Genomic DNA, 576716 nt, shown 5'->3' on the forward strand with positions numbered 1-576716 from the left:
TATATTTTTTATATATTCTTTTGCAGGGCGCATTGAGCCTGCTCTGTGTGTGTGGGTGTGGGAATTTCTCGGCGTAACTATATACAGTGATACCTCGGTTCTCGAATTGACTTTCGACCAAATGGTATTTCGAGAAAATTTTTGTCTTGGAATCCGAACAAATATTTGGAACTCGAACATCCGAACGTCCGAGATGAGCCGAGTGAGCTGGCGTTATATCAGTGCACGTTTTTGAGAGAGTCACGCTTTGTGTGTACTGTACTGTATTGCAAATTACTGTACTGTACACTGAATTTAACCCTTAGACATGGTCCAAAGGCCAGAAGTCAGACAAAGGTAAGCGGAAAGCTGTGAGAACAACTATTGAGCTGAAGAAAGAAATGCCAAATTATGAACAGGGCATGTTTCGGATCTGTCGTGAGTATGGCATGCCAAAAGCAACCATGAATAAAGCTGTTATAAAGGCTGCCAATGTTGCCAAAGGTGTAACACTGATAACTAAGCAAGACCTCAGATAATGGAGGAAATGGAGAAACTGCGAAAAGAGTACAGTACATTTTATTTTTTATTTTTTTGTTTGTTGAGACTCATGTTTTTCTACATATTATATACAAATTAGGCCAGTAAATAGGCATTTTCTGGGGCTTGGAACGAATTAATCCAGTTTCCATTTTCCTATGGGTTTCATTGCTTCGTTCTCGAACAATTCGGTTCTCGACCGTCCTCCGGAACGATTATGAATTATGAGACGAGGTATCACTGTATTATTATTGTTTATTTATTGGGCTAGCGTGAGCCCTGTGTTCACATGCACCCTTCGGTGCGGTGTTTGTTTGGGCTACAGGTTTTTGTTGTGGCAGCCGCTGGGAAACCCTGTCAACCTATGACATATTGACATGTATGTTAATATGTAAACCTCTCCTCTGTCTCCCATCATCAATTATATATCGTCTCTCTCTCATACACACAGAGGGCTGCAGTAGCTTGGCGATCGCTTGCTACATTTCAGTAATCTCATTTACAGGATAAAGTATATACAGTATATACATATTGTTTTAAAAATTTAGTTTAAGAATCTAGTTCTATGGCAGTGACATGTTGATAACTGTGCGGGAGGAGAGGTTTCCCCTAAAACCCATAAAAATTATCCAAAATCAAAAATCCAAAATTTCAGTAATGGTTCCCCAACGGCTTGTTTATAAAGGTTAAACATTGTTATAATCAGGTTTACTTCGTTCACTTCGGTTTGCTTTCTTCGATTAGTCCGTCTATCTGAGTAACGTTGATAATCTTTGGATTTGTTGTACTCAATTCGTTTTATGTGTCTTTTCAGTATTTATGAAAATTATTGTTGTAAATAAGAAAGAAAAATCTGCCTACACGATGTTCGTTTCCGGCTTAAATGCATTTAAGTGTAATCATCCCAGGGCAAGGCACGGTGCCAAAAGGAAACACCAGAGTACTAGCCGCTTTGCCACATGTTACGTTTTTCACGACTGCCAAACAGGAAACACTATTCTCCAGCAGTTGTGGAGTTACAGGAAAGAAAGAATGAAAGAGAGAGAAACTACCACCTTCATCCAAGTCGCCCATGATAAAGTGGAGCCCTCAGAAAGTGTCAAGTCAGCAGCTTGGCCATGAATCAACGCTGCTTAGGTATTGTGGAGAGAGGAGTGGCAAACTGGCAAGTAGTCCGAAATGTTTACCAACCTTTACAGTAGGGTTACAAACACGTCTGTCCGTCTATCTTCTTCCAGCTTGCTTTTATTTCTTCCAAGGCGAGTAGAGGACAAAGACGCTCAACCAGCTGAAGTACACGAACGAATCCGCTTCATCATCATTAAGGGGAAACTCATTGAAGAATTATAAACATGTTATCCACGGGCGAAGTCTATGTACGTCCGCGGTGTTGTTTATATCTGATGAAGGTCAATGACCAGTCATCAGTCCTCCTTCAGGTGAGTGTTAGTGTGTAAAGAAGCCGACATTCCATTCACTAAAGGGTTGGACTTGTGTGTGTTGTGTGGAGGGAAGGTGCGTGCGTACATCGTTGAAAGGAAAAAAATCTAGGATGAACCGAGCCCAAACGATAAAGTTACCCTCAGTGCAAGACCCTCGAGATAGCAAACAAAGTAAGTGCTTAAAAAGATCGACAGAACAAGTAAATAAAGAAAAGTCGTGATCAAAAGGGGAAGCAAACATTTATTTCTCTGCACTACAGCGACTTCACAGAATAAAAAGCCAAAAGTCATACCCCTTAACTGTGTCGGGTGCATTTTGACAGTTATTTTCTGTCCTGTATTAATCTTGTTTGGGATAGGGGGATGGGACGAAAATTCTGCAACTGGGGATGAGCAGCGTTCTCCGTGGTTCTGTATTTTGGTCATCTCAGTCTGTGTTTCTCTTGCTACTGTATATGCACGTTGAGCTGGTGCAGGCTTTGAGCAGACTGTGGATGGGGAGGCTCTGTAAATGTGGTAACAAGCGTCCACTAAAAAGTGGAAAAGAAGGTCAATGGTTCGAATCCTGCTCAGGCTCGTGGGTAGAATTTTACACCTCCTCCAACATACAGCAGTCGACACATTTCCAGAAGAAATTCATGAAGAATTTGTCAAGAAAGATAAAGACTCAACACACTGCATATAAAATGGCACTGACTCCGGGGACGAGCGACCACAACAAACTACAGGAAAAAAAATCAAACAACTCACAACACCACAACACCAAAAAACATCTTCAAGTACTCCGTGGCATCTACCAGGCCCAAACATTTACAGCCCATCTCCCGGCCCCGTAGACTGCGCCTATTGACAGTGATAACAAAAATAAATTACTTATACATATCTACATCTTCAAAAGCATGCATGAAAAATTCAACATACCAAAAAAATTCCGAAATACCCCCACCACAAACAAAACAATGAACATCGTACCTTTCAAGGAAGATGTAGCTACTCCCCTACACGTAGTGTCCTCTACTTGCCGTGTCTCCTCGGGAAGTGAAGCGCTGGCTGGCGACAGTTAATTAAAGTCTTCCACCTTTCTAAAAAAAGACAAAACAAAAACCTCTGTTAGTCATGCAACAGTTACGGCTCGGCCACCCTCCCTGTGCTGGCTGTTTAGTCTTATGTCACCCCTCTGTGACACATGCTACTACATGTACAGCTGGTTGGCTGGTTTGGAAGGAAAGTGCTTCTACTTAGAGGAGAGTTCACTTGTGTGAAGGAAAGTGAGTAAACCGGAGTGCCCTCAAACGACCAGTCCTACAAACAGGTGTCAGAGAATGTCCCAAGATGAGTTTTGAACCAAAGACCTCTCATTGCAGTGGTGACAAGCGAGTGTTTTGTTTATATTTAATACCACTGCACAGATTGTGAGTCTTTGCATAGACATGACTAATTGCAGGGCGGATAGTGCAGGGGAGGCTACTCTGTAACAATCTGCGCAGTGCTATATGATTTACGCTCTAACACCTTCCTGCCTCGTCTTTTTGCTAAGTTTTTGCCTATGTCTTTTTATGTTTCATTTCCCCGGAAATTACTTTTCTATGATTTTTCATACCACAGTTTACTGAATGTAGTGCATGGCCTCAACTGTACTGGAAAATTTCCACACCCATTAATTTTTATTATTTTTTATATGACTGCTTTACAGCCGACGAGTTGAGTCACGGTGATGACAAATATTAAAGAGATGACAGCGCGGCTCGCAGCACCAGAGGCAGCCTCAATGTTGCATATTATTTTATTGTTATAGCGGAATACGAAGTCATGAATTGAGTGAAATATTGTTTGTCTTTATGTACGATGAGAGCTTTTCGCAGATTTCACACCCAAGCTGTCATCACGGAATCTTTTCGCCTACACGAACACATAAAATGGAAAAAAAAAAAAAGAGAAAAAATCACAAAGGCATGCGTGTGCATGCAAACCTACACGTGCATACGGGCACTCCATCTCTCTTCCCCCCACCCCGAGCACACACATACAAACAGAGTTACAGTTGTTTTAATTTTAATCTTTGGCTTCCGTTAGCTTCCCTCTGGTAAGTTTAAATGCAAGTCTGGTGTTTGGTTTTTCGTAATCTTTTTACTCAAATTTGGGAGAGGGGTAAAAACAAAAATAGAGGAAACAAATACACGACTAGTCTGACAGCCACATCCAGTCTTTGATGGCCGCCGCTCATCTGCTAGGCGGGAAGTTTCTGCTGCAGTGCGCACGCAGTGTTTGTGTTTTTCCAAGCTAACACTTGAGGGGTTGGTGGGGTGGAGGATGGGATGGGGGCTACTTCTGGGATGGAGCTGCTGAACAGTCTTCGTGGAAGCAGCTCGGGTGTTCCTATGTCCTTAGTGGCACAGGGGGGGGGGGGATCTGGGAGGATATCCCCGTCGTGTCTAAGTAATTTCCTCTCTCTGCCTCAAAAAAGATCGCTGTACAGTCATCTTTGCATTGCATGTACTTCCTATACACCTTCTTACGTTGTATACCACACGTACAGCTTTGCATTACAAGCTAACACTTGTAATGGGAATTGTATTTAAAACAGTCTCTCTTCATTCACCCAGTACTTCATGCATTGTTACGCTTGTCTACTGATCGAGCTGTGTGTGTCGAAGACTGTACTCAAGCCATTGGACAATTAAAACCTATGAGATCAAGAATGAATCTGTTAGTTCAACTGTCATCACCGTCTTCTTCAAGGCTACAATATTTTTAAAAAATGGAGACAGCCCTACAAAATCCATCATCATCGTCGTCATCGTCTTCGGCAATAACAACAATTTTATACTCATCATCAGCGTCATTTTCATTCTTGTAGTAAGCAGCAGCAAATATTTTTAGTATCCTCGTGCAACGACAGCAGCGTCATTTTTATTGTCATAGCAGCAGCGTTTTCATTACTATCATCAGCAGGAGGATTTCATGACCATCGCCACCCTTCTCGGCTACTCACTCATTACATTTCAAAAGTAACCCCTTGTCTTGTCCACACATTTGTTTGCCAGCCCGCGTGCGTGGACATGAGTGCGTGAGAGTGTGCTTACAAGTGTTCCACGCAAATGCGTGCACGTGCATCGTACTATACACGTCTCACTATAACTAGTCCTCCATTCGCCAGGAAACAAAAAAAAATAATGATCAGCCGGGTTTCTCACCCCTGTTCACAAAAGCAGGGCCGCAACAGCAGTCGGAGCCAGACCACTTTTTATCACAGCCTGCTGGTGATGTGGAGATCGCGTCTACGATGAGTAGTGAGTATGAATCACTGAGCAGGCAGCAGCTTGGGTAACAGTCGGCGGAGCCAGGACAAAGTTTTTGCGATACATGTGCCCTTATTCATTTCCGTCTGTGGGCTCTGCAATACCTATGTCCTTGTTCATCCCCCTTTCCTCTCCCACCCCATCCCATGTGTGTGTGTGAGAGAGACTCTCACTAGCAAGCTCACTCGCACATATGATGCAAATTATTGACGAAGAATTTGGCAAAAGGGCAAAGGGAGGCGATTTATGAATTGGGGACACTTGAACACCAGGCCAGCCTGACCGTGACACACTGACTGGTGACCGAGTTACAACATCGACTGATCCGGAAGGAGGTTTGGGTGGAATAGTGTCAGCACGACCTACAGCCACTTGCTGGTTATTATTATTTTGTGTGTGTGTGTGAATAACTCAATGAAGAACACCACCGATATGGTCCTAATGGGAGCAACTTCAATTACAATGCGAGCAGCAGCTGTTTCTTCGAAGCTTTGTAATGCTAATACTGGATTAAAAACCTACCCGATTGATGAACTTATCACGCTCAAAAGACTCGTTTCATATTACGTATTAATGCCTCGAATAAGAATATTGAGAAATTAAATAACAACGATTTCCACGCCTGTTCAAGTCTCAATATTGAGATACCACAAAGCGTCTTCTTCAAGGATCCGTGCCTACTATACAGAAGCACGCCTTTTCTTGTCCAACAAGTAGCTGCACGAACGCCTGAAGTTATCTGGATAAATACACTTCAATTTCAGCTTCTTAAACCATGAACGGTTTGCGGTGTGTGTGTGTGGGGGGGGGTGTTTCATTAACGGATGGGTTTTGATGACTGAAATGTATCGCCTATATCTACTGATATCTTCACACAAAAGAACCAACAACAAAAACCACAAACCATTCAGGTTGGTCTTTAAGTCACAGTATTATAGCTTGGCTCAGCGTTGGTCTCGGCAGACAGACAGCAATCCACCTATACACGTCCTTGGTGTAATGAACCGGAGGAATTGCTGCACCTTCTGTCCATCATGCTTACCGAAACACAGCGCGGACGCCACCGGCTGTGACGTCGCACGTTGCTCATGCGCGGAAACAAGATTTTACAAGACTTGGTGACCGTAGATGCATATCGCCGACTTTGAAATTAGATAATAAATAAATCGCTGTGTTTCGGGCGCTGAAATTACAGAAAATATTTATCTCTACCGAATACATTATGTTAATAACGCGGACCAATCAGGTAGGTCTTTAAAAACAAAACAAAACACACAAAACTCAAGATCGAAGCATTTAAGCTGAAAGCGGCAATCTCGTAAAATTCTTGGTTATGTTTTACTCTGACAGCCCTTAAAAAACTACCATGGTCATCCATGGGTACATGACTTAGCAGGGAAAGGTAAAAGAAAGGCTTTCCATATGCCATGCTCTTGACACGGTAAGCCACTTTAATTTTCCCCCAATGGCTTCAAGGTAACAGCAACTCGTCGCCTTTACCTACGAGGTAACTATACGCAGATTATATGGAATACGATACAGTACAACTTTATTAACCCACGAAGGCAATTACAGGTAGATTTGAGTTTCTTCGTCACCCAGGGTTTATTATTTGGAAATGATGATATTTTTCTGGGAGGGTAATACTGTGTCAACACAGAAAGTGATGTAAGAAGACACATCGGCCAAGTCATTTCTATTGTCACTGGAGTTACAAAAAGCCTGCCAGTCTGTGCAATCGAAGCATGGTTGCTCTCTCTTCTGTCCAGCACATAACTGTCTTGTCCACTGGAGTAAATCGCTGACACTCTGTCTCACACACCGGCGCCAGGAGAATGATGTTGTGACACGACCCTCCAAGGGATGATAAGCGTAGGCGTAGAGCTTTGTAGTAAGCCCTTACAAGGGTTGATCATAGAATTCCTGTGTGGTGGAGCACGACACATATTGCTCATAGCAATATGAATCTAAATGGTCACTGTGTTAAAGAGGGCTGCAAGAAGGTGTATGTATGTGTGCGTGCGAGAGAGAGAGAGACTCACGTGGACTGAGTGATTCACCGTGCCTAGGTGACACCGTTCCTCATGCTGCAAATATATTCGAACTTTAAAAAATAAAAAACTTTCAAAAGGCTAATCTTAAAATGTAAATACATGTAATTTTATTTCCATCGAGGACACACTTGCTCACCCTTCGCATTGGCGAGACGGATCAACTCGGTCAGTAGTTTGCACGCATGAATTACCCCACAACTGTCGCTGATTTTTAGAAACGTATAAAAGAGTACCCTCCATGTGATCGCCTCTCATTCACCACTCACCTCTACAGTTTTCAAATATTCCATCGTGATCATCAAGCACAATGTCTTTCATCTTCACGGTATGGGATTTCTATGTATATTACTTATCTATATGTATATATTCTTAATGCCCTAAAGCGCTGTGGATATAGTTAAACCCTTTACAGGATGAAGACTAAAAGATTATCTTAATTCGGATTTTCTATTAATGTCAGAATGGCACATATTTGGCTGACGATAGGCAACTGGGTTTGCAATCATTCTGATTGTTTTAAACTCAAGAACTACCGATTCAAGAGAAAGTATTGCTGAAATAAGAAATGCAATCAAGTCTCTTTGAAATTTATTTCTGTATGATGTCATGACTGAGTTATGTTGGGATGTAGCCGGTGTACACCCCAACAGGCCCGCTTGTGCAGCTTTTTGACAACGACGACAGCTTTAAGGTCGACACGCGCGCCTCCAGAACAAGGCACAAGAGACTTCTTTCTCTTCTCAAAGGAGTGGACAAACTATTTCAAAACGACTGGCGTCGACGGAGAAATGAGTTTGCCCCTAGACGACCTCCACTTTTGATCTCACATTTCCTCGCGGCAAACGCATCTTCGGCAGTGAGATCCCGGCGTTGCTGCAGCAATATACACATCTTCAGGATCTGCACGTGCCCCCAGCCTGGCTGCCGAGATAAGGGGGCAGGGGGTGGAGCTAGGTGCATAAACGAACTTCGGGTCGCTTGATGACACGTACCCCGGGGACATCACGGACGCTAGGTTTACAGGGACGGGATAACCGCAGGGGAAGGGAACACGCCTCTGTCCTTTTGATGTTAATTTGTGGACAGGATGTTGAGCACCTGCAAGTTTTCGTTAAATACTGAGCGGAAGAGACACGATGCCCTCTTGTCGCCTCCTCAAGCCTGCAGGGGAGAACATTTGTCCTCCTGTGTAGAAGCCGAACATCTATCGGCGAGAAGAAGTCATCAGATGTAACCTCGCCTTTCCTCACGTTTCGTAGCCATGCACAAGGGAAGGTTTGTGCCGCAAGAAGAAACATGAACGCACATGAAAATACTGGCAGGGCTGTGAAACAGAATCAGACACGAAAAGTCCACGAAGAAGTTTCTTTTGACAATTATACAATCAGTTATTCTCTCACACACAAAAGGGATAGTGGTCGCCATCTTACACAACACAGCCTAATGTCATATGTAAGACTGTGTGTACTCGACGGCCAGTGTGAAAGTTCCCCTCTAGACATCAGCATCTTTTTCATAGCAAATCAACTCACCGGCGACTGGAAAGAAGGGATTTACAACTCCAGTGAGAGAAAAATTTTAATGGATAAGAGCAGTAGGAGACCTGAGTGTTGTAGGATGAGAGGAAGAGGTCAGGGTGAGCATGACACGATCAGAGGCCATGAACAAAGGTCAAGTATCAATAAAACATAAACAAGTAACGTCAAAACATTTCATTTATTCAGTGACGTGTCACCAACCCAGGTGACCCCGACAAATGTCATACTTAACACTGAGGTGGAATAGGAGCAGTTTTTTTAAAATTAAAAAAGTCATGTACCTACATGTACCCAGCTTACAGTTTTTCTGATGATTGCGACGAGTTAAGCTGACTATGGCAATAACGAGGTACCATGCTGAGTATGATCACCATGAAGCAAGATATTGCAGTCTAGTAGTAGTCACCATACAAAAAAAGTGGAAAATAGGCAGTGTCATTTAACTGTCAGACCTTAGCGGCTCACAGAAAAGGAAGGGAAGAATCAAAGAGAAATAAAAAGAAAAGAAAACAACCCGGTTGATAGCGTCATTAGGTTTTAAATAGCTCTCACCTGAGCAAGTGCTGGAGCGTAACGACTTGACATCTCGGTTCACCTTTGTGTGTTCTATCTCCAGCTGTAACAAAGATGTCAAAGACACGCATGACAAGCGACCTTGGTTTGGAACGTCTGCCCTTAGTCGTGTGCACAAACCGAACGAACATAACCGATTAATCAATTAGCGGAGTAATAAATGATTGGCACTTTGTCCGCCAGAGGCTGTTGAGAGCACAATCTTGCCCTCGATCCTCTCCTAACACAAAAGTGATTCATAAAAATGAGCATAACACTCTAAATTCTAAAAGGACAACGAAGCAAGCAAAGGATCGTAGGTAGAGTTCGTAAGCTGGCAAACGTTGACGTGTCCAGTTGGTTAGAAAACAGCACAAAATGAAATCCCGTATCATTAATTTGCAATGTCCCTCGGTGACAAACGAGTACAAGTACAGGTCAGTCTCAGTGCACGTGCAAGCTGATGGCAGAAAGTTCGCTTTAGTATCTCAGAGATTCAAACTACACTCTCACGGAACTCTGACCTATGGACCTTTTTGTAATGAGTTGCGCAAAAGATTGGCGCATAAAGTTATCGTGTTTGAAACATCCGGTTGATGCAAAGATCGTCAGAATAGCTGAAACACACTAGCCGCACACCTCCTTTGCAGTTTGATGAAGTTTACACTCTGGCGTGAAAATATTTTTTTCAGAGAACAAGCAATTTATTTTTAAATTGTGCCCAAATTGAGGCGAGCGTGAGCCCGGGTACACTTATTAAATAATACATATGTAAGCTTCAGAGCGTCACACCACGAACTTGTATTACTGGACTGCTGGCAGGCGATTTGTTTTTCCAATTAACTACTAAAACGAGGCAGGTTCGTATAAAGCTTCCGGTTTAGTCGCATTTCAGATTAACTACTAAAACGAGGCAGGTTTATACAACTCTTCAGGATTAGTCACATTCCGAGACTAACAGCGGAGAACTTTACAAGAGGCTCAGCGTTGGTCTCAGCTGACAGCAATCTACCCATACATGTCAGGAGTCACACAAACATGTGAGTGGGTCCACAGTAGTTACAATAGAGCCGATCAAATTATATGCAGACATAAAATGAAAATAAGAGCATTAAACAGATATCTATAGAGTGCAATACAATAAACATATGGCAGTTAACGCATCAGCTGGCGAAAGCCTTCGGGGAGTTAGCTCTCCGATCCATCTTCTCACGGTCAAAACAAAAATCAGGATAGGGACCTGGAACATCAGAATCTTGTAAGAGAGAGGGAAATCAGCTCAGGTAGCCCAGGAAATGAAGGACTATGACATCAAGCTCGGCATGTGCGATACCAAGTGGAATGGCAGCGGTCAGACCAGATTTTCGTCAGGGGAGACTATTATCTACTCCGGACATGAAGACCCTGACCATGTCTTGAATACTGTCAAGGCGGCAGGCCAGATGGCATTGCTGCAGAGGCACTCAGAGATCGACGTCTCTGCAGGAACACGAGGAAAAGCCTCGACTACAGCTCTGTCCTAGCCTAGACCACGTGACCCTTTGAACCACATCCAACTTTGCTCTGACGCTATCGACCTTTGACTAAAGTGACCACATCCCATCGCGCTATACTCGGGACACCTGTCTACCCTCCTTTCTCACGGTCGGCCACACCAACCTCCGACTGTCGCCACACCCGTCTAGCTCCCTCATTCAGCACCGGCGTCCAGACGATGGCAACGAAAACAAATGCCGTTCTCCGGGGCTCAGTGTACCCGTCTTCCAATTAACTGACATACCCTGAAGCGATGACCGCCGACCCCCTTACATAAGCGGCCATAAACATTCTTATCCCTTTGTCCACTCAGCCTGGTATCGCCCCGGGGCAACCACTGCCCCTCTTTAATGTCTTAGTTCGGGCTTTGGCCCTGTTGGTCTGCCTTGAACCAGGCTGGTTCATGACAGTGTGTGAGTTTTACCAGCTTTCGTAGTTTCTTTTAACATCTCGTGATTTTGTATACTTGGCACTGCTGTAGGAAGATCGTTTCAAGACTTGCGTGAAGTGACTAGATAACAACAATCGCTTTTGAAATGTTTTGAGCAAATTATTGAGTGTGAGGACGAAGTTCTCATGGCACGATAGAACATAATATATAATTATCTATCTCTGGACACAGTTAACCCGCTGGCGGTTGTAGCCATCATATTTAGGAACTAACGTCATCTGAGTGTTGAAGAGAACATTCAGCAACCTCACATTGTGTCCTGACAATACAATATTAATGATACCCAGGAGCAATTCAAGATAGTGCTCATGCTAGCAATAATACATGCATATTCATGATATAAAAAGATAATATAAATGTACATGTTAAAATAGTGTCTCTCACACACATTCTCTCTCCCAAGCACACATGCATTCCAACAACAGCAGATACAGTGGCCACCTCAGGCTAGTACAAGATGGCGGCCAGTAGAGTTTATCAAGTGAATGGCTGGAATGAGTTGCGGTGACGATTGGTTCTGTATACAGGCATCGGGTACCTACAGCCAGACCGCAAGAGTGAGAACTCACATGTCAACACATGATCAGAAATACAGAGGATGCTTGATGCCTTCCTGAGGAGTTGCTGATGACAAAAGGCTGCCAAGTCCCTCATGTCCGTGTTGATGCCCCACTTAAGGTTGTTTTCTAAGATAGTACCTAGATATTTGTAAGAGTCGAGTACCCCGATGTTATCATCATGGATAATACTAATAACTGCCTTAGTCCTGTTCATCCAAAAGTCGAAAATCATTTCCTTAGTCTTTGAGGCATTCAAGACAAGAAAGTGTTCGTCACACCATCCAACAAAGTCAGGAAGAGTTCCACTATGATCATGTTCACTATCATACAAAAGAGACAGCAAGGCAGTCATCAGCAAATTTTACAAACTCCTATCCGTAGTGCTTCTGCAACTGTTAGTGTACAGTATGAACAGTAGTGGAGACAAGCTACAGCCTTGAGGGGAACCTGTACAGGTGACAACAGGATCTGAAAGAAGACCGTTAACAGAAACTCTCTGCTGCCTGTTTGTTAAAAAGTCCAGGACCCAGAGAGGTGGTGAGATAGTCTGAAACTAGACTTTCCGCCAACAAGTGAGGTTGCGCAGTGTAAAAGCTGTTAGTCAACAGATACGAATATGGGCCCAGCGTTGCCCCTGACAACGTAAACGTGTCCACATATAATGCTGACGTCTTCGCTGTCCACCTTGACCGGAGCACTGTTTGCACGTTGTATCTCGAGAAGGGAAGAGGTATTCACCCAAATTTGGGGAAATGATATCTAACACCGAGCTTTACAAAGTCTTTAGAAAAATATCTTCACTGGATTGGACCTTAAACCAGACACATCTTGTCCATTATGGGACTGTTTTGAGCAGATGTTTAAATGATGGTCAAGCAACAACAACAAAAGTAACATTCCTCAGTGTGTCCAGCAACAACACAAAAGTAACATATTCATCAGTGTCTCCAGTTATAACAAGGTGTGCGTGCGTTGAAGGAGGGAGCGTTTCAAGAAGAGTTACTTTCAATCTGTGTCTGCCTATGGCCTCCAAACCCCTCCACGGTATAACAAAGGACGTGTTATTATGTAAGAATGAAGACGGTGACCGTTTATATCCCCCCCGAGGCACGCAGGTGGCTAGGAAGGCTGAATAGCTAAACGTTCGTATAGCGAGGCGCCCCACACCAACAACGCCCTGGAGCTGAATCAGGTGCTGCCTGGTGCTGGGGTCGGCAGAGAACAGAGACATCACTAAGACTGTTGATATCAAGACAGTGGGTTCGTTATCTGGAGACATCACTTTATGTTGACGAAAATCTCAACTTGTGTCTTGTGCTGCGGTCAACGATAGTCGAGGATCTTGCAGGACGCACGTCTGAAGTTTGCGTAGTTGTAAGAAGAGGATCTGTTTTCGTTTATTTTCAACGGTAAGAAAGATTGTGTACGTGTCATACATTTTTATTTTCCTTTTATTTCTGCGAAAGAAAGAGAGCTATCCGAATTCCAAACCAAAAATCCGAATATTTCGACATAACCATGTGGTTTAAAATATTCTCTGCAGTCCCATACACGAGGATCTCGCCTCTATATGTAGCTTGTGTAGGAAGGTTGTTTTTTTTTTTTTGTCTGTTTGTTTGTTGTTGTTGTTTTTTTTTTTCGAATCTGCTATATATGTGGAGGAGGTCGTTCTGTCACCAGCCAGATGTGTCGAACCACTCATCGTTTGCTGTGGACGAGTCTCTGGAGACTTCCGCGCTGTTTGTTCCCAGTGGAATTACGATTGGGATGCATCAAGAAGGTTTCTGGACAAAGCCCAATGGACTATTGCTGGTAGTGAAAACCTTCACGAACCTGCTGAGATGAAGTTGGGTGCCCTATCGGTTGCGTGGCAGACTGCGTTCCAGGCATCACACGAATGTTCGTGTCACTTAGAAATGCAAGTTTGTGAGGCAGCAGTAGATGTAGACAGACCGCCAACTGTCGACAGTCTGACGCCGTATGAAGGACCACAACAACACACAACTATTAACTTCGTTTCAGCGTTAACTTCTATTCCTTCTTTCTCCGTTAAATCTCTTCCCTCCCTGCTAACACAATTTAAAAAAAAAAATTAAATGCGTCTCTTGAAAAAAACCGGGGTTTTGCGAGTTAATTCAACAGGGCCATGCGTTTTTGGGCTGTAAAAGCTGGAAATGAAGTTCCCGTTTGTTTCAGAAAAAGCATAGTGGATTTTTATTTTTGTTTGTCAATTGGATTTTTTTTTAAAGTAGGCAGTAATCCATTTCACCGTTTCAGCATGTTTTCATAAGTGTGCGACAATTGCTTTTGCTTAGTTACAGTAAGTTGCTTAGTTGCAATTGCTTAGTTACAGTAAGGAAAAAAAAAAAGAGGAGAGAATAGAAGAAAAAAAAAATCAACCACGGAAAGAAAAGTAAAAGGACAGAAAGAAAAGACGCATATTTTCAAACGCGCCTGCACACATAAGTAAAACCAAGGGAAAAAAAAACAAAAAACAAAAAAAAAAACCAGTACATTTACTGTTTGTAATTATTCATAAACCTATTAAATTTGAGCTTTTCTTCCTATCTGACATTTTTGATACAGGAACAGCGATAGCCGAGAATCATAGCATATATATATATGTATTGTGATAGTCAATATGTACAATCAGACTAATTAGTAGGTCTGTTAATTATGTTCGAGTAATGGACTCGTTCAAGCTACACATCTATTCTCATCCATATTTGATCACCAATGTTCTTTTATCTACGTATGCAATTATGATTTTTATTTTTTTTTACAATGATGATCGATGTGAATATCATACAGTGACCTCTTTAAAATCACGGCTACACGCAAATGTTCCTCCAACGTCCCTCGATCCTCTGTTATCGCCCAGTACACACCCCCGCAAGCATGCACGAACACGTACACGCACACGTACACGCGCACACCAGCGATGGAGGCTCACGCGAGCACGCGGTGGCCAGCGAGTGTCCTTGGCACACTTACAGCGCGAGCGCACGGCGGATCATGCGCCGCAGTTTTTCCGATCCATGACCTATTTTTACCTTGCGCTCGTGTCGCTGTGGCCTCGCCTTCTGCACGCCGGAGAAGCCGTCTGCTTCGTGTGCCACACACGCCAGAGGGGGGCAGCATCGTGCATTTTTATCGTCTCGTCGTCTGTCTGCACGTTGTTCAACATTTTGCGGCGAACTTTTTTTTCTCGAGTCTTTTGCTGGACCTGCTTACGGCTGACGAGCTGGAGAAGGGGGAGAGAGAGAAGGAGAGCGATAGTCGGTGCACGACAGATGTCCACGGAATCGTGCCAGTGGATCGGGGCTGCGGCCTTGGCCTGGGGAGGATCGCAGATTCGGTATCCAGCGAAGTGTACGTCCCAACGATTATCATGGCTTCTGGTTGGAAATGTGATGTCGACGTGTTGTGGTTAGTCTTGGGAGTGTGATCTCCTGTCAGCTGATTGCATGTGTAGTTTTTTTTTTTTTTTTTTTTGAATATTAGGATTGTGAGTTTTCAAGTCCGAGACATGTCTGAGACTTGCGTCTACTGCCTTACGTCTGCTAGTCGTGGCTTCGTGCCTTTGAGCTCGACCCTGTGAGCACGATGCGTGTGTAGATACAAGAAGCATTGTCTACAACATTCGTGTCTGCCTCGCGGCTTTGGTGTTTGAAGGCCGAGCTGAGAGGTGTTGCCTCCAGCACTCGTGTGTGAGGTGTCATACGAAACAAGGAAAGTGGTTGTGGGTGTGTGATCAGTGCCCTAGACTCAGGGTACAGACCTAATTAGTTAACAACAGTCTCCATGCGCAGATGGAGTTAAATCTAAGCAGCATTTTATCAACATGCAGGTAAGTCGTTTGAATATGTTTGTTCTGTTCCTTTCAGCCTTTGCTGCTATTTGTCACCTGATAACAATCCTCCTACATTGTCTTTTTCCTCCATTGTAAAATGTTACAGTGTAATGACATTATCTTGGCACTAAAATCTTGCTTGAAAACCTGTTTATATGCATTTTAAGTAAAAAAGAGCACAGTTGGACCAATATTGTTTATCCTAATGTGTACAGTCCAGACATGTGGCAAATAGAAACATCCATTTCTAACAATGGAAGTGCATGCACTTGCTTTTTGAGTATCAGATTTGTGTCAATAGCACTGTTTGGCAAATTATCTGGTACTGTGATTACAAGATTGGTCAGCTCCTGAATTAAACTTTGTCACTCTTGGTGACAATAACTTGCATCACAATGCATAACCTATAACCACTGTCTTATTAATCTCTTTATTAAACTATGTGGCACACTCAAATATCATGCTAAAAAATCCTTGCATGCAGACGAGAGTAATAAACATTCTTATACTATAACAAGCTTTTCCCCTTTTAGGATTTGTTCTTTATTTAGGCATGTTGATAATGCATCACTCCAATCAGTTGAAGTTGACTGTATTATGACTTAAAAGCTTGGTGAGGCATTCTTGAAAGGATATGTGGTTTTGCCTTGTGTGTGTTTGCTGAGAGTGAGAATGTTGTGTCTGAAGTACTACTACCATTGAAAATTAGTTTGCTTCAGTTTTTGCTGCACTGATAGTGAAGTACAATATGTATAAAGCTAGTAAAATGTATTCAATCGTGGTTGTAGATGGATCAGAAGTAGTAGTAGCAGTAACTAGAGCATAAGCAGTTATTTGGATGATCTTATTTCTTGTCTCCCTTTATTCTGAACTCTGATTCACATGTGGAATAACCCAGAGCCAGACTGAGACAGAAATCTGCTTTGAGTAATGAAGCAAACTAGGCAGGGTTAAGATTTAAATGAAGAAGACAGCTACATGTTTTTATTCTGGAAGGCTGAGATTCAAAATGGCCACAATAATAAAGTAAATCGTATTATTTCTATAATATTATATGGGCATAGACTTCTCCATTTATCCAGGCCTACATTGAACCAGATCACCTTTTATCGACAGATTTTCTTCTTTTTAGGAATGGCAATTGTAGCCGCCCAGATGCTAATATCTTGAAATCTCTTTATAACTTGAACAAAACACTTCCGTAACAAAACACGTTACATTTTAAGAAAATGTCCTTTAATTCGTTAACAACCAGTTGAACAGACACTAAAGCCTAAAGCCTTGATTATTGACTTTTAAGATACTTGTGAAATCATTAAAAGGCCTTGTGTGTTTTAGTTTCAGCAGTATTTTCATGTTGCTTTTTTGGCTACAAAGGGTCACACTGAACATTTGATTGTGGGCTATACAGGCTGCAAATAAATTAAATCAAATGATCAAGAAATAGATGTATATTTTAAGTGAATGAAAGTGTATAGTACACTTCTAAGAAGTCAAACAACCAGTGTCACTGCTGGATCAAGTTGTCTGTTATAATACTTTATGTGTTTCTTTCATGCTGTCACCTTAATCATTCACTCATTCACTTTCAAATGCAATCTGTTTTACAAGTATTTGTGATTGATTTCCTAAAGGAATACACTAGTAAACATTTAGTACTATGAGTAAACTGTAGAGAGTTCTACAAAAATCCTAGTGTAAAATGAGCAGTGAGCATGTCCATTCCCACAACTTAGTATTCAAGCCAGAAAGGATAAACTAGAAAGTGCAAAAGTAGAGTACTTTGAAAAGTGATCTGTCTATGCAAATCTGTGAAAGAGGTTCTTTTCCCAAGGAGAGTTTCACATGTCCTAGAATAGCCCACACTTAGGAATCAGGCAGACCCTTTGACTACAAGCTGAGCATCCTGTAGTCTTCCCTAAAGACTCCCAGTCTGCACTTTGTGTGTGTGTGTGTCTCTTTGTGAGAGAGAGGGTTAAGGGAAGGCAGAGATAAAAAGATAGAAAACTATTTAGAAATGAACAAATAGATAATTTCTTTCACAGATGACTTTTCTGTCAACACCATTAGGATGATTTCTTAGATTTTGGGCTCTTTCCTGGAAAACGAGTCACCGTTTGCTTCCGTTGTGTGAAAGGCTACTCTAGTTTCAGGGTTGGGGTCAAGGCAATAATGTTGCTGTTGAATGTAAATCTGTTGAAATATCTAAAAGTATGGACGTATGAAACTCAGTATATCTGCCTCCTTTCAACAAAACAGACGTAATCTGCCTTCAGGCTTTCACTCAGATCCTCACCTGGGAATTGTTTTGCAACTTCTTTTCATAAAAATGTGTTGGTGTGTAGCATGTCACCTAATGGCATTTAAGGTTACTCATGTTCTTAGCATGCATATTTATTATTAGCATGGCTCATATAATTTCCACTTATGGCAAGCTTAATTATGTCATCTTTGTGCAGTTATGTTGGCTCATATAAAACTGGACTTGTGCAGAACTTCTTGCATAATTCACTTTTACAATATATAAAGCCAAAACAACAGCGACAAAAGAGTTAATTCTCTTTACAAGTTAGATTGATATGGTTTGTTTATAATATAATTATTTTTTCCTGATTGAATTCATTTCATATACAAACTAAGCTCTTTAGTATTAGCATGTGAAACATTGGTCCAAGTGGCATACTTGTGACTGGCCATCCACTGGGGGACCTTCTCTTGTGGGTCCGCTGACGGCAGCTCACCCAGATTGAGTCCCATCATGTTTCCCCTATGACTGTTACTTCCAGTATCAGTTAAGGGATGAGAAGGAGTAGCATATACTAATGATCAGTTGTACTTTCTGACACTGATACTTAAAAAAGATGTGTGTGTACTCTTGCTGCAAAGCATAGTGAACACAAACTGACTTTTGTGGTGTTCTTATGCTGTTCTGCAAAGCAGAAAAAAGGATCTGAGTATGCACATCTTTCCTTGTTAATGTCCAAGGAGCCATGAAAGAATAAGCATCCCTTTGATTTCTGTGCGCTATTGGGTAATAAAGAATAAGCGTGCACTCTTATAGTGCAGATTACCTGTGGTTGCACTCCTGCAACATTGCAGCATAACACATAGCAGGTTTTAACAGACTACACCTGAGTAGAAGTCAGTAGGAATCAACAAACTAAGCTCTGTTTTGCTAGTAGGTAAAGACTGTGGTATATGCCATAAGTTTGTCATTTAAAAAATAAGGAACACCTGTATTGACATAAATTCACCCCCTCATGGCATAATATCTCTGATGTAACGTATCAAAGCTGCAGGTGGTGTGAGAGATTTGATACACAAATTTTGTTACCATGACATGCAGTCTACACTATGATACAGTATTAGAGTTTTGATCTCTTGATCCCTCAGAACACTATATGAAAAGTTCAATGTTCAAAGGTTTCAGCATATGAGTGGGTCTGAATCATTTCCTAAGATTTTTGGAAGTTGTATCTTTTTAAGAGCAAAGTTGGATTTTAGTGAAAATATTTACTGTTGCTTTTTTTTTTGTGCATATTGTTATGTTTTTAAATATATTTTGCATGTGGGTCAGAATGAATTAATAGCAAAACTGCATAACAAAAACATAATTTTTGTTCTTGATTTTTAGTTGAGACAGAGTACCCAATATAAACAGTGCTGACAAACATGTCCAGAAAAAATTTGAAGCATTTGACATGAGAAGAATTTACACATCATACTGTAGATTATATTACGGATGCTGCTGCTTGATATTGTGCACTTAGTGAAAGTAACAGTAACAATAAATATTTATGTTTCTTTACTCCTGAAACCGGGTTAAAAGTGCTTTAGGTACACAAAAACACATCCCCTCCCAACCCCCACACACATACATTGGGTAGAGAACACGGTAATACCTAGAAAAAAAAACCAATGGTCATCATTGTAAACAAGTGTCACATCCAGAGAGGATGCCAGAGCCAAGACACAAACCCACTTTTGTGGTTATGGTCGCTTTAGTCCGTGTGCCACCAACTGCTTGGTTGTTTTTCTACTATCTCTATTTTATTTTCATAGAGTAAATATCTACTTTGATGATTGGAAGATGTCTCATTTTTCTTTTTCAGAAAATGACATCATTTTGGAATAACCACCAAGGTCAATGGAGACCAGGATTCCTGGATTCTTCCTCTTTGCTTGGAGGCTTTCAAGAGGTGTGACCTTATGTGTTGACTGGTTCTTTATATTTTCTTAGATACTGTGATGGCCAAAAGTAAAATATCAGATGTAAACAGTGGGAATACTCATATTGTCTAGGCCAGTGGTTCTTAACCTTTTTTGAGATACCGAACCCTTCTTTAGTTTCATATGCACGTTCACCGAACCCTTCTTTAGTGTCATCACTAATTGCGGGTGTGTCTTGACCTCCGTGACGGAGGCTCCGCCGAACCCCTGAGACTGACTCACCGAACCCTAGGGTTCGATTGAACCCAGGTTAATAACCACTGGTCTACGCATAATGGAAAAATACATATCAAGTTCATCAATAATAATAATAGCTTTAATTTAATTTGTGAAGAGTATTAATCCAGATATGTTTTAATTTTTTCACGTGAGAGATCTTAATGCTGCATAGTTTTCTTTGTGACATTACTATACAGGCAATGCGGACCTTTATGCTGTTGTTGACACAGCAGGGACAGGTTATTTTTGCATCAGAAACAGTCTCTGAGCTGCTTGGTCATAGCCAGGTAACTTTTTCATTTTTTTGAAAATGTATTAGGGAGCCAGCTAAAGGTGGGAAACTAAATTTGATGTCTATGAAGCATAAGCAGTCTCTAAAGACTAAAGTATTATGAGCAAGTATGTGGTACTGTTAACATGAATAAAAACATAGCAGTGAGATATGACAGTGAGAAGGAAACATTTACCTAGAATAAGCCAAAATTCTTCACTGAGGTCATGCAAAATGTTGTAAGACAATCCAAGTAGCTGTGGTTACCACTTAGTAGCTGACAGTTTGCTGTGCATGCTCACCAGGCCTCATTGACTGGGCAGACTTTGCATCACCTGCTGCACCCAGGAGACGTGCAAGCCTTCACATCTACATTGCTTGTTTCCGCTTTGTCTCAGACATCAGGTAGTGTGCAATGAAAATAAACTCCAGGTGTTGCACCTGGGGTTTTCCAACTATACTGCTGTTCAGCCACGGGGAATCAATTTTGTTATTATTGTATACCATTGGATATTTTCATGATTTATTTCCTGAGGATTTATAAAGTCATAGGTCATGTTGAGACACATAACAAAAGTCACATCTGGTTAAGTCATATGTACACAGACCTGTGGAACAGATGTCTCTAAAGTGATTAATTAAATAACATTTTTTCATTGTATGCTTTTTTTATTTATACTAAAAACACACTTCTTGTCTCTTTTTATTTCCAAGGATCAAAACAGCGACAGTCAGTATATGTTCGCTTTCAAGATGCCAAAGGAAAGAAGGAAGATGGTGTACAGAAGTACACACTTGTACATGTACTTAGCGTACCACATACTGCTATTAATGACCCCAGAGCGCAGCTTATGCAGGCAGCATCAGGTGGGTCATTGTGTCTTATGAGCCACACGCCAGAATCTTAGAACCTAATGCAAATGCATGACACTGTTTGGCTATAATAATACCTCTTTTTCAGTCTAAATTCTATGAATCAAAAAAAAAATGACCTTTTTAAACAGCTGCTCCCTTTTACCATGACACAGCTTATAAACAATGTTTTGGACATTATGTATCTTCTTTTGTATTTCACATGTGTTTATTATTTGATGATCATGGCTATGAAAACCACAAACCCTTGTCTAGAAGGTAGAAAGTGTATCATTTATAGAGTTCCTTTACTTTTCCTAAATCATTTCTCTTGGTAAAAGAGACATAAACTGAAGTAGAAACTATGTGAGATTCAGAGGAGATCCATAAGAAATAGGGTATGTTTAACATTTTCTTTATAGTTGATGTTGACTGAAGCAAAGCAAGATTTTTAAATTCTTAATAAAGTTTCTGGTTTTGGTTGTATTTTTATAACTACATAGCGTTGGAGGGTGACATTAGTAGGGGGGATCTTATTTTATGCTTACTCAATATTTTCATATATAGGTGATATAGCGGAAGAAATCATTGTAATGAAATGTGTATGCTTATTTCTTTCTGTCCAGCCACAAAAGAGGTCTTTATTTTTTGCGCATGCCACGTGTTGCGATCAGAGTGGGTCTGGGAAGATTTGGAAACCAGAGGACGTGCTCCAGAAAGTGTCACACACCACAGCCTGGATGGTACCATCCTGTATGCCGATTCAAGGTGAGTAGGAGTCATCATTGTTATTCAGGTTGATGGTACTGTTACTAACTACAAATGTTAAAAAGTCTTGCTGTTTTACAGATGGTGATACCATTCCAACCCTTGTCTTTGAAGAATGGCTGGAGTAACTTTCCTTATATTTTCATGAACCAATCTTTTAATACAGCATCTTTCATGAACTGACACAATTTGCCTGAATATTGTCCTCAGTTTGTTGATCCTCACATCCCAGAAGGAAAGATTACCTTCAGAATTTTGCTCTTTCCCCAGAGTTTGCTTTGTTGTTTATGCATTGTGAAGGTTGTTTATTTGTATTCTTTCAAAGGAGAGGATGTTCATTGAGTACCAGTGACAACCGCTTGCTAACATTTAATTTTTTGTTTTTTTAAAGCGGAGTTGGGGATGCATGGTCTTGCAGCATAAAATTTGGGGAAATTTTAAGAAATGCAATTGAAAGAGATAAACAACTTTCATTTTATGCTGTTCTTTATTTTACTAGCAGTAATCTTGTTTTTAAGAATGAAATAATATGCCCTCACCTGCCTATCCAACTCACTTTTTGTCTACACAACGCCTCATTTTCTCTGCTCTTCAGCTTTACATTCCTCAGACCAGACTTTGTACATTTGGTCCAGATTCCTTTTCTATCTTTTCTCCACTCTTCTGAATGAACTGCCACTACATACTCTCTCTTGAATCAAAATGTCTCTGGAACCTTACCTTTTTCTCCTACCATAGTGGGAGCATATGATGATGATAAGTATTGCAGGAACTGAAAGTTAAAGTTGAGCATTTTTTTTTAAATCCATGTATTTTCTTATCACGAAGGTGGTGTCAAGTTGTGGGTTACCTACCACAGGAAATGTGTGGGCGCTCCCACTATGATTTTGTTCACCCACAGGATATACAGATATCAACACTGGCACATCACAAGGGTAAGCAGTTTTTCCCCCTATCGTTCTGCATTCCTTTTTTCATGACACAGCTATTTTTTTTTTTTGTTTTGTGAAGACTGTCTTTCAGGAAAGAATCATGACAGTCGATTAGGAAGGATGCATAAATTTGATTAGAACTGACAGTAAGAAGTTGAAGTCTGCCAGTTACAAGGCTTTATATAAGCTAGTACAAAAGCTTGCTGGCAATATTGCATGGTTTGACAAAGAATCGTCGTCAGTCATGGAGATCAGTAAGGATGAGAATAAACAGTTGTAGCATCAGTTAAAAGCAGATTAAAGAAAAGAAGCTTAACATACTCTGGCATCATGCCTGGGGTAAGTTGTCCCTAATGTCACATTTTCAAACAGAAATGATTGAGATAGCAAAAATTGAATAAGATCATTTGAGTTCACCAAAGATGACCATCATAATGATGATGGAATTTTTAACCTTACCAGACTGGAGGCCCTGAACCTAGCTGTCCCCTATACCTGAGGTCCTGAGCATTAAAGAGGAAAAAAACCAACATGATATAGAAAAATGTTTTTGCAAACAAATGGTTAAAATGAGATGGAACGTGGAAACAGTAGGTTATTAGATATAAACCTTATCAGAACCTTGCTGTTTACACTTGCTTTAATGTTGTTGAATTTTGCAGTGCTTGCCCAGTACTCTGATGTGAGCGCAGTTTATCGCATTGTGACCAGTTGGCAGAAGGTGGAGGTTGTGCATACAAGTTTTTGTCTGGCCTGCCATCCAGACAGTGGACAGGCCAGTTTTATTGTCTGTCTGCACACAGTTCTAGGGTAAGTATATAAACAAAAATGTGGCAGTACAATACTTCTCATTACATTAAACTTCCAACAAAGCACTGCTTTCTAGAATTGTCAATGTAACTGCTTTAAAAAACCAAAGTATACATCAGTATTAAGATTTTTTCATGTTGCAGTCTGTGCATTTGCTGTTGGGTTCTTAACATGCATCTGTCTTTTTGCAGAGATACGGAAGGAAAGGAACAGCTGCAACTCAGTCACCAGGAGGTGGCAGCAGTGCGAGGAGACCCAACCCGCGCTGGGCTGCTCTCAGACTTCCACAAAGTGCTTGCGAACCTGCCATCATCATATCAGTATAGCACTCTTCAGCAGCAGATGAAGCATTCTGTGAAGTTTGCCAGCACAGTGGAGGGTGACCTTATCAACTGCCAGATAGCACTGACATTATCTGTGCCTTCACAGTCTCAGTCCCATCGGCCAGCACAGCCAGCGGACACAAACGTCCAAATGGTGTTTTCTTCAGCAACCTCTCAACACAGGCAAGGACAAGTAATGGAGTCAATGGTAGCAGGCCCTCTGGTTTCTCAGAATTCTGTTCCCTGCACCACCCCAGTAGTACCCAAGTGTCCAAGCAAACTGAAACTTTCTTTCCTGATGAACATCACTTACCCGTTGTAGGCACGGGGATTTATCGCATGCCAACCCAGTAGTGGGCAGGGGCAGGGGCCGAGGTAGGGGACGGGGGAGGGGCAGGGGTACAGTAACAGTCACAAATCCCCTTCCTGCCCCACGACCACGGGGACGACCTAGAGGCTCACGGGGCAGAGCAGCCTTGGCCCGTGCCTCATTGGCTGAAAGCGGTCACAACAATAGGGGAGACAACATGACAGGAACATTGTCTCCAGGTTCGCTGAGTACTGGACCTTCAGAACACTCATTTCAGACTAGTGCATTTGGCAGTGCTGATCCTGCATTTCTTTCTCATCAGACCAGCAAAGGGATCTCTAGTGGAAATGGACTTTTGGCTGAACTGTTTGGCAAGCAAGATCAAAACCCAGGTGTGCCAAAATCTCTTTCAGACCCGCAGCATGACTGCACAGCGACGCCAAACAGCCGACCCTGGGGCAGCAGTGATTCCAGTCTGCTTGAGCAGTCCATATTAGAAAACATTCTCAAGGGCAGGGCACAAGACCCATCTAATGTTCTGGGGAGGAAAAGCTATTTCAGTGACGAAGGTGACAGCTTGCAGTTCAGCACAGACAGGGATTTGGACTGCTGGCAGCAAAATATCATCATGCAAGGTAGGCACTTTTCAGTGTCAAAAACATTTAGGGAAGAAAAGAATAAGAAGATGCTATAATCGAGTAAGCCCCGAGTCAGAACAACATGCCTACGAACCAACCTATTCGCACTTCTTGCCCTATGCTGTACTCCCATCCCCAGCTCCATCCAAAAAGTGATGAAAAATGTGGAACATGGAATGGCATTTTGTTAGATATCCAGTAAATCGAGTAATCCAGTAATGCTCAAGCAGTAGTAATTTTTTGAAATATGAGATATCTATGGATGAAGGCATTTTATTGCAAAACCAGTAATCGAGAAATTAATTTGATTGCTCATCCTTGTAAAAGTTTTTCTAGTCGCTCACCTTTGACTCTTGTGGAATGTGAATTTGCATGCTTTTTTTTGCTTTCAGATGCTAGAGAGTCAGCAAAGAAAGCAAGAGTACAGGTTAGCAATTTTCTTATTTACGTATAATCTAAATTTTTATTTGTTAACTGTATGATAATGCAAATATTTCACACAGACATTTGATGTTTGTATGACAGTTATCAGCATAATGTGAGACTGAAACTATAATTTTTTTAAGAACAGGATCATAGAGAGTGGAATTTATAACAAAAGTTTCATGGGTGTCTGGGCAAAAGCAGCTGTGAATAATTACCATGGGATTTATGTGTGGGCGTGCATACTGTGGTTCTTATCTCAGACTTGAAAACTTTGGATATTGCATATTTTCTTTTTCTGGTCTCACTATTATGAAAATCATGCTACAGTCAGTTTTCAAAAGGATTTATGTGACAGGTAGAAGCCATGTTCATGAAGCATTGGTTGTTGCCCAAGAGTAAAATAGGGAAATTAAGGACAATTTTCATGTCTCTCGTGTAGTTACAAGTCCAGACCTCAAAGATATTATGGTTATAAAGCAGTATTCAGACTCTGTGGATGTTGCTTTACCCCTGAGACCATAGTTATAAAGCTGTGGCACAGATTTTCTAGGGTAAGGTAACACAAATCACCTGTTAAATTGCTGTTGTTACGATGACAGAATATGATGATTGTGTGTGTGTGTGCACACGCACACACATGCAGCGTAGGTATGCATGATTTACGAAAATGCATTTGTTGCCCACGATAAGGTCTGTGCTCTTGCTCCTGTATGTATGCAAAGCACTTTAAACCCAGCTGGCGCTGGGGAAAGCGCTATATAAATGCGCTGTATTATTTTTATACTTAAACATAAAAGGAAAATGGATGTTATGGAGGTCAGAATGTAAGACATCAACAGCTCACTCCAGTTTATGTGATGTTGGGTTGAAGGCAGTAACCCTCTCACTGTAGTGCACAAGTCACATGTTTTACTTGTGTGCCTTGTATGTGATGCATCCATGTGCATGCATGCATGCATCAGGTACCTGATAAAGTGGCATATGGCGACTGGTCAGTGGGCCGGCGGCCACCTGGAGAACTTGAAGAGCTGAAGATGTTTTCTGCACAGCTACGTGGGAAGCATCAATATATGGAACAATGCCTTGCTCTGCAGGATGGCTTGCTGCAGAGGCTGGAGGTGGCACTGAAGGGACACAACCCGGCTCCTCACACAGCAGCATTTCTTCATCGTCTTCATCAGCGTTTGACTGAAATCAAGGTGAGCCCCTCAGTCAACTCCTTATTTACATGGTACATTTCCCTTTCTTGTCTTGATAAAAACCCAATCATAGTTGCTTGAAGAAACAGTTACGGTATGGTGTACAATTTTTGGATTAGCAGTGATTAGTTTTCAGTAAGGTGACCAGACGTTTCGGAGGCGAAAGCGGGACGCGTGCCGATGATAGTGTCGTCACCGTCAAAAAACGCCGAATCAGCGTACGGTATTCAGATTTTTAAAGACAACCGGGACATTTGATGGACTTGCGAGAAAGCCAGAAAGCGGGACATTGGGCGTCTCACGCAATGAGCAGGCGGGACACGAGGTCAAAAGCGGGACTGTCCAGCCTAATGCGGGACGTCTGGTCACCTAGTTTTCAGCCAAGATTCCTTTGCTTCATTAATATATTATAGTTCAATTGTATTATAAAACAATTTAAAGAGGGCAGTAATTTTCATTTAAAAGATTGATATGCTTGAAATACATGCTGTAAATGGTGAGATGAAGAGTTATAATGAGTTATATAGTGAGCACAATTATTCATTTGAAAATCTTTCTCTCCCCCAACTGTGTGACATTTTTTGCTTTGGATGTATAATGTCAGAGAAGGATATAAGGTGAAAACAGAACTTTTGTGTTTATTATATGAGCAAAAGCTTTTAATTTAAAATTTACTATGATAGTGTTTTTTTGGTAGTCATAAAATAGACCTAGTTTTGAGGACAGACAAGTCTTAAGTAAAATGCCCATTCTATGTAAAAATATTCTGCTTTTGGTCCTCCAGAAAAGTATAAACATTTTCATTTTTTATTATTATAATTATAATTGAAATAATGTGCATCACTTGCCACCAAATAGTAAAAGCAGTGTTAAGAGTGTAAATAAAAGGGAACACCAAGAATCTATGCAGTAGGTGGTGATACCAAGTTTATGCAAATATTCGTTGTGTGACAATGGCTTTACTTATGATGTGCTTTGCAGGCAAACAGAGTTCAGCAAGAGGAGGAACTGCAGGCAATCAAGGCCAGGTTTCAACAGCAGCTGCAGCATGAACTTCAGGCAGCATCTACCCGTCGCCTGGCGATCGTCTCCCCTCTCCCACGCCCCACAGCTGCTACTCAATCGCATACAGCCTCCAGTTCCACACCAACACAAACCATGGATATGGAGTGCTCTGCAGGAGCTTTTGGCAGTTCCAGAGAGGACTTTGTCAGAAAAACCGATGGAGCTGATGCTAAAACAGACTTTCATGACATGTCTCTTATTAATTCTTTAAAAACTGATTGATAAAGATGCTTTATGTCCATTACTGAACAGCATTGCCATTGAGGTGAATGTTGGGTAGCCACATTCTTTGATGGGACCAATTTTTCTTGGCTTGGAGTGCTTCAAGACAAGGTTGGTTGGATATTGTACAGGGTTATGCAAACATCACCAATAAAAGGTGTGTTGTGTGCTGCATAAAACTGGGAAAGCTGTGATCTTGATCAGTTGTTATGACCAGCACCTAGCGTCTGGCGAGCTTCAGCAACGAGAGTGCCTGCCCACTATTTGGAGCAGCTGTGCAGTGCCATTAGCATAATTTACTTTCCAGATTTTACTTGGATAAAAGACTTTGAATCGGTTATGACATCTTCACAAAAAATGCAGAACATATTCAGACTGATGCCAAAGGTTTATACATTTCATTTGTGATGTTTGAGCAGCTTGCAGGCAGTTTAATTGCCCAAAAATGAAGCTTTCTTTGGATTTTGCTTGTTGATTCTCTTCTCACTAGACAAGGATGCACAGGCAAGCAAACAGGTAGCTGTTGATGAGATTACAAAACTGTGCAAGACAAGATTATTCGTATGGTAGTATCTTCACACGTTGCTGTTGAAGTATGTAGTGTGTGCATGTGTGGTTAGAGGACGATGTGAAAGCATGAATGTGCAGGCTATACAAAGTCAGTAGAATGACAAATATAATGCTGGTGGATAAATGGTAATGAACAGAGATGGCTTATCTTAGAGTTAACATTCTTTTAGTGAAATGACCTGCAGGTATGAACGGTGATGCTTGCTAGCATAAATAACTTTCTAAAGAAATGGCCTGTATGTATGCTCTTTAATTGTATTGGTATTCATCTTTGTTCTCTGTGTTACTTTGTATACTATTCATTTCCATACTCTGATTTAAAGCTTATACTATCAAGGGCCCTATTTAAAATGGGCCAGTCATTTTTCATCTCCCTTTACGGTAGTCACACATAACATCCTTCCCCATCTCTCTCACACACACATACAACAGACAGGAATGTAAATGCTGTTCCTCTAACCTTTCTCAGTCTTTAATGAATGAGGTGTTAGAGCCCTCACTTTTCTCTGCGCCATGTTTTTGTGAGGTTGGTGCCATCTCCTGTCTCTGACTGCCTTACCTTCCCTCTGTACGGAGCCAGGTAGCCAACTGGGTCGATTGGGGGAAGTTTGCTATAAGACACAGGTGTCATACTGGTCTGTGTTCAGACACCAGTTTTCTAACCACTTGGCTCTCTGCCTTCCCCCACATAGTACACATACCGTAGCACTTACCAACATAACAGTAGCAACCTCACATTCTGCCAGCTCAATTTTCATGTCCACTTTCCCGCAGGTAAACTAAAGTTTTATCTCCCCTACACTGGAAACAACAGCCCCTAAAATTAGCCTCAGATGGCATTCTGGCTAATTTAAAATCTATCAGACTAGTTTAGTTGGCCTGGCTGGCAGATTTGCATGCATAAAAGTACAACACGAATAAAAGGTGTTTTCTGACATCAAGAATCAATATTTGCATACATTGGGCTTGAGTGTACATTTTTCCTGAAACTGGTTAATAAAACCCACAATACGTTTACTGGGATTAGGATGGATGGTATAAAACCCTCAACTTTAATTGGGTGTATAAAGAGTTCTATTATAGATGATAAGCAACTGTTAGTCTTAGCACTTTGTCAATGATAAACACTGGTTAAGATACACCCCTGCTATTTAGAATGTGTAAATGTGGATGAGAGAAGATAGGTATGTGTTTAGAGTGGTGCATTGCAAATAAAATGCTTGCACTTTTCTCACCTGCTGATTGGCCAGTAGCTGAGAAGGACTGCCTTTAAAAAAATAAAAAAGCCAGCTTGACCCACGTGTAAATCTGCATTTTAATGACTGGATTAAATTCTGATTACCAGAACCTCAGCAAAGTCTCTTCCATGCATGAAGTACAAGCATTTAAATTGGATTTTCACGTATGCGCAGATAGCTGACACTGGGACAAGGATATGCATATTTAATATGCTTCAATTATCTTTTGAAGCCTTTGCAGTGTAAAGGCTTTTATGTTCCAACATAAAGTCCTGCATTTGACATTCTTCTTTGCATGTTATTTAGAAGTGTATTTTTGTGAATAGAAGGGAGTTGGCTGCTCAGATTTTTTTAATGTGTCTTTTAAAAGGCTAAGCTCTACAAATTTGCACTCATATTGGTCTATAACGGATCATTGTGTCACCATGTAGGAGTTCAAATATTGATATTTGTAAATAACAGATGAATTGAATCTCTATTTTTTAAAAAATGAAATTAAGGACAACAAAACACAAGCTTCCAAATGGCATTTTAATGCAAAGTTACGAAGGTGAGCCTGAAAATTAACTCAACAGCACCTGTTCTTTAAACATTTTAATCTTCTTTTAATCAGGACTTTTTAAAAAATGTCTGTATACATTGAACTGCAAATTAGATGAAAATAAGGGCAAGTACAACATATCACAGAATACAAACATATCGTTTTAATCATCATAATGTCCAAAAATTCATGCTTACTAAGAAAGGTCACATGTCTAGCTTCTTAGCAGGAAAAAACTACAGTGAGAACTTTCACTATCTCTAGATTACTCATGAACATTACAATAAGAGTAGGCTGAACAGTAAGGGCGGAGGGGCGTGCAAACAAAAACAAGATATTGACAGACAGCAACTTATCAAGGACAGCAACATCTAAAGTGAATGAAAAAGGACCAACAAATGAATGGGATGTAGAATATACAGGCTTTCCTTTTAAATAAAATGTAAGTCTGGTTTTTTTTTTTTTTAGCTCTTCTGTTTGACGAGTTTCTATGATGGCATTCACATGCAATTGCAGATTGTGAGCAAAGCGATCTCATGATAGAGGATTTTTTTTACAAGCATTTTTATTCTCTTTAATTATAGCATTTTCTCTAATGAACACTTTTGTGGTATGTAGAGTCACCAGGTTTTCTGCATGGGACTAATACCATCTGTTTTCTTTGTATTTTTAAAAAATATTTATATTTGTAAATACTTTGTTGTAATTGTGAAATAACATCTAGATCTGTTTATCAGAACATTATCTCTTAGTGAATGCTTTTCTTTGCCGTCCATGCGTTAGTCCCAGAGTTTATGTGGTCTGCCACAAGATGCTTCATTCCATGCCTCTTTCCTCCCTTTACCTGTAAATGAGTGACTTAGGTTCAACTTGAGGCTTTACTAGGAAGGGATGCTTTTATATTTGCTAATATCTGTGTTTCTAAAGTTCCATTTTGGAACACAACATACAGCTTATTCATGGGGTTTCTTCATCTCCTTTTTTCAGGTCTGTGATGTATAGGCTTTATGTCTCTGGGAGGGCTGTTTGGGGAGGGGGTACTTTGCTTCTGCCATGACAGCTAATGTCTTCAAATAAAAACTTCTTAGTTAAAGGAGTTTTTCTTTTTTTCTGTCCATCTGTCGTTGTCTCCAAGATTGTTTTATACTGAAATCTCATTTCCAGTGAATAAGGCATATCCCGACCTGATCAAAAGTTTGATGGATTGTGACAATCAGCGCAAAAATTTGGCGATAAGCTACAAGATTTTTAGTGCAGTGCTGATATTAACAGGTCACAGAAATATACACCTGATCTATGTTGTCACAAAGAGGATATATTTTCAAACCAGCCAAATGTTCCGGTTTTTTTTTTTTTTTAGCACAACCATTGTGTCCCCGTATGACTATCAAAGTGCTGGACGTAAGCTGTCGTTTTGTTTTGCTGTCAAAATTTACATGCTTACACTGGTATACACACATACACATTTATACTGGTGTTACAAGATTATCCGAACTCATTTCATATTTCTGACGTCACTGAAGGGCCGCAGCCCAATCAGCAACCGACATGTGACGTCACGCAGTTGTCTTGAAAACATCGCATGCGCGCGCATTCCTACGTACAGTACCAACCATTTACTTCATACTTCTAGTCGCGCAAACTACCCTTAACTTCATACTTTTAGTCGCATCTTCCACACGACCGGAAATCTCAAAATCTTTTAAACTTTCCTTCACAAACTTCACCGGTAAAACTGGTTACGTGTCAGAACATTGTTACGTGTGCAGACATAAACATGTGTGTAGAAAGCAAGATGGCTGTTTATTTTGCACAGTTTGATGCCCAGGAAGGCTACGTATATTCGTCGTCAGGGCGACGGCGGTATGGTGTGTCGCTGAACGGCAGCAGACGACGGTAGGACAGGAGACAGAGACCGACTGTCAGCAGCAACACCGCGCACGCAGACGCGAACGTCACTCGTGGTCCGTAGGCGTCGTATATCTGCGACACGAAGATGGGCCCCAGGGTGCGGGCCAGGCTGCCAGTGGCGGTCAGATACCCCATCCACAGTCCCTGCCACAAAACATCGGCACAGTTGTAGGCTGAACGCACAGTTAGACACACCTAACCACTCACATCTTTTTGTTAAGATGAATGACAGCTGTTTATCGACACGGGGAATTAAAATCGACTCTTATGAACAGAAGTTAGGAAAAGGACATCAAGAGTTCAATGAGGACATGCTTGAACAAACTCGACACAAATGAAATTATAGGTAGAACGTTGACAACTGGAAAGCTGGTGGAAGTGATCATCCTGGGTGAAGCTAGCTGTGGGCTTACCTGTGGCTGTGGACCAAGAACCTTCGAGAAGAGAGTATACGTCATCACATTGCAGACAGGATAGCCAATGGCTATGGCCACGGTCCCACCCAGGAACTGCTGGAGCCGAACCTGCGGCACCTGCCCGCACCAGGCAAAGGACCATGGACACCCCTCCGGTGCTGCTGTGACGTTGGTGGTTGTCGAGGTGGTGACATCTAGGAGGGAGGTAGGGTCACTTCGGAAGTCCTGAGTGTATCGTAGATCGGACGTAAGTGGCGCTGCGATTTCGTTACCGTTGGCAACACGACTGGGCAGGAAGTGGGTGAGGTCACGAGGTGACAACGCCATGGTTGTGTGGGTGATGTTTGGTCGAAACGGAGTCACAATGTCTGCACAACACCACAGACATTTAGGTGAGCGCGCACACACACAGTTTGATGACATGTAATTGTTTCTGTGGAATAGCCATGTTGATCGTTAATCAGAGAATAAAGTGCAAACAGTGTGATTATGTGCGTGCTACCAGTGTAGTTACTCACCTGCATAGCCCATAACTGGAAGTTTGTGTCCCCACGGTAAAAAGATGAAAAATCCAACGAAGCAGAACACGTAGCCGGCGATTAACAGGAGTCGACTGTCAAACCTAGACAGAAAAAAACAGTTGTGTAAGTTAGCGAATGGTCAGCGCAAATCGACTGTTAAATGTGTCGTCGTGGTCGTCGTCTGGCGTCTGCCACGAATCTACAGAAGAAATGTCGTCTGCTCTTCTAAGTCGCATATATGTACACAGGTCAGGGTCACTGAGTCTCTGAGAGAAAGTAAATAAGTGAGGGAAACTTAATGGCTTCTATGTATATGTAAAATATGTTTCAACAGATTTTTTCTTACTAATGTATCTACATTTTCCATTTAAAACTCACAACAACAGAGTAATAAAAGCTATGATGATGAAGGTGATAATGATGATAACAATAATGTTCTGGTATAGAGCGTTTAATAATAAACTTGTTGTTATACATAACCAAATTCTCAAAAAAGAAAATCAGATTAAACCGAAATAAACTAGTCTCATGTTATACTTACCGCTTAGCCAGTAGTTTTACTACGAGAAAAACCACTATGGCAAGGATTCCAGCCCCTGCAAGCACGATACCCATGTACAAGGATGCCTGAGGCTTACTCCACCCGTACATATCCATCCCCAGTGGGGTGGCAATCCTGCACAGAGAAACTGGAAGATTGAATGACGAATGTAGTCCTTAGTGGCGGACACATTTTTTATTTATATACTTCCTTCAAACATCCACACAGACTGTTGTCTGCTCTCGAAAATAGAAATGAAATAACAGTCTCTGCTGTGTGGATATGTAGCATGGGATGCAGTTTTTATCCTGTTTATATTTGCTGACCACTTCAAGCCTCTCATGACAGCTTATTCTCTAACGGTCAACCAGTCACGACAGCCTATTCTTTAAAGGTCAACCTACCATGAAAGCATATATATATCTAAAGGTCTGTTTATCATGACATTTTCCCGAAGGTAAACCTAGGATAGTAAATATATTTTATCTAAACCAACAAGCTTTAGCGCTGCTTTATTTATATTTTAAATCGTGAATCTTTTCACGGTGCAGTCTTGTTTTACATGTTATAGAGACAGGACGATACGGTGAAGACATGTCTGTCAAGGTGTGTTCACTCTCTCTTACGTCTCGAAGATGGTGAAGACGAAGAAGACAACGAAGAAAAGGACTATGGTACACGTAAACGGCCACGTAGTCTGGAGGGCCCGTGTCGCTAGCGACCTCTGCATTGACTACAAGGAGCCAAATAAAATAAAAATTGTGGCTGAGACAAGAGCCAAGCAGACAACAGAGAACATTTTTGATTGTAACGTATTGTTTGCAAGTGGAAACGTCTTTTATAATCAGTTTAGTAAAGACATGGCGTACATCGGCGAACAGATGTGAGAACATCCGAAAACGAAGGGAGACAACCTAGCATGCAGGGGCACAGAAACGTAATGCAGCATTCAGGAACAAAGGGAGGAAACCTAGCATGCAAGCGCAAAAAGACTTGATTTAAAAGGGAGACGATCGAACTAGCATGCAGGAGTGGAGGGACACGAAATATCATTTAGGAGTGAAGGGAGAAGACCACAGGCATGAAGGGAGACAAAGCCGTCCATTACCTGACTGAATGTCGTTGACGATGACGTGCTCCTGCACGACGTGCTCACGGAACACCAGGACGAGCAGCACCAGATTAATGAGAAGCCAAAAGGCCGCTCAAGAATGCAGGTGTTGTGTACATGTCCAGGTGAAGCCAAGTGGTTTCTACGGGTCCCGGGTATCCAATCGACACCAAGGCCGTCTGCAATACTATGGCACATGGATTGTGACATGGCAACACCAATCACTGGCATGTACATCATTCAGCATTAACAATACAAATGATGGTAGCTTGTTTAGTTCCTTTTTACCTCATTGTTTGTTTTCTAAGCCCTCAGTAAAACTCTCCTATAGCACCACTCTCTGTGGTTTAATCTGCTTCAGCTTCGTCTACTTTCTTTCCTTCTTTATGGCCATTACTTCAGAGCTGATATTAGAGATCTTGCTACGCCAGTTCAACCGATTATGTTGATAGTACGGCTGGCATTCTCTGATAATTCATATCAATTCCCTGACACTCAAGTACTGAGTGAGCGGGAAAAAGTTTTCTTGATTCAGGCCAAGGCGAGCCTCGAACTTTTTGTCAAGTGCAATAAACTCCAGGCTACAACAAATATTTTAACGGTTGGATACTCCTGTCCAAAAACTAGAATAAAAGGAGAAAGCGAAGTAATTTAAAATAATGTCGAGGGCAGAAACGTTGTGTGGCAGGCTCTCACCTGGTCCGAGAATGAAGCCCATGGACTGAAAGATGCTCACGTTAGCCATAGCGGCGGTGCGTTCACTCAGAGTTGTAGCCCCTGACACATAGGCCCGGACGACTGCAGCGTTACCTGCACGGAGCAATACGTCACACCGTCAAACGTCACCAATATGGATGTAGTACATCACTCCACAAAGGTCATCTGAATGGTGCAGTAGTAGTCACTACGTAAGCGTTACCTGGGTGACAAGCACGTCACGTGAATGGAGCAGTACGTCACAGTAAGCGTCGCCTGTATGGTGTAACTCGTCAGGTAGTAAGTGTCACTTCAAGCATAGCAACAACATGCGCTATGAACTCTGTTGTAAAGACTGTATGTTGAAATTCTTTTCGAATCTGGCGACTTCAAGTTTTCACAAACTGACTACTTCTCCCTCACCTGAAGCAAATCCCATGAGGCAGCGCGCCGCCGCCAGGTAAAGGCCGCGGTCACCATCCACACTCGGCACGTAGGCGTAGAAGACGTTTGCGCCCACCTGCAGCAGCAGCGACACACCCAACGGTTCCCGCGAGGATCTGCGTTTGGTGGACCACAGGCCGAAAGATGGGGGAGGCCACCAGCTGCCCCAGGCTGAAGGCTGCCACCACCCAACCTAGCAGACTGGGGGTGGCAGAGGCGTCCATCTGTGCGCATGTCAGAAAGAAATGCATGCGATGAAGAAAATATTCAAAGAAAATGATAAAACAGTAAGCGAGAGAAAATGTTTGACGAACAGTTTAGATAATGTAAGCGTTGCTCACCACTTGGAGGTAGGGCCAGATGGTCGACATGGTGATGGTGAAGGTGACGGCACTGATGAACATCGTCAGGTACATGACACGGATCGAGTTCCAGCGACTGCGATAGCCATCAAGGTGTATTTTCACGTCTAGTGTCACGTGGACCGACCTGCGGATATCCGCCAATTCAACTGACCATCCGTTACTAGACTCCACTTGCTTTCACATACAGTAAAATCTCGACAGTATCTCTGTTTTATGTAAGCGAGTAGCGTTAAAAAATAATAACAACAACAAAGTTAACACTTATATAACTCCATCGCATGGCGCTTTACCAAAGAAAAAAAAAAAAGGGGGAAAAAAACAAGGTGGGGTGGGGTAGTCCTATAGGTGGTGTTATCGCTAAGAAAAGAAGGTTAAGAACATTTACTGTACACAAAGAATGAAGATATCTTGGATGCATGTAGAATTTTTTTCCGGGCTTGATTTATAGGCATCTTTTCTTTCGTCTATGTAAAACTTTACACTTTGAACTCCAGAATATACAGACAGATGTTTAAGATTTTATTTTTTAATTGAACTTTGCTAATCTGAAACCACAATCTTTTGACGATTTCATTACGAGTCCCCTTTCCTAATCCATTTAAATATAAGGCGCAACATCCAAGTGCAAAATTTGGTAAAAAAAAACGCGCAGCTTACACTTAACAAGATGATATGGAAACAAGATAACCATGATAACATGTCGTCACTTCCGTTAAAAAATAGTTTGGGTTCAGCGTCCTTAGAACATCTCAGTTCACTTCTCAGTGTGTGTGTGTGTTTGTCTTACCCCTTGGTGTCTTCAGGGTGACTGACTTGGTCAGGTCCGGCCAGCAACGGCGACCTCTCGTTGTCATCGTTGCCGTCGTCCATCCTACGTCTGGGTGGCTGTAGTGTCAAGAGATGATGGTGGTAGCACGCAAAACGTGTTCTCCTAGTCCAGGATTATTGTCCCTTGCCTCATGTGACGGCTGCTGATGGGAAGATCAAAGGTTTGCTACCTGAGCGTGCCGTCACGTGCTCTCGCCTTATCGCAGCATTGTCGCCACCCGTGTCACCCGCTGGTCGCCCGGTCAGTCATTCGCTATAAATAGCACCAACTGCCTTCCTTCACCCACCCCTATCTTGAAGAGACACTTCGTCCGTTGCTTTGTCTCGAAGGTGAGCATGAACAATAATTATTATCTCCGTGTGGGAGTTGTGGAAGTGGGGCCAGTGAGTGGGACGTGTTCAGGGTTTACCTGTGATTAGCTGGGACCAACAGAAGAGCATGTTTAACGTGAGAGGAAATGCAGGTTGTCATTCCCGGATGGTGACATTTCTTTTTATTTATTTATAAGAAGACTCCCACAAAACAAGCATTTAGTGCACCAAGCACATTCTCTTACTTACGCACAAAAGTAAATCGAAAAAGAGAAATGAAAATGCAAGATAACGACAAAGAGAAGAAGAAAAAGTAGAGAAAAAGAACGAAGAAAAGAAAAATTAAAGAAGGAAAAAAAAAGAGCAACAAAGAAAAAAGAAATAGAAGGACAAGAAAAATCAAAGATAGAAATATAGAAATGGGCAAAATGCTCCCTGTAAAAGCAGTATTCCAGACATGGAAAATGACCTTTGTTCAGACTCCGGACATGACAAAGTAACATACAACACCGACAATTTTTTTATTTATTGACAGTTTATTCTTTCTTCTTTTACAAGAGCGATTGACACACGAACACACATTGACATTAAATTGACATTTCCACAGAGTGGATCGTAGTTCTGCACCTCGCAGGGCTTCCACCTTATCGGCGTCTGGATGCCTGTGACATAAAAGCACGAGCAATATAAGTAGACACACACAAACAGACACACAACACACACACACACACACAGAATTGAAGGAGCGTGTGCAGACACTCTCTCACGTACACATGTGGTTAGGAAAAGGACACGTGTTATACATTTGTAATAATCTCATTCTTATTTATATCTTCTCTCATCTCTTGACTAGTGAACACGTACCGGGCAGCTGCATTCCTGGCAGACGTCGCACACAGAGGAGCTCTTCAGACGGATAGATTCGTAGAAAGCCGTTGCTTGGTTACCTGTTCATCATCATCATCATCATCATCATCATCATCATCATCATCATCATCATCCAATCAATCAATCAATCAATCAATCAATCAATCAATCAATCAATCAATCAATCATCTAATCATCAATCATCATCATCATCATCATCCCGCCATGCAACTATAAAATACCAACCACCCACCACCCACCGACCCACCCAACCAACGAATTCATGGTCGAAAATAAACCAAAACATCCATCCTCCTATTTCTATAACCTCCACGACTAAGACGAACGTTACCCCTCCCCTCTCAACCACCACCCATCAACATGACCGCCATTTGGATTTTAACCAAGTAAACCATTCCCTATCACCATGTCCAACATCATCATAACAACACGGTATCTCCCAGCTTTCCCTCCCTTAGCACAAACGGCACGAGACACAACCGCTGGACGAGAAGACGCACTGACCAGGTTCGTAGTAGTCATACACCCTCACGGCCACGGGCTTGGACTTGGCCACCATGCCAGTCCTCACAGCGTTCATGGTCACGCACACAGGTGTAGTGCCGATCTGCACGAGCAAGACATGATGACATGATGATCAGATGACAGTGGACTCCAGTCATAACACAAGTGAACACCACAGAGTTCTCCAGTCATTAATAAAGGGGGGGGGGCATGATTGATTACAGAGGGTTTTATATGGGTAAAACTCCAAATCTCAAACAACGTTACCACAGAAAGTTTTAAAGCAGCTGAAAATTAATTGCAGCCTTTCTGCAAGTAAGGTCTTTCCCCGCCTTCCTACACAAGGTCCAGCAAAAGTGAAGGCAACTCTACAGCCTCGCAAGCGCTCACCTCGTCGAAGTAGAGGACCAGCTTGCTGTCCTGAGTCTCCGTGCGCTTGATGGCTGTGGCCGACTTCAACGTGTCCTTGTCGATCTCAAAACCCGAGGGCACACCCACCTCCTGTACAGCCATGCCACTCTTCCCGCTCGCCAGCCACCTGAGACAATCATCATCATCGTCAGCAGCAGCAGCACTTGGTTTACTTAGCGGGAAAGTGTTTTAACATATGAAGGAGAGGAAGAAAGGAAACTGGAGTACCCGGAGAAAACCCCGAACGGTCAGCCATGTGAACAGGCGACACATACAGAGATTGTCTCGAGACGAGATCCGAACACAGTGCCTTTCACTTTAATGGTGAAAAGTGAGTGTCTTCACCACTGCACTACTGGGAACCCTGATTCCGTTCCCTCAAATCTTTTGCGCTAAGAGAGAATTTTTCTAATAATAGGTTCCACCCGAGTCTCGCGGCCTATCTCTTTTTCTCCCAACCACCAATGACGTCACTCGCCTACCTGGCGCATGTCTCCAGCCGCAGAAGGTTGATGGTGTCTTCCACCAGCTTCACTGTCATCTCGAACTTCGGCTCCTCAACCTCGGCCTCCACGTTGATGAACACTGCGATCTGTAAACAAACCATTGAAGTTTGAAAGTTGGAAGCATGTGTCCGGTGAAATAAAGGGCAAATAGCAAGATGTGTTGATGGCCATTGTGCCCAGTCTCCGCCGCCTCCATAGTCACATTGCGTCTGGCGTCTCTGGAGTCAGAGACACAGGATGGCGGAGACCAGGACAACACAGAAGCTCACTCTGACTTTACCTGTAGTTCTATGGGAACATTTTTACACGATGCATGCTAACCCTACTTATGCATCTGTGTAAGAAATCACACACCAGCTATTAATTTTCTCCATGACGAGACACTTGATCGTTGTTAGAAAGGTTAAAGGCTATTTTCTGTGATCAGATACCCACCTCCACAAGGGCCAAGCCAGATCCTGTAGCTTCCACGGTTACTTCACTGGGGATCGAGGGAAGCTGCAAAAGGCATGCAATTATTCAACAGCCATCTTTTGGGGTTGGGTGGGGAAACAGGAAGACAGTCAGATAGTTGATACACATTGTTACAATCATAACAAACACATAACCAGTAACTCATCACAGCAACTGAATAAATATTGTCAGTCTACTGATTCATATCACAATAGAAAAAGTGTAGAGATGCATTTTGAAGTGGTGATGACATCAGGAGGCATCTTGAATGTTTTTGTACGAAGTCAATAGAAATCAAAATAATGAGTATCTGGCGCGTTCACTGCAGCATAATAATAATTACAACAACAACAACAACAAACAACAACAACAACAACAACAACAACAACAACAACAACAACAGAGAAAGTGTAGACAGTAGACTGACATCGGCGCTCTGCAGGACGAGGGCATTGGTCTGGCTGATGGAGAAGTTGCGAGAGAAACCGTTGGCCAGCACTGCTACCTCCACGTTGAAGGAGTTGGAGTAGGCCAGACGAGCAAACTCGGACAGGGCCTGTAGGGCCAGGATGGTGTCCTGCAATTTGCCCGCAGACTTTTACAAACATCCCCCTCTTGAAAGTCAAGATGAAGTCTTGCAGTTTAAATGTCATTAAACATTATTTACTGTAGGGTCGAACCGTTTCCTGCTTTCTATTTGAGATTTTAATGTAACTTATCCAAAATAAAAAAAATTTAGTTAACAGTTTTGAGATTGAGCTCAGTATAATGCCGGAATGGTTGTCATTAAGCATGTAACAAGAGGCTTCTTCGTTAATGTACAAGCTACTTCAAAAGACGTACTAACAGATCAGTAACGAAAATCAGAACTCAAGATAACAACACAAAATAACATGAACCTAATTAGAAGAAAACTGAAAGTCAGTCAGGCCGACATCAAGGGTGTCCTGGGGCTGGGTGCACAGACTCGGTAGTTCATCCCTAACCTTCATTGTCAGCTAAAATCTTGATAAAAGATTCGCTCTTTCTGAATATAATATAACCCTGTTAGCAGGTCAGTGCACTCGGCGCCACCCAAACAGACCTGAGTGGAAGAGTAGCCACCATTGGGGTTGCGCTGGGAGGCGACCCACTTCATGACATCGAAGACCCTCGACGAACTTGTTGGAAGCCGCGAAGCTCAGCAGGGCGTAGGCTGTCATCTCCACGTCCCGGGAGCTGCCTGAGGGTTCTGCCAGTACCGGGTGGTGCTTGTACTCGTGCCTGTCTCCTTGTGCCAGTACTTCATGCCCTCTAATTCACAAGCAATCAAATAAAAGATAAATAAAGAAAAAAAAGAAGAAAAAATCACAAGTAAATGAGCGAAAAATGTCACGTGATTTCGCACAAATAATGTTTAAGCAAGCAAAAATTATGACAACATAATAAATAATCATAAGACTTCAAACTGTCAGTTACAAGGACTTCAATTCCTAAGATGAGGCAGTATAGTAGACATCCCGGTTATTCTTCCACCAGGAGATCCACTAATCGTCCTTTTCATTCTACCCACTACGGAATTCATATTTATTTATCCATGAGCATATACGTGATGCCAGTGAATGGTGTGTGTGTGTTGTGTTGTTGGTCTACAAGACAGTGACAATCCACACTCGGCCATCACCCACCCTTGACAATGGCGTGCTCCTGGAAGACGGGTGAAGGCCGTTTCAGCACTGGGATCGCGAGCAAGGGTCAGGGCGTAGGTGGTCATGGCCAGCAGGTAGTCGTCTGTGATGGTGTGGAGGTTTTGCTTCAAATAAGAAATGGCCTTCAACTTTGCCCCTTCAATCAGGCTGTTCACGGCCTGCACACACGAAATGCTCCAGTGAATGGTGAACTCAAGACGTTTCCTGAGCTTGGAAGTTAGCATCTCATGGGGTGTCATCCTTTTCGTTCACTCGGTTTGAATTAATAAGAATTCAGTCGTGTCATTGAAACTTCGAGAACTCTAGAGAAAACATAATAGCTGTGAAATAGGAACAAACACAAGCAGTTTTTCACAAGCTTTCAATAAAAGAAATCACTCACAGGAGGTAGGTCGTTGTTCTCCAGCAGGGAGATGAGTACAAAGGCGGTCAGGCCAGGGCCACTGCCAGAGCCTCCCTGAAACATTCACCGATCAGGGATGATACAAAAACACCCAAGAATGATTGAAAGAAAAATATTTTTCAGCATTAGATGACTGCGTTTTCTGTTGAAATGTTCAACTCTCTCACCTGCATGTCGGTGTGGATAACACGGCCGGGTTCTGGGAAAGAACCATCCGCAGCTTGTCGCTCCACCATCCACTTGATGGCGCGGTCCAGCACCTTGTCGTCGATGAAGATGTAAGCGCGTGCCTGGTGGAAGGATTTGGCCACAAATGCCGTGAGCCTACCAACAGAAAAATACCCTGAGCTTACCAACAGAAAAATCCTGGCAACAAATGCCTTGAGTCTGGTTTCAGACATGTCGAGATATGTAGAACTTAAATAAGTCTGCATCTCCGTGTCGCCATGTCGAAGACGGGTATTAATCAACGGCTATGAAAATCATACGAATTCCCTCACTGTCACCTTCATCCTCCTGACTATAAAACTAAACAACAAAACAAAACAAAAACAACAACAACAAAAACACCGGAAGGTCTCAAATCTTACCACATGCTGCCGGAACTGTCCTGGTCTCCAAAAGCGCTGAATGAACCATCTTTGTGTTGGTATGTCAGCTCCCGCTGGTAACCTAGGAAACGGGACAATGAGTTATTTACCCAGTGAACAAGCAAGCTTTGCAAGAATACAGACAAGATGTTAACAATCTGATTTCACTCTTTCTGGAAAAAAGCTACAGGAGAAGAGAAGGCACAGTGCTATAACCTCGGCCACTGAACGAGAAAACGAACGTTTGTCGTGTGTAAACAAGACCAGCGGGATGCTACGATCCCCAGACTCACCTTGTTCCATGTATTTGATGGCTTTCTCCTGGATGTCGGAGCTGAGCTGGTGTGTAGCCGACAGGTAGGAGTAGACGAAGACATCGGGGGCCATGCCGATCATGTTCTGCTCGCCGCATCCCGTGGGCATGGTCAGCAGCTTGTCCAGGCCGTTGACACTCGGGCCCATCAGGTCACCTGCACCAAGGAAAAGTTTCGAACAGGTATTTCTCTTTCTAAACTAACTTACCTTGAAAAAAAAGTGTAAAGGCGAGAGACCACACTGTGTACAAAAAGTTGAAACTGGAGTAAAACATTTTATAAAGTAACGTGTGTATCGTTTTGATTTGTAAAAAAAAAAAAAAAGAAAAAGAAAATCAGATAAAAAAATGTAAGAGAGACTGAGGAAAACTTATGAAGAATTTATTTGTAATGTGTGCGCGAGACACGTGTGAAGACTGGCGTATGCGCTAGATGTCGCTGCAGCACTGACCGATGGCGGTGACACGTGCACGCTTGGAGTCGGCCACAATGTTGGGAGGGAGGGAGATGGGGACGGTTTTGGAGAAAGAGTGGTTGGTCTTCAGGTCCACCAGAACTGCCATGTTGATCTGTTTGGGCACGCCCTCGGCCTGGAAAACCAATTAATTGAAGAGTTTAAAATAAAAGGCTGTGAACAGGAAACCAGCTGAAATTAAAGATGAAATCAAATAGCTGTGTTTAGTCGAGCGTTACAATGCTGATTAACTAACAAAGACAGATGATCAAAAGATTCTCGGTGGACTGTCGCTTGTTGCGTTTACATAATTCTTACCCAGGCCATGGCATGGCAAACTGATTTGACAAAACAATGCAGGTCGACTGCTGACAGAAAGTAGTCCCTTCCACCTGATTTCTGCTTAGTGAAGAAGATGCTACCTTTTTTTTCTTCGCTGGTTTCGTTCAGTCATTGTGCCAAGCTGGTGGTTGAGGTGAGGTAGGGGAAGGAACTCACCTTCACCAGAAGTTGTCTGCGGACGGCGTCTGCAGCACGGGTGGACTGGGCGGACACGACGAGGTCGAGGTAGCCGATGATTGCAGGCACAATGGGGAAGTAGACAGACTTGCCTTGTCCGGCCGCAACCTGATCAGTCATCATTCTGTGTTATTTTCCGTATCATCATCGGTCGTAGTCATTGTACGTGTGTCGTCTATGTGTGTGTGTGTGGTCTGGGGGAGAAAGATGCGCAGCCTTAAGTTGCTATATTTACAGACAATAACAGCGAATCCTTGAAGATAATTAAGCATGTGGTTAATTTGCTTTGTAGGCAGTGATGTGAAAGCTGTCAGTCTCTCACACACTAACAAGCATCACACAAACAATATCATCATGTTTTCCCGAAACTCACGCGAACTGTGAAGGCCTGGTCCTCGTGACGCATATCTTCATTGCCGCTGTCGTCGATGATCAGATTGAAGAAGTCCTGTGATTGTCCCAATGTCACTCGTACCTGTTACAAAACCGCAGCTCGATCTCAGTAAAATCCTTCTAACTCTCTCTTACTGCAGTCCACTAACTGTCACAGCTGAAGTCCTGAGTTGTCTTGTTGGTGTACACACAGTAACAAGAAGCACATTTTTTTTAAATGTTCCACCATACAGAACTCACGAAATCTTAGGACCTTACAATATAAAAAAACCTCATAAACTCAATTAAAATTTGCAGTAGGGAGGTTAAACGATATAAAATCGTCACTCACATCCATGTCCTGATCCATGTAGTTGAAGACGATCGCTTGCACGACGACCTGCTCGCCACGGGTGACTGAGTACGGTAAGTTCAAGGACACGAAGAACGGGCGGAAAACACGCAGCTGGGGGAGAAAATATCAGGTGACTGATCACAGTGATTGTAACTAACAGTTTACATTGGCAATGTTTGCGTGATGACCCTCTGTGTGTCTCGCTTTTTAATACAAGAAACGTAGCGAACGAAGCAAAGTCTGTAATAGTAACTTGCTTCTAGAAACTCTGACTAACGAGATACTTTTGTGACATTGTGAATAATGAGGTCTCATTTGTTCAAAGTCTCGTACCTCACAAACAGAAACAGGGCGTTATCGTATCTTGAAAGAATTATCTCCCTTACTTGAAAATAATTTTGCGCTCGGGTTAACCTTTAACTTTTCAAATTTTCAGTAACGGATATCAGAGAGCAATCATTGTGTTGACGACATGGTGTCAGTCAGAGCATGCAGCAATATCAGGTGTGGGAGTCAATGATAAACGAACCTTAGCAGTGGTGCTGGCCACACCCAGCCCGGCTGTGGGGCTGACGGCGAAGGAGGAGATGATCCAGGAGGTGATGGTGTCCGGCACCGTGGTGTTGAGTGTGGCCGTGCCGTCAGCACTGGGAGGGCGGGACAGTGAAGTTCACGCACGCACACATACACACACACATACACACGCATATATGGCTGGTATCAGTGATTGAGTAAGGCTATTATTGTGGCATATAATTTCACAATCACAGGTAATTTTACTTATGTAATAAAAGACTAATTTTTCTTCATAATGTACTGAAGACATGCGTGTACACGCTACGTTTTCGAAGAAGAAATTGGCTGAATGTTAAAATAGTATAACATCAACATTTATCTTGTGTTGCTTTACTTTTATCAGTTGACTTTCGAGATTCTTGTTTCTTAAAAAATAATGTATCATTAACACATTTGGTTCTAAGTAGAGTTCATTAAGAACTGTAGGCATTTTATGGAGTATTTCTATATCTAAAAGTGCTTATGCATTCAGATGATGTATAATTATAGTCCATTAGTAACAGAATATTTTCTGTATAAAGATACCAAACAGTAAACAAACTTTATAAATAAGACATACAAAAAAGGAAGCTGACGCAAGCACAAAAGCTTTAAGCAAAGTGTGAAACACAAGCAGGACCAAGCGTGAAGCCAGACTTTTGTGAGAAGGCATCAGCCCAGGAGGATGGAGGGTTAAATGTCAAGCGGATTAAGCATTTTGATGTCAAGCAACATTGAAAACAGTCTAGCGCAGGATTTCCCACCTACCCCCTCTCTCTTCTTACCCCCACCCTTTTGTCCAGGAGTGGGTGAGGATATTAAAATATGCCCCCACACCGGTACCCGCTCAAAAAGTCATGTTCTTTTTGTATGAAGCAACAGATACAAAAAAATCTCTGTCTCTCTCACACACAGGTGTTCGACGCACTTTTTCTATTACACAGCGAAGCACGCACGCACGCATGCACACAGGGCACCATGTCCCCGAAAACGCGGTTGTCCGCCCCCCTCGCCACTCGGGTACGCGCTCCATCACATGGTTGTCAGTACCCAGCTGCCATACTGGTCCACAGCCACGTCTCCGGAAACAGCGCCCTCACGTGGTCCACTTCCTGCAGTTGGTCCTGCTCAGTGCCCGCTTCCGCAGGAGCCGACGTCACGTGCAGCAGGTTCTGGAAGGCAGCCAAGTCCTCGAGGTTGATGGAGGGCATGAAAAAGCCGTGGTGCACAGGGCGGGGATCTGGGACAGGCATAGGAGCGCCAAGATACTCGCAATGCTTGCCCACGACACGGAGAATCATTCAAGCTGCTGATTTCTTTAGGGGATCGGGTTGTGGCTATCCTGCCTAGACTTCGGTCCTATCTCTAACACTGAAACCACGAAGCCCCGACTGTGATCACCTCAGCCTTGCTAGATCTGCTGTAAGCGTTCTACATGTGACGTCACGCGCCCTCTGCACCGAGACAAAGCATTAGGCTAAGGACGAGACTTCGCTCACGTCACCTGGTCTCAGCACGTGACCACAGCCACGTTTCCGGAAAGGCTGCCCGCACGTGTTCCACTTCCTGTAGAGCTGGCTCTTCTAGAGCAGGTGCTTGTGTGGCTAGACCAGGTACAAACACAGCTTTTAGAGGCGCCATGGCAACCATCCCATCCTCCACGCCGCCAGCGCCAGGGAGCGCGAACTGACAAAACGGGCAACGGTTGTCTGTTGAAGACGTTAGAGGACTCCATCAGCAGCACGACGACTTAATCGTCACAATGTTTACATATCAAAGTTTTTTTTAATATCTACCAGTCTCGAAGACATTTTATGTTTTGTTTCCTTTCAAGTTTGAAATAGATTTCACGAGAAATCGAGGTCCGCGGTGTTTACATTCCTACTCGTGGAAAGTTTGAATTAAAACTTCAATTTGTCAGGTTCAGTGATATAAATGACATACTATTATGTATTAGCATTGTATACCTCGGAACTATTATGTTTTTATTTTTTGCCTTTTGTTAGCTCAATAAATAATGTGCCATGAAATAATGTTGATTATAATATTGTAACTCACATAATTACACAATTATATATTGGTTCGTTGCTTCCGAAGGAAAGTTCATGAGAGGCTTTCGCACTATGAGGGTAGAGAGAGAGAGAAAAACCGGAGTACCCGAAAAAAAAAACCCGACGACCAGCCCACCCGAACAGGTGTGTCCCCAAGAAGAGATTTGAACCTGGGCCTTTCTCTGCAGTGATGACATAACCACTATACTACTGGGCAACCTCTATAGTTATATCAAAATTGTACTCGTTGTTTAAAAAAAGAACAGGAGCTGTTCGGTAAATCAGAAGATTCTTCTCAGATAAAATCAGATTCTCTAAAAGTGCTATCTTTTCTCTCTTCCTAGGTTAGCAGGAAGGTAACTCATCCTGTTGCTTCCTGTTACATTATTGCTCCTTTCTCTCTCTCTCTCTCTCACATACACACTTTTCCTCTGTACAACATCCATTGATGTTTTCTTAGTCGTTATTCTCTCATTAGCTACATACCCATTCTAAAAAAATCTTTATAAAATTACGATTTCACCTTTTCTCTTATTCCTAATTTACTGCGAATCACTTTTAGAACCTGTTAGAATTTCCCAGGTTTTGCAGAAGTTACATAGGATGCTAAAATAAGGCTGGCATATCAACACTATGAGATAATAATAGAAGTACATTTATAATCCTGCCTCCTAGTGAGTTGAATGCGTTCTGACAGAATAAATGAGTGAGTGGGTTTAGTAACACATCGTGCAATAAAAAATAAATGTACACAAAAACTTGGAAGGTGGGAGGTAAGGGCTGGGGGGAGGTAACGGAGCACAAGGGGCCACAAGCTGCTGGGGATACTTGAAAAAGGTGGACCTTAAGGCTCGCTGTAAACTACTTGAGGAATGAAGGTATACCAGCCATTGAAGGATCGCAAGGCGGTGAGGTAACAACATGGAGCACCGAATCTCACAAAGTATTTCTCAGAAAGGTTGAGGAAGAAGACAATTACTACCACCTGAGTAGAGACACCGTTTAACCGTAACCAGACTGACCTGTTCCTAATGTGAGGATATTTTTTCTACATTATTGACTGCACAGAATCGCCCAAAACAGTAAGCATAAGGATAAACAGATGTTTTCTCATGTCACCTGGTCTGCGCATGCGTCCACAGCCACGTTTCCGGGAAAAGCGCGCGCACGTGCTCCACTTCTTGAAGAGCCCCGTTGTCAGGGACAACAGCCCCACCAGTTGCCATTCCGCCGTGGAATATTCCTCCCGCTTCTGCCATTGGGATTCGGCACATGGGGCATCCGTCTGTTAAAGACCGTGTGACTGTATCATAGGCCTAGTGACCCTAGTCTCTATCACTCGCATCATGGCTTTTCCATGTTCGACTAACGAGAAATATTATAGGATTTTATGTCCTTCAGTCTCAGATTTTGAATTTGATTGACAAAACACGTGTTATTACCAAAACGTGTAGAGTAAGTGTAGAGTAAATGCCACGTTTTCTTTCGGGAACAGCGAGCGAAGATCGATGGCAATGCAACGACAATTTGCCGGTAAAGAAGACATTAATGGAGGAAAAAGACAACAGTTTTTGATGAAATTTTGAATACTGCGAGTCGGGCTACCTGTCAAGAAAGTATTAAATTTTTCTAATCTCAAAAACCTCAAAGCTGCCAAGAAAACGGTGGACTTATATTCGCAAGTGGCAAAAGTAACCCTTTGGCCACATAACAGTGCACCTCGTTAGGCTGCCGTTTCAAATAAAAAAAGCTCTGTTTGTCATCAAAAGAACAAGTAAATGTTGAAATATATTTGATAAGGTCTTTGCCTTCCTTTTCATTCTTTCTCTCAAGGATGACTGCTGGTTTGATGCACGGGTAAGGGAAAGAATTGCAAACGTAGCCTGGCATAGCTGGGTAGTGAAATGCTACTCTGATAGGTTCACATCACCATTGATGATCTGGTGATAGGAAAAGCGATGTGGGAGCGAGCATGAAAGTATGCAGATTTCCGTAGAAGCGAGTGGAAACACGCAAGGTAGGATTATAAGCGGTTTGGTTTGCTAAGTGAAAAAACCACTTCATGTCTATGTGATAAGTGAGAGACAATACTTCATTCTTTAAGCGCGGAACTAAAAATTGAAAGAAGCTCCAAGGAAGAAAGTTATTATAACCTCACTCTTATTTATCTCCAATGAAATGTCCAAAGTGGTTTGAAAACTCCTTAATTTTTCTAATGAACCGTACCAATTAAAGAAATTTCCAAGATTTGGTTTTTTTTTCTTTAAAATTTATACTAAGAGCAGGGCAGAGGCGTTAGCGACAGTTGACGAAGCTCACACAGGACTTCAGACTACCTATTCACCTGCCAGGGACCCCGGGGCAAAAGAATCCAGGCGACACAAACTGCAAACGCTTGTGGGTTGAATAAAAACATAATTTAGATGTGGGTCGTCACCTGGTCCTTGTGGTGGCCCACAGCCATGTTTCCGGAAACACGTCACGTACATGCTCTACTTCCTGAAGAGCACCTGTGTCAGGGGAGACAACACCTCCAGTCCCGTGACCATCCGGCATCGCGAATCCCGGAGGCATTGGACCGTTGAAATCGCACATTGGGCAGTGTCTGTAGAACATTGGTTTACTTCTGATTAAAACACACAGCTTGTGTTCATCCAGCTCTGGTACACAGTCGTTTGCATGTTCACACTTACAAAAAAATCTTCCCAGTTTTCGCCTTCCAGATGTTTCCAGAGATTTGGCGGAAATATCGTTGGAGGCTGAAGTTAAGTTTAGAGAAGTACCAATAATAATGATTCTAATCACAACGAGAACATTGCTTAGTATTAGCTTTTAACGTGGAGAGTCAACCGATTATGGACGACTTCAGTAAATACTTAACAAGTAAAGCACTTCATACAAATTTGTCCAGAAAACAGGTGTCAGACATGGTTCCTGTCCTAGGGTTAGACAGGACTGAGGACCCTGCAGTTTGAGGCGAGAGGATTACTAATGCCAGACATTGTTCCTGTCATAGGACAAGCATGATTAATGATTGTATGTCTTCAAGATTAGAACATTTTCATCTTTTCTACTGATACCAGGAAAAGAATTGGAAGAAGCACAAAGAGGACAGCAGACTATCCATCACATGCCAGGGACACAGGAGCAGGGGATCCAGCTGGACACAATGCAGGGGCAGAAGCAGGATAAAGCAACATAGAATGATGTGGGCCGTCACCTGGTCCTTGTGTTTGCCCACAGCCAAGTCTCCGGAAACACGTCACGAATGTGTTCCACTTCCTGGAGAGAACCCGGTCAGGGGAGACAACACTGCCGGCACCGGCACCACTGAAGAGTTGCAAAATCTCTCCTTGACCCTTGAACAGGCAGCCTGGGCAGCCGTCTGTGGAAGATTTGTTGACTTGTTAGAATGTGGCAGCTTCTAATCATCCCGCCTCGGTACACTTTCGATCGGTTTGCATGTTTACACGTGTCACAAAAATCAACAGTTTCCGATTCTGACCGAACAGTGAAAATTATTATCTTGGGATAAAAATGCCAGGACTCTTTTTCAATGAAGGGATAGTTTATCCCACCGATCAGAAGTTTGTTTTCCTAAGATTTCAGGAAAGGTGATCAGAAGATGGTTGAAGACGAGCAGAGTCCTTGGGGGTCAGCTTATCCACCACGTAGTACGAGGGATTCAGAGACATTAAAATGAGATATAGAAACATTACTAGGTCTATGACAGCTTTACGCGGAGACCACGTGATCTTTTTAATTTCCGAAGTTTCTAGTCCTGTTCTTGAGATCTGACACTAGCTTTGCTGGCGGCTAAAGTCATAAACTGTGTGACCTTTAAATAGTTATTTACTAATTTACATAATTTTAAATAAAGAAACAACTACTGTACTTTATATAAATATGTCATGGAAATTATACCTTAACTCGAGTATATTTTAACATAGGAATAATGTTTTGTATTCAACCTCGGTGAACAAAACTCACGAAAAATTATGGTCAGTAAAAGCAGGATTTATAATAAAGATGTCAATGTCCTTCTCTACCTATACTCGTCTTGGAGTACATTTGAACATTAAAATCGACCCAATGAGCTGTGAGGAAGCCCGATGACCATCTGATGACAACAATATCGCAGAAATTTTCCTCTTCTGAAACTGATTCCAGAGAACGAACGCTGCTTAGCCCTGCAATGAACACTTCGATTAGTTGACAAAGGTCAAGCAGGGATGCAGACGACTACCCAGGACCTGCAAGGATCACATGAGCGGCGAACAGCAACAAACAGACAGGGGCCGTCACCTGGTCCTTGCGTTGGCCCACAGCCACGTCTCCGGAAACACGTCACGAATGTGCTCCACTTCCTGAAGAGCACCCGTGTCAGGAGTGACAGCCCCACCGGTACCAGCCCCGACTCCAATACCAGCACCAGGACCACCAGCACCACCCATGGCTCCAAACGCCATATCCAGGGGGAAGTCGCACATGGGACATCCGTCTGTAGAAGATTGGGTTACTTCTCGTTAGAACATGTCAGCTTGTACTTATCTTGCGTGCGTATGTTTTATATTGTTTTATCCACTCAATAATTTTAATAGTTTCCAGTTTATTCCAGACATTGAAAGCCTAATATTATTCAGGGTACAGGCGGTCTGTCCACAAGATATTGGATGTCCTTACAGCGATCCAGCAAAACTAAGTGGAGTGCTGATTATTCATAATGATGGGGCCTTCTGATCATATACATTCTACAATGAAGACAAAACTATTGGTCAAATTAGAATAACTGTTATCTATTATTAATATCTACTATTAAGGCTGTGACCACGTGACTTCACGCCGAGGTCCTGTAGGTTTGGCTGTTTCTAGAAGCTCCCATTACTTTTCTTGAGACTTGGCTATACTGCAATCTAGCTAAAAAGTTTGTCATAGAACTTGTACATTGTAGGCATTGATTTAAATTTTTGAATGCAAGACATCTGTACGGAATGTTTTTCAGATGTGAAGTGCAAGCAGGAAAACGTTTTAAAATTATATGACTAATGAAAGTGACAGTTTTGTAAAAGTGACAAGCTTTCATTGTGTACTTATTACAAGTCTTGTTTTACAACTTATTAATAAGCATATCTTATTCCAAAAATATACTAGAGCTCTTTTCGTTAATTCTTTGGGAAGAAAAATAAAGTTACCACGATTTATAAAACAAAATGGAAGGAACGAGGAAAAACAAAAAAAGAAAAAGGAATGAATGGAAAAGATGATCGCGTCGTCAATATAAATATCTATTATTCTATCAGAGCAAGATGTAGTCTTGACTAATAGATTGCTGTCATTTGTCACAGAAAGCTGGAGAAATAAAAAGCTGAAGCAGAATCTCCCGGATGCTCAAAGCTACCAGACGTCGAGCGCAGAGCTAGCCTCATATACAGAACGATTCGCCGTGAAAGTTCTGGCAACCTAGCCTGTGAGGGTCTGAGATAAGCAAGGAAGCTGATTAATGTTGAAAAGCCTCACGTGCTGCTGAAAACGTCACAAAATACCCGTATGTCTAGAATCATGCACGTGCACGTTAGCGAGCACGAAAACCTCAGCCACGTGCAACACATGATAAACAACACACGGAGGTAGGCTGTTGATAAGAATTAGTAGTGTTAGAACAAAAATATAGATGAACGCAGTGTGAAAACTTCAAAAAAAGCAGCACACCCATGACAGCCTAGGTTACAGTTGTTACAGCGTTGAAACATTCACCTCTGTGACGACATCATCGTCAACAAAGTTAGTATACACACGTGTTAGTCGGAAATATTTAAAAGCGAAAAAAAAAGTACCACGACCAACGACATGAACTGCTTGTTATGGCTATTATGTGTGAGTAGTTGAGTGTTACTGCTAGAAGCTCAGTCCGAGGAGCGAGTGCGCATGCGCCATTTCCAGTGCATGAAATCGCCGATAATAACGAGGTGTATCGAAAAATTTCAACTGCGCAAGTGCGGAAGTTGTTGTACCCAGGCGAGACGCTGGTCCACAGCCATGTTTCCGGGAACGAGACTCGCACTCGCTCCACTCTGCAGGTCCTGCTGCTCAGAACTCGGTGCCGCTGGCGCGCGTGCCTCTGACATTAACGGTCGCGACATCATCGAAGCCTTTAGTCTCGGAAGGCGAATGGGATCTGAGGAACACATTAATAAAAACAACATGCGTGACATCTGGGAAGGAGAAAATAATGGTTTCTGCGAAAGATGGTTCGGCAAGCCTCGGCCGATTTGCCTCCCTTTGCAGCAGAGACAAGGAAAGGTAGAGGAACTTCCGTAACTCTACCCTCCCACCCATTCACCTCTTCCCTCTTTGCAGTTTCGCTCATAAGCTGCACAGAAAAACGTGGAGAAGGGAGGTTGGACACTGAATGAAGCGTTGTCTTTCACCTGGTCCACAAATTAAAAACAACGGGAACAACGGTTGACGAACACAAGCGGGGAAACGACACTTCCCAGAGGCACAGGGGAGACACAAGACAGACGCATGGGTGGTGTGTAGAAACATGACAGTTGGCCTTCACCTGGTCCTTGCGTTGGCCCACAGCCACGTCTCCGGAAATACGTCACGAACACGCTCCACTTCCTGAAGAGCATCCTTGTCAGAGGAGATAACACTGCCAGAACCAGTCCAGAACCAGCAGCCATTCCAGGAGGCAAAGCCATGCCCGGTATCAAGAATTCGCACATTGGACATCCGTCTGTAGAAGAGTGGTTTGCTTCTAGTTAGGACGTGAAATCTTGACAACACCTGTGTAATTTTGTATCATAGTTTAACACTGCATTCAGCGCATGATTTGCTGCTGATTCATCACAACATTTCCTCTAAGGATTTCAGAGCATAACAAACAAAAAGAAAACAGTCCTCCTATAGTCAGACCAAAGCTAATCTCTGGACAGATCACGATTTCACAAAAAAGCGAGGATAAGTAATATGCATTCTACAGTATAATCTACCGGTATAAATCGTACAAACGATTCATCAAATACAATAAATGAATGTGTGTCCTAACATAAACAAAAATATTATTTAACGATTCCCAGAACGTTGCTCCATACAAAAAGTAGTCTCTGTCTATCCACTGCGAATATCTGCAGAGAAGACAAAATGGTGGTTTGTCATAGCACTAACCCCTAGAGACGCCCATGGGTTAAATGCCCATTTATTTTCGCACTGAAATGAGCTCACATGTGGGACCAAAATCTGATCGTGCCCTCAGTATATAAAAATTCCTGTAGCAAACAAAAAAAAAAAAAGACAAAAAACAAACAAGCAAACAAAACTGAAAAAAAACGTAAGTTCCAAATAATGAAGGCCGTCTTCACTTGTGATGGCCCCGGTGTATACACAATTAGTTTGGTCAAGCTTATACAGATTTACGGAAATTACAGGTTTCTGACAGGTGTAGCAAGTCTCAAGTTAGTCGTTATTACAGGGTATGATAACATATAAAAGCATCGCCGTGGATGAATGAGGTTGGAGCAGGATGGAGAATGCTTGCGAGCAAGAAGCGACTATTAGCAAACTCGTCCCGTCCTCCCCCACCACACGAGGCCTGTGTTAATCGCAGATGGACTAGGATGTTGCCAGCAGAGACAGGACCAGCCAAGCGGGGAGGAGTTATTTGTACCCAGTAGAGGAACTGGTCCACAGCCATGTTTCTGGGAACAAAAGCCTCACTCGCTCCACCTCCTGCAGGTCCTGCTGTCCCACACTTGACTCCACTACTGAAGGCTTGGCTTGCAAGACTGGTTGCACATTACTGACAGACATTAGTCTCAGGGGGTTGATACCTGGGCGGAAGCCACCAAAGAAGCGAATAGGATCTGGGGAAAACAGAAATAAACAAAATAGTATCTGTAATTTCTACGCTGCTAATGAAAAATAATTTCTGCAGTCTGAGTTTTTGATAAGCATCTGCCAAAAAAAAAAAAATGCAGCAAGCAAAGCCTCGAACCGCCCCGGTTCTCCTTCCCACAACCTCGCTCCACAGAAGTGAGTGGACAAGAGAGGTTTGTAGTCTTGGCTTTCACCTGGTCCTTGCGTTGGCCCACAACCACGTCTCCGGAAAGACTTCGCGTACACGCTCCACTTCCTGAAGAGCTCCAGTGCCAGGGGAGACGCCTCCAGCTCCAGAACCAGCAGCCATCATCGGCAAGGCTAGGATTTCGTCTGTAGAAAATTGGTTTGCTTGTAGTTACAACATGTCACACTGTGCTCACCCTGTTCCTTTGACTTCACACCATGTCCTGCCAACATTCATGGTCACTAAGAGGATGCTGGATGGATAAGTCAAAGTTGTGGAAACTGTCTGTGGATGCCATTGGCTGCAAGATACCTTGTGTAGTCATAGCACAGCCATTTCAGTATAAGACTTTGTTCTCCTCTAGTTCTTAACTCCCACAGTGATCACGTGATGCCAGCACAAGCAGTCGAACTTACAGACTGGAGCATCTGCTTGCGAGAACATCAGAAGCCTGTGGCCGTTGTTCACAGTACAGTAAGATATCGAGCTATATATACTATAATAATATAATAATTGTAATATATAAGACAATACATCTTGATGAAAATATCCCTTAGTTGCTGGCAAAACTCAAACAACCAGCCAACCAACCTTTTATATTTGTGTGTGAGCAAATTGTGCATGTTTTCGATTAAAAAATTAAAAATCTATCGAAGAAAAAACACTATAAAATAATGCTGTTATTCAGAGGGAAAAAGGGAATGAGTGATTCCGGATAGAAAGGAAGAAAGAAAGATATTAAGAATATACAATACACAAACATCCTGACGGCATTGTCTATATAAAGCCTCGTTTGAATAAAAAGCGGCATCGAAGGTGCTAGAGGAGCCAGCACTTTCCAGGTGAAACGCAAAGAACAAAAATAATAAATAAATAATATTTTCAAGGGTTGAGGTGCAAAAAAGTATTTTCAAGCCCTTACAGGTCTGTGGCGAACACCTGCAAATTTGTACATGGAAGGATCTACATAGGTATGACTTGCATTCGAGCTCAAGCACTGCTGTGGTTGAAAGCCTGAGGGTTGAGGAGAATAATAAACACTCATGACAAACAAAAAAGCGATTGCTGGGAAGGTTTTCAATTCCACCTCCACACTTCCCATTCAAGCCTGTGCTTGGACTGGACATTGCCAACAAGTATTGTACAGGAGGGAGAGGGCAGGGGAACTGTACCCAGCGGAGGCGCTGGTCCACAGCCATGTTTCAGGGAACAGTGTTCGCACTCGCTCCACTTCCTGCAGGTCCTGCTGTCCACCTGCCTCTACCTGCGACGACACACCTTGGGTCAGGCTTAAGGGTCGCTCAGCATCGACAGCGCAAAAAGCGGACCCAGAGGACCGTGGAAACGAATGGGATCTGGGAAGAACATGAACAGAATCACATCTTTATGTCTGTCATTCTCAAATAATGTTGTCAAATGTAGTGTTCATCACTCAGACTGTTGCACAACGCTGATGTAATGCCTGCAAGCAAAGCAGGGGGGATAGAAAGGGCTCCCATCACTGAAACTATCGTACCTTCACCAGATTCCATCTTGCCTAGACTTTGAAAGAAACTTCAATAACATACTTATAATAATTATACATTAACGATTTAAGCTTCTGAAGCGGTCTCAGAAACCTTTGGGTTCAGAAAAAAAGTGAAATAACTCAACTGGGTGCCCTTTCTAGCTCCCCCTTATCCAAGCCCCACCGACTCCCGACGGGTGCACATGGACGATCATAGGAACAGGGTGGACAGGTGGAGGGGATCGGGGTGAACACTGATAGTTCTGCCGCCTGTCACCTGGTCCTTGAACTTGCCCACAGCCACGTCTCCGGAAACACTGTCCGCACGTGCTCGACTCTTGAAGGGCACCCGCACCTGAGGGAAAAGCGCCCCCATTCCCGGCAGCTACCCCGGGTATCATTCCTCCGCCAGCGAGATCAAACACAGGCCCGCAGAATGGACAGTCGTCTGGTCACGTGAAGTTAATATTTTCAGTTTTCAGCTGCTTCCACATCACAACAAACAATTTAAATTCCAGCCAATCACCACCACCACCACCTGTACTGCATTAAAGGACTTCATACCTGGATATGTGTTGTCCAGCTTAAATATATTTTATACATATGGTCGTATAGTCGACAGTTGTAAATAACATGACAGTAACATTGCTGTATTCGACAACAAGTGTCTGGGTAAAGGTAATATTTAACTTATTAAATATGTTAATATGTTAATATACTGAAGACATATCGACGAATGTGTTGACAGGCTGAGGTATTTGTTTGCAGGAAAATTATAACTCTGTGGTACCCGTGCTACCCATTCATTTTCGTTGTGAAGTCGTTTAAGACTGTAGAAGTGTAGATGCTTTAAAGCGTCTACTCTCTCTCTCTCTGGTTTGCATATATTATAGTCCATTTCAAAAGTAAATATGCATGAAAGATCAATAAAAGCACTAATCAATAATGCCATCAAGAAAAGAGTATGGAAGAAAGAGCTAACGAGTGAATGAAATAAAGAACGAAAAAAGAAACAAGCATGCAATAATAATAAAGAAAAATTCTGACCGCACCCTGTATATAATGTGGCCTAGAAAAAGCGGTAGAAGTGATAAATACAAAAAGCTGAATTAATCGCCATTTTGAAGGCCAAGATAGAAAACAGTTTTCAAGTGCTACACAGTTGTGGCCATCACACGGTCCTCATGTGACCTGTGAAGTTTCCTCGTGTGACCTGTGAACTTGCAGCAAAAGCATGCATGTCGGTATAGATGCCGGATGACAGCAAAGAAAAAGCTAGGCACAAAAATACACATGATGAGCAAAAAAGCAGTTATTGGCAGTATTTTCCATCCCCCAAGAAATGGTGCAGATAATGTTTGCGCATGATACAGGCGCGCAGTGGCGTCTGGGACATGAGGCAACTGTACCCGAGGAGAAGCTGGTCCACAGCCACGTTTCTGGGAAGACCATCCGGACTCGCTCCACTTCCTGTAGGTCCTGCTGTCCTGTACCCGCCTCTACCTGCGGGGACAGGCTCTGGGACACACTTACCCGGCGTATCGAATCCACACCATCAAAGGCGAGAGCAGGGCGGAGAAGGGGACGGAAGAAACGAATGGGATCTGATGAAGGACACGAACAGAACATCTGAGCTTTATTCAGAGCTAACACTGCCCTGTATGGTGTACACCACAACAGGCCAATGGAAAAAGATTCTCTTTTGCAACATTTGCAAACAAAACAGAAGGAGGTCTACAGAAGGCTTACGGTTGTTAATATTTTCACCTGCTTCCAGATCACAACAAACAATTTTAAATTCCAGCCAATCACCACCACCACCACCACCATGAAGATGAAATTGTCAAATTAGGCTACATATATCTGTGTGAAGAGATTTATAACTGATTGAAGATGTAAGTAAACTGTCGAATACAGTGGAGAAAAATTGTCGAATTTTTGGCAAAGTTTTACTTTAAGTAACGGTAAAATTGCCGAACATAGTCACTCGTTCGACAGTATGTATCTGGTTAAATGACTGTTGAAGTTTTAATTATTTTTCTTAGAACTGTAAATTTTCCTGTAAACCATGCAGAGAAAGACGCCGAACCTGTGACGTCACGTTTGTGCTCAGATACGCTAATAGGTCCCAGCTCTCCCATTGGATGAAGCCTTTACAGCATTGACTTATACATGTACAACCCTGACATCTCAGTTGTTGACATCTTGTAGAAGTACTTGGTGCTGCACCCAGGATTACCAGCAGCTGCTACCCTTACTAACTTGTCTGGATGATGTAGAAATGTGGAGAAGGACTGCAATTAAAACCCACCGTCTAGACAAAAATTATCTCTGGACGCTGGGCCGTGTCCACACTTGTAGGCATGGCAACCAGTCATTGTATTAATTTTTATTATGAGAGTGGACCTGTCATACCATTTAACAAAACAGCCCGTCAGGGTGCAGCTTGCCCCGGCATTGCAAAAAGGTAGCAAAGCATGAACATTGCCCCTCACCTGTCCTATAAGCGGAGTAGGTTTGCAGCGCTATCCAACAAGGCACAAGGGGATCACAAGAACAACACCCGTTTCTAAACGAGGGCAATAATGGAAACCATATAAACATATCACCAATAACATTTTCTAAGTCAGGATTCAAGAGAGGGACTATACAATCGTATTGTTGAGGTTTCAGAGGAGGTGCTAAATTATCGGTACTGGGATCTTGATTGAGATGCTAGAGGGGAACCGCACAGTAATATTATGGATACCCGGTTCGACTGCTGGCCCACAACCATGTCTCTGGAAACTGAGACCGCACGTGCTCCACCTCCATCACGGCCGTGTCAACAGCGCTTATCAGGCACATGCAGTGGGCCGCCACCACCACCGCCTGCTGCCGCGTGCATGAAGAAGATAGGATCTAGATGACAGAGGACGAGAAACGAACTTTGTAATGTTAAAAAAAAAAAGCTGAGACTAGTGTGGTGTAAATAACGGTTCATGAGGCAATGGAGTCAGAAGAGGGCAACCACCACAGCTGTAAGCAGGAAGATGCAGGCCGCTCCACAGCTCAGCTGGCGACATGGCTAGGGACTAGAAGTGCTCAGCTGCATCCGAGGATGGTGGGATCTTTATCTCTACTCCACAACTTCAATTTCGACTTTGCGGACATACCTTTAGACTCGACCACTGAATTATCTCCCGACATTCAAGGTCTTCGTCTCTTTTGGACAGGTCGTTATTGTTTATCTTGAGGTCATTAATTTTTTTGAAGGGTTGTCTATTTTTCTTTCATCTTTGCTTCCAGTCCAACGGTTACCCCGCTACCCGCATGTAGCTTTACTTCTAGTTCATAGCTACGTCTCCTGACGAACGTGCAGGTGCTTTAGACCCCTTCACCAGCTTTTTATTATAAATTTTGGATTCTTGTAAACCAGATGAGGCAGACAACATAAGCAGACGTCTACCCCGTGATGGCGCCGTCCCACAGCCAAGTTTCAGGGAACCACGTGCGCACTTGTTCCACTTCCTCCAAGGGCGGGCTACTCGTTGTGCCAGCAGACGTCACAAGTCCTGGCACAGTGGTGAACAAGAACATGGCTGTGGTGGTCAGCGGCATCGTGAAGTAAAAGTCATCTGGGAACGAACTCATGTGACGTCACGATTGCGCCAAATCAACAGCGAATGTGCGCACCAATAACCTCCTAAAGTCACGTGACACATCCATGTTTAACCCTAAATTGTAAACAAGGAAAGGGGTGGAAACAAACTTAAAAGGGAGACTACGCGATATAAAACAAGAGTGACGAGCATTTGATGAATACGTAACGCCAGCGAGGACGATGACGACGGAAAAGTCGTTGCCGCTTTCAGAATGGCGTCCAGTGCGGAGAAAAGGAAGAGGTTACTTTTGCAGAGGTTTGTCTTCAAGAACCGAGAAAGTGCAAAGTGCAAGAGTGCGAGAGAATGCTGCTGCTGCAAAGAAATTCAATCAAATACAGATGTAGCAAGAGCATTCAGAGTTTTGAAACTTAATATTTTGTTAAACGCTCTTTTAAAAAATGTTAGCAAGCAAAACAGAAGCCGGCATTAAGCAGAGGAAACCAAGCAGCCCTCTACTTGTTGAAGAATAAAATTTCCACCCAAAGCTACACGCAGGGAGAAAGCTCTTCCTGCTGTGACCTCTCAACCTCTGACATAAGTTCAAGAGGTTGTGGGAAGTATAGGGAGGCACCTGACAGTCTTGCTGGTCCACATCCACGTTTCTGGGAAGACGGACCGGACTCGCTCCACCTCCTGCAGGCCCCCCTCCTGTAGGCTGTTGTCGGGGAGTGGCTGAACTTCATCAACCCTTGCGCTCTCTCGGAATGCTACATCAGCCTTTTCTTCCAGCAATATGTCGAAACAGCGGCGACATCCATCTTTGTGTGCCACATTTTGAGAACATAATAGACGGAGTTGTTCACTTGTAAACCCGGAGGTTGATTTCAGCTTAACCAAATCTTGATCTCAGTTTCATTAGTGAAGGAACATGGAGGTGAAATGTATACAAAAACAAACTTACAATGCAGTGACCACAGTTCAGATTTTTTTGTGGCACCTGGTGTTTCCTTCAAAACGTTTTGTTAGTGAAAGATTACAAATACAAGTATTTTAAGAAACAATAATGAAAAAATCTAAAGCAAAACAAAAAATGAACATTGAAACAATAAAGGAGTACCCCAACTCCACTGCCCCTTACAAAAAAAAAGCCTGAAATAAAGTTCCATATAGCCCTCGCTAAATGTATTGATGTTGACATCAATCTCGACTTTTCAGATTATACTTCTCAGCTTTGCGGTGCCGCTTATAGTAAACAATCAACACCATCTTGACATAAAGACACGTGACACTCGTTACCTGTACACAACAGTAATTATCGTCAGACCCTGCCCTGTGAGAATGTTGTCCATCAAAAGGCATCATGTTTTGTCAGTTTGATAACGGGACTAAGTTGCTTATTAGTTCAGAAGATTTTTCACAAACGATTTTATAGCAATGGTAGAAAGCAAGGACCTATGATGCCATAGTCAGGGAAGCGGACTACTTGAGTTCAATGGGAGGTAACTAGGTATCCGAAGTTTTGTCCCCTGTGGGTCGAGTTATTCTCATCGGCCAGAAAATCACGGGAAAGGGGGACCAAGAAATATCCGAAGTCTAAAAAAGACTAAGTCGTTTAGAAGCATGGTGCATTGATGGGTGTTCGTGGTATGTGGTGTGTGTGAGAGAGATTATGAGTGATTGTGTGTGTGTGTGTGTGTGTGTGTGAGAGAGAGAGATTATGTGTGATTGTGTGTGTGTACCTGCGTGTGTGTGTGCGCCTGTAGGCATAGAACCTTACATCTGGGAACAGAAACCGGTGAGTACCGACTTTATACACACCAGTGCTGTCCGTCATACTCAACAGACTAACCCCATGTTTGACAAACCAGTGTCAAAGAAGCAGTACGAGTTGATAATAAAATCAAAATATCTAGTCCATGAACAAGTAAAACCTACCAACATCATCCGTGTTCACTGAGTTTGTCTCACACATTGACAAACACAATGTAATTCACTCGACAAACATCTGTATGACATGTGATCAGAAGACAATGTGATTTCTCTTCCTTCTGTTCACCTTCCCATGTCCACACTTCTCTATCAAACTCCTCCTATTTACGAAGCCAGTTTCTGTGTAAGGACTCACTGAACTGTGAATATTTCAGATTCACGAGTATGACACGTTTCCACTTGTGGTTGTCTTAAATGTTTTGCAAGAGAGCGACAAGAAATCTTACAACAAAGTTTTGTTAATGAAATAAACAACCATGACAGAGTAACACACATTTCTCTGTGAAAACACACTGTAAATTCTGTAACTCTAGTTGATTTGTTCTAAAAATCGCAGACAACGATCCTGTCCAAGTCACGGCATGGGGAAATATTTTTCTTGCTGCTCATCGTGTTTTTGACCGTTAGGGGGCGGCACTGGGCCTAACAAAGTATATAAGACAGTACTTACAGTATGGCTTGACATATTGATAGATGAGAGCATCCGTCATGACCACGACTCCGGCATTCTGTTATAAAGAAACTACATGAGTGCACTGACGAGCTTTTCATTCGAAAATTTGAATCTGTTATTACTTAAGATTTATTTGCAATATTATTAATTATTATTAAGTAAATATTAATTTATCTATTATAATTAATTTACTTTTATTAAATATTTTCATCCTCTGTAGCTAAAACTACTTAACCATATGTCAGACTTAACCAACATGTTAAATTTTTACCGGTGTGAAACAGATACCCAGAGGAGAAATAGTAACACCGTGAGGCAGGTGCAAGCTTACCTTGAAGATTTGGTTGGCGTCACTTCCGCCGTAGTATCTCGGGAAGGGGAACCAAATCATACGTTTCCGCCGAGCAATGGCGCCGAACGGGAGGACATCAATGTAAGGGGAACTTGCTGTTTCAATGGTGTCGTATGTCTTCAGCTCTCCGATCACCTGCGAGGACAGGTAAGGATCTACAGTAAGATGGTGAACACAACATTATTCATCTCCAGCACATGGCTAGTCCTGGCAGCTGTGACTGAGGCCGACAAGCTAAGATATTATAATGCTGTTTCGGTAATTGGAGTACCCTGCCATTTTCACTCATTACAAAGGATGTCTGCAAGCAACTTTTAAGAGTAGCAATAATGTTTTAAATGTCTTGTGGCTACTCGCCTGCTCCTGTGTGATGTCATTTCCAGACTTGAGGAGCAGCACTGACTGGTCAACGGCGAGCAGGTAGGCAGTGGAGCGAGGCGTGGCCGTCACCTTCACCTGAACGTTTTCTGCTGGCTGAGCCTCGACCCTGTCCACACTCACCGACACCTTGCATGAGAAAACACACAGATTAACACAGATGAACGCACGTGTGATGTAACAGGTCAGTTCTATGCCTTATATTCTCTCTCTCTCACACACACACACAGTGGGAGAGAGGTGAAGTTGGACAGAATCAGAAGACTGGCAGAGGCAACCGTACCTGGTTCTTGAAGGCTCCGTCCACATCGAAGCTGATGGAGTCGGTGACGATTCGCCGTCGGACCTCACGTAGTACAGCACGATGCGGGCGTTGGGAGCCATGGCAGAGGTCACGGGGGTCGAGAACAGGAACGAGGTCACGCCACCCGCGGACACCTTGCCGGTGGACACGATGGACCCACGGGAGAGTATCTGTCACGAACCCAAATCATGCGATGAGCTGCAGTATGATACTAGAGCCTGTGAGTACAAGCTACACAGACTTTAGTCGGTTTCGAGCTTACATGATATTGTTTTTAAAAAAAAATTGTAGAGCTTTCTGAGTGGGCCTTATGTAATTTTCAATATTTTCAATATCACTATGCAACGGTTTGCTAAAGCAATAAAACAAAAATTGTTGGAAGTATTTTTCACTTATTCTCAACATTTATTTTTCAATTTATTCTTTATTCAACATTCTTCTTTACTGAACGAAGGAGCACTTTTGTTTTTGTTTTTGTTTTTGTTCGTTTTCTGCTTTTGGTTCTTCTCCATGATTTTGAATTTTCAATGTATTACTGACAGTTCCATTCGCGTGTCATATAGAATATTCTAGAGTAGCGACCAAACACAACCGTTCTCTCGTAAATGGCAGAATCAGACACAGATCATCATCTCAGTATAATTTTCACATTTTTTTCATACAGAAGAAGAGCGAAATAAATGTTTTCCTGACAGACGTTTTATGACAAATTACCTAAAAAATGTTTATAGATGACATGACATGTCTGTCAGCTTACCTGATAAACCATATCGTTGATTGGCTCTGTTGACCTGACTTCAAAGTCGACCTGGCCACCAGCCTGCATTAGTAAAAGTAGACCAAAATGAAGCCAATAATAATAATATTATTAATAATAATATTATAGTGGTGTGTATTAATTAATGTATTATCAGATAAGACATTTGAATGAACGGTTGATTCTCGACGTATATGAATGAGTGAGGAGGAAAAAAAAGCAGGACTGGAGAGCACGACACACCTACCCAGGCTTCCCCCCTCTCACCCCTCACCCGGAAGTGTCTCCATACTCACCCATGGAAGTGTTGCGGCCCTAACCTTAGACTTCCATCAGTTCATGACAGACCAGTTCTCTTTAGACTGAACTATTTCAGAGGTCAAAGTTCCTTTTGACTACTTACCTGGAGTCTGGTAGTCGTGCGAAGGAAAAGCTGGATGTAGTTGTTGCTGGGAGAGTAGCTCCTCTCGACATTGGAGTACACGCTGACCCCGCCATACTCCGCCTGTAATGACAAACACAACTCACTCTCGTCATCTTGAGTTCCTTCAACCCTCAGAAAAAAGTGAGACTAATCAGTGTGGTCGCTAACATATCTGATGATAAACTGACACAAATGTTGCTCAAGATCTGATGAACTCACAACCAATGATGGAGAGAGCTGCTAATCTAATCGATGTTTGTTATTAGTATTTAAAGGCTTGTTGAGAAGTAGGTTATAAAGTAAGGAAGTAGTTTATTGGACATTAGTTCCAAAATGTGCTTCTTGTGATGGATAAATTGACAAAAAATATACTCGGGTTGGTCTTTAATGACATGGCTTTACACTTATCTATGTTACAAAGCGATTATAAGTTCAAAAAACAAAAATTCTCAAAACCAAAACAAAATTTTCAAAAATCCGAAATCAAATACTAAAAACAAATCAAAAACACAAAACAAAAAACAACAAAAAAACAAACCCCAAAAAAACAAAACAGGAAAAAATATTCACAGAAAACATTAAAAATTACGAAAAAACTCAATAAAAATGAAAACAAAATCCACAAAACTAAGACCAACAAGTCCTGTCAAAACAAAGTAAAGAACACGTGGCACTGACGTGGATGTTGAGGCTGGTGGCGTTGGCGGGCACGGACAGGCGAAGGCGATGAGACCGTTGTCGGGGACTGTGAGGGTTTTGGGGCCCAGGTCAAAGTTGGTGGTCTGGGGGTAGTAGTAGGGGTAGGGTGTCGGTCTTCTGCTCCACCTGGGCCGTCACCGTGGTTCTCAGGGTGGCCGTCTTGCCGCCGCGTTACTGACCGGCTGGCCGTCCGGCTGGGAATTTTAGCTGCACGTGCAAACACACGAACGCAGACATATGTACACAGACATTTTGAAATCAAAGTATAAACTGTATCAAAAGATCACGTGCGACACATATCCGCACCTTGTCTCAAGACCTAGATATGGCCATGTCTCAAGACCTAAGCATGTCTCATGACCTAGGTATAACCATGTCTCAAACAGGACGTTGACTCAGGACTTACGTATGCTGTGTATTCAAGAGCAGGCTTGAAGGTCTTGGGGTTGGAAGAGAGGAACTCCAGCTTGTAGGGCTGGGTGTAGGCCGTGACCTCGGAGGATCCACTGAGTGTGATTCCAGTCAACGTCTCCGTCACGTTGGCCGTGAAGTTGATGGCGCCGGCGTACACCGCGTTGTTGCTCAGGCGACGAATTTCCGCATGGGAAGACGATCTTGGCCTTTCCTTCACTGTCCAGCTGTGGAACACAAACACCTTTTTATGAGCTCAAAAAACACTTTCCCGTATAATTAATGGATTGTGCTATGTTTACGTGTACAAAGTCTTCTATGTGTAGATGGGCAACAGATATTTTCAACACAACATGGACCAACTTTCACCAAAACAAACCAAAAAAATAGGACTAGTCTTCTTCATCTGTTATCGCCATTTTAAAGCCCTTATTCATAATCTTCCTTCCTGTAAATAATTCAAGTATTCCTTCTTAGTCTTCCGATTCGCGTACGAATTAAACCCCACTTCTGTAATTTGCAAAAGACTGCCAGCAGACCTCCTTATTGACAAGTTACTGCTCAGATGATGACAGACAACATAATTTAACTCCGATGTCTGTGTGAAGATTCATGAGCAGACAGAAGAGTTACCTGGATTGTCTGCTGAACAGCGCCCCATATCGCTGATAGTAAGCATTGGTCAGCTTGGCCTCAACAACGACCGGTCCCGCCACTGGCTGTCCATAAGTGTACCTAACGCACAGAATCCACAGAAAACTTTAGCAGCAACAACTCTTGATGTGGAGATAACATGAACTGGGACTAGTCCACGAAAACTGAAACAATCCGTGCACAAGTCAACGCTTATGAGAAAGACATGGATGAAAATAAATATGATTTGACTGCTGTTTGAGACTATAAACCCCTTCTCTTCTTACATTCCGGAGCCTACAGGAGACTGGTTGCCAACATTTTAGACATTAAAGACACCATCGTAGAGGTTAATACAAGATGGTAGTCTGTGCAACAATGTATCCCTTCCAGCCATAGCTTGCAAGCTCCATACAATAAATAGGTACAGACTAGGACACTTTGATGCTTGTTTATTCTATGATTTCCAAGTACATTCAAGAACATGTTTATTTATTTATTTGTGTTATTTTTCAATATAATCTAGTGTAAACATGAGTGTACAGTACTAGAGGGACGGAACTCACTTGGCCGTCACGGAGACAGGGATGGACTCTGCAGTAGTCAGTACATAGGACGGCAACTCCACACTCACCTCGAACTTGGGCAACACTAAAATACAAAGAACAGCAGTACTAGAACACAAGTACAGTAGTACTGAAACTGAAAGTACAGAGTACTAAAACAAACAACAGCACTTGAAACAGAACCTACACTAAAACAACAACAATCAGCGCTAAAACGAGTCCAGAACAACAGTGAAGAACAAACAATAGTCGTTGAGTGTTTATGTGTCTGATAATAAAATACCCAACATTAATTTCTCATATACACGTCTTTTTCTAAGAAAAGGAGAATAAATAAAAAAACGAAACCCACCATATTCTGCGACAGTGAATACTTTCTCTTCTGAGGAACTCTGAAACAGTGAGAAGAGAAACATTTCAAAATAAATACATATCAATAAAACACTAACATGATCAGACAGTTGAACCTGTTCTAAATTTAAAGAAACCAACTAAACATTGTTCGTAATGTATTCATTACCTTCCCGTCGCAAACTATTTAAAATTATTCCGAACAAATCGCAAGCATAACCATCAATGATCCTTTGTACGACTGCGAGTTAGCAATTTTTCTTTTTTAACAAGAACAGCTTGAGAACCATTCCATCTTAATGCAAAACAACAAATTATGATCTTCTAGAAATCAACTCTGATTAGTTGCTCTTACATCGGCTGTGGCCTTGATTTCCATCACCCATGACCGGCAGGGTTGACAGTTCCAGTTCTTTGGTGATGACCCCATCGGTGGCTGATTCTGCGAGCCACTGCTTGATTTTGTTGGTGTTGGGGTCCTGAGCATGCCAAGAAGTGGATGAAACAAATTGCCAGATAAAACACATCTCGCACAAAGTGAGAAAATAATGTCCAAGGTTTAATTGTCTCCACTATCTATAATATCAGCTTGCCTGCTAAGAATCTTGCCTTAAGGACAGAAGTACGATATTTTCATGAAACAAAGAAGGACAAACTCACAAAAATCTCGATGTCTATCGGACCCGTGTACAGCGTCAGGTCCGGGTAGGCAGCGAACACCCTGAAGTTAACTGCAACATGATCAGAAAATTGACCAAAGTTCAAATCGAAGCTTCTGGCTTGTGAGAAACAGCTTTTGCTCCCACATGTCTTCTTAATACACATGGCGGAATACGGGATATTGTTGTTATTTCTTTCTTTTAAATAGGACTGCCATTATGAAGCTGGCAAACATAGTGACATTATTTGGCAATAGACCAGTTAAGAAATTTCTTTAGACTCAACGTGTTTGTGTGTGTGCGTGTTTTGGAGACCGCACGTGCAAGTCAGTAATTAAGAGAGACTTGGGGGTGGATGGAGAGAGGGATGAGTGGATGAGTCTATGTCTGTGAGTGTTGTGGAGGGAGATGTGCGAGTGAGTTTGTAGAGCATAAGAAGGCGAGGATAACAACGATGCGACTACCTGTCCCAACGCTTACCTGTCTGTCCAGGTTTATACATGGCCTTGTCAGTCTGTACAAAGATAGATTTCGACTTTGCAGAGAAAGCCAGGGTCGTCTTGTTAGCGAAGGTCAGGCCACCGGAACCGGAAACCTGCAGCTCATAGCCGCTGCCCGTCAGATGATCGGGTATCTGTTGATTGGTAAAAGATTTTATAGTTGAAATAAAATGTACATGTAAACGAAACGATGTAGTTTACATCTAATTTACATTAATATTTCAACACAATAGAGATTGTGATGAAAACGAAGCAAAGCACGAAGCCTGGGAATTTTGTGGAGAAAATATAAAAATTTGAACAAAACTACTGCTACCAGAGTTCATCATTAAATACTTTATTATGATTTCCTCAAAGTGCACGTAAACACATAAATAGGTTTTCTTTGTGCTCTGTCTGAAGTTTTCTCCATTCTAACAAAGTAATGTATGTTTAAATTCTCTGTCAAAGGAGAAGCTGTCTCTTACCTGAAGATCAATTGCTCCAGGGTGACCTGAAAAGAGATGAAACTCAAATCAAAATCAGGAAAAGTTTCTTCTTTGATGTTTGCAGGAAAAGAAAAGAAATTTATCAAGACAGTATAATATTTGAAATGTTTGCCTTTCGTTACAATGACTGGACACGAAGTTGCTCTCAGGTGGGCCTTTAAGCCCGCAACTCGTAAAGTAATGAGTTGCCTGAACCTGAGGAGCATGAGCGTGTCAGGACCTAACAAACATCACGTGATCACGTGAGTCTCAAGTCCTGACAAACAAAAAGCGAGCGTGCTGTCCTACCCTCGCGGAAGGTTTTGGTGGCAGAAACGATCTCGGAGTTGTTGCTGGTGCGGACGACGGAGGCTGTGACAGAGACGTCGGCGGTGGCGTGGAGGATGTTGACGCTGACGCTCAAGTCCATGCCAGGTCGCATCTTGGACGGCGCAACGACTACATAGGTACTGTCATCACAACAGACGAGTGGTGGATGGTAGCACGTGCACAACAGGAACAATCGTGTGACATATTTCCTAGGGCGCCTATATAATAGCCTTTACTTATGTCCGAATTTATTATGGAATATATTTGATAGGAAATGTTTGTCCGCCGTTATCCTTAGCTCCCTGACAACCTATCATGAGGACAGGAATACATCCAGAAACTAGATCCACTGTGTGCACTGATACACATTCATGTACTTTTTAAATGTTCAAACTGCTTCGCTTATCAACAACATTGCATTATCACAAACTGTCGACATATCATACCAGATTAAACTGAAAAAAAAATGACTTGAGTCTGATCTGTGGACAGGAGACTAACAGATGTTACTTGTCACAGGCTCAAGAAAGACATTAAGAGGAGAAATCGTGAAGGTCCCTGTGCTATCAGCACAAAATTTGCTTTCAAAACTGAAAGTGACATAAATAAGTTTTCTTTTAAAATGCGGGAAACCTGTCTAAAGTAGTAAACATGGCAGAGTAAACAATGCATGAAATAACCTTCATTTCATAACTCTTAATAATATATATATATATTATTTATATTCAGAAATAACAAGGTACTTACTCTTTTGCCAGGATGCCGGCCACAAGGGCGGCGATTACAAACGTCCTCAACATGATGGACGCTGAAACAAGCAAAGCACAACACAAAGTTTAAATCACATAATGATAGTTCATACATAATATTATTACCACCCTTACCAACATTTCTGATGATTTCTCTTCCCTGTGTCCACTTTTTGCAAATTATTGACGATTATCTCAGCTTCTGTGATGCTTGAATCCTTGTGAAGTGACAAAGTAACTTTGGTTCCCCGTAGTGGTGTCGGGTAAAGGGATTGTAAAGGCAAAATAAAACTGCTGAGAACCTAGTAAAGAGTAGGATCAGCTTGAATCTCGTCTATTTTCGTGTCTGTTGATGGTGGGGGGGGGGAAAGTTGAATGTTTTATGGATGTTAAGAAGAAAAACTACACGGGCTCTTTCATCTCTTTCGTCCTCCGATGAGGTCGTCGACTCCAGTGTCCATGCAGTCCTGGCGTCTGTATTCTGTGCACGGTGATGTTTGTGTGTATGTAGACAACGAGAATAACTCATATTCGCTGAAGCAGTATCTTGAAATGAGCTTTATCTACTCATTAAAAAAAACCCGCTACTTTTTTAATAACAGTTGCGCTCCCGTTTGTCTTTAACATTCTTAGCGTTCCGTTAACCCCGAAAACGCAAACAAAACATTGCCACCAGGTGGCAGCACAATCTGCCCCGAGCTCTACTCTGAATCTTGATCCAATCAGGTCACCCCATGTGACGCTCGGAGTTTTGACCGAGTTTACATAAAATTCCCCCGGGAGGTTAACGAGTGGTTGACTCGTATTCTTTCTTGTCGCAAGTTTCACATCCCGGATCTGGTACAAGCATCGACTTCAAGGATTGACAGTGCTGAAATTCGGTTGAAGCAACCGTTGACGTCCGTTTTGCTGACGAGCGGGTGTTAACACCCGTTTACCGACATCACACACTCACCTGATGGGCGACAGATTATTTGCTTGTGTTAGTTTTGCATCGAAACACAAAGCCCATCCCCAACCTTAGACCGATACTCAGTCAAGGAGGCCATTGAATTAATATATTATTATCATCATCATCATCTTGTGGTATCAAAGTTATTATTTGCAAGCATTGCTAAATCTAGGGTAACAGGTCTCAAGCCCTTAATCAGCTGATCCCTGTACACTATTAAAACAAACTTCTATGTCCTACAGTGAAGGTAGATACGGTACATTGCAACAGTCGTGTGCTGCTTCCATGGGGAAAACATGTTATAATTCCTCAAACTTTTACACGAGAAAGGAACGTTAAGGACATTATTTTAACCTTGCTCCAAACTGTTTTGTTTCAAGTGTACAACTTGACATTGCTGTCATGGTACAGGTAAGTGTCAGACATACTCTACAAATGATGAGCTGAGAAAACTTGTTGCGTCAGCCATTGTTTTCCAATTCGTTGAACTAACTGAACAGGGCACAACTTTAGCAAAAAATGATTCAAAAATAATTTAACAAAATTGTCTCTGTAAGGATATTATCAACGTTTGCTTCAGACTTACTGCCATCTCCTCTCTTTTTTTCAATAATAACTTACAGCGCACTTGTTCAGGTTGTATTCAGCTCTCTGAAGGGCTGCAGACACCCAAGCAGATGGTTTATAGTCATTATTAGTATACATACCAAGCTGCTGTGAAACAATCTGGCTTTTTTATGTAGGTTAAGTCATCTGTCACCTCCTGTCATGTGCCTCTCTGCATTTGTCGCGCACAGGATTGTGCAAATAAACACCAAGCCTCTGTAACAGCAGACGCCGCAACGATGGGAACCCGGACTTGACAGTTTTATTTGTGGAGGTAGTGGCAGACAGCAAATTCGTCAAAAACCAACGAAGCTAGATGAGATGTCCACTTTGACACTTCTAGGGAAAGCTTCCCTCAAAGCTACACATAAGCCTTGGGTTAAATCACGAGAATCAGAGATGATCACCCGTTTGGTGTTTTTATTATTATTATTTTACGGAAAATTCTGAAAATGGAACTGTTAGTACGAGCTTTTGGTTGCGGAATTTTTTTCACTTCCGTTTCGTTCAACGCCCGATCCTTGTCTTCTCTCTGACATTGTCACCTGTCTGCCGTTGCCAAGGGGTAGCTGGCATGTCACTGCAAGCAAGCGACCCCAAGGAATTTGCCAAAAGACTTTCGTCTCTCAGTCCAGACATTTCCATTGGCATTTAAAAAAAACCGGAAGCAGACCCTTCTGAAATCATAATACAACTGACTAAATACAAACCTAGCGAAACAAAAAAAAAAATCATTTTGCGTGTGGTGCTGAAATGACATTTTCTTACACGCCAGTCGAATGCCATTCTTCATCACGAGAAGTCCAGAAAACATCCAGTTACTGAGAATGGTGCATAAGGAGGAAGAACACAATTTGGCACCATATGTGTGTGTGGGTATTAGAGAGATGTCCTGCTAGTAATATTTGTTGTACCGGCGTGACTTTCTCTTATGTTCTGGAACAAGCAATGGAGGTAACACAAACAATGTTGGCTGTGGGCATCCCAGATCTTGCCAGCCACATGCTCACCCTTGCCAGCTGTGGACACTTGCTCTTGCCAACAGTGGGTGTGGTTAGCTCCTGTCAAGCTTACTGGATTTGATGGAGTGTAAGTGGAGGAACAGGTTTTAGGAGGATAAGGCTCTCTCGCGACTGGAATTTCTTTTTTAAATGAAAATAATGCTCGCCATCTTCTGTATCGTAACAAGCAGAAACTGGATTGCTAGATAATCATTTTCTCCATTGTAGACACACTCTATTCCATGGAGAATTTACACAGTTTCGATGTATATCATCATCATCATCATCATCATCATCAATCATCATCATCATCAAATCATCATCATCATCGAAATTATTTTCTTCATAATATTTTGCATTGGATGGCAGACAACTTCGTCACACACACAAATCAAAACATACAGCAACAGTAGTTCGCCCTTTCCACGTATAACAGGGAAGCCCTTAAACAAAATCTTATCAGGTTCACGAGGCTTACCTTCAACATGCAGGCAGAGAATGACTGCACACCTGGGTAGCTCGTCGTTATTTAAAGTACGCCCCGTGCCACGTGGTCCTCTATCCGTCGCCGCTATCTTTACTCTGAAGTCAACATTTGTCTTTGTCATGTGACCACCTTCAAGACCAGGATTAAAAGCCACAGTGGGAGTGTATTTAAACGCGACACCACAAAAGAAACCTGTTTACGAATGTTTGTTGTGTTTATGCGGAACAGGAAAGTCTACCTTAAAAACAGTTAGTTCTATTAAATTGTTAGCTGATGACAGTGAGTATAAAGTTCGGGAGCGAGTCCGAAGTAAACACAGTCTTCATCCTGTTTAGGCGTGGACGTGCGTGTGAGTTCCTTGTGTGTTTGCTCGTTGTTTGACACGTAAATAAACATCCGCCTGTGTTTGTGTATGAATTCGTGCGTGTGTGTGTGGACATGTGTAGGTGTTGGGAGTGAAGGTGGACAGATGCAGGGACAAGTAGGTATACGGAAAACATCCTTAGAATAAAGGTCAGGTACTGTGACTGACACAGGCAAACCCTTGTATTGCCAACACATACAAACTGTTGTATTGTCAACACAAGAAAACACTTGTATTGCCACAACAGGCAAATAATCATGGACAAACGCAGACTACAAACCGCCGATTCTGTCTGCATTTTAAACTGTTAGTGATCTCCCCTCGCAACACTCAAACTATAATTATAAGTAAAGTGGAAAAAGGTGAGTTCCGCTCCCTTACAGCTTGTTAGCAATTACTGAGCAGGTACATCACGTCTGAAGTTTAAAAAAAGCAACTTGAGCTGTAACCTGAACATGACAGCTAATCGGTGACCTCACTTCCCGCAGCTGTTCAATGGCGGACTGTCTTATCTATCGATAACCCTTGCTGAGCTGGGGCGATCTGTAGTGTTTTGTTATATAGGCGTAATCAGGAAAGAAACATTTTTAATGTCAGCATGTTTAGTGTTAGTTCTACTAAACAATTTGTTTTCATTTTATTTTTGTCTTTCGTGGGAGCTGAACTTTGCCCGGAACATAATATTAATTCCACCGAGAACATTACTTATAACTCTTTCTTTTAAAGGACTAGTAGGGTACAAATTATAATAATTTTTTTAGGGTTCGAGTAAAACTCCGTGCAAGATTCTGTTTCTACAAAGTCTGGGCCAATACACTCTCTTCCGTTCTCTAAACATTACCAGGCCAAGAAGGATGTCGACAACACAGGATCCTACATGGATACCCCTACCTTGCCAAGGCTTCAGCCAATGGGAGAGCAGGGACCCTATATTATTTAGGGGTATCTGTGTACAAGTGAAACTTCATGATTTTGACCTCTTTCTGTACTTAATGTTTGTGTCCAGACAACAGAAGGAATATCATCACCCAGATTTTGAGAAAATTGAGTAAGGCTCAGTGTAAGTGACCATTAAATAAAATAATTAGAAGTGATCAGAGAAAATGGGGATCCCAATGGTCCCAAATGCTTATTAGCGTCTGACAGTTCTTTCCTAGATAAATTACAATAGAGGCTAGGAACTATGTCAACAAAGGAGCATTAATTGTGTCCTGGGTGAGGCATCTGGACATCGATCTCTGATAAGACTTTGTAGCTGATCTTTTCAGATTCGTTGTGTCACTCAGCATGTGAACCCAGTCCAGGGCATGCCATGTTGATCATATCTAAAGCAAGGTATGTGGACAATATCTAAGTCAAGGCATGAGGACAATGTGAAATGTCATGTAGACCATACTTAGGACACATCATGCCGACCTTGTCTTAGACATGTCACGTAGATGGCGGCTGTTGCTATGGCAGTTGCATGAGAAAGGCAAAACCCATTCCTCCTTCCCACCTACAGTTACCTTCCCTGATAACTCAGGTACACGTGTACTTATTACTGCCAGTAATTTGCTTTTCTTAATCAGATGGCCAGGCAGAGTACTCCTGTCCTGTCACTTGCTCGAACTTCTTATCTTCTTCTTTACACAGTTCTGTTATTACTTACGAAGCATGTTAGTGCCGTACAATAATGAACTATTGTAATTTTATCCTTTTCCTATGTTTCTTTTTTCATATGCAGTCTTCCATCTGTTCGCGTGTTGGTTTCTTGCAGCAATTCTTATGCAATTCTTGCAGAGCATAGCGGCTCCACCCTTACTCCTTTTTTTGGCTTCTTATCAGTCATTTCCTCTTGTCTATCAGACAGATGTTGAACTTCCCACGTGACAGGTCAGGTAGGCGTGTGCGTGCTGTCTGTGTAGCTGTTACCTGTAATATGTGTGTGTGCTGTCTGTATAGCTGCTTACCTGTGTGTGTGTGTGTGTGTCTGTATAGCTGCTACCTGTGTGTGTGTGTGTGCTGTCTGTATACCTGTAGCTGTTACCTGTGTGTGTGCTGTCTGTATAGCTGCTACCTGTAATATGTGTGTGTGTGTCGTGCATGTTTCATTCCTCCTCTGCTTTATGATGTCACGTTCTTGTAATGATTTTTGTCTTTATGGGTGGCAAACTATTGCAGTCACAACAATTACAGCAACAATTGTGTGCTCTTATTGTTTGTGCTTTATGATTGAATAGAGAAAAGTCTCTAAGTATTTATAATCTCTGTATATACTAAACTGGTCAAATTATAAGAACTATTAAAAGATAACTCATTTTTTAAAACTTCAAAGTCTTCATTCTCTATGAAATTTTTGACAATTTGTGCAAAGCATACAGTGCGACAGAAAAAACGCCTACAAGACAAAATATCCATCTCTCGCCTTTTCCCGTCTTTTTCCTTCCCTCATTCCCTGTGTGTGTCGTGTTGTGTGTGTGTTTTCATTCTCTTGCTCGCTCTCAATTCATTTCTCCCCCTCCCCCACATCGCTTTCTCACTAACCATTCCCTCCCACATCAATTCTCAACATCCACACAACAAAACGTCAGTTGCATTGAAGCATTTATTTCCTACAAATACGATTGTTAAAAATACAAATAAATGAATTGACAAAAAATGTTAAGAAACCCTATTGATATCGAGACCCCATTTTGGACACACATTATTAATTTGGTGCGATAACGAAGTAGTGGTGTTTGATTAATGCCATATCGGTGGTTATATTTTTTGTTACACACTAGTAGTAAAAATAGCGACAATAACAAAGATAAACATTTTAGAGGACAGTGGGTAAAAAGCAGAGCAACGGTCAAGTTGTGGCGCCTCAAAACAAAGTCCCTAAAAACAAATCATCCAATGAAAGTCCTACATGCTTATGCTTCTGTGTGAAGACTGCCGCTATCTGCGTATCTGTGGCATGGGTCTGGAATGGTTTCAGGCGAAGGTTGCAAAAAAAAAATCAGCTGACACAAACAAGAAACCGTCGATGTTAATGCTGCTTCAATAATATTGCAATAGACCACAGGGGCTTATGTAACTATAACACTCTCATCACTCTGTCTATACTTCCTTCACATATTTGCGGTCCATCAAGAGATGGTCAGAGCTAATTATTCACTTTACTTATTGATATCTACGTACAACGGGATATTTGTATCCAAGAAACTTCAGCCACATAGCTTCTGCGCATAAAAGAATGTGTTGTTTATATCGACAACGGTTTGTTTACTTGCTGACCAGGGTCTTTCTCAACAGGCATCTATGAAGAGTTTTGGTTAGCCAATGGAAGGCGTCCGCGTTACTACGTCATCCTCGTCCACCAGAATGCGCACGCGCGACGGCCGGAAGTCTCGAGACATTGGCTGTCCAGGGAGAACTTTCTGAATCTGAAAAGGTATTAATATTTTGTTTATGTCTTTTAGACCAGTCTGCGATCTTCACATCGCAACAGTCAGTAGGAGAATGGAGGCGTGTGCACTATTTTTAAAACATTGTAGATACTTGAGATTTCTTGTTAGATGTTTCATCGTCATATCGTCTGTTCTGTCGTTAACATGACGGAGAGTTTAAGCCTTGAGTTTTGAGTTCGCGCTAAAATTTGATGAACATAATAAGAAGGGCACAATACATAAACTACAAAGTTTTTAAAGAGGTCTTGATTATAAAGCAATTTAATTCTACCTTAACAGTCTGCACAGATCAACCATTCTCTCCTCAGCCCTGCATTAAAATCAACTTTGGCTAATGTTCTAAGACAGGTAAATAAGAACACAGCGACAATGCACGTATTCCAGCTTTCTGGAAGTCTTGTCTATGATGTTGTGGTCACTGTGATGTCTACGGTGTCAAAGGTTGTCAAGGTTAAGGTAAGTAACCCATCATAGGAAACCAGTTCTCTCTGACAAAAGAAACTCAAAATTAAGTATGATGCCTGGTTAACTTACCTCTAAGGAAGGGTTTTCTTCCTTGATGACCTTCTCCGCCTCGTCATATTTCTGGAGACAATATGACTTGAAAATAATGGGAACAACATTTGCCCACATACTGAGGCTAGTCACATAGAACAGATAATTTATGACTGTACAAATCACATGTCCTTTCCAAACTAAAAACTTTCAAAACCAACAGCTCAAGATTCTAAAAGTTTTCTCTTTCTTTCTAACGCGTTTGCTTTATATCATTTCTATAATTGATTGATTAGCTTACTTACTATCTACATGTTCATTTACCTATCTTCTCTATCTTATCTATTCGCTACCCAAGCGGACGACCGGGGGGAAAAAACAAGAAAGCAGGGACACAAATGGATGGGTTGTAAAAGGGAGTAGGAATACATATCTTTGCTATTTTATAATTAAGAGAACTTCTCGGAATTAATTTTCCCATTTTCTGACGATAATAGACAATAATATCAGATAAACGGTTTTCTTTTTCCAGATAGTTTACCTTGCCTTGCAGCTCTGGCCATTCAGTCTTTCCCTCGTTAGGCTCGGCCATGGTGTCTTGGTCTTGGTCGTGTTCCCTCCCAATCACCCGAAAAATTTCGTCTGCTCTGAGTTTCGTTCTGTTCGTGAATGAGACGAAAAGCGAACCTGCCCTGGTTGACCAAATAAACTTGCAGGGAAAGCCATAAACTTATAAAGTAGTTTGCACAAACTGGTCTCTCGCTCGTAAAGGGGGATTTAACAGCTCTTTGTTGGTCCTGCCGCGTCCCATAAAACACTTGATTCCTCAGGGGGCCTTGGCTTGAGGATCACAGTCGTCTTCGACAACCCAATCTCATAACCATATATTTGTCAGTGTCATATAAACATAAACTTGTCAGTATCGTGAAATTCGTAGATGAGGTGTAAATGTTATCGCTTTGACGAAATGAACACATTTTTCCCAGGAGTATTAACAGTTTGTAAGCTCTCTGTATGCTCATTCTCTCTTCCTATCTTCACCCTTCTCTCTCTCCTCACTCATACACATACATATAGCCTATCTATCATTCTTCTCCTCTTCATCTCTTTTTCTCTACCCTTCATTTATTCTCTCTGTGCATTTCTACTTTTGTCTTTAAATCAATGAAGCTATAATTTCAAATGTTAATAATTCAGGAAATATGAAAAAACGCTTGAAGCATGTTAACTTGATGTTTACATGCTTGATGTGTAATGTTTAAATCCCTCATACACTCTTTCTATCTGATGCAAGATTGTGTACACTAAGTCCGTCTGTCATTGTGTACATAAAATGTTTTTGGGGTGGGCTATGAATGCACAACAGAAGCGTAGGCGTGTCAAAGCTTTGGAGGGCAATGGGAATACACTTGTGTCAACTATTCCCCTCCCTCTCTCCTTACCCTACAATAAACCTACTCGAGGTCCAGACAAGGGACTCACTGATGAAGTGTTTGCCAGCGCAGGGTCGCACGCGGATGCGCACATGGCGCGAGAAGCCAAAGATCACCAGGACACGACTTTATGGCAACCGGAAAGTGGAATTATTTCCTCGATGTAGTATGTGAAACATGTCAGAGCAGGTCACACGACAATGAACAAACTGTTCGAAACCTAGAGAGTCCTCAACATTTATACCCATCGTATTTCACCCACGTTATTACCATCCAGGCTGGTCACAGACTCACTTCTCAGTTGTGCTGCTATACTGCTATGCGGTTATTGCTAGGAAGTTTACAGTGGGTGCTACAAATTTTGTGAAAACTCAGAAAGAAGTTCATAAATAAATTTACTCAACTAGTTTCGTACATTGACCTCAAACTATAATCTCCCGGATGTTTTCCAACCTGTTCCAGGATGTTGTTTAGCAGACACAGTTGAAAGGTCTTTTGTTAGCAGGACTGACCGCATTCATATCTTGACATACTAACAATAATACTACAGCGCATTTCACAGCTTAATCTACTCAGTCCACTCACAAAACAACATCAAAATAATTTTTAAAAAGGAACCTTCAAACAGCCCAAGCTGTTACCCTGTGCAAATGAATAAAACTGTCTGAATCATGAATGTATGAGTCTGTTTGGCGGATATGAATATGTTGTTGTATTTTTGAGCTTCTCTTTCGAGCTGCCCGGAATTGCCTCTGGGATAAATAAAATACTATCTTATCACCCGGATACCGGTAAGTGGAATTGTTTCGTCGGTGCTAGAGGTGAAATGTTCCAGAACACACCGTTCGATATTTGAGGATCCTCAACATTTATGCCCATCGTATAAATCGGTACTAAAAACATTTAACGGTAAGAGAAGGAATTTATATTAACAAAATTACGTGCGTGTGGATTTGGTGTACACATGCGCAAAGAAAGGCAGCCTGCGAAATTCAAAATACCATGTTGTTGTTGTTGTTTTGTTGTTGTTAAATATCGTTATCTCCGTCTTCATGGAAAACAAACCAAGGTCGTTAATATAAAGAGTTGGGGAGCATGATGGGTTGTTTTAAAAACGTCCTTGACACAAGTAACATTACCAGGGATTAGCAAAGTAGTTGGAGCAAAAATGTGCGATGGGATTAAATACAATGAGCAGACACCACACGCATGTTAAAATATTCAGATTTGCCCAGAGAAACGGACAGTGAGGATGTGAAGACCTGTGTGAGTCTGTGACTTCTGTCAGGTGACACATGACACAAGGCAGACTCTCATGAGGCCAGGTCCTGTATTAAAAAGAGTCTCATATTATGTCATAGGTCGTGCATCGACGTTTACATCCTTCACTGACCTCCCCCCCTCCCGAAAAAATCAATATTTTCATCAACACATGGAAATTATTGTAATTGTGTAAAAGAACTACGACATTCCTGATAACGTCGGCCAACGGCCGAGGGAGACGAGAGGCGGTGTGATAATGCCTCACCATGGTACTCGGGAGACAAAGATAATCCGTAATTTTCATAATCTTTGAAATTCCAGTAACTCAAATCGCCTCCCCTTTCAGAGAAGTAAAAGTAAATTCCTTTGTGCATTATTTTTAAAGCAGCAACACGCCTGTAGCCTACAATAAAACTGAACTGACACTTTTTCACAGTTTCTGTGTTCCGATTTTACATTATTATTATTCGGAAACCGTTCCATTATTTGCAGTATTAAAACACTATTTATTTACTACCGCGCGATATTATGCCGGTTTGGAAAGGACCCCCACCTCTATTTTCCAGTAAATAGAAAATGTCCTACAGCAGTACTCAAGAGTACCTAAGCGGACCGAAACAGAAACAGGGGGCAGCATCTTACACATTTAAACGATTTCTCACCATATTATTAAAGAACTGACCACGTCGACGACTAACGATAAAACTGATTGCAATATCTTATACATCTACATTAACTTCTCTTGACCTTGATGCTGACACCTACTACACTCTATCACATTTCATCAAAATATACACATTCACAACACAATTTTGTTTATCCACTTTATCATAATTTCACTGTTTTGGTGTTTAACATCAAAGAGACCATGTAGCGATACACTTTCACAAGCTTGCTTTCATGCGAAGGATAGGCGATGCTGAGTAACCTTTTACACGCTTATGGCATAAAATAGGTTCTTGCAGCTAATGACCGATAGCTGGACTATAAAAATTATTTTACAATTACTTTTCGTCGCTAAAAGTGACTTGTACCTAACACATATGTTCAAGTATTGTAAATTGATTATGCAAATCATCATGATAGGTCATAATAATCAGGAAGAGTAAATTGTCAATTTTTGATGCAAGGAAATTTTATGCACACTTGTGATCTAGTTTCAAACAATTTCGAACAAAAGGCTCGTCACATGGAACGCTTTTGTGAAATGTTCATGCAATGGCACATTGCCCACCACTGCCGCCACCTCTACCCCGTGACAGGGGGGTGAACCACTATGTCTTCGGCATTAACAATAATGCGCACACGATCGGGTCTAAAGTCCATGGTAACCGGTGAATTTTCCAAAACCTTGAAAATCTGCAGAAAAAAATAACATACACACACCCAGTAAAATCGTCTGACACACATGAACCAGTCCGCGCTTAAGGTACCGCAAACCAAACTCTGACCTTTCGATAGACCTTGCGAGTTAATTTCGCCTGTATTTGCATGAAACGAGCTTTAGTAGAGCAACTGACTGATTGACTGACACACACACACACACATTTTAAAAGTACACAAATCAGCACACTGAATTCAAATCATGTCCTTTTCTTTTACCTGCAGGTTTGGGTTATCGGCTCGTATTGCTGCTTCAGCCTCCTCATAGGTCTGTTGTACACATAACATGGACACACAAACAAATCGTAATTAGTTATGTTTTATCATTATATCATGCGCAATACGATGAAACGTGTATACGTTTAAAGAGTGTGCGTGTGCTTGTGCGTGCGACCGGAGTGGTAATTTTCCCATTAATAATAATCAACGTGTGAAAAAATTCAAATCCAAATAATTCTCAAAAAGATTTAACTTCCCGCCGCGCCCAAGAGACTAATATCATGTCCTGTACAACAGTTAGAAATATTTTCCTTGACATTTAAAGAATTTTGAAATGTACGTAGAAAAACAGTAACTTATGCAGAATGCCTGTGTGGTATGCATCATTAACATCAATAGATGACCTCTCCTTAAAAAAATTGCTCATAAACGTTCATCAGCTACGATTATGTACATTCAAGTGAGGACACTTATTCGGCGGTGTTCAGTAGTCGGTGCTAAAATTTATTTAGCATCTCAACATTTATTTTTCAACAAAATCACATATGAAGTAATATATATCAATATTATATTTTTACACTCGTTCAGAGTATGAGTGTTTTCCATGGAGTGGTCCAAAGGAATCATAACTGTCGATGGATTTATTTAATACAATAATAATTAAAAACAACTGCACTTCTTGCGAGTATGAGTCAAGACCCGCAAACCTGACAACACTAAGAGCGAAGTCCTTAAGAGTTATATCCCTGTAGTATCAAAGGTCAAGTAGCATTAAGCTATATATTTTTTCCATGCTGAAAACACCATGCAGTTTTAAAAGATTAAGATCTAAAATGAAATGATCTATCTCTCTCTTTCTCACACACTCTCTCTCACACACACACACGGTGCCGGGTAATCTCAGTGCCAGGTAGACTAGCCTCTTACCTTTCCCACTAGCTCTGGCCACGATGTTTTTCCTTCCGCCATGACTCTCCCAAGGCACAATTAAGTCTTCTGGCAAGCTTCGAGACTGTTTGAGTCTTCTTTGCTTCAACACTCAGGTCAGTAAGGCTTACTGGGATGTTGTAATGTTGGTGGCACACAGCGAATTATACCAGAGAACCTGTCGTAAAATATGTGGGCGGGGTCAAACATCGATCAATCTAAAGCCACTGGGCGGAGTTAGCTGTCCGAGAAGGACCGGGGCGGACAAGTTTATAACCATGACCACACATGCAAGAATGCACGTGCACACACACACAGACCTGTGGATCTCTCTCTCTCTTGCAACACTATGTTTCAAGAGCAGCCCTTTGATTTGTAGATACTTCTTCTTAGTTTCTGTATATGTTGTCTCCGTTAACTTTCCTTCAGTTATATGGGCAGACTACACACTCTCTCTTACACACACATAGGATGCCCTATAAAATGAGGCCGATATGTCATTGACTTGAAAAAGTTATATCGATGTAAGTCACGGCTGAATCTTTGCGAAAAAATGTCTATGTTGATTTTCATTTGCAGCCATGAACAATACATCTTATAAGTAACATAAAAAAATCATAATCTACTAGCTTTCCATAGACGGAAGAAGTACTACAAAAATTTCTTTCTAAACGATTTATCGACTGTTTGGTGTGTTCTAAGCTTGGTTTGATCCTGCTTGTTAAAACTGATAACAGAGACATTGATGACAAACGACAAAATGGATGACATAACTTTTGCGTTTACATCATACTAAGCGTGATCTCGGTGCCTGAAAGATTAATTGCTACCCACTCCATCACATTCGTCGATATATAAACACCCACAGCAGGTCTGTCTTTATTATAATTTTGCTGTTAAAATGTTGAGTACATCAAAAAGGTTTTAGTGATAAATACTTCTACAAACTTTCAAAAAAATGCACTGTACATTGCCTTTCACTGAATAAAAAAAGTATGTATATATTTTTGCACGTATTTGTCGCCTTTAAAAGTGACTATTTGAAGTATTAAATCTTATTTCTTCGAGTATACCGTACAAATGATTCAAATAATCAAGAAAGGCATGCATTTTCTGATAATAAGAATATGGCTACTTCGTCCTTTTCGTAGCTGTTTTCATGTCCATACAATAATCCACGTATGCGCGTAATTAGGTACATTTCATTTCAGCAGTCACTACCGATGTCACTGTATTATGACTTTTTTACAGGCCTGAAGAGATGGGAGTCTGGTGGACCCTCGGTCAGTGGATTTTTTTGTTCCTTCTTGCATTGTTAAAGGATATTATGGTTTCAGTGAGACAGCAAATAAAATGGTGACTGGTCAATTCAACCTGTGCACCAATCAGTTCGACCACGAACGTGTATAGGGCGTGTATGGGTGGACTGCTGTCTGTCTGCAGAAACCAACGCTTAGCCTCTTGCGAAGTTCTCCGCTGTTTGTCTCGGCGAATTTGTACATATACCTGCCTCGTTTTAGTAGTTAAAAAAATCGTCTGCCAGCAGTCCAGTAATACAAGTTCCTGGTGCGACCGCGATCAATAGTCAATATGATCATTACTACCATGTTTCTCCGCAAATAAAACCTAACCCAAAAATAAGCCCGAGAATGATTTTCATCATATAAGCCCTGCCCCAAATATAAGCACTAGTTTTAGATCGTCAGCCAGACGGACTGATTTCATTTATCAGTTGAAACACGAGACGGACTTCTTGAATTATAAAGTAGTAATACTAACAGATAAAAAATATGATGATATTATTGCTTAAAAAAGCGATAACAAATTATACGATAATTCAATTGAAGTGGAGTTGTAAGAAATTAAGGGTTTGGAGAGTTACTACAATGTTCCATAAGATGACAGGACAGTATAAATGTAGCTTTTTGTGCTTGAATAAATGAAGATTTTTTCCTGTGAATATCCCCTGAAAATAAGTCCTAACACCTCTTGGAATATAATCAAATCAAACTTTATTGTCTGTCCGAGGAAGTCCAAGACAGAAAGTTTTCTTTTGCTCGCAAGCCCAACCACATACAAACATGAGCATAACTAAGGTGACCAGACGTGTCCCGCTTTTGACCTCGTGTCCCGCCTGAATATCAGGCAGGACGCCCAATGTCCCGCTTTTTGGCTTTCTGGCAAGTCCATCCAATGTCCCGGTTGTCTTTAAAAATCACTTTTTTCGGCGTTCTTTGACGGTGAGGACACTGTCATCGGCACGTGTCCCGCTTTCGCCCCCGAAACGTCTGGTCACCTTAGCATAACAAACATATGAGCACATATAATGATTGTGTCAGGTCATCTCCTTGGATAATTACATGAACTCCATATAATTTTCGCTTGTCTTTAAATCCACGTATTTAATTTCCTTTGAATTAATTAATGTGTTTTACATAACTCTTTTAAGTTCTCTTCGTTAGTCCTTTCATAAATCTGAGGGGTAGTCTTGTTCTCCGTAAGCAGTTCTCTTTCTCTCTCTGAACGTCAAGCTGTAACAAATCCATGCTAAAGAAATAAATATATACACAGCTTTGGAGCCAAACATTTCTACGCATTGCGGGAACCTTCGAGCTTGAACAGTTACGCCAAACAAGCTAAGGGAGGTAAACGTCGCAGAACATTGGGACAAAATGCTCAGTTATCTACCTGCGAATCTCCAAATAGCTCGAACCTTCGTCACAGGTGCATCGCTGTCCGTGGATCGTTTTATAAATTACTTTTGTAATGCAACCCACTCATGATCAAAACAAGTGTTATCTTCTAAATGATTTTAAAAGATATGTCCTTTCAATCACGAACACAGCGACATTGTAAGGAATGAACCACACCTTGGTTTCAATCTGGGTAAAGTTACTTAATTTAAACTTTAAAACAAAATGCTGGCTCATTCACTCTGCCAGACCTACAAATACTGTACACGACAATTAGCTGTATCGAGGGCACTGATCTGACACTAGTTTAATTGTGTGATTGTGAGTTAATTACTCGCACCTACTCACAACCTAAGAGAGGTAATTCCCATCGAGTAAATCGAAAGCGAGACTGTCTTGCTCAGAAACGACTTCGTACCACAAGGTGTGGTTTGTAAACAAAATAATTCATGACGATAACTTTTCACTAAGTACAAATATAAGAAAAATTATGTCTGGACGAACAACGAATAATTGTAACATCTTACTAGCTGCTGCATGTGTGCGAGCTGCTGCTCATTCTGAAGCGAAACATGTGACCACGTTCGCGGATAAGGTGATGGTCCCAGACCATTCATATGCTGTCGGTAATTCCGATCCTGTGTGTAAAATGTTAGACGAAATATGCCTAAAGCAGAAAGAAAAAGACCATACTTATTCTGCATCAAGTCGTTTAGGCCGAACACCTATAGTGAAATCCCAGTCGCTTGGGGTTCAGCAAGGCAAATGTCAAACTGTAAGTGAGCCCATTCCGATTCATCATTTACGTAGAAGTTCGTCAGAGGACAATTTACCTCGTGTTGAGTTTAAATCGGAGGAGAACAAAGCACGTGTTGGATTAGGTCAGTGTCATGCAGTGGCAGCCCGAAAATCTATGTCTTTTGAACGTGTGCACACAGCTATGGACTTGAGTTCTGTTTCTTCACTTGTGCCAAAAGTGCCAGTCCATGGTAAATACGGCATTCAGGTGCCAGAGACAAGTAAATCAGTGGCAGCCCCATCCTGGCCGAGAAAAGAGGATCACACATACGCCACTTTCAGTGGTGATTGCAAGATAACTCAGGGACACGAAAACGTAACTGTAGCCCTAAATCCTGCTCAAGATGTGAGACTGCTGGCCAAGACTAACAACAGTGAATTAGCATCACTGGGACTTAATCGTCATGATCATACTTACGATAAGGCAAAGCAGCATATATGCACCAAGCTCAGCTCAGCAGATTTTGCTTTACTTGCCAGAGGCAAGGCAGCATTATTAAGTAAGGACCATACTTATTTCAGCAATTGTATTAATGTCTCGAAGTGCTATGGCACTGAAGGAGGGACAATAGCAAAATCTAGGAAGCAGATGAACCTTGTGTCAAAGTCTTGCAGCATGGGCCACATAGGTCTAGTGGGAATGGCACATCAGCACCATATCCTGGTACCTACTGACCATAACTACAGTGCTTCAGCCTGATAACTGGTTCTTCTGTGATGTACATTCCTTACTATGAGGTTAGTATTTACTAAAGTGTTTGTCCACAGTTGGACAACTTATGCAGTCACCTATTTCGTGAAACAATTGCAGTAGGGATTTTTATTTAGCCTTATTTTGCCCTCTGTTGTGAACATGAGAATAATTTATCACTCTTTGGTTCCATTTGACATAAGTTGTATGAGCTTTTGGTTTTATGAGTTGCAAAAATCTTCTTTTGATAGATCAAATAATGAGCTCTTTATTACGTATTATTTTTGCTTCTGCTGTTCTACTAAAAATGTTCAGTAACACTTTACAACAAGCACATGTACCCTCACACAAACAGCAGAATTCTTTTTTTTTGTGTGGGTGGTGGTTTGTGTGGTGGAGGGGGGCACATGTCTTCTAAATGCCCTGCACATTTCACCAAATAGAACTTTCTTGGGAAAGAACAAATATACCACAATGGCATGGAGGACCTATACAACAAATGTCAAGGCAGGTTGTGAAGCCTTGCAGGAGTTACCCGTAAGCCCTGTAAAAATGAATGTCATAGGGTTAGGGTTTAGGGTTAGGAAGGAAGGGTTAAGGCAGCGGTTCTCAACGTTTTACTTGTGACAACCCCATGACGAACAAAGTTATGTTTGTGCGCGCCCCTTAGCCAACAATGTAAGCTAATTTCACAAATACCGGTATAAGAAACTTTTTTAAAATGACCACCTTCGCACCCCACTTGTAAGCACGTTTGAGAACCGCGGGGTTATGGTATTGAATGAGTGAAGCAGAAAGTATGAAATCACATGATTTTTGTAACAGTTCTTGTACCTAGCATGACATAGGTTGAATGATCCCTTTGCTGCTGGCCCAAGAAAGGCAGTATTTGAAGAGATGTCATTTACAACTCTACAGATTTTGCATAGTAATAGGTAGAGAAGGGAGATATCATTTTCTTAGCTGCTTTCCCTTAACCACTAAATCTTATAATAATGGAGTCCAACAATGTATGTGTGGTTGTAACCTCAACACCTCTGCGCTGTTTGTCCAACCCTCACCATATTTGGCAGAATTTTTTTTTTTTTTCATTATGGCTCAGACACAGAGTGAGTTTGTAGGTGTTGATTTTCCACAAGCATGTTTATTTTCTTCATTCTAAGATATTACTGCTGGTTTCAGAAAAAAATATGCAGAACAAACATGTATAGCATCATAATTTGAGATGGTACCATTGTGAGAGATGGAAATACAGAGAGACACAGAGTAACCAAGAGAAAGGCAAATAAATGATAAAAACCATTTATGCACATGAATACATTCAATAGTTTAAAAACTGCTTTTTAAAAATTGGTACAAGTCATATTTCTAGGATTCATGGTTGTGTAGATATAAATTTCCGAAAACCTTGTATGAATGTGGCAACCACATACAATACCTCTGTGTATGGATTTCTTGGGGGCAAGGGAATGAATAGGCAGGTTTCTTATTGAGTAAATAATGTTGACATAAATGATGAATACATGTTTTTACCAGTTAGCTAAATTAAATGTCTGGTTATAATGAAAGAATGGATATTAAAGAGCAAGAATAATTATTTATTTATTCTGTCATTTGTATCTTGATTATGCTTCTTACAGGTTTTGTCTTAGAGCTTCCACCAGAGCTGATCGACCACACAGTGCAATGATGCAAAAGGCTGTGCTGAAAAGATGGAGTGCTAAGTAAAACACTGCCAGTGGAGGATTTAAGACTAACCAGAAATGAAATACGTACGATTGCTTTTGGAAAATGTTCAAGAATATGCTTTAGCGTTATAGCAGGCTATTTTTTTCTCCAGACTCAGCAGTGAACTTTTTCATTAGCACACAATTCATTGCAAACATTGTTAAACTTAAAAGTAATGTGAATTAAATTAATTGCATCTTCTACTTACAGTATAACAGTGTGTGAGAATAGCATCCATTTCACTCCTGCCTTTGTTTACTGTATCCCCCACCTATGCTATCAAATGATATGTATTAAGCAGCATAATCTGTTTTTAATATGTTGACTGTAAAAGAAGTTGATGTAGGCATGAGTTAACTGTGCATGGAGTGGAATAAATTCACAGGGTAGTATAAGCCCCATAGAAATGTCTTTCATTGTAAACCAATTGGATAGGCTGGAGAAACCACAACAAATTATCGCTTACAGTTATGATAGTTTTCCTTTTTTTTATCTATTTAGTTTAATTGTATAAAGCATTAATTCATATTGCACATGACTATATTAACAACGATATCTCAGATATGTGGGGTATAATAGAGTGCAGTGCAGTGACTTTACAAAATGCAAATCTTGTTAACATGATGGAATGCATTATGGAATAAAGTATTTTGAGTGCCAAGCCTCTGTTCTCTGCTGAGCATTTTTTCTCACTGTCTCAGTTCCTCTCAATATAGTAACCATTAAAAGGGACTTTTGACTTGACACTTAATGAAATAAGTGGCTGTTTGGAAACAGTTTTGTGTCACATAAACAGAAAATTATGTACACCAATGGTGCGATTGTGATCTATATCATTCAGAGCAAATACATTAAGCTGTATGAGACCTGTGTGGAACAACTACACTTAATAATAATAATGGTGTGAGTGTTTATAGCATGGTATCCTAGCCAAAGCCAGGCTCTCCGTGCATTACAAACAATATGCAAGATGAAGATTATTTCTGTGGTTCTGTAAAGTTAATGGGAATGCCAGGTCGTTCTTCTACTGGATCACATTCATAGATCAAGATGTCAGTGAAACCTTGTCAAAAAGAGTTACAAAAAAGAGCAAAGTGAAATTATTTCTTAGATGAGTACATCTTCAAAGCATTTTAAAATGTTTGTGTCAATGTGACACAGATCCATCAATTATACAGAAAGGAATTCTACAGCTTTGGGGAAGCATAGGAAAATGCCTGCTCACCAAAACAGTATAATGGGGATTCTGAGAATGCAGTACCATTAGGTCAATGTTAGTTTTTAATCAATAGGAAGGTGATCTCTCTCCAATATCACTATTTCGTGCATCATGCCTTCACTTGTAACCAAAGGCTGAAAAACAGTTTCCCTGTGTTCTGGAAAATCCATGTAAAATTTTGTGGCCCTCCCTTCATACCAGAGGTAAAGTTTGAATTTTGTTCTTATTATTTTATGGGTCTTAGCAGTGCCCTCCTGTGAAAATTTGGTCATAGGCTATATGCAGGTCAATGTTCTTATTGTACCAATTTTTTTTTTTAATCCAAAATAAATATGGAAAAAACAACTCAACATGCAATGATCACAGTGAGAAGCCACCATTAACATACTTGTCCTCCACAAACCAGTATGTAGAACTGCAGTTCTTTTACTGTAAATTTAATTTTAAAGAAAACAAAAAACGAGCATAGCTGTTCCCTTATTAAACAGTAAAATGGATATCAGTAGTATTATGCAATACATACATTTATGAGATAATTTTTTTTTTATTGAGGTTACATTTCTAGCCTTTGTATGTCATCTACCAGCTTTCATATTCTCTTCACAAATTTTTGCTTTTTTTAGATTTTAAAAAGAAACTGTAGATGTATGGTTTTAAAAGATAAAATGTTATTATTAAATAATACTCTAAATATATTTTATGCATTTCTGAGTTTCTAACTTTTACTGTCATCTGCTGATCTTTGCATATTGCATGTAGCTTCTGTGAGACTGGCCAAAAATTCCTATTTAAATTCTTATGCCGACCTACAATATATATCAAAACTGTGAGGAGGAAAGTCTTGATGTAGCAGATGGTAAAAATTATTGATAATTATTTTGCATTGCAAAAACTGTCACACTGTCATATTGTTACTTTTATGTTGCTTTGCTATGATTCATTATGACATATGCATCTTTCCCTAAAATAAATCTTAAACATGTGAGAAATAAGTCATGGTTAATCTGTATTAACATTTTTATGGAAATGCCATATACAAAGTCATCTGTCACTTTGTTTTTCATTAGTCATATCATGCAAGTAGTTAAGGCTGTAGCAACATGGAGAACTATATACATGTATGTTCCTTTCACACAGCTGACATGTCTGCTATATATTTCAGCTGGTGTAAGACACCGTTTCATTGTCTGGCTTCTTCTTTCAGCAGAGTGATCATATTCCAAAATGATGCAAGATTGCCAAATCTGTCCACTTAGTCACTGGAATTGCTGAATAATGCAGTTACACCAAAAATAAGGAATAGTAGACCTCCCACAGTATGAACTGGCAAGACAAAAAAAAAAATCATTATCTCTACCTATCATCATTACTCACCAAAGAACTTAAAGCAATAGTTTTTCATTACATTCCTTAAGATTCTCTTATGGATGCATAAATCTGTAAATCTGTAAAAAATAGTTTCTAACATACAAACTTAAAATCAGATTATTCCTTTTAGATAAATGCAGTCACAAAAATGGAAATTCGCTTATATTTAAAATTATTACTATTAGAAAGTGAAACATTCAAAAATGTTAAATTTATGTAATTAAAGGTTTCAGATATACCAGTTCGAAGAGAGACTTTCTTGGCTACAAAATAGCCACTGACAGCAGCAAAGCCTGTACAAAGAGTATGACCTACAAGTCCTCCTATAATCACGCCAGTTAAATCCTGAAAATAAAGACATTAAAATATTAAAGATTTTCTCCGTGCTTATACAACCTAATATTATCTGAAAAGCTTACTGATATAGCTCTAACACATTCCATCAATTTAAAACAATTTTATTATGCGTGCAACAGGAAAAATAAAAAAAATCTGGTGCTGTCCTTACTTCACTTGCTCCTAATAAAAAAGTTGCAATTTGTGAGCGGTCTCCCCATTCTGCTAGCAAAGTCAGTGAGAAGGATTTGACCACCACACTGGATGTAAGGAAGGACCACAGTGCATGCCAATTGTTATTACTTTGAGGCATTTTTCCTGCAGACTGGACAGGTGAAAAAAGTTATGTAAGATCTGGAGCATACAGTTACCCCAAAATATTTGGAAAACAGAGCCCTTAATCTAGAAAATCATATCATCAGTTAGAAACAAAAGAGAACTGTTGTGAGTTTGCTGATTTTATAGCAGCACTTTTACTACAACTCATTAATGCACAGGCAGGTTTGGAGGCTATTTCTCGACATGCTCCAAACCCCAAACCTCCACCAGAATTCAGTTTAATATTGTATTTCAAAAAGGTGTAAAACTTGTGTTTCGAAGTGCAATAGTTCATTATTATTTTTGCAAGCAGAATACAGAACGTGCCGTACATTCCTATGTTTTATGAAAGTCAGAAAAGTACACACATCATCTTCCTTCTTCCTTATTTCTTCTTTTGCTTCCTCAAGCTCCTTCATTGCTTTATTTGGTGACATTCTCCATCCTAAAAAAAAAAAAAACTACAGCTTTAACTATATCACAAAGTAAAAATAAAAAGTCCAGGAACAAGCACAAAGTTTTCATGATGTTGAATGAACAACTCTTGCCACCAGATATGTATAATAAGCAAACCCATTAAACAAAATTCTCACTATCAAAAACTAACAGTAAATGAACTTGCTGAACAAAATTAGAAATGAGAAAAATTGGAAATATTATAATTGTTTGATCATTAAAATGTTATCAATAACAAGTCTGAAAGACAATGCACAAAATGGGTAAACTGAAGAATTTTAAACTAGATCACACCTTCTTTCATCATCTGAAGGCCAAAAATAACAAAGAGAAATGATGACAGAGCTTGTATATAGGCCTCTGGCATCAATGTCATCACACAACCCATGGCCACTGAGATATAAGAACAAAAATTGCATATAACAATCAATAACAGCCAGTGTCACTGCTGCATTTACCAAAATAAAAACCTACAAACACAAATCTGAAGTATATTAAGTAAATGACTACAGTGCACACATTTTATTTCTATATATTTTATTAAACTTCATATAGCAACAGATAACAGAAAGTGTAAATGCTGCTTTTACTGCAATGAAAACCACACAAACACATATATTTATTAAGTAAATTACTACAGTGCACACAAAATTTAATTTGTACTTCCTTTTCACTTCTAAGGTAAAGGGCATCCCATAACCTTTTCAAGTAGGTTGGGGGTGAGGTGTTAGAGACCTCGCTTTTCTTGGGGCCAGCCTTACGTGAGGACACTACCATCTCCTCTCCTGTACTGCCTTAATTATCTTCCCAAACTCTCTATGGAGTCAGGTACCCATTCCCGCCAGCTGGGTCAACTGGGGGAAGTTTGCTGTGGTAATTGAGCATTGAACCAGCATGCTCTCAGTTAGGATGCCTGCACTCTAACCATTCGGCTATTCACTTCCTATTTGTCATGTCTCTTTATTGTTTGCCCTTTTCCACACTAAAAAATTATCTGAAAGTGTAATAAAATTTTCCAAACAGTTCAGCTACTGAACATTTAATGTTTGCGCATATCAAGTAAATCATAGATATTTACCTGTTAAAATAAACATTAATATGTTGCCGATCATGGCTCCAAGTACAACACTCAAGCGAGAATGCTGTACAGACAAAATAGCTACAATGAAAAATGTCTTATCACCCAATTCTGAAACTACTATGACTGACAGAGACTGCAATGCTGCATGCAAGTAACCAACATTTAACGTTGTTGTCATGTTAGCATTTTGATAAAGTTCAGCAGCATCCATGGCACCGCAGTAAGATGCACATCAGCGACAGCAAGAGGCAGGTTTAAGTAAGATCTGTAAAAATAAAATTTGTAGTGAAAAATAAAATTAGCAAGTAGAGACATAAATTGAAGATATTGTCATGCTTTTCTTCTGAAACTTCTACCAGCTTATTGTGCTGACAGCACCTTACATACAAGTACAAGAGCTTTTGCTTTTCAGGAATGACATATAGGAGAAGCATCTTTTGAACCCTTCCTCCCTCCTTCCCTAGGACTAGCAGTTTATGGTGGCCATTTTCGACCATGGTACATGCACCTGGCAATGCCTCATTATCTTCCAATGAAGACATTAAGAAAATTATATAAAAATAATACAGTCGGACCTCGATAAGTCGAACTCAAAGGGACCTAACAATTGATTCGATATAGGGAGGTTTTCGACATAGGGAAGGTCGACTTATCGAGGTCCGACTGTATAGCACTCCACACTGGTAAGATTACACATAGAAATGTTTATTATATATTTACGTTCATAAACAATCTACATATCCATGCAACTGCAAGGCTAACTCTTTAATGTTCCTTTGTTTCTAACTTACATCTATTTCTTTGCTGAAAGCATTGTCGCTGCTGTTGACTTTGTCGTAATTTATGTGCATTCGACAAACTTAACGATTTGCTCGTTTGCAATATCTATGGATTCGACTCTTTGCACCGATCGAGTCTGAGCGAAAACAAACCATGCAAACAATAAAAACATATTTTAAAAAAAATTGCAATCAAGTCCGTGATATAATTAACATAAATTAATAGCCGGCAGTTTTAGTAAAAACTAATTTCATCATCGCTGAGGCTGAAGTGGACAGACACCTTCACCTTTACTATAAAATGCATTCGGCCAGAAAACATCAATACTCTTAGTTTTCTACTTTATTGTTTGCTGAGTTGTTTTCTCATGAGTTGACGTGTTGAGTGATAGTTTAAGACGCTGCCTTTTGCCATTTTGTCATAACTAGTGACAGCCCTCGAACGAGCAGACGAAACCAGAAACTCAATTAGCGCATGCGCATTGCAGAGAGTACGCTGACTAGTTTTCCGCTGCCAGTCTCGGCGAGCCTAAAAAAAAAAAAAAATTACTAAACCGGAAGCTTTGTAGTAGCATGCCTCGTTTTCTGCCAGCAGTCCAGTAATACAAGTTCGTGGTGTAATGCTGTAATATTCATTATTCCAAAGCATGCTAAGAAACATCTCATGGGTGGAAAAATGCAAAGTAAAAAACTGTCAGTCGATCAGTGAAAATGATAAGATGCTATCACAGTGCACAGAATTACCCCTCATAAATTATGTAACGGCAAAACCCGAACTTGTTTCAGTGTGTACGTGAAACATCAGTGTGAAGTGGCTCTTGGTTCGCTGGTCGTGTGGGTTGCACTTTTAGGGCATCAAACATCTGTACCTCAAAAGTGGCTCATTGATTTTGCCAAGTGATCACTTATTTTACATTTTCCCCCCAAGAGTGCGGGCTTTGGAAACCCATAACCATCTTCCAATTATAAACGTACTAGCACTTAATCCAGTTTATAGCGCCAACTTTAAAGGAATATGTAATCTACTTTCCTGGCCTATTTTAAGCCCAAACAAATAAGGAAGGAGTGCATCTCCTACAAATGAATCTACCTGTGGATTTTAACAGCAAATTTTTAGACAGAGATTGAGATGGATCACCTAAAAAGTATAAATACTGTAATTTTTTTTTAAGTCTTATAAAGGACCATAAGGACCATTTTCTGCACTGATTACTGCTACTAAAAGTCCTTTTATAAAGAAATTTCATTAGATTTTAATCAACATATTAAGATTAAAACATCAACAAAAGCTTGGAAGCTAGTAGAATTTTTTGTAAATACTGTATATTGTACCACAGGAAAGAAATCTCATGACATTTTTTTCCTCATTAAATAATCTTAAATCTCTCTCTCTTTTTTTTTTTTAGAACTCCAGTTATAAACACCTGAGATTTTACACAATTACAAACATGAAATAATGTTGTCAAGTTATGATTGCAAGCAAACTGCATGAATACAGACAAGTGGGAACATGAATGCACTTAGAGGCAAAAATAAACACACAAAACCATCTTCAAAAAACACGCAAATATTCAATCTCTTTTCTTATTGATAATTTTACAGGTTCTGTTATAAATGTATTCCTGAAGGGATAGAGAGTAGGAAAGTGAGCTGGATGCTTTCTGCTGGCAGTTGCTGAAGTAAAATCCTGAATATTTGTTCAAATCCGGTGACAAAGCTACATGTAGCAGGGCCTTGGATGCATTTTGAGGTGACTAGTCAAACAGAAAAAAACCCAAAGCAGATTATAAATAAATTTTGCATATATGTACCTTTTCCTCCTAAACAAGATTTACAACTGAATTTAGACAAAAATATACTCAAGGTAAATTGTAGACCAATTACTCTAAATTGTGGTTTGTTGTTTTTTTCTTTGAAACATTATATGGATATAAACAAGCACAAGCAATTTTATACACTCACACTTGCACACACATTTCTGCTTATAATCAATACTCCTCAGATATAAAAAACACGACAGCTTCAGGGCTAATTTGTAACAATCTCAAAAAATTATAAAACGCAATCTAACTATACATAAGGAAAACATGATATGCAGGGGGGGGGGGGGGGCAATTGGTGTTTTATGCCGTGCCAGCAACTGAGGCTATATTACGGCAAGCAGCCAGCCCTGTAAACAGATGTCACGTGCAGAGAAAGAACAGCGTGAGCCGATATGCAGGGGAAAAAACTTACCATAAAAAGAAAATTCTTCAAAATACCCAGAGCCCATGAAATGGGTGGATGAACATGGCAGTACAGATTTGTGTCGACAATACCTGGGTGTACTGCATTTACTGTTACTGGTGAGTTCCTCACAGCAAGTTTTCTGCTAAGAGCATAAGTGTACATAACAATGGCCAGCTTAGAAACTGCATATGCGTTGTGTGATGAGTAACTCCAGTTGTCTTCACATCTAGGAAAAAAATGTAAGAATTATCTTCCTTTTTATTTTAGTCTTTTATTTCTTCGATCCTTTGCTATTCCTTTCAATCGTGACATTTTTTCTTTAAAATATATATCTTCGACAAGTTTCAATGAGCCTTTGAATGTGAGGGATAACTGGACTATGCCAATTATAAACTAATATCAAATGTCACATTAGAGAGCGAGAACACAAAATCCATTTAAAAATAGTGAAACCACTGGAAAGCAAATTCTTGTTCCTCTGTATATACATGTTAATAAATATTTGTCTATGTATGCATTCTTTTCAAATCTATATTTATCTGTGTATTTTATTTTGCTTTTTCATATCTTCTCTTTTAAATTTAAAATATGGAGATTGAACTTGCAGCTGTTTTTTTCAAGGTATACCTTACAGTTTTAGATAATAATGTGTGTGTGCTGTCCTTTTGGTAGAAAAAAACAAATTCTCATTATATTGCAAATAATACTATGAAATACTTCAAACAGTTTTGCTTTAATGTTTGAGTCTTACCCTTCAAATATCTTATTTCTAAAGTTTGCAGCTTCATGTGCAACAGATGATACATTGACAACACTCACAACAGTGTTGCCAATTGCAGCACTAGATTCCATTTTATCTAGCAGAAGTGTGGTAAGGAGAGCATGAGACAGAAAGTTGACCTGCAGATGGTATTCAAACCCATCCTCTGTGTTCTTGCAGGGAACCAACATAACTCCAGCTGTACAGTCCAAATACAGTAATTGTTTAGTTTCATTTCAAGTAGAATTCTCTGCCTTTGCATATCTCATCTGATATAATTTTACAGCAAAATCTTTCCAGTTTATTCATTTTACATCATTTTTCAATAAATTTGAAATGCTTGAAAAATCAGGAAAGCCAAAAGCATTGAGTAAATTATAACTTCTCAGATTCTGTACTAACATATGCTTCCAATCACAAAAAGGTAGCCTTGGAGCACTCACCATTGTTGATCAGAATATGCAGCGCCCAGTCTTTTGAAAAAAAATCATCCGCAAATTTTCTCACAGAATCAAAAGAGGCAAGATCAAGAAACATGAATTCAACTGAAAAAAATGAGATCCTTTTAAATAAACTGAATTTTTCTCTCATTGACTTTACTCTTTGTATTTTACAATTTAGTGGAATATGGCTGAGGTATGTAGACAAATTAATACTTACTAACACTGATGACCTCATAATCTATTTTCAAAAGTAAGTCAAACTCTGATGATCTGTTCTCATTTATTTTAAATGACAATTCCTCAAACCTTTATTTGTCCCCGTTAATGGTATTCTGAAAAAATTGAGGGCTCTGAAGCTGATAGACAAGAGAACAAATAAGGCAACAAATCATGAAATGTGAACAGTACCTTCAGCATCTGGGTGGTTTTCTCTAATTCTTGCAATTGCAGACTCTGCTTGTTTTCTGGACCTAGATGCTTTGAAAGATACAAGAAATATCAGGAACTCTGGGGTATTTCATTGGAGGTAGCTGTGCTGTCTGTTAAATTTCTTCATCTTGTAAGGTTCCTGGCCATTTGGTCCAAGACTGCTTATTCATCTGGGTTGGTCTGGCTTAGTTTACTTTTAATCTCCATATCTAAATGTTGTTCACAACCCACCATCTATCAATTACAAATGCAATGGGGATGGTGACCAATTTACCTGACGAGTTAGCCTGGTCTCAGGATACACTGATGACCTCACACTATCAAAGAACACACATAAACATATATATACATGTGCACAGACTTCTTCATATGCAGATGTTTCCTTTAATGTCTCTGATATTTTTATTGCTGACATATTTGCTGTATCCATGTGACATAAGTACACATACCTATGATTACACGAGCACCAAGAGATACAAGGTGTTTGGTGATGTGAAATCCAATACCTGCTGCCCCTCCAGTTACTATTGCCGTCTTCCCACTTTGCAATGGCAGAGCTATGAATGCAAGTGAAAAAAATTGAATGACTTTTGCTTTTCTTTCTCATTCTGTTTAGTTACCATATAATCACACTTTGAAAGTTGAAGAATGATGGCGAGAGGGTGGTTATTGCTGGAGAGAAAGAGAGAGGAAGAAAAAAATTAGAACTTCAATCAGTTTAGGCCAAAGTTCATGAACGAAGGAGAATATGGCCAGAATTCACCATCATGCATAATATATATGCACAGAAGCAAAACTGTAAACTGACTTCCCATCTACATATCAATCTTTATTGTTTGTATAATGCACAAATCAACAATAAAGAAATTTGTCTTTGGATCATACAAGAACACTTAGAAATAGATGACATGCCACAAATTGATCACACACACACATGTGCATGAACACCTCACCCACTTCCATATAGACCTCCCAACACACTACAAACCGAATAATTTCTGAATATAATGCAAAATAAAGCAAGGAGTTTCTTACTGGGGATGGTGATGGCTGTTAACTGGCATAAGGAACATTTCAATTTATTTGTATGCACAGAAATCTTACGTTCATGTGCTATAATCAATGTACATTAACAAAAAAGAAGCACATGGCTTCAGTCCATGAAAATATCAAGCAGCACAAAATTAAAAAATTTTGTAATTCCTATTATATTGAGTTCCTTAATACTGTATATAGTCGATCTGGTTAAAAAAAAAGTGCATAATATTAATAAGGTTATTTGAGTTAAGATCTGCTAGCTCCCATCAGGTACTGGAAAAAATTAGCAGGATGGAAAATGCTCAGGGATATATATATATTTGCTGCTGCTGTCGATAACTAACTAAAGTCCAGATCATAAATAATAACGTTCTCCAGTCGTACATTTTGTAGAAGACCGAGCCAATAACAGCTATTATTTAAGAATATGTTGAGATCAGGGTGCTAATTGTTATGAAAACATGAGCCTTGTCAAATATCAAGGAATTCAAATGTTTTTATTCATAATTTTGTTTATACTGTCAGTGAACAAAAATGAAAGATTTTTGCGTTGGTTGCACCCTTTGGAACCCCGCTGATTGCAAGAACATTTGTAAGTTTAATACAAGTGTGCGGGATAGGTAGCATGCACGATGCCATGTGAAGGAGATAAAGAAGTATTGAGTACGATCCCACTAAACTGAGGGGAGACGTGGAGCTGAGCAGGCTACAGAAGTTGTAATAAGCGGCAACCATGGAAGAAAAAAAACAACAGGCTGTAATCGCGGGCTTTTTCACCTTTTAAAGCTGCTGATTTTTCTAGAAGCTGGCGTAGAAGGGCAAACATACCGACAAGATAAAGTCTAAAAAAATACCATATATAAAATATAACGTCTATTATGACGTTTGTAGATGTTTCGGTAGGCGAATAACATTTCGTCTCCTTACGAGACGCCATTTAACAATAACGATTTCCGGTACAGATGACCGCTCAAACGGTCTCCGCCACCCCTAAAACCACAGACTTCTCAGAGATTAAAGGTCTGTACCAAAAAAAACAAAAAAAACAAAAAACAAAACAACAACAACAACATATGTTTCACTGTTGGGCCTGTTTATTGTTGTTTCAGCCACGGACATATATCTTTGGACTGCTGCCTGTTTGCCGAGACACATTCAGCATCGCGAAGTTGTAGGTCTCGGCGAACCACTAGATAGATATACAGTGCGCACACATATCAACATATGATTTGCAATCAGCCTAAGTTACACCACGAACTTATATCTACATGATCATATTTACTGCCTTCTTACAGTTCTTTCTTGTTGATCATCAGTAAAAACAATTTTCTTCCCCTGTCAATGTGAGGGTAGTCAGACACTAGGGCACCAACAAAATATTTTTCCATTTCAGATATCACATTCTGTACATCTCTGACATTGCTTGGATAGAACTGTATCCCAGCTTTGGCTCTGGGCTTCAGGACTGTACTAAGTGAATAAAAGAATCGGTCTAAGACTTGTTTGGTGTTTCTTTGAACACATAACCATTGAAGAAATGAAACAGACAGTGCATAGTCAAATGTGTTCTCTCTGAAGCAAAGGCCATAAGAAATGTCTCCACGTACAACTTGCACACATTCAGGAGAAAGATATTTACTGTCAGTTTTATGCTGGACGACAGACAGAGCTTGCATGTCCATGTCAATCCCTGTCACACAAAACCCTTTTCTGCTTGGCCACCTGAGACTCCAACCTCGCCCACAGCCTATGTCTAGCATGAGCTTTCCCATGCACCGATTTTCCTCAAGCTGAAGCAAATCAAGTATTTTCAATGTTAATTCCTGCTGAATACGCTCACATTTATCATTTAAGCCATAAGAAACATTATGACAACTGAAATTATTTAAGAGATGGTGGTCTGGCTGTTTCTGACGAATTAGTTCAGGCCTTCGCTGGAATCCACCACGAATATTTTTGACATCAAATTCATTAACATCCAGTATTGTCTGGTACATTCCAAAATGTGGTAGTTCAGTCTTGCTTACATCTCCTACAAACAAAACCTGTTTGTGTTGATAATGAAGGTCAGACTTTGTTCTATAAAACCACATATTGCCTTTACAGAAACTTGAGACTGGATTCCACCTTGTACAAGACTGTTGTATCAAAGCTTGATAAATGTGTTTCATTACTCTTGTCAGATAAAAAGCGGAAAACAAAATCATCTTGATGAATTAAAAAAAATAGTAAGAAAGAAATGATTTTGTTGAAGTTTATCTCCAGGACATGCAAACTTTTCTTTGTTTCAGATTTCACATGGAAGGTTAATGAATAAATCTGTTTAGCACATCTTACGGGTATTATCATGTGTATGTGAGGTAGAATGTCTGTGATGAACCACGAATTGAAGCAAGAAAGAAATATGATTGCATGCTATGCCTTACACATTAACACTCACTGGCTCGCCGTTCCATCAATATTTGAACTTGCACAGAAATGAGACAGCGGTGCATATAAAAAGAAAATTTGTTTATATCCGTATATCGTGGTGTTTTTAGGTATTTTATTTCTGTGCTCTTAAAGATGTAAGTGAATGTCCTAAATCACACCGGCAAAGTAAGTACAGCCTGATCCGACACCAGTCGACAGCAGAATTCGCTGTCATGCAAACTTGAGAATATTATAGGACACAATCAGTCGAACACTGAAGAAGACTACCTTTGCATACTTTCTGTGGAACAGCATAAACAAAGTTGAAAACGACTTATGTCAGCTGAAATTCTTCTGTAGCAGTACGAACTTGTATTGATGGACTGCTGGCAGACGATTTTTCTCTAAAGCAAGGCAGTGTGTACAAAGCGTCAACTTCTTTGCTTGGGCTCGCTGAGACTACAGCGGCGAACTTCGCAAGAGGCTAAAAGCGTTCGTCGCGGCAGACAGTAACCCACGTCCGCTATAGTCTTTGTTAAAAAAGTGGATTCAATATAAAATATTTTGAACATAGGAATAAAAAAGTAATTTGTTCATAAATATACAACTTAAAGAAATTCTATTGTTATTCTTATATTTTTGAATGTTGAAGAAATAATAAATTATGAGCAAAACATTTTCCAATTGAAATATTTACAGGAACCTCGCAACGATGGCGGACGCCGAAAAAGCTGCATTGCTAGAGCAGATTAAAGCTCAAGGCGAGGTTGTACGCAAATGTAAGACCGAAAAAGTACCAAAAGAACAGGTAAAAGATTAAGAATAATAGCTGTCAGCTATCGGAATCTGTAGTAAAACGATTCTTACATCTGTCACATGTAATCGTACTTTGTCGTCTGCTTTAACTAGTTTGCTAAACCGGCTTGAGATTGATCTGTATTTCTTATAATAATAACTGCATAGTTTCATTAATGCTTAAAAAAAATTTCTCATGATGATTTTAACGGTTTTTAGAAGTTTTACATAATTTGATTTAATACAAATTTGCACTCTATTCAAAACTGAAAAATCTGATGCAATATTACTAGATTAGTAGATTGCTTTTTTCTTTTTAAAGTCAACAGCACTCTATTCAAAACTGAAAAAATCTGATGTAACATTACTAGATTAGTAGATTGCTATTTTTAAAATCATCATTCTCTGGTTAACACCACAGAGAATGTCGTAGAACTTAGTAGACATTTGACAGTATGGGGTGAAGATTTTTTATGGGGTGAACACTGAGAAACTTTTTTTAAATGTGACAATGATAGTGTATTGATGATAATGTCTTATGACAGTTGTAGTATGACTGGCCTAGCAGTGGCGACCTATCGAAGGTCCCATCTATAAGTCACTTTAGTATTGTCTGGGTCTTAATTTCACATACATATTTTATTATCCATCAAAACTTGAAACAGATTTATAAAATTTAGAATGCCGCATAGAGTTCATGAAGCTATTCAGATTTAATGCATATTTAATATTAGTCAAAAGGAGTTCCAATTAGACTTAAATCTTTGTGAAAAATAACTTTTGCATTAAGTGTAACTACAGTGGCTGAATAAAAACGTTTCTGTCTTAATTCCTAGTAATGTTAGTTTTTACAAAGGAGAAAAATACATGCATATCAATGTCATCACATCCGTCTGGTAAAGCCTCCCGAGATTCTTCTTTCTCTTCAGAATGTGGAGTCTTAAGTACTTTAATCTAGCTTCTCCTGTATAGCTTCTTTCACATGTACATTGTTTTAAGTAATACCAGCTTGTAGTAACACTTTATTTGTTTTTTTCGGCCAGCACTTTTTGTGTCAGCTAATTTTTAAAGCTAAATTCAGCTCTAGATCTGAGAATTTTGGCTTTTGTTTTCATATCTGCTTATTCACCAGACTTGCTGAAAGGGTCTTTCTATCCTCTCCTTCCATATCTGGCGTCCTTGCTGGGGTCTGGTATTGGCTTATCTTTCTGTCACGGCGTGTTGCTGCTGTTCCATCATGTTTGGCACTGGTCTTCGACTGTGCTCCTTCCACCAATCCTTTGTCCACAAACTTCTTGGGCCAAAACACCTGGCTTGGCTTGCTTCATCTCAGGTATGGCTTAGTGGAAACCTTTACATACACAATTTTCTCTTTCAATTGCTTAGAGCATTTTACTTTTTGAAGCAAAGGAAAAACAATTTTCTAGGATTTGTTGCAATCAGTTTCAGCAGAATAGTATATTTTCAACTTTTGTAATAGACATTAATAAATTTTAGTCATTTGTTTTAGCTGGCTCCTTCACCTCAAGTTCTACCTACTTGCCAATTCAAAATTAGGATAACAAAATTGTAAATTGTAACGAAAATGACATATTAGATGCTTGAAATGCTTTCAAGTTAAATCAGAAAGAGTGCTCTTAAAGTCACTGTGACTATGAAAAACAAAGCATCTGATATCAAGCAAGTTCAGATAAAAAGAAAAATATTTCATCATCAGTTTTCATCAATAAATAAATGCTCTTTTTATATGACCTATAAGGAATTTTACAATGAAAGTTAGTACTAGGAATATAAATGTATCTATCATTAGATAAACAATAATTTCATTAACTTACTCATGTTAATGCCTCTGCAAAGCATGTTCCCTTATTGAATAACATTTGGAGAACAACTGAAATGAGAAGGCCTTTGTCAGAATGAGTTTCCCAGATAAGCTCTCCCCAGTTACTCTTCCAATCAAATGATAAGCAAGAAGAAGATAATGACAAGTGTATCTATGCCTTTACTTTTGACCAGAGTATCAAGCTGTTCTCTTCTCATGCATCCATACATTGCCACCTGTTAATAGTTACCTGTAATACACTTTTTTTTGTTACAGTCAATATTTATTTCACGTATTCAGAACATGTTCTTTATTACATTATTATTATAAATTTAAGTGTTATTGTCCTGAACTCTTTGTACAGTTTTACAGGTAATTGTAAACTAGGTTTTATCTAAGTTTTCTAGTTTATTTTTTTGTTTTTGGGTTTCTGTTTTTGTTTGTCATTTTGGTTACTTTTTAAATTAGATTTTTGTTTGGTAAACTACCTTCATTATGGTACTGATAATTCTAGTATTATTTCTAGGTAAGTTTGTGCCCTGTTAACAGCTGACCTGTAACTATCAAAAAGTATCAGCCTTTTGCAACAGGTATTGTTGTCCCATGACATTCTGTGAACTGGTTGAGCTCATATTTCATCTTAGTTTGATGTCATGCTGAATGAATTAAGCAACAAAAAGGTCTTTTCATTGCATGTTGAACATACCAACCTTAAGCTTAGACATTTTGAGTTACTGCAGATAAAGATATCCTTTCTCACTTCATAATGACTGAGGAACAAATTAACAACAAAGTTCCTATGGAAACTTGTGATGGTGGTATTCATAAGGCTATTCATCTGCCAGTAGAGAGAGGAGACACAAAAAAGGGGGTGAGGTTGGGAACATTTCGTTAAACTTTCTTGTTTCTTGTAAAATGCATCAGAATAATTAATTTGTCTGAATACAAAGTGTGATCAGTAGTTTTATATTTAAGTAAATCTCTATTTGTGGTGCAAACATTTGATTATATATTTTTTTAGGTGAAGAAAAACTCTTTTCTTTATTGTTGTTAGAAGTGAAAGATTGCTGCACTTAAGCCTCAGGATTTTTGTTCCCCTCAGTTTTTTTGGTAATTTTTCTTCTGGTTATGCATTGAATTATCTGTTAATTTTTCATTCATAAAGATTTTTTGGTAAAATGCTATTGACATCTTTGTAGGCTGTAACTCCCATTTTTTTTAATGGGTAGATAATATACTCTGTATATAGCCTCATTACTGTTAGCCTCTTTATCGAAAATAACCCTGAAATCTGGCCTCTGCCAGAGGATGATGCAACTGTTTCTAAGAGGTCAGTAGCAGTCTTAGACAGCATAAAACCAGAAGTGATCACTCATTATTTTATTTTAGTATTTATGAATGTTTGTGATTGATTATTGTAACGAGTATTTTTGCTGTGAAAAACCCTGGAGTGCCTGGAGATCTGTGCTGCAAGTTTGCTAAAGTACTGAGTCGTTGAAAAGTTTTTAGTTTCTTTGAATTCGACAAGAGAAATTGAAGGCTTCTTACAGTATGACATGTGTAGCAGTGAGTGTATTACCATCAGAGCTTTACTCACCATCTTTTAATGGTTTTGCTGCAGACTGCCAATACATGGTCAGTTTGTGAAACATGTCTGCTGGGGTTTGTTTCATTAACAGTTTTGGAAAAAAAAATTATTCTGTTTAATATAAAACATTACACTTTAAAAATATGGTTTTAATCCTAATTATTGTTTTATTTGAATTTTTTTTAAAGATTTCCAAACATTGCTTCCAGACATACTTTTGTCCTGCATGAATCTTTAAAAGCATTGCATGTTAACAAGGCCAAGATCCCATTGGGATGTATTTAAATCTCATCTCTGTTGAGATGTATCATCTTTGTAGAAGATGATGCAGAAAATGTTGGGTGTCTTTATCTGCTTTGTGTACTTTTGTTTCTTAATCCATGTTTCATGCCATCTCTTTGGCATATTATATGAAGACTTGCAAAATTAATATCTCTTTCTAATTTTGATATATCGGTTCCACTGATACTTTACTTCAGCATGATTGCTTGGCAAAAGCTGTAATTGAGCTATTGTATGAATCCAGTTGGTGTGGGTAGGGCTATTTGGCTAATATCAGAAAGTATAGAAATCTTTACTAAATTTAATAAGCTGATTCATGCAAAGACACATCTTATGAATGTAGGTGTTGGTGTAGTGTATTGTAGGTAGTTTTAAAAACTTGTTTTTCTGCATGTCGAGTCAAGAGAAAAGTGTGCAGCCTTATTTTTGAAAAGAGAATAGCTGGATCCTTGTTCTTCAATATTTTAATACCTTTCCCTCTGAAATTACATGTATTTCATAATCATGGCCTGGTAATGTGAAACACGTAGAGCATGGCCAAGTGCTGGAATTCCACATTATACAAGCATACTGATCATCATTGTTCTCATCATCTTTATAATAGTCATCATCGTCATAATCCTAGCTTCTGCCAGTTTAGTTTCTTACCTTCCCATGATGACAATGACAAACAGTTTAGTCATCTTGGCTTTAATTGATGGCATATTTGTACCCAATCCAGAGATTTGAAAAATGCAGGAGTAATCAAAGAAAAATATTTGATGAATTATTCATCATTGATCAAAATTGGATGAAACCTTGAGACCATACCATTAAGGATCTTACAAATTTTATAAACTGTACAAGTGCGTTATTCAATATTTTGTACTTTTGTACTTCCTCTTATCACTTTCATGTTGTGTGAAGGAATTTTAGTTTGTCAAAGATAATGAAGAGGTTTCCAAATTACTTGTTCTAAAAAGATTTAGGTTGTTGTTCTTTTCAATTTGTATGTCTGTGTGTGTGTGTGTGTGACCTTTCTATAATCACATAATTGTTGCACAGCCATGTGCTGGGATTCCATGCTATACAAGCATTGTTTATTCCTTGTTGCTCCTTTGAGGAGCATAGGGCCACAATGATACAAACATACTTATCATCATCATAATCATAATCCTTATAATCATGTACAAGGAATTTTGGATTGTTGAAGGTAGAAGAAGAGGTTGCCAAGCTACTTGCACTAAAAGCACAACTTGGGGATGATGGGCCAAAGAAATTTGTTCTCAAGACACCTAAGGTAATCAATATTTACTTACTTTTGGTATCTTTCTTTCTAAGTGAACTGTGCTCTTGAGTACTTGGTTCTTTACTTTGAAAACTGTTGCATGATGTGCTTGCTAAAGTCCATTAATGGTAACACCTTTGAAAAATTAGAATAGTTAACTAGCACATAGAGAAGTCATGTTGGCTAAATGTGCAAGAATTTTATTTTAAACATTTGTGGCATTTGTGCAGGGTGCAAGAGACTACAATCCAGAGCAAATGGCTATACGAGAAGGTGTATTCAATAAAATTATTCAGTGTTTCAAACGTCATGGTGCTGAGACAATTGACACACCTGTTTTTGAGTTGAAGGTAAAAGTTGGCAATATTTTGAGCAACTCTTCTGTAGTAGCCATAGAAAATAAAATGCATATAAAATATGCTTTCCAACAATTTCAAAGACTATTTTCCTTTTTTTCCGTTTTACTTCAGGAAACTCTTACTGGAAAGTACGGCGAAGACTCAAAGTTGATCTATGACTTGGCTGATCAAGGGGGAGAGCTTTTGTCTCTCAGATATGATTTGACTGTAACCTTTTTTTGTAATGTGTGTTTGCATATAAATACCCTAAAATTGATGTAGATGATTCTGCATACATTATCTTATTGTCTTTAATAGGCATAAGGATTTTTTTTTTGAATGTTGATGGATTGCAGATCAGTTGCATTTCATTTTAAGACATTTCTTACTACAAATTATTTGTTGTTTAAAACAGTGTGCAATAAATTATGTTGATTGTAGCTTTGTTCTAAAAATGTTTTTGGAGCAGATCTAATGAAATTATACGAAAACAGAATTTCTCCTTGACTTGAGCTAAGGTACCTTTTGCCCGCTATCTTGCCATGAACAAAGTAACCAACATCAAACGCTACCATATAGCTAAAGTGTATCGTCGTGATAATCCAGCCATGACACGTGGACGTTACAGGGAATTTTACCAGTGTGTAAGTATTCATAAACTTGCTTAACTACCTTGCAGAGTACTTATATTCTTTTCTTAGCATATTTTTTGTGCTGTCATGTTTCACAGCTGTCTCTTGTTCATGAGACGCACTGCAGCATACATTTATTACTTCATGCATTTAGTTTTAGTTTTTTTTTCCAGTACGTCTTGAATAAACACAAAGAATATAAGGATTGGATTGTGTCTGAAAGGAACTTTCAGGCTACAAGTTTGTTTTAGATTTATTTATTTATATTGTAGCATTATTGTAGTAACCACTATGTTTAAACCTGACAGGATTTTGACATTGCTGGACAATATGACGCAATGCTACCTGATGCGGAATGCATCCGAATTGTGGCAGAGATTTTGGACAATCTTCAGATTGGAGACTTTGTTGTAAAGGTCAATATTTTACTGCTTTTTTGTGTAGTTTAGAATTGTTGGAATTAACGATTCTTGATTGATGTGAATTCATACTACACAGTCTTGACACTGTTAATCACTTTTTTTTGCTTCTTAAGTCATTTAGTGAATATGAAAAAAAATATGACCATGGGGAAAGAAAAAAGTAGAAATCACCAGTAATGACTGATTATTATAATTTATAGGTGAACCACAGACGGTTACTAGATGGCATGTTTGCAGCGTGTGGTGTTCCTGATGAAAAATTTAGGTCCATTTGTTCTGCTGTAGACAAACTTGACAAGGTAAGATAAGAAACCTCATGTTTCTGTAAACAGTTCGACTACACATTCTTGTGTGTCTGCTAGGGAGAGAGAGGGTTAAAGGCATTATACTTCATTGTTGTAGTGCCAGTGTGTGTGAATGTTTACCTGTTCTGAAGACTGTTAAATACCTGTACTATAACTAGGAAATATTTTCTAAAGTAAATTTAGTTTTAGTAAGGTTAGAAATGTGTAAGTACTGTTATCCTACTCAACCCAGTTAGAACAGTGTGACCATTTACCTGATGCCCTGACGAGCTGTCTTCTTCAGTCAAAAAACTTGGAAGGATGGTAAAGAGGGGTGAAGTGATAAGAGTTCTAACCTGAATAAAATTAAAACCTTAATAAAAGAAATTTTAAATAAGGAAAACTTTTTATTTCGGTTAGAAATTTATACCAAGTGCTGTATCCCTAGCAAGATGAAGTAAGGAGGGGAAAACAGGTAACAAGAATAAGAATCCCACCCCACCCCATCAATGACCAGCTAAACCTAGATTAGCATATGAGACTGTTAATGTAGCAAGAACGACTCCACCACTGACCAGCTGTTCCTAAGGATTTGTACATTTAGACTATTGATAGTGGAGAAGGAAAGAGGGAGAAAACCTTTGTCATGTACCAGAGTACAAGCTGTGAGATAGTCTTAACATAGCTAAGATTTATCGGATCAGTGAGGGGCAGTGCTGGAAGCTGCACAGGTGCTGATTTCCGGGCAGCATGGCGTGGAGTTAAAAGCATCCAGACATGTCAGCGGAAGACCAACAACTATGAGGTTATCTGCAAGAGCTGCCCCCTTGTGTAATGTCAGTGATGTAGCTAAAGCTAGAAACTTGTGAGCGTGACAACCATGGGGTTACAACAAAACGCTGGGGCAAACACTGCACTGGAAGAAATATTTTCTGGTGTAAGCTAAGCAAGCCTATCTGTCTACACTCCTTAGCCATAGCCCTAGACAGCCATTGACATTCCAAGGCTGTCTGGACCAGGGACTGAGCCAACTGGCCAAAGGAGTGGGAGGGAGAAGATAAGATACTACTCATCTCTGTAGCCTTTGCTGTAGCTTTGGTCTTCAGACCCAGTCTCTTTGAAGGAATGCTTTTGTACCACTTTTCATTGTTTTGATTTTACTTCTTGAAACATTTGTGATCTTTTATTGCTGCACCAGACATTCTGGACAGATGTGCGAGCAGAAATGGTCGATGAGAAAGGCCTTGATCCTGCTTCAGCAGACAAAATTGGAGAATATGTCCGTTTCCAAGGTAATGTGTGATTTGATTTCTCTAGCATTAGGTGTATCTTTTCCCCAGCTTCAGAGTTGATGGCATAACCGTATTTTGATGATCTGAAAGCTGGTTTAATACCTGACATATTTAGTTAAATAAAACCAAAACGATAGTTAACAGCTGCTGAAAACAGGGCGATATCAATGTACTTGTTCTGTTTGTACTATCATTTTTTTAATTCATGAAACTTATGTCTTGAGATTCACAGATTATCAGGTTGGTCACACAGCACTTAAAGGCAGGCAGAGCCTGAATACTTATTTGATCAAACTCTTTCCCTTAAAGGAAGCTTTTGCCATTGTTTGTTTAAATCTATCAAGTTACCTTTCTTGAGCCTGTTAGATTATAGGCTAGTTATGCATAAAAACCTGCATTTTGGCACGGTACAGGAGGTGTTGAGGTGGTGGAAATGCTGATGAAGGACGAAGCCTTACAGAAGCAGCCAAGCGCAGTAGAAGCATTGAAAGACATGCATCTGCTGCTCAAATACTGTGAGCTGTATGGAGTGCTGGACAAGGTACTTGTCTTACTTGACTGTTTGGTGATTATTTGTAGCGGCTATCCTTGCACTTGATTATTAAAGCAATTAATGTTACAGAGCATGATCTGAAAGTGTTAGAGTAGAATCTACACTGTTAGATGGTCATTGAACCTGTAGTAGCTTTGCTTTCATGATTGAACTCACAGTTTGATGATAACTCTAGCTGATTACATTTCTTATAGCATATTTTTGTGAACAAATTAATTGCAATGATAATAGTTGTTCCCTAGAAGAGAACCCAGTAGAAATTTGATGGCTGTTGGACTTGAAACTCTGTTCTGTAACGGAAAGTTTGATACTTGAAATAACAAAATGATAAATGTACTTTTGCTATTTTACCTCTCTCAGGTGCTCTTTGATATGAGTTTGGCAAGAGGGCTGGACTATTACACTGGTGTTATTTATGAGGCAGTTCTAAAAGGTAAGAGTTGCTAGACAGCAGGTCATTGTGTCCTCCACATTTTGTATGGATAAAGATGCAATAATAGAATGTGATGAAAACCAGTGTAACTCTGAGATGCATTTAGTGTATTCAGAAAGAGGCATTGGATGAAATAGTGATGATAATAAGTGTTTATTGTGAAAATCACTTTGAGCATAAGCCATCTGTGAAACATTATTGTCCTTTCCATCTGAACTAGTCAATAGTATGTATGGCAATTCAATATTTTTGCCACCTAAGAAATAGTCTTCCTTTCCCACCACTAGAAGAACATGTTGAATCTGCCATTTAAAATCACATCATCTTTTCTTACCCTCATTCCAGGTTATTCCCACCAACAAAGTACAGCAAATGCAGAGGAACAGGTTGGCGTTGGGAGTGTGGCTGGTGGTGGTCGTTATGATGGACTTGTGGGAATGTTTGACCCTAAGGGCAAAAAAGTGCCATGTGTTGGTGTCAGCATAGGAGTGGAGCGAATATTTTCTATCATGGAAGCAAAAGCACAGGTTTGCAGCAGCAATCTTATTTGTGTAGCGGGAAGAATTATGCTTACAGTTAACAACTTAAGTCTTGATTTACAAGTATTTTGATTTTGAATTTTGTTTTAACCCTGATATTGTTGCTTTAACTTTTATCAAGGTGGGGGCTAACACATTCTCTATTTAGTTCTACAGACTTTGGTGACAGCTTGCATAGTGCTATTGTGTCATTCAGATGGTCTGGAGAGTTAAAATATTTTAGGAGGGATAGGAAGACTTGACTAAAGGATTGTTTTTATTAACAACTTATGATTGTAATTCCATGGTTTATTGCATGGAAATTTATATAAAAAAAATGAAAAAGGAAGAGTCTACTCATGATTTGTGGTTTATGGAAACAGTACAGTGGACTTCATTGTCTTAGTCTTTGGAGTAAGGTGATTATCTCAGTGCAATGTATGCAGGGGAGTGATGACATGTAACTTGTATGGAGAATACAAATCGAAAGTTGTTTTGATATTTTCCAGAGCTCTGCTGTCAAAATTCGCACCACAGAAACTGAAGTTTACATCATCTCAGCACAGAAAAATTTGGTCGAAGAGCGGTTACGGCTTTGTAGTGAGCTCTGGGCTGCGGACATAAAGGTTGGTTCCCTAAACACTAGAATAAGAAAGGCATTTGTTGAATACATCAGGATCATGCTGAGGAACTCATTTTGAAAATAAAAATTTTTTTCATCGTTTTCCACATTTACTCATGGTTGGTGAATGCTAAAACCATCCATGTATGTGTTTTCAGACTGAGCAATCTTACAAGTGTAACCCCAAAGCCTTGGACCAGTTCCAGTATTGTGAAAACAATGGTATACCCATTGCCATTATAATCGGGCAATCTGAGATTGAAAAGGGTGTTGTGAAGCTGAGAAATGTTGCCACCAGAGAAGAGGTAAGTTTATGAGTTAAGATTAAAGCATAAGCATAGTGTTTATAATTTTTTCAAGTAAGAATGTTCTCTTTATTAAGATTTCTGCTACATTAACTCTGGGTACCCAAAGCAACATCTGGATTTTTTTTCCTTCCCATAATTGGAAATTCTGTCAGACAGTAGTCTCATTTATTTCCCATAATGTTAATGTATGTTCCTAAAAGGAAACATATTTTTGCAGCTAGCGGTCAATAGGACACACTGCAAATCTCAAATCCATGCTTTGTCTTTGTTCTTTTTGCACTAAGCAGTGGGGACTGAACATTTACAACTCAATGAAACAGGGAGGGGTGTGTGTGTGTGTCTCTCAGGGGTGCCCTCAAGGGATACGCCTGTCCACCATTATAACTTGCTTCTAGACTTGTAATGCTATGAACATCCAATAAACGATTAAATGCTATGCATGTGTGCATGTGTTACATAGAGAGAAGTCAGACGTACAGATATGGTACAAGAAATCAAGAAGACTTTGGCAGGCTTGACGGCTGTGGATACAGGACTGGATGGCAACTAAAGGGGCCCACAGCTTCATTGCAAGCTGCTGATATTGTGATTACAGGGCAGTAATCAAACAGGCCTGGACTTTGATAGGTCATAGTTCTTCACTTGATCTGTGAAATGGCCGCCATCTTTCTTGAAACAGGCCTGTTATGATCTGATGGTTTGTTTAGGAAAGAAGACAACACAGAGTACCTAACTCTGTACCTTTGTGTCATGCTTCAACAGGTAGAAGGTTCAGACTTTGCTTAATTTTTTGCAGTTGAAATAAAAGGAAATCACATTGTATCCGAATAGAAAAATTATAGTAGAACATCAGGCCACAAATCTTAGTAATTTGTACTTTGATAGCCACAAAATGTCATTCCCTTATTAATTCATTTGAGTTCCATACAAATGTGCATGCAACAAAATAATGTTGCCATTTTCACAAATGTGTATGCACACATTATAAGAGGCTTATGAACTATATAGCTAAATGCATAATAGTGCTAAAATTGTATCAGAATGAAAAAAAGAATTGGTTTTTTTCACAGCAGTAGTTGACTTCTGAGGAATCAGATTTGTAGTGCTGTCTTCATATAACCCTACAGTATACAAATTAAAGTATCAGTCTTCAGTGGTAGGAGAGAGACCAATAGAAGAGAAACTGAGGCAGCATCTACTGCAAGTTTTACCTGTTGCACAGAGTCAGCACAGTGGAAGTTATGATCGCAGAAGTGACAAACTGGAACATAGAGTGCCCCTTCTGAAGATTTATTTTTCACAGATAGTCCCAGTGACAGAAAAAAGGAGGCTCAAACCTCAGTTGAAAGTTGTTTGTAATGCACATTTTTGTTTTTCAGGCAATGAAAATAAACTTTCTCTTTACATCAGTGGAAGGTTGCGTTTTCAAGCTGATGTAGGCATTTCTCACATTTTTACCACACAAATACCAAACTGAACTGCCAATAGTGACATCGAGGGTGGTGGTTGCAAACATTTCCTTATCATTGGCACTGCTTTAATCATACCTATTCATCACTGCATGTAGTTGCGGCCCTAAGCTCTCCATGGGGTGAAAGAACAAGAATTCATCATTGCCTGCTAATAATCAGGGTACTAATATGGCATAAAAATTTGTCCAATGTGAAACAAAGGGCAGGCTTTTTTTTTTAACATTAAAAAACAGGTCTGCATATTTAACAAAGTCAAGCATTAAGAATATTTGTATTCTTCTGCCAGTATTATATTCTACAAACTAGCTAAATTACCTGCAAACCATTTAAAAAAAAAAAAAGTATAGCAAAAGATTTTTAAAATCTTGTGATGTAGAACCTAGATGTCATTTCTCTCACCTTAGTCATTTCTCTCACCTTTATCTTGGATACTTCTTCTCAGTCAGCATTTCACTTATGTGACACCCCACTACCCCGACACACACAAAGCTGATGAAACTGTCGTCTTTAATGTCAAAATTATATCACAGGAAATGTAAAATTTACAACATGTAGGGCAAATATCCATGCATATACTCACACATCCAGACATGTTCTAATGCCACACCACTTTTGGAGAATTAAATTTCTACTTGGACATAGAAACAGACTAGCAATGCATGTAAATTTACAAATATTTTGACTACATTTTTGATTCTGTCAAGATTAGCTTCTAATATACTTACATATGGTAACATACACAACAAGAAATCCTGGGCATGTCCTATATATATATAAACATGATTGATAAGCTGCTGATGAATCATTCACATTGCTACATATATTCTGCTTGTTGGGGTGGGGTTTCCAGATACTGGTAACCTTGTCCAGGATAACAGCAATCATTCAATCCAATCTTTTTTTGCACTCGGTTAAAAGGGGATTTAAATGTGCCTTTTTTGCTGCAGTCATATCGTAAAACAGAACCAGAGTGACAGAAATTCTCTATCGGAAGTAGGAAAATATACTGGGAAAAAATCACAACATTTAAAAATGTGTACAGATATGCAAGTAAGGATTCAGGTTATGAGGTGTTTGCTATGGAGAACCATTGGTGCTATTCACAAATGTTTAAACAAAAATATTTAGGAAACGGTTACCTTATAGAAACATAATTTAATGATAAAATCAGTACACTAAGCAAATTTTATTTTTAAAAAAAAGCTTATTCTAAAACACCCAAGATGGTCACTAAAGAAAGCAAACATGTGGGAAAACATGTACAATACACAAATATCTAAAGTATTAGGCAATCTGGAAGTTTAATACTATTTCTGACAAAATCATGTCAGTTGCTTTGTTGGCAAAACTAATTCAAACTGGACAGTACCAAAGAAAAACTTTAACAAAATGCCCAGTGGAGCAGAAAAAGTTTTTCAAACGCAACAAAAGAAAATTTAGAAAGCAGAACATTTAACATGGATGACTTTCAAATCTGGATAATATGAGTAAACCATAAAAATACATGTATGTAATGGGCCCATGAGAATGAAAAACTGCAGGTGCAACCCTCGTGTTCTTCCCACTCCACAGATTAAAATGGGGGAAAAAAAAACCTCAAAAAGATTCCAATCCAAATCATAATCACTTCAAAACGCTGTTTTTCACCTTTACAGAATATGCCCATTACTCATTAATCAAAGTTCTGTTCTTTGTGGCAGCAAAACATCACCTAGAAACCACATTTCCTCGCAAAAATAAAATTGCACATAATAAACAGTTATTTTTTTAAAACTGAAACCAGTGACAAACTGGTTTGGTCAGCAACATCAAATCCTGTGAGCTACATTCATCAGGGAATGTACTTAAAAATCCCTCAGGAAAAAACTACAACATGAAACCGCAGGTGATGAAAAGGAGATTAAAAGTAAAGACTGGGCTATTGGGATGACAACAGGCACATTGCTAAAGTGTTGATTATAATACTGCTGAAATTAAACATTAAATGAGGCAGATGCCATACCATCTGCTGTCAGCTGTGAACATGCTGTACTGTAACTCGTATTTAATGTGTATAATGCCATCAGTTGTGAACATGGGATCATGTAATTGGTGATCAACTATGTGCCATAACAGACTATGCCCTCGATGCTATGTTCTATAAATTATATTTTCTAATTTCTGTACATTACATGATTATTATTGAACACAATACAGTTTCTTGTGATTAGTCAACTCCCTCAATCACCAACAACACAAAGCTCGTCAGCTGGTGTATAAATCCTTCCAGAACTATCATTGGCAAATGCCCATGCAGTCAACTGCTACCGTGTGGCACAACCTGTTTTAGAAAGTGTGGGCATTGCGGCAGACACCACATCCCAAGGCAAACTCCTCTCCTGTAGGGGGATGCTGAATGTGAAGGGGGCACTCTTCTCCCTCCAGCTGACGTCCACGAGGTCCTGAGCCATAGACAGATGCACACACACATATGTAGCAGATGAAGAAAGATCAATGACTTAAACTAAAAATTTGATATCCGTAATAATGTTTCAAATCATAAACTTACGATTCAGTAATGTAGAATGGGAAAACTGATGCACGGTTTCAAGGATGTTCATAATGAAAGTATGGTGTTCTCTGGCCATTACAAATTTTATCATTCTAAATGGTGATACAGTGATGGCTCACAAACTCCTATTTTTTTAAAGTAAAAAAAAGCAAGACTGACTGTTAACATGATTATTTAATACAAAAATGATGATTCAGTATTTAATACAAATTTGCTGCATCACTAAAGGTAGCAAAAATAGCCAATACACATGTACAATTTTGTAAAGGTTTATCTGCATAACTAATTTATCTTTTAAACCAGCAAAGATTAATGCTTCTAATTTCCAGGATGAGTGAAAAGTTAATGCCAGTTAAAAAAAAACAACAATATATCACCCAAATTATTCTTTTGAAGTATTCTTGTTTTATGACGAAGCTTTCACAAATTATTGCAACAAAAATATCAATAATTTGTCATCTTCACATTACATAATATTTAGTTCCTGAAGTGCTTTTTTCAAGGAATACAATTTTATTTCCAAACACATATGACTGACATTAGACTCCTGCCTGGCACCCCCTCTCTTTTCCTTCCCTCCCCTAACCCCTAGCCAACGACCCTTCCTCCACACAAGCATGCAAACAACCCAGTCATCTCTATAGATTTCACCTTTTTATCTGACTACACAAAGGTATTGTTACATTTCTTTGCTAGAGGACTCGCAGCTCTACAGTTCTGCAATCATGGCAACCTCACCTGCTGGGCAGTGTGGCAAACTCTTTTTGGGGATATTGGTGACATGCTGGAAGTCATCATGACAAGCATTGCAGAAGTGTGTTGTGCCAAAACAGAAGAAAACTGCCACAGAGCAGCAGTAGCGACACTTGTATTCCAGAAAGTCTGAGCCATGTTTGGGGCACATCTGGAAAAATTTAACAAACTCAATAGATTCAAAAGCTAATAACATTCAAATTTTGAGCAATGTCACTATATGCACCTGAAGCGAATTTCACAAACTTCCAACCTTTCAAAGACAAGCAAAAAAAAAAGTAGCCCCACCTGAGCCCTGGAGATGTCTGAACAGCCTCCACACACCAGTTCTTTGGGGTCATAGTCCTCCATGCCACCAAACTGCTCTTCACACCGCACTTCTCCTCCATAGTAAGCCTGCAGCATGTGCAACATTAGCATTTCCACAATTCCTTCTATATCACTAACCTTGTAATCAGCAAAACACAAGATATTTTAAAAATAAAAAATCTCTATGTCTGTTCATCACAACAAAATCTCTAATCTCAGTACAAAGAATATGTAGGATATGCAATACTGTATTTGTAATATATCCTACAGTATGTAGAAAAACCTACTTGGATGATACAGTAATTACAGAAGGATAGGCATAGGCTAACCCACGAAGGTGATACCAATAGAATCACTGTAGTTAATGTGAGCATAGATTTGACTTTATGCTCAGGTAAGATGTAACTAATCTGAATGGTTTGAAATCAAAGATGGCATTTATTTAATAAACCTACAAAGAAGAAGAAAGCAAAGCTCACGCCACTTTTGCCCACCTTTTTGCATTTGAAGCACACATAGTATGCATATCTGTCCATGGCAAAGGCTGTTGGATCTTGATAAAATCGGGCTCCAGGTGTTGTGATGGCCTCTGCCTTGTGAAGTCCTTCATACTCCAGTCGCATCAGTGCTTTGCGCTTGACATCCTCATACAGCTGGCGGATAGGGTCCAGAAGGATGCGTAGCACTGGATGCTGAATGTCATTCTGCAAGAATGATTTTGTCTAGATGACATCGGATGACAGTGAATGTCAGGATGAAAGAGACGAAATGCTATTAAAGCATGGATAGATACGCCACTAATTTGGACGCACAAGTGCTTACCTTACAAATGGGACAGAGAGAGAAGCCAAAGGTGATGCGAGGTCCAACCCAGCGCTTTTCAAGGATCATGCGAGTGCAGTGGAGATGGAACACATGGCCACATTTTAGCTGTAAGACAGAATTATGGCCAAAACTTGGTATGTTTAGTGCACATACACCCTATATGGATTTTTAAGAAGTCACAAACAGTACAAAATTAGAAGTAAATGGCTGTTTTAATTTTCATAAGCACAAAGAGCAGTAATAAGCAGAGTAGCCTTTATGCTTGAATTTTCTTTCTTATGCATTCCGAACTTTTCAACAGTTAGGCCCTATAGTCTTATGATTAGTCTCCTTCACCATAGAGTACCAGGTTGATGGTACAAGCCTTGCTTGAGTTTTATAACAGCATTAAGGGTTACCCCAGTTATCAAGAAAGTAAAGGCAGGAGAGAGAAGTGTTCAACTTTCCACATACCCTGCCCTCCCCACAGAGAACCACGCACACTATTGTAGCCATTTTGAGCCACAAGACCTTGACTTTAATGTCAAAATAAGGTGCTTTATTTGTAGAAATCCCTAGTTTGATCATTTTAGAGACTGTTACTAGTCTAAAATACACCCAAAGAACTGTTACTCTAGTATCTTGCGTGACTTCTCCCACCTACTCCCTTCTTCCATATGAAGTGATGTACATGAGGTAAATAGCTGGGGCAGATAATTCCTACAGTACAGCTGGGATATCATACATTTCTCTAAAGTAAGATACCATTTTACCTGAATGGCTGGGGCAGCAGACAATGCCTCTGTGAAGCAGATCATGCACATGTCATCAGCATCCTGTTTCAGTGCCTCCTGGTCTGAGGGGCGGCAGCGGTGAAGGCAGGGCAAGCATGGATCTTCATCCAAAATACCACCACAAGGATGGCCACACTCCAGCATTTTGATGCATGCCTCCTTGGCATGCGTCTGATTAAAAAAAGTAATAAAATAAAAAACATGCTAAGCTGAATACTATAAAAATTCAATGGGTTTGTTAGTTCATCTAAAGCAGGGGTAGGCAATTAATTTTCTCAAGGGGCCGCATGAAAAATTGGGATGGTTTTAGAGGGCCGGACTAATATAGTTAACTCAGTTTTACTCAATATTGTATATATAGTATATATACTGGCGGGCGGGCCAGCGGGCGGGCCGGTCAGAGACAGGAGGCGGGCCGGTCAGAGACAGGTGGGCCGGATCTGGCCCACGGGCCGCCCTTTGCCCAGGTCTGATCTAAAGCATAATGCAGCACAGGCCTTGATGATATGGAGAAGTATGTACTTCTTATATCATCTTCTTTTTCAAATCTTTACATAAAGTTTTGGAATTTGTTTCATCTCCTATACAAATTACAAGAACTTACTCACAAACTGACTGACAATGTGAATAGGTTTAAAATAGAGACAGCACTGAAAATAAAATGGTTAACTGCAAAACAGAGGTTGTACATAAGCAAAGCTTGGCTCAAGGAGGTCTACAACTTTAAGTACTTGGGAGCCACTATTCCCAAAGACGGCAGCTCTACAGCAGATGTCTGCATCAGGATCGTGACAGCAGCAATTACCAGACTGGACTGGATATGGTACAGTAATGCTGTCAGGGTTACTATCATGCACAACTGTATGTCCTTCATACTTCCAGTCCTGCTGTATGGATGTGAAGAATAGACTCTACCCACAACATTCTAAGATATCCTTCAGGGTACCTTGGATGGGTGGAGGTGGTACTGACATTATTGTAGACAAAGAAAGAATTGATCTGCAGACATAAAGGAGTGGACTAGTTGCTCTATGCAGGACCTGCTCACTCGTCCACTTGTTCCCCTTGATAACCAGTCCCAGCAAACTAACATAACCATTCATGTACTGGTATCGGTCAAGAGATGAATAAATGAAGCATCTGTTACAACTCCTACTGCCACAGTCAGCACTGTCTACACATGTGACAGTTTGCTCTCACCTGGCATGATTCATCGCTACATACACTGCCAATAGCAAGAAGACCTGTGGTGTTGGTACTGCCACAGAATCGGCAGGTGCCTGTGGCAGCATTAGGTTGTTGCTTACCTGCACACAATATTTTGCCTTTAATGTCATGAGCTCACAGAATAAGGGAGCATATGATTATGCCAGAAAAAATAAATAGTCAAATAACTGAATACCACTGCAACTTGTGATGTAAATATGATGTCTGGATTTCAACCATAAATTAACTTCCCCCTAACAAATATGTTCTGTCATAACAGCATTCTAAACCATCTTGACACTTTCTTTGAGAACAATGGAAATTTGCTGATGCCACTTAAGACAATTCCAAAGCACCTACCGACTCTAAATTCAATCATGGCTTTTAGTGTCTTGGAGTCTGCAAGGGCCATGACCCAGAACAGCTTGGTCCGGCCACACCCCTCATGCAAGTCAACTTTAATGGCTTCTTCCTCCTCTTTAAAAACCTAAAATAAATCACCAGCAGAATGAGAGTAATAAAAACACAATTTAGACACCTCTTTATCATATTTCTAGTGGCTTGAATTCTTTCCTCAAAATTTTCCTACCTTGCCAAGTGCTACATTAAAGCTGAAAAACTAGTGAACACAAAGAACCTTCAGGTGATGAAATTAGGACCAACAGATTTGCTAGCCATGACCACTAACCTGTCGCTGATGACCTCGCATGCGCTGAGGCAGGTGTAGGAAGCGGTCACAGTCTGCACATAAGTTGCCACAGTCGCCACACAAAATAATAGCTGGTGTGACATTGTCTTCATGGTTGTCACAAGTAGGCTGCAAGAGGAAAGATGGTGGATAAATGACCAGCATGTGAGGTTTCATGCATAATAATGTGCTGGTCCTTTTGCTCATCTTTTCAAAGGACTCATATTAGATGAAAAATTTGATTCATCTTGCAAACACGTACCCTGGGTTTTCCATGAGCAGAGTCAGGACTGCTAACCCACTCTCCAGATGACAAGCGCTCAACATGCTCTGGTCTCAAGACGCATAAGGAGGCAAGAGCCAGCCACAGCTGTCCAAAAATCCAAACACTCTTGAAGTTAGGCAGTTCTTTCAAGGCAAACATTGTTAGTTATCTCAAGTCAAACTCTGTCAAGGACTATTATGTATTTACTTCAACCTTTATTTACACCACACATTTTTTAACAAATTCCCTCAGGGTCTAATCTTTTTTTATAACACTATTAAGGGACTACCAAAAAGTTTCATACAACTGTACTGTGAGGATATTAGTTTCCAGGAATCTGCTCTCTAAAACTTTCAGAAAGAATAATAAGTAAATACTATCATCACCAGCCTATTTTGCACTTTCACTAATCTGCTGCTTAAAATACTTCATCATGGGAAAACTATACATTTTTCTCTTTTCATATTTCCTTTACTCTGCAAGTGTAATGTATAAACTGCACAACACCAAACACAAAAGGGGTTTATTTTGATTGGTACTTTAGTCTGAGTTGGTGTTTCAAAAAAAGGTTTAGGGTCTCACAGTGGGCAGCTGAGTGCAGGCCTGGGGATGACGCTGAGACTCATCCAGCTTTGTCAAATTCAGAATGGCTTCTGCTATAGCGGCTTTAGTGATGTGCGCCCAGGTCTCAGAAAGTTTTCCCTGCAATCATCGAGTTAATGATAAGCAGGAGTGAACCTCCATGAAATTTGTGAGGACCTCCATGAGCAAAACAAACCGAGCCTGCTCTCCCTTTCATCTCCACCTCCCCTCTTTCTTCCTCTTTCTTCCACATGCACACATATACATCCACACACACACACTACTCACGGCAGTCATATCTTGAATCAAAGAAATGATGCTGTTGGCCAGAGATGAAGAAAGAGTGCCCCTCAGCCACCATCGAGCTCCATTTGCTCTGTAAAAGTGAGAGCAGAAATCTGTTACAGCAACATTATGAAAGCAGTTGACTCACAGAGGCATTATAATATGAAGAATGTAAAATACCTTTTAAAATACAAAGTTTAATTAACTTTTAAAATGCAAAGTCTTAATTATCTTGACACATTTTTATAGAAGTTATTGCATGTCGTGTTATAACTATATATATAAATGCACACCATTCTAACAATCAGTTAACCCTATGAAATCTCATTTCAGTGCTAAAATTTGGACCAAGAAAGTCAAAAGTTGTTTTTTTTCTGTTCAAGCATGCACAAATGATTAAGCTATGGAGCTCAACCTTTCGTTTCAAATTCTCAATTTCAAAATCAGAAATCTATCCTCACATAAAATATAAAGTGGCTGAAGATCAACACCTACTTTGTTGATGCCACTCCTTCTTTTGGCATGCAATCAATCAAGGAACCCGTGAATAAAGTTTTTGTTGTCTCAATCTTGGTTTTTATCTGAACGATAAGTGCTTTGCTGATGCATGCCAAGAAAACGTCCAGGATTCCTGGTTTGTGAGGATCAAAGGATGCGTCCCCCTCTTCCCGTGAAGCTGCACTGACAATGCTGTAATCAGCAGGAGGGAGGGCTGGTACAGACAACAGGCTAGCCAAAACTTGGGGTTTGACGTCTGGCAGAACTCTTCGGAATATGGCCACGATCTGTTAAGTTCAAGGCATAAAAATGTTATTAATCCATGACAAAAATATCATGTAAACAAACTATTTACCAACTGCACTGGTTAAAATAACGCACTACTCCTTCGCTTCATTATCTAAACATTTAATTCTATTCCAGCCATGTCAAAACAAGAGGGAAAAGTCACAAAAAATTTACCTGTCTCTGAATGCGGGGAGAGGCAGTGTGCAGCAGAGAGAAAAGATCTGGATGAGACTGTACTGCTGCACAAGGTAACGTCTTCCAACAGGGGATCCACTAAGAGCTTCCACCATGGACAGCAGCTCAAAGCAGTACACATCCGACCCCCTACCACCAAACATGCAATCATAAGCTCAGTCTGAAAAACCCTGTTGCAAGCCTTTATCAAACAACCTTATTCTGAGCATACAATTTTAGCATTACTTTTAAGACACCTGATGACATGATGTTAGGTTACCACACTTAAATTCCAAATAAATTGCTGGTGAGTCGAAGCTTTCCACTATTGCATTTCACACTTTTCCTTATTCCGCTATAAAATTTTGATAACTGTTGTGGGCGCAGAAGCAAGTGTTTGGCACTCCCTTTTTCGGTTTGCAACTGTTTTTCTTTCTATCTTAACCAATCAACGATTCATACAGCAATCCTTCTATGCTTTTGCCACCAAGGAAATTATCTCCCATTCCTATGCCAAAGGAACTTCTTAGTTTCTAAAAGTTCAGACTTTATATCCCACAGCACCACATTTTTTCAGCTGTTTGAGAATTCATTTTGAAGCTGTCTACTGTTTTAATACATTAGCCCCTAACAATAAGCTCTTTTAAGCATCTTCAAGTTGGTGGCGAACCTGATGAAGTGACTTCCATCAGTGGAACAAAATGACCCCAGCACTGACCTGTCATCTTCCATGTAGTCTATCCTACATTCACAGCTTTCCCACTCCTCTCTGACACGAGCAGACTCTTTGCGGATACCTTGCACTATGTGGGAGCACACCTGCAAATCAAAATAAAAGACTAGAAAATTCCTGCTTCATTACACTCATTACCACATAGAGAAACCAACTGAACACATTTCTGCTTCACTTTTGCAAGATCATCAGCATTAGACAAGCCCTTTATTTGTTTGTTGTGACTTTTATCAGCAAAGTTTCTTCAACTTTAACAGAAGTAGGGAAAAATCTTGGTTTCAAATACCATTGTGACAAACCGAAGAACAATGATGTCTTCTTCCCCATGTTTCAGGTAAATAATCTTAATATCATATTTACAACTGAAGTGCCACATCACTTTCCATCATGCTGCAATCAAATTTTAGTCCACATGAAATACATTTTACACAAAATTCACACACAGATTTCAGGTGCTAAAGTTTTAAGACCAAATACCTGCTTTTGTAGGTGAGAGAGCTTGTTGCGACTGAAGAGGATGGATACCATGTGTTCTTTGAGGTCATTGTCAACATCCATGCCATCAGTTTCATCCTTCTTATCCCACTCTTCTGCTGCCGATGGTGCTGGCACATTGAAAATGAGACGCCCAAACACCTGTCAACAAACGCTCACCACATCAAACATCCACCATGAATTTTTTAAATAGGCTAGCTTCTCTGATTTGTCAATCCGATGACTGTTGGCTGTTACACTATAATATCATTTAAAATAACTGAACACACATATTTGTGGTTACAAAGGAACAAATAAAAAGAAAAGTAGTCCATGACCTATAAAATAAACAGTCCAAATTTCTTCTAAAATGAATCAGACCTGCGAAGTAAGGATGCGGAAGACTTTTAATGTTTCAGCTTCACAGTTGTCCTGCTGGATCTGAAATGATGTTTTCTTGACAGGCACGGTGCAGTCCTCATCCTGTACTGTTCCCAACACCTTGACTTGCCGCACACGAAGACTCTGATCAGGCCCCTTCAGCTCCACCTGAATCTGGCGTCGCCTGTCAGGGGGGATCGTGCAACTAATCCACCCAGCAAATCGTGCTTCCACTTCAATCTGTGAGGAAGGATGGTATGAGTATCTAGTGTCTGCCATAATAGGGCAACATAAACTTTTGGCTGCTTTATTAAAAAGAAACCAATCAAATAATGTGTACTTCTGACCATACTTAATTATCAACTGTCAATGATTTTTTTTTTTTGTCTGTGATGTTATGTTCATGTTTGCTAAAGAATTCATATTATCAAAATGTATCTTCTATCCAAGAGAAATTTTAGTCACACAATTCAAAAGCTGCATATAATTATTTTATCTTTGTAAAACATCAAATAATGATAAATTTTATTGACTGCACAAATTCATGAAAGCACACAAGATGTGCTTTGACAATTCTTGTAATAACCATCAACAAATTTATAAATATTTGTCTTTCCACTAAGAAGAACTAAAACAGCTACTTTTAGTAGGGAACTCCACTGGTGGGCATATTCTTGAGTGCACTTACAGTTTATCTGTGGATTACACTAAGCTGGTGTACTGGGGATCTGAAATACACTTACCGAACGGATCTTTTTCAGATCATCACTTCCATGGCCAGCACTGAATGAAATGTTGCTCACTTTGTTCTGTGCACAGGTGCAACACACACACATATATATAATGAAGACAGTGTAATAAAAGCACAACATTAAGTACAACAGTTTTAGTAAAGGCAGGAACAATCATAAAAATGATGTGCAGAAGCATATTTAGTTAATACTAAGGTGTTTTTGTCCCATACAATCAATAGATAAATAATCAAGCAGATAAATTCCAAAAAATGTTGATAGTAAGAGTGAAAAAACAAATGCAGTAAGAGCTACAAGATAACAAAGCCTCACTGCCAGATCTCTGGAGTTGTCAATATGGATATAAATGACAGATGGGTTGGACTTGTTGGAGCAAACAATGGTCAGAATCTTCACTCTATTTCTGTCTTCATCTCCACTCTCCCAAAATGTCTCTGTAGAATTGTCTGTTGACAAGCATGTTAGTCAATCTATTATCCCCTCTGTGGAACTGTATGTTGACAAACATGTTAGTGCATTATATTATCATTCATCTCCAAAAAAAGTGATGGGTACATACATGTGTGTAGAAGGGCACATACTTGGCAGCATTTTTTAAGCTGTTAAATTGTTAATCTGAAAGTGGACAGTCTGCAAGTTTGCAGGAAAACTTTGTTAATATGCTGATACACATGAGAAAATATGTGCTTGTGGACACGGTAAATAAGTTACCCGAGAGACTTCCAATCATAGCCTGTCTACTGGAGGCCTTGATGTCAGCAGCTGGAGTAAGATCCTTCAAACAGGACACACTGTACAGGACCTGTTGACAAGCACAGCAAAGAACAAACTTACAGAACATTAGAATCACTGACATAGACTCATGCATAACTGTTTGGCATCTCATGTGACAACACTTCCACCTATGAATATGGCTTGTTTGATGTCAAAATACTGATGGTGTTACCTCTACTTGATACAGCCTTCTTTGTCAAATAATCGTCTAACAGCAACTTACTAATCAATAGGGTAGGATGTCATCTGCTAAGTTCTTGACATTTCTGTCTCCTGCTTATGTGTAGTACACAAAAGAGTTTTCTCAACTTTCCTGTTTTGGTTGTTGGAGCACCCTGAGATTATGAATAACAGTGTGCAACAGAATCAGGGCTGTCCAGAGAAATTGGGAAAAATATGGTGTTGTCACCATTCTAGTATCATAAACAAGTTCATAGTGTCATTAACTAACTACGCTGTCACAAATCATTAGTCAATGCTACCATCATTAGCAGTTCACACTGATCTAATAATAGCGTTACAGCTCCAAAGTAACAATCATAAATAACCGCTATCAGTGCAGAATAAAAACTCAGTAACTACCAGTATTAAATCAAAGTCCATATTATGACACAGTCATCGTACTCCTATCATCTCACCAGGGATGGATCAATGTCATGATACAGTCATAGTACCCCTATCTTACCCCTATAATTTCATTTGGAGAATTAGTGTCATGATACAGTCAACATACTCCTATTGTTTCATCTGTAAGAATCAATGTCATGATTCAGTTATCGTACTCCTATAATCTCACCAGAGATGAATCAATGCTGCTATCATCATTTTCCTCTTCTGACTTGCTAAGGATGCGTGAAATGTTGCTGAAGACATGGCTCTCATGTAGAAACTGGTGGTCAGACTGCATGAAGCGAAGACAGTAGCACTGCACTGCCATGTGCTGTCAAGTGGCATTGCAAGAAGACAGTTCAATGGTTTTCAAGCATAAAAATTATCTATCAATAAGACAGTATAGTCAAACAGAGAAACAGAGATGAAAGACTGGCAGACAGGCTAACCATTTCACAACAGTAAGGTGGTTAAAGCATCAAAAACTAAGAAACAAAAAACCCATACCACAATAAAAAAATATAACTTTCTTATTCCTAGCACCAAGCAAATGGTAAAACAGTAAAAAAATAAAGGGAAAAAAGAATATATATTGATTCATTAGCATGTGTCCTTTTTCACATGCTTGAGTATAACTGACCTGCAATGCAGAGCCCATTGGAAGGTGTAGCATGACATCGCTGACAGTCTGTAGCAAGGTGTGGAATGTTTCTGGCAGTGGAGCCACTGCCTTGCCAGCCACACATATGTCTGTGAGTGGGTGCTCACACAATGGCAACTCCTGTAAATATGTTTCACTGACAGCATTATAAAACATGAACATTACACAATTCATGATATTTTCAATAAGCAGATCAATAGGACAAGATGTATTTCTACTGAGTTAAATAAAGGGATCGGTGCACTAAATGCTTTTTTGACACTCCCTTATGTAGGCACCACCTGTGAAACATTTAAGCCAATCACTAGTTAGCAACCCTCCTTTGCTTTTACCACTTAGGAACTTGTTTTGAAAAGATCAAGAGAATGTTCACAATACAAATATATATATAAGGTTGTACTGCTGGTTCTAATTCCAACCTGTCTGTGTAAACCACAATGCTGCATTTTTATGTGTGCTCTGAACTGTGGTTTTTTTTTTCTCCTGGTTGAAGTCTACTTACCTCCTGGTCCTTCTTCTCCCGCTTTTCTTTATCAGCATCTGCATTCTCAGTTGGCTCTTCCTCCTCATCAGTGGAAGGCATCAATGAAACCACAAAGAACCATATAAGGTCATGAAGAGAGGTTTGTTGAACCACCGTCCGCAGCAGCCAGTTAAAGGCCTGTTGCAAAAGATAAGTTGCATAAAATGTCAAGCAAAACCATCAGACAACTGGAAAAGAACAAGACCCCCATAGAAACTGTTAGCAGTTAAAAACAAGATGCCAAGATATCCAACCCTTCAGGAATTACTGTTTACCCTGTGACTATGTCTGATACATTCTAAAGAAAAAAGCTGCAGCCATTTTCAGTTTCTGTTTATAATGCCCCAGGTTTTATCCCCCTGTTTGCTAGCAACCCCACATTCAAAAGATCTCACTGTGGGTCACTGATCTGTCACAAGCTGAGTGGATCTTTTCCCATCATACAGCTCACCTGCATAGCAAAGACTCTGCAAGCAGCCTTGCGTAGTGCCTGCCTCATTGCCAACTGCAGTCCTTCCAAGTCATGACGCTGGACTATGAACTCCATCACGGGCCTCTGCAAAGCCCGCTCACCATTGGCCCTCATGCTACGGCTTCCATCCACTGAACTGATGAGGCGTGTCATGGCCTGGGATGGATGTTTCAATAATGACACTCCCCCATCTGTTAGCAGAAAAAAATACTATTATGCTCTAGTGATTTCCACTCCCTACCACTATTTGACAGCGCCAATCCAAGTCAAGCTGTTAACTGGTTCCCTCTGTATCACATCAGCAAAAGTTTGGAAGAACAAGAGTTCAGCACACCTGACACACCTCCACTGTTGTTACGGCGCCGTGACGACACTGACACAGCCCGGTGAAGCACAAACTCACGATCTCCATTCTCTTCCTCTGAAGCATACTCTGAGACGCTGCGATGGAAGGACTTTTTGTGGTTCTCCTGCTCACTCTCTGGGCTTGTTCCAGCACTTTTCACAATAGGTTTGGTGTCCATAACTGGAGTCTGCAGCTCCTAGAGTAAGAACACAAAAAGTGACATCAAAAGGTTGGAATTCAATAAGTGACGGATGGAAACCTTGCCACAAGAAGGGCCAGTTGCAGATCCAAGCTAGGTAGCCAAGGATAACAACCAATATTTGAAGGATGAAGGGGGAAGAAGCAAGGAAACAGGTAACCTGACTCCCTAAACCATTGGCTCAAGCTTCTGTGAGCAGCAGACTGGGAGCTCCAAACGTTTGCTGCTGTCGTTTTCTTGTTTAAATAGAAGATCTCATGTAATACAAATAGGAACCTAAAATACTTGAAACCTAGTAATAAATAATCATTCAGCTAAAGTCTATTGTCTAGTAACACTACCAAGTAACGAATACTCATTCGATTGAGCTCTGTTGTCTGGTAACACCTTTTATGCTTTGCTGGTTACTAATTTACTGTTTCCCCTCACATATCTGGGACTTTCTTAACTTGCTCCCCTCCATTTGGTTGCAAAATTTATCAGACTGGGACAGTGCTTCACTTTCAAATAATAGTTTCAACATCACTAAGAGCACAAATCAAAATAACTATTTTTGCAGCATTAAGGAACAAATTTATATTTATTATTGATAAAACTAACACTCACTTTTGTCTCCTGCAAAATGTGTGAAAAGGGACGAACATCCTGTCCCAAAGATCCTGACCTTGCAAGGGGACTATGTCGTGGCTCTGTGGGCAGTCGTGGTCGGTAGGGCATTCGTCTTGAGGAAATGCTTAGAGACCCTGACCTCACAAACACTCGCTCATCATCATCAATCAGGAAATCTTCTGCAAAGGCTGAGTCTGAACTGTGAGCATTGTGGATGTTCAAGTACTGAAACGGCACAGGTGGGAAAGGCTCTAGCTCAGTTCCGGCTGTCTCACTGACAGATGGCAGGCAATATAGACCAGAACTAAGACTGAGAACAGACAGGTATGGTGGTTTCTTGGAGTTATGCTTGGGCAAGGATATTCCAGAGGCAGAAGCCAGATCCAGCAAAAACATAGCATTGTTTTTTAGAACAAGATGTGCCTCCTGTTGTGATGCCAGCAGTGACTGACGTCCCTGACCTCCAAGAACTCCAGAGCCTGACTTCTTTTTTGACTTTCTTGATTTGTCTTTCTCCTTCTGTGCATGGCGTTTCTCTCGCAGGTACTTTTCTCGGCATTTGTCGCACATCAAGTACCAGCTGCTTCCCCCCATGCCTCCCTCGCCGCAGTTACCTGCCCATCCACCACAGAAGTTGCCGCCACTGTTGTATCCCTTGCCGCATGCATGCCGACCGCACCCTGGATGACACTGTCGCATATGATATGTCACTGGGTTGGGGAACAAGCCCCCGCAGAGCTCGCACATTGTCTCTCGGTCCTGTCCTCCATGAGCAATGACGGCAGCACGCTCCACTGCAGCGGCAGCTGCTGCTGCTGCTCCATGATCCAAGGCCCCACCACCTCGTCCTTCAGCATGAACACCCAGCATGTGAGCAACGGCATCTCCAAAGAAACAACCTTTCAAGCCTTTACCATCTTTCTTTCGCTTGCTCTTCTTCTCTTTTTTCTCTTCATCTTTCTTCTCAGCTTTCTTCATGCGGGCCTGCACAGCTGGACTAGGAAGAATGATTTCCTGGCTGATGATCTGGATGAAGTACACAAATCACAAGTCATAAAAGAGGGCATAAAATATACTTCTTCTAGACTAAATTCTAGTTATTGTGGGGACCAAAATTAACACATTTAGCTGATGGGATATAAGTCATGTTAGCAACTGGAAGAAATGTATATTTTAAATCTTTTAAACTACCCCCTACTGAAAATAAGAGTACATCTTTTTTTCCAATTTGGTGTTTTTGACTGGAATAGCTTTTTTCATGAAAAACAAAAGAAATATTCATACAAATAAATTTTATTCTACTAAGAATTAAAGACATTTTTTTTAGCCCTGATGCTCGTGAACAATTCAAGTGGCGATGAGAAAAATGAGCTACATGAATTTTGAAAATGCTTTTTTAAAGTCAAAATGTGTAATAGTTTACAAATGGTTTTTATGACGTTTGATTTAAAACTAACAACAGGACTTGCTAGCAACAGTACCACGAAGAGTAATTTTAGTTTTCCACTGCCACAAAAAGATATTATAACTGATATAAAGTGCATCCGTTGAGTTAATGCAGGATTATTACTGATACACTGAATGGCACTTGCTTTAAACTGAAATGATTTTTTGTCAAAAACATTTATTAAAATGCATTTAAAATGCGCACAAATTCACTGAAAAATATATGCAAACCTTTGCTAAAAACAAAAGAAGACTGAAGCAAATTCTACCTCTTTATATAATGGGAAACCTGCCTCCTCAGCACTGACCTTAAGCACACTCACAGACAGTTCCTCCCAAAAATACACCAGATGCTGAAGTGTGGGGGGTAAAGCAGTCTCCTCCTTTCCACCTCCCAATCCACCGTCCTTTACCTTGTCAAATTCAAAGTCTGGCAGCTTCATGCCACCAACACCTTCAGATCTGACTCTTTCCACCGGACGACGTGGAGGGGTTACATTAAGAGGTGTCTTTTCTCCTGGAAACATGGATTCCATGTCTGTTGCATCTTGAATCTGTTACAAAAAAACAAAAAAAATTCATAAAATGAAAATACTTTTACATCATAGCTATTGCTTGATGTTACTGTCATAAAACAACAGAATAAGCGTGAAAGCTTATTTCAGTCTTAAATCAACAAACTTATCCTTAAAAAAAAAAAAAAAAAAAAGAATAAGAAAGCATTTTGTGTCAAGAATATGAAACGGACATGACTTGCCTGGGGCTCCAAGTTAAAGCGAACCCTTGTCTCATTTATGTTCCCATGCCCAAGGCCTCTTCGCTCTCGACTGTCTCGCTTCTCCTTGCTGGAGTCTGTGGCATGTCGCTGCCGTACTTTATCTTGCTCTTGTTTTTTGCCCTTCACAAACTGAGACATTTCCTTCGTCAAATCTGGATGGAACTTTAAGAATGAGGCACAGGCCATTCCATCATGAACAATTCCTTCATGCCACATGAAAGCTGCAAACACAGCTCGCATGCACTCCGCCACAGATGGAGACAATGCCTGTAGTTCAAGGGGAAAAAAAGTATTATGTCAGATTCCTCGTTTTACCCAGCTTAAATCTTGTCTTCTGCGACAAGGACAAAATACTATAATGAACAGAGAAGTCTTTACTATACTGGAGCAAGCAAGTCTGCAAAAAGCATGAGAGCAAATGTGAATATGGGAAGTTTGTAAGTGCATATAAGTGTCATGAACCAGTCCATGCACCAGTCTATTTTAACCCTGAAAGACAGTGATGTGTGCGATAGAAACTTGTCATTTAAAATTTTCCCATGGGGCTCCTTAAAAATGCTTATGAATAGTCTTTTTGTAAATAACAACAGTATTGCGGCATAAATGACATTATTTTGTCTGAATGATATTTGATACAAGGGAGAGAGAATCATTAAGCAGTAATGAGAAGAGCCTGAAGTGAGAATGTTGGATTTAGGAGTGAAAGATGTGTTGTTTTAACCTGGATGCAAAATGCTGAGATGTTTTTCTTTCATCATAATATTGAGGAAAGTGGAGCCAATGCTGAGACATTGTGACTAAACTGGTTTATAGGGACCAGAAGAATGCTTTGCAGTCTGTGGTTGTGTTATTTCAATGTTACATTATTAACTGTGTTAATATCTTGAGGATATTTTTAATCAACAATATTTATCAACAATTAATTAACAATATTTAGATTAATAAAAGAGGTTAACAAGATCAAGAAAAGAAAGAGGTTAACAAGATCAAGAAAAGAAAACAGATACCCTGAATTCTTATGCTAGGATGCTTTGAAGTCTTTCAAAATGCTTTTAACACTGTCATTTACTTTATTATGACAAAGGGACAGAGAATGTAACTTCAACAATGACTTTCATCTAGAATCTTCCTACAACAGTGTACAATTTAAATATGGAACCTTGCCGAAGACAAAGTCTTACAAGTATCTTTGGCAAATTTCTCTATCCCCATTTCATGAACAAAGAGGGCAAAGTTCTCTCCACACACACCTGCTTTACAGGCTCTCGAGCACGCTCAAGAATCAAAGATGCTGATGATGACCGTGTCCGTGTGTATGGTACATCTCGGGCTGAAGGAGATGAGGCTCTCTCCCTCTTACTGCGAAGTTGTTTACCCCTGTCCTTCCTTCCAGCTTTTGGAGACAACCTGTAAAACATCAGAGAGTAAGACAAAGAAGCAGATTAGAGAAAGTATGTGACTCACAAATAAAAGCAAAGAGACACAAGACATGATTTTAAATCAAGCTTTAACAGAAGCGAAAAAGGTGGGGAAAAAGAGAAAGAGGAGGAGTTATAAATAACATCATAAAATTTTTATTTGAAACCATCATGTTGAAGCCAGCATGTTTATGGAAGGGCATAAAACAGACCATGAAAAGTTCATCAGGTCATTTTGTCCCTTGACTAGAATTAGTCATTTGTGGGAAGCACATGGATAGATGTGGCACCTGACAAGGCCTGCCACTCACACCTGTGTTAAGCGATGGTAAAAACATCCTTTGCAGGATGACCAGTCCACTCCTTCAGGGTTGTCAGCCAGTTTTTGGTCTGGCATTGACCTCCATCCAAGGTACCTTCAACAGTGTTGTGCCTGGTCACATGGCCCAACCAGACCAGCTTTTGCCACTTGACTGTACATGTATATTAGAACTATCTGTCAATATGTTGGTCTTCACTCCAATGTACATTGAACTGTCTGTAAATATGTTGTAAGGTCTTGCACTGGTGCTTACTATCAGATTGATGTCTGCAAAAAGTAAGTTGCAAATCAGCCTTCCACTGACAGAAATGGAAATGTGATGGTCTTTGAGGGTTTCACGCATGATGTTCTTTAGGAAAATGTTGAACAGCATGGATTATAAAGAGCACCCTCAATGGAGGCCTATTGCTGTGTGAAAGTTCAGGGAAAGACAGGAAAAAACCCACGAGAAATGTGATACTGTAGCACATACCTGACAGCCATTTCATCTTTGGGAGATGACCCAATGTTAAAGTTTGCTGCTATCTGTCCTGAAGACTCCCCTGCTGCACGGGGAGGGCTGGAGCCAAGTGACCCAAACTGTGCATTTGATAGAGACCCTCGACGGCTGGGGCTGGAAAAAGCAGCAAAACGAGGTAATGTTCTTCTAAACATCCAATGCTGAGGTCTTTCATGAGCATGAAACTGTTTGACTATACTCAAGGTTTCTGTAGAGATAAGTGTGAGTGACTAGTGGAATCTAAAGGATTTCAGCATTATTTTTATATTTGTTTAATCTAGAGCACGTCTTTCAAAAATTTCATCCAATAGTCATTGTCAAGTTTTTTATTTTAATATTTATCTATTTTTAACTAAACCTAGCTTTGAAAAGTGATCCAAGTAAAATTGTAAACCATCGCTGCTTCACTCCCAGAAGCAGTAAAATAAGGGATTCTTACCTTCCAGTTCTGACAGGCGAGTTAAAGCGAGGACTGCCAAAGCCCAGAATGCCTCCAACAGCTCCTTCACCTCCTTCTGTTATGGTGGCATCTGATCTCAGGCCTGGAGGTGAAAGTGAGGACCTCTCAAATGAATTGTCCTTCTCCAGCTTGCCTCGTTGGTTGCGTGGTGGCATGGGACTGGAGGGAGGAGTCTGGTATGTCTCATGTTTTGTCAGTGTCCCTTTTGGAGATGGTGTAGTTGATCCTCGACGGCTATCGGACGATGTTGCTGGAGAGGCTGAGCGGGAAGAGCCTTGTGCACCAAGTCAACCAGTGAGAATGTAGATTTCAAATGAAAGAACAAGCAGTCATGATGCAATTTAAACATGGCATGCCAACTAACATTTTCAAAAGCTAAAGCACAGATCTTTTAAAACTAAGAGTGGGGAAAGATAAATTTGTTTAATAAATTGTCATGGAAAGTATTTAACCGCACAAAACCAAATTTTTTTCTCTCCACATATATGCTTGAACATTCTCCCTTCCAATAATATGCAGCAGGTACTCACCAGTGGCTTTGGGACTGGAACTGCGAGAAGATTTTTTAGGCGAGCCTGGTGGGGATGGTTGTGGGGTTGGTCCATTCCCATTTGCTCTGCTTTCTCCTGTGACATATCATTTTTGCAACATCATTTAGCAGACAAAGATTCATTTACAAAAATACTGTCACCACTACAAGTCCAACAAGTCTTTTTCTGTGATTGAAAGGAATTATAATTACTATAATTTGATGGAGTTTCAAGAACTGTAATGGTAATGATTTTACTGGCAATATTTGTTATATTTTCCACAAGAAAACCAGTGTGTGTACAAAAACTCACATCTACCCACATGCATTCACATAGACAAGAATATGCCCACACAGAATGTGCACAAGCATGCATGCACATGGACATGATAAGTGACCAATTGTGGTACTTGCACACATGTATGCATACTATCAGAGCAACATTTTTTTTATACTCCACACAGGCACATAAAATATACATTAGTTGATATATTTTAAAGGATAATACATGCAGATAAAGAATGACAGGGCAAATGATTGTTCATGCAGTTGGGAAGAGAGGAAGCAGAAATCAACAGGGTATATTTACCTAGATAACAACATTTATATTCATATTGATAAAAATAAAACGTTAAAAAATATTTTTAACTGGAGAAATTTCACACTAAAACTAGAAGACTGCAAGAGAATGTGACACCTCTGACAACAATAAAAATCTGTTTCTGTTTCACCCAAACAAAAACTTTCAAATGTTCCTGAGATATACATCTTGCCAACTTACTGACAAGTGCTTCCAATTTCTTTGAACTTGGAAAATGGTAGCTGGGAAACAACAGCTTAGGCTAAAAGGTCTAAATCTAACAAGAGGCTCTTCACGTGGGTTTTCACAGTAGACACAGACTGTCCTTTCAATATCTCTCTCATACTTAGCCTTGTCTGTGCAACAGCATTTTATGCCATGGGGGAAGGCACGCAGAAAATAAGCAACAGATAATCAAATATTAGTGGCAATAAGAAAGTAAAAAATACATAACAAATAAAACAATCTGGCACTGAAGAAATAAGACTTTACTTTAGAAGTGCTACTTTATCAGTGACAACACCTGTTCATGTGTGTATGTGAAGGTGTGCGAATGCATAAATAAGTGCACAAGGACACCATGTGCATGTATAAACAAAATGAGCAAAATCTGCAATCAAGCCATGCACACAGTAAAATCACTTTCTAAATTTTCTCCTTCACTTAAATTTCAATTTAAAAAGGCCACAAAAATCTACTCTCACATGCAAGCAAAAAGGTCTTGAAAAAAGCAATAACTAATGATTGATTAGCCACCTGCTGATGCATGACAGATATAAACTTGCTATAAATAGTGGTTAGGGTAAAATTCTTACTCTCACAGAAAATGATCTTTTACAAACCACTCACCAAGTGCCTTGACAAGCTCTTTCACAGACACACCCTGTAATTCTGGCGGAACATCTCTGGGCAGGTCCTGCACTGTCAAATGTGCAAAGCTTCGATCAGCCCCCTTTCGCAGAGCGGCAGATGCTGATGATGTGCGCAACAACTGCTGCGATGCAACAGGAACACAGAACATCGTAGAGTCAGGACGAGGGCGGATTGCTGCACTGGAGCTTGCATCCTCTGCAGATGGCTCCATCCATCCATTAGCCATCCCAGGTGTGTGAGAGAATGCTGGCCCTGCCGCTGCACCATCAATAGGCCCAAATGTGGGTGTGATACCCATAGAGGCCCCTGCATGACCTGTGATAATGGTATTTATAGATTTATTTAAATGTCATTTTAGATCTCTCTGTATACGTATATATGTGTGTAATGGAACAATATTACAACTTGCTTACCCGTGAAGGCAAACGCTGATACAGGTACACTTCTGCTTCGACCAAATCCTGCAAAAATAAAGAAAAAACAAACATGATTAAAATACTAATTTTTGTTGTAGTCAGGCAACATTGTTCTGTGCAAAATTTGTGTGGCTGCATCAGCACATGGGTTACGCTCATGCTGGGCGAGTGAGTGTGACAATGTGTCCTTATGTATTTGTACTATGTGAATACTTAAGTCAGGAAAATAAAAGATACATAAATGATGCTTATTGATTAACTCACTTTGTCTTTACAGGCTTCTTTTAATAGTAAACGCAGTGAGAAAATTCTATGCAAAAGCATGGAAAAAAATCAACTGCTGAGTTGGTGCATACAAATTATACAAATGTACTGCATGGCCAACATGAACATTCTTTGCAACTTTTTTTTATTAACAGTAGTACTTAATAGAGGATATATGCGAGTTTACTCATTAAAAAATATGTGCCTACACAGATTCAATAAAAAAGGATTCTATAAGGTTCCCACATTTGGACAAAGGTTACCAATTTCATATTACTGAGCTCTACATCAGCTTGCTTTCATTTGTTCAATTCTTGTTGGAACATATATATATTTGGAGTATTTGTACTAAAGCTAGAGCTATATATGTACAACTTTGCCATTATTACTATACGGTTCATTACTTTGTCAGTAAAAGTATCCCCAATTTGAGAGAATTTACATTTATATTATTATTATTTTTATTCTATTTTCTAATGCTCTTCAAAATTCTTCAGCACAAATAAATTTTAAAAACACGTTTAAAGTTCCTTTTTTTTCTTGATTAAAAAGCGTATACAAAATGATCTTACCTTCAGCACTTTTGTGACCAAACGAAGGGAAAGTGGCAGCGTAGTTTGTACTACTGAAGTCAAAGCCTGGCTGGCTGCCAACCCGTGGCAAGCTGTTAAAGAAAAATGGGTCTTTGAAAGCAAAGCCAAGCTCACTCTCATGTTGGAGATACACAGCTAAGTTCTGGTCAGAAGCCAGAGACCAAGCTTCTGTGTCCTTGGTGTCGCAGTATTGCTCACAGCTCTCTGGATCAAGCTTCACCCACACTCCTTCACTGTTGATCACCTGGTGATAGACACAACCATATAGGTCATCAAAGGAGTTCACTGCAAACCAGCTGCATAAAGCTCAAATAATATAATGAGGTAAAGGTCAATGAACAGGGGAGAAGGAAACCATGGTTGAAAAGCTAAATTAAAAAAAATCAATAAAAACCAATAAAACTATGTAAGCACTTACATTCTCTGTTGCAACAATTTTTTTCCCTCTTGTCAAGATACCAATAGGAGGTGCTTTAAGGCTTGGACGAGATCTGACATTATGCCCAAAATTTCCACAGTTTACAACTTGGTAGATTCCAGGTCCTGGAACAAGTTTATATGGAAGGAACTCAAGCCACAGTTAAAACATTTAATCTTTTACAATTTGAAAATGCGTTCTTTCTCCTTAGAATAAGACCATGCATATTCCATGGTCTATTCCTGTTAAAGGTTCACAAACATATGCACTGCCATAATTACTGTGCAAAATAAAGCAAAAATGTCGGCACAAATTATTTTTTAAATTTCAGAGACTTTCTTAAAGGTGTCAGGAAAAAAAATCTTTTTTCAAAAAATATACCTTTGATAAAGAGTAAATTCCTACCTTTTGGCATGCCAACAGCTCCCCGAATATATTCTGGCAGTTTTCTAGCAATGGCTTCTTTGACCATCTCATCCACAATTGACTTAGGTTCTTCAACTGGGGCCAGCAAAGTCTTCCCCAGGTGCTGGTTGTACTGTAGGCACCAGGCCTCTGGCAGACCTACGGAACCTACAGCACCAGCTGCGGCACCTACATGACTGCTGCACCACTCACGTATGCTGTCCAGGCTAAGACGCACCCACACTCCATCATCATTGTGTACCTATGAAAGGAATTAGTGTAGGCAAGGTTAAAAAGATGAATGCCTATTACATAAAGCACACAGACTACTAATGTCTATCTCCACTCCTACTCCTTTATTGTTCTCTCACACACACACACACACATAGATGTCCAAAAAAAACAAAACAAAACAATATCATAGACTGTCCTCTCATCTGGAAAGCATTCTGTCCAAAAGGCTCATTTAAAACACAATCTGGTGCTAAACTGATTGTAAGAAGACAGTAAATGATACCAACATCAGATAGAACCAAGAGTGTTTAATATTGCTTCAAAAATAAGTGGAGCTACAAAAGAAGAGAGAAATAAGAAAAAAAAACACAAAAAACCAACGAGTGAAAGGTAAAGATCAGCAGCTTCAGCTCACTTCTTCAATGAAAGAAATGATGCCATCAGGCTTGATGACTCCAATCTGTTCACTCTGCAGTGTAGGGTGAGCTCGTACTCGCAAACCTGCACTGTTCTTTGCTGTAAATCGGCGCATCTGTTTATGTGAACACACAGAAAGACATCCTATGACTATTTTCTCTTTTTTCGATATTTAGCAGACAACCCACTCTTTAAATAAATTACTGTCTATGGTCATTAAGATTAGCAGTCCTAGCTGCTAGGGTGTCTGTTGTACCTAGATGAATGCACCCTCAGCCACAATAAAAGGCTCTGTATAGAGATATCAGCTGTCTTTTCAGTCCCTAACTACCTGATTTTATGTACAAACAATGAACACATTTATCTAAATTGAATAGCACTCAAACGTTTTTTAAAAAGTGTAAGTGGTAAACGTTAATATTAACACTTAAATGGCTTGGGAATTTTGCTTTTTTCTTGGAAAGTATCTGTGAGGGGAGTCACTAGTATTTGAAAAAATCAACCAGACCTAGTCAAATAAATCAGTTTAGAATATAACTTTTTTCTAATTCAACCTACACAAGTGAATCAATTTAGATGTAACATAACTTTTGCAAATTCACCTAAATCTAGTCAAGTAAATCCCTTAAAATAAAATAAACACCCAGTCACAAAAGAGCCACAAGAATAGCAGCAGGAACAGTTTTTTTATTTTCCACACAAGCTGCAGTCTTGCCATAATTCCAAAGATGCTAAGATTGCTTGGAATAAGAAATGCTCACTTTGTTGTGTGGATGACTCTTCCTAATTCCCTGAGTTGGAGGGGGAGCACCCTGAGGAGGTTCTTTGACCTCCACTTTGTATGGATCACCTGTTCAGTGTGTTAAGTAAATGAGTCATTTTAACTCTGCTGCTTCTGTTTTCTTTTCTACTAGTAACGAAGTCAAATACACTCATAACCATAAGTTGTGAACAATACACTCGCCTGCAGGCTTATGCACCTCTGAGAAAGATCTCCAGTTCTTGTGCTTAGTATTGAAAATAAGAACAACACAGGACAAGATTTAATATGAATTTCCTCAAAGTCAGTGTATCAATTAATTTTTACAGTTATATCATAGAATAACCAATTCATGTCTAATTATCATTGATAATTCTTCCAGCAAATGTTCGCTTTCTCTCCACTTTTATCTCAACTGAAACTGGTGTAGAACAGCCATTTTATTTGCTATCCTGCCCTGCACTTTGTAAGCAAACACACTCACAGGCATCAATTCCATCAATGATGACATGGATGTTGTAGTGGCCCACACATCCAGGAGTCCAATTGGCTGTGAATGTCCCATCGTTGTTGGCCCGCACCAGCATGTTCTCACTTGGTCGTGGCATGGTGGGTGCTGCAAACCTCAGCTCTTCAAATGAGTAGTTCTCGTATGCCTGCACATTAGCAGTGGCTGTAAGTACATGCACTCATGTTTGTGGGCTGAAAAAAAACAGGTACAAAAAAGTAAAAGGGATGGTCTAATGACTCACCTTCATGACTGTGATGGCATGGAAGACATCCTTCCTGTCTTTAACTGTAACTTCATAGGGTATGTCAAGCATTGGATGTGGCAGTCCACCAAACGTCATGTCTCCATCATCAGGACGGCTAAGGCGGCGTATCCTCTTTAGGTCATCTCCAATGTTGTCTTTGCGATCAATAGGCAATGCCTTCACTTCCACCTAAGAATTTAAAAGGAAATCACTTACACTGGTTCAACACTGTCATCTTTCTGACAGTAAGCTAGATTTCTGTCAATGTAAAATTCTCACAAACCTGAAGGAATGAGATGACAACTCAGCATACTTGACTGACAACATACTTGATTGACTTTTAAGAAGCTATTTCTCATGCAAGCAAAGCTGACTGACACACAAGTAAAGATGCTTGATGTAAGTGAAATGGTTCCTTATGCAAGTGAAGCTGCTTCTTATGAAAGTAAAATGGTTTCTTATACAAGTGAAGCTGCATCAGACCATACCTTCAGGTTGGGCACATTGACCACTTCACCATACTGGTCTCTGGTCACTATGGTGATAACAGTGGGCCAGCTACATTTCAACTCTTCTGCACTACACACCACCTCACACTGTCGTGGGTCCAGGTAGGAGTCTGGCTGCAGCCACCTGTGAAGAGAAACACATCTCTGAACAAGTACAATATAAGAACCACTGCCGATTATAATAATAGCAGAAATGAGCTCTACACAGTATCATCTTTATTATGTATGTCTGCTCATTCCACACACTACACCTCATGAGAATAATAATTAAAAAACCCCTTCAAATACTTAAATTAAAATCTACATTCATCTCGATGTTGGTTATGTAGATGCTACTGCAGCTCCTATTACACAAATTAAAAGAAAAAAATAAATAAAAGGTACAGGTCATCCTATAATTTTTTGATCATTCAGGAATAAGATGTTATATTCTACATTTTTCTCAGGGTAAACTTCTTGAGAAGATGGCATTTATCTCCTCTTCCTTGTTGCCTTATCTTCCCCAACCAGCTTCAACAACAGACATGTTCTGGCCTTAGCCATAATTTCAGCCATTCTTATAATTTTTCATAATGATCATGAGAAACCAGCAAAGGTAAATAGGTCTCAGACATTAAACAGGTAATTAGTCTAGAAATAGCCAGCCAGGATACCTTGCCAGCCGTCCACCACTTGTTCCTGCTGTGCAGGATACAAAGTCTTTCAAAAACGAACGTTCATTAGACTGCCAGCAGAAAGGGAGGTTGCCCTCAAGGGCCTGCATAATGGTTGGTGGTTGTGAGAGTGCAAACCCTTTGCTCAACAGCTGGGAATGAGCCTCAAAAACCATTTGGGCTCCTTCCTCTATAACATCCATGTCTTCATCCACTTCTTCCATTGTCACTATTGAGTCACACAAATTTATACTCACATAACATTTGTGTGTGTGGGTGGGAACATGTGTACACATATTTTTATTTTTGGTACATTTCTATCCTGTGATAAAAAGTAGTTCTTAAAATCAAGATCCTCTTTGTCACAAGAATATAACATGTGCCACTTATTTAAGATATTGCTTGTACAAAGGAAATTTTAAAAAATGACACTTTCGCATTTATTTTCAGTCTCTCTGACTTTCATTTATAAGTTTTATTCAGCTGGAAAACAGCATTAAATGTTGGCATCAGCCCAAATGTGCTCAATGATTAAAGTGAGAAGAGTGATAGTTTTATGTAGATGTCTGATTAAGTCTTCATTATTTAATAAGAGCAAATGCTGCTGTATTCACCTGGCGGGAGAGGAATATCTCTTCTCATTAAGGCAGCTGAGCACATTCCTCCTAGGTAAGCCAACTCCTTCTCCAGATTAAGAACACTCTTCAAACAAAAAGGACAACATAACCCAGATGGTCACTGTTCACCCTCAATGCCAGATTACACCACCAGATAATAAAATACAAAGTCTGACAACAGTTTTGCATATCACAGGTTCACAAGATTACAGATCACACAATAACATGACAACAGTTTCACATATCACAGGTTCACAAGATTTTCTTCTTCTCCTTTCTGAACCCTCTCTTCTTGTCAACAAATCAGGACTAGCTGTCTCAGCCCATGACTATAACTCTCTTGTTATTAATACATGTAAACAAGTTATTAATTTGAAGTGGGTGAGAATCTTATGAAGACTGCTATTAAAATACTGTATAAAGCTGAACATATTTTAACATTGTCTATGGGTATAATTTTATTTTTTTTCAAGTGTACAACATGATTACCATAAACCTTTATTTAAACCATATTTTCATTACCTTTGCACAAAAAAATGACAACTCACCTCTTCCATCCGCGGACTCCAGTCATAGCCGATGACAGTACACTTGAAACCATAGAAACTAGCTTTTTCATCTTTCACGTAGTCTGAGGCTGTCTCCAATGAAAACATCACTTCATTGCCTGAAAGAATGTGAACAGTAAATGAACGTACGTGTTCCCTGAAGCAAACAAAGATTCTGGAATGGCAACTTGACTTACTTTTTTACACAAAGTTTTTTTCATTTTCTTTTAGTAAATGTAAGAAACAAATGATAGGGACAAAAAAAGGGTCTGCACTTAAGAACTTCATGCACAATGCACAGAATAAATTAAAAACAACCCACTTTATTAACAATGAATTATACAAAATACCTCTTTATTTTATCAAAGTGAAAAAGTGAAAAAGTAAAACAACAATCTGCTTCATGCTTTTTCATTGTTTGGAGTGTGAATATAGGTCAACATAAGCGACCAAGGATCTGTCTCCAACATGGCACTTAGCTGATTATTTTCTACTACTTTTAAATACGAAAAGCACATGATTGGATAGCCAAAGTGCCCAAAAGAAGAAAATTCAAACAGGAAAAAAGTCCTTTAGAAATCTACCAAGATCTTCTCCTTTAAGGGTCTTCCTTTATGCGTGATCTGTGTGCTGTGTGAGCAGTGTTTACACGTTAGCTAAATCTTTGCTGAGGATGTGCAAACTGATGTGAACAATGTGTGGATTGTTTTAATAATGTCTAAAATTCTTTACTTTCAGAAAAAAAGCCTTGTTTTCTCCCCGTTTACTTTTGTAAAATCTACTGCAAGTTTTTGCCTCTCTTTACATACAACATGACAGCTAAGCACTATTGTGTTAACCCCCACCAGGAAGCAGGATGGCCTGTTTGGGCCAGTTGTATGCTCCATGAAATTTGTGCAGTACAGGCCAGTGTGTGTTGCCAGCTCTTGTGGGGTTTCCAGTGCACTGTGGGCACCCTCAGAGTCCATGCTGGAATCTATCTTTGGTCGCCACCCAGGAATATATAGCTGCAATGAGTCTTCTGCCTGAGCTGTAGCACACTGGGGGTCAAACTCGACAACAATCCACCGCACAGAGGGTGGGAACTCCACCTACAGAATAGATTAAGAAATTTTATAAGATAAAAATTGCTCATATTTCTCACTAGAAACTGGAAAAATACATTACAGATCTCACCATTGTGTGATTAGCAGTCATGTTAAATCCTATGTAAAAGATACTCTCTCATTCCAGTTGTGAAAAAAAGGTACTTACGCAATTTCAGTAACAATTTCAATACATCACACACAAATTAAAACCAGATTTTCAATCTAAAATATTAAATTCTGCTAACTACTAACTTTGTAATTTGCAACGGATGCTGGTTTGTAGGGGTGGTCACTCTCAACAATAGCGTAGTGTTGGGAGGTGGTGGGTATGGTGAAGTCAGACATCGAGGAATCTAGGTGAAGGGAGACGGTAAGAGGCAGTGGAACCATCTGTTTTGTCAGGTTGATAATGGCTGGCATAATTTCCTGGATCAGGTATAATACCTGAACTGCTCCCTGTGGAGAGATTATGTCACATGCAGGTGTACCAACATCTTAGGTGCTTCTCTTTGGATAGATATGATGACGAATTTAAAAGCATACACAAGCCCATACAGGTAGCTAGATTTAACTGTTGATATTTGACATTACCTAAGAAATGCCACTCTGAAAATCGTTAATTTAAAAAAGCAATAGAAATCAACCAATACAGAAGTCCACCTCATCCCCCACCTCTACTGGCACCTACTGACCCTGGGATCTTGTGCAGCAACTGGTCCAACATACGCCAGCGACATGGGGAGCAGAGAGGAAAACAGATGTGAGTTGCCCAGACATTCTGCTGCAGTTTCCACTAAAATAATACAGGAAAAATAACCCACTTAGCCCATTCTCAGCAGAAAATAACACCTTCAGCATAAAAGCATTCCTCATGACAAAAGTAATTTGTCAGCATTTTTAACAACTGATTCTTGAAGCTATTGGTGATAAGCTTGTGTTGGGTTTAGCACTTATAATACCTGATGAGATGACCAAAACTGTAGAGCATATGCAAACAGCATTCTTATTCACAACTCTGAAGGCTAGAATAATTTGAAACTTTACATTTCTAATATCAACATTTAATGAACTACAACACATTGACTTGTTTGTGCAGATTTCACATTTTTTTTTTCATGTTTCTTTTTTTTAAAACAAAGACATTGACTGCCTCACCTGGTAGACAGTTAGCACGATGAAGGAGGTCGGTGGCTATGCGACAAATGGCACCAGTGATGTCAATTGCATTTTTTCGTGCCTGAAGTTCTGCCAGTGTCTTGGCATGCTGGGATTGCGTGTCTCCTTCTTGTGGAGCACTGCAGATTAAAATGAAAGTCAATCCTTCTTCAAAGGATTTCCAGAAAAAAAAAAAAAAAGTAAACTATTGGATGTTGTACACAAAAGAAGTCATATCAAAAAATACAATTTTTGAGTAAATCGGCTTCCTTAGAGACTAACCAATGACATGACCATAGGAGTTTTGCTACCTTTTACATTAACATTGTCCGCTGTAGAACCTCTTCTCTAATAGTGGAGGTTAAAGAGCATCGATCATACTTTTTTTTGGATTATCCCCCTTGGCCTAACAAAGGCTCTATTATTTTTGGGAGAACATCATGTGAGAAACCCTCCATAACCACCATATCTTCATTTCTATTGGTGATAAACTATCTACACTTTACAGATGACATTGATCTGATAAGCAGGCACCAACAAAAACTGCAAGACCTTACCAACAGATGGACAGTTTGAACACATGAAATGAAGACCAGCACCAAGAAGGTGATTAGCAACAGCAAAGCAGATATCTACATGAACAGAGTACCGCTTGAAGAGGCAAACAGTTTTAATCACCTTTCTAAAGATGGCAGCTCCACAACAGATCTCCACATCAGGACCATGACACCAACACAGTTGCTTTCATTCAGAAAAGAGAATCCAGGCACTCAAAAACAAGTGCCTGTGGAGGATGCTAGGAACATAAAACCAATGACTTTGTATAAAGCATGGTCACTGCACTTATGGGACACCTGGAACCTGTACTTGCAACAATCAAGTGGCGTAAGCTGGTCTGGTCTTGAATTGTATCTTGAAAGGTGATTGGTGGTACGGTGGCCGGAGGAACTGGCTTACAAATATGAAGGAGTGGACTGGTCATCCCATGCAGGACCTGCTCACCATTGCCCAAGACAGGCCTGAGTGGCAGGCCTTGTCAACTGCCATATCTATCTGTGTGCTCTCCTGTATGACCGGTACAAGTCAAAGGATTATTGAATAAATGAATAAAATCTATTAGATAGTACAGCCACTTATAGGCCAAGAGTGCTATTCATGGAAGTGACCAGTGAGGTTAACTATGCGTTCAAGTTTAACTTCCGCTTTTAAGAAAGGGAGCTCTATGTCTGATGATGTAACACGCAGTGAAACTCCTATGGTCATGTCATCTAATGAGGTCCAAGAAAAAAGCTGAGAACACTAGTCAAAAGTATGCTAAATATGAAAAAAAACCCATGGAAATCACTAGTTTTAAAAATGTTTTCACCTGTAATACAGGATTTGTGGTATTTGCCCTCGTATGTGGTTTGTGCCATTCATGCTTAGTGAACAAGCAGAAAACGTGAAGGTGGTACCATCTGAACATTTGACCTTTACCAGACCACCATCTCCGTTATAGGAACGCTGGCCAGTGTTGCACAGTTTCACAGCATATTTTACTCCTTCCTGTTATCAGGCACACACAAACGAAATGTGCTAACACATGAATAAAACTTTTACTAAAAATTATCCTGGACTCAATGCAAGGAAAAGATTCATACAAAAATCATCCTGTCTATTGTGCAAAAAAAAAAAAGAAAAAAGAAAAGAAAACAACCCCATCTTCTTCACAAGGAGAAATCACTAGAAAAAGAGCCCAACCAAAATAGCTCTATCCAGCCCATTATGCTCTAGAATCAACTTCAGGCAATAGATATGACAAAAATGCATTTAATGTTCAAGGGTGAAGTGAAAAATATGCCTCTGTTTTTATGACTAATCTGAAAATGATGCTGACCTTGATGGGGACTGGCCTCTCAAACTTGATTTCTGCTATGTCATTGACAGTGTCCTCAGGACCAAAATTGCCCTTTGTCACCTCCAGGCTGTTCCAGCGTTGAGCAAGAAGTGTTTCGCCTTGACCTTCTGGAACTTGCTGCAAGAAAAGCATGACTTGTTAACTCATTTCTTATGTTACACTCTTGAATGAAAACACCCGTTCGTAAACTTTCTTTGGGCAAACATCCATCAAAATATCTGACTGCCTTAAAATGAAGCATATCTTAGCAGAAAGTTATATCACACAAATTGTTATTCTTCCTGTTAGACAGAACAACCACTCACTTACCTCTCCACACTTTTCCTCCAGTAGTTCTGCTTCGTATTCATATGTGCCTGTACCACCATAGACACAGATCCCAGCGATAACAATGCCTGGCCGGTCAACAGAAAATGCCACAGCATCTGGACTGCCACTACTTGTGTTCCAGAATGCACTCTGGCTCATGCGAGTGAAGCGACTTGGGGTCACAAGCAATGGTCTTGAACTAGTATCAAGGTCAACCTGAGAAAATGTTGTAAATAAATTACAGAATTGTCAAATATATATAACTTCATCTGTGACCATAGTGTGACAGAAAAGAGTAAATGGCTAAAGATGGCACAGACCAATCCTGTTTTAACCATCAAAATACCTATTTCCTATGATGACACATATTTCCATCCATCTCTTCTGACTCACCTCCAGCCCCATGGCGGAGGCTGCAAGCTCACTAATAATTGTGGCCAAAAGTGAGCAGGTGTTTGCAACCAGGCTTGAGGGGAACGACTCTGGGTCATGGGCTAGCACCTGCCTCACTGGAAGAGCGACCAGCATGAGCAGACGGTCTAGAACTTCTTTGAACGAGACATGAGTTCCCATTCCGCCCACTGAATCCATCTGAAAAACAGGAAATTAAATTTGTTTTTACTACCAATACCTCCTAAACACTAACGTCAAGATGAAGTTTAACTATCTTTCATTTCAAAGACCCATCAGAAAGAATTTTGTTTTCCAAATGAATGTAATAAGTTTGTTACAATATAATCCATCCCTAGAGTCTTAACAAGGAAAACCCTTACATCTGGGACACACATGAATTCAAAGACCAACATTCTCATCTGCGCACAGAAAGAGGCCAACCATAAGCAAAAACATGGATGTCTAATAATCCCCACCTCTGCCACTGGCTGTCAGCAGGACATTAAACATATTCATGTCCTGTCATGTCACAGAGATTACCTCTTCCACTGACTGTCAGAATAATGTGATAATAAAAACATTATCTTCTTTCTGTGCATACTGGGATCTAAAGGCTTGCATCTCATGAAGGAAAAGGAGGCTATTTTCTTAGATTTTGAAAAGCAGAATCTTGCATTTAACTAGCATCATTTGATTTAAAAAAGTACAGCTCTTTGACACATTAGGTTCTGTGTGCATGCATGTTTATGTATACATACAAAACCACTGTTTTCTCTTTAAGCTGCTTTTAAAAAATATTGCATAATGCGCTTGGACATAACCCCTCACCCACCCCAAAAAACCCTGAGAATTGCAGCTTCATACATTTCCCACCTCCATTCTGAAGCTCATTTGAGAAGCCAGGACAGGGTAGCGGTGACCCTCAGCAAGTCTTGCCACACTGTTAGTGTTGTCATCCATGCACAGTGACTGGCGTCGAAGAACAGCCTCTGTTTCTGGTTCACAGTTGATTGGCATGATTGCAGTCAGTTTGACGGCTGGATGACAAAGTGCCTCCATGACAGCTGCCAAGAGGCGACCGATGCCAGCAACATTTTGTACACCCTGAAATGAACCATCTTTCTCAGTGGCTAAAAACAGATGTGCAGATGTTGTTCTGATCATATTATTTCAATCTTACAGGTAGTCAAAAAGAAAGTTAATAAGAAAAACGAAAAGAAGGCACAAAGGGGAAAAGGGACAGAAAAACTTTAGCTAACTAGTGGGAAGCCTAGCTTCTGGTTCCTTCCCTGGAAAAGTAGACAGTTCTTGAGTAGAAAATTTCCAACATAACTCTCCAAGTCCTGTGTTGGTCAGCAGCAAACACTTTGCTTAATATACTCTTACTATGATCCTACTGAGATATATAAATGTAACATGACATTACTGGGATTTTTTGTGATAAGGAGCATGAAAAATAATTTAACAGCAGTAAAACTGGATTGAAAACTGTTTCGTCTTTTATTATTTTGATTTGGATTTTTAAGACCATTTTCAAATCAAGAGTATATTAAAAGACATGTTCACATGCTTAAACATTGTGTATTTTTAAAAATTAAAAAAAAAAATCTTGATACAGATTGTGTAGATTTCATGACCATCACAGATTATACAGCTAAATGAAGCTGTTACAGCTCAGCCATGAAACTGTGCCAAGTTAACCATCCTCAAGCAAAAGCAGCAATATAAGATTATGATAATTAAGCATTTCACCGTTTGTCAAAGGGCACATGCAGTTATAATACAGCAAGCAATGCAATAGAAATAAATAAAAGAGACAAAAATGGACAAAATGATATTCTGAGCATACTTTGGAAGAAAAGCCATCGGTCAGTTGACTTTTTCTAGAAAAAGTGGGGAGAGGAAAACAAAATAGCTGCAAAAGCCGAGAATACTGTACAAATTTGACAGCATTAGCTCTCAGCTATTATCTACATGCAAGGTCAGGTAAACGTGACCATTTTATTATTCCATGTATTGCTTATCCACTTCCTGTATTCAATCTTTTCTGCTCCAAGTTCTATTTTCCTTGCAACACCCCCCACCACCACTTTAGATTCTAGATATGAGTCTACAAGCATAGACTTCTTTGATCTCTTGTTTACAACCCTGGTATCTGATTCTTCACTGCTACTGTACTGATCCCACCTCAGTGGCACAAAAAGGCTAGAAAGGGATATTTTGGTAGTGGAACTGAGTTAAAATGACTGCATCTTTTGCCTTCTCCTCAACACAAGTAGCTACACTAACCATGAATGCTGAGAACTCTTTGTTTTGATTATTTTTTTTTCCTTTTTGTCAAGCGCTTTGAGCTACCCTCTGATGATAAGGTAAAGTACTATATAAATAAATATTTTATTATTATTGTATTCAATCTGGATCAGGAATGTATTATAAACAAACACTGGTTTTATTGATTTTTCTACCAACTTAAAGCTTACTGGCAATGGATGTGAAATCTCAGGGCATGTAACTCTTAATTGAGTGCAGTACAGTGATCCCATCCTGCAGAATACTACAGCAAGGTACTACAACATCTGGCAACACTCTTCCAATATTGAAAATTTATCATCATATCTATCAGAAGTGATTCATAATAAATTATACACCATTCCGCCTTAGAATAATGTTAGAAACAAGTTTAACTTTAAGAAAAATGAGCTGCATTCAGTGATCATTCAGTGTATGGATGAACACATACCTAAAATCTGTTTCTCTTCCTCCCTTACCATCTCTTCTACCCCATGCACATACACATGCACACAGACAGCCCCTCAACCTATTAATCTGTGAAATCTGTGTTCCAAAAAGAAGATGAACCAGAAAGCATCCACGCAAGAGGGTAAGCTTACAATGTCAAGCTCAATAATGGAAGCTTAAAAAATCAGCAAATTATCTGTGGCTAAGGGCATTGCATCATAAATAGGCTTAGTGACATTTCCAGTTATGGATCTTGGCAGATACAAACCTTGTCTTTCTCGTTTTTCATATTTTCTTTTTTCTCAAAAATCTGAAGGAAGCAAAATAGGAAAGTGATCATCAGTGCCCAGAGATAAGGTAAGGAAAATTAAACCACAATATAAAATAAACATTATGGTCCCTCTTGCATTAGAATTATTCTACACCACCATTTGTTGTTAATGAAGACAAATAGAAAAACAGGATTAAAACAACAATTAAAAAAAAGCTTTAAAAAGTGCTTATGTTACACAATTTGCATCTACTGAATCCATTCTTTAGGAGAGAGACATGCTGTTGAGAAAAATTACAAAAATAACTGGCCCAGTTCTATAGCTTCTTTATGTATGCATGTATCACAGTAATATCAACAGAACTTCATACGAAATCAAACTTAAAATATCACAAATGTATTATATTTACATCTGGTTAGTTGTCAAATGTATTAAACATGCAAAGGTTTGAACAGAAGGTTTACACAGTATTAGAACTGATTTGATGATCATTGTGAGTATAGTACAAGGAATAAATATGCATGTATGATGCATAAGGATAAGTCAGGAAAAAAGCTTAAGTGAGACATGTACAAACTAGAATATTTAGAAGACTTACAAGTATAAAATGTTCACTCTTGTACCAAGCAGTCAATAAATACCAGCAGACTTTGAGTTAAACGCATGCACATACAGAGTGATATTTGCGCATAAGCACATGCATATGTACATGGTTAATTCAAAGTTCTCTTGGTACTGATTTACTGCTCACATACATTCCACAATAACAAGCACAGACAATGAACAGCACATTTCCTGCAGGATCTCTGACATTTAGATATATAAGATTAAACAATGGAAGTGCTCCTAGCCACACTTAACCCTTTATTGCTCAACCACCAAGCAGAGTTTGTTTCTTCAGTAACTATATTAGATAAGCCAACTATTAGTAACTTAGGGGCTCCATAACTAATTTCTCTTGTCGGGGGGGTGGCAGACATGGATGTCAGTTGTTTCTGCCCTAGACCACTATAATAAGCTCTGTAAAAGAGAGTTCAGCAGTCTTTCAGTCAACCCCTCCATGAGGATGTGGAAAGATTGGGAAAGCACACATTGGGTTGTCTGGTAATTATTGAGTAAAGACAATTTACCAGAAGCATTTTATTTTCCTCTTATCTAGATTTTCAAGTAAACACTAAAGAGTAAAGCAGAATTTCACACATACTGGTTCAGTCTGACAAAGAAGATCACAAAGGCACCACCATTTCAGCTGGCCAGTTGGGTAGAAGGCATGGAAGCAGGCACTGAAAGTGCTGTGGCACTCTTGCAGGATCTCCTCCCTTTTGTCCCGAAAATCCTGAGAGCAAGACAGCTCGCCAAGAAAGACCTTAAATTTTGAAGAAGACACAGCCTCAGCCAGGATACACCTCAGCAGATCACGAGCATCACCTATTTTTGCAGCCAGGCCACTGGATTCTGCTGAGACTTTTTTCTTGGTCACTGTTGAAGAGAAACAGCCAAGAAGAATTATTAAACACTTCCCTCCAAACACACACACACACAGCAGCTGGCACATTCCCTCGTGTAACAGACTTGTTTATATGAATTATAAAATATTGGTGCAGATTATTAACATTATTGATACTTAAGGCAATGTTACAATATGATGTATTTGCAAGATAGGGTTAGCAGATCTTTTGATATGTCCTAAGTATTCACCTCTACGTAACAGATATATGCTACTTTTCTACCACAGATTCCCCTACCCTTTTAAGGTTCACCTTCTGTATAAGAACCTAAAATGTAGTGTAGTCATTAAAGTTGCCCTATATGTTACAGAATGCTTGAGAATTAAATCTCCATGATCTTGTAAACCACATGAGGTTATGCAGTATAGAATGCCAAAATCTTGTATTATATCACAGACCATTCATATAAAATAAATGATGCTTATGTATAATGTTGTTATGTATGCCAAAAACTGAATAAAGTATATGCCATTCAAAAATTTTCAAAGCTAATCACAAAGAATAATAACCATTTTACTCACCTCCATCAGGATAGATCTCATTAACATAAATGGTGAGAAGACGGAGGCATGCTCGTGAAATGTAGACCAGACGGCTCATATCAGACAGAGCTGCCTGATAACTGTCACCCTTTGCTCCCTCCATCTCCTCCATGGCGTGATATGAAGCTGTCCAGCTCCAGCGCAACAACTGCAGCAGGGCCTCAAAACATTGCTGAAAACAAAGCAACAAATAGGTATGATGTTACTAGCTGAAGCCAATGTATTTGAACGTCATTTGAATGGAGAAACAGTAATAAAGACAGCACAAAAGGGCTGAGGCATGTCTGGTTGCAATGATATTTTGGTCCACTAACATCTTACTGCTGGGGTTAAAGAAGGTGATCTTAAAACAGATTTTCCCCAATGTTATTCTCAGTTATGGATCATCTATCCTCTTCTTGCAGTCACCCTCACCTCCTGCACAACATATTATATGTTGGACAGATGTTGGAAAGATAATGAGTTGGGACTGTACATAAAACAGCAACGTTTATCAACAAAGAAACAAAGCCGCATCAACTTACCTCAGAGACAGTGTGAGAAAACTCCTGACTGAGAATGTGTGCTGGATCCACATGCTCTGTCCTGCGAACAACACTTGGACTGTCTCTTGAGGGTAGTCTGTAGTCAGCAACAGTGTTGAATCAGTCATTTTACAGCTTAAAACATAAGCAGCCAGAGGGCACTCAACTATACTTCTAAAATAGTTGATTAATTTAAAAATTGCAGATGATTTGACAACAGGTTTGCTAGCACTTAGAATCTCACCTGTACAGTAGTTGTGGAATCTGGCCAGCATTAACGTCGGTTCCATTATTTGACTTCTTGGAACTCTTGAATTTGAACACAACCCTGTGATGACCAAAATACAGGTAATGATTAATTTTTTTTTTAAGTACAATGGTCTGAATTCACTTTGAACACCAACAAGCAAAGACATGGAGTGAGCTATTGGGGTTCACTGGGGGCAGTTGGCATTGGGTAGCTAGTAGGGTGAATTCCACATGGTCATCTGCTACAGTACAAAGAAGAATGAAGGCACATGTTCATGTTTCACCAAACAATTACCAGACTTCACAAATGGTCGTGTAAGGATGAAAAAAAAAGCTTGAGCTTAAAGACTGTGAAAAAGCTAGAACACGAAGATGGTGCACGCAGTTCTAAAGGACAGAAAGCTCAACTTACTGGTCTTCTGTGATAACTGAAGGCTGACCACTTGAACCACAGTCACTTGAGGGGCCGGCAATGCGAGCCCAGGCAACATACCAGCAGTTTGCCATCAGGGGCACAGGTTCATCAAACAACATGCAAAACTTCTCCCTGCCATATCAAAGTGAAGTGTTTATCCATACAAAGTCAATGTATGAATTATAAACGATTATGAGATAAATCTACTAAGTGCTACTCCTATATATTACAGTTAAAACCTACATCGTCAGTAATTCCGATTATCAAAGAACTTCATGTCTGTTTTACAAAAATCTGCAGGTTTCATCAAATTGAACCAAAATACAGCACAAAAGCTTCAGCTCTTTCATGGCTGGTGATGTCACTGATCATCACCATTATAAACTACCAGAAAACAATGCCTTCTAAAGCTGTGCTTGTTGAAAAAAATCTCTCTCATGGCTGACACTGACCTTGCTCCACACTCAAAAGGAATCTCATCTGTCTCTGCCAAAAGTTCCCCATCACCTTCATTCTCTCCACCATCAACTCCAAGTTCAAACAGCTTAAAAAAAACCAAACAAACAGAATGTTAAACAAGAAAAGATTTATAAAGATCTTATGTTTTAAAAAAAAAATCATATTCTTTAATGTAAATTAAATGTAAGAAAAAGAGAAGGAAAAATAACAAAACGTATTAGTCCTTTTAATTTTATGCATTAGATCAGGGGTGGGATATGTCGTTTGATCCCCCCCCCCAAAAAAAAAAATTGTGAAACAAGTAGGCATCACAGAACTGTAAATCTGTTAAGCATGAGAAACAGAAAGGATAGATCATTGCACTCACTTTGATCCTGCCAAAATACTCTCCACGACCTCCAAAAAGACCAAAGCCTCCAAGGAGAATGTCTGTGTCACACATAAAGCGAATGGCCTCCACTGAATGGCCAGAATAGCCCCAGCCTCCGCCATGACCTGCAAAGAAATTTTATAATACTGACCCCCAAACTACAAGGACAAATATTTCCATACAAGTTGCATTTCTGGGTAGGATTCAACTCCATGATGAAGTCTTTTTATAGTCTTGCAGCTAAATTCTGCCACAGTGTTTGCTCTTTTTATCCTAAAGTTTACTTCTTGCTATACAACTTTTATTACAAGCAAACTTTACAAGCATGCAGCAAACACAGTGCAAACTGTAAGACTGCCTTTATTCTTGTAAAAATCTGTCTAGATATTTAACCTCAGATCATCTCAACATGGAATCTACTAAAGCTTTATCAAATCAGAAAAAAAGTAGGATTCTGTGCACAAGAGGGTGCTAATCTGCAGCGCCTTAGGAGGAAGCTCTCATGAATTTGAGAATGGTTTACTCACTTTCAAACCTGTTGACAACTGAATAGTCTTCCTTGGTGTAGACCTTTGACTGTGCTGCTCTCTCCATTGCCTCTTCGATCACTTCAAGCTTAAGTTGTCTCCCGATTGTCAGCGTGTCTAAACAGCCTGAAAATCAAGTGTAAAAAGCTTTTACAACTTTGTGCTTACATAAGCATAACAAATATGCACTAAAACATTTTATATGTTTAGTTGAGTGAAAACTGCTAAATGCACAGCCACCAAAGCACTTTGGGATATATAAAATGGTTCATATAGCTACAATCCCTTATATAAAAAAAAAATTCTCTCATGCCAAAAAGTATTTCTCAGAAATGCTAAAAAAAGATTTTGATGAGTAATATAATAGAGTTTTATTGTTAAGAAAAGTCCGCTGCAGCTTTACCCAGCATGTGAAGAGCACAGTGAGACCTTGTTGTGCTGCACCCCATGCGTGTGGGCACAGCCATCTCGGGGCTCAAGATGTTGGGATAGCCAGGCTGTGTACTGGGTAGGTGACGGGCTTCAGGTACAAGCACATTGTAGCTGCGAATTTCCTGGGTCTGTGGGCAGTATCTGACAATGGAGAAGAAAAAAGGCATTTGCATGTAAATAAATGTGACAACTCTGACAATAATTTTACTAAATGTACTATGCATTACTGACAACAACACAGATAAAAACTACTGAAACTTCATGCAAAATCACTCACCCCCATAGGACTTCATAGACTGGATCCAGGCATACAACCTGATCACTGAGGTCGACCTGATCTTCACCACTGAAACTGACCATTAAAACTGAGATGATTTATCTTGATTTTTATTTTATCACTTTAAATACCCAGGAAGAGGTTAAATCTGGGAATCAAAAGAGAAAAAAACTGGTTATAGGGCCATGTTTGCAGGTAAAATTCAAAAAGAAATAACTAACCTCTTGCAGCTGCCATCAGTCTTGCTGATCATAAGGCATTTCATGATGCCAGCATTGTCTTCTCCCCGTGGGATCAATCCTGAAGTCACATAAAGCACCTTATAACAATTCGTTCAGGAATGGTCACAACACAGTTTATATACAGCGATTTTCCCAGGATAACCTAGCACAATGCTTTGCAATACTGACCATTTATAACAGGCCAGTCCCAGGACTTAATGAAGCAAAAGATTAAAAAGAACTGAGAATCCCTGAGGTCTGTTCAATCTTTTTCTAGTGAAAGGAATAGACAAAGACATTTATGAATGATGAGAATGATTGCCCACATCCACTGAGTTGATGGACAAGGTGGTCTATGTCTATATCTAGAGACCTGACCCTAACATAGTAAGAGGGCAGTTAATAAACAAAACTGTCATTGGATTGATCAATGGTGATTACTTTTCATCTTCTTATTAATTAAAATTCATCATTTGATCAAAAAATGCTGAGGAAAGAAGAATAATTAAAAATGACAAGAAATTGTGAAGATGAACATACCTATACAATTCTGACTGGCAAAGATATTTGATCGCTGAAGGGTCAGTGCATTGATCAATGATTCATCGATCCTCATAAAAGTCTGGTCACCACTAGCTCCAATCCAGGTGGCTCTCCGCCCAAATCTGGCACCTAAAGATTGTACATTGTGGTAAGTCATGTCAACCAATAGAGTATAACACAGTAATATGACCATGCAAGTAAGCATGAAAAAATGTGAATAATTAAAGAAAATTTTCAAAATGCCCTTTTCAAAATTGCCCTCTCGCCATAATGGCATCAGAAAGCAAAATAATTGACTGGGTACTGACCAACCCCAGGTACAGCTCCTGGTACACAGTTCCAAGCTCCTTTCTTGCTCTTAACCACAGAGTCTTCTGGTCCAACACGACCAAGAGCTCCTTTCTGCATACACAGGACAATCACTTAATTACATTTCATTCATTTGAACAAAATGTGAAAAAAAGCTTTACTGCTACAATTGTTAACGAAACATTTCAGTTTTACAGTCTTTCAGGAATGTCTACTGTACGAAAACTTAATGTTATGGTCCTAAGCTGTTTATGACAAACTTTGGGACAACTATTTATGATGATAACTTTTTCTAAGGCCAGTTATTGATCATGAGATTTGGTATTAGTGGTTTCTAATAGTGGCTAACTTCAGTTAACTGGAGAGGGAAGGGGGTTGGTGTTTTACACCCAGCCAGCAGCTAAGGCTATATCCGGCCAGACAGCCAGCCCTGTAAACAGATGTCATATGCAGAGAGAGAGAACAGCGTGCCTGAGACAAGAGCTGAACCCAGGACAGCCAACCTTCACTGCATTGGTGACAGGCGCTAACTGTTGCGCCACCAAGCCACCCTCAGTTAACTGAAGGCCAAAGAGCACAGCAAGACAACAAGAATATTAATGAAATGCCACAAATGCCATTTAAACTGCCCTGAGCAAGAGAATGTGAGAAAGAAAGTTTAAGAAATGGTTGTGAAATCTGTTTTTCTTTTCAAGCATTTCAAAACAATGAAACTGTGAGCACCACACTTACCATAATGGAAGAAATGTGATGAAATTTACCTGATAATCACCACATGTGTAGACCTGACCACTGGTCAACAAAATAACTGTGTGATGGCTTCCTGCAGCTATTTGTACTGCTGCAAGAGGCAGTGGAACCTTAGTGGGTACTCCTCTGAATAATAAACAAAACATAAAAACTCATGTATACTGAAATAATAATATCCTAAGGTCTCAAGGCAGGTGTCTATTTATGTTCCAGCAAAAACATTTCTTCATTTCTATCCAGACTGAAAAAAGTATTTTACCTTGCACTGGTGTCCCCCAAGCCAAGCTGTCCATAGCTGTTGCTGCCAAATGTATATACATCCCCATTCTGCAGAAGAACCACTGAGTGGTGCACCCCACAAGCAATCTGTGTCACAGGAATGTCTCCAGGTCCAACAACTGCCTCAGCAGGTGGCAGGGATACCAATTTTGCATAGTCTGCCTCGGCCTCACCAGCTCCCTCTGAAAAACACAAATAAAAATAAATGCCAGAAAATAAATTAAGAGAATGATAAGAACTCTTGGGAAACATTTATAAAATTTTAAACTTTAAAATATGTTGGGTTTCTTTTTTGTGCATAATGTTCTTTCGTGGAAATATGCATCATATAAACATGACAGACTCTTAAATCTAGCATGGTATCAAACCACCTTTCCCTTACCTCTTTGACGTTTTTCTTTCACCAACTTCTGTGCTTGCCTAAGCTTCAGCTGATCCAATTTGCGAACTGCCATTTCGGATATCTTCCCACGTCCTGAGCCTGTTCACATAGTAAAAGTAGTTTTCCCCCTTAATGAAATTCTATTTACATAATTATCAGAAGTCACCATAAATTATGCTTTACTTTTCATTGCCCTTAAGCTACAACATGATCACAGTAAAGTCATTAAAAGGGAGCTCACTGTACCATTAATTAAAGTCTTTAAAATATTCACTTTGTGTAATGGCCAACTTTCGACAATTAGTGGTCATATCCATGTGACTGCCTCACTTTAAAATAATCAGTTTGAGGGACTGCTAATGGTACTGCAAAAGCTTATCATTTATGAGACTTATGTAGCTAGGACATACCCAAAACTTTACATCAAATCATTTCTAAACGATAAATCTTGAAGAACTCAAATGTTACTAACCAAGCAGAATGTCAATTGGCACATCATTCTTGCTTTTGATGATCTCAAGCAGCCCACGTTCATCCAGATCATCAATTCCCAGCCTCTCTCCTGTGCACACACGACATGCCCCACATTCACTGCACCCTGCATCACCAGCACCACAGCCACAGGGCCTGCAACAACACAACCTAAGTCACACCTAATTAGTCTAATGGCAGTCTGCATCCCCAGAACCACAGTTTAGGGTATGCAAAACCACAGTCTTGGTTGTCTAGCTCGTCTACAATCTGCATGGTTGTTTTTGTGCCACACTATCCTGAGAATCAAGTACAAGCCATTATAAACTTAGTGCCCTTTCCAGAAAATATTAGTTCTTGTGAAAAGAGATGCTAAAAGAAAGACAAGCCACAAGGTATTAAAAATGTCCTGTAACTCATGGCAAAAGTTACATTTCTTTTTTAATCTATTTAACAAAATACAAAAATATGTGATAGCTCTGCAAGTCCTTAAGTCACATGCTGCAAATATTTAAACAAGGTCAGCTGCTTTAATAATCAACAATTTGTCCTGTGAAATTTTAAGATATTACTTACATGCCTGGATTACGGTCAGCGCGAGCGCTATTGATGCAACTTACTCCATAACCAGTGCACTCCCGACACACTGTACATATCATACACTTGTTGTGATGCCACTTATGTTTGCCTGGCAACAAAACAGAAAGTCATCAAGTGAAACATTAAGGTACGTTAAATCTTTATCTAGCACCCTACCGACCTCCCCCCCCAAAAAAAAAGCCCTCAAGGGAGAGAACTTATTAAACTACGGAAAGTTAAAATCTCCCATTCTACATTTTCAAATTTCCTTTTCTACTAATAATTAAAATGTGAAAAAATATCCATACTGTGGAACAATGATTTTACTGATTCATAACCCACACAAAATCTCCAGTTCAAGCTTGTGATCTCATGAAAAATAATGCAAAAGAAATAAATATCCTCACCTGGAGGGCACATGGAGTCTTCTGCTTCATTCTCCTCTTCCTCCTCTGTCATTGTGACATTGTTGGCTAGCAACAAAGAAGCCACATGAGACTGGCTAACCATCTTTGTATAGGCTGAGCATTTTGGTGCCAACAATTTCTACTGTGGCTGTTGCACCTGGTTTTGTTACTTTAATTCTTGTTCTATCACAAACCAAATCTCACACACACCAAACTCACTTCCTGCCTCATTAGATTTTATATCTCTGTTATATAAATCCTGATTTTTTTTTAATTTACACATCTTTAATATACAGCAATTTCGAGGGCAAAGTAAGCCTGAGACACTTTAGGTAGGCTTCCAAGTTGCTCTCAGTGAAGAGCTAATGGTCAGTCTTGTAAGTGGGGTCATTAAAATTCGAGCAATCTACATTTTAAGACTGTGCTGCAAAAGTTCAAACCAAAGCACAGTGCGGATAAGTGACTCTTCTGTAATCCAAAATTTGTTTGCTTGAATATGTCTCAAAGTGTTACTATTATTTAAGCTCATCTTAACTTTTCCCTTTTATTTCCTTGTCAGTAATTATGTAAATCGCCCTGTTTATGGTTCTATGTTGTCATGAGGTAAATATCCTTAAAAAGTCTATTTGATTTAAATACTTGTTTGTCAAAAGCAAAATATCCATATCCATATAATACTCACTTTCTCTGTTCCCAGCATGAGTAAAGTCCCGACCACACTGACCCTTGTTATTAATGCCAAAGGTGAAGATCTGACCTTTGTTGGTCAAGGCCACAGCATGTGCTTTACCAAGGGCAATGCACGTTACAGATACGTCCTTCAGGTCAGTGACATGACCTGCCAAAAGGGCCAAACATGACTTATTCTTCAAATCAGCTGACATAAAATTTAATGACTATCATAAAGGCTGACATGAACACTCAACAGCTAAATCACTGGTGCTTGGCTTGTGCATCAAAATAATGTTTTAGTCACACTGAACTATACATGACAGTTGCATACTCACCACTAGCATGATCACAATGGGACGTGTCCTTGCCAAACATGTACACTTCTCCATTTTTGGTTACAACAGCACTGGTGCCACTGTTACATGCAGCATACACTACAAACTTATTCTCAAGGCGGATCATCTTCTTTGGCTTTACTGGCTTTGGCTGACGTCGAACTTTAGCTAAAACAAAGTGAGTTGCATTATCAAATATATGCCTACTAAAAGATGTTAGCTTTAAAAATCATTTGAGCAAATCATTTTGCCTAAAGGCAAGAAGTTCAGAAATATACCACATTGCATTTGCATGCAGCCATATAAATCTCTCTCTCTATGTCTGGGTGTGCAGCACCACCCACCCACCCCAACACTCTATCTCCCTACCTCAGCCCCACTTTCTAACAAACAAAAACGTAATGCCAAAATTTTATAGTAGACACATTAATGACAGTGACTACAAACAAATAAATAATATCTCAGTTAAGACAAAGCTTTCTCTATGAAGTCTGGCAAGAATCTTATTCATCTATTCAAGCCAAGACTTTCAGCTCCTACCTGAACCAGAATCTCCATCCTCTCCACGCTTGGCTGTTCCCACAAAGAAAACGCTTCCATCATCAGCAGCCAACAACGCATGCATGCCTTCATGTCCAGTGGCAACATGCACGATCTTTGGTGACTTAGTGATAGGTAGCTCTGCCCACTTTCCAGGACCTGGACCACCTTGTTTGATTCCCACAGCTGATGATTTGCCCGTGAACAGCACCTAATTGAAACAAGAGAAATAGGCCATTATTAATATTCAATATAGAAGTCACAGAGGTAAATACTTAAATATTTGTCTAATTTATATGCCAAGTATTTGTTCTTTCTTCTGAATTCATAAAAAGACATGATGTGTGAGTGGTTATAAGGCTCTGACAAACCATGCAGAAGAAGCACTAAGTTAATGGGGGAAATTTTAGGGGGAAGACCAAAATAACTGGCCATATATTTTTAAATACAGTATACCTGCTTTAAGTTTACATATCGATCTCTGGTGATATCACTAAAATGAAAATGAAACACACAACACACACGCATAAACCCCCCCCCCCAAAAAAAAAAGGCACAGGTCAATGATGGAAACAAAGCTATAAGAATATGCATATGAAGTCAGATAAGAATGTTAATGACTAATTAAAATCCTTAAAAGCTCCCTTATTTTCCATCTTTTGCTACTCTAGAAAACAGAGTGATACATACTTTTCCTCCAATTGTCCTAATCAGAGAAAACTCCTTGCCTGAGACAATGCATGCAGAGTCTTCATCAAAGCCTGTGGCTGCAAAAGATAATAACTCTGGGAAAATGTTCTACCAGACTGGTACTTTCTCTAAATTCTTGTTCAAAATATACAATATGCGGCATATCAGCTTAAAATTTCCTAAAATACTTGTATGTTAGTAAATACTTAACCATCTTAGCACTGCATAAAAGTATAAGTATGTACTAAAACAACTGCTTATAATTGCAGACTGTGATGATGACAGTGGGTGATGTTTGTTTTTATTATTGCTGCTCTCAGGTAAACATTAGACCAAAAAACCTAGACATTTTTGGAAAGGAGAAAGCTTGAACTCTGCAATAAAAGTAAGGAAAATTGCCCACTTTTACTCTGGTGACAGCAATTATCCTAGAAAATTCCAAGTTTACTATTCAAACAAAATCGACACCGCCACATGGGCTACATGCCTTAATTGACAACACTGGGAAAAACCTATCTCAATCAACAAACTGGCACAAATATATTTAAAATCGTTGGCACAGTCATTGTTAACAACAGACTCTTTGCTGGTGTCCCCAACAAAGTAATCCTCAGCGCAGTAGCTCGATGCGTCACTAATTTTTTCAAGGGGAAAAAAAAAGCAAAATCACTCAGATCAGATTAAAAATGGCTCGAAAACTGCATGAAGACCTAAGAATAGAAACAAACTTTCTGATTGGTTGGTTTTAACTGGGTCATCCAACAGGAGAGCTTTTCTTATGTCATATGAGCACAATTGTGCCTCATCTTGCTAAGAGTGTTAAATACTGCTTAAATAGATAAGGATAGTGATGCAGTCAAAGAACAAGTAGATGATTTTAAAAAGAGGACTGGTTATGTTTCTCACAAAGAAGGTAGTGAAAAAAATAGGAAAAAAAAAAAAAAGGAAAACTTCCGTGCTTGAAAACAATTTTTAAAATTAGTAGTTCATTCTATAAAAAATATTTAGAATTCACATAAAATGAAGGTGATGACTGGTATATAATGGACTGACTTACTGATGGTTCTGCGCACAACTTCAGAGTCAAATGGACTGGAGCCAAACATGTCCAAACATTTGCGTGTTAGTTTGAGTGGGATCTCACTGATCAACTTCATGCTTGAAGTCTGAGGGCTGAAGGTGCACACTACAAAGCTATCCTGCTGAAACAAAGTGCAGCAGCACTAAAAGAATTAAAAATATGCAGTGACTGACAACTCTGAAAGTGAAATGTTAGCAAAACTGAAGTTTTCTTTTTTCTTTTACAAGGATTTATCTGAACATCTTGGGCAAAAATTACAAGAAAAACTGTATATCACTAGATTGTAACTGAGATAATGGAAAAAGGTTAGCTTGTTGTGAGACAAAGACATATTGAGCAGTTTTAAGAAATTAGAGTAGGCATCTTTCACAAAAAGCTATCATGGTTACTTTGAATGTCCACTAAAGAAAAAGTTCAATTATATGATTTTATGACCGTAAATAACAATTCACCTCTTTGGATGGAGCTATCTGACCAATGTTTTCTCCATCACTGAACAAGATAGAAGGCCCAGCTCCATGCCCTGTTAACAAATATCCATCTTGTCCTTAGTGTTATAATACACTGGAACATACTATTGCCGTATTAGGTTGATTATGTAGATATTAACACCTCCTGCCTCCTTCCACCACAAACACACACACCACTAGTTGATTTTATATGTATATAAATGCCACACCCCTTCCCCTTTCCCACACAAAACATGACAGCTGGTATGAAGAACATCTTGTGTTTCATAAGTGACACTTTGCAGCGCCTACTGGAAGGTGGTAGGTGAAAGCTGGGTTGAAGAGGGTGTAGGGTCTGCTGTAATGCCAGTGGTTGCCTTTCTCACACAAAGATGCAGGTCAGAGAGTGGTAGCCTTTCCATGCAAATTGTCTTGTTTCTTCAAAAGATATAGTCTCTGCTGGGCATTTCTGGACACATGGCATGTGATTACTGACGAAGAACTTTCCACTAATGACAGCAACAGGGGATTTTGGCTGGCAGCCCTCTACACCTGCTTTCCCTTTACTGCCAGTGACATTTTGCAAAGTGGTCACAGAAAACACGTAGTAATGCCAACGCGTGAATTTAAAATACTGGACCAATCAAAGTATCTTTCAAGTTTGGCTGACATTTGATGGATCAGAAACGAAACCAAAGTACAGATTTCAAATCCTAACAAATGAAAGCTACCTCACTACTATCGCAAAATAAAGCCAAAAGAAAACCTAAAAATTTCCATTTCTGACAAATTTAAAAATATGGAATCAGTTTTTCCAAGGCTCAACTTTCACCGATTTACAAACTGATATATCAGAATATTATTCCCAACACTGTAAAACACAAACCATCCAGGTTGTACGCAGTACTGGGCTCCAGTGTTGTTGTGTCTATCTGTAACAAAATGGTTCCTCCTCCTGCTCCTGCTTTCTCACATCTGCATAGGAGTTTTCCCTGTGACAGACAACCCCTCATTTAAAGTATGAATAGTTATAGAAGTATATTCTTTCAAGATCAGAGGAAGAAGAAAGGTTGATACTGAAAAAAACATTCTGATCACTTCTGTAGTCGTTCTACTTTGTCCTTTTGGGTACAAAAAATGGATTTTTAAATTAATTTTACTTGGAAATAAAGAAAGTGATGACACACAAAGTAGCTTCCAACTTTCACAGAAATAAAGGCACAAACAGATCCTCACATACCCCTGCATATGCTAGCCATGGATTCTTGCTGCAGCGAAAATCCTTCTTTTGACTGACAAGAATACCCTGAAAGCAAACACATTTATTTTAATTAACTGCAAATTTAACAGCAATTTTTTTAATTCATTCAAATTTGAACTCTAATACTTATTATACATTGTTTTTTACTTGTGCAATTTTTCCAAGTATATGAGGTGTTATTTTAGTAAATCATGTATCTATTTCTACTCTTAAAAAACTCAATGCCTCTATTGTCTTAATAATGAATAATAATAATTGTATTTTAAATTAAATACAAAGCAAAAGCATATTTCATATCTTTTATTCTACCAATTCATCTAAAAGGTAAATGGTTTATTTAGATTTAATAACAAAGAATCATGGGAAGAAGCAAACAGATCCATCACGAAGTGATGAAAAACTATTATTGAACAGCCCAAATTCTACCCTATGGCAAGAAAGAATGGTTGAATCCAAGGAAGGAAGGGAGGGCCAGACTCCAGGTAGCAGAGTGTGACCACCAGGGTAGCCAGCATTTTAGTGCTCCTCACATCCCTCCCCATTCTTGCACATGTTTTGCATTTAAGAAAGGCATGGACTTACCTTTGTGGTACCACCATACCCAGAGCCAATCTTTACTAGTCCTTTCTTGTTCAAAATATACAAATGACAGCCATCACTTGCGATAGCACAGTTTTCTACAGTGTCTTCTGGAAAGCCTAAAACAGTGAAATGTTAGATTATTAGGAAATATATTTTATTTTCAACTGATTAAAAAAGTCAGTCATCTTTTACTATTAATAAAGTACTTTTTTCACAAAACAGAAGACCACCTGTCTGTCTAATCATTACACTATCTATTTTAAGCTAAGGAAAGAGTAATAGTTTTACAAATAGTATAAGCTCAAAACAAGTGCATATTTGCAAACAAAGTTTATGTAAAGCAGGCCTCGATATTTGTGAACCACCCACCTGCAGTGAAATCAAGCATGAAAGAAGATGTCTGACTCTGAGTCCTCACACCATAAGTAAACCAATCAGGCAGTTGTGCCCTTCCCAATAACAAGGCTTGTACGCTTTTTTGAAGCAATGAAAGGATTCCAGGAACCTGAAGGAGTGAATCATTTATTATTAATCTAAAATCTATTAACTTGCTTTAACAAAACAGGATGTTTAATGCACCATCATGACATCATTGTCATCACTGCCATTTGCATGCTAATGCATTATCTCTTCCTCTTGCTTGTGAAGTCCTCATTACTTTTATTATATCTGCTACTGTTGAATCTCCATCATGGTTTCTGCTCTTATTGTGCTTGCAACAGCATCTCAAGACATACAAAACTAAATCTAAAAGAATAGCATGAAAATTCAAAACCATTCTAACAGCACTATTACGCATAAATGATATTTTTAACTGAGTAGGATAAATTGATCTGACAATTTTTGTTAACTCCCTTTTAGTCCCTAAGCCAGCAATCTTATTTCATCTTTTGGCAAGAAAAAAAAAAACTTTGCCTACCACTGTCTTCTGTGAAGCCAGCCCTGGTGAGGACATAAGCAGGGCTTTGATTGCTGTTAGCAGTTTGCCTGTATCACCCAAGGCAATTGTCAAGCTGATAAGTGCTGAACATGCGAGGGATGTTAGCACTTGTCCATCCACAATAATGTCATTTGCACTGTCTGTTGCAAGCTCCATTAACAACACAAACAACTTATCTGGAAAAAAACATACAGGACCTGCTCACAATCACTCTAAACAGACGTGAGTGGTGGGCCTTGTCAGCTACTGCATCTATGTGCTCTCCCCATAAATCAAGGGATTAATTACTCACTGATGTTACTCGTACTTGCATTTTACAAGCCCATATGCTTTCTTACATTGTTGCCCTCAAAACAGATAAGCACGATGAAATGTAAATAGATAATTGGAACATACATTTAGGAAACACAAATGACCCTCACCAGCAACTTCAACTGGCTCATTTTTCATGCCTTCAGGCTGCTGTCCTTGCAGAAGATCCAGCAAAGCTCGAAGGGACTTCACACACAACTCAGGGTACTTTGTCCGAGACTCTCGGATCAACTGAAATACCCCTTGCAGGCCAAGGCCCACAATCTGTCATAAAAACAAACAGTAAAAAAAAAAAAAGTAGTAGTAGCAATAATAATAGAGTTTATACAATACAGTATCACATTTATTTTTTTCCCACCATTCAAAATATTATAATTATGAAATTACATATGAAAACAAAATAGGCAAAGACACCAGATATTAACTTCTCTGTTATATATATATACTTTTTCCTCAATGGAGTCATATTCATGACAAAATGGCAGCAGATATATCTCACCATATTATGTTATGTTCAAAGTAATAATGATGTCTACAAATATAACCACTAGCAGCATGCTTAACAGCCACAGGGAAAGATGTGACAGAATGCAGAGTTACAGAGATGTACTCTACCACATTAACTATAACAGTCAGTTCTATCATGAACTATGACACATCAAATTAACATAGGATCACTTATATGGATTATTTGTATAGCATGACTGAGTTTGTTAAAATAAATAAACAGGAGAGCAAAACTATCATTATGAAAATAGTTGCAGCTGCTTGATCAACATACTCATTGTTATTTAACAAGTTTAGTTTTGTGCAAAATGTCACCATGGATATTAGTACAGCACAGTAACAAATTTTAAAGATAAATCTTATTATCAGCAGAATGTAATCTCTGTACCTTAGGTATCTTGATACATGCATCCTTGTTCTTTTCATCTGCATCTTCATCAGATTCAGTGTCAGAGGCAGCTCCACTGTTAGCCAGATGGTATACACGTGAGGCATCACGGATGCCTTGCACCAGCACCGACTGCCGCACCATGGCATAGACAGTAAACGAGGAGGCATTGCCATGGATTTCTGGAGTTGTATTTGACACAGTCTCTGCAAGTTCTGGGGATTTCTCCCGCTGTTTGACAATGATATAAAGTTCTAATAAAAAGCAATGGCATAGTTTAACAATTAAATTTCTTAAAAGAAATTAAATGTTACATATATTAAACAATGTTTGAAACATATATCAAACATAAAGCTTGCAGATTCTTGACATTTTTATTAAAGCAATGAAATCTAGAAATCTGATTTTGGTACACTATTTTCCAAAACACAAATTTCAGGATGAAGATTTTGAAGGGATTATTAAATCATTTCAGGTCAGCCTTATAGTCCTGCTCTCCAAAATATATGAAGAACATGCCAATGTATTTATATGGATTTCTTTACAAGTAAGCAAAAGTATTTAAAAAATTTCTGCCTAAAGTAATTAGAAACTTGTAAGGAGAATCAGGCCACCAATTTTATTAGAGAACAGTTACCTACTCAAGTTAACATGCAATAAAAAGATGAAATTGTATTTTATGTAGCTTTCATATACTTAGTCTCAGTATATAAAAACTAAATGAAATAAGCCCCCTCTATTGTTTTAAAACATATACTGTAAAAAAAATGTCTTTGAAAGGACACAAAATTATCTTTACAACAATAAAGTTTATGCCATGAAACTCTCCAAACACTTGTCCTGCCAAGCACAAACAAGCAATATCTGTAAAAAGGTATAAAATCCTCTTATAAGTTCACATTTAGCACTTATTTTATGTCAACAATATCAGTTTAATAATGCAGTATTTATATAGAACAAAATTCATTGCTCCATGCTATTCTGAACAAAATAACATTTCTTTCACAGAATCATTTTCCATTTCTATTGTTTACATGGCTTTAATAAATCTCAAATATCATCACAAATTCACATACACACTCACCTGCTTTCTATCCTTGGACTTTGATTTTGATTTCTTCCTGGTTTTCTTTTTTTCTAATTTTTTCCTTTCAAAAAAAATACAAAAACAAAAATGTAAGTAGAGAGCCCCTTAAAAATATTAATCTATTTTTAATAGTCGCAAAGTTTTTAATTAAAACATTATTTTGTTTTATTCTAGCATGTTTTCATTTTATGGGGAGTGAGAGTGTGGGCAGGTTTCCTGAGTTTGTTTTACTTCCACTTTCCAGGAATCAGACTGCGTCCTGAACGAGTAATGATAACTTGCATCGACCTCCCAAGTAACACCTCACCGAGATCTTACTATACGTTTTAGCAGTAAGAAAAACAAACGGCTGAGACTAAAATGAAAGCTGCCTCGAATGCACAGGACTGCGCTCACTTGTTTTGTTGCTGTTGCTCTTCATTCAGACGAAACAGAGTATGAAACCGACGGCTAAGCGATTCCCCTCGTAGCAACGTATCAGTTCGACTTCTTGAGCACGGCAAAACTTCAGCCGCAGCCATTGCAGTGCTGTGCAAGTGATACAAACAGGAAAGCTGTGTTCATTCACCCTCACAATTTTTTTTCTGCAGCAAATGTAATGAAAATCCAGAACAATGAACTGCGCACTGCTGGACACCTCTACTTGGCTTCAGAAGGCTGACATGTTGCCCATTGCATTGTGGGTGCTCGGCGCCTCACTTTTTTTTTCCAGCCGATGCTAGGCTACAGTCTCACCCTCTACTATAGCGATTATACACCACGTACATCAGTAGCAAGATCCTTCTTCTACATCACACACTCCATTTTCTACGTATTATCATGGACATTAGTTCGTGGTATTATGGATCCTTGTGTAGATCAAATTACAGGACAGCTGTAATGCACAGGTTATTTCGTAACATCGATTTTTTAATTTGGTGGTTTATGATTTTTTTTTTTTGGGAAGAAGTTTAATAATTTATTTATGCTCTTTTGGAAATATGATGCTCTGCTAGTGTCGGAATTTTTCAAATGTTGCAGTGCATTCTTCTCAGCTTTCACATTTCCAAGTTTAATTTCATCAAAATCAAGCCATGCCTACGACGACAGTGTATTCTCTCCCTTTAGTTGAGAGAGAGTTTTCGTTCCTTCCTCCATCACTGATCTGAAACAATTATCTTCGAACCATCAGTAAACCAATTCAGAAACACCTCGCCATCTCTGGTCCATCGAATGGGTTCCTCCAAGAAAGAGTTACAATTTTTGGCGACGGTATTCGCTTTTTACAGGATCAGGCAGTAAGGAGAAGCTGATGGACATTAAACACTTTAACGAGTCTCATCAGCAGCTTGTTTTGTTTCATCGGCCTGATTGAATCATCGTAATCCAGGTAACACCACAGATAAGCTGACCTGCCAGTGGAACTGGCTCGCCGGTGCTGGTGGTCAAGGGTGGGTAGTGGGCTAGAAGCATCAGAGGCCAGTTAAGGTAGACTATGTATATGACAATCCTGGGCGGTATACGTGTTGAACCACGAACTTTTTAGCTGTAGACTGAAACTTTATGTATAAGGTTGCCTTGAATTTGTTATAAAGGATCACCACGCGTAAGTATCAGAGAGTGAATGTCAGCCAGCTGTGTGATTGCTGGAGCCATGAGTCAGAAATAAAGTTTTGTGTGTTCTCAGCAAAGTGTATTCCTGGTGTCTTCATCTGTTTAGGATGTGCTTATTGCGTGGTGCAGTGGGGAGGACGCCAGGCATGAGTACGGCGTGGGCTTCCTCGTGCACAGCAAGGTGGCCAGAACCGTCATCAGCAGGCCAATCAAACATTCCAACTTTCACGCATGAAGACAACATCAGCTAAAATTTTACAAAATATATGAAACAGAGATGTAAAAACTGCATGAAATATGGGGATTGCTGTAACAAATTTCATGTAAGCTGATTTTCCTCAGTTTTCTTTCCCCGGAGTTTAATTTCCTCAAATATTGATCCCTACCTGTAGGGGACATTTTAGCGTTGTCTCCTTTCACTTGCGCGCTTTCACTTTAATGCTGCGTTCATTAAGCATAAGATCATCTGTCTGACAATATTAAAGAATTATGAGGATTTTAATGTACTTTAAAAAAAATGAGTTAACTGTGGCAAACTGTTATAATTATAGTTGAAGGTTTCCTATTTAAAAATATCAAAGAATAAATAATTTAGGACAAAATATATTGAAACATTTTTAATATTTCAGAATGATCGAATTCACATTATATTTGTAAATGTATGAGCAAGTAACATCGTTGTTAGTAACCTAATTTTTCTGACGCAGTTGTACGGAAAGCAAGAATTCTACGTACGAGTCCAGTAGTCATCTCTTGATAACTTTCGATATCCATTAGTGCCGTTTTTATACTAACACTAACAGAACACTCCACATCATTCACCAATACACCTGCTATCTTAGTCTCCTTATTGTTGTAACTACTTCATTCATTTGTCTTCATTTCAATATTTTATTAATGGTGCTATGTATCTGCCTGGACTGTTCCGAGTGATTAAAAACTTCTATTGTGAATTTATAACTGTATTAAAGGGATAAATAAATAAAGTACCTTTTATTCTTTCCTTAATTCTTAACCATTTCGTAGAAAAGTTACTAGACTTTTTATAAGTGAGATCTATTTCCTTCTGTCAAGCAGTATTACCAATGTCATTTGATGGTCACAAGTATGTTTGTATTAAGCAGCTTTTCGTGGATAGACACTTCTTGTTTGGGGCTTACTGGACAGTTGGTATCACATATTTTCACTTCACGAAGCTTCCACCACTATGAGCTGCGAAGTACATCTGGACATTGCTACCAGCATCTGCAACTTTCTTTTCTTATCCAATTTATTGTTCGTCTTATGGTCATCCATTTCAGCAGGCAATCTTCCCTGTACTATAACGACCACTTTCCTCTCCAGCCCAGCTAGCTCCCAGAAGTTGGCCACCGTGATTTCATTCCGAATACTGGTCGCCACTTCAGCAATGCTGCCTTCCCAGCCCGTCCGGTCATTGCCCCAGTTCTTCACGACAGCAATGGGCAAACTTGCATCTCGGAGGCCCTGCACCAGGGGGCTAGCAAGTGTAACCTCTTGACCCTCACTGTTGACGCTGTCGTCTTGAAGATGTGCGTTTATCAGCACAAACACATCCCGATACTCAAGGCCTGGAGGAGGAATGCTTTGGATGGCGATGTCTTCATCGATGTTAGTCGGTAGTGCTGAAAACATTATGAATATACGAATATGATCGTTGATTTATTAATAATATGCATGATGCATCACACAAGAAAAAGTAAAATGTGTTGTGAACTGTGGCTATTATCCAGCTGTGTATTCTTTGTAAAGTAACCTTTTCTTTCCTCCATCATCATGTGTATTATTGGAGGAAAAAGTAATAAAACTTATTTCTCTGCAATATATTATCAACTTCCACGTGTTATAAAAATAGCATCGCAAACATGAATTGTTGTACCTTTTAAATTACAAAATTTTTAAATTACACTTTTCCCACGAATCCGCGCTGTGGAAATTAAATTTTTAAAAAACATTTGTGACATCTGCGTACCAGACTGGCCAACCTGCAACTGGTGGTGTAGCACATGGGCTATGTTCTGCCCACATTGATAGCAGTCAGCAGGATTCTGCCCCTGGTGGTCATGTTCCTTGTGAAGAATACGAATAATGCCAGGTCCGTCACACGCAGCGGGTATGGCGTTTGTTGTGTACCTCAGGGGTAAGCCAGACACCCTCTCCATCTTCTCCATCTTCTCCATAGCCAGTTCCACTTCACGCTGCACTACAGGGGTACACCTTAGGGGTACCGTCAGAGACTCCACCTGAAAGCCAGGCAGAGATTTTGCACTGTACCTCATCGCTGCCGCCCACAGGTGTAGATGAGGTACAGCGTCAGACAACTGGGTGACAAACTCCTTGAAACATGTGGCACCTTTGTCACTGCAACGATAATAAATTCACCGTCTTCAGCACAATTTTTATTTCCAGCAGTTTTAGAACTCACGATGGCTTTAACCCGTTTGTTAACAACTATACGTACATACGCTAGACCTTTCACATCTAAGATTACCGAAAACCACAACGCCCACCCCTCACTCCCCACTAACCCCAATCACCTCCGGTAACTTCTCAGCTCTTTGTGGATGCTTACAAATCTTCGCTGCAAAACTCGTCGCACAGGACATACAGGTCGCCACCACCCGACACCTTCCTCATGGTGTTGATGACGTCAGCCTTCCCCTCCAGGAGGTTGAAGAGCATCAGGTGCGCCTTCCCGGCGCGCGGCACGGCCTCCGTGTGATCCGCGCGGGTCAAGGTCGTGGTCAGCTGGTGATGGATGAGGCGCGAGGCTGCGCGGCTGCCCAGGTGCAGGCTGACCACATAGACATTCCTACCCTCTAGCAGCCATTGCAGTCCCACCAGCACCAGCATCACCGTCTTGCCAGTTCCTGGCGGTCCCTCCAAGGCCACCAGTCTGGAGGATTCGCTGGTCAGCAGGTTGACTTGGTTTGGGGTCAGGATCAAACGGGTCAGCCTTTCCCCTGTCTCGGATACACCTTGTCCTTCGGTCCGAACCTCCAGGCGGGGAGGGTTGACGCAGTAAATGTCGACGGTAGTCGCTGGACCCCCGAACCTGCAACAGTGGACGCGGCGTTCAGCAGAGAAGACATCTGACTAAAGTATGTCTCACAGTGTGGTGCTCCTTGTGGGCGTGAGAGTAAGGGATTCACGCATCTACATGAAATGCAGAAAGCGGAATCCTCTGGTAAGACTTTGTCTCGATACAAATTTCTTTCATTTTTGCAATAAATGTGCGAACATAAATACATGCTTCAACAGTACAGACGCCACACAGAAGAAGCCCGGCACTTACCTAGTTACCAAATCCACGTATAGTTCATTGGTCATGACCTCATCCTCTCTCTTCGCCATCAAACGTCGCCACCACTGCTGAAGTCTTGGCAGACAGTCTTCTGTGAGCCACGGGCTCGAGCGGTCCGACACGAGATCGGAACACAAACACAGTTCAACAACTTCCGCAATGGTAGCCACCCCCAGGAACTGGCAGCATACCTTGAGCAGATTGCAATAACTTCACAGGGCAAATGAAAATAAAACGGCGTCTTAGAAAAATATTTGTATTAATCAGGGAAAGACATGTAAAGATATAAATAAACATCATTTAGGTCAAAAAAGGGATTAATAAATGGGGAGAAGGAACATACAATATTTTAAAAATTAAAACTAGCAACATGTAAAATAAATCTACCTGATCAAGGTGGGAGAATAAATAAATAAGCTGACTTGTTCCAAAAATGATTTATATATATATATGAATGAATAAATACTCACTTCTTTCAGTTGTGAGTGTGCAGCCAGCACATTCTGCAGCTGTTTGCAGCTGACGTAAGGCAACATCAATGTTTTGTGGACACACAAAGACGTGGAGAGGTCGCTGACCAGGTGCGTGACCATCTTCTGGGCTTTGTCCAGCTGCTTGACTGCCTTCTCCACGCGCCTGGCGATGTCCTCATCTGCCTGCTTCTGAGGCTTGTTCAGGTCGCCGGCGTTCAGGCCCACGGCTTTGACCTCTCCAACGAGGATCCCATAGCGCTGGTGGATCACCAGAATGTTGAACTCACCTCGTCGGTATTGCCTGGGCAGAGTGTACGGCCTTGGTAACCTTTGGGCCGCCTCAGCGAAGGAAGGTTTGCTGAGGTACTTTGAGTAGCTGAGCTTAGAGATGACGAACATGACCTCCTGAGGACCGTGCTCAGCCAGCGCCTGCAAGCAGTGAAGGACGTGCTGGTGGGATATGTCCTCGCGGACGTGGCTTTCCTGGAGTACGTGGTCGGGAGGCTCAGAATCTGTTAAACGGTTGAGGGGAATCACATGGTGTGGAAGAGTCACTTTCTCGGGGTCCTTCTTACCAGAGGCCACCAGAACGACCTGGCCAGCAATGTTCTTCCTTTGGAAAGCCTCATGGTTGAAGTGGACCGGTGGAAGGAAGTAAGACCGCTTTTCCAGATCCGGGTACAAAGACATCATTGAAGCTCGTAACCAATCCATTGCCTTTTGTTCCTGCTGGGCGTTCTCCATGATGCTACTTTGAAGAGTAGTATGTGCGTCTTCTTGGAGAGTTCCAGGCCTCAAGATTTTATGTAGGCTGTGCAATATTTGTGCCTACTTGAGAATTTATAAGACAAGGATTTAAACTGAATAAGGGTCGAATGTAAGCTGTCCAGAGAATGTTGTTGATGGGGGAAGTAACATAGCCTCTGGAAAAAAATTAGATTCTTTTGAAAAAGTGAGAGCAGACCATCAGAATAAAAGAACACAGAAGACTTATTGCCCTCTGGCATATAATTTTACATATCCGTTTCGAGATACACGACTGCAAACATTTATCATTCATTCATCGAATGATACTATAAATTGCATAATTCACAGAACGAAAACATCATCAGGATTGTACGCGGATACGCTTAGGTTGTCAAGAACTCAGCCAACGGAAGAGCTGGAAACCGTCGTCTCTTTATGTTAAAACGTGACCTCGTGACCTCAGTCCCAGCATGGTGATAATTTTGTAGACGTGAATCTTGTGAACAGAAGAGTTCTATTCGCCCAGATTTAGAGGAACAATATCTTGCGTTTAGCTTTGTAAGACCTTAGAAGAAAGGTTGACCCCACCAAACCTTTAAACGTCGACTGGCTGAGCGATTTACTCGGTGTGGACACATGCGGAATGCACTTGCCTGTTATCGGGATAGCAATATTTCACACCCTAAAGTGTATTATCGCACACTCACGCGTACAGACATGTGCACACACTTCTGTACATAATAGGGTCAAATGGCTTTGGTGGAGGGGTCAAGAGGTTGCTGACGTATCCCCTGACTACGGGAGCTCGAGTGACAGAAATGTGGGTTACAAATGTATCCCCAGGTTATACTGAAGATCGTAAGGCTAGGGTCAGATCTCAGGCGAATTCTCTGGACATGACACCTTATCTCAGGGCTGGCCGTTGGCGGTCACCGTCAGATATTCCCGTTTCCTCTAATTTCGCTTCGCTCCTAATTAACCCTCCCCGTTGTGCCACACCGGCACTCGATAGAAGCAGCCTCGCATACAACAGACTACTTAATTACACATCAGTGACGATACGAGCGGAACACAGAGGTCTGTTTTCATAATATAGGTGGTTAAAATAAAAATCACACATAAGCTCTTAAAGCTTACCTTTTGTAGCCTGTATGCTGACCATCTGTTTGGCGTTCCGGTGACACAGTGGGAGAGTGGGGGAGGGAATAAATTTTTTTTGTCTGTTCTGAAGGTTGCACTAGCTTACCTAAGACTATAGTTCACTTGAACATTGCTGACCTGATTCTTATTTCTTCTCAAATTCTGGATAAAACCTACTTTCCACTCCTCAGATAATCAAGAGGTGGCTTCCAAAAGAAATGCGGAAGCTGTTTTCACCTGACCTGCCAATGGTTTCGTGACCGAGTCTGTTCATTATGCATACCGTCAGAACACTAAAAGTTTAGTGCAATACAGTACATGGGGATTTTCCGATCTGAATAGTTTCGGTTTTCCCCCCTATTACTAAACATGGGTTAATGTTTCTGTAGGGTGGTCAGATCTTGTTATCCGATAGTTATTCCCTAGTGTTATGTCAAATATCTTTCTGAGGTTATCCAGTGCAACGTACATACCGCTAACATTTCTGCACTGATCGCACCTTCATATGGAGTGTCTGATGTGCAACTTAAAACCTAAGGAGTCAATTTTATTTATGAAATGAGGAGGTTTAGTTGAAGATTCTATTAATAAAACCTTGAGCGAATAATCAGAGACAAAGCTGTGCCTATGTTGTTTCAGACGTCCCCGACCCCTGCTGTAAGCTGTTAGTCTCGGCGAACCATTTAACAGTTGAATATCTAGAACCGATATAAAATTCTTAAAGTCAACAACAGACTTGCATTTTCTTTTGGCAAAAGTCCTCGATCTCCATTTCCACGATTTAGAACCAATAAACTGAAAACACTGCAGACCATAGATACATGCAGAGAAAGAACAGCGCGGAGAAGAGGTCTGAAACCAGGACATCCAATCCTCGATGTATCATCACGACAGCGCCCACTCGATTTCTTTTTATTAACGATGATGATAATTATGAAGGAACCGAGTGTCAAACAGCATGTTGTTTGTATTATTTATTGAGACCAAATGAACCGACACGCGACCTTCCTCCCCCAACAAGCGCGCGAGCACTCATGTTTGCACACACACAATTACATTTCCACACTGTTTATTATCTTAATTCACAAATGTCATCCAGCTTTATGTACAGTCCACACTTATACAAACAAGAAAGTTCTAACACGATCACACATGAAAACCGTTCCTTGAATCAGTCTGGGTGATCTGGTCCGCAAGCAAGTCCCGTGACTCCGTAAGGTAGGTCCGGTCCGCAAGAAAGCTTCCCCTTGACTGACCAAGAAGTCATTTTTGCTGTTATACTCTACCTATGCTTATTCACCTACAGTGTGTCGTTACGAAACAACTAGTTTTTTTATGGCAGCGTCTGGCCTTACACATTTAGCAGTCTGTGGAACAAGGAAAGTGAAAATGCATTTCCCCTCCAAAAAAACAAAACAAAACAGAAACAAAAACAAAAAAAAAAAAAAAAAAAAAAAAGAAAAAATAGTCTCATGGCAGACAAAAAACATTTCTTCTATTTAGGAAACTATACAATCAGTTCTGGGGAAATACAGTTAAGATGTTTGTGATGACATAAAATCAGAAACATATCCAGGTATCATTTACAACGTTTGAACCAGCAAGTTATTTTTCCGCAATTGCACACCCTTCAACGCTGCTGGTGATACTCATTTCTGGCAAACAGTTCTGGGGCCGTAGCTATGAACGGACAGTAAGTCGTTTACCCAGGGCTAAATGGGGAACTCAAGGAAAAGCGTCTTGTTTTCAGAGTGATCAGACCCCGTGGACACTACCTCATGCTTCTTTAACCCATGGGATCTTTGCCACTGCTGTACGTTTAACTACGGCTCAGTGGTAAAAACATCATCTGGGGGTCCGGACACTGATTTATAGCTTTAGGAGGAGGATACTTGTCCTCGAGTTTCCCATATTGCCCCAGGGCAGCCGCTTACCCTCGCTTCACAACTACGGTCCCTGAAGTGCAAATGTCTGATAATAATACCAGGAAGATAAAAAAAAAAGTGCGCACAAGGTTCCACATACACGAACATGTGAGCAAATTTACAGGTCAAAACAGTATACCTCTACTTAGCGTCTGTCTTTTCGTTCAACTCTAGTGCAGCTCGTTTGTCCCATCTCTTCCTCTGGGTAAGCGTGTTCTCTGGTATCGTCCTATCAATTAGTGACTAGCCTGTTTTGCAAGCTGCTTGACGGTCACGATGAGGACCAGTCTTGACACAAAGTGAGGTGTGAAACGTTTTGTGGGAAACGGAAGCGACGATCAAGCATCAGGTATGTTGGTGACGTCACAGTCACCAGTGCGTATGTTGGCGACGTCACAGACCTGCGTGTGAGTTGCCTCCAGCAAGCGCACGACGCTGACCAGAAGGCTGCAAAATAAATACAAAATATTTCGAATTCTTTTCGTTTCTTCCAGATTACGTCCCTTTCATTTTTCTGATCTACATGTATTTTTAAAAATTATTTTTGTCGTTGACGCCCACTACAGCATGCACTTGAAGGCAACCAGGAAGATTATCGTTTGAGTTGGTTGGTTTATTTAGTAGAAAGTGCTCCCACCTTGCGGCGATTTCGCACTATGGGCGGAAAGGGAAGGGGAGAAAATCGGAGTACCCGGAGAAAACCCCGATTCTGACATGTGAACAGATGTCACATATAGAGTGTCCCGAGACGAGATTTGAACCCTGAGCCGCTCACTGCAGTGGTGACAAGCGCGTGTTTAAGCACTATACCACCGGGCGTCCCATTATCGTTTGAGGGAAAGAAGTGAATCTACATAGCGCTTTACCCCACACATCAGAGGTAGCTAAGTGCAGAACAGTGTGTTTGATGTGTGCAATATGTAACAATCTCACATTGTCTCTTACACCCTAAAGCAAGATATACAACAAGTCTTTTGCAACAGAGAATATACTTTATCTGTTATCAGTGGACCAGTTAAATGTAAAAAGTAGGAACAAGTATATAATTTTATCTATATAGGAAGGGATGTCTCCTCCACGTTTTAGTTCAAACAGCTGTTAGATTAGGAGCAGTATGTAGAACTAAACTCTGCACTGATACAAAGCATGTGAATTTGTTGTGAACGTGTGTAAATGAATGATATGCAATTTTCCACAGCTAATAAAACCAATCACACGTGCACAGAAACATCCTGTTTCCAACATGTTCCAGTTTCTATCTTATGGATTTCATTTAATTTCTCGTTTGAAAAAAATGCAATGCTTAATTCTTAAACAGGCAAAGCATATAACTTCAAAGATTTCAAGTAACATAAAGCTTCTTATGATCAATATCAAACAACCAGTCACGATAAAACAACTACTCACAATTACTTGTGTGAGTTTCAAACTGCTGGTGTTTATTAGTAAGTCTGCTTTGACTTGCTGCTGACCGCCACTGGTTAATGTGCACTGACCAAAGGTCGTATGGTAAGTATTAGCACCAGGCAGGTCCTATGTGTAAGTGCTTTCAGCTTTTAAAATAAGCTTACTTGTCAACCACATTTAATAGTAGTTAAAAACAATCAAAAAAGAAATGTGGTTTACATAGTGCAGAATCAAGTGTCTACAGGTGCATACAATTCCTGCTTGTCATAAAAAAAAACTAGGTCAATAAGAAGCACATGAAGGAATGGAAAGATGGACAAGGATAAATTTTACATAGAAGACTGAAGACAGAGGGAGGATGAGATAACAGTATGACTAACAATTAGGTAAAAATGTAATTTTATTTTATTGCACGTTTTTAAGACTCTGTGATGGGTAAATGCAACCATTTCTGCCTTCTGCAGTGTCTTCTTCAGATATTCTGCTGTGAGTGGTTTGCCACTGAGACCAATAATACATGACAACAGTGAAACAAAAAGAAAAATCACCCTCTGTTCGCCATGCTTTGATAAGAATTTGCATCACAAGAATTTCAACTCCAGGGTTCCGTGGAATGATTTTCACAGTTCTTACTGCATGGAGAGATGGAGATGGGTGAAAATAAAGTTGATATAAATACAATAGTCACATCAATATAAATGTCTGCTTTTTGTAATATTGTACACTTTAGCCTGATTACACACACAGGATGGTGAATGAAACAAGAGACCGGACTGTATAGCACTACAGTGGTGCACTATTTTGATCACAGCAAAGTGGGAGGCGCATCAAAGAGCTAGATGTTTGCCCCTCATCCTGTTGGCATTTGAAGTGATTTCCCCACAGGCTGCAACAGTGCAAAACAAGGCACTCGTTAGAGCCATGAAAGAGAAAGCAAAGCCATTTCCCAAAAGTAACAGATGTAACTAACCAGGGATCAGAGAGAAATGTTACTAACAAAACAATGCTTCCTTTGAAAATGAAATCCAGAGACTACTGCAAGCACCGAACAATGGAACACAATACTTCAGCCAAGAGCCATTCAGGAAAATGATATGAGAGAAAACATCAGACAGTGAAGCCAGGAACCAAATCAAAAGTTCCAGAATCCTTGCTGAAATGTCAGGAACCAGCAATCATTGTAAATCTTCAAAGTACATTTTACCACCAACAATCAAACAAAATATATCCTATCACTTCTACAAACTACATGGAAAAAAAAGTTTCATAGAACTTCTGTAAGGAAGTCACAAACAAAACCACGTTTACACATTCTATTTGCGGACATTGATCCAGAAGTTGACATGTCTGTATCTCTGCTCCCTAATAAATGTTTTGACAGAATTAGACGGAGAGTAGCCTACCCTGATAAAGATGTGAGATGGCAACATGCTGTGCACCAGGTCATCCATTGTGCCAGGGTAGCGCAACATGTTCACGTGAAGCCGAGGCAACACCACCTGACCAGCCACCAGTGGGAAGAAGTTATACAGCAGTTGGTGCTCTTCACTAGGTAGCACGCGAAACCGGGTCTGTCAATAAAACATCATGCTGGTTTACTTGTCCTTCTAAAATGTTACTCCCAGTGATGGATCACATATCCTATTTACACTACCACCCTTGCCTTTTGCCCAACCTTATGGTGGATGATGGCAAGATAAGTTTGGACTGAGTTTGACAACTTTTTACCATTTGTAGCTATTAAGAAATCTGAAGGAGATTTCTCTTTATGAACATCAAATACGCTAAAAGTTAACTTTCATTACTTGTGTATCCTTTAACATATGGCTCAGACACTGAATGTGTTTTTTAATCATTGTATGTTATTGTTAGCCAGTGTTTTTAATGTCATTTCTATGATGCTAGATGATATCAGTGCTCTATTATTATTACTAAAACAAAAATGCTTTACCTCGAGACAGACTGAGGTAACTAACCTGCTTGTTACCAGAGAACATGAAGTTGTCTGTGGACTCCATGTTGACTTCAAGTTCCTGTACATAAGGTGTGCGGTTTCGTATGGTATAAGTAAGTGGTAGCAAAGTTTTGACCCGACCAAATGCTGGCAGTTGAAGGTGAACAGCAATGGGGATATGCTCAATATTCACCACCGGAAGGGAGAATGTCGAGGTCACATAGGGCAGGTCCTCACCTTGTCTGTAAACTTACTTTCATTACTCCACACAACAATGCAATGAAATGAATCTATCTAGAAAGATGGCTTATACATCTAGACCACTAGTGTGATTTATTAGTGAAATAAGAAATACTACAAAATATTTAAAATTTGAAACTAATAATATTATAAAGCATTTGACTATTATATGCCTGGACATCTAAAATCAAGTAAAATGTACTGACACTACTTGCCAACACCTTGGCCCTGTTGTTGAGATCTAGGCCATGCAGTCAAAATTCATTCCTTGCACATGATACCGAATAAATCTAGTTACATTTAGTTACCACTATACTCACTATAAAGGGGAACAAGACACTGTACCTTCGCCAGTGAAGAGTGTATGTTCCCATGGCAACAGATGGCTGAACACAAGCAGCAGCTACCAGACACAGACATTCAGCTCCACACTCTTGCCTGTTAAGCTTCACTGCAAACCATACACAACTGCCAACCTTGACAACAACTATAAACTGTACTTAGCATGACAGCCATGACAAACAGTACTTAACATGATGACAGAAGCGGTGAACTACACTTGGCTTGACCACATCAACAACAGCAGTAATGACAAACAGAACTTAATGACTGAAATGATGAATTGCACCTGGTTTGATGTCAGAAAGAGCAGTACAGTGAATTCTCCAACATATTCTCATTTTATAGGTGTCTAATGCTTGAAAGGACAGGGAGGGTGGAGTAGCCCTGGCAGTGGGAAGACACTGCAGACCAAAATATCCCATGCAGGATTTTTTGCTGCAGCACCCAGTCCTCCGCTACCAGTTCATATGGCACATAAAACATCCAATGCTCTATGTTCAACTGTGAAGCATAAGACAGAGAGTACGAGTGTGGATGTGGGATGTGTGAAGGTGCACAGAGTCATGAATGTTTGTGTGTAAAAGAAACTATACAGAGGCACAGTAAAAGCATGTCCTGTACTGACCACCTTCAAGCTGGGATTCAAAGACATCACTGGCTGTCTTAATAAACTGATTCTGCACAAAGAAGCAAAAATTACATGACAGTAAATTAGTGTCAGCAAAAATTGTCAACAAACAGAATGAAAATACACTGTTAAAATCAGTTAAGAATATATATGCAGAGATTATGTGAGATTGTGTGTGTGTATATATATATACCCACAATGAAAGCAGTAAACCAAATCAAAATAATATATTTCTTAGAAAGACAACCACTCTTACCAGGAGAATGCTGCTGGCTTTGATCTCAACAGGCCACGGTGCAGTGCAACGAATCTCAGTCATTAGCAGGAAGGGCTCCTCAGCATGGACTGCCTCAACAGCCTCAAACTGGACAGAACCATTACAGTCTTAATTTCCACTACGCAGCTTGCATCTGTGTCCACTTGCTTGTAACTTTTATTTCATTTATGTGTGGAAATAAAGTTGGATGTTACTTTAGAACTAAGCTACTCATGAGGAAGACAGCTGAGCAGACAGAGCACTAGGGTCCCACTAGCTGTACAATTATGTACCATGTGCAGCATCTTTCTTCCAGTTGACCCAGCAAATGAACTCATAGCCAATTGGGATAAAAAAAGGCAGTGAGGGAAAGCTGGCCCTGAGAAAAGTGGGTTCTTTAACATCTAACATTTCAGCTCCAAATCATTAAAGGACCCCTCACCCCCACCCCGCAACCCTCTTATTTATTGTATAGTGGTGAAGAAGATCAATGGACAGGCTTGATATTTTCTGAATCTTTATTCTAATTGTGTGTGCATGTCTGTGCGTTTTCAAGCTCATGATATAGTACCTTGAGTGATTCGAGCCTGAGAGAAACTTCAAATGGTGTCACAGTATTGATAGAAATGGTCTCCTCTTTGTGGCAAGCGCAGCTGACAGTCTGCCGCTGCATCTTGGCATCAATGTTGTAGTCCACCTGATGAGCACATCAACAATTCACAATTACAGTCCCAGCATGCTGTCTCACCACCATTCATCAACCACAACAGTTGGCCAAGAGACATGAAGACAAGGGTGGTTACATGAAGAGGGGTCAAGATTAGTAATCTGAGGGAACTTTGGGGAAATCTGTTCTACCAAAAAATGCAGCAAGAGACAGGGTTGACAACAGGGGGCAATATAATGAATTGAGACCATAGCCTGCTCAGCTTTATTAAAAATGATTTTTACATTAAAAAATATATTTCTTATTCTGAGGAATCACAAAGACATCTAGGATTGTCCCCTGCCATCTAGGATTACCTCCAGCCATAAGTTACTATGCTAAACGCTATCACCAAAGAACCGAATCAACATTTGGATACCTTGACAGAAAATGTGCGGGTACCAGACTGAAGACACTTGATAAAAAATCGTTGTGTCACCTGAAACATAGAAGCGAACGTTTTAGTTTATTCCTTGCTGCTCCTCTGAGGAGCAAAGGGCCATGTAGAAGAGAAAGAGCACAAAAATCAGCTTACACCATATAAATATGTTTGAGTGAAAGTCATCAACATCATGATTTATCTTTGTAAAGTACACAGTTGATTGTTCCTGACTATTTCTCAAGCTACACCCCATGCTTTACCTCTTACGTCAATGAAGACATGGATTGTACCAGATGGATGAATCCTAAAAAATAATATCATGAGTAAAATAGTTGTCTACTTAGTAAATGGACTGCAAAATTAATTAACTGAATGAAAAAAAGAGTCATCAAAGTACCTTTTCTCCTTTCTTCAAAGTCCCAATATCGACTTCAATTCTCTTGGAGTGAATCTTACCATCAAAATCTGGATTTTCGACACTGATGTGAGCTGCAACATTTAGCGGAATATCACTACATGATACGATGCTTCACAAAAAAAGACTGGAAAAAGTAAATGTACGTAAAAGCATAAACTTAAAAAAAAAGAGAGAAAAAAGTGAAGTGAATGTAAAAAAAAAAAAAACCAAAAGCAGACCCGAGATAGAGTTAGAGGTGAAACAATGGGATCACTGCCTAGCCAAAATAAATAAGGTGATCTTCTCTCATGTAAGCATCTTAAAAAGGAAACAAAGACAGAAAAAGAGGTATACAGGCTTCATGAGAAAAAATCAGGATATCAGCACATCCTGTGCAACTTTGTATCAGAACAGTTTTTATGAGCAGTTTATCCTCGCTAAAAGTCTACACATCAAGTATTTTGTTAGCATGAAATGTAAGTGCTCACTGGCGGAATCTGCAGTATCCACTCCCTGGTGAAGACCTAGAGACAATCTTTTAAAAAATGCAACCACAATGTATTAGTTTACAGTATTCACATTGAAAAAAATACAGCCAAAACCATAACAAAATCAAAGCTATGTGCATGAATGAATGACACTGAGCTACAAATGGCTTTTATTTATATATTTTTAAGAACAAAAAGGAAGCAGTATATGAAACAATGACAGGGTGACATTAAAGAATCAATTGTCTTTTCAGGGAATCTCTAAGGTTTAATATCACTGTATAGTAATGTTATTGTTGTATTTACAAAATAACAAAACACCATGAATTTACGACATTCTGCAAAACACTTACCTTGTTGCATGAATGTCTGTGACTTCTATATTGGTCACAGTGACACTGATGCTGTAGAACTCATTTAGCAAGCATGGAGGTTGGTGATCAAGGACCAGTTCCACCTGGGCCTGGCGTGGTGTTACCCTGCATTAAAAAAAAAAAAAAATAAGCAGAAATTCCCCAAATCTCAAAGGATACAAAAGTCACGCTGCATCAAAATGTACAGAATCATAAACAGGCACTTCTGGAGAAGTTAATCTACTGTTGGTTGAACAGGTTAAAGTGCTAATGATTCTTACTTTTATCCAGTAAGCAGTTAAAAAATATAGAGTGTTGGCTGAAAAGTTTGAGCAACACACCTGATGGTAGGAAAGGATTGAAATGTGTCCCAGTTGAGACTGCCACCTGAAGCCTTCCTGGAAGAACGTGGCACCAATGGCGGCCTTCCCACAATCTCTCCTACGCCAGCACCAATCCAGCGCAGGGTTGCACAGCAGCCATTTTCTGAGCCCATCTCAAGAGTGATGGATGAAATCTGTTATCACAAAAGTTGATCAAATAAAGACACAAGGGAACCTTCTTTTACATGTCAGTGTTCCCATGGTGATGTTGGAGAACTGGCATATTAAAGATTCTGACAAACTGGGAAGTTTACTAAAGGTCACTTTTGTTCCTTCACTCTCCTGTTGTTTATATTTGTTTGACTCAATTGCTGCACCCCACAGTGCAGAAATTTGCATATGTGCATATATATATTGGGAGGGATGTGGGCAAACATTGCAGAAACCCATGAACGTAAAATCTTCACATGAATATTTGCCACAAAAGTTACATTTAAGAAGAGACAGGGTGTTCTAAGCCACAGTTTACTAAAGAATATGCTGGTCACCTCTATCTGTCCTCCAACATCCTCTTTGGATGGCAAGAATGAGAAGTGGTACAGTCTAGGATGCCCAGGTTCCAAATGGAGATCATCGCTGTTACATTCATCCTTTGAAGCCGATGCTGCTGTTGTGTCATGATTGTCAACCACTTCACAGTACTGATTATATACCTGAAAAATGAATGTCATTCAGTTCACAGTTTTGCATTTAATAATAATGATGACGATGAAGATATTTATATAGCACTTTTCCAATGATTTGCTCAGAGCGCTTTACATAAATAATATACAGAATAAATCATCAAAAAACCATGCACCTATATTCACTTATAACAGACAAGCTCACTTCTACAACAAACACTCACTCATACACAAAGTAAATTACAGACATACGTTATGCACGCTAAGGGTCAGGACAGGGTCACAGTGAAGTTATTGTTCTGTACACTTAAAGCTGGTAAAAGAATCAGTGTTGAGGGCTGCAATCTGTTTCAAGTTGATGAGGCTTGGTAGGAGAAAGACCTCTGTCCATATGTCTTTGTCTTAGAAAGCATAGACAACCTGAGGATATTGCTTTTAATAAAGCTGCATAATGCCTATTAGAGATTACATTATGCAGATTTAATAGTCACCTTATATGAGACATAGGGAAGACATCTACATTGTGGAAACTTTTTTGGTCACCTTAACAAGAGGATTTACCTGGTTGCTGAATTGGAGGTTTAGCTTTGTAAACTGCACTGACAGAGGAGAAGTTACTCTGAAACCAAAAAAATTCCTGTGGTAAAATTTATATGAAGGAAAGTCTTTTGTTTGAGTGTAGATCTTAGTCATACTCTTCAAAAAAGTGTCACAATGATGCATGTGTATACAGACCTTAGTGAACATCTCATAGGAGACCTTCATAGCATGTGTACACTCACAAACATCAGTAAACACCTCATGGGAGACCTTTGTTTCATGTGCAAACACACAGGCATAAGTGTCTGGATACACATACATACCAGTTTATTTTATCACATGCACTCATACATAGCAATAAACTAAAAAAATTGAGAGCACTCCCTCAGTTGCCTCACAATCAGCTTGATCCTCAGACCTTACTTACTTGAGGCAGACTTCCAGCTCAACCTCTGCATCTGCAGCAACCACTTCATTCACAAAACGAGCTTTGCATTCCACTGCAACAAATGCAAACACTACTCACTCCACTGCAACAAGTCACAACACTACTCACTCATCTTCTCTTGGTCACACACCTTTTACCTTCACTTGAAAAAATATTATGAGAGAATACAAAAGTAAAATAAAAAAAAAAAAAAAAACCACGATGATGCAAAGCAAATCTCACCAAAGGGTATAAGTCCTTGCATTTCGATTGTGAAAACAGATGGGTGTGATTTTAGTTCCCCCCACAGTCTGGCCGCCTGCTCTACACAGCTCTGATCTAAGCCTGGTTCAGAACTGGGCGTTTCATGCTGTCAAATATAAACATATTACTATTAGCATAAATGTTCACACAAACCACCTAACATCTCCAATAAAGATATACAAAATTCCCCTTTTAATATTTATAGAGTGAATTGTAAATTATTTATTGTTTCTAAGTCATGGCATATGAAACCCAGCCCTCTCAGGTATTTTACGTTCCCTGTTAAGTACCCTTATTGCTTGGTAAACAGGACTTTTGCAGAAAGTGAGCCTTGTCCTAAGCTAGCCTATTAAGTGCAGGATTATGTAGTTTATATCCCTCATCTCCACCATCTTCCATTTACATACAACACTTTGTAGCTGAATGAAAAAAGAGGCAAATGCATTTAACTCCACCTCAAGCCTTCATTCTAGAAGTAAAAAAATGATAAGGCAAATGCTTCACAAAATATGCTGGAACTTACTGATAAAACCTGAATGAGGTTTAACTGAATCCTGGCCTTTTTGTCCTGAGTGCATTGGGAATCTTGCTCAAAGTGATGGATAAATAAAAGTATTTGTATGATGCTTTCAAAAAACATTAAAGAAAAAGTCAAGTGAAGTGGCAAGTTGAGCATGATAGGCTCTGTCATTTTGATTAATTTCTGCCTAAAATTTTAGGTTTCAATGTACTATTTATTTACAATCATGTTTAAAATACAACTGCGACCAGCTCTTGGAAGTCACAAAGTTTCATGCTCTTTTGTGAAGGAAAAAAAAATTGTCACATAATTTGTGACACAGGAGTTACCATTTCAAAACAACAGAATTTTTTTTCATCATACACATCTTCTCAGTTTGTTCAGCTTTTCCTCATTGTACTTGGGTATGACATTGTGTGGCAAAATGCCCCAGATCCATGATGCCAGGCATCTGATTTAGGAGACTGAAAGTTAACTCCCATGCCGGATGGTTTTGATGATGACAACGAAACATGGCTGTCTTATTGTACTTATCAAGAGCTGTTTTAGATTTAATTGTGAAGTATGATAAAATTTTGCAAACATTTAGAGTGGAAACAATTCAGAATATCAGTGTCTATCATTTCAACTCAACTTATAAATTCACTTGCCTTTTGCTATAACACTATGAATGTACATGTGCAGACAATGACAGCGCTACATACATAAAATCTGATCTAACATGACCTAGACTGGAAAGAAAATAAAGTTTTCATTGTACATTGTCTTTCTTTGATACTTACCAGATGACCTTTAAACTCCTATGGTCGGGTCATCTGATAAAGTTAAAGAGGAAATGAAAGTACAGTCATTCTGTAGTGCTTTAAAAGGATACGTTCACCAATAAGTTCCATGCAGTTAGAGACGTACTCCTGCACACGAGCTGTAAGGTATGCACACTTAAGTGATGTTTCAAGGATTGCTGTCAGAAGTGGCCACCACCTTTCTGCCCGATAGTCCCACATGACTTTATTTAACAGCCTATATAAGGGATTAGAACATAGAGAAGAAAAAAATGACTTAATGGCACATATCACAGCATCTTTTTTACAGAGTGCAAACTCTACCTTTTAGTCTGTCTTTCAAAATAATGTTTAAGTCAAAGATGACAACAAAATAAAAATCACACCCACACACACATATACACACATAACAGCTGATAAAATATTCTTAAAAATATAAACAAAGTACACAAGGATTAAATAACTACAGGTATTATAACCACAGGTATTATAATTATAAAACAACGTAAACTCACACCATATAGTTGTATAATTATATATAATTGGAGTTTGCATAGTTACATGCTGTTACAACTGATAAATCAGCACAAAAAAGTAGAAAATGAAAACAAACCAAGATCCCTACATGCACTTTACATAGTTATAAACAATTACACGATCTCACAAGTACTGTGTTACTCACATGAGTGCTTTACCATAGTCTTTAGCATGGAAGTACTCTTCCCCCATTTGTACCACTGTGAAAGAAAGAACAGCGAACGCACACACACACACACGCACACAAACAGTCATTTAAAGGATGCATAATGACAACTTTTCTGGTAGACTGCCTCTTGGTTTTACCAGAATTGTTTAGTAGTGGCAAAAAAAGAGGATGTGACTTACTCAGATATCTCTTCATACGTGGAGACTTGTATTTGCGAAACTGAGCCACAGCACTGCTAAGAAGGGGAATCACCATCCACTGCAAAGATTAGAACACAGACTTAGGTGGTGGTCCATTTCTGGACAGAAACTCTGTACCTACACATGAATGGAAAGAAAGCTTGTTGGATAGAGACTAAAGGAAAGAAAAGTGGGTAGGTGGGGGTGACACAGAAAGCATGTTTGTTTCACAGAGGTCAAAATAAGCATTAACAAAGTTAAAATTTTTCATAAGTCTACTCACGGAATGGTCTACTTTTCTCTCTAGTGCCTGAAGTGCTGCAATGCCTTCTTTTTCTCTATGTACATCTGGAGGTTCAATGCCTGTTAAAAATAAGTTTCTGACATGTACAAGAGAGAAGGCACTATTTGGCAATTAATACACATGATCTGATTTCATTCAAGTAAACAGCAATTACTTACTTGACTTGGTCAATGCGATGTACAAAAAAAAATTCAATATAAAGATGTTAGAGAATCTGCAAGCCTTAACAGTGCTTTTTCTTTTTTTTTAAAAAAAAAAACTTGCAGCAGTTTAAGGTTTGCAACTATTCTTAAATTTATCAAGATGTCTCCTGTCTAAAGGATTGTTTCAATATGGATTCCAATATGTGGTGTACATTACATCAAGAAGACTGCTAATTTTGACAACGGAATTGCCATATATACTGATTACTTACTTTGGTGACCCTGGCGCCAAGGTCTCTGGCCATAAAAGTCCAGAGATTCTAGTCCATCAAGTATTGAGTGTTGCACTTTTCCTTCTTGCTCCTGTACACAGTTCACTCTTTTTAAATATCAGTGAATTTCTTGTCTCAAGCAATAAGTGCTAGACACTAATTTAATTGTTTACATATTAAAAGTTAATAGTCCTCTACAAAGCGACGACTGACTTTGTACAAGAACTAAAATTTCAGCACTAAGCACTGTCCTCAGTTTAACAAAAGAAAAATCTCTCTCTCAAACACAAAGAAAGAAATAAATCACACACACACACTACAGCACCTGATAAAATGTGTCTTATGATATAAACAACAATGCATAACAATACAAACTATTTCCAGAAACAGCCATTAACATCCTTACCACACACAGACCATGACACAGCTGTTTGCGGAATATAGCATGATTGGCAGCCTGTTGGTAGTAGAATCCAGGGTGCTGGGTCTGAATGGCTGTTAGTCCAAGTTTGATGGCCTCATCAAAGAGATCCCCAAACACCTGAAACCTTGAAAAACAGGCATATTTCACAGATTCATCTCTCACAGAAATCCCCAGTTAGAGCTAATGCCACGAACAGAGATAATGTTCATCTACTCAAAATGTAGTATTAAGACTACAAAGCACAAAGAATAATGGTCTCTTAAAGAATTATTGTATTATAACATCTGCAAATGATGCTTCAAGGAAGATGGAAGAGATATTAGGTTTTAAACATGCTTTTTGTATGCATAAAATGTCTTTCAATATTTGGTAAGGCAGGTGTATTTACAGATAGTATTTTAAGATTTGGTTTAAATATTATACTGTAAATACAGCTACATCTTTCTTCATATAGATAAATTACATACTGTCTTGACATCCAAGCACTATGCTCAAACGCCAGTTCAGGAATACCAGCCCTGTTCTTGAAAAAGTCTATATGCTTCCGGAACTGAGCAATGGCATCCAGAGGAACATTATGTTGAAACGAAAGTCGGCATATCTGTAATTTATTTTAAAAGCAAATTTCTGTTACATAATTGTAAACATATCTTGCAAAAACTCCATAAGTATCAACAGAACATGATAAAAAGGTTGCTTGAAAGTATTCATTTCCTAATTATTCTATACAAAAACAAAGTAATTTGGAAGTCATAAGACAAAACTATCTAAGCATAAGTGAAAAGAAGTGACAGCATACCTGTTTCCAATTACAACTGGCTTTAAACTTGAAGTGTCATCTTTTAATAAATTTAGTGGTTCAAGCATAATAGACAAACATATTATAAATTTTATGATAAATAAAAACACATTTGTTTAGCATTCTATGACCAGATTTAGTCCAGTGGAGACTGGTCACAAACAGAATTCCTTGTTGTAAGGCTTATGGTTGCTTCAACACAACATTGATAGACTGGCTTAAAACAGATGGAGGAATACGTAGCTAAAAATGAGGCACAGAATAAATCTGTGCTCCCATTTAAAAAAAAATAATCTGTGAACAGCTTAATTTTTTTTTTTAAGGGGAAGTAAATGTTGTAAAGAGAATCGGTTGTGAAATGTTACCTCCCTTGGCTTAAATCTAGCAACTATATTTTTCAGTTTTTTCAAATGTAGTTCCTTTGTGGTGAAGTAAGCAATAACAGTGTCCCCACACAGGGCAATATTCCATGCATTTCCCAGAAGTTTGGTGTGGCAAAGTCATCAACAATACTAGGTGTTGCAGTTAGTTTCTACAAAATTTGCATTTGAAATTATATTTTTATGGTACATCATAATTTTATATTGTTTTGAAAAACTTCCCCAAATATGGCAACATAGAGTATACATTTGCTAGCAAGCTGAGGCATTCTCAAACAACATGCTCCAGAATAAGAACAATATAAAATTTACCTTATAATTGACAAAACCAGCAATAGTTTTGATTTCCAGCATGTTGGTGTCATGCATTCTCTGTTCCAAAATGTGACCATAGGCTTGTTTATAGTGCCTAGAAAAAGAAAATACTAAGTATACAAAGTTTTCTTTAAAACCTATACACACACAAATCAAATTACTGAATTTATATGTTTAACATGTATATCCCCTCAGTTTCTTTTTTAAATTTCTGGAAGGTAGTGAGCTTACAAGCTTTTTTTGACACAGCTTATCACTGTGAATTCAGCACACATAACCTTTGCATCCGATAGTGATGCAAGTCAACTACTGAAGGTATTCATGCTTAATCCTGTGAATATATTACAGATAATGCTTATGACAAAGATTTACTTACTTCAGGGCAGTATGAGTGTCTTGCTTGAGCTCATTAAAAAAAGCAGTTTTAAACTGATGCCTCACAAACAAAAGCTGTTGTAAAAGAAACATTCATTTGTCAAAATTAAAACAGATTTGTTCTATTTAAAAAATCTTAGGTAAGACAAAAAAAGAGAAAAAATGCCTTTAAAGAAAAACAAAGATTATGATTAAAAAATGAAATCATCAAAAGGTTATCAATAGTAATAATATATGCTCACATAAAACTGAATATCTCACACTGCTGGATTCACACACACGCACACTGTTGTCACGATAATACCTTTATCAAAATCACAGAAAATAGAAGAACAAACAGCCTGAGAACTACACAATCTGTTCACCTGGTGTGTAGTCTTGTTAAGGAAGTCCTTGTGTGACTTCACCTTCCTTGCTTCAGTGTGGTAGTAACTCTGAGCAAGCTCATAAAATGCGTTCTCTAATCTGTTGTCACAAAATAATTGCAAGTTCAATCAAAACACACACTCTAATGCGTTCTCTGATCCATATCCTCAGTATTCAATTTTATTTCTTGTCTTCCTCTGCAGATTTATTACTCTTCATCCTTACAGCTTGTTACCCAATTCCACTTTGTGTCTTCTATGTTTGTCTTTTTTAAATACTTGTTTGCTTAGTTGTTTCTCCTTCTGTCCTTCATATTCTGTCCATGTTTCTTACATGTCTTAAGACCTGAGAGCATGCTCCTTCATGACTGTGATGAGGGTGCTACACAAATCACATGTTATTATTATTTAGTTTAGATGAAACTGTTCGCTGATAATGTCTAATTACTTCATGATATAACCTAGCAGACAGTGAGTCCATGTCACAGTGATTTGACAGAGATATATTACAAAAATTGATAGTTACCTAATGGTATAACCCAGCAGATGGTCAGTCTGAGGCAGGACATAGAGTGACTTGGCTGAGATATCACATGCACTACAAAAGGTCGCTGCTCGCTCTGCTGCCACCACATCCTCACCTTCATAGGTAAAAAAACCAACTAAAAATTGGGTGTTATTTTTTTTGACAAAAAGCAGACCAACAGTCCCTTTACATAAAACTTTCAAATAATGACAAACAAAGGTCCTGGACCTAATTGTTTTCACATCTTATTCATGAAATATAAACACAGATTAAAACTATATAGTTATAAAACTATATAGTTGCTACCTTAAATAGAATGGCAAGTGAAATAGCAAGTTGGGTTTAAATGACAATGAGGCTCTGAATCATTTTGCACACTAACAATGGTATCTAAGACCAATATACTAATTTACTCGCCTTTTCTTTTAAACATTTGAACAAAGAACTGTAGTTTAACTTCTTTTACTGCCAACAGATGTTATGTCTAGAATAAAAATTAGGCCTCAGAAAAAGTAAAATCGTGCTGGTTTTGAAGAATGAGGGCATATTTCTTATACCTTTCACTAAATGTGTCTCCAATCAAAACTTGATTTGATGTATTAGTGTTATAGAAAGGAATGCTAGGTTGAATACCTTGTTACTTTACATGCTGTAAACGTATGAGATTACACTTGGATCAAACAGGATATTTATCAATATTCATAAATATTTGATCTAAATAATTTGCATAAATACTGACCAGGAGGAAGTGGAGCTGTTTTTTGGAGAAGAACAACAGCGATTTTGGTCCCTCGGCCTTGCAAACTGTTCCTGTTTTTTTTAAAAAAACGGAAAGAAAAGAAATGAAAGCCTTTCAATTACCTATAGTGCACAATAGTCACTTAAATATGAACAGATTAGCTCTTTGAATGCACATGCAAAGAATACTGGATTTCTACATGGAAAAACACCAGATCCATTATTTGTATCTTTAAACATAATGAAGTGTTATATTTGTAATCTTACATACAAGGTAGAGAATAAGTAATATTTTTATTAGCTCTGCCAAATAAGCTGTGGCGAGACAGCAGTGGTTCTTACCTCACAATCTCTACTCGAGTTGAGCATTCCATCTGCCGCTCCTTCCACAAAGGCTCATCCCAGTCCAGGTCAAAGAAGATAACTACTACAGCTGGAATTTCATACAGGTGTTTCTTCATCCAACCAGTCTTTAATATGCCTTTTGGAATGTACCACTCATAGGATGTTCTCTGAAATGGGTTTAAAAGTAAAAAAATGTCTAGTACAGACTAACAGCAAAAGCAAGATATTAACTTAAACATGTACATCTCACAATGCATCACTAACCACCCAATAGTAGTAGCTGTTATTGAAGAATCTGAGGCATAAATTAAAAGTTATTCTGCATTCAAACACAAAACAAAAAAAATAGTTGGTGCTTCAGACACCTGAATGGCAACAGATGAAGACTGGTCATTTCGCCCCAAGACCATTTTGTCTTAGTCATATCACCCAATAACAGCCTAAGCCAGTTTGTCCCAGCTATGTCTATTTTGTCCCAGGTAAGACCATTTCATCCCATGACCGGTGACCCAACAGACAGTTAGACCTTACCTTTGACTTGCACTTGGGGTACACATGGTCAGCACCCAGCGAACGAAAATGCAATGGGACACGATCTGGTCGCCGGTTATTGCAGAATGAGTCCCATACTGCCTTGTGAACTGCATTGTAGGTTGTGTCCAAGCCTGTCAGCACTACAAGGCCTACAGGTCGGCATAGTAGTTCTGCGGGCAGCTCACTGGCCCATGCCATTTCTTTACAGTTTAAAAAAAAAAAAAAAGCAGAAACCAAAGATAGAACGTCTGCACACAAAGTGTCGTAATTTCTACTCAAGTACCCAGTATTAAACGTTATATATGTGTATAAAAGCGACATTTCCCGACCTCATATGTGTGTGTGTGTTATAGAAATATATTTTCAGTGTAATAAAAACATACTTCGAGGTATTTTGCCACATATTATAACTGATGTGATCCGAATGCACAATTCCATCGAATGAATTCCAAACAAATGAATCGATTATTAATAGTATTAAATACTGAATAACGTGTGTTTATGAAATATAAATAATAATAAACGATTAAAAAGATTAACTGTCTTTTTCTTTAGATGAATAAGTTATTCATAATGTATACACGCATCTCCACACCCCTTGTCCCTTTTTAGAAGTCTTAACAGAAACCCTTAAAAGGTGAAGCTAGATCATGAATATTCATACTCATAATGACATTCTAGTCATTTTTGTGTTAGCATTTGAGCAACATGAATTCATGTTTGTACAAACCTGTGTTAGTTGAGTCTTAAGATGCTGCCAGACTAAAACATTGTCTTCAGCATCAAAACCTCGGAAGTGATGCAGACGTTCTTTTACAAAGTACCGATAAAGAACATTTTGTCAACTTGAGCCATTTGAGAACTGTCTGGACAGTCTCTGTCCAAATTGTAAGGACTGATTTTGTAAAATGTTTTTGAAATCCCAAATGAAAAAACTACTTTTTTTTAATTCAAGCTGTTTGATATCAATTTACTCACAGCAACGCAAATGTTTGATGCACGCCTAGTGTTTTAGAAAACTGACATATTTACCTTAAAAAAATAACAAAACAAAAACAATCCACAAACCAAAACTAAGGCTACTGCAAATAAATGCCCAAATTTTGCACAGTAGAAAAATATTAAATATTATCATTATCCACGCATTTATACAGGAATAATATGTTATTGTAGTTTATAATCGCACGAAATAAACTGAATATGCACAGTATAAAATGAAATAGCAGTATAGTGATTCAAACACATATTCCAATTCATCATCACTTTATACTACATATCATCAAAGATTGAAAAGGATTAAATAATAATTATCTAAGTCCAGGAATTATGATTTCCGATAATATCAGCATTTCTGTCCCGATGAGCTTCACATCTACAGAACACGTTGCCTGCACATGTGTTTTAAGTTACGTCCCCCTGGATAGCAGACGACGTGTCTTTCCTCCCACAGCGAGTGACGATCCCTGTTTGTCAGCGATCGTATCTCGCAGGGAGCGCGATGTTGATAGCAGGATTGAGCCCCGCGTTCCGGTTAGCTGCAAACAACACGCGTATTCGCAGCCAGCTGTATGCCAGTCGGCTCTACATCGAAGGTTCAGCCGTTAGGAAAATGAGCAAAAGCACCCCGCCTAAAGTGTTCATCACACGTCGAGTTCCAGACCGAGGTCCTGCTTTGTTAAAGTCCGAGTGTACGGTGACACAGTGGGACAGCGATGAACCCATTTCTCGAGAAGAACTTCTGTCCAAAGTCCAGGGTGTGGATGGCCTCTTCTGTCTCCTGACGGAGAAAATCGACGCAGAACTGCTTGATGCGGCTGGTGAGTTTAAAGAGCATTAGACCCCATGCAGTGTTTATAGCAGTAATCTTTCACTTGGAAGGGAGCGTACTTACTTTTACTTGAGTGTGTACTATGTATGGGCATACATTTGTGTATATGTGACTATTATTTTGTCTCTGTTCAGTGCTATATTGTTAAATGTGTAAATACAGTTTTGATCGGACCACTGTCCGGTTTTGCGAGCAGCGGTAAAGAGAATATATTTATGAGTCCAACGAGGATTGGGGACTGCGGGTTCAGTTCACGCCCCCGGCACATGTAATTTCTTTCTGGCTGTAGTTCACCGTGATATAGCCTTAGTTAAAGTTTATGTGTGCCCTAGAAATGGACAACTTCGATCGATCGTTTGTGCACTCTAATTAAACTGCTATGTTTTCTCCTGTGGAACATGTCCATCCTATCGATGAACACAAAACGGCACACTCACTTTTTTCCACCACGCCTTACTTCTATACTCTTGATGCTTGATGCATGTAATATTGCATAATTCGTGTTTATGGTCTTCTTTATCTGCCATGTATTTTTGGCTGATAACGTTGTCCATCTGTATATGAACACCCCCTTCCCCAACTTTTCAAGCCTAATACAAGGGCAGAATGCACCAGGAAGATAAGCATTAGCAGAGCGATCACTTCTACTTAATAATTGATAGGGACGCAACAATTTGAAAAGATAGGCTGGAGCAAAGCCATACTCGAGGCAGTAGTAACACATATATAAATGGATGCATAAAACATTCAGAAACCTTAGTTTGGCTTGGGGTAAGATTTTCTAATGCAAAATGTAATATCATGTACACGTCTTCAAAGATTGCAGCACATTTTATCTGCTTATTCCTCTTCATGAATTTCTTTCATGCCAGCGCTGCTAATCTGCTACCTAGCCTAGCTATTCCTTCTCCCTGACCTAAATCTTAACCTTTCAACCCATCTGGCTCTATTTTCGGATGGAAATCTTTTGGTATGTAGCCTAAAAAAAAAAAACTAACAGAAGAACAGAAGAAAAAATAGCAACCTTGAAATGTAAGGTTATTGCACAAAGTTATTTAGAAGCAGTTTATAGTTATCTAATTGCCAGAGCCCGATCAAGTGGTGCTTCAGATCTTACAGATAAAAAATGATATTTTTTTTACATAAAAAGGAAATATACAGATAGATAAATTGAAAAAAGCAAACCCAACAAAACAGCAAGTTTAGTGAGGTGGGAGAGAGTTCATAAATGAACCAGTGGTTAAAGGATCTACATCCACATTTTTCTGAATGTGCTACATTAGTATAACAGTATATTATCTTTAAAGTTAGATTATTTAATTATGGCAGCTGCTGAGTAGGATTTGGAGAATTAAATCAGTACTGAAACTTATATTTATAATTTCTTCTGTTCTAGAATGGATTGGAAGAGCTAATGATAAAATTGACCTTGACTTAATTGATGTGAAATTGTGAGGGTGAGAGAGAGAATGAAAATAGCATAAATGCTGTTAACAGGTATAGTATAGTTGTAGACATAAAATTAATTACTTTCTTTCCATTGATTGGCAATCTTTTTCTGTCTTTCTTGCTATCTTTTCATGAAGGTGAGACATCATGAGCATCATAGCAAAGACTGGACCACAAATCTGAGAAGATTTGAGCTTATCAGTATCATATAAATCAGAGGGATCTGGTAATTAAGATCTAGCTGTTTTTATTATATAAAGAAAATGAGTACATGCATAAAGATGGTTATCAACCCTTCCCCTCTCTGCCTACCTCCTCCCAACCCCAAAAGAGCAAAAGTAACAGGAACATTAGAGTTAGATTTTCTTAGTTTTTATTTCATCACTATTACCTAGTATCTATGATAGATATTTGTTCCAAAGTATATAAGTACTAATAGCTTTTGTGTTTTTAGGACAATAAACCTTCTCTATGATTGATATAAAATAACATTTTCATTTTTGAACAGGTCCCAATCTTAAAGTTGTAGGCACCATGTCCGTTGGCTATGACCACGTTGATCTTGTGGCATGTGCTGAGAGAGGGGTCAAGGTTGGGTTCACACCCAATGTGCTGACCAGCGCAGTGGCAGAACTCACTGTGTCTCTGTTGCTGGCAACCTCCCGTCGTCTAAAAGAAGGTAACACGCATGCAATGGTGGCTTTTGATAGTATGATGCCTGAGGTGATTACATAAACTCCAATGTTATTTTGATGGATAGATCTCAAAGCAGCTGCCTTTCCACAAAAGGATAAAAAAGTATGCTAACGAATTATGAGTTGGATTTTCTGCAAAGCTCACTGTCAGTATTATCCTTTAAACAGGTGTTTTATTCTTCACCCTCTTCTTCTAATTGATAATTCAAATTGGACTAGCAACTAATAGTCTAATCACATTTTAATGTAGGAAGCTTGTTATTATTCCTTGAGTTAACTACAATAAAATTTGCCTAGTAATATTTCTAATATTCAGCATCTTTATGACTATTGTCTGTTGATGAAGAAGTTAATGTACTGAATTTCATGTGTCTAATAACAATCTTCACCAGAAAGAGGTACCTTGCTGTGGTAGTGAAACTTATTTTTAAAATCCCAGTGACCTCATACCCAAGATAAAGCTGACTAGTTTTTGACCTGTATCTTGGGTTCGCAAGGATGATAGCTTACTTTGTTATAAAGTATTTGATCTTATAATTATGTTGTAATCTGCAAGTACAAACTTAGCTGAAACAAACTTTGATACCAGACAAAAGCTACTGAGAAAGAAAAATCATTTGGTTTCTCTTGTACTTGATGTTAATGCTTGTTGTGGGTTTTATGCAGAGCAGGAAAGACGGACAGGAATTTATTCAGAGAAGAAAAACAAATTGAAGTGAAACTTCTGCTCCTTGCAGACAATTACAGATATTTCTGTAATATTTCTGTATTTTCTGTTGCAGGTATTCGAGCTGTTGAGAATGGTTCATGGGGTACCTGGAAGCCTATGTGGCTTTGTGGACCTGGTCTGGATGGATCTACAGTTGGCATTATTGGCATGGGCCGCATTGGCATGGCTGTAGCTCGCTGCCTTCAGCCTTTTGGGGTTGCACGCTTCGTCTACTCTGATTTCGATGAACAGCCTAAAGCAAGAGACATTGGAGCTGAGTTCTTGCCTCTTGATGAGGTGATAGCTTCTGCAGATTTTCTTCTGGCTTGCTGTGCTCTAACTTCTGAAACCAAAGGCATGTTTAACATGGATCTCTTTAAAAAGATGAAAAACACGGCTGTCTTCATTAACACCAGCCGTGGAGGGGTGGTGCAGCAGGATGATCTGTACAAAGCTCTGGTTTCTGGGGAGATTGCAGCAGCAGGACTGGATGTGACGACTCCAGAGCCTTTACCCACAAATAGCCCTCTGCTGAAGCTTGATAACTGTGTCATACTGCCCCACATAGCAAGTGCAACCCACAAAGCACGCAGTGCCATGTCAGAACTAACTGCAAAAAACATTTTGGCTGGCCTGAAGGGACAAACCATACCAAGTGAAATTACAGCCTAAAATCACCAGCTTTTGATTAAAAACTATTGTTAGTCTTGTCTGCAACACTTGTCTCATATTTTTGGAAACTACTGCTGTAAGTGCCATGCCTTCATTGCCTCTTATAACCATATTCTTTAGAAATAATGCAGGAATAAATTTAGTTTTCATTAGAATGTTAGTCTTTCATTAGCTGCTTCAAACTGGCCTACAAGTGCACTTTGTTAATCCAGGAAGATGATACTCAGTAAATACTCCCATAATTAATAAAACAGACACTAAGTGCTGTCCTTGTAGTGATTGCTCTTCATGTCATGCTATGTGTGTGTGAGAGAGAATGAGACTTCTTTATTATGCTTGGCCAAGTGGCATATACCCTTGGACAAAGTTCTGGGGATCAGGCTGATCAAGGACTCATGGTTATAGGGTTATGGAAACATTTTACAAAAAGAAAATGGTGTTAAGCTTATAGCAAGACTTATAAAATCCCACGAAACCAGTTCAAGGTACTGATGTATGATGAGGCAAATTTAAATTATTAGTTTCACCAGAAAATACATAATGTGTGGCAATCAAGGCACAATAAAGCATCTCTAATTATAATATAGTCTTACTACTTTTTACTCTGTGGCAAACCTTAATTTTTCCATACGTATTGTCTACACATATACCTATCAACCCTCTTGTGTGCACATTCAAGGGATGTAACTCATCTTTCTGCAAATACATGAAAATGTACGCAGTGATTGTTCATGACCACTCATGTAATAATAATAAACGTGATTAATATGCTCTCAGGGCTTAACAAGTAGGAGACATTGCCAGAACACAGATGATGGAAAGAGAAACAACTATGCAGACAAGTAATGAAAAATAAAGATAGAAGACATTAAAGAGGAATCAGGGAACAATTATGGAGTGTATTACATTAATGTGCAGAGGAAGATGAGTAGGTGGATTAGTCAACTGACTATATATAATTACAACTATTTCCAACTATGGTGATTGGTGTAAGGAGTAATGCTTGTGGAACATGTGTTCATGCATAAAATAGAAACTTCAGTTTGCAGATACATTTAACAGATGACATAGAGCAGAGTATTTAAATACAATAGTAAACAGTTTTAGCAAGCACGAGCTCAGCTTTGTGATGTTGACTTTGTTTTCTTACATAAGAAATTGTGAGTCATCATGTTCTTGCTGGGTCAGTTGGTCTTATTCCAAAATTCTTTTAAAAACATTTTCTTTTAAAGTGAATCTTAGCTTGGGAAAGCAGGTGCAAGTGATTCTCTTGACAACAGTGCTTTTTATGGTGCAGCTGGACATTTTTTATTTATACTCAATGTTTATCTCTGTTCCACCTGTTGCTAAAAAAAGCTATTAATTCACAAATTCAAGGTTTTATATTAATTCAGCCTAGTTCTGACCTCTTCTGAGGACACAATCATGTCTTTCAGTTTCAGTTTCACACCATTTGCTTTAAAACATTTTTCTGGTTTATAATATTTGCTTGCTCGACTATTTTATTGGTTTATCATTAAGCCAAGTCATGGTTCATCCTTTTAACCAGATTTGTTTACATAGTACGACCATTTGTTGTCATGATCTAGCCTCTGATGACATGGCGTTAAGCACCAACCAAACCAAGAAAAGGAGCGGGAAAAAAAACCCCAACGCAATTCTCATCAATTTTATTATTTTTTTGATATACAAAAAAGTACATGTTGCATTCATTGATAAATATTGCATTTTGTACAGATCTTGTGATGAACCACATCTGCAACATAAAAGCACACAAAATGCGTAAGGTTGCCTGCAACAAAACAGCATCTTTAGAACGTGATGAATTGCAAAGTGGTACTGTAAAATTATTTCTCCCCAAAAGACTGCCTTATTCTCCTGCAACCATCATAATCATTTCATTTCAATCCCAGTTTTGGCCCATTTCCGCATCTGCAACTTCCCCAGACTGCTTCCTTGAGATAAAAAGTTTTGATTTCTCACCGAGAAAGTGAGAGAACTAGAACTATTTACATACCTTGGAAAATTTGCAAGTTTTGCTATCTTTAAACAACTCTTTTAAAGTCAAACAGGAAACAACTTTTACAATTTAGATGCATAAAAAGAAACATCTTAAATATGGTGAATCTAGTCAGCACAGTGAGTCTTCGCATCAAATCCTAAAGTTGTTCTTTTCTTCATTTTTAGTTTAAAAATGTCTGCATTGAGAGGACAGGACAGGAAACGTGGGACAGTTGTACACCATGGCTTCCTCTTCATTATAGAGGTCTGCCTTAACTTTCGATCATCGTCTCTCAACCCAGCAGCGGGTTGATTTTTCAGGTGGTCTTCTAATACAAACATAATCTCTGTTTCAGCGATTCAGAGATCTTTTGCATACGGGCACAACATCTGAGCCCACAGTCAACATGCAGAGACCACCACTACAGTACTCCAGAACATTTACAATACACAGACAAAACTGAGTCAATCTGTAATTAGTCTATACAATATATACACAATTCCAAGTGTAATATCATCATTTTTTAAAACTTGGTAGACATAAATGTCAAAACAGTATTGGTATAATAGGGGAAAAAACCCAAAATAAATCCTGCAAAACCTATCGACAAAGTGATCACACAGAATAAGCCAGATGACTTTGCAGTGTGTGCAGAAAATGTACAGATGGAAAAATCAAGTGAGCGGAATATGAAATAAATAGATGATGCCTAAATGAGACCTATTTGGCACAGACTATTTTGTAACGTCAAAACTGACTTGCATTAATGTTTGTCACTTTGAACCACAAATAAAGCTATGTTTGACTCGAAAGCATTTTGAACAGTACAGATCTCATGAATGATATAAAGATATATTCGGGACTTGAAAGTCAAAACATAAGAAAGGCAGTTGTTTCTATGACAGTAAAGAAGTTTACTGAAAAGAATATTGCAATCTGAAGGAGAAAGAAATATTTCTTATTATGTGCTATTTGGCACAGTAATCTTTATGTTCACATGAACCAAAGAAATTATGCTTCTTGATAAACAAATATTTTTTTTCCAAAACAGGCAAGAAAAAAATACTGCTGGATCATCTAGTTTTTTAAAAAGTGTATGTACCAATGTTTGCACTATGCTAGCTTAGAGGACTGTCTTGGTTAAAAAAAAAAAAAGCAAATAACTTGTACTTAAAAAAACACAATGAGATGTAACTAAATTTGAACACAGTGTTGAATATGAGGCAGTCACCAACTGGCCCAACATCTGTATGGTACATGTGATATGTTAAAAGGAACAAAAACTTCCAAAGGTGAATCATAATGTTTGATGAGACAAAGCCCTAAGCTTGTTAGAGTATGACAGAATGAGAATTCAATCAAAATTCTTCACATGAATGTCAACAAGCTGATTCTGAATGTCTGCCCACTCTTTCAACTCGACCCTGCATGTCAAGTTTTGATCAATTAAAAAAAAAAAATTACACTTATTCTTCCATGCACTCATGCTCTTTTGCAAACCAACGTACAAAGTCCCTCACAGTACAAAGTCTCAAAAAGATGAAACTTCAAAACAGGAAAACAGTTATATGCACAAGAAAACCAAAGCAGTAACATTTTAATGGATCCAATGGGCCAACACGAGCCTCTTTTATCTCATGTACAGTATACGTATTGTTACTGCAGATGTGTTTTCACCAAAACCTGTCTTAAATTTGTGCAATGAAAAGACACTTTGTCCACTGATTGTCACAGGACAATATATCTACTTAACATATGTAACACCACAATGAGCCTCTGATTCACGTTATCTCAAGGAATGACCTATGAAAAACTGCTGTGATGAAATGGCCACCAAAAGATGGTTGTCCCAGCCTAACATTAATGGCACTACTAGCAATACAAAACCCCCAAAATGTTTTTCACACAAATTATAGGAGGAAGCCATCTGTGAAAAACAGCATTAAGACCAGAACCTCATATTAGTCGTAAATTTGTAAGAAGAATCTTACTAAACTCAGAAAGTTGAGGCTGGAGAGCTGGAATGACTATGATCTGACATCGCATATGAACAGCAACACAAAGTTTGGGGATTTATGTGATGTTAGGGCATTACCTTACTTTAGACTCTGTATCTGCGTAGAGAAAGGTGCTAGCCTTCTTTAATCTCAACTTGCCTTAGTTATAAAGTATCTCTTTACAACACATCTCTTTTCCAAAGCATCTTCTCCATTGTGCTCTCCTAAGATATAGACATGTGACTGATCCCCCAGCCTCAGATCTGTTGAACACTAGGAAATGGGAATGCCACAGGGTATGTTCTGATTGGGTCGTTTAAACAGGGAGTCACTGTGACAGCACCACACAACACAAAAAAAATGAAGTGCAGCATACTTTGCTTCCATTTTGATATAGCCCTGTTTCTTTGGTAAAGCTATTTCACGTTTTTTATTTTCCTCAGCATAAATTTGCATCTCAGAAAAAAAAGCAAATTTAATCCTTGCTTATAAAATCTGAGATTACTTAACCCTTCAAAAAATCAAAAAAACCCTGATGAGTTTGATTGCTGTCTGCATCACACTTTTGCCTGCTCAACAAGTACAAGTAAAGCCATCGAGGAAAGCAAATAGCACCAGCAGTGTCCTCCAGTTGACTGGAATCAATCCCGCAGGACCACCTATGCAAGAGCACATTAAAAGAATGATGCCACATGCACATGGGTCATCAGACCAGCCATTGCACAAAGAAAACAATACACCCAGAATGGGACATGGTTGAGCTAAACCACTGAAGAAATAATGCTAAATATAATCTGTGTTACCAGAAATGTTGAACACACTAAACAGTTGGAAAGGAATATGCCAATCTGTAATTGTTTTAATGGCGTCAATGACATTTTCCTATGACTTCCATAGAGGCATTGTCACTTGTGTTGACGAGTTTACACACAGTGTTAAGCCAGTCACAAAAATAAAAAAAATGTCTGCACAAACATGGAAAGTTAAACATTTTGATAAATCAGACCTTTGACAAACATTGGTATGTCTGCAAAACACCTTGCATCCAGACAAAAGTTTTTATGAAGCCTCCAATCCATTGAACAAATTGTTTCCACTCCACAAAGTTCTCCAGGTCCTAAGTGTTACACGACATGTGACAGTCACTGTCAACTTAATGAATGTTCTTCCTTTGAATGCTTTGTCCATCAGTTTACATGATGCATAACTCTGTTTTCAAAGCATTATGATAAAAAGGAGCTGGCATGAAGAATACTTCATCCTCAAAAATGTGTAAGATTGCACACAATGTTTGCTCTCACAATTAGCTTGTGAGCAAAACTTGAGATTGCACATGCACTGAGGAACATTAGCTAACAATAATTCTACAGTAAATGTGTGACTTTTCCTCAGTAAAATGGTCTGCCTTTTAGGGAATGGCAGTCACTCTGGCAAAAAAGAAACAGTCCACGTCATGATTATGCATAGTCAACACCAACTGACATGTGACATTGTACTCAAGCATTCGCACTTTGCAATTGTCCACACAAAATTGTATTAAGTTTTACAAGTGAGAAGACACATTAAGAGAAATAACTGATAGTTACACATTGGCCTAACTTGCCTCATCTTATATTTTATGGCTTACCAAATATTTCCTATATGTTCTAGCTTTTGAATGAGACTTTTGATGATGAAAGTCATATGTCGAGCTTAAAAAAAAAAAAAAAAACCAAAATAAACTGGCTTGGCATTTTTTCCTGTCATTTTACTTCTCCAGCCCTTAGCAACCATTACAACTTAAGCGGAGAGGATCAAGAAGACACCCTAATGGAGGATAAGCAATATTTAGTTAGTTACATCATGAATGTAACGCATGTATGCTTCCTACTCAGGACAACGAAATGCTTTTTTAAGGGTTTTTAGAAATAAAATCAAAAAGATGAGGGTTACAGTACAGTCTGTGGCACCTTGCCCCATTGCCAATCACTCATAACTCCAGGCTTTTGGAGGCAAAGAGTGCATAAATGAAATAAAACATATTTTACCACACCCCTTCCATCAGACTTTGCTGCTAACAAAATCAGACCATGCTGTCCATCTTGGTATGGAATGTTCTGTCAGAGGGTAAAGAGATGAAGAATCTGAAGAAAACCCCAAAACTCATGAAGTTAAATGAATGGACCAGGTTATGAGAAACTTGAAAGAAGTCAATCATAGATGCAATGCAATGATTTAGTGAGCGGTCTTGACCTCAGCTAAGGTCTGATGCTGAATGGTATGATAGTGAAGTGCTTGTCATCTTTTATCAGCATGTACAAGCCTCCATGAAATAAAACCAGTGTCAGTTTGTTTCTTGTTCTATATGATATATGGTATTTACCAAGATGGTCGAGAGTTTTCACATGTTTAGTCAAAACAATCCAAAGAGAATAGCATTTCCAGCTATTATGTAAAGGGGTAAAGGTAACGTTTTACACTTTGACGAGAGGAGCTCTGCTCAAGTGTACACTAGGTTGAGAGACATTTTGAAGATACCTTCAAATAAATCCATTACCAGTTCTTGATTGTCCAATGTAACTCAAGGTCCACCACCTCAACAAGTCCATAGTGTAGGCTTCAAAGATACATCCTACTTCACTTAATTTTGCCAAGTTTGGGTAAGGGACACCACTCAAGTGACAATGCAACAAAGTGTCTTGAGAATTGTCTTGCTTCTTCCTAACAAGTTCATTTCCTCTGACTGCAATCCACGAAAAAAATATCAAACAATCAAGTTAATCTGGGGGAAATATGTTTTTGGATCATGTAACTGTGAAATTTGCTCAGCTAGCCATTCAACTTTTAACAAAGTTCAATCTGTAAGTAGCAGAATGATAAAGCCAGGGGTTTTACTTGTGTGTCAGCAGGCTTAGTGCTACCTAGACTCTTTGACAAATCGAATGTTATTGCAGTCGTCAGCCAGCTCTGGGTACTGGTCAGGTGTAAGGATGTACTGACCCACATAACCTGTCACCTGTCCTAGCATCGCCAGCTCTTTGATTTCACTTGAAGACCAGGTGTGATACGAAGGGAGCGAATGCTGCAGCAGATGCTTCTCCCTCTGCCAGGCATGCTTCACAGCACGCTCATACGCATGGTGCAGAATTCTCTTCCGCTCATGATCAATGTTAGTCCCATAGCGAACGTTGATGATGGTGTGGTTAGAGTGAACCCTGACATCAACTTCACTGCGACGACCATGCTGACTACGGTGAACTGATACATTGACGCCATTTTCATACGTGACCAAAGTGCTGTGAATGCCCAGAGACCGCAAGTCTCGATCAGCTTGTTCAGGGTCGTTGCGGACAAAGTAGTGAACGTCCTTTCCGCTAATAGTGAAAGTCAGGTCTATAATGTTGGAGCCATTCAGGAGGATTGTGGCCAGGTTCTTTGCCCAATCTTGAGCAATGTCTGCTATATTGATGAAAGCTTTTCCATCTATATAGGACACAGTCACTCCTGCATCGAAGATGGGCTCATGAGGGGCAGCTGTCTCTTTGGGGAGGTGATGAAGTGGCGTTACTTTAGATCTGGGTACTGTAGACATCATCAGAAGGTTGTGCATGTCACGTTGGAAGGTACACTCAAATGCAGATGATGAGCTCAAAAGCTGGTGCTGGGTGCCAGGAGACTTTGGGTTCACGTCTCCAGTGTATGATACATCTGGTGCAATGCTGCTAATGTCATAACCCAGAGCTGTCAGCCACTCTGCCAAGTCTGCAAATGAACAAACAGAATAGAAATGATGCACAGGTCTTAAGTTTAAATTAAAGCAGAAAGTTTATTTTATATGATATATTGAGATGATCATTAGCTATATTTGTAGCCTTGTTAAGTGTCTGCGAGTTCCATAACAATCTAACCTGTCTACTCTGCAACAGCAATCATTTATATGAATGACAGTAATTCAGAAATTATTTACAGTATGCTTTATCCCTTTTATAATACACTACCCTTCTTCATGCCTTTATGGCCAAGAGAATGCATTCTATCAAAGATAAGGCTGGTTTGATGAGGGTGATCAAGATTGCCAAGACAATTAGGTAATCTATACACCAGGGCTGTGAGGTTAAAAGCTGTGAGCATCATCACAGACCCCTCTTATCCACTACATCACCATTTTCAAATGCTACCCGCTGGCTGTAGATGTAAACAACTGGTCATCAAAAAGAGTGTTTTTGCCAAGTCTTCCTACCGACTGTGATAGCACTCTTGAACAAGACAAATGTACCATGTGTATATGTGTGTGTGCGCACTATCTGGGAAGATCTGGAGATGACGATAGCATTCATTTCTAGGAGTGGATTGACTGTATAGTTTTATTTTCTAACAAACAAAACAAGAATGTACATTACCATGCCACCTAGTCATGTCGCATTTTTCCATTTTGTGAAAGAACATATGCAGAATCACATTTTATTATGAACCCCCCATTGTATCATATCACAAACCAATTTTAACTGACACTTATTTTATTACCAGAAACTTACCCATTCGAGGCTTCTGCACTTGTTTGAGGTGCAGATTAACAATGGACCGGTACTGATAGAGATTCAACACCTCTGGATCCTCAACCACAACGTTCAGCTTGTCAAAGGCCCCAACATAATCTGGGGTTAGAAAACGGCCATTATGAGTGTCATAAACTCTGTTTTTCAGGAATGCCAGCTGTGTTAGGTCATTGTACACTGAACCTTGGAATCCAAATGGCAAGTCGAAGTTGGGGTTTGAATCTGTGATGCGAAGTCCAAGTGGGTGTAGCTGCACTGTTTCACTACATAGCCCCTCTCATCATAGATAACAAGAGGGGTATGACTAGGGTCGCTGGCTATGTAGTACATCTTTCCTGATCTCTGCATGGCAATGAGAACACCTTCTGCATCATAGAGGAAGAGTGAGGCCTCCCCTGTGGTTTGATTGTAGGTGTGTGTGATCAGCTCATCATTTTGAGGGTTACCGTAAAAGAACTGCATGATCCGGCCCCACTGATCCTTCTGTACTGCTAGTCGCCCATTGATGTAATACTGATAGGAAAACTTGTAGTATCCTGTCTGTGCTACTGTGACCAGCTGACCGAAAGGAATTGAAAGCAACGTGATCCATGCCTCGCTGTGCCATTAGTCCATCATCGTCGTACTTGTAGGAAAGTTCCCCGAACATTGTGATCTTGTCACCTACATCAAAGTCCATGTGGCGTGTCTTGCCATCCTCTGATACCTTCTTGATGTTGCCGTTGGGATCATAGGAATATGTCCAAACATTTTGTCCCTCTAAAAGAACATCAGTCAAGTGGTTGTCAATATCATAGATATATTCCACAGCTTGTGAATCTGTCTGACCAATCCTCCGTCGCCACTTGGTGGATGCGGCCTGTCTGGTCATAGTTGATCTGCAGCATGAAGCGAATGCTGTTGTCAAAGTAAATTTTCACATCAGCCAATCTGCCATATCCATCAAACTCCCTTGAAATGCGCACAAACCCATCAGTGAAGGTCTGATTGTCTGGAGATGGCCAGTCAATCATTAGATTCTTCAAGCTGTCGAGTTTTCCAGTTTCTCATGGTAGGACATGTTGTAGGACAAGCTCATATTATTTGAAAGAAGCAGTGTGGATGAAGTCAGGCGAAAATTGTTGTCATACTCAAAGCTCATGCGTGCAGTGAGTAGGTGTGGATCACGAGGAAATGTGACAACAGTCTTGCTGATGAGAGCACTTATGTAGGTGTATGTCTGGCGGCAGTCGTAGGTGTCACTCATAAGTTCTGCTGTGGATAATCGGTGGGCCAGAGGGTGATACTCATGCAGGATCTGAGTCTGGTCAAACATGATCAATGACACCTGAAACAGAAACAAATAGAACTAGTAACACAGATAACACCCTGTAATCCCGCTGTTTGAGGTGGGCTGTACATATAAGTGGAAATGATTTCTTCAAAAATTTACTTATCTCCTGCAAGACTGACTGAAAATTTCTGTGTTGTAGATTTCAGATGAAGGTATAGTATTTTGTTTGATTGCTTAAGTACAAATTTTGATAATATACAGAAAATTGGGTCTTAACTTTATCAAAGATATATTTCTGTTTTCATGCTAACCATTTATGCTCAGCAAGCATAAAAAGTTACAGGTACATACATCCATGTGCAGGAATTTACACACACTCTCTCTAACACATAGCTTACATACAAAAATATCTATTCCCAGTCTAGATCCTTTAGAAACTGGGATAAATTTTAAGCACACAAGAGGGTATGACCCTAACCTTAAATACAAAGAACACTATTGATCAACAGAAGTTTCTGAAAAAGTGCAAAGTAGTGCAAACACACCTGGAAGATATGGTTGTAGCGAAAAACAATGTGTCGCTGCTGGCTAGGATAGGTGATCTCTAGTAGTTTGCCATTAGTGTCATAATCAGTGATGTATGGCTGTGTCATGCCTGGTGCTGTGTACAGCTGTCGGTGTCGTCCAATAGTCATTAAAGTGCGAAAATGGTGATGACCAAGCACCATAGTTTGTACTGATTTGAGGCGACCACTGTCATCACGGTGAAACAGATACTGCTTGCCACTGGGCAAAAACACATCTGTGGGCTGAAATCATGGAAAAAAAGAAAGGTTACGGTGGTTTTTTTCAGACACATCATTAAATCTCAAAATGCAATGCAAGTAAAATTCATAGCATTTTTGTTACATGCTGTTTCAAAGAGTCTTTGCTTAGTTAAAGTGACAATAAATGATGGAAATTGCCTTTGTTAGAGATTGACAACTGTATCATGTACAATCAAGGTAGGTGTAACCATGTTATTAAAGCCTCACCTTTTTGGAGCCATGCCTGTAGAAGTATCTATACTGGACACCAGCAGGTTTCAAGACTCGTTCCTTGATGCGGCCATGATCCAGATATTCACGCTGCTCCATAAGGTCCCCATATTGCCAGGTGAGAATGTCCCCTTGTGGACTGTATGTCACATTCATTGCATGATGGTTAGATGCTGGCAGGAAGTGAGTTGGTAGGCCAGCATCATCATAGATAACAGTAATGATTTCACGAAGATCATGATCGAGAACAGTCTCTACATGTGTGAGACGATTGTATTCCACAGTAAGCAAGTTTTCACCATTGATCTGCAGACAATTCAGAATGAAAGGCAAAAATCATTCAAGGGCCACAATTTCAGACGATCATATTTCTAGCCTCTAGATTCTTAAGGCTGCTACTTTGTTATTATTCACATGGCATGGTAAAAGAAATATCTTGTAGATAAGCTGAAAATTTACAAACTGCTGAGGTGTTTAGTCATTAATTTTAGAATCCTTTAAATATCTGCAATTTAGAGAAGCAGTCATGCTCTGTAGTAAGACTTCAAATGATCAACCCCTATGCTGTATTATTAAAGCTGCAACATTCTTGATTAAATACTAGTGAAGCGTATCTGTCAGGCATTAAGGTAGCTTCTACTCCTAAATACTTCTAATTTTAATATACAAACTCCTATCTCCCCATAATCTCAACATACAAACTCTAAGCTTAAACTAAACTATAATTACACTCACACTACAGAAAAATAGATGTCTATATAAAATAAAATTTTTGCTTTTCTAATTTTAAAATCATGGTCTCATGTAGCTTTTAATCCACTTATGCGGGAGATTGAAATTTTTGAATCTGTACATGAAATTCGTGTGCGACCTACATATATTTAAGGAACAAGAATTTAAAAGAAAAAATTATTTTATTCCAGTAAAGGAAAGTGAGGCACAAATGGGTTAATGAACTCTGGATTGGCAGCCCTTTTGCTTTTAAAAAAACCAAACAAACAAAAGGAGAGAGAGAAATCAGTCCTTATTGTATTTCAATATAATTTTTAATTTTTCAACAAAATTAATTACTTGCTACAATGGTCAACCAAAACACTTTCAAAATATAATCTAACAGCTAAATTCAAAGTGAATATGATGCTTGAGATAAACATATTTTGTACATTTTAAAATGAATGATTGATATTAATATGCCATGCTGAAAAAATGCTTTTATAATGATTCTATTATTTTAAGCACAAATGTAATGAAGTAATTTTCAGTTTTAATTTTGCACATAAATTACAACAGTTCCACTAGTGTAGGTCAGAAAAAGAAATATTAGAGATTTTTGCAATACACAAAAAGTGTACATTTGTATATATATATCAGTAGATTAGTCACATTAAAACATTCAGCTAATTCATAAAGCTAATATTTTTTTTTAAGGTGACAGCATCACTTTTTAGAACTGCTCATGCTGATTGATATACATGTAGAAAGAGACAGAAAAACTAGTATCTTCAAGAACTGAAATTGATCCTTCAGGCAATATCACCATGCACATAAATGTTTTTATTGTTTGCTATCAATAATTGTTTTCATGGAAGAAGAAAGGAATAAAATGGAACTAGGAACGTGCACTTTTCATTTCTGTGTGAATTATGTCAAACAGCTGCCAATGGATGTAACAGTTGTTGTGTGTGTTTTCATGCACATACATTTATGCATGCATGCACTTTATCGTGTAAAATGTACTGCCTGAATGTTTCTTTCTTATGTATAAATATAAATCCCACCACTAAATTACCAATTAGAACATGCCATTTCTCAGTGCAATGAACAAACATGTGTTTGTGCTCCTTAAATATTTCTTTTTACACAAAAAAATAAAAGAACAAAGAATGCATGATTAATGATTCATTACATAATCAAAGCAATTGATCAAGCATGCTAATCGTAATAGTGACTAGGAAAAAAAATTGACAAATGTATCCGACTTACGTGTGTTAGAAGTCATAGTTTTAGTATGCAGGCTTGAACAGCCGCACTTTTTACCAGTTAAGAATCACATTAATATATATCTGTGAGCAGCATTTAAGCATATCTTAATGTTTCTTACTTTTAATTATGTGTGTATGCACAGATGTCTTAACTGTTCAAACCTGCATCAGAAAATGAGAGTAGACAGCTACAGATCAGCCTCTCCTAAAGTGAACAGATGCCTAAAAAAATTTTAAATGCTTTACAAAAATAAGTGAAATACTATAAGTCATGTGCATTCTATTTTTTGGTGAACGATGGGCTGTGTATATGACAGTGGTCTCTTAGGATTACAGTCATGTACCACATAGCATTTTGGTCTATGTTGGACTGCATGCATGTACACTGCAGATGTTTGAACAACAAGGAAATCCGTTAATATCGCATTTCTCAAAATGTATCTCCATCGTTAAGCAAAGCATGACTGTAATTTGTATTTTTTTTAATCACCATGTGTATGAAAACATTTGATTTGTAAAGTCTCTATGCTGTCTGTTTTTAGAAGAGGCTGCACTGTACATCTTGTCTGATTCACACATACCAAGAGGGCCTTTTCCTTGCTCCCTTCTTCATGCCTGTCATGCATTCTCGCTGGGCGAGACAGCGCCCCTACCCGCATGCGGTGCCCAATCTTTTCTATCACGCGGGTCTGTCGGGTGGACTGCCTGCGCCTCAGGTAGAACCTCCATTCCAGTCGATGTACATAGTAGTCAGGAACAATCACTTTGCGTTTGTAATGCATGCGATGCTCGTTCTCCATGATTGGATGACCACCTGTTTCTATAGCAACAGTTAAGTTGCTGGGAAACACCACCACAACAGCTCCATCAGGCAAGTATGTAACTTTGGTTTGGGTGGAACCTGTGAGAGGAAACAGAATATTCAAGGTTAAAAATGACAGCCATGGAAGACGGACAGGAAAGTCAACAAATAACAGCAGCACTAAGATTTGGCAAGTTTTGACGCCCAAGATAAGCCTGTCCAAATGTCAAATGATGTACTTCATGGCTAGTTTCTGAACAACTAGAACACCAGCATCAGATTCAGTTGAGCTGTTAAACATTTTCAACAAAGCACATTAAACAACAGGTTTCAGCCAAACTGCTGTATATACAGACCAGACCTATCCAGGCATTCGCTTGCGAAAGTACACTCAGTCAAAACACTGAAAGCTCTCTGCATACTATACCCCATCACCCGCTACTCTTTAACTAAAAGTCTTCCTGACAGCCCAACCAGAAACTTGTTAATTTAATTAAATTGTGAGTGAATATTATGACTTTTCAAGTTTGATGCAACCCTGATGTTAAAGCTTTTGACTGGGTAGTTAAAACTGGTACTTTGTCAATGTTTCAATGCTCATATCATCATCATACCATTCTTTTATATGGTCTGCAGAACAAGCTTTAACAACGCATAGACTGGACTACTATTAAAATCACCTACAATATAAAGGCTGCAGCACAACTCTGAGCCATTCAAAATGTGTTTAAAACACAATCAACTACTCCTCTAATGTTTGAACATTCCACTGATTATAGTAAATTCTACTAATTTCTCTGCAGTAGACAAATGTTCAGTTTAAGTCAAATTCTCAACACTTAAATGTTCTATACAGATTGAAAAAAGAGAACAAAAACAAATCTCCACAGAGAACAAAGCTCAGTACTGATTAATGATTAATATGCATGAAGAGAAAAAAAAGAGATTCAAACAGAGAGAAACTGTTAAAATATGTGTACATCTAAATACAGGAGCGGCAACAATTAGCGGCAAGCGGTTAATGGAAAGAGTAAAAGATCAGCAATCAAAGCTTCCACCTGTAGAAGCACGAGTCCACAACATGCATGATTATGTATGAACGAAAAAAGTTCACGTTGAAGAGACTCATTCTTTGAAAAGATCAAGCCATTATGATAATGTGAAATATGAACATCATGCTGGCAAACTGAAAGAGCACTCCATGTCATTCAGGTGCATGCTGGGTAAGTAAAGTATATACTTTCTTGACATTGGGCTTGGCTTATCTAAGAGCTGTAATGGTTCACTCTGTGGCAACAAAATATCGAACCAATCTGGAAAGTAATGTTCACTAGCTATGAACAAATTAGCTCAATAAAAATGAATTTAAGCTTTTATTTCTAATGGTGTCATCTACAAATAAATTCTACAAGTGGCAAAAACATCTCTATAGATCTCTAAGCCAAACAAGGTAATGGCATATCTCATTTGAGAATTTGATTATTTTTTTTCTTCCTTTTTACCTGACCCAGACAATCCATCTAACCCAAAAAGTTTCGGAAAAAACCCACACCTTTCTCAAATGATCAAATGATGCTGAAGATAAAAAACTTGTAGGCAAAGACACAAAACAGTGTAAAATACAGATCAGACATATCTTTGGTCAGCAGGCAGCAAGCGACACACTATTGAAAGTTTTGTACTTCTTACCTAGCAGGTGAAAATCAAGACCAAACAAAACTGATCAGTAGATAGAAAAGATGAAAAAAAGAAAAATATTGTTACACATTAGCAGAAGTATCATTAACGGATAAAAAAGAATTTCAAACAGCCATAGGAAATGAAAAGTAAGTTGTCAAAAGCTGTATATCTCAGCCATACATGGCCATGTTATGAGCCAGGAGGAGGTGGTTGGGGTTGGTTAGAGTATTGATTTCAGGGCGAAATACAGGCTTTTCAATTAAGGTACAAGTGCTGGCTAAATAAAGGCTGAGTTATAGATGGCAATAGGGTCGATCTGTCACTGCGCCATGATCAAGGACATGTCTGCTGTAATCCCAGCTTCCCTCCTGGGCCTGTGGACGTGGTTTTAATTGGAAACGGGCTACGAGCAATGCCTAATCTTTTTCATTACCATCATACATCATTTGTGGTTGCTTATAACATTTATTGATGGAATGCACTTCTTTGCCTTATTCCAAGATCTAATCATAAAATTGATAGCTTCATGGATGATTTAAGCAATAGCAAACCCCCCAAAAAACGTTAAAGCTTTAATCAATCACTTTTTTCCCCCATGCATATTGCTTTTCAGCAAATCGTGCTTTTTTTCAGAAAGCTGGCTCATGCTTCTAATAATACAATCAAAATGAAGGTATATTACTTTGGTATTCTTAAAAAAATTCAAATAGAGCTTTTAGATCTTGTAGAAACTATTATTTTGATAAAAATGCTGTTAGAATAACCAACATTTTCAATGCCCCTTTCACATCTTTTTAAAGTAATTCTTATTCCCTAGAGAAATGCCATTTGTGAAGCAATCACAAGTATTTCCTAAGTTTCTAAAATATTAACTGTCCTGGCCACAGGAGGTATTGGCTGGTTGGTAAAAAAGGTGGAATTGCAAGCAAAACTTGCCATGCATGACTGATTGCACGCTCCCATAGGTGGCCATGGCCACCACATCGCTCCTATCAGTAGTGACATGAACAATGGAACCTGTGGCATTCACGTCTGTCTGCAGCACAGTTATGGCCCCAGTAGGTTGTGAGATTCTCTCCAGCCGACCCATGTCATCATATTCATACTTGAAAGTCTGACCATCTGAAGTGTGCTTTGATTCCAGTAGTTCTGTGTCCCCCATGTAGGTAAATGTTGCGACTAGGTTGTCTGGAGCTTGGAAGCAGTAGAGGCGCCGCCGATTATCCATAATGAGATTGCAAGAAGCATTGTTTGGCGTTATGATGGTTTTCACCTGTGACTGATAGTCTCGCCTGATCTGGATCTTGTTACTTGCGCTATCTTCTACAGCTACCAGCCGTCCATAAGGAGAGAAGACGTTATATGTAAAGTTGTACATATACTGGTTGGTTAGAATGTTGATGGTGTGCTTGTGTTGGCCATAATAGTTAAACACGTAGATTTCCTGTGTTTCAGGGGAGACTACTTCAAAGTGTCGAGACTGCAAGGTGGGTAATTGAGAAACAATGGAAAAGACACGCAAGTTGCCCATGTCTGCCAAGTGTAAAACGCCATCAGGTGTAACTGTAATTGAAGTAGGATAGCTGAACAATGCCTGGGCTGCCAATAGTTCCCGCTGATCATAGCATTTACATCTGTCTGTCTGCTTGCAGTCGCACTTTGACTTGGCACCAGCAAAATGGTGGATGCGACCGTCTGTGGTGACAACCCTGACCCGATTGATGTGGTGGGTGTCACTCTCCACGATGTATAGATCTCCATGAGGCCCAAATGTGATGCTTTCTGGTGAAACCAGCGTGACACGATCCGCAATGCTTGATGCTTGTTCGTCGTCAGTCAAAACTCCCTGATAATAAATAATGCATATGTTACCACAATTACCATATAAGAATGCGTTGTCACACTCATGTTTCTGCTCCTCCCTCTCACCTTGGACCAACTCAGAAACATGTGCACAGATACATATGCTGCATATACAGCTTACATTGCATTAGATAAACATGTATGCAAAACCATTAACATGAAACTTGCTTCAATTAACTGCCCCACAGCGACCATTGACACATCTTGTCTACTTTAGGAGTGACTTTTCAATTTCTTAAAGGAAAGAAAAAAAAAAGCTGAGAATTGACTATAGATTATTTATATTTAAGGATCTAGTAAAGCTTGATAGGATTTTTGCTTAAACATATCACAGATCACCTTGTGATAAGTGCTCTATTTTTAAATACAAAGCTTAACGTTTTCTAATTAGGTCATTTAATGTCCATTAGCATTCAAAGTACCATATTTTCTACCTCCGTTTCTAAATTTTCAGGACGCTATACTATAAACTCATTCACACTAGACTGATTTGATATTTGTTAATAACAAACTTCTAAAGACTAAAACCCTTCCCTTGCAGTATTCACATGCTTTTGTCCAACTGCAGGTAAAGGAACACAACATTAAAAGCAGCTAAACGCACCTCAGGCAGAAAGTTTGTAGGGCGCAGGGGACAATAGATGGGTCGTCCAGCAACAGTCACCAGCTTGAAGTCAGCTGTCAGCTTCAGGACAATGCTGTGGTCTAGAATGTGCAAGCTGTTGTCAAGGGGGTTGATGGCCAATGCTGTCGGCCACTTTAGTCTCACCTATGTTTATGATCACAAACAATGCCTCTAGATGAATAAATTGCAAATTTGCTGTCAAAAAGTTATTAAAACATTTGTTAGTTTGCTTCAGCGCTAGGTATGCAGTGAAAATGAAAATGGTTTTATACACTTTTTTTCTATTCAATGTCTTCAGCAAAACCATATCTTCAGAATAAACATATAATCATGGTATATGTGTCTATCCATGGACATTGATAGCAATGAATAAATTTTAAAAAGTAAAAAGGAAAAGAATACATTTCAAAGCACACTTTTCCAAAGATCTTGTATGTTAAAACTCAACAGAACACAGCGACTCAATATCACAGGCATGTCATCTGCTTACTCGTTCGGCATAGAGGACATCATCACAAGGCATGGGTGTCCAGTCACGTGGTTGATCCTGAGAGCCAATCAGTGTGCTGATTATTCCATCTGGTGTAATACGTCGAATGTTGGGTCCATCAGCTACGTAGATCACGCCATCCTTGCTAATGGCAATGCCTGAAGGAAGAAATGTAAAATTTATTTCACCTTATTCTGTTTTTCATATTTCAAACCCTGTTGTTTGTACAGGGTCAATGATTTGCAACAAATAGAGCAGCAGCAGCAGTAAAATGGGAGCATCAGAAAGTAATTATGATCATAGTCATATGTTTGTGTATGAGAACAAGGACATTTGTATGGCAATACATTTGGCTGGTTTAAACAGGAAATAAGAAATAAGAGAGAGAATGAGAGGGAGAGTCAGACAGAGAAATGGGGTGAGAGAAGAAATGATAAAGAGGGGATGGGGAGAGAAAGAGGAAAAGAAAGAGAGAAAAGAGAGAATCAATAAGAAAAGGTCAAAAGTGAGAGAAAAAGAAACAGAAAAAGATGGTGACAAAAATTCTGAAAGGGTGATGTAGACCAGAAACTGGGAAGCAATAACTATTGGCCTGTCTCCTAACAGTCATTGATACAAAACAAGATAAAAATCCAGTCATGCTAACAGTGCTACAGTACAGACCTTTGGGGTAGCGCAGGCGTGCCTGGATGGCAAGTCCCCCATCTCCACACAGGTTTTCCTCCCCTGGTGTGCACTCCTCCCCATTGCCTGCCACATCCTCGGAATTATCAGTCAGTGAACGTACAGGTCCCATTGTTTTCACACGAATAATTTTGTAACTCATGTAGTCTGAGATGTACAGCCGTCCATCCACAGGACTGACGGTCATGTAGAACTTGTAGTGAGTAGACCTTGTGCTGCAAAGTTCATCAAGAAGTGAGCAGCTGCTGTTGTTTCGTTAAAATGTAACGTTACGAGATTTTAGATAGCATCCTCTTGGTTTCTTACTTGCATACTTTCTTCACATGGCTTATTAAAGAACATAAGTCTTAAAGTAATACATGTAACTAAAATAAAGTTTTGAAAAGTGAAACAATCTAGTTTTGCTGTAGTTCTACCAGTGACTGAAAACTATAAACATGAGCAACTTATTAAAGTTCATTTGAAGGACTGCCTTGTGTACACCAAACTCTGAATTTTGCAGTTTATAGGAAATTTGTGAAGCTTAAAACCAGGTGCAGGAAACTTGCAGTCTTATTATTATAAAAACTGCTTTTAGACAAGGAGATAAATCCATAATGCATGAGTTCTGATAAATCACAAGACATCAAAGTTCTTAATAGTAAATGGCCCTCAATAGAAAATATTTATTCTCCCATATTCTACATAAATCCCAACCCAAATCTTTATAATAAACACAAAAAATTCAAACATACTATAATTCAGTCTGCATACCTCATTTCCAAGATGCTTGCAATCTCTTCACGGTCAGGTGAGAGTTTCCGTATGAAGTTGTAGTCACCCACGTAAAGTGAGCCATCAAGTCCAGAGGCCAGAGCTACAGGAGCAAGAAGTCTGTTATCTTGTGCTTGGCCATTGCAGTCATCACAGTTTAATTTTCGTCTTTCCCCATTGCCTAGAATGTTTACCAAGGTTTTGGGCTTCTCCTTCAGATAAATATTGGTGCCATCTCCTTTATGAAGAATTCCTGTGCACAATAAAGTTCATTTTATGAGAATCTCCAATAAGGCGAAATGGGTAGAAAATCTTAACACATAAGAAATATTAAAAAAACTAAACAGTTTGTTAGCTGATCTAAAAGAGATAAGGTGCAGAAAGGAATAAAGTCAAATTATTCAAACATTTTTTTTAAAAGTCAACACAAGTCTCAGGATTACAATGTATAGTAGCAGTTGCCTGGCTTATTAGGGATGTACCATGATATCAGTTACAAAGCCAATTTTCATTTTTACCTTCTTGATAATTGTACATGTGATGAATATCCAGATTCCAGCCACCAATGTAAGATGCTGTCAGGTCATAACCATTAACTGTAGTGCTGCGTGTCTCCCAAAAAATGTAATCACATCCTTGATACTGGTAACCCACAGATACTGGAAGACAAGAGCAAGCACATCTTTACAGTTGCAGTCTACATTACCCAGCTCAAATTGTTTAATAAGTGGAACATGGCATAACAGACTTTTTCCATTGCCCTCTACCCAACCCCAAATCCTATGCAAGCTTACAGTAGAATTTCTCCTTGGAACTGTACTCTTGTAATGGTTGTGTCTCTCATGAGAGCTCACAGCACCTAAACAAAGCGAGGAATAAGAAATCTTATCACTCTTGCCAATAGGCCCAAAATATATCTACACACACCCAAATGAATTTTTGCTCTTTACTGCCTATTCCTGAAATGAAAGCCCCACAAAAAATCTACTAGACATTACACAACGCATAAAAAGACAACATAACAATTTGGCACTTGTGATCCGCTCATTATTTCCTCTCTCTGTCTGTTTCAGCCTGCTTCTCACCTCTTGCGGTCACAATGCCATAGACCTTTTGCTTATATGCATTAAGTCTGTCCCAGGCAAATGTGTATTTGAGGTTGGGATCTGCTTCAAATACTTTCTCCAGTACCACCCCTTCCACTGCTGCTCTGAGGTGCACAAGATGTAGCAGGCGAGGGACTGTGTCTGGAGTCATCTGGATCAAGATAAGGGACATGTAACCCGTGGCTTCGCTGCTGTGATACACCAGGTGCACATCTGTACCAGGTAAAGGAATGCTCTCCTGAAGAACCTGTGGCCAAAGGTTTGAAACTTATTGAAGCAGTGTAAAGAAATATGAGGAACACTGAGGGTTATTATCATCCTTGCTGGCTATGGTCACCTGGTTTATTATTCTTTTTGGTGTATTCTTGTGCTAATCTACAGCAGATGCAGAGGAACACTTTTTTGTTTTTATTAAAAATAAGGAATGATAAGGTGATGCACATTGGATATATTTTCTACAAATAAGAACCACTGAACACTTACCACTCCTCACATTTGATACATAACCTACAAAATAAGAATACTTAAACACTACCATAACTCACTCACAAAACAATGAAAATAACAAAACCTATATACAATAACAATAAGAAAAAGAAATCTAACAGCCTAAACTGACCTCATCTGATGGAGTGTTTTAAATATGTAGCACTTTAGGGCTGATTGAGAAATCATGTTTGTAAGCATTTAAAAGGGAAATTCTGCCATCTACACAAAAAGAGGGAAAGAAAGAGAAACAGAGAAAAACAAAAAAGAAAATCAATAAAACAAAGGAAAGAAAGTCAATGAAAGATGCTGATGAAATTACCTGAGACTCAGGTATAATGGTGCTATGATCTGGACAAGCTCCCAGCTGGGTGTGTTGCCAGGTGGACAGAACAACTGGACGCAGGTTGTAGTGCGGATGCTCAGCGCTGCAAGATTTTGGGGAGGTAGGGGGTGGTGTTTGCCCATCAAGCACCATGTAGACTGTATCCATGGTGATAATTTGATTCCATGGCACCAGGACACTGGCTGTCACTGTCTTGAATGGATCTCTCATCAGTTCCAGCTTCACAGATCCACCACCGTTCACCAGAATATCAAACCTAGACACCAATCATCACAATTCTCAGCCTTTCGCTTTTCATGTTATTCTATGTTTAAAATTTAGTTTTCCACTTCTGAACAAAATGGCAACAATTGTACATTGAATAGCTCGTAAATATCAACTTAACAAATAAGGACAATGAAGAACTTCATCTGGTTCCATGTTTTACCTTGTCTCTTTAAAAAAAAAACCACAAACAAAACAAAAAATTGAAGCTGATTATTTTCTTGTGTATCATGTATGTTATGAGCACAGAAGTCACTTTACCTCTTTATTACATGTCATACAAAATAAAAAACAAAAAGAAAAAGATATTGACATATTACCTAGAACAAACAGCATATAAAGGCAAGATATTATTTTCCCTACCATTAAAATGAAAACCTTTAACTTGTAATAAGGAACTAAAGATAACCAATAAAACCAAATAAAACCCTATTAACATCTGTTTCCATTAAAGTACTATTAGAACATGCTAAGTGTATGTCTCACCAAATGTGTTACAAAAGATATGTTTTTCCGCTTAGAATATGCTATAACAGCCTCTCAAGCATAAAACTAAACATGTTGATACAATATTTAGTAGTAATTATTAGATTAGTACCAGTCAGCATTTAAAAAAGAACCTTCGAAGTTTAAAAAAAAAAAACACAAAAAAAAAAACATTATCTCTGAAAGTTAAAAAAATAAGAAAAGGGAATTCAAACAATTACAGACTGTCTACAATAGTAGTTTCAATTTTCACCAAAACTTACTGGCCCTCTGCTCTGGACAGTGTGAAGCCATACATGGGTTGTGTGACAACACCAACACGAACCCCTATCAGTGGAGTGCCATCTAGGGTTCGAACTCGCCCTCGGATCACAGAAACTTGGCTGAAAAAAATGTTGAAATGTTTCATTAGCCTAGACTGATTTTAGTTAGGAAATTTAGTTTTTTATTTTTCTTATTTTGAATTACAAGATTCTGATTAATCAGTGCTTCTGCCAAATACATTCAGTTATATGTAATTAAATACACATACCCTACTTCTAAAAATTATGAAATTTTATAATATTCTAGAAGCTAGGCTCTGATTCTGAAAAGCAAATTTTCATATTCAGTTCATTGCTAGTCAAACACATTAAAGTCTTTCTCCTTTTATTGAACTCTGGCAGATCTGAATGATGCAGCAGACATTTCATCAAATCTCTACAGAGCTTAGGCAGACTGAAGAATAATCACATAATTTGAAGAAAAAAATCACTGGCAAAACAAACACAGTTGATACTGTGAGCAAAATTAACATGAAACAAAAATTAAAAAGATGGAAGAATCCTATTATTTTTCTGATATCTTTCTTAGTTCTGAATAATTTTTACAACAAAAACCAAGCAAGCTTCAACAAATGGTCCAAAAACTAGGGACTGACATTCTAGAAATCTCCACAACATGAATAAATCTAATTTTACGGCTTTTAACTTGTAAATCTTTCTAAGAGAAACCTCAAATGCAGATATGCAATAAAGTTTCCATTTTGATAATACTGCTAGAACTGAAAAAAGAATAAAATTTCCCAGGGCATTCAAGACACTTTCATCTTCTTAGTCTACATTTTTGTTTTTAAGCCAGTCTAGCCAAGCCAGGTGTTACACATGCTATCTGACACGAGTAATCAAGCAGAACATCCCGTAACACGCAATCCCCGCGGAAACCAGCAGGGGAGCTTATCTGCTTAAGGACGAGGGAACTATCCAGAATAGTTACTTCCCCTGTTTTTCATTACCGTACTTTACCACGCTCCCCTTCCTTCTTCAAAGACAAAAACATTTCTTATCTCTTTCTGTTTATAAATCTTCTAAATAAAACAAAATCCCATATTACATAATTTAATCAACAATTTTGTTAATAGGAGCGTGTGTGGGTGTGTGATAGAGGGAGGAAATAGAAAAAGATTGTATAAAGTCACGAAAAGGAGATGACTAAAAACTGTTCCTGAGACAGACACAAGGCCGTTGGTTGCCTAGAGTGCACGCTCTCCTTCGCCACTCGGCATTTCCTGCCTCAGCTCCTAGAGGGCTCTCCTGAGAGAAAAAGGTTATCTTTTAACTGGTGCTTGTGCATGGAAAGAGAAATTAGCCCCGACAAGTATTGCTTGACCCGCGACTAGCTTTCAGACAAGCGCAGGCAGTTGTTAAAGTTAAAGGTTGGTCGTGTTTTGATAACCTTCCCTCGGGACCTGCGGATCGTCAAGTCGCTAACTCGAGTGCCAACCAGCCCTTCCATCCCGTCTGATTACGGTGGTGGAGTGGCTTCATGGATTAGTCAGAGCTAATAATCATTAGCGAAAGTTGGGCAGGAACAGGGGAATGAAAGGTGGAGGTGCGAAAAACAGTCTGAAAACCTTGACTGAGCTACAGAGACACGCGTTCGATGGAATTAACTTCAGACTCAGACGGAGCGCTGTTGGCGATTAGAGCAGCGTGGGGAAACGATCGAGTGTCTCAAAAATAAGCGTCACGAGCAAACTTATCGCAGAACGGACGACTTCTAAGATGTTAGGTATTCTCGAAAGGGCAGTACGGCCAAGTGAGACGTCAATAAGCGATGTTGTCCATGCGCAACCCCTCTGTTGTATTGTTATCGCCACTGCCAGGTCTTCTGACTGAAATGGTCACCTGCCTCCAAGTCTGATCAAATGGCCTTACGAAGCCAGAACGCGTCAACTGCTTAGCTTTTCATCCCCTCCCTCCCATCATATTTGTGCCACAATTTCACCTACGAACGGATCTCGACAGTCACTTCTGCATGTGAATCTACCTACCTAACTTTCTCAAGCCCTCTGAGACTCCGGTAGGTATTACTATAGTAAACAGCTGTAAAGCCGTAAGCGCTTTCCATATGTTCAAGGGGTGGGGAGACCCATTGCTCATCTCTTGCATATCTTCAAGCGCAGTTCCGGATGAAAGTAGCGGGGGGAAAACATTTTGTAATACTGACTGACCTCGCTTTCGCCTATCCAGTGTAGTAACTCACCTTTCGTTGAAGGAATTGCGGGTGGCGTCCATCTGGACACTGTTCTCCTCAATCAGGAAGCGCATGCGGTCAAAGAAAGACGCCGTTGGGGAAGGGGCGTCTTTGCTCAACAGAATGTCGTTGGGTTCGGGAGCCGTGCGGCAATAGAGACTGTTTTCGCAGCCAGGGCTGTCACAGCAGTCCGGGTCCAAACAGTCCAGAAGTCCATCTGTGTGAAAAAGCAACAAATTTTGACCGCTATCCTTGCTCAAGCTCGCCAAGCTCTCACAGTCACCAAATCCCCAGGGAGTCTGTTCTTTTGCCAAACGTGTCTGCCAGCGGTAGCATGCAAAGAGGTTGAGGGAAGGGGGTGGGAGAAAAAGAGAGAAAGACTGCTAATAAACAAGTTTCAACTGAAGTATTTTCTGTCCCAATTTTGTGGACTGAAACCTCGTGCAATATACAACTCTGTTCTATAATATTCTACCTGTCTGGAATTTTCTGTCAGTGACAGTAAGCAGCGTTCACTGAATGAGTTGCAAATATCTTCTGGTGCTAGCAGCACCACCACCAGCCATAAAGCTACTATGGGCATCACAATCATCACCCCCACGTTATACTGTGGTACATCAGGGCCCCCTGCGCTTTAACATTCTTTCAGAACAAAAGTTTGGAAATTTCTGTAAAAGAGGGGACGAAAATGCAAAGTGGAAATGCACACAAATTAAGATGGAAAGGAAAATCAGACAGAACGGTGGGAAGGCAGGGGAGAGAGAGACGTGGAAGACAGAAAGAGACGCTGCAGACTGGAAAAGAGAAAAAAAGAGGCAAGAACAAAGTATTGACGGGTATCACAATCAGCTGCAGTTGACTGAGCAGAGTCGCAAGGCTGACGCCTAGAGAAACGTCGGATTCTACTCAAAGTTTTACGACAGCATCTGGATCCTCTAGTTGTTGTTATTAATAATAACGTGAAAAACAAAAGGCCCGTGTGGCTTTTTCCGTCACCTTGGTCGTTGTCCACTCTGTCCACGCACTTGGTCTCGCGTGCCAGGTCGCAGGCCTCACCCTTCCAGCCGTTCCGGCACTCGCATTTCCAGGTTTCTTGATAACGTATGCATTCTCCATGAGCGTTACAATCGTTAGGACAACCATCTACAGAAAGAGAAAATATATTTTATTAAGTTATCTGTCTGGATGACCTTTTTACCTGTCCATTTATTTTTTTCAATCGAACTCCCTCGTTCACTCATGAAACATTACCCCCCTGCCATCAATGAAACCATCAAAGGATTCCTATTCACGTCCATTCATAAGCATACTTAAATGTCAACTTTTCTATGAGCACTGAAAGTTAAACCTCTTCAAGAAGTATAGAGAATTAAAGAATCTTTCATTTGTATTTTGTTGTTCTATTAAAAATATCGGCCTTGATTCCTGCTGTTCAATAACTCTATTGCGTGCAATAATACAATAATAATCATAATAATGAGCGCTTCCTGTCACATGTCGGGATCACGTGTTACAATCGTGTCATACGAACCAGACATCAGCGGCCTACCGATTGTGCAATGCTTCCCGTTCCAGCCTTTGCTGCAGATGCAGGAGCCGTTGGCGCAGAAGCCGTGGGCGTGGCAGCGGTGGTCGCACTGCAGCTGGTCACACAGGGCCCCTGTCCACCCGCGGTCGCAGATGCAGCGCTGGTTACGGCAGTGGCCGTTTACACACTCCAGACGACACACCTCTGGCAACACGGAAGCACGAACACACGCACTGGTCAACGATCCCGTTGTGTATCTTTGATTTTCTCTTCTTAAGAGTCCATCCCTCCCTCCTCAGTCGCTCTACGTGCAGGTGAGCTCAAGCCCGCCTAAGCACCCACTTTAAATGAATTCTTTTCCTCCCATAAACTCTGCTTTAGGTAAGTGTATATTGGAACGCATGCATTTAAAAGTATTGATCAAATGAGGATGGAGGCAAGTAAAGCCCTTTCGTGAAGATTATTTTCCCCACCTCAAGATTTACAACTTTCACCTAATTTCCCAAGAACTCCAACCCAGCCTCCTGTTTTCCAGAATACGAGCAGTATACAATTTCCTCAAACCACAAAAGAGATATAATTACACTCAAATCCTTATAGAGTTCGAGTAGGGAAAAAATTACAAGAAAATGCATTCCAAAGTTTGAGAAACTTGCAAATGTGAAAATGATGCAAATATTAAAACAAAATTATGTTTTATGAAAAAAACAATTTTAGTTCGATCTATTCATCTTTGATACAAATTTGTAACTTAATTACTATTACATGCCATTGCATTAGTTTTGTATATGTTGTTACAGAAATCTACACACATTAGGATAAGTAGTTAATACCAATACATATATACGTAATTCTGTGGAACTAGTTTCCTTGATGCATAAAACGCATACAGATGTTGACTGCAGTATGTAACAGCACACATTACATGAACTAAGCTTCTACGATGATAACAACACAGCGTTACGAATAGTAATATTCTATGGAGTGCTTCAAATGCAAGCTGCACATCAAATAATCTTGAGTAATAATGACAAGAAATGAGAAAATATGGCTGCGTAAATATTTTGCACAAGCAAGGAAACAAACAGCACATTTATGACATGACCAAAGGCCATTTTGTAGCATGCACTGAGGATCGGTGGAAGGGAGGTGAGGCGCTAGTGGTCTTTCTTGACACGCCTGACCACTTCTTGTCTCCACGCGTGACTGCCTACAGCTAGAGATGAAGATGACTGCAGCTAGCGCCATCATAACATAGCTGCACATACCAAGAACCAGTCGCACTCAGAAAGTGGCGCAAGGTGCTGGGTGTGAGGCTGGTTGTGGGGAAACGGGGAAAAAAAAGCGAAAACCTGAATTGCTGATCGTTGAATTTTAGAATTAAGTAAAACTTGAGACAAAGTAGGAATTAAGGACTGCGGACACGGCAAAGCCGGGGAGACAACCCATAAATGTGGAGGCAGGAAAGAGGTGGATGCGAGTGAGAGAGAGGGAGGGAAGTGCAGGGTGTATTCAATGTAGGTGTAAAATGAGATCAGCGAGACACAATCAATAGCCAGACGTAACACGAGGTGGATGTGAGATGGAGTTAAAAACATCGTGTCTGGAGGTAGACGCACAGGCTGATGTAATGGCCGCTGACTTTATGAGGTACAAACGCTGTTTTAAGTATTTATTCAATACCTCAGCAATCTTTTTAGCGCAACAACCAAGTTACATTTTTGTTGGGTTCTGTTTCACATGTACGTTTCTAGACAAAGAAATCTACAAGTCCAAGCAAAAACACTTTCTACATCCTAGAAACTCAGTTTAATGAATACTCAGCTTTAGCCTGGAGTACAGCTCATGCGACATCGGATAATTATAGCAACATCAACAGAAGACTAACATAACACGCGTACACGTACACTAACATAACTGAAAACTCTACACAGAAGGGGGGTAACAGTGAAAACGAACCAGGAAGAGACAACAAAACACAAATAATCAGATAAGATTAAACAGATGAGTGGAACAGGAAAACTTTTTTCTTTCCCTTCTTTTGGACAGGACCTCCCTAGATCTGCGATCATGGCTAATCTCCCTTGCTTTATTCCTTTGAAAAAATAAAATCTTTCCCATCTTTGCCCCTGAAACATCGTGAAGCTTTTTTGACTAGCCAGAACACCAGATACGCCTCGGCAAACCCTGTTTCTTTTCTCATGTCTCCTTCCTGTCCAATTTCTTCGTCATCTGAAGAGCTGCTCTCTAACCATAACTCTAGCGGGCGAACACCCATCTTGGTGGCTCGTAGGCCTCGCTCTTCTTCTTGACCTCCTTCCCTTCTCCCCTACCTTTCCTTTTGACCCCTCTCCATAACGCCCAACATGTTTGTATAAGGAAGAAGATGCCAAGCTAGAAAGGAGATCCATCCAAAAGCTGGGAGATAACCGTTCGGAACTGCCAGAAGTTAACGGCGGTGATCTGACATGCAGGGACCAATAATGGGGCGCCAACATTCCCCAGAACGCGCAAGCCCTCCCAGCTGTCGCCCTCACCAACGCCTTCCTGAAGGTTCGAGAAGGTAGTCGAATTATGTGTAGGTAACAACCTTCCATCGTTTACAGAATACCAGGAAAGTGATGGGTTTGGCTTAGCAAAATGCAACTGTCGCCCCAAATCCCTGGGCCAGGCCTTAATATCCCACAAGTCTGTGAAGGGCACTACTTGATCGTCTGTTAGCAATTGCTATTTTGGAGTTTTGGAGAGAGAGAGAAAGGCAATTTCTTTGCGTTATCGGTCCGACTTATTTTAAGATTCAAAATTAGTTATCTGAAGAAGGGAGAAAAAAAGGTTAAGCGCACAAGGTGGCTAGACATTCTATTAGACCGTGAACACCCGTGACAATTTCCATCGATCAAGCTATCAATCAGTAAAGCTTAATTATATCAGACCCAACTTAACCCTAGTTCCGCCCATACTGACACACCTGCCAGTCACCAAATCGCGAAAACGTCGATGCATCGATAATCGCGTCAGCTTACTTCGGGAGGGCTTTGTTGAAAAAAAAGTCACCTGATCGGGCCTTCACACCCCCCCCTCTCCGTATCCTCCCAAATGCTCGTCCAACCTAAACCCAAATGTGTGAATTTTTTTTTTTTTGGCTGCGAAGCTGAATTCAATCTGCAAGAGGGAAAAGGCAGTGAGCAATTGCAAACGGCATCGTTAGTGCCAAGGTGTTAGTCAGGCAATCCATCAGCAGGCGAGCTACGGCTTAGACAGGTTAGCGTGTTCACAATTCAATCAAGGCAAAACACGAGGAAAGGGTTAGTGCTAATGATTCAAGCTGGAAGATTCGAGCAACTATGGTGAGTTCTTTAAATTCACTGATTTTTTTTCTCTTTTTTTCATTTTGGGCAAAGGCAGTACTTTAAAAAGAAATTGACATCAATAATTGCGCAATTCTGTACAGGAAATCGAACACTAGACCGCAGTCAAGTTACCTTTCTTGAAGGAATGGGGGTTTTTCCTCGAATACTGTTAGTCGATGTCTCAATCGGTAGGGTAAGGGAGAGGGGAGGTAAGAAGCGGGGTTAGGGTGGCGGGAAGGGGTGGTTGGACAAGAAATAGCATTTTGAGACGTGGTAGTAGTCGTCATGGTCCATGACGCACCATCGTTGCCCTTCACACCACAAACGCTCATCAGAAACAAGAGTCCCACGTGACCCTGCCATCATGCCAGGCTATGGAGTGCATTCTCTCCCACGATGCAGCATTCCATCTACCTACAGGGGGGATGGAGAATAATAATAATAAATAATAATAATAATGAAAAGAGAGAGATAGAGAAGTGGATCTAGCGGATGAAATCAAAGAGCTTTGTGGTGGCTGAGCCGGGCAGTGGTTACCTGTCTCACAGTCATCCCCGGTGAAGTGGCGTTCACATACGCAAGCGCCTTCATCCACATCGAACACCCCGTGTCCAGAGCAGTTTTTAGCGCATACGAGAGTGACATTAATTTTGTCTGCGAGGCTACAGTCGCTGCCTTTATAACCGTTAAAGCACTGGCACTGTCCGTGGAGGCACACCCCGTTGCCAGAGCAGTTAGGCAGAAGGCAGTCGACTGCAGCGCAGGGGCAGAGCAGGGCAGGGCAGGGCAGGGCGACAGAGGGGCAGAGAAACACAAAGAAACCAAAGATAAGAAAAACAATAAGTCGGAACATAGTGCTGGTAGACAAAGAATGATAACGCAATGGTTAGACTTCAAGGAGAGGACACTGCGAGGCGACGACGCTTGCTGCGACAGTTGTCTAACACTTGACTAGCGCCATGTTTTCCTCTCTAGAAAAATACAGCACAAGCCAGCATAAAACGACATCAGCTTTATTTACTCGGCCATGTTGTTACAGCAGATGGAGGGATGCAGGAAAATATGCCAGTGCTGCTTTATACAACGGTAAGAATTATCAGTAATGATGTAGGCCATGGTGTGCAACGGTCGCAGAACTAGACATGTCGCCTCGCTGTGTCCACCCAAAGCACAGAAAAGGAATATTAACCAAAATTTTACACTGATATTCATCATAAAGGAGATGAAGGGACCAGATTCCAAACACTTCACGAAACAAATCTTCAATTTGGGAGAACCAGTCAAAGATGAAGATTTGCAAGGCTTGCATTATCTTCATTTGTTAGAGTACGAAATGAAAAACCATTAAATATTGTGGCAAAAATCAATGTTTGAATTAATCAAGTCAGTTTTTCTGTTTTGATGAATGGAATCTGGTGACAAATGGGCGGACATCAACAACGCGTTATCTCCCTGTTCTACAATAGGCTTGCATGGGAGATGTTCAGGAAATGGAGACAATCTAATCGATCTCAAACATTAACCCTAAAATACTGAAAGACTTTTTGACTGAGATACAAGAATTATTAAAAATGCTTTGAGTAGGATTTGGCAGTCCTTGGAAAGGAACATTTAGAACATCCCTCATGCAATATTCTAAATGCAAACTAAAATAAGCCACAAAAAAGCCGACTTTTAAGAAATAACAACTGATCAACAAATAAACATGAAGTTCGCTGGGCAAAGAAGGCTGTGAGAATTGGTAAACATACGAAGTTCCAAGTCGAATAAAAGATGTTTTGAGCTAACATGTCAGATGTCATTGGAAAGTGCACCTGAGAGACTTAGCAAAGTTTCAAGACACTACTAATGTACAGCTGTTTCTATGAACGGAAATGTGATTTCAGGTGCAATTCTAACCTTGTATTTGTTCCCGTTTACATGTTTACTAGTTACTGTGCGGACTGGAATATCAAATTAAATTCTACTGTAGTCCTGTTTCTGTCTTTGAAAGGGTGGGTGGAGTAGATTTCGAGTTGTCAGACAATATTCTAATGATGCTCGTGATCATAGCTACCTGCATGGTCATTCGTGCATTGTTCTGATCATAATTTAAACGATGAGGATAAAGGCTTTTTTTATGTACACAATACTTTTCTCTTCTTAAATAAAGATTTCTTTTGTGCTTGTTTTATCTGAATCTTTCCATTAAAAAAGCGCTTGTGAAAAGTGCAATATTTCAGTAAAAATATGCCATGTCAGTTGGACAAAAATTACGACGGGAATTCAGAAGAACTACTGTAGGAAAAAGCCGCTTCCATTCTAAAACGATTAATATGGCTGTCTTGAGAAAAATGTTTAGACAGGAAGAAATCTAGCGGAAACGGGACATGACAGAAACCGTTTCTACATCTTACTCCCATCCAACTCTTGTTTTACTGTCAAAGAAAAGAAATCCCTGAAATTCATGTTCACGTCACTAGCTAATGTATCAATCAGTTTCCGGAAATCCGATAGAGAAAACATCAGGCGGTAAGAAGGAATAAAATAAGACAGAATTATTCATTCCGAGTCAAAGAGACAGATTTATCTTGTTGATAAATGCGCTGGAGTTAGTTTGCTTGCATGGATGTATTAGCCTTGTCGAGTTACATTCGGGTGTGTGATAATAAACATTTCAGTTCTTTTCGTTGCAGATAAGATTTCAGTCGATTTCTATGCACCCAGTCATGGAGTTTACTCTGGGTGGCCTTCCATTCCACCTCCGATTTCTTTCTTCGACAGCTCTTCCGTATCGGTATGGTCAGGTTAAGTTTTTTGGGGGTTCGTTTCTTTTTTCACTTTATAAGTGCCACATCAAGTGCATTAATTGTGATATTCCCCCCAGGTAGATTCTACATCTTCCTAGCATCAGCCGCTTCTTTGCCCAGTGAAAAATCTCACAGTATGATATATATGCAATTAAATGCAAGTCAAAATGCGGTATTGAATAAAATTATGATTTGCAAAGTCTTCATTTGTAATTGAAACAGAAGATTTTAAAAAACTAAACAACAGATCAAATATAAATTAAGAATAATGACAAGCCTTAACAAAAACGCTACCATGATTACAAATTGTGGTTGACTTCTCACTGAAACACAGGAACTGACATTGCTGAGAAAAAGTATTATCCTTGTTAGATCAACAAATTAAAACAACGAAAGAATAGAGGGAAGAAAGAAAGAATGAACGAAAGAAAGACTGAAAGAACAAACTAGAAAGAAAAGAAACCACAAAAATGAAGGCGGCAGGCAGGAAGCAAAACAAATCAAGAGAAACACATAGATTCGAAAGTTTGTTCGTTTGCATTTCTTTTTGCTGAGTACTTAGATGTTGGCAGCGAGTCAGCCAGTTGTCACCATCATTATAAAAACAGTCCAGACTGGTTAATTCTGCTGGATAGCTGAGTGATACTGCTGACGGCTCTCTGCTGTGTATGAAACCAGGTTAATGCGTCTGCAGATGTCAGACAAATGGCTGCCGCACGGAGTAGCGACTTGAGCTAAATGAGAACGCGTCTATTTGTGACTAGCGCCAACTGAGGTTATCGCGTGTTTGAGGAGGCCATCATCATATCTCAGGAACTGACTTCTTCCAGACCCTAACCTACCGTCAGATTCCTGTGTACAACAAAACGTCACCAGAAACTGAAGACATAGCTCTAATATTGTAGTATATTGGTAGAATTTGCGAACAAACTTTCGAACACTGAAGCCAGGAACATAGCACTTAAAATCTACAGAACGGAAGGAGGTCTAGCCTCTAGCAACACTGCGAGACACATAAAAACTCTACTTGCCAGAGGAAAGTAGTAAAGCAAAATAAAGGAAAAGGCTACTGGCTGAATACAAAAAGCACTAAAAGGAAGCGTGTTAAGGATAAATAAAAGTTTCAAAAAGAAATCATAATGATGTAGTTCTGAAAGCAATCATTTGAACCCTAGCATTACACCGACAAGTCAATTTTAACATCTATACGTAACACTTTTACTTGAGATAATAATAGTTATTTCATGAATACTGTGGGACGGGCTTCAGACTTAGAATTTGTCTTTAAAAAAAATCTGCCAGGAGTTCGTGAAAGAAGTGTTACAATAAAAGTTGACAAACAATAACAAATGAAGAACAAAACAAAGTGACGTCACTAAACAGTTTTCTGGCGTCTAACGTCTTTTGCTCTTCTTGAGGAGGTGGGGTGGATAACAAAGATGAATGGAGGTGGCAAGAAGGACACAAAAACCCCAAAAGGACGCTCGATAGAGAGAAGACAGAACGACATTTTCGAAGGGTGAAGTGCAACAATGAAAATAAAGCAAACAAACCACTATAGCCTATGCTTTCCCTGGCTCAGACGGGCTTCGGGGTAAAAGTAATCATACTTGTTTGTGTTTCGCCAGCGCTTTCTAACTTACCGATTCCGCAGTCAGGACCCTGAAAGCCCTGCAAACAGACGCAGAGTCCGTTGATGCAATGTCCGTTGCCATTGCAGTTGGGCACGACGCACATGTGCTCACGAAGACTGCAGTCGGGACCCTTGAACCCTTGGAAGCAGCGGCACCGGCCCTCGACTATCTCCCCCTGGTTGTTGCACACCACAGGACACTGGTCTGAAAACAAATGTACACAGCATGAAAACGATTGGCAGAGGGCGTCAGACAGCGATAGACGAAGACTGACAAAACTGACGTGGACCGACAGCGATCGACTTTGACTGACAATGATTGGAGTAGATAAACATAGACTGACATCTGCCGACAATGACAACAAAAGTCGTAGACTGACATGCAGCGGTTGACGTAGATTGACAGTAACTGAGGTAGACTGACAGCTGGGTAAACTGGTATCAGTCAAGGAAGGAATGATGACGACAATGATTAGAATCTGCCATTATGGTCGTTCTTCCCCGAACATTTACAACAGCAGACTTCTTGTAATGAGAAACACTATCAACTAACGGATGTATCGGAGCAACTACAAGCCCACAGGTAAAAACAAAACAAAGACGTACTTTCTTAAAATGCCAGTGGCCATTCTCGAGGATATGATTGACCTCTTTAACCGCTGGCCACGTGACCTGTTGGAATTTATAAGCATGCGCACAAATAACCGCAGCGCGCGTAGGTGATGTCGAGGGCATAAAAGTTTACGTTCTCGTAACCCTCACGATTGACGTTCGGCAAAAGCCTACGTTGCTCACAGCACGTATAAGAAGAAAAGCTACGTGATTTTTTGTGGAGAGATGGGGAAGCAGGGGATTGGGAAATCCAGCTCCACTTAATGGTCTCAACTGTCAAAGAAGATTAAGAAAAGAAAAAAAAAAGAAGCATACAAGAAATTAAGAATCTTTTCAACATTTTCTCCACACATTTAAAACCCGAAATAAAACGGAATTCAATTAAAAAAAATTTAAACAATTTCTTCACATATTTAAGACCCCCCAAATGGACGGAATTCTACTTCTGAACAAAAGCACCTCATCGAGGTAATTTTTTTTCCACTTCGTTGTCGTCCGATTCTTCTGGCGCGGAAGATCACAAGGCGGTCAGTTGGAAAATGTGACATTTGTCCTCCAGGATCCCCTTGCCTCTGGTGGGCCATAGGGGTAAATTTATGACGGGCCGGGGGACAATTTTCGAATGCCCGTGTCCAGCGGAGGCATGGCGGGCAGAGGAATTATGAGACGTAACCCTATTAAGGCCCCTGCCGACGCGACAATGGATTAGACAGATTTCCACGCTAGATAAATCCACAGTTCCAGCGTTGCAGCATGGGAAGGACGCGTGGTGGGGTGGCAGTAGAGGCAGGGGAGTAGGGGTAGGGGAGAATTAGAGGGACGGGGAGTGCGGACTGTAGGGACAGGCACGCGCCTGTGTGCAAGGGAGGAGAGTAGGGGTGGGGTGGAGTTCTAGCGAGGGCCACGCCTTACGGTCAGCACCAGACGGTTGCATGAAAGCTGCTGGGAAAAGTTTGAAGACGGATGGCGTCTTGTCATGGAGGCAGCCCCCGCATCCTACGTTTCTCCGCGTCCTCATTTTTCTCTCTGTCCAACCCTCTGTCCTGGGAGGCAACAATATCTTAATTGAATCACCCCGTGCTTTGATGGCTTTTAGATTATTATTATTTCCAAAACTCTCTGGTGAAAACGAAACGCTTGACAAGGACAGGAAACTCCACCCCCCACTCCACCCCTCGCAAAAAGAAAAACCCTCCCTCCGCACATTCATTCCCTCCCCTCTCCATTTTATAAATTTGGAAATACAAATCTCTGAACTCACTTCCAGGGAAGGGGTGGAGGGAGGGGTCTAACCTTGTCTCAAGAGTGAAGAGGCGACAAAGAGAAACGATGGTAATATAACTTTCATACGTTCCGCTTCTTCAAAAGTCAACTACTCTCAGCTGTCACTCCGGAACGGATGGCCCTCGCTAGTCATTAGTCCGGGGAGGAGAGCGCGCTTCCCTAGGAGGCTGTGCTCGCGTCCGGCTATTTCCCCCGTGACCTTTTTGCCCGCAGGCGGCGGCGAGGACACGGATGACACAAAGCTGTCCGTTACAAAGTATTGATGGATCGCCGGCGTCCGCAGCGGGCAGTGATTATTTTCAAGTGCATGAGGCATTCAAACAATTAGCAAAGTCCTTTCCCTACCCGAAATGATGACTCACAGAACTCCCTCCCACCCCTCCCAGCCCTCCTCCACTACCGTTGCACCATCTCAAAATTAACTCTTCCTGCATCGTCGGCTTCGGTGTTCCAGTAGCAGATGCACATACAGCTAAATGTGGTCGGCAGAAGCAAGAGGATTAGTTTTTCTTAAAATGCCAGTTCCTCTGCGTGTTTCTCGGGATGTCATGTTTGCACGCTGAACGAAAACATGTGCCCTCAACAACAGATTTATGGAATAGAATGTGTTCTGCCTCTGTACCTATGGTCTTGCTTAAAGGGATCGAGCTTCTCCGTTTCCTCCTGACTGCAAAACCGCATCCTTTCAAACGATTTCCCAAAAGATGGTGGGAAACGACATGAAAAAAATAGACAACGCTAAAGAAACAAAGGTAAAAGATACTGAAAACAAAAGGGAAGCTGTTTTTTTTTTTGTCTTTCTGGTGTACACACTATCATACTTTTTCAAAAAATAACCTCGACCGTTGTTTTCTTCCCAGGTCAAAACGAAATTGAACCAAAGACAGATGGGGTATGTCGACAGAGCGATTATGCTTTGCCAGTTTTGTCACATCCATGGTGATGTAGAAAGTAAACTGGATGTTCACATCTGCATTCCAGAAAGTCACTGAGTGCTAGGGTCTCGTATGTTCAGGCTGCAGAAAAAGCCTGCACCCTATTGAGGTTCTTAACCGGGTACAGCTTCGCTAGCTTTGGGACGACAAACACAGCTTGGTAAAACGAGTAGCACATTTCTCTCCCCCTACCCCGATGTTCCCCAAAATGCTTTGTAAATGGTCCATCACAGCAAGCTTGGCCATCTGTTCATGTCACAGAAAAAAATAGCTAGGGGAAGCTTAACCTTAGCCAGGTTGTGGCAGGTTATGATGGAGACGATTTTTGCCGAGCTGCTCTCTGTACACAGCTCAGATGGAAACACCGGAGGTAACGGCAAGGGAGCTAAAGGCTACAGCAGGGGAACTCACTCGCTGATCAGACTGAGAATTTGTTCGATAGAGACACCACGTCCACAGTCGCAAACCCACGAAAATGATGAAGGAGGCAGAAGAAGAAACTGAACGACTGAGTGCAGATGAAAAGAAGAACATTTAAACCCCTCCCCTAATAAAAACTGCCATGTGACGGACACTTCACATTATGTTTAGAGATTTAGCTTATTTACACACTGCACGCTTGAAATATTTTCATGTTTGTAGACAGTATGCTTTAAAATTTCAATCTCTGTGCAGAATACACGTTTTAGAGCATGGGTGGGGAATTTTTTTTTCCTCCAAGAGCTATTTTGTTATTTATAGCATCATATGCAGGGCCATACACAATTATCAATTTTAAAATTTGGTCAAGTCGTAGTTTGCCACAGTGATAAGGACAAGGCACCACGGACAGATTCCAGCACTCTCCTCTCCACAGGACAATTGCGTCAGTGAAGCGATTCATCTCCAAACCTCTATTTTGAGACATGCCACTTCAAACGCCGGCAACCCGTGATTCATTTCAGTGCCACCGGTAAGAGGTCACCTGTGAACACCGACCGCTTTTCAAGTCCGCACAAATAATATTCACTGGCGCTGGAAATGTGCTCGCTGGTCCCTCGGCCCGTCACTATGGAAATAAGGGAAGAAGCCAAGGAGCAGACGGTGTGATTGCGTAATTTGCTGTGCAGCGAGTGCGAAAACAGTTAATAAATTATGAATTCTTTTGAAACCCTGCAGCTGTACCGTCTGTTCGTACAAGCCTTAAAGCCCCGGGGCTGTTAAATACTAGGGCGGACTGTGTGCTTTGATCGAGAATCGTGGCAATGAAGACTTCCATCCCCCTTCCTCTTTGCATCTTCTTTAAGATAACCCACCTTTGCTCTATTGAATTGTGAATGTATGTGAAGGTTTGGGCCAGACAGTATCTTATGACCACACTCACCCAGAGAGCAGTATTTGCCTTGGTACCCCTCCCAGCACTGGCACTCGCCATCCACACAGTCCCCGCGTCCGCTGCAGTTGTGTGGACATTCACTGCGGACAGCTGCAACAGGAGTAGATACTGTCAGGTTAAAAGCTAGCAAAGATACAACAGGATTGGCCATAAGAGTTCTCGCCATCGCTGTCACGCAACCTCCGTGCAATAAATACCCTGGCCATTACAAAACTGTCTTTGCAATCTGACTCGAAACCCAGTCTTTCCAACCTCATACTTTGTGCAATCAGCATCGTCTCGACTTACAACGACCACTCCACTCTGTAAGGTCTAAAAACATTCATTTCCCAAGCACTGCTTTCCAGAATTACGAATAAAAGCCGCCTCTTGTTACAGGAGCAGGGTATTTCCCCTTTGTGGGTAGCTTGGCTGTTGTAAGCGTAGACATACCGTGATGGTTGGCAATAAAACCCACAGTCTGGGGAGTGTCGGCATCGTTGAACACCCCGATAAACCACACCCCTTCTTTCATGTACTCCATCACAGCCGTTTCCTTGCTACTGAAATCGTTTCCGTAGCCCTGGAAAAGAAGACAGTGCTTGCTTTAGGATCGTGATAATGACCGTCACTCACTCTTACAGCCAACTGACATAGGTACATACATAAACATTGACATCAGTGCATTTAACAAATAACACTACGCGCTTAATATGTTAATCCACATCTGCAAATTATGAACATGTTCATGCATTAATTTTATGATAATTATTTGCGAGCAGCCTATCGCCAAGATTGGCCTCGCTGACAAGAATCCTTTGAATGTATCAATGACTGCGCTGGGTATGCTTTCAAGAATGTTCTGCCTGTCGACGGCGCATGTTTGCACCCAGACCTTTGCCATCTTGTGGGACACAGTCCCCGAGGGGATTTGATGGTGTTTACCCGGAAACAGAGCAAGCAAGCATTCCCTTTGGACAAGAGTTGCGGGCCTTGCATGTAAGCATAAATTCACTCTCGCGGGAATTATTACTTGTTTGCTCACTCCCACTGTAATCAGGAACAAGGATTTATTGGGCAGCAGGCGTGTTGATGGGCCTGCTCTCTTGTTGCTATTCTAAAGACAGGCTGAGGTGGCTTGCTTCATGTGTTTAAGATTTTTTTTTTTCCTAGGCCATAACATCTGCATACTTGTCCAATAACTCGAGAGCACAGTTTGGAGAGGTACATCCGCGACTCACCGCCGCTCGTTTTGACCGCTTCCCCAAGTCGGCTGCCGTCGAGGACTTTGAAGAAGTCGAACTGTATGTGAGTGGGAGGGGTGCTCTGGCGTCCGTAGACCCCAAGAATGGCCTCGCCGGACATAGAGAAATTCAGCTTTACAAAGCCGCCATTTTCTTGTTCCAAACGGTTCTGCCAGAACGATTTCGGGGGGATAGTCGTCTCGATTAGACGCCCAGTGTCAATGTCTTGTGGAATGGGTGTTGTCTGAGGAACTGGAAGATTTGCACCTGCAACATAGCAAGAATAGGCGCTTAGTGATGAAGTTTAATACACATAGGCTATGCAGGGGACAGCTAGTTGCTGAGCTTTTCTTCAAAATCTTTTATAAATTGATCGGCATTCTCTACTCTTGCAACCACCGTGTTAAGGAGCTCACCTTGCTCCAAACTATTTCAATGCGAATTCGCAATTAAATCAGGAATGGTTGGTCTTTTTTGTAAAACAAACAACAAACAAACAAACAAACAAACAAACAAACAAACAAACAAACAACCAAAACAACTCGGATGCTTACTACTGTTGGAAAGAAAATGCGAGTAAACTGAAGTTCACGTTCAAGCACACCTGTATCTGTACAGTCTGGTTTATGCACTTTTTCTTGAAGTTGTTGAGGATGGCAGAAGTAAAAAAAAAAAGAAAAAATCCCCAAACAAAGACGAAAAACCCACCGCAGCCTTGTTCAAGGTGGCTGATATCAGGTAAAAGTGTTGGGTGGTGTACAAAGAAACAGTCTGTGCAGAGGAAAGGTTCATCGCCAGCTCGAGCAAAAACAAACAAAACACACAAGTGCGAGAACAATGGCATTTCGCAGGCAGCGACCACGGCTGGCCGCACGGGCAACGAACCGTAGAATGGGCAAACCGTTGACGACGATTGCAACAGCTTACTGGGGTCTTCATCGGTGCATCATCACCGTCTGTATCCAAGCAGCGAGTGCACGGCGTGTGGACGGAGCTGTTTAGGCAATCCGTGCCAGACAGCATCAACGGCTTTTGTTTACCGATGTTGCTTTTTGACTGACGTCAGCAGCAGCTCCGTGGTCTTCATGCGTGACCGTTCTTTCTGCCTTGGAGGTCGGATTCCTTAAACGAAATGACGACGAATGGAGGAGGAGACAATGAACAGCAGGTGGTGTGTCGGGAAGGGGGAAGGGAAGGTTGGAGGGAGAAGCTGGGAGGACCGATGCGCATTTTCAGCAGCACTGGCATTTCTCAAACGTAAATGTCGGTGGGCAGAGGGGGGAATTCCAAAAAGGCGACTTTTATGAAATGTTGGACTGGAAATGTTGCTTCAGTGAGGTGACCGGTCATTCTCGGAGCGTGCTAGGCTTTGTTGGTGAAGATTTCCACCGTTCGAACTGTGCGCACCCACAAGTGTCTGTGGCGGAAACATCGCTAGTGACAGTAGTCTTCAACTGTGCTCTGGGCTTTTTCTATCCCCACTACCCCTAGTATTGACCCCCAAATCTTCAGCTTCACCCTGTTTTCAATATATCCGCCATCCGTAATCATATTCAACAACACTTGTAATCTGGTTCTTGCTATAGTAAGAGTTTGCCTAGACCTACTTCAGGCTGGAGACTCGAGACGATATTCACGCCCTTGGCACCATGCGTTGTCCTGCTTGTCTCGGAAAGAAAAATACCTGCCATCCGGTGCCCTACCGAAGTCTGATAGCACCACTGTAGCGACTACATGGGGACAGGAAATGGAGGCGAGGCGATCCCTCAGTTTTCAGCGGTACCGGCGGTTTCTAACGAAAAAGGAGAGGAGTTAGTGGCATGCAGGGCAGCCAGCCGTGTCCATCACGCAGTTAAGTGCAGGCATTACTGACACCGCAATCAGACGCTGGCATCTGGGACAAAAGGCTCTGGTAAAGGTTGAGACATTATCAGCCCATTGCTGGCCTGTAAAACACAAGCTTACTACCTCGCCCCTAGCTTTAGTGCACTAAAGCACTGCCTGCACAATTATGATCGCTTTGTTTAGTGTCCTGGAACGGGATATGTTGGAGAGGTAGGACGAGAGGGGGAGACGGGGGAGGGGAGCTAATAAGAGTGGGGGAGGAGGAGGGAGGGCCTCCAATGACCGCCCAGTCCACGGTGCGTGCTCGGCAAGACGGAAATGACGGCGGGTGAGGCACTGGCAGTGTAATTGATGTGCAGAAATCATTCCCACAAACCACCACAGACAGAACCAAGACTGCGGAAGTGAAAATTACAAAGTAAACAGAGAAAGGTGGCCATTTTCCACCGACGAAACAGAGCCAGCAGACATAAAAAACAACGTTTAAAACGATGGGACGAGGGAAACAACGCGAAAAAAAAAGCGAAATCTTCTAGACAGTCGTTGATCGTGTTTTGTCAAGGAGGAGGAGGAGGAGGGATGTGGGGTGATGGCCGGGTGGACGGAGGCTGCTGGAGGTTGGGGATAGGGAGGATCTGTCGCTATGGTGGTGACGCTCTGCTTGCCTTCGTTTCTCCCCCACCCACACCCCCCATTCCACCCTGTCTCTCCGAGGGGCTCGCTCAAGCCGAAGGAGGGGTGGGTGTCATCAGCACTGTCGTGACACAGGTATGGAACACAAGGTCGCCGTAGGCACTTTCCCCTCCCTCCCTACACCCACCCTCTCTCTCTCTTCAAGAAAGACAGGAAACCATTTAATGCACTTATCGTAGAACCGTCTTCGCATCAATTGTCACACGTCTGGAACGAACTAAAATGTCGCTGGAGGAATCCTGCAGGGAGGTGCCATAAAAAGTGAGGACAGAAATGTAGAAATCAGCTGCCCGTCCAAAACTCATCGCATGGCGGATATGGAGTGGGAAGGGTGCATTGATGTCTGTGTGTGTGTGCGCGCGAGTGCGTGCGTGCGCGTGTGTGGGTGGGAGCAAGAGAGAGAGCGAGAGAAGCGAAGAACGAATGACATTTATTTAGACGGCAATCAAGGGATTTCAAAGAGTGGTTTTACCAGCATATGATGAGAGGCATCAAGTGAAAAAACTGTATATAATACCGCGAATATTTTAAAATATACAAGATGATATAAAATGGTGAAAATTTGTAAGCGATACAGATAAATGATGATAATGATGACTGCGACGATGAAAAAAAAGAAACTTTTGTTGTAGCCGTCGTGTCTAATCAAACAAAATGTTATTCTGAATAGTCCAGCTTTTCGAAGGACAAACAGAAAATGAGCGGCTGTAGATAACACTTTTGAGTGAAACAAATAACAACAGCACAAAGTCCAAGAATCTCAACACAGGTTTCGTGCCGAGAGCCTAAAAACTCGCCATTTAGGAATAATACCACATATACTAAAACACGATTATAATGTGCTGGTGGAATAATCTTCAATCTCAAGTGCCAGACAAGTATTAGTGACCCACAGTGAGGCCACAACAGCCGTTTACTTGTGCAATGATTTATTGGCGGCTGAAATCGCTCGTAGTCTGAAGGCAAAACGTTTAACGATTGCTTTGGCCGAAGTCCAAGCTTTCCCCCGATCTTTTATTTTACTTTAAGCCTTCTGTTAAAAGTTTTATTTCGACTCTGGCGTGATTAAAGTCCCTCAAGATATACTTTGGGTGCAGTTAAAAAAAGGGGAGCTCTTTCTAGAAAGCAGTTTAGAAGTAATCGTCCCTGTGCTTGGACGGAAAGGGAAAAGCCCTTTAGCTTCCGCTAGTTAATCAATGTTTCAAAAGTTTTAATTTTTAAAGTTCTTCTCATAGACAGCTTTCTCTGTTCAGAACCCCCTCCCCAGCATCATTTTAGCGCACACCCCTCCCCTTATTTTAAACATTAAAATGCTGAAGAAATGGGGGCTGGGGGATTAAAACGTATAAGAAACACTTGTGCCCAGAACTCAGGGCAGTTTAGCATGGAGGAAATGCGAGGTGGGAGACAACCCCTTTTTTGAAAAAAAAAATTAACAAAAGAAAACTGGAAGGGGAAAAATTCAGGAAGGAAGGAAGCATAGTCAACTGGGAGACAAATTCCCTGGCCCAGCAGGCAGTACTGATGAGGCTGTCACAGACCCCTTCTGCACAGCGTGGTGCTAGCATTCGAACACCACCCCCAACTCCCACAACCCTCCCACCCGTCCTGGGAGTGACTCAGCAATGAGACGAATGTCGTCTGTTGCCCTCGCTCCAGCATGTGGATGCGGGGAGGCCTGGTGTCTTCTGCACCATCTTCTCTTTTTCTGCGCCTGAGCAGAAGCGGTTCGGTTATTTCTCTCCTTCTGCCAGTCACTAATGTCACCAGCCACCAGCAGAAAAAAAATCTGTTAGCTCAGATCCAGAAAATGAAGTGTGTACCCGACGCAAAACATGCAATTCACATTGGGAACCACATTTTTACAATTGTCCCAATTTTTACATTTTCACTATTTTTACAATTTTCTTGTGAGCCAAGCGACCTTTTAAATGATGTGGTTTCTATGTCGTGGCCATCTTGTAATTTACTATAGCTGAAAAATAACATCAGTTGTATGATGTCTGCATTTTTAAAAATTGGAAACAATCCACAATTGTCTAATTTGTATTTAAGTAGACGAAGAATCCCAGGATTTATACCTATATACATAAACTGCGTTTTTGCATACTCAAGCCACAATCCTTGTTCCAATAATGTGGTGGTTGGTCGTTGCGCTTCAATGCACATGTTGACATCTACAATCAATGTTTCTCTATTTGTCTTTGTCTTATGAGAGACAAGTTGTGAACTCAATCATTTAAAAAAACCCGCTTTGTTTGGTGTGTTGCGCTTCTTGGATGCAGGTGCCTTATGAAGATAACAAAATGTACCCCCCACCTCAGACCCTGTCCTGCCCCTCCTCCCTGTGAACACCCAGCCAGCTTTCCTGCTTTCGGGAAACAACGTTTCCACATTTTGCTGCAAATATTCCACAAAACCTTGATTTGGAAACAGCGCGAGACGCTGGCAATCTAATTTCCAGACAGAATGTTTTTTCTGGTGCTCTTTCTCTCTTGCTCCGTTCTTGGAGTTCGCTCTTTTGTGGAATGCACCGAATTAGGAGAGGAGTCCTGGCAGAAAATACTCCTGGCAGTAGCAGCGCGGACAGATGCGGCAACGCGCCTGCGCGATGAGTGATGGGAAAAATGGCGCGAAAAGCTCAGAAGCTTCCTCCGTTTCTAAAGAGTTCTTGACGACTTCGTACGAGTTAATCCACGCTGATTGCACATTGTGAAATCGACTTCGCTCGTCTGCCAAACAACTGGCGATGGCTGCCGCTTTGGCAAGTTGAAAATTCGATTTACCATCGTCAGACTTGGCCACACTCAAAAACAACCCTCTCCCCCACTTCCTCTTAAAAAACTTGAAGAAGAGCAGAGAAAGAGAACAGAGGACATCAACTGGCTTCACGTTGTCCTTGCCTACAAATGCATTTTTAAGACACATACAGTGCACGTGCTATTATAATCAAGATTTTACTAAGGGAACAAGATGCTCCTGCAAAGTATCAAATCCTTCAAACCGTTATTGTACTGTCAGCAAAATAAATATCATTTAATACAATATTTAAGAGGCAGCCAAGAAATATGTCCTTCACCTTACATGAAATCATATATCATGCAAACGGTGTCCCCAAGGGGTGGAATGTTTTTACTGCTTCAAAAATTCCCATATTTAAAATTCCTTTTACCGAGAGAAAATAACTGGTGAGGCTATCTCCCCAAAGATATTAACGACAAAAAGATTCTAATCGGGTGGTAAGGGAGTCTCTGCAGGGAGCGGGACATAACTCTGGACGATTGGTGGAGTGTGAACGGTCGCTTCATTCCCTGGCAGACACAACTTTCCGCTTTCGCCATCGCGAATTCCCGATAATTAAGAGTTTTTCTCCTCAATTTGAATCTGATTAAAAAAATACTTGCTTCATTTGAGAACAGGCCAGAGACAATCTTCGGTCGGTGCGGCTGTGTCCACAGAGGGCACTGCCAATCCAACCGGATGTGCAAGGGGTGATGGAGCACCGTTGCAGGTCTGCTGAATCATGGCTCAGGTCGCCGTTAAAAATGCCCGTTCCTTCACTGTCCACATGTGGGCGGGAACTAATGACGAGTTTGATAAAGTGCCTCTGCTATGCTGTCCATTGATAATTGCGACGCATTCCCCCAGCGCTTTCTCATTTGGTTCCGATCCTTGTTTCTTCTTAAGAGCTTCGCACCACCCGAGTAACCCCTTGGCTGCTGTGTCTTTATTGAGTGCACCATGCCATGCAGGGGTGGGCTGCCTGCTATTGCAAGTGGAGCCAAGCGCACTTCGCCACACAATTTTCCAGCCTTGCTTTATGTAATAAAGGATTTAATACTGGACGAAATAAAGCATAATAGTTTTTTTGCCACGAGCTATTCCTGAAACACTTTGTGCAGTATCATAGCTTTTATCATAAGAACACCCGTCTTGAATAACGCGTATTCTGATACTAAATAAAGTTTTTTTTTCAATTTTCGCTCCAGACCATGAATAATTTATGAACATACAAGCCTCTTTGTACAAAAATGTCAAAGAAGATCACTATTTTCCAGAGGGCAATGTCAATTAGCACCTTTGCAAAGGTTGGACTATGGCTTTCTTGCGAAGCCTGCCACACTTCTGCTTCCACTGCTTTTGGGTTTCATAGCTAGTCATCATGTCAGAAAGCAGGAGGAGCAAAGATGGAGAGATGAGATAAAATGCTTACAACAGGTGCATAAAAGGATTTTCTTGTATTATTTTTCTTCATAGCTTTTTTTATTTTCTTTTCCTTCTGGGTGAAAGCGAGATTTGGAACTCGGTAACCTATTTTGTAATATGATAAAATGTAGAACAATGTCTTTCTCGGTCTTTTCAAAGTATCAGTTGAGGAGATACTTAAGGAAATCAGTGTGAATTTTGTGTCTGCAAAGTTACATAACTTATGGGTTCACCCTCTGGTAGTTTGTCTCCATAATGTTAAATAAAAAGGAGTGAGTAAGGATGGCAGGTGCAACATATTTAGACATGCATGCGCTAAAATGGATTACAAAAAAATCCCAAACCAAAGCAAACAAAAACCACAACCTGACATCCTGCAATAAGTTAAAAATATTTGAATATTGGACTGTTTACCTTGACCAGGTTTAAAGGTGGGCTGGCGAGAATTGCTGGACGAGTCCGAACCTCTGCTCAATCCATGATTTTCTTGTGCGATGTCCGCCTTGGCCACCTTACCCTCCTCGAACATGGACATGGCTGGAACCAAACACAATTACAGAGACTGTTACAGAACAATCATACAAAATGGGTGCTCCCATCTTCTGACAGGAATTCAGTATAGATGATACATTACTACCAATACGGGGGCTAATAGCGTTTGAAAGTGTTTTACAAATATTCCTTTCCACTTCGCTGCAACAGGAATGAAATCGAAAACTTTGCGGAAAGGACAAGGGAGATATTCAGTCGGTAAGCATCACCAATAAGCTGATATTACACTGCTATTAAGTTGTACTTTACCACAGACTTGGCAATAAAAATAAATACATCTCGGAAATCTTGGAAAGCGTGACCAGACCTAGAATTACGCATGGTAATTTTTTGAAAAAATATAATATTTAAATATGTATATGGCTGTCTCAGAACAGCTTGCAAGCTGAAAAACGAGAATGTAATTAACTCAAATACTTGTAGTTACCAATCACTTCTTGAAGTTTGTCACCAAAATAGCATTTGCATGCAGCAGTAAAGTATTCAATTGGAGGACAAGCCGCGTTTTTAAGTTTCTGTGAGATAATGGCGAGTGTCAGCTTTACAAGTGCCTGGCGCAATACGTTTACTTGATTTCGCAATCTTTCTACAGTTGCAGCTAATTATGTCAAATCATCAGCAGACAGCAGAATGAAAATTTAATCTTGGCTTGACAGCCAAGTTGCACGGCGTTTTCCGTTTGAAATTAGATTAACCAAATGGTTAAGAAAAGGGCAAAGAAAGCATGTGCGGACTCGACAAACAATCTTGTTTTAATAAAACTTGCCAGGCAACTGCCACATCCAATGCATGTCAGGACTGAAGAGCACATAGATTTTGACAAGAGAACATTTTATCCGGAGCGAATATTTACAAGCATTGCTTGCAGAAGCTGACTGTGCATGGAATGAAAAGTTAACATCAATACATCACACATGCACCTCCCAAAACTGTTTTCTACGAAGGCATGTCAGGGGAAATGAAATTGTAAGATCAAGCTTACTGTAGAGAAAGTGTTCAGACCTTTATGCTGCTGTTGCTAAACCACAGATAAATGATATAGTTATAAGGCCACCACAGATGGTAGACTTCATACAAGAAACCAACAAGCGTCATCGACCATTAACAAACCGCGATTATTCCTGAAAAAAAAATAGTTTAAAATATTCAGCAAAAAGCGATGATTTGGAGGATGTACGCGCTTGACAAGTTCATTTACTAGTTCGTTGACATCCCCGCGTGCAAAATGGCGCTGGACTAATTTTTAGGTCAAGCAAAAGCCAAGCGACTTTGACGGTTTGTGACATCAATGCCGCGCAGTTGATACCTATTTTTAGCCCCTGACATCCGCTCTCATCGACATCGCATACGTTCTTTGTTGCCTTTTTTTCTTTCTCTCTTGTGTTCAAGCAACTTTCTCCTCTTAGCTTCTTCGAATCCTGTAAGCCGACTAAGCACAGTAAACACGCCGAGCTAATTTCGCCAAAGGGAGGGAAAAAGTGAGTTCACTAAAGGAATCCTACTTGCATTCCTCTGGTGCAAATAAAATACAGTAGTAGAATTAATAAATCAACTGTTTAGCCTCTAAATTATTTCAGAGGCGCTTTTTATTCCACGAGAGCAAAGCTTTTTTTCTCAGAGGTATCTTTGGGCGAGCAAGCTCATTTTTCAGCGAACAAGTTCATCTCGACGATTCCCCCTAAAAAAAAAAAAAAGTTCGCGACGGTTTCTTTCGCGTGACAACGGAAATGACATACCTGTCGCAGAAAGATTACATTTTATTCCGCATCGCCCGCATTTCAGACGTAACACGATTTCCCCATTTTTTCTCGGCTATTTTTCTTAATCTTGGATTTTGCATCTTGTTCGTTTGCGGTCTTGGAGTTTTTGACTGCAGAAGAAGATTCATTTTAATCCTGACTTTCGAAATGTTGTGCAGGTGGACATCCAATTTAGTTCAGGGTCGTGAGCGCGTTTTTCAGAGAATGCAAGCATGCATAAGATGTGCGGATGAAATAGCTAGCAGCAGCACAATTCTTTATTATGTCGTGGTTGAAGCTGATGCCGGTGCAGGTGTGCTAGGTGCAAAAGCTTGCAGTTGCAGCTGTTGTCGTCAGCAGGGTCATGTCTTGGCTGCGTGTCGGTCAGTGAGGTCGACGAGCAATCAGTGAATGTAGGGCAGTCGGTGATGTCAAGGACTACTTGTGTCAGGGCCCAGGTGCGCGGCGTTCTGCTGCTTACTTTCCGTTAACTAGCGCCTAGAGACTTGTAGTGCTTCTGGGCCCAATAGAATCAGCAACACAGCATACACTGCACCTTGACAACAAATATCACGCCTGGCATTAAGATGCATCACTCAAGCGATAACATCTATTGATACAACACAACCCAAGTGATAACTGCCTGCAAGTCCGCACGCATGCGCCTGGGTCACGGCTCTGAAACTGCCAATTATAACTTGCCCTCTGACCCGACACAGCGTGCAGGTCACGACCGTAGAGAGTGCAATTATCACTCGGCACCTGCCCCACCCCACTCCTGTGATTCCTGGGTGGAGATACCAGGCGGCCATGATGACGTTGTCGCGCGGACAGCAACTGTCGTCTCCTATCGTGCGCCACCTGTCCCCGTGCCGTCAAAAGGGGAGATAAGCCTCGGAAGCCGCCTCGGCGCTGATCTGCCCCTGCCGTCTAGGGGGCGCGCGAGGGTAGCGTGACGTCACAGTTCCAGCAGCCACGTGCGATGGCTGATATCCTCGGGGCGGCCGATGCCGGACTTCACCCTTAGTCGCTAAAAGCGCTTTGGTGGTCACGTGACAGCCGCATGCTGACGCTGCAACACTGATTCTCCGTCAAAATGGCGCCCGCAGCCGACGAAGTTTAAGTCTCCATTCTTCATTGTAATTACAGGCAGTAACAGCATCAACGATGCAGGCCGCAAATGTCAAGATGTCTTCGAGTACAATCACTTTGCGGCCTCGTGTGATCAGATGGCACAAAACCTGGGCTCGTCCTCCTCGGATATGTCAAATGTCACAATATTACTGTGCTGGCAGAATGATCTTAATAGCTTTTTTTTTTCGCAGGTGGCAATAAACGATTACCTAGCTTATTTTAGTTTTTCTTTGCTTAGCTGTCAGTCAGAAAAGGTTGAGGAGGTTCTAAAAGCACTTTGTTTAATTACAAGTTCTCTGACAACAATTTGCTTACTGACATTTGTCAGAACCTCCTTCTCTAGAACCGGGCGTCTCTTCAAGTACCAATTAGCTGTACATTGACAGGTACCCACAAGTTCACTTCTCTACTGTGGAACTTTTACAGAGAAAGTTTATCTCAAGAAACTGCAAGTAAGCAACTGTCTACTGTATTATACTTCGCCACTGGTAACCGCACAAACAAAGAACTTGAAAACATTTATTTAATGCACCATGATGTGCTCTGAAATAGGAGTGACTTTACCTTTATTGTAGTTCATGTTTGTTTCTCAGAATACTGTACTCTTATCGTTAGGGATTGTATTCAACCAGTTTTTTCTGTGTCTGTCTGTAAACTTTGTTAAAGGTTGCGATAAGGATAGGGTTTTGCTAGTCGCAGCAGGTTTAGAAATAATGTCTCGGCAAGAACAAGAAGGTGATATCACTGCAGGAATCAATTATATCATTGCAAGCAAGACACACAGCTTGCGCCCGTCTTTCTCTCCACTTCTCTAAGTCCGTGCACCGTCCTAAGTCCTTAGTCTTGTTGTTATGACCGCAGCTATCGATGCCGACAAAACAAAGTCAAACTCGGACAAAAAAGTTGATAAAAACGGGGGCACGATCGTCCCTCGGAGAAGGGAGAGAGCTTGAACGTGAGAGAGAGAGAAGGAGAGAGAGAGAGGCGACAGAGAGAGAGAAAGGGAGGACTGCTCAAACCACGACAGGTCAGGACAAGAAAGAATGAGCGAAAGATTGTCTGGGATAATGGGCAAACTGACACTGGCGAACGAAAGAGCGCCGATAAGACAGAAACAACAAATCTCAATAAAAGCCCCCAGGATTCCAATTCTTCCTCTCGCATTTTTGCTCCACTCGTCTTCAACCTGCACAAATAACTTTCTTTCTTCCTGTTGCTCCGGTCAATCGCGATGGGGAAATGGAGCAAAGCGATAAAACCACCGTGAACAGACCCTGTGGTGCACGCGCTCACACACACACACACGCATGTGCAAGAACATACACCGTTAGAGGGAATAAAAACCTCCATGTTTCACGCTAACCAAGTTTTTGTTCACTCTGGGCAGGCAAGGTGTTTACATCCACAAGGGAGAAATAACCGAGCAGACGGTTCAACATATAAAAATACAACCCATTAACGGTTCGACTTCTGAAGCAGAATGACATGTAAGGTTATGGTTCCTTGTTCCCGACAAGAAAGTTTTCCTCCCGAAAAACGGCAAGTGTTTTTTTTTTTTTATTTGAGTGTTGTTTTTGTGCTTCTCAGTACCACACACACACTCTCTCTCTCTCTCACCCTCTTTCTCTCTCCCACACACACGTTTGCACAATCGAACAAGTAGAACATTAAATTCATCTTGGACCACGTTTTCGAGGGATGAAGATGGCTATTCAAGGATTACTGTCTGCATGTATTTCACTTATCTGTCTTTTAATCATTATATTTTTCTGGCTCCCTTCTCTCGCTGTGTCCTTCTCCCCATGATGCTTACCCCTTCCTCCCCTCCTGCAACCCTCGCTGCCCACCCCGCCACCCGGTTTCTTGTTGTCCGGTGGCTGGTGACGTTTGATGGAGAGGTTTGTGTTCTCAGCAGTTGACTGTGCTGTCGTGGTGGTGGCTGCCATGGAGTGCAGTGTTTGCCACGCTCCGTCTTCTCCGCCAGCCGCTGACATTCGAGGGCGACCGGTCCCGATCTGGCGTCCTGAGCTCTTCCGACCCCGTGCTGCCATCTGGCGTGAGATTTCTAGTAGATATCTATATAATTTTCTGCACGACAGGTAGATCGTCTAGACTCTAAACTGACGTTTGACTGAACGATTCCAAAGACACAAGAATGGGGAGGGAAGAATAGCGAGCAAGGGACAGAGAGAAAAGAAGAAAGAGAGAATGGTGAAACAATATCGAATTCTTCTGTCAGCACTTCCTGCGTATCCTTCAGTGTCATGTATGTATGTCTCACAGACTTCCGAAGAGAAGGTTGAACGGGTATCGTGTTAAAACGGCTTCCAAAATAAAAAAAAAAATGCATTACGAATCTTGCGGAATAAGGGGATTTTTGGTTTAAATCTCATGGCTTCATTTTTGTCTAACAGTTATCGAGATCCCTATTGCTTGACTCCGGTCTTCTAAACAGTTCAAAGCTGGAAGGATCCAAGTTCACGAACCCTACCTGGCAAAACCAGACTTCGTAGGGTTGGATGGGGTAATAGTGGGGTGGTGGTGGGGTGGTGGTGCAAGTGGAAGAAACAAGGGCAAATTCTTCTTTTGACACTTTTAAAGGTCCCCCAAAAAACAGGTATGTGCCCGACCCCTCCTACCCCAGTTAGCCGCAAGCGCATGCCCCGACCCCACCTCCTGCTTGCCACGTGGGTAGCGGATGTCACTCAAATATCCGATGACAATCTTGCGAAAATAGCTGTCAGACGCTGGCCACGGCGGGGGCACCGGGAGGGAAATGGCGAGGGAGAAAACACGCTCGGCAGTCGGAAAGAACAACTCTGGCCAGTTGCTGGGTGCTGAGCGATGGCGACAGGAAACGGGTGCGAGGGGAGCGGAGATGATGGGAGACAGGGAGGGTAAGGTAAGGGGCAAGCAGGACAGAAATAGAGTCCATGTTGTGGATGTCAGACGACAAGGGGTGAGCCCTCCATCACGAAGTCGATGTAGGCTTGAAGCGCAAAGCCTCAATCTATTCTCTCCGTCATGCTCAGGCAGCCTCCTCTCCTCCTAATTGCACAATGGCCGCGCTATAAAAATAGCTTTCCTCAGGACAGCACACAGAAAAAATACTCGGGCTGTCTGTCTTAACAGACCCCATTACTGGAAAACATTGCACTCACCAGGTTTTATTAAGATATTTTTTTTTTAAAAAAAGGCATCTGACATCCTGAGATTATACAGTTTAACACTAACATTATGTTTCAGGAACACAGGAGTGTTTCCAACAAACAAAAGAAAAGAAAAAGAGCATCATCCATATTGAAAAGAAAATCACGAATGCACGAGAATAGAAGTATTAATGATTGTTGCTTTATTTAAAAAGCGAGTTTAATGATTGTGTTGGAGTAAGAATAATTTTTTATCTCTCTCTGTGTGGAGAAAAAGAGAGAATAAGCGAGAGAAGAGGATATAATACGGATACACTACACTTTTCTTTTGTCACTGGCTGATGCCATTTTGGAATCACGTGACGGTGACGCCATTTCCGTGTGTGACCATCACTACTGTTTCCAGCAACCGTGGCTTGCTGCACTTCATCTTTTTTTCCCTCCGCCTGGCTGTTGAGAGGAAATCCCGGAGCTCCACTCGCCAGCTTCCACAAGCACGCTTTTAGGCGCGTGTTGCACGGCCTGGGGCAAGCTTTCTTTATCCGCCATCACAAGATGGCTGCTGATGAGTGTGGGAACCGCTTCCTCTACAAGACAAGTCTGCCCCAGGCGACAGGACAAACATCTCAGACGTGTTTTCACGTTTTGCTCTTCAGCCATCTTTTTGTTTTTGTGTATATATATATATGTAAATACGCAGCCTATAATTTATAGAGTTCACCTATGAATCTTAGTATGATTGGCTGACTGCTTGGCTGTAACAGCTGTGATGGGATAGGGACACAAAGAATGGGTCATTCCGATACTTTAAACACGTGTCAGCCAAGAAAATGATTTGAAAAAGCCACACCCTTGGTCTCCTCCAACCTTCTTAGGAATAATTTGTCAAATGCTTGACCAAGGTCGGCAAAGTTTGATGGTAAATACCTACAAGTAAACCTTTGCCAATGTAGTCACGTATGTGGTACACACACAAGCATCAGAAGTAATTAAGCGCCCAGAAGTAACTTAAGACTACAAGAAAGATCCTGACGGCGATGTAAGGGGAGATCACTTACAAGCATAAACAAAAACTTGTAAGGACATGCCTGAATTATCAGCCCTTGATAGCTTGAGATGGGGAGAGAGTCATAGGGAGAAGGTTAGCTTCTACTCCCCCTCCCTGGTCTTGAACACTTCTCGTTACCCCGGATCTCTCGTTGCCACCCACAACACGGGGCTAAACACCGGCAGTTAGGGGCTGACAGGGCGACATTGCCAGCATGGGAGCACAGCCATACACACAATTTACCAGCTTCTGATTATATCTTTGCAGGCAACGACCTGAGAAACCCGAGCAGCGCTGTGACAGCTGCCTGCTACCCTGTAGGGATAACGAGGCGAGCTGCTGCTGACTTGATGGTGTCGTCGGCTGCTGACTACGGACTGGCGGCGAGGAAACGGCCACAAGAGATACCTAGTTATTTCCCCTGCAACTAGACCTGCTGCCTGCCACCAGGACTTTTTTACGGAAACAACGAACCAAACGCTCTGGTTCTTAGGGCTAGACTGGAAACCATGCAAACCAAGAATCAGCAATAAACGATGACGGTTTTTGAAAGAAAAAAAGGGATACGCATCACCAAAGAAAGATAACATAGGGAAAAAAAGAAGAAATAAAAAACAAAGTTCTCTAAAGTAAGAAATAAAGGTGATAAACCTCTCTGAAGAAAGAGCAAATGGATGGAAGGACAAAGAAAGCTACACACACACAAAAACCAAACAAAGAAAAGAAACGTAAAACTCCAGGTGCATTATATTCCATTTCTAATTCTCCCCCTTTAGTAACGACACAGCAGACAACAGAAAGAAAGGGAGATAATCTCAGGAAGGACATGACTGGTGGGGTGGGGGTCGAGGAGGATGTAGCTGAAACTAGTTTTCAGTTTCTTTGTTATCTTTTTTTTTTACTACTAATTTTGTAAGGTGCCAAGTGACCACAGGTGATGGCTTCAGGGATTAATCAGTACAAAAACTGACTGACCAACATTAACATGATCTAAGATCTTGTCTGACATTTTCAACATAGTCCAGGCGCATGATGCTAGTTTCGTCATAAGTTCTTGTCTTTTTTCTTCCTTGCCACCGTTGGTGCTCTAATTATAACCCACAAAACCAATCTAGGTCTCTGTGCTTGCACTGTCTGACCAAGATAAATGTTTGTTTATAATTTACTTTTATTCACCTATTTTACTTTCAGATGTTCCTCGCTTGACGATGGGATTACTCTAAATACGATCACCTACGATCACCCCAGTACAAGCGCCGAGCCTCGACATCGCCGCAGTAAAAGGTTGAGTTGCAGGCGCCTGGGGCTGTGATTGCAATACTCTCCCCTGTCAACTCTTTAGTTTGGAGACCTGATTTATCAGGGAAGGTGTCAGCAGAAGAAGACAGAGGAATCACAACTTCTCCAGAAACGATCGACTGACAACCCCCACCTCTAGCTCTAACGCTCAGAAATGATTTTCCTAACCTCATTTAAGAAGAGAAGGACATGAAAAAAGTTTTGTCGAGGTTTTTACCCCTTCCACTTTCGTCAGAAGTTTGCTGAACTCGGATCGCCTGCAAAAATGCTGGGCAGAGAGTTGAGGCCACTACCTCCCCCTCAGCGGCATCATCTTTACCAAGCTAAAGTGGGGGAGGGTGGGGAGACTTGGAGGCGGTGGGTGTACGGCACTTGGCGGATCGTCGCCCCTAACAATGAGCACGTGACGAGAGAACCCCCCTAGTGCCAGCCGCCACAACCGACAGGAGGTCGAGAAGACGGAAAGATTAGAACGTTTTGGAAGTGAGTTTGTCGTGTTTGTGAACTCGGCACCAGCGGGGCTGAGTCTGCGCCTGAAAAGGTGTAAATTACAGGTGGATAAGATCAGAGGTAAACAGTCTGCGGAAGAGGTATCTCCACTTTGCTTGCCATTCTAGCGTTCCGGCAAAAACAAAGCAGTCTGGGGATGACAGCTGGCGAGCTCCGGTGCCCTCAGTACTTTTTGGCTGCTGCAGGGCTCTCTACAAACTCAAGTTTCTCGTCTGTGACATGCTCCAGCGCCGAAAAGGACAAGAAGATTAAAAATAATAAAAAGGTCAACGAGTCAGTTCCAGAACAAAGGGAAGAAAAGCGAGCTTGGGCAAAGCAAAGAGTGTTTTCCTTGGCGGTAAATTCTTTTAGGTTACAGGAGAAGAGGGTGTAAAGACAGCCGGGCAGAGATTCTCCCAACAAAAAAGTTGACTTTCTTCATATATCACCTTTTTTCTGTTCCTCTGATGTAGCGTTGCAGGAAAGTGAATATTGACAATATTGCTGCCACATCTTTATTGAGAAGAAGAGAGACCATAATGGAGTATGGTGTAAGAATAGATGAAGGTTTTTGATGAATGCTTCTGACAAAGTTATTCACGTTAGCTGCGTGACTATGTTAGATACAATAGCATACAAACAGCAACTGCATCCCAGGCTCATGAACCTGCTTTTCACAACATGCACAACAGCATTTTATTTCTCTCCGGAGCTCTTGAATACGCTGTTTCTCCCCAAACTGACACTGTGGTAGTAGATAAAATTAGTTCCAGTCCCCTGCTACTCGATACAAGTATCTCGTCGCCGATAGGGTGGGCGTGGGGAGGAAGCTCTTCTCGCAGTCACGTGGCCAGTCACGTGGTTTCCGTTCTCCCAGCGCCTGCAGGGCAGACGAGACCGATATAAACACTTGCAAGTCCGTGTCTACCTGCCTACAGGACCATCGCATCTCGAGTGGATGTCAAGATACGCACCTGTAGCTACAGTCTCACAGACATCTTTGAAAGAAGCCATCTGGCTCCACGCTAGACCAAAACATCCCAGCCCCACTCTCTATCTCTCCGTGCACGCGTGCGCACGAAATTTCTTGATCATTAAAACAAAAACCGCGAAGTCCATCTTTATTTTCCTTGTTTTCTACTTCTGATGACATGACATCTTAGTTTCGTATGATTCCGAGAGGTGGGAAGAGAGGTATACAATACAACTCTCACAAAATGTTTTGGCTCATTCCAGTAGATGCTTTTAGTGCATATTTTGAGCGGTCAGTGCAGCTTGGAAACTTCCGATACTGAGAGAAAAAGATGATTTGACAATAAACCTGAAAATCCACACACATCACACAGGTCCACACAAAACCATTAGCTATGTATAGAAACAATGGCTAGTTTCTCATTTCTACGAACCTACTGACAAATATTTACGCTCATTGCATGCCATTATTTATTTACCTAGGCGCCATTTCCTCCTCTCAGCATGTAACCTTTACACAGAGCCACATGACACCAACAGTCCAGGATGGGGCTAAGCGTATCAGAATTAGTCTTGTAAATCTCACACCATGCTAACAGAATCTCTCCAGCCTCCTCCACATCCCTCGCCTGCACCCCTGCTGGGAGATGTACAGAACCAGACACGTTCTCTTTTTTCAAGCTGCCAATAAATTTCATCCCCCATTAGGAGCCAAAGGTTATTTTTGTACCTCGCTGTCTGTGGAAGTAGGTTCTTGCCCATAGAGTGACTGCGTTTGTTTTCCTCCAGCTGGTATCTCTATTTGACCTCTTTGCTGAGGTCCCGGGTACATGCCGCCACGGGTACATTAGTGGTTTCCTTTAGACTTGGAATGGAAGGAAGTTGGTGGGATTTCCTCTGGACTTGCTGGACTTGCACCCATGTCCACCTGGCATCCACACATACAGATTGAGAGAGAGAGAGATTTCAATCTTCAAGATAGAAAGTACAATGACGCTCGATACGTCCTCCAGTTCGCATTTGCCGCATTATCCCCAAGCGAGGGTCCTTTCGCATGAAAGCCACAAACATGTCGTAATGGTAATTGGAGGTCAAGGACGGTAGAACATAAGGTGTCAAGAGAATTCAAGGGGTTAGGGGGTAGGAAGTGCCTGGTCTGTGGCGAATGCAGTGTCGTGCATGGTGGGAATGTGCTGCCACTGGAATGCGGCAAATGTGGTTTTAATGCCACGTGGTGTCACTGGCATGGTGTGAATGTAGCCTCATTGGCATGCAGTGAAGGTGTCTTTCATGCTCATGTCGGTGAGCTTTCAACAGCCCTGATGGCTTAGACACGGTTTAAAGTTTTAAAAAAAAAATCAGGTTATAAAATAGTTATAAGGCGCACGTGCACACACACACACAGACATATCATTCAAAGACAAGGCAGAAAAGAAACTACCCGACTTTGTCAAAACAGAAGCAGTAAAAGGCTAATCCTAAATTCGGTGAACATATAAGTACAAATATTTCGGTCTTGAAAGAACATTCCTATTTTCTCCCTTCCTCTCCCAGCATTTCACCTCAACAAAACCATTAATTATCGCTGCACTTTACTGGAAATCCGTTCCACTGTGCAACGGATGTTTCCATATTACCATTGTGCTTTTGGCAGACGCGGAGGATTGTGGGTTGTGGTGGGGTCGGGTGGGTGGGGTGGGGTGGGGTGTTGTCTGTTGGGAGGCGGCGGCCGGCGCTTTGATCACGCTTAGCGCCAACAGCGCAGGAGATGTAGCGGCAAATTGTCAAATGTGATTCACACCCAAAAATAGCCGGACACACAAGAAACCAAGACTTCTTGCTTTCAGAGCGAAGAACTCGACTGCAATATAAAGACCTGGCCAAAACACCTTCCTGGGGTTGCTTAATCAACCACGTTCACAGCTTTTTACTGAGCAAACTTCGAGATGATAGCAGGTGACCAACAAGGCAGGGCGTCTGCTACACTTACTCTCAGCCCACACATGTGGAACTGAACATTTGGTATATTTTCAATATCCAGAGATAAAATAATTCAAACTGTCATGTTTCGTTTTCCGATTTTTCCATATCCAACATCTACATAAATTAAGACTGTTCACAACCACTAAAAATCAACAGCCTTGCAGAACTAGTTTTCTTTTTGATTTTCTGATGAAGCAGATATTTTACACGAAAAACATAAATATTGACGATCAAGAGTGTGCGAAATATCTAGTATTTGTTTGGATAAAGATTTGTGAAATGAACACCTCTGAAGGAAGGAAAGTTAAAAGCCTAAAAATAAAGAAAGCACAATGAGCAGAGAATTGTATTTCTCCACTGTAATAGCTTTGCAGTAAATGAGAACATATAAATAAGATTGGCGAAGTAAAAATATTTGTTACTGTGAAATCTTTACATCTGACGGTAAACGAAAACATATCAATGAGATTAGGTTTGGAAAAGTTTACAAAAGCATCTGCGAGATAAAAGAAAAAGTAATTTTCTGCTAATTCATCGAAGCCACACACAGAAAACAAGAAAGTTGTTTTCCAAGGAAGATGTCAAGGCCTCACGGAGAAAATACGGAGGACAAAGCTTGTAAAGATCTCTGACACCACCATATTTCAAGCCGTTGTCAGCACTCGTCACGCGCGGTGTAAGGCGGGAACATCCTGATGATGTTGTTTACCTGCGACACGCGAGGTAGGGGGGCGTGGGGAGGGTAGCACGTGCTTCCTGTCTCGCGTTACACCGGAGGCAGGTGGCACAGAAGCACGACAGCAGTTCAATATACAAGCGTTGGCATGTCAGCTGTGACGTCAGAAGCCCGGATGCTGGTTGGGGTGCCTCTCGTAAATCTGCCCACCACTGGGATGTGGGAGGAGAGATGACTGAGCCTGACATCTTCGCCAGCTTCTGCACCTGTCTGGAACCTCTCGCGGTCCGACTTATCACGGGAACACTCGCGACCCACCTTGTTCGCGGCAGCTTTGATAAGCCAGGTGTGTACGATTTGTGGCATACGTGGCACAACAGTCCCAGCGGTCATCAACGCAGCAGGGGATAAACGAACGAGGGGAACACGCTCAGACTGACAAGAATGGGATGATCAAAGCATCCGAGGAAAGACAAAAGACAAACGGCTGTGCAAAAGTATTGTGGGACCAAATAGTCGTTGACAGGCCATGTGACTGTGACAGGTGAGTGCTGGAAGTTCTCTGGCAAAGTCAAGACGAACACACGGCGCACACACACACGTGAGACCATAACCGACTTTTGCCAACGACAAGTAAGAAGATGAGCCAGAGAGAGGCCATCACAAACAAGCTGGCAGGAACACAATACTCAAAAAGCAGCTGTACTTTACAGTGTCAAACTCTTTTTCCGTTAGGCAAACTAACGATGTTCTCCTACCGACATTCTCACATGCCACTGAACAAAATAGCTCTCAGCATTGGCAGTGGTTTAAACTTTAAACAACCAAACAAAAACAAAGATGGATAAGCCGAACACTTGACGATGCACGAAACAGATCTCTGGGTTTTTACCGTTTACTAAGGTGAATAGAAAAAGTACGGCGGCGATCGTGTGGAACTGAACCTTTAACACTTGATACGGCTTTGCTTTTTTACAATTGTGAGCTCAGTTGATCTTTCTAGTTGGCACCCAATCCCGTCCTACCTAGCGCTCAAGCTTCTAGACATCTTGATATTATCGATATCACAAGGGAAAAAATAGTTACATTATCTTCCCTCTATATATAGCAGGCCATTACTTAGGCAAGTGAATGCAAGAGCTTTTCTATTTTTGTTACTTGAAATCAAAATAGAAATGTTTTGTATTGAACACTGCGTTCTTCTGATGCCTTTTAAGGCTCAGTTGTGATCCAATTATAAATAATTTCTACTGCGCTGAAGTTTTCAGTTGAGCAGCATGCGCAACATAGAGCAAGCAGTGAGGATTGTGGGAAGGGGGAAGTATACAGCATCTCAGTGAGTTCAGCTCATATTTCACTGGCTATTTTTTGTGTTTTTGTGTGCAGGGAGTAAATCAGAGAGACAGGTGTACACAGCCATGGTTCACGATGTATCGGGTGTTTGTTTAGTTGACATCGTGCAGACGTGGCATTCCTCCCGTGGCAACATGCATCAGTCATGTCCACAATAAGCGTTTGGAGTGTCGCCATGCCACCACTGTTGGTTCTTTTGAGTGGCCGAATGTTTACCATGGTTCCTTTCCTGCTTCTGTTTTCTATTGTCTCCTTTCGAGGCACTAAGTACTACAGCTTTCATAAAAACTCGCACCTATTCTCTACATGTATTCATTGCACTTAACACTTGTACTTAACACTTGTTCTTCAAGAAACACCAAAGTGTAGTCTGGTGTGACTTTATATCCTAAGGAAACAAAAACAGAAAGAAAAGATACTGTTCTTGGAGGCTTTACAATGAACCCTTCTCTTTCCATGTTACTGACAACAGAAGCAGTGTTAAGTAGCTAGTTAATTGATATCCCTTCAAGTAAAAAAACAGTTGTAAAAATCGCTGACACTTTTGTGAAAAAATGCTCATTGGTTAGAGTCTTTTCTCCTTTTCATTTTTGTGTGTGGTTTTTTAATCAACAAAAATACTCGGCAGGCAGATAAAGAAACAAACCCCGTGATGCAAGATACAAAGCCTCGTGGTGCAAGGTATAAAGCCCACGTGACCTAATATGCAAACTTCAAGGACGCAGAAATCTATAAAATTCCATTAATGAAAAGTAGGGCGAGGGCTGGGGGCATATTAGCTTCTTTCACGAACTGACTTATTGCCTTCGGCTTTACGGCGCTCTGTAATTCCATTTTTTTATAATACCAAACAGAAAGCTCTTTTTAAAAAAAGATCAGCGAACCATGAAGACATTGTACTGGAACTATAGTGCAAAGTATGAATGAAAGATATAATCTTCTACATAGTTTCAACGAGTACTGTATGATGGGAACACATAAGATTCTTTCTGGACTTATTTTTTTTTTAAAGTTCCGTTCAACTCACATAGGCAATCCATTCTACGTGGTCAATAGTGAATCTACTGAATCGACTGAAGTTTTCAAAACTCAAATTATGTCACCGAGTGGCTATCGTATACTGCACTTCTTTACCTGTCTCCAGGAGGTCGCAATCTTTAAGGAAAAAAAAACCCCGCTTATCTCTCCCTCTCTTGTACCTGTTGAGAAACGAACCCTGTCGGTCTGACTTTTTATCCACATGTACTCTAGCACCCCTCTCCTCCATCTCCATCCTTCCTGTCCGTGATAGAGCGGATGTAGGGCCAGGACTGATATACGACAGCCCTTCAGCCAAACTGCTTCTTCCGCGGTGATACATGTTTTCAGGGAGGCGGCTACGGCTTCTTCAGCAGCGCAGCGTCGCCTCTTGTACAGCTTCGCCAACAGCGGCTACACACCATCATCACCGCCGGCGTCCTCCGCCCGGAAGACTGGCTACAGAAAGCTATCATCATCCATCAAAATAAGTACGGTTTGCGCGCCCGCCTTCTTCACTCATTCACCTCGTTCGACAAGACGCTGGTCTGTGATTAAGTATATAGATGACATTTTCGGCTTTTACAAGCACGACTTGGGGCGAGCGACAGAAGGTTTAAGACCCGGGGGTGGGGGACGACAGAGGGGGCTGGGGGAGAAAGGGTGTGGGGGAGACGAGCAATGGAAAGACAGAATGACATCACTGATACCAGTAGATGGGTGTGCTGTAGGTGGGCAACACCGAGAGACAGGCAAAGAATGGGAAAGCTGCTGGCGACACACCAGAGCAAATGCGGCTGTCCTGTTGCCATCAGGACAAAAATGTCTGTTAGTGAATAGCCACGGTTGATGCTAACCATGAAGACTTTCTGTCAACCTCCTCGCTCCCGCAAGAAGCGGAAACTACTTTCAGGCGGTCATTTATTTCAAACAAGAAAATGGTTGTACATATCTAGTCAAGAACTCGCGTGTGAGCGTGAAGTGTCTAAGCTGTTCGTGTGTCTGTGGGTGTGCCTCGGCCATGATTATAATTATTTCTTCGTGAGTCCGTGCGCCAGACGATAGAGGATGTGGGTGATCTCTCTTGCCGGGTCACGTGGCCTGCGTCAGCGATCCACTCGCAATATAAGACGGTGGAAGTAGCTGAAGTCAACGGACTCTGACCTCTGTACTCATTTGTCTTCTTCTCAGTCAAGCGAAGCAGGACTCCCTGCCTGGTTCCACCTCGCGTCTTCTAGCGTCAGACTTTTGATTGTGCAGCACGCGCATGCTCCGGGTTTGCCGAAAAAAAACCCCACCCAAAAAAACAAGCTCGCATTTGGAAGACCCCGCCGCCCAATTCTTCAACTTCGGCAAACGTTTGTCAAGCCAGACGATACACTATGAAAGTTCAAGACATCATTTGCCTAAACTCCCCGGAGAGCCGCAAGTAAATGTTGGCGAAATTTAACAAATGTTGCAGGCACCAGCGTACACACGAGAATGCTGCAACGACGGCACTTTGAAGCACGATCATAAAAGCTGTCTAACGGGAAGAAAGATACGTCAGGGGTCAGAGGTGACGGGCGGAAAAAAACAAACTCGGCGCACGTCGCGGGCGGCTGGTAAACGTGAACGCGGTCTCGTTCGTCAAGACTTGCCACAGAACTGCAAGCTTCACTCCTTCCTGTTTTCTTAAAGCCCTCCTTCCTTTTTTTTTGTTTGCTTACTTACTCCCCCCATTAACTTTCGCATCTGGCTGGTTGATGCAATCGTTCTCTCCTCCCCGTCAACACCCCCACCTCCCCAAGTCGTGTAATTATCTTGCAGTTTGTCAGCCCTCATTTCTGTCTGCTCTGATTAGCATCTCTCTCAAAACAGATAAACCACACGACTTGCGGTGTGTTGGGGAGGCTGGAGTCGAGGCTGCGGACGTGAGATGGATGGTTTGATGGTACAGGCATTAACCGCCGTCAGAAGGCGTGCGGACGTCTGTGACTAGAGCTCACTTCCCTGCCTACAGACTTCTGTAAATATACCTCACTGCCTACAGACTTCTGTGAATATAGCTCACTTACCCCTGCCACCCTCCACCACACCCCTACTTCTGTAGAGAGAAGAGGTTCGAGACTTCTGTGGTTGTTTTTGATAACCCTCCCTTCCTCGCACTGTCAAAAAGTTTCCGTGGAATGTGGAGACACCGCTTATCGCTCCGACACACTTACCGGGCGATGAGTGGAGAGAGAGAGTGTGGTGGGTATGGGGCTGAAGGTAAGCGCCGTGGATGGCACATGCGCCGGCGGGCTTGCAAATGAAATTAAGCTTACAGCAGATTGATGAATTTGATAGCGCTAGAAACAAATGGGTAGATGATTGGCGGCAGTGCTGGCGTTATCGACGATTTCCCTCCCAAGCTAAGCGCCGGGGTTATAGCCCTCCAGTCAATCGCGTCACGCCGCTCGGCCAATTGGAGCGAATGGTTTGTTGGCTCAGAGTTTTGCTGCCCACGGCTAGGGAGGCTGTTGCGCCGCTCCCTGGTCCCGAGACGTGTTAAAGAACTACTGGGGAGCCAAAGTTTATTTTTCTAATGATTTAGTATATTTCAGTGTCAGATATTAGGGTGATTCATCCCTTCCGTTCTCCAGATACACGCTTACAAAAATCACCATGCATAAGGAAGAAGTCCAACTGTGACGTCATGTTTGTACACAGACACGCCTAATTAACATATGATACCAGCTCCCCACGTTTGCTGACCCTGTCACAACTTATCGTATCCATGTATAATCCAGACATTTGTGGACCTCTGTCTATGTTGCTTGTTCGTTGCCCGGTGATACCAGTATGCTTCAGGAAAGAGTTATATTCCCGAGAAAGTAAAAAGATCATAAAAGGTTTGTTCTAGCAATGGTATGGCAGGTACTATGTTTAATCTGTTTTTGGTAGTTTCGCTTTTCAATATAATTCTACTTCCGGCCAATCATGTAGCATAAAAATATCAATGAATTTTATAATATAAAATATTGTTAAATACAAAACATTGAAGGTAACTATGTTTATGGGTGTTAAAAGAGTGAAACTCAATTCCTTCTAAACTCCTTGCACTCCTACTAAACCTGGTTTGTGCTGTTTTCCTTGACTACAGAATTTTCTTGGAAATGTGGAACTAAAGATGTTTTAAAAAAAAATCCGCACGATCTAATTCCGCTAACAATTAACGATTTGCGGAAGCGTAATCAAATGTAGCAAGGATAAGGACAAGAACAAGCACTTCTAATGGCAAAAAGCTCAGCAGTGTCGGATTGTGTTAGCCTTTAACGGCTGACTACTCACAGTGACACCGGCAACCCCTTCTGCCATTCAACGCGCCCCTCTCTCTGGGGTTTCCACGTCGAGCTAAACTCAGCCTTCCCGTCAGGCAAGTGGGACTTGCAGGGGTTTCGCCTTGTCGTCAAACTGCTTTCACTTCAGATTATTATCAAAGCCGAGCGCTCTCGCACCACTTCTCGCCATTCTGGCTCGGTCTGAAGACTGTTTTGCCCGCGATCCTGAGCTAAAATGTGTCTAGATCGATAAGTAGTTCTTGACGGGAGAAGTGGGTGTAGGGTGGGCAAGGCTTTTGACACCGCAGTGCGCTGTAGTTTGTGAGTGGGTGTGATACTGATGGCAGTCTGATACTTCTACAGTCTGGAAACAGTACAGGACTAATGGCACTAATTATACTTTTGGACTCAATAAACACGAAAATACCAGCTGATCGCGCTGATAAACAACTTTATGTTCAAATGGTTTAAAATGCAATGACTGTCTAGGGAAAACAAGTCGTGCGTAAATTACACAACCAAATAATAACAGATAAGAAAGTGTTTGTTTTGCTATTCTATAATCTATACCATCGCACGGTTTAGCCTCAAATCAGGGTTGCAGATTGCAGAATGAACAATTTTAGTACCAATTCCCATTGCGACTCTTTTCTCTTCCGAACGAAAATCCCCATCCAACCGAAAAAAAAGTCTTTTGTACAACAGCAGTCACGGACTTCTGAGCAACCTCACCACGCCTCACTGAAGCCTCAGTGTTGCTATGCCGATGGTTGATAGCCACAGCAGCTTGCGGCCATCTAGCTCCCTCCCATTTCTCCCCAGCCCATCCACCTCCCGTGTTTTCGTCAGCACCCACACACCTGCTTTCATTTCAGCCGCTCTTCTCTACAAAGGCACCGCCACAGCCATCTGTAAGCCAGAGAGCTGCGTGGCACAGATTGGTGGAGGAGGCGCACCAAAGGCGGCTAAACGGCTCCCTGGACACAGGTCCTTCGGCGCTTTGATCCGAAACCAATGGCCGACAGATTGACAATAAATTTCTTGCGCCACTGACCTATCGACCGGCAGGTGAAATTCAAGAGGAAGCAACTGCGAAGCTGCAGCGGAAGGCGGCCTGGAGTTGACGGTCGTGGCCGCGCGCACAGAGGGATCGATGGACACCCGGCATTCTCGCGGTTTGGCGGGAGGACGAGGGATTCTCCGTGTGAGTGTGTGTACGGGGTGGGCGGGGAAAAGAATTGGGGTTGGGAGGACTGGGATTTATTTTAACGGCAAAGTCCTTTCACCTTCTCCTTTTTACAGATCAATCCGCCATTGTGCCATCGAGTTGTGTTCTTACTTGATTGTCATAATTTTCAGTCATTAACTTACAAGAAACGTGAAAGTTACTTTTTTACTCATTATATTTATAACTTTCTATACTCCTTTGACAATCTGACGGAGTGAATTGCCACTGACGTCCATTTTATCCGGTCTGTTGTTATCCCGTTGAATGTGGCTATAAATAGCACTAATGGGGATGACGTAGTGTTGCTATTAATAGTAAAAACCGTTGTGACATGGTGGCTATGAACAGCAATGATCTTACCGGCGAAGTAGACGGAGCAGGCAAGCAGGGCCACGCACATGATGAGCAGCAGCAGGGCCGTGCACTTCCACGTGCAGCGCTGACTCAGCTGCTTCTTCATGCGCTGGCTGGCCGTGCTGAACTTGGAGTAGTAGGTGTAGTCGTTCGACGGCGGGTACGAGCCTGGGGGCATGCTGGGCAGTCCGAACTGCGCGTAGTTCGACCCTTGTCTGTGAACACAGAAGCAACAACAACTCCATTAGGAACTTTCCAACAAAGCGACTCTCATATTTAGAGGCGCACGAAACAAGACGATAATTTTTTGTATGGGGGCGTGAGGGTAACATTTGATGTTTTTATTTCTCCTACTAGCATAAACTTTAGTGACAATATTTGTCAGGGGTTTTTTTTAAAATTTTGTGTCATATGTTGTCACACAAGACACACACAAACACACACGTAAGCACGGTTTCATGCACAGGGAAGTAGCTCTGAAGATTTGAAAAATGTAGAAGAGATTCTGCTACACCAGACAATTTGCAAAATTAAAAAAAAAGAAGTAGAAGGTAACTGACACCTAATGGCTCTGTTTTTCAGAAATACTTGGTTTCAATAGCTCTCCGGTAAAGAAGAAAGCGAAAGTATTGACATTGGAGACTGACAGTCTTTCTCGGACAGTGAGAAGCTTTTTACAAAGTCTGTAAGTAACAGTAGTCTCACACTTATTCAAACCATTAGCTACAAGCGATTCTTTCAGAATTCATTACATGCTGTGTTTGGTCGTCATAAAACACACTTATACGAGGCATTAATTCTTTACTTGATCTTCATTGCTTTTCGGTTGACCAAAGCATTGGATTCAACCGTTATTCTAGTTTGCAAAGGAGAGGGAGATCAAATTGTTTATCAGTATAATAACTTAGCCTCACTACATCGGGTATTTTCTAGGAAGCATGAACATATTTTAAGAGAAAAAAGTAAAATGTAACAAATTTTCTACTATTATCTATCTCTTCATCATTAAGTTAATATATTTAAGGTGTTTAAAAATATAAGCATTCAACTATCTTTCCCTGACTTCCTCATACGTGTAAGATGTTCCTCGTTTTCGATTACATCATTCCACCAGAATGGACCACCTACTTTCTATTATTTGAGAGAACTCACACACAGAGAGAAGAAAGAACGAAAGAGCTTGAGAAGTCAGCGAGTGTGAGTGAGTGAGTGAGAGAAAGACTGAAAGAAGAACAAAGATCGGTTTGTGGGATGAGGAGGCAAGGAAGTGAGGCGTGAAACTAGCTCGGACGATGGCGACCGTTCAGAGGAAGCAGGCGCGTTCACAGTTGGCGTCAGTCTAACTTTACACACACATCGCTCACATAAACCATCGGCTAAACATAGTCATTCATCATGGGGGACACTCCCGCTCAGGGCGGACGTTTAATCTCCTTGAATGAAATATTATTATGAACAAGAGAAGCAGAGACACAGCGCACCCGCGCAATAAATATTATCATGAACAAGAAAACCAGAGACACAGCGCGCCATCGCAATAACAGAGGAAAGATGGAAGGAAGGGGACAGCGCGGGGAGGGTGGATAACCAAGACGCTGTGATGTAGGGAAGGATGTAAACAAAGTTGAGAGAAACAAAGCGAGAACTACTCACACGAGAATAAACTGTGCGCAGTATGGTCAAACATATTTAAAAAAGAGCTCAGAAATAATAAATCCACACACAATAAACTGTGTGAATGAGCAATGAGGTGAAAAAAAAATTTAAATTCATCTTTGCGTCTTTGCAAATTTCCTTAAGAAAGCAACTTGCTTTGCCAATCAGAAAAAAAAGCTTTGGCAAAACGATTCTTTCTGTCATTAAAAATGTGCTTCAATGCTGCGTTTTAATCAGGAAACCGTCTGCAGCCTTCGTGAGAGAACAGAGGTAATGTTACCTTAGGTTAGCTAATGGGCCGCAGGCATGAGGTGGAGGTTACCTTGCCGAGGGCTTATATCATAGATCAGAAGTGTTGTGGAGTTCTGCGAATTATAAACAGGCGCAGACCTAAAAGGTCGGCTGATAATCGAGGTCCCCATCTTGCACGGGTCCACATCCATGACAACATGAAGTGTATGAGGTATGGGTATTGATGAGGAAGTAAAGCAAGGGGCGTCCCTCTGCTTCACGAATACGACCCCAGGTTAGCAACCGCCTCCCGGTCCTTTCCTAACCAATCCTGCAGTTGAGCCTTCTGTTTTTCAAGACAAATCTAGGAAGATGGAGAAAACATTAAACCTTTCCACATAAACCTTTTTGAAAACCTTGGAGATATTCTCCTCTGATGAAAACTCGTCGTCGTTTCAGCGCAGCATAAAAGCTGGCCTTTAATTACGATGTTGAAGGACGCACGCAATAGCTGGAGCCTCCCTGTACACCCACCACCTCCCAGCCCCTCCCTCCACAATTTCATTTTTTTCCTTCTACCCCCCCCCCTTCCCCCTCGTCTTTTCCCGCTCACAAATTCTCGTCGATCCGTGCGTCTGTGTTCGCTAGCTGCACGTGCATGTATATGCGTGCATGGCGTGGACTTCGTGCCAGACCGGGTTTGATAGTTGTTTACTTCGTCAGACGGCCATTTGTCGGAACCGCAGGCGTCTTCTGTGATTAGAAACAGACGTACATAGTCAAACAGCCACCTCCCTTTCCCCAACGAAAAGTAACAGCACATTCACACGTACATGCAAACACACAGATTAACAAAAAAACCACACACACAAACACGTCCGTAAAACAGCAGAGTGAATGAAAGAGGAGTGTACAGGTAAATAAACAAAATCAACCAAACAGAAGGCAGCAGTTTAACACCCTCCACATCTCTTTAACATAAACAGCTGCAGCTGAAGCGATTTGCTAAATTTTGTTTCTATTTTCAATCAAATGAATAGGGTGAGGGTGGTGAAAGTTGGCTGTGCTTCACAGAACAGAATGTTAAGTGCTGAGTTGAGATCACTGGCAATCTTCACTCTTGTCGTGCACCGCGCCTTTGGTGTCCTGGCCTTCCTGTCAGGGTGTTGTCAAGGTCTCCACGGTATCTCATCGGTTTATTGTCTCGAGAGTTCTGCTCACATCTTCTAGTGAGCGTCACATTTACTCGTCCGCTCAAGCTAACCTGGCTCTGATGGCTAAACTGTTCGTTACATGGACTTGAGTTTTGCTATTGTCAACATCCAGGGAGACGCAAGATCATCGTTATCATCATAACCAAGAAAAACTGTGAATTAAATCTTTAATAGCGGTTTTAAAAATTTGGCTGCATTTAACTTCTCTCCCCTTTGCAGCAGTCCTTCTGTCCTTCACACACAAAGTATTTGCTCGCTTGTTCGCGTGCTTTCTCGTTTACTCACGCGCACGCTCACACGCATGCGCAGAGAGAGCCGAACAGATAGGAAGAGCCGGCAACAAGCGCGCTGGGAGAATGCGCACTAAACGCAGCATTTGGAAAGAAGGAAAGTCATAAAGCGCGAGCTAATTGAAGCAATAAACAACTGTTGCGAAAAATGACAACTCCTTCTTGGGCTTTTATGTCTAGAGATTGGACCGAGAGATTATTCAGATTTCACGAACGCCCCGTGCCTCCAGAAAGGCTACAAACACACACACACACAAGGCGGTGTTTGTCCATGTGCGCGGTGTAAAAACTTCTCCGCATAAATGAGAGCATATTCGGCCGGCCTGTGTTCTTCCGCGCTGCGCCATAAACCCTGACGTCATCGATGAGGCGCGAAGTAATATCCCCCGCTGTTGCCCCAGCCCTGGCGGCCTCATACATCTATATTAGCGGCACCAGAGATCAGTGGGCGCGTACATGCCAGCGCCAGGCAGTCTCACGGCACCGGTAATCCGGGGTTATTTCCATAAAGAGGTATTGATAGTGATTCACAGTGAGTGCAACTGCATCTTGCAAAATAGGGAGCTGTCAGCATGCCAAGAAACGCATCGCTGACTTCCTCCTCCAAATCCCGTCTCATCACCTGGCAACGAGTGCGAGCTTAGGGTCCGGGATCCGTGCGTGTTTAGTTCTGCTGGAACTGAACTTACATGGCTTAAATGTAGAGTGGTGAAGGAGCGAGGGGAGTCTTGTCCCTCCCATTGTCGGGATTTGGAGGTTGGAGCGAGGCATGACCGTCTTCTGCTGGCTCACAGACTTGTTGCGGTAATCAAGCAGGGGCTGGCAGTGGTATTTGGCCCTACGAGAATGATGTTTGGCCCCGACCAGAGTGATATTTGGCCCCGACCAGCAACGATATGCGGCACTGTCATCGGTCTGTGTAGGTCGAGGTGACAGATGGCCGGCCCAGTGCCGCTTGCCCAAGATGCTCTATTTACCCATCTCAGCTATTTTCCGACTTCGTGTTGTTTGAGCTTAGCGAGTCCGCGAGGTTCCCGAACAAACATTTCAGTGTCTGCACCAAGCGGAACTCTTGCATGGGTGATCTCTTCTTGCTCTTCCATCCACCCTCGACCCCCCTTCTGCGGTCAGCCTTGCTTCCGACAACATCAATATCCTCTTTAAGGCCGGCCCACGATGTATTCTCACTACCTTACGATCTCAGACATCAAAAGCTAGTGAGAGGCTCTGTTTTTCTTTTTCCAACTTCCCGTTTTCTCCTGGCTCGGTCGTCTAAAGCTCGCGAAATTGAATCCGTCATCAAATTTCTTGTTCCACGTTTGGGCTCAAAGTTATAGCATTCCCTTACACGGCCGGCTCCCATCGTTTTCTCCTCCATTAACCCTCCCTCTTTCCTTTATGCACACCAGTTGGCATGGTCCCCCCTCCCTCCATTAAACTAAGCTCCTTGCCTTATACAAGCATTTCCAGTTGCCTGGGTGGCACCACCTGATATGATTGGCTCGACGTAGACTGACTCTTCCCCGATCATTATCCAGCTTTAACTGATGAAATCCTCTCCCCCCACCTCAACTTGCCACTTCTCAAACACAGCCTCTCAGAGGCTTATTGAAACCGCAAGTGCCCAATCACACACGGAGGATTCTGTGTGCATTGTGAGGGGGTTGTATGTTCAAGAGTTAGCGTCCATGTGCATTAATTTAATTGCAAAAATATTGAATCCCGTACATCCCCAGTCCCCAAAGCTGTTCATGCTTCCTGATGAAGAGCAGGACAATGGACATGACCGTCTCCCCCCGTGTCCTCGCATGATGGGGCTGTGGGAAAGCTGCCACTGGGGCAGCGGTCGCACGCGCCAATGTGACCAACCCGTCTGCGCACGTTCGGGGTCAGCTGTGCCACGAGTCGGTCTCCATGATATTGCTCCATGTTTGGCCATCCAATATCAGTGGTCAACCTTCCGGAAGCTAATTATCTCTACCACATATTATAGCTTCTTTTTTTTCTCGAGAGAGGGGAGGGGGAAAGAAACAGAGGAGGGCAGATGGAAGGGGATAAAAAAAATTCCTTGGTTCTTGTTCTCTCTTCCATCCGTTTCTACAGGATTCGTTTCTCTCCCACCCTTCTCCTCCCGCTGATCTGTTTTCACTTCTCATTTCCTTTCCCCTCCAGCTCTTGTCGGGACATTCCAGCCATCCCCCAACAGCAGCTCGCTCCTATTCCTCCTTTACCTTCCATTGTAACTACACTTCAACGAGAAACTTCCATAATGTTTTCCTTCACTTTTCTCTAATCGTCTGCATCTTGATTTCACCCTTTCCATTTAATCCCTCCGTCTTTGCTGTAGAATTACTTTCCTTCTCCGCCGCAGTGGTGGGTCCGAGTTTGTGACAGATTGTCAGGCCAGCCTGCAATGGAGACGGCAAGAGAGGGGGGAGTGCTGTGGTCGAGATGCCAGTTCAGACCTCCCCATCCTCCAATGCGAGTGGCCAGTTCACCTCGTCTTGACAGCCCAGAAGAATACGGAAGCTCACGATTGACCAAAAGCACTTGTTTGCTGAATGTCGGGAGCAAGCCTCCCTCCTCACCCAACCACTTTTACTGGCACGTTCCTCATTCAATAACATGAAAGCCGATGCGTGCGGTTCCTTCCAATCTTGAAGTCACAATTCAAAACATGTTCTGATTGCACAACCTTATTGGCGTTTTGACAAAGTTATGTCAGAAAATGCCATCTTTCCAAGTGCTTTTGGAAGAAAGATTTCTATCCCACTTCCCGACTTCTCCCCCACCCCCTCACAACTTTGTACCTTCAAATATTTGGAGGAAGAAACACGCAAGGCACCTTTTTCCTGCAGCAGTCGTGTGGCGGTAACCAGGACTGCAACACAAATACTCTCTCCGTGACATTTTTTAAATCCCTGGGCAAAACTTGCTGATCTTCATTCGTCGTGTAAAATAAATCAAAATATCTTTATCGTAAAAGGACCCACTAAGCCTGTGCACAAACATTATTTCCTCGATCAAATATGGTGGTTTGAGGAATGAATGGTCTCTAGAACCCAGGACAACCTATTTGACCTTTGCCCTCAGGGGCCGGAGACTCAGCTGCTCGTGGTCCACCTCCCACATGTTGGCGACAGCTGAACCACAATTCATCCAGCAAAAATTCTGCTAAACGACCTGACCTTTCACCTTTCGTGCTTGCCTCCTTCTGAGCTCTCAGCCTGGAATGAAACCGAGCGACGCCGCGGCAAATCTTCCATCAGGCTTAGGCCTGGGCTGTAATCTGATAATGGATGAACCCAGAATTACCCAAGCCTGTTGCTCGCCTTGCTGGAACTTGCCTGCAGTCACATAACGGTTGATATTATCGAAAATCAACTCAGGCAATAATGGCGCCGCGGTGCTCAACTTTCAATAAGCGATGATTCTGCCTTTAATTTGAAACCTTCCTCAAGAAAGATTTCCCGCAATGGATTTGTTTCAATTACTTTCAGTTTAAACCACGGATTTTATTCTCAGACTAAATCTGAGTTTTTTTGTAGGGGGAAGTGGTTTTTAAAACTTATTTCTTTTTCAGATTTCTTTTCCTTTTTCAGATTTATATTTTTTAAGTTTTGCAGTTTTTCAGCTTTATTTGGACTGCGAGTTTTCTCCCAGAAATCAATCTTCACTGACATCTTAGTTCGTTTCTCATTGCTCATTTATCTCAGATTACCATTTCATCTTAACCCAAGTTTGTTCCTGTCTGACAGCCACCACCAACGTAAACAAATAAACATAAACTTTGTCCCCTGACTTCTGCTCAACCCTCAACATGACTACCAACAAGAAATTAAATTACTAATTAATAAAATTCAAATAAAACTGAAATACAGAAAAACTACTGAGCACACGACCACATAATAAATACGTTGATTGTAGTATTTTAGGATTTTCTGGAGCAAAGAGTTTTCTTTGAATAATAGTAATAATACAAATTTCCTGCAGGGGACTATCATCATCTTGGCTTCAGTTTCTCAGCACGACTACTTCGTTACAGCAGTTACCAACAGCCGCCATCTGCGTCCATCGTAACCGACAGGGCAGGAAGATATTATAGGAACAAGTCGGTTTATTTTCACTGCTTTAAAAAAATAGTTAAAACATAGTGCAGCTTTGTGCAAGACAAAAAGAAGAGAGGGAGTGATGCAGCGTTTGAGAAAATAAGCTGATGAGGACAGTAGCTAGGAGGTTTACAATAAACTGATGAAGATTGTAGCTACAAGTATTACAAAAATAAACATTACTCTTGATTTTTGTGAGTGTGTGTGCGTGTGTGTGCTGCGTTTATTTTGTTGTGTCCGAGTGCACGAGCAATCCCTGTAAGCCTGCTAATCTCCTGGTGCTTTACCTCAACCTCTACTCAGCCAGCAGCTTGTAATACTGACAAAGACACAAAAAGTCGAGGTCTTGACCTAGCTGAGGCTAACATGTCGAGTTTTCCTGCACCTGAATAAACTCAGAGTTTCTGTGCTTTTAAAATCGACCTGTACATTTCTCACACAAACAGAAACCTAACTGCACTTTCTGGAAAATCGTGGTGTCTCCATCCCGCACATAACGGACTTCTCATAATTCTCCAGAGGCGACTGTATAAAATAATAATAATGACAAAAAAATAAACCATCATTTGATCGTGTGGATTACGTGTGTGGGAGGAGAGGGTTGGGGAGGGGAGAAGCATCAACTGTCCATGATGATACCTGTCGACGCTGCTGGCCAGCATGGCGGCGTGGTTGGCCTCGTTGGGGCAGTGGTAGGGGTAGGTGTCGGAGTTGTAGCCCTGACTGTGCAGGCTGCCGATGTCCATCGGCTGACCACGACACGATGGCACCGACCCAGACCTCGGCACTGTGCGTGGAAACCTGGGTCCTACATCCCCTGCAAAAAAAGAGGGAAACAAACAATTAAAAGAAAATCACTTTTCTCGCAGTTACTGACATCCACAGGCACAACATCAGTCTTCACACAAACAAATAATGTGCAGGTACAACGAAAATCGACCTGCTGGCTTATTCACACCGCACCATCAGATTTTGTATGCTCGCCTGTGAAAGCTGTCAATAAATTAAGACAATAATAGCAAAAGAGCCGGCTGACACAACTCCATTGATGCATGGAAATGAAGACACGACCAGTCGCATGCACTAACTCATAGCTTGTGACAATGAATACTATGGCGTGTTGACTTTTGATTTATCCCGAGATAGATGTGATCGATAACAGCCCGTTATAACCTCAGCAAGGCAAAACACTGCGGACTTGCGGCAGACATCAAACACAATAACACCCCGTGTTGCACCTGTCCCTCCCTCGTGATCAAAAGCAATTCTCACCCGCGCCGTGTGTTGTCCCTCGATCTGCACGTGCATTTATTAAAACACTGCCTGCCCTCCACCCCGTTGGGTACCCGTTAGCTATCGGCAGTGATTAGATCAAGATTTAGACCCGCGCGCTCGCCCCTCACTCTAAACATTTAGTGCACACGACGAAAGGGAGGTAAGCAGACTGCAAGCGCTGATGATTATCTGACATGAACAAGCAAGCATCGCCATCGTTGTGATTATCTGGTGTTGACAGAATGTTGTCATCTTAAAAAAAAAACCTCTCTCCCCCTATTTTCATTTTTGTGTCTGTTGCACTCAAATGGATTAGGGGCAGACGGCGTCACTCCGAGCACGCGCGATATGGAGGGCGAGAAGCATGGGGACATGCGCGACTGTAAACAAGTTCTAACGGTTTCCTCCACACCCCTCTTCGTGCTTCCCATACCAAAAGCGAAATGGGCGAAAACACACGCGTACAAACACATAACCCGTGTATGTGTTGTACACGTGCTGAAATATTTCCTCTGAACTATGACAATAAACAGATAAATAAATAAATATATTTATTACGCATTCACTCTTTCACTCACTCCGCCCCACCACTCCATACACAATCTGACAGTATTATATTTTATCATGGCAGTTCATGAGATTTCAGGAAGAGACATGAAGCCTTCACGAGATCCAGTATGCTCATGTATCATTCGTCGTCAAAGCTGTAGGTCAATAACGAGATCGACGACATCCTCCTCCTCATCCTCATCATCATCAAGACAATGGGAGAGGGAGCGTGCTGGAACTGTCAGTCTGCCAGGGAAGCTATGTAGCCTGTACTGAGAGACATCGTGCACAGACTAGAGGCGTAGACCGGGTGCCTCAGCAGGAATGAACGAGCTACCCAGACGTGGAAGCTCAACTATTCGCGGATGAATATTCCCGCAATCTGACGTTATCAGGAGACGAAGAATGGCCAAGTTCCTGCTGCCAGCCTCTCTGACACCCTCCTTGATCGCCCGGGCTAACCTTGCGAGAGAAGCACGGCCACCTGGCACCGGGCCCAAACGAGGCGGCTGATGAGGTGTTTGAAGGGAACTCCTCTCCCCACACTCACCTGTGTCTCAGACGACCTGTAGACACGAGATGCTGACGGCGATTAGTCTACCACATTCCTTTCTCCCTCATCCAGCACGGACCATGCCACTCCAAAATGTTTTAGCGCAACAAGATAACGGTAGTCTTCGTGCGATAACAAGTGGAGGAAATGAGGAAAGAGGGATGACTAAGACACTGTCGGATGAAGCAGAAAAGAAATACAAACATAAGTACTCGTAGTATCTGCGCTTAGCAGACAGCTAAACGGCTAATTTTTATACATGTACTCGCTTCAGGCAACTGCTAGGCGTTAACCATGCAGCTAGTGACTTGTGTCCAATTGTTCCCAGGATCCGCGTGGACTTGTCACATAACTAAGGTGAATGAGGTTTGACGAGGACTCTATGGTTCCGCCGACCAAGCCACACACGCACCTCCACGAGATGGGCGGCCATGACACTTGTCACTGGTTCTGAGCAGGACGTGTTGAAGACCGCATTACCCTGCCTTTGCCAAGGACAGACTTGTGTGGGAGGGAAGCGAGGAAACCTGTGAATCTCGGATCTCGCTCGGCCTTGCGCAGCAATCGAGGGCCAGTAATTTGAATGACGTCGACGTCAAAGCCTCGTGGCAGTGACCTGCTCCTTGTTTTGTTCCGCTACGTCAAGACACTCCACGTGACAGACTCACGGGGTTTTTTTTTTTCAAACTGCGTCTTTTTTTTTTTTAAAATAGTTTTTTCCGTTGCGGCCGCTGCCCCGAATGAGCTGCCAGTGGCTGCGAGAATGAGGCTCGAGGCCGTGTGACAGCGCCGTCCGCCTTCTAATATGGCGCCTACTTCGCGGAGCATCTGCCATTACCTCGCGCACCCATGCAGGAAATTTCACGGCAAACACACGTCTGTTCGCGGACCTGAGGCAAAGCTTGGTTCCTCCAGCAATAGAACCTGAGAAACTAAGCCACGATACCCATGGTCTCCACCTACACAAGCACACACGTCGTCTAACAAACCAATCAACCAACTGGCAATACTTAAGTCAAGTCGACTTTAGGGTGGGTGTGTGGGAGGAGAGCCGATAGCTGTCAAGGCTAAAAGAAGGAAAAAAAAATTATTAAAAAATTCACTTCTGTACTGAAACGATGAAAGCATTTGACCCTAGCTTAAACAACGAACAATGAAAAAAATGCAAGCCAACTGTAAGTGGCTTACTGCATGCAAATGGAAGGCAATGCTCTCATTCTGAATCGTTTTACCTCCCCTGATAAATCAGCCAGTCGGGCGGAGTGATCATTAGGCTAAGTCATCGTTCCCCTCTAACCAAAAATAACAAACCTGGAAAATTTTCCTCCTGGAGAGAAAAAAAAAATCCCTAAAGGAGGAGAACACCCACAGCCAGACTTGAATGTCCACGTTGATGACATAACTGCACATCCACAGAGATCATCATCCATCAGTCTGCCCATCCAGGCCAACAGAAAACAAGAGAAAGGAGGGTAGAAGAGGTAATGCCTTGATTTTGAAAGGAAATTAATGTGATTTACCGTGAAAAACTGCACAGGAGGGGGCCTTAAACGGGTTTTATTGCTCCAACTTTCCATCCTTATTATTACACTAACGATTAATTCTGTTTCCGCCTGGATAAAAAAAACCTGATAGTTCCGAAGTTTAGCAGTCAAGTCTGTCCAAACTTATGTCTATCAGACTGTTGGACTATGCTCTGTTCTCTGAGCCTGTAAGTCGCTCCCCCCAACTGTTATCTGGTTTTATTATCTCAGATAAGAGTGGAGGAGTCGTTGCCTTTCCTCACGAGGCCCGAAATTCACGAGAGGGTTTCTCAATTAACTGCAGGCTCAACATATTTTCGACGTTCTCTTTAAATTAACCAGAATTTAAAAAAAAAAAAAAAGGAGAGCCCTCCTTTACCCGCCTCTCACCCCAGACCCCTGCCACTGGTTCTTGCGCAAAGCAGTCTGAGTAAATACTCATTTAGTGAGCTTGCGCAGTCAGGGAGAAAAATGAGGAGCTGCGCATGCAGGCCGGCAAGCCTTGTTGGTTTTCGCCGAGATGAACGACCCCAGGCTGCGGCAAGGTCCGGTGTCGCCATGGGGTCAGGCCTGCTATGAAAGACAACTCCGGTCCCCTCATATTTGCCCCAACAACACAGAGGCTACTGGTCCAATTTTGCTCATCTATAAAACAATTATGCTGAGCTCGAGCCGGCATTTGATTTCATATTAAAGTCTGGTCATTCGTCACGTTCCCACCACAACCGCTCCAGTCGCCAGCACCCACCCAGTTTTTTTTTGTTTTGTTTTTGGTGTCGAGAGGTAGCAAGGGGTTGGAGGGGTAAAAGTGAAGAAAAATATGACAGTGGCCAGCAACTGAAGACACCATCTTTACCGTATTGATATAGTCCAGTAGTTATGTGTTGTGGCTTTTCTATGACATCAACGACACATTGTTTGTCTAACACAGTTTTCACCTAATTACCAAATACTAATTACACCACAATTATCGTAAGGTTATAACGCATTAGTACTTAGCCCCGTGATGAACCCCAATTGTCTCTAACGGTCCTACACGTGCGTCATTTGAGGAACTCAGAATACAAGCCCAATCGAAGGCAGGGTGGTGTCAGGATCGGAATCAAGTGCAGTCAGGACTGGAATAGAATTTCTCTTTTTGCACGAGAAATAAAAACTTCTTTCCGACATGTGCATGTTCACGGTGCGGTGTGGGTGTTCAGACTAGTCAGGGGCACGAGAGACAAGTTCAGGGCACGGCATTCATGTTTAGGGGGCAGATTGCATGTTCCTGGGAAGGATATGAGTTTTGGAGGGGCACAAGGTGCATGTGGAGGGTCAAGGGGTGGCGTATGTTGTAGAACACGGTGTGCATGCTCAGGGGCAAGGGGTGTGTATGTTGAGGTGCACAAGGTGCACGGTGGATGTGCGTGTTGAGGGGCACGACGTGCGTGATGGCGGCCCGCCCCGTGCCCCCCTGGTTGTGACGAGCTTACTCTCAGAACGGACTACGAGGGCGGAGCAGTCAGGAGGCCAGTTGCTCACCACGCCCTGTTATTTCTGCAGCCAGGCTCGTTAGCCGAGGATGAAGTACAGCGGTGACCGGGCCTCGTTAACCGATCGTCTCCATCAGCATTCAGCTGACGTCAGCCTTCACAACATGAGATTACAGCTGCTATGCAGCTGCTGATGCTGCTGTTACTGCAGCTGGTGTTTATGTTTTGCTGCTTCCGACTCTACTAACATCAACAATAGCTTACAATAAAATACTAACGACAGAAAGTTACAATTGTCTGTCAGGATGTGTGTATGAGACAGCGACAGACAGACCTTTAAACACATGGGCAGGCAGGCAGGCAGACACACTGAAAACTCGGCTTGATGAAATATTGGAGGCTAATTTGTAAGTTGATAATTTTGTATTGCTTCGAATGATGTTATAAATATCAAAATAGTCCTCGGAGGGAGAAAAATTTTCCTACCCCCGTATTACACCAACAATTTAATTACAGATAAACAGACAAACAGAAAACAGACAGACACAGAATGATTCTCTGAGAAATTTTGAACTGAGCTCAAATGACTCGAAGCATAAATATTTAAGGCTATAAGAGTCTTAAATACGTTTAACTGATTCTGTAAATTGATCTGAGCTGCAGGTAATTTTCCCCCAAAACCTCCATCATAGTTAAATAAAAACATTGGGATCTCTCCTTGTCTTCGAGATTAAGACCTTTAGGAAATTAAAATCGCAAGAAAAAAGCAAAAGAAATGTTATTGGCATTCGGTCACAACTAATTATTCAATTGATATGCCTGAAAAGTGTCAAGAGCATAAATAAAGCCTTCTCAAACTGCAGTGCACCGTATGAGAAAATGGCTAATGGACAATAGAAAAAGACGCCTGACGAAGGGGTTTGTTTGGGGTAAAAGGATTATTAATACCATAAAACAAAGCCAGCACGGACATTGTGGCTGCTGTGAGCACCCTGCCGCTATACCCCAGCCCAATACCCGGTGTCGTAAACATTAAGCCAGCTAATTATCTTCCCCACCCCTCATCCCACAGTCTCCCAGCCCCCTGCTACCATAAAACCCACTCGTCAAACTAGTTGCCGCCAAATGCACGCACACTAACGCCCCCTAGTGACTGTTGTGGTGTGTTCATGACGAGCAGACTCAGGAAGACGCTCTCAGGTGGCGGAAGTAGCGCCAGTGGCAGCAGTTGTCTGCCCACAACCAGGCCTTTTGTGACGTCACAGCATCTGTAGCCCACGTGCGTATCCGTAACATCGCCATGACACCCCTTTCCCCCTTGTCGCCGGTTAACGGTGACCACGAGCCGCACCGGTTCAAAGTGTAAGAACACCGACCCACGCAGGTGCACTGTGAACACTGTCTCACCTTACCACACCGACTCAGGTAGGTGCACTGTGAACACTGTCTCACCTTACCGCACCGACTCAGGTAGGTGCACTGTGAACACTGTCTCACCATTAAAATGATGGCAAGACAATGATCCGCTTACCGTCAGCCAATCAAAGCTCACTTCACACCGCACTGGCTTCATCCCAATCACCTGATAATACTCTTGTCACTCACGCGGTCAAGCGAACATACTCATTCACATGCTCACTGTGGCGTAAGAAGAAAGTCTTTATAGATATCTAGAGAGCGAGAGAGAAAGAAATAGAGATAGAAAAAGAGAGAGATTTACACGAAAGCAGTTCAGATTTCAGGTCAATAACTAAAATGAAAGGTCACAGGTCAATGAAGACAAAACACACACAAAAGCACTAGTTCACGGCTCTCTCTCACACACACACACACACTCCTTTGACTCTCACTCACACCATTATCTCCACTTCACCTGAAAAAGCCGTGGATGAAGTCAACAACACGATTTTTGTACCTCAGAAGCCTGCAAACTCAATGTGGCAGTGGCTGTAAAAAAGTAGCCATTAAAACACTGGGTGCGATAAAGCCGCCAGCAGGTTGCTGTGAGATCTCAGTCGCCTCTCAAGCAAGTGACAAAACTCATCTGCAGCACAACCGAGAATAACTACAGGCAAGCTGTACTTTACAGGAAAGAGGAATACACCAGCTGACACCCGAGAATAACTCCACTAAAAATTGTCTTACACCAGAAGTCAGGCTCAGGTTTCCTTCCAAACGGCACCCCTCCCCCAGTCACATAAAAATATTATCGGCTTAGAGAAACATCGCAGGTCACAAAGCAGGCGAGAGTCGCGTTCAAAGGCCTCTTATCTTGCAAATGGAGGATTTTAGGAACTGCCATCTTTCAAAAAAAAAAAAAAATTAAAATAAAATAAAAAAGAAGAAGAAAACGAGTAAAAAGAAGAAAACGAGGAACAAGAAGAAGAAAAGCAGAAGAAGAAGAAGAAGAAGAAGAAAGAAAACACAATCCCTTTTTGAAAATGATTTCGTACCGGACTAGCCTTTTAAGCCGGGTTACAGCTTATAAACGGCCCGTGCACCGGAACTGCTGCACTTCTGATATTCAGTCCTAGAGGAGGCAGAGCAGGACGCACGCACTGGTCACGTGTTAATCACGGGTAGCTAATCGCGTTTGTAAAACCTTTACGGGTAGCTCTCGCTAAAAGAGTATTGCTAGAACTGGTGCAGCACTTCTGTCTGCATACACAGGCTGACCTTGCACTCGCACGGGTGGTCGCGCTCCTCCACACCTATCCTCACCTTTCCTCAATCGCACCGTCAGGTGATAGACGAGGTGATAAACAAAAACTTAACGAGCCACCCTTTGAAGCTAAAATCCATCACAATGAACCCATACCACCTGTGCTGTTCAACATCACCTTCATGCGTGGAGCCCTCCAAGACCATCACACTTCTGTTTCCATCTGTGGACGGCTGATTTGCATCCCACGCTTTGCAGACGACATCGATCTGATAACAGGCACTGAGGCCAGACCGACAGACCGTTTGAACCATCGTTGAATAAAGACCAACGCTGATAAGAGTCATGGTCAATTGCAAGAGTAAATGGACAAGAGCAACTCCAACATGGACCCAGTACTAAAGAAGTAAAGAGCTGAAAGTATTTAGGAGTGTCTCTAAGAGCGACAGCTCCACGACAGATATCCACATCAAGATCGCGACAGCAAAGGCGGCAACGACTAGGTTAGTCTGTCACCCAGCTATAACATCCGGTTCTACTACAAAGTACAATCTGTACAAGTCCCTCGTAGTCCCGATCCTGCTGTAGGGACACCTTGTGGAAGATTGTTCTTCGAGGTACCATGGACACCGGTCGACCCCGGGAGACCACATGAAGAACGGACTCGCAAACTTGCTTACTATCCCCCAGGACTGGCACTAGTGGTGCACCTCGTGAGCTTTCACATCTAAACGTGTGTTTATCCCAACAACCGGTACCAGTCAAGGGACGAATGCTTTATTAAATGACTGGTAGAAAAATGCCCAGGCTTCCATCGTCCTTTGTGTGGCATGCTGGGAAGTCCCAAATAATGCGCCGACGTGTGGCTGGTCGTGACAGGTCTGGCACCGGGAGGTATGTATGAGGGAGGAGCAAAGGAGGAAACGGAGTGGACCCTACCCCTTCTACCGCAATTAATCCCTCTCTCCATCCACCAACCTGCCACCATTCTGGACGGACACAGTCACGCGCTTTGAACCGTGACTGTGGTCACGCGCGGTCGGCGCTCAGATGGACAGTGTCCCATAACCCGCGCTGCGACTTCCTGCTAATTAGCCAGGGTGGCCAGCCACGGACATTGCAGAGGGCGCTGCTCGAAAAGTTTATGGTTCTGCGTGCCAGGAGGCCACAAAATCCACCGGAAGCTAACTCCATTCCCTCTAAGACTGGTCCCTGGTGTCCTGCTCCACTGAACCCCCGAATGAAGGATTTTACGACTGCGCGGTAAAACCTGCGGGTTTCCAGTCTTTGAGTAATTTTTTTTCAAATATAGAAACAGATAGCATCAAGATTTAATCGGCAAAAAAGAGAGAAAAAGAATAAAATAGACTGTAACGAACGAGCACGATACCAATCTCAGGAGAGAGAAAAGGAGGAAAGAAAGAGAGAAAGAAAGAGAGAATGTTTGCGTGTGTACACGCGCGTCAAATGGCTTCATCTAACACCTGAATTATTTAGCCAAAGTCCTAGCATGGCCTTTTGGAGCTGGCGGAGTGGGTGTGAAGGTCGCAGACACCTGGTTGCCGCCACTCCCAGCGTGGGGGCGTTGGACTGAAGACGACGGCGACAGCGAGGAACCCGGCCACGCACCCGGCGCACACCGTCCCTGTCGTGACCGGCTAATGAGGCCGGCCAGCCACCCAGCCAGCCAAGGACACGGACCGAAGGACCGAATTAAGATTTTATAGAACCTTGATCAAGCTGAAGCTGTCATTGGGTGTATCACCACAGCGAGATGCTGCCTCAAGATGGCTCGGGGCAGAACACCCGATCTTTGTTGAGATGCCAAGGATGGGAGGGATGTATGATTGAGTGTGTGGGTCTGTGATCGTCCAGGGCAAATGAGTCAAGAGGACGAGTAAGATGGAATTCCTGATTATACAGGATGCAAAAAGGGATCGAGAAGCGATAAATTTATAGAAACTAACCTCCCGAGAAAGGGGAATCCCCTTGCTTTATTATCTGCGAAGACAAGAACTCTACTGCAACTGGCTTCAACGTGTACATCTGTCTTTTTCTTTCTATATATATATGAATATAGGTCTGTACTTGCCTCGATTAAACAAAAGAACTAACCCTGTCTGCAACACAACCAGCAAATTTATTAAATCTTCTGGGCAACTGTAAGATGATGCGCGGGGACATCACGACCATTTTGAACGACCGCCGCGTTGTGATGGTTCTTGGCCAAGGCGATCTGTTCAAATACAGTTGTGGTTATATCGCATGTACAAAGGCGATGAGGCTGTGGAGAATTGAACCCTCCCTTCCCTGTGACACCATCAACTGACGAAGGCACACTGATCAAGCGAAGAATGTATACACCTACGACCAGTACATCATGGGGGGCAGGCAGCTGGAGATGTACCCGTCTTGTTGTCTGTGTGCACCCGGCCTCACCCAAAGGCGAAGCCTTAACGAGTTCCATCATCTTTCATCTTCTGTTCTGTTCCCTCCACACACCGGGTTTTGAAAGACATGAAAGTCAAATCAGAGCAGCACGCATCAGCAATAAATCAATTGTAGTCCCACCCGGAAAGCCTCTTCTCCCATTACCTTCAGCAAATCCGCTGCATTATGAGTAAACAGAATGCAAAGCAACACATACATCTAGTCACCGTTTCTATAAAGGAAGGGAATTTCGCTTGCATCTCCCGACAACCACATTATATGGCCAGTCAAAGACAATTATTCTGGCCGTGGGGAATAAAGGTAAATGGCCAAAACTTTGAAAAGTTAGATGGACCAGCTGCAAAAACTAAGACCCAAGGAGTGTCTCGTGCATTCTCCAGGCTAACGGACTGGTAGTGGTTTCTGAACTTCGTCAGATGTTGGGAGGGATTGTGTTCCGAGCAACTGCCAGCAACAGTTTATGTAAGTAAGCCTCTCAGAATCCAGAGAAACCGCAAGATCACCCAGCAAACATGTCCTTTCTTGCAACCAACTGTCCTTAGCAGTGTTTTATTGGACCGAAACGTTTTAGTGCGTCCTCCTCGCAAGCAACAGACTTGTGATAGTGTTCGTTCATACGGCTAGATGATTTTAATAAGGTTCTTTACTGCATCCAAATTGTGTTGTATTCATGAATGTGTTAGTGTGAGTGTGAGTGTGAGTGCGTGCGCGCAAGTCTTTATTCACTACACTTTCTTTCTCTCACACTGAAACACACACGCACGCGCGCAGATATGTGGAAGCACACATAAAATTAAATGTTAAGGTTACCTAAAGCAGGGAAAAGTCGTTGACTTGATGTTAGCAGAATAGTCAGTCATTATAGTTAAAAATCTCATACAACAATCGTTTTACGAAAAGGGCCAACATTTAAGGAGAAACCAAGTGGTCTCCCTTTGTGATTTGATAAGTTGTATCGTCGTCAGCACAGACTTATAGGCTTCAGGATAATCAGGGTACTTTCCTGCTAAGTAGTCTTCCCGAGCTAATGTCATCGTACTTCTAAGCTTTTTTAGAGTGGGTATCACTTTGAAATTTCCCGGATGATGTGCGCAAAAGACGATCGACTAAAGTGCTGACAAAGACAAGGACAAACAAAAAAATAATCGCAGTCGTCTCCTTCATCCACTTAATTCTTCTCTAATCTCTTGTGGGAACAGGAAGACTACAATAAAACACAAGGTAAAGTCAACAAAGACGAATAAACCAGTGGTAATACTGTAGAAAGGTAGATATGCTTCTTACCGATTAATACGCCGGGTCCAATGGAAACACTGATGCTTGCTTGCAATACTGCAACTGATTTACCGCCGCCATTAGAAGGCGAGAACAAGCGAGCACTGAAGCTGAAGAGTCAGTGCTCTTAATGCCAAAGGTGATCAGATAGTGTTTTTTTTAGCAAACAGAAAAAAAGTAACACGAACATGGAAAAAGGGAAATTCTTTTTTAATGCCTTGATCCTCACACGAGTATTAGCCTGCACTTGAGTGCATCCTCCACCAGCTCCACAGGCTGCGATGCACACAGAAGGTTGTGGAGGTCGCTGGCTTGTGAAACGCGCTTAAGTCTGAAATTATGTGTCCTGAAAGCGTCCACACAAAAACTTTGAAAGGTACCCCCATTTGACGGGAAGTCACCTATAGGAAACAGAAAAAAAGAAGAAGAAATGGAGAGAAAGACGGGAGGAAGAAAAATATACGATAAAGAAAAATAAAAAAAGAAAAAAATGACAAAGAAACAGAAAAAAGACAAAAGAAAAAGAAAAAAAGAAGAAATGAAAAAAACAAAAAAAAACCAAAAAAACAAACAAACAAAATCAAAGGAAGGGGAAGGGGACGAATGTAATGACAAAATGAAAGAGAAAAGTGGATGAGTGCACAGAGTGCAAACAAATCCCCGGAGCTGTAAGCTGTTGGGTATACAGTGTCTAACAGACCTGCCGCACAAACAGTTTATTGCCGCGACTCCCAAAACACATCATAAAAGACAGCAGCCAGGGGGTTTTTATGCACGGGTAAGCTCCCCGCCATTCTCACAACACCCTTCAGGACAAAAATTGGTCTGCATGACAGTTTGGTAACTGCCATTAATACAGTCTCCAGGCGCACACTCACGGCTGCGCCAATCCAGGAGCGGCGACTAACAAAGCTTCGATCGCCATTCCAGACCACCTTTTATTAGCTTTGAAGACCAACAGCCTATCATGGGCTGTGCCTGCTCCCTGGAGTCCTGTCGTCCAGTACTTTTTTTCCAAACACACCCTTCCGATTAATCTCCTCTAGGTTTCTTCCAGATGGACACCTGCACCTTCACAACGATCATTAGCAAGAGGACTTGCGGGTATTTTTTTTTTTTGGTTTCTGGGTATGTTTGTGCGATAATGATAATAATGATGACGACGACACTGGTTGTTGCTGCTGCGTCTACTCAGCTCCGGCTACGACAGCGACGAGCCAGCCCCGACAAACAAAAAGGTAAACGTAAAAGGACGAGAACTCCGCCAAGAGTCAAAACGTGGTTCCAGGTAAGGGTTATCTGCCCCTATTATCCCCCCTCTTGCTCTTCAGCTCCCACCTTTCCTCCCCCCCCCATCCCTAGGCACGTGAGTGCGTGGAGTTAGATGAGCCTCCATCACGTCTCTGCGACTGAAGATTGCTTCTTAGTTAATGAAAGCCTTTCTTGCCAGCAGCAGCATCAAGTCGCTGGCGTCATCAGCCGCTCGTTTGTTGCTGTTACCAACTCGTGCGTCTGTTTTCTTCCTCCTGTAAACTTACACTACAATTACCCACCCAGCCTCCCACCCGCCATCCTTCCGTGCGTTGCGTGGCAACATCAGCAACCCCTCGCTGGCTGTCGGTGAACGAGGCCCGCCACCCATATATTTGTGCGCGTGCGTGCACGCCACCCGTTATGCGCGGCGCGGCCAAGTGCGCGCTCACGCTCCCTCCCGATGGCACTGATGCCTGGTCCACTGGCTTTGTCTCTCCTGACTGCGCTCTGTGATGTCCATGGCATGAATTAATGAAACTCTTGTTAAATCACTTTCGCTCGCTTTACGTCAGCAATCCGCCATGCCACCCTCTTGGCTGGGAACACTGCTTGTTGCCAGTTCCACCACGCAGGAACAATAAATAAATAAATATACACAGAAAGCAAGCAGAAGAAAAAAAGAAAGAAAAAAAGGAAGCAAAAACGAATAAAGGTCAAAGTAAAGAGACAAAACAATGAAATAGAGAATAAAAATAGAAACGAATAAACTTATACAACCGATTGCTTTCCAACGCTTAGAATATTTTATTGCACTAACGCATCTCCACAGAAAGTTAAAAAAATGTTGAATCTCTACAAATTTATTTCGCGTTAGACTCGATGTTTTAGTATCTTTACAAAAAAGGTGATAGAGAAATCTGTTGCTAGGGATAAACTCTGCTACAGACATGGAGCATGGCAGCTTTATTGTCGATACTGCCCATCGTGCGAGTACCGTGCACAAGGCCAAGACTGACAATGGCGTCCAAGAACTGCTAAAATAATTTCTTGTCCTTGCTGATGTGTTATTTCCGGAGGGCCAACTACATCTTTATGTCACGAAATTGCTTTGTTTCTCGGCAACTGGGAGTCCGGCAGGTAAGAGACAGCACGCGACTACAGGTATCTCGCTAATGGACTTTCAAGGACAGACTGCAGAGTGAGGCAGGGACGTGGAGAGCTGTGACCTGTGACCTTTTCTCTTTATTAGGTCATGCAGAAGCCAGCGGTGCCAAGAAGAGTTGCATTCACTAGGCTACGCCTCTTGGTTGTGTCCACGACCTTGGGAGGACTGATGTTGACAATATAAAAATATCAAGATGTTGAGGAAAAGGAGAAAAATTAGCGGCTGGTGGACGCAATGGCGGAAGTGGGCAGGTCCTCTGTCCGGTGTCAGCTCTCCTCTGTCAGCGAGCGAGCATCGTATAGCCCAGTCTTAACAATTCTCGGATGGTGGGAACTTCCGGATATCGTGGAATACGTGGTTGGCTACAGACTGCGTTAATAAAAACATTGATTAAACGAAACCTCGAGAAATATCTCAACAGTGCATTAGGCTGTAGTCAAAATGTTGTTATTGCCTCCCATGATTCTGACTAGCAATAGAATGATGATAAAATGATTGGACAGCCATAAACGGGACCATGCTTACATCCGGACTTTAAGGACTCAATAATCACAAGGCTCATTGTTTTTTTTCAGATGACTGAACTGTTCTCATGCAAGACAGCACTTTCCAGAATAGTCCCTTCTCGAGAATCAGACCCAACGCTCGAAAGACTAAAAAAAGTAAAACAATCAAAAACAACCAGCCAACAAATAATAAGCCCAGTGAAATGATATAAACACACATGTACGCTGTCAAAGTTACAGCCATTGGAGGGTCAGGGTTAGAGATGGGCGTTGGGATTTGTGACATCATGGGTTTCGCGTTTCTGTTGAGGGTAAATATCTGTAACCCTGCCCTTCAAGAATGGCGGGGGATAGATTTAGAAAACAATATCTTGTATGAAGATAAACACCAGATTAAAAAAAACCACAAAGAACAACAAGTAGTTTGGCTGTCCATTGGTCTTGTACTGACACCGAAGAGACAAGTCATGGACGAAGACAGTCTGCGCATGTCCAGAAGCTACAGGTACAACCATCAGCACTGCCTACTGCTGTCTGGCGGTGGTGGGTGCAGACGTAGCACGTAGTCCTCCGTCTCCTGTCAGAGAGGACACGCTACACAATTTCTCGTTTAACGTCTCTCACTGCAAGTTGCCAGCCATCGATTTCTTGTACGCCTTCATTCCATCCATGCTTACACGATTACCAAGCATTAATCTGATACGGAGAGTCCGTGACAGCATGCGGAGGCTTAAAAAAAAGAACGAAAAAAAGAAAAGGGTTAGCCGACGCCAGGGTTCAGAAAACGACAGACTAGCAGCTGCAGCAGCAGCAACCGTAGCACCACCACCACCACCAGCAGCACCACCACCAGCAGCAGCAAGACAAGCTCCTGCAGTCACCGAGTACAGGCCTCAGACACACAGGCGGATGGGAGACAAAAGGCCCAGCGTTCGAATCAGCAGGTAACCCCGCCAGATGAGAGGGAAATTTGAAGGCGCAGCCACGTGAAGAAAGTCTGACATCCGGGCCTCGTAAGTGAATCTTTTCTTTGAGAAATTGCTGCAGCAACAAAAGGCGACGGCGTCTGAGTTTGTTGTACATCTAGCGACAGCCACAGCGACATGAAGTCTTGTCTCCTCCTATTCAAATAAAACAAGTCTGAAAACTACACAAATTAAAAAAACAACACACAAAACCCGACTTTTACTGCTGAAGCTAGAGTGTCGTGTGCAAAACTTTGCTGCTGCCCTTCCCTGACAGCCGTGTGCAAAAGGCAGGGGAGTTCTGGGACATGAAACTTTTAGTCAATCGCCTGAGAAAGCAGGTGCCCGGATCGATGAAAAGTTTACATTAAGAGTCGCGAACAGACAGCGCAATCTACTCCATTAACAGCCGCGCTTGCCTGACGCCATCTTGGCGGTGCCGCGGCACTTCACAGATCACTGTAGCGCGTAATAACAAGGCACGAGACGAAAAGAGTGCGAAAGAAAGCTTCGCACCAACTGATACGTTCGCATTTTTAGGCTTTTCTTTCTTGTTTTTTTTTTCCCCTCTATCCCTCTCTCGCTCAACAGCGGGCCCGAACAACGAGGACTCATCAGCTGTGCGCAAAAAAAGAGGAGCTGTCTTTGGAAAGCTAAACACGACACTCTAAACTCTTTGAAGTCAAATATATCAGACCTATCAAGCTTGTCAATCTTGTGTCTTGTTTTTTTCTTTTTAAGTCGGCATGAGCGCTTTAATTTAGCTCACTTTCTCTCTTGTCAGGCTTGCTTTTGTTTCCCCCCACAAACGCCTCGCACTCCCTCGACCCCGAATAACCTCCCCTACCTTCGCTTTCTTGTCCGTTATCTTTATTCTATGCTAGCATGCGCGGTTTGTGTGAGTGGGTGTGTGTTTGCTGCGCGTTCGTGCACAAGAATAATAAACGCTGTCCCCAGACAACAAGATAAATATCTGAAATAAACGGAAGCTACAAACATCAGGATGTGGAAGTTAAAGTCCCACAGTCAAGTCTTTGACAGAAATGTTTGTTCAATAAATCTGTTTGCATTCAGACTGGACCCTCAAAATTACCCGCTATCAAGTTGCAGCAGTTTTTCAAAGTCGTATCCCCAATGTATATGCTTTTGTTTTGCTTTCTTTCTTTTTCGTCCCCACGCGCGTTTCTGCACACACACACACGCGCGTACGTACGCACAAACACACGCATGCGGGCGCGCACACACACAAACAGATCACATGTCTCCGTTTCATGAACAGATGCTGCATTTCCTCGGCGCCCTGTCCTACCCCCGCCCAGTTTCTAGGAAGGAGGGAAACATCTACACTGTATGTATATGTCCAGACAGATGCTGTTGACGCTGTGCCGTCAGATGCTGCTGACGTTGTACCATCGGCGCCAGTCACCACGACTTGCAAATGAGTAGCGAGCGCCGTCTGGCGTTGTCTACACCAGACTCGACTATCTATTCCTGGAACACTCGTGGCTTCAGTCCTGGGACAGTCTTGCTTTCCACCAGCATGTGAATAACAGGACTGCCCGTGGTGGCATGGGAGCTCACAGTTACGACACGTCGGCACAGACAAACATACTTTGGTATGAATGAATAAAACAAAAACAAAGAACAACCCCCAAAAACAACAACACCACAAACAGGACAACAACAACAACAAGCTGCTTCGAATAATCCATGCGATTTCTTGGAATTAGATTTTGCAGGAGACACATCTTCACTTTTTTTGTCCTTTGACTTTCTCGCATATTTCTTCTCTCTCTCTCTCAAACACGAAACAAGCAAGAGAGACAGGAGAGAGAGAAGGCATGCACGGAAAGATCAAGTACACCTCTGCTCATGTTACTGAGAACATTTGTTTACAGCACTGTCACCTGTACAATTTCATTTATCTTCTTGACCATCCTTGTCCCTGACTTAACACGCACTCACGCACGCACGCACGCGCGCGCACACATAAGCACACACGCACGCCAAAAAGATTCAACATAGAAGCAGGCTAGCAGGCAGAAAGACTGAGCGATGAAGTGAGAAAGGGAAGACAGAGGCGGTAAAGAAGCTGTGGTGGGTACCTGCTGTAGTGAAGGCGCTGCCTGGGTTGTTCTGGACCATGTAGGGGTTCTCCACCTCCACCTCGCCGTCGGAGAAGGGCTGCTGGCGTCGGAAGTCCGAGTCGGTGTAGTTGCCGCGCATGGATGGTCCGAACGAGTGCTGACGGTGAGGCGCGGGGCTCCGCTGTGGAATGTCTTGAATGGGTGGCGGTGGCGGTGGGGGAAAGGTCGGCGGGGGCATCGGCAGTGTCCCTGGAGACAAAGCAAGAGGACGGCCATGAGGTTCAGTCAAATCTCTTTGAGACATCTAGCCGAACATTCGCTACAAAACCAGACACAAGACGAAGTGGAATTGAAAGGAAAATGAAGCAGTTATAAATGATTCTGTGTTGATGTAAGCAATCGTCCACGGGTGGTGTGACTAGATGTCCTCAAATGACCTGATGGTTACCTCCATCACCAAGAACCCCGTCCCCAAGCTGACATATCTTTCAACAATCCTTTGCCCTTTGCCCTTAAATAGCTTTTGTATGACAGGTGTGGGATATTTGCTCGCAACGAAGCCAACGACAGACATGTTTTGAATTTGAGACAAAACGACAAACATGTTTGGACAACGAAGCCAGTAACCAGCTGTTAAGGCCAGTCATCAGAATGTGCTAAAGACAAGTTCAGTTTTTTTTTCATTAAATTTCGGCATCTGTCTGAATAGTGGCAGTTGCAGGTAGCAGAGAAAGTTACTGATGACCTCGCCACGCATGCGCGACATCGGATTCCCCACGATGGTCCCCATCATGCACCTCGGCTACCTGGCTTAGATTTGCCTGTCATCGGCCATATTGGAACCAACGCGCTGGCAGAAAACCCACGATTAATGGTCATTTGCCTTGATTTACATGTCTACTCGTGGCCACAACCAAAGTTCATCTGAAGTCATCTACATAGCGCTCAGCGCCCAGGTGAAATGTTCATCTACAGCAGTGTAATTGCTATTCTTTGTCCATAGCCTATGTTCATCTCTCCTGATTTACAGGCTACCCCAGGTCCCGACCAATGTTCATCTCTTGTGATTTGCATGCCTTTCTGCAGTCCTCCTTCATCAAGTCTTGCTTATCGACGCAGCCCATTGAATCTCTCTCTCTGTGAGAAAAAAAAAATAAATAAAAGAAAAACTTCATGGACTTTTTCAACATTAAAGCAGCGTAACGTCCATGGTCAAACGATGCCATTGATCACAGATGAAAAATATACCTCGGTGCCATCGGGGCGCCCTGTGCGCGAGAAACGATCTGACGATGTGGGGGCGTGATGGATGGGGGAGGGGTCAGCACGACGCACGTGCGGTCCGAATGATAGAGGTGAGTTATTGGACGAGGAAACTGATGATTCTGCTCCTGGCTATGGCGATGATAATTGATGAGCTGATATGTCGTTGAAGGGTGCTAGAATTGTTGCCGGCATTATTGACTTTTTTTCCTTGATGATGTGATTTATGTCTAGTGACTAGCAACGGCGAAGTTTATTTTTAACGTTTAAACATCTGGTGCCTTCGATTTTCCCCTATTCTACCATACAGTGACTGTTGGTGTAGAGAATGCATAGGCTGAGGCACTTCTTAAAAGTAAAAGAAGTTAGATAACCAGGGACACTGAGGAAGAGCTTTTTTTTTTTTAACAAAACGAGAGCGGAACTGGTATGGGGTGAGCGAGTTCCGACTACAATAAGTTCTTCAAAGGCAAGCCTCTACGGTTGCCCTCGATGGTCCTAACTGATCCCTTAGGGCGCTCTGCACGCTGGGGTGTTGTGATCTAAAGCACATGTTGCAGGGTCTGGTGTGGTCCGCCATTGTACTTCCACCCTCAGACGACACTGCGATGTCCCCCCCTCAGGCGACGTAACTCACGTTTATCTCCCTTTCTGACAAGTTATACGCAAGCCGCGACTGCATGACGCGCAGCTCTGGAGGAGTTAACTCCCTGGTTGGATGCCAAGCCATCACACAACATCTCGTTTGAAAGGCAGAAACGTCTGGAACTGTAGATGCACACAAGTCAGGGGCGGCTATCGAATATTTGCATCTCGTCTGTGACTCACAGACAAGCAAAAGAAATGGCAGCTCTTTTTTTTTATTTTTGGAGGAAGGATGAGGGGGAGGATGAGGAGGAGGGGGAGCTGATCCGTAGATTGAACCATCGCTTGTAGTTATGTCTGGCGCGCTGCCAGAATAAAATGACGGCAGGCAGTTCCCAACGGACTACTTTCTTCTCCATCAAATCAAGAAACAGCAAAAATGACCACGTGGATTTCTCGGCTGATTTACCGCAAAAAAACCTGCAAAAGTTCGTGACAGGTAATGAGGTATACGGGGGCTTCTAGACAAATGAAGTGAGCTCGGCATTGTTTTCTGCTTGAAGCACAATCTCTGTGGAAACGCAGAGTAAGTAGGAAACGATGCTCCCGATGGTAAAGGAAAAAAAAAACAAAACCTGCCCCCAAAAAACCCCCCAAAAGAATGACAAAATTCTCTAAAAAGTAGTAACGCAAATGTATTCAATTTCCAACATCAATTTTGGACAGAGTCTGGTTACGGGCCCTACCCAGCAGGCAACTTCCAGAGAGAGTATCAATATGACATATGGGTTGCTCGGCGATTTACTGCAAGGCGCGCGAAATGAGTGCTGTATCTCGTGGCATCAGCCTTCGCAGGGCTCGGGGTGGTGGTGGTGGTGGGTGGGAGGACCCGAGCACAGAATAAATCACCCCAAACACCCGATGGAGCGCGCAGCACAAGATTGCCTCAGAAGCATCTGGTATCCTCCGGGGAGACGTCACAGTACATCAGCCGTCCGCGAGCACAGTGGTGGCACCTGGTCTGTAAAGGAAAAGGGGTGAGGGGCGGGGTTGGTCGCAAAAGCTCGCCAGAAGCAGGTGCCTTACTTCCCCTTTCTCTCTGTGTCAGTTAATAGCTAGCGAATGGAGTTGTCTGTCGCTGGTCCCACTGATCTGCGCGGGGCTCGCTCCGGTCGAAAATATTGTTTCGTGGGGAAGACGGATTGACATGTTGCGATTAGGAGTAGGTCGTCGGTCCCCCCCACTGCTGGCATCCTATTCCCGCTGAAAACACTCGGACCGGAAAACCGGTTGGTCCTCCAGGGACAGCACTCGCAGTTACTGTCACCGCGGCGGGTCCGCTAGGACCAAGATGACCGCCGTGATAGAGAGTCTCTACAGAGAGTACAAGAAGGTCTCACCGCACCTATCCTCATTAAACAGTTATCACAAATTCAACAAAGTCCGCTCAGCCATCGCATACCCTCACTATTCCTGAGATAATCAAGGAGAGAGGTTTGGAACGTGACACGAGATGGCGCAGCGGTAACACCCGATAGAGTGGCTAGACCTGTCTACCTGTGGTACCGACGGCGATGCCAGCGCCGCCCAGCGCTCTCTGTCTGTCTGCACGGCGGGTACCGCCTGCCCGGACTTAAATATGAACCCACAGCCACAGCTTGGTGCTGCGATGACAAGTTTGAGACATTAAAATGGCCGCTCATCCAGTAAAGCTGATCACGTTGAGCCACGTGCTGACGTACCGTCACAAATGGAGATGCGACTGAATGAAAAGCCGGCATTGTGGGATTTAAAAACTGTCATGGCGGTAGGAAAAAAAGTTAATCCTGCATGCACGCACTCGGCACTTTTATCAAGATGGTAAACTGCCTGACACGTCAGGCGTGATTGTCGTTTCTTTGCAAGTCGCGGGATATTTTGTGGCTTGTTGCACAAACGACCGAAATATGAAACTTATTAAAGGTATTTTTCACTTGATGTGCAACGGCTCTAAATCCGTTTCCACGTGTCAGCTTTCGCGTAAAGATATTGCATTTCCCACGCGGAAAATAAATTCACACTTTTTCCTGTAAACGGAAGATGTGGAGATGATCATCATCTAAAAACGATGGCGACTGCATGGAAGACGTGCCGGACACCCCATGAAACGGAACAAGGGCGCTAACCCATCGTCGGCCCTATCCTCTTGTCAACGCCCTTTGTGGCACAAGTTCTACAAAGTTAATTCTAGAAAATTCTTCAGTGTGTTTTTTGAAAGACTAAATGACGCTTAATTTGTCGAAACTGAATATAAACCATCTACGTTTGAAGTAATCTTTTGGCTCGGTTCAGGTAACACTGATTGTGCTGAATAGTCAGTTCTTTTAAATTCATTTTAGAGGATTCTGCGGAGCTGGCAATGCAGACCACAACAATCACAGAAATGTCAAACGACAGTTTCCCGTCATTTTAACCGACTTTTTGGTGTCTAATCTTCTGCTTATCTCGACAGAAAATGTCTGCTAGGGAAAATTCATTTGCATGGGAAAGTTCTCGGTTAGAAAAAGTGGAGACACATTAAAACCATATTAAGGCATGCATACTAAATGATCTCGCGACAGCCACGCGATTCTCGTGCCGCTGCTAACAAGAGAGATTTCATTAATGTTCCCAAAGCGACGAGACTGGCCGCAATATTGCAATAAAGTAATTTTTGTTAAATCTCCGGCACCGGTCATGCAAATTTATCTCTTGCAAATTCGGTCAGAAACGAGGCTGTGTGTGATTTTTGTCCGCCACAACAAGCGTGTGTGTGTGGTACAAGCTGGAATAAGGGGGAAAGGAACAGTGAAAGGACTAGCAGGATGCAATTTTATCTTGTAATAGTTCACAACGATCACTAGGAACAATATGCTTCTACAAGTCCCTTTAATATGATTTATTTTTAAAATTTACACTCCTTTTTATGTGGCATGGCTAAAGACAGAAAAATATGTTTGAACTGAATGTAAAATATTACCGAGGTTGGCTGTACGGTGTAGGGCATTAAGCCGCGGTGACTGAGGTCAAAACTGCTTGACCGCGGCTTAGGTGGTCCACGGCTTAAATATATTTTGGATAATGCATAAATTACAATAAATAATGAGAAAAAGTAAATGTTCTTTGATCACAATTTTTTCTCACGTGTTGACATTTTGACAGTAGCGCCGTAATCAACTCCTGTCAACACCTGTCTCGAGTGTTTGAGAGGCCATGTCCAGGTCCAAAGTGTCAAAAAATTGGGATCCAAGCATTTGCGCGGCTTAAGCGAATTTGCGGATTACTGGACCGCGGCTTAATGGCCCTACACTGTAAAAAAAGCTTTATTTTGTTAACAAATAATTTTTGTAAATTAATTTCATATCATAATACACAAGAGGATATCTAACATTCAGTTTATTAAAAATAACAGTAAACGATAATGCATTTCTCTTTTCTTTTTGCTGACATCTTTCCAACTCACAGTTGTTTGCACTAAGCGGAGAACAGAAGGTCTCCAGTAATATGAAAAATGTATGACTGGCGTGACCTCCGTGTCGTCTGATGAGAAATGCGCATGACAATATTGTTCCTCCAAACAAATGCTCAAAAGACAATTCAAAGGAAGGCCGCCCACAACTGTTGCTGCTGCCGCTGCTAATTGGTCCCGTAATCCCAATGACATCTTACCCACTTCCCCATCCCTAAAACATCAAAACCAACAACATTATATAATTTATCGGACAAATCCTTTTTAAGAGGCGCAACGACTGTTTGAAGTGTTCATCATTGCGATTAGTTTGGTGGTTGTTTGATGTGTTCCCGAGCGAAAAAGATGTCGGCTGTAGGAGAAAACATATTTTTAAGGCCTACTGAAATGTCTCGGTGTAAATGGACGTACCCTCATTCGAGATGTAATTTAAGGCTTTTCCAAAAGAAAAAAAATCCAAAACAAAGAAGAAACAATCAGAAAACAAAAAGCCTGGAGAATCAGAAGAAGAAAGCCTCAATGAAAAGTGTAAAAAGTGTGTTGTGAGAAAGCACAATAAATCTCGGAGGACACTGGGGGCGTCAAGCCAGTGATTGTACCTGAAGCAACTCGGTTCACGAACAGCTACAGACCTGCAGCAACAGAATGACACTTCTTGTTACCAGGGTCACCGTCCATTGTGTTCCTCTTTCCCTGACACCTGGCCGCGATCTCCCAAAACAAAACATAAGCAGGGAAATTAAAGGAAAAGCGTGGACTCATTATCACCACAGCAATCAGTGACGTCACACGCAAAAGACTTCCGGCGGCTGGGCTGCACGCGCCACTCCATTTCCTGCCAAATACCGTTTGAGATTTCTATTACCGGTACAATACCTTCCTGTGACAATGGACATCGCGAACAGGTCCAGAGAAAAATGATAGGCATACCGCATTGCGATATCGAAAGCCAGGGACAGAACTTTGCCAAGTAACCGGACAAAAATTACAAAACATTATTCTAGCACAATGCACGAAAGAAATCTCAAGAAGAGATTTTCTGCCATTCTCCTAAAAAACAAGACGAAACAATTGCTTTCTTGCATAGCGTGATGGGTGATCTTCCGCTTTGTCTGACCAAAAAACGAACATAATTGGATCGGGTGATTATTCCTGGAGGGGGAAATGTACTGATTCTGTGACTAGAACACTGAGGAACATACAGACTATAGCGATTTTTTTTTGACTGGGTTGGATTTAAAAAAAAAAAAAATTAAAACTTGACTGTCATATACACATTTAATCGCACGTTCAGTTCTGACGAGCAGTGTTCCAGAACATTCGAGGTCCGCACATTAAAGCATCGGTCAGAATGAGACATCAGAAATGTCAGCTAAGAAGACGGTCTCGGCTCTCATTTGATTAAAATCATCTAACGGCGGCCCCTACAGGCATTCACGACTCGCCCAGATGATCTGGTCGACTTTTGACATTCTGTTATTTCATTACCAGCGCATCTAGACGTCAGCAGAGCGGAAGACAGCAAATTAATACAATAATTCCTTCGTCGACTGCACAAAGGTGGGCTTAGCGCCAAGACACAAACATCGTTCGATGTTCGCATCACATCCCATGTGGATGCCAGTAGGACTTTTTCTAAAGAAAAAAATCAGTAGGACGAACTCCAGACTGAAGACGCCTATTTTGCCTATTCATGCTAAATGAAGGAGAAAGTTGAAAGCAGCAACTTCTGCTTTACTTAACAATGTACAGGTGGAGGCAATGCTGTTCCTGCTGTTATCTCTTTTTATGTCATGGTAAAGGCCGAATCATAATTTACAATTTTCTTGCTAGGGAGGTTTTCTGGGGAAGGGGGAGTAGTTTAGGCTGGCACTGGTCTAGACTGGGGACAATGCCACGTTCAACAAACCGTAGAACTTATCGTGATAAGTAAACTGCTGATATCTGAAGGCCGTTGGTCAACAACAACGATACCTTTGTCTCGTCATTCGCGGTACCTGAACTGGGCCAACGGTATTACAATGGCACACCTGTCTATACCTGTCCACATCTGTCTAGTTCACAGTTCTATTTTTAGTTTTTAAAATCGTGTCACTGTTGTGGTGTCCCAGTTGTCTAGCGGCTCGTTCAACACGTCCTCAACATCACACCGCCGTTTGTTTCCTGACTGTCAAGTGCAGCCTACACGTGTTCTCCCCTAAAACGAGGCTCCGTCAGGCAGGCCGGTAGTTTACACAGGAAGGTGATGCCTCTTCTTGCCAGCTCACTCCTCATCTTCATCGACTCACGTGCCCAGCATCGCCGCCAGGTGGCAGCCAGGTTAACTCCACGCCAACCAGATTATGGAGTTGATTTCGGAGGACGAACACAAAGCCTGATGGGGTGAGAGGGGGGAGAGAAAAGAGGAAGAGCGAGGAAAGGCTGGGAGTGGGGTGGGTGGGTAAAAACAACAGTCGACGCGTGAAAGAAAAGCATTGTTAGCGCATGCTCTCTAGTGCGAATGTTAGAACTTCCGGTTTCCGTATTAAAAAATCGTGCCACCTTTTTTGAGCGAAACACTGGGATGAGTACGGTGCATTCCTGGTATGTTGCATGGGGGAAGGTGGGTGGGCAGGGATGATAATGAATACAGATAGCTTGCAGCAGGATTATAAACTCTGTTTCATCGGCTGAAAAATCGCGAAGAAAAAGGAAATGAAATGGGCTCTGGCAGTCACACACCAAGGCCAGCACCGGTGCAACAGAAAGGAGTCAACACAACGTATCCGAAAGAAAACTGCAGCTGTCTGTCTTTCACTCTGTGTGTTTAGAAACGGTGGGAGCAGGAGGATACATCTTCCTGCCAAAATGTAATCTATGAAAATAATGCAGGAAGCGGACTTGCTGCGCGCGCACCAACGAGCTGCTTTGTGTTGGGCAAACTGTGTTTAACAGGTGATGTGTAAAACCAACATGCTGGAACCGCCTGCCTTCAGTCTCTGCCCGTTCTCGGCTCGATGTTTGCTCCTGCCTGTGTTTTCTGATATACTAGGTCGTCTTTTTTTGCTTCTTAGCTTCCCATATGATAGATAGATGCAAAGGGAAGCTTCTGTTGTCGGCCGCGTGGCCTGGAAATTAGCTTCAGACGAGCGTCTCTCAAAGAACCTTGACAAAAACGAAAAGGCTTTGTTGAGGAATTCACTTGCCGTTCGCAATTACTGACTGACAAGGCAGTGGCCCACTGTATTCCAAAAAAGAAAAATTCAGCTTTATTTTTATTTCTGCTTTTTTAAACTTTGTCTTGCGTAAAACAAACAGAGAATGTTGCCAGGAGGCATGAAAGAATTTCATTCTGCATGTTGTAAGGGAAACAATTCCAGCCATTGGGTCAACCACTGAAGTGTCAACGGTCCATTGTGTCATGGACGATGCTGTCCAAGAACGGCCTGCGCCACTCCAGCAGTAAAAGTTGCAAGCGCAGGAAACTCAAATACACAGCAAGAAAGTTATCATCGCCTCATTGTCCTGGTCCCAGAAACAAAAAAAATTAGTCTAGAAGTCAAACCAAAAGGAACGCTGGTATCAAAGACACGCAGCTCATCGAGGTTAGACATGAAAGAAACAGATGGTGAGCTGGGAAAAGATGGCGGTCAACATGGCGTCTGTTCGGAGGTCACGTGACAAGAAATAGGATTTTAGTGGGAAGCAAACAGACGGACTCGTGGAAATAGTTACTATCCCTGATTGCCATCGATAACCGTGATGACAGTCTAAGGTCCGATGGCTTTCTGCAAGGTCGTCCGATGCCGGCAGCCACACCGACAATCGTCATCCATCACTGGGATGTAAGAGGCGTGCTGATTGGTTAAACAAAGCATCAATGTGCACCCTCCCTGGGCTGTAGCAAAAATTAGCACTTCCTGTTCAGAGAATGCTACATTTTCTTGTTGTCAAGTCATCACTGTTTGAAAGTAAGAAACAAGGAACTTCTGTCATTCTGTTATTTTTAGAAGCAAGATGGCCAAATCATCTATTGGCGTAGTTTGAAGGGCTCTTGTGTGGATCGACTGTGCAGCGTAGATAAAGCAAATTGAAATATTTTTAAGCTGTGGATGCAACAAATTCAAAAAATCTATCAATTTATTTTACGCCCTCTTGTTTGGAAATATTTTAGAATAACTACATACTGAGAATTCAGTGAAATGTCTGTCAGTGGCACTGTACGCCTGCATGAAGTGTGTTGGTTAATATCCTGATTACAAATGTGTTCAATATGAGGCTGGATATACGTGATTTTCCCATTTCCTCTATTTTTTTATATAAAAGTAATTTTCTAACGTGTTAGTAATTTATATATAGCATGCTATATCCCTGTCAGTATAAACAAGAAAAATTTCAAACGAACCAAACCCTAGCATTCCTCTGCAAAGTTGTTAATATTTTACAAATATAAGCAGCAGACATCTCTCTAAACAAATGGAAACTGAAACAAATCTTTTAGATTTCCGAGTTCTGGATATTTTTTAACGAAAAAGAAAATTCTTATCTTGTTTCTAACTGAAAAGTTATGGAAACAGTTTTTGTAAAAAGGGTAACAGAAAATACAAGGGAAAGAATATTAAAAACTGCATGCGCATGCGCATGCGCACACACACACACACACACACACACGCCCATGCTAGCAAACTAACTTTTCCAAGCGCCTACACATGCAAATGCGCGTGCTAAAAGCGAACAAATAATTTTAAATGGATTTCTTTTCTCAGCTGTTTTCCGACATCAAGCAGACATCTTGTAACAACATTGCCTTTGACACCCTCCTAGGGAGGCTCTTTCTTCTCCAAGCAGCACCCGAGTTGAAAGAGAGGGAAGCGGCTGTAGCGTCTACCATAATCTCTGCTAAGGGGATAAATGGCATCAATAAACAATCTAATAACTGGTGTAGCCAGGCCCTCTATCGCTACATCTTGCCTTGCAGCCAAAATAAATACTGTGCTACATGGGGGGCTGCAGTTTATACTCGGGTATCGAGACTCGCAGTCACCACAGCTCTCAGCCCCGGTGCCACCCAAACACCACTGGCTGTGCAGGTCGCTGCTAAACGTTTGATGAAGACTGGCAAAGCATTTATATAACCACCAAAACACTTTGTCAATCTTGGTCACCTACATCCATATTTGTGTGGTTAATAACGGTTTTTACCTGTCTCTTTTGTTCTGTCTGAAGAGGTTGTTGGGTGCCAATAAAAGACTTGCTCCCATACAGGTATCCTCAACAGTTGACAATTTTGGAATTTACAACTAATCTGGACAGTCCAACTCAGCAGGATATCGTTGTATTATTGGCTGTAAAAAATGCTATGTGCAAAGTGTTGTGTGCAAATGCCATCAACGACATAACGGATTATTGTTTACCTTCCACTACACACACAAGAGACTGTTTAGCCTTTCATACATTATTGTATTTTTCATTGACATGTGTTTACCCATTTGACAGGTCCGTTTTACCCTGGGGCCATGTATGAAGAAAATTCCCATCTTAAATGTTTGTTTAAAAATGCTGAAAGTTTCTTTTAAAACGAAAACCCATTAAGTTAATCATAAGAGGCATATTTACACACACATGTCCATGCTCAGAAGCACTTTTCCAAGCGCCTACACTACAACTGCGCGTGATAACAAGAAGCAAATAATTTTAAATGGATTTCTTTTCTCGGCTGTCCTCAGGCATCAGTCAAACAGATGATAGAGTTGCACTGTTTAATTTAAATCAGCTTACACTTCCTGTGGTGAAGTGTTATGAGACAATGTAAGGATGAATCCACCCGACTTCCTTCCGTAGTCAGCATGCCCATAGTAACTCAGGCTGATGGCCTTACAGGCGGCAAGTAGCCCCAGTCACAAGCTCACCTGGCCAAAGTTTGGACACCTCCACTGCTGTGTTGTCCGGCATTGTCGCAGGCCCCCATGTTCTTTGTTGATAAAATTGCCTGTTCCCCTCCTTTTTTGTGCTTTGTTATTGTAGGGTGGATCTTAGTTCGAGGGTAGTCTAGTGGATGCGTTTCAATGAAAGATTCTTAACCCTTTCCCCACCCTGCTCTCCCTGTCACACACACCAAGAGCTGTTAAAAACTTTCGATGTGAACACAAATTGTTTTGTAGATCAGGACGCACGTGACCGGACGACGATCAATACTACAAGCTCGGTGCTCGGAGATGCTTCACAATCCTCCTTACATCGCACTCCTGCTTCAGGGGCAGCAAATCAGGTTCCCGTTTGCTCCAGGAAGAAGCGCTCCTCCAGCCCTGAAGAGGGTCGAGAATGCGCCAGAAAAGCTGGGGTCCAGTCAAGTGAGTCGCAGACGACATCATTTTTCATGGTGGTGGTGTGTGGCGATGGTGGTGGGGGAGGAAGGGTAGTGAGATCGTAATGGAGGGGATGAGTGCAGGCGGACAAGGAAAGCTTTTCACGGCCTTTTGCCGACTTTGTGAGTTTGTTTTCGTCAATATGGCGACGGCTGTGGAACTTTAATTTTCCGAATCAGCGAGCTGGGGGCTGCTCCACCTGATTCTTGTCATCAACACAAAAACGCCATCGAACCACACAGAAAGATGTTGATGGAACGTGAGTTTGCCATGCGATAAGCGAGAGCACACATGATCTCCTGCATGTATCCTCTCCCCCCTCTTTCTTTCTCTCCCACTCTCTCTCACACACACACTGGGGATGAGTTTTGTTTACGAACCTATCTAGCTTAGCTATCAGTCCTGAAGTTGCCGTCCTTGGAGAGGGTGGTTCCCAAGTTCCTCGAAGCTGCTCTTCGAGCTGTACTCCATTCATATATATAATGCCACTGCCATTGATCATAACTTTGTTTTTCTTTCAGTGATGGTTTCAATTCCATATGCATTCGAATTGTCTGTCAGTCTGTTGGTGAGGTCTTGCAGTTCTTTGTCAGTGCCTGTTACTAACATACCTATGTCGTCTGCAAAGTGTAGGTTGCAGATAGGCCAATGGAAATGGCAGTATGATGATCGTAGAAAATTTCGAGCATAATGTTCTTCGAGAACGAGGGAACAAGAAGATAAATGAAACAATTAAATGACAGGACAACGGATTCATACGCAAACAGCAACGACGACGGCAACGCCAAACTAACTGACAGACAAGTGTACGCAGTCCGTTTACCGTTGCTGTCTCTACAAATCTACCCCCGCACCCCACACTCCACTCCCCACAACCAATCGCTTTTATGAAAAGAAACTCAAGAGGTGTTCTACAAATTACATTTGACCAAAGCAGCTCTGCTTTGGGGAGACGTGTGAGGGACGGAGACGACATGGGCGGAGCCTAACATGACGGGCAATGTTGACAGTGATGGCTGGCGAATGTTGTGGTCTGTAACAACTTCTACATAACTTGATTAGCCGTGTGATGAAGTGGTCATTTGGTGAGTCATCTGAAATTTACACCCCACCCACCCCCACAACTAGTCAGTGCACAGTACACGGAGCAGACCATCATTGAGAAAACGGAGAGGGACAATCAGGTTTCCAAGATCACTTTCCAGTTCGGGTAGTTCATTTGGTGACAGGTCAAAGACATCCGGGATGAGAAGCAGGAGATGAAGAAGACAGAGGAGGACATGGAAACCAACGGGTGCCACAGAAAATGTTCGTTCTTCTAATTCTCAGTATTCGCTGTGGGATTGGATTGAACAATTCGCGCAGGTCGCCGGCGTGGCAGGAACAGTGATGAGTCCGTTTTGCGCATCAAGGACCAACAACTCCACCTCAGCACTGCTTACGGCAGAAAGGACACAACGAATACAGGAAAATGTCTTACTTAGAGACAATTCGTTTTCTTATTGTAGAATCAAAATACCTGCACTGTCAAATTAAAGTACATAAATTTGTTTAAAAAAAAGACAGGATACTTGACCAGTTGGCTGTTATGTTAGAAGGGCTAGGCGATACTTGATGAAAACATCCTACACAGAAAAATAGCAGCTACAAGAAAGCATATGGATGTCCTATTAACCTAGTTCACTTGCCTTATGGCTTGCACACGGCCATTTCATAGCATAAAAAGGAATTACAATAAAAATAATAGTGACTTTTCAAATTAGAGCCTTACAAGAGCAGACACATCTTCAAAACTGTATTTCCTAACAGCCCAGAGATAAAATATACACATCTTGAAATAAATATTTCTATAGCGGTGGGTTGGAATGGAGGAAGGAAGAAGTGGGGTTTTCAAACGACAAGGAAGGAAGTTTAACTTCGTCCTCCTGCAGCCAACAGGTCAGGCAGAAGGGTGATTCCATGACATTTGTGTGAGTGTTGATGCAAGTATGTTTCACGTCGCTTGGGGTATTACTTACTTGCTGTTGCTGTTGTGGGGAGTTGGCCTACCACAGGGAGGTGGTCCACAGAGTGCAGGCTCCTAGTATTGTGCATGGCATCATGGCATCATGGCATCATGCAACGAGGTGCAGCAGGCGAGCACACAGCCGGGGATATCAGCAGTTTGCTCCCACTTCTCATTCATTTGACACTTAGCATCAAATTGTTCCTATAAAGGGACAAGACTGCTGCTGCAAACCTAGTTTTTGTGTTTTGTTGCTATCTTGACAAACACTTTCATGTTTAGGGTTCTAAAAGACGTTGGCAGGTGTGTGACTGAGACATTTTACTGCCTGTTTATGTGTCCAGGTAGGTCTGAAAAGACAAACAATTTCAGTAAAAGGATAGGAACCAAACATATTTTTGGTTCTGTGGACTTTTACAATGCTATTATATAACCTCGGTAGTGGACGTGCCAATGGCAAATTTTTACTATGCTAGGATCTTGAGAATTTTTTTGAAATTTGAGTTCAAGATGTTGGTGAGTGGAGATTATTTATAGTGTTGGTTCTGGAACTTTTTGTCGCAACTTTTCCGAAGAGAAACCGAACCGACTCAGCCACTTTACTGCCACAAGATGTTTGAACACAAGAACAACAGGAAAACAAGCCTTGATCTAGTAACATTTCAAAGAACTCGAGCAAACTATTTCAACATTAGTTACAACATTCAGCGAAATTCTGATTTAGTGAAGTTGAACTATGCAGACAGATTGTGGGCACTGTTAAGACGAATGATGAGATAGATGTATAATTATTCCCTAATCAAAAATATATAAAATCTGTGCTGCAGCCTGTCAGGTTTGTCGGTTCTTGGCGTCAATAGTCGAAAATGGTGGCTTCAAATTGCTGATTGCAAAACATTTTACACAATATAGTTCCTTATTCGGCAATATGTAGTTTGTTAAAAGTCTCTTGGAGAGAGGCAAAAGCAAGCTTGAGTGAATACAGTGCCAACAGCTGTGATCATGACTGACATACGACCATTGCGATGACTGACGGAGGAAAGAGAGTGACACTGTAAGTAATGTAATATGATAGGTAAGTAATGCAATATGATAGGTGTCTACTCAAGATGTCAGGAGCGTAATGCCACCTAAATGCATCCAAGAAAAAGCTGATAATAGCAATATTAGTTCTGATCGCAGCTGTCGTGGTGGCGCTGCTAAACGTGTGGGTATCGCAGTCTGGGGGAAATGAGGAACCAGACACGACTAAATGTGTTGTCCCCTCTCATGATGATCACAAATATCTGCGCAGCCTGGGTACCGAAGAATGTCGGCACCACGACTGGATGTAAACACTCTGAGCTTGCCGTTTCTAGGAGTCCCTCTCTACGGTTGTGCAGAACCGGTAACGAAGGAAAAAAAAAACCTTAATGCAAATCGTCTAATATAAAATTTAAAAATCCTTTCTCTATTCAGAAAAATTTCAAATAAGAAAATGCCTCTCCCATTAACAGAAAAAAATTGTAATTTTGCACGAAGATGCTTGGCTGGTATGTCACGCACCAACACGCGTGTACATGTTTTTTTTTAGCTTGGCTGCCTGAAGACGATTGTAAAGGGTGGAAAATAAAAAAACAGTACTAAATGAAGGTGGAACCAACAGCCTTTGGTCAAGCAGCTCAAGCGAGAGGCCGTGAAACACACCGCCGCTGCCTGTGAGAGGCACAAAAGCTTGAATAAAACAGTGAAATTATAAAAGAAAAAAGTGCACAAAGGACTGCAACATTTCGAATGGTTGATGTGAGATTTGAAGAAAGTAAAAGGAAGGGTAAAAAAAAAAAATAAATAAAAAAACCACTACGATGTCTGACGGCAAATGGAATGCAGAAGAAAAGGGGAGTAAATTCAAGAAAAAAACAGATGGAGTGCACTAAAACCTCCATTGTATGAAAACTTTTAGCTTAATGTTTTGCTTTTGTTTAGTTTTTATCTTGCTTTTTGTTTCTGTCGTGTTTTGCTGTTGCCTTGTTGCGTATTTTTGCCTTGTTTTGCTGTGTTGCGGTTCTTTGTGTATTCCATTCTATTTTTGTCGTGTTTTGCCTCTGTCTAGTTGCGTTGCTTTTGCCTTGGTTTGTTTTGCATTTGCTTTGTTGCGCATTGTTCTTTATTTTTTTTATTATTATTTTTTTTTTTAGTTTTGCAGTGTTTTGCGTCTGCCTAGTTGCTCTGTTTTTGTTTTGTTTCTTTTGCTCTGTTTTTTTGTATGACGTGAAACTTATAGCAGAAACAGTGATTCTTCGACTGATGATGTTAAAAAAGAAAAAAACACGGGAATGGCAGGTGAATGTACAACAACGTGACGATGAATGATTCTTTCTGGCGACAGGTGAGAGATGTGGCCTGAGAGATGAAGCGTGACGGTACCTGAGTGGCTGTAACGCAGCTGGGCGTGGCGGTTGTCCTCGTCGGACTCCGAGGTAGCGTGCGGCGGCCTATGTCTAATCTGCTCAAAGTTTTTCTGATCCCAGGGCGGATCGTACACGACGCGGTCGTGCTGCATGGGTGCTCTCCCCTGCGCCAGCAAAGGGGCGCTGCGGGCGGCGAGGGTGTCGCCCTCGTCGTCGGAGCCGTAGCTATAGGCCAGGCAAGCGCGGGTGGAGATGGATGCGGAGGAAGAGGGTCCGGGGGGTAAGGGCGGACCCACGGCACTGCTCGGCACGAGGGGCGACACCGCATGCTCATCGGGCGTCAGGCCTGAAGGAGGGCAGAAGCAGAAACGAGCACACGTTAAGCATCAGGTAACGAACGACAAAAAGCAACAGCAAGCACACGCAGTCACACACACATACACACAGGCGAGACAAAACAATCATGAAAAAGTAAACAAAGCTGGGAACATGATGACAGCGCCCCCATTCACAATCACACTACACTTGCGCCGTCATCCTTTCTGTATTATGATTATGATGACGATGATTAATACTGTTCTTATTATTGTTTCTATTGTTGATGCTGTCTTTATATTGTTGTTATTATTTTTGTTATTATAATCGCTGGCAAAATACAGGTAGGCGACATGCTAGGCAATGGAGACATACATTGTAACCGTGTTTGTGAGGGGCCGGTGGTCAGGAGGGAAAGAACAACTGACTGGATGTAGGCTTCGCCTGTGGTGAGCGATGGTCAGCAGGTCCTGCATGAAACGATTTCACTTCTTCACGTTTGACAGTGAGATTCTTCAGCTTTCCGTCTTCTCGGTTTTAGCTTGTTGTGCCTGGTCACATGACCGAGATAAACCTGTTTGCACAGCTTCGACAAGAAGGTATTTCTGACAGTGTTCCTGACAAAATCCCTGGTTTTGCGTTCTATGCAGGATATTCAGAGCAGCCTCCCCGGGCACTAGTTCTCTGTCCTGATCGTCAAGCAGAGTCAATGTCTCCTATCAGTGCCAAAGTATAGGACTACGAGCAACTTGTACTGGGTAGCAGACGTTGGTGCACCAGCCCTGTCCACCCCGACCATTACATGCGCTTTACTGCCCTCCCCTCGACCTCATTCCACCCATAATTCTCTAGAGTCACGGAAAAGTATTCTTCCTGTACAGCCTTGTCTTTAGCTGACTTTCCCGCATGCAAGCTTTTAGAAAGTTTCTGTTCATAAATAATTCACCTATACCAATATAGGAAAATGGAAACAAAATTATACAGTTTGGTTTTATCTACAAAAATTCTAGAATCTAACAGACAAGCCTCGAATTCGCATGAACTTATTACAGTTAAAGCAATGTGAACAATGTCGCCATGAATAAATTTCCATCTTTAAGCGAAGACAATAAACAGCAGCAATATGAAAATGGAACTCAGGAAAATAATACAATGGACGCGTTCCTAATGACATTCTGTGTCCAAATGGAATCCCCTACAAGGCAAGAAAACAAGCGAAGACCCAGACACACGAGAGCTGAAATGATTCCCAGCCAAACGCCTGGCTCCCGCCATTACAGAGAAAATGGAAACACGGGATGTCCCTGATGGCCACGGCAGAGTGTAATGTTAAATAGTCTTGAAGGACTACGCCATAAACAAGTTTAAAAAAAACGTTTAACTGGCTTGTTTACTTCAAGGAACTTTTCATTCAAAATAAATTTTCATCATCAAGGGGAAAAAAGGACTAAATCAAATTCCTCAAGTTTCGTATTTCACGAAAGATAAAATTGATTGAAGTCAGAAGACACAATGGTACAACCTAATGAGGTACTTTAGAGGCTCTACTGGGAAGGGCGGTTGTGTTGTAAGTCTATTATATAAATGTTTAAAACTTATATCTAATTTTGAAGCTTCCACATTTAAGTACATTCTTGTAGTAAGTGCATTATTATTATTATATGGGAAACCCACTTTTACTCTCAAAGACCCGCTCTCCCGTTCTGTCTATGTCCCTCCACCTTTTTTTTTAAATAATTATTTTCTTAATCTGCATCTTAGTACAGGCAGACTATAGGTTGGAAATTAAACCAGCTTAATAATAGCCTGTCTTATCGACTGAGTTGGTACCCCCGACGGCTGCCATCATTTCTCAAACTGCAGCCTCAGATGTTTTTTTCACCATCAAAATCTTGCAACAATACATGTCAAGTAAGGGATGCGCCGGTTAATCAGCGGAGGAATAAAGATCGGAGGAATTAAATGATTCATTTTCCACTACAAAAGACTCTTTATTTCGACAGCGGCGAAAGTGGCCTTGCCTTTGATGGCGCCAAGCGCTTTTAGTCGAGCAATTAGCTGTTTGATTACTCGTCAATTGACTGACCAGACTGACAACACCCCAACAGATGCTGCTGCCAGACCTGCGCCTGGCCATGCAACCGCTTCTATTGACTTAGTATTTCCAAAGCAAACAGCCTTTCTGGTCGGAGGTGGGCGCCAGTAATGGTGGGAGGGAGGGTGGAGGGTGAGGGGGCCAAAAAAAGAATCAGAGACAATTTTATTTTCTCCCTTTAGCCTGATAACCACTTTCTGTGCAGGTGCCAGTGTTTCTGATTACACATCGATTTGCTATGGCAACGAGCTGAAGGTAATTGAAAGAAGCCAGCCAGGAGAAGACCGGTTTAATTGATTGTTACGAAACAACAGAATCCGTAGTAGCAGCACTTATCATTATAGGGATTCTCTATCTTTCAGTTAACTGACTCTTAAAGCCGAGTAGCTGGCATCATGTCCAAATAAAACTCACTGAAGTACGAACTGCGTTGTAGCTCCCCACTCCGCCCGCTGGTTCTCCCCACCCTTTCTGACCCTCCCATTCAACAGGTTCTCAGGGCAGCTTACAGAGACAGGTTTAAGGGAGAAAAAGGAAGTAAATCATATTATAAAATAAAGAAAAGAACTCTTATCTCTGTGATGACAAATGTCCACTATTCGTTAATCCACCTGTGTGATTCTCTTTGTCTTATCTCTCTCACACACACACATGTAGCGCACATATACATAAACGAGGTGCAAAGCCTACACGAAACCTTTGGCTATTCACCCTGGGGACTGACATAAGGTCTTCACAGTGCACCATGGGTGACCAGGCAACCTAGCGACCCTGACGGAGGAGGTGATCAGATGCCACGTTGACTTCACATTTCCGGTACCAGCGGAGACAACTCAGGCGGACTGACAGGAAGGCTGCACAGAGTTAGGTGCGGTCTGTGCCGTTCTTCTTCGCGGAATATCCGGTTTCCAGACGGCAACAGATTGTCCTCCCACCGCAAAGTCTGAGGCGTGTGACTGAGGAGCTAGCGTCAGTCCCCAGCAGCACCAGCACCATCAGCAGCAGCATCAGCAGCAGTCGCTGTGTGCGACCAACATCAAGGCAGCGAGGTACCCTCGTGAAAAATCGATGGCGGGTGGACATGGGCAAGGCCGGCACTGGGCGGGCCGGCCACTAACAGGCATTACTCATCCCATTTAAACACCCCACCTCACATCATCCCAACCCATCCCACACCCCCTTCTCTCTCCCCTCCCCCAATCTCAATGTGATTAAATAAAACTTGCTGTTAGACTGACTGTCGTAGCCTGGTTTTCTACAAAGACAATTTGGATGCTTTTGGCGAGTGGGGAAGGGGGAAGGGAGAGAAGTCGTTACGAATAACTAGCTTCGTTTTGCCTCCCACTACTTCCTCTTGACGTTCATTAGCTTCAAAGTTCGCGAAAATAGTCATTTCAAGAAAAGTAAACCAAATTGGACGATTTTATTCGCTGTCAGGCAAAAGCTCAGTGCGTCTGCTTAAAGCGACGAGCAGAACTGTAGAAGCCAACCACTTCCCTCGCAAAAGCAACTCCTTCCCACATGTAAAAAATCAACAAAGGCAGTAAACAAACAAAAACCGAAAAACCCTAAAGAACAAGATTAATCATCACAAGAACAGGATTAACCTTCAAAAGCAGTGCACAGAGCTGTTCGTTTACTTTTCTCTCGCTCCGCTTCGATTGCTTGCCTTACCAACCAGCACAGAGAACCCACATTACATTTTTCAAAGCTAGAAAAAAAAAGTTGTATGATTTAATATTCGTCTGCCTCTTTTCAAGTGCCTCAACTTCCTCCCTCCCACCTCTTCGTGTCCTCTTTGCCTTGGTAACCAAACACTGCCGACAAATATTGGCTGCACTCAGTCAACATAACATAATTTAATATGCACGTTCGCGCAAGCACGTGCGACAAGGGGCCCTCGTCGTGCCCCCCCTGACCTGGCGGGGAAAGCAAAGACGTGTTGCTGACGCTCCGGTCCGCTGTTCCGCATGGCGGGGCACGCCAGACGCGGCATCTCCATCTACAGACACCGGGGCCAGCTTACCCACGGCACTGGCAACACGTAAACACGACATCAAAACATCTGCGACATGCTTCTCCACTTCAGACATCCCGCACCCCTCCCGTGGCTCCCGTCTCAAGAACGACGAGCATCTGTCCAGAGGCGCCCATTGTAAGCAGAAGCTCATGTCTACCTCCGAGTGACGCTGACTTCCGCCTGCGCCGTGCGCCGCTTTAATTCCGCTCTCGGCGCCCGGCTCGTGATTGCGTGGTCGCGAGAGCTTGCGCCGACTTGTGTTTTATGCGTCTTCACAGCTAGAGAGCTACTTGATGCCTTTCTTTGCTCCCCCTCCCCTTCCTGAAAATAGACCCACTTGTGTCTTGCAGCCAAAGTAATTTGTTGGCCGGCTCATGGCTTTTCTTAAGTCTCCCATCTCCCAGCGTGACCTGCAGCAGCTGGCAAGCAATAACGTTTATCTTTTTCATTTCTATCTGCAGTTTTTAAAACCGTTAAGGGAGTAAAGTAATACTTATGGTTATTAAGAAACGTCAAAAACAAAAAACAACAACGAAAATAAGTACGCGGGCACGCACATACACATACAGAATTACAAAACAACTAAAACTTGAAGACAGCCTACAGTTCAACGCAGCTTCCTAATGTTCATTAGTCTCTTCAGAATGTAACCCTGTCTTAGACTTTTAAACAACACTTAGGACAAAAAGCAGCTTACATCATGCACAGCATGCTTAGAGCTGTTAAAAAAAGACAGTTCTCCTCCTTTGTTTCTTTTCCTGCCTCTTGAAGCAAAGATGTTTGAGTTTTAAGCTGTCCGTTGGGACGTAAGAACAAACACTTCTCGCTTGTTTTGCCACTATAAGGAATAATTACAAGAGCAGGCGGCTGTGTCTAGTCTGTAAGCTGCCAAGTTTTCAGCGACGTGCGCAACTCATTAAAACGACGTGAAACTAATCCCAGAACGAGGCTGCGAAAGGCTTGACCTTCTACTGTTGGTGAGTGTGTCTCTTCCTCCACTCATGTCCTTGTGTCTTTCTTTGTTTCTTTCTAGTTTTTGTTCATTTATTTATCTTTCTCTTCATTTCTGTATTTTTGTCTCCCCACCTCTCTCTCTCTTACACACACATAAAATGCAGGAGGGCGTGCTCATGACCTAAGCTTTTTGTCTCTTATTCTCCTTCTACCCTCAGACAATCATGTGCATATGTGTGCACTTGGCCATCGAAAACTTAAAAACTTCATACCCGGTTTTCCTTCCCACGTGTGCCTAGTGTGACTGTTTTTTCTAAAGCTTATGTTCCTTTTATTCCTACCTCTCACACCCCATCCCCTCAAAAAAAGCTGCTTCCTTTACTGATGTTGAGACTGCTGCCAGCTTGGGGCATTCCTAGCAAGCAACCAAGACATTCCTTTTCGGAAAGCCATGCTTCTTTCCGGATTACAAAGACTTGCCAAACGTCAAACGTATTAGCACTTTATACATTACCACGCACTTGTTAAAAAACAAGCTTAACTGGAAACACAGCCCTCGGCAAGCCTCAATGAACACAGGTTCCGACAACAGGAGCGAGAAGGAAGAGTTCGGGCATACAAGTGCGGAGGTAACCGGGAAGTGGATGCTGGGCTGGGGGTACGGGGGTTGAAGTGGTGGTTCTTACACGTGCAGGATTCATAGTAAGTCTTTGGACACCTAGACACCGCATTTTTTTATTTTTTTGGTCCAGCTAGGAAAATGTCAGGCTCCGTCAGAAACAATAACTTTCCCGACTACACCCGCGGCACCTGAAAGCCGGCTGCAGCTGCAGAGAGGATCGGGTGTCGTCCGCGCGCCTTGCCCGAGCCTCAGTCACGTGGAGCATCACACCGCCGCTGACTACCGGGCTGGCGGTGTCTGGAAGCGTGTTGGCAGCATGCCCCTCACTCTTGTCTTCAATTCTCGGGGCTTTTTCACCAGTTTGTTTTTCCAGTCCGGCCTTCTCCAGATGCCTGGCCTGTCACCGAGATGGCTGGGTTGGTGAGTCTATTTGTCACTGGGTTGGCGGGGTAGCAGCTCTGGACTGTGTCGGGCGCATCGGGGCTGCGCCTGGTACATTGTAATTACACCCCGGTGCTGGTGATGAATCAACTGGGTGGTACCACCCACAACTTGCCCTATCATTCCGCCCATCTTCGTCCTCAGGATGAGGCGCTGCGTGCTCTCAGCCCCTTCACCACGATGCAGCTGGCGGTCAGACTGACCTGTGCCCAGTCCTTGTACCTTAGTGACCACCACATCTCGGAGGTCCGCCGCCAGTCGCCACAGTCCGCGGCAGTGTAAATTAGCGCGCTTTACGAGAGAGAGGTCTGAGGTTCGAAACTAGCTTGGCCAGCGACTGGGAAAGTCCCTGTGTGTCAGCTCAGCTCAATAGTTGCCTGATTTGACATAGTAGAAGGCGGCAGAACAAAAAATCGGGGTCTGCCTTCCACTTAACGTGCTCTGAGAATTTTGGAAAGGCATGGAAACTTTACCTCTTTACTGTTAAACAAGAACAATAATTTCGAACATTTAATTTTCGATCACCCGGCAATTTTTTTAAAAAAATACATTTTTTACTCAGGAAAAAAGATCTTGACGTAATGGTGTTTTCATAAAAATCGGTGCTCTTTATAGAGGGTTTTTAATTGTCTACCTAAACCAAAGACTATGCAGTATCCGAAATTGCACCAGACGCCATCTTTGTAGCTGACACCAACAATTAACTATTCTTCAGTGAAATTGTGGCCCTTATGTCCTCTTGACTTTTATTGACTAGAGCAGTAAATTTTAGACATAATTCACAGAAAACAACAAGGAGCGCGCACGATGATCTGACGACTGTCACAACACGCGAGCTTAAAGTCATCTGATGCTGTTAACAATTTTGGAAACGATAAGGTCTTACTTTTTACCTTTATTCCATACCTAACCATTCCTTTCCTAACATTCGTATCCGCTTGTTTCATGTCCGCCCCTAGACAGTGACGATGGACCACCAAAGGCGAGAGAAAAGTGAGAATTTAGCGCCCACCGAGTCCCACAGACAGGAATGGCGACTGTGTGGCTGTACACACAGCAGACAGGACAGATGTGTAATCGAATCACTTATGTCTGTCTTGTCCTATTGTCTGGGCCGTGCATCTGTGTATCCGTGAGCATTTGCAGCGTGTGTGGATGTACATTTGTGCATGTACTTTCGGCTACTCATTCACATGCGCGAGCGCGAAGGTGTATAGGCGCGCGTGTTCGTGTGTGCGATTGCTTGTACACGAGTGCATGTATGTAGGTGTGCGTATGAGTGTGTGTTTAAAGCAGATAGGGCGTGCATCTGATTTTGAAAGCCAATTTTGCAGAACTATTGCCAGCCTTCTCATACACGTTCAATAATATTTTAACAACAAATTTAAAGAGATTTATTGCCGTATAGAATTTCGAGTTTCGGACAGAAATAGTTTTTGGCGGATACAATGCACGCACAGAAATGATAGGGATTTTTGTAGAAAAGCAGAATTGAATGACTCGCAGATGAGAAAGATCTCATCAATATGACAAAGAAAAATTTCGGATTGAAACAAATATATGGGATATAATTTTCAAATGCAAGCCAGGAAAATAAAACTGAGCAAAGATGTATTAGAATGTCAGCCGGTACACCTTGCACTGACTGTAGTGTGAAGGTTTCCAAAAAAGGAAGTGCTTGCACTTCGCGATGAATGTAGATAACTAGGAGGATGGGAGAGTCTGATGAATGGCGCGAATTCGATTGAGTTTCAAGTCTTAATAAGATATGGCGATCGGATGTTATCAATGGAACATAATAACAAAAAGGGAGCCACATATTGGGAATTACATTAAAATGTAGAAAACACCGACAGAGCTGTAATAATACAATTTCCACGGATTAAAATTATTCATGTTTTCTGCAATTTTTATATTGACATGATCCTGTAATTATTAAGCGAGTTAATATAGTTAAAACAACAAAACAGAAATTTTCTTAATCTCTATTTTTGTCTTCCGGATAGAAGTGTTGTGTTGCATCGGGTTGATGTTTTTTCCCACCATCTTAAAGCCTGGAGGTAGACGGCGATGGCTGTACTGTTCACTGTCTGCAGACGACCTACAAAGAACTAACGAAAGCCATGTGAACACCGCTCAGTCGCCATGCTGCAGATTGTCAGGATGGGTAGGTGCGAGCCTCGGTGTCTGCCACAGTCGGGTGCCGGGTGCTGAAAGCATACCTGCCATTCGCCGCGTGTCAGCCCTAACACAGACAAACTGCCTGCCGTCCACACTGCTTCATCACTTTCATCATCACAGACGACAGTGGCGTCGAGAAGTTCTCAAGGTCTCCCTCTTTCCTTCCCTGGCTTTTCTACACTCACCTCTTCTCCCATTCAGTGAGTCTGTCAAACATAAACTATAGTGTTCCTAGTCAGTGACTGTGTCAAACTATAATTATACTTCTACTGTTCCGTGACTGTCAGATAACAAATAACCATCTTCTATAATTTCCACATTCCACTTGTTAAGTCCTCTCACTGAGTTTCAATTTTGTTTATTTTTTTTTTTTTAGGAAAAAAAAAAAGCAGCCACGCAAGGCTGAGGCTACTAATTCCCTCTCTAAACAATTGACGCAGGAGGTATAGTAATCCAAACCTGGAGCTGGGCTAAACTGCACAGTCCTTGGTATTTTAAACCCTACATAAAATCTTAGCATATAACCGTATACCTTTGAAAATTATGTGCTTATTTTCTGAGTTGGTTTCATGCTGAAATGCATGATATCTCATGCTGAGGATGCATGACATCCTCACGCAACCCACCCCTGGACAGTGACAAAAGCTTTCATCCATGCCAGCCAGGCTCTGCCAGATAAAACTAATTCTTGCCCGGCTGTCGAATGGCCGCAATATTTATCGACGACATCGACCTACGACTCTCCAAAGCTGCCAATACGCCACCTTTTGTTCTCTCCTCCAAAAACCGCTTCCTTATCTCAAGCAACACGACCTGGGCTTCAACTCCAGCTGAAAGGAAGGTTGCGAAAACTACTGGCACGGGCGGAAGAGTCAGAATGAACAAAGGATGGCGGTAGATCAATATAAACAATATTCTCTGTGGCCTGTTGACTGGTTCAAATTGCGGGGACTAGCAATGACAACCTAAAAAAGTGGTGATGCAGTCAGCAAAAGGGTTAAAAAGCCATTCACGGGAGAAGGGTGAAGAAGCAGTTCGCGGCAAGAAAACAAAAAACCAAACCAAAAACAAAAAAGGCAAAACAAAAGTAAGACTACACCATCGATGAACTCAGAGGCAGCCATTATGCACGTCCATACGACAGGAGGATGTTTTTGTGTGCCAACTTACATTTCTAATGGACTGCTGACTCAGGTCACGTGAATCAGCAAGTTTTCCCCCAGAGCTGGAGAGAAAGAAAAAAAAAAACCCGGCCACGTCCGTTTTCGTTTGTTCATGTTCTAGGTCTGCTCTGCAGCAACATACTGTTGATCGAATGGCAGCTGTAAATGCACATTTTTGCATTCTAAAGAAACTGTCTTCGACGGCTTTCCTGGAGGAAGCAAACTGCGCAGAGTCTCTGCTGCGCACTCACACACCCCAAACTGACCTTTGCCCTGTGGACTTGACCTCCGTGAGATTTGTGAAACGTACTGTAGAGAGATGGAGGCGGAGGACACTTAGTCACCCACCATCATCTTACAGAAATCTGGGGATGCACTACCTCTGTCCGACACCTAACAGGGGGACTTGTGGTTCTGACAATACGCCTATTGACACATTAGCGCGCGGTGAACATCAAGATGAAGGAAGGAAAGCCTGCGGCATTGAAAGGCTGAGTGAACGAACTGCCGGCAAGTTTTTCAGTCTTGAGAGCAGCTTTTGTTTTCATTTCTGTGCTTCGTCCTGTGCTTTGCTCCTGTCCTCCAGTGAAGAGCGCCTTACTGTCAGTGAGCCACAGTCTGTCTCACAGACGAACTCACATCGTCTCAGACAGTAGGGCGATGGCTGGGGTTGATTTATAAACGTGTTAATTATTAGTTGCAAGGCAACCTTTTACTGAGCCAATTTACTCTGAGAATTGGCTGTACCCTTGCCGCTAAACTAGGTTGTCTTTCTTTTCTGAGAACATACTTCTTGATGACCGTGATCATGCACTATATAGTTCACTCGTTTATTATTATTGTCAGGATCATATATACATAAACACATACACACATGCGACCCAATCTATCACAGGAAACAAAGCCAAACGTTCACCCACGTCCATTTTCCCACCAAACCGTCAGCAGGGGAGGTCATCGGCAAGTACCAGGCTTTTGCAACTGAAAGAAATATCTTCATGCTGAGTGGCTAAGCTGTTTTACAGTCTGCTAAAGGCGCTGGCACGAGCCTGCACGTGTTGATGTGTCTACATGCGTGTGTCTGTGTGAATCTTCAGATGCCTGCATGTTGAAAAACCTTTGACTAAAGCAAAAGTGCTTCCACAGACGAATCTAAAGGGCAAAAAGCAAAAGTCCCTTCATTGCCTGTGCGATAATCTACTTAACACTCACGCAAGTGTCTTTCAATGGCTGTCTAGCCTTGTGTCGTGTGCACTAAGCGCAGACAGAGTTGTCCTTTGTCTAGGCGGTTAGCAAGCTGACGTCACAGGGGGAAATAGCTGTTCAGTTTGACACACAGTATGGTTCATCTTTGTTGCCGCACTCGTTCATTGAATGCGCCCCCCTGAAAGCTCAGCCCCCGCCAATCAGCGGCACGACACACGGGGGCACGTTCTGCAGCACGGCGAGTCCCCGCCACCCGTCGTCCTTTCTCAGCACACGCACGAATCGCGTGCCACTGTGGGGCGGACAACAACAGACACGGCAGGCCGGCCAAGGAAACGGACAGAAGGACAAGAACTGGTCCACAAAGGTGTGGATGAAGCTACCTGCGTCTATAGATGATTGGCTGCGTCCGGTCTGACGGGGAAGGCGTTCAGAGGTGCAATGGAAATATCATGTCCTTTCAGACTTTGAATTTCCGCTGTCGAGACGGGCACACAATGGCGGCCAAATTGCCTCTTTTTTCCACAACCATGTAATCGAGGCGCGGGCGGTAAGCATTGAAAAGCCGTGTTATCGTCCACCTGCTGACATCCACTGTAAACATATTCCACACGCTAGTTGTTGGGGGTAGGGGCGGAAAACCTCTTCTATACACCCCCCTGCAGCCACACTTAGGATGGGGGAGTTGGGGAGATTGAACCATCCCATGACCAGCGAACGAAGCATCCCCGTACTTACCCTATGTCTCAGCCTTTATTCGCTGCTGAAAGTCGCCCAGAGTTCTGAAACGTCGAAGATGTTTGTTAATGACGATCATACAGGAAGGTTCCACGGTGCCCAGTTGGGGACCAACATCCTTCTAGAAAGAAGGGAAGAGGAGGGTGGTGGATGGTGATGAAGGGAGGAGGAGATGGGGGGGACATCAGGCAGACTATTTCATCGATTTCTATTTCAGACTGAAAATTTCTGGGGGAGAGGCGGACGCTACACGCATAGGGGCAGAGAAGTGGCCGCAGTGAAAAGTCCTTTCTGTAAATAAACGCCGGCAGGACTGCAGAATGTTGTCCGCGCAACACGAAGATGTGCACTGTTATTAGCGGTAATGGAGATGTGGGTGGACTCCAAAATTACCTAGGTCACGAAGCACTCAAATGGACTGTCTCAGCCATCGCCAGCCTCATCCTTAAGTCATCATCTGAACCTCCACCAGACGTGTTTTCTCACCACAAACATTTCTTGGCTTATTTCATACACGCAAATATCATATCTACCTACCTACTTTTACATCTACATGCACGTGTAAATTAACACAGATATACACGGGCGCGCATGAAATCGTCCAGGCTGACACACTTGTTCCACGAAGAAAACACATTAACCGACACACTTGAACTTGATTTTCAAACAACCTCCTTGTGCCCCAAATATCTTCATTTACAGCAAGTTACAACACACACCGTTGCTGGTGATGGCATGGCTAAAAGATCCCATTTCGTTCTTGTCTTTCAAAAAAATAATAAAAAAAGCTTTCCAGCCTCCATCATTGCCCCTATCCAAGTGATAAGCTCCATATTCCGAATCTCTCTCTTTCTGAATCTCTCTCTTTCTGTCTCTCCCAGTCTCTCTCTCCTCTTCTCTCTCCTCTCTTTCATTTCCATCCATTAAAAGCCATTACTGGGTTCCTTGACCTGAAGGCAAGTTCTCCATTCGTACTGAAAGCTTTCCGAGTATTAAGTGAATAGCCAATATGTCGCCTAAAACGCCGCAAAAATAAAAATTTCTCTTCAGTCGGGGTTTACGTCACTCGCAAACTTATTGGGTCGGGTTTGATACTCCTTTCCCACCATCTTTCCCTTCTATTTCTCATCACTAGGTTTCAGGATGAGGGCACCGGAATAGATTAATTTTAAAAGCTGCTGAAAGTTCCTGTTATAAGCCTATTTGTGCCTATCAGTATTCGCTCTTGTGGGAATAGTCTTAATGCGGTTTTAGAAGTCAGTCATCGTGCACGAGCAGACGCAATGCTTACGGTTTGGTAAACCAGATCGATGCTTTGCATGCGTGTCTCGCTGTTCTGTGAGAGTGTGTCACAAAGAACATGTCTACCACCAAGATTGTAGGACCATAAAGCAGTCGCCATTTGGGTACAGTATGTGAGAATGCCATAAAAACACGACCTCTTACGGTCGAAAAATTTAAAATTCATTACTTCTGTAAGAAAATGAGGCAAGTCTTATTTCTAAACTGAGATGCGAAAAACGCATAAGAAAGAAGACCCGAATAAAATAGAACTTCTTGTTTTCTCCAACTTGTCCGTACACAGCAAAGCCTTTGGTATTTATGACTATGTACACAATCAGTAATCTCCTCGTTAGCAGCTACTGAAACCTCATTCTACATACAGATAATGCACCCTACATGTTCTGTCTCGCCTACTTAGAGTAAATATACAACGGTGAAATCAAGGTAAATTAAACCCTAACTGCGTTCCAGCGAAGAAATAAACTAAGCTTAAGTGACAAACAGAAACTGAAGAGATAAAGTCTACTAGGCAAGGCAGCCCAAACCCTAACCAAGCCCAACCGTTCACGGAAGCCGGTTAAGCAAATCCTGACGGTGAAACAATGAAATCAAATAAACGAGTTAAGCTAAACCCTGACAGGACCTCGTCAAGGCCCGCTACTGCCGTTTGGAGACTGGCACTCACGGTGAATGAGTGCCCCTTGATCACCTCTCTCCACCACCAGCAGCAGACGCACTTCTTCAGCACAGACGTGACCGCGCACTACCCGCACGTGTTGGATGCAGCAGGAGACTGGCCGTGCCACCCCATAGTTTGCACCGGTCCGCCAGTCTGTTGTCCTGCGGAGCCTGCGTCTTTCTCTCCTGGATGTTGGCCTGCATCAACTGTCGGCCATAAACTGTCCTCGAGTCGGCTACCATAAGACTCCGGATCGCAAACTTTGTGTCCAGTATTTTTCTGGTCTTCAAGTCGAAGATTGCTTGTGTTTCAATCAATCAGTCATTAGGAACGCGGCTTTGTCTCAAATGACTTTGGTGTGACTTTTTTCACCCTTAAAGCTAGAGCTGGACTCTATAAATGAAGAACGAAAGAAAGACGGAATCGACTTCAATATATGCACACCGGCGGAAGTTAAATTGGGTTTAGACCTATTAAAAAAAACCAACAAACAAACAAAAAACACCAAACAAACAAACAAAAAACCAAAACAAACAAAAGAGTGTCGAGTCAACTGTGCGAAGGCAACAGTGTTAATTTTAATTTTTTTTTTAATCAAAGACATGCATTGACAGCAAGTCTATTAATAATGTTGAGTAATATCTGATTCCGTTCTAAAACATCCTTAATAAAAGATTCCAAAGACAAAAAAAAAAAAAAAAAAACAAAAAAACAAAAACAAAAAAAAAAAAAAAAAAACGAAAAAGATAAATTAAAAATGTAATACGATTTTGTCGTTTCTAAATCCAGGAAGCAAAATAAAATAAAGTTCACGAAACTTCACGAATTAATAATAATAATGTTGTACAGCTCACTACCCTACCAACGAAAACTGCTGAAGGGGGTTTACATACACGAAGCTACCCGAGTACATGCACCTTATTTCTCTAGTTTCTGATGAACATATAAACTGTCATCACACTACTCCGTCCTTGTGCATCCTACTGTCTTCGTCTGTCTGCTAATGTTTCATCAAACAGATGTCGATAAAAGTTAGTTTAGCGCTGTTGACTCCTTATTGAGACTAAACTCAGCGTAGACTTACATAAAAGTCAGTTAAGGGAAGCTAACTCGTTATCAATTTGCCCGTTTATTGCTGTAGCAAAATCTAATCACTCCGTTCATACAAATCTACTTCTCCCGTTCTGCACCGCTGTGCCATCAAACCGGCTTTGGCTTCCATAAAACGTGATTGGCAGAAAAGGACCACGTGAGCCGATGCAGCAGGCACGGGGCTGTTCCAGGTTCTGCACTTTCCCCGCCGCACAGCTCTTGTGCCACGTAGTCAGCAGCGTCTGGCAGTAGGACGACTAACAGACTCGGCTTGTGTCAGCGGGTATTTTTGTGTTCTTTTTAATGACACGCGAGTGGTTCCGCGCGGCAGTTACGGGTTACATCCCTTTTAACTTTCCTAATTAGCCAAATTTAGCGATCTCGAGGGAGACGACCACATCGTCTGCAAACTATTACCTCGCTACAAGGACGTGTTATGCCCGTTGTTGCGGAGGCAGCAAGCAGCGAGAGTTGTGTGAGAGAGAGAGGAGGGGAGGGAGGAAGAAATATGCTGAACAAAGCACAAGCTGTTTACAATTGTATTGGCTCGTTCTGGGACTGGGTTTTCGCGTATGCTAGCACGCAATGCTGTACAACCATGGGGATAGGCCGCGGGTGTTTCCTTCCAAGACCATTCGCCAGCCAGCTCACGCCACTCGGTGTTCCACTGCATTTTTATCAGGAGGTTTCTCCATGCATTTGTAAACAAGTCGGAGAGAAGCCACGCTACATTTCTCATTCTTTATGCCCGCTGAAGCTAAAACGTAAACGGGACCTTGCAGACTGGAGTGCGGCTCGTACCGCTCATGATCAAAGCCCGGGCTATAAGGCTGCTGAGCATCAACTCATTAGGCATGTAATGAAGTAGATGCCTCACCACAGCCGGCACTCATCACTCATCTAAACAGTCTATATGTTTACGGGTTTATGTTGTCTACATTTACTTACAGGCTCAGGATAAAAGATCAAAGTCTTGCGAAGGCACCGGTGTTTTACATTGCTGTCAGGGTTTATATCTTCAGCATGTCTGTTACATAACAATATTCAGTAACATGCGATTCTGTGCTGAAGTGATTGTCACGTATCATCTAAAGGATATAGGTTGTCAGTCTTGGGAAACATAATGACTATGGTCAAGTACGAACGCTACCAGCTTAAGATGTTTTAAAATATAGTAATATAGGTAAAAACATTTTCATTCATTCAAATATAAAGCCATTGTTCATCAAAGTGGTCAAAGAAAACAAAAGAACGCCAACAGATGTAACAGGCACATGATCTCTCAAGATATTTCGTATAATACAAAGTAACGGAGTAGCCTTGAACACAATGCATTCAACATGACTCAGGATTTAACAACAAACACAGACTGTCCGACTCGTCAACCACTAACTGGACAATAACAACAGAACAGCAGCAGCATAAAAAGCAATAAGAAGCCAGCTTCTAAGGATCACCGCCACTGCCTCTGTGCTCACCAAGGACATCGGTGCCACGTGAATGCCAGACGTGGCTAAGGGCAGGTAACTCTCCCCAACACACGCGGCGTGTTCTGATGGCGGCGGTCGAGCGAAACAATGCGACCTGAGCCCTGAATCTAATCCTTGTTTTACAACCCGTGCTGCGATCATAAACCCCCCAATTAAAGACAGCCCGCTGATAACTATCCGCCAAATTGCTCCCGAATGCGCCGCCATTAAAAAGTCTCGCAGTCTTATCCATCTGACACGAGAGCGGGGCGGCGGGGACGGGGGAGGTAAGCGAAATGTCTCTATGCTGGCGCTCCCTTATCCCTTCTGTGCACGGTTGTCTTTGTATGCACGCAGGGGCAACAAACCGCCTCTACCTTAACTCTGTCGACTGATATTGCCTCAGCTATTTGTCGACAGTCCTCGGGGTAGCATGCCACCTATTCTACCCATACTCCACATGTGAGTTAACTTTGTTCTCCGAGAGACAAGCCACCTACCCATACCTCATCGTGCACACTATCCTCAGAAACACGTCAGCTCATATATTTGCAAAAGACAACACCTAGCCCCCCTACCGCTGCTATCTCTATGAAGAGGAGTGATATTGTTGCTGTTTACACTCGTTCTTTAGACATCAAAGGAGTGTAAATAGCAACAATGAGGGCAGTGATGGTGGGGTGCATGGCTATTTATTGAGCCAGTCGAAACTATTCAGCGACAATGGGTTTAAGCATAAAGCAAATTAAAAAGAAAATATAATATGGTAAAAACTAGACAAAAGAATATTCTGGAAAAACGAGCTGATCAAGTGACAGGAACAGACAATGTTCTGAAGTATACTTAGTTGAATGGTCATTGGTACAGCGGACCTCTGATGTGAAAGGTGGACAAGTCACTGGAGAGGAGTGAACGAATGTGGATTAGAACCACTCTCTTTAAATATGTAAAGTAATGGTGAAGCAACTTTTCTAACCACACTTGACAGCGTGCACTTCAAAAGTAAGGCATTCACAAGAATTCACAAGAACACACACGAACTAATGAAAGAAAATTGTGAAAGAGATTACGAAAAGCGAAAGTCATAAATCGGTTACTCGGCAAAATATAAAAATAAATAAAATTGAAATAGCCCAAGGTAACAGCCAGCGCACTACAAGTATATACAACCACAGCACTGCACACACAAGACAGCCAACACTTACCCAGACCTGTCAGCTTCTTGTCGTGGTAGGCCACCTTGACCTCTTCGTAAGGTCGGAGGTTGTCGTCAGAGTGGAAGTCGTCATCGGAGGAGCTGCAGGTCTGACTGCCGCGGTTCTTTGTTCGAGTCTTGCGCTGCGCACGAGTGCCAGCCTTGGCTTTGTTGCTGAGGTTCGAATCCATTATGTGGCCACACGTCTCACAGCATTCTGGATGGCGTCATTGTCTGTAAAGGTAAAAAGATTTGTTATGATGGTAAACAAATAACACGATGAAACGCCTGTGAGTGTGTGAGAGAGAAATATTAGGGTTGAGAAAGGAAAATTCTTCACTGCAGTTGAAATACAAATAAATATCGTGTCTGTGTTACCTCACACAAAATACAAATTACAGCTTTCAGAAATATTCAATAAATGCAAAGGAACGAAAAAGAGAGCGAGGCAGGAGATGATTAAAAGAAGATGAAAAAGAGAAAAAAATGGATAGCTGAGAGAAGACAGAAAGGACGAAATGAGTGAGAAAGAGGTTAGACTGTACCCCTTAAAAAGTCATGGGAGAGAGCTGTAGACGATTGAGGTTAGGGAGGAAAGGTGAAGCCCACTAAAGGAGGCCCCGATGGCCGACTGAAGGCTGCGATCTCGCGCTGTCGGCAACAAGTGTGAGCAAGGACACAGGAGCACGGCACACTCCTCCCACACCACTGCCATTTCGCCCAACAAATGAGTGACACAACCCGCCTATGAAATCAAATTTCCTGGCCACGACGATTTCTTAATTCGCCCAAAGGTCCCAGTGTCGCCCAGCGACCACCACCACCACCGCCACCGCCGTGACTCCTTGCTGTCACCCCGGCACACCCCACCCCACCGTTCCCTCCTCCTCTCATAGCAGCAGGTTAAATCCCTGAAGGAAGACACGCGAGCAGAAGACTCAAGCCATCAAGACAGAGATGATGGGGGTCTTAGTGAAAGTTTAAGCTTTCGCACTCATGATCGATGCACGGCATGTTCAGCAGCGAGGAGCAACTCGGGTGGGTGGATGGGAAGGAGGTGTGGTCGGGGGCACCCCCACCCTGTTGTCTTTGCAGCCTGAGGAACACGTGTGCAGCCAGAAGAAAGTCCAGCCCGCGGCAAACGGCTTTAAGGAGCGCGGCCTGCACTTGTTGCAGTTGAGGTCTGGCTGCACGCTGCACGTGCATCTCGCGCTTTATCGAATCAATCAGTTACGACGTGGTTTCGCTTCTCGCCGCTGATATGATTTATAAGCCCGATGAAAATATTCACTTTTCTTGCGTGCTTGCGTGAACGGGGCATTTGTTACTGCAGTCGGTGGAAGTCAGGAGCAATCTTGAGCGAAGGGGTGTTAGAGCTTTTGTGGGGGAGGAATCGGAGTCCAATGGGCTTTTTTTTTTAGGGGAGGGGGGCACAAACATCGTAAAGGAACGATGGGCAACAAGTGAGAAGAAGGGGAGAAAGAATAAAAAATATGAAGATAAGAACAAATTGCCATTCAGTCTTCACGTCGACGAAAAACGCAAGAATGCCACAAAAGCAACTGGGAGATATAAAACCCCGCGATGCTATAAATGCGATCCACGTTGTCATTATTCTTTTCTTAAATCTTGGAGGTTTGAAGACGAAGCGACACCAGCCTACAGCCAATTACCATTTTAAGGGCTAGCGGCACGCAGGGTAGATGACCACAGATTTCCATGTGGTCTGCTTGTCTTGATTCACCTTATGAAGGAGATTTATGAGCGAGGTGTCACCATGACCTAGGGAGGATTGCCAGCTCACTTCTGAGATCACCAATACGACATCAGCCTAGCGAGGCAGCATCGGGACAGCAGCATGTAGTCACATCAGCATCTCCACAACATCAGCACAAGGCACGTGCAGGTCACAAGCTGACATGAAGGACAAACTGTAGCAGCACAGTAGGCTATATTACGTGGAAGTCAGGAAGAAAAAAAAAAAAAAAGAAATCCGAACACTCGTCCACTACATCTGCTGGAAAGGTGTTGCACACAGTCATGCGCACATGGTCTCTGAGTAGCGCATGCGGCTCGCAGGCGGTTCCTTTCGTCCCGAACCACAAAGATCAGTGCCACCCAAGGTGCGCAGGGAATAAACCTGGGAGCCCTCGCCTCCAACTACTGGTTGCCTGGAGGGCAGTTGTAGGTCGCCAAGACCAGCTTGCCTCCATTCTTTATGGCCGATAGTCTGACCCAGGGACAGGACGCGGATCGCTTATTAGCCGAGGTTTTTTGTAAACAAACATTAGAGAGGTAAGTAGGAGGGACAGGAGAATTAGTGTTTAACACCGAGCCTGCAGCTCAGGCTCTGTCATGGCAAAGCAGCCGTCTCTATAAACAAGAAGGCTTTGCAGGAGGTTAGAGAGGTCGTAAATTGTGGATCTCCGCGACGGTAAACGAAACCAGACGACGTTTACGCCTTCGAGTAGTGAGAGTTCCAGCAAGGAGGACTAACTACCTCAAGCATTTATCTCGCCTGGTACTGGACAGACCAACGCGGCAGTAGTGATACTGCTTCCATGGTGACCATTCATTTTTCAAGTCGGCTGATGGACGAAGAAGTTGATGGCATTTTTATGTAAGTATCCTGCGTGGTCCGCGCAGTTGGAGACTGCTTACCTCCCTCGTCCCTAAACAAATGTGTAAATGTCAGTCCCATGAGATAAAGACCGTCCTGTGGGCAGGCCTGCTGCCTCGGATGGTGAGTGACTAAACGGTCTGGAACCGAGAATGACCTCCAACGATTTGAACTCTCGTATGGTGTCCACTTGGAAAACAAAGGAGAGAGAGAGAATTGTGATAGAAGACAGATGTGGTGCGGCTGGTGTGAGTGGCAGATTAAAGACCTGACGCTCTGGGAAAATAAGTCAAGGGTTATCGAGGGGAGAGGGGGAGGATAAAGGAAAGGTAACACCGAAAAGAACCCTTTTTTCCCTTTAACCCACAAACGAAGAACAGAGGAGATAAAAAACAAATACCATGAAGACGGAACTGTCGAAAGGAAGGAGACAAAATTAAAAAAAAAGAAGAGAGAGATGGAGAGAAAGACAGTTACAAATCTTCCTGGGCGTCACTGGTGACCCTTTGACATAAAGCAAATGCCCGAAAAGGAAAACAAAACAAAACAAACTGTCCCTCGAGATCGACGATGAATCTTCTAGCCTGTTCCTAACTTTATGGCGCTAACGGAATTCATTTTGGCTGCTGTCCTCCAGACATTTAACCCATTGGAAATCTTGTGCAGCAGATCACAATGAGATTAATCTGAGGCCAAGTCGCGCTGACGTGAGCCCTACGTGACGAGGGCGAGGGGTGTGTGAGACATCAAGAGGGGGTTACGTGGTAGGACGAGGCTGAGGATGAGGAAAGAACAACATCAAGAATAGCTGCAACAAGTGCGATGGGGGCAAGCCATTCATACAATGGAAGGGCAAAAGCTGTCTTGGATTTGGGCAAGATAAATTGAAGATGGGGATTACGGTATATTGTATAACCAAAAATTTGTTTCTGTTTCAACAATAATAATTCTTACATTTCACCTGGTTCTAGAAAGAAGCTACTCATCTTCCACCACACACACACTTTCACGCACACACAAAGCAGTCAATCTGGAAGACTGTCTCAGTGACACGACATTGCTGACCATTACGACAGCATGGACACGACAACAGGACATAAAAAAGAAAGTTGCAGAACTCGATTAGAAATCCCGAGATCACCTTCTCCAGCTCAGGAAATTTTGAGGACACAGAGAGACTGAAAGTCTGTAAAGCTTGCTCTTTTCTCTCCTTTTCTCTTGCAGTCAGTCCTGCATCTCCTTGACCAAACAAAGCCCGGCAAACAAGGCCAGGCCTGTTTTCGCTGGCTGAACGACCCAAGTGTCCAATGAGAGGACGTGACAGAAGTCACACGGGCTCCGCTTACTCTGCTCTCCAGCGCAGAAGAGCTTCAATAAATTTTCCCTCTCGCCAAGACGGCTGGCTCCAATGGCCACTGTTTGACAATCAACAGGCTAGCGGGATGGAGCAGCCTGCCCGTGTTTTCGCAGACAAATTACACGAACTTTGTCTGTGGAAGAGATTAACTTCAAAGACCACATTATGAAAAATTAACGCGACAAAAGCGCTTCAAATAATTGACTTTAAGAGCAGCGGCTGTTCATTTGAGGCCCGACCCACCGGCCGGCTTCCCAAAGTAAATATTTCATTCGCGCAAGAACCATCGTCTACGAAGATAAGGTCACGTGCTTTAAGTTAACCCTTTGTTTCCATTCTTTCTCCTTTCTATCACTCTCCCAGTCCGTTAGTCCTCTTATCTCACCGTACTTTACACATGTGTATGATTACATACCTCACTTGTTACTATAACATACTGTGTAAATGGTCTACTCTGTGGGCAAAGGGAGATCAGAGGTTACTAGCCTATCAACAGATGTAAAGGCGGTTAATCAGCACAATCTCAAAATATTTCTCTGCCGATTTTAAACACGTTCTACAAAACGATAACAAATTTATGGCGGCTTACAGAAAAGAAATTGTTCTATTATCATCAGGCTTTAGTCTCTGAAAAATTCCACCTACTAATATTTATAACAGGCAACCACCAATGCTAGGAAAATAATTACTAAAAATACCTGACATTTTGCTTGAAAAAAAAAATGTGGATTATATTTTCGTTTCCTAAAAAGTGGGGTTTTTTTTTTTTTTTTTGCCAGACACCATCCATCCATTTTCACAAATCAGACCTTCCTACAATTGTGATTTCCGATTGTTAAGCAAATAGCCCTTCAGTGTACAGCTTGCGCCATTATTCCGCCATGTGGCTCTCCTTCCCCGACAGATTGACAAACGACTTTCAATTGGCCAGCATGAGAGGATGGAGAAAAGGCTTTGCTTTTAGCATCATGAGCTAGCCGTTATCAATCCCGATGTTCCTCTCCGTTTGGAATGAGCGATACAGCAGACGCAGGCCGACCTACGAGGTCAGAGGTTGATGACAATGTAGCTTTGTGCCAAAGTCAGAGGCTGACCCTTGGCTAACTTGCAGGCAGGGACCCTCAGTGTGGGTTAGAGACAGAGCTGTGCCAGGGACTCAAGGGGCGGAAACATAATCTAGTGCTAATGGTGTGATGTGTATCAAGGTGATAATATTTTCACAGCTATCATATAACCGTTTATTGCACAACACACACGTCAGGCTTTTTATTATGTAAACTATAGTAGTTGTCTAACATTTCCACTCTATGCCTGGAGACTGGTCGGAACGGCTGTAAAAAGCCACCTGAACAATTCCGCCCCTGGTACTTAGTTCAACGGCTATTTCAGTTTAGCTGCATGCACGCGCGAACACGCACACACACATGTTTGTGCACACACGCAGATCCATATATCTTTTAAAACAAGCTTTCTATAACATTTTATTTCTAAAACCGCGAGTTTCCTCTCAAATACCATCCTCTCAGACAGGGTTATTAAGGGCACCCACAAGCCCATCTTGCATTGAAATATTTTAATCAAAGACATGAGACTATTAAAACAGAACATTGAAGAGGACAAGGCGAGGACCAACACTTAACAGTTCACCTTCATAGTGGCCTGTCTGCCAAGACCAGAAGGAGAAGGCAGTTAGAGTAAGAAGTCGATGTAATTTGTATTATGAGCGACTTGACAACGCTTGTGCAGAAATTTTGTTTTCTTTTTTTGACCTAAAGCTTCACTGAAGGTTGCATAGGGCAATACAGAATCTGACGAAGGCTTTAAGGGCCTCTGGTAAAAATTTTATTAGTAATGCAAATGTAATTACGACACGAACGCACGAGGAACCACAAAAAGAGTGAAGACAAACAATACAATACACGTTTACACACACAAATATAATCCTAGTGACGATAGAAAAACTTGGTAACGACCAGAACACCAACACACACACACATGCACGCAAGCACGTGCAGGCTCGCACATCCCATTTACATCCCCTACTGCAGTGATCACGAGGTATTGGCGTTTCTGCACTCGTAGGACAGCAAAGAACCAAATGGGTGTAAGAAAAAAAAAATGAAGCCTGCCCCAGTGGGACCCAGTAAATTTCCGTCTGTTGGGCTGTCTGCGGGGCCGAAATCATAAGAGTCACGAGATGGAATTAACAGGATTCACCCGTCGCCATATTCGATATTTCCAGGGAGACCGGGAGACAGGAGGCAGAAGTAACAAGTTATTGATCGAGAGTAGCGCCCCTTACCACCGATCTGTTTGCGCAGAGTTTTCGGTTCATACGCTCTCGAATGGACGCGTACCCTTGAGAAAAATATGATCACTACAATAATGTAACATAATTCCACGGCCAAACGCAGGACGGCTTACACACCAGAACCGCAATCGGACGCAAAATGGGACCGGGGTGAAGTCGATTAACGGAACAGCTCAACAGCGGGGGGACAAGGGGTGTGTGGGAGGGAATGAGGTTGGCGGGGAGGAATACTCCCTCAATGTCCATGTTTAAACTATTTACTCCTCAAGTGCCCAAAACATACTTAATGTGGCAGGCACTTCGTCTAGCAATCGTCTCACACGAGGAAATGAGCTTCCACTGAGCAATTCTTTGCGCGGCACGAACAATAGTCAAGAACGAATTGTCATTTCCATTTTCGCGCGCACCAAATCTCGTGACTTTTTTCTCTCTTTTTTTTGTGTCCCTGCCACGAGCGACAAAAATAGTTCCGAAACCATTTCGTGTCGAATCATTTTCTGTCACGGGAGAATCGCTAGATATGATGTTGAGCGGTCCTCCCGGAGCTGTTCTTGCACACTTAACGGGCATCTCGCCGACTGCACCGCTCGCCTTGCGTCACAGCTGTCGGCACTATGGCCGCCACCACTGTCGACTGACGACTCCTGTCTCAGGCTTAGTGCTTGAGCAACAATACAAGATGACAAATTAGTTCCCAATATCACTGACAAAATGGCGTTATGTTTCATTATCAACTTGTAGGTAAGTGTTACTGATGTTATCCATTCTGCCAGTCGTTAGCAGTCACGGACTTCTGTATGATTGGTTGGTTTATTTGGTAGGAAAGTGCTTCCACCTTGAGGTGATTTCGTCTGTGGGAGGAAGGGGTGGGAAGGAAACACCACGAGAGAACCCATCTCTGCGGATATGTCACACACAGAGAGCGTCCCGAGACGAGATGCGAACCCTGAGTTTCTCACTACAGTGGTGACAAACGAGTGTTTTAATCACTACACTTGCTCGGCGCCCCAGCTGGAATGCCATCCTGGGCTATGACAATTCTATATCATCTCCAGTTCCAGTCGAGCTTCACTGAAATTTTAAGCCAAGAATTTCATCTCTTTTGATCCGGTAAACTGTTCAACCTAAACGTGTAAGAGTTTGGAAGTCTGGATTGCTGAAGACATCTCCATTTAGGTTCGATGTGTCATGTTTGCTAAATCCCAGTGCATTCATATACTTCAGCCTCGCTTTTATCGTGGCCATTATAAAAAAAGAGTGTAATCAGTCATTGAACTGTCTTGATATAATTACGAGACATGACCAAAGAGCAGAGATAGGAAGATAATTAACATGAAATATTCGGTGTAGGACGACAGTGAAACCCGATACCAACTTTGTGAGATTTAGACTGACTGCACAACGATTAGCAGGAGGCGGGGACCATTCTCACATTTCCAGTCCCAGGACAGGCTCCACTCCCTGGATGAAGGTTGCACGTTTGTGATAAAGCTCGCGAGATGGTTATTGTCAAACCCGTAACTGCCATTAGTCTGAGCGAAGACTATTCTTCTGTCCTGTACAAACCTCGTTCCTACGATGATAGCGTGGGTAGTTAACCACAAATGAAACATACTTTGAATACACAGCGTTTCTTTGATTGAGCTTTTCTAGATAAAAGAAAAACCTAACAAATAAAACAGCAGAACATCAACAACACAAAAACCGTTATCACGCTGCAAAAGGACATCACACATACCGAACAAGTCATCACATTTCTGAAGCTTTTTATCTTTTTTTGTTGTAGGAGCACGAGATTATGACCGTTATTTGCAAAATCATCGGCAACTAGCGAGAAGCACTTAACGCAGCTCGCACCTGCTTCACGCCGGAAGTAACGTCATAGCGAGGGCGCTGTACCGCTCGGGGCTGGACTGGACTTAGGCAAGATGTAAGCCGCAGTCCACCGAAACAAGATTCCTCGTCAATGCGAGTTTTCTTTATGCTCGTATTTCGGGATATGAGACGTCTTTCCTTGCACTTAATCCTGCGCACTGGCGAGCATGAGAATAGTCAGCGGAAAGGAGAAAAAAAATTAAAAAGAGCTCGTCAGTGCGACTCAAACGCCATAAATAATAAAAGAGATATGATCGAGTTATGTTCAAAGTATAAAGAAATGGCGACTAAGCTCTCACTAGTGGAAGAAGTTAAGTCTCAAAGTCAAAAACATCTGGTGTGCGCTGGAGAAGAAAGAGGACGGGAGTGGGTGTGGAAGCCGACAGGGGGCAGAACGTGAGAAATAAATTTAAAAAATCGAATGTCAAACAAACAAAACAAACAAACAAATAAACAAACAAACAAACAGTATAATAAAAGAGGATACTCTGCTTTTTTTACATTGAAATTCCCCAGGGTAACGTACTTGACCGTTGCTCAGACATACTCTGGACTTGAAAGGCCAAACGTCGACAGGGACGTCTAGCTGGAGACATTAAGGTAAACTAAGCGTGTACTTACTATCCAGGCTGCAGTCTTGCAGTCTTTGTCTCTCTTCCCTCCCTCTCTCTCGCTCTCTTTTTTCCTCTTTTTCACAAGTCCGTCCAAATCCGAATCCCGCTGCACTGTGCACACTAGTTCACACGCCAATGCTGCTGCACTTGAACACTAGTTCACACGCCAAACGGTTCGATCACACTCCACTGCCAGGTTTAGGTTTCCAATCCCAGTCCTCCAGTCCGCTTACAGACAAAATCAAATCATCGATGACAAGACGGTATCTACACCCATTAAAGCCAGTCACCTCGACATATCTACTGCCTCCGGGATAGCACTGACCCGCGCGCCACCGCTCCGGTCGGGGGCTGTAAACGCTGGCCTGGACTCCGTCAAGGACTGCCCCTCTTCATCAAAGAACACCGCCAGCGGGTAATGACCGTGATAGTCGGCTTGTAATCCGCCCCGAATGCGAGATTCCGAGCTACAGTCATCTGTCTCCCAGTAACAAGAGGGTCAGAAGCTACAAGAAGCCGTTAAGGACGGCCGGGTGGGTTCCTAGCCAGAACAATTTCACAGCTTCTTCAATTACAGCAGAGCTAGGAGGGTTCCCGAAAACGTGACAGGCCGGCAACGTTAATCACAGTCCACTCGGGCCCCCCGACGCTGCTGGGAATCAATTCGACTTTTGCTCCATTTCCCCAAAGTTTCTTGGTGACCAATCTCTCAGGCTCCCCGCGGTTTTCAATAGTCACTCGAATGCCAAGGGGAGATGAAACATCAGAAGGGGCTACTGTCAGAATAACAAAGGTAATAAAAATAAAAACGTTACAACAAAGGCGTTTGGTGAGCGAGGAATGGTTCTCAAGCGTTTCAAGAGCTGACAAGAAGAGAAGAATAGCAGCAGGTCCAGTACCTGGAGAAAAGCAGCAGGTCCAGAGCATGTTTGGAGCTCTCGACACTTCTGTTCATTTGTGGAGCAAATGACGGATTTTGTTTCTCTGTGATGCTCGCCACGTGTGGTAAGCAAAGTGAGTTAGCATGTACATCGGAAAGGAGCTAAAGAGGTTGGAAGAAAACCCCCAAATGTCGGTTGGTGTTAACAGACCTAATGGAAGCATCCTTTGTATCTGTTCATTCGCTCAGCAGCCGACAGTCGCGTGGACCAACCTCCCATACCAAGTGTTAGCCAGATAAAAGAGAAAGGCAGGTGGAAGGGGGAGAGAAGCCTCTGGATAAAGTACAGCTGGCGGAGAGATACCGCAGCGCCAAGCGGCACCCCTTGGAGAGATAAGACGAATGGACGACCAACAAATGACGAGAGAGCAGCCGACCCCCCAACCCCCTACGAGTCACCTTCCACCCACCACTCTGAACCTGGTGTAAATTCTGTCAGTCGTGGATTGTACAAGACAAAAGTATTGTTTAAATCTCCAAACCAAACGGCAAGTTGGACAGATACTGCCTCCCAAACGGGCCTTAAGTATGTTTCTCTTAAAATATTTTTCAAATTAAATAAAACTAAAAAAATCGCTGGCTTCATAGTCCACGGTGACCGCTGAACAAATCACTTCATCAAGTTTGCGAGCAGCTTTGTGTCTTTGACAACCGTGTTGACATATCGAAAACCGTTAATTTAAGGGTGGTTGCAAACAGTTTGCAGTTTGGGTCAAACCACAAACAGGACAAACGGAACTGTTTGTGAAAAACTTTACGTTTTGCGTTTCTCCTGCGTCCAAACCTTTTAGAGTTTCCTTATCTCGCCACCCGCTATTTGGCCAAACTCGTTTTTGACTTTGTGGCAAAACGGATTTCCCCAGCATTATGGTTAGTTATGGAATATACACTCTATTTATGTTCGTCGTGCTTACTTTTCTCCCAACAAATTGTGTTGGACAGACAGATAGTGTGAGCTAACGAGGTGGCATTGTCCTTAAAACACTGTGTACAGTACAGGGTGGACCATGGTGAGGAAAGCTGAAGTTTCTACACTCCACAATTCAAATCAGTCCCTTCCATGGCATACGGCGAACCGCGGGATGTCTTTGAAATAGTTTTAGAAAGTGACTGGGGGGAAGGGTGTAGCAAATACAACCGCCGTCGTTCAGGACAAGTCCCGTCATTTGCTTCAGTCGGTCCAAAGAGACTATTGGTCAGCACCCTCTCCCCCAACATCCCTCCGGAATCCGTGCAGTCAACTCGGCTACATTCTAAACAGACACTACTAAATATTTCACCAGACAGGAATGGGTCGCAGGAGAAAGTAATACATGAAAATTGAATCAGGCAGTCGGCGATGTTTCGCATGGAGTATCGGAAACAATGAATCCTACTGAGGTTGTCTGTCCATGTCGGTCTTCATTACCTGTCGTCTCAGCCAGACACTGCGGCCATAGGCGAGAGTAGAGAATTGTTTAGACTGTCTGTCTGTCTCTCTGTGGGCTCTTTTTTTTTCCTACCAAAAGTAAACATTCCCGTAGTCAGCAGTACTTACACGAAGAGAGCTGACTACAAGAAGAGAGAAAGTAGAAGAGAGAGAAAGTGTTACCAGATGTGCTGAGAAGTACATAGGACTAGCTGAATAGCGAGAGAATAATACAACGAGACAAAGGTAACACGGGATGGAGAGAAAAAGAGAGGTGTTGAGGTGTGTGTGTCGGGGTAGCGGTGATGGGTGGAGGGAGTTACTGAGTATTTGTGCTCACGTGTTGTACCTGCTGTATGTATATGTATCTACCTATGTGTCTATTCAATCATAACATCACTATATGTAATTGGCCTTGTGAATTAATAAAGTTGTATTGTTTCTCACAAATGAGATTCTAGCAGAATGCTAGGTACCAGTATGCCCAAACATCGAGTTAGGCTCAAAAAAAAAGTTTTCAACTAATTCAACTTAGTTCTTCCCTAAATGTTAAAACGAAATGAATCTGCCACTTGGTGTATCGTGTTAAAAAGGAAATGCAATCACTAGCCAGAACACCATGATGGAGGCAGACGGATGTCAGAGGCCAGCGACCAGTTCCTACCTGTAGTTGCCTTCTCTGCCCACAAGATCCACAGATACAGGAAGGGGAGGGGATGCTCACTAACAATTAAGGGAGCAAGCCTTTATTAAAGACTTTGCATTTTCACTTCACCACATGCTCTGACAGTTACAAGTGGCCTTCTGCGCTGAGAATTAACGGCTCGCTTACAGGCGGTGGTGGAGAGAGAGGAGGGCAGGCGCTAACATGCAGGATTAATTAATTTGGGGAAATCTTTATTTAATGGCGACTCACTTCGCAGGCAAGCTACACCGCGCTGCGTTCTTTCATCATACCTGAGCGTTCACTTTTCACCTTACACAATTTATTTACACTGCGGAAGGTGCGCTTAAAATAAAACTCTCTCTCACTCGCTCGCGCGTGCGCACGGAGGCATGTGTGTGTGTGTGCACGCGCTGTGTTTATTCTGTATCTTAGCTCTCCAAAGCATAAAGAGGAAATGCTTTTCTCAAATGCGAAAGCCAGTATTAGGCAGCGGAAATGGAACGAGGTACATTAAGTTCTTTCCTTTTAGCTCCCTTGAAATCTTTTGCCGTCAAGTTGCCTCCCTTGAAAACACCTCACGTGACCTCGGCGCCATGTACAAGGCCGCGCGCGCAAGCTGCGCTTCTTGTGCACGACAAGAATTCTCCAAATCTCTCTTAACTCGCGCGTAATCGATGACAAGCAGCACATGCGCATGACAACTTGTAATACCGGAAGCAGTACAGAGGCTCTTTTCAGATGGTCCCCTTCCTGTGATTAAATAATTCAATCTTTCTTTGTAAAGGCTGAAGCGGTTGGCGCGTTCCCACAATGGCGGCCAGCGCGAAAAGGCGCGGTAATCGATAGCGAGATACAGTCGGAGAGTTACTTTACTTGGAATTAGCCAGCGCCACCCGTCCACCCAGACCTTGCAGTGTAAACACACTGTTGTTGCTGTAGTAGCTGCCTGGTCCTTGCTGCTGGTGGTGATGTTCAACTCCTATTTCCTCTTCTCTTCCCGTTTATTTGTGTCTGGTGCTCAGTCCATCCCCACCAACACAATTTGGTGGCTGTACACATGAAGGCAACGACGGACCGGTGTTCACCTTGATGTTGGTGCTGCTTAATTACATTTAAGCTTGTATGGCACATACCTTTTTACGGTGATTCGATTCTATACCATAAGTACATATTTTTCTGCCATGTTTTCTATCTCAGCTACCTGTCCTTCGGAAATGAATACACAAATAGTCAAAACATTTTGCACAGTTTTCAGGAGTTGTGCCTGTCCTAGAAACATTTCAAAGGTTTGTGTTTATTCGTTAAAGATATATGCCTCTTGAAGTATTTTGTAAACTCTTCTTTTTGTAAACAGTGGACCCGGACCCCCAAGGCGTGCGGCTTTCACCTTCCATCCTGCCAGTGTGTTTGACAGTGTAACTCTAATCAGTTTATACATCGTTGTGTTCATCTCCGATGAAAAAGCAAACAAGAGAAGAAATAAAAAAATTATGCAAGGAAAACAAACAAACCATCAAACAAATCAAAAATAAAGAGAAAAGCTTTTTCATACGGCTTATGACAGGGAGGAAGGAGGTAAGAGTCGGTGTGGAAACTAAATATAAGAGTGACAGTCAACCAGTCCAATGTGCATGTTTATGTATGTGGACATGGTGGTGGCGTAGAAATAGAATTCTGGTCGACATGTGACCGCCTAGAAGGCTCTTCACCAAAGCAGATTTGGGGAAATAATAACTAAGCGAGTCCAGACTGTGGCTGACACCGAGGTTGGTGTGAACTGCGTGGGTGGACCGCCATGTCTGTTTGTGAGCCTAAAACATGTTTTAGTTTGGGTCAAGTGCTGTGTGTTGACCTGCTGAGTCTGGCGCCTCCGGCATGCTTTCTTTTGTCCGCCTTTGGTGAGGGTTTGTAGCCAAGGAATTTCTTTACAGGATAGCCACGTAGTTGGATGTCAGAATTGAACAGGTATTGAACTGGCTATATATAACCCAACGCAAAGTATTTTGCCTTCAGGTGCACTTTTAGTTACAGATTACTAGTGTGTCTTAGAACATGTACATTGCAAAAAAAAAAAAAAAAACATAATAATAATAAAAAAAAAGAAGGAAAAGAAGGTTCACGCAAACCAGAAATGAGTACAATCAGCTGTACAAAACTTTAAAAAAAAACAGCAATACTCTGTCCTACACTTCTCTGTAGAAACCCGACCAGCAGGTCTTTCTCTTGCTATTCCTCCCCTCCCCCTTACTTCTAGAAGAAAATCACCCTGGATAAGTCGCCCTGCCGCTCCCAGTTCCTTTGTTCTAGTCTCCACATGGTAATCGACGTGTCCATGTCTCCCCTATTTTTGGCCTTCCCCCTTTTATTTTCTTTTCCTTTTTTTTTTCTTTCCTCTTTCCCTCTGGACAATTTGGCGAAGTCCAAGACAGCGCCGTTTGTTTCAATCTGACTGCAGTGCACAGCGGACCTCCACCAGCTCGCCACGGCAACTGGTCTCCACGCTGTCCGTGACGAGAGAGCCGCAGCCCAGATTCAATCTGATCCTCTCAAATTGGACAACCTTGCATAACCACCCAGGACTGCCGGCATCTAATGCCTCTTTTTATTTCGCCATTCTTTTCCTGCCGGCCGCTCAGCCCTTGGCCGGTTATAGAAAAGAATAATTCAGTTGTGCAAATCACAAGAAATAGAAAACGCTGCGACTAAGGTGCCATGCGCTGCCAGGCCAGGAGAGGAGGCCTGTCTTTCTCTGCCTACTTGCTAGGCGGCATTTGGAAATGTAATTCTATGTGTTATTCCACTCGGAGAGCTCCGGGTTCCCACAACTCTGGCTCTAATGCATGTTAAGCTTTTGTATGCAAAGAGGCTGCAGCCGACATTTAAATTTTTCATGACATGAAACGTAGCATCTTGTTGCCTTCATGGAGGACAAAATGGAGGTCAAACGCCCCCGTGACTCACATTCCGATGGCTCTTGCTTTGTCCCCAAACCCCATTCCCCTTCCAGGCTCCCTCTTCCCCTTCTCTGTCTCTCCAACCCCCCTTCCTCCACTACACACACCCACTTTCTCAAGCACCCAGCCAACTAAGCTTTTTGATGGCCGGTCCCCGAGTGGCGTTTGATCAATTGCCGGTGCAAGAAGCATCATTTACACAGCGACTAATTATTTTCAAAGAACGCCTTCATTTTGTCATTGCCAAATGCCGCGTCGTCCTGTGAGAATTGTTCGCTATTAGGTGCTGCAAGATCCATGACAAATGTTTGATTAAGAAAGTGTTGCACCGCGGCCATGAATGATTGCCAAGATTAGAATGTCACCATGAACCTCATCCCCACTGGGATCTTCCTCCTAACTCTCTCCTTCTGTCCCTCCCTTCTCTGTCTGTCTGTTTCGCTTCCTAGTTCATGATTTTCTTCACACAAACTAAACCACTTAATTCTTTTGTTCTGGACACGATGGCATTTCAGTTGGCTTTATTTACATGCTGCGAAAAAACTTTCCTTTCAACGAAAGAGATAATGATTTCAGCATTATTCATTTTTTATTTACATAAACATGCAATGTCGTAATCCTATGCCTCCTAAGGGAAAACACTGCCAAATGTGGCCGCAGATACAGAAGACAGTTACCGCATAAGATTTTTATCTCCTTTTCGCTTCAGAAGATTGGAAAAACAGAGAGAGAGAGAGATGAAAACTTGTTATGCAATGGGAGAATTCAATTATGACCAAAAATCTCTGAAATCAGAAACCAAATATTCAACTGCTCTTCTCAGCTTTTCTCAGTGAATGGCCGCCATCTATGGAGTGCATATGATTAAACAGAATCCGCAAATGGATTTTTTTAAAGATCAGCGCATGATAAAATGCCTAATAAAATTTATTAACGCTAAACTGCAACAGTGCTATAAAGATAAAGTAGCAAAGAAAAAGTGCCGCCAGTTACACACAGCCATGAATCTGGCTCTGACGACAACAAACAGACGTTGAATGCAGTAGATGACAGCCTGCAGCACTGCAGCACCAGCCATCAGATCGCCAGACAATGGAGACCGATGAGGAAAAGGCAAAGTTATGTCGCCGGCACGGTGTACACGCCATTACCTATCTTTTGACATCTAATTGAGGCTGGCCGAGTGTTTTGGTCCTGCTGGGCTAGCGAGCAACTTTTTTTTTCTTTTTTGTTCCTTTTCTAGCGAGGAGGAGGGGGGGGGTGCTTTTAATCTTGCGCAGGGCTAATAGCAAACGCAGTCTCAAACTCACCCATGCAACAAATTCTGGATGCGAGACCCTGGGCACGCGGCCAACTACCGGCAGATGCTAATGATGCACAATTTGTTTTGGCAGACATGAAGCGACGGGAACTGACGTCCCTCGGCGACCTTCGCACCACGAGCGAGCGGAGACTGCGGCTGAGAGTGAGCTACAAGGCTCGGCAACTCTACTCTCGTCTCCACCAGTGTCCGCTCGTCTTCCGCTCCTGCGACCCCAACTTCCGCATTCATAATATTTTTTTTTTTTGTGTGTGTGGCAAAGCTGGATGCCTGCTGACTGATGTCCACACGAACCCGAGCTTGCGCAATAGCTGCTTCATTTCCATATCTAGATATAATTCCTGCTTCGCAACAATCCGGAAAAGGCGCATAAAACAGTTCTTTCGACAGCAGAACATGGATCAAGATGTCTGTGAAGCTGAGTACATGGCCCAAACACGAAATCTGTTCACTAACACTTATGCAAATATCGTACTTTCTGCCTTAACATTCAAGAAGGTACTACGGCTTTAAAAAGTAGTAGGAGCATTAAATGTCTGCGATATTCATATATAAAGAGAGAGAAAAAGTGAGAATATCCGCAAGAACGTGGTGCTTGCTTTACAAGAATCTCTAGCACGACGATATCTCTCAAGAAGTGGAAGCTTCGGGATCGACATTCATCTGTTGAGTTTTCTGGGCTCAGACACGGCGGAAGTTGCGGCTCGGATTTCTACAGAACACCGAGTCTTTTAAGTCTGCAAATACGTGTTGGAGGCTGGCTATTAAAGGCAGGCAAGCAGGTTAGGACCTTGGTCGATGACGCAACAAAACATGTCGTGCTTTCAAGAAATTCTTTAGTATCTGGTCCGGCCAGTGCTAACCCTTTGATCCAGTCACTCTGGAATGGGAACAAGGCGTGCATAATGTATTCCCGTCAGTGTTGGGGATGCGGCGGGGCTTTAAGGCCGGGCAGCCACACGTAAAAGTCGGGAACATTCCCCTGCCTGTCTCCGAGATTTCTTGCCCTCTCCACATGGTTTTCGTTCTTTTCATCAGCTTCCCTCTCTCAATTATTGTCTTTGTTCGCTTCGACTAGGAACCGCCCACGACTTTTTTTATTACTTTTATTCTCTCCAATCGTAAAGTCTGACTGCGATGCACATTCACGTTTTCAAGCAGGGAAGGTCTTGGTATGATATAAACACACACACATACACACATATTCCCTTTTCCATCATATTTCTGTCTGGCAGAAACCATGAAAACTGACACTGTCTCCTTAGAAATGACAACAACAATCAATAGCGGTATCCATAGCGACATCGGTGACATATAACAAAAGGAACACAATCATCATTAAAAATGGACATGAAAACTAAATGCAATCAAACAGTGGACGAGCATGGAGAGAAGATAGTAGAAATCAAATACTACTTTAAAAAAAGTGTGAGTGAAGAATATCTTTCTGTGAGGATCACTCAACAGCACAGGACAATGGACATGCCAGCGCAAAGCACGACGGGAAAGCTGCATTTCATGAACACGCGCAGGGTCCGCTCGATGGTTTCTGTCTCTGAGTGTTAGAAGTTAGCTGATTGCTAGAGGGTGAGCATCCTACTATCACGACTGAGGACCCGGCATGAGTTTCTTAGCAATCCTGGTAATGTTGCTGATATTTGTACAATTTTCAGCCCATGATTTTAACCCCATACAACTGACATGTGTGACTCAGTGCAAGGTGAGCAGCTGTGCAAAGGAACTTTGTTATCTTGCACGCAAAGAACCCGACACTAGTCCTTAATCCACATCCCCATGTCAGAATTAAGACGACTTACCGTCTGATTGCCTGATGTCTATCCAATAAACCTTGCTATCAATATTATCATCCTACAAGTACCCGCTTTACATTTAAAACACTTCACGTGAGTCGCAGTAAGAGAGACATATTCAAGCTCAACATAATAACAAGAATGTTTACTGTATCTTATTTTCGCTGGACCACACTTGCCGCTGTAGTTGAAGAAACCAGCCCAAGATGTTGACAGCAAGCCTGACCACGTGCTCTAAACGACTTTTATGTTACGAAACCCGTTCACGCACTCTAAACCACTTTGTGTTACATAAACCTACACATCCTTTACACATCTGAAAGTGTTCTTGACTGGTGAGTTGTGTCCTAATGACACAAAACATAACATACTTGTATACACATAAAGTAGAACCACTACATGTCCTTAACAGGACATAGTTCAACACTCTAAAACTCATTGAAAGCACATCAAAGGATTTTCTAATTTGCTAACAGAACAGTGTGCAGGACAGTTTGCTGCTAGAACTGTGTCCTCTCCTCTGCGGTACCAGACGAGACTTTACAACCGATGTACATCATCTAGTGCAGACTGCACCTTGCTGTGTGCGTGCGTGTGTATATGTACGATTTGTGAAAATGCACGATCGTGCAAAACTAGACTAGTTTATTAAAATTAAATTAAAATTAAATACCGCTACATTTATGTTCGTCTAACTTTTACAGTAAGAAAACGATATTCTTAAAGACTTCGTAGCTTGTCCTGAAGTATGAGCGTCCAGATTAAAGTTCAATAATTGTTGCTGTCTACAAACTCTTGTCCTTCCAGCTCTGAATGATGATGGCGAATGTCAGTTATTTAACGTTAAAAAAATGACCTCACCATTACATCAACAAAGCTTCAACAATAAATAAATAAATTTAAAGAAAGAGAAGGGGGAGAGAAGGAGGGAGAAAGAGAGAGATAGGGAGCGAGTGAGGGAGATGGGCAAAAACAACTTCTGCCAAACAAAATTATCTACGTGGCGAAGAAAATCCTCGAAAAGTCTGGCGTGCTGCGAGTGGAAGCTGGTGATGCCAGCGAGTGCTGTTCGCCAAGCTGTGCAGTCAGTCGATACGGACTGGAATCAATCGCCCACCGCCAGCGCCATCATCGACCTGTCGGCCGACATGTCCAGCGCGCTGCAAGCGGCCAGCATCAGCATCAGCATCAGCATCAGCTGCACAAGCAGCAACAGCAGCAGGGCAAGTGGAGCCCGGTGATGGCTAGCACAACCAGGACGAAAAGGCACCGACAAAACACAGAAAGGAAGAAATTCACGAAGGGAGAAGGCAAAACCGACGAAGCATGCTCAATGAAGGAGAAGAAATCGAAATAAAATGGTTGTGTAATTTTAGCAGCGTTCAAAGGAACATTCTCTCGCTCCCCTCGTCTCTCTACCAAGACATTGTTTACAATGCTTCTCACAAGGGCTCGGCACAAGAGTTGGGGATTTCTCGCTCTTCTGACTAATAAGCCCTCTTACCCGGCTACTGCGGGTTGTATTTCACTTCACACTGAGTTACACGTAGCCTACCCGCCTATCGCAGATCGCTATGCTCCACCCGCTACCCAGGACGGAACGGAACTGAAAAAAAAAATGCACCGAAGCCGTGCTTTAACATTTCATGTCCGTTTGCAAGCCTGCAGCTACGGCCGAATGAACACGCGCGCGCACACTTGTCACACGCATGAGTGGAACAACGGTTAAATAAAAAAGCTTTTTCTATTTATTACCTTCACTCCATGAGGTTAGTGATGATGGCGATAAACATTAATTTTCCACAGTCCTCAGTGTTATCGCTGTTTAATTAATAGCCTGCAGATGAAAATGGCGACAACTTACATGCTTGACATGATTTAGGAACACGATCACAAAGAAAAAGTGTGTACGTCGTCAACTCTCGACAAGGACGATGATGATAAAGTTAAAGCCGCGATGACAGGTAGACCTATGAAGTTTTAGCAAGGGTCTGGCTTGACCATCATTACCTGCTGTCACTTGTGGTCAGTAAAGACTGGGTAGTGCTGTCAGCAACGCATGTAAAGTTCTTTTCTCGACATCCTAGTGTCCGAAGTTCACCCCCATGGCCCCCCAGACAGACTGCACAACAAAAGTTTGGCTTTACGCACAACATTCGAATACAGTATGCGTACTCGTCTGCTCGATGTGCTGCTATATTTAGCTCCAGGAAGTGCTGTCATCGGCTGTTTACTTCTTCCTCTCCAAAGTGTTTTTTCAAGGGGAAAATGTAAAGGAAAAAGAAGAATTTGGCAGTTCTCAGTCCGACCGAAGCTGATCTTCTTGAAAACTCATAGTCTCCAATGACACGGTTACTTCCGTTGACGCGCATGCGTTTGTACTAAGAAGCAAGATCGACCGAAGACACCCGAAAACTTTTTGTCCCGACGTTCGACGCCAGCTGCCGCCGATGTAGTTTATAAATAAGTTGCCTCCCTTGGCACGTCGTCAGGCGCTGTCGGCGCCACTCACCTCAGCTTCCATTCTGAACTTTTCTCATCGTTCTTCGCAGATGAGAAACTACATGTGGGCATGGTTTGCTAGCTTCGTTAACCAGAATTTTGGAGAACACTCGCCTGGTCTCCATTGTGTGCATGTACTCTGTGTGTTTGGTTAGTGTCAGTGCGCGTGTGTTGTTGGTCGGCATGTGATCATCTCTCTTTGTCCAACAGATGATGCTCTCGTCTTTGTTCATCTTCACATTTATTTAGCAACTCCGTTGTGCCTCTCCCGACTGACTGTGACTGCAGTGTGACACATGAGCGGCTCATCGATCACATGTCGACAGGCTCCGGCAGTCGCAGACTCGTGCTGCAAATGTCAGGCACCGGGCACCAGCCGCAGAGCCAGGGAGTCAAGTCCCACGGTCACACAGTACAAGCAGCAACAGTCTATGCACTCAAACCACAACCAGGTGAGACGCAGAAACTCTACAATGTGGGACAAAAGAACATTATGCTTCAGAATATACCCCAGGTGGTTAAAATAAAGAGCTTCTAGAGATTAGCCATTGTGGTTTCTCTCTCTTTCTCTTACTGGCATGTGAATGAGTGAAGTATGGATTTTATTTTAAGTTATAAATTTCTACTTGATTTCAAATCCGGATGCTGTAAATTTCTGTTTATTTTGTACATACTCTTGATGCCTGTGTGTGTTGTAGCATCCTTTACAGTATGAACACTGGCAGCTAATGTCGTTGCTCCTCAAAGCGGATTCTGGCTTCCGGCGGTCGAGCGATTTCTCCAGCAGGTAACCTACATTAACCTCCCTCCCCAGCCGCCGGCCTCAGTTGACGAGTCTCGCAGACCTCACCTGGCAGTGCGAGGGTACTCCGGCACCAGTCTCCCTCTCCCAGCCTCGCCATCCTCGTCTGCAGGAAGGTCTGGATCCGATCCACATCTCAAGTGAACCCGGAGCGCCGTCTGTTTGTTATCGCTCGAGCTAAAGGCCCGCTGATGGCTGGAGAAAGTTTGAAAGTTGTTGTTCTGTTTACAACACGCATCATTGGACCAGTTGCCATTGGTGACGTTCGCACGAGCTGGCGCCGCGAGGCTGGAGTGGTGGTGACGTATGGCGTCTGTACTCTGTACTCTGATCATCAGGCACTGGGGATGTTATACAACTCTGTATAAACTAGGATCATCGACCCAGAAAATAATTCCCTGAACTTCTGTGTGTTCTTATTCCCACTTTCTTATTCTTAATATTACAGTTTGATGTAAAAAGCACTCAGTGGCAGTAACTCCCTTAATTTATTCCAATTACAGTTCGCTTCCTCCCCACGCGAAATGTCTTGAAGCAGGTTTGTTATTCAAAAATACATGAGTCAAAATGAAGGCAGCCATTGTACATAAAACAGAGTCGAAAAACGATAAATTAGTTCAAACTGTAGAAAACGAAAGAGAAAAACCCGAAGAGGAAATATTCATTTCCGTTGTCAATCAATTCCAGGCACTTTATCGACAGAAACGTGTCAGAACATGATGGAACCCAAACAAAAACCACGTGATTGTCATAAGATTCACAGATGCAGCAAGTGCAGAAGATACACATCGTCCTTTGCATGCAGAGCCCAGAGACAGTATATTATTATTATGCAGACACTAGTGACACCAAACAGTATTCTCCGAGCAGCAACTTCATTTCCCAGCTAATGACAAACAAGTGATGTGACGGACGATTTTACATCGATTGTGCTCGTCGCCTCTGTCTCTGTCTCCACACCCACCCCACCATCCTCACCCTCTCAACTGTCAAAGCCACAGACGATATTTGAGGTTTGCTCACTTGTGTAACTGCCCATTGTTTTCACTCTGATGGAAAGGGGATGCGCCCAGAGCTGTTGGTGAGAGACCATTGGCCGGGATTTATGTACATGTCATGTGACACTTTGTGAAGCCTTCATTTTGTGTTACAGACCTTCTGGGCCGTGTGGCGGGGTGTGGGAGGTATTGTGACATGGCCAGTACACTGTAAGTGAGAAAAGTGGAGTTGTGGGTGTTTATAATACAGTTGTAAGCAATGTGGGCATCCTTGTTATAGATGTACTTACTTTGTTTAACATTGTTCTAAATAACTGAAATATCTTCATCGTTGTTATAGATAGTGTGTCCCTGTTGATACACATTCTAAACAAAATCGGTTTAGAGCTATTACAGAGTATACATACACCCTGTCAATGTTGTAAATTATAGCTACACTCTGTTAATTATTATTATTTCTAATTACTCTAGCTCTGTCGATTTTACAGACTATAGCTACACTCGTTCTATCGTTATTACATATTACAGATAGACTTAGTACAAACTTTTACAGATTATAACTTACTAGGTACATCACTTTTGCCCTCGCTACATCTTCTTACACATCGATGTTACATCTGTCCAACTCGCGATGTTCCAAATCATAAGAGAGATATTTTAAACAAACTCCATCCATCATCACCGCTCACACTATTATGTTGGCAAAACCAAACAAATTATATTCGTCAGTACCGCTTACATCGGCACAAAGTAAAATAAATGAGCTCTCGTGCTGCGACGAGCAAGTAGGAAGAAAATAGAGATAAATAATGTCCGGGTCACGTGACATGACGGCTGACGCCCTCTCGCGTCTGTGTGTCTGCTTCTTCCTCCAAAGTCACGAGTGCGAGACGTGGCGGCGATAGGAGGGAGGACTGCGTGCTTATCGCGCGGGGCCACGAGCACAGGGGCTGCTCACCACAGATGCCAGACCCCAGCAACCAGCCCCTGGCTGCCCCAGCCTGTGTTTCTCTCTTCCTTGAGGATGTCTTTCCTTAGCTTCTCTTTTCCACGAGTTATTTTACGACAAGGTTAGGTGTGTCTCGATCTGGATTCCTACTTCTCACACGAAACGTTTACACTTAAATATATATATATGTAGGCATGTTGAGACAACTTTAGTTAAGTAATACCTATCGAGACATTAACAGAGTTTATCGCCAATTTTATCTCATATTTTCGCTCTCCACGGCAGTCTTTGGTTTACTTTTCATTTCTTCTGCATTTTCTGTTAATGATCTGTTGATAAAGAAAGTAACTATTGCCAAATTCTCATTATTAACCGTTAATATTTTTTAATCATCAAATCTGCGAGTACAACAATAACTTTATCTAATATCAAAAAATAAACAACCAAAAGATTAAGAAAAGAAAGGCAACTCAGCTGCTGTCTCCTGTAGAAGAAAGAGAAAGTTCCGACAAAAGAAGCAAGTCTGTGCCTTGTGAGCGATATTTGTTTTCATGTGTTGTCATTCAAGTGGGCGTCTGTTCACGTGCATACTCTTTGATGTCCATGCCAAAAATACAGAAAGTGGGAGGGAAAAAAAACTGAGGTTCAATAGATGTTAGTTGTTTATGTTCGTGTGAAAGCAACCGGAAGTTCTGGCCGTTCATGCCCTCACTATCAACATCGCTGATTTCTTGCCGAACGGAACGGATAAAACATGGTAGGTATTATAAAAGCACATGCCGGCCTCTTATCGCTTCGCTGCCTTCTAAAATTATTTCCTCCTTCTCCCCACCTTTCTGAATTTCTCTCTATAAAATTCTCTGTGTGTGCATTAAGCTGTCCTTCTCTTTGTTTTCTGCTTCATCCTCTCCTGTCCATGTTCTCCCTATTTCTCTTTTTCTCCTTATCTGTTTAAATCTGGGATTATCCATATTTTCTTTCTCTCATTATTTTTTGCTTCTCTGTCTTACGAACACTCAAGAAAGGTAGACATCGATACCACCAGCCCGCCACTCTATCCACTGCTTAGTTTGGTCACGATGTTCTTCCCAAGAAGACTTGCACGAGGCCAATCTTTGAGAAGGACTGAGGGTCGCGAGCAAACGAACGATACTTCCGCTAAGATTATTTGTGAAAATGTAGGCGGTAAGCAAGTTAGAAGATGGCAAATTACATCCTGCCCACTACAGCCTGCACCTAGTGTTCCAAACAAGTGCATCTACCACCAAATCGGCGCAGCAGGCAACCAGAGGTGGCTGTTTACACGCGCTGCTTATTAAAAAAGAAGAAATTGGGGAGCAGACTGGGTGCGTAGCACTCCACTTGTAAACCTGCCGCATAAGTACTGACTTCTGAGTGCAAAGGTTCTGGATTCGCCAACCCTTCGCCCGTCCGTCAACCCCCATCTACTGCCCCATCTTGCAAGAAGGAGTGCAAACACGTCTGAGACGTCGCCGCCATTACTGGGCGCGTGAGAAGCCAGCCCGCGTGCAGCTGATACAATCGTGACGTCGCCTCGCTGACCTCTGATACTCGTGGCCAAAGGTGACGAATCGCCTGACTGACCGCAGACAGCGAAGGATTTGGAAAAAAAAAACTAGCCTATTCTGCTCTTCGTAACCTCCGCTACCTCCACCCATCCCCAGGCCGACCGACCGAGTGACTGAACAGTTGGGAGGGGAGGGGGAGGCAATAGGGAGATAATCAATCTAATCAATTGCGCTGTCGTCCGGTGCTGGGTCCCCCGCCTGGAGTAATAGTAAGGCGCTGGGTGGTGGGGCGTCCTGTGGGTGCTCTGCTATCAGGGTGTACCCTCCTGAGACTCAGTTACACACTTGTTGAGTGAGTGAAGGCTAAGTACAGACACAGCTCGCAGTTAGTTAAAACATTCATTACATTCTCTCACTTCCCTCTCTAGTTTGTATCTCCTATGTTCTCTTTGTCTTCTTTTACGACACCATAATATATAACAGCTTTCGATTCCACTACTGACTACGTAGTATTAATGTCGGATCAAATATTCTCTCTTTCTCTCAACTTTTATCTGTTGTCTATTATCTGACATCTTTTTCTGTTTCCGACATGGCTCTAGCGAATAATAAATCCTCGCATTCCTATTCTGCGTCAATCTGTTTTAATGATTTGTGACAGGGTTTTGATGTCTAGAAAAAATTTATTCTTCGTTTATTATTCACTTTATTTTCGCCGAGTGCGAAAACTTACTCTGGCTCAGATATATAGAAAGAGGAAACACAGAGAGGAGGAATACAAAGGACGAGGAATGGAAAGAGCAAGTAAGATTGTAAATAAACTACCAACCTCGTTACAATGTAATTCTGATGGCCAAACAAATAAACAAGCGCCCACTCACCTCACTCGATACCACTTAACAGAGAGAGAGAGAGAGGCGTACATCCCCGAGGTAGGGTCAGTCACCGAGTGACCGCAGGTCGCCGATACGCGTGACACTGCAGGCCGACCTCTGGGGGCCACGTGGTGGTGAGACGGGGTCACAGGCAGCGGAAGGGTTCACATATCACAGGGACCAAGGGACCGCAGTGCCATGTGAGATGTGAGGTCAGCATGCTTAGTCAGGCATGAGTGTGTATCAAGTGTGTTTGTGTACGTGCACACACGTGTATGTGTGTGTGTGAGGTGAATGTAGCTGCACTCACTGGCGCCACACAAGGCCACAGAGCTAGATTCGCTTGTTTTCTTTACAAGAGACAAATGACGATGGTGGGGAACTGAAGAAGGGTGGTATACAGTTTTCTTTGTGGCGGGAAAACGGGAAGGGTAGCCAGGTTTAAAACAAAAAACAAAAAACAAAAAACAAAACCGTTATAATACAGTAGACCAAGTCATCGCTTCATACATAAAGCCTGCTAGATGAAATATCTCGCTGTTCTGTTGCTGTCTCAGTGTGTGTGTGGCGTGTACACAGGTGCACTTCTTTTGTGTTGCGCAGTGAAGCTTGCATAGTTCTGGCAGGACGGCAGCGGCGGAGGAAGGCGCGTCTGATTGGCCACGAGATAAGGCCGCGCATGCGCATTAAGGACGACACTCCGCGCCTCACTTGAGTCAGCTGGTCAAAAAATGCCGGCAAGATTTTCCACTACCTTTAGAAACGAGGAGAGGCAATCTCAAAAAACAAATTCAACGGGGGAAATAATTTTCTCTAAAGCGGGCAAGCTGGGTAAAGAAAAAGCCGACGACATTGCCAACTGTCAGTGAGCTTGACCGGTTATGACCGGTCACGTACCCGGGCTGCTGCTACGTCACGACGTTACGCCGTTACACTCGCTCACTGCTCACTCCATAATGGCGAGAGCTCGGCTGTTACCGGTGCCACTTAAAACTCCCTTCAACCTGCCGCTGTCTAATTTGGGGCCAGAATGGAGAACACAGCCTACAGCCGGTCTGCGGGACTCATTAAAGGTTCATTCTGCAGCGCCTTTACGTAAACAAGGCTGAGAGGAAACACAACAAGTAATATTTCTTGTCTGTATGTGTGTGTGTATCTTTTTGTTGACGTCCATATACTCATATCTATAAAGTCCTGTGAGAATGATGATAATACTAGTAAGAAGAAAGGTAAGTACTAGTAAGAGAGGAAAGTTTCTATCCCCACAACTTGTGACAAGTGGCAAGAAGTCAGGACACAAGCGGTAAAGGAGGCGAAACGTTGCAAGTACACTAGAAAACGAGAAAAGTCGAGTAGAAACATGGTCTGCACTTACAATACACATTAGCTTTCCATCCCCTAGCCACGTGCCTAAGTCAAGTAAGAAAAAGCCAAACTCTCTCTTTGAGCATACCTCGGGAATGTGAACACGTGGAATATCAGTCTCACTGTTCAAGCCGATAGAAACTGATATTTGGTCAACTGTCAGTGATACAATGTCACATGTATAAAACGTGGCACTAATCATTAGTAATAACTGCTGGCAGCATGGATCCTTGAGCACAATAGTTTATAAACATAACTGCGTTGATGCGATTTTTTGTCGGCAACTGATCGATCAGACCCTAACGACTTTATTTATTATGGCATAAAACCTTTCTTCCCCCTTTCCCCCACCAAAACAATTACTGGCCGGTCTGTAAACACCTTCCAGCTTCTGGATGGAAAGGACTAAATACATGTCACTAGAAAGATATCCACACAGTCGTCTGTATAATATACTTAAGCATTGCATATCTAGCTGCACAGCGTGAACAATGTTTCAAAGTTTCAGAGGGAGGAGGGAAAATGCAGTACAGACAAATGGACGAGAGAGAGAGAGAGGAGGATGAGAAGACAGGTCGAGAAGAGAGACATAACGGGGGAATATTGAGAACATATTGATACAGACAACTACATCTCAATGTGCTCCGTGCAGTACATTGCAGCACTTGCAACTAATCATATCATGATGTGTGACTACAGCTACAGCAACACAACTGCTGCCTCTGCACGCCCTCGGTGAGCTCTCGGCGTGGGCAGGCGTCCGCCATTGCCTGTGTGCCGCTCAGGGTTTACTCGTGAGCACGCAAAACACAATCAAGGCAGGAAGTATTTACTCTGTTCATTATTTCTCGAATGTACTTTTCAGTTAAATTCATTAAGCGCGCCGAGGCCGGCTCGGGGAAATCACACTCCCGCACACCAAAGCTGAGATCAATTTCAATGAGTCCCCTCCACCCAGCCGTTGAGCTCACAATGAAGGATGAGGCGGTGCTTGGCTCTCATCAGCTCCAGCGACAACACCTACAATCCACCGCCCTGCGGTCCAGCCCGCACATTAGTCCCTCACCAACAGGGGGACACTATCAGTCAGTTCTTGCTTCTCTCCTGTGATGCCCTCCAACACGTATTCTCGGATGAGCATCAATTAGCGAAGGTCAGTCCAGGCTGCAAGTGACAGTTATTTACCTGATTAGCGGGGTCCACAATGCAGGTGGACGTACGTCAGTGCGTGTGTGCGCGCGTACGTCCGTGAATTCGTGTGCAGCCGGGGTACACAGTGTCACACATACCACAGGAGCAGTTTGACACAGCAAGTCGAACTGGTATTTGCAAAATCTGAACATTTATCATCATTGTCTTCTTCGTTATTTTTATTTTTGTCCTTTTTGGCTTTACCTCTGATGAGGAAATTAACGACTCTACTCTAAGGTTTTCGCCTCGTCGATTTTGCACATGATGGATAGGTTTTGAATAATGGCGGGCTGCATAAACGACTTGCGAGAGACAGGGTCACAGGGGCGAGAAAGAGAGAGAGAGTTGTTGTGACGATGAGGAGACCGCCCTTATCACGAGGGGAGAGAAGCTTAGATGTTTGCAAGGGACAGAAGCTGGCCAACCCCACTTCCCCAGATTTTATCGCGAGATTTTAACGATGATTGCTTCAACTCGCGCATGCGTGCTAAAATTATTTAATACAGCGAAACACTTATCTCCAGTAATCACAAACTTGTTTATTTTTTTTCTGGCAATCTTCCAGGCGCAAAGTTTAGAAAAGTGTAACCTGAAAAGGTCAAATAGAATTTGCACACAGCTTCCAGTAAGGAAGACGATATTTAAACTCGTTTTCATCATTGCGATTTTCTGGAATCACGTGGAAAGCGCTTTTTTCCCTTTTGACGAGAATATAAATAAGCTGGGGTCACGGCAACTGTACCAGGCCACTCTCCATAGCTGGGGCAGGCGGCTCCACAGATGGCGATTTCATGAGACAAAGATTGGCATTTGCAGAGATTACAGTCGCAAACTGCCGACGATCAGCAAGTTGCGGCCCTCATCAAACTCGCTCAGCCGATGACCAAGAGGAAGCCGGTGGCCCTCATCACTCATATAAGCACACGTTATCATTTTTGAATATTGTCATCTTTGTCATCTTTTCGATAGGCCAGTTCGTTCGACTGGTTAAAATGTATACCCTTTGACTTGTCAAGCACCATTAACTTCCTACACTGACCACACGATAGCCTGTTGGTAAGAGTGCTCTCCCTGCACGCTTGATAACTTGACGATAACAAAGATAAATATATCATAGCTCTGAATGTGTGTACGTCACGGTGGTGGTGAGACGGTCGTGGCACGGTGAGAGGAAAGTCACAGGCGTGGCCCTCGGCAGCAGTCAAGTGCTGTGCTCAGAAAGAAAGCACTGGCTTGATGGTATTGACTCAAAGGCCTGTTATGAGCTCCTGCCAGTCACGTGACGTAGAGAGCGCCACCTCCTTGATCTTCGCCTCGTCACTTCCGTCCAGCGGCTAAGTAGTCCCCCTCCTCCCCGCCCCACAACCACCGCCGCTGCCCTTCAAGCCCTGGACCAAACGCGAGTCTAACGATGCACTTCACTTGTAATTGGCCCCCAAGCGGTCGCCATGCTGATCTGCATCTCACTTGTTTTCCCATCAGGCCTAGAGTCTCTCAGCAAAGGGGATGAGTCAGTCAGTCGTGGAAGTCAACGCTCTCTACAGTTACCATAGTCACTGCAATGAGTAACCAGGATGTCATATCACGATGTGGACTCTCGCCACAGCCTCGTCAGGACGTGGTCATCGTCCACTGGGATGTTTACAGCTCGCGACAGACAAGTTTCAAAGGTCATCGCACGGAACCAGCGACTACCACAACTTTGTCCTGCACTGTAGCCCAAGCTTCTAATCATCAATACCCTCAGCCTTCGGGACTTGCCCTCTGGGACAGGATGTTATCAAAGACAATGAAGGCCTCGGGGATTTGTATTATTCAGGTGTTCTCAGTGGCCTCTGTTATAAAATTCTCTCTGTCGCAAGACTCTACTTCTGTAATGCAGTAAGACTTGCTCAGGTTTCACGGTTCTATAAAACTGCCGACATTTCGATGTTCTCAAAGTCTCGCAGACTATAGCAGCTAAAAAAAAAAACCTCTCGGTTTCTGGTTGAAAACGTTATTTTAGAAAAAAAGTATTTTTGTTTCAGTTCTTTCCTTGAAGAGTGTGTAAGATCATATTACTGTAGGTTCATCCATGATTATCGGTCTCACGGACACACACACACAGGTATCCCACCAAGATGTGAGAGCACGTAAATAAATGTCACTTGTAGCCTGGACTGACCTTTGTGCTTACACTGGGGGATACGTGTTGGAGGCAATCACGACAGACAAGCAGGAGCTGACTGATAGTGTCCCCTGTTGGTGAGCACTACTCACTACTGTGCTGGCTCGACCGAAGGGTGGTGGATTCGTTGTGTTGTCGCTGGAGTTGATGAGAGCAAATTAACACGCCCACCCACGCAGAAACAATCAAACACACACGCGAACGCACATACAAACACATAAACTCGCGCAAACGCATTTGAACAAGTAGTTACGAAACGAAGATGAGACAATTCACACAGCAATGTTATGACTCTTTGTATTAGAAACTGCAAAATATGAATGCAAGGTGTCTGAATGTTTTACTCATGTTCGACAGTCACATAAGAATTAGCGACCTCTGGCTCTTGTACCCACTGGTAGTCTGGAAAAAATATTTGCAAACCGTTCTTCATTTGCTAAAGGTCTTGCCACAAAGGGAGACTGAGTTCATAGTTAATACCATAAATTCAGTGGTATGTGGAACAGTGTGCCACAGAAGTTCCTGCATGGGGGCCCCCAGACAAAACGGATGAGCTCTACTCAGCAAGTGGCTGCTGCTGCTCCCGCGTGACGAGCGCTTGTTGGCCGAGACAAAATGGAGCGTGAAGACTCGACAAGACTCGGCAAGTAGCCGCCAGCAGCTTGTCCTGCGTGGCGAGCCAACGACTACCTCGCTGTACCAGGCACCTTTCCCTGGCTGCCGGACAGAACCAATCTACGGGTGTGCGTGCAGAGGTAGAGATAGTGGTGGTGTGGGGTGGGTGGGGCATGGATAAGTGAGGCGACCAGGCGGCGGACTAATTCTCTCCCTTGCTGCGAGAGAATGAAATTACTGCACACCTACCCATCGCTGCCACCCCGCTCACCTCCCCCCCCCGTCTAACTTCCGCCTTCCCTCGGTCCTGGGACTTGCTGGGACTGCGAGGATCTCTGGGACTCCCAGGCGTAAGAAGCCCGGATGGCAGAACTGACAAATTATTCACTCGCCGCGGACGCGTGTGGGAGGCACGTGCGTCACGCTAGAGTTGCTGGCCATTACACGTGTCCTCGCCCCTCCCTCCTCACTGATAAGCAGAAGGCGAGGAGACGGTGGGTCACTGCGAACAGGAGAAACAGAGGGAGGAGGGTGGGTGAGCCGGAAGGGTGGCAACCACCTAGAAGTTTCCAGCTGCCGTGGCCTGTTGCACGCGACGGCCTGTAAGCTGTCCTTGAATGAACTTGCTCGGGGTTGTTCAAATCCACCAATCTTTCTGGCAAGTCTAGGTGGTGGCTGCTGTCAAGTGGTTTGGTGGGGGTGGGACTGGGGCATAAACTATGGTTCGCAGGTGTGGTGTGTGTAGAGCTGCTCTGGCTCCAGGTATACGATGGAGACCGAGTCGTAGTGAAAGTGGATAAAGGTCAGGGTTCACGAGAGGACGCAGAGTTGACGTGAAGAGGGAGCCGCTCGTGGGGGGGAAGGTACAACGAGCTGTCACAGAGTTCAATGCTTTGCTTGGTCATCTCAACATGCAAGGCCACAGATATAGATTTTGACACATCTGTCGAACGAAGCCTAAATTATGAACTGTCCACAAACATTCAAACAAACACAAGCAACTTGCAGTTCTTTCAGTTAAAACGCTGGTCTGTGCAAATACTCGCTGAATTAGGGGAGTAGGGGGGGGTAGTGTTACGACATACCAACGAGTAACAGTTAATTAATTAAAGACCTGCAAGCTCTTGACACAACTGTCGTCGTCTGGGAGGAAACGTGAGAAGCCTAGTGGTTACAGCAACGATATCTGAACCCAAAGACTCATGAATTAGCCAGGTTCGATACCCGTGTGTGACGGAGCGGATACTTGAAAAGGGGTTCCCAAAGGATGAAAATCAGGGAAGGGCGAGGAAAAAAGTATGCGGACAAAACACGAGACATCCGGCAAGCCATCAAACTAGACCCAGGACTACATGTGAAAATTGTGGGGAAAAAAAACCAAAACAAACCAAGCATTTCCCTATTCACCCCGCAGCCCATATTAACATCCAACCAAGTCAATCAGGACAGATGTCTGAAAACATCCCCAGGTATCCACGGGACCGCTGGGTTGTGGCCTGTAGGCTTCGAAACTGGGGGGCAATTACACACCTGCTGACCGGCCGGCATGTGACACGACAGCAACATCGATCCCCACGTCTGGCGGTTCCAGACGACTGAGCGTAAGACTAGAAAGGGAGTGAGAGGGAAGGGAGAGGGGAGTCATGTGGAGAAGAAAAGAAAAGAAGAAAAAGAATAGTTTGTTGAATGTCGAGGGCCACTCGCCGTGACACGAGCTCAGGCTCCGGCATCGAGTACCCGGCTGCTCGCTAGCCTGGCGACCTATCGTTTTGTGTGACGGGTGGACGGGTGGACGGGTGAACGGATAGCCAGCTGAATGGAAAACAAGGTTCGGATTTTAGTCACGAGGGCTGCTACTTCACAGTCCATTCACATGTCGGCCTTTCGAAAGGCAATAAGATTAACAATTGTTTATTAACCACGCTGATAGCATAAGCCTAACAAAGTGCGTTTTCACAGCCAGTCCTCGCCCTAGAGAGGAACAAGACAATAACACTGGAACAACATGCATGCACACGAAATGCGAGAGAGATTAAGAGAAAATTATTGGGTTTGTGGGTTTTTCGCGAAGTGCACTAAGCCCTAACAAGTAAGTCGGAAATGTTTCGAGTAGGTTTTCATGCCAACAAATGCCACTGCAGTCTTATTCTCTCTGACAGTGTGTTTGTGTGTGTGTGTGTGTCGGAGAGAGAGTGGTGGGTGAAGGGAGAACAGAGAATACATCCTGTCTATTCAACCTTGTAACAAGAACTTTGTGTAAGTAAAGAGACCCGCTGGCATCTTACTTATATTTAGCCCTGTCCTGTAAGTAAAGAGAGAGCCGACGAGCTGCCGTAGTTAAATCGGAGGATAATGAACACCGGATAACGATCGTCGGACAAAGTGCTCGGCACAGGCTGCTGATCTTTCCTCCTTTGTGCACGTTCGTAAAGAAAGGAAACAAGAGATTGAAAAAAGAACTAGCAATCTGAGGTTCCAAGGCTGGAATGACTAGCAAATAAGTTGTGGGCGTCTCTGGAAGACTACAGACGATGGTGTTGAGCCAAGCCATACAACGCACAATGGCTTCGATATTTTTCATTCGTAAATTTGCTAAGGACAGGTTTGGAGGGGAAAAGCCAAGAAAGATTCATCGGTGTCGACATGCATCGCGATTTCGGGCACATTTTCCCATCCTTTCCCACCCATTGGAGTGTCCACGTGGCCGGAAAAAATGTAAACAAGCGATTTCATGAGCAGCAATAAAACCTCAAAAGAATCCACCACTGCTCGCGGCTCGTCTGCAAAGCCTGCAAGGATGAGACCTTTTGTGGCCAGGGGGAGGAAAGACTGAAGAACGAGATGGGGGGCTTTAGTGTGGTGGGAAAGACCGCGAGGATTGTGACCAGCCTGCTGGGAAATCAACACAGACTTGTTGTCGTTGCCTCCTCCCTCCTGCTCCCCGCCACAGCTGACGAACCCTCCCCATAATCCTACCACCATCGAGTTTTTTTTTCTCGTCCCTTCCCTCTCCCTTCGGCCCTTCAGGACCCGCCTTTTACAACATAATCATGTCGACACTTTCTTAGGTTTCGCACCCACCCACGCCGAAGAGTTACCAACAAATACCGAAGAGATTGAAATTTATGAGTGTGCGGGGCGGAGGATGTGAAGGTTGACTAAAATGGAGGAAACAGACTACAGACAAGTAGGGGTTACAAAAACAGTCTGTGATTGGAGGAAGAAGGTTCAGCATGCCCACAGTGCGGAAACAAGGGCATGCAGCAAGTATGTCACGCGGCCAGTCGCCTCCCCTGCCGCGTGGTCGTGACGGCCCCATGCGACCTGCTGATGGCAGCAGCGCCGACGATAAGCTAGGGCCGGGGACCGGCTTGCATGAAGAGGTCGTATCTCCTTCTCCCACCCATAACTGCATCCGTTTATTTTTCAGGAAGCAGGATCCCTCAAGCCACTTTTATGCAAGCATGAAAGGGAGATAAACCTGCTCGCAAGCGTTCGTTATCTCCTCTCCGTACATAAAACCGGCCATAAATTTCGGCGGGAGAAGGCTCACCACAGGCTCGCCACTCTCCGAAGGGAGAGAGAGAGAGATATGAAGGCTGAGACATCGCGACCTCGGGTGCACACACGACAACATACGGGCGTTTGAGGCAGGCCGGAGGTCGCTTCTGTGGTGTTCTCATTTGCTCTCTACGCGAGGGAACATTTCACACGTGTAAATGGCGTCCCTCGTGCCCAGTACCATGTCACGTGACAAGTCTCACCCAGACCACCCGCCACGTCTCGCTGCGTTTCTTCTGCGGAAGGATTTTCTGAACCATGTTGGTCGAGTTTTCGGAATTCCGTCTCAGTTTATGGCGACTTTCCAGCACACAAGTTAGATATATAATTGATAAATGAATATTTTCCTATTTTTCAACATGTTAAAAATGTTGCTGCCTGCTTCCTCCTTAATCTAGTGTTTTTGCTTTTGTTTACTAACTTTATTACAGAATATTAGATAATCTAGCTTATGTTACAATTCTTTATTATTTATAAGCTCCTTGCAAAAAACAAAAAAAAAACAAAACAAAACAAAAAAAAAAAAGCAAAAACAAAAACAAAACAAAACCGAAAACAAACAAAACAAACAAACAAACAAAACAAAAAAACCAACTAAAAAGTATTTATTAATGTATGAAGAATGTATCTTTTCGTGTTATCTTTGCCTGTTGTGATGAATAGTTTGTTCGCTGTGTTTTCAGCCTGCCCGTCATCGTTCATTTCGCTGTTCTGACTGTAGAGACTGTAGAACATTGTTCCAGTGCACAACAGATTGTGTTGACCAATTTCGTTTCTTTCAGTCCCAGCATGCATTATTAATAGCAGTGACAGTTCAAAGGGTTTGTGAAGTGTTCGGGTGCACAGTTGGCGTGGGCTGGGTACCTGTGCACGCGACTAGAGGCGAGCAGCAGGTAGTAAAGCCATCATGATACACAGGTCGTACGGTTGTTGTCAGGTGTGAGAGTCCAAACCGACAGTAACGAGCGCTTGGTGTCCAGAACCCTCCTCACAGCTACATTCAGGTCCCCCTAATGCCTGGTGCACCTCCCGCTGCTCTGCTGGAGCATTCTTCAAAGGGTCTATTGATATACAGTTGAGATTCTTGTTGTTTTCCAACCGCAATATAAAAAATTAATTACTGGGGGTTTCAAGGACCGATAGGAGAGAGACACACAAACACACATCATTGTTTATGTGAGGGTCTTATCGTGATCTTACTCCATGATCATTGCATTGATTATTGTTTTATAATGTCAAATTGCCTTTATGATACTTGATAAGATTGACAAGTATCTTCATTTCCAGTTTATTACAAAATGTTTTATGCCTTTGCTCTTTAAGTTTGTGTTTTTACATTCTCTAGCTCCTGCGTGGTAAATTTCCCTTAACTGACTTGTACTGTTTTATGTGGTTTGTATTTCTGTACGTGATACGGACTGTTTTACCTGATTTCAATTCATTTAGGTGATTTATGCACTTTTTAAAGGAATTAAAATATTGCTACAGTTAATGTAAAACACATTCCTCAACCGCATTTCGTGAAATAAACAGAAGTAAATAACCAAAACAGTACCAAACTGTAGAGTACTCAATAATGAGAGTAAGTTCAATAAAGTTCTGGTGCCTGTGGAGACAAGAGTTTGTGTGTAGTGCTCGGCAGTCGTTGGTGCACATCGCCATGTGTAAGTTCAAGTCCCGTGAAACTTGTTGGGACCGTCCATCGCAGCTAATATGAGAGTCAGTGGGAGAGCAACAAGAAAGTTTCAGTTCCTGTTTCAGGATTTTGTTATGAGGACGTGCGGATAAATGTGGGGTTTGTTGTTTGTTTTTTTTTTTTTTTGGGCGGCTTGAATTAAATAAGGCTTTCTTTCCGACTGGCACCCTTTAAAGTGAGATTGGTATGCCTCGGTTCATAGATGTTTCAGGTGAAAACAGTGAATGTGAATGCACGTGCTGTCTAAGAATGGCGAGTTCACACGCCGACACCAAGATGTGACCAGGGTCCATTACAGTTCAGCCCAGTCAGTGGACAGTCATAAACTACTTCAACCGTTCACAACAAAATTAAATTAATTACCGTCACATTCTAGTTTGACCATTCCATCGAAATTTAAGCTTCTTGACTGCAAATATTATGTCAAGTTTCAGGAAAGCTGCTCCTATTATACGATTTTTAAAACTGGTAGGCAAACTATACATTTTGTAGGACAGATTCTTCGTAGTTCTTACTGATAGTTTTGTTGTGATACTCGAAACAAGGCGGAGAAGAGAGAAAGAATAATTAACAAAAAGAAACAAAAAGCGATAATTTATTTTAGTGGTTTTTTTTTTTGTTCCCCCAGAAGCGATGGTATTGTGTGAGGAACAAAACAGCATATCGGGTCTCTAGCTAACCAGGCGTGACGGGCCCGTAGCTACCTAACCTCGCGTATTAACTGCCGAGGTAAGAAGCCAAGCGTGTCCGGTCCCTTACCACGCGATGAAGCGTGTCTCGTCAGTGCTGGAGGCACCCAGGGTGGAGGCATCCCGAGCGGCTAATAAACCGCACCACACTGAGCGTGACCACTCGCTGATCGCGCATCTGTTCCGCCCTCATCACAGACTCGTCCCGCCGACAAATGTGTTGGAAAACAAACGAGCCAGGCATGGAAATTGGTTGTCTAATACTCCGGGGGTTGGAGAGTCGGACAGGGTGAGAGAAGCAATCATGGGAGGTGTGAATTAATTTGAGGTATTGGTGACTCACGTGACTATACTGATCACTCACTCACCACTACCCTCCACCCTTCTGTTAGTATACCAGCGCGTTCGTCTTTCAATGTCGAGAAGGAAGGAACGGTAGATAGCGACACAAAAACTGAAGGAAACTGCGTCGTGAGAGATGTGAATCCCTCTCCCCTCCCGTAGATGTTTTGTTCAAATACCCTTGTCTCTGCTAGTCCGCCCTTGATTCTTGTGTCTGTACTCAACCGTTCGCTTGCTGACAACTAAAAAAAGACCTTTTGTGTTTGTTTATTTACCTCCATGTTTATTTGTTTTGTTTTGCTGTTTGATGGATGGTCCTTTGCTGTGAGCGAGAGGCAGCAGTACAGGTGTAAGAACACTTCACTCACCTGAAAGAAATGAAATCCACAGTTCTGGTCGGAATCACACAAACTCCATCACACGTCCATGTCACAAGAAGGAAGGGGAGGGGAGTGGCAACTCCGGTAAGTCCACTCACTCGTTCACCCGCGGTCAAAATACGGCGTCTGCAGAGAAGAGAGAAAAAAAGTCAATGGTTTCTCTCCGTCTCTACACCAGAATCCACAAGCTTCCACAAGAATCAGTCAACATGTTAATCACTGGATGAGAAAAAGAGAAAAATAACTTGTATCTGTGATCATCTCGCTTGCGGGTTCGTTTGTTTGGATTTTTTTTCTTCTCTCTCTCTGTCTCTCCTCTTCTGGCCGACCTAGTCTAATTTACATGTCTTTGAATTCACTTCCTTGCAGGGAAAGCAACTCGTGTGGAGAATCTGACAGCGTTTCACTCCCTTGTGGACTCACATGTAGCTGTGACCGCCAGCCGTCTGTGACTGACAACACTGCAGTCCGTTAATAAGTCGCTTCCAGTCCAGATCATATACTTGGCCAACATATCAAAAGGAGAGGATGGTTCTTCATCTCTGCCTTTCTGCTGCCGCTGGCTTCACTCCAGTTGTGGTAGGTGGGAGGGAGGGAGCGGGCTGTGGGCGCGCGCCAGAGAGAGACTCCCGACACCCCTGGAGGATGCGGCGTTCATGCTATTCTCCTCTCGAGAGCCGGAGTGAGGTGGCGGAGGCGCACGGGGAGAACACCAGGCTGCTGTGGCGGCTGCGACTCACTCACTCACTTCCATACCCACGCCTGCCCCAAGGAGGAGGAGGAGGTGGTGGGTGAGTAGAGGAGGGGGAGGCTGGGAGCATTACAAAAGAACACGAGTGCCACGCGATGCCGGGGAATGGGGAATGGGGAAAGAGGAGAAAGTTCTGCCCTCCTCGTCGTCTTACGTGCCGCTTGCGTTACCGCGGTTCCAGTATTCCACGGCGGTCATCGCACGTGCATCAGCATGCTGCGCCTGATTTTAAACACTCCCTCGAGTCGCATTCAGCATTTCAGACGAGGCAGAAGACGAGACACCTGGGCCTGTTTCCCTCCGCCTTGGGACATTCCGCGTCCGTCAAAAAACAAAAACAAAAAAAAAGAAAAAACTTTTACCCAAAGTTGTTAAATTACTTCACTTTAAAAACAACAAAACGTCCTCGGCATGTCTCACCACAAAACACTCTTCATGTCCGGGGCCAAAACTTGTTTTCTTCGGGTGTGAACACAGACGACGATTGATGCGAAGAAGAGTTGGTCGGCGACGTTGTGGCAGTTGTTGCTGGCAACAACAGGTACCAGGAGAACACAAGTGCAGCGGCAACTGCAGGTACAGACAAGGGCACCCCAGCTCGTGTGTGGCATTCACAGCAAACTGGTATCGGCAGAGCGATGTCAACAGGCCGTGTGGTCGGCCCACGTGTGTGTGTGTGAGTGAGAGGAGTGCGTGCGCCGCGCCGTACAGACCCCGAGCACGAGCAGAGTGGCGAGAGAGCGCGCTTGACGCTACGCCAGCCCCCAGTCGTACTGCCGGCGGCGGCTGCTGCTGCTGTTGTTGCTGGTGATGCGGCACGGCCTGGCGGGGCTGCGAGACAGCGCGCGCTGACTTCCAGGCTGTGTGTACCACCCGGTGCTACCCTCTCTCGAGACAGTGTGTGTGTGTGCGTGCGCACGCGCACCTCCTTACGCACTTGCTCGTACAGACAGCATCTGATACGATTCTTTTTTCTTTTTCATTAACACGCACGTACGCACGCTCGCACAGACACTAAATGTAAAAAAAGTCTCCTTGCCTATTTTCTCCTTCATGCATATCCATGCACGCGCGCGCACATAACTAACACACACAAAGAAAAAACAGCTTGTGTAATGCTCTTTCTTGCAAGCTCACCCTTTCAAACACTCGTTCACAGATGGAGAAAGAACAAAGAGTGAACACGATACCCCAGGCAATGTGACGCACCATTACACCGCTTCGACACACGTGTGCACGCACGCTCATAACAGGCAATGCTTAGAGACCATAACCACACACGCACAGACCGACAGAGACGACGGGACATGTGTTCAGGCTCAGTGGGTATCAAGGACCCACGGTACCGAACCCCGGTGTAGTCTTCCAAGCGTGACATGTCAAGTTTTTTTTTTTATCAAGCTGTTGCGGCCTCCACAAACCTTTTCCACGATTAACCCTCTCCACACTCCACACACGCATCTACGTGAGGCGCCCGGTACTACGGTGTTTAAAACACTCGCTTGTAACCACAGAAGTGAGAGGTGTGAGGTTCGGGTCTCGTCTCGGGACACTCACTGTATGTGACTATGTGGCACCTATTGGCCGACAAGGAGAAGAAAACGAGAGGATGAATGAATACGAAAGCATCCTGCTTCATGTAAACAGAAGAAGATCGCACACTACCTTGTGTCAACGCTCAACAAAAAGTCCTGCCTGGATGTGAGCAGTACAGGATGACATGCGACAGGTGAAGGCTAGCATGACAATATCCTCTCCGTGTGTAAGCTAACAAAGTATCCTGCCTGGATGTCAACGCTAACAGTCCAGTATGCGTCACAGAAGAAAAGAAAGAAAAAGAGAGGCATCCTGTCTGGGTGCTAACACTAACAGGATAGGCAACATCATCATTGCCCTCCATCAGTCCATCTCCACACAGCCTGGATCTCCTCAAGTTGAAAGCTTAAAGGCTATACAAAAGTTTATTCTTTTCTTTCGCCTTTCTTTTCCTCACTCCGTATGTTTTCTTTTTCAGTCGTCCAGCTACAGTTGTCTTTTTGTCGTCCATGAACTGGCACGCAGTCCTGTCTTTATTTCTGTCTGTATTTGTTGCTAGGTGGCGCTGCACGTGTGGCGTGGTCATTAGCGCCTTTGACGACTGCCAGACACAAAGTCCTGTCTGTCTCTGTCCGTCCTGTCTGTCGCCCTCACCTTAGTGCACCGCCGCACTGCCAGCCATTAGCGCTGCATCTTCATCGCCGCCCTGGCAAATCGCAAGTCAGTCGGTAAGTTTCTCGGCACAGGTCAATAGGTCACACATGCCCCACCCATTGGAGTTCTAGCAACAGGAGCAGCGGAGACTTTCACAAACGAATTCACCCCAGGCCGGCAAACAGCCACAGGAATCAACAAGAGATCAGAGATGCAGGTCGATGGATTCCTGTACCCCCCTAACCATACACCCCTCCTCACAGCCTCCAGTATTGTGTGGACTTGAAGTGCAGCTGGTGAAGGAGGCGGGAGGAACAAAAAGCATGTCTGTAAGAATTTCCGTAATATGATGCCCCCGTGGGCTCAGGGCTTAGATAATGTGTTAGTGTGGGTGTGTACGGAAATAAACAAACAAAATCATTTATAAATGGACGGCAAAAATATTTGAAAGAGTTATGTTTGGTGTTTAAATTAAATCATCAATATAAACGACGATGATGATAATGATGATGACAACGATGATGATATGATAATGAAGACTCATGATGATAATGATGATGACGATGATGGACTCCACAATCACTGACTATATTAGGAGTCTAAGAACAGCTACCAGAGGTAACAACAAAAGGAGTGTAATGGAGGTAGCAACAAAGCCAGTCCGTTACCCTCCCATCGCCACTGCCACCACCACCACCACAGGAATCAATATATCGGTTGCTCACAGCTTCACTCAAGAAATAATTTAGCAAGTAGACTAAACATTGGTGACTACGGATCCTCTTAGTCTGAGCCAAGATCGCACATTCACCGAATGCATGGCGTGTAGCGTTGTTGACCTCGGCAGCCTGTAGTCTATATTCGGCATCTCAACTCGGAGGAGGGTGCAAAAAAAATAATAATAATAAAAAGCTTTAAGGAGTGCTTGGTTAGTGGTTGTTAACTCCCCCCGAGGCGGTCACATCTCTGGCACCTACTGAGGCCCTAACTGCGCGATAAGTGGTTTTCAATGAAACAAAAGAGCAATGACCCGTGTCCGTGGTTGTACACTTGTCTGGCACTGACCTACAAGAGTTCAAGGCTGGCTAGGAGCGGTCACTGTTCCAAAGTCAAAATCTTAGAGATCAGGCGCAGAGAAAATTCAGGAACTTCACGGACTGAAAATCAAACCTCCAGAGACGAACAATCGATAGGGAAGCCGTTTTCACTCAAATGTTTATTGAAAGATATTGTCTCCACGGTTTTCTTTTTAGAGTGCTAAAATTTGATGTGTGGACCATCGCCTGTGTGTGTGTGTGTGTGTGCACGAGGGCGCAGGGACGCTCAGGCCTGCAACCATTGATTCGTAAATGGGATATAGTACGTTCGTCTTATTACATATATTATCAGCTATCTTCGATGGTCTGTGCTAGGTCATCATGGCAGTCATAGTAAACCATGAGATGTTCTACCCTTCATGGCTGTGGCCGCAGGACGCAGTGACGGCGCCGCCTGTGGTGTACTTAGTGTTCAGGCGGCAGCGGACTGTCGTACGGCAGGCGGAGGTTGGGGCTGTGTGCACGACTGGTCTGTAGGTGCCCACAGTCTGACAAACACCAGCATAAACTACACCTGCTTGGCGCAAGCCAGTCTCTGGCAGTGTTCACATATGGTTGCAGGTGGCAAACACTTGTTGGTAGTTGCTTCTCTGGACGTCACCTCAGGTGGCTGTTGATGTGCACCCTGTACTAGCTAACACCCAGCTCCGCCGTCTACTGGCCACTCACAAGCCCACGGTGTGGTCAGATGCAGCATGGAAGACCATGGTTCTTCTCGGCAGTTCTGCTCACCCTCAGACCTCTACGCCGACGTGGCATAGCTGGTCCTTGAGTTAACTGCTGTTGCACCTGAGTTTTCACCTGCACCGTTAGCAGTAGCAGTAAGTTGCTGGTGGAAGAAGCGACGAAGGCGGGGCTTTACGGGAGGGTGTTGGAGGGAGGGGGAGTCCTGCCACAGGTGCGTGACGGTGCAGATTCGCGGCTTTTTCCATCTCCCCCCCAACCCTCCCTCGACTTCAAGTGCTAGCCTTATCAACCGCCTGTTCATTAGCTGATTCGTCAACAAATCAGATTTAATCGCTGCCGCGAGCGTTGGCACTGCCATTCCAATAAGCCTTCCACATCGTTAGCTGAAAATTACAACTCCTCGTCCCGACAAAGCCGGCCTTGTGACCTTTCGTTCAGCCTTTGCAAAGTCGAAGACTGGGACCCTTCTGGCACTGAGTGCATCCGCTGCCGCCCGCCACCAGGATGCCTGCGACACACGCTGACACGCTGCCACCTGGATCGCGTGGCTCGTGGAGGCTAAACGAGCTTTTTCAAGATCAATGGCTACTAGCAGCGTGTAACTACTCCCTTGGCTAATCAGATGGCTCGGCTCCAGTACCGCCAGGAATGTTGGCAGAGGTGAGATTTTCATCCCCGGGTTCTCTTCAACATTCTTCCTCGAATTTCCAGCAGCTTGTCGACATCACCCAGACGGGAGCCAGGTCAGAGACGAACCTGCCGTACCCCAGTCGTGACAGTCGTGTGGCAGTAGTCGCAGTCACGGGGACAACTTTACAAGCTCTACGCTTTCCGAAAAGCAGGGCGTGGCTCGCCTATCGAGTTTCTCGCCAATAGAGGGTCTGCCGCACAGTTCACCAAGGTAAGGGAGTCGCTGCTGTGGGATCCTGCATCCTGCGGCTTTTACAACAGTGAAAAATAACCAGCGACAGACAAAGTAGAAACCACATCGTACCAACAAGACTATCTCCAAAAGTTGGGACCAAACTAAATGTTTACATTCCTCGTACTTTCATAACTACAAAGTAAAAATCTGAACGTGACTCTCTCCACCACCACCATCCCCACCTGAACAAAATAACTACAACTCTAAATAGAACCGTGACACCACGCTCATTTCTACAGACTAAAGAGGATGTAACTGGTGTTTGACGCCGAGCCAGCAACAACGACTACATCATGGTCAAGCAGACGGTCCTCTAAACAAATGTCACATGACCCTGAAAGAACAGTGCGCTGGCGAGACGCGAACCCCCGACACTGACCTTCCCCGTGTTGGTGACATGCGCTCAGCGTTAGTTACCGGAGCGCCTCTTGAAACGACATAAAGACTGACGGATAAATAAAATGATGAATAAATAGAAAACATGCAGAGCGCCCTCTTTCCACCGCCATTTTCTTTCCTGAAAAAAACTGCTACCCTTGTCTGCATCGCTCATTGAGACAATACACATACCAAGCCTACATAGTCGATGCTTTCCAACACTTCCTAGTCCACCTACCTAAGCTTCTCAATTTAATTTCCAACGAACATATTTTCTGCGATCGATTCTGCGGAACAGCGATTATAAATGTCACATCGGCTTAAGCTGCGGCTGTTACGGGTTCGCTAAGTGAGTGCCACTCAGTGCTCGTAAGCGTCCATCGAGCGCCAAGAGGAGACAACACGTTCACGTGTAAGCGTTGACAAATCAGTTTCCGGGTAAACGTTGAAAATCGGGTAAATTCCAAGAACCAACATGTTTTTGTGTCATCGTGAAGAATCAGTGACTTTTATGGTAAACCTCTTGTATGTGGGTAAACGCATAGAATCAACATATAAACTACAATTAATAGGGCAAAGTGACAATTTCCAGAATCAGCATTTTTGCTGGGTGAGACCAAGAAAGGACCTGCAAGCTCTCAGGAGAACCCGCGTGTTTTGCAGTGAAGTGTCCTGTTGCCACGTTCGCTAGAGAACACGTTTGTTTTTATCGTTTAAAAACGGGCTTAGTGGATCATGGAACGTGTTTTTGTTTACCGCAGCTAAGAACTCAATGTTCAAAACTATTTTCTCGTTTTATTACCTGTTGGAAAGGCATGCATGTGCACTTCACAAGCAAAAGTCGACAATGGAAAAAAAAATCCTCGAAAATTCAGAAGTTATCTGCGGCCGTTTGTTTTTTCACTTTAAAAAAGCTTTTCGGAAAGCGAACAATGCTTCTTGACTATGTCACCTAAGACTGCTGGTAGCCAGTGGATGTTGAATTCTATGTTATGTCAACTCTGCTAACTGCATGACATCTTTTGTATGTGGAGCTCTTAGTCCTCGTACTAAATGTGTGGAATCCCATGCAAGGTGTGTGGAAGGTGTGTCCCAGTGATGCGACAGCCGCAGTCAAGCCTGACTCGCCGACATCGCCATCAGGAGACGAGGTGTCTGGCCGGGAAGGTCGCACAGGCAACAGTAAGCACATGGCCAGGCGCTGGGTAGTGTTGACCAGGAGTCACTCGCCACAAGTCGGTTTATTAGTGGAACTGGCTAACGAGCGGCGCTGTGGACTGTCGTTAAATGGCAATGAACCGTTGGCTTTCCTGCAAGTGGCGGCGCCGCGCCGGCCTGTGGCTTCACGATAACCTACCCCGGCATGTGGCTCTACACCCGGCATGTAGGCTGCACTTAGCCTGGCCATGTGGGCTGTGGGCCAGGATGGGTGTATGTGTGGAGGGGAGAGGGGTGGGGAGGTGCTCCTCGAGGTCATTGTATCCTAAGTTTCGTCGATCCTGTTCACCGCATCTCATAGTACACCCTTCACCTTTCAAACAATGTTGGGCGCTGATATGAAGAAAGAAGAAAGCGGCAGATGGAGGTTATTTAGTTGGAAGTGAAGAAAATGGCAGAAAACCGGAAATACTGTTCTACTGGACTGCTGACTCAAGTCATGTGATCCAGCAAGTGTCAACTTTGACATGAAAGACAAACTCTTTCCGTTTTTATTTATTTTTGCATTCTAGCTGTCAACACGTTATCTTTCAACCGTACTTACTTCTTGAACATTTTTGACAACGAAATGATATCTAGTACGTGCGTCCATTTGTGTGTGTGTGTCTTTAATGCACGAAGGTACAGGAACTAATTCTAAAATTCTATGAATATTAAGCAGATTTTTTTAGGCATGCGCACACCGCACCCGGAAATGCCCGTGACCTCGCGCCAAACACTTGACCTACTTATGAGATCTGAAGACGGAGGGAGGGAGAAGACGGAGGGAGGAGAAGACAGATATCCAGGAGGACTTCTGTGGGGGTAAACGGCGGAAGCTGCGTCTCCTGACCAGACGAGCACTGACAGGGTGTGGCCTATGATGGGAGTGGCTCCAGCAAGTCAAAGACAATCCAAGATGCATGCCGGGAATGACAATGCCCCGGGCTTTACTTATCACAAAACTTTAGACTGTGAGCAGAATTAATATAAGACAGGTTCAAGAGGCAGAATGACAGTCCAGACACTGGGATGTCTAGTCAGTCGTGTCATTTCCTGCGCTTTCACTTTCTGTCTTTTTTTCTCCAAGGAATTTTGAGGAGGAGAGCTTTGACACCAGCTTTTTGTTGTCCTAGAGAAAGCCGCGGGCCTGCCGATGTGTCACTTCAGTCGACTCTACAGGACTTGCAGCTCTACAGCGATCGCAAACAGAGATGATCACACAATCGGAGATGAGCGGAAAACCTACACGATATGTTATCATGCTTGCATGCAAATCCTATGATGTCTCCCTTAAAGTCTGTGTGTGTGTGAGCACGCGCATGCGAACAAAGTTTAATTTGCTGTGTGCGATGTGTGTAAGAGAGACAGTGATTAAAGGATGTGTTTACTCCTAATATATGTTGCCTCTGTATTATTGTATGTATTGTATGTGTGCTTTATTATGTGTCTTCATGTGTTTATTGTTTTTTGCAGACGTGCACACGCGTGTTGTTACTATGAACTGTAATAAGTAAGATGGACATTGTCTCTGTCTCTCTCCCAGTTCCCACACAGCATGCAGGTACATTAAAGTCACATCCCTCACCCCTAATTGTAGGGGCCAGCGGCAAGTTCGCAGGTTTGATGATGCAGACTCGGTTGGAGGACCTGCTGGGTGCTGGCGGGGTCGAAAAGTCAGCAATGACAAAAGCATCTTCCCGAGCAACGACTACCCCGACCACCGGGCCAGCTGTCAGGGGACCATCGGTCTTCAGTCAGCGGCACTCACTCCTCTCCCATCGGCACGTGGCCGACACATTCCTGTCGCGCCACATCTAACTTAGTTGAACTATGACCCCCAGTACGACGTCCCTTCCATCAGCGACTGCTTGACGTGGTCCCATTACCACCGACATGTAGACATGCTTGGGGTGGATGGAAATGTGGTTGGGGTGGGTGTATGCGAGTGGTGCCTGCCATATGGAAATAAGCTTAACATGACTAAGAAACAAGCAGAGTAAGTAGCCACAGTTCAGACTCTCTACCTTGACTGGAAACGATGCACTCACTTCAGTGGACTGACAACTGTTGTTCCAGGAATTCTTTATGCAGTCGGGAGGGGCAAGGGAGACAAATGTGTCAATACAGTACAACAATTCCCTTGGAAAGATCTAGAAACAGAACGCTGGTGCCAGTTTTATGCCTGATGGTACTAGAACTAGTCTTACACGGCTATACAAGTTCACCACGACAGGTCATAGGTCGTGGAGGACTGTGGTAAAAATGGATCTCTAAGGGTTTGTTCCACATTTGTTTATCGGCAAACTAAAAGCCTCGTCTGCTCTTGACTGATCTTCGACGTTCATCGAGTGCATGTGAGGACACGAAGGAAGGATGAAAACTAATAAGTGTGCACATTTTTAACCACATTTTCGCCCTCCTCCTACAGCCTCCTCCATCCCATTCAAGAAAATGCAGCCCATGTGCCTCAGCGCGCCATCTTTGGGGCGCCACTATCATCTCAGTAGATATCCACAGCTAGTTTATGTCTCGGCAAGGTCTCAGCGAGCCGCTAGCATCATCGCCAAACGGTTCGAAGCGGCGACTGCGCGACATCTATGGGTAAGATTTACGAGGCGTGCCCGAGAGTTTATGGAGACGCCGACTGGCCCGCCAGTGTACCGAGGAGCCGGCTGCGACTGCACCGAAATGACGGCCAGAGGGACTGGCCGTTACCAGCAAGTCGTACATCTTGGTCAGAACCCACACGGAGAGGAAATACCGTCTGGACAGGACCTTGTCCCGGGCACTGGGTCCCGCCAAGATTCAGGGAGCGAAAAGGCGCCGATCCGTGGGTAGGGGAAGGGGTGGGAGGTGGTCCAGGTCAATCACCGACACGATTTGTTGACGCAACATTACACAGCAAGAGGATGAGACTTCTGTAAGACACTGAGACCTGTTAGTGTGGTGTTAGCAATGGACATTACAGTGACTATTGTGGTTGCATCGCTGTAGTCCGTCACAGCTGTTTCCTGGATTGGAATGATGAGTCGAATGGTGTCGCAGACGCCACATATTAATGGTGGCACTCCTACCAAACTGGAAGCCCACTCAGCAGACAAAAGAGAGAAAAGGTGATTGCCACTGCACACTGCTCACATTAACTGCCATTAACCGACGGCTTTTCGCGTGTCAGAGAAAGAGAGAGAGAAGGGTCTTCAGCAGCAAGGCGAAGAAAATAAGTCCATCCAACCATAGTTCTCCCAGATGGCCACCGTTTATCTCCTGAGGTCATTTGCTGTGAGACTGTTGGCTGGAATTGAGAAGTTAGTTCACGACCTCCGCCAGTACCAACGTTCGCTACAGCCCTTATCTTCACTTACAAGTCTCTCGGTTCAACAGAGACAAAAGGAAGGTGGAGGTGGGTGAGTGATGGTTGACAAGGCGAGATACAGGCATTTGGTCCACAGCCGTATCAGTCGATGATTTGATGTTCTTGATGAATATCGCGTATCTTGCCCCTGGCCAGTGGCGGAGGAAACAGATGTGTGTGTGTGGCTCAGCCTACCCGTCAAAAAGATAGTGAAGGGGCAAGAACATCTTTTTTGTCCCTCTCCCTCAGCCCAATACTTGAGATGTGATTCTTCACAAAGTACAAAAAAAAAAAAAAAAGGTAGAGGAACCGAATTATATATATATATCTCGAGAGCAATGACAATTTTTATGAAGGTGATAGAATAAGCGATTTTTTACATCCAACCAATCTACAGAAAGAAAAAGAAATACCACTTTACTACTAATACTACTAGTATTTATTATATTTATATATATATACAATTTTAAATACATTTTTTGAAATGATCTCGTCTCATTTTGTAGTAGTAGAAGATGTAAAGGCCAGGGGGCATCAATCTGTGTGAAAGCAACAGAAGCATGACATGCAAAACTATCGGAATATGCAAATAGGTCAAAAGATTTGATGTCTGTCTGGCAAGTCACCGGCTGCCAACGTTCGCTTTGCATAATGAAGTTGTGCTGCCTCCTACACCGGCCATGATGACGACACGACAGCTGTTGCACGGTGTAAGGGCGCCCTAAGGGCCCTAAGGGCAAGCCAGTCAAATGCTTAATATGCTGAGCGTGGGGCCGGCCACAGCAGCCCGACATGCCCCGCCACTGCATTCAAAAAATTGGGGGGGGGGATACTGAAAGGGGGGTACTGAAATTTTCCGTTAGTCCTGACATCTCAAAGGCGTTAGTTCCGACTTCCTAACAAGTGAGGACTAAAGAAAGAAAAGAGCAAAGAAGAAGAAAGTGGAGGGAGAGGAAAAGGATGAATCAGTTACATCAGAAGAGGGGGCAGGGAAGGGAGGGAAGTGTTACATTTTGAATTAGTACAATTCTCACATAATGGGTATCCTATTCAGCCCAGTGCTGCGGTCCTGTGGTGAGTAGATTTGTTGCTGGCTTTGACAGATGACCGTAAGCTGTCTGGTGAGTGATGAAGAGACTAATCGATGGAGATTCTCAAAATCAATTTCAGTCTGACAGACTCTACATGCCTTTGGCAACAGACGCTCGCTGATCCTCGCCCCCCTTCAGCCAGACGCTCCCAAAAGATGGGAACAAGGAATGAGAAATTGCATTTTGAACCCAACTTCCTTCAAAACGAAGTGTCGCTGATTCTGGCGTCGTCCCACCGGACTTCTACTTACTCCTCCCCGGTTTGTTTACCCAGTAGATTGAACTGCCCGCTGAGTCCTCCCCACTCTTTGTTACCCCGGTACTTGGTAAGTGACGAGAGCTTTCTGGCACCTGCCCAACCGACTGTTAAAAGACCGCAGCCAGTGGTCAAACCTTGCCTGTAGTCAACTTAAAGCTCACTGCAGCTGTGGCTTATTCATGTCGGCCTTTTAACGATGATAACAAGTGGTATGAACCAACCAACTCATGGCCACGAAAAGGAAACACTCTTGCTGGATATACTGATACACTATTACCCCGAGAATTACGGGAGGTCTCCGTCAGCCCAGGGCAGTAGTAACATGCCCCTGACTTACTCCATACACTGGCCCCTACAGGCTCAAAAATGTAGAAAAGCTCACACTGTCCATCAGGCGACCTTTCGTGTTGGGCAGGAATTCCAATCAATTGCACATTTGATGATGGACAGTGTGCAGGCAAAGGAATGGAGGCTGTGTGTGTTGGGGGACTGGGAAGGGTAAGACTAGTCCAAAAGAGGAGGCCACGAAGCCAGGCCAGCCCCAGCGGCCAATCAATGGCGTGTGCCCTGTTTTCTGTGTCCACTCAAGTGCCGGGCCACTCCCGTCTGTTTGCTCAAATGCGCTGGAAAACATTATTAACTGACGCGAGGCGAGCGAGGAGAGCTGATAAAAGAACGGCTCATCAGTAATCGATGGTGGTAATTAATAAGCGGTTCGCCTTGACCACCCAGGCGGACCTCCGCCTACCCGTGAAGCATCGAGTTTGCGCAGTTTGAGGACAGAAGAGCAGGTGATGATAAGTGACAACGGGCGATGAAAAGGCTTGATGGCAGCTTAGCCAGAAAAGAGCAGAATTTTATTCAAGCAGTAAAAATTCCAATAAACAAACAAGTGGAAAAAAACAAAGAAAGACGGAAAAAAGTCAAGTACAAAACAATGTGAAAAAAAACTAAGAAAAAAAAACATCAATAAATAAAACAAAGGAATCAACTAAACAAACAACGGCTAGGTCCGACAAATCGTAATCAGCTCAGTTGTACTGGCTCTAATGGTACTCACAATAAGCAGGAGAAGAGGGGAGAGGAAAAGTTTTTTTTTAACTCCAAACCAAAAGGCTAAGGCGGTGCCACGGGAGCGCAGGAATCCCTGTAAACAGGTGCCACGTGAAAAAAAGAACAGGGTGCCCGAGATGAGATGTGAACTCGTTATATCTGGTCCTGGCTGTATCGGTGACAAGCGCCCCACCATTTGTGCCGGCGGACGACCTCAATAAGTCCAGACACCGTCGCAACCGAATCTGCGACAGACATGCACCCAGCCCGCAATTCTCTTTGAGCCATCTATCACGTGACTACAGGTCCGCAGGGCAAACACGGTCATCCGTTACAACACAATCTGCAATCCGAGCAGTCACATTCTAGTGAAACGAAAAAAGCTTTTTTTTTTTCTTTTCTGTCTGCAGCCTTCGGAATACAGTAACTACAACGATGTTTGCTACAGTCCAGCTCGTGGAATTGGATAGGTTGAATCAGCAAATGAGGTTGTCACGTGATAGCACGCCTCCATCCCCACAACCTACAGAGTGACACAGACGTGTCGCCACCTCCACCCAGACCCTGGAATAGCATCTTTGTATTATCTCGCCCATTGTCAGCCGGGGGTCGAGATTGATGAAGCCACCTGATACAGCGGGCGGCCTTCCACCCGGCAACAGGACTCTCCCCCAGAGTCACTCACTCGCTGTCTGGCCGCCAAGGCCGCCTTTGAAATCAGTTTCGGATGACTGGCTGCTCACAAACATCTCATTCTGTCGCAAGGTTCAGGTGTACTGAGGTACTGGAGCTGATTGTAAACAGAATAGTCACGCACGCACTGCCACTCGTACTCACGCACAAACACAAGAGCTGAAAAGTAATTATAAAAGACGGAAAATACACTAGCGGGTACCACAAGTCCTACGTCCACCCTCATCCCCAACCCCCAACAACAAAAGTTTTTAATAGATGCAGAACAAGACAAACATCCCTGAAGTGGAGAAGAGCCAGGTGAGTAGTTAGTCGTTATCAGTTCATTTGTTTTACCTTCATTGTTTTGTTTTCTGTCTTTGTTTAGAGTGACACGTGTTATTATGCCGACGTCCATCCACATCCAGAGACACCACGCACCCCATCAGCGGTACTTACAAAGACTCACATAGATTAATGATGTGATTTCTTTATAATAATAATATTATCATCAAGTGATTTCTATATAAAATCGGATTTCGAAAAGTATCTTCAGTCGCATCCTTTCCACAGATTGACTCCATTGCGAGTGAGGACATGTGTGTGTGTTAGAGCTATGTAACTTCTAGCAAGAACCAGCGATGACGATGACGATGATGATGATGACGACGACGATCGCTCGTTACAAGCATGTTCTGTGACGTTTCAGCTGGCAGTTCTCACAAGACAACAAAGCATGGTGACGTCCTGTGACGTGTCGACTGACTGGTCGGAGGTGCGTGACAGCACTGTGGTTGTTGTGTTATTGTGTCAGCACTAATTACATAAGTAATGGTTGTAGAGATTGCAAAGCTACCAGTGTATTCCAGAAGCAAATCCCCCAGCTGTTCCTTTTTCAAAACAAAACAAGCAACAACAAAAAAAAAAAGTGACCAGACAATGCAAAACAACTGTCAACTTCTCGTTTTTCCTCCCTTGCTGCTTGGCCCTGGAGACTCCTCTCTCACCGTCTGGTGTCTTCATGAGGCCTTGGGTAGCTTTCACCTCCGCACTTTTTTTTTTCTCTTTTTGTTGCTGTCGTGTCCATGGCCAGCGAGGCTGCTGATTACAGCAACAAGCACAGCACCATGCACAGCAAGGCCACATACCCAGGTGCACGTGCCTGAAGCAAGACAAACATCCTCCTGTCCGGGTGGCGTCGCCAAGCGTCAGCAGCAACATCGCCCACATAAGGCGCAGGTAAACAGCGCTCACGCCTTCCTCCATGCCTCCGTTAGGGAGGGGCGGTGGCGCTCCACAGACTAAACTCTGTTTTCTCCATGTAGTCTTCGCCTTGTTCCTCCTGCGCTCCAACAGCGCTGTCCTATAATTAAGGTAGAGTTGGCCTTCTCCTAGTCTCGACCCTCTCAGATCACCCCACCCACCCCTCCCGGCACCCCATCCCCCATCACCCTCCGTCTCCGTAGGAGCCTTTTGTTTTCGAGTCCCTCGAGGCGGGGGTAAAGTGTACCCGGTATCTACCCACGCTGGCATCTGTGGGAGAACTGACATTCACCTAGTGACCTTTGACGAAGTAAAAAGCTTCCTTCTGGACGCAGCCATCCCCCCAAGGGGCCGTGTCTTTGCTTTGTACTTGCAAACTTCCAAATGATCGACAGATGCTTCAGCTTCACTGCCGAGCAAATTGGTTAGTTTGAAACTAAACGCCAGCGTCGCGCCGGTGTATCCCCCCATCACCTGTCGGCCCCGGCAACAGGGAGACGGAGGGCACATGTAGGGGAAGTGCACTGTGGAGGACAGATGCCTGCGAGACCTCGGCATGACTATACTATTAGGTGGTGTGAGTGGTTTGTAGATGACAGGAAAACACCATGATGGCACTGTTTCTCTGACCTGTAACTCACTCATTCACTCACGCACAGCTAGGGTCTGCTCGCATGCGCTTAACACAGGAAACCAACATGTGTTGAGCGAGAGACAAAATACTATGGTATGTTCATTAGCAAAACATGTATAATGTATTACAATTAGACATTTTGTTATATGCAGTTTGTATGGAACTAGACACATGGTTTTAAACAAGTTTGGAAACGAGAGACCATTGTCCCCTTCCCGCACCATAAACATTTCTGGCCGCAAATGGTTTTCAGTACTACTTCGTCTCGGTCTTTCTTCAACTTGTCATCATGAAAAAAAGATGTTCGTTTGACGACCCAGGCTGCTTCCATCGGCACAAACCGCAGACATTAAAGACCTAAGAGCCAGGTACTTTCAAGAGATTTGTTTTAGTTCAGTAAAAGGTCGTCCTATGACCTTTTTTTTAAGTTGTTAGAAAGTGAGGCGTTAGAGAACTCGCTTTTCTCGGGGCCAGCTTTAGTGAGGGCGATGTCCATCTCCTCTCCCTCGCTTCTTCCCTCTTACCTTCGCTAAGCCTTCTGTGGAGTCAGAGCCCATTCCTGCCAGCTGGGTCGACTGGGCAAAGTGAGGTGTGCTACACGGGTATCGAACCAGTTCGGATGCCCCCACCCACTTCTCCAAAAAAATAAATAATAAAAAAATAAAAGAAAAAAGTTACTGGGCAATTTTTGTTAAGCTGCGTGATAGTACGATCTACCTTCAGTCCCCACCAATCTGCGGTTTGTCTACACAGATACACATTCTAACACACACACACATCATTTTTAGCTCCTCTCCTTAGCATGTCTCTGATGTTACCTCCCTTTTGTCAGTTACCCAGAGACGAACGTTTCCCCTTCTCCCACCTTCCCCTCAAAAAAGGTGAAAAAAAAAAATCCGACATAAAACATGATTTCATGTTCAAAGCAAACACTCACATAATGATGAACAGAGCGAGGTCTAGTAAGGCGAGACCTGCCACCCCCAATAGGCTAGTCGGCAAAGACGGGAGATCTACCCAGGTATTTTCGGCACTCGCACAAAGTCTCGGCTTGCCTGGCACTCAAAGACAGGGTGCTGGTGCCGCCTCTCTGTGAAAACAATTTGCTAATCATCAACAGCTTGTGTCTTCCAGTTTCACCCGCACGCCTGTAATCCGCCGCTTACCAGCCAGCCGACAGCATAATCTCCCACAACTGTTTCCAGCCAACTCATCCGCGGACGACAAAAAAATAGTTCTTGCGGAATGGATGGCAGAAGCAGTGCTGCGTGGCCTCGTGTGGGGATTTTTTTTTTAAGTCGCCGGGTGCGCTGGGTACGATTTGACAAAGAGCGAGGCCAAGAAATAGAGGAAAAGACAGTGACTGATAGCAGTGAATGAATAATTGGGTGAGTGATGCACCCGTCCGTGATAACGACCACTTAGACAAGCCTGTCAAACACTTTCTGGTTATCAAAACCGTAGATATGTAAGCGCACTGAGACACATCACTGATATCAGATACACCAGCGGTTACATTACATTACAGAGATAACAACCGTCAGCAGATTACAGAGTCGAGAACAGAAACAAGCGAGAGAAGCTTGTAGCCACACCTGACATGCGCAGTTACAGGTGAGCATGGCCTACACACCTTTTCTCATCTACACCATCATCAGCAGGACCAGAAGTTGTCGACACAGCCCGGCTGTCGCTGTAGTCTGGCTACTGTATGTACACCAGGTGTCGCTGTCGGACGTCGTCGGTTCCTCGTCAGTCTTGTCATTGATGGCCGATGATTTTCGTAGCTACCGTCTCATCACTGTTGTCGCTAGTGTTTCACAATTCTCGTCGCTGCTGTCTCAGGACTGTTGTGGCGATATGCAACGTCTTTCCAACGACCATCACCCAAACTTCCCCTCTGGTCGTTGTTGCAGGCTGTGATGATGGTGGTGTGTGGTGTGGGAGGATAGTGATTTCGTGACAGCGACGACCACTTTCGCTGAGTGGAAAAAGAATAGTCGTGTGTGTGTAGGCCGTTAGCTGGAGGGAAGGTATGGGAGACAGAGATCAGAAGAAGGTCGCTGATTAACCGTTATATCTTACCGCGGAGGTCAAAAGATCACAATGTGACGAATAGGAGTAGATAGCGGTTACTGGACACAGCAGTTGTTGGTCATTTTCTTTGTTCTCCCCAAGGTAACCGCCACACCTCACTACAGCTTCAACCGCTGTCTCAGTTTTCTTTCTTTTTTTAAGAAAAGCACTGACACAAGCACACAAAAAACGTCCACAAGCTCACACACTAACAGATGCACACGCACGCAAACGCGCACATACTCCAGGAGATAAAAAGTAAATAAAACAAGTTATTTTCATCCAATATGCCAGGTCGAGCAAAACGTGTCTCCAACATGTCAGCGATGTTCAGCAAAGCAGATCCTGTCCTATGTCCTGCTATTGTCCATCGCTCTCTCCACACGCACCATCCAGTCTTCAACAACCCGCTCGCAGTTGGTCTTGAATGCAGATGCAGACATCCACAACCCACCCTCTGGAGGTTGTACAGGTAGACTAACCAGTGAGTTCCACATCGGAACAAAGCAACATTCAAAAAAAAGCACATTAGAAATTCCTGCCAGGTCTGGGGTAGCAGGAAGGGTCGAACTGTTGAGATGACTAAAAATAGCAGCGCCTGCAGCGGTACCCGTAAACTTTACTCTCGATACTATTCGTGACAATCACTGTCGTTGAAGCAGACTGTCTGGAGTTAAGTTTATTGAACAGTCTGCACGAACAGCAACATCCGATATCACTGTGGCACTCAGCGCTGAAATCTCTCTCTCTGATAGCAACAAGAAATAATAATTTGCTGCCTTACTGTCATCGTGCCATCAGTTCCCGATACTATTTGACATCTATTGACTTCCTACAGCCGCTCTCCTCTGCCCACACAGTTACTTCAAAGGTTCTGGCTCTGCCTTCCAAATAACAGCCTGTAGGGCCAGTTGGTCTCGCCACTTAACTACCATGCCAACTGACCATCGGAAAGACTTGCATTGGAAGGTAGGCGATGAGTAAAAGTTAGCTACAAATGTCATCCATGAGTACAAATAAGTTACAAATATAATCCATTTGTATAAATTAGCTATAAATGTCAGCCATGAGTATAAATTAGCTACAAATGTCAGCCATGAGTACGAATTAGCTACAAATGTCAGCGGTATGCCAAATGTTAAGCAGAAGGGGAGAGGACCAACCTTAGACCAGTCACAAAGTTCACAAACTCCACAGTGGCTGATGATGTCATCCACTGCTGCTAAGAGATGATCAAAGAACAAGTGAAAGTTGACATCGTGTTGACACAGCAGTGCACTTTATCTCGAGGGCTGACCTGTGGAAGACCAGGGTTGACTCTGCGACTAACGGCTACAGCAAACTCCGTTTCGGGTGTTTCAAAGGAAGCCAGCACATCGGCGGAACTAAGTTGTGTGTAAGCTCGCGAGAACGTCAGGCCTGCGGTGAGTCTGGTTACCGACAGGTTCACATAAAGCTGTTGCCGTGTTATACCAATATACCACAGTCAGTGCGGTTAGTAAAGTCGAATAAAGGTGGGTTCAGGTATCTCTAACCTCTCTCTCTCTCACACACACAATTAAAAAGACTTAATTTTGTTGAAAATACATCAGATCTTTTGATGTGAGGCAGATTGTGTGACAGACAGGTAACAGACGTGGCAAAACCTGTTTCCTAGCAGATGGTGTGACTAGCACTAGACATGTCTACTCAAAGAGCTGCTACATCTCCTTCCAACATCAGTCATCGGGAAGAGTACATTTAGCGTGTGTCTGTCCGTTTCATGCTCAGGTAGCCTATCAGTAAGAGACAGGTGATTGTGCCTTTGATGTGTCTGCACCTGTTCCGCTAGACAGAACCAAGAATCTCCTTTGGGAAGGTAATTACTTGGCAACGGATACCTGCTTACCACAGGATATTTTGTCTCCCGGAGAACACAGTAATGCCCTAACCCACCCTGCTTCTCTCTATGGCCGTCTTCCGGTCCGTTTCAAGGCTGATGACAGTTTGGTATGTCAGCCGCGGGCGGCCAGACCTCAGACCAAACACAGTCTTGGTGACTACCCGCTGTCACCTGTGTGCTGGTCATTGTCATCTGACAGCGGGTACCCGTCCGCAGGTGTTTTTGGTGCGAGTGGTGGGCCCACCCCCTGCTGCCGGCCTTACGGGTATCTGGTTTTTCCTGTACGGCGGAAAGTAGATCCGCAGGGGACATAATTACAAGCTTGGGCGCTCTGTCATTCGCTATGACGTGTTTCCGGAGTTGTGTATTGTCATGGACACACAGAGGGACAACAACCACATTCTATTTCTGCTGACAACCACATTCTATTTCTGCTGTTCCTTGCTGACCCAGTGGCGCCCATCTCTTTCGCAAGTGTGTGTGTAAACCTTTTCCATGTCTTGCAAGGGAAAAAAATGCGAGTGAAATTGAGATAAAGCAGTTAATAGCATCAAGCTTTGCTCTGGTCTCTTGTCTTCAATACTAATCAAGCCCCACATGCCATGGCAAACACTTCTCACACAAACATCTTGCATTCTATGTTATGCAATAGGTGTTATTAAAAAACTTAACATTTGATGATTGGGAGACAATTATCATGCTAAACTCTTGCATTTTGTATTCTATGACAGGCTCTTGTGAAAATCTTATTGTATAATAAGTGAAAGGCCCCTGGGTAGTAATTACGGTTCTAAGCTGTACAACATTGCACGAATAATTATCAACATCAGATAGTGACTACGCTTATGTCATCATGACTAAGACCACATCTTCATAACAGCAACAAAAGTTCATTTCACCACAGCAATACAAGTTCATTTCATCATGACAAACATCAACAAGGGCTGCCCCTGTGCAGACAGAGATGAAGGAAGAGTTTGTTTCGTTACAGCAGACAGGAATAATCAGTTGGCGCTGAATGTCAAACGTGAACTTAAATTTGCTGCTGAATGTCAAACATGAACAGTAATTTGTTTCATTACAGCGGCGATGAACACAAATTTACCTCGCCACAATGAACAAGCAAAGAATGTTTTTTTTTTTCTAAGTATCGGCACCCGTAATGAAGCACAGCTTGTAGGCAACTCTTGCAAGCCTCCTGGCGATCGATACCCCGGGTCTAAAAATTGCCTACCCGCCGATAGTCTTTTGCCCCGTGAATGACAACAGCTAGTTAACCATTGATAAAGCTAAGCGAGACAACTCCACTGACATACTGGCAGACGTCTGAGAAGAACAAAATCATACCTCATTATGACACATACACGTTTATCGAGCGCGCAATAAAGAACCCAATGCAAATTGCTCCAATTTGCTGCAATCAATAAAGCCACTGCCGGCCATAGCTGTAGTGGAATCTCAAGACAAGTTACTTATCAGAGAGGAGAGAGAAAAGTGTATGTAGAATGATGAGGTACGCATGCCAAGTCTGCCTGGCAAGGTCTGGTGGTCAGCAGGCATGCAGCTTGCCGACATGCCACCACGTGGGCGCACGCGCCAAGAACCGCAAACCAGGCGCTACACGTCCCCCTCCCCCTCGCCCGTACCTCCGTGAAAACGAAAGTTCTAGACAACGAAGCTTAGGGGCAGATTGATTGATCGACTGCCTCTTCGCCGCTCACCTTTAACTTTTGATTTAACGCTGAATCATTTATCAGGTGAGTTGCGTGCGGCAGACGTAAACAGCAGCGCCCACTGGTGGCGACAAACAGTAACACGGCGGAGCGGAGATATCAGTTAGCATTTTTGTAGTCACGAGGCACTCTCTTGCCAACCTCTTCCTTTTATTTATTTTTTGCCGGTCGTCAGCGTGACGGGTGCTTAGCCACAGCTTCTCGCGTGTCATCTCTTTGCTCTGCGCTGTTTCCTGCAGTTGAACTACTTTAACCTTTTCTTTCCTTCTTCCTTCATTGCCGTTTTCTTTTCCTTTCTTATGTCTGTTTAGTTTTAGCTAGATATATGAAAACTGAAGAACATGTTGGGAAAATTTGGCCACTCAAGTGTAACAGACGATACTGTCAAATCACATGTTTGACGATGTTTGGCGAAACTGTTTCACGTGGTCGTCGTGCAGTCCACATGACCCGTTAGACATCTATGAGCGCTTATCATCAGGCCCGAGTTGACAATCATTACCCGTAGCAAGAAGTCGTCTTTAACGGTCCACTGGTCAGTAACCAAAAAAACCAAAAAAAACCCAAAAAAACAAAACAAAAACAAAACAAAAAACAAAAACAAAAACAAAACAAAAGCAAAAAAAAAAACAAACAGGCAAAAAAACAAAAAAAAAAACCAAAAAAAAAAACAAAAACAAAAACAAAAACCTCACAACATTAAGGTATCCTGAATTATTATTATTTTTTACTTCTAGGGTAGAGGGTCAGCTGCGTCACCGGTAAACAAAGCTCTCGGTGGCATTAGCGGTGTTTCACGCTCATTACCAAGCGCACAGTTCGTGGTGTAGGGGGGGTGGGAGAGGTTTGTACCACGTGACCTGACCAGCTGCGTGTCCCGAGCAGAGGGTATCACACGTCATCATCATGATCCCCCTTGCAAGAAATCTCACACGGTTGGACAAGCGGCAGAAAGTTGCATGACTGCGTGAGTCAGAAATTCTTACCAAAGTTTCCAAGACTTCCCATGTGGCCCTGCGCACGATCACGTGACGTCTTCACCTGCACTGAGACTTGCTAGTAGACACGCCAGACACATTGTACCTGACTTTAAAAACACCCCGTCAGCACTTTGTACAGACTAGACGCCCACCCACCCCACCTGGAGTACAACCACAAGACAATAATTGAGGCAGGGCCAAGTTACACGTGAGAGAGAGAGAGAGAGTGAATGACGCTGGAACCAATACTGATTGATCAGCGAGTGTTAATTGCAGCACGCGCTCAGGTCACGTGCTGTGTGAATCACGTCACGTGGAGCGGGTGCAATGGAAACTCAAGACGCGGCTGTAACCCCTCCCCTCATCCCCGTGAGCCAGTAACGACTGCCTACCTCTCCCACCTTCACCCTTGTTCTTTCGCTGCTTACCTGGCGAATAAGCTGCAGGAAGAGAAGGAGGGATAATGGGTGGAAAGGTTGGAAAGAAAGCTGAGTGTCGGAGCTTTGAGACAGGCACGCGCATGCTGCTCGCGATTCTCTCTCTGTCTCACGCGCGGTGTGTGTGTGTGCGCGTGCTGGTCGATACTGTGTCGAACTTATCGCGCGGAGTCGCGCAATGCTCGGGCCTGCAGATCGCCGGCGATGGCGGATTGTGATGGCGAACTCTCGCTCCTGCTGGCCAGGGGCCTTGGCTATCTGCAAGCAGCGCATTAAATCATTCATAACTTCTTCCTCCAGACCCTCTTGCGTCCCTCCTCTTCCTACCCCACCCCACCCCACGACGCTGATTACGCAACGCGGAAATAACAGAACCGCTCTGCCATATCAAAGCCCTGTACCAACTATCGACTGATGGAGGGCAGCTCAATCTGCTCGTGCAAGTTGTGCATCAGATGACACCACCACCACAACCACCACAACCACTACCACCACATCAACTAACAGGAAGACTTCACAGCGCCTTGTTTCCACCTCTTCTATCTTTTCCGCTCTCTCTAGGCGCTGTACACACGATTCATCAGTAACTACTTACGAGTCTATGGGGTGAAGTCTTTGAATGGTTTAGCTGCTGTTAGCCACAACTATAAGTCACGTGACTGGAGCAGATGAATCGCACTAAGACGGCCTTTCTGCTAGACTAATTCCTAAGTGGCAGTAAGGGCACGGGGCAGGTGGTGGAGGAAGAGGAATTAAGCGTCTAGGATGTTTTCTGCTAAGATATGGTAAAAAAAATATAAAAAAAAAAAAAACCCTGCCAATCAACCTTGGCTTTCTTAAATGTTTTGAGACTAAAACAAAACGAAACAAGAAACATCATAGATGTTGTTACTTTAAAAGAAAGGCGGGAGTGCATAGCTGTTGTCTGGAGCTGAACTGCAGGCTTCTTGCTTTTCGTTCGCAAGGCGGGTGATTGGATAAGTGGTGATGTTTCAGAGAAGTTTCTTTTCCTCAAAAATTTTTATGTTGAACAATAATTCCTGGAGACAGCACACTGCCGTGAATAACAAAGAAAAATTTTTGAAAGTTTTTTGCCTTGCACACACCTTGTGTTTTTATCCTACAAATTTCTCGTCCTTACATCGCAAAAACCTCGCGACCACCTTATGCTTCCCTCGCCTTTATTTTGCAGAACTCTTGAGCACACGTTCTGTCTTCCTTGCGATTTCCTTGCTCTTCTCTTGAAGACATTGCTCCTTGTGCTTACCTCGCCCTCAGCTTGCAAACACCTCGCGCCCTTGCTTACCTTGCCATTCGCTCGCCCTTACCTTGCGGACACTTTGCACGACGAGGACTCGTAGCGGGATGAGGAGGAGGAGGAGGAGGCGAGCGCTTAAGGCGCATGATCACAGAGTGAGCCGTCCCGTCGTCTTGTCTAGACTCGTAAGAATAAAAAGTTCGGCCTTTGTCCTTTATTGTCGCGTTGAATAAGCGCTTACTTGTATGCGCGCACATGCATGCTCGTTTCTGTAGAGAAGTCATCCATATGGAAGAACGATTCAAGGGAGGTAATAGACGCCAGCGAGATGCCTATCCGCTGCACATAAAGCCCCATCAGCTGACTTCGCTTACGAAATAACCCACGACTAGAGGCTTAGGAATATATTTCTATACTTTCATCATTGCTGACCGGCAGATAATGCAAATTGGGCAACCGCCTGTAAGTTGGAATAAAAGGTCAACTTATGCGCTGGCCCTGATGGTGACTGCTGACACGACGGTAGGTATAAAAAGGATGTGGCTGTCGTTGCCACATGCGGAAAAAGAGATCATCAAGACAGCAGACACACTACAGCAGCCAGCGCCCTCTGCTGGTCGATCAAGGGAAGAGTGAATGCCGCTGCATGTGAACCTTGACCTGAACTGGAGAAATATCGGGTGGTGCAGCCTCGCCATCGAACCAAAGCGCAACATTGGGACTCTAAGCCACCCGGCAAACATACCCTTGTCGCGCTGACTCAAGGGAAGACGAAGTCTCGTCTACCCGTCAGTTGTCAGGTGGTAAATGATGTGGGAAACCCCGAGAATGTTTCCTTTGTCTCTAGGTCAGCGCGGTTCACCGGAGCGTTTTGTGTCAGTAAAGATACTGCAAGCGGAAATGAGACACCTGTTTGACTCGAGTACAACCGCTAGAGATCAATCATGGACCGACAAGGTGTATAGTGACAGGTCAGGTGTGACTGGTGATGCTCAAGAGCGAGTCGACCTTTGCTGTGTACCTATTGTAAACTGAGGATAGAGCATCTTGTAAATGGTGTCTTGAACACATTGTAAACTGAGCCCAGAACACATTGTAAATGGCGACTAGAACATTTGTAAATCAGACAACAGCTCCTTGTAAACAGAACGAAAATAGAAATCCTTCAAGAAAGTAGAAGCACCCCACGACCTTGCTGCAAGCTGCCCCAGACTCCGTCTGCCCGCTAGTGTTAACTGACTGTTTGTCTTGGCCAGCTCATACCTGGTAAGACGGAGACGATTGGCTGCTTCGTCTCTGTGAACGACAAGGAGGATGAGACAACGGCCACTGGAACTAAACTTCCCGAACTTTTCTTGCTCACAACATTTCTATAGGGTTGTTAGAAATAGGAAAATTAAAGTATCAGTACCGTTAAAGGGCAAATGTTTAAATTCACGAGCGGAACTTCAGGTAGGTAACAGAGCTTGATGAAAGAGAAAAGTCTGGAAAATGTATAATTTAAGTCGACAATACTTACATTAACCACTCGAAGTAATATTTGTCGCCGAAAAAACACATGCGCATATGCAACGGACACAGGCAACAAACATAAACATAATTTTGTCTTTACATGTTCGCTTTGCTTTATTTTCCAAGTGGGAGAGGGGGGAGGAGAACTAATTTTTAGCAGTAAATGCTGTTTGAATGGTGGTGGAGGCTACAAATCACACGACAGACCTCACAAGGTTGCCGGACAAAGGCTGTCAGTACAGAACTGTTGTTCTATGTCGCGGGCCCCTAAAGGAGTCGGCTTGACATTGTTGTTGTTGGCGGCAGAGGCACGTCTGCCTGCTGGGTCTGCTAATTGCGCCCAACGTGCCTCGGCCCTTCCGCTTCCGGTCACATATGGATCGCCACCCTCCCTGTCGCCCCCGCCCTCTGTGATGCCTGATCCTGCTGGCCACGGTGATCGATGGAGACCTTTGCGCAGTTACAGTTGATAAAGATAGATTTCTCCCCACCCCACCCCAAACAGCGGCGATTCGCAAAAGGTGTAGATGGATGGTTCTTAGAAAGTATTTAAGAAAAGCTTTCGTCGACTACAAATGACGATTGACTACTAGATGTCGGGCACAGACGTATCGAGGAGACTGCTTTGAAATGTTTGAACAGGATGTTAAAAATGGATGTGCACGTGTTTAGTTGGCTCCGCTAGAGGTTAGGTGTGAAAAGGTGAGTTACAATATCAAATAATAAATGTTGCAGCGTCCTGGTGTGTGCTGCCAGGTAACTTGTCAACTGTGAGTTTGCATGCACCACCAGTTCCACTACTATCACCTGAATTATCTATGTCCTGGTTGTGTCCCAAACCCTTTTTATGAGGAGAGTTTTAGGAAGAGATCGTGCAGCTCGACCAGTGGTCTGTCTGCAAAGACTTACAGTTGTGACCAGTGCCAGACTTGCAGTGAAAAAAGATGAAAATTGAGGTGGTGAACAGTTAACACATCGCACACTCTTGTCTCTGATGTACCCTTCACGTCAGTCAATCCTCCTCCCTCACTCCCTCACTCCGTCCCCTGTCTCTCTCTCAGTGTCTCTGTTCTCCCCATGCACAAACTGCCTCAAATCATACCCGTCTTAACGCAATCATTTCATTTCCGCCCGTCCTTGCGTTCCGCGCGGCAGCTGATCCATCATCCCATCAGTAACCCAATGAACTTTTTAATTAGTCAAGGAAATCTACCCCCGCGTGCGGACCCGCCGAGGATGCAGGCCCTCAGCCCACCTCGTTCCGTCAGTGACTAGTGGCTCACCGCTATTTCGGTCTCGGGATGGTCCCAGCCATGAATAATTCACACAACACAGGCTGATACAATCACACACTCACAACAAGCCGTCAACTGCATGCTAGTCGCAGTCGCTGGTGCACGCGCCGTTTAAACGGCTTTTTCCCCACAAACGCAAACAGCCTCATTGTGAAGCAACTGTATGTCCGACACAAACAAGAAGGCGACTGACACTATCACACAATCTCTGGCGACTTGCCCACAACTTTTTGCAAATTATTTTGGTTTAATTTTTTCTTTCATTCAAAAGTGGTTTACTTGTTTATAAAGCACACACGACAACGCGGAACTCGTAAGCATGAACACACAAACCAAACATGATCAGTTTGCATCTATGTTTAAACAATGAAATGATGCTAGGTGGACTTGGATATCACATGAGTGGGAGTGAGAGTGTGTGTGTATGCGTGCAGGCGTATGCAGTCAGTGTGTGTGCTTGCATATATGTTACCATGTGTGTGAGTGTTTGTGCACGCGTAAGAGCAGTATGATATATCACAGTATGATATCGCCCACAGAGCAAACAGCCTCGCTGCACACCATCATTTTTTTTTTTTATCTTTTTAACACGCTCCTTTCCCTCGTCTGGTTTTCCTGAGATGTAAACATTTGTACTGACCACACTATCAGCAGCACGCACACTCGTTGTGGAGCACGTGACACGCAGAATGAAATGTTATAGCTTATATATCATAGCGAGTAGCAATAACAACAATAAAATGCTATTTTCTGCTGTTTATTTTTCGTCAGGCAATGACTGCAGAAAAATATTAGGGAGGTGTAAATCTCAGATAATTATCTTGCTGATGCAGCACTTTTTTTGGTGCACGTATTCTCTTGATTTTTTTTCTTGCCTTCTCTCACTCTTTCGTTCCTTCTTTATCTCTCTGTCTTGACTAATTATTCCTCTTCTCACGAAGTAATCATTTTAGTGAGATGCATTTGATGATAGTTTAATCATGTAATACTAAGATACAGTCCAGAAACCAGAGATTTATCGCATTTTCCCGAATTTCATCCCAGGAAAGTGGAAAACATGTTCCTGCGCACAATAAACACTCCTGTCCAGAGAGTTTCCGATCGAGCACACCTCGGAATAAATCTCCCAAGTTTCGGCCGTTAAAAACGCTCCGCTCAGCCGTACAATGGTTGGAGGGCAAATAAAGAAATAATAAAAAAAGTCGTAAAGCCGATCCAGAATGGCTGAGGACAATAATGTTCATATTTTACACACTGGAGTGCGGCTCCTTGTCGGCCCCACTTGTATTTCCTCCGCCATAGGTTTTACGGATGAAGGCGACCGTTACCATGACACGCGTCTTAGGAAAGTCACGTGACTGACTGCACTGCCGCCTACTGGCAACGATTGCATGATAAAGGGAGGTAATGGGCTACATTTCCTATGCCTATCTCACACACTCACACAACCATATCCATATGCAAATATACATTCAAATACATGTACATATAATAGAAAACATACAAACACTTGTATACATAGTCAGGTGTATATATATTTAAACACACCATTGCTTAGATAGAGAACATGACCAGATGTACATAGAAACACAGATACATCATAGCATATACACGTTTTCTAAAACAGATGCGAACAGATTTACAAAGAAAAAATACATGCACACCTATGCACACACACACACTTATCCAAAACTGTTCTCGAGTCGTTACAAGTGGCTACGTTGATAATATATATATAATTATACAAACAAAATATAGGTACAAAATAAAGGTACAAAATATAGGTACAAAATATAGGTACAAAATATAGGTACAAAATATAGGTACAAAATAAAGGTACAAAATAAAGGTACAAAATATAGGTACACAATCATAATCCACCAAACGTGCGTCTTGAAACACGCAGCTCATCAATAGCAATTAGTGACTAAAAACAGTTTTGTCTTCAATGGATTCAGGGTACAGGAATAGGAGAAATGGAGAAGAAACGAAATAGAACAAATCACTGCGCTTAAAATAAAAATAGAATGAAGAAAAAAAAAAAGAAAAAAACCCTGCACATGCCAGCAGCCGACTATCCTGCCCTTGGAGTTTGAAATGACATTGTTGAGTTATCCTGCACCACTTTACTGCTCAATCATTCATGGCCTAAGCCGCATCATTTCCGACACATCGGCTGTAGAATGAGATCATTTTAAAAGATGCATGCTGAAAGGTTGTGCGGCCGTCGTCGCTCACTCACCATGCCAACGCAACCGATGACGTTACTGGGCAACGGCCGGACAGCCTCCCGCTGTGCTTAATTCATTGTCGTCGTCGTCGTTGTCGATGTAACTTTCTGCAGGTCAGTTACACAGCAAGCAGTTAGTAGAAGATGGTGAGTATTATGGGGAGACAGAATTAGTGATGCGATGAGTGAGAACAGAGACACGACTAGTGCAGGCGCTGATGTGGTTAGTTACAATGGGAGACGATTAGTTGCACCCTACCATGGCCAATCGTTCTGGCTAGCTTGGTTAATTAGATTACCTGTACATGCACTACCTGACAAATCGTCTCCCGCTGTAGTGTGCGCGTGCATGTGTGACTACCTGCTGCGCGCGTGCAGGTAGCGTCGATAGGTGTACAGGTGCAAAGCGTGAGTTGCAGTCACCTCCCCCTGCCACAAACAGTCTGTATGTTTGCTTGTTCGCGTGGCCGTGTGTAATGACGCGGATACAACGATTATTCTAGCCTCCCGTGCCGGAATGGGGTGGATGCATAGTAAAGGGTGGCGGCAATCCAATCGCACTATCCATTCGACGGAGCTGTGGTATCGCTCCAACCACGTAAAGTCACGTGATGGTTATTTTAAAGTCTGCTACACATTTCACATCCACACATGAGTTATGTAACATGGGAGGGGGGAGTGGGTTGAGGATAGGGCTGGATATGACGAGAAGAGGGATGAGAGAGGGAGGAGAGTAGTAAATAATAGTGATGAAGCTAATTGGTGGATTGTTCCCACCCCATGCTTCTAACCAAGGGGAATGTACTCCAACGTTAACCAATGTTGGCAAAAGTTTTGCACGAAGCTCATTGGAAACGAATGGTTTTAGGGTTTACGATCGGGTGTTAAAACTTCCGTCAACATCCTGAGCGAAGTCCGTATTTGTTTGCAAAGACAACTGGACTTGAGGACATAGGGAGGTTTCCACAGGTAAGAACTACCTACAATCACCGGTACTCTCATCTCAGTCACTCGACAGTCTCACAACAAACGCTGTGGTGATTGACTTCTGTTCTTGCTTTCCTTCGCACAATCAGAGATTTTTGCAGATCATTTCGAAACTAATACCTCCATGTATCAAGTAAGACAGGCTACCAATTCGTGTACCCACAGTGGACATTTGCCTGTTGTATATACTACACAGCCTCCGTGTGTGACTTTGTAATGTTGCTCATTACTAATCCAAACACCCGAAGTCGTGGAGTATCCAGGTTGTCCACGCCTATCGATGCTTTGAAACTGCTGCTGGTTTCATGGACCCGCTGACACCCATGGTCGCTCGTGCATGAAATGCATTGCGCATCAAGCAACTTTTTTCAGGCACCCTGAAATTTAATGAAGCGTGCAGACACGGCTGAGAGACGATGACTGCTGCGATAATCGCGGGGAGAGATAGGTGGAGCCACTGCACGTGGTGGGCGTGGGTCAAGCGCTAGAGAGCGTGTACATTATGCAACAGCCGGCAGGCGCTAGACTGGGGATCCGCTGATAAAGATGCGCACACACACTTACAATGACATAAACGCACGCATGCGCAGAAACGCTACTGGCACTGGTGCAGGTAAACACGCATTAGCTCACATAGTAAACCAAGACAGACAAACAGAGAGAACGAATTTTGCATCAACTGGCCTGCTAACACAAAAAATGCAGCAAATCGTAGCGAGAGAACAAATACACAGAAACACAAATTGCAGGCAAGCACGCGCGCACTTCACACACACACACTTACCTGTACGGGCGATGACATCCCAGGAGACTGATTTCAGTGTTGTGCATGCGACTCGAGCATTACAATTTAATCAGTTTTGTTATTCGACCAATTTTCTTTTGAATAGTTCCTGACAGCTAGTCGTAAGCTTGCCAGACCAGAGAAGCTCTCCAGTGAAGAGTTTGGATTTATGTTTTACTGCCCTGTGTGCATGTGATGCTCACCTTTACAACAAACACACACACACACACCTGCACAAGTCTTTTGTTGTAACAGGAATACCATTTGATGTTTTCTGTTGCTTTGATGGAGGCCCAACAACATGATGCAGCAGTAAAGTCCCGGCTTACATGACAAGCAGGCGTTAACAGTGTTCAGACAAGCCAGTCTCTTGTTGCCGGCTGTTGGGATGCTGGCACATTAGTGAAGGATTGAAGGTTGTACAAAACACCGACAGGCAAAGTAGGAAGATCAAAGGTTATTATTCATGGGTAGCATTAGCAGGTGGGGCGTGCAGGGTTAAACAAAGAAGACTCATTTGTTAAATTAAACATTTTTTTGGGGAAAAAAATCCACTCAATCATATTAACAGTTTGAGTTCGATGATTATTTGAGCAGCTATTGATGTCAGACATAGCCGGACTTTTTTTCACATCTCCCGCCGGACTGCACTCGGGAGAGAGCTTGGTGTCGCTGAGAGAAAGGATGGCTGGAGGCTTTAGGTTTTCATGTTAAAAATTTACACGTAGGACAGCTGGATATTTAATCTCTATTATTGATGAAAATGATCTCAGGAAATGTTTGACATTACACGATTTTAAAACTCAAGCTGCTGTAGTCCACTCAATATGTAATGTACCACCATAGCATTTCACCATTGGGGAGCACTGAAATGTATAATGTATGTATGCATTGTTGTATGTTTTGTATGCATTGCAAACAAAGATCGTTTTACAGGGAGCTGACAACAGCTGCCCAGACTATTCCCCATGTCACGTGGATGAGCGTCAGTAGGTAGGCGGAGGTGAGGTGGGCGCGCATGTGGGTGAGAGAGAGAAGAAAGAGAAATTTCAACCACATGCTGATGATGTATGTGACCCACACAACCCACGCAAGCAATTGCACGAGCGCGCGAACACACACACAAGCACACAAACACACACACAAACACACACACACACACAGCACACAAACACACAAACACTACATCAATGGCTGCCAATGGGTTCCCTCTACAGCAACTTAACAAATTTGGCTAATTGAGATTGCACCTTTCAACTTTTTGTGAAGACGACTAGAAGAGCGCTTTGAACTTACGGGCATTGCGCTGCTTTACATAATACCACTACATAGCATTTTTACGATCAACGGCAAATTTCTAGCATAAAAATCATGGAATTGTCTCCCTTGTCCGCATTATCGCGGAGTGTCAAGAACCTCGCTTGAGCTGCAGTCGTATTTTTTAAAAGGCATTTTTTTAATTAGAAAATTTTATCCGGAATCTTGATAATAGGAGATAATCAAAATGAGATTTTGTAGAAGTAATATTTTAGAGTAAAAATAATTTGAACGTTCTTTCTGTGTGTAAATGCTGTCTTGCCATCTTGGACTGTATTGATTATCGCCTCTCCGCTTTTATAAGTCAATCATTTGTAACATAAGCCTTCAACAATCTCTGGTTTATCCGTATTCCACTACTGACTTGTGAAAATTTAGTTTGCTCTAATCGCATAGTAATTTCAAGAAATTTAGTTCTTACTAAAAAAAAAAAACAAAAATTAAGAAAATGGGGATGACAGTCTTGTCAAATTGACTATGAACATGGTGCGAACACTTCTCATTCCTCTGCTGGACTTTGCGAACAAAAAATTAAAATTGTTCTGTTAGAATGGGAGACTGCGCATCGCCTTGATAACAATACACCACAATACAGAAAACAAACCAACAAACCTCCGGGTTTCCATTTATACGCTTAACTTCATTCCTTGGCGGGTTGACAGTGTGACCTCGCATGACTTCTCGACTACAGACCTGAGCCTGGATGAGGTGCACATTTGTCACATCGCTTATCCCAGTACAGCGATGCACAAGGAGCAGGAGCCCTCAGCATCTCCAGTGTGTGTTTTGTTTGGGGGGAAAAAGCACCCGGCTCATTACGGATTCTGACCAGGTGCTGGAAAGCTGCGCAAACCTCCAGCATGGCGGCAAGAATCAACCAGCCACAAATAATTGCAGCGACGTGTGGCGGGCTCACTGGCGCCCCCTGCAGGACAGCCAGGGCTGACGGCAATCGCGTTACCCGCACCTTTTTTCTTCTTGCCTCCCAAACCCCGGGCCCCCGAAAATTGGGCTTACGTAATTAGTCACCCACAAGCCGCACGTTGTGGAGCGAAAAAAACCAATGTTCTCGCTTTTGTATAATTTGAAATTTAGATTGGCACTCCAGCGGACTTGCTGGCGTCCAGGCCGAGCGTCAACAGAGCAAGGCTGACAAGGGCAACCACTGGCAGGAGCCAGGATGTGGACCATGCTGGCAGCGGGTGGCCAGCCTTCTCCGGCCATCTTGTGCTGCCGTTTCTTTTGCTGATCCGGTGTCAGTGTGACACGTGTCTTCACAGGGTGATTGTGGATGTCTCCAGTACATAGCCGAGTGAAGACTTCAATGCAAATAGTTCGCTACCTCACACGCGCCTGTGTCACTCAACCTAGGGGAGACAAACGTGGAGCGAGGAAGACCGACACCAGCGGATTGATTCGAGCTTTTCCAGAAAATATTTGTCACTAAGACCCTGTCTACCAGATCACCATACACCCGTCTACCAGGTCACTATACTCTCTTTGTCAGGTTACTTAAGTTTACTAGTCACTCTACTCCTGTCTACCAGAATTAGAAACAAAATACGTTAACTAATTGCTTCTACTAAATGCTTTGTGCTAGCTAACATGCAAAAACAAACAAACAAAAACAAAAAAACAAAAACAAAGAAACATAATAAAAAGCATCAAATTCTGCACACACACACACACAAAACACAAACAAACGAAAAGACCCCCAAAAAAACCCAAACATCAAAATCCAGTGGCGTGTATCGAGAAAAGACATAAAAATGATGTCTTTCAATATCTTCAAACTCAAGTACGGAGGAAAACAGGAATTCCCGCCCCTATCGTCTCGAAGAGATACAAGTCGATACTGTGAGCAGGAGTCGGGCAGTGAAGCAAACGGTGGGCATACAATACCTGAACTCGGCAGACATGTTAACAATGCTGTGGTGTGAGTCAACGCTCGGTCACAGCTGGTGCCGCATGCAACAATCTCCAGGCCCTCCGACAGCGGGGGCCACAGACAAAGGGTTTGATCCCCAGCTCCGCGATACGAGCTGACAGAATTTTTGCCGCAGGCGCCGAGGGCGGTGGTGTGGGTGTCGTGGTGTTGCGGCAACATACTCACGGAGCCAGCTTGGAGAGCCAGGAGAGAACGACAGAACAGAAGCCAGGCTTTCTTACAGTCTGTCTTCCTGGCCCTTTTGTTTCACGCGACCTTCCGTGTAATCTTGACCTTTCGGAACAACCTTTTTTCTCTCTTCATTTGTCCCATGCTGAGGTCTTTGGTTGGCTTGGGTTTTCTCAACATTTCAAGTAGTTTGTTCCACCATCGTTTTCACGATCATACTATCGATGTGCCAGATTTCTCAACCTGTATAATGATAGAGTTCAAAGAAAACTAAATGCATAATTTTCGTTTTCTTGACATTTTCACTTACCTGAGGAGTGGTGACGTGCAAGTAGACAATCAAAGCGTAGCTATCGCAGAACCAACCTGTAGCCTTATGAACACGACCAGGTTGTAGTCTTAGTAACATGAGATGAGGCCAGCTCTGATCGTACCACTTGGCCCTGTTACGACAGTAAAACAAAACATTCTAAAGATGATGGTCAACATCCCACTACCCCACCACACACACACATACTATGTGAACTTCATAACCTCATTCTTCGTACCGTGTTTTCATTTCTTTTGAAGCTCTCTTCTTTCATTCCAGTCTCATCTCTCCCACAACGCCGCACTTTCATGTTGAGCAATTACAGTGTTTGTCTCGATCGGCAGTCAGTGAATGGAAGGGGTGCAGGCAGTGAGATTGCAGACTGTTCACACAGATGTACTGTTAGTGCCGACAGCGGTGATGGAGCATGGTGGTGGAGAAAGCGCACAATCACATGTCGCACTGAAGCAATGTCAATGAAGGGACGAAATCACAGAGCCGTGGGGCCTCCACACCAGGTGTAGCTGAGATAGCTGAGATAGCCTGATTGTTTAAGAAACACACAGAATGGACGGCGTCTGACTTGTAGCAAGGCTACTGAGCTCCAACTCCGAGGCTATCTTACTCTGAGTAAAGGCTCAGCCCTCACATCGGCGGATGACACGCCTTTCGCCTCGGGTAAAGAGTTGTGGACACTGTGCAGAGTTGAACATCCACCACAAACCCCGCTGCTAAGCATAGCCGGAAGGAAACTGGAACTTCACAATTGCACCATCGTCATCATGAATGAAGACAATCTGGAAGAGGGTCGGGCCTTCAAGGACCTTTCATCAACCCTCACAAACGACTGCTGATCAACAACAGAGGTCGAGACCAGACTCGTCCAGACAACAGCAGAAACGATCACTTGTAAAAGAGTATAGAGGACTAGTAGCATCAACTTCCTGACCCGACTGGAGGTCAACAAAGGTCTGACCATCTCCATCCTTTTATAGCGATGTGAGAGCTGGGCCATGACAGATGACCTCCAGAGGAAAATTAAAGCCTTGGGGATAAAGTGTATCCGGCGGCTAATGAACGTTTCATGGAATGATTGCAAGTCTAACGCCTACGTCCCCAGCAGCTCTGACAACCTAGATGGTCCCGATGAACCACTCTTTTGCTGCAATCAAGAGAAGAAAGCTGTTTGGTCACGCGATAAACTACTACGGCCTTGTCAAGGGTGTCTTTCAGGGAACGCTGGAGGAAGTCAAATAGGAGAGGCAGAAAACATAGAATGCAGTGTAAAAAACATCAAAGAGCGGCGCAATCTTAAAACACCAAACCTTCTAAGCCTAACTCAAGATAGACACCAATAAAAAATTCTATCAGATATCTTGTTCTTCAAGCTGGCACGAAAACACTTCAAAAGTAAAAAAGATTGCGATGTATTTTATCGGTACCAGTCCCTAACTCAAGGGAGGACATTAAAGTTTATCAATACGAACACTAAAGTCAAGAGAAGACATTCATGTTTATAGGTAGTGACAGTAACTGCTGTGAGGTGAGTTGTTGGTGAGATCAGCCAAGTCGGCCACTGAGGCACAATACAGCCAGAAACTGAAACCTGCAGAACAATAAATGTTGAGACTTCCACTGCTGATAGTAGACTGTCTCCTTTTGCAACTACCTACATGGAGCTGAGGTTGTAACACAGAGGTCGTTTGCACAGACGTGTCTGAGTTTATGAAAGACAATACTTATGAAAGCCAGGCCGCTTTTCCTCCGACTGATCGATGATCCGGGCAGGGGAGTAAATGCATGAAGAGAACAAGTGGGCGGAGCTTGAGACAAGAACAAGTGTAACCGCATACAATAAACAGGAATTCCCGGAATGTTATGAAGGGGGACAACGCTCTCTCTGCTGTTGCTCAACACTGGGTGCACGAAGCCCTGGTGTTCTTCAAGATCTCAGATGACATTTCAGTTTATGTATTAACTGAAAGTTAGTGTTCTGTTAATAAATATCTTACCACGAAACCAGAAACACGATTTCTAGGTGTAATTTTGTTCCTGCGGCTTTATTGTATGCCACCGGGGTAGCTTATTAGAACTACCTCAGAACCCATTTTGGGGTTTTGGCAGAGCACGAAAGATGTCGAGGGGACTAAACGTATGTGGGGTTGTGGGTTGAGAAAGGTTGATGACGTCATTTCCATGGCTACTTCCAGTCCATTTCACTCAGCGGAATCCTGCATCTGAGCTGATGCAAAGGCAATTGCTTAGTGATTACCCTCCCTCTTCATAGCCAGTAACATCATGGACATTGCAGGAGCCATCCATTCTGCGAGCTACAACGAAGTCCCATCCCACCTCCTGCAACAATCCACGATTTGGCCGCCTTCAGTCTAACAGGATTACAGCAACATTTGCTGTACGCTTCCGCCAAGTAGTGAAGGGAAAGAAGGGAAGTGACGGATGGGAAAAGGCCGAGGATGAACTCAGAAATTTATCTTTGCTACAGAAGACAAGCCGAGAGTTTTAGCTCAACTTCGTTTGCGTCTCATTTCGAAAGCATGTCTGCAGTTTCTTGTACGGGAAGGGCACAATGCGCTCAGTTTTGTCCGGGCCTACCCCCATTCCCCTACGACTGGTGCACAAAATATGACCCAGCGCCAGTTTGGGAGGGACTGAACTGAACCACCTTGTCGTCTCAGACCAGATAAACAGTCGGGTAAAGAATGAGGAATCAATACCAGGAACACAAACATGTTTCTCTTATGTCTGAAGCGGAAATTATCAAAACCCATTATAACTTTTGTTTAATAACGGATTTTGTCGCCATGAGATAATGAAAACGTTAAAACGCCGGTTGGTTTTGAAACTTTAAAACACTGAAGCTATAACAATGAGGACTAAATATTTTTACCATCATCCAAGAGAAAGTACACAAGGAGTGATAGTTTTACACGGACACGGTCTCCAAGCTATTGTTACAATCTACTCATCATAATAACCTCCAGTGCTTTAGCCAGACTATTGTCATAACCCATGAATCGCATTCACCATCAGTTCTTTAGCTGTGACTGCCTCTAGAGGCCTCCTTGACAATGTTGCCACAAAGTCTCGCCATCCATCTTAGTTCTCTGTCATCCCTCGAGATTTACTGAATGTCAGGCCTGTCCACTCTTGGAGATTGTCCACCATCTTTCTATTTCTCTGCCTCATCTTCTGCCCATCTTACCCCGCAAGACTGTCTTTGTGAGTTTTAATGATTTTTATACTTCTTTGTAAAACAACTGCTTTTAGGTTCATTTTCACAGTTAATAGAAACGTCACTTCCGGACCAGGTTCACATTCCTAGACTGACAAATGCAGGTCCACGACAATTCCAAACAATTCGACAGAGAAATAGTATCTTGAACTCAAAGAGCTTACTGAAGACCAGAATATAGACTAAATAACTATTCGAGTGATGCAGTGAAGAATGAGAAGGATAAGAGAAGGAAGTCTCGTGTCTCTAAGCACCAGCAGCAGAAGCTCAAGCCTCCTTGTTAGCAGCAGAAGGACCTGCAAGGTCTGTGTGGCGCCCAGTAATTCTGATTAAACTTCACGCTCAGCAGTGCTGGCATTATGGTGCGCGCCCCCTACCGGCGACGCCTTGACCGCGCTGCACGCTTCCGGCCCGTGTCCAGGGGAGAGAAGCGGGCTTGGAGAGGGATCGAGCACCAGGTGGCGGGACAGGCGCAGACCCACACGCACGTTACACTTCCATCAAGTGGATTATAGTCCCTCGCTGCCACTCGTTCAGTTCTAGGTCGCCGCTCACCGCCGCTGGCAGCCTCGTCTTCACATCTCGCCACGTGATGAGAACTAACAGGTTCTGCGGCCAGTTACACAACCATGTTCTCATTCTCAGCAATTGTAGACCTAACATTTGTTAAGATAATCAGTTTTGTAGAAGCTCGGTGCACATTATTTGAGGACTTGTAAAAGTAAAACTGTTCACACCAGGCTTTCGTTACTACCAGCACAATTTTTAAATGTATTTGTGCAACGGATCTACATGCTATATAAGTGAGTTTTTTTTTAAAAAAAAGTGTCTTATAAAAGTTTCAAGTTTTAGAAACGTGTCGTGTAACTAGCCTCTGGTGTTTAGAAAAAGTAGTGAAAAGCTGAAGTTGAGCAGATTACAAATATTTTCAGTTGAAGGCCACGAATGGCATTTTGAAAGACCTGGAGGAGAAGGGCGGAATGGCTGGGGGAGGGGATTCAGACAACTGTTTCTTCAAGCTGAAGAAGAGCTGAAGAAAGAAGTTATTTGAAAGCAGCAGCTATTCGCGACTAAGAGTAACTGTGAGTATTGCCAGCTGGTGACTAGAAGCAAGTAGGACGATGAACAATCCCCCGTAATCACAGAATTATCAGGGCAGAACACATCTTCGCACCCTTTTCTCTCTGCCCTTGATCAACAGGGTGCTTTGTCCAGGAGTTCAGTTACAAGAGCATTTGATGATATCGTCCTCTGGCAGTCACTTGTGTGTTCCTATGTCACACCTCTTGATGGCCTTTCTGGCGTCTAGTGTATTCATGGCAGGGGCCATTTCCTGACCTTTTTTTTTTTTAAAGGTTCCTACCCCCTGTGGAGCTAGATATCCATTTCCGAATGGGACGTTGTCTGCGACCCGCAGGTATCGAACTTTCGGTGGCCAGCGCTCTAACCACTCGGCTATTGGCTTCCATTTTTGACAAACACATGGTGATATCCATTTACCAGAGCATCCGTTCTTAATGTCCTCGTGTGTAGTTAGTGGTGCACCTTCCCCCCATATTTTCAGATCCAGTTACCAGCGCATTTGTTATCACACATCTCGACATCGAGTTCTGGTTACCACTGATTTCTGTTACCGCATGCTGGAGACGGATCTCAAAGACAGACCCCTACTCACCTCTCCGCCCTGCTGTGAGGAGAACAGCAACCCACACTCTCCCCCAACACACACACAGACACCCCACTCCTGTGTTCTGTTGTAACCACCCCGCAGTGATATGGCCGTAGTTGCTGACACGGCGTAAAACACAACCATCGTTCTACCGACGCACTACCACAAGGTTGACAAAACTCGGGTGTGGGTATAGGAAAGGGGAGGAGGTGGCAGGTGGGAGGTGGTGGCCCAGCAAATGACGAATTGCTTTTCCGATGCTGAAGTGGAACCTCATCAACTCCCCGATCTTTTAGATGTGGTAAAAAATTTCTCTGCTCCAAACTGCCGACTTCCGGCTTGGATCAGGCAACTCGAATCCGCTCGACCGTCGTTGTGCTCTGCATCCGGGTCACAAGGTCAGCTCCACGCCGCGGGAGGGATGGCAATGGATACACGGGGGAAGGTAACCCACCTCTGTCCTCTTCACCTGTCGCAAAAACTGCCCGCTGCTGGTGTCACGGTCTGAACCGTCTTCCGAGATAGCCATTCGCCACTCACAGTGAGCACGCGCAGGAGTTAATAGGTCATTTCCGTCCTATCACGGGTCATTTCCGTAAAGACAACATTTCTGCGGCAGTGCACGAATCGTGTCAATTAGCATTCCCGAGTCGATTGATATACATTGTCAAGTTGTCAAGACACACATTGTCCTAGCATATGAGTGAGTGACAGTCGAAGCGGATTAGGTTGTGATATTCAGGACATACATTGTCCTATGAACAAACCCTCATCACAGTGGATCACAGCATTCAAGATGTCTACTGTCCTAGCATATGAGTGAGTGATGGTCAGTGGACTATATCGTTAAATTCATGTCATGTGAGTGAATTCTGGCCTTACAGTGGATGGCATCGCTACATCAGTCCAAAGTCTTGCAGTCAGTCCCTGTTGACCACTCAGCTCGTCCCGTTCTCCAGTCAGCCGTGAGTCACACCGCCAACCTTCTACTTCCGCACAAAACATAAGCCGTTGCCCGTTGTTTCCGTTAGACCCAAAGACCGACTTGGCAGCCAGTCGGAGGTCTTCACCCGTTAACGCCAGTTGTCTTTTCATAAAATCGATGATATTGTCACCCTCGTGTACACACCGCTAAACACTGCATCCCTTTGAACCGGAATTTAATTTGCTAAATGGACCGGCAGCCCTCAGTTGTAATGATGGTGGTGCTTGAACAGTTAGTGCTGGTGGCACTAGGGTGGCGATAACAGTGGCGGTGTCGTGGTGATGATGGTGATGGTTCTTAAACCAGTAAAACTGTCGAGGGTGCTTGCTCAAGATGATGAGCATAGGATGCAGCCAGCTAAGTGCACCCGTATGTGTCCATAACAGCAGCTAGGTTTGTGCAGATCGTCAGTACTACACGCCAACTCAGCATTGGGTCCACCCGTAGCAGTATACAGAAGCAACTGCCCAGCTTTTGCCAGTCGGTCCTCAGACAAGTTAAGAGCGGCCTTAAAGAACAGACTTAAGTTTCACGATGAAAAGCCTACAACAAAGCAGTCGACAAACATGTCCATCATACACCAGCCACTCATGATTGCAAAGGCAAGGATATTGACTAAAAGACAGAGGAGAGGAAAAATGAAAGTCATGTCTGCAACGTAATAAACTGTTTCAAAAAAAAACACTTGCTGCATGTGTTGTGGAGGTTTTTGTGGCACCAAGCACACCATGCACGCTGCAACATCCTGACGGCGACGAAACGCACTGTGAGTATGGAGGTTGAACACATGCAGCTAACTACCTTTTCACCTTTGCAGGTATCGACAAACTAATCGACTAGCAATAAAACACAAAAAAACATTATCTGCTGGGATGCCATCAGCGCAGAAGGCAAGTTCCGTAACTCACATTAGCTCTGGCACTACACACTCATCACTTCAAGGGAGACTACCGGTATTTTACAGAGTTTTTCAGGTCCGTGGAAGAAATGTGCTGCAGATTGGTTCTCATTAGAAGGCAATGTAAACTCTGAGCCTTATAGTCTGCATCTTGCCTACAGTACTCCCCACACCTTGTGGGCTGAGTGGAGGAATCCAGTCTAGAAAAATACGATTCCGTGCCTGCTTCGCTGGTGTTTATGTGTGAGGCTGCTGCTGACATCTTTGAACAATGACTTTACTAATTCGCGAAAATGTCTAGCAGCACTCACCTGAAAAGTAAATATATTTTTGTACTTGATGCCTCCAGTTGTCTGCCACTTTTAAAAACAATGTGCTTCAGTGTAAAATAATCGGTTGCATGTGCATTTGAGAATAAACGGTCACGACCTGGCATGTAGTTTCATCATCACCACCATGCCCGCCAGCTTAGCCACAACAACCATGTTGTCAGCTTTACAATCACGAACCTCAGTTCCAGCCACTGCTAACATGTCCTCTTTACAGTCACGATCAGGTGTGTCAGCCTGACAGTCACCACTTGTCAGCAGGATCCCACGGTCTGGCAGCAGATGCGTGCGAGGTCACGTGAGCCGCGTGTGCCAAACAGAACCTTCTCCTCATCAACGGCTTTCTGTCGACGCCGGCAGGGAGGCTGTCTTGCTGTGAATGCTCTGGAAAGAATGTCCAGCTACATCAGGCCATCCACATGCGGTCTACAATCGTCATCTGCTGAGTCCCCCCACCCTTGCCATCGGCCCTCCACGTGCCCCACACGTCTCTAATTATTTTTTCTCTATTTCTCGAGTTACAAAATTTATTTTCACGCTTGGGCGCATGCAGACACGATTAAACGGGAATGGCTGACTTCAAAGAAGCATCGAGCACGATAATAGACGAAGAAGATGACGGCTGTCCAAGTCGGGGTACAGAAACTCTAGCCTCGGAAAAGTATTTCATTTAGTAAGATCGACATAACAGTCTTTTCTTGAGAGACCAGAGAAAGTAATTGTTTGTACACAGGGAACCACAGAAGACTCTTATGTCGTACAAGAAAGGAAAAATAATGAATGGGTCCCAGATGCTCTCAAGGTGAATAACGGATAACAATTCCCATAAAAAAAAACTTCCATTCATCCCACCTATTAACATTCACAGTCGCGAAATATAAAGAGTTGAGAGAATTTTTTCAAAAGCGTATTTACGATTAATATATACTATATAACATATCTCTCTCTCTATATATAGTATACGACGTATAGATGTATTCCTTATATGAGAAGGGATTTTTTATGTTTAGATTACATTGCAGAAAGATTCAAAACAAAATATAAAACATTAGATAGCAAAATATAATTTACTTTAATATATTACAAGAAGAAACTTTTGTTTAAAATAAAGGCACGTAAATAGCACTGCCACTAAAACACATTTTAAAACAATTAAATGCATTTATTTAACCAACAATAGATGTAAAAGCTAAAGGTTGCAGTGAATGTTTCTGCTAAGATACGTATAATGAGAGCACCTTTAAATGCTCTCTCTCTCTCACACACACACAAACCATGAACACACATACGAACGCACTTCCACCCAGCACGCACATACGTGGATATCTTTGTTGACGGAAACAAGAAGCTCCAGTTGCTCAAAAAACACAAATTTGTCAATTAGAGTGTGGCGGAATCCAGTGGCGAATTCCAGAGAAGGCTGGGATGGCAGACCACCCAGGACAGAAAGGACTGGAGACGGCCCACCCCTGTGTGAAGTGCCGGCCTGCAGGCTGTAAACGCCCGAGAAATCAACTGCCAAGGGCGAGTACCCATGCCATGGAGACAAAGCGTTACACAGTCGACAAGGTTCTTTTGGACAAGAAACACACCTCTGCCCTCGCCCGCCTTCGCATTGTTCGCCTTTTGTCACGTGACCTCCCGACCGCCGAGACGCCCACACCCAATACACACTGCGTATGTTCAGAGAGAAATATTAACCCCAGTCGCACGTGGTACCGCGGTTCAAACCATGGAATAGAGTAAACAGAGACCCGAGGAAAGGACTGCAGTGTGTGGTCACTAAACTGTCCACCAAACGAAGACCAAACAACTCGAGTAAGAGATAAAGCAATACGAGTCTCAGTCTCATTACATTATAAGGTATTGATATACATGTACAAGTCTAATGTTAAAGCTGAAGTACTGGCGTACTGAGAGAGGTCAAACGGGTAAGGTCAGTCTTGGATGCCAATAGCCCTGATTAAAATATGCTCTCAGTTGCAACAAGAAGACCATCTTGAAGACCTCAGCAGCCTTTGCACCACATGTCTAACAACAACGACATTTTGTCCAACTACGGCTCTATTCTGGTTGGAGCAAGCACTTTCTGCTTAGGTTTCCCAACAACAGTTAACAATTTGTACTCATCATCGATTTCCTGAAACGGAGAAGCAAGTAGGCTCGTAAAGGTCAATCGTTGTGTTGGAAATCTCTCTTCTCTCGCTCTCTCTCTCTCGCGCTCTCTCTCTCATGCACGCGCGCGAGTATGCTGGGAAGAAAGGACTCAAATTGGCAACGAGGCTTCAAGTGTTTCGCCACTTCCTGAAAGTCTTACAATGACATGCTAAACTCTAGATGCGATGAAGAGGAGTAAGTTAAGGTAAATCTAAATTTCAATGAGGCTGCCAAGAACACAGCCGACACCCTGGCAGTGCCACGTGATCACCTTACCTAATCTACTTCCTGACCTTTGGGGCACTTCACACAGTTCTTGATATAGCTGGTAGTCGTTAAGACAACCGCAACATCATGTTCTCGTCTACATGTACAACTGTAAAGTTTTGTTGTCGGCTTGCTGATCAAACATACAGCTGCCGATTAGTACCCAGTCACAACTGTGGCATATGTTAGCAAACAGAGTAAACGAAAAAGTAAAGAAGGATTTTTCTACTAGTACTGATGTGAAGAGTAGAAACTATTCCAAACGGGTCACAAAGACAAATGGAATGTTTTCATGGTGGTTGGCGGTTGGTTAAAGGTACAGCGTACAGGCCACAGGAACCTACCCATATCTGCTGGGTGAAGGCTTTAGGCTTCCATACCAACTGGCCACTTGCTGGTTCACGGTCGTCGGGTGCACTGATAATGTTTAACAACACACGGCGCACTAAGACACCCCTTCATACACAAGCACACACGCTGGATGAACACACACACACCCTACACCCCTACACCCTCGCACCCACACACACAACGGAAATGACAACAGGCATGGGGCGGAACAGAGAAGTTGCAAAGAAAATGCGCAGTGGTGACCTCTGCAGGCAGGTCTTTATATTTCACTTGCCGCTAATCTTTGGGGGATACAGGAAGGCGCCTGACGAATGAAGTCGGAAGAAAGGAGGTTGAGGGCAGGGGACACAACCCCCAGCACGCTCTGCTTCCGCAGTTGTGACCACCTGAGCCCCTGAAATCTGCTCCGTGTGCATGTCTCCTACATGTCTACATGCTTTGCTGCACAGTAGCTAAACCCTGTGGTTATTTGTGGTTATCTCGTAGTTGTCCAAAGTTGCCTTGTAATAACTTTTTTCAGGTCTCTCAAAGCACAAAACAAGACACAAAGAAAAAAGGAGAAATTCCAGACAAAAATGGACCCAAACTCAAAGACTTTTCTGCTGGAGTAATTGCAAGACCGTGGGCCACACACACACAATGCACTGTCACTACCCCCTCCTCGTCAACTGCCGGCAAAGAAATGTATCCTCGTGAAAGAAACACAAAGAAGACAAAGAAACAACGGCCTTCCAGCCTTCACACTACAGTGCCTGTTGTTGTAGTGACTGGACTAAACATCTAAATGACAGTTAGCCGTGGTTTACATGAAGAAGAAGAGTAAAAGATCAAGAATTATCTTAGGTTGAAGAAGATGTAGTATGATCAGTTAGCTGTACAGAGTCCTGTACATTTCAAACATTTGTCTCAGTGTCTTGTCTCCATGGTAATCTCTGTCACAAGAGTAGGAAGGGTGGGGTTAAGCGATACATGACAGGAGCGCGAGCTGTTTGTTCTCGTTTTGCTCAGGCACCTGTTCAGCGAGTCGTTCAGTGACGTGTTCAGTGAACAAACAAAACATGTTCTCCCATCCTCCCGGGCTATCTGTTCCTCCTACCCTCCCTCCGTTTCCCACACGCGGGTGTAATCACATTGCTGGTGAGGGGGCGTTAATCTTTAATGAGCAAAGCCCGGACTATTTTTGGTGCGCTCCCCTCGCGCCAGATTATTGCCACAAGAACGTGCCGGCGGTTAGCCAGTCACAGTGGCATGAACACATGTGTAGTGCACAAAACATGTAGAGTGAATATTTTACATTTTCTGTGAGACATCTAGCTAGATTAAAATGAACTGAAGAATACACAATAAAAGTTTTGAAACAGGGATCGTGGAGGAACATCAGCGACTTGGTTGCACTCTCAACTTTTTATAGCTTGCTAAACGTGTCTAGAGAGTGTCTAACATCAGAGGACAGGAGAAGACACTTTGTCCGCAAACCAGATCATTAAAACTGTTCCAGGCTGAGGTCATCAAGGACGAACGAAAATTAAAGACGGTGGAAAAGTGATACAGAAACAAACAAAAAGCTAAATTAAAAATAATAATAGCATTCTTCGGAAATGGCCTTGACCACATTACTGAGCGTGTACTGTGTGCATTTGTGTCTGATGTGTTTTTATAGACTTTTCTGGAAGTCAACAAACATTGCTTGTGTCATATTGTTGTTGATCGTTTTCTTCTCTTGAAATAAACTTGCTAATCTTTATATTCTTTCACGTGATTTTTCTAAGCACTGTTATTTTGTGATTGTAAAAAATTTTCCTGCACTTAATCTTTGCGCATGCCGGTTGTATGCTAATGTTTATAAAGAAAACAAAATAACACAAGAAACAATTCAAGGCTAATATGTACATAATGCAAGATATCATGACAGGACACACATTATTGGACTGCACTTTATTGGACAACTACACAAACACAATTTCTTCTTCTCCTGTTTATTTAATTATCTCCCCTGATTGGACGTATCAATTAGGCCGCTAGGGTCGCTCTGAGCACCGCGGTCATCGCTATTTACATCGGATACCTCGCATTATGACCTATCTTGTAGTATTCTGTATTGTTTAGTCCAACAATTAGTCCACGCGGGACCCGCTCAGCACCACACAACCACAAGAAATACTCGAACCTGAGCAAACTTCGTCTTCATAACGCGATGTTGGTGAGGAAACATCCGGCTGAGTGTCACCGCTGTTGGAATTGTTTCCCGTCGTCTACAATAGTGCTTCTATGTCTGGGATCACATCAATGTTTCCAAATAAACATCTCTCCTGACTGCCAGCATCTCTTTTCGTCCTGATTTTACTTTCATTAATCGGTCTTGTGCTACTCTTCTTCCGATGATAATGTGACTGTAAAGGTAAAAGCGAACGATAAGCAGTTACGTGTCGACACTTTCCGTCAGCAGATAAACAAACACACAAAGGAACACAAGTCTGGAGTTTTCCCATCTGCCGGCCTGTCCTCGTTGTCTTCAGCTGCACATCATCCATCCAGCAGGAATCAGGGACGGAACCAAAAGCCGCATCTGGTCCCTCCCACTTCCCGACAGCCCGCCCCTGCCAAGCAGCTGACTACGTCACTTCCGCGAGTTGAAGCACAGAGCCAGATACACACGAACGAACGCTGTGAGTGGAGGATATCATTTGGGGCTGTGTCCCACCCTTGCGGTCTGTTGGGGTACAGCTGGTACCTGTGTGTGGATGATACACTGGCAGACAAAGAATGCCAGACAGTTCTCGTTATCTCTCGATACACACGAGAAGGAAGACCATCCATCGTACCTAGCAGACCAAAGTTTTTGCACCTTACCCCCATCAACAGAAGATCATAAAGCGAGATGTTTCACGTGCGTTGTTTTCCGGCAAATAAGCTTCTCTACTGCTACTGCTGGGGGAAGGCTGCTGACAGTGAGTGCACAGCCCCTCCCTGACATGCCACTGCTGTTGTTTACATGTGTTACAAATAATTAAATACGACAAGCGACATTTTTAATCTTTGCACACACCACGCATGTACGCACAAGTATACCTACATTTTCGGACCACGGTCGTTCAGTGAATGCGTAGTCAATCGCTCCACTGACCTGCGCACAGTGTTGTAAACACACACACACACATCTTGTACACGGCACACAGCTTTTAAAACAACAATTATTTTCAACCTCATCTCATAACATTTCTCGTCTAATAAGCCTGAAGGCGCCAAGTTGTATTCGCTCTCCCTCCTGGCCCTTGTTCGGACACTTTAGGCGCCATCAACACAGCGGAACCGGAAGACGGCAAGTTACGCTGTTTGCACGCCTGCGTCGTTATCTGTACAACTGTGACGTTGTTTGCACGCCGAAAACGGCTTTGTTTGCACTTCCGCTTCGTTATTTGCACGTCGGTTAAATTATTTGCACGTCACTGACGTTTGCACGCTTGCTACGTTATTCACACGTCCAGTGACGTTCGCTCACGCTCGTACACTATTTATACTCTAGTGACGTTATTTGCACGTTAGTCACGTGACATGGCAGGCTGCTGGCACTAGGCGGACCATGTCGACGAAGGAATTCCAGCCGAGAGGCAGTTGCCCAAACGACAAGGCGTGCCGCTGAGCGAGGCAGCAGGCAGAATGTTGCAGTCGTCGCCGTGCGAGATAACAACTGTGGCCGTACATTGTCAGACTTGCCCCGCCAGCTACATTCTCACAGCTCGCGCGCGAAGTCATAAAGCAGCACGCCAAAACACGCCGCAACACCTGCTAGACAGATAGCTGCGAGGCTGTGAAGCTGATGAATTCGTCAGACAAACAGCTTACAAACCTGCCATGCGCGTGCAAAAACACCGTGGCTGTTATCCTAGCTGTTTGCTCAAAACTGTTTTCTCCGCGACAAAAGGGGGGACCGGGACCTTTGTATCGTCTTGTGCGCTTTATTCTTCTTTTGGGACACGCGGGCAGAGTTCGCCCTCCACTTACACAGTATGATAAATGAGACTCAAAGTAGTTGCTGAGTTTCTGTGTGTGTATATATATAAGCGAGCTTGTGGGTGTGCTTGTGTATTTGCATGTATTGTTGTTATTGTCTGTGTGTGTATCCATACTATTGTTGGACGCAGAGAGCACCAGGTCTGCACCAGGTCTGCATAGAACATTGGGCCAGGCTGCAAGATAATACTTATCTCTCTTTGTTACATAAAAGTGTCCATAAACTTCAGAGCGACAAGACCCTCGGAAATGTTTTTGGAGAGAAAAGGACATTCCGACACTCATGCTACCCGGCCCTGAAAGACTAACGAAAAGAAGGTGATTTTACAAGACGAAGAACTCTCGCCAAACCCTCCATCGCTATGCATTCGTGTCTCCTCCCTACGTTGGAACGCTTATCGCACGTGACATACCTCAGATCTGGCGAAATCGAAACGGAAGAGGCCGGTTGCGGAGGTAGCCGCAGGGAGAAGAAGGAATTTGGTGACTGGCAAACACCACGTGACTAAAGGGACGTACATAGTGGCCAGGAGTTCTGGCGGCAAGTGGAGCAGACACGATGGCTTTACGACGATACTAAATGTTATCGTTGGAAACAATGGAGGTCGGCTGTTGATAGGCTGGAAGGAGAAAGTAAGCATTTCTTTCAGCGTGGATGCTGCCATCGTTGTTTTGCTCTATTTTCCTTTGTTGATGTGATTTTTTTCTTTTCTTCTTTCTTCATTCATTGCCAATGAACTCTGTGACACACGTTCTTTCCAACAAACTTCGATAAACGTTTCTTTAAAATTTGAGTTCTTAATAAGAACTGTCTAGACCTTAAGCGCCGTAGAGGGTCAGAACTGACCATTTATTTTTATTTATTTATTTATTTTTTTGGTGATGGTGGTGGTGGGGAACTAAGTGATAGTAATTTGTATCTCGAACACAGAAATGAGATATTCACCAAGATTTTGCAAAAATAGTCTTTTCATTGTGCTTTACCTAGCCATTAGGAAAACAAAATTTGACCTGACTAGACTTTTTAAGACCTATATTCGTCGCTGTCTCAGGTAAAGTTACCTGTGGTCGATACCTAGTGGTCTAGAAAACCACGTGTCAGTGGGGAGAGAAGGAGACTGCGCCTGAAGTAAGCCGTCACAAATGATATATTACTGTACATACCTCCACAGACACTCAGGCGAGCTCAGTAACGGAAAGTCGGCAAACCTACTCATCTTCCAGCCTTTCATCCTACCGCCGCCACAGCAGCAGTGGTACTTGGACTGCTGCCTTTCAACAGAAGGTTCAGCAGCAGAAGAGAATACCAGGGTAGCTACCTTAGCAAATTATAAATAGCCCAAAGTAAGGAAACAGTCGGTACCCAGCACGGACCCTGTGGTCAGCCCCTCGCTCTCTGCCCTCACAAAAGCTCACAAACAGTTCACCGGTTGCTTAGACACGAAGACAAATCGGCGATAGTCGTACATTCCACTTGATGCTCCTGTCTGTATGACAGATTAATGGAAATGGGTCTTTCTCACTGTCCGAAACCTGATCATCTTATCATATTTCTCTTGTTTTACTATATCTACAGCCGTCTATTTCTCGCTGTCTGTGTAGCTGTATAGCGTTAGCTATTTCACCTTCTGTTCTAGAAATAAATAACATTTTACTATATATAAAGATATTTGTCTATTTAGCTACCCATACCCACAAAATTAACATTATAGTATGTTTCCCTCTATATACTTTATAGCTATACATCTGAGTTAGAAACAGATAATTTCAAACAGCGCTACATGAGTGTTAGTCATCTGGTGATTTCTAGTCGGTGTAAGCAGTGCCCACTCAGGGAATCAGTAGATAAGTTGCGCCATTACTGTCTTGTTCTATCCCAGAAAACAGCAGCTTGCTGAGTCGCTCATAAAGGTCTATACACGCCAGTATCTGATGCCGATCTCAATGGTCTCCAGCCAACAACACCAAGCAGACGGAAATTAACAATCGTAAATTGCACTATGTCCTCTCGCGTGCACACTCCAGTGTGTAAGTGTGTGTGTGCGCGCGTATGTATATCCTTGTGTGCATTCAGTCTAAGGGGGATCATAACTTTTGTTGCGTTCGATAACTCAGACGAGCTCGGACAGCCTCTACTAGCAATAATTCAAAAGCATCAGTATTGAGTTTCACTAAACAACGGTTTGCGCATCTGCCATATCTCCGTTTGCCCAAACTATAGCATTTTTATAACGAGGGAAAAAGACAAGTTTCCACGAAAGCTAAATATAATAATTACAGTAGCCACCCTTTGCTACGCAAAAGGAGATGGGTATCTCGCGAGAAGACAACAGAACTAAAGAAGCCAATTAAGAAGGCATTGTCGTTTCCAGTAGGTGCGACAATCAATACCAGAATATATGGTTCTCGCAGACGGTAATCTCCCTTTAAATTATGGCACTCACCATCAACATCAAAGACTGTCTGTCGTCTGCGTTAGATGAATAAACCAAGAGGGAGTAACTGCTTTGCAGAATTAAATAAAACGTAATGCGAGATCCTTTCTCCTCTCTTTCTGTAGTCGCATCCACTTCTGCATAACTAAATCGAAATTACTCCAAATATAATGTTACAGCCAGAAAAAAAATATTTCGTTTCCCATCGGAGTAATCAGGTGTTTAAAAAAAGAAAGAAAATAATCCTGTTTGCTCCTGATGTCACGTGACTTCACTGTTCATACTGTTGTCGGTAGAGGCGCCTGTGAGACGACAGACATGCGCAGTGGCACGGGTCAGTACACATGATGTGCGGACAACGCACACACACACACACACCATGCCTGCATATTTCCTGTCGTTAAATTGTCAACACAAATCATTATTGTAAAAAAAGCTTGTAAATATTTCATAGACATGTCGTCAGACTTTTTCTGGGATTAGAAGCAAAAGACGAAGAAACACCTAAAGATCCAAAGCACAGTTCTTGAAGCGGAAACAGGCCAAGCCAGCCAATCTGCAATTTCCTGCCATCGACCGATTTCTTTTTGTCAAAACTAACGAACCGACAACATTTTCCTGTGAACTGTCTGATCAAGATTTAAAATACAACTTATTTCCAGCGCAATGAATTATTGGTAGCAAACTGCGGCTTAAGTTTTCCCAGGCAAGCCTCACGACACGGTGACAAAATGAAATTCTAAAGCACTCGCTGAAAATGAAAGACAGAAATAGGATTTGTGTGACAAATATTTAAAAAGTCATGGATACGATATTTAGAGCGGACGACTGTGTCGATTGATTGCTCGCCTCGCAAACTTGTGTTTTCTCAAACACCACAACCAGATATGTGCAGCAAGATATCGCCTGCTGCACCTGAAAGTTATTCCAGCCATTGTGGCTAAGGTCGTTGGCATGGTTATTGATGTTAGTTTGTGATAAATATTTATCGTTTATTAAAAACTGTGTTTGTGCAATGTGTACAAGAGGTGAAAAGCACTGTTGGATTGATGTGAATGCTAGCTTGTTGACATCTTGGAAGCCATTGTGAAAGTTGGGCGCAAAGGTTATTGGGTGTAAAGCAAGAATATAAGAGAGACTAGGCGAGCCATCCATAAAGCATGTCAGGCACAGTTCACGAGGAAAACATTCCAGAAAAATGTGACGTGAGGCAACATTATCGCATGCACCTTCACATCTTGTTATCTCCGCTCCCATCTCTTACATTGTCAAACTGTCCCAGTTCTAGCAATTCTTTTTTACTAACAAGGCTATTAAAAATCCAGACACATTAGTACTCAACATGAACATATAAGGATTTATTTGTATTAGCTTTTAGAGAAAGATGTCATTTGGGTATAAATTTGTTATTTGGTTCTTGGTGTGAATCAGCTTTAAAGGTTGCATCACAGCAAACCAATCAGCGGCGTAGGAAGATGTGCGACTTTATTATATTGACAGTGAACGCCGTTCACATTTTGTCCTTTCGATATACTTTTTGAGGGGTAGCAGATCCCCTTACCCCTAACCATACGCCACTGCTAATCTAAGCCTGTAAACAAGTCTCGCCTCCAGACAAAGAACTGTGCCCGGTCGTGATGCGAACCCGCGACTTCCCACTCTTCACTTTCTTGGTGGCAAGCGGTTGACTCTTGTGCCATCAAAGCAGTTTGTCAAATAAACTGTCAGAAAGGTTTCAGTCACACAAGCAAGTAACAGTTCTTTGTCTGGGTCACCGTGTCGCCGTGATGTAGGAGCTGCAGCGGCTGGGCTGTAGAAGGTGCAGGTGTGCCGTGGACGCTACACCGTTGTGTGGTAGTCACGTGACTTGGGGTTATTAGTCACATGACATATCCGTCGTCTGTCTGAGTTATAAGCTTCTAGACAAGAGGATGACGCGATGGAAAGGCGCTATATTTAGCTCCATTGTTAAAAGTGCAGGCTGATGTCAAAGTTCGACACAGGCGCCGTGCACGGTGGAGACGGTCACGTGTCTGAAGAACTGAGGGAATCGTTGGCATGCATTAGTATAAGATGTCCACAGAATCTCCCAGACATAAGATGTGCACAGAATCTCCCAGACCATTTTAGAAAACTTACAGGTCGCCGAAATAAATAGCCAACTGGCTCACGTGTTTCGAACAGCATAGTTCCAAAGTTGAGATGATGATATCCTTGAAGAACTCAGAAGACAGGGCTCTCTGATTTCGACGAGTTCGGTTCCACACTGAGAAAATGTTATTTCTGATAAAATTCACTTCCATCGAACGGTGTAGAATTCCAAATAAGAATAGTTCATCATTGACGACATCAGAAGACAGCGAATCTTCTTACATCTCTACAAAGCTTAATGATGCTTGTGTTTGTCTTGATTGTGGACAAGACTTGAAGAGATTGCAAGCTGGCGCCGACACCTACAGACGAGACACTGGAGCTGCTCACAAGTCTTAGCACCTAAGCTCTCAACACAAGCAAGACTGCTTATGAGAGGAAAAGCTTTTCATAATGATTACTACCATTCTTCTCCTGCACCGCACACAATACTGGTAGATCCGCTGCCCAGCAGACAGGAACCCGGGGACATTGCTGGGAATTCTGGGTATGGAGGAAAAGGAAACTGCCATCAGTAAAATTATCTGTCGCACTCGCTGAAGGAAATTGCGATAAGAAATCCTCCAGAGCCGAATTTAGTTGACTTACCTCAGAGATAGTGGGACTATTAATTTCGGTGTTGTTGATGCTCTTACTGTGGTTGTTGTTGCTGTGTCCTTTTATTCGTAATTCTTAACATTGTTGTTGTCGTCACGTGAATACCATAATCAGGTCACGGGGGTAATCCGCCATTCCACTTAAGGGTTGCTACTGATTGGCATCATCATAATAATGCATGGAGGCAAGGCCTGCTACATTCTACCAGTCTCTCAATGTGTGCAACTTGTGTGCAGACTTCTTAAGCAAACTCTGTGGGTAAACGCAAACATGAACAAGACTAGCAAACAAAGAAAGGACGGCCAACCTGATCACAACTGTGTTAACACTTGGTAACTACTCGTAAGAACAAGTAGATCACCGTTTGCTACACCGTAACCACGGAGCGGGTGCACTGGTGCATGATGCGGCTAAAGGCCAGGACGCACCTACTGGAGGCTTACAAGCCACAACACCTGTCGACTGTGTAGCTGCTAATTAGAGTACAACTCCAGAGTCTGCTTGTTACCATTTGGTGTGAAGCGGAAAATCGCAACTTTTTCTCAGGTAGCCCACCCCCACTCCCCGTCCCCTTCCCAGCTATCCTCCCCTGTATCTAACCCTCCCCTCTCACGTTGGCACGAGCTATCAATATTTTTAGAGGACGTTGTGGATGTTATTTTCACGTAGTTGTGAACAATTTTCACTCTTTCTTCACACGCGTGGTTAGGCTTTCTTGCTAGGTTTACTTAAAGGATTATTTGACATAATTCATTCTTAAGTTGTTTGCGCCTATTTCATTCGGTTCTTGTCTGAAAACAGCGCCTGTTGCGCGGTTGTAGTTTTTCGCTCTAGAGAACAGCTGTTAGACTGTAGCACCTTGCCATGCTTAAAGACCCACCCGACTGCACAGTGTAAACGTTGTGTCTAGTTGAATAAACAAACACACGTGTACAATCTGAGCAAATAACCGCAAGCTATCTGCAAGACAGGTATTTACAAACATCCAATTACACAATCACGCAGATGTCAACCCGTGATGTCCACTTGGATTGTGGATACCGTGACGTCACATAGGCCACAGTCATTGGAATCGAAGGTTAAATGGCCATCACATAGCCGACGTTACATTTTTGTTTTCATTTTTCATGGCAGGAGACGTTTGTAGACTTTTATCTCCCAACGGAAAGAAGTTATTTGTTAAGACATTGTTAATTACTTATCATCATTATCATCCCGCCATTATCATACAACAGGTGAATATTGCGGCGAGTACTTTGCTGCACTTGAGATGTGAAAAAAGTGGCACGGGTTAGGTCTTTAACGCTTGTTTCACACGATACCAACTCCATGTCGAACTGTAAACACGGATTCACCTCACGAGAGGCAACAAAACAAAGTAAGGAGATAGAGCGAGAACGAAAGACAGAGTGAAAAAGACAGAGAAAGCGAGATACAGGAAAAGAAAGAGAGAAGAATGAGAAACCAGATGAGCTAGGTGAAACGTGACGGGGGAGAGAAAGAAAGGAGGGGGACGATGAAAACACAAACGCAGTTTTCGTTTAAACCAATTATCTGTGTGAGAGCCCGAAACAAAAGGGTAAGAGGGGAGGTGGCTGGCACTGTCTGTAAACCTGATCCCGTGCTGTTAGCTGCAGGTCGGAGGGACAGGAAAAACACGAGGCGTCAACTTTCCCTGTGCCTCCTGTTGGAGCAGGAGTGTTCTCGCCAGACATCTGACAAAATACACACAAGTGCAGACACACACCTGGTGAGAGGTCCCGCCTCGCCTTGTGCAGCGATACAAAAGGCGATGAAAGAAGAAGCACCTCTCAAAGACTTGCATGTGCATGCACGTGGGTGTCGGTGCAGTGGGGGACGGTGGTGGAGGAAAGGGTGGCGGGAGGGTCGGTGTTTATCCGCTTGTGCTCGTGTTGTGCCGTATTTCGTTTCTGTCAAGAGGCCAACTTCATTCTTCGCCTGCTGACGAGGACAGAAAAGAAATTATGTTTGGAGGACAGGGTACATGTGCTTCGCACTTGCAGCACATGTTTTGCTTGGGCACAAACACAGGCGGCAGTGTCATCTACCCGATCTCCACCCACATCCAAACTTCCAGACTTGCACCTCCACATCACGTGTTATCCCCTCTTCTCATTTCTCGTGTTGTCAGACTGTCCCACACACAGGACTAACATCTTTTCTCGCTAAAGACAGCATAAGGTACTCCTTGAAAAGAAGCCAGAGAACATAAAGTCCGAGGATTAGTAAACTTTGAAATAATGATAACTGAAAACATCAGATATGACATAAATTTTCTCGTCGAAAACAGTCGAGCAAATGTCTAAAATATTACTCTTGCAGGGTTATCTTTGCTTCCTTTGTAGCAACAAAGGATTCTGCGTATGTGTTGTAGCAAAATATAATTCAGTTACCTTTTATTCTTTGACTGATATGATGCAATTGAAACTATTGTCTGGTTATTCTCTGTGCTCGTTTTACAGACATCGATACTAATTAGTTCTTACTCAAGTTTCTCTCATCGCAAGATCCGGAACTAAACAGCTCTCTCAGTGGCAGACACTACTGTATGTGCAGGTAAAGTTGTTCTGTCTTTTTTTCAAATTTAATTTAAACTTGCATGCAAGAAACGAGCGAAGTTGCTGGCACAGGCAGCTAGCCCCGCCCCACCCAGTGTCTGCGGTCAGGAGGAAGTGTCTGCAAAGGTGAAATGCCAGAGTCGACTGGCACATGACAAATGGCAGATAGCGACCCCAGCAAGACCTTCTCGGGTATCTTGCCCAAGGTAGGAGGATGATTGCACTGATAAGCAAATATTTTCCACTAGTAATGAAAATAGTCTAGTATTACAGACCAGCCTTGAGGGTTAACTCACGCCATCTGTCTACTTCTAGTGACATAGGGTGTTGACTATTACTACTAAATCACAGACTACAAGACACAGCAGGACGAAAAAAAAAGAGGAAGAGAAAAAGAATGAGGCAGAGAACGAGAGATGAACATGAGGAGAGCAAGAGGTAGAGAAATAGAGAGGACACAGACATGTAGACAGAACTATTGTTGAGATATCTGTTAAGTTTATTTAGCTATCAAAGTGAATGGACTAGGAAGAGCTATGTCCCTTAGCCCCACAGGTGAGGAGATCGGCTCTCCTTGGTTTCATTTCTGCGTTGTTTTGGATGAAAATGTTGGACTTAATGTTTACACGAGCTTCTACTGCGTTAGCTCCCCTTTTCTGTTTTGCAGCGGTATTGCATAGACTGTTATTTTGAAGTGAAAACTGATTGGATATTGTGATTCCACTGTCAATCAAGGTTGCTGTACACATCACCACTAAGAAGAACACATCAAAAACACGATGATAAGGACATAGCCAGTCAGCCAGCTAAGACACAGACAGAGGACACTAGTGAGACAGTAATTAAAAATAACCGTCCTTCGCCCTCCTCTCCCTCCTACCAGAAACATCTTTTAGTGCAATCACTTGTATCGACCGACTGCGTGTGGTGCTGGCTGCCAGTCGCTGGCATCGAACTGCTGGGGTGGGCAGGACCACTCCACACAGGCCCACAGCGGAAGCCTGAACTCTGATCACTCCATGAACTTGACAGAAAGTGAAGTGGGCTTGAGCATGGAGGGAACCTCGGTCTATCCTCGTCGGTAAGTCACAACAACAACCCTCAAACGCCGGCGGAATAAGCAGTGGGTGGTTCAGCGAGCAAAGACACAATCCTAACTAAAGCAAAGCTCTGCACCATCCCAATGCCATCAGAAAAGGAATCGCAACCACGATTTTTAAGTGACATTCAAAGTTATAAATAACTACCCTTCCAAGAAGACAGCTTAAAGTCGGACAAAGACATCAGATGAGCTCGTTTGGTGCATAAGTGATGCCCAGGACAATAAGAAAAGGCGAGAGGAAAATAAAAAAAGATGAAAAAAAAGAAAGATTCGCTCTCCTCTATCTTGTGAGTTTACGATCGACAAGCAAGTCAACAATGGCAGCGCCACAGATATTTGTGGTTATTAACCAACACTTCTGCGTTCATTGGCAACGAAGTGCAACACCTGAGGACAGTGGTCGGCAGGCAGTGGAGGGTTCTCGGAGGAAATAAACAGCCTGACTTTAATTGACAGGAACACGACGCCCAGTCATTGCAAACACGAAGAGAATGGTTCTGGACCAAGGTTATTCCTAATCCACAGCCGCACCAGCAGTTGAAGGAGGAAGGCCAAAAACTGTCTAAAGTTCCAAATGAGCGAAATGCACGCTGCACTGAAAATTAATTTCCAGTCTTGGCGGCAGCCATTGTTGAGGCGCGGAGCGACGTCTAGACACCGCACATCATATTGCGCCGCGCGCTAAGAAGGGGAGAGCAGTCAACAGACACGTCAACGGAGCTGATTATGACCTTTCAACCTCGATGTGAAATGGCGTGTGAAACTGGGAGTATACACAGCCACCGCAGATAAAAGCTGGACGAAGACGGTCCCCACTCCACTCATCCACCCCTCTCCCCCCAAAAAACGGGTAGAAGTGGGGGTGTAAAAGGCAACCCATGACGTATGCTGGGCTTTCATGTCAAGACGATGATTGTTTCCTGTTAGCGATGCTAGGGCCAGATTTTCGCCTGAATGCTGTCTGAACTGCTTGAAAGCGTCGCAGTAAAGGGACCCAGGGAGGCTCCATGACGTCTTGGACACTGGGGCTGGGGTCTGGGGTCTGTGCGGTGGGGTGGGGATTGGAGGATGGGGTCGGAGGGGAGAGCAGGGAAAGGAGCAGAGCAGGCGGCGACGGTTGCTGGGAATTGAGATGGTGGGAGGTGGGTTGGAGGTTGAGGGGGTGGGGTTCGCACGGGGACAGCGAAAGATGGAATTGGTGTACTTTAGATTCGATGAACTCTCACTTAAAAAGACATCGATCACATCGTCTTGCGGAATTATTGTATCCAAGCAGATTAAAAATCAACACTTCGATGGAAGAAAAGAACATCAAGGAAGCAGGGCGAGGACCAGGACCCAGAATGGAAAGCTAAATATAGCCCGGCACAGCTGTAGCCAGACCGAACTACTCGTGTCCTTGAGAGAGAGAACGACAGGGAGGGACTGGAGGACATGGCAAGAACAGCAATTTCTGCTGCAGCCAGGATGAACTGTCAAAATGAATCAAAAACAAACAACCAAACAAAATAATAGGCAGCCGGCATTATAAGTCACCAACAGCTTTGTTTATGATCCAACAAAGATTATCACGATAGAAACGAAAATATCTCAACAGAAAAATACCAAAATAAACAACATACTGGATGTCGGCATTCATTCATATTGTTATTTTCATTACAGACTTGTAATGACTAGCATCAAAAGTTCTTGAGCATAGTAAAATATTTATTACAGTTTATATGCCATTCCTAATTCTAAACTACAGAAGCCCTGATGAATCTGATAACAAAAATGAGGAAGAATGTTTCAAATCATGAACTTTTTAGCAATGTCGTATCTTCTTACTTTGTCTCAAAGTCGACCTCGTGACAAAGGTAGTTTTTGGACTACTCTCCCTGTAGACATACCATACATACTTTCTAAACTGCCGCCACGTTTGCAGTGAAATGGGATTCACAGTGAACCATTCACCTTTTTTGCAGCCAGGAAGCAGCAGCAGTTAAAGAAGAAAGCAGGTAAGTTAAAGAGAGGTTAAAGTAAGTATCAAGCAATCAGCGAGAGTGTTCAACAAGTAGATATCGGACCATCTAAAACACTTGTGTTGCAGAATCTGTTAAGACGAGGCAAGCGCCGCTACAAACCGTTTTCACTCTGTTTCGTCTGCTGCCAGCAAGGATGCTGTGGAGTTATCTGATCCTTGTGCGCAGTTACAGCTGACAGTAACGACAAAGCAATGGCCGAGCTTCCCAGTCTGTTACGATCTCAAGAGGAGAAAATTGGCTCAATCTCTCTCTCTCCCTGTGCAATCTCCACGCACCAGACCCCCGTGCTGCCATCACGGTCGCTGTTGCAAACATCGTCTCAAGTACAGTTTGTCTTTTTCGATGCCATCTCGTGATTCACCGCAGTAAATTTTTTCTTCCCGACAAAGCTCGTGAGATCTCGCGAACACGAGACTGCTCCTCCCTTTCCAACGGAGGAGCAGAACGGTGAACACACGTGAGCTGCGAACTGTAATTAGACGGCTAGGATTGTCTGGGTCATTTTCACCTGTGTTCAATGTATTGTTTCCTCGTTAGCTAAGGTCAGCTAATCATCAGCTTCAGCAACTTCCTGTGAAAGGCGATGCAAAGAAACGTGATGTTGAACGGAGGTTTATCACCTGTGCTCATTGTTCCAGCAAATCTTCTATATTTCAAGTGTAAATACGTTTGTTTTCTACATAAGGTTTTGTTTATCTCTTGTTTTTTTTTTTACTTTGTTGGTGCAAGAAGTGTACATCTAAGATTACTGCATACGTGAGTGATCAGGTAAGGGTTAACACAATGCTTGACTGGACACAAGTTTGCCCAAGTTTGGCACAGTTCTCATATGATGCTTGTCACAAAAATTGCTAAACGTGCTCAAGCGTTGGACTATATTTATCTGTTAGGGTTAGGGTTGTTATTTGGAGGCAGAATGAACAGACACGAAACGGGGAGTAAGCTATTTTTTATAATCGAAGTCTCAGCAGGCTGATTGAGCAATAAAACAACATCAAATAGTAATGTGATATGTTACTCAACTCCAACCGACTGGTTTTGCCACCATGTCGCCATATGTTTGAGGCATGGTGAAAATATTGTACCACGAGCCCACTGGATGCTAACAGCTCTTATAATCGACAGCTGATCACAACTGTCTGTTCATAGCCAACAGACTGCCCGGATGTGACTGGACATTGTAGTGAGGCCGGCGACATAACACCACTCGCCATATGGTCTGTGAATCATATCACAAAAAGTCATCGACTTTATTTAAGTGCTATCGTGATGTCGACTACACCACACAAAATAACCTCTCTCTCTCGATTTGTAATCGATAAAGTCTCTCTTAACAGATGACTTTTTCCCCTTGCGCGTAAACATCCTTTCTCTCGTGCAAAAGGTAGACAGTTTTTTAAAGAGATTGAGAGACACCATGGCAGGATATAGAAATCGATAGTTTTGTCTGGACTGGAGGACTGTGGCAAGTCTATAAATCACACTGCCATATCTTCATACCATTTATAGTGCTAGCCTATTATTATTATTGTTAATCACACAAGTGAAGGCTGTGTTAGACATTCCCAACTTTAGACAAAAGTTTTACTCAAGGGAAACAATTCAAAATCGACTCCAAACCTTACTTTAAAAACCTAATCGTGCTTTGTTCTTGTTAGCGATATTATTTCCATAATGGCAAGGAAACAGTGGTTTTCACACAAAGTTCATTGATTACTCATTTTCCAGCTGCAATCTAAATGATGAAAATGTAGGTTGAGAGGAAAACATTTTATTGTCTAGATGCTGAAGGTCTGGGGTCGGAAGGTCAGTAAGTCTTGTGGACAAACAATCTGCATAGAGAGGTGGCGGTCACTATCAGACTTCCTTGCCTGACATGTTTCGTAATCTGCTTTCTTTGTGTGTCAGCCGTGATACATGGATTGCAAATATCGATGTCCTCAGTCATGCACAGCTTTATCGCCACGAACCAAGGACAGAGGCCATTGATACAAATAGTTGATGTCAAATAACTGGAGTGGAAAAAGTATTTAAGGAAAATGTCAAGTTGATTCAGTGATAAATACTCATGCTAAATCTTTCGCCTTCAAAATTAAGATGTTTTCATTTTCCATTAGGTTTTATTCTAATTAAGGTGAAAGACTGCCTCGTGTGAGTCCTCAATACTGTACGAGAGAGAGAGTGGTTACCGGCCATATCCTCAATTCTCTGCTTAAACTACTCCTGGCTGGAAAATTCCAGAAAGCATCCACCCAACGTTCTCGTGAAAGGATGAAGGAAACTTGTCTTGCCAGAAAGTTTGTTTCTGAACTTTGCACAGAATGACTCGAACACTGATAATATTTTTTGCAATCCAGGGACCAGTTCGATAGAGGACAATACAGATTCCCTTGTGCGGTGACTGATAGTAATGGTAAGTTAAAGCAAAGGCATCAAAGAAAGACAGTTTCAAATAATTAGAAGTATTAACAAACAATTAGACATGACATGTAGCCAAACCTACCTAATGGAACACCTGCGACAAGCGCACTCGCACATACGAGCAGATATTACCCGATGCATTTTGTTCGCACACACACACGCGCCACGCACACACACACACACGTGCGCAGTTCAAATGCAAAAGAGCACAAGAAGAAGAAATGCACAAACAAATAAAAATCAGACAATGGGGTATAGGGTTTAGCACAAGCCTGCACAATGGTTGTCTCACAACTAACCCTGATCGCTTTTCTAGCTCTGAACACTGTTACATCCCCGGTTTGTGGAGTCTGTTGATTTCGCAATGGCCACAGACATAGAAAAGAAGACATACATCACTGGAAACGAGCTTTACTGTTCTAAAAAACGAAAAGGTCATGCAAAGTAGCCGTGCTACAATCGTTGTCCTTTGGATGGGGAGAAATACAACAACAGCAGGAAGCAACTGACCTTTTACGAAGTCTTCTTCAGCATGCCTTGCCCTGTAATGAAAAACAACAGAAAATCGGTTAGAATGCAAGAAAGAAATAATTAACAATTAACAATTCTGCGATAAACAGTCCTGTGACATTCGGCCATGTCAGTAGCTAGGCTATCAAGTGGCCAATGGCCGTCTACCATACAAAATACAAACACAGAGTACAGTCATCACATATTTTGTCTACATTTATTTAATTTTTTTTACTATAAATGGACTGTACAGTTCGATTAGAGAATAACAAGAAGCGCTGCAGAAAAATGTAGGCAACGACTGACTTAAGAATCACAAACAGAAAGAAGCTGTGAACAAAATAAACTTCACTAAAGCAAAGACCAAAGGTAAGTGAGTATTGCGCGCTTCTCGCCAAAAGGCAGGAAGATTTGAATGGAAGAGAATGTGAGCAAGAGTGAGCGAGGACAAGCAGAAGGTCGTTACGGAGAATGGGACGATTTCCGGTTATCTTGTCGAGAAATCGCGAGATCTTGAGAGATTTTGAGGCGCAAGGCGGCCGCGATAAGGTCCGCGCCACGAGATGAACTGGCATTGTGTGCTGGGGCTGACTGCCGTGGGCGACTGAAGGAAAAATGGATAAAATAGACAAATATCCTGAAACGCTGCTTTCAGACGGGAAAATTTGTAGAATTTGAGCATTCATCATCGAAATATTGGCAGGAAAATTTGTCAAATGCCTGGGTCGATTGGACGGGACGCGACAATTTCGAACAGTCTGTGGGACTGCGCCGGAGCGGAGGAAGGAGGCAGCACAATATACAAAGCTAAGGGGGGAAGGGAGAGGACCACGGCTCTGGTCCCATGTGTTGTTCTCCCACAAATTTCTGCATCGGGGATTTGGGGAGGAGGTTAGCAGTGAGAGGGATTACAGGGAGGCTGGACACATTTTCTATGGAAAGAACAGGCCGTGAGCAACAAGGAGACATTGGAAGCATCGACAGAGAGCAAAACATCTTTTCGGCGGTTCTGATATGATTTTGTATAACATACAAACAACAAAAATGTTCACTTCAACACAACCGTGCAAAATCACAAAGATAAGCAGCCGTAAGGACGGGTAGGTTCAATAAGTACAAGCAATAAAGCTTCTATTCTTGGTGCATTTTGTAAATGATGCGAAATGGTTGTTTGTAATGACTTATCACTGGAGTCATTGCGAGTGGAGTTGCACAAGGAACTGGCCAAATGCCATGGGTTAGGACAGATTTCGGAAAAGGGCAGCAGAAAAATGAGAGTCAGTGACATTAAGGTGTTCAGTCTTTGCAAGCTATTCTTCATGCGAGATGGACAAACAGCAAACAGTATTTAGCTTCTAGCAAGATGAAATTCTTCAGCCAAGATGGTCCAGCAACAAACAACTTAAATCACGTAGATGGATGGAAAAGAAGTCATATATTTCGAAACATGGACAGATTTTAGAAGAAGTGAATTAATAGTATGACAAGGGCAGAGAAATCGAAAGAGGAGAATCGAGTTTTGTCTCTCTGCAGAAAGGTCTTCGTCACACAAGTACAAAAGATCTTCATCGAAGTGAAAAAATGAGATGAAGTATGGTGTCCAGACACTTAGACAGTTTCTACCAGAGGAACCATAAAGAACACAATCTTGGTCTTGTTTGGCTCCAACAAACTCCCAGTGAAACCAAACAAACAATAAACAATACACGTGATACATAAGTAATTCAATCGGTCTTAAGGGTCTTTTACATAAATGACAAAAATGCATCGCCACATTCTAGTGCTAATACACTCCAGCTCTGGCAAAGTGTTATTGTGGGAAACACACAGCGGCATTACTTTCATTCAAGAAATGAAGAGTACTGCTGGAAAGGAAGACTTAGGAACTTACACGTTCACTTGAGAGTAAAAATAAAAGATCCCCATCCCCTCCCCCCCCTCAAAATAAATGTGATAAGGCCAGTCAAGTCTGTAGAAGCTTGCACTCCGGATTATTAAACTTTGTTTGTCAATAATCACAAATGTAAGAGTTTACAGAAAGACAAGTGGATGAGGTCAGTTAGTCACAGTCGCCATGTTTTTGTGACTAGAGTGTGAAAATAACCCCCAGAAGAAATATAAGTAGGATTAGCTAGACACAAAGACAAAATGCTGTAGCTATTTACAGACACAGAATGTTACACCGAGGAGCGCTCCTCGAACGGTCTCTTAACCACAGAGAGCTAAAAAATGAAATCCATCATAAAACTTTTTTAAAAGTGCAAGAAAAAACGGAAAGAAAATGAGCACAGCCATTATGGCGCACATTCTGACCATAAATCATCAAAGGCAATCATTATGGCTTTAAGCCAGGAATGAAAAATGTGTTGGCGGCGACTAAAGGTAAATCATACCACACATGAAGCCAAGTCCAACTAGTGAGGTCGTATTTAGGTTTGTTACTCAGCCTGCTGGTCCTCGTGGCACAAGTAACTCACCTTAATACTCCCGTGTACTCACTGATGCTCCAGCAGTAGGTCACTTACATTTTCCGCATCTGTCTTGGGGAGTAGGGGGGAAAGTGGGGTGAGGGTTCTGGGTTAATTCCTCCGATAAGTGGTGTGGCTATTTTTGATGTACCAATGAGTGAAAGCACGAGGACGAGAGAGAAGAGATTGAGAGAATGTGTGTGAGTGCAAACCTTACCGCCAGACAAAGCAACTGGTAAGAACAGGAATGAGTTCTAACTATTGCGTGACATTTAATCTTCATCTACCCCCTTCACCAGCCTCCACCAACCGCACCCCTTACGCAGTATCCATGACAGCACGCTAAACAAATGTTGAGATTTTCCCCCCTCTCCCTTCCGTTGCCTGTCCCCCTCCCCTGCACTTGGCCGCTACCCCCCATCAAACTCCGAAAGGAAGAGAGTAGAGTGGCGAGAGTGGAAATCGATTAGCGTCTGGCCAGCGGAGGTATATTCCTTGCCGGCTTAAATAAAATATTACTCCGCCGGCCCGTCTGCCAGTGAAGTGCTGAAGGAACCTGTGAAGGGACTATATGAGCACACGGAATCTCAAAAGACTGGTGTTCGTGAGCGCTGGTCCTAAACACCGCCGTCCTCGTCCTGGAGGGCAACACGACTCCTGGACTGGGCAGCTTCGGCCATTGCGAGCGGCGGAGGGACTGACTGCTACTGCTTGCTTGGAGGAGGAAGGAGGCCAGCGCCCTCTGTCTTCAGTTTCAGTTTACCTTGTGATGTATCTTCTTGCCTTTTTATTTTTGGGGCGGCCTCATGCACACAAGTTCCACTTGTAAAGCGTCAGACCGGTTCAGACGGTCGTAAAAAACCAGATTATTTATTTGTTTGTTTTGGAGGAAAAGTTTGAAAAAAAATTTGTTACCGCGTTATCTATCCATGCGAACTGTTTGTTTCCCCTTCTCCCCCTTTTAAACATACAAATCTGAAATTCTGAGCAGAAAATATCTTTTCTCTCTGTCTCTACCCATACTAACCTTATCTTCTCTCCATCTCTGTGTTCTTTTTTTCTTCTTCATCTTTCATGCATTTTTATTTTTTCTACTACTACTACACACACATCCTCTCTCCCTTCCTCCTGCAAAACATGGAAGATGCTGTGCCGGATGTTTCCCTACGTGCTGCACACAGCGACTAGCACACGGCTCTCATTTCCTGGCAGTCTGTTGGCCAGCCATGTTAGCGACTAGCGGGGTTATGACAAGCGCTGATAACCCTGGAGGCGGAGTTATCACAGTGGGCGGCCGTTGTGCACACCCGGGGTGTCGTGCTCACCGCCACTGTACAAGCTGCCAGCAGCTCAGCGCTTTGTACTCTCATTGTTGGTACTGTAAGCAAAGCCCAAGGAGGAAGTCGGGAGGGGAAACACGGATAGGATAACTCACGGGGTGGGGCGGGGGGCAAAAGGAATAATAACCAAAAGCGGGAGAAAATAGAAGACAGAAACTCAAACGGATTTGACATGAAAACTTATGTTTATGAACTTCTTTCCCCTGAAAAATTTTCGTTGCATCATGCATATCGCATTAAAAATTAACCAGATAGGACAGTGCTAGAAAAATGCTTCTTCAGAATAATTCCTTCACTGACTGGACTTGCCTTTAAGTTCAGAGTAAATTATCTATAGATACAGACTACATCGGCAGCGGTATAAACAAGGTGTCACAGAAAGCAGAGTAGTAAACTACAAGCAAACTTTGGTTAAAATGCCGACTTATTGAGAAAATTAATTTCACAATGGTTTGTGAAGAAATGAGGATCACCCGACAGCAAAGAAAACCTCAGTTTCAAGCCTACTGACCGACAAAGTAGAGATGTATATGATGTAGGTACCGAGAAACGGTTGTCTGCTCTATGGTGGGAAAAAAGTGTGTGTGGTGGTGGTGGTGGTGGTGGGGAGGGGGAACCCGCACACAAAGTCGGAACATAAATAGCCAGGTCTCCGAGGACGACGTGTTTGTTTTTCTCCCTCGGTCAATCCAGCTCGAATGTCTATCTTTGCGATCTTATTTCCCCTTTCTCACACTGTTGTTCCACTTTATCTCCCCTTGCTCCCTTTCCGCATTAATTTCTCTTACCTCTTCGTTTTATTGGAGTGTTTGGTTTCTTTTTCGCCTCCGTTGTTACCTTGAGAAACAACCTCGGAGGTGTCGTCTTATTTTCTCTCACCATCTTTCTCAATCTCACTCTCTCTGACTGGCTGGTTGTACGGCTGGGTGACTGCACGTGTGCTTTTATTTTCACTTTTCTTTCCTCGGGTGTTTTTTTTCTGTTTTCAGCTGTGGTGGTCTGATTCAAATCTAAGGCACGCGGTTGACGAGAACACGAAGCGACAGAACCGTAAGCTTTCAATACACCCCACTACGGACCGGCTCCCTCGGCAGTGAAAATAGCATATGAATATTTGATACATCGTACAGGAGATTCAAGCTGACCGCTCGCCCAGATGACACTGCCATCTAGCGGCAAGATGGGGCACACAAAAAAGAGTTTCACACTGTCGGAAACAGAGCCTTCCAGAGGAGGACACAGAACTCTTGTCATAACCAGGACTTGTATAATTCATGACAAGGCAAGTAGGGCGTGAAGCTCCGCAATGGGGGCCGTCACAGCGGGCTCCAGCACGCATGCGCGAACATTTTCATTTTGCGATCTTTCAGTTTTTGGAAATTACCCTCGGGAAGCCACTGATCTTCTATCGCTGATTTTTTGCTTTGTATTTACCATCTCTTTCTCCATCACTTACTTCTCTGGAACACGTGCACGCAAACACAACACAAACACACACACATATTACAGGTGAGCTTTGAAACGCTTGCTCGTGAATCAGCTTGAGAGTTCGCTTCAAAGGTTGAATTCCTTAGTGAAAGGTTTCTAACGTTCACAGCCTTGTATGCATGTTTTTGTAATAGTCTACGGGTTAAAGTGCATATTTCCCATTAAACTGTTTACATACACAACATTACGGAAAACGCTGCTGTACTAAGTCGTTGGACTGAATATTGCCAAGACTTGTACAACTACAAGATCGTACCAGCATTCTCCAGCCACCAGACTGGACAAGAGGGCTGAAGACCTCCAGTCCTCACTGAAGAGAAGCTATGCAACAGTCTGAAGGAAGAAAGTCACTGACAACGTACCTGCTGAGCTGCTGAAGCATGGAGGAGACGCAAAACCTTCACACACTGTGTCAAAAGATATGTGTGTGTGCAAAGTGTGCTGTGCTGGCAGTGGTAGTCTTTAACTGCGTGTGTGGTCAACGTCAACTATACCATACTATCGATTCAAAAAAGCTTTTATCGTGTCCACGATGGAACATGAGATCATTCATAGAGGAGGGACTGATCCAGATGGTAGCAGCACTCTACAAACGACCCCCGAAAAAACAGTGGCAGATCCCCTGTGCACAGACCTCATGGCAGGCAGTAACAACGAACTTCAGATTTGACACAGACTTATGCTCAGAAAAATACACCACACAGCCTATGAACGGCCAGAATCCATCAACAGCCTCAAGTATTTGGGTGCACTGACTAGACTGATCCGTATCAGGAGTTGGTATGGCATGTAGGATCAAGCAACTCAATCAGCTTCAGTAACTGTTGCAATCCTTTCTCTACGGCTGCGAGACTTGCAACGGAAAAGAACTCAGCCTTTTTGACTGCTTACGAGCACTACGGGAGCACTGTAGTGTCGGTCACGTCACCCGCCACAACACCCTGTCAAGACGATCCACTACCAACATTAAAATGGACTGCCAGGACCCTGCTCAAGACGGACCGGTGGAAAACCACGCATGTTCTGTTGCTGCTGCCGGACAACCAACGTTACAGACTCCTCACTCCTCCACATACACAGCTGACCACCAACCAACCAAGGATTGCCCGTGTCTGTGGCTCGTGAACGCGCCAGTGGCTGCGAGCGATTGATAAGAATAATTGTTGACAGCGACGTCCGATGCCAGCTAATTCCTCCCTCCTTATTACACCACCACCTCCACACCCTCCATGTGGACTAGCATGGCAGCCTCGCTGGGTGCTGCAAGGTTTAACGGCATACTTCCAGGCATGCGCAGTGAGGGTGGAGACGGCAGAAGGTAGGGGAGAGAAGACGTACAACCATTTCCTGTCCTGTAGCAAGTGTGTGCAGTGCTACATCTCTGTAGCTTCCTGCTACAGTGTTTTAGTCCACAAAGCAGTTCCTGGTCGCTTGACAGACAACCCTAAACAGGACAGAAGCAGTGACAAGAAAATGGCGCCACTACATGCGTCTGTCTGTTCATTCTGTTTGCATATACGTCCGCCTGCTCGTTCATCTGTCTGTCTATCCGTTTGTCTCCTCTTCCTGTCGTAAACACACGTCCCTGTCCGCGAAACCACGTTTTGCTGGCGACAAAGGAGAGGCTATTCATTCCACCCACCCATCCACAACCTGTAGCAAGGCTGGAAAACGAGCAGAAATCGGAGACGAGAGGACACCAGGCACCTAAACCATCCCAACTACGGCCTTGACTGAAAGCAAGAGGTTTTCATTCTCAGGAATTACTAGCCCAAACTCCCAGCTCCCTCAACATTATCTGACATAAATTGGAGTTCGACTACCTCTGGTCGCTTGCTCCGCAATGCCTTATCGGTTGCAAATTGCTGGACAGGCAGACCGCTTTATAGCGTGCAGTTAGTCCTCCCTCCAGCGGCCGATATCCCCAGAGGCGTGAAAATAGGCCTGAGTGAGATTAATGCACAGATGCTTAGAGCCACACGTGTCTTTGACATCAGCTTCCAGTGAATGAATGCACACTGCAAATAGGTCCCAGGAGACTGTGTTCTTTCACTGCTATTAAACCACTACTAACGTGGTTTCGGACGCTCAGAAAAACAACCAAACAAAAAACAAACAAAAACAAACAAACAAAAAACAAAAACAACAACGAACACATATACACACAGACTGAAAAGCTGCTGAGGGATCGACAAATATGCTTCAAAATATAGCTGGCCTGTAATTACAATTTTGATAGAAATGAAAAGGAAGTCGATGAAAGTATTTAAAATTTGGCCCACCCCACGCAGACCAAGGCAAACACTATTTGATCAGAAGTGGACTTTAATGAAAAGTTCTGGTGAAATAATGAAAGGTGAGAGTGGACAATGCAGCCCAAAGCAGCAGTCACCTGAGATTATTTCTTTGTTCTGCATTAAGCTCCTAATTCTAATGTTATCTACAAAATCGACACACATGACTTCTGTAAGTATAGACGTTGTTTCTCATTTGTCTTGAGGAGGGCTGGCCGGGGTCACCTCTAATGAGAAGACTGGCCTGAGGTCAGGGTTCAGATTAGAGTTTGGCTTAGGGTCAGAGATAGGAAGTATTCTGCAGCCATAACTGTAGACCGTGACATGAGGGGGACCTATAGACTGGCAGTTGTCCCAATCGGTCAGTGCTTGGTTCCAGTTCCAAAACTTCGCAACGGTTCCTGCCCGTAACTAATCCTGAGTAATACTAAGCTCAAGTGATGCTACGTCTGCTTCATGCTTACAGCTACCAGTGATTAGCTCAACTTCAGAACAGATGTTCGAAGGTTAAAGATCTGCCTGGGTTCTAGACTACGTCCCCTCCTACCCAGCATATGGGTATCTGAGTTATCAGGGTAGCTAAAAAGCACACAGTTTAGTCCTTATCTACAGTAAGCCACTTACAATTCACGACCTCCTCCCCCGCCCCAAAGTTCACCCGACTATGGATCAGGAAAGCGAAGTCACAAACATTTGAGGTCACTCGCAAAAGTCAATAACATCGTCTTTCTCCACAGCAATAAATATAAAGACTTTTCGGGTGTGTCAGCATCTGGAGAAAACTAAGGGTCAACTCTTTCCCCATGACTATGTGCCAGGGCCAGACAATCAGCTGAGCTTTGTCTAAGCGCTGTGGACAGTCTATGCGTAAGCAGGCTTTTTCTTCCCTTTTGTGCTCGCGATTTTCGTATTCTCACAACTTTTCAAATATTTTATCCGTTTCTCCGCCATTTTTTTTCATTTGCCCGTCTCCGCGGTTCTCAGAAGTAGACAAAAGCTGAACGCCCGGACTGACGTCAGCACTGGACCGTTCCCAAGCTACACGCTCATTGGCCGCGAACTGTCGTGTAACACACTCTCCTCGTGCTCGCAGTCCGCAGTCGCACAGCGCCACCCAACGTCAGAGTCTTTCAAGCTCGTTAATTCCTGGACGACATTCCAGCCAAATCCACTTTCAGGGTTCTGCATCCTCCAGCTTTTTCCCAAAGGATGCCTACAATTGCAGGAAATGCGATTCCAAATCAAGCTGTCCATTTTGCAAAAAAAGAAAAAAAAAAGCTGTTGTAGGTCAGAGCCACCATCTTACTTTTCTTGAATACCTCGGTAATGGCAACTGTGAGAGCGGCTGGAAACAGGTAGAGCTTTTGAATGAGAATATCCTCAGCGATGTACATCTGTGATTTCCGCAACATGCACTTCCTGGTGAGAGTAATTCTACATAACGATGATCATCGCGACTACAAGTATCAAGTGTTCTAAAGGTCAAGGATGGTCGCGGAAAACTAGGACATCTTAAAAAAATTATTTTAGTCTGCTGCTAGTGGACAAAAGCGTTATGGCCACCAAAGTACACAGGTTTCAAATAATATATATATAGCTATGTAATGTGGTGTAACACAATCATGGGTCGATAAGTGAGTGGATAAAAGTGTAAATAAAGACGATATAGTGTACGAAACTTGTACTAGTAGAGATCTTCTCTCGTTTATTAATTCTCTTGTTCAACTCTGTCATGCTTGCTATCAACAGTTTTGAGACGTAAAGAAGTTGACATTCACGACTTCTGTAGCAGAGCACCCTCCTCCAGATAATAATAACAAAAAAAAATATTCCACACAATGCACACCTTCCCCCGCTCCCCCGAGCTATTTTTGTACAAAGACTGCCTGCAGTAGGTTTTGGGGAAATGTCAGGCGAAATGGAATCTCTTATTCCGACCACGATAGAAATGCAGAGGGCATTTAAATTGAGAGGTTGATTGACTTGCTCTGTCCCCGGAGGGGCAGAAGCAGTAAAATGGACGCCAGTGTGGAGGAGGCCCATCGCACACAGGAACACGTGGTAACGGTACCCAAATATGACAGGTGGATTGATGGGTCTTCCCATCGGGCCATCGGGCGGCCACCAACAGTGATTGGACCGCCTAGTGGAAAACAACAACCTACGTACAGCGCTGACGTCACTGTACAGCTAGTTTCGAGTTTAGAACAAACACTTTGAAGCTTTTAGTTCAAAGCAACCATTTACCTTCTTCGTGCTCCAAATTAACAGAAAATGGAAGTTGAAAAGTTCGAGTATTTACTGCGGCAGATGTACAATGGACGTACACAAACCTGAAGGGAACTTAACGACACTGAGAGTTTAAAAAAGTAATCAGTTTTCCAAGAGAAGAAAATTAGCGACTTTGTAGGAAAGTTAAGTCAAAGCAGGAAAAATGCCTTTGAGGCTAGAGGATGGAGGCTAGAGTAGGTACTTAATTGATGAAGCTGTTACAAGCAACTGAAGAGACTTGTTAGCGCAGCTTTCAGTCAGAGTTCAGCCGCTTGTTAGTGCTGTGACATGTGACACATGTTAGCAGTCTGTTAGTGCAATTCTTCCTGCGATATTTTACTGTGTTTCATTGATGAGAAAAGGCGATAGATCACAAGACATTCGTCAACAGGAGAGAAAGAAAAGATTGTGTTGGAGGGGGGTATGGAGTATGAAATTACAAAAGGAAAAATTTTATTCTTTGATGTAGTGAATGTGGTTCTTCTTGATGTAAGGAATGTAGTTCATCTGTGATGCTGTGGTGTAGAAATGGGGTTAGTCTGTGATGTAGGAATGTGGTTAGTCTGTAGGACAAATAACTTAACCACGATGAAATATGACAAACAATTGCAACTGTTCAATTAGAATCTTTTACTCAGCCAAGCGAACATGCTTACAGACATCTATTTTTTAAGAATGTCGGCCGAAACATAAACACTGATTAACCCCATGTAATCCACTCATTCAGTTTTTCTATAGGCAAACCGTCATGCCGAAATGGACAGAAAGCAAGGAAACACTTGCAGACACGACAAGAAAGAATGAATGACACACAGACTGCAGTGGGAAAAAAGCGAAAGTGGAACAGAAAAGAGAAAACAAAGAAAGCGAATAACCATGATTTTTCTGTGGTAAAAAGAGTGTTATTATCATTTTCTGACACATAGGCAGCAGGTGAGGATAGACCAGTCAGGGCAGTGAAAAGTTTGAATAGTCGACCACTAATCTGTCAAAGTCCACTCTCCAACACAACCGCAAGGAACAACAGAAGGCCTGCAAGTACTACAAGGGGCAGTAAATCATTCAGGCGAGGTAACTCTCGCAGGTTAAAGGCTACGCTACCCCGAGTCAAACAAACCATTAAGCCCATTGTGGCTAGTTTGTCACACAAATGCCCTCAATCCATTCTCTGTGACATTAAAGAAAAATAAATTCAGGTGGATTTGCTCAAACTTCATCTTCCTACGTCCTTAAAGATTGCAGGTTAGCCGAGATTCGTGCACATGCTTTTTTATGTCATCATCAGAAAACCACAGGTGAGAACTGCGTCCTTCAAATGTTCATAAATCTCCAATGGACAAGTCCATTTTTTTAGCATTTCTTTTTAGCAAAAAGAAAAAAAAAAACTTATATTTTGAGCATTGCTGCCTTGCAATAAAGTAAACAAAGATATTTTTAAAAAAAAAAGATGTTGGCATGTCAACTCTGAGGCCAGAGACACGCGATGCTCTACACCAGCTAAAGGGGAGCTACTGTGAAAACATTCAGCGGAGAGTTCCCGAGCCCCGAGGACCGGTACATGAGGAGCGAGGGCCCACAGAACATATCGTGAAGACACGTCGGCAAATGACGGCCTTTCATACTGCCTCGTAACGGCTTTTGATGTCATGTGACGTAATCCTCGCTTCTCGCTTTCATCTTTGATGTTGCATCTTCCGTCCTTTTTGTTCTGTCAACTTTTTTCTCGTTCGCAAAAGGCTTTTATCCAAGAAATACTGTGGCAGCAGTCGGGAATTGGGTTAAAAAAGATTGAAGAGCTCTACAAATGTCATTCACAAAAAGCAAACGAGATGAAACACCTTTTGACAAACATATCTACACATCCCACGCTCCGCTTCCTGGGAGAAACGGGTGACCCGCCGAACCCTCTTCTCATTGCGGGTTATTACCATCTGTTGTCACTGTAACACGAGCAAAACTTTATAACTCATGTCTGAACCTTTCCCGTCCTGACATCAATTCTTTCAACTCCTGTGTCGGTGTAGGAGTGTTCTATTGATCTGCAACCTTGATGCCATTCATTCATCTTTCGCCCAACCAAACTCGGTTTTTAATGAGTGTCCCGCCGCCATAATTTTTCGTTTTTGTGATTTCAAGGAGCAAAAGGAAGTCATTCTATTGGTTAACCAGTCAGACTGCAACACGTCAGCAAACTACGTTTAGCCAATAAGTCACTTGTTCTAGAACTTACACGTCATGTCTTCCGCATCTCACCACCTAATGCAAAGACCTAACAAGGAAATAAAGTCCCGAAAGCGATTTCCGTAAGAAACATCATCATTGTTACTTGTAAGTTTGTTTTCTATGAAATAGAAACTGCAGCTGTGACATTAACCTATGTACTACCTACACATACATGACTTGTATCACTAGACATTCCTTACACTGATCACTGCAATGAACTGCCTTAACTAAATATACATTACATTTACCATGAAATGCGTTACATTCTCTACATGTACCACAAAGGGCGGTATATTTACTAGGACGTTGGTTTATTATGTTTATTTATTATTCACATACATCGTGCAGCAGACTGATATTTTGTCATTTTCGGGTCAAAATATGACAGGAATGCTGTCAAGGCGGGCGTTGTCGTAGGCACGCGAATGTACATTAGCGTTTATAGATAACATTACCTAGAAATATCCAAAACAACCTACAAGACCCAAATATCAGGTACAGGTAGTCGTCAAATTACAACAAATCAGTCGTAACCCGATCTGGTGGCAAGTCGGCCATGTTAAATGACCGTAGCCTTTGTCTGCAGGGTAAAAATCATAATGGTGTCCGTGTCTGAATTTGATCTTCCGTCCACACGTGTAGCAATTTCTCCATTTCATGATGGGCCCGGTTCAGTGCTCTGTAATCACTGTTGATCGTATGGGTGCCGATCGTTTCACAGCTTCATGAATTCTCTCTTTGTCTTTCAAAGTTGTTGACATAGTAAAGTGGGATAACTCATATTACACGCGATCACATTAACTTTCTTTTCCCATTCAATCTGCCATCACCATCACTTTGTGTCGAGGTCAACAGCCTTTCTTTCCTTCTTGGTAGGCTTAGAAATAGACACAGATCATTTTCTCTAAGTAAACATCTTGTGGGTGTTTGGAAGGAAAATCAAAAGATAGATGAACGAAGAGGACGTGTGCTGTACCGGGCTACTGCTCACGTGGTTCAGGAAGTGGGGAGACCATGGACACTATCGTCCACGGAAACACTCATATTCACTTTGCTCCCTTGCCAGCCAGGCCAGACACACCGGTCATAGTTGTGGTCGTAAACCGCATAGGTCGAAGGTTGATGACTACCTGTAGTTCTTTACTCTACCAAGACTACCTTTATATCAAAGATCTTATGCAAAAGGTGTTCGAGGTTTGGGCGATGCAGGTCCCTTGGTTCCACGGGTGACAGTGGATTTTCAAAGTTCGAACATTATTTACTTGATATGAGATCACTTTCTGTTTACACTTTGCTGTCGCTGGTGCCGAAGCACATAGCTGGTGGCGATCTTCATACTGACCTCACATCACCATCACGTGGCGACACTGGAGGTCAATGAGCCAGAAGGTACGGGCGTCAAGTCTAGCCGCATACGACGCCAAAAATAAAAAAAAGGCTTGGCTGATTCCGGTAGAAAGCGCTAGTAAGGGAGTAGTTAAGGGAAAAGTGTATGTTGCTCGTGGATTTATTCACACAATGTCTGAATTACAGGAAGAGAAGGGCTGTAAACCGGTCTTATGACTGATAACATCCACCCAGCCACCCATTCACAAGCACACACAAACACACACAAACACACAAGTGCGCAATGAACCTGAGAAATTGTAGGAGGTACAAGTGTGGAAGTTAACACAGGAATGGAAAGAGGGAAGTGTGTGTAGGGGGAGTTGTTAGCAAAAGACCATCGGTGCTGAGAGGTCACATGCAAGGACGGTAATTCTAATGTTCTTACCACATGCAAAGTGTCTACATGCAACTGGACTTTCATAATAGGGGTTTGTTGCGCTCCTTCCACTCCTCTCTCCTGTGGGACAGTGCCTGGCTTCATCAAGGTGGACTGGTGCTAACCACGGTCTTTGCTAGTCAGTGCGGAGCCAGAGCTCGGGCAGTGTGCTGCACAAACAGGGTCAGCAGCAAGTACAGGAAGCAGCCAGGAGCTGTCCAGGGGCTGAGGAGTCGGGCAGAGGTGTGAAGTATGTCTTCGCGATCGATGCCAGCGTGGAAAGGGGGAGAGAGGGCGGTTGGCGGGGTGTCGAGGAAAAAAAAAAAAAGAAGTGCCTGGTGGTTTAAATCAATTTTCCATCTGGACATCCCGTCCAACACAACCTTGTGGAGAAAAGCGAGTGGCGCAGCTAGCTTTAGTTCTCTAAACACACCATCATTGAACCTTTTTTTCTTCCAACGCTGATTACAAAAATTAGAATTGTCTCCGAGTTTGCGAAGTGGTATATCTTCTCTTTCGTATATCGTGCCTTCACTAGGTCCATCATTAGATACCAGTGTAGTCATCGGAATACATAATTCTTGGGTTAACTCATCACAGTTCAGCAGAATAGGTCGAGTGGGAAAGTCACATGTAATATGTAGTCGAGTAAGGAACTCAAAATTACAATTAATGATAATGCGAGGTCACGTGAGGTCACGTGTGCTTTGAAAGCTACAACCGTCTCTGTGAGCCACCGCTAGGCGTGTTGGATGGCACGATGAAGTAAGGGAAAACTGAGCATCTTCATCTCTTTGTGCCGCAGTTTCCACGCACGTCATCCAGCCCTCGCTTTTAATTTTCAGAGAAATTACTTGAATTCACGTCTCAACAGCCCTCCACTCCCGGCTCCTGCCTTTCCCCCTAACTCGTGTAAAATAAAATACTGGTGGAGGTATATCACGCGTCCCACGCGCCCACTCAACCACCGACACGTGTCTCGCAATATTGTCTTCCACTGCTAGGCATCCATCTTTTGTCTGTCTGCTAGATCCTTCTTGTTTCCAATTTCACTGATGGATGCGTCTCTAATATCAAATCTGTTCAAGAGGAGTTTTGCACACGTCACCAAAGTGGTTCGTGGATGCGTCTGCTTTCCCCCCTCCTCCACCTTTTTCTCTCCCTCTCCCCCGCCATATCGGAAAGAGGGGGAGGGAGAGAAAAGAGTGCGCAGGGAATCGAAGGCATGGGGGGGATAACCTCCAGATCCATCATGTCAGTGCAGTGCCGAGAAGAAATTTTTTAACATCCGTCTTACGAGTGTCACTCTCATCCTCTGTGCCCTCCTGCCTGTGTGACGCATGCGCTGTTGGACTAATTGAGCATGATGCAGACAATGTAAACCCGCGGACTACCTGTGGCTTATTTTTTGAAACAACACGCGACCATACGAATTTTCGCCCCAAATTGTCAGCTGGACCAGGGGTGGATGCCAAGGCAAAAGAAGGATGGTACAATAACAAGGCTGCCTCCTGTCAATGTTGCCAATATCCGCCAGTATGTTAGTAGGTTAAGTTCACTCCCGATGCTAGGAGAGGAAAATAACAGTTTCTGAGTGGTTCAAACTAAATGAGAACTTGCTGTCAAGAAAACCGCTTGTAAACATCATCTTTCAGAAATATCACGACTTTGCTTGTACCCGCTAATACATGTCTCTGCATGTATAGTACCATCCTGATTACCAAACCAGTCTACAAGACACTTAACACTTTATCCCTACTAATTCTAACTTTTGCAATACCGAGAGCATCCCTGCTGACACCTACCATCACACCAAGCTGAGCTGACATCACTGTTGTGTAAGCGTTTAAAATTAGCAAGAAGACATGTCTGGCTCATCACAGACCTCATCCTTTCTTCGATCTCTCCCCCAGCCATGTAATAACACAGGGGATCCAGAAAAAAATTGATTTCTCTAAATCTTCTTTTCATTTCCTCTCGGGTCCTTAACATCGCTTCCACCCCTCCTAGCATCCCACCTCTTCCCGTCTTTCCTTGGTCGTATGTAGCCTCGCCCACTATCCACCCTGTAAATACCTGATTCCCCTATTACTACCCCGTTGTCTGTGTTCCCGGGTTCCGTACTGTCTTGTTTCCATGTACTGGCACAAGAGGCAATGTGAATTTCGCGCCACCTATTTTTGCAGTCGATCTTCGGGAGGTTTATTTTTGTTGTTGTCCCCCTTACCCCCGTACCTCACCCGTTGCTGAGCCATTCGCAGTTTCGCCTCCGCCTTACCTCCCCGTCCTCATGCAACTTGTCGTTGACAGTTCACTTCGGAGTTTGTGTGTGTGTGCGCGCGCGCAGTGCCCGCTATTACTTCTCTAATTCTCTCCCCTGATATGCAGTGTGGAAGGAAAAAGGGAAAAACACAAACAAAAAAAACGGGAACAAACTATAAATTGATTTTTTTTTTCGTTCTGTAAAGAACACAGAAAACGGGTCTTGCTCAAGAGGAATATTGTCTCCAAGAGTTTGATGATCAAACCAGGAACCACTGCCGCCCCTTGTTAGCCTCACTCACTCCACCTTTCCCGTCCTTCCCAGATTTCTGTGAGTGATTGGGTTAGTGAGTGAAACCGACACTCAAAGGTCATTTAATACAAGAAAGGTCGGTTTCCGCTAGCTGATGAGCTTTATGCATCACAGTACCAGGCTGCCGACTGTGTACTCGCGCGGAATCACGATATAAGTGTCGTCAAGAACGCACGCAGGCAGCGAACGAGTGATGTACAAGTTCAAGTACTGAAAGGGTGTTCTCTAACATCTTCAAATATATCACATTGTTTGCCACATTGTTTTATGACGGTCAGATAAACGTTTTCAAAGATGGTCACATAATCATGGTGACCCATTCAGAAGTGTACTTTAAAACTGTCTGTCCTTAAATTTAAAGGCTTAGTAGGGTGATATTTGCTTCCAATGACTAGGTCAAGCTTTCTCAAAGATCAACATTAAGAATGTCATTAGGATTTGTATTAGATGTCAGGACTGTGCATGGATATGTTGATGTTATCAAGTCAATTGGGGAACTAGAATCATATGTTGATTAGGTGTACCTGTGTGCAAACATGACTAAGTTTTCAGAAAAAAAATGGCCTCCCACTAGACCTTTAAGAAAGTCAACCCTGCCCAGTGCAGAAGTGATGGACTGTTGTCGGAAGTGCAGTTAAATGAAGTGGACGCTGTGTGACAGAAAGCAGTTTCTTGCAAGGCGATCTCCACAATGGGAACAAACGAAGTCTCTGGTGGCAACGAGAAGAAGTCACAGAGGATCGTTCAAAACGGAGGCAGAACAAGTTCTTCATTAATGTCGTTTTGTCATACAATAACCCGCTCCGCTGTAATTTTTTTTTTTTTTGGCAGTCAGCGACTGTGCGTGCCCCCACAGCAACCACCCTAACCTAAGCCCCACCACTACAACCACCATCACCCACGCCCCACCACTACTACCACCATCCTCACCAGTAGGGAAAAACACAGCCGCGAAAGTAAAAACAAAACTTGGAAAACCTGAGAAATGTCTTCATAAAAGATTGAGTGATAACTTCTCAATTTCCGGTTTCCATGGCAATCAATATGGTTACGTCTGCCAGGGGACCTCTTGTGCCCGGCTGAAACAATTAGTTAGGTCTTCATAAAGTGTTCCTTTGACATTCCTCGTCTACACTTGCTGGCTTAAAAAAATGTCGGAGCAATCTGCCTTGCACTGGAACTGCCTGTGTAATTTTCCATGTAGTAGTAGTTGTTGTCGGTCTGGCAGCGACTCAAGGGTTGACACGTGTGGCATTCTTTTACACTGACTGGCGACATGGAAAAATGAAAGGACAGAACAGCCTGCTCGCATCCCCCAATCCTGCCCCCCTCCCCCTTCTCCCACAAGTCACAAAATTTCATCTGCAAGGTTGTAAATTTGATTAGGACTGTTTCACACTCACAATGAGCGAGTCTGTCAAGAAACGGCCAATGGCATTCGTTTGACACCCCCCGCCCCATTACCTCCTGACACTGTGCATGTGTCGATTGGCTCTTTCCCTCCACGAACTGTTAAAGGCGTTTAATAAATAAGCTGGCTAATTCCCGAGTTGTCGAGCGATGCTGCGCATTTTGGATGGTGACAGTCGAACATTCGAGTCTCGAGTCTCCGCTAACTATTGTATCAATGAATACCTTCCTTCTCAGAGACTTACTGGGGCTCGGGTAAGGTTTTGGGTGTAGAGGCAGGGTTAGGGTTCGAATTTCTGGGTCGAGTTATAGGGACTGAGCTGACCATCTAGAAGAAACACAAAGTATCGACAAATGCAGACAAACTGCTAGCTGTAACATGTCATTTCTAATGTGCAGACAGCAAACCACTTTGAGCAACATAGACAGCTCCATCTGCTGCTGTGGTCTGTCAGTGACAATATCCACAATATCCACAATATCCACTACAAGTTTTTTTCCACTCGAGCGACGTGGCAGTTCGCTCTCGAGTGCATGGCTGTGATGCTCTTCAAAGACAAGCAGGCCTTATGAGCTCATTTTGTAACCAACACATTCTTCCCAGTAGGACAAATAATCATGGAGGGATTTTTGAACGCACAATCGCTATTCGTTATGCTAAATAAATAAATACCACCTGCTGCTAAACCAGTTTCCTCATGATAGATGTTCTAAGTATAAATACAGTTGCAAACACATTCTACGTGGAGAAACAAAATGTATAAATAATTCAAATTCTGAAACTAATTCTGAAATAATGCAAAGTCAGTCAAGACCAAGTGGCAGCGACTAATGCAAAAACCGATAAGAAATGGCAAGAGTATATTAGAAACATTTAATACGCTAGTCCCTTGCCTTGCAATTTGTTAATTAAATAAATACTATAATGAAATATATATATATATACAGAGAGAGAGAGAAGGGAGGAGGGTGTGAGAGAGAGAGACAGCGGTTGAAAAGTCAGGCAAGTAGGGAAAGTAATTATGGCGATGTTGACTTGAGACCATGGCGGACCAATATGGAAGAAAATCAATGACAGAAAAGAAAAGTGGAAATAAGAGACCTGTTCAAAGTACACCGGCAAAATAAACCTTTTGATCAACTTGTGGTTACTAAGAGAGTTATGTCACTTGACACTCACGAAGATGTAGGGCAGGGGTGGGATGGGGGTGGTGTCCTGTTCCCAGAAAATCCCACAAAAGAACCCGCTCCACCTCTCCTCTACACCGGGTGCTGTATATATATATATAACACATTCTGAGTTGTGCACAAAGACACTTGACGAAGTTAGATTTCTACCTAATATGTGACTCATCCAGCAAAATTTATTTACTCGAAAAAATCGTTATTGGCTGACATCATTTACCTGATCCATCAGCCGCCAGTCCTTCAGCCAACCATGACCTCGTCTGATTGACCCTCACGCGGATCTATACGCCTTTCGCCAGCTACATCCTCCGTTGTCATGGATGCTGGGGTCACAAGGGGGGCACAGGGAAGTAGCCGTACTCTAACCCTTCTGCAATGTCCACATGTCCTGGGTGCAATCAAGCTGCAATTTCCTGTGTGCCAGACGCAGGCCGATGACGGGCCGATGTAGGTGTTAAGAGAACTTGCAGTTCCTTCATTTTGCGGTAGAAGGGAGACCCTTCCCGGGAAGTCAAGATGGGTCGGACATCAGTGTTTTGATAGGCGGCTGTAGCCCCGACTCCAGCACCGCCATGTTTTTGCTTTGACAATGCGGCAACGGGCCCGACCTATGGGTGGACGCACTCATCCCCCTCACCCCCGCCAAGTAGATAGGTCCGGCATCGTCCTCGCCAGCGGGGCGCCGAGCCAAAATCATCAGAGATATGACAAGTTGCAGTGCTGTCCGACCCACACAGTTGCCCGAGTAATCCACACGGACTCACTGGTGCTTGGTACAAACGGGAAACAGGGTTACGCCGAGCCGTCTCCACGAATATTTGATCTCTCTTAATACAAAGTCCACTGAAAGAAGGGGGTTCTGGCACTGGGAGATAGGAATGGTCAAAGGAACGTGGAGGGAGAGGGGTCGCGCCTGAGACCTCCTTCCTCTCATCCCTGTAACAATTTGCCGTAGCTGCTATTTTATTATCAAAGAGGTTCGTTTGGTAGGAGATGTCGACTACGGGATCTTTACGTGCTAAAGAATGGTCGATGACTCCAGCTTGTCTGGCTAGCGCCTGCAATCAACTCGTTTTACAAAGGACTTTCACGATTTACCCCCAAACAGATAGATATTCCCGCTGTTCTGACTGGACGGTGATGCTGTCGGCCGTGTGATGGCGCTCTCTGGCCTCTAGTACATCTTTTTGCAGAGAACAGCACAGGCAAAGTTGAGAAACTTGTGCAAATTATGTACAGTTTTGTCCTCACAAAAAAAGTTACCACTGGAGTTAAGAAGCAAACGCCAGTGGTCAAATATACAGTCAGTTCGAAAGTCTTCAAAGAATAAAGTTCCAGCTTTGATTTCGTGTTGTTATGAGAAGAACCAAGCAGTAATTTAATTTCGCGAATCGTTTCCTGTCATCCAGGTTGGAGGTGATATTTTGTAAAAATTAATTTTCATAAGCAGCTACTTTCAGCAATATTTCAGTGTTGTTTTCAAATTACTCACGATAACTAAATCACTGAAGGAAAGCGGACTGCGGCAGCTTCGAATGCTGTGTTCTGTAAGCCATGACATCAACCTCATAAGTTTCCAGATGCGAGTGCATGGAAGGTGGCACATGAAGGTGGAGAGAGTTGGAGGGGTGGGGTCTGGATTTAATTCTGATGATGAATTTCTCGGCAGATGATTCACATTTTCGCGTAACCGGTGACACTTCGGGCGCCTGTGGGTGGCGCGATAGCGCAGCGAGATGTCAGGGCTCGAAAATTGAAAGTTAAACGGGGAGACTGATTTTTGCCCGACCACTGGACACGTCTCTAATATGGCTGCCATGCCATAAATATCAAGGTGACACAGCGGTGTCCTGCCTGTTGGTCCTGCTGTCAGAGAGACTTTTTGAGTACGGACAGGAAGTGACGTATAAACTGTCTTGCCAGGTGCATTCAATTTCCTGCTCTATTTTCTGGAGACTAAAACGTCATTTCACACACACCATTGCACGCGCACGGGGAAGCGAGGGAGACACGCACACACAGAGGGGCGGGGTGAGGCCGTGCGGAATCTGAAGTGATTGACTTCATATTGGCATCGGTCACAAGCTGCTGGAGTCCCCATCCTAGAGGATGAGACTCACAAACAAATTACACGCCAGTCGTCATCTTTTATGTTCCTCCTTTGCTCTTTCTCTCTATTATCCTGTATCTGCGTGCGTGTGTGTGTGTGTGTGTGTGCGCGCGCGCGCGTGCGTGTGCCTTCCTCTCAACCATATACCTGCATGCCAGTAACAGGCCAAAGGCTGACTGGCCAACGTTGCCTCGGTAAAGCTCATCCCCCGAACACACACTCAAATGCAACCTTACACACGGTCGTCCGCACACATACTCACTCGCACGCACACATACTCACACGCACACATACTCACTCGCACGCGCACGTCATCGATCCACACACACACAGGCACGACTGGATTACGTTTGGCTCTGTGCCTACATAAACGACTGTGTGAGCCTCCTCCGGGAAGCTGGCTTGTCCGGCTAAATGCTATTTTTCTTGTCGACAGCCCGGTCTGTCTTGTCGGCGAGGTGGGCTGCAGGAACACCGGGGACTCCACTACAAAACGTCGTCGCCCTGTGAATGGTCTTCGTCGCTGCTTTCTGCACCCAAGTCCTCGATGAACTCTTGAGAGTTCAAGAAATCAAAAATCAAACCCAACGGTCAAGCACTGAGGGCGAATGTTTTTGCGGCTAGGCAAAGTCATAGTTCTGATATAGGTTTTAATGTACAACCCGGCATTATAAAATTGCTTTTCGGCCGCTTATTTATTTTTTATTGGGTTGTTTACACGAAAAGAGACTTTACATAAACCAGTCATCATAAACACACTAAAACTTATTTTTAATCATAAAAAGTGAGACTCGTCTTTGTATATAGCAGATATATTCAGCAAGAACTAACTACAATAAAACCATACTCAAGTTCATACTCTTTGTATTTCGCATACCACTAATAACTAAAGACAATATAAATATCTGAGAATATGTTTAGCGTAGATGAAGTAAGTTAGAATGTGAAAGATTAGCCACCATTAGCAATGTCTGAGCGTGACAAAACGCTGAAAATTTAGTTGATGTTGCTTTTCGGAAAAAACCCATTAAAAGTTCGTTAAAGGAGGGAGAGATGAGCAGTGTTTTGTTTGTTAACGCAGTAAGCGTAAAGCTAAAAATAGAAAATTCAACGAAAAGATGGAAATGTCGAAGATCTTTATCTTTCTAGCGAGAATCGCCGAGGATTGCAGGCCGTGAAATTCAAATGTTTTTCCTGTTAAATTGTTATTTTCTAAATGAGATCGTTGTTTTCATAAGTGGACTCGTGGCAAAGTTATGTCCGCAATAGCTGACAGCATGGTTCACTACAGCCAGCACCAGCGGGTCCACCAGCCCTACATCCTGTGATGCTAAAACTAATCCAAAAGCCACGACACCTAAATCTCTGTATACTTTCTTTACACGAGGGCTACATTCTTCTGTCACTGCTCGAGAACAGGAGGGGGTATTCACTCAGATTTGAGATTATCTTGCATTGATTTTACTAAATTACCAAAAAATATACTCCAATAGTCCTTAACTAATCCCACTGACTCGTAAGATAACAATCAGAATGCAAACTCAAAATAATGCCACTCCCTCGACCCCACTCTCTCTCTTTCACACACGCGTACGCATGCACGCACAAATAAACATTCACACAAAACGGACTGAAGGACAAGGCGTGGTTTACCGTCCAACTTTGCTGTACAACAAAACCTGAAGAGACGAACAATGACATCAGACAAGGAATTGTAAAGGCAGGCAATCTGTATTCAAAAGGTCAAGTTGTTTAAGGTGTTAGGATTTCTGTTAATCCCGTCTGAGCTAGCATGGAGTGTCTTGTGAAGCCATGACCTTACTGCCACACGAAAGTGGAGATCAATGTTGGTAGGGACCTCGGCAACACAGCAGTGGCGACAGGACGGCAGCACATCCATTTTATCTCCTGCCTCTAGTCCACCTAAACACGGTCTGGGCAGACAAAGTCCTGGTGAAATAACTGCAGCCGAGCAACAGCAACCTCACAAACGTTAACTTTGTTTGCTGCCTCATGAAGCAGCACCGAAGAACACAGTAGATTCATTTGCTGTATTCTTGCGCTAAGAATGTCTTCAGACCGCAGCACACACGTATGCTTCCGCGACTGACACCACGGCTGCAGCTGTGAGAACGAGACTTGCCTCAAACTAGTTCGTCAGGGCCGACAATCGCAGTAATAGCACTCCCTCTGTTATCTAAATCATCTGTTTGAAGTCATCGTTAACACTGTCGGCGTAATGATGGTCTGCCGCGGCTTCTACTTTTTTACGGAGTTAAGTTAAAGAGCTTGTCAATTTTTGTTTGTTTGTTTGCGGGGTGGTTGTTCAGAAACGTTTGTTTCTTTGTTTTTGAATAATTTTGGTTAGGTTAACAGACTTTATTTATTTTCTTTCTGATCGTCGCTACAGTTACTCTCACTTATCTTTTCTACACTGACCTAACTCATGCACTCTTTGTCAGCTGATATGGACCACGTGGCAATAATGAAAGCACGTGACGAGAATGTCTTTACCAGGTAGGCTGCATGCTGTTCAATGGATGTACACAGCTGCTCACAAGAATCGTGGTGTGGTAAAGTCAGTCCAGACACACGCGTGTTGACAGATTAGCACCTGGAAGACGGGACCAAATCTTCTCCTTGTACTAACCCCTGTACATACCTTGCTAAAATCAAGAAAACCTTTTTGGGTGGGCGAGAACATGGGGAATCTTCTAGCCACAGACTGAACAGGCCACAAACCTGCGAGCTACTCCAATGTCGAGAGCCGTTATCACCAGGTTACGGACTATCTATCTACATTATTACTGTTGCTACGATTCGATAAGCTGGCTGATAGAACTTCCAGCCACTTCTCATGATGATGATGATGACAACAATCATTTTACATTGCATTTTCCCTCAGACAAAGAAGCTCAAAGAGCTTTAACCTGATGCACCTAAGCTGACAATATTTGCCAATTATGTTCAAACTTTGCATGTTGTTGAATGCGGGTCTTTGGAAACAGAATGCGATAACAACCGTCTTGACAAGACCTAGTAGAAAGATACCTGATCAGGGTGGGTCTAGTAGAGTACTCGATACGTGCTGGCAGGTCAGCCAAGGCCATTAACTTGTGATTACTCCTCTGCCACCGAGCCAAACATAACAGTTTGAAGGAGAAGTAAGAGTACTGAGCCAGAAAGGCTCCTCAGGCTAGTCCCTTTTAATGACAAACCCATTCCAGGGAAAACTTGTACAAGAAGTTTTAAACACTGTAAATTTAATGAAAACGTAACTTTTAATACATGTCCACCTTCATTGGAATGTCAGAAAAATGGTTTCATGAAGAACAAAGAATTCTCTCTCAGTCCCACACACAAACGCACGCACACACAAGATGATTTTTTACAACAATAACTCCGGTACACAATTTTGCAATAAGAATTCACAATACTTATATATATATAGGGGAGAGGGAGAGAGCCAAAGAGTTTCCGACTATTAAATGCATCAGAGTGGAAGTGGTGGGAGGACAGGCGGTGTGATTGCAGAGCTAAACCTTAGTGGGAACTCTACGTTGTAATGACAGCACACTCGTGAAAAATGGCCGTCGGGGTGCCAGGCCGGCGCTCAGAGCTGTCACAAACAGAAATACCAAATTATGCGGAGCCGTGACCGCAACCTTAACGTCCACTGTAACAGCACGAGAACAAGGCCGACTTCGGGCGCGAGTGATGCAGGGAACGACGCGCGGAAATTATGGGAAACAAAACGGTTAACCTCCACCACCGCCATCTCCCACACCCCTTCTTCCGCAAGACAGTGCTTCTAGAGGATCGGTGGGTGGCTAAGGAGGTGAGGGGGAGAGAGATAGGGGTAGTGAGAAGGGAAGAAGAAAAAAAGCCGGCAGACATTCATCTCACTTTCACGATGACACACCAACAACCTTAACCGTTTTGTCCTGCTCGGCAACTGTATTTACTGGCTCAGTGGCCGCAGTAATCTGCCCGGTTCTTATTGTTCCCAGCCGCCTAGATCCTCAGTTTCTGGCGGCAAAGATGGAGGAGACCTGATTATTGTTCTCTTCATAAAACAGGGTTATGTCTGGCGCTCCAGCGCATGCGCGTCAAGGGGAGAGAAGTGCTCACAGCGACGAGCGTCAAACTGCACCTTGCTGACGTCAGCGACGAGCGTCAAACTGCACCTTGCAGGCCGCAGTGGGCGCCACCTACCGCCGGTCCGAACTTGACAAAGTGAGTGGACAGGTTGATCGTATGAGAGGAAAGAGATGGCAGCTTCTGTCTAAAACTCAGCAGAGAGAGAAACCGAGTGCTTCGCTCACATTTATGGAAACGAGTCTCGTAATGAAGCAAACAGTCATTTAGAAATAATTTTGTACTTAATATCGCCCCTCATTCATGAAGGTGTCTTGAGCTCGTTCACCATTTGAGTTCTCTGCGTAGCTATTGCTCCACAAAAAGTATGTTGCTTGTGTTTAATAATCTCCAGTCTTATAATTCTGTGAAATAAATACACCTGACACAGGTGTTTCGTCCTGCTAATTGCATAAAAAGAAACAGAGAATTACTACTTCATACGATAGAACATTTTTCAATATCTTATTAACATGATATTATGATCAGGTGTTCACGCTGGAGGATGCAGTTTCCATGGCGAGCTTTGAGCCCCTTGCTGCTCGGCAATGAGGTAAGGCGAGAACTTGTCACTGTCGCTAGGCAACAAGATGAATATTGATACAACTTTATGTTTTTCCTATACAGGGGTGTTTAACTTCATTAGATCTCAAAATAAGTTTGATTAGAAATACCACTTAATTAATGATATTATCTTTCAAAACAAAACTTTTCAAAGACTGTTAGAAAATAGTTTATAATGCAAATCCTTAAAATAGAAATATAAAATTAGAAGTATACAGGTCATGCTAAGAAATATCAATCTTTGATATGACACCTTTACCCACGATCAACGCGAACTCAAAGTGTTTTGCAATTAAAAAAAGACACAATAATACTAACTGCTAGGGCTCAAAGTCATTATTTTCCAAAACCAAAGAAGTGTGAGCCATCGAAACAAAGAAGTGGAGAAACTCCATGGAGAAGGAAGGCAGAATAAACATACTTCTCACTGGGAGTGCAGTGGACACCCTGTACATGCACTGATCCAAAAGAAGCATTTCTAACAAGGTTTACTTGCCATTTAAAAATGCTGCAATATTCATGGTGCAGCCACCGTCTGTATTTCCACACCTGTTTCAACCCTGCCAGCCGAGCAGGTGCCTTCGTTCTGCATAAGGGTGATGTACTTTCTGTTCCCTCTAAGCTTGACAGGTTAAATGTTACCCCTCTCCTTCTCCCTCCGGTCTGTGGCTTTGCTTCCAGCATTGGCTGATGAATTGTATGTGTATGCCTTGAATGTCTATCTACTCACCGCCACTCCCTAGATAATGCATACCTTATCTTGCGTTCTTCTGAGATTTTTATTAAACTTGTACTACCTGGTTTCTTTTTCTTTATTACTGTAGTGAGCCTTAAGTTTACACTGCATTATGATGATGATAATAAAAAAACAACCACTTGCAGTAATTTCCTTCTGACTTCTTTGTCCCTGGTTAAGCTGTGTGTATGTGAGCGTGCGGTGAGAATCTACTGTTATTTACCACTTTCCCCTACTAATTGCATTCTATATTCATGACCTAAGTGGAGTAAAGTGCGGGGAGCCTGGTCACGTACTCGAATTCCCTGATAATAATAATAGTCTTCTAATCCCATAATCCTTTAAAGATAATGACGATAATGATGCCGCTGTTGCTGATGACGACGTGGTTCAGTTAAAATCGTTGGTTTCATGTCCAAACCCTATTGCCTAGATTGAAGCAGACGTGAGTTACTGTAGTAGAAGAAGATTAATGCACCAAGTTGAGACAATCAAGCACCTATCCACATCTCACCTCCCGCCTCTCGCGAGGGGAAGTGGCGACGTCTGGCGTGCATGACCGACAAACGTAGCCGACGTCGTGCTGATGGCAAATTCATTTTGGTTCATACCGCACACCACCTCGACTTCAGCTAAAAATTGGGAAGGAAAACATCCACAAACCTGGCGTGTTTACTTTACAACAAAAACCAATATCTTCAGCGAAGGTATCGCTGTCCGCCTGCCGTTTCTCCAAGCTGCGAAGCTCGACAGAGAAGTTTCCATCGCTTCCTATCTCAAACAGAATCTGTGACATTTTGCACACAGTGGGGTTTGCACGTGCGACGTCTGTTCAGTCATCGGCGGCCCGAACACAGCTTAGATCTTAACTGCTATTGGCCCGGGCTGCGCCGGCTGTTTGCCTCCCTATCCCAGAAGATTGCGTTAATGGGAGAGCACTCTATCCAAGCCTTGCTCGTCTCCCTTGCAGCGCAAATAGTTTTGACACAAGCAGCAAGACAAAATAAAGACGAGTCATAAGAAAGTAATAGGATTAGGTTCCGCAGCCCTTGGCGCTTAAACTGTGTACAGGAGCGCGCTGCCAGACTGCCAGCCTCGTCCAGAAACGTGGAGCTGTGTAGGATGGGGGGATCAGTCTCTCAGGGGGGAGAGGGACCTGTTCTTGAGGAAGAACACGATGCTAGATGCTCGGATCGAGAGTGAGCTAGTCGCGGTCAGCCGGCAGCATCACAGCAAAGTTAAAGTTGCCAGAAGGAAGTCATCAGATGTAAGATTTTAATGGCAATGCAAGATCACCACTCCCCCATCCCGAAATTTTTTTTATTACGATCGCTTAAACTAAAGGCATTTAAAGATTAATTAGTGGTCGTTGAAGCTTAACCTCAGAAAAAAAAAAACGTCACAAGCAGGTCAAAGTTCACCTGTGAGCCAGGACTAGGTATCAAGCAGACGAGAGAAGCTGCTGCCAATGAAAGTGCCAACAACACCAACTATTAATTGTCTACTATGCTTCTCAACAACACACAAAAAACAGTACATGCTGAGTTAGCAGTTGAGGACTGGTGAACCGGGGGATCATGTCAACAGCTCATCAATATTCTAAACAGCCTCAATATGTTATAAACCAAAAATGGCTGGAGGCAGTGCTTCGAAATTTAAGTATTCCATGGGTTCTTCAGCTCTTCCTCACTGAATTTACAAGGCTTAATGTATCTGGTTTTCATATGGAGTGATGATCAGGTGTTCCGAGAGTATTTTGTGGGATAATCATGCGATTGGGAGCGTTTGTTAAAAAGTTTAGTAGAAGATTCTTATATTATCACGAATATTCCCTTAGGTATCCTTAACTAATTAGTAGTTTTAATTATTTTACAATATTGAAATGTGCTCTGAAAGTTAATCTCCTCAACACCCAATCATCTACGACCATGCCAGAACATATCATTCAATCGGCTTCCCTCTTTGATCGTCTGTAGCAGTGCTGCCACCCTTGAAACTACTCAGGCGATACTCAACTGTAACAGTTTTTAATGCACCTCGTCATCGCTTCCAGCTAATGAGATAACATATCATCAAAATGATCTTTCTTGACAAGACATGGTTTCGTCCGTAACAACTATCAATAAACGGTTCCCCATAAAGCCACCCAATTGACTGGCCAGAAATACTCACGATCAATAGAGTTTAAGATAAAGTAGAGGATTCATTAACTCAAAAATAGCCCTTGGTAACATTTGTAAAATGAAAGTCGGTCTTTGCAAAAAAAGTGATTTATGAAGGAAACATATCCTTGATGATCCGTATAACCATCGATAGCTGGTGATGATGCTGATTTTATTTTGCTTTTGGGTTCTTCAGTGATCGATCAAAATTATGTTTTAATTGCCATCGTCTGTAAACGCACAGTTAGCATTCAGGTTAACGGTCTACAGGTCTAAAACATTAAATTAAAAAAATAGTTGCCATCATTTTGAAAGTAAGAGGATATGAAAGGATTTGCACGACTGGTACTAGCTGACTGCAGTTTCATAAATCTGAATATTTGGACCATTCGCTTTGCTCGGCTTTCACGTCTGCTATTTCCTCCTGACACACGTCTTGAGATGAAGGACCATTAGTGTTACTCAGAGAAAATGAGTCAATCCGTCAGACAGAAACTCAGGTAAAGATGAAGTAACAAGAGCGTAGAAATGACGGTTGTTACATACACAGGTGTCACTCGTCAAAAGGTCAGCACGTGCATAACGATTGAGGCGTTTATGGAGGTAGGTGCGGCCCAGGTTACGACAGGCACGTTGCTGTGACAAATGGAACCAAGCTCCATGGCAAAAAAACCCCAAACAAAAACAAACAATCAAAATCCCCGACAACAGCTCCCTAATGGTTTGCACTTAATTCTGATGTCGACTTAAAACACTTTATGTCCACGTCACCATAACCTCGTGACATTCATGTTGTTTCTTGTTGCCCTGCTGCTACTTCATCGCTCGTCACGACAACAGATCTGCGTGTCGTTGGAAATACATCAACAAGAAGGAAGGCATATAGGAGGAGTGTCTGTGTCGATACCATGTCACGACCATAATACCTATTTCATAAGTATATGAATGAGCAGGTTGGCCTTGGCCAAAAAAGTCTTCTTAGAAGTCAGAAGCATACAACACCTTCCTAAGGGAGACGAATCTCTTACATTCATGCCCTTTGGATGCTTCTTTCTGCAATTTTCTCCTTCCCCTCATCTGCGTACTTACTGGCGAACATGAATTTAAAGAACATGACTACTTGAGTGAAAAAGGAGTGAAAAGAATACCAAGAGTTGTCTGGACATTTCTCCAAATCGCTTAAGTAAATTACATACGGGTAGTTTCTTTGTCTGATGTCCTCAGTGGTGTCTCCAACTGAAATGTCACATGTCAGCGTGTTTTAACCGCAGACACTTAAAAACTAAAATAGTTTTGTTTTCTGAGGGCTAATGTTTCATCTTAAGCCGGAACACGTCAGCAGATGCGACCTAATTCTCCAGCTGCTGTACAGAATGGAAAGGCAACCGGTTCGCTATATGTCATCATTGAGATGCCATCAAAAGTCAGCTTTCAAAGGATTTATCTGACTAAACGGGAAAGTCATAGAAATGATTGTAACTGTGGCCAAGGAGCGGAAACAAGACAGATTGTATTCCTGTGCTGTCAGTATTTAAATGCTGCCCATCGCCACTCGTTCTCGTCCTGGCGCTCGCTTGCTGTCCTTCGCTTGAAAGCTGCTTCTTGGACAGAATTCCTGCTGCCTCTCCGCATTACTCGGGACGCCGTGCTTAAGAACTCTGCATAACATTTATCATCCGAACCCGCAACAAGTCTTATCTTATTCACCCACAACAAATCTTATCTTATTCACCCGCTTTCTTTAAGAAATGTTCCTCTGTTGAGACTGAACATCCCATTGCTTGTTCCTTCACTGCAACATCTGCTCGGGCTAACAGTACACACCGATACTCTGTCATCTTCACCGTGTCCAGGTTCATTTTTACAAAGATGTCATTCCTTTCCGTTTCACTCTGGCCTACACTTCTCGAAATAATAAATAATTGATTGGAATCTAATAAATCAAGAGCTTCACGGAAGTTAAAGAAGAGACAGACGCAGGACGACAGATGAAAGTGAAGGAGGGAAGGGAAGAGAGAGAGAGAGCGAAGTAGACGATTAGAATCTACCACTCTTATAAAATGTCATAAAGTTGAATCAATTCTCAAACATTTGTATTTAGCGATAACTAAATGGTGGATAAATATGTGAATGTGGTGCGACTGTGGAGACATGTGTAACCGAAGAGGCACAAATTTGTATGTCTGAAAATGATCTGCAAAGAACAGAAATAATTATCATCAACTTCCATCCTTTGCAGCAGGGCTAGAAGTAAAAGTAAAGCGCCTCACATAAATTAAACGGGGAACAACGGGCAAGGTAAGAAATGGAGATCATTTGATGGCATCAACCCGGAGAGATACACTTAATTAGGTGATTCTCCATTTATCAACAGCGAGGCCAACATAAGGGTTCGCAGACTGAGGAAAAAAGGGAGGAAGAGGACACAATCAGAGACGGACAGACGTAAAGAAGAAAGACAAAACGATGAAAGTACAGAAAAGAGAGTGAGACAGGTGATGTTGTTAAAGTCTTGCTGAAGTGCGAAGTAATATATAGCTGGTGTTATTGTCCTCATCCAGGCAAGTCCCAGAGCTACGCAGCTATGTCTGCCAGTGATATACACATATTTTAGTATTATAATCTTGACATTTTGGTTTACTGTTTCAACAGACATTTTCAATAAAAATACTAGCTTGCTCTCCTGAGCGCGTGCAGTGAAGGCTGCAAAACGATGTCGTTTGTCGACAACTCGTTTTTAACAAAATATCAGAATTGTTTTCTTGAAAAAAGCAAGCTGAAAGGTTATTCTGTCTACTTAGAAACGTGCACAGGATTATTTTAACTTCAAAAGGTGATCATTTAAGATTTTGGCAAAGAACATCTGTGATTTATCAAACTATACGCCTAATCGTTTTTGGATAAAGACAGTCAGGTGCTACGTTTCTGAAAAATCTGAAAAAATAAAATACTACACACGACCCGCATGATGGTCGTTACAATTATTGATTTCATAAGAACCGTAAATAACAATGGCACACGAATGCTACAAAACATGCCAGAAAATGATAATCACATATTTAGAAACTAACTGTTATACCACTCCGTAAGCCCCATTAAGCAGACACCACACTATCGTCACATTCAAAGGTAAACAACTTGTTGTGTTTGTTTATTGACGGGCACATAATGGCGCGGGGTTAAGTAGCAGTACTTGACAACATCCTCACGGTCCTCGCTCGACATCGTAAAGGTCTGGGAAGCTGCTGCAACAGGAAGACCTTGAGCGAGGAGGAGGAAGACTGCAAATTGAACTTCTCAACTGCTCTTCACGCTGATTCTCGCGGTGCTTCCGCGCCCTCTGTCGCTGTGTTGGTCATTTCGTCTGACCAGACTTCATCATTTCCCCGAGAGAAGTTCCCTGCAACTTGAAGTAAATTACCGTTCCATGGCGACAAGCTCTCCACTCGCTGCCATCTTTTCACTCCCAGCTCGCGTCTATGGCCTCGTTTTCGATTCAAAATGGCGTTCGCGTGAATAAGGCGTAAAGAGATGGTTAGGGGTGTTAGTAAGAAGAAGAGAAAGCTGATTTATTACTGGCGAATAAGCGAAAGCGCCAGGGACGAAATGCAAGAAAGAACCAGAAATAAGGTTTGTTGGGGGTTATACTGGACAGGACAATGGGCAAAGAATGAGGCTGAACAAGACGCTCAGGGACATAAAACTATAGCAAAGAGAAATATCTCAGGAACAGGAGGTGGTATCAAAAACTTCTAGAACGAGGAAAAAAAATTAAGTAGTCATACCAAAAACAAAAAAACAAAACAAAAAACAAAAAAGCAGAAAGAAAACATACAAAGCTCAAAATACAAAACAAAATCAAGCAGAAACAATAAAACTAAACTTCTTTAGAAAAAAAGGAAAAAGTATTTAAGAACAAATGTGATGTCTTCTCCCTCCAGTTCGAGAAACCACTTGTGCACCGGAGAGAACCCACGAACAGATATTAAAAAAACAACAACAACAACAAAAAAGCAGATGCATATACATCTCCTGCATTTAAAGTCCATAATTAGTAAATTGCAGAGTAAATTTCAACTGTTTATTTCTGTTTGTTTAGCAACAAAACCACTCTCAAAGGTGCTATGAAACAAACAAGCAAACAAAAAACGTGTGACAATAAAAATAATCAAAGGATAAAAGAAGAGAGAACTTGATGGCCATGTGAGCTGACACCAGACAAGCAAAATAAAAAACAAACAAGCAAACAAATAAACAATCACGAGTTTGATAATGGAAACTACAAAATATTGACAGAAGAGAGAAGTCGGCCGCCCTGTAGCGGACAACAAATAAACAAACAGCCAACGCGTGGGAAGTGAACACGACAACTGACGGAGAAAGTCACCGGGCCTGCGGGTGGCGGGACCAAAGCCCTCCACCCCCCGACATCCCCCTCCCCTAACTCCCCTTGCCCTGCTAACGGACGTCGGCAGTGAAAAACACGGAGGATAAAGTAACCCAGAAATCCTCTAAAACCATTCGGACCGGCGCACGCAGTATGGAAGCCCCACCCCCCGGCAGCCCTCGTACGCTCTTCGTTTAACTGGAGACAGAAGCGAGTGGCGCTGGACTTGGCCAGACAAATAAAAGTAGAAGAAGGACCTTTGCGGACATCTATCAAGCTGCGTAAGGCATCCCCAAGACAGCTCAACGCCTCCTCACGGAGCAGTGTGAGCGGGAGAACGCAATATTCATTACAAATTGAAAAGAGGTGGGAAACCGGCTGAGAATCGATACTTGCAACTGGCTCAAGCGCAGCGGTCAAAGACAGTGTAGAGTTCAATGAGTTACGTGCCAGCGTTCGTCTGTGTGTGCACGTGTTTCTTTGTGTACACGTGTGTGTGTGTGTGTGTGCGCGCGTGTGAACGTGCATGCTTGGGTCATATGTGTGCACGGCGGTTAGGATGAGTGTGCAAGCTAACAAACTGCTAGCATTTTCAAGCAGGCGCATTTTTAAAGCGCTTTACGAAGCCTTTTACACGCTAGGACAATAAATGTTGTGTAGGTAATATAAACTTTGTTGTCTTGTTCTTGACCACGTTACTGCTGCATAAAATAACGGTTTAAAATATGTGTACTGACTGACTACATTTTCATGCACACCATTTCACACCGATTCATAAAAAGTCATTTTGGAAACAAAACAAAACAGCGTCAAGTGCAATCAAATAAATACAAAGCAAAAAATAAGAAATACAATATACAAAAATAACTAATAAAGATTATACTGGTGTTAATTAGAAGGATTTTAGAAGATGTTTAAGTACACGGAGAAGATTCACCTTGAAGGTCTTCGTCTTTTCCAAAATGCTTGCTGAAGTTTGTCTTATCACGTGGTTGGTGTCCATAGAGAGAACAAAACAAAAGGTCTGCACACGGAGTCTGTCTAGAGGAGCGATAGCTAAGATGTGGACAAGAGGCACTCCTCCCACAAAGACCGACAGACCGAGTGAAAGGGAAGAGGGTCTGGGACCAAAGCCGGTACCCGACGCCAGCTGACTGGATAGTGTGGAAACACTGGTTGTACACTGGATAGTGTGGAAACACTGGTTGTATACTGGATAGTGTGGAAACACTGGTGGTATACTGGATAGTGTGGAAACACTGGTTGTATACTGGATAGTGTGGAAACACTGGTTGTATACTGGATAGTGTGGAAACACTGGTTGTACACTGGATAGTGTGGAAACACTGGTTGTACACTGGATAGTGTGGAAACACTGGTTGTACACTGGATAGTGTGGAAACACTGGTTGTATACTGGAGAGTGTGGAAACACCGGTTGTGCTCTGAATAGTGTGGAAGGACTGGTAGTACACTGGATAGCATCAAAGGACTTGCTACACCTGCAGGGTAACGTAGAGTTTACCTTCACGAACCAAGCGCCGGAGCGACCCAGAGATTCAATATACACACACGATAAACATAATAAACCTTTGACTAAAAGTATATTTGTTAAGCTGAAGTTGACGAGACAGCGAACAGCAAGTAAACTCAATATTTAAAAAACAAAAACAGAAAAAGCAAAGAAAAAATAAAACAAATAAAAGTAAGAACAAAAGAAAATAAGAAATAAAGAGAGGGGAATTTGATGCTTTACTCCGAGTCAGCAACTAAGGCTACATCATGGCAAGCCAGCCTGTATACAGATGCCACATTTACAGAAGGAACAGCGTGCCCGAGACGAGAGTTGAACCCAGGACAGTCAACCCTCACTGAATTGGTGACAAGAGCTAACCGTTGCGCCACCGGGCTGCCCCAAATCAAGAAATAAAAAAAATAAATAAAATAAAATAACAGAGTAAAGAACGAAAAAAAAAGAAAAGAACGAAGGAAATACAGAAAAACTAAAATAACGAAAGAAAGCCAAAAGAACGAAGGAAATAAAAAAAAAACAGTAAGCACGCATACTCACACAACCACATGAACATCTCAGCCCCTCCGATACCCCATAAACACTCATGCTGTAGCGGTAGCAGGAATGTGTGGGCGCCATCACTCGACCGTTAGCAGTTCCAGGAGAGGACAATTCTCAGATGCTCTCTTTGATAAGTCCGAAAGTGCCAAGAAAGGGCGTACACTCCTCACAGCACTGTCAACAATATTCGGGTGGAATAACTTCTGACACTTTGAAACCGCCAAGAGTTCTGACCAGAATGAGCCGACATTTGCACGGAGTACAACTACATTAAGACAAAATATGCTTTCATCTGCAATTTTGTGTGTGTGTGTTTTCATAGGCATGTATTCATAAGTTTGAAGGTATCATATAAGGATATTTGAATGCATATGTTACTGGTGTCTTTGTTCAACAAGTCCGTAAAGTATCGCGGTTTATTAATATTATTATTAAGAGAATCAAAGCCGCTACCTAGCCAGCTGAATATGCTTTACAAAAGAGTGCAACACCAAGACAAATAAATAAGGAGAAAGGGAAATGATCTACATGTGAAGTGAAAAGAGAGTTGATGCCAAGATCTGACCATTCACATTTATTCTGTTTCTTTATTTTCACAATTTCAGATTTCCACTCATGGGTCAAGTTGCACAACACATTTCTAATGTTGAAAAAGCCCAACTATATTAAGACTATCAGTTTTATAGGAGATAGTGCACAATCTGTAGAACTATTTTTAAAACTGACATTGTTTGAATAAACTAAAACTGTTTAAGCCAGACTTGCAATCTCGTCAACGGTATCCGAGGAGCTATGCCTCTACATGGCATGGGAGGGAATTTTGGAAAAAAAGGTTTCTTTTTAAGTCATATAAAAATGTTGTATAACCAGCCTCATATCTATACTTTATAACAGCAAAGCCATCGGCTGATGACACCACACACTGAGGTACGCATTCAGCGGACTGTTTATTCCAATTCAAGTGAAGAAAAACATTCAAATATAAATTACAAGTTGTAGTCCTGACATGAACCATAGACAATCATTCATCCCACCCGTAACAAATGCAGTCTGTACACGAATTCAATAAGATTTACATGCAGGCTGAAGGAATGATGTGTGTGCAAAATGTCACTTTTTATACAAGGCATTATGTGTAGGCAAACACATTGATGTTTGCTAGCCATCTCGCCTCCCCTCAAACAGGCTTTGGCCGCCGACTTAATTTGAATGAACATACCCTACTATTTGCTTGCAATTCGGAAAAAAGATCAAATTAAGATCACCCAGCAAAGATAAACGAGAAAACACGCCTTTCTTTAGGACTTCTTATTCCCTGTAGCTGTGGGTAAACTGGTTTGAGTTGGAGCAGACACAATATTCTGCCTCTTGCATCCTTTTTTTTTTACAGCAGCCATTTTCTGTCCTCTGGACACGAAGAGACACAAGATGCACTGCTTGGGCTTGCGTGATTCCAGTAAAATTTGCGCATCGATGGCGGCTGGCACCATCTCAAAGCAATCTTCAAGCCTGACCAGAGAAAAAGAAAAGAAAACAAAACCCAAACAGTTTCAAGCAGAAACGTTAATAGCTGGAAAATATATTCTCACGAGGGAGGTATAACCACGGAAACACCGCCGGCCCCCTTGCAGCACATGGAGTGATGTATCCCTTGCGATGTCAGGCTGGAGCAGCAAAAGCGAGAAGTAATCAGTGCCCAGCTAGCTTGCCTCCCCCATAAATCCTGGCCCAAACTAACTGTTTTCATGGGCTGGACCAGCCAGGCAGCCAGCCAATAGATGGCGTGCAAGATTTCACCTTGTGACCTATGGCCTTGGCAGGAACTTTCAACAGGTCACCAGAAATTTGGTCTTTCATTTCCTCCCTCTCTTCCTCCTCTCCCCAGCTGGTGACTTAGTCTCCATGGTGATTTGTAAGCGCGGAGCCGGCCATGGTGGAGATGTGGAAGTAGCGTGAGAAAGGCGAGCTCCGTTGTCGAGCAGGGCGACGTTGCGACCGACAGGTTTTGCATCCAATCGTGAGCACAGCTCATCCTTTCCCTCCTCTGCTTTCGATTCCGTTAGTTAATCATTCATGGACGGCTAACCTCGCAACCGCAGCAAACCTGTGTCAGCTTGACAACGCGTACTCAGGTTTGCTGGGCGGATCCAGTTCTCAGCAGACTGCAGTCTCAATGGCGCCCGCTCCCCCAGTGAAAATGGCGGCCGAGTTCTGGCTTTGGCCTTAATGTAGATAACACGACTACTGTCTTCGTAATCACTTTCTTATTCATGAATACTTGCTGCGGTGGTCCAACCCCTTCCCATAATTTGCCAAATGTACCCTGAAAATTATCTCGGCTTATGCACTGGTGTCATCCCTCAATGGCCTAGTATGAACGAAAATTGACACGAGCAAATATTGACTAAATTAGTCTTTGCTTGTATTCCACTTTTTGGCACATAAATAAATACATGCGCACACACACACACATGTATACTCATAGCGGGGGAACAATAAAGTGACGATGATCCAACATCTCAACATGCAGCGGTCAATGTAGCAATAAAGGACATGGCTGGTAGAGCAAAACATGCAACGAGTGCTTGGTTCGTAAATCAGAAGCAAAAAGCAATAATTGGAGAGAAATTGAGACAAGTAATCCCATAAAGCGAAAAACTGCAGACATGCACCAGACGAACAACAGACTGCAGGACTGATAGGGGAAAAGTGGATGACACAAAATGACCAGTCCTTTGTCAGGTAGGTGACATGACACTACTATTGCGTGTCAGAAGTAGTTATTCTGACTGTCAATAACAACAGTCTTCTCTACACCTCAGCCAACTCCATTGTGACTAAAACCTCGACCGTGTACAAAACCTGATGACCACGTATAGACAGTAAGTAGACAATAAGTGTAGAAAGTAAGCAGTAAGTGTAGACAGTAAGTAGACAGTAAGTACAGACAGGAAGTAGCAGAGACTACTGAGAAGAGTGAGTACTGGAGCCAGCGCGCTAGACAAGACAAAGAAGAGCTTGGGGTCAGAGGTCAGGGAAGATAACACTGAGAGTGAAAATGATGAGGACTTCCTACGGCCGCCATGACGTACCAGAGCTCGGGCCGCCTTCTTGCCATCGATCTCCATTTCTGGTAATCTCCCTTACTTGCCGGCCAGCGGTGCAGCCAAGCGTACGCTATGTAATGCCGAACATGCCATGTTGCTCACGCATGCGCGGCCGTCGCCATCATTGTTCTGCTGCTCAACAGGGGCGACCTCTGCATGATGACTGACCCTTCGAAAAACGTGATTTGTGATAGGGTTTTTCTGTTCGACAGGCGCAGCCGAGTCGCGGTGACCAGAGATCCTTTTTCTGCCCGGAAGGAGTAGTGGTGAAAAGCACAACAGCGATGTCGGGGTCGAGCGGTTACATTTCACTCCCACATCTACTGTTCTCTTGCACATCTATGTCCCCGTTCTCCAGCAAACCAAGCTACCTTCCAGCCATCTCATCTGATCGGTCCTTTCTTTCCTCTTTCTCTCCAGATCTCTGCACCTTCCAACCTCTCCCTGGCTGAGCAATGTGTGGTGTATGCTGTTGCCGGCCTCTGTTTAAACTTGACATATTTAATGATGAGTAGTTTTCATGCGCGCAGTTAGCTTCTGTGTCGTGTTCAGAGTCTGTTCTGTCAGCTCTGTCCACCCTGTCTACTCTGGCTCATTAGGGCGTTTGTCTTCCCAGGGAATATCTCGGTTGCGTGCAGAGCTACTTTACAAGTCTCGTGGCAGACGGGGTCGCATCTCTGTGGCCTGGTAATCAAAGCTTGAAAATGGTGAAGTTATTTTGAAAAGTCTACAGGACAGCGCTTCAAAGCATCGGCTTACCGAGGTAAAAGCTTTCCGTGAAGACGTTTAATGGATTGGAAACCGCAGTGAGGTGGATTCTCCTGCACTGAACAAGCATGGCGCCGGGCAAGAATTGCTGATGGTGTTTGAAGGAATTCGGCAAGTCTCGCGGCGCAATTTTGTAACTTTTAATATTAAATAGAATGATTGAAATACTTCACACCGATTTCAGAGATATGTGCGTTCGCATTAAAAAGGAAAAAGATCTGGCTTAACTCAATCCATCCTTGCAGTCTTGTAACTCTTGCTTGACTGTGAAAGGTTATTAACAACTCTTTCTCACGTTCTTTCTTTCTTACTCTCTCTCTCTCTCCTTGTGTGTGAGAGAGAGAAAGTGCGTACAAAAATTTTTCCCATTTGTGCAAATTGAAACAGTTTAACATTCGAACCGCATTAATAAAGGATAAAGATCTCCGACATTGTAATATTTACACTGTTCTCTTGCCTAGATAAAAAAAAAGTGTAACTCGTGACTCGTATGTTATTTAGTGTTATATCTGATGTCCACTGTCCATTTGTCCTACAGTAGATGAAACATAGCTAGATGACATTGGCGATCTTGTGAGAAATGCACGCCTGTGAGATATTCAAGGCGTCGCCATCTTTAACAGAAATGCACATTTTTTACTTATCTTTTCCTTTTTGTGCGATATGTCAATATATCATAGCTTTTTTTTCAAAATTGCATGTGCTTTCCGTCTGATATGTCCAGCGCGCCGAGGTAAATTTCTACAGTTTCTGATGTATATAATATGTAACACTACTCGCTGTTGATACCAAGCCATAAAAACAATTATCTTTCATATTTTGTCGCATCAGTTTAGTTTCGCCATCATTTTTTAAATGTGTATTGCTGGCTTTCAGCTGTCTCTATCTATAATATATTCGATGCTTTACAAATACTTCAGTACAAATCGGAAAACTGCTTCACTCCTGAGAAAGAAAAAAAATAATGGCAAGGAGCTTGCACACCTTTGCTTGACACCAGGATGGTTGTGGACTCGCCTGATGGCAGCAGACAGGGGTCAAGGAGATAGAAAAATTGATAGTTTAGAAAAGACATTAGATGGAAGTACACGCTAGGGAGGGATCTGACAGGTGACTATCGTGGTACTTAGCACAGCTGGTATCGAGAGATGCCATCAGACCACTCGAGGGAGTAGCACCTTGAAAACACATTCTGTTGCTCTGTAACAGTACTCATGTTTTTTTTTTCTGATGTGTTCTGATAGGGTTTGAACGCTGCTCCTGTGCTGTCGTCCTGTCGGTATTGGGACCACCGCAGCTCGAGCATCCACTAACACAGTGTCAGGACCTAAAAGGCTTACAAGAAATGCCATCCGCGAGTGTGAGTGGTATCAACATTTCAGACCAGTGTGGGTCCAGATGTTTGCACCTTTGACGACCCGGTGCTCTCCCCTTATCGGGGTAAGGGTTTTTTTCCCATAAACAGAGGGTTGCAATGTCTTTGATGCCAACTTTTGATGCGGTGTCATGGCCATGATACAAAGTGCTTGACAACCTCGCGCCAATTGTAAAATACTCGCTGATGGTGTTTGTGTAGGAAGCAGCTTGTGTGTTTGGCAGCCAGCTTTCCTGCAACAAGCTGCCTCCCCCTCCCATTGCAATAATAGCCTCCCTTTGTTACACAAAAACCTTGTTGGAGGTTCTCTCCTCTTGCATGGTAAGACCATACCGGGTGTTGGGTTTCCCCGACGTCTGGGTGGTGTGTAGCAGGTGCTATACAGATACTGTAACCATTTTCTTCCGACTGTAGTTGTTAAAAAATATGCAGCTCACAAAACACGATGAAATGAAGTTGATTAGTGGGAAAGGGGGAAAATCCAAGAGTTTTCAGGGAATTTGTTTTCCTTTCTGGATGTAGGCGTCCGACCTTTGGATGCTGTTGAAGTCTTCATAATCTTGTGCACGGATGAATGAGTTTGTATGATCTGAACTCTGTCCAACAGACAGAGAAGTTCGTCTGCAAGCAAGGTTGGGCGTGTGGCTGGCGAAACAGCAAACTCAGAGCTAGCTGCAACTATCTGATCCATACGAGGTGGTAGGACTCTTAACGCACCCCATCTTGCTTATGAAGTCATGAAGCTGTTTCTAAGGGTGGGATGGCGTAAACGGGTGTTTCTATAGTTACATCTGAAATCTTCTGGATTTCACAGAGCGGCAAACTGGTTCATGGCCAGGAGTTTCACTCACTGTCTCTTGTTTCGATATTGACTTTCCGGCCACTACCTTTCCAGACTCTACCGCAACCCCTGGGTATTAATTAGATGAAATGCCAGTCTTTAAGCAGATTACCTCAATTAATAGAAACTCTTTTCTGCTGGAAACTAGAACAGTCTCGACTAGCCTGCACCTCGTGTTTGTCCCAGTAATAAGAATCTGGAAGTGACCATCTGTTGACCGAGTCGGAACGCTTCAGACAGCCTGGCTACAGACACTCCAGAACTCAGTCCACAGTCCACAGAGACGTTTGCTGACAATAATGTGGCGGGCTTGCCTGTTCACACACCGTCAATGCAAATCTGTTTAGAAAAACCTAAGAAAAACCGTTGGAAATTCGGGGTTGATCGGGACAGGGGGTTTAGCTGGACCGGATTGGGAGGAAAACGTCAGAAGACAATTACAAGGGAAGGGTAATGAATGTTGCTCGTCTTCAGTGTAAAACGAACAAACTCGTTATCCAGAAATGACAATCTCGTTTATCCAGAAATGACAATTACATTATTATGTGTGTACTGACCGTGCGTCTACACTCCACAGTTAGAAGATTTTCTCTTCATCCTGTGCACACCAATTCACCTCCTCCACCACCACCACCCACCACCAATACCACTCTCTTTCTCTCACACACACCTCCTTCTGCTCGTTCTCCCGAGCTTAGTTATACTGTTTAAACCGAGTGCTAAAACTGCGCTAAGTTTTTTGGATCGGATCACGCGAAACGTGGGGGCAAATATTGGCACTGCACTTGTTGCCCTCCGCAATCTTTCTCTACCCACTAAGATCTTTATCGTGCAAGGCTTTCAGACACAGAAGAGTCGGAACACACCCCAGACCCTTCCTTCACACCCTCCACTCCCATCTCACTGTTTCTCCCTCACATGCAGCTCCCCCAATGTCTCTACCCGGACGTCAAATAGGGAGTTTGACATCTTTGAGCCAAAAGATGCCAAAGGTTGGCGGTAAAGAGGCAGTGCCAGGCTCCACGCTCTGGCACCACCCAGATCATCTGATCGCAGACGATGAACAAAATGTGCTGACTGACCTTACTCCTCACTTTCTGGTGATGCTTCGTTGATGGCCCGATGACGGTGGGTCATGATTTACTCGGGCAGCACTTCGGTTGAACTGTCCTCCACTCTTGACTTTTTATATAACAGGCACCACGAACAGGCACTCGGAGGCATTCCGAGGCTAACCCGAGTGTAAAAGTATTTTCAAGGAGGAGTATTTACCTCATGACAAATTATGTTTCATTTAGGAGATACCTATCTTTCGAGAGTGTAGCTCTCTTCTGGGTTTCGTGAAAAAGAGATCAGAATCTCTTTTTTTCTGTGATCTCACTAACTGATACGACATCGCCTTAATACCTTGTGTTTAAAAGTTTTCATGTACTGGCTGCGGACTGGAGTGGTGTGAGAATGTAGTAACTCCACGTGTTTTTTTTTAAAAAAAGAATAAATTTAATAATATCACATTATTGTGAGAAACTAACAACAGCTGTATATTCTGGTAATTCTTCCATCACCTTTCAGCACAATTAAAAATTTGGTTGACCTTAAGGGACCTTTCTCTCTCTCTCTGTGCCAACGTGCAGCGAACTGTCGAGATCGCGTCGAAAACAGTCACGTGAAAAAAAAAAAAAAAAAAAAAAAACCCACTTCCCTGCATCCTCCCACAGATCGCTACACAGTGGACAGATAGCTACTATAATTAGCAGGCTCCGATAGGGATGAGGGGGTGAGGGAGATGAGGGGAGTGAGGGAGGGAAAAGAATGGAGATAAAACCACCGCCATCACCGACTCATCAAAAGCAGGAATCGTTTGTTATGGCACTTAAATAAAGGTCAGAACTCTTCACGTGCTCTCGGCACACGGCACAGGAGTGTTAAAATGCTATTTTTATCGCAGTCTTTTCTTGTAGCTGTCATTGGTGCTAAATAAGCAACAATTGTGCCGACTTGCCGATCCCATGTGGTCTTGCTTACGTGGCTGATCTATGGTAGCTGCGAAGTGTTAACACAGCAGGACAAAAATAATGCACGGAGATATCGGTGTTGAGTGGCGGATCACAGAACGAATACACACACACACACACTGAGAGAAAGACAGTCTGTTCTGTAAAACACAATAGTGTATAAATCTTTGTCAAGTGGACAGAAAGACGATTGTCTCTATGGATGAGAAAGCAGCAATGACCATCAGAAGCAAACAGATGAAGAGTGTGTTGGGGTTAGGGTGGTGGTAGATAGCGTGTACCCGACTATAGTTAATACCGGGAGGTGGACCACACTGTCCTACAGCGTCTGTCCAGTAGAGAGGAATACAACGGCAACCCCGCAACTACTGTGCAGGTATTGGTACCTGATTATATCAGAAAAGATAAAAACGACCTTAGATACGGTGAGCCCTACTGGCTTAGATCGTTGGACCTATATAAAGGAAAAACATCATCGCCTGACAAATAGTATTTAAAGATAAAGAGCCTTTAAACAAGCAGACTTTATAGATAAATTGCGAGTACTTATATTGAAAAGTACCGACTGCGACAAACCACATCCATCTTCGACAAAGATAATTTCTCATGGATCAGCTAACATTTCCAAAGACTCACTTTGCCCTTTCCAGAGAGATGCACGACCGAGGGTTCCTCTCGATCGCGAAGGAAATAGGAAACGAACTGAATTTTCTCGCTAATAACACTCCTCTTTGTGGCCGTGTTCTTAACATCTCTGTGGCGTCAACAAAAGTACTTGAATTATTTCTGGTTAACAATGACGAAAACAACCTAATGTCTAGAATGTTGATGAACTTCCTTTCTATAGTCATTGGTTTTGGACAAAGATGATGTATAGGTCAACTTAATTCTTACTAAATCGGTATTTTAAATGTCAGTTTCTTGTCAACAATTTCTAATTTTAATCTCTAGGTTGTCTAAGAAACGGTTTATTTGTAATAATAGGGACAAGTAATTGACAAAGAGGGATGCGATTCGTGCTGCAACATTCCCAGCCTGCACGGCCCAGGCAGCCAGAATGAGATATCCTTGAGATAGAGAGGGAGGCACATCTTTATGCATCTCAAACTGACAAACATTCCGCCGCCTCTGTCTAGCACGCAGCTGTGAGTAATAAAGCACGACAGTAAAGCAGTGATCCTGGTTACAAAGCCCGAGTAACAGGCTGTTCGTCCCTGTAGGCCCCGGCGTCCAACAGGCAAAACTACACCCGCCCTCGCTGCTCACAGCCGCCATGACAGTAGCAGAACCGCCACTTCTGCTCGCATGGACGCCGACTGCGCGCACAACCGAGCCAAATAAACGCTGAGGGCCCGGGGGTCGGGGGTCGGGGTCTGGGAAGTAAGATATAGGTGCCACTCTACACAGATATAGTTGTCTACTACGCACCGGCATCGAGCAGCCATTTTGGGGTGAAAAGTCAAGGCCGAGGGTCAGCGAGTATTTAAAAAAAAAAAACAATAAACAAAACACACTGGGTGTTTCATGTTTTTATTTTCTTGCAGCTGAGCAGCTTTTATGTAGTTATAACAATCGAATTATTAATAACAGGAGAACTTATGAGTGTCATCGACATTTCATCACGCACATTTAACACCAGCAAAAAGCTGCTAAAGGAACAATATTTCCGATAGTGACAATCATGAAAATTATTTTAAGCGTGCGGAACGCATTTTGCTCCATTCACAAGAATGTTAGTCCAGCAATGACTTAGATGACAAATACTAGAAAGAGAAACATTATTGTGATGTAACACCGATGCAATAACAGGGTGCAGGAGATTAATATTGTGCTAGATGTACACGATACAGCAGTCGTTAAGATATGGCAGTGGAACAGTAGACTAGTGGTTAGTAGAAGTGACTGCGTAGATGCAATAATAACAGCAGTAACCTTCGCGAATAGGTAGATAACTGAATGCCGCATCCAAGTAATTGAATACACATGTATTCACATATGCACAAAAACGCAGGCGCGCTCGCACACATACACACAGTCGCAAACCCTCACATAAACACTCACACACACACACACACACACACACACATTATTAATGGCGGTAATATCTGACTTAACCTTTCTCTACCCCGCAGCTTGTACTCTTCTTCTTCCTCATGCATTATAAAAGTTAGATTGATGTTGGGTGCTGTTGCTGGTATTAATTATCTCCATGCGCACTTGGTGTTTTGCTACATAATTATATTTTTGTTAGCTTAACAGGACCCACGTCAGGTGCAGAGCGAAATTGAAATTGTTAAAAAAGCATGTGAATATATGTGTATGCACACATCCAGACCGGTACTAGTCTCACTCATTCCCTCCATCTGCCCTCAAACACACACACCCACCCACGAGAATATCCAGCCATCAAGCAATAGTTCTATCAGTCCCTTCACACACACCTACACACAGATTTAAAATATGTGTTGTATTTAGCTGCTTATCTACACATTTATCAATAAACCAAAAGCTCAAATTTAAGACAGTCGATGTTTTAACACGTTTAGTAGTGTCTAGGCACTGTGCAGTATTCTCTCATCCCTCCCCTATGTTGCTATCGTTTTGACAGTTAGTCTGTACGTGTGTGTGCACGTTCGCTCCTGCTGGTCGCTTTGACATGCAAATGCTTGCAGGCTGTTGCCCCAACAGCTGTCTTCCATATCCTCAGCTCGCCAACCTCCCACAATGCTGCTACAAAGATGGCGGACAGATGAAGAGCGAGCAGAACCGCTCTTTCTCTTTTGTTGGCTCTTTCCCTGGTGACAAGTGGAATGTACAGTCACAAAACACACTCGAGTGGCTGTGCTAGACCAAATCGCGCTACCAGGACCTTTTTATTGACGGCGATTTCTGCCCCTCACTACCCCCACAGGGGCACTGGCATCAGAGGCCAGTTCAGCCATTAAAGATAAGGCGACACGCCGTTGTCTGGGTGGGTCAACATGCGGCCCAAAGTAAATTGTGGGAATATCGCGGCCCCGAGTTTGGAAGAGACGGGTAGGAACTGAGGTGGGAGCCGCGCCTGGAAAGATATTGCAGCGCAGAGCGAACTGGACAAGCAAGGGGAGATGAACGACACGAGTTGCGGCGCCTGGCAGTCGCGCATGCGCACAAGCCAAGGATGCCATGCCCACGCCAGGGGAGGCTAGTCAGAATGCCAAGTTCGTTACTGCATTCCTGTTTCTTAGGCCTTATGTTCTCTGTATGACAGGTGGAAAGGCGTTGTGAATACAACTGCCTGCTGGTGGGAGCAGGTTAAAGACAGGAAGAATAAAAAAATAAATAAACATAATAAATAATATTGTAACGAGGGCTGTCGTTATGACGATGATGTATGTGCACGCGTGTGTGGTGGTGGAGGGAGTGAGGAAGGAGGATGAGAGCACTGTACAAACTGCTAGTAGAACAGTAGGAGAGATGGGAAGAAAAAGACGCTTAATTTTAACATTTTAATATCATGGACTACATCATAATGACACTGGTAAGATTCAAGCATAATAACCAAGCAAAGCAGAGTAGTAAAACCGAATAGACAAGAATGAACATTTTCCTTCTAGTCAAATCCACTAGAAATATCTGTAACCATCTGACACAAACATTTTTCTGTTGTATGATCATCAGGCATTTGTATTTGTATCAAAGCACACTCTCTGCTTATCTATCTTTTTGCAACACAGTTATGCTTTCCGAGAGAGAGATCCTCGCTGGTCATTTCCACTATAAAAAGAACTGACCTTCTTCGGTGGAACACACAGTCAATCACCAAACTACTTGAAATCATGAACCCCAACCCTTTAACCAAAGAACCACTGCTTAGTGTGGTCCCCAAGTCTCTGTAAGCGAGTGACTGTCTGCACCCCAACAGATGTGCCGGCCCCACCCCCGAGGTCTGTGTGGCCAAGTGTTAACCTGTGTGACGGCCGCGAGCTGCCTGTTGCTCCAGTTCACACACGTCACTCAGGTAGTCCCTGGCGGCGGAGGACATTTCCGTGCAGCAGCACATTCAGGCTGCTCAGCCGAGCTAATGATGGGCAGAGAGGAAACATGACTGACAGACGATGATAGTGAAGGGAAAAAGAAAGCTCCCCCCTCCTGTACCGCACTAAAGGGCGAGGTGATAATTCATTCCAAGATTTACACCGCGCGATGCTCTCGCTCCCCAGGGACAGCGGTCCTCATGCTTGGGTGCAGGGAGCTTCCGGAAATGAGATTGCACCCTCTCCAAGACAACCATGCGTGCACAGGACTCATCGTCAGCTCCCCACCCTGCCTCCTCAGTCTCCTGTCACCTCAGCACCACTTTCCGTACAGCTCACCACACGCACATGCACACGCACACGCAGTCACACACACACACGCACACAGCGAGCACGAGTGTGGGGTAGCTAGGGAGGTAACTTTGTGAGGACAGTGCCTTCCCCATCCTCGGAAACTACTGTTTCACTCACTCCTGGGATACCATCTCGAGGTGCCTGGCGAGGACAGTTGCGGGTGTGAAATGTGGCAGTGAGAATGTTGTGGATGGGTGGGTTAGTTGGTTGGGACGCGTGTCACACTCTTTTCACTGACAGGAAAGCTCACGTGTGGATGTCCTGGCAGTGGACATGTGGATGTGCTAGCAGTACAGCAGGTGAAGAGCTTGTTACCAGTAAAGCCAGTGAGTCATTAACCATCGATGTGTTGGGCTTTAGAAGCGCTCACCATCATCATCAGCATCATCATCGCCTTATGTCAAGGGTTCAGTCTCCAGGGCTAACGTGTCCCTGGATGACAGACTTGTTCACAAGACTGGTTGTCGAGGTTTTACTCAGGTACTCTGGTTTCCTCGCGCTTCCTCTCCCTCCCTCCCACAGTATAAAATTGCTACTAAGGGAAAGTAAATAAACCATCCTTTATCATCGTTCCAAATAATTCGTGGATTACTGTCATGATAAGCCGTGGCAAGAGATAAGTGATGGTTTGGTAGAATTGTGTTTGTGTGTGAAGAGAGAAAATTACACAAACGATCTCTTTCGCTGTCTCAAACACAGAGGAGAAAAGTCTGCGAGTGAAGCTGTTCTTACATCGTCATCACTCCCCTAAGCTCAACACACACGCAAAATACTGCCACGACATTAAAATTATTTTTAGACACTGACTTCAGTTTTTGTTCCCATGGAGCTTAAGAAGCTCAACATAGACGGTGTGTGTGGCAGTGGTGGAGACGGTGGAGGTGGTGGAGAACGGACACAAATAAAGAGAAGCATTGTATAATGAGGTCTTTTTGTAGACCCTCGCCATACTGAAGTCGATGCTGTGTGACCGAGAAGCAGCAGTGGGATTGCCGCTGACGCAGGTCCTCGCTTGATGGTTCCAAGCCCGCTGTAACCGCGCCTGTCACTCAACTCAGCGCACCCCCGGTCCACGTGGCTCCAGCCCAAGTCCGACTGGCCCCTTCCTTCTCAGCCCCGTGTTCTCGTGAGATTAATCGGGAGCAGGCCGCTCTGGAGGTGGTCCTCTCCCCTACCACTACCACCACCAGCCCCGGCAGTCTGTGGCGTAAGCATGCTTACGTAAGCAGTCGTGCTTCTATAATGGCATGATTAGTTTAACCAGATGGAAGAAGGGGATTTTTTTCCCTTTCATCCTCTTGGTCCGCAATCTCTAGACTGTTTCTGTCAGTACTGAATGATCTGCACTGAAGTGTACGCAAGCCTTAATTTTCTGCTTCTTGACCAGCTAAGGCAATTGGAAAAAGTACCTCCAGAAGAGTGTCTGCTGTCTTGTCACGGGGAGACTACCGCCATCTTGCCGATAAATTAAGATGTGGATGGTTACGTCACAGAGACTTCCTGTTTTTTAATGGTGACCTTAGTCCCACAGTTCCGGTTTCCTTTCGCGTTTAACTTATTTTCCGACTTCACACAGTTATCAGCGAATAAAATCTACCTCCAAGATTAAAAGTGCAAAAAAAGACATTAAATAAAGGTTAGCTTGCTTTCTCGCAAACGTCCACCTCAATTATCTTGTCAACATCACCAAGCACTGATCCCTGTCACTAAGTATATCTACACCAAATATTTTCTCGTCATCAATTGCCTCCACTGCAGACGCACTACGACCTGTGTTACCAACGCCCTCGTGTACCTTGTGTCACTCTTTGCCACATTACCTCACATGTTACATCAAGCTGTCGGTACATTACTTCACCTCTCACATCAAGCTTACAATGTAAAAGTTACAAGCTCATATCCCAGAAAGAGGTGATGGGTGAACTACCCATTCTCACGTCTACGAAAGAAGACATTGAAGAGAAACTGGGCCAACTTTTTTTTCTTTTGCAAAGTCTGATGACCATTTAGGTTTCATCCCCAAAATAATAGTCGCATTGAACATTTCGCTTTCACTACAACGCCTTCAGAAGGGTTCAGCAGCTGAAGAGAATAAAAAATAAATCTAATATTCATATTCCAGAGACAAGATGAACCTCGCCCCACCCAATCTTTTTTCTTAAATATTTCGTTTTCAATCAAAATGAGTGATTTCGATCCTCTGTCCAGACATGCGCAATGATGCGCAAAAGTGAAAGACGGAACTAGGAGCAAGATGTTTGGATTGGCCTTCTGGAAAATTCCACCGCCTCACGCAGTATCTTGCAGCCAGAACTACAAGCACGTGCGTAATCCAGATCCCACGTGCTACTTTCTAGAAACTCTCCCTTATTTATCCAGCAGGGACATAGGACAGTGGACACCGCCCTCTTGAAACACTGCAGGTTTCCATCCAACTTTGGCTTGGGTCGTCCCATCTCCACTTCCCTTTTTCTTCGCCACGCTTTCTCATTTGTTCACTGTCTACCTGTCAGCGGAGCATGCCTTTATCCCTTGATTTGTGGGACCTGCCCCTCCACCAACCCGCTCTTTCTTTCGCTCCCTCGCTTATCCTCTAACACTTTAATTGTGAAGCCGGTCTTCTCCCTTCAAGTTGCACAGTAGCTTCCACACTCTTGTCAAGGTTAGGAAAGCAAAAGAAGTGGAGAAGAAAGAAGTATTTAATGCTCTAACCCTTAAATCCTATGCCTTCTTTTAAAAGATTCCCATCCCTCGCTCCTGGACGCGATGAAACTGTCCAGAAGAAACACGTCCCCAAATAATTTGTTTCGTCCTTTCGACGTCAGCGAACACGCGCCCCGAGCTGTCCTGCCACGCTTCTCCTTCCCAAGCGTGCATCCATCTACCTTTCTCGGGGAAACTTCGCATTAATTTTCGTGAGAAAATAGAACAGGAATGCTACAGTGCAAGCACTCAATGTCATCTTAAGAAATCGAGGATATCAAAAAGGAGTCTAGAGGACGATGTTAAAGCTGGGCAAGACTACTAAATGCAGGAGATGACTCAAATGGTACTAATCCTCACCCAGTCTGCTTGGGATGCCACAGCCTCAGGACGCTCACTACATGTATAAATAAGCCACACACACACAACGAACACAACTACTTAAGAAGGGCAAACTGCTCACATGAAAGACAAAGCGACACCTGATATTCCTCGCTGAACCTTGTGGAGCTTGCGATGTATATCGCTGAACAGGTGAACAGCCCTCGCGAATGGTAGCTGTCCTCGAACGAAACGTACTCGTCGGCAGGCACCGTTGATAGAAAAAGGAAAGGGCTGACAGCATGCCTCCTTGGATTCTGGAATGTCCGTTGGCAGATAACGTACTTGTTTCTTTTGTTTCAGGATTATCATTCCTCGAACAACTGCCCCTCTCCCTCCCTAAACATAGACAATCTGTTCGAGATGTTCTCCCTTCAAATGGTCTCTCAGCTGTTTCTAACTTTCCATGTCTGTCACGAAGGCTCAGCACTTTGAAGTTGTTTTTTTAAAAATTAATTTAAGGGAATTTTTAACTGCAAACTTTCGTGACCAATGGACTTCGGTTCTAGGCTAAGTGTGCGTGCTCTCATCGCAAGCTTCTACCTATACCTCGTTACACTCCTGAGCGATTAATAACATGGTCAGTGGTTACGGATGCTTTAGGCACAGCACTCGATGACTAGATTCATGATGAGAGCATCCATACGTTTTCATGTGTGCGCGTGCGTTCGTATGTGCACTTGTGTGTGTGTGTGTACGCGCGCACCTATCCAAAACGTAGGAATAAAGAAGCGGACATACTACGATCGATCATTATGATTTAACTTCAGAAACTTTTTTCTATTGACGACCTGCCATGCGCCGAGTGTAAAGAAACCAATAACGGTGGTAGCGAGCGAGAGTAAGTCTTTGTCGTATTCTCGATAATCAGTAACTTTCACCTCGTAACAAATAAACAGTACTCTCATCGTCATAGTATGGCACGTTCATCTTGCAGTCCACACAGGAAGTAAAACAACTCGCCACTCTGTCCTGCAACTAGCACCCTTCCCCACCCAGCAACACTAGAAACATGGTTCCTTGCTGGAGAACCACCCGCGTCCACCAGACGAGCTCCCACCGGAAGTGTGGGAACAGGGTTGGTGTGCGTGTCGGAGGGGTAGGGCGAGCCATGAATTACGGAGTTCTCTCCCTGAGCTCATGGTGGCGCTCCATCTCCGCTCCAGCGCGGCTTTAAGTGGAAACACGACGCGGTGTGGCGACGTCCTCGCGGACCTCTGGCGACACCCTGGTCATCTATCAAGCCCTCGACTTACGTAACGCCCAACACCCGCTCGTGCGGTCGCCTTTCACGTCCTGCAGCCTGACGAAGAAATCTCCACAGACGGACAGGATATGCCGCAGTCACGTGACAGGCCATAAACAACGCATAGATGTGGGTGCGTGTGTGCGCATGCTTGCGTGGATGCGTGTCCGTGCGTGCGTACTCAGGTAGCCTTGTGCGCGGCGTTTCACCTGCGTGTTTGTGCGGAATGAACGGCGTTTAGCTCCCCACACAGCGGCAAGAGAAACAGGAAGGTTCAGACTGCACCCTACATCACGTCAGCAGGATACTCCCACCATCCCTCTTGCTCCCCACACCTCTTCACCCACCTCCACCTCCACGGCAGGTATCTACACCGCGGGGTTGCTTCAAGACCTACGGCCATGCAAATGATTCAATTTCCTGTCCGCCGAGAGCGCAGCGGAAGGAGCCGGGGACACGAAAGAAGGCGACGAGCCGTTTTGTTATGTCCCCTGACAGCTTTCTGCAGTATTAGATTGAGCGGCAAAGGAAGGGTTGTCGTCCGGCCCGGCCGGTGGGGAAAAGGTGTGGGGGATGAGGGGCAAGAGCCAGCCCTGAGAATTCTGAAGATGCATCATCATTATCATCATTATTGTAGTCATCATGTCCTCGGCCATGTTACCATGTTTCAGCTGTCTTCCCTTCACTCTCTCCACCGCCAAACTCGCATATCAATTCTGGAGCAGAGCGAAAAAGAAATGGACGAACTGTCCACAGAATAGCGTGAGTAGCATTCACATTCGACACTCCCCCCTGCCCACTCTCTCACCTTGTCCAGAACTGTCTCCGCACATGCACCCTGATTAGTAGCTTAGAACAACATAGTGCGTCATCATGGCCTCAGCATGGTGAGGGAGGGTGAGTGAGTGAGGGGAGTGCGGTGAGTGAGCTGTTTTCACACAAACGGCCCCGGGCCGTGTCAAGGTGTCGCTAACACCACGTGAATCTCGTGTCGTGGTGTGCGTGACGGCCGGCGAGTCGGACAGCGGCAACTGCGCAAGATTTACACGTTCGCCGTAAACGATAGAAAGGGCGAGGAAGAGAGGCAAGCTCGTGTTGCTGATGAAAAGCCTGTTTCGGCGACTTGTTTTCATTATCTGGTATTCTATAGAAATAAATAGTTCTACTAAAACTCACGTTCACCGATACCACCAGGTGGGTTTACTAGGTAAGAGGATAGCCGAATGGATAAGCGTCCTTTACCGGGGGCAAAAGGGCACAAAGAGGTCGGCTTAGGAGGCAGGAAACGAAGGAAGATCAAACATCATGCTCGGATAAAACTGACACTGACAAAAGCAAAGTCGTGGTCAATACCAACTGAGATCTGCATGAATAGAGTGCACCTGGAGATGAACAGCTTTGAAGTCAAGGGAGCCACCTTTCTCAAAACAGACGTGAGCATCAGGATCGCAGGAACGAGAGCAGCAATAGACAGGCTGGACAGGAGCTGGCGAAGCAACATCATCAAGTTGATCACAGGGTACACGTTGTGTAGGACGTGGTAGACTGCATCCCTCTGTAGGGTTGCGACACCTCGACTACCTCTCAGCAAGAGGCGAACCTCGTCAGCTGCTGCGTTGGGCACGTATGAACTGGTGATCAGCTGGAAGCAGTCAAGGACTATAGGATTATGAATGAATAATAAAGAATTTCCCAATCGTCCAGATTTTACATCGTAGTAAAATAGTTGAACAATCCAATAGTGGATGCTTGTTGCTTTTACTCTCGTGACGAATGCCGTAGTTCTACTACTTTACTCCTTCTTCTACTCCTTTACTGCTACAGGTCGTATTGCAGATAGGAATCATCCACGATGACAAGGAACACAAGCTGTGTTATTCGCACCAGAAAACGAACTTCTCTGGCATGACATACGACCTCGATCTATCAACATGCCTCTGATAGCGAGGTGGTGGTGTGTGTGTGGGGGGGGGAAGAGTAAAGGAGGGGAGAACACGTGAAGTGAGCGCTCAAGTAATCGAATACACTGCACTTTGTAGATAACGGCACGGAGCGCGCGAGCAAGGAACCGTCAAATGTGACGTGCCAAACGGCCGTCGTCGCCAATCGTACGCTGAACCGTGTCGTGTAAACAGGAACTACCCTTGGCAGGCAGCTAACCTCTCTCACGTGCTTCGTGCAGTCCGCTGACGAGGTCAGGATCTTATCAGTCAACACAATCATGGAACCAAAGAAACATTTTTTTTAAAAAAGGAGAGTCATTTGAGACTAATAGCAAAATTTAGAAGCTTTAAAATTATTGAAGATAGCATCTTAGTGCGGTGTGGATTACCTCCCTCTACTATTTGCAGGCACAATCACATATGTCCCTATCCCAGTACAAAAGAAATATATTAAATGATAGCATCATCTTGCATGCATGTATGCAGATTGTCCAGGCAAGCAAGCGCACTACAGATATAAGTACTCGCATATACAAGAGAACACACACGGAGAGAAGAAGGTTGTAGTCTGTTTATGTCCGCCTACGAACTGCGCGAAACGTGAATCCAGTTTCAGAATAAAGAGGAGTAACTGGCTTCGCAGTCTTCACTCAGCTAGGTCTGCAGGAGTTACATCCCCGAGAAGCGTCGCGGTTTGCCGTTGAAAGCAAGCGAGTAAAACCAAAGGCAGGAAAGTTTGCACAGAGAGAAAAATTAACATTTCCAAAGAAAGGATAATTTTAAATCAAAATTTAAATTAAAAGGTTTGGAAAGACACTCGCAGTCTTGCTCATTATTTCTCAAACCAAAGACTGTTGAACAAAGTGAACTTGCTCCTGCATTAGTTTTTTCTGCCGTTTTCTACAATTTCGTTTTCCGTTCGTGTCCGCTCAGTGTACGAAAGAGAGACAATGCTAATTAAACCTCCCTAACACGGAGTGCGTTGCTGAGAAGATCATATTGCATTGGATTCATTATAAAAATCGACTGATTTGTGAAAAATTAAGTATTGCATAGATTTTTATGTTCGCCGTTTATAACAATGATGATCACCTTTCACAACTTTCCGTCCTCTAAAATAAGTGAGTGCAAACATAGTTTTAGCTTGTATAAATAATCGTAGAACTAGTATTTCTTGCCACCTAAGGTAAACTATTTGACACAACATTTTAAAATGGCATATCAATGAATAAATAGCAATTTATAGCAATCGATCAATAAATCCACCTGAGCGTCTCGAATACCGCTGTCTTGATTGCACGCATGCATTAACGATTGTATGCAACCACGCACGCACGAAGCGACGAGACAAACACAAACACACACACACACACGTGCACGCGCTACGTTGCCCAGTTTTCCAGGTTCACAACTCTCGCTCGCGCACTCTCCAAGCTTATCGAACAAGAAAAGTCGGTCATCACAGCCTTGCGAGGGCAGCCGAGAGGGCGGAAATTGCAATAATTTCACTTACTCTGAGTGCGCGCTCGCGAAGGCCACACATTCGGGGTGGTAGGGAGGGGGAGTGTAGAGTGTTGCTGATGTTTCTCCCCTTCTCACAAGAAGGCTGACCACGGCTTGTCGTCTTCCTGGCGCGTTGTCTTGGAAACGGTTCAAACTGCAACAAAAGACGCGAACAGTTTCCATTAACGACTCAAACTCGAGCAATCATACATTCAACAATCAATAACTGTGTTTATTACGTCCCTTTTTTCAAACCCCTACCCTTACCGAACCTTGGATACTCTTTTCCTTCCATCCCTTTCACAAACTCCGCTCGCAAAAAGACAGGGTACGAACACAGTCCTCAGAAGTCCTTGTATTAAAACTGAAAGGAACGCCCCAGGGGATTTTGGCAAATGGAATGTTGTACAAACCAAACTGATAGAATTCCGTCTCTTCCCACAGCAGTCTGGTCTGAGAATGGCGCCAATACAGCGACTGAACAAAGCACAGTATTGGGCCGCGAGGAAGCATATCTCTCAACTCCAAGCCATTCGGGTCGGATTTCACTTGGGAAGTGCTTGCGATTTAATCAGTTTATTCCAACAGACAATAAATATGTACGTCTTGTCGGTCGTCCTGATCATCTTCTGAGCATTCCGGGATTATCACAGATCACTGGGCTTTGGCAAAACAGCAAGAATTCCCATGGATGTGGGACAAAAATAAGAGATTATGAAAAAAAATGTATAAGAAATTGAAGGCTGGCCGTGTGACACTCCCAGAAGGACGCTGAAGTAAAAAGCACGAGAGAAATCAAAAAGAAGAAATACGTGAAAATAAAAATAAACTGACACTTGCAAAAGATTTGTTGCAGCATCCTAGTCGTTTGGCCACTCACGAGCACACAAAACTATCTGCACAATTTGCAGTATACAACGCAGGCAGTTCTTGCCTTTGACCTTCTGACTGCACGGTATTATGATTAAAATATTGGCAGGATTACAGAACGTCTCCAAAGACCTTAAGCGTGTGCTGCAATTAATGTTTTTCTTCAATACAAGATCCTATTGCCGAAAACCCCTCCCGGAAACTAGTCTTCCAGAAGTTTCTCATGAATGTCACGTACACGAGACTGTCCTTCAGCACGTGTGTAAGAAAACATCGTATACACAACACATCGATAGGCACAACACAATGAAATGGCAGGGAAGGATGGGAAAGGTAGGACGTGGAGAAGGATCGACAGGAACAAAGTGTCCTGACTAAAAAAAAAAAGAAAACAAGAAAGAAAAAAATAAACAAGAGGACGGTATGGTGGTGGTGGTTAATAACTAGAAAACGCACGTAGAACCCACCAACTTACAAGTGTTGAGACACCTGAGGGTAAGTGCAAGAAAACAGTACAACGAATCAATCGACATTCAGTCGGCATTGAAACTCCGTGGGAGAGGAAAGGTTAGTAACTTCGGAAAATTTACCAAAATAGCGCAGTGAATGTCAGCACCTGAAAAGAAGTGCACATGCCAGCAGGCGAGCATCATGCAGCACATACACGCTCAGCTGGCCCCCCAAAAACGCGGCCATGACTGGCGAAATTTCCACGTACTCCCAGGACTGCTGTGGCACTTCCGGTTGATGTATGGGGTTGATGTATGACAACGATGTGCGTTGCTGACAACAACAGACTGCTTCGTGTTCAAAAATGTTCCTTTCGCAAAAAAAGGAAGTGCATGTTTATGTTTACTGGGTGCAAGTGTTTCAGGTTTAGCATGTGCTTATGTTTATCTTGTATAAATGTGTCAGGACTGAAACGTGTCAGTGTTGGCATGTCTGTTTTACGCACAACGAACGTTTTTTGCAGTTGATGTTCTCCACAGTTTACAGGCAATGGCCTCCACATTGACAAGCTTTGTTGTATGTGATAGGAAGGGTGACAAGTCGCCTTTACAAAGTCTTTTGACTATAAGGAGTCTCCATAATAACGAAGCCTTTAGCATCGTTTGAAGACTTACTGGAGAAAGGCGATTTACTTTAATTCTGACCAATACTGTGTTACCATGGAGTGACCAAACTGATTAACGACTGTAGTCAGACGTAGGGCCCTGTAAGTATATTAAACTAGCGGATTTGACAGACAGGAAGGGAAATAGGAGAACCTATGAAGGGGAGAAAATAATGGCTTTCAACTACCACGACACATTGATATCCAGTTAAAAAATCACGTGACCTAAAGACCTTAAATTTTGTTTCACAAAACGTTTTGCTAAATAATTTTTTTTGCGAAGGCCCGCATGGAGATGCAAACGATCTGCCTCTGACATCCGTACAGTCTACTCTAACGCACGTGGCAGACTCATTAAAGAGCTTCCTGCACTTTTAGTGAACAGGATGAAGCCAAGTTTTCACACACAATAGCTATCGACCGGCCACCTTCAGGTCCGAGGACTGGTCAGTGTCGTCTATAAAGGTCCAAACGATGTTTGACGATAAAGACACCCCACATCTGCTGTTGTTTTAACGATGATGCCAATGAAATCGATGATGTCAATAGCAAACATGTCAAACGTGTGCGCAACTGATGCTTGCAAGAAACACTGCTGACGAACTATAAAATATTTGTTTCGCTTCACAAAATAAAGGCCGCATGACAGTGCTAAAATTAACGAAAACAGATTTTTAAAACCGCGAGAAAAACGGGGAGCATGCGACCTTTGGTGAACTCATTCGCTGACGGGGAAACATTTCATGTTCAATATGGCCGCTGCTGATGGCTGGCTGTATGGCTGGCTGTCAGGAAGTCCTCGCGTCGATACTTTCACCTGCATTAGTGGCTTCGACGACAGCAGCCACCACAACAGCCGCACGCTGCCACCCAGCCAGGTGATAGGCGTGGCCCACAAGCTGTTGGCATTGCTCGTCGCGTCTGTAATCACCGCAGTCCACTGCACTTACCTGTAGCCTGCACACCCCTCATCCCGAGTCCAATTCGCTTTCAGAAACTGAAATAAATGCTGATCCTATACCATCTACACGTGTACTCTCATGAGCATCAATGCTGGGTGCTATGGGGACAACGATTCAGAATGCAAATGACTAACTTTGCTAAACTCTGTAGTTTCAAAGTTTCTCCTCTACCACAGCGAATATTCAACATTTTTAAATGTCTGGCTTCGTCCTGATGCGCGTGGCTGAGTGCAGAAGACATCACTACCATGTACTCTGCTAGCTGCTTGAAAAAAAAACTGTTTACTTTCAGCGGCACGGCAACAGCGCCTGAAGGCCCGTCACATTCTCTGCCAGCAGTTTCCTCCCTTGTCTTAGCATCCTAGTGTTTGTACATCGCCTGAAACATACTTTGTCGACTGTTCCTAAGTCGTTAAATCAAATTGCGCAGTGCGCATAATGCGTCGTTAAACTACCGCAGCGTGGAAATTCACTTGTTGTCCAAAATACTGAAGGTGCAGCTTTGTTTACATTCCGCGCTTTCACCGACAGGTGAACTAGATGTTAGAAAGTTTAGGCAGTTTCAAGGGTCTGGGAACAATCCCAAGTCCTAAAAGTCTAGTGGAATGGATCTTTTTCTAACGACTAGGCAAAGTTTAGTTCAAAATGCTACTGGTGTTTCTCCAAATCCCTCAGGTTTGTTGATGCTCGCCTACAAACTTCGCCATACATGTTGATTTGTTGATTTGCAAATTGCTATTTGCGCACAATGTCAATTTTTCTATACCCCTCCAGGAGTGAATAAATAAAAGTAATGTCACCAAAAAATGTCACAGGAACTTGTGACGTCACGTTTGTGCACAGACAACTATTTGACATATGGTCCCGAAGCTCCCATTGGCTGTAGTTTTGATACTGCAAACGTATTTAAGTACAATGCTGACGTCTGTTTTAATGATCTCGTTTTGTGCATCGTCATTTTCGTAGGCGTGTGTGTCGACCACAGACGTGTGTGTGTGTACGAGATTACGTTCACCTAGATTGTGGAAAATAGTGATCAGATTGCCCAGTCTTTAGCAAAAAAAAAAAAAAAGACAAACAAACAAGCAAAATTTGCACGCGGCTACACTGTTAAATTTCGATGATTTAAACATTTTTACTATAGCACAACGAAACCTGTTTTAAAATTATTTCTGTTGGGCGAACGAAACATTCAACAATCGTACTGGCGGGAAAGTTCAATCCTGAGTTACAGTGCCGGTGACAACTGACACTTTCAATAAATCAACGGTCTTCCTGCTGATGGACTGATGGTATTGTACAGCTGGAACCGTTAAACCAATGTGGAGTCTAAGACTGAAAATGCGTGACTCAACACGCGGGATTTCAATCAACCAGTTGGGATGGGGTGGTGTGAATGGGGAGGGTGTGACACCCCTATGGGACGAAAGCGGCCCAGCAGTAGCAGGGAAGAGGGAAATCTCAATTAGACGGACATGTGAGGAACTAGTTGCAGGCGTGAGTCAGTGCCTTTTTCCCAGCCGGCCTGTTGCCCTGTTGGCTGTTTGTCCAAGTGTCCCATGTCGTGGAATGCGGCGGTCATTAAAAGACAATGAATATCAGAAGGGATTTCAATGTGGCGAAATGTTTGCCCGCGCGTGCTTTGCCTGGCAGCGGGGAATCGGTGGAGAAACGTAGGAGGGTCCCAGGCCGCATGCCCGTGTGTGCATGCCAAGCTCTTGAAGTACTTGGCCGCGCGGCCCGGCGAGGGCACCCGCACCCTCCCTGCAAAAAAATGTCTCGTTGAAACTTCCAACAACAAAAAAAGAAGCAATCAGAGTTATTGTTCCTTGCTCTCAATATGATGTGTTAGAGGTGGGAGGGGGGAACGAAGACAGCGAGTGGAGGTGGGGGTCGGGGTGGTGGCTTCCGTTCGTAAACCGAAAACCTGATCCGAACCGCAAATGCGGCTGTCATGTGAACAAGACAGAAAGACATTGGGGGTGGGGTAGGGGAGAGATAATCTCTAGGAAGCCATTGGACAACAAAGAACATGCGCATGCACACTCGCACGCTGTCTGGTTGCCCCGTTTCTTTTCATGATGTCAAAGTTGATTGGTCTTTTGACAGACCAGTCTTTCCGCTTTAGGGAAACAGGGGAAGGATGATGAAGAGTGAGGAAACACCTTGACAAGCCCCTGTACCATCAACAGCCAGCCCAATAAACAGGTGTTTTATCCAGAGACAAGAAAATTGTTCCCGGAGGCAAGCTTTGAACCCGCGACCTTTCACTCCGCACTTATTGTCGACAAGTGCTACTGGACCACATCAATGCTTCAAAAAAGCACTTTGCTGGGCCATGTGTACAAGGCTCGGCACACGGATGCACGACTGGCTGGCCGGCCAAGCACCGGTCTCGTCCCGCAGTCAGACTTGCCAGAACGGCATGTGCGGCACGTGTTGTGTAATAGCCTGCACCTTCCTCTTGAAACCTCGGCTTGCAGGAGTCGTCTAGTAAAACACACCTGGCCACTCAAGCTTTGTAGCAGTCTGTAATGTCTCCCTCTCTTGACTTCCCAGTTTGTCTCAACAGTAACTTGCTAACACTTGAGTTCGTGCTTATAATATCTGTAGAATGTTCTTTCCGCAATGAGCAAGAGACTGGAATTCCTTATGTCGACATTCTGTAATAACTGGTACGAACTTTCTAGACTTAAAGTGTGATATCACTGGCCAGCCAGAATTAGACAACTATGAGCTGTAACAAGTCGGGGACAATGTGAGACGCTAAGAAGGCGAAGCTTTCCTACAATAATAGCAAAGATTTTGCCTAAAAATCGAATTATTCGTATTTATATACATATATAGACAAGGCAATGCATGATGAAATCCCACATCTAGCATGAAGGACATTTTGTAGAATTCGACAAACAAACTGCAAGCGGAGATCGGTTCCATCAATGACAGGAGGATGGGGACACTGTGAAGAAAAGTGTCTTGATGGTCAGTATGGACATGGTAGACTTGCATGAGCATGCGCACTGCAGTTAGGAGAAAAATTCCACAGTAGAGTTGGAGAGGCTACCAAATCTTGGTGGATGCCTTCGCCTGCAGCAGACGATCGTTGCTGTGGGTTGTCTCGCAACAGAAGCCCGAAGGTCAGGCGGCGGCCGACAGGGGTCGCAGATAACGGCCGAGTCTACGCACTGCCAGGACGGCCGCCTGTCATATCCCAGCTTCCCAGGCAGATGGTGATGGACAGCCCGTCAGGGTGAATAGGAATAAATAAATGATTGGCGGCCGAATGTCATGTGCTGGCGGTGCGAGGGCGGAAATGGGATGTGTGCAGCGCGCAGAGCGGTGATCAAGACATGATGCCAAGACTTAGCGACTAGCCATAAGACAACTGTGACGAGGATGATGATAAAGACAATAATGAGGTAGAAAGGAGTAGAATCAGTAAAGGTCAAGATATGCCGACTGCTAAGAACTACCAGTGAGAGCCACACGACAGAGCTCGATCGTAAAGACAGGCCCTGATAGGAGGTACAGGAGGTACCGCACAGTGCGAAACTGATTTACATCGACCTTACGATGACGACAAAGGTCGGGGCAGACAGGTTCTTCCTTTCCCTCCCGCTCACACCCCTCCCATTCCAACATGCCGCGGGGCAGGCTGAGATGTCGTAGCCTTTCTCTCTTTTTCTCTCGTGTGCAGGCACTTCCGACTGAAAGCGCATGACGGCGACACGCGACCGGAGGAGAGCTGGGTGCCACCCCAAATTAACGTCGGACAGCTCCGCTCGTGCGAGGACTGTCTACCCTGCGCAGTGCATGTCTCTAGAAGATGCTACTGTGGAGCAGCGGGACACCTTCAAGACATCTGTGATTGGTGCTGACTTGTTTAAAGACATTAACCTTTAAACTACAGAAACTTCTACTTCAGGCCGGAAGAAAGTGTCTTCCTGTCTCTTTTCGTGTGCGGTTTGTTTCTCACGCCTGGGTTTACATACTTCAATAAACAAGTACAAACTGTTAAACACATACTTCAATCGACAAAACAAAAACTGCTAAATACAATCAACAAAATACAAACCGTTCAACACAGACTACTAAGAACACAAATTCCCCAATCAAATGTATGGCAAAACAGAGAACAAAGTTAAAGTTCTTGACAAAGAAGCGAAAATGTTTAGACATTGTAAGTCGCGAGGTCAACCATGATGTATGCCTGTTCCTGTGACCCCATGTAGTTAGTTGTTGGCGATCATTACAGACGCAGAAGGCGGGTTCTCGGGCTGTAAGTTGGTTACAGGCTCCCGCGAGTTTCATCATCCAACTGGTCTCGCCACCATCAAGCCACCAGTCAGCGGCGCATGAGATGCCGACACCACCGCACCATCAACAGTCTGCAATCGTTATAAGGCACCGTTTGGAATGCGGAATTCAGGTCCAGTGCTGTCGCAGCCACTCTTAGCTGACCCTCCCCCACCCTCCGTGCCCTCCCATCCCTTCAGTCCGATTCTGACCTCAGGCGTGTCCCGAGCGAAAGCAAAATCGATCAGATGAAAGGGGAACTACTGGCACAGCCTTTCGCCTCCAACCCTTCCTCCTGCACCTACCCCTCGCCCCAACCCCCAACCACCCCGTGGCCGCTCAAATAGACAATACTTCTTGCACAGATTTTCTGGCCCGGCCGGGTCGTGTCTTTCAGCAAGCATGTCAATTATTCCGTGTTAAACCATTGTTAACCCCATCATCTTGCACCAGCTTCCCTCGCCCAGGATGGAGATGCAGACGGCATTTCGAAAAGACAGTAGTCCAATTTCCTGGACTCCGGTTCCCATGACAAACCAAGCTCTTTTTTTTCTTTCTCTTCAAATTCTACTTTCTTTCGTTTTAACATTCTTGCCCTCGGTCTTATACAGCACCTTACACCTAAGGGATAATACAAAATTACTATGTTATAATTTATTTCATCCATCATCCTATAGCTTCGTTGATAATGAAGTATATTGTTTGCCTTGCTTCAGCATGGTACCTCACGAAGCCCCCAGCCCCAAGGGGTAAAGGTTTGGGGGAGGGGGGTTGTGGGAGCCATTGTCGCCAGCTTCGTGTGCTGACCGGAGCGTGCCGCAGCTGTGTGAAGCAAAGCATGACTGAAGCCTGTGGTCCCAGTCTGTCAGTTTTGCGTGGCGGTGTGATCACAGATCTCATTGCTTAGATGGCACCACATGCGATTCAGCATTCCCATGCTCTCGGGATTTGAAAAAAAAAAAAGTTGTGCACTCCCCGGTGATCAATGGCGTAGCTGGGAGCACCTTTATGTCCGATCCGCACACAACCATCATGGCCACAATCGGCATGACGACACGACATGCTTTCCCTTTCCACCCAGACAAACATGTTCGATGCGCTTCTCTGATCGCACCGCAAGCTCGCCGCAGGCCGATGGGCAAACCGTGTCAGCGGCATCCGTGGCTCTTGAAAAGCCGCCTGGTTGTCCTGCTCCATGTTCTACCTGAGGAATCCTGGGGCCGAGCGTGCTTGCAGGATGGTGGGGTTGGTGACGACTGGGTAAGCTGGTAGCGGAAGTGCCCCGCTGGATGCCTGTCGGTAGCTTGCACCGGGCATAGGCTACAAGCTGGACCCCGCCCACAGAATTAAGTCCCTTGCTAAGGTGTCGTCTTTCTGTCAGGATGCTGGCGTCCGGGAGGAAGCACACAGTCACTTGTGGTTTGGACGTCGGTGTCAACGGTGTGGACTGCCAGCCAAATAGAAATCTGTAACGGGTCTGGTGCTGAGCAGCGTCACCCAATTCTCACCGATTGAATATGAGAATTGGGCGTATATGAGGGAGAGAAAGAAAATAGTCAAACATCTTTTACAAATAATGTAATGACAATAAATGCACGTGCATGTCGCTCTGTATAGCCAAAAAAAACCTCTCTTAACAAAGAATGCCTACAATCAAAAAGTATTTGTTTGTCTTCGAGATAAACTCTGTTGTTATGTCACCCTTGTCTGCAGCTGTTGGCAAGGGACTACACCACGGCGGGCTTATCTAGTCACCACAAATAGCGTGTAATGAGGTGCAGCAAGAACACCACCGGCGAGATGGTGGACAGAAGCAGGACGCCCAGGACTCGTACAGGAGACGTGACGTGTCATGTGTGATGTGTGACGTGCGAGGGTGTCAGGGGACGACGGACTGTCGGCTGCCGAGACATCAGGGAGATCGATCTCGCCCGTTCCCCAGGACAGGCCGAAGTTGTTCTGGCGGACGAAAGAAGACCGGCCCGGAAAACTAAAGTCGATTGGTTCTATGGACGGTCATGCAAGCCACCCAACTCTGCTTTGCGTTTTCTTCTTTTTTTTTAATTACTTGATTTGACGCTTTTCCAGCCCTCGCTTATTTCTTGACCTCGTGACGCGCCTCTGCTTTGACTGGTATGGATCAAGTGTAATCCCCATTTATTGAAAAGCTTTTCTCTTGCACCCTTCCTGTACCCCTCGGCCTCCAACTTCTTCTCCAGCTGCTTGAAATCTCTATTCTTTTCCACTAATGCGACAAACAGAATTTCTTTTGTGTGTTTTAAATAGCCAGCAACTTTCCCGTCTGATTGACAATCTTGGCGACAGCTAGAAATCAGCGAGGTCTTTATCCCTGGGCCGCAACTGTCATGTGTTTGCAAAGCATGCAATTAAAATAAAATCCATTTGGACTCCGTCTTCTGGTTAAGTGCTGGACAAGAGGATGCAACAAATGGCCTCGAAGATTCAGCCTCTTGCATTCCCTGTTTCCGCGGGAAGAAAGGGAAGAGCCTTCAGCAGCAATCCAACGGTGGTTCAAGTATTTTTTTTTTAAATTCAGATCATTCAAAGTGAAGAAAAGAACTACCAGCAGAGAAGAATAAAAGACTGCAAGGGGTTTGGGTGGCTTAATGCAGTGTCAGTCAGCAAAGACATTTTAATGATTTATTATAAATCACTGACATGTATGTAGTTTCCTCTCCTAGTTTGTTATACTTTCTCGCAACACAGAATTTCAGCTCACAGTATAGTGAAGTCAGTTCGCTTAGCCTAAGGTTGCAGAGAGGAAGGAGGATACTTAGGGCGAGACATCACGAGACGACATCTTGATGGCTGATGGCGACTTGACCATCTAACCATTGTATGATCAACTAGCTCCTGGCGGTCTTTACTTGACATTCCACAGACTTTTGGCAGAAAGGTTTTGACATACGTAAGAAAACCAAGCATAAACACATTCGATCATCTCAATCATGTATTTTGTACAGCTCCTCTCACAAGAGGATGTTGATGGTGTATCGATTCTTTCAAACTTCATCACATTAAGACAGAGCTCATTCTAGAAACTGAACCATCTCGTGCATGTACGCGCTACAGAACTGTGCAGCACGCGCAGCCTGTTGTGAATACATGCGCTAAGCACTGTGAATGGTAAACAACAAACAGCTCATGTTTCAAGATGCTTGTTTTTCAATAACCTACGATGGCAGTGGGTCATGCAGACGAATGACCCACACATCATTTCAGAAAACGTGAAGAGACTAATCACACCTGAACTGAGTGATTCCTGTACATGCCGATCACCTGTAGCGATGTGCGCGTGCACTGTCGTGTTACTTCCCTCGACAAGCCATGACATTCGACTTTCCACGGGAAAAGGAGAAACAGGATGTTTGTGTGGATCCTGCTGGAACTGCACAACAAGCGATCTCGTGCATACAGTTACAAGTCTTCCTCAAAGCTGAACATCGAAGAGTCAGCCAACTGATAATTTAATCCATCATTTATGGACTAACAGTATGTACCTGTTATGTCATTCTCAGACAGATCCTCAACATACCAATCTCGAAAATAAGCTTTTCACTGACCAGTTCTCCATAACTGATAGTCAGGCCAGTTCCTCAAAGAAAACAACTCATTGACATGTTAATCCATCAAAGACAAGATGGTTGACACGTCAATCCCTCATGGACAAGACTCACTGACATGTCAATTCCTCATAGACAGGCCACGATATCATCCAATGTCATGCCAATCTTTCAAAGTAAAGACAGTATTTTCACAGTGGACATGTATTTCAAATGGTAAACGGAGGTTTCAGAATCTGTTCTTTGTCTCTTTACTGCTAGAATGTCTGACAGTAACGGTACCCATGTTTGTTGTATCAGTTGAGCCAAATGTCTTGAGCATACCTTCAGTTTCAAGGAGAAAATTGTGGATGAAAAGCGTCAGGTGTTTATATAAGCACGGAGAAACGAAAATAAAGCATCAACAGTTATGAGTTGATTTAAAGCAGTAACTTAGCAATTGCAATAAAAGCCATACCGAGCGTATGATGAAACTGAACCCTGACAAAAGCGAAACAAAGTATTCTGCTGAAAAACATGAACTCACAGAGGATGGCAAGAGGAAGGGAGAAGAGAAGAGGTATCGAAAGAGAGAGAGAGCTTGAGAAAGAGATCTTTGAACCAAGGGAGTAGCCAGCGAATTCCCAGTCTCAGGTTGACAGCACTCCCAGAAAACCAGGGATTGGAAATTTCCGGAGGCCGCGCCACTCTACCTTCTCCGCAGACTTTTGCAAGCATGTCAGGCCCTGCGTCCCATTGAGGCCAGCCACTTTGCTCCGTCCAGAGGACGCTTGCAGGAGGAGGTGGCAGCGCCATGCTTCGGGCTGTTCCTCCCCACTCGCGCACCAAGCGTCTCAAGGACCGACAACCCCGTAAACTCCGCGATGAATCTCAATGAGCATGCGCCGTCGCCATCGCGACACATCCGCTTCCCGTTTCCCCCACCCTCCCCGATTGCGTCTAACCCCTTTTCCTGAACCCCGGCAGCCTTTGAAGAAGGTCACCCCTTTTGCAGGTATGTTGTTTGACATGCCTTCTGCTCCCGGTTGCTACCAAAGCGGTCGATCTTGTTTAAAAGCCGAGGCAACATTTCGCTCCCTCCTCCCCACCAGCACCAAGCACTTCGCAAAACACTTGTGGCAGCGACACGTTTCTGCTGGTGAGACGGCCTGATCGAAGGACGTCGGATATGACTGACAAAACCACGTGACAGAAGATGGCTGACACGCCACCAGTGGTCCACATGCAAACTATCAGAGTGTCTGGCTAAAGAGGTGGGGGTCCTGGGCTGGAACTGGGGGATGAAGGGCGATGAGGCCACGACCTCTACGAACGTCTTAAAGCCAAACATCTCCGTGAAGTGTCAGCCATTGCCACTACGCACTGATGTTTGCAGTCTCGTACAGTTTGTAAACAACGGTCTTAGAATACGTCTTAACGGCTTCCAGTAAACTCTAGTGGAACCCACCACCCCACACGACACACACACACAGTCCCAACTTGCCAGGATTCGTCCAGAACAAATATAGGCAATGAGGGTGGCGACATAAAGAGGACATGTGACAACTTGGGGTAACTTTGAGGAAAGTCTGTTCTGCCATAAAGGACAGCCAGAGGCGGGCCAGGGGAGACAACACGTAGAGACTAAATACATTTATGCAGGTTAGCTTGTACTAAGAATCGCCTTGAGGTGGAAGCACTCTCCCTTTCAAGCTCAACTTGTACTAAGCACGTTTAACATGTCTCGTCGTTGCCATGTTTCCATGCTGCAAATGTTTCAACTGCTGTTTTTGAAGGTTACCTCGTGCAACATTGGTGGGGTACGGCGGGGGGAGGGGGAAACGTTTTAGGTAACCTCCCTTGCTTCTGAGACGTGATGGGCCCTGCGATCCGCGGGTCATGGAGCGCCATCTTTCATGCAGCCTTCTGTGCCATCATGCAAATGTTAAAGCATTAAGAGGATGGTTGACATGGAAACCTGTCTCTCGCGTCCAGACATCTTGCTCAATCTGTAGAAACAACGGCTAATTTTCCTTTCTGTTGGCTGTTTTCCGATAGCAGTTTCAGCCTTTTGTGTATTGACATTTCGAGTTTTTGTTGTTGTTGACATATTTGTGTTTTTCAATTGCTGAGATTAAATTTTGACGTAGAACATGTCACAAAAACAAAAAAAAAATGTGCTACTGGCAACAGAGTAAAGGTAGACATGACCTTTGACCTTTCTTTAATTTTGCAGTAGATGATCAGAGAAGATGGTCCGCATGAGCCAGGTGACGTGGAGAACACTCAAGCTCAGCCGCGGACAGGTGGACACAGTGCTAAGCTCAGTCACATCGATCCTAAAACAAAAGCGACTAAAGACGCCAACAAAATCAGCGCCATAAAATGGATGTCGCTTGTGGTGAATTGCTCACATCTACAGGGCTGGGGTGGGGAAGGAGGCAAGGCAGGGGAGGTAAAGGACATCGGAAACGCATTATCCTTGGTGTGTGCTCCGCGAAGCTGGGCCTAAAATGGTCGCCGCAGCAGACGGTGATTCCGTCTGACTCTAAGGTCAAGGCAGCTCGAAACCATTCCATCTATATCCCACCCCTCCCCTATCGCCTTTAGTGTGCGTGTGTGCGGGGGGAGGGAGGAAGTAGGTTGATTCTTTGTCCTCCCTGTTGCTGCACTGGGTATTTGTGGCAGTGGTCAGTAAGAAGACCCTGTCATGTAGTGATGTCGGCTTACCTACCTGCCATCGTGTCCCACCACGACCTCAGAACTCTGGGAAACTATGTTTCATGTCACAGAAATTAAAGATAAAGTGGTAAAGTATGATAGGGTATGATAGTGCCAGTTGCCCACTGTTGTCGCCGTTCTCATTTGAAAGCATCGTTCCCCAACTCGCAAAAAGCAAAACAAAACAAAAATTTAAAAACCACCACCCGCCCTCCCCTATTTCCACAGCCCCACAATATTCTCTCAATTAAAAAAATATCAAATACTTTTATCATTAAATCTTCTAACTAAATAACTAAGGTCTCGTCTTCAGAACTACAAGACTTCACAAACAGCATTTAAGTTTCGACAACGCTGAACGTCTCCAAGATTTTGTACTTCTGCAATTCTTAAAAAAAAGCTTGAAAAGCACAAGCATTTACGTGCGTGTACACATACATACACATACACGCACGCACACACACACACGCACACGCGCCCACACACACACACACAGTCCCCTGACTTTACTGTACGGTCAGTCAATAAACGGCAGATTAGGGTTTAATGTGGCCTGCAAGCTTATGTTTCCAATAATGAGTTCCGGAGCTGTCAGGGTGCAGCCTAGGGACTTGCATCTCTGAATCTCAAGTGATCGATAACTGACATTGGCTGCTCCTTTCATTTTCTCTCCATTTCTCCACTGCCGTAGTCATTCCGCAAAGCTTCTTTCAAACCACAGAGAAAATTCTTCATTTATTTCAGAATTTTTAGATTGCGTAGCTTGAGGTCAAAAGCCTGCAGGATTTTAAAACAAATGCAACAAACAGCAACAGAAAAAAAAAATTAGAACAGTCTTTACAAATAACAAAGGACAAGCCTATTCATGAGCTAAGACTTTAAAAATCATTCACTAAACTAACAATCAAAAGTTCTTTGGTCGGAGCACGGAATTCATGGTGTGGTTCAAGGGACACAAGTATACAGCAACAAAGTGAAGACACACAAAGAAGAAGGCATGCAGTATACTGTTTTTACTCAAGTCCTCAAGGATAAACACGTGACAATGTCAGGTAGACAAGGGGACATGGCGCGACAGACGTCCACAATAAACCCCTTTAACCCATCGTCCTTTGTGGCGATGTCCAGTCAGTTTGATTGACTCCACTGATTGCTTATAAAGGTAGTGGATTACTTTTTTCTACAAGATTGGGTAATGTTTAGTCAAAGGTATTATTTCCCTGGAAATGTAGCATTCACTAACATTTGGGAAACTTGAATCATGCACCGAGATTTGCGGAGTGATGAGTAAAGAATCACCCCTCTCGACCTTCAAGGCGTAATCCGCTCTCCGTTGGTACAAGATTATCCACCGATAGCTGAACCTTTGGAGGTGTGCCTGTCTGAGAGAAAATGTTACTGTGGTCGCGATGCACACACCCTGTCTAAGTTCCGCTTAGCTTATGGTTCTTGAACAAGCAGCGCCATTACTGCACAACCTTGCAGGGCTTCACAAAAATTGTCGTCTGTTGGGGCTCGTCGCTATTTTTATGATTGCATGATTCTTTTCAATCGATAGCGAACTCTGATAAAACTAGTGAGAAATGATATAAAATTGCTGTTCTCAATTGCCTACAAAAAGTTAAATTGAATAAAAAGTCTTGAACGCCTGCGTTTTAGAAACGAATGGCCGTTAAAATTACGCTGAAATATGATTCGGCTCTTAAAAGATGGCGGCTCTGTCGTCGCCGATGGAGGTGATGGCGATAATAAGAATGACGATGGGATATATGTTTTGGGGAAGAAGAAAATGATGACGACAATGATGATGATGAAGAATGAAAATGATGGAAATGAAAAAAAACAGATATAGAAGAAACATTGCGTCTGTCAGAATTACCATTTTATCAGAAAATAATCTGCTCGCCTCCCATATCGTTCTGCAAAAGCCTTTTACCGTCTGAGCATGTTCAGTTATTTATTGTGTGTTGAATTTACAGTTAAAGCTTTTTCACTGGAAAGGATGTCAATAAGTAAGTGCCTAAACCAGAAGGGGAGAGAGAAAATGAAGCTAAATGTGGAGCGATCAGAGAGAGAGAGATGGACAAAATATGAGAAGAACTCGAGACAATCAAGAGACAGAAGACAGGCAAGAAATCAAGAGAAGAACTTCCCCAACCCCCTAGACTCAAGATACATACAAACAGCAAGTGCATTCAGCTGCGAAACGACATCAAAGGGAAGAAGTCTTCATCGAACTGTGCCACAAGACCCTGCGGCCAGCGGTGGCTCCACCATTTGCTGTAAATGTCGCCAGTGGCTAACAAATGGCTTCCTCTCGAGAAAAGCGCTTATAAACGTGTCTGTTTCTCTTTGAGGAAAGATGGAGTGGGCAACAGCACTGCGTACACTTTCATCAAGATTACAGTTACGAGCACCAGGAAAATCCCGAAACGCTTAACATTAAGCCACGAGAAACCCTCGCCAGTCGTGAAGGAGGAGACTGAGGCGCCTGCACATGCAGGAATACAGGCTGGGAGGGTCTGGACTTGGTTTGATGTAAGGTCTTGAAAATAAGTTTTAAATCTCCGGTCTCAGATACAAGTTGACTTTGCTAAGTGTAGTCTAAATAGTTGATATCCAGTGTCAGACTGGCAATCTAAGACTTAGTTTCAAGCACTAAAATGCACAACAGCTTGCGGCGAATGTTGGAAGTCGAAAGGAAACACTTGAGCCTAGGGTGAAATCCGACTTGAGACTTCACACACAGTCTGGACTGGTTGGTTTATCTAGTCAGTAATGTTTTCACCTTGAGTGATCTCGCGCTATAAAAGGAAACCGGAGTACCTGGGAAAACCCTGAAGCCCAGCCCTGCAGACCTGTGTCACACAGAGAGTGCCCCGAGACAAGATCTGAACACAGAGCCCCTGGCTGCAGAGGTGGCAAGCGAGTGTTTTAACCACTACACTGCCGGGCGCCCTGTACACAAGCCAATCTCAGAGCTGACAACAGGGAATCCGCCTGAAACCTTTGAACCCTGAGATGTCGTAGCAGTGTGTGACGGTGAGAATGCAGGGTGGCTCAGCCAGAGAAAAACAGTAGCAATGAATGGATAAAGACTACAAGGAAAGATAATAAGATCCTTAAACATCTGGATTGCATCATTAAGCGGAAAGATATCTGTTTGAAGGGGACTACCTTGCTTGAAGGTGAAGGCAGTAGATGATGCATGGCAGCTTGCTAGCTGTGGACTGTTGATGCCAGTCTGTGTAGACAGTCCTTTCCAGGCTTGTTGTTGAGCAGACAGTCTTCTCCAGCGACTGCTAGTAACTTGTCATACAAGTCCCCCTCCACCAACTTTCCCTGGATGTTAGTGGCGCTCTTCACAGCCCGTCCTTCTTCAACCCCCTTAGCGGATGTTATCGATGCGTTGCATAGCTAAGCCTCCTTGTGGATGTTAGGGATGCAAGGAGCATGTCAGGGATTGTGGGACAGACACACCCGACGCCACGCAATGCGCGTTTGATGGGGCCGACGGGAAGGCCCTCCGTAAATAGCGGTGGCGTATCACGCGATCTCCAGTTAGAGTCACCCCTTTGCCTCCCACGACTCGGCTCGTCTCCCATGCAACCGGTATCTGGAAATGAGCCTTCAGGCCAGCTGATGAATAAAGCGCGACATCCAAGCAGCATTGTCTGACTACAAATGGACTCGCTTCCATGTATACAACACTCTTTGGTCTCTTTGGTGCGCCTGCTCCAAGCACTATAATTATGATAGACGTGACCCCTGAAGAGACCTAAAAAAAATTCACTTCAAAGGAAGTTTATTTTTATTGCCTGTATGTTCAGAGGACGATGGGCTGCATATGTGAAAGTGTTGGATAGCAAATGATTCGAGAGGAGGAGAGATGTGATATTTATATGGTGAAGTTTGAAATTTTTTTTCTTTGACTGCAAACAAATACACATATCGATATCTTGTTTTTAAATAAACACCCCTGTTTCCAGTAGATTAAAGGTATCGAACATATTTGTATCTAAAATGAAAAAAATGAGCTGCTTAATAAAGATATCGCTCACCTTCTCATTCACAAACGGACAAAGGTATCTTTTCTGGATAGCTTAATCTCTAATCTCTTATTTAAAGCATGAATGGCCAACAGACTCAATAAACAATGAACTAATCATGACTATTTCTTCCGGAAAAGAACATTAATACTTTATGTGTAGACAAACTCAAAAATCTTCTGAAGCCAGTACTCAGCCTTCTTTTTCATGGCTCCGACCTCTGCCACATGGCTCACAAAAAAAAAAATTAAATTGAAAGAAAATGTGTTTCCAAATGGTGAACTGTTATGTGACAGGTACAGGAAACAAGGGAGAGAAGCTTATTAAGGGAAGGAACCGCATGAAGTGTGAAAAGCGCATGCGCGCACGGCTGACACTGATGAGTCTGTCTCGCCAAAAATTGGACCCTGTCCGCGGGGACGAGGGCTGCGAGCACTGGTACATTTGCGAAACGACAGCATGGCAGTCTGTTGGTTACCTTGCCGGTGCCAGGGGACTGGTTCGGCGAGGGTCACGGGGAGTTTTGACGCACCTTTTCATCAGCCATGGCTATTTCTGGCCAGTGCCAATTGCCGGCAGGAGATCGGATGGCACGACCACGGGCCCAGCTCTTTATCGGCGCTTGTCTTTTCCCAAAATGAGAAAAAAACTGACGAGATGTTTACGCTGTCCAAAGCTCTCTGCCTATTTTCTCCAAAAGTCAATAAATAAAATTTTCCCTTGCGCGAAGACAGATTGGGAGAAGATGCCAAGGGTGGGACTTGGAAGCGGTCCTGTGGAGACCACCGTCAGCTCGGGGTGCAGGACCCGACCTTTTCCTCCAGACCGACCAGCAACATAAAAGTGTTGAGCTAATTAGGCTTTATAGTGGCTAAGACAAGAGAACTTCCCACAGCAAACTCGAATCACGCAACTATTGTGGGAAAGAGGAAAAAAACCCACAAAAAATAAGAGCACTAAAAAAATTTTTTTGAAAAAAAAAATGACAAAAGAATGAGCGAGTTTTACAGTCGGCTAAGTTTGAAATGACTTTAGACCTCATTACCGTCTACAAACCTAGCCCCTACACCACGCCAAATGACGGGAAAGCTTTTTAGCCCCTTAATGGGGGTCTCGAGCACATATTTCATCACTTCTTCTGGAGTCACACTTTGAGTAATTAAAGAAGAAAAAGACGGTGGTGATGATGAAGGAATGACAGAGCCATGGTGTGGCTGTTCTTGTTAGCTTTCGCTTGTCACCAGGTGGCGCGTGACAACAGTCTTGCAACCGATGTTAGCATTAATTAGCTGCTGATTTCCATCCGACACACGCAGAGATAATAGTTGCTGCTGTGTATGTTTATATCAACATAATATCTACATATTATGTATGCGGATGTATGTGCTTGTGTGCGCGTGCGGATGAGGTGGCCTGTGCGCGCCGCTCGCGCGGCTGGCTATGTACCCTAGGTCACAAAAACATAAAGGACTCAAGTGCGGATGAAACAGGAATAAAGATCAAGCAAATCATTTAGCACCGAACTGCCTGCTATTGATGTTAGCATTCAGGCTCATTTAGGTTTGGCTTGAGTAGCTAGTTGATTATGCAGAATGGATTGGTGCTGAAGTTCTGTTGGGTAACTGAAAGGCTGAAACCATTGCCAGCAAGATCATTTGATCAATCGTTTTTGTTTGTTCGTTATTTATAGCACATATTTGTGTTTATGTTTTAAAACAATTGATTTGTCTTGTACCGTTTGACTGGCAAGATGACTGAAGGTACCTTGAGTGAAGGTTGAAATTATTAAAGGGGTGACCATGCATTAAAAGTTTACGCTATCTGCCTTGTTCTACAGTCGGTGCAGCTCATCAGGATAACATTACAGTAGATACAGTTCATCAGGATATCATTACATTATAGAAAAAAAACAGTAGTTCATAAATTTGTCTTCGTTTGCTTTGTAAGATGACAGAGCTGCTAAAGCGAGTTAAAAATCCTAGTGACATCAATTTGTCAACTTACCGGCAAGTGCTTTAGCACTTAACACCAAAATCAAGACAGAAAATTTAAAAACATTTTAAGCAGTTTTCGACAAACCTGACAACATTTTAATGAGCTGTTGTTTTTGTTTATATTACGTGACAAGCGTAAGGAATTGTCTGCCCCTATATCGTTGATGCTAACGGCCATGAACTACACCTCATGTTGTTTTTATTTTGTTGAGTTATTCGCGCCTGCTTGCAGTAAATGTAATTTTTCAGCATTTCTATTTTGCTTCCTGAAGAAAACAGCACAGAGAGACGTGTCATTCACAGACAAAAGAAAAAGATGGAGGGGAGGAGTAGTGGTTAGCAGCATGTGCGAAGTGGAGTTTAATAGAAGCTGGTTGCTACCTTTAATTTCAGCTTATATGAAAGACAAGCCTTCTGGTCAAGTTTATTTGCCACATCTTAGCCAGCCTTATTCGCAAGTTTGTCGGCGACCTACACAGCCAGCCTTGTTAGCTGAGATCAACCCTGCTTCAGGCTGACGACGGAAGACAAGGTAATGCCTGTCCAATGTGATTGCTGCCTGGTCAGCAGGCTGACAAGTTTAATAGGCACAGTACTCCTCCCTAGAGTACGCCTCATACAGTTCCTTGAACAGAAAGTGAGGAAATCAGCCTTCTGTCTCTTTCTCTTTTTCTTTCTCCGTATGCATGCGTGCGTGTGGTAGTGGAAGTAGGGTGCCTGTGTATTAAAGAGACAGTGAGAAATGTAGGAGTGAAAAGCTGTCATTCATTTACTTTTTCATTCACTCTTTTCTGTCATTTTTTAAAATGTATTCATTTGTCGTTAGAACTATCACCAATTCATAACAAAGAAAATGTTCATGATTTATTTCACGCTCATGTGAGCACAAACATTTCAACTGCTAGTTCAGTGGTTCATCTGACAAAACTGCAACATTTGTCAGATTATATGTCGTAACCTGTCCATTTCTTTCAGCTGCACTTACTACAAAGTATTTAAGGCTTTCAATTATTACTAGCATGTGCGCAGGGACAGTATTGGGGGACAACAGGAGAAAATGACTGCCATTGAATAGAGGGAGATGCGAAGAGGAAGAGATAGAGGGAGCAGCAGACAAGACACTAGTCTCCAGCAACAGAGTGATGTTTGTTAGTGAGGGACAGTTACTCTTCTCTGAGGACGCGAAGTATTGATTAAGCCCCCCTGGCCGGAAGTCACTTCTGTGGAAAGAGGCTGCATAATTTATTGGATTCCTGTCTGACAACCTTTGCGAAACTCTCTCGTCTTTACTTCTCTCGTTGTTGACACGGGACCAATAAATGGGAGGCCATTGCGACAAGCAGAAGTTGGGGTAATGGTGGCCTCCCATACAGAAGTACTCGTAGAAACCCAGCGCCATAAGCACATGGCCTCTAGCTGAGGAGTTTGGTGTTTTGTTGGTGTTTGCTCGTGAGCACATCTCTCGCGACTTTCAACGAGAAGTCCAGAAAAGCTAAACTGCAGACCAAGACCACCAAACCTTTTTCTATTCTTTTACTCTAGAAAGTCATTGAAATGGCGTGGAGGTGGTACAGTCGGCCAGAGAGCGGGTGAGAGACAATTTGGGGTGTCAACGTGAGATCAATTAACTGCAGGTTTCACAGCCGATTGCCTTATCCGCTTCTCTGGTCTCAGCATGGGCACCACCAGCTGTCGCCTTCACAGTGATGTGATCTGTGAAGTGTCTTACCGGCTGCTAACGGTCAGGCGGTCCGGTGGCGCAGACGGTGAGTTGTCCAGCAAGAGACTAAGGACTCCCTAAGTCCTTTTGGTTCGGATTTGTACGGATGTGACACCTGTACCCCAAGGTTGACTCAGCCTGGCTGTCGTGGGTGAGCGCTGGCATTCTCCTGATACCACATTTTCTCCTCTACAACCACTTTACTCAGCAGCTCGAAAGCAGCTAAATAGGGATCAAATAAAAAATATCAACCAATGAAACCGTATATCGGACACGAATAGAGATCTCACCTTAAAGACGGTCACCGTCAGCGAGTGAGACTAATATACGAAAATACAGAAAGAAAAAAAAAGAAAGTTCCAGAATAAAGTATTTTCAGGAATAAAAGATAGGGAGTTGTCAGCTTATTTAGCCTTTACAGTATGATGATGACATTAAAGCATAAGCATCAAATGCACTTCAGTACTCCATGAAGATGAGTTGATGACAACGAGCAAATCCAGCATAGTTTCTACCAAGCAAAGAATTTTGACTTTGACACAATTTAAGGCGAATAATTGCTACTTTCACATCTACAATCCGAACAATTTACGATCGATTCCCACTCCGACTTCAAGAACAGGGGCCTCATTGCATAGTTCATGTGCTGGACTCCTTTGCCTGTGCCAGTTGTCTCCCATTCGCTACCTCTTTATACTAGAGTGTGGCGCGTGGCAGACAAGACAGGAGATGTGCGGGGATGTGGACAGCCATCTGTGTCCTCCTAGCGACTACGTGCCTCTTGCACGTTTATTTTATTCTGAAAACTTCCGCACAAATAAAGAAATACGGTGTCAGAGAGAGAGAGAGAGAAAAGGGAAGGAAGAAAAAGAAGGGACGAAGAAGAACTATGTTTCTCACTCTTGTTTATTTCTCCGACTAACCTTTTTTCCACTGACCAATCTCGCAAATATTAGATGTGGACGCACCCACCATGACAAAACTTGCGACTGTGTCGTTTTCGCTTGTTTAGCGTGCAACAGCATCTACCTTACCTCATGCTAGATAAACCATACAGCAACAACTACCTTACCTCATATAGCTAACGGTTAGCATGAACATGCACAAACTATACCTCATGCTAGATAAACCATACAGCAACAACTATAATACCTCATACTAGATAAACCATACAGCAGTAACTAACATGCTCATGCTAGTTAGGCTCGTACATCGTGCTAGATGAGCCATGGATGGTGCCTTGTGGTAAAGTTTGTGTAAAACCCAAGATATTTGAGCTAATAATAAATAAATAACCTTAAGTGTTAAAGGTTGTGGATTGATATCTACCTTCTCAAAATTTCCAGCATCCTGACTTCGGCCTTAAAGCTAGGTACTACTATATTTGTTGCATCCCATGATATATCGTTTTGTGGAGTATTGATGTGATGCATTTTCTTCAGCTATCCTTAAGGAAAGGTTATTTTTAGGATGTCGCCGATATTGTGTTGTCCAAACTTACATTTAAATCATCGATGTAAAAGAGAAGAATGAAAATAGTGAGTTTGTACTGGACCTTTTGGTAGACTGATACAGAAGGAAGGTCGGTTTACTCACTAGTGCGAAAGATGAGCTGTACCCAGCTTCAATGCTGGCTGCATCCTGTCCATCGACTAACAACTCAGGTCATTAATTTGGGGCTTCGGTAGTTGCCTTTGAAGTCAATTTCCTCGAACTAGGAAGTAATTATGCGATTATGTTCTCCTGCTAGGATTATTTCCCTTCTCCATCATAAAGCTTGCTTGTCAAGTCCACCACGCCCACCCTCGCCACAGATTGATTTCCCCATCCCGCACCCTCCACCCCCAACTTCCGTTTCGGTCACCATGACACTTCTGACTTCATTGTTACATCAGGTTGAAGACTAGGTGATATATTATTATCTTGCAGTGAAGCGACCAGCTTTGATGGAAACAAACCCACAGACCGCAGTCACAGTTACTGCCCCTCCACTCCCTGCCAGTGCACAGACACGTGACTAAAATCAAACACTCTTGACAGCCAGGTGCGAGCGGTCGGGAGCTCTCGGTGATTGTCAGGATGAAATGCAGAGCCGCATCGGGTCTTGCAGAACACGCCCAAGGAGCTTAGGTACGGAACCCGAGCACAAACTTATTATCAAAGGACATGGATTAATGAATGATACTTTCCCTAAAATCTGAGCTAGAACTTTATTCCATTTGTGAGATACAAACCTTTAATTAAACAATGAGGTTCTCACTGACAAAGACCAAGGTATGATCCCCTCCCCCTGCGACATCTTAAAGGTTTGATGATTAGACAACGCTTTGTGTATGCGCTCAACACTCAACCTCCTTCTGTGCCATCAGTGGTGGGAAATTAGCTCAATCTATGCCTTCATTAAAAAGAATAATAAAATCTGCACAACTCATCTGAACAATGAACTAACGACAACAGTCTGGTTTGTTCACTCTATAGCAACTTTGAATTTATTTTACACTTGGGTTATACCCTTTCAGTCAAGAGCGAATAAAGCAGCTTTATAAATACCGATAAAAAGGTTCACAGAATAATATATTCCAGACACAGGAAGAGAGTACCTGTGTCTTGACCATACGAATTTTAAGAGGGTAAGCGGGCTAAAGAAAAGGAGACGAATTATCATTGGTCCTGGTTCAAAGGGACATAGTGATTGAAGCGAAGGAGACACCGAGAGTACAACAGGCGTCTTAAGCAGCCTCGCCTCCTGAAAGTGTATAACTTCTGCTGTTGGGCTCTAGAATGAATCCATACCATTTACTGTGTAAGATACGACGAGAGAATTACTCCATTATTATTAGTAAAAAAAAGGAGGGTGGGAGAAATGCCGCTTGTTAAGGGGAACAGCTTGCTGTCGGATCCAGAAAGTGTCTGGCTCCTCGTCTAGGGGCTGCTCACTCTCCACCACCGAGTGGCTTGCTGCTCAACGCTGAGTGGCTGCACGCGCTGTCCATGTGACACTAGCTGCCATTCTCCAGGTAACGTCAACGTTTTCTCCGTTTGTCTGCTTCCTTTCTACAGATCTTCCTCCAGTAAACAAGGACTAAACAGTAAATAAAATAAAGATGGCTTTTACTGTCATTCCTAGACTTGCTTTAAACTCTTGAATAATCTCTGTGGATGACCAAAGGTGTTTTTCTTTGCTGCACTGATCCTAAATAACAATCCAGTATCCAAGCAACGGTATGGCTTAAGCATGGGAGGAGGGCAGTCTTCCACGAACAGTGGCGATCAAATAGTTATCTCCTCGTGTGTCGTCCTTGCTAATCATGATTTCGAGAAATGTTTGTCCTTTTACTGATAAAAGAATTCTTTTTGAAAATGTTTTCATTTCTCTCGTATAAAAGTCAAAGTTGGCGTGACTTGTCTCCCCTGTCAAGAAGTATTTCATGTGTTGATTTTCTCCGGAACCTCTCCCATTCCTACCCTTGTCCACAACGCTTTTACTTATCGAAATGTTTATGCATTACTTTATTTGACATTAGATGTTTCAGGCATTTATGGTTTCACGCTGGGACTCTGTATGAGTGAAATTGCCTCTTGATGTGTCCGTGAACAGCACTGAATCCTGGGGCACTGCTGCCAACCTGCCGACTGTGTGGTACAGGTTCTCCGCCATACATCCGGGGCTCGCAAATATAGATCAGCAAAAAACTCCTTCATCCACTCTCGTCAATTTATTCCTATGATGTAACATTCATTACAGCGCTTCCTCGCGTGCCATCCATATGCATATTCATGTACACACACGCAAGCATATCAACACACAGGCACAATCACACAGAGCAGCACACGCACACACGCACGTACGAAAGCACGAGCACACACACACACACACACACACAAAGAAGTATGCCAAATTTGTCAATTCCCATTCTGCGCATCCCCCGATCCCTTTAAATTGAACTAATCAACAAAATCAAACACACGACACCTTTCCCCAAAGAACGCTTTAAAGTCGAATCGACATTTTTCAATCGCCAGGGCAAATGAGGCCTTAATAAAAAGACAACAAGGGCCTGCGAGCAAATTTCAGGCGGTGAATTCTGCTCACGCTTCTCCGGCAGTCTTATTCTTTCGCGTCGGGCGCTGACACAGGGATTTGAGGAAGGAAGTACTCTGTCCATGATGCGTTCTGGCCTCAACTTGCAGAGTTTTTGTCCTCTCTTCTCGCCTTTCTCGTTATGTGTTCAGTCTAGTAAGCGCCCGCCTATAACGCACTACTGAGGCATACGAGTGGCAAAAGAACCAAATGTTCGACCATATAAACGACAAATACCAAAAAAGCAGAAAAAGTCACATAGAGAACAGAGTTAGAATACAGAACATACATCTTGAAATAAAGAAATGAACTGTTTAGTAATTAATAACTCCGACTGACCAAAAGTTATCGGGACTTCTGTGGGAGGAATTCCTCTGCTGGCGCCCCATAGTCGCCATGACAGTGTTTGCATGAAATCTTTGAATCATGCGAGGTGCGGTGAGTACTGTCAGGTTTCACAGACGGCATTGTTTTTAAGTCTGGTGATTGGGAGAGGTTTGCTTCAGGCATGCCGCCCGGCATTACACCCTGCCACAGACCATCCAGGGCTACGTGGAGGACAGACGACAACGTGGCAAAGGGAAAGTGGTCGGGTAGTTGAGGAACACTAGGAGTTACACTTGTGATACCCAATGAACAGGGTACAGAATAAGTCCGAATAGCGTGTCTGGTCGTGTCCCCACGACGACTGGTCACAGTTAAGAACAGACTGAGAGAGATGTAGTAGTCTGACATGAGTTTTTACCCGGAGTTAACAAACAACCGACGGGTTTTGTGCATTGATAGTTAATCTTCCAGCAATACACAGACACCTTGGAAGCCTCCGATTCGAAAACAAATGAAGAATCCTGACTGACTCTGCTTGAAACTAAGTACCCATGTTAAAACTCAAAAGACAATATTATTGTCTCGGTATTTCGAATGCCCTACCATTATATTTTTCCAAACTAATGACATTCCATTTTTTTGTTTTTGCTTTAAACTGTTTTGTTTTTTTTTTAATTCAAAACTGAGGAGGTAAATGTCAAACTTTTCATGTAGATTCCTATGACAGTACTAGTGGTAAGATGAACGCAAGGTGATGTTACAAGCCACAGGGACTGTTCAGTTATTTACATCGGTGGCAAAAGCGGATACCATAGTGGTTTTAACATGGGCGTCCGATACCAAGTCAGTTCAATACTCGCGTGGCGCAGGTAATCTTCCTAGATTGACTAGCAGTTTAAAGGGTATTTGAATTGAGGGAGGGGGGAGACAGAGAGAAAGAGGGGGATGGAGGAGATTGCACAAGACCTGACGGGAGAAACATGGTCCGAACCCCTCACTACTCACCGAAAAGCCAAGTGAGTACCTAAGATAATAACTTGTCTTGTTATTTTCCATGTCATCATAATTCTGTGTGTACCGACAGCTGTAAAAGTGTAAACTGTGTAGTCCTTGCGCTGCGTGTATTTGCAGGAATACGGCAACTTACAAAGCTCTTGGCAAGAAACAAGCGCACGTTAATGAAATTGTGCCAGCCCTATCTCTGGAAACTCAATTTTGATCATCATGATCGTGATTCAATTCAATCAAAACCATTTCCTTGCCAGAAAGAAGACTTTCCAAAAAGACTCAAACTGCTTTTTCTTCCTTATTGCTGTCGGAGGGAAAAACAAAGAGACGAAGAAGCAGAGCCGCCATTTTTATTCACACCGTAAATGTGTAGTTATTCATGAGGGTGCGTACACTGTCGAATTTGAGGAAATTAAGTCCCTTGCCAATTCAGTGCTCTAAATAAAGATTGACGCCTGTAAGGTCTTACTACTTGCAGCCGAAATCAAATTTCAGCAGCAAGTGGTTTCTCTCTCTTTCTCTCTCTCCCTCTCCCCTGGGTGTAGGATTCTTCATTACCACATCCTCTCTTACTCATGAGATTTCTTTTGAAGAAACGGAAAAGAAACCCCAAAAACAAAAGGGGAAACGTTCTATGAGCAGTCAAACTGAAATAGAAACCTGGCCTCGGCAAAAGTGGTCTCAACCCCCAACGACCAAAAAGATGTTAGGACGGGATTTACTTAACAGTAAGTAGAGCGATTAAGAGAATTTTTTTGATAGTTTCAAATTCACGTTTACAGTTACAGTTTTAAAGGTGCAAAACTCTAATAAACGTATATACACGGTATCAAAAGACGTTTGCGCAAAATGCTTTGTATCGTAAGATGACAATACCTACTGTATGTTTCCACCCTCTCCACTCACGTCTTACTCCGCACATGACGTTAACAGCGCCTGCCAAGACAATCCATTTTCCCTGACCGCGCAAGCGCCTAGCTCGACTCAGTCCGGTCTCTGCCAGACAAGCCGGAAAATGGTCAGAGACGCCGAGACTGCAGTCTGGAGATGTGACCGGACGTAAATAAAGTTGAGCCGAGAAAATGGCCATTTGATTCGATTATGTCGATCGACTTCATAGCCCCTCGTATCAAGACAGAGGTTCTGTGCGTCCGTTGACAAATGAAGCGAGGCTGGTGGAAAGGTTTCCAGTGCGGTCCTGCTTGCTGCGACACATAAACCTGTTATACTGAACAAGTTCCTGGGAATCAAGAGGATACCTCTCATACTATGCGCTGCAACTTTCTATTAGCAAATTTTCCAGTCCCCTAGGAGGACAATTTTCTTGCTGGAATAATAGACAGAGCCGATTAAGCATTAGGAAGAGTATACTAAACAGAATGATTTATGGACACGGTGGTGGTGGAGGTAGTGGTGGTAACGATGACGATGATGATTTGTTTAAACTTGAGCATTTTAATCCCCACGCTAGTTACTAACCAATGTCTGCATAGCATAATATTAACAAGACCGCAAGTCTCAGTAAATTCAAAATATTGAACTAGCAATCAAGGCAATATGTGTGTGTGCATCTGCATGTGACTGTCCAAACGCGCGTGTGTGTATGTGTGTATGTGCGTGCATAAGATTGTGTTGGGACACTAAATCACAGTCTACAAATCTTTTAAAACTCACATCTTGGAAGTGGATACACTCGAGCAAAACATTCCTGTTTGTGTTTCAAACAAACAAACAAGTTTCTCCAATAACACGCCACTGCTTGCACGTGATTCCTGCACTATTAAAAAAACCAAATATTTGCTGGGGTCTTTCCGCGTTTAAAATAAAATACCGCATGGCAAACGGAAAATGAATTACGAACGAAAGTGTTTTTTCTCTCTCTTTCTCTCTTTTTTTGCAGGTGAAAGCAGCACAAGCCTATCGCATGAACTGTGACATTTTCAGAACTTTTAGCCCGATTTTTTCCGATATTAATTTGCTCTGCCAAGCGTGTCACGCGGCAGCCAGTCAGCGCTGGCAATTAATACATTCTGCCCACGTGTGCTAAAGAACTCTACCTTCCTGTCTTCTTATTTCGCAGAGAATGAGCTTATACTTCTTCTAAAAATGTACAGTAATTTAAAAACAAAACTCATCTCCTTACTAACTTTTTCTAAGTGTTGTAAGATTAATCATGGTGAATTATCTTCCTACCCCCATCCCACTGCCCAGTTTTCGTGAAAGTATGTAAAAGGAAAATAACTCAAACTTCAAATCAACCTAGCAGCCGTGTTAGGCCGGTAGAACTTTCTATGTATACACCCGAGCAGGCTTCGAACCAGTATTTTTCTTCTCCAAGAGCACACCAATTATCAAACTCCTTCATCATCATCTCAGAGAACTCACAGTTCATAAATGGTCAAGAAAAACAAGTCTATTAGGTGTGATGTGCCATCAACTGTCAACGTGACCAGCCTACCCCCACCTGTCAAATCAACAATACATGTCACCTAAAGATATCATCATCCTCACGACCACCACAACCACAATAGTGTATTTCCCCACTTGGCAGGCCCTCAAAATAAAGCTGCAAGAAAATTAAAGCTGTGCAACTTCCAGACTACAACAGCAAAAAAGTAGGCAAGACAGTTAATAAAGGAGGAAACCTTAATGATAGAGATGTTGATGTTAACAGCATTAATGGTGACGACTGGCGATTTGTACATGCTCGTCAAACACATTTTGCCTTAAGAAAGACAGAGAAGTGAACGCAGATTAATCTCAGAAGGATAAAGAGACATGAACAGAATAATTTCAGAATAATGAATTTGTTTTAAAAGCCCACATTTTCCGTACACACAGCTTTAACTACCTCTCTCTACAAGAGCTTCAGCATAAACAAGATCACAAGAGATTCTGTATTTTCTGTGCCAATGATTCTGTTTAATTCCTCACATAAAGCGTGCCCAGGGCTAACATTACTACAGAACTGTCACCTTTTTTAGTCTGCCATAGGCCTTTCTCTTGCCCTGAATCCTGTCAAATATTTGGATTCACCGATCCCAACTATCCCACTCAGTGGTGTGTAACTACTTTTGTTTCACAACTGCCGCGGCTGAACCTTGTCTGCGGCTGACATCAAAGGCCGGGCTCATCTCCACACCTGCACGCTAAAAGCGAAATCCATGTCTCATAATCGGATGGAAAGAAAGTTGTGCAGAGGTGATCTAAAAGCAGAAGAAGATCAAAGTCGGTGTAAGATAGCTAAATGTAAAGTGATTAGTTGCAGACAAATGCTGATATCTTGGAAAACACAGCTTTATTTCAGCCTGATACTGTTTCCACCTATCAGATAGGGCCTTTAGATAAAGAATTGTTTTACTTTCACACCCAGAGATTTACACACCGAAGCAGTTTAAACCTTCATGGGGGCTGCAGTAGAAGGCCTGGTGTTACTAGGGTACACGATCTGCCGGATGTCCCCCTACCGCACTGATGTTTATCATTGTATAGGAATAGACATACACAGGTGTCAGGGTACACAGATGTACAGGTATACAAATTGTGCAGCTGTACAGGTGTATAGGGGCAACGATACGGAGGTGCACGTATAGGCACGTACACTTTACAAAGACCATCTGCACAGAGGTACACGTATACATAGATTTATGTATGTTTACCAGTATACAAGATTACTGATAAAAACTATTCAGGTATAGTCAGAACCACCCTGTCGAATTCGTTGGATAGCTGGAGCTCTTTGCATAGCTTTAGCTAATAATTCATAATTAGTTGGGCTAGAAGCTCGCTGATTAGGAGTTCAGACAGCCATTCAATAGGAAATTTGTGTTTGATTTATCAGAAAAGGTGAAAGACAAGCGGGAATGTGGGTTGCGAGCTGTCTTCCCGCCTATAAAAACTGAATGCAGAAACAAATAAAGGTTTTGACAACGCCATGATCTTCATAAAAGATGGGAATATAAACTAATACTTCAATTAAGAGATATTGTAAAACAACGTCAATAAGGTTACAAAAAGAAGTAAAAGAAATGGAAATAAATAGTTACAAGATATAATCATGATGATGATGATGATGATGACGACGACGACGGTGATGATGATCTGACTCCGTCTCAACACAGTTTCGATCATTACTGAGGGATTTGTCATCGTATGTTGTGGGGAGGGGGGAGGCAGTGTGAGAGGGAGGTGACTGCTGCACAGCCACTGTCCACACTCTAATGTATCGCACATGAAGTAATCCGATCCGATGAAAAGAGGATTCACCTTAGTCTCATTGCCAGCAAATCTATGACAAGCTCAAACTCCTTGCGAGAAATCAATGCTGCAGCTCCTGCCACCACCACAAGCTATTTCGCACACACACCGGCACATTTTCGCTTTGTTCCACGACAAAGGCCATCAGCATAAATCAGCCCAGCTCCTCTCCGCCTCCACCCTCCTCCACCACCAGTTGTGAGTGCATGCGCGCGCGTGTGTGTGTGAGGGCTAGCGCCGGCTGTGTCTGTGTGTGTGTGTGTGTGTGTGTGCCTCTGTGTGTGTGTGGGATTTATGTGGAGGACGTGTGCCTGAGAACACAGTTTGGCAGATATTCATATGATAAAAATGAGTTTTCAACCATGCCTTTCATGGTAGGTTGTCAGCTTCTATGCTCCTAAATCAACATAAATAAACGTGAATGGTGGTTAATATGTGCACGTATATTTCAGCTACGTGGAAAAAATAGAATTTACCTTTGAACTCAATTAAATTTTGCAATTCTTCCAATATTCTTTTCAGCAGTGTATATCACCGACACCTAATTACAGAACCCACATATTTGATCTAATGCCTTTGAACTTACTACTGCCATCGTTAGTATCAACACGCTGAAATTAACAGTTTCCATCACAAGGTAGACACGTTTAACACGTTTGTTCACAGAATACAATTGTCCGCCCAGGTACCAAAGACTTCACAAGAATGTCCCCCACCAAAACTACTTTGTGATGCGCGAGACGGGAAAGGCGTACAGCCTTCTCAAAGTCTACATATGTGCTTGACATGGACGAGACACACAAAGGTCGCTGGGAGCGCGTGCAAGTGGTAACCGGCGACAGATTGCTAACAGAAATTAGGACGAATTGATTCACCAGAGTCCCCGAGATGCTCACTAGGAGACAGGAAAAAAGCCTGTAGCAGCATTATGAAGCAGCAAATACAGATTTCATTCAGACCAGCTATTTTGGGAGCGAGCTGGAGGTAACTGTGACTAGAACTCTTTTTCTTCTCCTAAACACAGCGAGGGCATTTACAACAACCCTTTGGAATACAGTTCAGACTTCGCACACAGATTGATTGATACCTGTTCCCTCATCCACTTTTAAGCTTTTGTACATGAAAAGTAGAACAGGTAGAAAATTATAAAAAAAAAAAGAAACACTTTCCTAAGATATGTTTAGACGAAAGCCTCATCAGCAGCTAAGCTGTAACTATGTATTAAAGAAGGAAAGTTCTGTATCATAGTTTTATAAAGAGGAAAGTTACTGCCATTTATACTTGTGCTATTAATCCATCTAGCGATAGGTCATTATTACTATATTTAGCAAGAAGCAAATCAGCGTTTTGAGAGATGTGTCTCTGTTTAAGGATAATAATTTTTCTGAACTTTAGTCCTCCTAAAGGTTACACTCAACGGAGTCACAACACTGTTTTAGTTTAGTGTCATTTAATTTATTTATAAATTTACTAAGCTATTTTTTAGTTTCTTTTAACAGACTCCGGTAACAGCAAGTACACAATTTAAGTTGTTTGTACATAGTGAGCAGTACGTAAACAAACATGTCTTTGGGTGGCATAGTTTGTTGTACATACCGTATACAGGACTTTGGTAGCCGATAGGACACACCTCTGCCTACACTCGGCAATACGCAAATAGAAGATGAAAGTTATACGAGTAACAGAAACCAAACAAAAACAAAACAAAACAAAAAACCCAGTCTAACAAAAATGCTACAAAACAAAGAAACGAAGCGTGCGGGCGTGAACGTGTGTGTGCGTGCGCATGTAAATTGTGTATCTCCGTAAGCAAAATCCAGAAAAAAAGATGCCGGAAGGCATCCTATGCTAGGAAGGCATGAAGAAAAAAACTTTAAAAAGTGTAACAGTAGTTTTAAAAAAACTGCCGATGCATCTTCATTCTCGGCATCCCTCGCCTAATGATTATTACCTGCAGTCATCAGTCCACGTCTCACTTTCAGAAGCGTCTAGAAAATCGGGTTGAAGCTTGCGCTTCTGTCATCCAAACAAAGCAAAAAAGTCAAAGCCAAACAAGCGAACTTGTTGGATGGGGGAATGCTTGTCAGGTTAAACAGAATGTATAAACATTTGGCCCACCTTTTGAAGGAGCAACAGTTGTTGTTCCCATCATCTCATGCGTCTAATACCGTCTCTCTATCTCTCTCGATTATTTCCCCTTCTCTCATTTTCTCTTTCTCCCTGTCGTTCACTTTTACCCGCTTGTGTCAAGAAGAGATGGCTGTAAATATACGGTCTGTCGACCAGAATGCTCGCTGACTTTCTTCCATGTTTGAAACTTTGCATTAGGCAAGAACCTCATCTGCTTTATGTCCCTGTCCACGCTAGGCCTTTTCAGGCAGGCGATGTTTAACGGCGGGCCTGCAATCAAGCAGACAATGACATATCTACTCCCGGCAACAGCAAGGCATCCCAGGTTACGATGACACAGCACTGCGAGAGCGTCGGGGAAGGACGTTCTTGATATAAACATTTGAAAGTCTGTTGTTGTTTTTTGGGGGCTGAGGGGTAATTGGTGTTTTACGCCGAGCCAGCGACTAAGCTATACCACGGCAAGGCAGACCAGGCCTGTAAACAGATGCCACATCCAGAGAAAGAACAGCATGCCCGAGACGAGAGCTGAACCCAGGACAGCCAATCGTCACTGAATTGGAGACAGGCGTCGGACCGCCCTGTGCTCTTTTAGGGCTGGGTGAACAAGTTAACCTCTCATTCGTATCAAGGTAGTGCGAATAGAATGGAAATAGTCTTTCTATCTGGAGACTTTTCTTGCGTTGCCATGGTGACGTGGAAATTTGACTTCAGATTTTCCCTCCTCCTTGCCTACAGTGGAGGGGGAGAGCTGACTGAAAGATGTTCAGTGTCAGCGAATAATAGTCTTGAACGCTGCGTAAGTTCTTGAACTGGTGCCTGGGAAAGTTAATTGTTCACATTGTTTTCGTATATCGCTATTGTGCAGTATGGCAAAAATATTGAAAGAACAGAAACAAATAGAACGAACAAAAGTACAGTCAACACTTTCTGAAAAAAAATGAATGAATGGGGCTGTCATAGCCATGGTGCTCCAACAAATACATTAATTTCGTTCAAAGCCACGAAAATATTGAAATTCATTAATACATTCGTAACAGCTTCAGCGAGTTTGATGTGTTATGATGAAAGCCAGTTTCCTTAATTAAGTGTCAGAGTTAGCGCGATGCCAGGTCTCGGCAGTGTGGATTAGCCACGGCTGTCAAATATGAGTTTTCTGTTACAAAGTTCGTGCTTATAGTGAACATACACTTTCTCGCTACTCTGAGGTTTGACAGGATATTCTAGCAGCTGTGGTAACTCAAGTGTAAACGAACAGCGCGCTTCTCTCTACAGATGGCTGGGTAGGGGAGGGGAAGTGGAACTGGGTGGCGTCATTGTTCCCGGGCTCACTTTATAAACTTTTCTTTAATGTCTGGAGGATGCGGACGGTGTGGATAAAATACCCATTCCACAACCAAAGAAACGAAGAAAAAGGAACTTTTCGAATTATCAGGTTTCTTCTAGCAACGTGGCAAACAATCACGCTACCTCACGATCGATCAGTCTTTTTCTGAAAAACTGTTCGACCATGACAAATTGCCTCTAAATGATCTGCTGTGAAAGAAACAATCACAGGGTTGCACAAGAAAGGGCCAAGGGGTTTAATTAAAAAACAGGCAGCAGTGTTCCGTAGCCTTAACATCCACTCTTAATTTGAAGGTGAGCTCGAGCTAGGTTGTTTTGCAGCACCAATCTCTGACTGCAAATACAGTTAGTGATTGAGAATACAGTTCTACGAGCAGATTTTAAACAAAATAATCATAGAGAGGGGGATAGCTTTTAACCGCCTTGCCCCTTTATAACATTTTTCGTCTCGTTTCAGTGCTATGCCAACTATTCTTTTATCAGCCAGCGAGTCAATTTCATACAAAGACGACAGTGCTATCAATACAATATCAGTTTAGCCATTAAGCGCACCGGAAGCATACACATATAATATCACCATGTTGTCTCAAGCAGAATCTGGCCACAAAAGCTATATAAAACGTACACAATATTACTATATCAAGCAGTGTAATGCTACAAACAAAATACCTTCGTCCTCATGATTCCATTTACTTAAAAGAGACATGAACAAACCATATGACTAAATTCAATTTACGGTTTCGGTCATGCAAATTTAACGCAGAGTGAAAAAAGTGTTTAAGAATTATCTAAGGTCTCTCTACTTTGGTAAGTTTCAAAATTCATATAAACGAGAAGAATCTCTGGAAAAAAAAAGTTTGGCAGGCCAATGCAAAGGTTAAAAGGCTACGTCTACCCCCTGCTCCCCCACCCCACCCATTTCATCGGTGAGAATTTGCACGGAGTCCTGCTCAGCTGGTCCCGGTTTAGTTTAATAGCTGCACGATATTGCTGGACTCCTGCGCATGTGCAGGACAGAGCAGTGAGAAGGCGTCTGCACAGGCCCTCCTCCACGACAACCGTCGTTGTTCCGAGCTCCGTTCTTTGTCTTAAACACCATTTGTCCTCGTCAGGCGCCGGAATAACACGGAGCTGGTCCTGTCTCCCTGCACTGTGCATCACACAAAGACCACTTCAAAAAATCCCGTTTATCATCCTTCCCCATTGACAATACTGAAGACATTTTTTTTAAAGTCTTATGACACACCTTGATTTCTTTTCCGAAGAAACCTATGCTTGTGCTGATTAGTCAAATGGTTCTAACGCTCGTTTTATTTTTTGATATTTTTGTTTGTTCTCTTTTCAGAAGCCCATCTCTAAGCAAGCGCTTGAGTTTTTGTATTTCTCACTCACTCTATCGATCGATTGATCGAAGTAGTTCCTGAGTGGATGACAAAGATATTCTCACAGCCCAGGGTTAAAGAGAGAGCGAGAGAGAAACCCTCTCCTTATTCTGGCCTCACACGAGAGAAAGAGGGAGAAAAAGCATAACATAGCTTGCAGATGTACATTTCAATAGCTTCTTCTCAATAAATTTCTAGTTTAAAGATGATATAGCGTAGGGACCATCTATTCATTTCAAAATTTCGCATTTTATTTTTAGCTCCCTTCAGATTTGTACCTGGCGGCATTTCATAGCTGTGTGAAGTGTTTAGTCAAAAGATACACAGATTTTCCTCAAACTCTCCCCTCTCCCACTTCAGCAGGAAAAAAAATTGCGATGAACATGAGGGCTGCTGTGAACCCTTCCGTCTTGTCGATGAATACAGGATGAGAATTATCTAAAATATCATCTTCTTCCATTTCGTTTATTGCCTGCACTCGGCAGGAGGTGTTTGCTGTCAATCCAATGCAAGCGCCAAAAAATGCAGAACAAATAATTATGTAAGGCCGATATTGACATTGCTATTCTTTTCGTAATATATGAGAACAGTTATGATTGCATGCATAAAATATTATATTTCTGTGATACATCAGAAGGAATCGTTTCATTTTATCAGACAGATTATAAATAGTCAATTACAATGACAAAAACCAACTTTATTAATCCCAAAGGGAAATTGCACTCAGAAAGTCTGCTCCGTTATAAAAATAGTGTAAGTGCTAGTTAGACGATAAAGATAAGGACAAGGACAAGAACCACACTACAAAAAATATCTCTCATTCTCTCTCTGTTACGCATGTCTTCTTCCCTGACCAACCACCAACTCCATAAGCCCAGCCTGACATTTTATGTCAATATCTAGCTTAGAGAGTATGTCAGTGAATAACCTACTATACAACAAGATGCGCCTGTTTCATGTTGCCCAAAGAGGCATTACTCATTTCCTTCACGTTTGACAAAACAAATCAACATTTGCTAACCCCCTCTCCCTCCCAGTTTATGTGAACCCCGTTAAAGTCAGCTTCCAACACAATGGGTATTGTCTGAACCCCGCATTCCGTGACGGCCTCCGCAGACCTTGACCATCAAGTCCAGGGAAGACAATTTGTAATCATTTTGTCACGCTCCCTTATCCCCCTTTCCTCCCACCCTGCTCTCCAACTGGTATCCAGTGCTTGCCTGCACCTTGTGTACGCTACAGAGAAGGGAACATGTTCTGCTTCCCTCTTTGACAAATCTGTCTAAAATCCACTCACCCGTGTTAACATTACCTCATCACGCGGGCCTGTACTCTCGAGTCAGTCATGCGTGTAAAGACTGCTCATTACTGCCTGCCAATCATTCGAGCCGAGAGGTCGCGGCCAGAAGCTGATGGACGGTCGGCGGTCCTGTTACGAGTGTTCTAATTTCCCGAGATCGATACCCGCTTGCGTGTGCGTTTTTTTTTGTTTTTTTTTTAAATTTGCTTTGCTTTTTACAAACAAGACAGCAGCTGTTTCACCTGCGTAGACTATCCGAATTATTTTTTTTTGCGTTGTGTCCCGAGTTCTGTTGCGGTTGGAAAAGTCACAGTTTTGCTTCCGGGCAGAATTTAGTTTGCGAGGTCATGGCGACCTACATTTCGCTCATTTCGCTCTAGGATGACATGGCTGCGTTTCGCAGGGCCGCTAGCAGCTGTCGATCTTGACAAGCACCAGAAACGAGACTCGAGATTTATGTGCGTCATCATTTGCCGTGTCGGTTGGTGTGAGTATCTGAATCGAAAGTGTTTCCACCTTGTCATCTAATTCACACGATAAAGGTCTTCGATGATAAAGAGGATAGAGCTTATATTCCTCACAGAATTCACATTATACACGATTGTTTCATTAAGGCACAGATCAAAAACATCTTTCCAAGAAGAATCGTTCGTGGAATGAATGATATTCCTTTTCTGAGTGTAGAAGAGAGCATTGCGGGGATAACATCGTGAGTGTGACGGAGGTTTTTCGGAAGGTGGTGGAATCGGGATGAAGTGCGCAAAGATTGCGATTTAACACCGGCTTGGCTCAGGCGGCGAGCCTTACTGCCCTCGGCTGGTGAGTGCTCTACATTAGCCGCTACAAAATATCGAATTAATCCAATAAATGTAGTAGGCGATAAAGAATGTTGACACAATGATGCTTAACGTTTTCGTTTGTTGCTATTTTACTCAAGTTCTCTCCAAAACGGAGATGTGTGTCGGAGATGGGTTAGAGAGGGCGGGGTAGGTTTCGTGTTTTCATGCATCCCGCATTGTTTGCAAAGAGGCTCGGCGAAACTGTTTTGAACCATTACGATCGCAGAGAAACATCTCACTTCTCTCGCTATAGTCCCTATCCCTGTCCTAATGGCAGTTGTCCGACGTGGATGCACTATCTTAAAGATCTATAGAATCTAGATAACCATCTACAGAAAAAAAATTAAGTAGTGTGAAATACAAATACATTAAGAAACTGAAAGGTTAGACCTTTCAACCCCGCATATCACGAAAAGAAATGTACTAGGTTCTCTAAACTAAGCGGACAAGGGACCAGCATGATGCTCCTTACAGTCTTACGGTATCCAATTTTTGCTTCGATTAACAATTTCATATTAGCACAAACAGAACTATGGTCTTTATAAGACCCCGCAAACAATTTCGAAGACCTGATCTCATTTACTTTATTAAATCTTGTCTTCCATGTCTTTGCTCAGGAGTTTCCTTTTCCTTTCATTTTCACCCCAAACAACTGCTAAAACCGCCAGCAAGCCTACCCATTTATTTGAAGATGCTCTCTCAAGACTTCAAACAAATCACGCTGAAAAGAAAACATTCAGTGCTCTAAATCAACATTTTACATGTCCTTTATAATAGCATTACTAATTATTAAAAATGTTATCAGCCGGAAGAAATATAAAAACGTATTATTCCTAGTTGTGAAAAGCAGTGACCAGTCTATGCGTGTTTCGCGAGGCCTAATGAGCGATTTACAAAACGCCGACTTTTCCGTTTGCGCAACAAAAATAAATTTTACAAACAAGAACCCAATTAATCTTTTTGACTTCTGTTATTTGATTTCAGATTATGTTTTTTTCAATTATGTTTTGATCGATCGCTAACAAGCCGGGTCAACTTATGTGTCGTACTGCACGGCGGGTCAGCTCGGAGGTCACGTCACTTTAGGGTCAATTAATTGCTCACGCCATGTTTGAAATAACATAGAGCCACGTAAGCTCAGTAAACCTCTGAAAAGAACTATAAACTGAACCTATGACAATCGAAAATAAGTAGGGTCAGTAGCCACTCGTGCCACCACCACCCCACCCCTAAAGAAAAAAAACGAAGTAAAAGAATTTAACCACGAACTTGTATTACTGGAGTGCTGGCAGACGATTTTTCGCCAGATTAACTACTAAAACGATGCATGATACTACACAGCTTCCGGCTTAGTCAGATTCTTTGTTCAGGCTCGCCGGGACTAACAGTGAGAGCTTCGCAAGACGCTAAGTATTGGTCTTGGCAGACAGACAGCAACCCACCTACACACCCATGATTTAAGCTCACGGTCATTGGGAGGACAGGATGAGGTCAGATAAGGTGCGTAATGTTTATTGTATCTGCACAGGCTCTATTAAATACTGTTTAGATAGCAAGTTTGTCATTTTATGCATTACATCATTGTATATCTGTCCAAACATTACAAGGCAGGCTAGTGTTAAAGTCTTCTGATTGAAACAGCGGTCACACTTCACTGCCATCTCCACCATGAAGAAAGCTCCAAATGAAAGGTAAATTTGCCGGAGGAATGCGCTGACCTTGAAACCGCGAAGGTGTAAATGACTGATCAGATTGTGACATAAGGAGTAAGAATACGGAGGGAGTGCAAGACAACCACCACAACCCATCCCCGCCACGTGCACTGACTGACCGCCGTGGAAGTGACAAGCGCATTTCGTTTACTCTGGCACCCCCGAGCGTTATGTAACGGTTTGAGCTGATTTACTGGCGCATTCAGGTCTTATTTTGCTCTCTGTCTAATATCAGTCGATCTACGACGTGAGGAAGTGTTTATGCAACCTCTGTCACCTCTCTTATCTGCACTCCATCTGCTTTCCCAGATCTGAGAATACTAAACTGAATAACACGAAATTGCATGCAACATGGTGCTGACATGTCCTAGCATAACGAGAACAACAAATATAAAATAGAGAAAAATGTTTCTCCTTCATCAAACTCCACCGTATCTTTCTCATTCTCATTCCCATCTCTGTTTTACACACGCACGCACGCGCGCGCAAAAACACACATTTACGAACAAATGTAAACACACACAGGCAACACAGAATCAAGATCTGCACATTAAGCCAAACATTATTTGACAGCTACATGAAGTAGCTATAAAAATGGTTGACATGAAATCATTTTCGCGTTTCTGCTCCACGAAAACAAACAGAGGAATCAGGATAATGTGCGTGCGAGTGACATGCCGGCTACTTTGTCGCACACTCCACCCCTGGTGAAGGTCAGAGCCTCGCTTTCAGTTCTAGTGCCGGTCCTTCCTGTGTACCTGGCAGATTCCTATCTCTGTCTAATTCTGGGAGGTTTACTAAGGACAGTCACGTCAGCGTGTTCAAGAGCTTGACTGCCCGCTGCGCCCGCTTTCGAGGCTCTATCAACTGTGTAATCTCGTGCTTAAGTGATTTATTACCCAATTTCTGAGAACATCTTCCACATGCTCGACGACCGTTTCAACACCGGGAGGATGGAAGGGTGAAAGAGCAGAAGAGGGTTGAGCTGTCGGGAGAGAGACAGAATGAATATAGGTTTGCGTCAGTGCGCTGCACAGATAGGCAAATCATTTCTATATAAAGACTCCACATCAACTGAGAACATTTGTCTTTCAAAATTTAATGAAATGACATAGGATTTTTTAAAAAACAAAACTTAAGCCTGCACACCACTATCACATTAACCGTGCTGCCACTAGCTTCATTTTCGAGAACCAGCCACAGTGTGGTAGTCATTTGTGTAGAATACTACCATGTGGAACGTCAGCACGTGAGGAGGTCAACAGATTCCTGTAGACGCCCCTCTAACCTAACTGCAACTAGTGTGAGGATCTAGCGAGCAAAGGTCATTTTCCAACATCGCCATCACCAACGATGCTATACAAATCAACAGCTACTATCATCAGAATTCTTTGTCTGCAGTTGACGACAATCAGGACTATGTAAGCTGTATTTAACATAAATATAAACCTTAATTAATTTCGATTGATTAAGTAAGAAATGTTATGGCAAGTAACACCCCCGCGTAGTTTTTTCTGTGTAAATAGCTTGCAGATAACTGGAGTTGCCAGACTGGGGTGACCGGAGTATTATGGCCGTTAAAGTGAGCAGGGTTTTAAATCACTAGACGAGGGCTGTCAAATTTCCAATCTTCCTTGCACCCTGGCTTATGTGGTGTCCACATCCCAACCTGAGGCGCTAAAAGTTTTTCTTAATCTTGATTTTCGATTTCCAGATCGATTTTTTTTTTATTATTATTCAAACAGCCTGAGGGCCGCTTCCAAAATGAATAGCGGAGCGAGAAGCGACAGAGCTAGCTCACGAATTACTTCCCCTATTCAGAAGAGAAGCTCTGATGTTGCTTTTTTGTGTCAAAATAATCCTCATCGACAAACAAATACGTGAAGGTGGAGTGAAATAGTTTCTAAACAAGCAGGGAGATAAAATAAGGTTGTCCGTGTTGTGTGTGTTGGGGGCTGGGATATTTGTAGGTTTGTTCCCACGCTGTTAAGCAGGGATTGAAGGGAAAGGAAAGTTATCAGTGATGTTCCAGGCTGGTAACAACAGCTTGCGAGTGCTTCAATACATCGAGGTAACAGATGGTATGTGTCGTGAACAAAGCTCACATTCAACTCGACAAACGTTAGGGTTCAACTGCAAAATGTAGCCACTACTGAGGACATGTGTTCCATATAACTCAGCAATGTAATACTATCTTTGATACACGTGTCGTTTTACAATAATTCAGAATAATAATAATTTTGCTAGAGGCATACATGTCATAATCCCAGAAGATAATTGGACAATTATAGTACATCTAGTTATAAAACAATCGGGTCCTGAAAATCCAAGTGTATTCAGTCTGTTTAAACCAGTACCGTTTAGAGTATTTTAAATGTACGTACACATGAAAGGTGCTTCTATTTCTGTAGTATCTATTATCAAGAGAGCCACATCAAGTGAAAAGGAAAGACTTACCTGAAGACTATCCAAGCTCTTATCTCTGTGGATCTTGCCTAAATTGTCTCGTAGGGTACAAATCCTTCTGGGACAGCAGAAAGCCGAGTGAATGACTTCGATGAATCACTAATATTCAATCAGGGATCTGGTGGATAAACAAGAGACAGAAACAAACTCAGAATTCTGTGGATCACTTGCTAGTCTTTGCTATCAGTTCTAATGTCAAGTCTTACTTCAAGGCATTTTCACAAGTGCTGCAGTACTCACAACGGAAATCATCACAACAAGGGGTTAACCTCAAAGCAAAAGTGTCAAGACTGCGCACACTTGTTGGCACTCTTCATTCAGACGATTATTTGAAAAGCATTCCCTCCAGAACGACCGCTGGACACAGACACACCACGTGGCTTTCTCTAAGATGTCTCATCCAATACGTCAGCACTATTCAATCCCAGGCCACATTACTGCCAAGGAAGACAAGAACATCGCCTGAGACTAAGGTCGCCTCATCGTGCAGTCGTATCTGTTGCTCGGGCACTCGAGGCAGACCGCTGTCTGAGGTGCAGCCGACGCGCGGTTAAATGGCCGCCGAAATCGTCTGCCGGCTGTTCCATTCTCACGGCGACTGGCTGTTGCCAGGGGACGCGCGCGCGTTACTCTCGTCACACAAGGGAGACAAGCAGGAGCGTCGCCGGGGCGCTGTCAGGGATAACGCACGCTGCGTGCGCGTGTGTGTTAACGATCTGAGAGTCACATGATCAGACAATAGGGCAGGTGAGATACACCCATGCACACACACATACTACAAATGCACACAAAGGGTCGAAAAAAGTTTTATTTAAATTAAATTTAATTTAAATTTAGATTTTTATAATAAAACAAATGACTCCTCATATTCCTGCAATCCCTTAACAAACACATCTTAAAATTAAAATGTCCACTTTATCTGTCGTTACTATGCATAGAAATAAACGTTCTTCTTTGCTATTCTTCGGCCTTTCTGTACCGACACTTTCTCAAAACTTTAATATTTTCTTAGCAGTTCATAACGACGTTAAACAGAATAAGCGCTTTAAGTAATTATCTGTGTACTATGAATATGACTCCATATTTTGTTGTTTTAGCATTTTATTTTCGAGCATTATTAAATATTTCTTAGGGCTGATTTCATTATGTTTTCGCGCTCTAAACGCCTCCCGCTTTATATTAGCCTTTCATTAATTCAAACTGTGAGCATGACCGCACATTGGGAGGATTTCACATATACCGCAACTTCTGTTAGTACTGTGCGTGTGTTATTCCTCTACCTGTGGTATGTCCATACCGGTAAATATCTATGTGTTGACATGTGATGCTCTGGAAACAATAGAGGAAGGGTAGAGCTGCATATTCTACTTGCTGTGTCTTAGATACGGTGAACCACTACGTCGTGGTCACGTTATACTCCGTTATTCAGAGTGAGAAGACGGTCTTCTTTGCACGTACCGCGCCACTGTGATGCTGCGGGCTCCTTCAGTGCATCCTGAGCTCAACTAATCAATCGTGGGCTCCACTAATGTATCCTGGCTGCTAAGTTTTATGGGCGGCAAATATTTAACAATATTTTGCACAAATTTCCATGGCGGAGGTAGGGGAGGGGGTCAAACACGTTCGCCTACTTTTTTTTTTTTCGTTTTCTGTTTATGACGGATCCGCCATGTTGCAAGGCATTTATGAGAGTAGAAGATGTAGGAGCCAAAGGGAAATAAAACAAGTATTTCATCTCTCAGGGTTCTTAACACCTCTACCCACTCCCCCAAATATGCGCAAGGATGCATCTAAATATTAAAAAAGCTCTGAGAGCAAGAAACAAATGTTTCCGAGAAATGGCAATATTTCATTTCCTGACACGAGAAATTAGCACAAATAGATTTACTGTATTATGCTAGGCGTCTCATTTTTGCAATACACTAAAAAGCTTTAGGGATTTGGAAAAAATAGCACGTAAAACGAAAAACAACCTCGGTAAAACTTTTATAGAGAATTCTCTGCATTAAATCAGTAAGAAAGATTTCTTGGTTTATTAACCATTACTTTACTTTGAGGGAGTGCAAAATTAAGTTCCTAGAACTAAACAGCTTATAGCATACTACAACCATCTGCTGCCGCTATGAATATTCACTTTCTATGGATACGTTTAGTGTACATCTGCATTCCACAGTATACAAATGAAGCAACCCTTTAATTATCCTCAAGATTTAATTACTCTTTCTTTCTTCTTGCATGAGTCACAAAATGTCCCCCATCTTTCCTGCAATATCCAGGGAAGCTGCAGCTGTTCTAGGGAAAAGAAACCGAAGCAAGAGAAGGAAACTTGACACGAAATGCAACAATTAAATGAAACTTGTGTTAAAAACTTCCCGCGTCATAAAAATCATCCAGACCTAACAGCTCTGTTTTTGGAGCAACTGTCACTTCTTCTCACGATGTTGTTTCCTACTAAAATATACTGTTTCCGCTGACAGGGACCTCCTGCTTGCTTCTTCGGCTACTTCGACATATTTATTGCCCTTGATGTAGGGGGCGTTGTAGGCGGCGAACTTCAACGGCTTCCCCTGCCTATTCTGCACGTGCAAACCGACAGGAACATGGCTTCCCTAGTAGTTGCCAGGTTGCCGTGTGCACAAACCATCGCTTGCTTACTGGGTGCACACCGGAAGTACGCTTGCGCACTCCAGTCGTTGGTCATGACGTCCATCTGAATGATCTTGAAGGTCACAATCCTGCCGTCGCGAGTCAGCCGTCAATCCTCGCTGTATGTGAAAGAGGAGAGAGAGAAAAATAGAAGAAAGAGGGTGAGTAGAAAGAAGGCAGGAGTAGGAATAAGGATCTGCATTAATTTCATTGCACATTTTCACCAACAGGCTGTCCCCCAGAAGCGTGTTTGGCTGCCAGACGCCCGACAACTCTCTCGGAGTTACAACCAGTCATTCGTGAGCGCAGGGATACATTCCATCACGCCTGTCGCATTAACCAGTTCGCTGAAACTCTGGTCGGCTGGTACCATGCTCACTTTCATGCTTGACTGACGATTTCTATATTGTTGTATGAAAACGGATGAATCAAACAGACCCAGCATCTAAATGTAATCAGGAAATATGATATTAAAATATGTCTTACTTAAGTTACGAAATTACACCTGTGCAGGTGCGTAAATTGAGCCACCTGTAGGAGGCCAGGGAGTGCTGGCTGAGGAACAGACTTCAAAGAAATCGAAACACACCCAGCATGCATTTGCATGACTCCACTTCCTCCGTGCATGTTACTTCCTCCTTGCGTGACATCCTCACGACTGTCTGGATCGTCTTTCATCAGTGTTTATCACTTTTGCCTTAGTAAACACCTCATTCCTCTCATTTCTATTTTTAACCCCAGCCGCTGACGATGACGACGACGATGATGATGATGATGAGTAGGAGGGAGGAGGAGGAGGAGGACGACGACGACGACGACGACCTTCAGGTCCACAGTAGTGACTGTCAGCATTGACACCAGTACGTGGAGCCTAGCGAAACATCACGAAGGACTGTTGTGGCAGGCCGGGCCCTTGTTATCACGACCTGTTAGCGGACTGATTGCCGGTAGTCACCAGACCGCGTGGCCAGCTAGTGGCCGGCTATAGCCGCAGGACTAGAGCAAATGGAGGAGAGGGCAGCGGACTCGGCCGCGGGGTCGGTGGGAGAGCAGGGGAGGGGTGGCAGTTAAGTTATTTATCGCACGGATGATTACCTCCATCAACCCCCATTGTCACAGCCAGCGGCGCCGGCGGCGATGGCTTCATCAGTCCTCTTAGAGGCCGGTCAAGAAGAGTCGTACTTAACGCCAAGAGCTCCACCTTGTATCCTTGTCCTTCTACTATCTAAGTGAGACACAGAAGCGCTGGTCATCTTATGGATGGCGGCCATTTTCTGGTGTCTTATTTCGTTCACTAGTTTGTGACCCGCTGCCACAAAATGAGTCATAAATCCGAAAAATGACGTCTTTTTCTGCTTCAAGTGACGTGGACAAAATGACGCACACAAAACGTCAGACACAAGACGTCATTCATACACGAGACAATACGAGATCTACCAGCCCTCACTACAAACATCAGAGGACAATATCTTAGTGTTCCTGCATTCCAGTCAGCATCCGCACTCATTAAAAAAACCCAGCAAAATACGGGGGGAAAAATATTCACGTCCCCCTTCGTTGTTCAAAAAAGAAGGTTTAAACGACCGATATATTAACATCTTTCTCAGCGTGATCAGTTCTCTTAAAAAAAAAAAAATGTTCCCCTCACACAAATTCGTGAAAATCGCACGCTGTCGTCTGCAGCGTCATCATTCCCGAAATATTCTATAATGTATCTTCTCAGTTTTGACTGTTCTGAACGTTAATGAATCCAAGATTTATCGACATTAAGTAAAGCTAGTAATTCTTCATCAGTAAGATTTTTTTTTTTTTTAAACTATTCTCTCGCTTTACGAAGAACGTGAGAAGAACGACTTGTGGAATCAACGAGTTGCCGCCTCTTCAGCCAATCGCTAGGCGCGTTTCTTCTAGTTACCAAGGACAAGTCACTAATGAATTATCCCATTGGATAACTTTGTTATAAACTTTTGCAAACAAATCCTATGATTGATTAATTAATATTCGAGCTGGCAATTACAGAGATTGAAAATATAGACTCCAGGCTCTCTGGTAAAGTGTTATGGGGGTTCTCACAGGGAGACGGTACTATTATATTTCGTCATTTTCCTGCTGAAATCGGGATTGATTTTGATTGAAATGTATTTCAAGACTACACCTCCTTTCTATTTTAACACCCCAGTCTATTTCTCTTTTAGTTCAGTGATCAAGGAATTCATTTTCACAAAAAAGTGAAACTTCACAAAGTGGACCTTAATCGCCTTTTCCGGACGTGTGCTACCAAACTGCTGTGTCTGCTAGGACTCATTTCCTCGCGAGGAATTTTTTTTTGTTTTTTTTTGCCACCCTATCAGCCCCACCCCACCCCCGACCACCACCAACGCTCTCTTTCCGAGTTGTGGAACGCTCTAGAACAAACACTTTAATCAAAAATTGAGAATCAGTCTCAGCAGAGGGTATCGATGGGCAGCCCTGAAGGCAACTGTGGGACTAGGGACCAAGAACAAGGTTATAGAAAGTGAAAGATTAGGTGATGGAGGCTTATTTATGGTTTACAATTTCAATCACAAAATGGTGTCAACATGGGGGTGTGGGGATCATTTTAAATAAATGGTTGTTACAAGGTTTTGAAACTAATCATCCTTTTTTTTTAGGAATAGAAGAGTGCAGAGTATTTCGTTCACAGTAGAAATGACTATTGTGGCGCTGAAGTTGTGTCTGTCCGCTTGATGAGCTGGTTCTGAAGGTACAGAAACAGCTGCGGGCCATAGAACCCACATCGTAATGTTTATCAACAATTGCAAATGCACTCCACAGCTAAATACGAAGTCTAAAACTTTTACCCGAGATTTAAACGAAAATCAGTTTGAAACATCTTAACTACCTGGAATATTGCAACATTATAAAAGGCGTTTGCAATCGGTTCTAAGGTCAGAACGTTCTCACCAACAAATAAAACGAATGCTGCGTTCAACAAATTCTGAAGTCCAAACATATAGCTGTTTGAAAAATAAGTTCGCACAGGTATATTTTTTTTATAGTGGTTGTGGTTTTATTGCAGCAGAAAGGGAAGGAAAGATGGTTGACTTTAGACAGGTTCTATTACATTCTTACCTAAATTGATGTATACACACTTTTGAACCTTACATAAGGAAATCGGAGAGTTCGCAGTTTGGAGAAACTCGCATGAAAGTGTTATCTATCGGAGGCAAACCAAGAAAGCGTTTCGCTTGAAAAATAGCCCCCAAATTCTCACTATTCCTTTTTATGAAATAAATTACTTCAGTTCAGACGTTAACCTGAAGTAGCAAACACGAATAGAAAATCTTTTTATAGATTCTTGAAGGTTGTTTTTTTTATGACACGTCCTAACATATGGTTATCGTCGAGAACATCAAGATCGTCTAAACTAGGCCGGCTGGGTGGAATCATAAATACTACTTAGAAATCTTCCTTTTATTAGCACTTTCACACTTATTTTTTCTCTCTTAACTACTGCAGCACTCGGCGCACGCTGGCGGCAACAGCTCTCGTTAAGCTGCTGGTCCTGTAATCACACCATGCATTATTCACTCCTCTTTATTCCCCAATGTTAAGCCAACTGCTTTTGTTTGGTTTCGACACACGAGAAGGAACAAGGGATTACCGACCATCAAAAGGATTTAGCGTCGGCAGTAACATCGACTGTCGGATATAAAATGAAAAGTTACATGGCGTATACTGATCTGAGATGATTTCCCTTGTGCAAGGATGCTAGCTTCAACGATATTGCTATCCGAATGAAAGGGATGAAGCCATAACAATAGAAAAACTTCTGTTTACAGAAGTCAGGAAGAATATTAGATGTCTGACGTAAACCGATTTATCTGAACAGACATCATAAAAACTTTTTGAACTTGTGCAGAAAATCAGAACGAAGGGATTTATTTTCTTCTGAACGCTCAGTTTAAACTGAAATAATGGCGTATATAAAAGATTATATCTAGAAATAAATATAGTAGCATAGTGAAATTTACTCGTATGATTGTGAGTGTTTGTGCATTCATATCTATATGTGTGTGTGATGATGGTGAAATCTCTTGACTGAAAAAATGTTAATCCTAAATTTTGCTCCAGTGTGAGGTTAACTCGATAAATTTCTGTTTACCCACCCAAGCCATCCTTATTATAAATAAGGTGAGACAAAGCCCCCCAGTCACACACCTGCAAGTGCAAGCGTGCACACACACACACAAACCATCCCCATCCCCACCCCATCATAACAGGGAAGACAAAGGGAATGCGGCTGAGCGTCTGAGCTGGGGATTCGTTGTCGGAAGGACCGGCTCTAAGGCCGTGGCATTTTTTATGGACTGACTGCTCTCAGACCAGCTCCGGTTGTTTACGAGACAGGTTAATGTTATGCACACGGCTCTTATGACGGCGGCCATTTTGGCTGTAATAGCAGGTTTCTGTGACTTACGAGGTTTGCGAGAGGGGCGACTACCAGACAGCTAAGAAATGAATACGATATGTCGACACGATTACTCTGGACCTGGCCTGCAAACGCCTTCATTTTTTCTTGTTATTAAGGAAAAGTAAAAAAGGAAAAAGCGACGCTGGCTGATACAACGTTTATCGTTGACTTGTCCGCTAGTGGATATATATGGGGAGGATGGTCATTGGAATCTTTGAGCACGGTTATTTGAACTACAGATTATCCAGACAGTGTTTGCTTCTCTGTCTACAGCTTGACTACATTTATCTTTCAAATCAGCGGCGCAGAGTTAGATTACCCGGTTCTGGGGATTCTCGCACCAAGACAGGGCCTCGAAACTTGGCGAAAGAAAGCGAAAAGTTGTGGACCCGACTTTAAGTCTCTGTACCTCCTTCAACCTTGTCCACACACCCCTCTACCCCCGCTACACCCTCTCCCATCATCCTCCAAAAAAATGGCGATAAAATATTTTGTTGCGGGTGCGTGTAGGCATAAGGCGATTGGCTGGATGCTGTGAGGAGCTTGGTGGGCTGACTGAACATCCATCACGTGTGTGTGAAGTGAGTTTGTGTGATTTCCAGGGTGCAGACTCCTTCGTGACAGCAGCTTGTATCTTCGGCGTTTGCTGTCAAACTTCTTAGTTTGGGGTCAGCAGCAATAAAAGTTGGACCAGGGTCATGCAGACACGAGAGGTCCAGTTAAAAATAGTATCCCATCCCCCGTTATACAAGCTTTTATTCCCCAAACAAGGGCTCATAATACAAAATATGTTGAAAGTCTCCCCTTTCGCTCTCATACCCCCATCCGTCGTCCACTTGCACTAAACATCAATCAGGGACCCGGCGACCGAGTTTTTATCGTGACGACGACAAGTCTCCCCCTATCCCTCCTGTCCCCCCATTCCCTTCACACAATTTTCATTGCAGCAAGTCATTTGGCGACACTCGATGTCCGCTCTCCTTCGGAATAAAACTTGCAGTCTGCAGACAGCCCCGCATGCTGAGTGGGAGGCCGCCGGCGCCGGGCCTCAGCTCCCCCAACCCCACCCCCCGATGACGTCTCCTGTCCTGCCTGCTGTGCACACGTGACCCGAGTCTGTTGTCCACGTGATCCAGTTAGCCGCGGTTACGAACACAAGCACTGGTCGTGTCCCTGCTACTTCCTGTCAAATCCTCAGCCATATCCCGAGGGAAACGCTTTTTTTCACCCTTATAATCATCTAAGAGCAACTCTGGTAGTTAAAGACATCTTCAGGTTTGTCGATCTCTTGATTTGTGTCTTTCTGTGTTACAGTGAGGACTGTCACAGAGGATCCAAAACTTTCTTTTTTAACTCAAGCACTCATCTAAAACTAATACAAGTACCCTAGTCGGTCCGCCATATTGAAGCTTGTAAAATTATGGCGCCATCATCGCAGAAAACGATGAGCGACTGTAGTTTTAAGGAATATTACATGCCAACGAGTTAAAAGGTTTCAGTGATTTATATTTTGCGCTCTTCCGATGCCGCTAAGCTTATGTACTGTAGACGGTATTAAGTGCACCTCATTCACAGCAACATCGTCGCCGTCGTCACATAATTTCAACTATTTTGAACACTCATAGAAAAGATACCCCTACACATGATGAAAGACCGGGATGCTGAGTAGGGGGAACAAGATGGAGGGAGGGTTGAGGGTGGAGGTAGATGGGGAACCCTGCCTCAAGCTGTCATGTGTATATAAGTACTGCCATGACGATGTGGCAGAAAGGTCATGATAATAGGTATGACTCACAAAATCGAGTTCATGCTCATCAATAAAATGTCTCACGAAACGCATTTGTTTAGTTACCCACGGGCAGGAAGCACGGGTCCTCTCGTAGCAACCACAAGCGAAATCCTTCTACAGAGCATGCGTCAACATGGCCAGGCGAACCATCGGTAAAAATCTGGAACCATTGTCACGTGGACTGAGAGTTACGCGGAGCCGGAGGAGCCTCCCCCGCCCCCTGGTGCTGCAATGGTGGAGAATGCATGTGACAGATCACCTGAGCTAATCATCCTAAAGGGATAGAAGGGACTGGGTAGGCCGTGGACCAACCCTCCTGCTGCTCAGCGCCTCTCTCCACCCTACCACCCCCTCCTACCCCGGGCCCTCCCCCCAGGACGAAGCAATTCTCTTCATGACCTCTGTGCCGCAGTCCATTCAGTTATGGCCGCGTGGCCATGCAACCCCAGCAAGGATTTCGCCGCGTTCCAGGACGCGCGTGCCAGGATGCAGCTTCTTTTTTTTCTATTTTTTCCCCCCCGTCACCCGCGTGTCTTTATTTGCAGGTTCCATCCCTTTAGTTCCAGGTTCCATCTCTTTAGTTCCAGGTTGCATCTCTTTATCTTTGTCACTGGACGGCACAGAGATGCTTGGCTTATTAAGACAAATGGCTAGAAGCGATTTGTGCCTTCTCGCCAGCCAACCGGCTCCCTTCCCTTGCCTGACCTTTCTTTCCTTTTTCGCTCTTTCTTCCTCTCTTTCGCTTTTTTTTTTTTTTTCGTAAGCCAACGAGCGCTTTCTAAACATGTGTCTCCGCGCAGAAAAGGATTGGCGAGGGATAAAGTAAAATGCTGGAAGTTCGATCTTTGGATGAAGTATAAGAGAACAGAATCAGTTCCAGGCCATTGCTTGGAAACTGTTATCAAAGATAAGTATCACTGTGTACGTAATATAAACAGGATTGGGCAGTAAGCATGGGATTTTCATTACTTCGCAGAGATATGATGTATTCTACAGCATTTGCATATCTTTAAGAACACACCCAAGACGCTTTGTGAAAGCAACGTGCACACCAATCACTTCACAACCTTCACGTCACCAGGTTCACATCATGGCAGACATGCTATCAGGTAAACATCGCACATTCCATCACCAAATTACCCGTGCTTTTTGAGTCTGTATGTTCACGCGTCTGCTTCCCCACCACCCCACCCCAAGCACCCGGCTCCACGCTCACAGACATTCGAGCAATCTTTCGATCGTTCGTTCTGAATGGCATTTCAGTCTGTCACTTTTTGTCTCTGACAAAATATCAAAGCCGTCACGAAAGTAAGGGTCACTCAGTTTAATTTTCTATCCTTTATTTTTTTCGTTTCTTTCCCCCTTTTATTGAATTGAGAAAGAAGGAAGGGGCTTACCTTCCAAGCACCCTTACCCCGACGAGACATCCCAGCCCACATCAGACCCGCACACTGTTGCTCCAGGTTCATGCACACTGCCCGCGGAAATTCATTACGCTGTAAATCGACTGGCCATGGATGCTGAGGGTTGCCAGGAGTTTTGATCCTCCCTCCATCCTCCTCCGTGTTCCATCGCGTGATTGGAGGGCAGGTCCCACTCTTTTATTTTACACCCAATAACTACAGTCCGCGGTGCAGTCCCCGCTTCCCAAACTTGTCATGTCGACCAACGTGCGTCGATATATACTTCACACCACGCGCGTGCCAACGGTTTCTTGCCCTTCAGTCTTCTTCCCCACCATCCGGTCAGCTCCCGATCGCAGGGGGTTCCCTCCTCCTTCACTCATCCCCTTCGTTTGAAATGCAGCGTCACGAGGGAGAATTGCATTCACATGTGACTGCCTCTGGTAATGATCCTACAACAAGAAAGCGTTCAAATCTTCTCACACACCCCACAACCCAAAACCTCACTACCCTACCACCCCACCCATCCCGGTCACCATCCACCTGCCACCAAACACCGACATCTGTTCAGACATCATCATGAACCCTTGGCAGCGAGGTCACACCGTCAAAGGGTTAAAGTCGGGGTCATTTCAACCCTAGTAAGGTCAGTGTGGACTTTGACTTGTTTTAAGCCTTTTGTCATCATCCAACAAATTTATAGCTTTTTTCACTCTTACTTTTCGCTGTTTTTTTTATTTATTCATCACCTTTCCCCTAAGTTCCTGCTCCCCGTGTCATCACACAACATCCTTTCCCTGTACTCATGTTCCCCTTGTCATCACACATCCCTAAATTTCTTTTTCGTCAGTCTTTCCTTCTCTCTCTCACTCCTGATCTCTTAGGCCTGTTTTTTTCTTTCTTTCTTGCACTAAGCCTCACTTTCACAGCTGATTGCCTGCGCCTGCCCCACCCCACCCTCTATTATCGACAGCGTCTCGATTCTCTAAAGGTTGCCGCTCTCCAGTCCTCCACTCCCTCCATCCCCTTACATGTGCAGTGTGCGTTCGACATGCACATGCATGCGATGCAGCCAGATGGAGGATCTTTGAAGACGGGAGAAGAAAAGGACACTTTTCACTTTTCCAAAACATTTCATTACCATATCGGTGAGTCATAAAATTAGATTGCCTGACCTATCATCACTGAGCCGCCGTCAGACTTTCTCCCTCCTCCCCGTCTCGTGTGACTCTTCCCTCCTTCCCCTCTCTCGTTTTCTTTCCCTTCCCTCGACTCCTTCTCTCCCCTTCTCTCTCTTCTTGACACATGCCGACATACTGGAGACACAAAGTCAAGGGGGAGTCGTTGGTGGCTTCTCCACTGACCACGGTGTCAACCGCAGCAATATTCAAATAAAGTCCGATCCCGGAGACTTTTCCTCCCCTGCAAACTCCTCGCCGAAGAAGAAGAGCTTGTCAGACTCTTCACACCTGAAGGTGCGGCGTCCCCTGGTGATCCTGCAGTGCAAACGGGTGTTCTGGGATTCACATGTTGCCTCTTCGTCTGCTGCCTCCCTGTCCGGAGGGAAATTATGGTGATTACCTCGGCCAGGGGATCTTGTGATTGAAATGCGCTGAGGGTGGGGGGCAGGAGGACCCCACTTCCGGCACAAAATTATGACAGACGTTGGTTCACGTCTGCTGGGCGATGTAAGTGAACGTTCAGACATTGTCCAGAGGATGAGTCAAGTGGTCAGGGTAGAGATGAACGATCTGCTGGCCAGGATTGTTAACATTGGAGAATGTAGGAACGGTGAAGGAGGGAGACTAGTGGAGGAAAACCAGTTTAAAACATTTCTCACAAACACGTGGGGGAAAAAACTTTTCATGCATTTAACTCGAAAAATAACTGCAAACAAACCAAAAATAGATCGACTGCTTTAAGTGCACCCTGGAGCCAAACTGTGAAAATTGTCCGAGAATTGTGGCGGGTGGATGGGAGGCAGCAGAACCTCTGAAAGTCTGCTTCATCAATCAACGGCTGGTGCACATGCATCCTGCGAGATGCTGCCAACGGCTAAGCTGCTGTCAGTGCGGGATGTGGATGATCACATGCTGAGGATTAGTGGGAGGACTGTAAGAAGGTTTTAAGAAAAAAACCCACATCCTCTGGCAGTGGCTCGTGGAAGTCGGACACCAGGCAGAAATGTGGGTGACCTCGAGAGAACCAGGAACATACCCGGGGTGGCTGAGGCTGGAGCTGCGACACGTGTCTGGGTAATACTCAGACCTCCCAAGCTGCATCGACTAACGATGCGTATACTCTAAAAATACATTGGACTTTAGAAGATGCGTGAGAACAGACGATGAGCATGCTCTAGAAATAATTCCAGACCTCCCAAGCTGCAGCAAAGCTGACGATGAGTATATAAGCTACTAGAAGCATCGTGCGAGAAAACAGTCTCACCCAGTTTACAAAAATCTGCCCCGAGAAGAGTATCTAGAGTATCTATCTCTCTCACGACTGACAAGTTATGGAGTTACCTTTCTTTTTTTAACACCGTTACTTTACTAAGCAGAAGATACAAATCACAAGGCTTCCAAGACCAGAGGTGAATTCCAACAGGTGTTTACACCGAGTGTGCGGATGGCATACTAACAGCACAATTCTCGGCATCTCTAGGTGTCAAAGTTCATAAACCTCTGCTCTTTCTCTCTCTGGTCGACGGACATGAATTTCGCGGTTGTCTCATCTCCAAATGGCGGTATGAGGGAATAATATGAGTAGCAGACCCTTCAGGAACATCTTCAAGATCTTTGGTAGAATGATATCCGTGGGCATCTGGCGACACAGAGGTCGCCCTAGCGCGTGCACAGCGATGACTGGTATCTAGCTCGACGACCCCTGGGGCGGTGACGATTGCAAGGAGTGGAGGAGGATGTAGAGGAGGGACAAGATTTGCTCGTCCTGATTCCTGCCTCATCACGGACACATTAGTCGTGAGTTTCAGTCACCGCCAGCTCGGGCCCTTGCAATCACCAGTATCTGATTTGAACAAACCTTTTCAGCGCCCAGCTCCCGCGTACAATGCTGGAGCCTGCAACCAAATTTGCCTTGCACCAGACTTCCATGGAATCTCGCAGGCCCTTGATTCTTTTCCCATCATGCGGTGCGCGCGGGGTGGAGTGAAGGGAGGGAACCCGGCCCCGCAGGGCTGAGAGTGCGGCGAGGCCTCCGGGCTTGCAAATAAAGACTTTTTTGTCATGGAAATGAGCGGTGATCGCCTGGACTTCCTCGAGCGTTGGACAAGCAGTAATTGACTTAGTCAATTGTTCACGCCGTCCTCGCAACGACGGCAAGGGCCGGAGTCGGAGGGCTGCTGCAGCTTCCACAGGCATTCCGAGGGAGGGTCAGGCGGGTCCTTTTGTGGGCAGCCACGGCACCTTGAAGACGAGGCTTTGATTCGGCTTGCCAGGTTTTGGACAGGGGGCTGAAAGGGATGCCATTTGTTGCGCCGATGCTTGTCTTCCTCTGACTTAGAATGTCGATGGCGAATTAAGGGGACAGAGAGGACGGAAAGAATCAGGAATGTTTGGAAAGGAGTTGGGGGGTAGGTAGAGGTGGAGTGAAGGGTTAAAGTAGATGAAATAATGTGGAGGACATAGAGTGTCGGTAAGAACGCTGGCAGACATGGCAGATGATTGGCTTTACACGGATGCATTGATACTTTGCTCTTTTTCGGCAAAAAAATTGAAAGAACTAGGGAAAGAAAACGACGTGAACACCCACGCACGCACAAATACACACAAGCACGCGTCTCTAATACACCTCACAAGGATGCACAAAATTAGAAACGAACACAGAGACATAGTGAGAGAAGGAAAAATATTAGAAGAAAAAAAGCCTAAATCTCCAATGTCGTAATCTGAGGATATTACATGGTAACATTTTGCGAGAAACTTGATCAATCATAATAACTGTGTGGTGTGGTGGTGGTGGTGGGTGGGGGATTATTTGTTATTAAAAGGATAATCTTTGAGTCTTGTGCGCTGCACTACCTGCTAAAGGACCTGTTTGGTACAGGTAGGTCCTCAGCCACTGCAGCCATCTTCTTGCACCGGTTATATCATTGTTATGTGGAGCTCCATATCGGTGTTATGAGGCGGATTTAAGCAAATCTTCAACCATTACCTCCCCCCTCCCATCTAACGTCCACCCCCTTCCTCACCCTCCACCTCTCTCTACCCCCCTCTCCACTTTCTCTGTCTCGCACACACACTCACACAGAGCAAAGCGACGAAAAAAAAGATTAGCAGTGAAATGAAGAATCGCCGTTCGAGAATGATGAAAAAGGAAGAGATGGGAAGACGGGTGGGGAAGGAGAGAGCGAGACAGAAAGATGGGGAGAGAGAGATCAAGCGAGAGAGAGAGAAACACAATGGAGGAAACTAGCTCAATCAATAGGGCGCTAGCTCGGAGAACGAGTGGCAGCAGTGCAATTCTAGTAGCCGCCCCTGACTCTGTTGGTGGATGATTCATCTGTAACGTTTGGTGGCGGCACGGGTCTCTTACATCATGGCCGCCTCCGACGAGTATCCTTAGTGCTCTCCCCTTGTCGCCGCGTGTCCCCGGTGCGTCGCCTGTTCTCTGGCTGCAGGCTTTTCAATAATTCATGCCACGTCGTCGAAAGCTAAACAATACAATGGCCGGCAGATCGTTTGTGCGTCGAGGACCTGTTCCCGCCACAACTTGTGTTCTGCAAAGGTAGCTGGAGTGATGCAACGAAGCAATCTGTCACGCCTGGCTGACTGGGCAGCACGGCTTTCTCTCCATTCAACGTGATTTCAAAAAAAAAAAAAAATTACAACAGACATTGTCACACATTGTTTCTGGTTGCGTATGCGTGCGTACGTGTTTGCTATTGTTTGTACCTGCCTGTAAGAAAGAAAAGAGCGAGGTGTCTAAGATCTGTTTGTTTCAAGGCTTTAAAGAAAAAGATTGCACTGTTGATGGGGTGTGAGAGGGGAGAGTAGACTTGTACAGTATTTATCATGAAACTCCAGCTGCTTGTGTGAAAGAGAAAAGAAGAAGAAAAATAGTAATTCCTTGTATAGACACGCTGCGCAATCAGCATAACAGCGCATATCGTGCAACTGAGTTGAGCCGGGAAAAAAAAAATGTTAACCCGTCTGCACAAAAACTAAGTGTAGTCCACTCCGAGTCTCTTTTTCCTTTCTTTTTTCTTCTCTCGTTTCAATCAGCCATTAACACCACCAGGCTTTATGGCTCGCTCTGCTTGCTCTTGAGCAATGTGACGAAGAAAACACATCGCATGCAAAAACAGTTTCAGGAAAAGAAATAAAAAGAAAATGTTGAGTATGCAGAATGGCGTATAACGAGAGTGCAGGAGAATCGTATGTGTCATTATGTCTCCAGGTCATTATCAGCCAGGCACACCTTCATCTCTCCACAAGGTGTCTCTCGTCCACAAGCTCGCGGCAAAATGAAAGGTAACACCTTCAGAAACAAAGAAGTTTCAAAGTCTAAGAGTTTGGCACGCGATGAAGTTCTCTTACATTTCGAATGCAAATAGGTAAATAAAACAAAAGCTAAGTAAAAGTTATTTCAAGCTTATCTGCGTATGTGTGTGTTCGTGAATAACCTGCGGGACTAGCTTGCTATCTGTTAATAAGATGCAGTTAGGCACTTCTCATAGTAAACATCAGACTACATAGTCTCACAAATTTTTGTTTTAGAGTGTCTTTTGAAAAATAAAAATATCGATATGAAAGTGAAAATGCGGAAATTATGACAATATAGTCCCACGCCAACGCCTAACAGACTAGATTACACTTACATACAACTGAACCATAAAATTTCAATATCCTGTGATTTTTATTTATTTGTTTACCACATCATTTATGATGGCTGTACTGTACTGAAAACTGCTAGAGAGATGAGCAGCTCTTGACAAGTCTACCCCATCGTACAACACCAGGTAACAGTTGGACGACTGTTTCCACACGCAACTTCCTGCAAAATGGCGCCAACGGACTTCCAGACTTCGACAACGGCATTGCAAATAATTTACGAAACGATCTTGTTTCTTCCTACAGCACCAGCGACATTGAGGTCATCTAGCTACTTGGCCTGAACAGGTAATGGCTTCAAATTCGTTTGCCAGGTAAAACAAAAAAAGCAGGCGGCGATGAAAGGGGAGAGGTGGAGTCGACGCCAAGTGCCTAACGAGATCGATGCCAGCGCCACGTAATGGCGCTTTCTTCCAGCACTCAACGTGCGAGAAATAGATTTTTTAAAAAGTTCCCATCGAGCATTAGAAAAAAAGTTAATTATTATGGTGTTCTGTTTTGCTTTTTGCCCCATTTTTGTCCCCGTTGTAATGCTTGTTATTGATCGTCTTACAGGTTTTCGATTTGTTTGCTCCAGTTTCTTTGTAACTGCAGTTATATTCTCCTGGAATTCATTGTTCTTTTATAGATTGTATGTAGTTCTTTTTTTCCAGTGACAACACACACGCATGCACGCAGAAAGGCACACACACACACACGCACACACACGAGGCTTCGAAGTCCACAAACAGATGCAGAGAGAAATATATATATCTGGGAGAATCCTCTCCTCGACAGTATAGTGACCATTCTGAAGATTAAAGCTTAAAGGGTGAAATAAATTAGTCACCATGAAAACGTTTTAAATAAAAAATTTGTGATCAATTACACATTTCAATAAGTGAGTGGATTGAATGAGTGAGAGGTACTAAATGACTTTAATTAAATTTCAGTAATTCTGTCTGTAAGACTCAAAGGGATTTCTCGTATAAATCTTTACAATTTTGAACAGCGTATAAAACCACTTGAATACAAATATATATTTCCATGAGCAAATGAGAGTGCCAGAATGTGCGAACGGAAGCAGAGAGAGAAGGACGCGCTCAATAAACGTTCATTTGGTCTGTGAGCCTCGCTGTGTGTTTTGAGTCGCCAAACACCTTCACATCTCTTCTCCACATCCTCCTGAACCTCCCCGCCCGACTGTGGGTACAGCCGCTGCTACCCCTCCTCCCCCATACATCGATTGACTAAGGCACGGGGAGCTTCATCGGTACTCCTCCACACGCAAGCGGGGGAGTTTGGTGGACAGGGAAGGAGGAGGGAATGTGAAGAGGTCGGAGGACCTCTTATTCCAAAGCCGAAGGACAACCATCCCCTGCCACCTCAGGCCCTAAAGGGCCGCGATGGACGCGTGGATGGCGAGATTCAATCGGCATCTCAGACACCGCAAAAGTTTTCCGGCCACCCAACGCTTGTCTCTTCCCATCTCCTTGTTCGCCTCGTCCCCATCATCTCGCTCCTCCCACCCGTCCTCCGATGTTTGTGGACTTGTCGACACACGAGCTACTTTGGCAGCCGATGGGTCACAGTCACGTGACCATTGGCCACAGTGATGTCACTCTAGGGAGGCTAACCAGAGTTCCAGCTCTGTCAAGGACTCTTCGTGCTCTGTCTTCTTTGCAACTCGAGAATTTATTGGGGCAAGAGTGCATCTTCGCCATCTTTAAACCATGAGGATTATTTTCCAAACCCTTGCCTCTTGGCTGCTGTGACAAGGCTAGCTTTCTTTCAAAAGCGGTTGCACTCTAAAAATTGTCCAGTGGATGCAAATGGTGATTTTAATAGCATTTTGTACTTTGAAAAATCTTTTATTTTGTTCAAAGGCCTTACTCTTGTAATTACAAAAAGACATGAAACATGTTACTAGCAATACAAACAGTATAATACCTGCGTTTTATTTGAACAGATCACGGACAAAACAGTTTCTAACAACAGTCTTTCCAGATTGTGTTCTATACTGATGTCAAAGAAAAAATGACTTTGCTTACTGTAAAAAACTGAGTGTAAAAAATAACTGCACCAAAGGTGCGAGACAGGCTGTGGAATTGCAACTAATGGCCGGCGACCGGAAATGAACTCGCAGCATCCAGACCTCATCAAACAGTCTCTCTCCCTTTATGTATATATATGTACGAGATAGACAGACAAAATGCATGTGACCGTTCGTAAGGAATATAGATGATGTGCCCTTGTCATTCAAGATCGGGTGGGAAAAGCACAAATGATCAGTGATCTTCACAGAAGGAAAGCATCAGACTATCACTCTTAACTTCTATGAAAAAATAGAATGAAATGTAACTCCAACTGAAATATTTTTTTTAACCTTTCAGACTTCTGCAACTTTCTTAAAAGTCAAAGACCTTTTGAAATTCTTAATGCGTAATCGGGATAAAAGCACAGCCAGTCATGGGGATAGGTGTGTGTGTTGGGGGGGATGGGTTCTTGGTGTTATACGCCGAGCCAGCAAGTAAGTATATCACAGCAAGGCAGCCAGCCCTGTAAACAGATTCACATACAGAGAAAGAACAACATGTCCGAGATGAGAGCTGAATCCAGCCCAGCCAACCTTCACTGTAGTGCTAACAGGCGGCTAACCGTTGCACTGCCAATCAGTCATGCGGATCATAATTATCTACCACAGACGTGTATAGGTGACTGCTGTCTGTCTGCCGAGACCAACGCTTAGCTCTAGCGAAGTTCTCCACTGGTAGTCTTGGCCAGCCTTCATGAATGTGAATAAACCGGAAGCTCTATACACACCTTCTCTGTTTTAGCAGTTAAATGGAATAAAATCGTCTGCCAGCAGTCCAGTAATACAAGTTCGTGACATAAACGCTTGAATGTGCGGTCATAAAGAGTAAATTTCTCAGACAGGAAGAGCCGATCACGACAGCAGCTTACACCGAGAATTCTCTTCAAACAAGAGACTCCTGACAGGAGAGGACGGGACGAGGATGGAAGGCATGACAGACGTGGGAGAAATGAAGAAGCCACGAGGAAGGAAAGAGAGGGTGTGGCAGGGGTAGGGGATAGGGAGATATGCGTGCACATGCGCAGTGCAGATGCTTTCAACGAGCGGATGCATGCTCGCGCACACCTCACAGGCATGCTGGGATAGCTTTAGTGCCGGGTGACTGAACAAGCAATAACTGTGAACAAATTCCACGAAGGACGCGTTCGTGCTCACCGGAGAACAGTCGGCGAGGTCGCAGATTTCGAGATGAACTCATCTCCTGACCGGCCAGAGCGAGGTTGAGGTCCCCAGGACGCTGACAGGACGCTTGCTGTGTGATTCAGTCGCCATTGCACACAAGATGTCACCACATGAATCCACAGCCGGAAGTAACATTTCAGCACGTCAGGAGAGTGAGAGAACAATCTCCTGAGAGGAGATAACCGTGCGAGGTATCACTGTAGTGACCATGTCTTCCTCGTGTCCCGAGCACAAAATATCGTTGGTCGAGGACAGGATTGTAATTTTTGAAGCGGAACGTCCATACTCAAGGCTTTTCTCACGAAAATCTGACTTAATTTTCTAGACAAACTTTCTCTTTGTAAAGGAAATCGCCTCGTTCCTTTAGTAAGACTGCGTCATGGGTTGTCTCCCTTCTCTATACTCCTGAAGTCTAGAAATCTCTGTGGGCCACGTGGCCTTTGAATGACATTTTCATGACTTTGCAGGTCAATCTGATAAAAGTGTGTTTTTCCTCATACTAGTACGATAAAATGGTCAATCACAGAGAACATTCCCCGGATTATGAACCTCATAAGCTATTCCGCCATTTGCACTTGCATGATGTCCACATGAAACTTGTATCTGGGCAGTATGACCTCCTGGGCGACCTTTTCATGATCTTGCAAAACAGTTTGATCAAAGCCAGTCTCTCCACTGATTGGTTCCACAAAATGTCCACCACAAAGAACATCCCATCCGTTTATGATTTTAATAAACCCAGACAATTTCTTGCCGGTCGTGTCAACCGGGTGCGTTAGCCTCTCGATGGCAATGTTGATGCAATAAATAGCTCAGCCAAGGGCCCTTACTCTGCCACTCTCAGCACGCACACCTGCAGTCGCCTGACCATACTTCTTGGTGATCAGTGGGCGAGGACATGCATCTGAACTTTGACCCGCATCTCGCGACGGTATTGTGGTCGTGGAGAAGGCTGCCTGCATCCCCTCGCCTCCTCCGTCTCCTCGGAACACAATCAGGACAATGCAGGTGCACGCGGTAACATGGCTTCTGCGTACTGACCTTTAGCTGGCTCTTAACCCTGCTACCATGGTACCATTCTACCACAGGGTGTAGTGAATGAAGAGCTTTCTTATGACAGTTTCAAGGCTAGGGACTACGAACAAGTGCATTTATTTTAAGACACATCAGACTGTGGCAAAGCACGAGCACTTCCACACATCCTTTACAAACGCACACCTTGGCCAAATTTTCCAGGTATACTTCTAGTGAAATAAGATTGTAACAGTAAGTATATTACGGTCAATGGCTCCTGCAAGGATGGCAGGCACGTGGGTCACTATGAACACAAGGACCGTCCTCCTGATGGGAAGTAACTATGTCCACAGCATGACACACAGGCTGCGTGCTTAGTGACGCCCCTTGGAAGAATTCTAAGGATAATCCACCCCGGATAAGCCTTCTACAACTAATGCTTCATACATACGAAGACAGTCTCGATTCCCCTTAACAGTGAAACAGCAGGGTTAGGGGTTCGGAGGTTTCAGTTCACTGAGAGGCTTCTATGTGTAAGTGTTTCTTAGTATTTCTTTTACGTGACAATTGTTTCTAGCTTGTGATGTTCTGTGTGGTGTGGTTGTCGGTTTGTTCGTGTTGTCAAAATTAGTATATGGAGGTTGCTAGTAGTGTCAGAAAGCACTCGACTTCTCCCACACTCTCACGTCCTGCGCCATCACAACTTCCCGGGTCTCCTCTACAAGACGTTGGCTAATCCAGATGGGAAACAGCCGTCCTCTCCGGGGACATCACGCGCAGGACAAGTCATGTGACAAGTACGTCATCGATCTGGCTGAACCGCACTGACCATCACTCAGAATCGATGTCATTGGAGGGTGCCATTACCATGTTTTGCGTGCTGCACCCTGGACTGTGCTGGCAACATTGGTCGGCGTGTACCCGGTCCTGGAGGTTTTCATTGGGGGTTGTTTACTTCTGGTTTCAAGCTTTACTTCATCGTGAAGTCTCAAATATCTAACGTTAACCACAGATGTTCTGAACACAAACACGAACACGCCTCCCCATCATACACACACTAACCCACGCACTCACATTCAAGCAAGAACAAGCACGCGCGTAAGGAAGAAAATTATTTCAAAGACAACAATAAGCTAATAAGCTAATACCATAAATAACGGAACCTTAGTGAAATGAATAAAATGTTGTTGGTGAAAAGGAAGAGCCTGTCAGCTCGCACTGACCGTCCGTCGTTTCCTAATTCGCCTCCAGTTTCCGGTGGCATCCCGTTACCACCAAGTATCCAATCAATAACGGTTTCGTCAGCGTCTGGCTCCCTTGTTAGTTTCCTACGATCGGGGCCCGGAAATTAAACTACGTAACATTATCGTAGCCATTATCAGTACATTTTCTTCGTCATTAGCAGCATCCACGCCGCGTGGATACGTTTTCCTTACCACGTGTCCTTTGATTCTCGTGCACACACACAGTCACACACACACAGTCACACTGACACACACACACGCGCGCGCGCGATGCATACGCTTGCGAGAAAACTCGAAGACGGTGATTACAGAAGGAAGGACTGTAGAAATAATTTTACCTATTTTCAGGAATATAGACAATCGAACTCAGTATTTTAAGGATGCTTTGCGCAAAACGGAATGGATTTCTTATTTTCTTCGCTAGACCGACGTAGAATGTTTTGATTGGCGTTTATCAAACAAAAAAGTAAAATTGTGACACGACTACCAGTGTCCACTGAGGAAGACTGAAAGTCCAAGCTCAGCATACAAAAACGAATCTGAATTTAAAAATAGTCGGTAATAACAGAAACAGATGCTAACCCAAGCCTAGACAAATCGTCCTCACTGGCGTGTCCATCTTGTGCCGGAATGTACAAAAGCCAACTACAGGGTAACCTCAGAAGAAGCAGAATCACTTAGCATCCCAAAGAGGGGATCTGCTGGCAATGCGATTGTGCTTCAGCGTGTATGTTGTATCCCACATTGATTCCCGGCAATTTCTCGCCACTACAGCCCCCAGTCCTCGCTGTTTATCCGGCAATCACGAGCGAGCCAAAGCACTCTGGGGTTAGTTTCGAGACGGAGTAAAAAGCCTGGTCTTACTGTTACCAAGAGGATTCATAAGCAGTCACTGTACACCCTGTCGCCGGACCACAGCAGTAAAGTGAGACGACGAACTAAAGGCCAGGCCATCCGGGCCTGTGGGCACCCGGCCAAGTACGGGTTCATCTTACAGTAAGCACGTGCAGTCAATGCCTTCATAGCCTTATAGTCACTTTGCCAGCAGCGCGGTCACGCCCCGATACGTCCAGCCCTCGCCAGCTAATCTCTCGTGATGTCTGCTCTCATTTCACCACGGCAGAAAGCAGGCTCGGCTTTGGAACGACTGTGAATCTAATCCGATGAACAGAAAGAGGACTGAAGCTTGGCAGCCAGATTGATGTCTGGGATTTTTTCCCCACCCCCCCTGAACTTTGGATTTCCGTCTGTAAATGGCATCGGTGTCGTTTGTAAAGCTCCCACCAGTTACACTATGAACACAACATTCAGGTTTTGAACAAAGACATTGTGATGTATGTAGGTGGTGAAGCAGGTTACAGCCACAAGGTGTTTGGTGTCAAGACTGTGGTGACACTGTCGATATGTGCATAGGTAATTGTAAAAGATTTCATCTCGTATATGTAATTGTAAAACAGCTTAGTTTCTACAAATGTATAAATATATTTAATCCATAGATATTCATGAAATCGATTAAACATACCAAACAACAAATGAGTAAGCCAACAAATGTTGAACAGTTGATGTCAAAGCAGGACCTTTCGAAGACATGAAAAACCTCAGACTTATTTTTGTGTTTATCTAAGATTGTGGGATGGATGGGTTCGTGTACGTGCGTCTGTATTTTAAACATTCTTCTTCGGTAAACATCATAGGTAAACTATTTTAGCAGAGCTTCAACACGGACAAGTGGCACTTTCCATTAGCAATGAAGACAGAATGTATCTGGCACTGCGGCTGTCGGACTAAGACCCTGACGAATGGTCCTCAGCCAAGCGCGTGCTTTGTCCGCATGGCGAGGGCTCAACGTTCTTCACTGTGAACTTGTGACATCTCCTTGTCCTCCTGCGTTGGGGAACAGCATCGATTACATCCCCTCAAGATTGCATGGGTCGATCTGAAAGTGATTTACTCGTGAATGAGTGAGTGTGTGGACGAATGGTTGTGTTTCTGAGCGAGTTTCAACGGGTGGCTACGAGCACGAGCGTGACTAGACGAAAGGATCGCTGGATGAATAACAGCAGAAGCAGAAACTGCTAAGTCCTTCCAGCTTCAGCGTTTTTGTTTTGTTTTGTTTTATTTGTCGTGGATGACACCACAAACAATGCGCCTGATTAACTTCCTAACGGATCGTGTTTCAAAACAAAGCGGGAATACAGGGACGTGATGAACGACTGGCCGAAAAATGATTGCAGCCAGCGACACCCACCTCCTCATAAAACCTGTACTCGGGACCGGGCTGGAGATTGTATATCTGTTTATGCGAAAACAGCAATTTCATTTCCTGCCAGCGCATTGCTCATCGCAAAAAGGTATCTCAATCAAGCCGCTATCTGATCTCGACTGCCCATCCCCATCCCCATCCCCTACTGATCCTTTGGATGCTTCATGTTAGATTCTCGCACTTTGTGGAGGGAAGGGGAAAAAACTGCCTGCAGTGTAAAGACAAAAAAATACCTTACGGACGAGATGGCAGGAATCGATTGAGCACGGTGTCTGCTGGCCATACAAGGCCATAAAACGATCATATTGGAAAACGGTCTCCCCGAGATTTTTTCCCCCTCTGCTACCTAATGTTTATGATTTCCTGGACTTTATTATGTCATCGGAAAAGAGGCACAGCGAGGCCGAACAATTATTTAACGAGGACAGTAGAGAGGTGAGCTTTGCGAGCCACGATGAAGCGGCGGCGGCGAAGGGCGGAGTGTAGAAGAGTGATCTCCCCTTGATGTCCAAGCACGTGGTACGTGACACGTGAGTTTGAATGAGCCAAGAGTGGTAAAAGAGAGTTCTGTCTGCAGCCCACACATCCTCACAATTATTCGATAACAAAAAGACTATTTCAGTGTCTACGGCAAAGTGCGATCACAGAAGTCGTGTTTAACAAAACAATATTTTGTGTGTGTATATATAAACTTCTTGTTTACACCAGGAAAGCTTCACCAAAGCAAATGTCGGCTCAGACATTATTCTCATAATGCGCTACCTGAAGCTCACACCTACAAGCAATCCATGCGCAACGAGTCAATCAGTTCTTGTAATCAACGATTGTAAGGGACAGCACCACCATTTCATTTCCGCCATTATAAAAGAGAAAATTTGATTTCTCCGCACTCTGTCTGCCGAGGACAACAACGAGGCAGACAGTTGGACAGAACGGTGTAGCTTTGGAGAACAGAAATGAGAAAAAGATGAGAGCGGGTGGAAAAGGATGGGAAAACTTAACTTGTACCCGAGAGACATGAGAACAAAAGGAAAGAAAAAATGAAGAAATAACAAGCGAAGACACAAAGAGGTAAGGAAATAAGCAAAAGCGAAAGATAAATCAAAAATTGAATCAATTAATGAACGTAAAACAGAAAGAAAGGAATAAACATAAACAGCAAAAAGATCCAAAGATGGTTCGGACAAATTAACGAAGAATGTTAAAAAAAAAACTAATGAAAGAAAAACAGAGAGTAGTGGGTAAAATCAACAAAACTAAACAAAACATAAAGTGGAATGCTGGGATAGGGAGAAGACTGAGGGCATGATTTGAAGAAGAATCGGGAAAGGAAGAAGACTGGGGCATGGTTTGATTGGGAATATCTGGAAGAGGAGAAAAGACTGGGGTATGGTTTGAAGAAGAATGTGGGAAAGGAAGAAGACTGGGGTATAGGTTTGGAATATCTGGAAGGGGAGAAGAGACTGGGGTATGTTTCAAGGGGGAACGTGGGAAGGAAAGAAGACTCGAGCACAAGTTGAAGGGCGGAGAAGGAGAGAAGAGAGAAAGAGAGAAGGAGAGAGAGAATTACTTCCGCCAGACGACTCCTCCTCTGGTCCATCGGTTGATGGGAGCAGGAGAAGGTACCAATAGGCCATTTCTGAAACGACCCCGCGATATGCTATATACTCTGCCTGCCTCATAAACATGCCTACCACATCTCACAGCCGCGGCACATTCGTGTCCAATAGGCGATATTTCAAATTTTCTCATCTCCCGCAGGAGATGGACTAGTGGATAAAGCTGCAGGAGTAATTTGGTTACCATCGGGCTTTACGACCCACGTATGCTGCCGCGGCACCCGGCGGAGTCAGGAGGCAGCGCCGGACGCCAGGTCGTTATTAGGTTAAGAAATACTCTTGCTTATTGTCACCGTAGGGCAGTGTGTATGACAGAACAAAGGTTTAAAAATGGAGAGTCACAGGCAAGCGCATTCTCTTGTTCTTCAATCAATATTGCTTGTTACCGCAACAGCCAAGTAGGTCCAATAAGAGAGGATGCGCCCACAGCCACGACGAGATTGTATGCACTATTTATGTGCTTGCGTGTTGTGGCCGCGGCTGTAGGAGGAGAATAATTTGCAGGAACGAACAAAGATTCATATGCCATTATGTCAGTTGTCTTCAAGCAGCATCTCTTGCATTAGCCTGGTCGGTGTCAGATGAATTAAGTTACTTTGCCGCTATTTTTAGAACAGCGCCCTGCTGCGCTAAGACCGTCTTAATGGTTTTCTATCGCTAAGGGGATTATTAGTAATAAGAAGGACACAAAAAAAAAAAATTCAATGGATGAGAATTACTATATCGACAAAAAACAAGAAGCTTGCAGCACCGTAACGGAATGCATGGTCGGGTAGATGACAGGATTATGAAGAAACACCCGAATCTCTCTCTCTCACACACACACATCCGGCGGCACACCTATGTACAGAAAATGTTCTGCGTTCATAAGGTGACGAAAACATCTTGAGATTAATAAGTCCAGTTATTTAAACTTACATTTCTATTTCATCTACTTCTATTTGAATGTAAGTTGCAAAACTGGGCAAAGTCACCAGAGACTCCGAACAAAATTTCATACTTTTTTGAGCTGAAGTAATATTTCATATCCTTATAATTAGCTTTTTTCCCGAAGAATGAATCTCAAGAGTATGTGCCTAGAAATCTATCTTCTTGATGCGTGATCGAGTTCGAAGGTCAACGACTCTCCGCGGCCAATGAACGTCAGCCAGCCTCGCCGCCAAATCTCGTAACGACTTCATAAAACGAAGGTCGCAGCCTCGACATACGGACGCCATGTCTCTGGAGATGCCCAATGAATCCTCCGTGTCGTGGCGGAGCTCGTGGTTATTGTGCAAGGAGCATTTATTCGGCATAACATGCGGCACTAAAGGAGCCTGCCTGCAGCTTTAGGGGCCTTCACTGTCAGGTGCCATTCTTCTCCACCCGTTCACCCCGACTCCCAGGGAAGTAACCCACTGTACTGTCTCTCTAGCTCCCCCACCCCGTGATGTAAGTAGACATTAAAGATATTACTCTATCTTCATGGGTTATAAAAAGTCATTATAAAGGAAATGAGTCACAAGAGAGGAAGAAAGAAGAAGAACGGGGATTTTAAAAGTGTCGGAGACAATTCACTCGCACGTAAATCTCGATTGATAAGTTTGAAATGGTTTTTGTTGATATAAACATTCCGCCCCACCATGTAGGAGATACAGGAAAACAAAGATAATAGTGGGAAACATGGCAGAGGAGATTTGATGAAACAAAACATAGGAGACTGAGGGAAACAAATAACATACAGAAGAACTCAACAGATGTGTGATAGAAGTAAAAGTACTAACAAAAAGATAAAGAGTAGTTGTGCTAACAAAAGCAGGAGTTGTATTAATAGACGTTGAGTAGAATAATTAATAGGAGTAGGAGCAGTAGATAAGATGAAGAAGTAGTTAAACAAGAACTAATAGGAGTAGAGGTGAAGGAAGACCATCGCTAGCAGCAAGCAGTAGAAAACATTTCCTCCACCGAGTTAGCTCTACTTCTTCTGGCACTCTGACCTTTGAACTCTTTCTGAGAAGAGAACTGACAAAACATTCTGCAATTTACATTCGTGCTCACAAATTATTCTGCCGGAAGAGCGCCATAAAATCACATCCCGGACCTGGCCGGGCCAGGCGCTGGTGCAGCACTTTGCTGATTGCACTCAGGAGCATGCTCACGTGCCACGAACCGCTCATTATAGAGCACGGCGATATTTCCAGTCCTCACTCTTACTCCACCTTGTCAAAAAGCATCTCCTTAAATCTATCCCAAAAAATGAGTGGGTGAAAAAAAGGTCTTTCTTGTTTGAAAAGATACTTTCTCAGCACAACGCGACCTGATCAGGAAGTCCCTCCTCGACCCTCTGTCCCCTGCCCCCGACTCCCCACAACAATCGTGTTTGACCTTCTGGAAGCTCCTATGGCCAGGCAGTGTAGAGAGCAGACTGCTGAGGTTGGTGCCAGCAGACTGCCAGCAGTCCATGTTATGTACAGTCCTTGGCCACCGCACATTACATATCACATGAAAGTCTCACTTCCTAATTTAATTCTGCACATTCACATCCCACATCACCAGCTGCTCCCAGGTCACGCCAACTGTTCATTCCGCAGGGTGCAACGAGTACCCTCTTCATGACATGGACATAAAGTGCTACACCTCATGGTTTTTAACCTTGGTCAGCTAGTTCAATGAGAAAATTGTTCTGAGAGAGAGAGAGCTGGGAAACAATGACATCAACTTTTACAGCCACTGACAGTGAGATACATGTCACAGCAAAGCGCATGGGCGCCATCCTCAGTGGTTCATCGGGTAAGGGGTGTCGTGCTTGGAAAAAACAAAAAAACAACGGAGTCCTTGCGGATGTGTCACCTGAACCTCTATGATCCTTCATCATTGGAAAGTGGTCTCCGAGGCCAGCCGCTTACAACAGGACATCAAAGAAGCAGAGCTGCCGCCATGAGATGAAGTTCCTGGAGGGAAGGCGGTGCATGCTCCGATGGAATGAGTGCAAATCAAGTCGGCGCCTATCAGTGCCTTGCGGGAGATTCTCTGTCCTTTCTCCTTGCTTGTGTGTGTGACAGATACCCACGCTTGTTTGTCCACATTTTTGTTCTGGCCTGGCCTCCTATATTTTGCGGCAGGTTCGCAAACCCCCGCGGCACTGTTTGCTGATACCATTCTTCCCACCGTAATTTGTCAAGCCTCACAGCCAACAAATTCCATGCTTTTGTTTCTCCTGTTCTCCCGGCCTATAAATCAATGACATTTTTGTAAACACCAACTTTTTATTTGTAAAGCAAACCTCGAACCCCCTCCTCAACAAAGATTACATTTTGTTGTCATGCGATGTGATGATCCTCCTGCAGCAGGCTTGCACACCGTTCAAGTGCCAGAGCTGTTGGTGGAGAGGCTTTGCTGGGTGTGGACCTGGCGGTGGTCAGCTAGTCGTTCAATGGTCAGAGATCTCATGTCAAAGGTTACAAGACAATGCCAAGTGGACAGCTTAGCTTCAAGAGACACCTGACAGCACCTGTGGTTAATCCTTGTAGTACCTGCGGCAGGTGCTATGACAAAGGAGGGGCAGGGAGAGATGGCGTACACGGGTCAGTAACTGTGAAGATGTCGATCCTGGATATGAGCACTTTTACTAGAGTTTTCTGTCTATATAGTCGAATTATAACTTGTAAGCATTCTGCATTATACTGGGAAAATATTAAACAATTACAACTTATGACTAATACAAGGGGCATGGAGAGGTCGTCTACCCCGGGGCACTTACTGGCTTTCGGCGGGCCTGCGTATAGGACGCTGTGTTAAAGGGAAAGTACAGAGCAACGTGTCACATTGTTGACTTGAACAGTCTTTGTTGACAGGGGAATCACTAGCACTAACTGCCAGCGGCAGCACCAGCTGGTAATATTTGCTAAAGCCATCACCTGCTACCAAATAAATCAAGACCATGGTTAGATAGCAATAGCTGATAACCCCAGAACTAGCCAGCAATACTTCTTGAGGACATGATTGGGTAAACAGCACTAGTTAGTGATACCTGTGGAGAACAACAACACTAGCTAGTATACTTATGGAGGACAACAACACTATTAATAACAGCACTAGCTGCTAGTGATGATGACCCAGGTCAGTAATGAGAGGTGAGCCCGTGCCGCCCTCCAAGCTGCTGCAGACATCTCTGGTGGCGGGCATCAGTTGCAGCAGCAACAGGCAGCGGCTTGACAGACGGATGACCCGCCCTCAGCACTTTGATCACTCAAATCAAAGGCACCACACCGCTGCAACAGGAAAGACATCGGCGACACCCATCAACGGTACCTGGCCATCACACTGAGAGTTTCTGACAGCCCGGGGCCCTGCTACTCCACTCCGCGTGGTGGAGCCACTCCTCGGTCTTCAAGAGCTTTGCCATACAACATTCTGCAGTTCCACGCTGTCTGTAGTGTGTGTGCGCATGCGTGCAGAGACAGAAACTTGAACTTTAAATGACTCTTCCATCTCTTCTTATGTAGGTATTGTATTCCATAGCTTAGCCTGGTAGTATAAGAAATGTGAGGGTCTGACCAAATTATGGGATTTTGCGCCATACAAGCATCATTATTAGTTTTATTAATTATTAATATTAATAACTTAGACTGAAGTACCAAACCAGGGTAAGAAGTCAAAAGTAGTCATGTGACTTTCTGCAGGTGATGCCCATCAAATCTCCTGACCCAACCCTCTACCTACCCATGACAAAACGGGTAAGTATGCGGACACGGGTATCCAGCTAGCTAGTGGGTGTGCCTCGGGGTTTGGATATCCATCCGCTCATCCTACTGGCAAGAAACAGTGGAGACCGATTCACGCCCTCACTTATTCACCTGAACAGAGGAAATTGTAGAGGACACTTCAGGAAATTCACAGACCATGACATGGGCGTAATTAAAAGCTCTTCATTAATTTAACGATTCACACACACTGAAGAACGAAGCAGCACTCAAAATATTTCCCCATAAATCATTCACCAGCAAATGAAGAAAAGACTTTCCGCAAGTCTGTCTGTTCATTTGCTTAAATGAATACGCGTGTAATTTATAATGAAAATCAGCTGCCATTAGGCAACATGTGTAGCCTGTGCAGCTCCGTGAAAAAACCTTGTAAACAAAGAAAATAAATAAAATGCTTAGTCAGAAATCCTTCTGATAACTTTGTTGTAACTTAGCATGAACAACCAGTTGTTTTCGCTTCATGTCACAGATGAATGAATCTGCTTTTTCTGACAATCACTTGATAAATGTAGCAGTGCACACTTGCACCGGTGAATTACAGACACTAATGTATAGCCAGCAGCATCATGTGAGCAGACATTATGTGAACACTAGCTTTGTCTATATCCTCGTCCTCCTACATTTCCAGGAAAAACAACATCCAGACGCTGAAAGGACGCACGGATGGAGGAGTCTGAGAAGTCTTTGACGACAGATGTTTGAACAAGACTTTAAATAAGTGAGTAGTCTGGACACCTCGACCCCATCTTGCGACAATGCCACGTGGGGACTGGATGCTCTGAACGGATTGATGACCCTGAGTGGATGCAGATAAACTCGTCCTCTGAGTGCCGCCATCGGTCAATCGACGCGTTGAGAGGTCGTGCGGGGTCAAGAAGACCTGAAGTGCGAGCTGGGATGATCAGCGTTACCCTCAAACCTACTGTGAGGAAATGTTTACAGTATCAGCTGATGATCGCTGACACTTGTATGAGGTCATAGAGCATCAAACAATGTACTGAACGTGCAAGTCCGTGTCCATTTAAGGTCAGAACGTGAACTCTTGTTTTATCTGACAGGGTGTCAGTAAGGTTTGTGGTTAGCCAATATGGGACATGAGGAGTCTTGTTCATGTATTTGTCCATCCATCGGTCCAGCCAGCCAGACCGTCCACTGGCACGTTTTGTTAATGTATCACTTATTTAACCTGTATTTTATCGCGTATCACGTGTTTGTCACGTGATTATCACGTAGCACGTAATCTACGTCATGTGACGCCCGCACGCCCGTGTTTATGGATCTAACAGTGTGCGAGGTGGTGTGAAGGAGGAGGGGATGCTTTATTGATGTGCCGCTAGTCTGGCACGACAGTGTGAGGGACGGGACGTATCGTAACGACTTGACGAGCTGTTGGTTTATACGTCTACTCATGTATCAACAAGGTGCAAACACCACGTGACGCCACTGAGAGCAGGCAGCTACAGTAACTGTCACTGGTGTCATGTTGGAGTCACGTCTCCTTGACGACGACATAATCACTTCCGCCACAGTGTGGACTACAGTTGTGACAAGTGACGGCAACGTGACGCTGCAGCAATTCACAGTGTGCACGTAACACCAGCAGACCGTTGGCAGTTATTGCACCATTACATGTCGACTACCATGTCGAGATGTGACGTAAACTCCACACTGCGCATGTCCACATGCTGATTACTAACATGGTTAGTTTCATAGGAAAGTGGCGACACCTGGTGCTGATATTTTCAGGTGGGTGAGAGGGGAACAATGGCTTCCACACCTGAAGGTGCGTACAGTGTCTGGTGTGACGTGGAATATTTTACCTGAGTTAACTTTTTACCTGACTCAGCAGTGTTGGAGAAGTGAGGAAGCGAAGGCGAGGAAGCTCGGCACCGCCCTCGTACAATCATGGCCCCGAGATAATTGGGGGATCATCACACCCGACTACCTACTTAAGGTCACCAGACGACCATTACCGATGCTGCAGCTCTTGTGAAAGTGGAGGACAGGGGAGGGTGAGGGCGAAATGGCGGACAGCCCCATGGAAGGATGCTAAATCCAGAGAGAAGGTCCTGTTCCCCGAGAACCGATGTACAAAAGTCCTCCCTGCAGTGATGAGAAGGAAACGTTTTCACCTCTGAGCTACTGGACGTCCAGTCAAGTGTGACCAATCAGACATCGAGCAGGTTGAGCACGTGACACGCTGACAACATTCTAGGAGTAAGCGGGAGATCGAGTGTATGTGTCCCGGGGGTAAGGAGGGTTGGAGTTGTCCAAGTGTCAGCAAGCGGTCTCGGTAGCCTGCCCATGGCGCAGTGCACGACGGTCTGGCATCCCAAGACCTCGGAGTCGCTTTCAGGGGAACATAAGAGCGCAGGCCAAGGTCCACTGACTCTCTCTTTGTGTTGATTAACTGTGTCAACGCCTGACATCTCTCTCGCCAACGGGAAATTATGCTGCAACGGTCATAACCTTCGGCCTTTGTTCCAGCAGTCGTAACCTTTGGTCTGTGTCCCGGCAATTTCTCTCGTGTGACAAGCGTGAAAAATGAATTCAAAAAATTATTATGGAGGGGCTGCAGAGCAAACTCTTTGATAACCCTGGCAGGTCCTGCGAGATAAAGTGTGCGTCTGGTTCAGCATGAGGAGGACGAGTGGAATCTTTATAACACTCGGAAGGTTCTTCAGTAAATTCAGTAGGAAAATGGTATTCATTAGTGAAAAAAAAATCTTGATTCTGTGAGTTAAAGAAAGCTGCTAACTGTATGCATTCTTCGTTCAATTCTGTCTTCTTACTTTTTTTGGTTCTTTTATTTTCAAATGATGTAAAGAAAGATGTCTGCACAACACATCCACACAACGCTAATTCTCACATTCATTGACGAGACATTAATGAAGAAAGATAACTCCACGTCCTTGACTGAAACGGTCGCCGGGGGAAGACAGAGCCGACTTGGGTCCAGCTCCAGAGAAACGTGAAACTAGAATCTGACCCCTGATACCTACTGGCGGCATCTGTGGGAGGATTTGGGAGAGTGGTCAATGGTTGCGAGGTTGTCACTTGATGGACAGTTTCGCGTAACGGGAGAGTCATGGCTGCCTGCAGCGTGTCTTCGTTGGAACGTCACACCCTCGACAGAGTCGCTGTCTCGACAGTCGATTCCTTGCTGGTGACGTCAGCAGGATAGTGTCACGCACGCCCCCTACGTTCTCCGCGGTGGACCGGTTCTTCTCACCAGCGCCACCGTCGCCCGAAGCAGCTCAGCAGTGAACCGTGACATCACACTAACGGTGGTTACGTCACCAGTACGCTAGAGTTGACGTCACAGCTCTTGTACTACGTTGCTGAAGAAGTGCTGTGCGCGCCCATCCCCGCCACTTCCGTGTGCCTGTGACGTCAGAGCGTGGCTCTGCGCATGCCCGGGACCTGTTGTGGAGTGCGGCGCACGGCCCACGCTTATCGCCCGCGGTCTGAAGCATCTCCGCCACGCGCTGAGTGCACACAAAAAGCCTGTGATTGGGCGAAACGAGAGTGCATTGCACTGCACTCATTGTGGGTAATGAAGTCAATCTCCACACTAGCAGTCTTGCCACACACACACAGAACTGTGTGTGAACGTGTGACGTCTGGGTGCACACACATCCACCCGCTTGCCGAAACTCAGACATCCACCCTCTTGCCTAAGTTTATGAGACTATTCAGAGATCAGAGATGTGATTATATTTATGATGAAAGCTATCATTACAGTCAACGACACCTGAAGTATAAGTAGACTAACTTAATGTTATGAATGTAGTATGTTTTTATATATATTATGTGTGTGTGTGCTCACCCGCCTGCTTGCTGTGTAGAATAAATGATTGTCTTCCAAAGACTATGCTCTGAACACGATGAACACCTTCATTACATTCGCTTGACCTGCATCTTCTTTCCTATGGCGCTCTAACTTTAACCTTATCCAAAAATAGTTTATATATACACATTATATACATATACACAATAGTGATACACTCACACAAGTGAAACTATTTTCAATCGTGATCAAATCACGTGATTTTCATTATCAATATTTCTGTTGCGTCACTGAAGACAGACTTTTTTAATACATATCAATCCAAAAAGGTCGCCCCTCTTCTGAGTTTGTGGTCAAAGCAATGCATAATTAACCATAATTGCATAATTAACCATAAAATTAACACCAGTGTTGATTGTACACGACAACGGTTTTCAACAGCTACTTCCGCCGCCTCTACCCTCGTCTCCCTGTGAACCTGCGGCTCAGCATCTTTCTTGCGACTCCTTGTGCTGACTCCTCCAAAAGCGCCACCAACCCCTACGACTGCCAACAGAAGCCATTGTGCAATTACAACAGAAACCCTCATGAAGAGATTGTTTAATCAATAACCATCCAAATTATGTTCGTCCACCCGTCCACGGTCGAAAAGCAATTTAGAAATTGTTACAGTTGGCCGGATTTTAGCACCGGCGGGCTCGCAGGCTGACACTGGGAGGAGCGAGAGTGTCAAACCGTGTAGTGATGTGGCTTCTCATCACTGCCGACTCGCCCACCGCCCGGTGTCTTGGGTGCCGAGCCCCCTGTACAGGAAGACCACCCAGGATAAGGGGAAAGAGAGAGTCTGTGGCTGGCGGCGTCTGATGAAGCGAAGCGGCGCTTCCGTGGCTACCAAGCAGATTCGTGAGTGCGAGCTTTTGTGTGTCTGAGTGTTCACGTGCGCATATGAGTTTATGTTGTGTTGTATGTGTGTATGTGTGTAAATGTGCGTGTGTGTCTCCCGCGCACGTGTAAGTACCGAAGCGTCACCGCTACGAACATCCATTTATTAGCACAATCGCTAAAAAAAAAAATCCTGGACTTATCCTGTGGATCAGAATTCCAGTGCCCTGAACGTTTGGCCTAAAAACAATATTTTTTTTTCTTAACATACAGTTCTGTCAAACTTGATAAAACGTTTGACGACGATTAAGACAGGTCATTAACGCCACTCTACATTCTTTCTCGCCCACGAAATACTTTCTGAGGTCGGAAGAAGTCCTCCGGAGAAAGGTCATTAATCAAAGAGGTAACACCTTGCTCTTCTAGGAGTCCATGGAACACAATTTTGTCTGTAAAACGCACACGGCGTCTACACCCGCACAGAAGCGGGTACAGGGTGCACGTAGCAGTCGAAACGACTGCATTTGTTACAAAACAAGGAGTTATTCTGCGAGAACCTACGAGAGATAACGTGGAAAGGCGAGATGCCAGGGAGGAAAGTGTCACACATAAGCTTGATGAATCGTTTCTCGATAACGGTATCTGAGGGAGTGAGAGAAGAATGATTATTTCTCTACATGCTGCACCCTCATTCCTCCAGCCACACGAAGACGAAAGTTCTCCATTATCTTGCGGACTGTTTCCACACACCCGCCAACAACAGGACGACTATCTTTTATTGTCGTGTTCGACAGCTCTTCTCTGTCAATACGATCTGTGTCAAAATGTCTATAAATGTGAGAATTTTCTCTTGACTTTCTCTACAACCAAGCTCATGGAGAACAAAAAGGAAATGACAAAAACTGCTGTAACATTTAAATCACAATTTTTACAGAATTCATTGCTAAATCGTCTTTTGTTAATCAGCACGAACGTGTTTAAGTAAGCACATTTTTTTAGTAGTTAATCGAATTTATTTTTTCGCCAGGAACAACTTCGCCCTAATGCACACTTTGACCAATCGCAGGGAAGCGGGAGGACGATGAATAATTGAAGGAAGCGGTTTTCAGTTGGGGTTTACCGCCACATGAACACCGTGCAACTGTACACAACATCACAGGACTACAGACCATGGTGTGCTTGCTCTAGGATTAAGACTTAATTCACTTGTGAAACTCTGTCGCCAGTTGGTAACTCACAGGATGGAGCGACCGTCGTGTATTGACCACGTGAACCGGAACACAGGGGCGGACAAACACGGGCAGGGGCCGACAATAGGGCCCTTGAATACAGTGCAATAATGGCGAACAAGTTACCTTTTCTTCGCGACCCAAAACATGTGCTCAAACACAATATTGATATACACTCTCTCGTTCCCTCCCCTTCCTCTTTTATTTATTCCTCGATCGATCGTCCATTAATTTTCCATTTTTATCGAAGATGGCCGTTACACACCCTGAGCGTGGTGTGGATTGAACAGCGAGTTTGTGTATATATAAACTCTTGTTCGTGGATACCAAATGAGGTCGGGGTGAAGGGAGGCTGGTACTATCAGGATGCAATGCACGAAACCTGTTTACATTGAGATGTTGTGCAAGAACTGTGAGGGAGAAACAGTTGCTGGTTGTGTGCCAGACAAACAGGAGACATCTTGGTGTGGCTCCACCGAGGGTAGGGCTTTTATGTGGTTTTCAGATGATACTTAAATACGTGAAGGTTACCTGAAAACTTAACCAGACTTTGGTCAAGCGTTGGTCCCGTTGAGAATGTCCGTAAGACAGCCACTTTAAGCTTCGAGAGTGTGTACAACGGTCACAAAGTTTATCTTCCACCCGAGACTAATTTGACTGCAAGGCTGATGCATGCTCTCTGGGGATGCTAGATATGTCTCACACATAAAACAAGTATCATTAGAAGAACACACCAGTCTCTAGCAATGTTGTTTTGTTATTTTTTTGTGGATTTTTTTCCTGACGGTTGACAAGTCTGACTGCGTGTCTGGCTGATTAGCGGTCCGAGGGGACAAATGTTCTTTCTATATTTCGCTCTTTCTTAGATTCGTGTCAGCTAGCGTTCTGGCCGACATTTGCTTCTGCCCAGACATAAGAAATTAGCATAACAAACAGCCGGGGCCTGGTCTGGAGACCAGTGGTATGCCGGGGCCTGAGAATGGGACCACGTGCCATGAAAGCCTATCTCTAAAGACTGCTGTGTGTAAGCTCTCCTCCCGCCCCTGTCAACGTCCGAGTTAAGATTCCGCTCAAAGACCTAGACCCTCCAAGTCAGCAATAATCTTATCCAATCAGCGAGTCCTGCTGCAGGCTGAGCCTGGGTGGACGTGGACACAGAATGATTGCAGCACTCCAGAGCTCTAAGCAAAATGACTAATTTTGGTGTCGTCTCGGCCACAAAAAAATAGTCACTGGCGGAAGCGACCATTCTGCCAAGTCAAAGGGATTGACGAAATGTATGTCTTCAGCCGCCATCCGGACAATGGACGGCACCACGTGACACAGTAGGAGGGAGCTGTGGAGGTTGTGGGAGAGGAGACGGAAACGCCGCCATCTTTTGCCTGTGCGTGTGGATGAAGCTTTCTGGAATGCCACTCTTTGTCACAGTGTGCCACTTTTTGTCACAGCATGCCACTCTTTGTCACCGTATGACACTCTTTGTCTTACAACCATGAGGGACATCACCAACAAGATACACTGTCTGCAGAGCGACATTCCTCGGGTTCAACCGTGTGTTCCCATGCACTTGGCGCACACAGTAAAAGGACATGTCAGGACAGGACGGTCATGTTGAAAGGCAAAGACCAGCAAGCACCATATCCTGTACGGCCAGCCCATTTCCAAGTATTTTACGACCCCGAGGGATAGACCCTAAGTCTCGCAGGGAGTAAATCTCGACCTAAAAAAACAAGGAAAGCCAGCGAGGAGACAAACGGATTTTCCAAATCCCCCGCAAGCAAGCCAGTGCTCCGACCATTACAATAATCAGTCTGATGTATTCATGCATTTTGTTATAAAATATCCTTTCGCGTTATCTGATACAGTGGAATCTGTGCAAGATGCAGAAATAGCAGCAAATACAGGTTTACTTCACAAGCCTCTGGGATTATCTTCTCATGGAAACCGTTTCATTCGTGTCCTCGACATTTTACTTTTCTCTATACCCCTCCCTTGCTTTTACTCTCTTGCATCTTTATTTTACATCCTTCTCATTAACACTACACGAATACTCTTCTCACTCACTCTCCAAACCTTCTTCGTTTCCACCCCTTCCCTGTCTTGAGTGGGTATGAGTGGGTGGGTCAGCACGACATTTTACCTGCCTCACCCCCCTACATCTCATGGCTGAACAACGATGCATGAGAGACGAGGGGTTAACTAAATGACACTATCTCCCTCCCCCAGCGGGAGGCCTATTGAGGGACGGACATACGACAGCGACTACTTATCCTCACCGCGGAACCTGTCACCGACATGAAGGTCGCTAACAGACAAAACCTCACTTGTCACCCAGGCTTACCAAAGCTCTGACGACCCTTCTTCTCGTTAAACACTCTCCACCCGGGATTCCCATCCCTCTACCTCCCACTTCCCCCCGGTCTACAATATCTTCAGAAAGGAACCATCAGGGCCGTGTGCAAACTGCCGCAAAAATGATTCGCGGAGAGATGAGTGGACGTGTGAGGAACGTTCCACAGTCAACAGTCACCGACGGTCAGTCACCACCAGTCACAAGCAGTCACCCAGAAATGTCACCCAGGACTGCTACCTACTGTAACATGGCCATGATGGAATGTTTGTGTGTTAGTCACTGTCAAGGACGAATTCGCTACACGGGGGAGAAGGGGAGGGGCGGTGATGCTCCATTTAGCGAGGTTAGTGCATTCAGACTGCCACAGGCAGCAGGTTCGAAGTTGGAAAACCCTGGTCTTGTTCTACACACGGTAAACTTCTCACATTCGTTGTACTCATGTCCGCTCGGTTATGCGAATATTGACCATTTGACCTGATTGACCTGAATATTGACTCACGTGATGACAGTATGTAATAAGAGAGAGAGGTGAACAAGCTGTTCTCTAGACATGTGAAATCTGTAACACCTCACTACCACCGACCGAAAGGTTAGGGACTGTGTTTTTATCTTTCAAGTCTTCTCCCTCGGCATCGAGAAAAGTAAGAAGAAAAACGACGACGACGATGACGACCTGTGAGAGGTCGGAGGCGCTAAAATAACAGGAATAGCTGCTGGGAACAAGGCCAGGGTCTCCGAATCGTCACGTAGTCTCACCCGTTCGATTACGTGCCTAGAGGGCGCGATGGGCGCACGCCCGTTCCACTTCCTGTTTTGAAAAAGTCGCACGGCCGCGGCTGTGGCGCTTGATGGACAAGCCAGGCAGCCCGCCCTGGTCCCGCACTTGCTGCTGTGGGGTCAGCCCCTAGATAACCTGTGCAAGTGGTGTGTTGACAAGGCAATTTACCCTGTTATCTCTTCGTCACCTCTCTCACTTTGCTCGGCGAAGATGACGATGGCACAAGAGTTATTCCCACACCAACGCCAGCCGCGGCGGCAGCTGGGGAACGGCGTCTGAAGCCGCAGTCAAAACCACCTGTCACGTGCCGCCACCTGGGACCCACACCCTTGACGTCACTCTGTGACGACTACAACAACCACTTCCGGTAAACCGGGTTTTATCGCACCAGGGCACTGAGCTACTCAAAGTGACTAGCGTTCACCGCATTATCCACTTGTACAGACACGATACGAATCTCAGAGATGCTGCAGTGTTGAGAGAACTTCTTCTTCAAGCGAAAATTGCCCTCAGACCATTAGTGCCCGAGGGTGGTGCATCTCGTGAAGAAAGAGTTCTGGAATTGTTATCTTTACAAGTGCAAAAGTAATTGCATGTACCAGTACACACCCCTTCACCTTATCCTCCTCTGGTCACAGTAATCACATCTTCAAAGGATGTGTCGACAGTTTATTTTATTGTAGATAAACCTGACGTACTTCAAGCAAATTTAATGGCTGAAGTCTACATTCTCTCGGTGATCCTCCATGTCAGCAACGGACAGCGATCACAGAGGGAAACAACAGTATTTGTTCGCCTCTCCCACCTTAGATGTTCGTGTTCTCTGTTTTCCTGCAAAGCCTCATGGGATGGCAGCTGGGTCAAGGTCGTTCCGCTCCTCAATCATGGCCGATGTTAATCACCAGTTTTTACAGCAAACTTCTCGCGAGGAAGCTGCGTGCGCACGGGGTCTTGGGCGAATTTTGCCGAAACACCCAAGCTATCGCACATTGCAAAAAGTCCCACCGGAACCGTGAAAAAGTTTCGGCGATGGCGGGTGTGAAGTTTCAATAGGGAGCACTGGGCAGTGAGGATAAAATAGTGCTTTCGGTGCGCGAGATCAATTCTGTCAAAATTGAATTAAACGCAGGAAAGTGCATTAGCCGCAAGATTCCGAGTTTTCCGACGCGTATCCTCCCCCACTTTCCCCTCTACTTTCCCCTCATTTCTTTAACGACTCTTGTGACCAGAATCAAGACCTCCATCTCCTTGTGTTCCCCAAATTCGGCACTCGAGCTTCTGTCATCCTGCAGTCATTCCATCATGTCTTTTGTGTGTAGAGTTTTGCAAATCTGTCTCAATTTCTGTTTTAAAGTGACAGCTAATGCTCTTTCCAATTCGCCTCATTTTTCCTAGGAAGGCACTGGCAAGTATTCTCTATCACTGCCACGCGCATGCGCAAATTGTAAAAAGGACTTTGGGCAAATCTCAGTACAACTTTCAGGAAAATGGTATTGAATTTCCGTCATCGCTGAATGTCCTTGCTACCTGTCATAATCTTAAAATGAATAAAAATGTCATTTAATAAAATGTAACCGTTGGTATTTAAGACTTCCTTGGCACGAGGGAGACAATTCAAAGCCCTACCTATCAAAACTAGTAGATGACTAATATTATTGTAAAAGACTTCATGATATGTAAAGTTCACTCAGGTACAAACTGTATTTTTACAATATCCTAATGAGTCATATACACACACCTGCTTTTTGAAAACGTGTCGTGTGAAAGTGCGGTTTTTTCTTTCAAAATATTCTTATGAAGCAAAGGAACAGGTAATTACTCATAATTAATTACTTCTTCCAGCATGTGTCACCTTTAGTTTGTCCATGTAAGAAAACATTCTCGCCAACGGTAGTCTCTGACTTTGGTATAATTCAACAAGTTGATTGTTGATCAACAGGAAGCCAATCAGAAGGCACTAAATACTTGTAAACATTTCACAGCCAATGTGGGTAGTGGTAGTTTAATAACAGCTAAAATATACGGGCTTGACATTTTCATGGCAACGGCAAATGGACTGCAATGATGTCTGTAATTACAGCCCGGAAAACAGGAAGAAATGGTGTAATCACCGGCCCTTACAGACTGTCTCAATTTTATTTTTATTTTATTTTATTTGTTTTCTTTACTTTTATTCTATAGTGCGCAGACATTTAAAAGAAAATTCGTACGAAAATGCAATATTTAACAGTACAGGAAAAAAAAAACAATATATCTAAGATAACACAGTCCTTCAAAAGTTCGCTTATGACCAAAACAACCCAGTCAACACAATATACAGACATGTATCTGTCGATCCTTCATTACCAACCCTGTTTACAAAAGCAGCTTGTGATAGATACTGAGCCTGTCTAGCCTTGTATCTTATACAATAGAGATGAGATTTAAAGCAAGTGGCAGTTCTCTCAAATATCTCTCCACTGTTTTCAACATCTTTGTACTCTTACAATAAACTTTTGTCCCAGCCACAGAGATATCTGAAATATTTCATCTCCACATCTTAAAACGTAAGTCGGAACAAAAACAGACACATTCCCCTACATTCCCTTGTATTCCCCTGCATTCTAAAATTTGTTTTATTCTCCACACTATTCTTTTTCAGTTTGCAGGACTGATAAACCTCTAACATGAATTAAGCACATTTCTAATTCTATAATTTTGCGACTCATTACAAGAACAATATTTTAACTCAATTTGTGCAAGACTCGGAGTAAAGTTACTCATTTGGGCGTTCGAGGATTTTATTCCGTGTGAGCACAGTTACCTATAAAATTTAACTGTCGGGAGGGAGATAACACTGGACCATTAATCTCGAAGAATGAAATTATGGTTCCCTCGCCTTCAGAAGGTGGTGGCAAGGGCAGATAACTACGCGAGCAAACAAGCAGACTAGGTTCGCTCCCCTGATGCTCTCTGTGTGCCAATCATTTTGTTGTGTTTATGTTTACAAGCAAAATACAATGGGTTCATAGAAGTGCGGAAGGAGAAAGAGATAGAGAGAAGAAGAGAGAGGTGAAGACTAGTTCTTCCAAACTATTCCCTGAATCTGAATGTCGAGCAATCTGTAAATTGTAAAAGCTTTGCAGGCAAGTTTAAACACGATTTGTTGTGTGGAAACCCGATGCCTTCACAGGGACTGGCAACACTGTTACATTTTATATCGCCTTCCTTGATCCTTCGATACGAACTTGACATTAAGTACACCCAGCAAACTGCATTTCTCCAGAGAGTCCACTACTGTAAAAATGTCTCGTAAGGCTCGGTTACTTGAGATAGAGTTTCTATCTCCAGAGTTCGTTCTTTACTTACAATCCTAAAGCTAAAACAAATCCTGTCATTCTAACAATTCCCCAATGTGTTGATGTTTTTATTGGCTTTAATATATAATGCGTGGCCATTATCTGAGACAAGACTGTATCGGGTTGTGTTATGGAGAACCTTTAGCGAGTGTGAACTTGAGATCTTTTATTTATCGACTGAGGCTGAACATTAAAGTACATACAAAATAATAGAATATACAAAATTTCATGCAGAGTGTTCAGTGATACAGGGACAGCAGGACGCGAGAACATCCATCCATATCACTTGAAAGAGAGCAAAGAACCGAGCATAGTGACATGATACAATGCCAAAACAGACATGATAGAATTCCAAGAAAAGTAGAAAACAGAAGAGCGCTGAGGATAGTTTTTGAGAGCTAACCGTTCAATTAACGAGTACAGCTTACCTTCCAGCCTCACATCACCGTTTCAAGAAAACACACAAAAAAAAAACCCAAATCAAGAACAAAACCATACAGAACTTGCTTGAAAAGCCAGAAAGCCTCAAGGACTCCAGACCGTAAAGAAAGTTCGTGTTAATCGCTCCACAGTTTTATTACCCATGCGCCTCACCTGGGTTTCTGGAAAATGAAGCAGAGAAAGACAAAAATTCAAGGAAGTGTTTTTAAACAAAGATTACATTTATTTGCAATTAGCTCAGAAAAGAACGACCTTTTTATCCGTCTTTCTCCCTCACACACACACATTCCCTATCACTCGCTCACACATATGAACACAGACAGAAAAATGAGGAATGCCGGCTTCGAACACCTCGGACACATCTGTATGAAACAGCTTGATCCTCCCTACCTTCCTCGCCTCCTGTCCCTAGCAACGGTAGATCGCTTGGCAACGGCAGGCAACTGATTGGCAGAAAATGATGGCCTAAAAACTGTCGTTCGTGCTGCTTCTGTTTAATGTCACACAGGTTGTCACGAACTCTGCTTTCAAACGCCCAAATTACGGGGGTGGCTCTTTTTCCCCGGGCTGCATATTTCATTAAATTTCCATCCAGCGCTGTCACTGGTAGCTCACACCGTCAAACACAAAGACTCTAATAACTCCTCTAAACTATTTACAGCCTGCTTTTCCTCCACTTTTTGTTATCGTGTCTGAAAAGGATCATCGAGTTTCCACCTTGCATAACATCAATCTTTGCACAAAAAGCAGACAGAAAGTCACTTGCGTTTGTCCAAAAACGAAATCATCAGAATGAGAAAGCGCACAAAGCTGAGTAAATAATTACAAACGCAGATAGCAGTGAAACAAACTGTAGTTTAAACTGTCTTCTAATCTCTGCAAGTGAGTCATAGTGACTATGTATATAGTGCTATATCCCCGAAACCAGACTCATCCAAGGCACATGGCATAAAAAGAAGACAGAGCAAAGACGCAAAGATGTGGACATGAAGAAAAGAAGAAAGAATTGGCGAAGCATCTTGAAAAAAATAAAGAAAGAGAGAAAGAAAGAAAACAAGTGACTGGACAGCACTATCGGTGGCACGGTTCACCAGGCCAGCACAAATTTGCGGCGGCCGAGACAGACGACACCTCCACAGGACGGGACCCCGATGGCAGGAGACGGTAAATCAGGCGGTACCGGAAGTTGGCTGTCATCGTCATCAAGTGAGACGACTGGCCTGAAACAAGTGGTAAGCAATCGTATCTCCAGCCCCGACGACCAGCAGCGGGTCCTTAATTAATTTACATCGATCTGAGCTCTTCTTCACAAAAAGCCAGGAACACGGCAGTTCTGAGACCGCGACACATATCAACACCAAGTGCACGAAGGTTGACGGTGATAAAGACTTGGGTGGAATGCAAGTATGAGAATTTCTGATGAAGAAAGAAGTAACGAATTTGAAAAACAATGAGCAATGGAGGTAGGGTGGAGGGGCAAGATAGAGACATGAAGACATACTCAAAATTGGGAAGAAGGACAGTGAAGAACGACATAGAGCGAAAAAGACAAAAAAATATTTTTATATAAAAGTTTCAGCAACTATATCTTAACTCCAATACTTTTGCTCTTTCCAAGATGTCTAGACACAAAAAAAATGACAGAAAGAAGTTTATTTCATCTTATCCCGATAGTTATAAAGCGTCTGGAATGTAGACAACGAAATATGATATACTTTCACAAATACATTTGTACTCAAATGAAATGTTGATGTCTGTCCATAAACCAGTGAAGTAGACTGTTTTTTTAAAGATGTTAATAGTTTCTATAGCTACACTGTACCGTTAAGACATTAAAGACTGAATGCGTCCATTAATTCAAGCTTTGATGGACAGAGTCAAGAGAAGAGAGAGAGAAGGAAAGGAGGAGTACAGCTGTAGCAGAGATAAAGGAGGTGGATATGAGGTAAGACATGGGAGGCAGCAAGGGGCCACTTGTAGCCATTCTTTACACGTCTGCTGGGCGCCAGAGTGATCAGGCGTTACGGCCCCTTCTTGAATAATTCATCTTTGTTGCAAAGTCAGACTAGGGAGGGACACGGAGGCTGAAAGCAAACAGTTATCTATTATTCTACAAATCCTGTCCCGGGTGAAGGGTAACAAGCTCAGTGCCGGGTGCCGCTGGGGACTAATGGAAAGCAAGACAGGTCGAAGCAGTGCCGGCTGTAGGTATCAAGTGTCGATGTAAAACTAATCCAGTGAAGGAAGATAAAGATACCAGCAGCTTGCAATGGAGCCTGGCGCAGCTCGTCAGATACCACCTCGGTACCTCCATCAACCGGCAATACATTTCAAGCGGAGACAGCAACCCAGGAGGTAGCCTGACCCCCGTCCACATCTTGATATTCGATAGGTCAATCTCTGATGCCTGAAGTCAGTACTCCTATAGTGTGTGTGTGAGAGAGAGAGTAGAAAAGAAGTGTGGTTCACTGGATCAAATCTGAGAAGCGAGCTTAGACAGAATTCACAAGCTTTTAACAATCAGAGAAAGTGTTTCCATCTTGCGGTGAGAGTAGGAGAAGGTCTCCACCCTTTACCTCTCCACAGTTATATAACATTTCCGCCTGAGTGGTGAGTACTGTGTGTTGTATCACTGCGCGCAGCGCCTCGCGATGACGTTTGTCGAGGGCGAGAAAATCACGTTCGCCACGTCACGTGACCCTGTGTACAGTCATTGCTCATTCTATGCTATTGTGTGTGTGCGTGGGTGCGTGCGTGCGTGCGCACACAGACACACACATGCGCGCAAACACTCTGGCGCTTATTGAGACGAGGAGACGAGGCTCCAGCATCAATATACAGGGGAATGATTGCCTCATAGTGCGCACCTAGTCCGGGTATTGACCGGGTGGACAACTGATGTCGGAGGGCCGACGGCTCTGGCACTGAAGCACTGTTGTCAGGCGAGCCAGAGAGCAAACACCATGAGCCGCAAACTGAGCCTGAGGGGAGACTACAGCAAACGTGCACTGGGAGTGGGGGTAGGGTGGGGTGGAGAGAGGGGTGGAGTGTACAGGGGGCATTGTCAGGGTCAATGTAGCGGTAGTATCGTGGACTTCTGCAAAAGTGTCTCCATAAGAGGTGGTTAAAGTGCTTGGCACCAAGTTAGTTGGCAGAGTACCCTAGTGGTCACTTACTCGACTCTGAACAAGACTGCTGCTCAGCTCGGACCTGTGAGTGAAAACTTTTCCCGCCCTCTCCATCCTGATTCCTCAGGGAGGATGTATAAAGCGGGAGTGGGTTGGGCCTTGAACATTCCCGTTCTTGACTCGGAGAACTTCTTTCACTACCTTTACTGTAGTATATCTCTTGAACACCTACACCTTACTTACAAACTAGTCTCTGCACAGCTCTGACATTGATGCATCTGTCAGACACGCACGACAACATCGCACGTGCAGGTTCCGACATCCAACACCAGCATCTCCTCGTCATTCACACACAGGCTAACCTGCCATGTGCACTCATGCATGCAGACAAGCACAGGGTCGTCCACTCGCTGCCTGTCATGCCACTGCACCACAACACAATGCACCATGCCACCCCTCCCCCCAAAGGCAAGGCATGCTTATCTCCCTTCATTATGGTCAAAGGTAGAAATGCTTTTGTCGAGCTCCGGGTCTGATTAAATGTCACAAGCGCGGCGAGAGGGGCGGGTTGTGTGTGTGTGGAAGGGGGTAGAAAATTGCTGGGGGATAGAGAGAGAGATGGGGGAACAGAGGCGGGTACGAGGTGGACGCCGAGTGAGGTTGCGCCTGACGCCAATGAAGGTAAGATGCGACTTTACACGGCGGACCATGACGTGCGCTGGCTTCACGGCTGGACGGCTGCCTGCTGTCAATTGTAGTGGCCAAAGTTATTTCTAATAGTCTTTTCTATTTCTCTTTGCTTTACTTTCTTTCCTTTTTTATTTTTAGTTCATTTATTTCTCTCTTCATTTATATAGACTTTCTTTCCATCTTTCTTTCTTGGTTTTTCTCATCTTTTATATTTTGTTTCCTTTGGTGCCTTTCGACCTGTATTTCGTACAGACATTTTGCTTTACAAGATTTTCTCTGAGTATTTTACTTTGTCAACAAATAAATAAAAGTAAAGCCACGTAGAGCCACGCGAACAACCATATTCTAATTATAGTGTTTTTCCTGGCATCATACCTTCTTGTATATGTTTGAACTAGCTAGCCAGAGTCTTTCAATATACAGGTACATCTGTAGAGGTTGTGTTCCTCCATTACAATCTAAGACAAGAAACACTGTCTGTGTCTTTCACCACACGTTGTCAATGTAGTTGTTGAGTGTCATAAGCAGTTGATAGAGAACCCGATATCTTCCTTTCCCTGAAAGCTTCATACAACTATGTTACCACAAAAATGTAGTGCCACTGCCGTCTACTTGATACCGAGTCCTCCCTGCAACACAATCCTCTCCACGAAGCTACTTGGCTACACGACTACAGCGCTGAGAGCTGGATAGTGACAGGAAGTCATAAATATGTCAAATTCTAATTGTAAACAGCAGTCCATCCACGCTTTTCTTGCTTAAAATATTAAATAGCAAAATCGGAATAAAATAAATGAAAAAGTTGGATGCCACTCAGAGTTATAAAGGTGTTTGCACGCAGTGGTGTTTGTGGAGGGAGGGAACAAAGGAGTCGTGCCAACAGCTGGCTGCATGCTGGGGAGGGTGCGAGGCGGTCGTCGAAGCCGTGGTTTCCAGCCGATGCCATCAGCAAAGACCACCTCAGCCTCTCGCTACCTGCGTGAGAAACCTGTTATGTTTACCGGCCATGAATAGCCAGGGGGCGCGGCGAGCTGTGGAGGTGCGCGTGCAGCTCGGTGCGTATCGGCGAGGACGAATGTGTCTCTCCATTCATGCGATGCACAGCATCCAGCTGGCGATACACATCGCACACGACGACCAGCGATGCGCTGGCAGACGCACGGCCCGAGATTTGCTCGATGGCTGGCTGATTGTTGATAACGATGGTCGTGTAGCTTTTCCAAGACAACTTTTGTATTCATGTGTGTCTCTGTGTGTGTGTGCGCGTGCGCAAAAAGTGTAACAAATGATGACAATGATGATGATGGTGTGTCGAAAATGTCGCCAGGCGTGCTCAAAATGGCGGCTTAGTTGCAAGAGACCAAACGACCGGCATGTCCTGACAGAGGTCAGAGGTTTTACTCTGGCAGTTGACACTTGGTACCAAAGAGTCCTAATCTGAAATTAGGACAAATAGGAATGTTGACTGAGAACCTATTTTCTAGAAAAGTTTTCCATTCCTCGTTACTCCGTGAGCAGCATAGGGCCCGACTTTCTAGAAATAGTAAGAAGGTAAGAAACAAATACGCACATTTGTCAAGTCGATTATGTTTTCGCTGTTTTTTTTTTTAATCTTGTCTTATGTTTTAAACTCGATCAGGAGGTCAATATTCAGTTCATGGCGATGCAGGGTGAACAATCACGCGCGCGTGCAGATGCTAAAAAAAGGAAACGTGGCGCTTGCTGAGGTTTTGGCTGAGTTTCGACATCGTCTTCTGCTGTTGGCGTAACTATGATGGCTTCATCCACCCCAGCTCTGCCACGGACACTCCATGTGAGGATTGCTCTTCTTTTCTTCCACGAAGAAGGCCGAGAAGGGTCTCATTTTCCTCATTTCCACCTCTAGTTGAGGCGCCTTGGCAATTTGGCTTCATTCTTTTGGCTGATAATTTGCATTTTCTTAGTTCAGTTCGCTGCGTGGTGTAGAAGACTCTGGACAAGAATGTCACAACGATCTGGCCTTGCAGGAGGCATATGACTGCCTTGCCTTTTTGTGATAAATTACAGACATCTGAGTTTGTGCAGTTTTTCACTTGTTTCTGTCCTAACTGTCAGTTTCGCAAAGAATCAGTTGAAGCAGAAACTGTCTCCTCCAGAATCCATCTTATTGCCAATTACGCTCAGTGCCTGGCCCCAGCGTGTCCTGCTCTTGTCTTTCAGCTTCCAACATGCACGTGCAAGCGAGTGCATCTGTGCAAAGTTCATGTAATCTGTGCCTGAATGAATGGCCATCTTAATCAAACTATTTTTCTATATATTGCTGTCTTTTTACAATAGTCATGTCTATATTGATGCTATCAATTGTACAGACAAGTTGGCGCGCACACACACACACTGCTATAGCCCCGCGTGCAAAGAACAGATAATGTCACGAAAGGATAATTAGTAGAAATGTTTTATGCATGCAAAAGCAAAAGGTTACAAAGGTTACACAGCAGTGTGTTTATCTCCCTTTTTCCATTCTGCATTCAGTAATGATTTCTGGAGTTACTGGTCCCTTGTCCAACAGACAATTCGATTCCTCTTACGAACATTTAGTACGTATTCTTGCATTTTCGCGTATGCACACTTGCCAACACACACACACACTCACACATAAATGTCATGAAATGTAATAACAGCTCTGGAAGTCTAGGTCCACGGGAGACAATACAAACGAAGATGCTGTCCTCTTGCAGCATGGAAGTGAGCATAGTACGTTTGCTAAACACATCTTCATTTGCCGGACACCTCGGCCAATATTTGCCGACACTGCTCACAGTAAACAAGCTAGGCTCGGATAGCGGGCTGGCCCCGCGACATGAGGAAATGAATTAAATGTCTGAACCGTGGTCTTGTATGCGAGCTGTCGGATTCTGTCCCCTGAACTTTGGCTGGGTCTCGGTGCCGCGGCGTTCGCTGTAACAGGAGTGTTTGTTTGCCTTACGCCAGACTGGCTGATTGGCTGACTGCATTTTTTTTTTTGGTAGAGATGGAGGCGGACACCCCCCTTTAGCGCATTTTCAGATTTGCAAAAAATTCAGGAGAAAGAATCCTTTGCTGCAAACAAAAGTCTAGCCTGACAAAACAATTTTTTCGTCCAAGGGTGTCATTTCTTAGAGAGCAAGATTCTCTCTCTCTATATATATACAGAGTTGAGCTATATATGTAGAGGGAAAGAGAAAAAAATTAGAGCATAACCCAAGTGTTGTAAGAAATAATGGATAATTTTACAACTCTGTCTCCCATAGCAGTGCATAATAACGGGAACGTACTCCTAGCTATTGCCGTTGACTATCGTTAAACCTCACAATAATGCTCAGATAGACGAACAGACAAACACGCAGCCAAAGGAGCAAACAAGGTAAATAAATAGATGCGAAGAATAATTGGATGGACAGAGAGACCTTTGATGCACAGTACAGATGTGGAAAAGCAACATCCACAACAAACAGATAGTCATGCTATAAATAGCAGCAGTTATTGGCTGGTGTGGAGATGCCTGTCATCACCTGGTGCTTGAGATAAAGCATCTCTAAACCAGCGACGGCGAACTGCCGTGAGGTCCCGACACCCTACTGGGAGCTAGCAGCATGGTTAATATCAAGAAGTCGGCTAAACGATGGGTTAGCTGCCTGGATGATGCTAACCACCCGACTATCGCCTGGTGGCGGGCCGAGCAGCCGGCCCCAAGCTCGGCGTCGGAATGAAAAAAGGAACTGGGCAGGCTTCAAAGGACGAGACAAAACTGACAGAACGAAAGTCGTTTTAATCTTCTAGAAACCCGAGTCCTCAGCACCCAATCTAATTTTGCTTGCGAAATGAAATCGGTGTGAGTGGTGCGAGGTGCCGGGCTAATATCGCTGTTGTGCCCTAAGAATTATTAATACTGTACACAGCTTTAATGAGCTTTTTTTTCCTTTCTCAAAGTGCTATGATGTTAGATCAGCTGCCTATAATGCAAGAAAGCTTAAAAAGTTGAAATTTCCTAGTAAAATTTCAGTCTGTAAAACACGTTTTGTCTAGACATTTGCGGATCTCATTCTCTCCACGGCCTCAAGTAGGTAGAGTCACGTGCGTCAGTCTCATTCCCTTCAGGAAATAATAAATAATAAGTAAGGTTTAAGAACATAACATCACCCAAAACTTTAAAACTGAATCAAAACTTTGCTTTCAGAGAAACTATGATAATAATTTTCTTTTATGGCAAGTTGAAGTATTAACAGGAATCCAACAACCAAGTGAAAACAAAGACTCTAACTTTTTAGAGAACTCAGCCCAGACAATGTCTGACTTAAATGTCAGGGTTGTTTCTATACTCTGGCTCTGATATTTTATTCTGTCTGGCTGTCTGTCAATCTGTATATTCATCTTTGCGACTAGTTGGCAGCCCACTTTACACCATAATAAATGGAGAGTTTAGAGGGAACAGAAATCCGAAGTATAAAAAATAAAGAATAAGTATGGTGGTGGTGGTTAATATTGTTTAATTCCTCGGCCTCAGGGTGTGTGGGGTAGGGTAGGGTGAGGCGTATTCTATTCTCCCAGCGACACTGGGTTCTTCATTTCCTTCAATGCATCCGTCAGTGTGCGAGATCAATGGGCTTGATAACATAAAGGTCTCCAATATCCTCCCAACAAGTCGATTCATCTCACCCCAGCGCCGTGTAGAAAAGTGAAAGAAAATCACAGTGCAGATGGCGACCTCTGATACATTCTCAAAGCACTGTTTCTCTCTTTGTAGCAAAAGGCACAGCATCCGACTGGCGGATGAAATCCCCGCTGATATCGTCAACAGTGTCACGTGTCAGTCGATGATCGTGCACCGAGGCGCCCTCTGCTATTTGCCACGGACCACTTAATTGCACAAAGGCCACTGCTTTCCTTGGCCGGCTAAACTGTCCTTCATGTCGCCAGACAGAATCGAACTTCAACTACAAAGCACCGAGCGATCACTTGAGGATGTGGGTGTCGTATACATGCTTACATTTAATGTCGCTCCTCCCCCTGTGTGTGTGTGTGTGTGTGTGTAGTGAGTGTGTGTGTGGTGTGAATGCATGTGTGTGTGTGTGTCTGTTGTTTGTGTGTGTGTGTGTTCGTCTGCAGCATGCCATGCCGAAGCTACTAGGAGGCGGTTAACATTTGAAGTTATCAGTCAGGAGAAATTGGTTTCCGTGGTTACGAGAGAGAGAGGGGCGGCCAAGAACAAAGTTTCTCCATGGAAACAAAACAGAATCCTGCAAGGTGTCAGTAATGCAATCTGTAGACTCCCAAGTCAGACAATTCACACTCACTCGCCAGTTAAAATATATCGAGGTCTGTACATCGTTGCCGGGCCACACATGTAACTGTCATCATTACTGTTCCTGCATTCTTGGCACAACTGTTTAAAAACATTTATGTCTCTAGCAG

The 576716-nt window shown here is 43.0% G+C and overlaps 12 protein-coding genes and 2 long non-coding RNA genes across 21 annotated transcripts; 5 read left to right on the top strand and 9 right to left on the bottom strand.

Annotated features, from left to right (window-relative positions):
• Positions 1-14671: 14671 nt before the first annotated feature.
• LOC112559707 (neuronal PAS domain-containing protein 2-like) lies at positions 14672-24568 on the top strand. The gene is made up of 9 exons (XM_025231046.1): positions 14672-15801; positions 19917-20003; positions 20451-20540; positions 20830-20929; positions 21239-21391; positions 22003-22144; positions 22973-23079; positions 23739-23886; positions 24078-24568. The coding sequence occupies exons 1-9, from the start codon at positions 15796-15798 to the stop codon at positions 24529-24531; spliced, it is 1287 nt and encodes a 428-aa protein (XP_025086831.1). The 5' UTR covers positions 14672-15795; the 3' UTR covers positions 24532-24568.
• A 139-nt stretch (positions 24569-24707) lies between these two features.
• Positions 24708-29946, top strand: LOC112559708. Of its 3 annotated transcripts, none has more exons than XM_025231047.1 (4): positions 24708-25154; positions 25550-25584; positions 26546-26782; positions 27764-29946. In XM_025231047.1, exons 1-4 carry the CDS (start codon positions 24737-24739, stop codon positions 28067-28069), a joined length of 996 nt encoding a protein of 331 aa, XP_025086832.1. In that variant the 5' UTR covers positions 24708-24736; the 3' UTR covers positions 28070-29946. The 3 variants fall into 3 exon arrangements, with proteins under 3 accessions (XP_025086832.1, XP_025086833.1, XP_025086834.1); XM_025231048.1 differs by having other exon boundaries at positions 26633-26782; XM_025231049.1 differs by having other exon boundaries at positions 26678-26782.
• A 924-nt stretch (positions 29947-30870) lies between these two features.
• LOC112559706 (major facilitator superfamily domain-containing protein 8-like) lies at positions 30871-37695 on the bottom strand. Its single transcript, XM_025231045.1, is given in 11 exon segments — positions 30871-32473; positions 32743-33113; positions 33264-33367; positions 33808-33942; positions 34434-34540; positions 34916-35097; positions 35615-35728; positions 36038-36200; positions 36202-36282; positions 36400-36547; positions 37211-37695. Coding segments are annotated over 11 exon segments (1710 nt in total). The 5' UTR covers positions 37294-37695; the 3' UTR covers positions 30871-32251.
• Positions 37696-38075: 380 nt separating this feature from the next.
• LOC112559657 (CD109 antigen-like) lies at positions 38076-74114 on the bottom strand. Its single transcript, XM_025230992.1, is given in 45 exon segments — positions 38076-38225; positions 38428-38510; positions 38956-39058; positions 39346-39493; positions 39849-39958; positions 40308-40370; positions 40753-40902; positions 41410-41469; positions 41471-41538; positions 41541-41616; positions 41989-42171; positions 42396-42470; positions 42584-42740; positions 43007-43088; positions 43300-43476; positions 43772-43910; positions 44273-44401; positions 44667-44768; positions 45018-45131; positions 45550-45667; positions 54189-54365; positions 55296-55491; positions 63223-63280; positions 63557-63712; positions 63935-64084; positions 64239-64288; positions 64291-64429; positions 65017-65079; positions 65420-65521; positions 66119-66165; positions 66168-66249; positions 66251-66306; positions 66309-66333; positions 66546-66777; positions 67184-67285; positions 67750-67834; positions 68102-68141; positions 68456-68477; positions 68479-68579; positions 68761-68831; positions 69240-69393; positions 69727-69752; positions 70036-70196; positions 70804-70864; positions 73843-74114. Coding segments are annotated over 45 exon segments (4641 nt in total). The 5' UTR covers positions 73973-74114; the 3' UTR covers positions 38076-38207.
• Positions 74115-76788: 2674 nt separating this feature from the next.
• LOC112559323 lies at positions 76789-80498 on the bottom strand. Of its 2 annotated transcripts, XR_003098320.1 has the most exons (4): positions 79627-80498; positions 78686-78803; positions 78184-78234; positions 76789-77625 (listed from the first exon to the last, which is right to left on the bottom strand). It is a non-coding gene; the product is annotated as an uncharacterized LOC112559323 (long non-coding RNA). The 2 variants fall into 2 exon arrangements; XR_003098319.1 differs by lacking the exon at positions 79627-80498 and having other exon boundaries at positions 78686-79366.
• A 5537-nt stretch (positions 80499-86035) lies between these two features.
• LOC112560663 lies at positions 86036-89943 on the top strand. The gene is made up of 2 exons (XM_025232668.1): positions 86036-87598; positions 89192-89943. Exon 1 carries the CDS (start codon positions 86553-86555, stop codon positions 87558-87560), a length of 1008 nt encoding a protein of 335 aa, XP_025088453.1. The 5' UTR covers positions 86036-86552; the 3' UTR covers positions 87561-87598; positions 89192-89943.
• Positions 89944-90918: 975 nt separating this feature from the next.
• On the bottom strand, positions 90919-102719 carry LOC112559658 (dehydrogenase/reductase SDR family member on chromosome X-like). The gene is made up of 14 exons (XM_025230993.1): positions 102662-102719; positions 102436-102480; positions 99147-99254; positions 98677-98745; positions 98269-98370; positions 97817-98024; positions 97072-97291; positions 94849-96590; positions 94055-94322; positions 93271-93369; positions 92889-92965; positions 92375-92527; positions 92106-92211; positions 90919-91821 (listed from the first exon to the last, which is right to left on the bottom strand). Exons 1-8 carry the CDS (start codon positions 102717-102719, stop codon positions 96408-96410), a joined length of 993 nt encoding a protein of 330 aa, XP_025086778.1. The 3' UTR covers positions 90919-91821; positions 92106-92211; positions 92375-92527; positions 92889-92965; positions 93271-93369; positions 94055-94322; positions 94849-96407.
• A 103-nt stretch (positions 102720-102822) lies between these two features.
• On the top strand, positions 102823-114718 carry LOC112560662 (histidine--tRNA ligase, cytoplasmic-like). 3 transcript variants are annotated; one of them, XM_025232667.1, is made up of 15 exons: positions 102834-102955; positions 104075-104275; positions 107827-107913; positions 108132-108251; positions 108372-108467; positions 108758-108883; positions 109180-109287; positions 109494-109592; positions 110776-110869; positions 111283-111410; positions 111783-111855; positions 112201-112382; positions 112883-112999; positions 113154-113300; positions 113764-114715. In XM_025232667.1, exons 2-15 carry the CDS (start codon positions 104180-104182, stop codon positions 113851-113853), a joined length of 1563 nt encoding a protein of 520 aa, XP_025088452.1. In that variant the 5' UTR covers positions 102834-102955; positions 104075-104179; the 3' UTR covers positions 113854-114715. The 3 variants fall into 3 exon arrangements, with proteins under 3 accessions (XP_025088451.1, XP_025088452.1, XP_025088450.1); XM_025232666.1 differs by lacking the exon at positions 104075-104275 and having other exon boundaries at positions 102823-102955; positions 113764-114718; XM_025232665.1 differs by lacking the exons at positions 102834-102955; positions 104075-104275 and adding an exon at positions 105464-105635 and having other exon boundaries at positions 113764-114718.
• A 547-nt stretch (positions 114719-115265) lies between these two features.
• On the bottom strand, positions 115266-170760 carry LOC112560664 (E3 ubiquitin-protein ligase MYCBP2-like). The gene is given in 91 exon segments (XM_025232669.1): positions 115266-117216; positions 118065-118230; positions 118368-118475; positions 118883-119092; positions 119211-119318; positions 119966-120157; positions 121187-121293; positions 121553-121679; positions 121881-122009; positions 122143-122250; positions 122728-122847; positions 123016-123103; positions 123508-123797; positions 123973-124022; positions 124025-124122; positions 124691-124791; positions 125183-125341; positions 125561-125800; positions 126304-126369; positions 126625-126758; positions 127024-127114; positions 127883-128026; positions 128336-128476; positions 128859-129017; positions 129331-129542; positions 129686-129893; positions 130503-131531; positions 132260-132505; positions 132709-132996; positions 133980-134136; positions 134942-135082; positions 135408-135702; positions 135959-136054; positions 137387-137725; positions 137824-137871; positions 138663-138927; positions 139102-139226; positions 139507-139768; positions 140156-140272; positions 140919-141007; positions 141402-141573; positions 141670-141861; positions 142161-142305; positions 142835-143063; positions 143449-143536; positions 144000-144118; positions 144845-144922; positions 144955-145090; positions 145340-145543; positions 145780-145880; positions 146243-146382; positions 147609-147787; positions 148119-148256; positions 148449-148664; positions 148842-149039; positions 149715-149945; positions 151849-151890; positions 153057-153331; positions 153882-154074; positions 154427-154523; positions 154671-154754; positions 155088-155222; positions 155543-155634; positions 155917-156044; positions 156447-156572; positions 156850-157019; positions 157156-157230; positions 157377-157455; positions 157917-158048; positions 158228-158321; positions 158990-159104; positions 159238-159439; positions 159640-159738; positions 160112-160266; positions 160687-160798; positions 161097-161162; positions 161779-161934; positions 162104-162271; positions 162644-162854; positions 163334-163410; positions 164391-164532; positions 164867-164937; positions 165750-165855; positions 166104-166169; positions 166707-166822; positions 167076-167211; positions 167626-167822; positions 168069-168222; positions 168854-169084; positions 169938-170001; positions 170337-170760. Coding segments are annotated over 91 exon segments (14226 nt in total). The 5' UTR covers positions 170462-170760; the 3' UTR covers positions 115266-117100.
• A 1377-nt stretch (positions 170761-172137) lies between these two features.
• Positions 172138-177493, bottom strand: LOC112559440. The gene is made up of 6 exons (XM_025230700.1): positions 177213-177493; positions 175326-176251; positions 174847-175046; positions 174124-174606; positions 173524-173912; positions 172138-173176 (listed from the first exon to the last, which is right to left on the bottom strand). The coding sequence occupies exons 2-6, from the start codon at positions 176070-176072 to the stop codon at positions 172722-172724; spliced, it is 2274 nt and encodes a 757-aa protein (XP_025086485.1). The 5' UTR covers positions 176073-176251; positions 177213-177493; the 3' UTR covers positions 172138-172721.
• A 683-nt stretch (positions 177494-178176) lies between these two features.
• On the bottom strand, positions 178177-197272 carry LOC112559439 (trafficking protein particle complex subunit 11-like). Of its 2 annotated transcripts, XM_025230698.1 has the most exons (33): positions 196968-197272; positions 196235-196437; positions 195701-195870; positions 195360-195430; positions 194621-194735; positions 194095-194194; positions 193731-193804; positions 193352-193448; positions 192328-192461; positions 191843-191984; positions 191437-191527; positions 191001-191080; positions 190718-190796; positions 190515-190569; positions 189925-190070; positions 189054-189115; positions 188510-188636; positions 188267-188339; positions 187861-187918; positions 187165-187329; positions 186635-186810; positions 186294-186419; positions 185941-185987; positions 185453-185544; positions 185053-185112; positions 184539-184664; positions 183968-184075; positions 183709-183760; positions 183087-183192; positions 182524-182743; positions 181951-182118; positions 179542-179587; positions 178177-179511 (listed from the first exon to the last, which is right to left on the bottom strand). In XM_025230698.1, exons 2-33 carry the CDS (start codon positions 196433-196435, stop codon positions 179504-179506), a joined length of 3375 nt encoding a protein of 1124 aa, XP_025086483.1. In that variant the 5' UTR covers positions 196436-196437; positions 196968-197272; the 3' UTR covers positions 178177-179503. The 2 variants fall into 2 exon arrangements, with proteins under 2 accessions (XP_025086483.1, XP_025086484.1); XM_025230699.1 differs by lacking the exons at positions 178177-179511; positions 179542-179587 and adding an exon at positions 179594-181433.
• A 324-nt stretch (positions 197273-197596) lies between these two features.
• LOC112559441 (glyoxylate reductase/hydroxypyruvate reductase-like) lies at positions 197597-202172 on the top strand. Its single transcript, XM_025230702.1, has 3 exons — positions 197597-198054; positions 200023-200193; positions 200992-202172. The coding sequence occupies exons 1-3, from the start codon at positions 197736-197738 to the stop codon at positions 201588-201590; spliced, it is 1089 nt and encodes a 362-aa protein (XP_025086487.1). The 5' UTR covers positions 197597-197735; the 3' UTR covers positions 201591-202172.
• A 1072-nt stretch (positions 202173-203244) lies between these two features.
• On the bottom strand, positions 203245-366251 carry LOC112559660 (teneurin-m-like). Its single transcript, XM_025230994.1, is given in 32 exon segments — positions 203245-209330; positions 210104-210379; positions 210382-210694; positions 210696-211031; positions 211152-211451; positions 211943-212206; positions 212432-212740; positions 214998-215317; positions 217835-218744; positions 219366-219530; positions 219877-220034; positions 220540-220775; positions 221314-221566; positions 221832-221972; positions 222399-222666; positions 223228-223507; positions 224265-224384; positions 226525-226732; positions 227512-227658; positions 228065-228247; positions 231931-232146; positions 235826-236020; positions 240010-240111; positions 240454-240583; positions 241192-241511; positions 248403-248525; positions 268290-268498; positions 276423-276600; positions 293542-293772; positions 309614-309943; positions 327062-327285; positions 364579-366251. Coding segments are annotated over 31 exon segments (8247 nt in total). The 5' UTR covers positions 327243-327285; positions 364579-366251; the 3' UTR covers positions 203245-208485.
• Positions 366252-426483: 60232 nt separating this feature from the next.
• Positions 426484-525728, bottom strand: LOC112560862. Of its 2 annotated transcripts, XR_003098612.1 has the most exons (5): positions 524620-525728; positions 524371-524497; positions 482252-482395; positions 461987-462163; positions 458590-458935 (listed from the first exon to the last, which is right to left on the bottom strand). It is a non-coding gene; the product is annotated as an uncharacterized LOC112560862 (long non-coding RNA). The 2 variants fall into 2 exon arrangements; XR_003098611.1 differs by lacking the exons at positions 458590-458935; positions 461987-462163 and adding an exon at positions 426484-426830 and having other exon boundaries at positions 524620-525726.
• Positions 525729-576716: the final 50988 nt, after the last annotated feature.

This window comes from Pomacea canaliculata, linkage group LG3 (assembly GCF_003073045.1).
Source record: "Pomacea canaliculata isolate SZHN2017 linkage group LG3, ASM307304v1, whole genome shotgun sequence".
NCBI lineage: Eukaryota > Metazoa > Mollusca > Gastropoda > Architaenioglossa > Ampullariidae > Pomacea > Pomacea canaliculata.

Excerpts from the sequence above, each read along its gene's own strand:
- LOC112559707 (XM_025231046.1), top strand. Across the intron at positions 20,004-20,450 it reads TGCTTGGAGGCTTTCAAGAG|GCAATGCGGACCTTTATGCT; the intron begins GTGTGACCTTAT and ends ATTACTATACAG. Across the intron at positions 21,392-22,002 it reads GCTTATGCAGGCAGCATCAG|CCACAAAAGAGGTCTTTATT; the intron begins GTGGGTCATTGT and ends CTTTCTGTCCAG.
- LOC112559708 (XM_025231047.1), top strand. The coding sequence starts at position 24,737 with ATGACAGGAACATTGTCTCCAGGTTCGCTGAGTACTGGACCTTCAGAA. Across the intron at positions 25,585-26,545 it reads CAAAGAAAGCAAGAGTACAG|GTACCTGATAAAGTGGCATA; the intron begins GTTAGCAATTTT and ends TGCATGCATCAG. Across the intron at positions 26,783-27,763 it reads AGCGTTTGACTGAAATCAAG|GCAAACAGAGTTCAGCAAGA; the intron begins GTGAGCCCCTCA and ends TGTGCTTTGCAG.
- LOC112560663 (XM_025232668.1), top strand. The coding sequence starts at position 86,553 with ATGTCTGGACGAACAACGAATAATTGTAACATCTTACTAGCTGCTGCA.
- LOC112559658 (XM_025230993.1), bottom strand. The coding sequence starts at position 102,719 with ATGTTCAAAATATTTTATATTGAATCCACTTTTTTAACAAAGACTATA. Across the intron at positions 102,481-102,661 it reads AAAGACTATAGCGGACGTGG|TCGTTTTCAACTTTGTTTAT; the intron begins GTTACTGTCTGC and ends AGCTGACATAAG. Across the intron at positions 99,255-102,435 it reads TCCACAGAAAGTATGCAAAG|CTCTGCCATTGCAAAGTGGG; the intron begins GTAGTCTTCTTC and ends TTGCATTCATAG.
- LOC112560662 (XM_025232665.1), top strand. The coding sequence starts at position 105,531 with ATGACTGAGGAACAAATTAACAACAAAGTTCCTATGGAAACTTGTGAT. Across the intron at positions 111,411-111,782 it reads TGTATGGAGTGCTGGACAAG|GTGCTCTTTGATATGAGTTT; the intron begins GTACTTGTCTTA and ends TACCTCTCTCAG. Across the intron at positions 113,000-113,153 it reads TCTGGGCTGCGGACATAAAG|ACTGAGCAATCTTACAAGTG; the intron begins GTTGGTTCCCTA and ends ATGTGTTTTCAG.
- LOC112559440 (XM_025230700.1), bottom strand. The coding sequence starts at position 176,072 with ATGGAGAACGCCCAGCAGGAACAAAAGGCAATGGATTGGTTACGAGCT. Across the intron at positions 173,913-174,123 it reads GAGTTTTGCAGCGAAGATTT|TGACAAAGGTGCCACATGTT; the intron begins GTAAGCATCCAC and ends TTATCGTTGCAG. Across the intron at positions 173,177-173,523 it reads GTTGCAGGTTGGCCAGTCTG|CACTACCGACTAACATCGAT; the intron begins GTACGCAGATGT and ends TAATGTTTTCAG.
- LOC112559439 (XM_025230698.1), bottom strand. The coding sequence starts at position 196,435 with ATGGCATGGGCCAGTGAGCTGCCCGCAGAACTACTATGCCGACCTGTA. Across the intron at positions 194,736-195,359 it reads AACAGCTCCACTTCCTCCTG|GTGAGGATGTGGTGGCAGCA; the intron begins GTCAGTATTTAT and ends TTACCTATGAAG. Across the intron at positions 191,081-191,436 it reads TTGGCGCCAGGGTCACCAAA|GCATTGAACCTCCAGATGTA; the intron begins GTAAGTAATCAG and ends TATTTTTAACAG.
- LOC112559441 (XM_025230702.1), top strand. The coding sequence starts at position 197,736 with ATGTTGATAGCAGGATTGAGCCCCGCGTTCCGGTTAGCTGCAAACAAC. Across the intron at positions 198,055-200,022 it reads AGAACTGCTTGATGCGGCTG|GTCCCAATCTTAAAGTTGTA; the intron begins GTGAGTTTAAAG and ends ATTTTTGAACAG. Across the intron at positions 200,194-200,991 it reads CTCCCGTCGTCTAAAAGAAG|GTATTCGAGCTGTTGAGAAT; the intron begins GTAACACGCATG and ends TTTCTGTTGCAG.